General features: G+C 35.1%; 1 protein-coding gene and 1 pseudogene across 2 annotated transcripts; one reads left to right on the top strand and one right to left on the bottom strand.

Moving 5' to 3' along the window:
- Positions 1-24,870: 24,870 nt before the first annotated feature.
- Positions 24,871-25,050, top strand: LOC122890624 (annotated as a pseudogene).
- Positions 25,051-109,550: 84,500 nt separating this feature from the next.
- LOC122889227 (bifunctional heparan sulfate N-deacetylase/N-sulfotransferase 4) lies at positions 109,551-348,777 on the bottom strand. 2 transcript variants are annotated; one of them, XM_044224144.1, is made up of 13 exons: positions 347,800-348,777; positions 243,619-243,706; positions 232,610-232,764; positions 204,108-204,293; positions 202,124-202,252; positions 149,050-149,232; positions 131,812-131,908; positions 125,670-125,793; positions 123,499-123,673; positions 117,507-117,677; positions 116,467-116,576; positions 112,689-112,791; positions 109,551-109,675 (listed from the first exon to the last, which is right to left on the bottom strand). In XM_044224144.1, the coding sequence occupies exons 1-13, from the start codon at positions 348,775-348,777 to the stop codon at positions 109,556-109,558; spliced, it is 2,619 nt and encodes an 872-aa protein (XP_044080079.1). In that variant the 3' UTR covers positions 109,551-109,555. The 2 variants fall into 2 exon arrangements, with proteins under 2 accessions (XP_044080079.1, XP_044080080.1); XM_044224145.1 differs by lacking the exon at positions 117,507-117,677.
- Positions 348,778-446,406: the final 97,629 nt, after the last annotated feature.

Genomic DNA, 446,406 nt, shown 5'->3' with positions numbered 1-446,406 from the left:
ACAGAACCCTGAAATCATGACCTGAGGCTGAAGGCAGACACTTAACCCACTGGACCACCCAGGCGTCCCAAGTTCTCGTTGTTCTTGATCCCCTAAAAATCACCTTAGTTTTAACTCTTTACATATGTGTAGTAGTTCCCTTTCTTCCTTGTTGGCCTGGTTAGATTATAGGTGTCACAAATTAAGGCGTAAACGCACTGGTTTTTCATGTTTATTGGCAAACATGAATTCAGTATACCATGTTTAACATGATTTTATATACTGTTTTTATAATTCTGTGTTATAATTATATCCCAATCAATTAAATCTCAGTGAAGATATTTAAAAAAAAATACAAGCAGATGGAAATATATTATTTTACCCAAGTGGAAAGCTCAAAAGAATAACAACTTCTAGCCATGTCAGAGAGGGAGGGAACACCTGTTCATTTTCTTAAGCTCTTTAACCATTTTCCCCATTTTGGAAGGCTTTATCTTTTCATGAATAACTAATTAACATGTTATTCACGAATATCCAGGTAAGAGGGGATTCATCAAAAGTTTTTTTAGTTGGACAAGTTTCACTCCCAGCGTTAGTGTGGCTTGGTTTTATGGCTCTAAAATTTGAGTGTGGATCATTTAAGTTTCTGTGTTTCTTCCTTTCATTTTATAGAATAAACTATATATAGGAGAACTACAGGATAAAATGAAGGAATTGTACTTTTCAGTCATCTCTAGTTCCACAGTTATTTTAGAGTTAAATATATAAAAATTATTTAATGGTTAAGCCAAAAAATGGCATATGCATATATATTAAAACCTGACATTTAATATCTATAGGATAGAATATTGCTAAAAATAAGGCTGGTGGTAGGTGGGCAGGGAGACAAATGACTTCTTTCTTGTTGCATCTTTTCCAGATGATAAGAGTGGGTACCCAGCTATGCCATCATATTATAAAACTTAACTGGGGTCACCTGGGTGGCTCAGTGGGTTAAGCCTCTGCCTTCGGCTCAGGTCATAGTCTCAGGGTCCTGGGATCGAGCCCCACATCTGGCTCTGTGCTCAGCAGGGAGGCTGTTTCCCCCTCCATCTCTGTCTGCTGCTCTGCCTACTTGTGATTTCTGTCTGTCAAATAAATAAATAAAATCTTTAAAAAAAATAAAGTTACCTGTAAGATTCTTTATGAATGAAATAATTATCTTGGGTTTCTTTTCCAGTATTTCAGAATCTACTACATCTTTGGGATCTTGTGTTGTTGGTTCTGGAACACCTTTTTTCAAAGAGAACAAACAAACAGTGACACTGGTCTAAGAGGTGTGAGAAAATCAATAGTTCATACTTTATGTAGCATATCTAGGCAAACAAAATGTAGATCTAAATCACCACTCTAACTCTATAACCATCTGGATTATAGGGATTTGGGACAGAATGTTGAATCCATCCTCTTTTCAGCTATAAACACAATAAAGGTTTTACCTATTCCCAAAGGTTAACATTCCAGTTCCTTCTCTCTTCTTGACTCAGTGTTGGTCTGTGCATGTGTCTTAGACGCCTCATCAGAATCATTTACTTCTTTGTTCATTCAAAGTCACATCTAGGGGTGCCTGGGTGGCTCAGAGGGTTAAGCCTCTGCCTTGGGCTCAGGTCATGATCTCAGGGTCCCGGGATCATGCCCCACATCGGGCTCTCTGCTCAGCGGGGAGCCTGCTTCTCTCTTCTCTCTGCCTGCCTCTCTGCCTACTTGTGATCGCTCTCTCTCTCTGTCAAATAAATAAAATCTTAAACAAAACAAAACAAACAAAAAACAAAGTCACAACTATTGAGTGTCCCCTCTATATGAGACCCAGGACTATGTGATGTGGATACCAGGTTGAATAAGACATTGTCTTTGGCACAAAAACTCCACTGTCTAATGATAAACTTGATAGCAAGAGGTTTTTGGAGGTGTGATGTAGAAAGTACTCAGGTTGAGATTTCTAATAAAATTAATACCCTGAAATGTAGTTTCAGCTGACTCTCTGGTAAAGCAGATGTGGTGACATTGACAAACGTAAGAAGAGAGACTCCAAATAGTTCTAGAACCCAAGCAACAGCTATCCACTTGAGAACACTGTGAGAAATTCTGACTAAATGTCAAATATCAGATGGCATGAATCAAAAGAGCCCATGAGACTGAAAGAATGGAAGATCCCCTGGAGTTTAGAGGTCCTGGCAAGTAGGAAAGGACAACTTTTTGTGATTCACTTCACTGACTCCATTTAAATCTTGTGAGTTAAAATTGAGATCCCCAATTTTTTAGATGACAGAGTGTTCTTGCGTCTAAAAGTCCACTCTGGCTCTGGACTTGGTGAGAGTCATGACTCCATAAGCATCACACATACAAAGTAGAAATCTCTACCTCAGAGGCAGGTGGCAGGTGGCGAAGACAGACAAAAGCCTCACTTTGGTCTAGCAAAGATACACTTCCAAGTATTATGCATTGGACTAACCATTTCACTAACTTCCAGGTGTGGATCTTCATCACACTCCCCTGAGAAAACCCAACCTTATCTACTTACTCACCTGGAATGATCAAACTCTCTAGCCACTCTACACTTGCAGCAGAACAGGGAACTACTGATGGAGAGCACCGCAGTGCTGACCCGTCTTGCATTATACGCATAACCCCATCTTAAATGGATTCACAACACTGTTCATGCCTCCTTCTACCCTGTCTTAGTAGATCTGCTATTTTTACACGGTCTTTTTTTAATCCCTCCACAGTCCCTTTTCTCCCTCTGGTTCAGATGAATTTACATCATACTTTTTTCATAAAATAGAAATAGGTATGAATTTCCTTATGTACTCACCATTAATTCTACCACCTCTCCCCACTTCTGTATCTTCATTCTGTTTGCATTGATAATTGTTAAAATGCACAGTGTCTCTTCTCCTACCAAAGGTCAATTCCTCTCTACTTGCAGTTTTGCCCCATCCCAATTTTTCAAAGTTTTACTATAGCAATTACTCACCATCTTTCCCCCATACTAATTTCTCTCCATACACATTTCCAACAGAACAAAAATATGTTTTGGCATCTCCCATCTTAAAAAATTTCTTAATGTAGTGTCTACCTCCAACTACTTAATATTTTCTCTTTAACTTTAATTGCAAAACTTCTCAAAACTTTTCCCCATTCTTTATATATACCAACCCACTTTTGTTGAGCTTCCACCCATGTTAGTCTATTGAAACTTTTCCCCAAGATCACCAGTGACCTCTGTCTTGTCAAATCCAAGGATCACTTTGCATCCTTATCTTATTTGACCTCAGCCTCTCAACATATTTGACATAATTCTCTCTTTTTCGAGATACTTGATTTTATTAATTTTTCTCAATTTCCTTTCTATAAAGGAGGAGTTGAATAGTACATGTGCTGACTTAGGCCATATGTTTGTTGTGAGGATTAAATGAGTTAGTACATGAGCAGAGTTCAGAATGGCACCTGGCAAACAATACATCTCGATAATTGAAAGCTGGTGTTCTATAAGATGTACTATCTTGTCCCCCTCCTATTTCAAGGGCCACTTCACCTGGGGTCACCTTATGGCTACACCTCTACTGTCAGAACTCTAAAGGTTGGAGCTTCCCAGAACTGGAGTCCTGGGCCGTTTTCTCTCTCCTATCAAAACTCCCTCCTGCTATGATCCCACAGACATGTCTTTGGTTATTATACAGATGTTGATGTCCCAAGTTTATGCCTTCAGCCCTTACCTGTTGTAGAGTTCCCACTTTACCTGCTTATGTGGCATCTTTTAAGTCTACTGGCACTTCAAATTTAAGATGTCAAACAGAATTTTAGATTCTCCCCAGATTTTCCAGTATTGTGTATAGTACTAATACCCAGTTATTCAAAGACCTTGATTGCTATTTTTTTCTTATTTTCCAAACAATTAAGTCCTATTGACTCTACCACCAGGAGTTTTCCCAAAACCTTTCATTTTTCTCCATCTCAGCCATGATGACCTTTCACGACCCTAACGCTTAAATGTTTCCTGAAAGAACGCTCGCCTCCCATTCTTGGCTTTCTGATATCTAGCATCTACTCAACAGCCAGGGTCATCTTCAGTTACCTTTGCCATTCAGTCCCCTGTTAAACCCCCCTGGCTTCTCAGACATCTGACTGTGGCCCACCTGGGCCCACGTGATCTCACCATCACCCGGGCTTTCAAATAGCTGGATCACACTTCCCACTTCACTCACTGAGCCTTAGCCTTCAAGACATTTTCTGTTCTTCTCACACGCTAAGCTCATGTCTCCCCTAAGTTCTTTGCACTGCTATCCCCCTCTGCTGGAATTCCCGTCCTTCAGATCTTCTTGTGGATGCACCTTTTTCTCCTTCAAGGCCTCTTTGCAAGTGCCTTCTGCTCAGAGAGATTTTCCCCATCACTCAATTTAAACTGCTTTGCTCCAGTCACTTACTATCTTTTTTTTTTTTTTTTTGAAGATTTTATTTATCTCTTGAGAGAGAGAGAGAGAGAGGGAGAGAACACAAGCTGGGGGAGCAGCAGAGGGACAGGGAGAAGCAGACTTCCCAGTGAAGTGTGTAGGGAGCCCCCTGCAGGGCTCAATCCCAGGATCCTGGGATCATGAGCTGAGCCCAAGGCCGATGTTTAACTGACTGAGCCGCCCAGGCGCCCTTCCAGTCACTTACTAACTCATTACTCTTTCTTAATTTCTTTACGAGACTTATCATTATCTAAAATCATATTTTATTTATGCTGGTGTTTCTTCGTGGTTTATGTTTATTTCTCTCATTTGGAATGCTGCCTTTATGAGAGCAGAGATCTTTGGTGCTGGGTCCCCTAGTAGATGATACCTGTTAAATATTGTTGAATAACTGAAGGCTTAAGAGGTGGTATTTCCAATAAAGGGTGAGAACAACCTAAGGCAATCCAAATGTTCTCTTTTGGTAATGCTGTATCTCACAAGTATCTTTTCCTTCAATATAAATAAAACTTGAAGTCATAACAATTCCTTCCAAACCCTGCCCCTGGTCAGCATGGACTTGAATACCAAAACTACTTGGTTGCAAGCAATGTGATCCATACTAAGGTTTCAAGGAAAGATTTGTGAAATACAGTGACTCAATTTGTCAATTAATTCATCTCAGACTGCTCATTTTCATCATTCATGAATTGTTGATAATAATCACTGTCTACTTGCAAATGTAACTTGCAGAAATAAAATATTGCCCATGTTAAAATGCTTTGCCAATATGTTACTGTCATTAATATTACATATGGCATTTAGATTATTTACAGAAGCAGGGATTGGTAGGGAAAAATCCACCATATCTCTTCTCACGATTAGTCTCATGTATCATTTATGCATTTATTCATTCTTTCAACAAATACATACAGAGTACCTAAAAAGTGTCAGGAAATGTGCTGGAAGATAGGTAATGAATTAAACATATACCAAGCCCACCTTTTTCTGAATATCATACTAAAGCAAAATTACCAGTATAACCATGATCAACATACCAGAAACATCATAATTTTGATGAGACATTACATATGGCAATCTTGGAGTATAAAATTTATTTTCTTTTTCTTGGAAGGACTGAATTGGTGATGAATATGAACTGAAATGTCCCATCCTGGTCATATTCAATGTTTTCTCCAAAATAGAGAGATTTTCTTTAAGCTGGGAAAGCTGCAAGAAAACATCATCTAGGTCCTAGAAAGCAAATTATCATTAGTGAGGGGTTAAAGAAAGATAAAAATGAATGATTAGTCAAAATAGGGTCAATTGTATCACATTATGTCTTTAAAAAAGAGATGCTTTAAAGCATATCCAGGGAAAATATTTAATACCCAAAGTGTTTTCTGGTAACACATTATAAAGAAGAAAGTCCATTTTTTAAGATAACTTATTCATTATTTAAATTATTTTATTATCAGTTTTTCCTTCTTGAGATCTTCAGGTTTAAAAGTCTGCCAATCCAGTAAACCTCACTGTACTCACCCAAAACAAAGAAGAGAGAATTAGATTGGATTTCAAATAATATTATACATGTGGCATCAAAGTTTTCTCTTTAAAGGAATTCTACCATAAAAACTTATGAAGCAAATAATTTCATTATTATTTCTTATAGAAATAAAGTCAATGAATGAAGAGTATATATTTAAATTATTTAAAGCAATTAAACATTGTACAACTGCCAAATTCTTCATCTTGGTCACAATAATGTTCATAGTGATATGTACAGTTTGAATGGTGACTCAGAGTTAAAATTTTCCACATCAGTTAGGTATATCATGGGTGAAAGGACCAATCTATGTTGATTTTCTAATGAAAACTGGAGGGAAATTGTATTCACATATATTATTATATTATAAATACTCTACATATATGTTATTGTTAGATACATACATATATCTATTGTTAGATACATACATTATATACATGATAAACATATCAATAGTGTGTGAGAAATAGAGCAAATCATTTTTCTGACAGGAGCCAGAAGCATCTGATAACTAAATGCGGAGTCGCTGGTATTATGAACAAATCTTTGGTGACATCTAGTGGTCAAATACAGATTTATGTATTCACTTTTTTCAAAGCTTTAAAATGCCCATGTTGTATATAATCTTGAGAGATGCTGAAATAAATTGGAAACTGGAATAAAACGGAAAAAGTAAACTTCTCTCCTTCAGAAAATAATACCTTAAAACTGGTTAAGAATAAAGGGGAAGACAGAAAAGAGAATCAGCTTTTACTAAACATTTTCATATTTTATTGTGAGAAATTTGTGTAGGGAATAAAATTAAAAACAATTAGTTCACCAGCTTACATTATAAATGTGTTTCTTTCTGCAATTATAGTTAGCTTATGTGGATATGCTCTGATTCTGACCAGAAGTACCACATTTATTTTTTCTAATGAGGTGAATCCCGGTAATGTAAACTTCTAACAGAATTTGATGGAAGACAGTAGGAGGGCTTGTGAATATATTTTTTATGTTCTGTAATCTGCCATTCTTCATTGTGTTTTATTGCCAGTATGTTTTTGGGATTATGGAGCAAATATGCACTTATGATTAGTGGCTTCAAATTTTGATAATCCAGATTCCATTTTATATGTTATTTAAGCAAGGTAACTTGCCAAACTATGAAGTTTTTGATTTTTAATAGGTTGTGAGGGACCAAATACCTATATTTTTAACAAATGAACTCACTTAGAGCTTGAGTCTGCATGTTTCAATAGCAGAAACAATGTGCTAAACAGAACCTATACTAGGTTCTAGTATAAAGTTTATATATAAGTTTATATAATAGAATGAAAACATTAATAAATGTTAATATTTATATTGAATCAATAAAATTATAAATAAATTAATCACAATAAATTATTATTTAAATATATTAAATATAATTATATTAATTATATTAATAATAGGATGAAAATATTGATAAACTAATGAAATACATTTGTCAAACACTAAGCTTTTCCAATCCCAATTGTCTTTGATTTTTGTGACTATCTATATGCATTATTGACTCTTTGGAACAAAATTCTATCAAAGGGTGGGGAGGGAAATCCCAGTTTAAAGGCCATGTCCACATACTGCAAGTGGAATTGGAATTTTGTTAATTATCTTGTTAATTTAATTACTTCAGGCATTTAAATCCAAACTCAATTTTTCATAGCCTCATTTACTTACATTAATGTGTCTGTATTGATTAAATTAAATGTTTAGTCTGCACTAAGCCACGTTGATTTAACCCTGCAAACTGACAGGAAAGTAATAAGGAAGTGCATATAACATAAACTACCATAGTTTCTCAGGGGAAATGCCGATTTTCTTTACATTAGATAGGCTCCATCACATTAATCTTAAACAATGAAATATTTGAAATATATGATCAAAGTTTTAAGGACAGTTCCTATTTTTATTTGTTCATTTAAAATATATACTAAGGGGGCGCCTAGGTGGCTCAGTGGGTTAAGACTCTGCCTTCATCTCAGGTCGTGGTCTCAGGGTCTTGGGGTCGAGCCCTGCATCGGGCTCTCTGCTCAGCGGGGAGTCTGCTTCCTCCTCTCTCTCTCTCTGCCTGCCTCTCAGCCTACTTGTGATCTCTGTCAAATAAATAAATAAATAAATAAAAATACTAAGTACCTACTAAGTGCCAAGTACATTGCATTTAGGAAGACAGTGGAGAACAGCAGACCCCAAGCTTCATGCAACATATAATCAGTCTAGCTGAGAAAATTGGCATTGACAGAATTTGAACTGAATGCAGTCATATAAGATGCTATGGGAATTTCTAATGACAAGAAATCCCAATGTCCAAAAATTTAGAATGCCTATTAAAAAGTCACATTTATCCCTTATTTCTAGATGCCTGTCAAAGATTTTCAAGCTATTGTAGTCTGTGTTCTTGCAGGAACTAAAAGTGAGAGCTTTACTCAAAAACAGAATTAAAAGACATCGAGGATATGATCATTTGTAATGTGTGTCATAAGTAATGACTTACTTTACAAAAAATAGAGCAAACTCAAAGCCACTCTATAATAATGCTGTTCTCATTCATGTTTATCTTGATGTTACAGTGAATGGGAAAAAGCATTTATAGCTTGGCCATCAGGAATTTCATTGGCTCCTATGAAGGTACTGTTAATGCCAACCGTGGTGAACATCGAGGCTAAGGAAAGCAAAGCCTTTGCCTTTGCTTTTGAGTATCTTCTTTAGTATTTAATTTTTCTCTGAGTTGGTGTCATATGTGATTCTTGGGCCCTTCTGTTTTACAGAAGAGTGAGCAAGTTTTTGTCTTCTTGTCCCCAAAATACAGATGTTAAAGCTGCAACTGGCATCTTCAGCTACGGGAGTCAGTGTATTATACTCTAATCGTGTATTAATACACGCCTAGCTCTGCCCAGGTTATGCTATTTCACAGCACAATTTTACTAGTAAAGAAATGGAACTTAAGAAAGGTGGAGAGACATAGAACTAACAAAGTTAGAAAAAAAGGCAGAACAAAACAAAATAGTACATAACTCTACAAATGTAAATGTCCTTATGTTTTAAGGAATTCTTTCTTGTCTTTGTTAAAGTATTGCTTTTCTTTCTTTTTTATTGGTGTAATCATGGTGCTCTCTCTCTATATATATTTTTCATTTGGGCTTGTAGAGTATACATTTTTCCCATACTACTAAAGATTATATTTATCACTTGGAGTTTTGTGAGATAGTCTATCAGAGTATATATGTCATAGCTTACTTAATCATTGTCTATTTACATTTATATAAATATATAAATTCATTTTGTTGTGTATCTCCCAATGTTTACTGTTAAGAAATATTCTTTTGGGAATACCTTTGTGTTTGCTACTTTTGGAATATTTACATCATTTTATTAGGATAGAGTCTTTGAGTTGAAATTCAACTGATTCATGGGTAGGATTAGTTTATAGCTTTTGATAGGCATTGTTAAGTTGCTTTCCAAAAACCTTCAATGGTTTATCATGAGTACCTTTTCTTGGAATACTATCATATTAGGAATTAGGAATACTATCATTATTAGGAATTAAGCTTATATTTTTCTTCTTTTGCTAGTCTGCTAAGTAAAAAGTGTCTCAGTTTGATTTTAATTTTCATTTCTTCACTAAAGAAGATATTTTTATGTACCTTCTTGTCTGTAAGTGTTTTAATTTTTTCTTCAAAAGTTCCATAAAGTTTGAGTTGTTTTTGGCAAATATATTTCTTACTATATTATTTGTCTTTAATGTTTATACATAATATCTTAATTTTTTTCCTAATCTATCATTCCCTTTATGAGTTTTTCTCTTGTTTCCAGACTTACAAAGTCAATTGTGTCGCTTCCGGAATGTTGATAAATTTTTAGCTCTACTTTCTTTAAGTTTTGGAAATTTTTAATTTTCAGTTGATATAAACTAACTCAAGTATTTGAAATGAGTTATTTGCCTGAACTAATTTTCTCCCCAACTGATAAATTGTTATTCCAACTCTCTTCACTATACGCTTTCTTTATTCTGATTTGGTTGTGTTTTCTTTGTCATGTAAAAGTTTTTAAACTTATCAGGACCCATATTTGTCTTGTAAAGGGTTTCTTTTTCTTCTTGCTCAGGTTTCATACTCTGACATGCTTTGCCCATCATGGACATTGAAGAGTATTTTGTTATGATTTTTAATATATTTTTATCTCCTGATAAACTAATTAGCACTAGATCTCCTGACTCATGAGTAGGTATCTTTTGAGGCTTCAGGGTGGCTCAGTTGGTTAAGCCTCCAAGTCTTGATTTCAGATCAGGTCATGATCTAGGGGTCGAGATCCAGCCCCGCACTGGGCTCTGCACTGGGCATTGAGCCGACTTGAGATTCTCTCTCTTCCTCTGCCCCTCCCCACCCCGCTTGCACTCTCTCCAGACTAGTTATCCATCTTTGACATTTTGTTCCTTTGCTCATTTCAATGCAGTTTTGTTTAAATGTCTCCTAAATATGTCTGATCTCAGATGTATCATGTAGGAGCCTCTGAAAACCTCGCTTCATTCCTTTGAGGCAGCTCTTTTTCCCAGAAAAGCTACGTAGCTGCCTATTTGTGAGTTGCTTAACATTTGATCAATTAGCCACAAGATACTGACTGAGAAACAAAGAAAAGTTTCAACAAAATGGCATGAACAGATGGCGAATCTTGGAAAGAAAGCCTTCTTTTATCTACATAGCCCACTGACCCTTATTCCTGGAATGAAATAAGGGTGCTTTCAAAGATGCACTTATGCCATTGCACGGAATTATTCTGTACTGTTTGTGGATGAATACAAGCTCGCCATTCAGTGCAGCCGCTCTGCTGCTGTCTTAAGCACAAAAGAACAATTCAAGGATAACTGACCTTGATACCCTCATATGAGGTCCTGAACAACAAATCTGGTATTTGCAGGCTGAGTCTGAGGCATACATTTGGAAAGTAAAGCAGAAAATTCGTGTGAATATAAACTCTGTTATTAATACTACTCATATCATTAAACTAGTCTATTTGAAAACAGTCCCAGGATGTAAGTAGTGATTTATTTGTTTGGGGCGTAGGGATGGAAAAGTCCTCCTCCTTCTCACTAAACAATCTCATTTGAGTTTTTCATGTTCAGTAAATTCTAAGCACTGGGGAATACATTTTCCTTCCTATAACTCAATGTGGTTTGCATTAGTCCTTAATAAATATATTATGATATGCTATATACCTCCGTTTGCAGTTTCAGAAATCATTGTGTAGCTTCCTGCCAACCACCTCCAAAATGAACAAATAGGTTATTGCACTCAAGGTGAGTAACTGTGTATCTTTTAAAATTGAATTATTATCCTTTTAAAAAATTAATCATCCTCACTTGTGCACCAACCTAGACAGAGTACCGACCTCCTCTAAGCGGTTGTGAAGGTTATTCAAAGCAGTGGTGACATTTTCCAGTCGTTTTTCGAAAGCATTCATTTTTGAACCAACAGGATTCTGGAGCTGCTGAAAGAGAAACACCACAAAGGCATTACCCCAGGCAAAAGCAGTGAGATCATTAGTGGGATTGCAGGTAAAATGACTTAGTTTGATTTTTGAGTCTCTTGGTTAAAATATCTGGATGTTTTTAATAATGTAAAGGGTGCCAGTTGTAGTTTAGTGTACAATACGGACATCCAATGGAGAGACAAATTTGTTTAATTTTTTGAAGAGATAGAAAAGAGTGATTTATGCTGCTTCTAAGGAATCATCCACACTGAAGAATTAATTTGATTTTAACTCATGTAAATTCATATCTCAATATCATCTCTTTAAAACAGTGTTACAATGATCAACATAGTTGTGTACATATGTTAAAAAATTTCCTGGTGTAATCTCTTTTCATTGTGGTTGATTATTGAAAGCTTACTGCAGGCAAATACTTGTTGCTTAGTTCATCAGGCTATCATTATTAAGTAAATATATATCATTTGCTTATACATAATTATATTTATGACATTAAAAGGGACTTACAAAAGATGCATTGTTCATCTTAAAGAGAACTGGTTATTTCCCCCCAAAATTTGGTAAAGCTGGGCTGAATCAGTGTTTGGTTGATTCTCTAATATTTCATAATTAGATATATTTTAACTATTAAAAATTATGGAAGAGCAATTAGTGCTGCTGTATTAAATCACAGCCTGTGTAAATGAATGTTTCTAGAAGGCCACTGATGTCGATGGAAATCTGAACCTCCCGTGCCTGTAGTTTTCCTGTCAGCAGATAGCAATGTGGATGTTGCCCAATAGGGATGAATGGATTCTTATTCAAATTCATATAAGCTTGGTAGTTTAGACTGAGAGTTCAAGAACCACACTGAAAACAAACAAACAAGTTGAAAAGAGATCTGTGATGAACATCTTTATGTGTGTGCACATTCATCATACCTCCTCATTCTTTTGATAATGGAACCTGTCTTTACTGTGGTGTTCCATATAGTTTGGTGGGAGAATCCTTCCCCGCAGGAACAGAGATGTGCTCAAGAGCGAGGCTTGGCAGTATGAGAACCCATCTCCTGCCAGCAGTGAATAATTCAGGGATGAGCACAAGAACCCAGAGGGAGCTATCTTTTCAGACTGCCAGGATTGCTAACCCTGTGGGATAGGAGCTTTAAAGACAATATCTCTGGATCGCTGGATCCAGTTGTACCTGAAACTGGTAATTAGATTTTTTTAGTTGTATCAGTTAATCCACACATTTGTATACCAAGTTAGTTCAATAGAAGCTTATTTACCTTTGCATATAATGTAGCGAACCACATATTGATAAGAATTTTGAAATAAATCATAAAATACTTCTTTATAGTTGTGGGTTAACTATACCAGAACATATTTCATTTCACTAAGAATTCCTTTTGAGGACAATATGAAATTTGCTGTTATCCATGCATAATAAAGATGGTATTAATAAAAAGGAAAAAAGCACTAAATTAGTTGTGAAGACATTTGAGTGGAATCTATTAATAATTTTCTTGCTAATCAACTCAGTCATTTTAAGCAAATCACACTTCTTATGTTTTTGTTTTACTCTTATGCTTTATGCAGGAGCTGACTACCATAACATACTGGACACCTGTCCCTGCTGGTGCTCAGATGGCATTCCCCGATGTCTAATCATTTCCTGCACAAAACCAACTGCAAAAAACACAAGAACAAAAGAAACAAGAAAGAAAACACTAACCAACACAAAATTGAACACAAAATATGTGTCTGATATCCTAATACCCTAAGGTAATCTGTTTCAGTGTTCTTTTTCCATAAACATCTTAGCCAAGGAGTTTATTCCTTTTTTCTTATGTTTACCTTTTGCCTTTCATACAATGTTTTGGGTGCTGTGAAATTCAGCGATGTGAATTTTCCCCATTTTCCTTATAATTCTATTCTGGAAAGTTTAATGAAAAATAGATCAAGAGAGTGGAAAAGTGTAAGGGGGGCATCACTAGAATGTGGAAACTCAGATTAATGGAATTTTCCCATTCATTTATTCAGCAACTAAATCTGACACATGCTTACTGAATCCCTACTACGCTAGGCACTTTGCAGGAGTATTTTTCTATTTTTCATACCGATGTGAGGTTATTTGAGCAGAAACAGATGAAGGAGGTAGAGTGGTTTTAAGCATAATTTTAATAAGCACGTTCCCCACCAAACACACACAATGTTGGGTCTCTCCGTATACACATTTGGATGGAGCAAGACATGGGTGAAGCAGAGAAAATACTAAGAGGCACAAGGTGCTTTCAGGTTATCTTTGAAATTTGCTGCTGTTTGAAAACAGCTGAGGGAGAGCTTCTCTTTTCCGCACCACGGAGGGTCACTAACTTATACTTATCTGTTCAACCTCTCAGGAAACTAGACATTTCTGCCTGGTATCTGCCCTTGACAAAGATCAGGCAGTGGAAGAACCTCTAACCAGATTAGTGAGTTAATGAGAAAAATGAAAATTGTAAGAGTTCACTCAGAGTCTGATTAAATGTAAAAGTGTATATGTTTACTTTATAACTTAGTTAGAAATAATTCTATGGGAGATTCTAACTTGGTGGATATATCCAGGAAGGAGGAGAGAGAGAAAAGGAGACATGACATCCATATTTGAACTTGGTAAGTAAAGCACGGAAGCTCAGATACAAATCCACACAAGAGAGATTTAATTTTCTCAGTATATTATACCAGTACCAATAGCCAGATTCTTAGCTAGTATCTGATTGCTCCCTACATAGTAATGGAGCTGAAATAGTAAGTAGTGTATTGGACTGTGGGAAGGATGCTGCTTTTATGACGATGAGGGTTTTTCCTGTTGTTTTGTTTTTGTCACTATTTGATATAACTCTGAATACAGTCCATCCCAGTTTTTAAAAGGCAGCTCTTTATTTCAACAGAACGATGAATCCATTAAGATTTTGAATCAGAAATGTGTGTTAGTTTCTTGCTTAATACAAATATCTCAGGCCAATATTCTGTAAGAACTGTAAGCAGTATTTATGCACTGCTATTCTAGGCTTAACCGCTATCAAACTTTCTACTTCTTTGTCACCAAACATTTCCATAGTAATCTAAGACTGTGGCTTTCACTAATGTTTTCTCAGTCTTAAATTTGTGGACAGAGATTATTAAGGATTACACTGCACGGAATAATATCAAATGGTTAACAATGTATAAAGAGTTATACTATAACACGGACAAGAGAATCAAAGTCAGTAGGAATGGGTTATTGATGTATCAGAAAATGCCTTCCAGATTAAGGAAGTAGGGACATTTTCTGGTCATTCTTTCTTCCCCTATTTTAACATAGTCCATAAGTAGTTCGTGTCTGTAGATGAATAGTCCCCTGCTACAGACAATTGTATGATAAACTTCCTCATCAATGATAAAAATATCTTATATATAGAAATTAAGTAGTATTATTACCAAGATCTCATAGGGAGATTTTTTTTTTTAAGATTTTATTTATTTATTTGACAGAGAGAAAGATCACAGGTAGGCAGAGAGGCAGGCAGAGAGAGAGGGGGAAGCAGGCTCCCTGCTGAGCAGAGAGCCTGATGCAGGGCTCGATCCCAGGACCCCGAGATCATGACCCGAGCCGAAAGCAGAGGCTTAACCCACTGAGCCACCCAGGCGCCCCGGGAGATTTTTTTTAATGATAACTGAAAGTATGCCTTTTTAAAAAATCTCTTTTCAAATTTTTATTTAAATTCTAGATAGTTAGCATATTGTATAATATTGGTTTCAGGAGTAAAATTTAGTGATTCATCATTTATAATAGTGTTTTTTTTTAAGATTTTATTTATTTATTTGACAGAGAGAGAGATCACAAGTAGGCAGAGAGGCAGAGAAGCGGGGGAAGCAAGCTCCCCACTGAGCAGAGAGCCCAATGTGGGGCTCGATCCCAGGACCCTGAGACCATGACCTGAGCCAAAGGCAGAGGCTTAATCCACTGAGCCACCCAAGCACCCCTATAATAGTGGTAATAGAAACTAGGTCCAACAACTATTTTCTAGCAGAAAAAAAAGAGCTGCAAACAAATACTCTAAATGAAGTAAAGAAGCAAAATATTTGGCTTAATACACACACACGTGTATATATATATATATACATACATACACACGTGTGTGTATATATATATACACATACCTATATACACACATGTATATAAACTCATCTTGTGCGCTGTGTGGTTTATTGGACATTTTTATACGGTTTAAGGGTCCTTGGGTAGTAAACAGTAAACATGTTCTGAGCTAAAATTATTCAGTCATGGTCTATGAATTGTGAAAGCTTACTTGTTTAGTTGTTGCTGTATGAGCTCAGGATTGCTGTCGGATGATAATCTCTGTCTTACCCATGGGTATTCCCTGGCTCACCTTGTAGAACAGAAGAATCCCTCTAGTCAAGTACATGCCCTTTTCAGGGTCCTTCATTTTTACAAGAGGAGGTCCGCTTCCTCTCAGGGCAATTGCCTACTGAAGCGCAAAGTGCTGCACTGAACTCCCACAGTAAAGCAACCGTACTCAAGGTCCTTTCCAAGAGTATAATTGACCTGACTGTCTTTCAGTAAGATTCAAAAGCTTGGCCGAGATAAATAATAGTCATAAAGGACTGCATAAAGATGATATTATCCACCCATTCATCTAGATATGTATTTCCAAACACACTTTTTTAGTAGCAGGCTACTTTTATCCAATGGGATTTTACTCACTGCCTGATAAATAAAATGGATTAAAAGAAGGGTCTACCCCATGAGAGTCTCCTTTGGCCAAGGTGAAACCCTGATATCTTCCAAGGAACTCATATAGCTCTACAATGAAAAATTTGAAAACCATTGCTCCAATCTGGGCTTGCAAGCTCAATTGTCCGTAAGGGCTCTCTCAGGTAAATGTAAATGACACCGTGTCTCAGATACGTAGATAGTAGTGAGGGAAATCTATACATATATAAATCTATACATATATGTATAGATTTCCCTCACTACTTTCCCTATTTTATATTATATATATAAAATATGAAACAAAAATCATATTTGAATGAATGATTTAGGGAAATATATATATTCTTGGTGTGTGTGTGTGTGTGTGTGTGTACACGTTGGAAGAAAACTGACAGAACTATAATCTAGGACAATTATTTAATCTCTCTGAGGAACTGCTCCCATTTTAAAAACAGGAATAATATTATTTAACAAATAAGTTTGTTGGGTAGACTGTGCTTATGAAATACTTATCAGAGTGCCTGGCACATAATCAGCCTCAATAACTGTTACATAGTAATACTTATTTTATAGCTAGAAGAATATATGCCAGGAGGAGAGCTAATGAAAATCATCAATTATGTTTTGGGAATTGATAGCTTTATTTTTCACTTTATAACTCCATCCTTTATTTGCTGAGCTATTGTGAAATAAATTACATACATCATTACATTTCATCTCTAAGTACTTCCAATGTACATCTTTGCAAAAACAGCACTCACACACCTAAGATAACATTACCACATCTGAAAATAAAGATTCCCTTCAGTCATCCAATACTCCGCCCATTGTCAAATTTTGCCATTTGTCCCCCCAAAGTCTTTTATGGTATGTTTGCTCAGTAAACAATTTTAAATGGGGAATAATTTACCAGGTTGCTTACTATATAATCTAAACATCGTTTGGGCATTTCAAAGCAATTAATTTTATATGAGTTGGCTAGTAGAAAAAGACAAATGTTAGGCAAACGGAAAGGGCAAGGAAAAGACCTGGCTTGAACAGTCTGTTACATCCGAGCGGACAGCCAGGGCATGCTGTTCATGGCAACTGGTGTTTTCTCAGTTGGACTCCAATGTCACGGGGTAGAGTCACGCTATTCATGCTATTCATTCTGGCAAGTAATACGGCAATGAACAATAATACAAACCTGAAAACTGTTAGTATAGAACAGAGAATTCACTACCGTTTCCATAGAAAGAAACTGGTCCGACAGATTACACATATAATTGTGCAGCTGGAGGATTTTGCCTTTTATGTCCTGAAGTTCCAGTGTCGTGGATATATTCAGTTTGTGAATGCATTCAAACAAATAGGATACTTCCTATGAGGACAAAAATTGAGAAGCACAGAAAGCAAAGAATTTACTTTTTAAAAGTCAGTTTACTGATATTTTCTGTGAAATTGATTGACTGACAATTAAACTGAAAACACTTAAGTATCAGGAAGATACATTAATGAAAAGGAAAGAAGGTTTGGTAAAGTGAACATGGTTCAAAATTTAGATGCTCTGTTAGAAAATTGGTACGGCAAAAAGGTTATTCTTTGCTTTTTTCAAAAGTGTTAATTACCTTGATTTTTTAGCTGTTGACGTGTATTTCCACAACTTATGGTTCTGTACTTTGCGAAAGACTCATAGCAATCCGAGAAAAACTAAACAAGAATGAAATTGAGCACTTGCTTTTATTTATTCCAGCCGGAGGTTTTCCAAACATATATGCTGGTTCATTAATTGGGGTGAATTGTAAATTTCTGATCTTTGAAGTTATGGCTAAATCTGTTAGTCACCTCTTTCCCTCTCCTATCTCCCATTCTTTCTCTCACACATACAGACACATAGACACACACACACACACACACAAACACAGAGTCACATTCACACACTCCTTGCAAAATTTTTTAAAAAGATTTTATTTATTTATTTGAAGGAGAGAGCACAAGCAGGGGAAAGGAGCAGAGGGAGAAGCAGACTCTCTGCTGTGACAGGGAGCCAGACTTGGGGCTCAATTCCAGAATCCAGAGATGATGACCTGAGCTGAAGGCAGATGCTTAACTGACTGAGCCACCCAGGTGCCCCTGCATTATGTTTTTTAGAAGTAATTTGACGACTTCAAGAATCATCAGTATGATTTATGCTATCACATGAAGAAATGGATTTATTAAGAGTTTGGGAAGATGAGATTATGTTGAGTGAAATAAGTCAAGCAGAGAGAGTCAATTATGATATGGTTTCACTTACTTATGGAACATAAAGAGTAACACAGAGGACATTGGGAGAATGAGAGAAGTGAGTTGGGGAAAATCAGAGACAAACCATGAGAGACTGTGAACTCTGAGAAACAACCTGAGGGTTTTGGAGGGGAGGAGAGTGGGAGGCTGCGTGAGCCTGTGGTGGGTACTAAGGAGGGCACGTATTGCATGGAACACTGGGTGTGGTGCATAAACAAGGAATCTTGGAACACTGAAAAAAAATTAAATAAAAAAAGATTAAAAAAAAGAGTTTGGGAAGATGGAATTAAGTCAGATATTTTAATCATTCCTTCTTAGTGTCCTTCCTTGTCTTCACTGCTCCATGTTTTCTCATTCTAAACATTCTTTCTGAGTGATTGCATTCATTATGTCTCAACTATGTTAGGTCTTCTTATTCAAAGTATATTAGCTTAGGAAATATAATCAAACATCTGCTATACATTAGGCACTTTTCTAGGCACTAGAGATACAATAGCAAACAAGACAAAGACTTCTATCCTCATGGAGTTCACATTCTAGAGAGAGAATAACCAAAATAACCAAGGGAAATGTATAATATGCAGTGAAGAAAAATGAAGTCAAGAAAGAAAAAAGGGAGTTCTGGTAAGGTGGGAGTGGGGGAGGTGTCACAATTATCTATAGGATAGATAGTAAAAGGCTCTTATTATGTCAGATACCCTGTAATGGGGCTGTATTTACTAGAGAAGAGGGAAGGTTTACAGTTGGTTTTTTTTTTTTTTTAAGATTTTGTATTTTTAGGCTTATAACAAAATTGAGAGGAAGGTACAGAAATTTCCCATGTCCTGCACACACATACATAGCCTTCATTATTCAACATCACTCACCAGAGAGATACATTTTTTTAAACCAGATATGATGTACATGGACACATCATTATCACCTAAAGTCCATACTCAGTATTGGAGTGGATTTTTGATTTTGTACATAGCTATGGTTTTGCAAAAAACATATAATGACATGTATTCACCCTTATAGTATGTACAGAATAGTTTCACTGCACCCCAAACCCTTGATGCTCTGCCTATTCATCTCTCCTTCCCCTCAACTCCTGGGCACCATTGGTTTTTTTACAGTCTCCATACTTTTGCCTTTTTCAGAATGTCATAAAGTTGAAATCATATGGTATGTATCATTTTCAGATTGATTTCTTTTACTTAGTAATAGTCATTTAAGATTTCTCCATGTTTCTTTTAATGGTTTGATTGTTCATTTCTTTTGGGCACTGAATAATATTTCGTTGTGTGGATATGCCAATTTATTTGCCCATTTATGAACTAAAGGACAGTTTGGTCGTTTCCAAGTAGAACTGAACAAATTATGAATGAGTAAAGCTGTTATAAACATGCACGTGTAAGTTTGTGCAGACGTAAACTTCCAACTCCTTTAAAACATACCAAGGAATGCAATTGCTGGATCATATGGTAAGAGTATGTTGGGTTTTGTAAGAAATCACTGAACTATCTTCCAAAAATAGCTTTACAATTTTGCAAACCTGCCAGCAGTGTGTGAGAGTTCCTGCTTCCCCACATCTTTGTCAGCAGTTTGTGTTGTCAGTGTTGTAGATTTGGGCCATTTTAATATATATGTAGTGGTATCTCATTATTGTTTTAATTTGCATTTCCTTGATGACATATGATATGAAGTACCTTATGATTACTTATGTATTTGCTTATATGCTTATTTGTCATCTGTAGGTCTTCTTTGATGAGGTGTCTATCAAGGTCTGTGGTTCATTTTGGATCCATTTGTTTGCTTTCTTATTGTTAAGTTTTAAGAGTTCTTTGTATATTGTGCATAACAGTCCCTTATCAGATGTGTCTTTTGCAGGTATTTTCCCTAGTCTGTGGCTTGTCTTCTCATTCTCTTGACATTGCCTTCCATGGAGCAGAAGTTTTTAATTTTAATGAAGTCCAGCTTATCAGTTATTTCTTTTATGAATCATGTCTTTGTTATATCTAAAAAGGCATCACCATACCTAATATCATTGAAGTTTTCTTCTATGTTATCTTCTAGGAATTTTATGGTTTTGAGTTCTACATTTAGATCCATGATCCATTTTGGATTAGATGTGTCTAGATTCAGCTTTTGTATGTGGATGTCCAATTATTCCAGCACCATTTGTTGAAGAGACTGTCTTTGCTTTATTGTATCACTTTTTCTCTTTTGTCAAAGGTCAACTGCCTACATTTATGAAGGTGTATTTCTGGGTTCTCTGTTACATTCCATTGATCTATTTGTCCATTTTTTTCACCAATACCACTGTCTTGATTACTGTAGCTTTATAGTAAGTCTCAAAATCAGGTATCATCAGTCCTCCAACTTCATTCTTCTCCTTTAATATTGTGTTGGCTATCCTGGGCAGTTCATAATGTTTTATATTAAGACTCAAATGGGCCAGACTCAGTTTTGACAAGCTAGGATGAGAAGCCAGTTGGTGGTAGCTGAGTTGAGGCCACGTAAGATGTTACTGCCATAGCCAACCAAGCTCTGACCAGGGATGCTGCAGTAGATGTAAGGGAGAAATAATCAGATTCTGAAGATATTTTGAATGTAGAACCAACAGAATATGGATATGACAAAAAGAGAATTACCAAATTGTCATCCAGAGTTTTGTCCAAAGTTTTTATTGAAAATTGAACATTTTGTCTGGGAAACTATGAGAGTAGAGTTACAATTGAGATACGAGGTTTAAAGAGTTTAAAAGGAGTAGGTTGTGCACATGCGTGTACATGGGGTGTGTGTGTGTGTGTGTGTGTACATGTGCCTGTGTATGTTACAGATAGGAACAATCAAAAGGTATTTTGTTTGAGGTGCATATTAAACATTCAAATGGTGATGTTGAATAGAAAATCTTGACCATAAGAGACTGGGGTTCAGGGGCAAATTCCTGGGTAGAGATATCAATTTAGGGATTTTCAGCATAGTAGCTCAAGCCAGGAGACTGGATGAGATCACTAAGTAAGTGAGGGTAGAGAGAGGAAAGTTTCAATGTATAAGATATAAGACCCTGCATTCTTAAAAGATTGGAAATAGGATAAGAAAACAGCAAAGGAGATGAAGAAGGAAAACTCACTGGAATAAGAGGAAAACCAAGAAAGGATGATGACTTGGAAACCAACTGATTAAAGTACTTAACAAAAGACAGAATAATATATGGGATAAAATGCTATTAATAGGTCAAGTAAAATGATGGCTAATAATTACCTTTGGATTTTGGGAATGTGGGGTAATTGGTGACTTAGCAAAAGCTGCTATGTTGTAGTGTTTGAAAGATAGGAGAAATAATGGCGTGTCATCTATAGACTGATATAGTCCAGGAGAGAGAGAAAGGTGAAGCATGAGAGACACATGAAAATTTCTGGATTAACATCCTTGAGTAGGTGAAGGGAGACAAAACCCAGTATGCAAGTAAAAGATTTGGCTTTAGCTAGGAGCAAAGGTGAATCATCCACAGTAACAGAAAAAAAAAAATGAAAGGGCACAGGTGTGGAGAGTTCAGTGTATACAGTAGTGTAAGCATGTAAATAGAATCTTTGGATTGTTTCATTTAATGAAGCAATGTCATTGGCCTGTAGTAATGGGGGGGATTGATATGAAGATTTTGAGGAGAAAAAAATAGGTCTAGACATGTTATCCAGGAAAGTGGATTAGTAAATGGACTAGAGAAATATAAGATTTTAGCTGAACCATATTAGAGACACACTAGGGACATGCAGTGAGTTTAAAGTGATTGTGGTCTCCATGTGTTGTTGCCACCATTGGGTCACATGAGCTCAGGTCAAGAGCTTGCTGAGAGCTGGTGTTTGGGTTTTGCTAAGTATCACAGAGGAAGAGAGGGGGATGATTATAGTAATTGGTCATGGAATTTAAGCTGGTGAATTGATGGAATAAAGTGAAGTGAGAAGAAGGTGGGAGTCTGTGAAAATGTAGTAAGAGCAGAGGTTTTTTCCTGGAGTTAAAAGATTGTTTGAGTTGAGGTACATATTAGTTTCCTATTGCTGTAGCAAATCACCACAAATTTAAAAGTTTAAAACAGCACAAATTTATTATTTTACAACCTTAAATGTGAGAAGTTTGAACTATGTCTCATTCGCTAAAATCGGGGAGACAGCAAGGTTGAGCTTCTTTCTGGAGGCTGCAGAGAAGAATCTCCCCCTCCCCCCCAGCTTCTAGAGACCTCCCATTCCTTGGCTCATGCCTCCTTGTATCTTTAAAGCCAGCAATGTCTATTTGTGCCATTCTCAAGATACCATCTCTTTGGCTTTGACTTTTCTGCCTCCCTCTTCACCATTTAAGTACCCTTGGGATTACACTGGGCCAATCTAGGTAATACAGAAAAATTTACATGTTTTAATCTTAGCTCTTTAGTAGTCTCAGTTCCAGCTAAAACTTCCATTCCTCCCTGCCATGTAACATAGCAAGGATTAGGACACTGATTTCTTTGTGGGCCATTACTCTGCCTATCACAGACTATTAAAAGTAGTGAGCAGGAATAATGGATGGAGATGAGAGGAAACATATCTAAAGAAAGAGGTCATTGGAGGGTAGGCAGCTTCAAATTGTTATGAAGTAATGAGAAGCTCTAGAAGGTGACCAGGGAAAGAGCCAACTTTAGCGGAGAAGAGTAGTCTAAAGATCTGAGGGACTAGAATATGGAAATGATCAAGAATTATTCAAATGCCCTTGACATTATGATATAACCAACTTGAGAGTGAATTTTAGGGATCCATGGGATAAATAGTGAATTGGTGAGGGGAGTGATCCACTGTGGTAGATTTTATCATTGTTTAGCGAATACTAGTCTTGGCCATGTAACTTGCCTTGGCCAAAGGAATATAGAGATGAGTGAAAGTGTGTCAGTTCTGAGCAAAGACTTTAAGAGGCATTATAAGTTTGAGGAAAATCAAACCCAGTGTTAGCGCTTTCAAGGAAATCAAGGTTCACAGAGAAGACCTGTAATTTTATCAGTGCAAGAAGGTGAAGGGAAAATTTAAAGAACCTGAGGATATAGGGGAATTTGCTAATGATTGTGCACAACAACGTTCCACAGCACAGTGGTGAGATTTCTGCTTTGATTTCTGTCTCATTTTCAGGTATTTGTTTCCCACCCTCTAGTAAACATCTCAATATGACAAATCCAGACATCGCAAGCTCAAAATAGCTGAGACCCAATTCACTATTTCCCCCCTACACAAAATTCTTCTCTGAGAACATCTTTCTTTTCTTTCAAGCTGGAGATCTGAGGCCTCCTTGATTCTCCCCTTTCCTTTATTTCTCACAAGGAGAGTGAGAGTGAGTGCCTAGATTCTGTCTATTATACTTTCAAGGTGTTTCCCAAATCGGTCCCCATTTTTCCATCCTCATGACTGCTGATTTTAAACATACCTTATTTTCATTACTTGCGTGAGATATTAGAAGAATTTTTGAAAAAGGCTTTATGTCTTTAGTCTCATCTCTAATTAGCCAGCTTATCTAGTGAAAGAATATGAATTCTGGAGTCAAATATTTCTCGGGTTGCATACTGGCTTTGAGACTTAGGCTGGGACCAGAGGAAAGATAATTAAAGCTTTAAAATTTTAAACTTTCCTCACCTGTCAAAATGGGACACAATAAAATTACCTACTTTACAAGTGTGTTCCTAGAGTTAAATGAAATAGCACCTAGGTAATTTATGGTGCTAACTGATGTCCAATTAATGTAAATTTCCTTCTTCTTCTTATATTTCTAGAATAATCTTTCTATAATGTAAATGTGATTGTGTTATTCTACTGTGAAAAAACATCTCAGATTCTTTCTGAGTACAGAATGGAAAAGAAATCTCTACCATGACATAAAAGGACTTCAATTATTTGGCCCTCTTATGTATTTTTCTTTGTCATCATTGGCCATAGCTGGTGGCCCTAAGTTATAAAAAGTCTGTTGCTGCTAAACCCACATCGCTCAATTTTTAAGTAGTGCAGCATCGTGGAAATGGGCTAAGGCAGGAACTGCTAGTTGCTCATCAAAAATCCATTTTCTCTCTTTTTGTAGCAGAAACTTATAGCTGTAATCGCTATCTGTGTTATCTTGCTCCTTACATTCTTTATGTTTCAATCTTTTGCATTAAGATGGGGCCATGTCTCTGAGTGCTGGGTAACAGAATTCACATGGAAATGATATATACCATTTCCCTGCCTGGCCCTTTAAGTCTTAAATAATTCTCCATGCTCACTTTCTCTTTTTTCACCTGCAGGCCAGATGTGGACAGTACATGGGGGATTTTAAGCCTCCAAGGTATGGCAGAGACTTGAAATGACAGAAGTTTGGATCTGCGAATGATTACATGAGGCAAGCTTTGCGCAGTGGCAGTATCGTAGCCAATGAGGTTTATCCGAGGCGCGATTATTGCTAATTGATTACATGAGGCAGTGTTTTCCCTCAACCTACATTGGATGTGATGCAAACAAAAAAGAAGCTTTTGGAGCATGGTGATAATCCATTGACATCAATTATTGATTCTAATAACTGTTAGCCTACTAGACCGAGGCAGATTTTGAGTGTGTGGGGGGATGTTGCTCTAATAAAACCTGAAGTATGTGTCCATGGTTCAGTGGCTGGGAAATGAGCTACAAAGGGGCAGATGTAACAGGATGACAGGTGAGGTTCGGCAAAATATCTGTTAAAAATGTAATATGATAACTAGAAAGGTAGACCTCAAGCCTGCTAATGCTATCTCTATGAAAAGAAGTTGCTAAACAAAACATTGTATAGGAGTATTGGTTACTTCTGGGTGAGTCCGATTAGGCACTGCAAGATAGAGAAGAACTCAGAAAATAGTTGGCCTATTTGTTGCAAAAAAAGCTGTAGGAGTCATTTGGAGGCCTTATTTAGGAAGACAAGTCAACTGATTCTGAACTCCAAATGGTTAAGAGATATAAAAGATGAGATTGAAAAAAGGCTTTGAGTACTGACAACCCAGTGAGACTTTGCAGTTGAAGTGAGTTACTCAATCCCATAAACAAAGAAAATTAAAGGTTATCCTCCCATTTGGGCACTACTGCTCCACCTGGTGTCAAGGTAACACATTAAGCTGAGACATAGGGTTTTGTTTTTTTTTTTTAAGATTATTTATTTATTTATTTGACAGACAGAGATCACAAGTAGGCAGAGAGATAGGCAGAGAGAGAGAGGAGGAAGCAGGCTCCCTGCTGAGCAGAGAGCCCGATGTGGGGCTCGATCCCAGGACCCTAGGACCATGACCTGAGCTGAAGGCAGAGGCTTTAACCCACTGAGCCACCCAGGTGCCCTGAGACATAGGGTTTAAGGGCGAGCAAGCGTAGAAATAAAGCAAGGCCTAGGAAAGTACTCTGAGTCCATAGTCTCTCATGGTTCACCTCCCCTTCCAATTTACCCAAATTCCCTATGGACTCTGAAAAACAATCTGAGGGGTTTGAAGGGGCGGGGGGGGGGGGGTGGGAGGTTGGGGTACCAGGTGGTGGGTATTATAGAGGGCACAGCTTGCATGGAGCACTGGGTGTGGTGAAAAAATAATGAATACTGTTATGCTGAAAATAAATAAATTGGAAAAAAAATGCTAAAAAAAAAAAAAGGAAAGTACTCTGAGTATGGTTGCAGGTGTATGAAAGTAACTAGATGCTAATGAAACAGAAACCTACCACTAAGTTTTTGAAGGACTGCTATTGTCAATGAAACAATGTCCATGAATCAAGTCTTTGAATGTTCAAACTATTAAATACATCTGAGGCTACCAGGTGATGACTTTTTTTTTTTTTTCCCCTGTGAAAAATGACGGAGAATGGAGAACCTTTTAATGGGGTGAGTCAGGGCACATGGACAACAACAAAAAATGAAGAGCTCCTGAGTTCCTTCCAGAAGGTGGAAATAGGGTAGAATTTAGGAAACTTTACCCAGTGCCAGGAAAAGAACCTTTACTTACCATGTCAGCCCAAAAGGTTCAGAGTCTCTGCAAATGACTGCTTTTATTCTTCCTCTCTTCAAATGGATATAAGTATTGTAATTATTCTGCCCCTGTTCTATACTGTATATATAACATATATATATCTATACTGTATATATAACTATATATATACACACACACACATATATACACACTCATATATGTGTATATATTACATATATTACACACACATATATATATATCACATCAAAACAAATGTATTTTCTTAGTATATAACATCACCAGGAACAACATTTGCACTTAGAGACTGCACATCTCCTGGAGATTCTAGACTCTGAGCTCCAGATGGTGATCGGATGAGATTTTGGCTGTCTTCTTTTGGGGAGGTGACAATGGTATTCTATGTGTGGAAATCACAAGGTATCTTCAGAATACAAGAGGGTCAAAGACCCACTAATTTTTCCACAAATACTTATTTTATTTGGCAGGCAACTAGACATTACTTCACAGGCATTTCATAGATGGGAATAAATGATTAGTTAATGATTAATTTCCACTCACAGGATCATGGGTAGAAGGGATGTCCACCACTTGCAGACCTGGCCCCTCACATGATTCTCTCTCCTTTGCCTTCTGGTCGCTGTTAAGGGTCAGGAGGAAGCCTTAAGGGTCTGGGAATATGGTCTCACTATTATGTGGAAGAAAACAGTCCTTGAATGAAGGCATTCGGCAGGGCGTTCTTGACAACCCTCCTTGTATGGGTTTGCAAGAAGCAAATATTTACATTATATTTTTACAGTGACAGGTCACTGAGGTTTTGTTTTTCTCCAGAAAAATTAGCCTTCCCTGCCAAGCCGACTTCTCTCCTTCTCCCTCTGCTCCTCCGGCTCAAGCTCTCTCTCTCTCTCTCTCTCTCTCTCAAATAAATAAATAAATCTTTAAAAAAAAAAAAAAAGTCTTGAATTCCAGAAGGCAACACTGGAGTACGGTTCCCAGCTTCCCTTAGTGTTAATTGTGGCCATATGGCTGACCGAGCTGTAGCAAATGGAATATGAACAGATGTGTAGTGTGCCATTTCTGGGCTGGCAGATAGAACCCTTCAAGATCTCTCATCCTATCGTTGGTTGGAGGCAGAAAGTAATCATACCTTAGAAAACAGCAGAGACCATCAAGGAAGGAGCCTGGGTTTCTGAATCACTGCATGGAGAAAAGCCACATGTCAACCAGGAACATCTGTTTTATATGAAGGAGAGGTAGCCTTTGTTTTTATTTATATACACTTGACTCTCTTTATAATAGCATTTAGAATTTACCCTAAGTAATAAATGGGCCATCTTCCTTTACATCTTCTCTGCTTGCGCATTTGGTCAGTTTGGGATGCCTTTCCCTGGCTTCACCTGAAAACTTCTATTCAACCTTCAAAACACATTTTAAATCTCAACTCTTCTTTAAAGTTTTCTTAATTCTCTAGGCAGTTATTTATCCTCTACAACAAGATAATCAAGAATTTTCTTATGATTGTGTTTATGATTATCAATTTGCTTATCAACCTTTCCTTCCTGACCATTAAGCCATAAAGGGAAGGAGCTTGTATTTCTCTGTTTCTACCATGCTTGACACAGAATAGAGGAGACATGGTTTTTAAATGAATGAAATCATTTGTATTTGAGATACATTTTCATCTTAAGTGGTCAAAGCTACTGACATGTTTTATGAACACTGAATATATATTGAATTAATATCAAACTAAAAACTATAGTTTAACAGTAAACCTCACTAAAACAGGTTCAGTTTTGGAACAAATAGAGCAAATTATCTATGCCTGTTTCAGTATATTAAAATGCTAATGATACCGTGACCCTCATGGAAGAGAATAGAGAATGCTAGAAGAGACTTTTCTTCCCACTCACCTCAGGTTAAGAAAGGATTTTAATTATTCCTACACTAATTTATTAATTATTCACAAAGCTAGACATCTGAGTACTCTGTCTCCATTCAATAAGAATTTCAGACACTTCTCAGGCATATACTGTGCATGGGTTCTTCAAATGCTATCAGTCAAGACTTTTGCAGAGTTTTCTCATCACTTTCTTCAAGGTCTTTTATGACTGATTAGAAATTTTTTTCCATCAAATAAATTCCAAGTGTGAGAGAAAGCCATTTTGGAGAAAGGTAATTATATTTGATTTCAGATCCAGTATAAACAAAGGAAAACAATGTATATGCAAAGCTCAATTTCTATTTGATTGGTTCACGTATGACTTACTTTTGTGATTTCTAAAAGTTTCCTCCTTTAAAATTTACCTTAATAGTTAAAAAAATTGACTATCAAGGGTACGAATCAGTGAAGTGACAGAATTCTTTTTAAAGATTTTATTTATTTATTTGAGAGAGACAGTGAGAGAGAGCATGAGCGAGGAGAAGGTCAGAGAGCGAAGCAGACTCCCCATGGAGCTGGGAGCCTGATGTGGGACTCGATCCCGGGACTCCAGGATCACGCCCTGAGCCGAAGGCAGTCGTCCAACCAACTGCGCCACCCAGGCGTCCCGAAGTGACAGAATTCTTAAAAAGTTTTATTTTTCTATTATAGCACATTGTATAAATGTAGTGACAGGGCCATAGAATGAAAAGAAATGGCTCATTTGCTTCGGGTAGAAAATAACCTTGAAGAAAATGTTGTCTTCAGATCAATTCTATTTATACATAAGAATTTATTCCTGGATATGATAAGAGTTGATCACCAAAAAACAACCAAGGTGGACCAAAATGCCAGGAGCTTAACAATCAGGGCCCTTATTTTACTCTCCTCATGTTGGTCTGTATAGACTTTCTTACTACAGGAAATAAAGCTCTTATTTAGTATTCTCTTATAGATTACCTTTAAGTACAGCCCCAGGTTTTTTATGTATTTGTGGAAATGAACAAGCTAACGGATATCTAACACTATTTACACCAACTTGCCTCTATTCTTTGTGTCTATGATTAACTTCTTATAAGATACAACTATTGAGTTTCACATGGTATTTTGAAATGTCATCATTTTAAGCCAAAATAAGCTTAAAGGGAGATTAGCTGAGTCATACACTTATTAGAATAAAATAAAGCATACATCTAGAATTACAATTTCCCAGCATATTATTGCTTATTGTTAGTGATTGAATATGTAGGGAATTTAAGCACTGGAGTGAAAAAGAGTATAATACTTGGTATTAAAGCCATCAGATGTAAATGAATGAGAAACCTTTACATTGTTTTTCCCCTTTTTCCTTAGAAAGGATTACCAAGGAATTAGAAAGAACTGACCACCCTTGGTTGTTTTATGTTTGTTTCTACACAAAATCTTATCGCTGTGGGCAAGCTAGACCACGATGCCCAAATGTAGGGCACAAAAAATAGCCATGGAAGAGACATAAGGTTATTATTTTTATTTTTTGCTATTTTAAAGTGGCTTTAAAAACTAATAGAACAGAAATCATAGTAATACTGCATTGAACATAAAAACACACTATTTCTGGCTTAAAGGAGTCAATGCACTACTAACTATCTAGGTTTTGAATAATATCCTCTATACCTTATACCAGACAAAATAGAAAAGTGTTAGTGTGTTCTTCTACTTGTAAGAGGAATGGCAAGGAATCATTATGAATTTTCTGATTCAAGATAGGAATCTGGATGGGGTAAAGTCAGTATGAAATTCCTTAGTCTAGAATTCACACTTTCTTTTTTACCTTAATAACTTTATGTACTCAAGGTTTCAAAATATTTTAACTTGTGATCTTTCCTATCACAGTAATTCTGTCCTTCCCCTTCTCCTGCCTATCTCTTGTCATTATGAAATCAACAGTAGTAACTACAAACCTCACAATTCTTAAACTCAACTCTTTATTTCTTTATTTCAACTCTTGATTTCCATCTGCTCCCCCACCCCCAGCAAAGACCTTGACCTGCAACTTAACTGCATTCCCTTAGTATATAGCACCACCTTTTGCTCAAGAACTCAAGTCATAGTTCAGTCCTCCTTCTCTTTTTATTTATCCTTCTTTACCTCAGCAGTCACTTGTAGAGCCTTCTCTATCTCCTAAATATCTCTCACACAAACTCCCTCCATCTCATTCTTACTGTCATACATCATGTTTGATCTTGTTATCCCTTTTTTAGAACTAGCCTCTGAACTGAGCTTCCTATGCCTGGTCTCTCTCTTTTCTAATTTTACCTCTTCCTTTCCCTCAAATTTGTGTTTCTTTTTTTCTTTTCTTTTCTTTTTTTTTTTTTTTTTAAGATTTTTAATTATTTATTTGACAGAGATCACAAGTAGGCAGAGAGGCAGGCAGAGATAGAGGAGAAAGCAGGCTCCCCACTGAGCAGAGAGCCTGATGCGGGGGCTTGATCCCAGGACCCTGGGATCATGACCTGAGCTGAAGGCAGAGGCTTTAACCCACTGAGCCACCCAGGTGCCCCCAAATTTGTGTTTCTGAAACAAATTTAATCTTGTCACTATTCTGAATGAAAAACTCTATTAAGTCCTTATTATATGTATGATAACTAAACATTTCTTAACTTGGCTTATGAGGTCCTTTAGAAGGTAGCTCCCCACCACCTTTCTTAGGCCACTCCCTACCATCACCTTATGTTCCCGCCCAGAATGGGATCCCCACTATCCTCAGGACACATCTTCCTCATCCATGCATTTAGTGACCTCCTTCCTAGAATGAGAGATTAGAGAGACAGTATCTCTCAGCGTTGAGAGCCATGGATTTGAGAATCAAGTTAAACAGGTCTGGAGTGTCTGCTCTGCAATTTGTGATCCATGAGGCCTGGTCAAGTGACCTAAAATTACTAAGTCCGAGCCCCAGTTTTTCATATGTAAAATAGGGATAATAATATCTGCTTCTCATGGTTGACATGAAGACTATATCCACTCCCTTATACAAAGTGCTTAGCACGAGGCCTAGGAGATAGCAGATGCCCAGTAAATAGCAGTTGTTATTCCATCTACTGCTCAGGTTGCTGTTCCTACTGGGGGAGTTATTTTTGGCTTTAGCTGCTAACACTTTTTGAAATTCTCAGTGACTCCCCCCCCCGAAAGGGTGCTTATTAGAAGTAACTGAAAAACATTTTTAATTCTTATAAAATGAGTGATCAACTTTTTAAGACTATTCTGGTCAAACGATGTGATTTGATTATAAAATATTATTCTGTTACTCCAGTTTGGGTGATTGACCTTGAAAGCAATTTGGACAGATGAGCTAAAAGGTGTTTGGAGAAATAGCAGCAGCATAGAATAGTCGTATGGTTAGGATGACCATGTAATTAATTATCCAGTCACTTTACAGAATGAAAGAGACATTATTGATAATCATGCCAAGACTAGAGGAATAAACAAGGATAGTCCCTCTTCCTAAAGTGACCTTAATTCAATGGATTTTTTTTTTCCTAAAGGAGAGGCAATTTTTGGATTATAGAAAATTAAACATCAAGCATCAAATATTGCCTCAATGTCATATAATCAAATAATCTATTACTTAACATAAAAACCCCACTCAAATCAGTCATTGTCCTTTGGATAAAGTCAAATTTACCTTTGTCAGGTTTTGTGATGATATATGTAAACAAAACCCATTAAAAAGGTAATTTGTCAGATTATCAATTCCTTGACAATTTAATTTTGATGAGGGAGAAGAGTAATTTGAACAATTTCTTAAATGTGCTAAGGACAAATAGCCCATATGTAAGATATAATATGTCCAGCTACCAATAAGCTTCTTTGGGTTATTGAGACGATAGAGACATTTGGTGATTTTCTTTAATATGTGCATGAGGCCACGAAGACATCTGTTAAGTTAAAGGCATACTGAGTGTTCCTTGAAAGAAGTGAAATGACGGGTATGAAAATGCTAAATAAGCATAGTGTTGAAAGGTTGTCATCACCACCGGGGATATCCCAAAGAAGAATCCCTCTTTTCTCTTTGACGTTTAGTTCCTTATGCCTTTCACAGCTTTTTCCAATAAAGGTGACACAAAAATTGTTTCCCCAGTTTGCTTAGCTGGCAATCAGTAATCTGCACTTCAACAGGGATACAAAATTTGAGGAAAGTGCTTTATCTGCTAAAGGAACACATTTCTGAGAGTATTTACCTGCTGAGAATCCCACATGCATTTTAATAAGTTGGGACCGTACAACTCCTACTTTTTAAAAAAATTATTATTATCACTGGCTTTATTGCATGCCCATTACGTGCTTACTATACGTAGAATACTTTACTAAGCACTAACATTATAAAAGTTTGAAAAGCAGAGTTTCCGATGGGGAAGATATTCAGTGGTAACTTGATTTTGTGTAATAGAATGTTGCTTGGCATTAAGACCAGCTTCACAAGAGAAAGACCCAGTCTGTGTTGCCAGAGTTAAAGAGACTCACTCAGTGTTTGTATTTGGATTCTTTTTTTCTTATAACTTTGTCTTGCTTTTACCAAGTCCTGATCCTTGGCTCCTATTTCTCAACTGTAATCCAGAGCCTCTGGCCCATGTCACTTTATAACTTTGTCTTACATCTTTAACGAGAGCAGTCTCTTGAATTGCATACCGACAAAACGCCACTGGTTTGGGTCTTAATGTGCCCCCATGTGGGCCTCTGGAATCCACTTAAAATCTACCTAAGGAGGGGGCTGATATTTCTGGGAAGGCCATATTACTTAGAACCATTGGCTGTCACCGAAACAAATTGGTCAGAAGTTGGCAAATACACATAAAATCTGTCTAAATATGACAAATTCATCCAAAAACATTTATTGAGCATGTACGGTACATCCAGTATTACTGAAAATGTGGTAGACAGAACACTCAAAAGAACACTAAAGTTCTTGTTCTCATACTGCTTATTTTCTAATGTATGTATGGAGAATGGACAGTGTATTATATGCATCATGTAATATGTCAAATAGTGAAAAGTATTCTGTAGAAAATTAAAGCAGAACAAGGATGTTAGGGTACATCTGGAGATACTATTTTTTATAAAGTAGACCTACAGGTCATACTGATGTGTTATTTGTGCAGACTCATGGAGGAGGTGTAGGAGCTGAGGATAGATAGGAGAAGAGAATTCTAGGTAAAGAAAATTCCAACTGTAAAGGCCCTAAGTCAAGAGTGTTATTGGTGTTCTCAAAGATTAGTAAGTGGGGTTAGAGCTCAAGGAATGATAAAGAGAGTGTAAAGGTAAGAGAGTTTAGAAGAGATTGAACATGGAAAACCTATAAGGCCATGCTGAGGATTTTGAACTTTGTTGTGTGAAATGCAGAGCTGTTGAGAGTTTATAGTAGATGGGTGGCATGGTCTGATTTCCGTTTTAAAGGCTTAGACTGGCTGCTCTGTGGAGTACGGCTGTAAGAAGGACAAAGTTGAAGACCAGGATATGAGACCTGAAGATACCAAAATATTTAATGTGAGAGATGACAGGATTTGGGTTATGTGGAAATAGTCAATATGGGTGAGCAGCTTTGAATCCTAGAAGTATTTTAAAGATAGAGTTGACAGAATTTGCAGATGTTGGCTGTGAGTAATAAAGATAAAGATTTCCTTTGCATATTTAGGCCAGAACAATTGGTAAAAATCAAGTTGTCATTTATTAAGATAGAAAAGACTACTGAGGAAGCAGATGTATGTGTGTGTGCTAATCATTTCACAATATATGTAAATCAAACCATATGTAAATCAAATCATATGTACACCTTAAACTTACAAAGTGATGTATGTCAATTATTTACTGATAGAACTGGAAAAAAAAGGTTTGCTTTCAGACATACTGAACTTGGGATTCTAATCAGATAGACAAGTCCAGGTTTTGAGTAGGAGCTGGGTACGTCAGTTTGCAGTTCCCCAAAAGTTCAGTGCTAGAGGATAAATTTGGGAGTCAGCAACTAGATCAAATTTAAAGCCCTAAATGTGAATGATATTACCTTGGACATGAGTGGAGATGGAGAGACTTAAGCCCTGAATTTGAGAGCATTCTAAGATCAAGAGGATGAGCTAGGGATGCAGCAAGAATGAGGTTGAGCAGAAATGCTGGTGAACTGGGCATAAGAAGCAAGACTGGTATTCTGTGGCAAAATAGAGAACATGTTTCTAGAAGGAAGGAGGGATCACTTCTTTCAAAGTGCTAATAGAGGTGGCAATGACCATCAGATGTGGTAACATGGAGATCAGTGGTAAGTGTGACAAGCTGTTGTGTGATGGCCGGGACAAGACTCAACTGGGTGGCGTCAGTAGTGTCCTGGGGGAGACTGCAGGATGATTTCAATTATGGACAATGTAAAGATTGTCTCAGATTTATGGAGAGCTTAGGATATCTAGGTATTTCTCTAAGGACTTTATATCCATTAACTTTCTATAAGAAAGGTATGACTATTATCCACAGTTCATAGGAAAACTTGAGTTAAAAGAAAAGCCAAGTAACTTTAATAATAATACATAGTAAGTGGTGAGGGTGGGATATGTAACCCAAGGAGTGTGGATCCAGCAATCTGACTCTTAATCCTTGTTATGTCAGAGAAATCACTACAATAAGTTCCATAATTTCCTAATGCAATTTCCTACAACAATTAAATGTGCCATTTCATGAGTAATTTTGATAAAGATACATTCCAGTTTAGAGGAAGGTATTAACACTTGACATCTGATAGCTTCCTGCTTTCTCCTTTTGAAAATAAAATAGTAAAACATTTCTAATTTAAATTAATTAGAAAAGAGGACCAGAGAGTACACTGAAAATATTTATTGTATGATTACTGTATGCCATGCGCCGTAGATATCAAATAACATGACAAAGTTGTTGTTCACCCTAAAATTATGGTCTACCAATTAACAGTTAAACAATTAAATTGTTTTAATGGCTTAAAATTAAAGCCAGAACCAATTAACAGTTATAAAACAATGTAATGTTTTGATGAATATGGTGGTAGGACAGGCATGGATGCAATGGAAACACCAAGCAGGGGGTCTAATCTGATGCAGAACCCACAGAAGCAAGCATCACTTAAGTTGACGTATATGGAATAAATGGACTATTAGGTATTTACTCAATAAAACTCTCAATGGGTAGCTGTATAAAGGTATGTATAGACTGGATTAAGCAAAATGTGACCATAGGCCAAATATGTCTCCCTATCCTTCTTTGGTAAAGAGAATTTAATTGGAACATAACCATGAATCATTTGTTTACATACAGCTGCTTTCTCACTACAGGGGCAGAGCTTAGTGGCCATTTTACCTGCAAAACAGAAAATGTTTACTATTTAGCTCTTTATAGAAATATTTGCCAATGCTTGGTATGGATGACCTACTTAATTGTAGGCATAACTCTACTTACCATTAGAATGAATGAACTTAAAAACTTAAGCTACATTTATAAAGATTTGTCATTTGGTTGATAAAATATTTAAAATAATTTTTAATTAGCTTCTCAAGTTAAAATATATGAAAAAATATTAAAACGTCTGGAAATACTGTCCTAGTTTTTATGAAGCAATCATTGGCTATGCTTATTTGCTGTGGCTCCCTTAAGATGGGGCATGAACTTTCTAGACCATCACAGCCCCTATTGTTCCTTATTTTTTGTACACCTCATTCCCTGTCATCATTGGTATTATCCTTCTGGACACTCTAGAAACTTGAGTTTTGACACTTAGAAAGTGAATCTAAGATGAAGTGTATCTTTCTGAGGAAAGATGGGTGCAAACAATCAATGAAAGTTCAAAGATTAAAATACAGGCTGTTGGCAGAGGTCTTGGCACATGTAAATGAAACTTTTTTAAAATATATTTTAACAAAATTAGGCCCTCATCAATTTTATTTTCTGTCTCAGAGAATTACAGAGACCAAGATTGAAGCTCCTTGCCTCAGAACAAAGGAAGCACATTAGTTTCCTAGGAAGGGAAGAGGAAAAAGTTTTATTAGATCCCAAATTTTATGGAAATAGGAAAACGTTGTGGCAGTGAAAAATAATACAGAAAGTAGGCGAGAACAAGTCTAGACCTAGTTTTACTTGCATGAAGGTTGTAGTTCTCATGACCAGTCTTGTTTTGTACTTTACCATTGTCTATTATATTGTTCTTCTGCTTCCTTGTAGTTATGTCAGAAAAAGAAGGATAAGAAGGTGACAAGGAAATAACACTCCTTTCCATAAAGGACCTAGAGAAAGTGTTCAGCTGGGAGAAGAATGGTTGCTGAGAAGGAAGCAGAAAGATGTGGGCCAAATGGGGGGGTGAAGGGTCAACATGAGGTTTTAATCATGGTTGGAGGCTCTCCATGGCATGATACATGATCAACAAGAATAATATTTTACTGACTCCAGTCCTTAGCATGTACTTTTATAGTTCCTTCTGTGTAGGTAGAGAGGTCCCAGAGTGTGGGCTGAGAGTTAAATGATCCCAGCTGTGAAGATTATAGAGCAGCAGGACATTGTTCTTTTACGTGGCGAAGCCAAATGTTTGGCATTTCAATTGTATCATCTGAAGAAAATCCAATTCTCCCCTCAAACATAATGCAAGTAAATGGATATCCTCTTCTATCTCCAAATTGTAAATTCAAGTAATGGATAAGACACAAGTTGCCAGAATCTGTTCAGTGCCTGGAATCGGGAATTAATTTTCTTTTAGAAATATAAATTACAGTTAATTGGGGAGGAAAGGGAAAATATATAAGTCAAGTTCTATTTTGTTAAACTCAAAATAGATCCATGTGTAAATTTTTCAGAATTGCTCTATTCCTTGTGACCTGACTGAAGTGTTAGTTCAGGTTTACTTGAGAGCTCGCCAAGAAAATATTGTTACTTTTTCTTTGTTAAGGAATTTTAAAAAATGCTCCACGGTTCTTCCCAATTTCAGGCCTTTTTTGTCCCCTTATCTTTTTGTTCTGTCTTCTCATCTTTTTCTTATTTTTAAAAAATCTCATTGTCTGAGAAATTAGATACTCTAAAGGGGATAATTTGGCAAATTAGTTGATAGAACAAGAGGTTTGTGAGAAAAGAAAACTTTTCAGCTGCTTTTCTCTTCATTTTGTCTTTTATAGTAGGTTGAACCTTACAAGAGTACTGATACTGGATGCTTTTGACTTACAAAAATAGGCAAATTCATAAGGTTCAGCCTACTCCAAAGGTCATCATGGCACGCCTCCAGCCAGGCCACTTTCTACTGCTTCTCATTGCTGACAATATGATATTCCGACTCCATAACTTGGACGTTCAAGATGTTTCACAATCTGGGCACCACATTTTTACCACACATCCCCTCATCCAATCAAGTTGGCCCAACTCATGATCAACTTTCTTAGAAGACTTTGTAGCTTGATGTAGCAACCAATGATCTGTCTTTCCCCTAACATTTGGCACTGTTACATATACATAGGCTGTGACATACGATGTGTAATTAAATGTGGGGTGAGTTTTTGATGTTGTAGGGTTCTGTAAAATGCTATTCCAGCCCTGGAATAAACTGAAATCTGCTTATGAACAGAACCCATGTCTTAAGTGTTTTTCACCTTTCCATCTATTCTAATATCGTACACCACAGACGGTATTTGATTACCACTTAAAAAACAACCCCTTGGGGCACCTGTGGGTTAAGCCTCTGCCTTCGGCTCAGGTCATGATCTCAGGGTCCTGGGATCGAGCCCCACATCGGGCTCTCTGCTCGGCGGGGAGCCTGTTCCCCCCTCTCTCTCTGCCTGCCTCTCTGCTTACTTGTGATCTCTCTCTGTGTCAAATAAATACATAAAATCTTTAAAAACAATAACAACAACAAAACCTGTCCCCCCCCCCCTTTTTTTTTGTGGTTGTTTGTTCAAGACTGAGAATTATGGGGACTTGAAGAATACCGAAAGTATGAATTCTGATGTTTCTTTTTGCTAACTTATGCCTTTTGTGTACTTTAGAAGAAGATCATTTAAAGTTCTGTACTTTTTAAAATCTGGGTTCCAAACTTAACATATAGTTGTTTTCGCTCAGAGATTTAAGCTGAAGGAAATTGTGGTCAAATGTGTCAGAAGCAAACTTACGTTTGCAAGAGCATCTCAGCCTGTGTACCAGCCTAAGAACCCCTTTGCAAAACCAAAAATATGCAAACTGTCTAAAAGGAGAAAATTAAACCACACCTCACACAAACACTAAACTCAGGGGAAAGAGACTCTGTGGGGAAGTTAATTTTAGGCATCCCCTTGAATGATTTTTCTGCACGTGACAGCAGGGCTGATACAAGGGGTGTAGGGCTGCCGTGTGGCAGGTGGGGACTGCTGGGGAGCTGGCAGAGGTCCCAGCGTGTGACTGGCAGGGGCTGTCTTGCGGCAGCTGGGAGCACCAGGAGGCAGCTGCGGTGAGCGCGAGGCTGGCAGGAAGAGAGGCTCATGCATCTGGCCCGGGAAACTGCGGCAATAACCTGGCTGGAGCTGCTGTCAGCAATTCAAACCAGGCATCGACCCTGCTTTGAGTTCTCTGAGAAAGCAAGGGTTGATTCCACTCCATTCTAAAAATAATCAGACAGCCCCCACGAACTGGCAAAATGGAACATGTCATGTCTTCGTAGAATGACCTTCTCCACGAATACTCATAATTACCTATAGTGTTGCTACTTTGCTTTCCTTAATGGAAACTGCAAGCAGTAGCAGCGTAAGAACATTCGAGCCGAGACAGACTCAAATCCATTCCTGTGGAGGCCTAATTAAATGCTTCGTCTTGACCAGCAATAAGCTAGGGAAGCATCTGGTTCTTTTCACCAAACTTAAGGACAGCAATGCTCAAAGGTAACTTTGATTTTTATAGAAACCAGCCTGTAATCTAATAGTAAAGCAAGGTCACCTTTGCTGGCAATCTACATTTGTGCTTTGCCATTGTTTTAATCCAAAGTGCATCCAAAGGAAGGAACATCAGGACAGGGAAGGTTAGCATTGGGTGGCCTTGGGACACACACACACACACACACACACACACTCCTGAATGGACCCAAATGACTTATAAAATGATGTTATGTGAAGAAGAAAGACTCTAATCAGTAGTACTATATAAAAGCCGACCAAAAGCCTAGTTTGAGAATTCTTTGCCTTTATTGTGCTTGCTACTATGTCTACATGAAATTAATTCTTGGCATTTCCTTCTAGCAATATGGTATGGATTAGTAACCCTCATGTTGAGGGTTATGGCTTCTAAAAGAGCTGCAAGACAGTCCAAAGAGTTTAAGGCTATGAAAACCGTTAACCTAAAGAATGGCAACAGCCCTCTTTTCAAAAGTATAATCTTCTTTCTCCACATATCTCCCTTCTTTTACCATTTCCCTTTATTTTTTCATGTCTTTGTTATTACCTGGACACTTTGTCCAAAATTTCAAGCTATCCCCCCCTTTTTTAAAAACCATTCAACTCCATTTTTTAACAGCAAGCAACTCCTGGGGTAGTTTAGGGGTAAAATAACGGTTTTGGTGTGTGTATTTGGTGGGTGGAAATGAAGGGGACATTTTGTGGAAGAAAGCCTCTTTCACATTTCCTGGCTCTGCTGGCAACTGGAATCATTTAGAAAAAGTCACCCGCTTGTGTTTCAACGTATTCCCCAAGAGAAAGGTGGTTAATCTAATGTAATATCCCTCTAGTATAGTCTTAAAAACTGATAATATCCAAAGTTGTAATTTGCACATTGTTGTGAGGTTCTTAAAACTAGAAATTTTAGGAGTGCCTGGGTGGCTCAGTCAGTTAAGCATCTGACTCTTGATTTTGGCTCGGGTCATGATCCCAGGGTTGTGAGACTGAGCCCTGTGTCAGGCTCCACGCTGACCATGGAGTTTGCTTGGAGTTCTCTCTCCCCTGTCCCTCTGCCTTCCTCCCCACCCCAGCTGCCTAATCACCCCCACTCTTGCTCTCTTAAAAAAAAAATTAAAAACCAACCAGCAAACAAAAAAACCCACCTAGTAAATGGTATATAGCTAGAAGCTTTCCACTGCTTTAAACTTGATCTAACATTTTTATTAGTGTCACTTACATCATTGAATACAGGAATTTACTTATTTTAGTTTATATATACCAATTCTTTCTGTACATGATAGCATTATATTGCAAACAAAATGAAAACATTTCCCAGATGTTTATTGCTAATCGTTATTTTTCTTAATGCCATTTTGTTTTCTCCTGTGTCTGAAGAAGTCTTAAGCAATGCTGACTACTGAATGTTACTTTGTAATATTACAAGATATTTTTTCCTCTTCTAACTTTAAAAAGAGAAGTTTCCCAACATGATTTCTTTGGAGAAAGAAATTCCTCTCTGAAACTAGGTTGTAAATAGGAAACAAGTCCTTGTGGTATCTTTTTAGACGAGTTTGAAAAAAATACATGCATTGTTTGGATTTGGATTATGTAGGCTCTCATGAGCCTACTTTCTGTACAAAATGTAGATAAAACTGTTTCTATTTACACTCAGAATCAAGATCATAAAGGACTTCATGAGAGCAAGTGATTGTCAAGAGCTCATGACTTGGGGCCAGAAGTGTTGGCCTGGAAACTGTGCTCACCTTCTTCCCTTCTTTACCCTGAGAATTCTTAACTTCATCCATCCATCCATCTTTCTTAATTTCTTTCTTTCTTTCTTTCTTTCTTTCTTTCTTTCTTTCTTTCTTTCTTTCAGATTTTATTTATTTATTTGAGAGAGATCACAAGTGGGCAGAGAGGCAGGCAGAGAGAGAGGAGGAAGCAGGCTCCCTGCTGAGCAGAGAGCCCGACGTGGGGCTTGATCCCAGGACCAAAGGCAGAGCCAGAGGCAGAGGCTTAACCCACTGAGCCACCCAGGCACCCCTTAACTTCATCTCTCTAAGACACTTTCCTTCATTGACAAAATGGAGGCAATAGTAGAAGGCCCACCACAGAATTATTGTGAAGATTCAATGTGTACTTTACAGAGGAACTTGATCTAGACCCCCCCCCCACAATGGCACAAGAAAGGACTGACCAGCAGCCCAGGATGCTGCATCCTTTTGCCCTTGGCTGGTTCCTAGTACCTCCATGCCAGTACCTGGCTTTCAGCTGTAGGAGTTCCAGTTTCATTTTTCTCAGCTGTTATCGACTGCTCTTTGGTGTTCCTGGAAGTAAGAATGTCTATGGAGGCAATTCTCTGAAAAACAAAATCAAAGTAAGCAAATCAACAAAAGTCACAATAAATATACAAAATTTATGGAAAAAATAAAATCTGTTATGATTGGTCTGCTTTGTTTTCTAAGATATTTACACCCAAATTTCCTAAAGATGGCTTAGTCTATCTATACTCAAAAATATAAACTGACCTTTCCTGAAGCAAATTATACATTTCTTACAAATTGTGTTACAATTAAAAAAAAAAATCTGTAGAGTTTCTACTACCTCCCTGTCCTTGTGTGGTGTGTCATTCAGCAGGAAAAAAAGTACGTTATAGGATGCTAAGGCCCATCTCTTGCTGTCCTGCAGCTTACAGTGAAGTGGTGGAGTCAGATGTGAATTGTGTAATTATGAATATGACAGAACTGTGGGGAAGGTGAAAGGCTAGGTTAGATGTGAACACAATAAGGAAATTTACTGTGATCTAGTCTGGTCATAAATTCTCTCTAGAGTAAATGATATGAGACTTCAACCCTAGTAAAGAGATCAGTGACATCAGAGATTTGGAGTTTTCTTTACTAGTAATATATTTTTGCAGATTTTTTATACCAAGAGTTACTTTTTTTCAGTTTGTCAGTGTTACAGATATAAAGTACTGAGTTCTTTTTTTTTTCCCCTTTGCTGAACATAACTTAATAATGACTGTGATTTAGTGAATACTTGGTATTGGCCAATAATGTTGTAGGGGTTTCCTAGGATTTTAATATAACTCCGTGGAACATTATTCCCATTTGGTAGATACAGAAACTATGAGAGACCCAGAATTGAAGAAACATTTCTGATAGTACCCAGGCAGGAAATGATGGACTTGAGATGTGTGCACAAGCCTCGTGTCTCCGACACTTGCAAGCTTTGTAACCCTCAGTTTGATTTAACCCCGCCCCAGTCAGAGCAAGCACATTCATCAGAAGGAGGCAGGCATTTGCACTTGCATTCTTTAAAATGTGTCCATACACCTCTTACAGTGCATCTAATCAAGATTTCAATGGAATGGAGATTTTTAGGCACTCACAAGAAACCAAGTGTTGAGTCACTGAATTAAAAAGATGAGAGAGAACGTGATCTAGACAAGGGATCTTTGTTTGATAGATTCGTTGGTAAATCCAAGTGCCCAGAACAGTGCCTGGCACTAAAATTATGTTTATTAAAAAATGACAAATGAGAAAAGTTAGTAAAAAACAAAAGAATCACATTTATTTATGGGGAGGAGAATAGCAGCGGTGCTTCTTTGTATCAGGAGGGAACTTCTCCCAAATGCTTTTGAATCAGGTGAGGTGTATTATCAGACCACTTTAACTGGTGAAGGTGCCAATTTGGAAGTTATTTGAAGCCCTGATAAAAAATTCTGATTTGTCAATATCTGATGAAGGACGATGGAAGACGAGTTGCTAATATGTAGTGGAATGGGATTATTTTATAAGGTAAATAAATATGAAGATGAAACGAGAAGTTGTGTCCACATAGATTAAATGACAATGATTTTCAGCATAAAGGGATTGTTCTATGGGAATGCTCTCTTAATCCTGAAACAATGTATTTTTTATACCTATTTCTCAGCACAAAGTATTTGAGGGCCTGTGGAGGCTGCCAGGAGGCTCCACAGTCATTATTAAGTTATGTTTAGCAAAGGGGAAAAAAAAGAACTCAGTACTTTATATCTGTAACACTGACAAACTGAAAAAAAGTAACTCTTGGTATAAAAACTCTGCAAAAATACAGAGTTTAACTACTTTAAAATAGTTAGAAGTATAACGATATTCCTACAAAATCAAGATATTACCATATTTAAAGGAAATGATCAATTACCAGTAGAAAGCATGATGATACAAGATTGCTGTTTGTTTTTATTCACTTATTCATTCAACAAATACTTACTTGTGTTTCCTAGTATGTGCCACACAGATTCATGTCTTTGAAATAAATCACTAAACAAAATAGACAAAGAACTCTGCCTAGACAGCACACTTTCTAAAAGGAGGAGACAAAACAAAACAAAACAGAAAAAAATAAAAGGAGGAGACTATATCTAATAGAAATGATAAATAAGCAAATTAAACAAAATTTAAAATTTGGTAAGTGGCATAGAACAAAGAAAAAAGAGAGCAGGGTAAGGGGTATGGGGAAGGCGGGCAGTTATAATTCAGATAGGGTGACAAGATAGAGCTCGGGATAGTTCTCTCGAGAAGAGGGCATTCTAAGAAAAACAAAGGCGGGGGGGTGTAGTTAACATGCACACAGCTGTGAAGAACATTCTAGCAATGGGAACGGAACTGAGAAGATCTTGAGGCAGGTGTATGCCTGCAATGGTTGAGAGGCAACAGGAGTTACATGAGTGAGGCAGAGAGCAGTGGCGGGGGGTTCTAGGGGTGGATCCAGACCACGGAGGGCCTTGTGGCACTGTAAGGCCGTGGCTTTTACTGGGAGTAGAATGGGGAGACATTTGAAGGTCTTGCACAGAGTGATGGCATGAGCTGAGACCTACAGTTTTAAAGAATCGTTCTGCAGCAGTGCAATAGTGGAAAAGGGAAACTGATTAGGACACAGAGTTTTTGAGTAGGAGAGGATGGTGGGTATAGTGGACTTGGTGAGAAATGACCAGATTCTGGATATATTTTGATTTACTGATAAATTGGTTGTGGAAATTAACAGAAAGAAAGATCACTTTACCAGAACTGACTATAAACTCTAGTTGTGAATCTGAAGTTTGATAAGCATGAAATATTAAACTGGCATGACTATCTTATCTTGGCAAAGAATTCTTATTTACATGGAGCTATTTCATAGGACTTAATCCCAAATCATTGACTTTACCAGTGCTTTTTTTAGTTTAAACGTAGGCTTCCTGCCCAGGTAGAGCTCAATGTGGGGCTCAGAATCACAACTTTGAGATCAGGACCTGAACTGAGATCAAGAGATGCTCAACCGCCTGAGACACCCAGGTGCCTCACCAGCACCTTTTTTTTAAACATTTCAAGTATATGAGGTTAGGTAGAGTAAGCCCATGATTTAAATTGGTTGTACATTAGCATCACTTGGAAAACTTCAAAAAACTATCAGATGCCAGGTACTACCCCAGAACAATTGACTGAGACTCTCTCAAGGTGGTGTGGTGTCTGGGTACTGATATTTTTTAGTTTAAGAGTTGCCTGTTTGATTCTAATATGTAACAGGGCTGGGAACTCTGAAACATTGCCCGTTTATACTAGGTCAAGAAAATAGTGCCTCCCAAAGGGAAGGAAGTTCATAATTTGATTTTTGATATTCACATCTGATTTTGATAATGATTTTAATTCTTCCTGAATAATTTAGAGACAAAGACCGAAGCACCAACAATTCTTTTTTTTGCCCAGTAAGGGAGGTCACATGTAATAGCTTTTTAGCTAGAACTCACGGAAATTAGTACTCAATCTCAGGAGATATACACATTATTTCTGAAAGCCGTTATTGATGCCAAGCCTAGCGTGAGGAAGGAAGCCATGTTAATCACACGGGTTTCAGGTCCATTAGAAACACCAGAGAGGGAGAAAAATTCCTTTTTGCCAAATGGAAAATGTCAAAAAATCAGCAGGGTAAAAAAAAATTGGATTTTTATGCTTCTAAGAAGAGGGAAAAGAGAAATAAGATAGAGACTAAAACACACCAGCTGATTCTCCTAAATAAGTCAGTTTAGTATGTGTCCGTCAGCACTTCAAAAATATTACTCTGTTTAATTGACCATTTCTTTAAAACAAAAATATGTACTTCTCCTGAGTCATGTCTTCTTTCCACCTGCTGTTCCAAACTACAGATCTAGGGTTGGTAAACCATGAATCTGTCCTTACTTGCTGGTACAAGTCTCTGAATTCAGATCCCGTCTGTTCTTTTCTGCTGTTAATTGTTTCTATATCCGTCTGCTCACTGGCAATGTTAAAAGATGCTCTTAAAAGAAAGATATGGTGAGATCACATTTGAAGTAGTTTTCAGAGCATGATTTTTCCTCACTAGAGTATATGGAATATATGCTTTAAATAACACACCTATCATATAAATATGTTTAATCTGTAATATGAACAGTGTAATGAGGCTTGATAATTCAGAATTATACTGAGAATTTTGAGTTTTTAATTATGAGTACAAGCATACCTAATCAAACAGAATCAATGTTTTCTAGCAAAGTTGGCTATAGGAAAATTGTTGTAAAAAGAACCATTATTTATTACTGTCTTTGAGAAAAAAACAATCAGGATGAGTATATATACATATATACATGTATATATATATATATATATATACACACACACATATATATATATCCTGTATAGAGTAATATGAATGCACATGGTGTGAGTACACAATGATGTACACAATAACACAATGAAATATCTGAACACTTTAATCATGGAAGGGCATTATGTAGCATTTGATCCCAGTTTGGAGAATATAATCCATAATATGCGTGCTGACAGATAGAACCCTCTCTGCCATGGAGACTTCCTCACTGTTCTGCCACACCTTTTGCTGTACTACTTCTATTTCTGAGCACCTAATACATCACTTTTGGTTTTTGAACTTCCGCTTCCTTTCTCCTTTTTTATATAGAATAGTATGAAAATAAAATCGCAGTGTTTCTCCTCACATCATGGTATCTACTAATATTCCAAATGCCATATTTAGCATAAGGTTTTATTTAAGCAAAAATTTTCTATGCTTTAAATATTAGGCTTTATTACATATGTAGATCTGGAGACAATAGCTGATTTAACTTGTGTTGTGGTTTCTTGTTCAGATACTCAGCTTTGGAGTCCCCTGTGGCCACTTATCCTCACTATGCCTCAGATTCATCATCTGTAAGATTGAGGTAGTAATAGTGCTTATGTATGTCATTATTGTGAGAAGTAATTGAACTTATAAATGTAAAACACTTAGAATAGTGCATGACATAGAGTAAATGATGTATGGCTATGTAATGTTACCAACACATTTGTTATTATCAACATTATTAGTATGGTACTATGTAATGTGATTCCCAAAGAGATAAGCTCCTTTGGCATTTAATAACAAAAGGAAACAAGAGTTAATTAATTTTCTAAAAGCTTTACTGTAGATTATATTGAATATCACCCCTTTAAGATCTAAAGAAATTAAGCTCAGCATAGTAAAAAGAGAACATGGAGTAAATAAACACATGTAAAGAATGTTTATGGGTTGAAGATACAGGTTTGACCCACATTATATATTTTGAAAGTACCTATCAAAATCTTTCAGAGTCTGGTTCTTGGAATGTGGTGTGTGTAGTTTATTGACAAATAGTAGGAAGTGTTTCCCACTAAAGAAGTACAAAGATAATTTGAAATGCATTTCCAGAAGTGTTCATAGAATGAAATTGATAAATGAAAATAAAAAGTATTCTGAGTTCTTTATTTACCACATATAAGGGATTTAGCTTCAATAACATATCTGATAGTCAATATAGAAAGCTCCTGTTCATACAGAGGTTCAACATCTTTTTTATAATTTTAATTAAAATTCAAGGAGCCTAGTGAATTATACCATTAACCTTTTGCCACTAGAATTCAAAGATCACATTTTAGGTCGATGTGAATAATGAGTCTCATTGAGATGTCTGTCTGTACATTTCCGAAGCCAGGAGTAGGATCACTAAATCGTCATACATTTGGCAGTGTTTAACTAAAGAAAGGGGAGAAAATAGGTGTTTCAAGTCAGGATTGCATTTGATTGGCAATGCAGCTACATGACAAATTTAAGGAAGGCTTTTCTTGATTTAATTCATTTCTATCGGGACCTGATTTCTTAAAAAAAAAAAAATTTTTTTTAAAGGCCTGCCAAAGAGGGGAGAGAAGCAGATAAAAAGAAGAGGGTTGAGAAAACAGAAATTTGTTAAAAAAGTGTTAACAATACTGTTTGTGATATATGCTTGATTGCATCTCTGTTTGCATTTTGTGATTGAAAAATAGCTAGGCGACTCACGCTAATCACTGGACAAATTTGTATGGATTTCTGAATCTTAAAGGAAAAGAGAAGGTGAAAGAATGGAAAGAAGGTGTGAGTGTTTGAGGAAGACTTCTTCATTGTGGTTGAAATATTCCTAGATGGTACATAAGTAATCGGAATAAAAACAAGGGGAAAAACAACACTGTGAGGAAGTTGAAGGCAATCAAAATTGGTGAAACTTTGCTGGTGACTGGAAAACCTGATGAGAAAAGAGAGAAGATGCTTTGAACTAACAGTGCCCTGTGACACTGGAGCATAATGCAAATACCTAAGAGAAAAGAAAGCCTTTGTTTCCCTGAGCAATAAAGAAGACTTTTAGTCATTAGCAGGTTTGGGGAAATCCGTTAGTGGCTTCCAAGAAGAAACTCCGAGGCAATTAATGGCTGCTGACTATAACGTCCAAGGAAGGTTTTGTGGACAACCTATTGCCAGGAGGGAAGATCTTATTAATTATTAATTTCCCCATGCTAATTATCATTTATGTGGCAGAGAATCTGATAGAATTTTTGAAATGACTTTCTTTAGGTTAGTCTGTATAGGGACAAATGCCACTGCCAGAGTCAACTGGCAAGGCATCTCTAAGAAACTATAGATTTTCAGGTGAAAATCTAAAAGGCTTGAAGATCCAATTTTACCTCTTCTTGCAATGGAAGTTTATCACTTTAGAGCAGAAAGAAAATTGGGAGTGAACAAATGGTTGCTGTGTAGAAAAACATGACTCATTTGCCTTGACATGATTTCATCTATGAGAATGTGTTCTTGATTTGGGTTGAATTATTTGGAAAGGTCAAAGAAAAGTGACCCAGAAAATTGCTGATAGAACTGGTAGGATTCTGGGTGCCTGGGTGGCTCAGTTGGTTAAGCGACTGCCTTTGGCTCGGGTCATGATCCTGGAGTCTCAGGATGCAGGACTGCATCCGGCTCCCTGCTCAGTGGGGAGACTGCTTCTCCCTCTGACCCTTTCCCACCATGCACGCTCTCTCTCACTTGTTCTCTCTCAAATAAATAAATAAAATTTAAAAAAAGGAAAAAAAAGAACTGGTAAGAGTTTAATCTAAAAGTGGAGAAATGGAAGAGAGAGAGAGAGAGAGAGAGAAATTCTTTGATTCAAAACAAAAACCCTGGAGTATATCCATTTTGAAAACTAAGATTCTCCTGTGCATTAGCTTGTTTAATCATCTCCACTAACTTATTGGATAGGGTTTATTTATTTAAAAATTATCAGATGAGGAAAATAAGGCCTGAAGAAGTTAAAAAACTTGACCAAGTTCATATTTTTAGCAAAAATTTAGCATTGGCAATCCTGCTCCTTGTGCCCAGGAGCTTGAATACCATTCTCTCGGTCTTCTTGATGTGAACATGTCACAATAAAAGGGGCAGTAACAGACAAAGTGCCAAGAAATTCAGAAAACAAAAAACTGAGTGGGAATTGGTCTGCAAATGAAGTGAGATCATTTATAGAGTGGACCTGGCCTTTCAAATGATCCAGACGCATTATGTCCTAGGCTCCACAGGAACTAGCCCAAGTGATGTCTGCGTGTCTGTTGCTAATACATTTTGAGGACTTGTAGGGAATGGAAGGAATGTTACAAACTGGAGGTGCAAAAATAACATTCTAGTTTATAATAAATGAAGACAAAGTACTCTATGTATCCTGCAGATTGTTGAGCTTGAAGTGATTCCAGAAAAAGACCTATAGAACTGCAGTTTGGCAAACTTGGGTTGTCCATGCCCATGGCTGTCCATGCCCTGGGGTTCTTACAGAAACCAAAAGGCTAGCATGGCAAGAGGAAGCACCTGGGCATGAGGAAGAAGTACAGGGAGAGGGGGGGTACCTGCACCGAGACTCCCACAGAAGCATCTATGCTTTGCTTTTCTCAGATAACATTTTCGTAGGGAAGAAGTGTTCTATGATTTCAAAGGTAATCTTGAAAAAAAAACTCACACGTACTCAATGGACTAATCAACTCTTGATTTGTGAACACCTGGGGAGAACTATAGTAAGCTCGCCTCCCCACAGGGAGTTGAGTAAGGATCAATAAAAGAAGTCCGTCCTTATTTTTAAATAACTTTTATCCTATTCCTTCCTCCACATCTTTCTTCTTTCCCTCTCCTTACCTTCCTCCTTCATTTCTACCTTCCTTATTCTCTCCTCCTTCCTTCCTTGCTTATTAAGATTACCAGACAATTCTCTAGACACGTAGAGTCTGATTTCCTGCAAGACATTGACAATAACTTTTAATAGCATCTTCATGGATGAGAATGAGTGATGAATGGTAGCATAATTAGGTAAAATTGTAAGTAGTTGATTAATTGGATGCAAAAGTTGGGAATTTAATGAGTTGTTAATGTAGAAAGATACCTCAAGTGAAGGCTCAGAGCACTATCTTCTTCACAGTAATAGTCAACAGTTTCAATTAATAACTTTATTTCAATTAATAAAACATGCTGATCCAATTGGCATGTTACACAAAGCTGTGAGAAATAACACATTTATTTTTAGATGCTTTCTTTTAAAGTGCTTCAGCAGGCTGGAGTGGGGATATAAACATATATGGCAGCCCAGCAGGCCCCATGACCACACCAGCAGAGAACATGGGACAAGTCATCGACTAGGGAAGACAAGGGGAAGTTTCAGCCAAGCTTCTAGAGAATTACCTGTCAGTAAGCTGCAAGAGGGCCCATATGGACCCATGAAGGTCATTCCCATGGCCTCACAATAAAAGCCAACCTCAGGCGCCATCCATGCCAAGAGAGACTGTAAGGTACCTGCACCAGCTGGAGGAGCAGATGAAACTGAAGAAATGACACACTAGCTACAATTGTGCCGGTGTGCACCCAGCCATGAGCCGAGCGACACTTCCATTCTGTCCTTGCTGCTCTCAGCGCCTGGCACGAGTTAGACAGGGGCATTTGAAAATGGGAACAGGTGGAGGGAGAGAGAAGGACTCTGGAGAATTGGAGGGAGATCAGAGAGGGAGTTACAAGCATCGGCTGAGAGATCAATACTTAATTACATTAAATATTCACCTGAATGTGAGCATATTTTGATTCATATCTACTACGTCTCGAAGTAGCAAGGTTAGTCGCTGCCAAATAGGAATAGAACCTCATAGGGAAACTTAGTTTTGTTAAACATAAAAAAAAAAAAAATCCCTTTTCTCCCTTTCTCTCTCTGTCTGTCTCTCACTCTCGCCTTTGCTCGTTTTGACTTTAGCTGACTTGATGCTGTTCCATTACAACCATCCTTGTTTCATAAGCAAAGCACTATGAAGAGTACTTAGTGCTTGGTAATTGCCAGTAGATGACAGTTTTTATAAATAGAAGTCCTATTTTACTGCATAGTGTCCAGGACACACATGGAAAATTATAGTCAGTTTAAAATTAATAAACTAGGGTGTACCCACAAGAAACTCTCCAAAATAATGAGTATAGTTCTCGCACCAGGTAGAGAGGTATAACACTCCCCAAAAGGGCTCATGGGTAAAACTGATGTGTATAAAGCAAGTGAGGGGGAGGGGGTGACATTGTGGTTCCCAGAAAAGCATGGTGATCTAAGGTTTATCGTGAAGAAGAAGCAATCTAAGCTAGATGTCTAGGCATCCAAGCTTGTTACAAAGGTGCCAAAGGACTAGGTTTCCAATTATAGGTAGTTACAAAGGGAAACTACTTTGAATGCTTCTTTAAAAAAAAATTATTTATTTATTTGAGATAGAATGAGAGAGAGAGAGAGAGAGAGTACGCACAAGCACGGGGAGCAGCAGGCAGAGGAAGAAGCAGATTCCCTGCCAGGCAGGAAGCCCGATGCAGGGCTTGATCCCAGGACTCTAGGATCATGACCCAAGCTGAAGGCAGACACCCAACAGATTGAGCCACTCAGGCACCCCCAAAGGGAGACTATTTTGGAATGCTGTCTATGTATAAGGGGAAAGAAATTAGGAAGAATTAACTCTGTGCAAAATTAGGAGCTAAGACAATGGGTTTTGTAGTGGCATGGGACAAGATTTGGCTCTATGCAGGTGTGGGTTAAAAATGGAATTATTATCATACATACAGTAGTCCCCCCTCATTCACAGTTTTGCTTTCTGCAGTTTCAGCTATCCATGGTCAACTGCAGTCCAGACATAGATGATTTTCCTTCTGACATAGCATTAGAAGGTCAACAGTAGCTTCATACTATGTCACAGTACCTGTGTCATTCACCTTGCTTCCTCTCGTCAAGTAGGCATCTTATCTTCTCACATCATCACAAGAAGAAGAAGGTGAGTACATATAGTAAGATATTTTGAGAGTGAGAGATGCATTTACATAACTTTCATTACAGTAGTTAAAATTGTTCTATTTAATTATTAGTTATTATTAATTTTATACTGTGCCTAATTTATAAATTAAACTTTATCATAGGTATGTATGTGTAGGAGAAACTAGTATATATAGGGTTCCATATTATTTCTGATTTGAAGCATCTACTGGGACATATCCCTATGGATAAGGGAATACTACAATATTAGATTTTGAGTTGAGTTTATGCAATGAGTTGGATTGGGACATTCAGACTTACATATACAATAATCTTGTCCTTAAGTAATCTGCAGTTTGGTGAATGTAGGCATATCAACAATTACAGAGATAAATTATTATCCTATGAAACATGTGCCTGGGTACAGTAAAAGGTGGATCAAAGAAGATTTCTGAAAAAAATAAATACTTGATCTGAGTCTGAAAAGATGAGTATATTTCCTAAAAAATGATGAGGAAGGGGCCTTTAGGGAGGTGTTCTGAGCCAGAAAGCATATTGTTATAAAATAGTCTAACAAATTCAAAATGGCAGGAATTCATTGCTCTTGGGCTCTAAGAGAGATTATTATGAGAAACCAAAGTTATGAAAATGTATAAGTCCTCAATTATAGAGAACCTTAATAGGATGCTATTTTCTTGTAGAGTAGGGAACCAACTGAAGAATTTTAGGCAACAAAATGAAAAATCACATTGGGGGAAGGTTTGAAGATGAAATGGAAGACAGAAAGAGCAAAGAGTGTCTGGTTCAAGGTAAGGCTGATGAGACCCTGAAGGGAAGCGGAAGTGGAGGCAGTGGCGGAGGGGAGGAAGAATTAATAGATTTTTGTCATCTGGTTTTTAGGTGAGAGGGAGAAAAATAAGTCTTGGCTGGATGTCAGGCTTCAGCCAAGAACATCTACCAAGAACAGTAACACAAGGTAACACATGGTAGGAAACTCATTTCAGTAACACAAGGCAGGAGACTCGTTTCAGTAGAAGAAGAAGAGTTCAGTTTCATATATACTGACTTCAAGGTACCTGTAGTTATCTGAGTGTCAGTGTCCTGAGGGCAGCTGACTATATGGGTCTGGAGCTCAGAAAAGGATGGAATAACGATACATATCACAGGCACATAAACAGCAGCAGAATCACTGAGTTAAGTGTATAATAAGAAGTATTAGTGTAGGGGCGCCTGGGTGGGTCAGTGGTTAAGCCTCTGCCTTCAGCTCAGGTCATGATCTCAGGGTGCTGGGATCGAGCCCCACATTGGGCTCTCTGCTCAGCAGGGAGACTGCTTCTCCCTCTCTCTCTGCCTGCCTCTCTGCCTTCTTGTGATCCCTCTTTCTCTCTGTCAAATAAATAAATAAAATCTTAAAAAAAAGAAGTATTAGTGTATAATGGGAAGAAGGAATGTGTAAAATTTTACATTATATTAAGATATAAACATGTTTCTGGAAGACCAGAAGTCAGCAGAAGTGATTAGAAGGAATATGTGGAGAGATAAAAGGAAAATGTATGTGATGTAGATAGTGGATGCCAAGGAATAAATGTCCAGAAGAAAGGAGTATGCAATATTGTGGCAGAGAAAGTCAAAACAAGTTGAGGACTAAAAACTGTACGTTGAACTGACTTGCCAGGGTAGAAATTATTTTGCAGAGAGTAGAACAAGAATGCCGGGTAAGAGAATGGACAAATGAGCATAAGTTATTAATTTAAGGAATGTGCCTGAGATGAATTTTAAAGGAGAGGTATCCCTTCTTTACAAATGGGAGAAGTGATAAGGTCCACTACAGCTGAATGTGTATGTAAGAACAGGAGATACCTGAGGACAGCTGAGTTTTCTCAGAAAAGTGGGAGACAAGGGATATGGGCTGCCCAAAGCACAGGTGACTGGAGGAGGGAAGTTGCTATCTGATACTTCCACTTGAATGTATTTAAGCCACCCCACTTTCAACCTACAGACAATCTAACTTATGATCTCCTTGCCAGCCTTGACCTCTATTTTGAGCTCTAAATCCAAGTACTTTATGGGGCTCTCTGTTAAAGATAGCCTGAAACTCAGATCTTTTCTAGACGGACCTGAAGATCTGTCAGATCTTCCTGACTTCTGGTCAGGAAGATGTATATGATAACTTTAAGAAGGGGCTGTTAGGAGATTTATTTTTGATCTAATCAGGGCTGAGACAAAAAAAGATCTCTTTTTTGTCAAATCTCCTCTTTCATCCTTCAAAATCCAGTGTCTCTCTTGTCCTGTTTCTTTTGCCATGTATATATCTCCACAGTCAGTTAACCGTGCTCTGTCTCATTGCCACTATTCCAGCCAAAGCTGCTGTCTTCTCTCACTTGTACAATGCAGTAGCCAGTAGTGTGGAAGCTATTTAACAAACTGAGACAGTCTCTTTTGTTATCTGTGCTGTTCCCATAGTCTGGAAGCAAAGGAGGATTGGCAGTTGGTAAATACTGAATATATATTGATTGATGGATCAAAGGATAGCTTCCTAACTGATTTCCTGGCCTCCTGTCTTACTCTATCCATACTTTTTTGTTAAATTTTTTGCTATTCAAAGTGTAGTAGCAGCTACGTCACCTGGGTGTTTGTTAGAAATGCAGGCACTAGGGTCAACCCCCAGAAATACTTGATCAGAATCCGCGTTTAACAACATCCCCAAGTTTTTTGTAGGCATGTTTATGTTTGGAAAGCAGTGCTCTGAATAGCATCCAGAGAGATCTTTCAAAATACAAATATAATTATGTCACCTACCCTTTTAAAAACATTTCAGTGGTTTCCATTGCTCTTGGAATAAAGACTAACATCACAAATATATTTGAGAGGACACTAGCCTAGTATCGTGCATCTCCTCCTCCAACTTTTTTCCCACCTGTGTCCCCTTCAGCCACTCTAGCCTTGTCTCAGGTACCTGAACATGCCTTGCTTCTTCCTACCACAGGGCCTTGGCTTCTGCTGTTTCTTCTACCCTGCTTGCTTCTGTTCTTAAGCCCAATAAAGCCTTTCACCTACCTAACCCATACTCATCTTTAAAATGTCATATCAATTTTAATTGCTATTTAGTAAAGACTTTTGACATCTCCCCCACACTCTGATTCCTCCTCTATGTAGTCACAAAGACCATGTTTCTTTTCCATGTGGTATTAATGTAGCTGTAATTCATTCTTACTATTCTGCGTGTTCTAGTATTGTGTGAGTACTGACTGGTTGGCTCCGCAATTGGAATGTGAAGTTTATGAAGACAGAAAAAGTGTCTCTTTTGTTCACCATAATATTTCAGTTACCTAGCAAAGGTTTATAATCTAAAAGATATTTATTTAAAGACAGAATGAAAGCAATCAAGAAAGAATGAATTTTTGTCTTATATTGAAGTCACCAAGGAATATGGTAAAACTTGGGAGACAGAAAGCGAAAACTGAGGGAATAGTTTTCCAGCTCTGAATTAATAAATGTTATTGGTCAGGAAGATGTATATAATAACTTTAAGGAGGGGCTGTTAGGAGATTTATTTTTTGTCTAATCAGGGCTGAGAAAAGATCCAAGTGCTATGAAATCACTGAAAAAAATTAAAATGCGTTCACTGAAATGAAAAAAAAAAGATTAAGTAATTGCAATATTGTTAAAATAGTAATCTTGCTTTGACTTTGAGTTTAATAGACAAACAATAGATACTTTCTAATCATTATTTTGAATTTCTTAACCATCTCACAATGCTGCATTAATTTCTTTATCAGGACACGAGGAAAATGGATCTCAGAGGAAGGAACTTCCTCAAGTCACATAGCAGGTGTGAGCTTAAATTTGTTTGAATCTAAAGCAGAGCTATTTTTACTACCTTATGCTCTGACCCTGTGAACAAAATATTGTTTATATGTGCTGCTTCACTATTAACAGGTTTTAGTCTTGAGTGCTGAGAAGAAAAATACTTTGGTTAAAAAAATAATAAAAGGCTATAAAAGCTTCTTGGAGAAATTTTTAAATGCAGTGTGTGTGCTCTTTTAGGAAATGAAATTTTATATATTGTTAGTAAAGCATATATCAACAGAGAACGGGTTTGATAACAAAAAAACCCCCACCAGTTCCCTCATGAGCACTGTCTGTTCTTATATGCAGAGGCTACAAGGTGGGACAATATTTTACTCGGAAAAAAGTGTGCAGAACTTGGAACGTTACTACCAGAAATTCATACATATTTGGAATTATTTTATTTGCGTTAGGAAAACCTGGATATGTGTGCAAAAACAGCAAACACATATGCAAGCCAAAGTCCAATCTCGAAATAAATTAATGAGGGCAGAAACAATCAGATAACAAGATCCAATACCAGACGTGTCTCCTTATTCTCATTTTAACAGAAGCATGTGCTCGAATTCACAATGGCTGGCTTTAGAATCTAATCTGCCCACACCTTTCAGTACATATTCCTTGTTGACGTCAACGTAAATTCTGCCTCACAGAACGAACAGAATAATAGAACAGATTCTCAGGGCAGTGCTGAGGTTAATAAAAAGTCATAAATATACAACATAAGGGAAACATAAGACTGGTAGGACCTAGCATAGTAATAAAAGCTATTTCTGATTAAAAAGGAAATGTTCTGAATTTTTTTGAGATGAAAATTCTCATCGTAAATTCCTCTTTTTCATTAACCAGTAAGGCCTGGTAATTTTATCTTACAGATCGGACTGGAAGATGGTATGTGGCGTCATAGAGAGAAACTGCTGCAGGCATCATCCGGACCCTCTCAGCAGGACTCGGTGCCACCCGCTAACGATGATTTCCCCTTCCCTTCTAAGTTATAGGTATTTTCCCGGCTGATGGAATGAATGGGGAAAAAGGCTGAAGGATGTGACACTAATAATCCCGGGAACCACCACAACAAAAGGAATCCGCATTCTTTGCTGCTCTGTGCCATTTCTGTGCACCCCTTCTTAAATTACATCCATTGTACGATTTACAGGCGTCTCTTCTTTATCTAGAGAGTCATCTGGATCAAAACAGGGATACAGCTTTGTTGTCAATTGCAACAAAGCTGACTTTATGCTCAAGGTCCATCTTGAATTTCTGCTTCGTCACAGGCAGACCACAAATGAGCATGATGGATAGTCTCGGAATGATGGATAGCATGATGACAGTCTCGGAATGATCTTTACTACCGGGCTGCCCGTCTTGGCAACGCTGGTTTTTCAAGGGTGTTATTGAGTGCTTCACTGGTGCATCAGGATCGTGTAACTCACTAACACGCCCAGGGGGAGCTTACTGCAGGGAGAAATCAATGTGACGATTCACATGCCTCACTAGGACATCAAAAGAGTTTTCTGGATATTGAGTATTTGGCAAATTCCAAAAACTGGAGAGAAAAACAGATGGTTTCAAGGCAGCTGAATACAATAAAATTTTATTCCTTCTCAACTTTATATAATTAAATACTGCGTGTGTATGTGTGCATGTGTGTGTGTATAAAATCCAGAAAGCTGCTTGAATTTTAGTTTCCCTGATGGGCCGTGAGCATATGACAGCTTTCCCCTCAGCTAAGATCAGGAGAAGAAGAAAATGGAAGGAGTTATTTTTCCTAAGTGACATTGTTTCCAACTAATAGAACAGGGACATGAAAAGGGTCATGTGGTTTACAAAGTCCATGGTATGGAGAGTTGCTGAAATAATTGCCGAGGTTGGAAGCTCCATCAGCCTGTCAGATCCTTCCCCTGCACAAGCACTTTTATAGTTGCCTTTAAGAGACCACTGTGTAACCTTCACAGGCCAAACATCTACCCAGCAGCACATGATTAAACTCTCAAACATATATAAAAAGAGCCCTGCTGGATATTCTCTTTTCAACCGGCCGGTATTTCAGGCTTCACAATGTCATGTTTTTTATAACAGCTTGCATTATGAAGAAAGGCTGTATAACTGGAGGACGAACCAGCAGAGGTTGAACAAAGTGAATGCTGCAAATTGCATGTCTTCCTGAAACTATTAAAGGCAACTCAGCAATTCAAAACTCAGTGATGTTTGTTACAAATGCACACACATTCCATATTACCTACCTTGATCAAAAGTACATATTAAATTCCTAATTCCTAAAGAGGATTTAAGAAGATGAGAGAGACTGATACATAACTTACTATTATCACTATTATTAAGGACTAGTCCTGTGCCCGGTAATGAAAGAATATTGAATCAGAATGTAGGCTGTCTATCCTAGAGTGGTTAATCACACAGGCCCTGTCATCTGACTCCTTGGGTTCAAATCCCAGCTTTTTCATTCTTCCTAGCTGCATGTCCTTGAGTGAGATGGTTCACCTCTCTAGCCTTGGGTTCCTCATCTATAAAATGGTAGTAATAGCCTTCTCCTAACTGGGCATATGAGGTTGGGGGGATCCAACTTTGTTAAAAGCATTTCAGATAATACCTAGAGGTGTGTCAACGCTCAGCAATGGCTTCTTTCATTTTTGATGACTTCATTATTACTACCATTGTTCTTTGGTTGTAAATATTATAAATAAATAAAAATTACTCTGTTTGTGTGGGTGCATGTGTGCGTAGTGTGTGTGTGTGTGTGTGTGTATGTGTGGAATATGGTAAACTCTTAGAAGACCAGAACACTACGTTTCTGAGAATTGTGTGCTGGTCCATGGCCTACAGCATATTATAATAAGTATTTGTCAAATTCTGCATTCATCAGTTAGTATGTGGAACAATCAGGAAAGATTGTCCTAAAGGGCAATAAAAAGCACAGAGACACACACACACTCACAAAACAGGTCCTCTGATTTGGTTTACTCTTCATTAGTGAGGAGACTATCCAAAAACTTGAAAAGCTTAAATTGACAGTAAGAAGGTTTGTTGACTATGAGAGGGTATTTATGGCAGATGGAGGAAGAAGTGAATAGTCACATACACAGATCAACTCTGTCAGCTGGTGTTTTGAGCTTACTGACTAGCACTAGGCACCTCTCTGCATTATGTTTTGGACTTGAAAGTCTTACAGGTGTTTTCTAAAATGCATTCTCTGTCCTCTGGAAAGCTTTTATGAAAAGTCTGTATGCCTTCAAGTAGTTTAAATACCACCTCTTTTTATTACTGTTTTTGGATTAGTTAAGAAAGGTTTTTTGTGCTTTTTATTGCTCTTTAGGACAATGCTTCCGGCTTGTCATACTGTGCTACTGATGAGGGCAGAATTTGACCGATACTTACTACTATAGGCAGTAGGCCGTGCAGCAGCACACAGTCATGAGATAGTGTTCTAATCTTTTAAGAGTTCACTGTCTGAGGATGAAGAGATGCAGATACACAAGTACAGCTGAACATAAGGAATGCTTTTCCTAGGGTTTCACAGGGGCAGAGTCCTGGGCAGGAAGTGGGGAATGATTAAGGAAGGGTTCTCAAAAGAATTAATATTTGGGCTGACTCCTAAGGAGAAGTGGTAGGAAACCCGAAGAGAGGAATCAGAAAGGAGTGCCATGTATAAAATCCGTGATGTGTTGGGGGCGCCACGGCTTTTATTTTCAGCATTAGTGAAGACCACGTGAATGGCCCAGGTGAGTCGGTTAAGCACAAATGAGCAGAACCACATCACAAGGGGCTTTGCAAGGAAATTTAGTTTATACTTGGAAGGCGACTGGAGCTACCAAAAAGCTTTGAGCAGAGAAGTTTTATGATGTCTGGCTGTGAGGAAGGGAATTAATTTTGGGGTGGTGGCAGGGAGATTAGTTAGACATAACCTTAGAGGAGAAGTTATGAGCCAGCTGCTGTGGACTCTTCGGATTTTAAAGTTGTCAGAGGCTGTATCTTCAACGTATAAATCCACTTGTGTCCAAGAAGAGAAATTGAAAATTGATGTTCAGGTAAAACTTTGCAGTCGTGATTGCTTACTATCTAAGCTTACATTTTTACATCAGTTTCTCTGCCCCAAAGTTTTTTCTTCTTTGCTTTTTTTTAAATTTTTTTAAGATTTTATTTATTTATTTGACAGAGAGAGATCACAAGTAGGCAGAGAGGCAGGCAGAGAGAGTGAGAGGGAAGCAGGCTCCCTGCCAAGCAGAGAGCCCCATGCGGGACTCGATCCCAGGACCCTGAGATCATGACCTGAGCTGAAGGCAGCTGCTTAACCCACTGAGCCACCCAGGTGCCCCTGCTTTGTTCTTAAAATATGTATAATTGTGTTAGAAATCAGAGAAAATAAAGAAGTGACTCTCTTGCTGGGGTTTTGTTCCACCACAACTTTTTCATCAGTTCATGAAGGACAAATCTATTCTTGCTTTTGTCAAATCATCTAAACCGGAAAGGGCAGTGATGTCTTATCATGCTTTGCACGTGTATCTATTATCTTATTCCTGCTATAACAACACTCTCTCAAAGTAATTAATAAATATTTTCATTTTCCAGACAAATACAGCTTCAAGAAGTATGAAAAAATTTTTCCAGAAAAATATCTTAATAATATGGATGGCCAGTCGGTCTGGTTCCCAGTGGAAGAAGCATGCAGGCCTGAGGTAGTTTTGTGATATGAAAAAAAGACATGTATTTTTATTTCTTAAGGGTATTTTTCCAAAATACCCACATAAAAGTGGCTAGCTTAATTTTTTATTTTACTTCTGGCACGTGTGCACCATTTGTAGGATTACAAGGAGAGTCATAAAATGTGCTCTGCTCTCTGGGAAGAGGTGGTTTTCCCAGTTGACAGAAAAATTGAATATAGGCACGAATACATTTAAAAAAGGCTACAATACATGTGTATTGAATGTGTGTGAGGGCACAAGAATGACAGTGTTTCCTGAGCCATGGCTGAAAACTGTGGTAAGTTTTTCTGGTTTTTTGTGTCAGAGAAAACTGGAAAAACTCATAACCTCTAAAATATAGGACTGAATCAGTTGAGCTGTGGAAGTCTAGATTTTTACTTGGGGCTTCTCTAACTTAAAAGTGGAAGTATGATTAATAAACAAAGTGGAAGTATGATTAATAAACAAACAAGAAATTCATTGTTCATTTACCTTTCGTTGGTGTTGATGTCCCCCCCCTTTTTTAAGTGTGCTCAAATCTTGATAAATTTTTAGGACAAAGAAACTTAAAAATATCTGGGAAATTAATATCAGCAGCACAATAAAAGCATGACAGAGTCTTTGAGGTTGATCAGAGGATGAAAACTTCTTAGATTTATGACTTCTTGAGAGGATTTTCCTGTCAAAATATAGAAAATAAGTTGTTTTAATTAAAGTACATTATATTATTACCATTAGAAAGAGGAGAGCTATATTTCTCTTTAGTGATCAATGAAATTATGAAAAGTATATGAAATATAACAGGAAAAATTATACAATAAAATGAACTGAATATCTTAACTAAATCAGTGCTATAAATTGAAATTATAATATATACTCAAGACAGTGAAATTATTTTGTTTTTATACATTTGATTAATAATACAATTTTTAAGAAAAAATAATATTTTAAGAAAGGAGGTCTTGCAATAGTCTGTAGTCAATGATGTGCAGTTTTACTCCTTTTGTACATTCAGAGAAAAGCAGGGCAACTGCTTTATTATCACATTAAATGTAAACTTGACTTTGATCCATAAAGTTCAAGAGCTCTTTCCTTCTTCCCTCCCTACCTCTTTTTCCTCCTTCCTCCCTTTCTTCCTTATTTGCTTCCTGTCTTCCTTTTTTTTTTCTTTCTTCCATGTGCTCATTTTTTAAACTGTTGCCTATTTAGAAAAAAAATCTTGGTGTGATTTTTCTTCTTCTTTGAATTTTCTGTTTTGAATGATTTACTAAGCAAATTTAACTTTAATTAATTTAATTTTCCTACAGCTAATGGTATCATTGGAGGTTAATGAGCAAAGTTGTGTTCTGGCCATAAACTGTTGGACAGATTGGTAGGATTACAGTCTGAGGGACAGGAGGCTATTACAATAGGCCACACAGGAGAGACTGGGGCTTAGGTTAGGTTGGCAACAATGGGAAGGGAAGAAGCGATAGTCTGGATAAGGAGGAATCAGAGGGACCTACAGTAGGATTTTTGAGGAGTGAGAGAGAGAGCTGTAGCTAAGGATTCAGGCATCCCCATGATGAAGAGTAAATGATGGGAATACATATAATAGAAAAGAGAGTAAAATATTATAGAGAGAAAGTGGTGGCATTAGATATAATTTGAGAGGAAAAAATGCATTAGAAAAATGTACATCTACTGTCCACATTGAACCGGCAGCCTTGTGAGTTTTCTTAGCTCTTCACATAATAAGCAGTCTTAGTGATAGGGAAGCACACTGTCCTAGCCATAGCGGTTGTTTCAATAAAAAGTCACAAGATATGATAAAGGATGGTAAAGCTGAACGTAAAAGCTGGGTATAAGAAAGCAAGCTGTACCAGCCGATTTTGGTTAGTGTTTTTTTCCAGATTAAAAACAAGATTAAAAAACAGATTAAAAAACAAGATTCGCTTCTGCTTTTGCAAGCACATGTGGATGCATGTGACTCTTGACTATGTGGTAAGTACAGGTGTAACAACCATAACCGAACTACTGAACATTTACTCAGTGATGGGAGCTGTGTGAAACTGTAGTAAGAATTCCCATTTTCTCTTCACAGCAGCATTTAAGGTGGTAGTGCTATTACTTTCAGTTTACAGATGAGGACGCTGAGACTCAGGAAAATTAAAAAAATTGATTCAACTTCCCGAAACTGGTAAATGGTAGGGGAAAGATGTAAATCTAAGCATTCTGATTCCAGAATCTCAGTTCTTAACAAATATACCTGACTCTCAAGCTCTACGGTGGCTTTGAAAAAACGTACATAACGTCTTGTAAAAATTCCCAAGCATGAATTTCCTTCCATCTCCAACTTCATCACAGCATGTGGAGAGTGGAGGACTTACCGAAATGTATTTAAAATAGGAGCATATCGGCAACTTCTTTCATCAGTGTAGAGAGAAGATGTATAGTCTAGGTTTCTGTGGGGAAGGATTCAAGAGCATATAATATGGACGCATCAAACCTGTCATGTATGTATTTAATGAAACAGTATTTCTCTTAAGATAATTCATTCTCAGATGTAATGTCTCTTGGTGGATGATTTAGCACAAATAGCTAAAGAATTTCCATCCCCATTTTCCGCCCTTTCTTGGTCTTTTCAGACCTGGTATGCTTTGTACCTTCTCTACATAGCAAATTTCTACACATTCCACAGGACTTGGGTCCAAATGGATTCATTAATAATTCCAGGGTGTTAGTAGCTCTCTTTCTGGAATTATCTAGCAATTTGTATGTAACACATCACTTTACACAATCCTATCTTGAGGGCAAGGATCATACCTCTTATATTTCCTATTACCTGATGCATAGCAGGATACATTAGAGATTGTTGAGCTGATGAATATATGAAAAATAGGTGTATTTCAAAATACCATTGTGAGCATTTCAAGCCTGAGTTTCACAGCCCTTTGTTCTAAGGAGCACAAATGACTTTTGGAAGTTCTGAGGAACTATAGAGGCTTGGTGAACAAAAGATTTCATTTAAGGGCCAAATGAAATTGTTAAAGTAATTTTACTTGAAAGCTCTAATGCACACTGCCTGACTACATTTTTAAAAATATGACTGTTGATGGTGCTTTCTTCAATTTTTCTTTCCAATTCTGAATCTATTCTTGATTGCCCTGAGTATCATCTTGCTGTTCAGAGTGAATGTCCAATTATATTTAATTGCATCACTTTTCACAGTTAAAATTTCCACCATGACCAATTTCTCTGTGTTCCTGGATAGCTTTATGAGTAATCTATTATTTTTTTAATTTCCAATTTGAAATAATGACATGCTCAATTTGCTTCTTATGTTTGTCTAAATATATATGTCTGTGGATATCAGTTGACTTTATCCATTCTAGCAAATTTAATTCACTTTAATTATAAACTTGCTATGTTTTTGCTTAGACCAGGCACACTATAAGATTCAACAGTTTTCTCTGCTATAACAATTATATTTCTCAGATGGCAAGTTATTGTGCCAGAGCAATCAAATGACCTGACATAGTTAGCCAAGGGGATAATGGATGCAAATGGAGGGTTTATTTGGCATGCATAACTGAGGTGATTGTCTTTTTTTTTTTTTTGCAACTTGAAGAGAATAAATTTTATACATTGCCGGGCAGAAATGATGAAGGGAACCATTTTTCTTTTCCCTCCTATCTTAAGTAACATATTCAGTCTTATTCCTGCAACTTTAGTGCAATCAGTTCCTCTGAATGAAGTTATGCTCTCATCTTCATAGAGATAGAGAGGAAATCTGCTCTGCACTTTCTAATAACAGATAGAAAGGGCCTTATAAGGCAATGGGATTAGAGTAGGACATTAGCATGTGGGATTCCCCACACAATTTCCTCTGAGTTGCATTCACTGCCTCTCTTGTCCCCAACCATAGAGGCAGATAGCTGACCATGAGACAATATATCTGTCTTTAATCATTCAAGCAGCCTCTGGTAGAAGGTTACCATTGGCACAGAATTTTCTCTTTCTCCCAAGTACAATGGAATCTTACTTATATCTTTATAGGTACCCTTTATAACCAATTATTTCAATAAGCATTTTCTGAACCGTAGCTACATGCCCAGCACTAGCAGTGTGTGGAAGTTCGGTGGTGAATGCTGGAACAAGAGGGGAGCATGGGCATCAAGCAATTTAATAACTGTGGGACATCTCCTACTAAGGAGACATTCTGAGAATAAATGAAGGCCAGTTGGAATGACCTACCCAAAGTCACCAATGAGAGGGGCCACGTGGAGCATAGATCATTTGCCCCAGACCTCATGGAAACAAGTAAGAGCATTGATACTCCTAATCTACCACCTCCAGTCAGTAAAATGCACAAAGGTTTCAGTACCTACACAGAGTAAGGAGGAAGATCAAAGGCTACCGTCTAAGTTTTAATACTTAGAAACTGAATTAACAACATTTCCTGAGCCTCAATTATCTGCTCTGCAAACTAAGAAAATCTACTTAGTATTGTTGTGAAGACTGAACTGATACATTCAGTACAGTGCTCAATCAGTGGTGGCCATTGGTTTCAGTAAGACCCTGCATATGAACTTTCCAATAATGGAAGATGAAAAGAAAAATGTAGAATTTTTTTAAACAGACTGTAATTTATTTCTTCCTTACTTAAATTCGGTTCAGAACTGCTTCTAACCTGGTTGGAAAAATCTATAATACTGATGCCTGGCCTGCTTGGGAACAGTCTGGAGGGAATATTGGTCATAGTGGCCTTGCCTCCTCCTTCCCTTCCTTCCTTCCCTTCTCTTTTTCCCCTCTTTCAGCACTTGGGGTCCATTTTATTTGTTTCTGTTGAAGGAATTATTATTTCCAGTCTTTCTGGGGGGAGGAGGTGCCAGGGAATAAAGTTTTCAGGTTAAAAAGAAACCCCACCTAGTTTGTGCTTATCTCTTCTGGAATCTGAGGAAATTTGGCTCTAAGTATTACAAATAAGAACTTGGGAACTTTTTTAGTAGCCTGGGCATTTAGGGAGTCAATGAAAAAGCAGAAACAGGATGAAACAAAATAAAACAAAAAAATAGATAAACTGAAACTAGAGGAAACCAAACAAAACCCTGGTGCAGGTTTTCTTTATGCTCTTGCTAATTAATATACACCAAGCCACTAGTCACAGCTGAATAAGCAAGGCTTTTAACCTCAAATCTGTGTATTTAAATTATTTCCACATAAATGATTATTCTTCTGATTCGGTTTTTAGTTAACATGTTTGTTTAAGGAATGAATATATTAACTTTAAGCAAGAGGGCTTTAAATGTCAGCAATATGAGCAATTCCTTAAAAAGAAAAAATCCCATCCTTTCAATTACCAGAGACCATTTTTGTTCAGGAGGGAAAGTATCTGATTTCAATTGTTTCCTGTTCTTTACAGTTTTCTTCTCTTTTATGGAATCATTAGATAAACAGTATAGTACTTCATGGGTCTTATAAGAAATCTTTCACCTGTAAGTCCTTTCTCATTTTCTGTGCCCAATGAGAAGGGATTTGGGGTATGCCACCAGGAGAAGGGGGATTACTAAATGACATTTTCAATTGTTTGAGTGCTGTGTGATTTAGAGACAGCGAATTTAGTGGGTTCAATTTTAATCTGTTTTACACAAGAGTGTCACTTTACATCATGTGAAAAATATACTTCTTCAGCTGGGACGCAAAACAGGAAAATACTTCTTTTAACCTTTCGATATATCTCCTAGGGTAATAAACAGACCCTGTCTTTGTTTCTCATATCTTACAGACTAGTTTTTCCGCAGTTTTCACCTTAGATTGATTATGATGTCTGAACATCACTGTTTGTCCTAACATTTAATATGCTCGGTGCTTTAATGTTTACGTGTCATAACAACAAAGCATTTGATTTCTGCGTGACAAGCTTATCTTTACCGAGGATATGTAAAGCATGTTATCATTTCCAACTAAAATACAGTTTTGTTTTGTTTTGTTTTATCAACAAGATTCATTCAGAGTTAATTACCCAAGGACATCCTGGAAAGTCCTTAGGATTATGTCATGCTTACCTCCAGTCTCTTTTGATTCTGGAGACTTCTCGCACAAAGACATCGAAAGTTAACATCATGGCATGACAGAGTTAAACAGTCTACCAGAGACATTGGAACTATTTCCCGTAAATGCAGACATGCGAAGCATCTGCAGCCTTCACAATACATAAAATTACTAAAAGCAAAGCAAAAAACTGGGGGAAGGTGCTATATTCTATGCCAATCAGGTCTCATTTTCACTGTTGTCTGCAAATTAATCTAAATGTTTTTTGCCCTGTGCAGGATCAGCCTTTTTTGGGGTTAAGCTGAAGACTTTGAAACTGTTGTTATTGTTGGCAATTTGGAGCTGTTTCCCCCAAAGGACTGTAATCAGTTTCCTTTTAAAGAATAAGTGATGATTGAAAGAGAGTGACGGGCAGAAAATTAACAATAAAATGATTGTAAAATGGAAATGTATGAAGTAGCTTGAAAAATTTTCTTATCATATTTGGCCAATTAGTCTGAAACAAGCTGTAAACCCCTGTTATTGTAAATGCCAAATCTATATGTGTATTAAAAGTGGTTCAATTTTAATCCATCCATATGCCTACAATTTAGAAAAATAAATAGAAGACACCTGGAGACAAACATTCCAAAATGACCTTATTTATAGTTAATCAATATTGGACAATAACCACATGGATTTTTATTTTTTTCTGTTATGCCTGGCTGTAAACATAGAGATACAGAATAGTCATAGATTATATATGAGTTGTAGCTTAAAAAGAGACACACTTTTCTGAAAATAAATAAATTGGAAAAAAAAAAAAAAAGAGACACACCTCAGTCATCCTGATACCTTTTTGTTAAGAGATAGGTAATTTGATAAATATTTGTGCATTAAAATGCTGTCTTAAAAATTATTAAGATCACTTAGCAACTAGATACAGTAATAAAATACCCCACTGTCTCATCTTCTAATGCTTAGATGAAATATTTTTCTGTCATATATCTAATACCTTTGCATGTCTACAGATAGAATTTCTGAGTGTTCATTTTCACTATGGCCTCATACACACATATAGCTGTAAACTGGGCAGTCTGTTTTGAATAAAGTTAGGCTAATCCACATATCATAAAACTTACCCTTTTTGAGTTTGATGCATTAGTGAAACTTTACTTTTGTGAAACTCTTCCAAGTCCGAGTCATTGTTTAAGAGAAGATATTTTTCTTCCTTGTCCACTTCCATCATTTTCGTTTCTGAAAGTCTTGATTCAATAATCTCTAAAAGTCTGCTTAAATCTTACAGTGGTTTTAAAGGAATGACTATAAATTCAATTGGTATTCTCTAAGAACATTTAGGGAAAAAAAAACTTCAGGGCAGATGTTTTACTAGTCTGAGCTCCCTGATTTACAGTTAAGTTTAAAACCCAACTGGCCTACAATACAGGGCTTTTCTGCCAAAGGCTCCTCCTATTGTCACAGAGGGTAGGATTTCAGGTCCACCTGCACAGGACCCAAAGTGTGGGGGTGGGGAAAGAGAGAACAAATCCAGCAAGATAGAGGACTCACTTATAGGAAGGGGACTTGAAAACCAGTACCTGTAATTCTCCAACAACCTGTTTGGTGAATTTTCATCTAATTTTTTCCTTTCAACTGAAACTGTTATTTAAAAAGAAAATCAAAAAGAAGAATTTTTTAAAAAGGAGGGAAAGCCACAGAGGCATCTTGAGATTATATTCCCCGCAAGACACAGGTTTAATTCTTATGGAAACACTAAACAGAATTCTTGAGCCAGATTTTTCTCTCTCTAATTCGGGTGATTGCAGTCTCTAGGTTCCATGATGATTTTTATTCAATGAGAATGCAAGTTCTTTCAGACAGCATCTTAAAAACCCTTATTCTGAAAAAAAGAAATAAACAACAACAACAACAACAACAAAAACCTTTATTTTGGAATGTAACCCTGTCAACAAAGATTAGTACATGCAAAGAAAAATGAGTTGGATATAAAGATTAGTTGGATATAAAGAAAGCTCATTAGTCAGATGATTATTAACAAGGGTCAAAAAATTAGTGGATTTTTCCCATGTGAACAATCTGTTGGTTCTACCAATTTCATAAATGTGGTTTTACACATGCAGTGGCTGTCTTTTCTCTCAGAGAAATAATTCTTAGACTTGATGGCACGTTACATTCACCTGGGTAGTGTTTAAAAATACCAGTGCCAGGACCCCAATCCCAATAAATTAAACCAGAATCTTTGAAGGCAGAGCCCATCTGTATATATAAACAACAGCAGCAGCAACAACTCCCCCCCAAAAAAAACAAATAAAAAAAACTTCTCTAAGTAATGCCAAGAACCAGCTCATATTAAAAAATACTGCCCTAAAAGTCTGTTTTCATTGTTCTTACGAGGTAACGTTTTTGTTTCCAAGCATCATAAATCTACTCTTACTAGCTTAGACAATGAATTTGGGGCGTGACAGCGGCTTGGCACCAAGCTTTTGACTTTTTCTGGGAGTGTGAGCTGGATGTGGTACCTGCATGATTTCTGAATGTTGTCCCTTGAGCATGGGGGAAGTATGTTCTCTGTGTGGGACAGGGAGTAAGAGACATTTGGTTGCCAGAACGGTTGACAGTGGCAGGGGCAGACTAGCTGTTCGTCAGACTGTTCCTCTCTCTCATGGGCACACAGCTAGATGAGGTACTGACGTGTAGTGTGTGGCCATAGGACTGAGCTCCAGCCAATAGATGGCATAGAAATGATTCTGGCACTTTTGGGTCTGAACCATAAAAATACTTCAGCACTTGCTCAACTCTGAGTACTGTGTGAGCAACAGATTGTTATTGTGGTAAGCCCCTGAAATTTGGGGGATTCTTATTTACCACAGTTGGCCTTCAGAGCAGAGTATTAGAAGACATGTTCAACAATCAGGCATCTGGAAAAGAAGCAGCCAGGCCGGATGTGAAAATTCTAGCAAGCATGTTACTAATTGTAGATTTAGAGATCTATATGTAATTGAGCTCCAACAACTACCAGCTTCTATGTTACACCATTCTTTTGTTTACTGGAAGTCATATTCTGAATTATTCGATGGTGATCAGCTGTCCCACCCTGGGTCAGTTTGTGAGCTGTGTGTGTCCAGTGGACAGGGTCCAGAGTGAAGAAAACAGGGAACCTCTTCAGTACACCTCCCAGGTGGGCTGTTAGGATTCTCCCCTCCCTGCCCCATTTAATTTTTTTTTCTGTTATATTTCAATTATCGCTGTTATTATTTATACAGTGCCTTTATGTAAAAACCCTCAAAGCCTATATGAAATTAGTGGGGCAAAAATAAATAAATGTATAAATAATAAATAGATGAAGGATTCTATTTCTTTCCTCTTTTTAAATTAGCAGTGGTATTTATTTCTCCACAGGCCTCTGGCATCATTTATATTCTTCAAACTCTTCAAAGGTTTCTAACAGTAGTTCACTGATCTCATTTACACCTTTCCTTATATCCTGAGATATAATTATCCTCCCACCATGAGAATTTAATTCATTTACAACAGCCAAGGTATTCTCTTACAATCTCCTCATTCATATTCGGTTTTACTACCTTCTTACCATGCTGAAGATCATTCTCCTTGACAAGGAAGATAGAAACATGATAATAGAGATAATGTGCTTCATATTGTCCGTCGATAACGTATCATAGGCTGCTGAAGGCAAACCTTTGTTTTTTTATCATCTTTCTTGATTCAAATTCAAGCATAAGAGTGGACACTGTTGTTCAGAGCAATTTTTTTTAAAAGCCTAAACTCGTTAGTACCTTTAGATGCAAGAACATTAAACTTGTTAGTACGTGTCATCTTCTTATTGATCTTAAAATGCATTTTCCCCACCATTTGAATATGGATTTTAAAGTATGAGCTCATCAGAGCGTGTACACACACACACACACACATTCCTTAGGTGTCTTTTATCTTTCTCAATGGGATCATATATGATGAAAAAAACAAAGATTATATTTCTAAGAACCCCTAAGCACCTTTATGACAAGATCTCATATCATGAGATCAATACTATGTCTTTCCTAGATATTTGGGTTTCTGCCTTCAAGGATACATGTCTTCATCTTCGCGGTTATTATAAAATCTAAAGTCACATACTTTCTTTGTCCTTGTCTCATCTTTGCAATGAGAAGGAATAACACTACCAGAGGAAGGCTAGCCATCCTTTAAAAGAAGTGATTGATGATCACATTTCAGGATTTGGTTCTCAGATTTGCTACCTTACAAACATAATTGTTAATGTATGCAGAGTCACTAGCTTAGCTGCAGAACTAGCCAGGAGCACAGCAAAATACGATTTAAAAAAACAAGATGACAGTTTATGAATTTATACTAATAGACCTGTATCAACCAGGACACGCAGATGCTTGCATTAACTGATGAGCTTACTCTTTTTCTGTAGTCAAGCGTACACAAATGCACAATTGTCGTAAAAAATCATAAAATCAGATAAAATAAAATCAGTTGGATGATTTTAACCATTAGGATTTCATTCAATGAAAGACTGAGGAAGATATCTAAATATCAAATGTTTTCCCCACAGCTGTTCAGAAACTCTTATAGTCTTTCAATGCGTTTTGGAGATTTATTATTTCTATGACTGTTTCACCTCTGATTTTTATTTATACAATTATAAAAATAAGTTGTAAGAACCAACTGCATTTTTATAGGAATTATTCATAGTTGAAATGAATTTTTATTTTTTGAGTAAATGTTCTAAAATTGGCGTTAATAGACTCCTGGAGTTTTGAGGATAAGATTTTTAAGGGTCTCTGAGTATATTTTCCTTTATAATAAGCTCTATTGCGCACTCAATTTTCAGGAACTCTGCTATAGTTGATTAAGGTCCTTAGTCCTGGTAATACCAAAGACACTACTGACTTGAAAGTATGATTTCTCCCAATTCTTTCCTTTCATTTCTAATCATATACACTATAGCTTTCATTAGATACCGTAGCTCATTGATTCAGGTTACAGACTTGTCCATCAGCCATTTATCTCCCTATGAAAAACTAAAAACTCTCTTGTCTTTCACTAGCCGGTCATTCATAAATTACCTTCAGTGACCTGTTTTTAATTCAAGTATCAAGTTTCAGTACGATTTGCTCAGAAAGTCCGTGTGCAGAAACAAAATCATTTCCTTTCAGGATCATACTCCCCAAGGTGAATTTACCTAGTTCTTTATGTTCTTATCTGTCAGTTATTTAGTTCTCTAAAAGTAATCTTGTTTTTCTATTTTTAAATTCTCTGTGGCTGATGGAGGATGCTTCTTGATTCCTGCTTATTTTACTTCAATAAAAACTCATTCTTATTGCCTTGGAGTAGTGGGTTTCTTTCTTCCTAAGATGAATTTTTCAGCAAGACAAGAACTTGTTAGGAACTATGCTTATTAGCTAAACAAACTCTTAGGATTTCCCAGTGTCTGGAAGTTGCCATTGGCTTCTTACCTTTGTGCCAGGAATGGATCAGATAATCTAGAACACTTGCACAGTAATATTATCTCTGCTTCTCTTTCCAATTCTCTTCAGCCATATGTTTACAAGTCAACTTGCATGGGACCAAAAGATTAAAAAAAATTCATGAAGGTAACTATCTTCTTGGGACCCTGCTTTCCTCTCTAAACAGGTCTCTCCCTCTCTCTCTCTTTTTTTAACATGGGGAATATGCACTTCTATTGTTATAAACCAGCATTTAGCTCCATTTCAACAGGTCTCAATAAAACATAAGAGATTTTATTAACCACTCTAAATGCGTAGCTGTGACTTCAGTTGGTCTTCCAACATCACCTGAGGAAACTGCTGTGTTCTTGGAAGCTCATTTTCCCATTTTCCATGATGACTTTTGCAAACATGCTCTACTTTTCCTCAAAACTATCTTGTCTGTCTTTACTTCAAAGGAAATCAAAGACTTCATAGATGAATAATCATAATTCAGGGGTTGAGGAGAGAACTACTTGTGTCTTCAGCCACCTTCACCTGTTTCTCTTCTTTTGTAATATTTGTAGTTCTTTTTATGTGTCAGTGATCTAGATGTTGGATTTATAGAGGGAGAAATGCAAGTCTGTTAGTAAGTTCCACATGACTTGCTAAGTGTTACTGCAGAGGCATGGTTGGGTTTAGTGTGCTAACAGAATAGAACTCTAATCAGACTGGGGTGCCTGGGTGGCTCAGTGGGTTTAGCCTCTGCCTTCGGCTTAGGTCGTGATTTCAAGGTCCTGGGATTGAGCCCCGCATCAGGCCCTCTGCTCAGCAGGGAGCCTGTTCCTCCTGTCTGTCTACTTGTGATCTGTCTGTTAAATAAATAAAATCTTTAAAAAAAAAATAAAGAACTCTAATCAGACAGATGAGTCAAGAATTCTACTTGTGTGTGTTTCATGAACTAAGTCTTGAAGGATGAGTAAGGGGTAGAGTAGACAGTGCAGTGGGAAGTCCTCCATGCTCCTTGGGCTCCTTTTGCAGAGCTCCTTAATTTCTTTACTTCACCATTTCCCTCTACACTAACTTTGTTTTTAAGCTTATCTTTTCACACAGAATGTCTATTTCTTTTTGGGTGTTAGATTCAAATATTCAAATACGAATATGAACTCAATCCTTGCTAATTGATGTCTATCATCTTAACCAAATTTTGAATCTTTATTAGCTTCATCATTATCTCTCTTCTGAATTAGTCTTCTTTGGCTCATCAGACTTCTTAGATTATTGTGTGTCCATTTAAGTCAAGGGAGACATTGAAGCCCATGCCTGACTCCAACTGCCTTCAATTTTTGCTTCTCCAATCCAGCCGGAACTTAAAACTAATTTTCCTTGACTGACACATTCATCTTGTTACTGCTTTATGAGGTGCACAGAAGAGTAGGATCCTGCTGAAGGCAGAACACCTTGACAAACTGTGGATACCACTTACTAGTTTCTGAGTTATACAGAGGCTGTATCTGGGTGGCTCAGTTGGTTAAGCAACTGCCCTCAGCTCAAGTCATGGTCCCAGGGTCCTGGGATCAAGCTCCAAGTTGGGCTACTTGCTCTGCAGGGAGCCTACTTCTCCCGCTCTCTCTGCCTGCAGTTCTCCCTGCTTGTGCTATCTCTATCTCTCTCTGTCAAACAAATAAATAAAATCTTTAAAAAAAAATAAAAAATAAATAAATAAAGAGGTTGTTTCCTCATCTACTGAATAAGGCTGATGATAATGTCTGGACTGCCCAATGCAGGTAATCATTGTGAGAAAGCTCAGAAAATCCGTCAAGATTCTAAATTATTATTATCCGACATTAAATTTATATTTCTTCTTTCCATTTGAAACTCTATACACAATTTTTCTATATAGACTATTCCACATTTCTTCAGTGCTCTCAAAACGAACCCTTTAGAATAAGGCTTTCACAGACCTAAAAATATAATAAAAGTTTTCCTACCTTTATATTTTTGTTTTATTTATTCTTTGTGTGGATTATCATTCTCTTATACACACATCTGTCAGGATATAGTATTAAATCCAGTTCAATCTTTATTTCCCCTGTAATATTGTTTCTCCATTCTTAGTCTTCATGCATCTCTTCCTTCTTTAAACCTTAACACTCATAGCCTGTTGCAATACTCACTATAAGTTAATTACACTTTCGTTGTTATAATTTTGTTCTCACTTTAACAACTACTACACTGTGGTGAATAGGGTAGGTAATAAGTAATAGTTTCGATTGGCTGATAAGAATAGCAAGCATTGTGTTATATAACAAATACAAATCATTCTTTAAAATAGCTTATTCCTAATATTGTTTGCAAAAGAACTGATGAATCAGTTAGGGTATATTAACAAGACAAAAATTATTACTTTATAGATTACAAATTGCTAAATAAACTTGATGATTTTTATATTCAAGTGAACCACAAGGGCAAACAGCCTAAATAATAAATTAAAAGTCTGCAGTGTGCTTGTGTCACGATGAGTTTCATCAACATAAATTGATACCATGAGTAGATTTCTTATTAATCATGTTTACCTTGGGTATTGAGTTAAATGTTTAAATAACAGGATAAGAGTCTTGCTGGCAATTTCATTCTCGATTTCCAGGCTTTGGAAGACAGCATCTCTCCTCTCCCTCCCTGGAGGAGGAGAAGTCCATCAAAATGTCATTATTCTGCATATGTAACATGTCATTTCTCTTGGTTCCTTGCAGGTAAAGCTGCAGTCAGTGCTTGGTGATGAAGCACTGTCGATTGATCCTCATAGATTCACTCCCTTCCCCTCCTTTCAAAAAAGATCCTGTTTTTAATCACCTTGCTGTGTACTTCCTTCCCCTTATCCATTATGCAAGGAGGTCAGCTAGTTACACTCAATATGACTAATTAAAAAGAGAACTCCAAGGTAAAGCACACAGAGGCACTCTGGTAATTGCAGTGATATCTGTGAATAATAATGACAATTAATGAGACCTGTAATAGCTTTGTAAATAGTCATTTGCCCACTCACAGGAAGTGGATTGCAATTTACACTGGTGGGGTTATGGACATTGGAGAGGGTATGTGCTATGGTGAGTGCTGTGAAGTGTGTAAACCTGGTGATTCACAGACCTGTACCCCTGGGGATAAAAATACAGTATATGTTTATAAATAAATAAATAAATGAACTAAAAAACAAAACAAAACAAACCACCCCCCCAAAACCCCCAAAACATTCTTTTCTGCCCTCTCAAACTAACTCTGTTTTTGGCACTTCAGAAATTCCTGAAAGGGGCCGACTTGGAACCATGCTTGGAAAGACAGTTCAGTGTTCCGGTGCAGGAAATGAACAGATCTCCTTTGCATGGGCTACTTAATGGAAAAAAGTTTTAGTTAGGCTAAACTAAAGTACCTTTGGGAATGGGAAGAAGGAAGGCCAGATTCAAACTCAAAAGAAATGTAGAAAGTTGCTGGAAATAGAATTTTCTCATTTCATAGCTAGAAGGGTCATTATAAGTTATCTAATGAGAAAACTGAGGTCACATAAGGTATAGGTCTTATAACTTGCTTGTGTCAGAGTTGGGACAAGAGGACAGAAATCCTGGCTCCCTGCCAGTGATCTTCACAGAGTAGATCTCTAAGGGCTTTGAAAGTCTTGTGAAAGGACATGGATTGTATTGAGCTGGGAAGGCCCCTCCACAGTGACATAATACTGTCTAGGAGTTAAACTGACTGCCAATGGCAGTTTGCTAGAGGAGGAATGTGGGATTGTGCAGAAGAAAACAGCCAGAAGTATATCAAGGTTGATAGCAAAAGTGATCATGAAAACAAAAAAAACTGAACATCACCCCCCAAACTGAATCAGAAACATCTGAACCTGTTTCACTAACTTAAAAGTAAACAAATACACCCCCTTAACTTGTGGATAATACTTGATGTTGTCTGCAAAATCAGCATCTCCTTCTCAGTGGATTCTAAATCTCTTCAATATCATTCCACCTTCAGATCTTAGAAAAAGGGATATATCCTTCAGAATATTTCCCCCAATTTCTGGCAGTGTTCAATCCAGCCCTCCATTAAAGACTTTCACAACACTGTGAATCTTTCTTCTGTAGCAAAATGTCTCAGTTGAAGTTTTGTAATTGTTGTCCAGTTTATTTGATTAATGTGGATCTTCATTACTAAGTTTAAATCCCAGGACACCAGGGCAGTATCTCTTTTTACATACCGTTGTACTCTTCTTTCCCCGCTTGGGCCCAACTCTGAGGAGGCACTTAGTTTTCACAAATAACTGAATAAATAAATGAAGAAAAGAGATGAACTAGAGAATCATTTTAGAGGAAAGAAACACACAGCACATTGCTTTGTGAGGAATGCTGGTTAGCCTCCCTCCAGAGGGATCCCAGTCTGCCTCCCTCACTTGAATCTTCCCCACTTGGCTGTCATTGGACCCTCAGGCTTGCAAGGTATGTTTGGTGGTTCAAAGGATAAATATTTCTGATGTTAGGAGGTAACTGTGGCTATTAACTACTATATTTACAGTTCTAAAAATGTTAACAAGTTTACTGGCCAGTAGGAAATAGATTGGTTTGTGGGAAATTTACATATGAAATGATTCAATTTGCTCAAGACTTCATGGCAGTGGGAATAGATGAGCACCACCAGTTCAGAAGTAAGAGCTTCAGGCAAGTTCCTATACTACCCTCGAGGTCTAATTTACATCTGAAGGGGCAGTTTGTGCAAGAGGCTAGGGCAGTACCATTTGGATTTCATTCGCACATTCTCACTTATTAAAACTTAAAGAAGGCGGGGCGCCTGGGTGGCTCAGTGGGTTAAAGCCTCTGCCTTGGGCTCAGGGGCTCAGGTCATGATCCCAGTGTCCTGGGATCGAGCCCTGCATCGGGCTCTCTGTTCAGCAGGAAGCCTGCTTCCTCCTCTTTGCCTGCCTCTCTGCCTACTTGTAATCTCTGTCTGTCAAATAAATAAATAAAATCTTATAAAAAAAAAACAAAACTTAAAGAAGGCTTTGACAAATTGTACTGGAACAGCTGGATATCTATATGCAAAAAATGAAGTTGGATCACATACTGTGTACCAGATATGAAATTTACCGAAAATGTGTCATAGACCTGTGTGTAAGAGTTAAAACTTTAAGACTCTTAGAAGAAAACAGAAGAATAGATCTTCATAGTTTCTTAGATATGACACCAAAAGCACAAGTGACACACACACAAAATAAATAAGACTTCATGAAAATTTACAAGGTTGTGCTTCCTATGACACGTAAGACAGTTAAAAGAGAACTCATACAATGGGAGAAAATATTTGCAAATCATGTGTCTTGTAGTGGACTTGTATCCAGAATATACTAATTACTCTCACGATCCAACAATAAAGAGCAGACTATCCAATTAAAATGGGATAATGGATTCGAATAGACATTTCACCAGAGACTACATACGATGGTCCAATAAACAAACAAAAAAATGCCCCACATCCTTAGTCATTTGAGAAATGCAAATCAAAAGCACAATGAAATATTACCTCACACTAACCGATGCCTAAAATAAAAAAGAGAGACTAGTGTTGGAGAAGATGTGAAGAAATTGGACCCCTCATATATCGTTTGGTAAGATTGTACAATATTGTAGCCATTTAGCAAAACAGTTTGGCATTTCCTCAAAACGTGGAAGCTAAGGAGTTTCCATATGACCCAGAAATTCCACTCCTAGGTATATACTCAGGAGAACTGAAAAAATAAATCCACATAAGAATTTATACAGTAGTGTTCATACAAGCATTATAATAATCAAGAAGTGAAACCATCCAAATGCCCATTAGCTGCTGAATGGATAAGCAAAAAATGTATATCCATATAATTGAATATTATTCTGCCATAAAAAGGAATGAAGTACTAATACTTGCTACAATCTGGATGACTCTTGGAAACATTATGCTAAGTGAAGGATGCTAGACACAAAGGTCATATATTGAATAACTACTTTCCTATGCTCTATCTAGAAGAAGCAAATTCATAAAGAGAGAAAGTAGGTTCATGGTTGCCAGGAACTGGGAAGGAAGAGTAATGGGGACTAAATGCTGTTGGGTACAGAATTTAAATTGGGAATGATGGAAATATTCTAAAATTGGATCGTGGTGATAGTTGCACAGCTGTGAAAATAATAAATATTGAATTGTACATATTTAAAAGGTGAATTTTATGGAATGGGGATGATCTCAGTAAAGCTTTTATTAAAAACTGAGCAGGAGGAAATTCAAGTGAAAACAATAGGACTTTATACCTCTTGCATCACTGACACAACATTCTAGAACTAGCGAGAATGTATAGTGGGAGATGTTATGTTTTCATATAGCTAAGTTTTTAAATCTTAGAGTTTATACAGGAAAAAAATCTGTATTATCTTTGCTCAGTATATTTACATTTACTCTTGACAGAATGAGTTATTTGGGGCAGTGATTACTAGATATGACTGAATTCCAATGACCTTGGATGCTAATATTTAATCATCTTATATATATACTTATAAGAGCATATATGTATAGGAAGATGTGTTATCAGGTGAAGAATTCATCGTTCTATGTCTAGTAGAAGTTCTATCATGAGTAGATGTTGACTTTCATCAACTACTTTTGTTTCTGCCTCTATTAATATGACTATTTTCCTTCAATCTGCTAACAGGATGAATTCCATTAATTAATTTTATAGTGGTAAACCATCTTTACATTAAAATTGAAGGTTAACATGTAATAGGTGTCTTCTTTCACCCACTACTAGTGGATGCCAGAGTGTATTCAAGTGTAACTGCCATGAAGTCAGTGTAACCTCCAGTGTCAGCACCTACCATAGTCTGGCCCCTGGCCGTTCCTGAAAGAAGGTTTGTTTGAACTTCTTAGGGGTACATGTGGCCATCATAACTAAGGCCACTTGAGATTACACTTTTTTCTTGAGATTTCCAGGCTACAGAAGTGGTGTGAATTCTAGCACTAAACCCATTTAGGTTTGTGGTTAAGAGTTATAAAGATGAAGGGGCATCTAGCTGGCTCAGTCAGTGGAATACGTAGTTCTTGGTCTCAGGGCTGTGGGTCCAATCCGCACACTGGATGTAGGGATTACTTAAAAAAAATTTTTTTAAAATCTTTTTAAGAAAAGAATTAAAATGGTGAGGAGTAGTAAATATCTTCACATTTTCCTCTTTGGGTATATTTTTTCAGGGTCACTCACAGAGGCCATCACTCTGCTTCTTTTTCTGGCCCATTTCAAATATTTAGATTCTATGGCTTCTTAACCCAGGCAAAGATTTCAGGCAAAAGTTGGCTCCAATACTTAACCACCCCTCTGGATTTCCAGTTATGCACTGTTTTAAGCTTCAGAAGAAATTAGTTTCCTTTCACAGAAGTTCAGCCATTCACTGAGCTTTTCTTACTGGTTGTGTTACCCTTACCTGTGTGACCATTTTTCTTTAGTTTCCCAATCTCCTCACCCTAGACATTCTGATTAAGTATGTCTGAGAAAACCCACTAATACTACCATGTTACTAATGGACATTTATACTTTTACTTTTCTTACATTCTGAAAGATGTAGGGTAGAATCTCAGAACAGAGGGATGTCGAGACCCATGTTTCCCAAGACTGTTGCCTGTAGTACCACTTCTAGAAGATGTTCTGGCAAATGGGTTTTCATGATCAAATAAAGCTGAACAATGTTGCGCACCATGGCCCCATTTTGAAGATACACAGTAAGAACTTGCACAGTACAAGTCCAGGAAAGTCATTCCATAAATGATACTACTTTATGTTGCTTATCATTTTTCTGAAAGGTTATTAACATCTAAAGAAAATAGTATTCTAAAGAATGAACACAGTCATTTTCTAAGTAAGGAAGCACAATGTCAAAGCTGTTCATTGATATTGACACAGTTAGTGACAGAGTTAGGCATAGAGACAGGTCATGCTCTTAGCCCATCTCTCTTGCTCTCACCACACACATCTCAGAGGGTGAGCAGGAATATCAAAGAAATGGGTTACAGATGACATAGATATTCATATATTTGTCATTAACAAGAGGACCCAATACGTTAGAACATGAAAGCCTTTCCAAAGGGGATCTCTGGGATGTCTAGATAGTCAAGGAGGGAGGATGAAAGCATTAAATTTCAGGATGGTGGAATAAATATCAGGCATTCACAAAAGGCAAGGAAAAGACTTGGTGGCTCAGCTCTCCTACTTCTTATCATGACCAATTAACCTCTTATTAATTACTTGCTAAGCAGGTGTTTGAACAAACAGAGAAACTCTACCTTAATGAATTCTTCAATGTGGGATTAATTTCTGTACATTTAAATTCTGTACAACACAAAACTACTTTCTTCCTTTCATTCTTTTAAAACCTCTGCTTATAAGCATTAAGGAATTGATTATCTTAATCCTCCAAAGACAAAAAATTTAGACTAAAAAAAAGTAACCTCTTCCACAGTATATAGAAGTCGTTTTTCTTTTTCTTTTTTTTTTTTGTAGTATTATAGAAATCTTTAAAATGCCAGTCTGCTCTGACAAATACCTTGACTACTTTATCTTCATATTCTGTCATTACATAAAATATATATTTTATTTATTTCTATCTATATAATGAAAATATTCTCATTTAATAAAAACAAACCTGTTATTTACTCCTTTTCTGTGTCACAGGAATTTTTTAATAAATGAATACTTGGAAGTCCATGAAAACTGCGATGAATATTACTATATTTGCAGCTAGCTAACCACTCTCAGCTGGTGCTTTTCTATTTACCCCCAATTCATGGAGGCACCTTGTTAGACACACACTGTGGAAAACTGTAGAAATAGATGAGAAATCTGCAGTTCTATCTATAGCCTCCATTTCCCCTCCAGCTTCATCTCCTGGTAGATCTGTGTAGGACTGGGGAAGGAACTCTCTCCCATCCTCCACTGCCATTCTCTGTTAGAAATCTGTTTTCTGTTCTCCTCTGACTTCTGCCTACTATCCTCAACCAATCGCTGATTTGGTTTTCCCTGCAGCCAGAGAACCCCAGGACTAAATTCTCCTCCAGCTCAGATCTGTTCTAAACCCGTAGATAGAACTAGACGTCAGGGGCGCCTGGGTGGCTCAGTGGGTTAAGCCGCTGCCTTCGGCTCAGGTCATGATCTCAGGGTCCTGGAATCGAGTCCCACATCGGGCTCTCTGCTCAGCAGGGAGCCTGCTTCCCTCTCTCTCTCTCTGCCTGCCTCTCCATCTACTTGTGATTTCTCTCTGTCAAATAAATAAAGAAAATCTTTAAAAAAAAAAAAAAAAAGAACTAGACGTCAGCAGTGCAATCCTTCCCATCTTCCATGGAACACATGGCAATTATGCATATCTGACTTGTTAGACTTGAAAGCAATCAGAAATAAGTAACTTACAGGGAAAATAATTAAGTTATATGGTAAATATATCTGCTTCCAGACCAGGGAAGAGAACTGTAATTTATATCCTTTATAAGATTTCCTTAATGAGTACATTTTTAAAAAAATTTTTTTAAAGAGAGAGAACAGCAAGCGGAGAGAGACAACACAAGCCAGGGAGAGGGGCAGAGGTGAGGGAGAAACAGTGCTGAGGTCTAGTTTAATCAATGATTAAAATAATCTATGCTCTATTTTCTGGCTGGAATAACAGACTTCAACAGAACAGTGAGGAATGAAGCTAGTCATTTCAAATCCAGACCCTTTTAAACTCTCCACATTTTATTCCAGGCTTTTGTCTCATTGTTAAATCTCAGAAAGTAATAAACTCACAGAAATATAAACACCAACAATGCATGCAGCTTTCTCAGAGACAGAGTCTACATCCATATTGAAGAGAAGAAATATTTTCCAGATGGCACCATAATATGTCAAGACTTTTCCCAGCTCACAGTGCATATAACATTTAAGATAATTATGCAAGGAATTTTAATTCCCCAATTCTGAAGTATTTCAAACCTGCAGAAAATCATAATCATCAAGATTAAAAATATTACAATTTGCTATAGTGATTTAGATGTTTTAACAAAACTAAATATTGCAAATACAACCAAAGCTCAAGGTAACAAGGCAGTATGTGTATTTCTCCTGCATGTGTTTATATTTGACTGCATATGGATGCAAAAAAATGTTCTCCCTTTTCTACTATTTCTGCTGCAGATTGAGTAGTGGAGCCTATTAGTGCCTACTACTAAGCCCTCTGAACATTTACACCTGATTTTTCCATAGTTATCTACACACACACAAAAAACTGGGAATAGGAGAAGGAAGTACCTAAATGTTTTGGAAACGAACCTTTTTCAGATATTGTACCTATCTTTTTCAAACTTGATTATTACATCCATTATATAAATGGGAAAACTGAGACCCTAAGAAGGAAGTAACTTAAGCGATTCCCAGGCTATGTGGTAGTAAAGAGCCAGTATTTGAAATGCACCTCACATCACTCCTGAGCTGGAAGGGGGAAAGTTTAGAGTCTCTACTCTCAGAAGATTTGCTATTTAAACTATGCAGTGGTTAATGTTAATACTATTAAATGAAGGATAACTCTATAATGGAATATGAATAGCACTTTAATAAGTACGTCACCATTACACTTTAAATACAGTCTTTAACAGAATTTTCCATTTCTAAATGTATACTCAAATCAGAGAGAGATCTCCAAAATGAATTTAGTAACGATGATGAAATTTTGAGACTTTCATTAAGAATAGATTCTTAAGATCATTACCAGAAAAATAAGAAAAAATCTTTACAAGTAAATGGCTACAAATTGTGAATGAACCAAATGAATTATGTATAATCATTCTTTCAGTAGACTTCTGGTAATGTTTAATGTAAATTTAATATAAAAATATCCCTTTGAATTAATGTTATTTGGATGTCTTCTAAGGTTTTTGAGGCCTATGATTGGAGATTAGTTTGTTATCACATATTTATTTTAGCTTTAAGAAGGCAGTTTGTAACTTGTTTCTGTTGATATTACCCTTAATGAAATATAATCATGATGTTTTCGAAGATCTTAACTATAAAGCTTTAATATCCAATACATAAAAGACACTGTAATACTGCTCCTGAAACTTAATGAGAGCAACATTACTTATTTTATCCATTTTTCCACAGGCAGCTAGAACTCCTTAACAGTTGCGTGACTAATAAAACATGACATCTACTTTCCAATATAGAAACAAGGAAGTAATGCTACTAAGCATTATTGTAAACTGGGTCACAGCCACATAGCAGATTACCTAAAAAAGCTGAGTAGTCCTGCAATTAATGGATAACCTGGAACTATAACTGGGCCGAGGTGTTTTTTGCTTAACCCGTGTTTCATATGACTAAGTGCAGAGCTGTGCAGAAAAAAAAATTCTAATGGCATCATTATCAGCATACACACAGAATATAAATCAAATAATGAATAGCAGAGGAAAAGGGTTATTAAGATAGTATTTGTGGAGTGCTCCTTCTTTTTATTGACAGGTGCTATACCTTTCACATAGGTTACCTTATTTAACCCCCATGGAAACATCTGGGAATTGATATTATTATTCCCATTTTACTGATGAAAAAGCCAAGGATCAGAATGTTTAAGTAGTTTTGGTAGATAGCGAATTGTGTGTATTGGATATAGATGTCATTCTCTTTGACTCTGGGGTAATACTTCTTCCCAGTAAACTGCAGAGCAAGAAAGTCTTACAGGATGAATGCGTCCTTGGGTTCCCCAAAAAGGAGATTCCAAGATGGAATCTGGCATGCAAAATGCTTATGAGTGTTTTTAAGATCAACACCTGTAGAAGAGAGACGAGGAAGCAGGAGTGGGCAGAGTGGTCACACTGCGACGCAGGTGCAAAGACAGGCTTGGCGGATCCTACAAGGAGCGATGGAGCTGGGGCGACTCTTCAGTGTCATTCCAGAGAAGGCCCTGCCTCATACTCCTACATCAATCAGCCACTGACTTTGAGCCACAGAAGAAAGGCATGATGTTGGGTGAGGTGGCTCCCAGCAGCTGGGCTGCCTCAGGGGGAGGGGGGTGGCAGCTGACGGTGCTCACAGCAGAGGAGGCAGAAAGTCCTAAATTCATAACAGTAAACTGAAAGTGTATCTGGTATACAGTCACAGCGTCCGCCTCACTTGTAAGTTGCTCTTTCCTAAATGCTAAGTGGGCTAAGGGTTTCCTTACTACATCGGTTAAAGATACAGGGAAGGAATGGCAACTTTTTTGGATCTGCAAATTATTCCAACAAAGCGGCCAGTGTGCCTATGACAAGCTGGAGTTGCAAAACAATGGACACCCCCTGAAAGACTAAGAAACAAGGAAAACTACTTGCTGTCTGTCACAAGTAGGGTCTCTTCAGATTGAGGCAGAATTGGTAATGTATTTTCCTGAGATAAACTGGAAGCTATTTTTCCAAGGAAAATTACAGAGGAGCAAATGATAGGTACATAACAAAGGCTAAGGAGTGTGGCTAAAGGGGGTCCTGCATAATTCAAAGCAACTCTTTGGGAAGAAGCTGATACGCAGGACTGCACAAGGTACAAATGTGTACTGGATTTCTATTGAGATTTCAGTCCTAGATGTATAAAGATTTTGAAAAAGGCAAATACAGTTATTGCAGTTATGAGGCAAAATGCATTCTAGAGCCTTGATTTTTTTTTTTAACTAGGCTTTTCGACGAATCACATCAAGTCTGTAAAGAATTTTATTGCTAACATAAATATGTTTGTTTAATTTTCTGCCTGTTAGTTGACCATCTTCTGCATATGCATTCATTATTTTGCAAGCTCTTTGCAGGGAAATTAGATTACTGCTGCCTTGACATCTGTGCCTCTTCTCATCTCTATACCCTTTCGTTCTCTGATTTTCCTTGACCTGAGATCTCCTGCATTCTGAGAGAGGAGAGCCATGAAGATGCAAGAAAGTAGAAAAGGTTGATAATAATATACAAAGAAATACCGCAGCGCAAACAGCGGCATAAACACAAGTGATGGTTTGGAAATAACCCTGAGAAACGAGATAGGAATCATTTTGTCTTATGTTTGTCAAGTACCTGTGAAAATCACTTCACCTGGAGAGCAGGCACACAGGACCAGGTCCTTACCTTGCACACAGCAGATTCTCAGGTAACGCTAGATTGACACAACATGAGAAGACAAATTAATACAGTTTCTGGCATCCTAGGAATGTATTTGATGTACTTTATGGCAATAACACAAAATTACTAAAATTGAGGGGGGAGACTAACAGCTTTTGTCTGTCTGTGGCATTCTCAATATGACTCATAAATTGAGAGATTTACCATTTCTGGTAATTCCCAGGATATTATTCAGGTAACACCTTTGTCTTCTCTGTTCAGTTCCTATTTCTTGAGGTATCTTTCTTAATATGATTACTAAAAATAAATATTTACCTAAAATTCTATAATTTCATCCCATCATAAATTTTACAAAAGCTAAAACACCATATCTTGAGAATAAATCAAAGACCCAATTTCTAGCTATTTTGAGGTAAGAACCAGAGGAGTGAATAAAGGCTAGTTGGAAGCAGAACCTCTATCACGGGAGCAAAGCTTGATATTTGATAGTCTCTCTTGATCCTCATTGGGATTCTTTTCCTTGGTGTTGGTGACTTGGAAATCTTGGTATTGCAAAGTTGAAATCACAGACAAGACATGGGAAGAGAAGAATATGATAGGTACATGGGAAGAAAACATCCTATACTCTTGTGACAAATATGAACACTTGGAAAATAAAAGCTGGTCATTAATTTTGGGATTGGGAAGAAAAAAGTGGTTAAGCTGCTGTAGTTAGAGAATTGCTTTTGAAATTGATGAAGGGTGAGAAGTTGGAGTAGAAAGAAACAACAGCAGAGGAGAATACCCTGGAACGAATGTGCTATCATCACAACAACAAATAGCCTTATAGTTGGAAAGGTAACGGGAAATGCATTGCACCACATATTGTTTGCTATGCTCATCCTTTACAAATACATTCATTTGCTCATTCAACAACTCTATGAGAACTTTCATATAGGGCAGTAACTGCTCTTTCTTGCTTTCTTAGAGTCTGGAACCTAGTGCTCAGATGAGGTTATCATTTCTATGAAAAAAACTGAGACTGTTAATCAGGATTCCCATAGTATTGTACCGCAGTTCAATCTCAACACTGTAACTGAATACCTATATGACCTTGACAATTAATATCCTTACTCTCTCTGAGTGTTGGCTTTCCCATCCATTAAAGGGTATTCTAATAGAATTTATGCCATGGAACTGAGTATTAAGTGAGGTAATCCATGAATTTGAGTGTCTTTTCACATACTAGCCACTCACATTTTCTTTTCTTTGGTTTGCCTATTTTCTTTTGCCAAATTTTTGATTGGGCAATTAATTCAGTCTCTGAGTTCCAAGTTGCAGTATTTTGTGGCTATTTGCATGTTTACCTTTCTCCTTGTCTAGGTGTGGCCTGACAGAAGGGAGGAAGGAATGAAGTTGACAAATAAACCATGATAATATATTATGCTGGATTCCATCTTCTCTGGTGAGGTTTATATTTATATCTATACCTATATCTATATATCCTTATCTTTATTGATCTTTGTTTCTTCTTTTTTTAAAGATTTATTTATTTAGTTGAGAGAGACAGTGCACACAAGCCAGGGGAAGGGGCAGTGGAAGCAGGAGAAGCAGACTCCTCACTGAGCAAGGAGCAATTGACATGTGGGGCTAGATCTCAGGATCCTGAGATCATGACCTGAACCAAAGGCAACCACTAACTGACTAAGCCATCCAGGAGCCCCTGTTGATCTTTATGTCTATTGCTATCTATACACACACACACACACACACACACACACACACACACACATATACATACATATAATTATCATTGTTATTTTTGATCTGAGAAAAGGGAAAAAAATTGTAGGCTTTGTAGTAATATGGATAAGACTTTTGTAGCGAGTCGGAAACAGAGGAAAAGCCTGGAAGTAGGATCAACTCTAATAAGCCCAAACACAACATTTGAAGTCATACGTCATGTTGTCATATTATATACAATATTAACTATATAGATATCCATTTAAGTGAATGTGAAATGTAATGAATAATTTTGAAGTCTTGTCAATTTCCTAAAAATAGGAAATTAATGTAATGTAAAACGAATGTGTATTCTATAGTTTTGATTTCAATTGTTCAATGGAGGCAATTACAGAATGCACTTTATTTTAATTTAATGACTTTCTGACATACAGTATTATAAGAAAAAAGCATTATAAAGTAATATTACATTTTGTCTTTCATTGTCTTTGCTGTTTATATTTTGTCATTCTGCTCAGCTTGAATACTGATGTGAAGGAGTTTGTTTCACGTCCCTGGTCTTACGCATTGATATTAAGAGATTTAGAATATTAGATACTTAAAATAACAATCTAACATTTCTTAATTTGCACATAGACCCCACAAAATAAAGTTTTGCAAATTCTCTACTAAGCTATTTCAAAATAAGTTATAAAAAAATAACATGTGATATCTATAAAAACACACAATTAGTAGTAGTAAGGAAATAGTTGGAAATTTAAAGCTCAAATCTATGCCAAATATCATATATATTTAGGATATTTATTTAAGTCTAGTCTTTTACCACAAAAAAGACTTTTATTCATACTTAGGAAAAAAATTTTAAAGGTTCAGTAACATTTTGAATTTTTAAAACACAAAATCTAACTAAACAACAGTTTTATTTTTTCATCAGATCAGCTGACTAGAGAACATATTGCTATCACTAATTTACCCAACTCAGTATTTAGACTCAGTAATTGAATTCTTCTCAATAAATGTAGAAGTGCCTATAATATATTTATAGTGATTGAAACATTTAAAATGATGCATGCTTAGTTTATGAATATTCTACAATATGTCATAAACTTTTATTTGTTGGCATTTTCCATTTTAGTATATTCCTTTAAAATATACACCTGGAACTCAGTAAATATGAGCACAGTTTAATCTCTCCTTCGGAGAAGTTTGTCATTCTTCAGATGCAACAAAGAAGTCTTAAAAATATAATGTCATCCCTGAGAATATAAGCATCTGGAAGGCGACTGAGTTTGTAAAAACTGCAGTACATTTTTATTATCTAGGCTTATTACAAATTTATCAATCTAAAATGCACTTACTGTTACTTAAGTGAATCAATTGTGAAACGAAATTTTAAAAGTGCCCTTAACTTTAGAGAAAAACCACATTCAATGAGCTGTAGATGACCATTAAAGAGGGCATTTTTCCAAATACTGTTTTGACATTGTACTCATATTCCTTGACATTTCTTCAAGGTAACTTGTTTGCTTATCATTATTTTTCAAAGAGTAGATTTTTTTTCAAGTAATAGGGAGATAATGTGCATTCAATGAACACGCAAATATCCCCTTTAAGATTTCACATCATTTCTATGCCAGTATCTTTTTTTTTTTTTTAATCTTAATTTTTATATTTATCTATGTCCATATGGAGTTTAAATAGTCATTTCACTTTATTTCTGGGGTGCCTTCTTTAGTGTATACTTTATTAGAAGTAGCACTGCTGTTGGTGTATTGACTGCAAAATGACAGACATTTTGGTTAAAGGGCTTTTTACATATAAATTTAAAATATCATATTTTGAGAAAACTTAAAGTGAAGTATCCATTCTAATAGTTTGGTATTTCTTAAAAATGCAAAATCAAGGTATAATATTTTTCATCTTGTAACTAACTTCCAGGTAGCTCTTTTTATATACTATTGTATGATTAAATGAATGCTATGTCTGGTTAAGTTTGCTTAGAACAGTAAACATTGTGGTTTCAGAGTCTAAAACATTTGATACTTACATAGGTAAGAATTATATAGAACACTCAATTCCCTAAGTTAAATTGTGCAAGACCAGATTGTTTAATGTGACAGCTGTCCCCTGTCAGTAGGATGATATTTCTGTGTGTTAGATATCAGAATGTTGGGGGATGTAGACCAGAATTTACAAGTGGTACCAACTGCTGCAGATGCAGTAAAGCTTTTTAAAAGGTACTATAAGCCCAAAACGGGTTTTCTGTATCGCTATAGCCTAGATAAATTTGTTTTTGCACTGACCACCTGCTATATCATGTTAGAGAAATTTTTGGACCCAAGATGATATTGCTAGACCATCAAACTTCCTCCCTATGTTATGTGTATAAACACACATGTTCTAGTTGGAAAGAAATCCACTGGACATGTATCATAGCCATCTATTTCATTGCATTGAGTTTCTTCTGTGAATTGTCTTCACTTCTGTCCTCTCTAATTCCTGTGTTCTCCCCTCTCATACATATCCATTTCACTCACATTCACAATTCAGAATTTGATTCAGGTATATTTTCCTCTAGGAAATGTTCCCAAATCTACTAAGTCAAGTCCCTTCTCATTTCTCCCACAGAAACCCACGTATTATTTTATCAGGATATTAGCTTTCTGTATTGAAACTAATTGGCCATTTTTCTCTTCCCTCACTTAACTCTAGACAACTTGAAGGCAGAAGCTGTAACTTTTTCATTAAACCTAGTAATTCTGAACTATATTAAGGGATCTATAAATGTCTACTAAGTGAATGAATGATACTGTTGTAGGTGAAGTTAGACTGAGGTTCAATCTGTCTAAAAGCATTCATCCTATTTCAAGCACTTCTGAAATCCACTCTGGGGAAGTCTGATTATTAAAACAAACAAACAACCAAACAAACAAACAAATAAAAATCCTACAAAACTTCAATTGATTCATTAGGAGGTTATTATAGAATATTTGGTATTACAGTACATACTTAAATTAATTATCTGGGAACAATCAGAACAATATGTATAGGTCAGCATAAAAAATAATTTCTATGATTATGGCCCAAGTCCAAGAGGTTTTTTTGAAATAGGTTCGTAAGTACAGTTTTATCACTTGCCCTTTTTTTTCTGATTAAGCAAGCTTAATGATATATTTTAAGCATCTGGAAGGCGACTGAGTTTGTAAAAACTGCAGTACATTTTTATTATTTTATTATTTATTATTTATTATTTTATTATTTAAGAGCAGACCAATTAATTTTATTTTGTTCATTTTTATATTCTGGATGGCAAATCAATGTAAAAATAGGTTTACAGAATAGATTATTGAGTTCATATGGTAATGGTCACAAAGCAATTAGAGTTCAATTAGAGCAATTAGAGTTCAATAACAAAGCACCATAGCCATATAAATTTTTATGGCCTGTTATCTCGTTGTTTAAAGTCATGATTTATGAAGTGAAATACTATTTTAACTCTTTTTTCGTTTGGTGATATTTAATCTTATGCATAACTCCTTTTGAAGAAAAAGATACTACAGAAAGCAAATTTGAAAATGCCACTGTGTCTTCTTCAAATTCAATTCAATCAAGTTTGATTTAAAATAATTAATTTAGGGGCACCTGGGTGACTCAGTCGGTTGAGCATCGGACTCTTGATTTTGGCTCAGGTCATGATCTCAGTGTTGTGAGACGGAGCTCTGAGTAGGGTTCCTTGCTCAGTGTGGGAGTCTGCTTGAGATTCTTTCCTTCTGTCACTTCCCCTTTCATATTTCTAAAATAAATAAATAAGTCTTTAAAAAATAAAATAAAATAAAAGAATTTAGTTTAGCAAATATTTATTGAGAACTTAATATTGTTCTGGCTCTCTGTACAGGCTGACCACACATAAGCATTTCTAAACTTTTTTCCTATCACAGGAAGATTTGTCTACAATATCCTGACAATATTTTTATTTCTGTAGTTAAAATAATTATGTCCATCTACAGATACATTGCTCTAGTGTTCATAGTGAGACAATGTCAAATGGCTGTGAACTTTGTGGAATATGAGATGATCTCATGAGGCATAGGAGGTTGGTGATAGAAATTGATCAAGTGAATGAGTTCTTCCAGGAATGGTCAAATGAAATCATTCATATTTTACAAACCTTGTAGATATGTTTTTTTAAAATTCATAATTCATACCATGTTTTAAATATGCCATGATTTTTTTCCAGTCACTAAACTTTGGTAAAGTTTGCTACATATAACATAATGAAATATGTAACAAATTTGAACAATATTAAACTAAAAAAATCTCGGGTCATGATCTCGGGGTCCTGGGATCGAGTCCCGCATCCGGCTCTCTGCTCAGCGGGGAGCCTGCTTCCTCCTCTCTCTCTCTGCCTGCCTCTCTGCCTACTTGTGATCTCTCTGTGTCAAATAAATAAATAAAATCTTAAAAAAAAAAAAAATCTAAGATTTGATGAGCTACCCTGCAAGTGCATAATAAGCTTGTATGTCCCCTGAGGATATGGAGAAATGAAGCCATATGAACCTAATTTACCTAAATTACTTGAGTTTTTTGTTAATTTAAAAGACTATGTTCAACCTTTTTGAAGTTTTTTTTTTTAATATTTTATTTATTCATTTTAGAGAGAGAGAGGGAGAGAAAAAGAAAGAGAAAGAGTATCAGCAGTGGGGAGGGGCAGAGGGAGAGGGAGAAGCAGACTCTCTGCTAAGTAGGGAGCCTGATGCAGGACTTGATCCTAGGACCCTGAGATCATGACCTGAGCCTAAGACATGTGCTTAACCTGAGCATATGTCTGAGCCACCTACATGCCCCTGAAGTTCTTAATGTTGCAATAAAAAATGATATATGGTTATATGAGAAGAGATAAAATTATGATTTTTCTATTTAAAGAATTTTTATATAAAACACCAAGGATATCAACTGCAAAACAATTAAAATTCTTGGAAAATCATCCTATTGTACCAAAACAAAATAATTAAAAGATTCCCATAGCTCTTCTATAGAAACAATAGTTTCCCCATAATGAAAACTAAAGCTTTAGAATTCATACCAGGGAAAATGTTCCCCTATGCATAATACTAGCTAGATTATCAAATTTGTGGAGAAAACTGGGGATTAATCTTAAGATATCTCCAAAAATCTTATTTTTTTAATATATATATGTATATATACATATATATATAAAATAACTTTATACAAAAATAAGACTTAAGTATGTAATATTTTTATGGAAAGACTGAATAATTTAACAATATTTTATTTTATTATTTTATTAAGATTTTATTTATATATTTGGCAGAGACAGAGAGAGAGAGAGAACAAGCAAGTAGAGTGGCAGGCAGGAGAGGAAGAAGCAGTCTCCCCCTGAGCAGAGATCCTGATGTGGGGTCAATACCAAGACCCTGGGATCATGACCTGGACTGAAGGCAGGCACTCAACAGATTGAGCTGGCTAGGTGCCCCAATTATAATGCAATTCTATTCAAAACTTAGCAGGGTTAACATGTTTACATACTTGTCAAGATTTTATTAAAATTGTGTTAGAGAATAAACAAATAAAAAGAGATATAGCACTTTTGAAAATATAGAATAATTCCAATTATATAAACTAAAAGCTAGAGGGATCAATAATGCTTGATATTAGCTCAGTATTATTTCAATAGAAGTGAAGACCCTAGTTTATGTAATTTAATATTTGATAAAAATAGCACTATAAGACTGCAGGGGGAATAAAAGGAAAGAACTTTTGACTATTAGTATCACGTGACATGTGAGCAGTGGTTTATTGTGGGATAATGAGGTACCATAATTCCTCCAGCAGAAACAATTAGTGAGAGTCAGGTTAATACTCGGTATAGCCTATTCCTGAAGCAAAATAACTCTAATACATATAGTATAATGTGCTTTCAACAATTTTATTAGTAAGAATAGAAACTAATTTGTTTAATAAAATTGATATTTTCTGCAACCATACAGCTGCAAAATAATGTCAATAATCATAAATGTACTGTAAATTAAAGATGTGTTTCTAATCATATATGTCTCTGCTGGTAATATATAACACATGGACAAAAAAAGCCCACCACTTTTTGTTATATGTTTGAGTGTCAGAGGCAACATTTTTTGTTATATATTTCAGGTTTATAAGTACTCATAAAAGTGGTACTTTGCATAATATTACCAATATAGTGTGTTAAAGTTTGGCTATTATTACACTGTCCCCATATTTCTTGTTCCTTTGTGGAGCTCTGCAATGATTATTTTGATCAAAAATACTATACTGATTGCCCAAAGTAACTTTAACTTGACTTACTTGTTTTTAAAAAGATTTAACCTTGTTAAGAAGGAAAACAGTGAATTTTTAGCAGCTTTTCATTTGTACTTTTAATATGTTTCATTTATATTCAAAATGCTTTTAAATTAAATTATCAGATGCTAAGTTATGACTTGATATTTATGGGAAATAACTATCACTTATACCAACTAGAATACATGTTATTTGTTTAATCATGCAAATGTTGTGTTTATTTTTTTCTATTTTTTGACTTGTTTTACCAAAGAATCCAATGATTTGTTTTCTTTCCTTATATAAATCTGATACCAAGACAGATGTAGCGGAACTCCAGCCTTTGGGAAAATTAATTCGTGTCAGTACGTGATGGTAAGCAGAGCCACATTTCCAACTCTCTTTGGTTTCCTCCTAGCAAGGTAAATAAATAGTAGCACAATAAAAACAATTCTTTCCTAGAATTTGACGACTGAAAAATTGAAACATCTTATTTTAGGTTTCTTGTCTTGGACTCTTTGAAATACAAATCACATCCCTTAACTTCCTAGGTGCACTCCTCCTCCAGGCTTCATGGTCTGTAAGAACCCTGTGTCTTGACCCGGCGAGGCTTACTGCAGGGTTTGCTCTGATGTTATCCTGAGGAACAGGTTTATTGCCGTGGCTTTCCTTGTTTTTCTTGGCTTAGTCATGACATAGGCTTTCTAAAGCCAATATCTAAATGCAGTCTTTTTTTTTACATGCCCCATGCAATCACAATTTCTCATGGTGCTCATGCTACTGAATCCAATAGGGCTTTTCTTATTTGACATCTCTGTGAATCCCTGGATTTCTGTGCTTCTGATGGATAGATCTTAGCAATTTCTGCCTTTAAGAAAAGTTGTAAAGGAGGTTGGGAAACAATGCATTTGGCACCCTCTCTGGAGCAGTGGAGAGGTCTGCAATAAATCCACGGAACTTATTGCTGCAGCTTTGAGCTTTGAAACAGACCAATTTACTTTCCTTTCTGTAGGGTCTAATTCATTAGACTCCTGCTATAAAACTTTTATTGGAGAAGTTGGATCATAAAGTCAACCAGAAAGGATTTGGTTATAAGTGGTATAAGTGTCATAATGTGAAGAATAAAATGCTACAGACAACATAAACGTATTTATTTACTGCTTTTGGAAGTGAAATAGCTTGAAAAAGATAACAATACTGCATTCCTAGTGATGATAAATTCCAATTTTTGCAGACTTTACAGTGGTCTGGCATAGTTGAATGCTTGCTGTATTGAAGACATGGTTACTATATCTGTATCACTATAATGCATGCAAACACACACACGCACACAAAACACATGCGTACACACACATAGTATATATTATGCCTTTATATATGGTTATGTGTATATATGTTTTTTATACATATACAGAAACATACTATGTAAATATTATATGAAATATGTATGTTAAACATAGACAAACATGCCATGGTATATATATTTGCCTGTATTCTCCTGGCTAAGGTATATGACTTGATTCGGAATTGCGAACAACTGTTCCTCTTTTATAGAAATCTGGAGTAGTTAGAGGTCTCCTGCTCATTTGCTTCTTTCCTAGCCTATAGATAAGATTAAGATCTGTTGAGCTGAGTTATTAAATAAAAGAACAATTAAATAAGTAAACAAATAGAAAACTTTGTACACAGATAGACAACCAATTAACCAAACATTAGCTGTAATTCCTCATCAAATGTTATATATCTCTCTCTTTCTTTTACTATTAAACATTATCCTCTTCAGAATTAGAAAAGAACATAAGGCTGGAATTTTATATTTAATTTATGACTTCCCTTTAAAATTCTAATTCAGTCTATTCTTGAACACTTAAAAATATGTGCAAGTTATATATTGTATCTTCCCAGCAGCTCATTCCACATGTGCCCTATTTATTAGAAAAATACTTTTTTAAAAAAAATATTTTATTTATTTTTTTTGACACAGAGAGAGAGAGAGAGAGAGAGAGATATCACAAGTAGGCAGAGAGGCAGGCAGAGAGAGAGGGGGAAGCAGGCTTGCCTCTGAGCAGAGAGCCAGATGTGGGGCTCAATCCCAAGACCCTGAGATCATGACCTGAGCCGAAGGCAGTGGCTTAACCCACTGAGACACCTAGGCACCCCAGAAAAAATACTTTTTCAATAAAAAGAAATTTACCTTTTTATAACTTTCATCTCTGTGTGTGTGTGTGTGTGTGTGTGTGACAACTTCTTGAGATAAATAAGTTCTTGAAACCCATTCTCATTCTGGCTAACTCTTCCTTTTCTTTGTTTATAACCAGACTTTCATCAAAACATTTCCAGTTTCTTCATGTACTCTTCATGTGTTAAGGTTTTATGTTCCTCTTGGTTTCTCTTTTCATTGTCTCACTGGTATTTATTTATTTATTTATTTTTATTTTTTTTAAAGATTTTATTTATTTATTTGACAGAGAGAGATCACAAGTAGGCAGAGAGGCAGGCAGAGAGAGAGAGAGAGGAGGAAGCAGGCTCCCTGCAGAGCAGAGAGCCCGATGCGGAACTCGATCCCAGGACCCTGAGATCATGACCTGAGCCGAAGGCAGCGGCTTAACCCACTGAGCCACCCAGGCGCCCCTCACTGGTATTTATTGAGGGCTTAATGCAAAGTCCCAAAGAGTGCCAGGTATACAGAATACCACAGTGAAAATAAGAAAACCTTTTCTCATGGGGTTTATAGTACAGCTAGGGAAATGAACAGACAAAAGAACAGACTGATCATTCATGTAAGTGGTGGGAAGGAACAAAAAGGAAAAAATATGGGGGAGTGCTGGTGTGGGGTTTGGAAAGACTTGTGTGGTAGGTGTCATTTAGGCAGAGAGTTGAAGAAAGGGTGTGTCTGTGAGGAGTGCAGATGTTTAGGGAACAGAGAATGTGAAGGTTCTACTGTTGAAACCTGTTTGGCATGTTCAGGGGACAGTCAGGAGGATTGTGTGGCCTTGAGAGTGTACACTAGTGATAGGTAAGTTGTCAAAGAATTGCTCTGGCTGGAATGAAAAATGGGCTGTAGGAGGTCAAATCTGTAAGTAAGAAATGCTATTAGTTCCCTCTGAAAAAGATAATGGGGGCTCTAATTAGGGTGCCAAGATTGGATGTGATAGGATGTTCTTGGAGCCTGAGTAATTTTAAAGATAAAGCTGACAAGAATTGTTAATAGAGGAGAAGAAGGGAAAACAAAGAAGGGAGTCATAGCTGACTGCAGTTTTTAGACTGAACACATGAAATTGCCCTTTCTGTAAATGGTTAACCTATTTTTCTTAGAAGGGAAAAATAGTCCATTTGGTTATAATGTTTTCATATGTCACTCTCTCATAATATGACATTAACTTGAGAAATTCCATGTCCAGGGTGTGATCTGTTTAGCACAAAATAAAGCAAAATGATCAACTTTTATAATCTGAATTTACTGTTTTTCACTCACATGATCTAAATATACTATTTTTAAATGGGCACCAATATTGCATCACCATTTGTGGATGTCCACTATTTTTCATATTGAATTTACCATTCATGTCCCTTTTGTCCCCAATCTGTGTTTCAGGTAATAGATGTTTGTTTACCAAATGTGTATCCCATTCTTCCTTGCAAATAGCTCATCTATACTTCTCAGCCTATCTTTCAGTGAAGAGTGAGCATATGACTGAGTTCTGGCCAGTGGAACATAGGTAGAAATGATAAACATAACATCTAAGCTTGGCTTTCAAAAAAAATTTCTCCCTTAGAAAGTGTCCACTCTCTCTTATGCTTGCTCTTACTGCCTTCTGAATTTGACAAGAATCAATCCTGGGCTTTACATGGTCAAGAAGGCATATTTTCTGGGTGAAAGAGAACACTTACCCTCCACTATTTAAAATATATATGAGCAATTTTTATTTTATGATACTACTAAGAGCTTGGTGTTCATCTATTACAGTAGCTAGTAGCACCTTAATTAATTTTAATATTGGCAATTCAAGATGTGATGTTATTGAAAGGTAAATGAACATTTATGACATTGTCTAAGATTGTAAGTAGACTCTATTGAAAAAATGGTTATAGGAGACTGGACAAGAGTGACAAAACATTTGGTAGAACTGTCGTACGTGATAATTTGAAAAACAGGTCAAATGTTTCCAAGACTATATTGCTATGTAGAGACATTTTGTAATTGCATACTTTTTATTTGTAATTGAAAATAATAGAAGGAAGAGATGAACTCAAGTCAAGAATCAGTTGGTTTGTAGGCAAACATAAAATGAAGTAGACTCCAGGTATGTGAAGCTTCAAAAGTCTGAAAAATCTAAATCCCCTAAACCTCAAACTATGAGGAAGGTTGAAAGATAACTCCAATTACAAAGACCCATTACAGGGGTTCCAGGTGGCTCAGTTGGTAAGAGTCTGATTCTTGATTTCAGCTCAGTCATGATATCAGGTTTGTGAGATTGAGCCCTGTATCATGGAGCCTGCTTAAGATTTTCTCTCTCCCTCTCTTTTTGCCCCTTACCCTCCCTAAAAAAACAAACAAAGAAACATAGAGATAAACAAACAAAAAACAACAGCAAAGACCTATTACATTCAGCCCTTTGTGAAAGTGAGACTGAACATGACCTTTCCATTTAAGCCTGATGGTTCTGTTGGAGCTGCCATAAATTGAGGGGTAAAGGAAAGAATGCAGGAAGGAAGAGACAGAGAAAGGAGTAGAGATAATGAAAGAGTCCTGGGCCAGGAAAATGTGGAAATAAAGTAGATTTGAGTACTAGTTCTAGGAAAGAGATTTGGTGATGATCATTGGCACATGGAACTGAATGGAAACAACTAGATTAGATACCTACTAAGTTTTTGCGGGAGGTATATTGGCAAAGAAATCCTGAGTCCAGATTTTTTTGGCAAAAAAGACTCCTAGAGGGTAGAGATGGGAGCCATCAGGATGGGGAAAAAATGATCAAGGCTGATCCTTCGAGTGGGAAAAATTGGGTTCTTATCAAGAAAAACATTTCACACTTCTCTTTCTTCCAAGCAGAAATGCATCATTATTGCCATCTGTTGACAGCCATATGTTTCCTATCTGTCCCATTTTTAAATGGCAGTGTTTATTGTGGCTCTTATGTGCGGGGCCCGTCATTGTGTATCTGTCTGTGATGAAAGATGATTTAAACACAGATTATCAGACTATGAGAACCATGTCTGGACCTATAAGAGAGGCTGATAGACTCAGAGATTCGCTATATAGAACTGAATGACGTGACCAGATAGGCCTTTGTATTATCTTCTTTGAGAAAAGGTAATGTCTTCCATGTGTCAGAGGAAGAACGTGATGGATATTTGGTAACCGGAAGGTGAACTATGACAGACAACGTCTATTCTGTTTACCAGACCTATTTCCTTTTCCTCTTGGCATATAGCTGGACAACATTTCCCAACCTCCCTTCAGTACAATTTGGACTTATGATGAAATTGTGGCTAATGTGATATGTACTAATATCTTATGTATTATTCTGAGTCCCACAAAAATATTCCTAAATTATTCTTATTCTGACTTCTGTCTTGCAGGACTGGATGTCCAAAGCCTATAGTGACAAGGAAAGCTGTATTTGTGTTTAAAGATGTTGAACTTAGGACAGACTGGATTTCTGAATGACCACATGGAGAAAAATTTCTTCCTTGACCCATTCTTGCTACCCACTGTTTGGGTTTCAGCTAAGTGCAAAATAAAGTTTAATTGTATTGACTTATTAAGCTTCCACAGTTTATCTATTATAGCACATTATTTTGAGGAATCCTAACTAAATCACTTTTCTTGGCCAGTTGGGATTTTGGATTTAAGACTAGGAACTTGTATTTAATTACTTTATTTATGCTGAATCCAGATCACAGCACGGCTTGCTGAGATTTATATCCCTTCCAGTTTTATTCCATATCCAGTTATCTTAATGATAAATTTCAGATCAGGGCCCATAAGCCCAAAACTTTCAGAATCTAGACACCTGGTCAAAGGAAAATGGTTGGCTGAGCATCTGAGGGAACTGAAATATACATGCTTCACCTAGCACCAATAAAATGAGTAAAAACAAAACAAAACAAAACAAAAAAACAAAAAGCCCTATTTGCTGGTATCTCAAAAGACTGTAATATTGGATATTTATTTATACCTTCATCTGAATATGTTTATAAAAATTTTCTTGGATAAAACTGAGGAGTGAGCCACTAAAATTTTCTTTTAGACATTTATTAATTAATAATATTCTTTGACTATCTTTTTTCAATCATTTGATGATTTACTAAACTTCATTAGTTTGCATTTCATATTACTCTTGGTTGTTCACCTTGTTTTCATGTTTAAATAGTGGAAGAAATGTTGCCCCTTAACTGCTGAGATCTAGATAGATAGTTTACTTATATCAATGTATTGGGAACTCCAAAAGTTGAAATATCTGCATTCTTCCAAACTTCAAAAAAATGATATCTGAAGACCATTTGTATTTGGATTACACAAGGAATTTGGATATTATATCTCATTTTAATTTGTGTACTGACAGTGAGTTTTCTGTGGAATACTTTTGCCAAATTTAGTTGTAAACACTCAATTCCAGAATCTTCCCTATAAGTAAATACTGCTAAGTTCAATGGTCTATGGTTTACAGAATATACTTTTTAAATTGTTAAACCCAATTAAAATATGCATTGAAAGTATGTGTGTATCTATATCTACATCTATATCTATATCTATACTTATATCTTCTGGTACTTCTCATTTTATTATTCTTCATTAATAAAACTTAATCAATTTATCTTTTTATAAATATGATGATCTACATTGCACATTCTCAGAATGTTCTGAATAAATCCATCCCTTCCAGGAGACTTGAATGTAGTGAGAATATTTCAGTTTTTTATTTCAGTTTTTTTTTTAAAGTTTAAAGTTTTAGATTTTAGTTTCATTTATCAGTGCTCTATCTTTAGGTCCCTATCCTCAACTCTTTATACAAGAAGAAATAAAACTCATAAGAATTCCATAATTTGGTCAAGCACATAAAAACAGCTGACAGAACTAGAATTTTAAAATGTGGAGATAATGCAATTGATTATTTTGCTATTGTTATTGTTTACCTATGGTGGATGTAGATTCTTGTGTTTCCAAATATGCTTCTGTTTTTATACAATTAATTTAATATGAAGTCAATGTTTTTGGTATATTATTTTTTAAACATGTATTATGCATTTACAAATAGGTATGCACAAATTAACTAATAAAAACAAACACTCTTATAGTGGTTGCTATGTGTCGGCTATTGTTCTAGGTGCTTTTATGTAGTTTAGATCATATAATCCTCATAATAACCTCAAGGGATAGGCATTGTTATTATTTGCATTGTAAAGATGAGGAAATTGTAGTACAATGAGTGTAAGTGATGTGCATGAGTAAACTCAAAGGATGAGTAAGTGGTATTTCCAGGCTTTGATCTGTGGCTCTGGTCAAGAGAGCCACGTACCACATTATGCACTGTATTTCTTCAGGGTGAACTAGTTTAAAATAGTTTGATAGACCTTGTTATGTAAATCATGGTGGGTTCATACCATTCTTTCCTTTCAGAGAATATCACACAAACTGCTAAATGCTTGCTTTGTTATTTATATTGGTTGAAGGTGGCTAAGGGAGGAGGTGGTTGACCTCCTCCACCACACATATATGTGTGCTACCTGTGACAAAGGCATAACTTCTTGTTAACTTAAGTCTATTGTCATATTTCTTTCTAGCTCTGCCACTCCACTAAAATGGGATCCTAGTGTCCTCAGGATCTCATCTGTGGATGACATTATGTATCTCTTCGATACAGAACTAAAGGTTTATATGTGCTTCATTTCATCAAGAACTTAAAGGCTTCTGGATGACTAAATTCCAGGCAACATCCGGGGAACATGAAGGAGAGAATTCCAATTGACCTGGACATTAAATAAAAACTAAAACTAAAATAAAGCAAAACAAAACAACCAACCAACCAAACAAACAAACAAAAGCCCCCAAACAAAACAATTGACCTAGACATGTTACAGTTTAGTAGACAGATTTTGGTACCTGAAAGTACAGAGTGAAAAACATGTCTACAGCTTCACTCTGTAGAATGTAGAGTGTAGAGAGTCAATTTTAGATACCCTAGACAAATGAAACTGTTGATTTTGAATCTCAAATGGCAAGTGGGTTACAATAAACCTACCAGTCCCCAAACTTACCACTATGTACTATTCTTTGACTTATGATCCATCTTCATCAGCAAACAAAATAAAGGAAAATATATTCAATGTAAAATTTCCTCTCCTGACATACTCTCACTTGTACGTCTGTGTGGGTTGGTCCATGTATCAAGATGACACTTCTTACCCTAGGTCAAAAGCAGGGAAAATTTCTTTCTGCTTTTTTACAAAGATTGTTGACGGTTCTACAACCCACAATGATTTTTCTCTCTTGCACCAAACCATATGATCTAGAAATAGTCATTGGTAGGCATAAGAATGCAGTCATGATTCTCTTGCGTCCTCACAAATTGGTTCTGATTTCTCTTTTCTGCTGTATATTCTTACCCTGCTGCTAGTATCTTATTCCTGGCATAACGTTTACATTTCTGAAAAGACATGTAAGATTTGCAGAAATCAGAATGGAGTCTTAAATGATTAAGAACATCTTAGAAATAATGGTGTTCACATGGAAATACCTTATTATATGGGAACGTTTTAATTCCAGTTGACCTAAATATAAAGTGCCAATGTTTTTGATGTAACAATCCTACCTATCTTTTTCATGGCATTGTTTCCACAAACAAAGAATGTGTCATTAAACAATGAAAATTGTTCTTTTTTGTCAGTAACAAAAAAATCTTTATAACTCAAGGACCTCAGTGATCATATACCAAGTAAATGACCTCTTATCCTCTTCCATATGGTGAATTTTTAAAAAATTTTAAGCCACGCATTTCATCAACCAAAGTGCATTGTAGATGGACAGCTCTTGGCTTTTTTCTGATTATAAACAAACATTTTTGGGAGCAATACTGTGAGATCTTTAAACCAATCTGAAAGAACAGCGGTCCATGTGATTCACTTCCTAATGTGTCTAGGGATGCTTAATCTGGTCTGTTTGGTTGGTCTTATTTATAAGATTAGGTGACTTAGATGTACAAACATAGAGATTCTTAGAAAACAAGCAATACTCCTAAACGCAACAGTCTTGAAAATATATGTCTTGGCGCTGTATTTGCAAGGATAACTTTATATTTATGTTTTATGCTTACAAAATGAAGTCCCGTTTCTTACCACTATAAAGATATAAGGTAATGCACACATTCATTTAACAATAACTTATTTGGTGCCAGATCCTGTATTATGTATGAGAGATACAAAAATGAAAAGATAGTTCTCATTTTGATAACTTACAGTTTAGCATGTAGACAGACATATGAGAAATTACAGTACAATGTATGTGCAACAATGTATAATATGACTAGTAAGCTAGTTGTTGGGATTATAGCTCTAAATATATTATCATTATTTTCCAGATACTGATGGGGCAATGCCAAGAGAGCTAGAAGATTTCTGGTACAACTTAAAGCCAGAGACCCAAGGTTGAGAGGATTAATATTTCTGTGCATTAGATGTAAAGCAATTAGGAAGCAAAAGGGAGTGGACTTTCACAGCCAGTTTACTTGAGATTCAAAGTGTTATTCTGTTAGTGAATCGGCAATGCCAGTTCATACAGATCAGCTGAGGAAGGGATAAAAAGCGTTCTAGGCAGCAGTACATACAAAAGCCTAGAAATGTAAAAATCACAAGGTCACTGGAGAATTGCAAATAGAGCAGTGCCCCCTTACCAATGGGAGATACTCTTCCAAGACCTCAGTGGATGCCTGAAACCGTGGACTCTCTTTCTATATATTCTATATATGTACCATGTTTTTTCCCATACATACATACATACATACATACATAAATACATACATATAATAAAGTTTAATCTATAAATTAGGCACAGGAAGATATTAACAATAATAATAGAACAATTATAAAAATATACAATAATAAAAGTTATGTGGTATGACTTCTCTCTCTCAAATATCTTATTGTACTACACTCCCTTCTTATAATGAAGTGACATCATGAAATGCCTATGTGATGAGATGAAGTGGGGTGAGAGACATAGGCATGGTAATGCAGCATTAGGTTATGGTTGACCTTGTAATGATACATCAGAAGCAGGACCATCTGCTTCCAGATGGCAATGGACTGGGTAACTGAAACTATCAAAAGTGAAACTGTGAATAAGAGGTACTACTGTCATTGACTGTTACTAGAATTTGGAATGTAATTTTATTTTATTTTTAAAAAATTTATTTAACAGACAGAGATCACAAGTAGGCAGAGAGAGAGAGGAAGGGTGAAGCAGGCTCCCCACTGAGCAGAGAGCCTGCTGCAGGGCTTGATCCCAGAACCCTGGGACCATGACCTGAGCTGAAGGCAGAGGCTTTAACCCATAGAGCCACCCAGGTGCCCGGAATGTAATTTCAAAAAGATAATTAAAAAAGAATGGTCAGGTAGACAAAATCCCAGACCATACAATATGTTATAATTTGCATGTGTCTTTTAGGTTTGGAGAATATTTGAAGGTTTTTAAGGTAAGCAATGATATGGTGCTATTTACAAATTATAAAGACCATTCTATCAGTAGTGTGGTATAAGATTTAAAGAAAAGCAAAAGCTCCAGTTCAGAGGTTGTGACAAAATCCTATAGGAGAGATGAAGAAAGGCTATAATAAAACAGTGGTAAGAGGTAAGAGCCTAAAATTAAGACTTAAATTAAGACTTAAATTAAGACTTAAATTATGTGTTGCCTTTATGTCGGCTAAAATGAGAGGATCTTGAATGGCCCAACTACAGGTTTCCCTTCTCACTCTGGTTCTTGGGTAAGGTACTCTAGCCCTAAATTCTGCTTATCAAGTGGACCAGGGCTGTTTCTGCCTCTCTCTGAGTAGTGGAGCTCAGTTTTCTGCCAGACTGCAGCATTATTCAAACAAACAAATCACATGTTCCTTGGGAACAAAGGGTGACCTCACCCCCTTGGTGCTACAAGACCTGTCTCTCATAGCCCCTGTTGTTTATTCCTTCTCAGGTATGGTGTGCAATGCCTCCTTCCCAGACTAGGAGTATATGTAACAGAAACCATTGTTGATTTCATCTGTCCAGTGCTGCCCATTGTGTGTTGGGCTACCCCTTAGAACGTTAGGGCAGAAATCTTTCTCTCACCAATGGGGTGAATAGGAGATGATCAAGAATAAGTCGATGAAGAAGGTTGAAGCTAGACCTGCACTGTCCAAAATGGAAGCCTCTAACTACATCTGGATATTAAGTACTTAAAGTGTGGCAAGCCCAAATTATTATGTGCTATAAGGGGGAAATACTAACTAGATTTTGAAGACTCAGTATGAATGCAAGAATATAAATAACCCATTAATAATTTTTGTTGATTTTACGTTGAAATATTTTAGATATATTGAATGAAGTATTGAAATTAATAATAATTTTCTAAACTGGTTATTAGCAAACTTAAAATTACATATGTGGTTTACATTTGTGACTCACATATATCTACTGGGCAAATATGATTTAATGAAAGACATTCAGGAAAAGAATCAGTGTACCTTGGGCTTGTGGAAGAGAAAGATTAGTAGAAGGACTAAAAGTTGATCTGATTGGGTGTAGTTTTTAAAAAGAAAAGGGGATTGAGGAGAAGCAGAAAATTTCCCTGAAAAGGGAAGAGTTCAATCAAGAATTCATAACGATGTGCTCAATTTAGGTGTCAGGCAGATATTTAGATGTGGATGAACATCTAAAGTGGGTACATCTAAGGTAGGTAATAGGTCTGGAATTCAGGGGCTAAAAATCCAGTTTTTGGAGTCACTAGTTCTGTGGACTTACTAGTTCATTGAAAGCCATGATACATTCTACAGCTGGAATGTAAACTAACAAGATAGTTAATGGTGTATATTAAAGTTGGGCAAATAATTAAGTATATTTATAGTCCTCAACACATTTCAACGTCTCTCAATGAATTTTTATTGAGTATCTATATATGTGAAACAATTTCTTGGATGAAAATTATTTATGTAAATGTCTCATTTCAAACCTGAAATACTGTGCATTTGCAGAAAAAATTTCAAAAAATAATATTTGATATTAACAAATATAACAAAGTAATATATAAAAGTGCAATCAAATTTTCTTTTGTGGAAAGAGATCTTATGGGAGAAAACAAAGTTGACGATAAAGATGTGAAGAATGCAGAGACATTTTCTTGTAATTTTTAATGATTCTTTAAGTATTGATTCACTGTTATACTTTCATTAAATGTCGTGACTGTTATTTGGTTTGAGGAAGTTGTACCTTTAGATCTGATATTCCTGATAGAATATCTATTGGGTTGCAAAAGAACCGAAGAAGGACATATAATGAAAGGGTCCAAGGGAGACACTTTTCTGAAAAAACTGAGGAAAAGTAGGTAGGAAGAAAGAGATTTCGATAGGATGGACTGATATGGAACTACCTTGCTCCAACTCTGATTACAACAATAACAGGGAACAGCACAATTTCATTTTTGGACAGTGATGCAGAAGACAGTTTCCCATTTTCACTAAATACAATTAATTATATGTTTAAGACATACATGTTTTATTATTAAAGGAAATAGAAAACATATTCTTGTTTGATGAAAGAAGAGATAGTGATTTGATATTATACATTGTTATTTGTAACAAATACATTCCGGCATAACTGCATCAGGGCTTGTGCTAAATTAGTTAAATATATTCTCATGTAATGCTTGCAATAACCAAGTGAATAAGTAACACTTTATTGTCTCTCTTTTATAGAAAAGGAAACTGCGGCTCAGAGAAATTCCACAACTTGTCTGAGGCCACGCAGCTAGCAAGAGGCAGGACTGGTATGAAAATCCAGAGATCCAAAGTCTACTCTCATAACTTCCTGGTTGCACTCGTTATATGTCTGGGATTTAGGGAATGCGTATATAGATAAAAAGTAGGAAGATTAAAAAGAAAAGATAGGAAGAAAAAGGAAGGGAAAAAGAACCATCTGTGGATTAAAACCTTAGATTTTAGCGGAGAAACAACAGTACTCTAGTGGCCATACCCGTGGTAGTATTTATTCTGGAGAAGACCCAAAGATACGTTATGCATGTACTGTATCTGTTAACAATTTCAATAAACGCAGAGTTCTCTTTCTGCTTTTCCCATCCAGCTCACCGGCTCACACACACATACAAAATGTTCATTTGCTTATATATACATATATTGGGCATATATATGTACCCATAGCTAAACTGTGTTCCTGTGGTTGTGATAAAATTCTACATGTAAGACTACGGGATTTCTTTCTTTTCAAAATAGTTGGTCAGAGTTATTTTTGAGGTACTTCCATCAAGCAAATGGTTAATATATTATCTAGCCACCAAAACCAGGCTTTTAAGATATTTTTCCACTATAAATTGTCTGTGTAACTAAAAATAAATCAATTATTCATGGCAAATGGAACACTTTATATGACATATTAAAACAGTAAGATAGAAGAACAAAAACTACATGAGCTAAATATAAATTAATTTGTTGAAATTGAAGCAAATAAAATTTCTAAATGGACTAAGAGCATTTCTTAAGAAAAAAATATGGTAATAAAAGGACTATAAACTTTTCTCACTAACATTCTTCCATGTTGCTTATACAATTCTTTGGGAGACATTGTTAAATATGAGCAAAATTTGGTTTTGGATGAGATTTGTAATATAATTTTTAAAGATTAGTATTTGACAAACATGTCATTATATCTTGATGTAGGCTTGTCATCAAATATTGTTCCTACCTTTATTAATGTGAAGTAATCAGTGATTATATTTGTAAGTTAGGCAATTGGAAGAAGAAAAGAGGGGAAGGTACTGTCTTGTTTAAAGATTTAAGGAAGTTCTTTAAAATTTAAAAAAGTATGTACCTCAAGACCATGAAATAGAATTGACTTAAAATTTTAAGGAGTTACATATATTAAACTTGACTCAATAATTCTGAAGTAGCCAGTGGGTAAATCAAGATATTCTTAAAGCTGAATTTTTTCCTGATTTATTATATTATTCCTAAAGCCCAGAGTCTTTCTAAATAGTTTACTATAAGATGAAGATGAATTATACAATTAAAATTTATTTTTTCTTCATTACAATCTTAGTAATAAAAATGTGCACACTGATTGAAATAAATCAGGGAGAAAAAACCAGTTGAATTTGGGGGAATTTTGCTCTCTGATGTCTGTAGATAGGTGAATGAGACTGTATACATTACTTAGGAAAAAATGAGAAAATGTCAAAAATGAGTTACATTCTTACAAATCTGGTGATGAGGGACTTGTGTGAATTTTACTTAATATGAAAAATATCTGCTCTTTTTTTCTAAGAACATGTCTGTTATTCCACATGGGAAAAAAAAGTTAATCTCTAGTTCAAAAGAGAAAGTATTAGAATATAAACTGGAGGAAGCTAGTGAACAAATAAATCAAATGTTAGAGGTCTAAATACCCAATCATTGTGATTATAGTGTGCTTAAGAGCAATGCTTTCAAACACACGATCAGGTAAGAAACAGTTAAGTTGAGAATTTTAGTCTCACACTTAATAAAGGAACAACCAAAGTAATAATCTGTGATTTCTATTAACTCAAGCCCAAGAAAAATTTTTACATTTTCTCAAAAAGTTCCAAAGCCTCTAGATACAGTGGGAAAACAACAGGAAAACAAAAATTTTAATCAAGTACAAACACAAAGTTGGATTCTGAAATAAAATATGTGAAAATTCCTGATTCTCTTTCAGATTTGATTTTATCTGGTTGCTTTAAACAACAACAGCAACAACAAAAACCGAACAACAACAACAAAAAAACAAGGATCTTCAGTTTCCTTTAAAGATATTGAATTATGTTAAGCATAATTTCTCAAATTACAGGAAAAATACTATTATTTATAGCCTGTAGCAAAATTACTCTGGAAGAAGGATGGATTGACAGGTAATGTTACCCAAGCGTTTGATTTACTGTTCTCTTGAAATTTTACCCTCATGTATCACCCTGAAAAGATTAACCAAGCCTTAATATATCTTCATTGAAAAATGGGATAAAAGTTCAACCAGCATGAAAATAACCTCCAAAAGGAGAGGAACCTAAAGCTCTAAGACACTTCTCCTCTAGAAAGTAATTGTTGGGTAGCATGGCTGAGAACTAGGGTTTAGGTTAGAGAATTAATAATGTTCAAAGAGGTAAGTTTTAGACTATATATATATATATATATATATATATATATATATTTAAATAGGCATCAAAAAACATAATCTTCTGCAATAGTATATATACTGGCATATATAAAAGTCCATGCTTTAAAATGATTGACATAATGCTATATAGAAGGCACAAGTGCCCCACTCTACCTGTAAGCCCATGTTGATGTTTTCATTCCATATCTTATCACTAAAGACTTTTTCTCCCATAAATAGTGAAAAAAACTTATAAATACTACATCACTGTAAAGGTGGAGATACCTAGATTACTAGTATGGTAGAGTTATGGACCCATGGAAAGATGGCATTATACATACTAGTTAATACTATACAGAGTATGCATTCTCACTCTTTTTCCCCCAAATCTCTGATAGATAGATTTTGTTGGACCCATATTGCAGAATTCACTGAGAATGGATTGCCCTGCCAGAGAAAATAGTATTATCAGTGAATATGGAAACTTTCCTTCTATAAAAGGAAAACAGACGGCAAACACAGGAAGCCACAACTTTACAACTTCCCTAGCAAGTCAAGGAAATCCATAAAGAGGAGTAACAGAGGAAAATATGTAGGCTAAATATGATAAATAATAACTGCTCAAAATAAGAGTATGGGATCATAGGATTGCTTTTCACAACAAAAGCAAATTGTTTTTAAATTAGCAAAGAGAAAATGTAAGCCCTTAAATTCAGATATTGGGTTCCTGCTACCTTCATTTTCAGATACCTGTCCTTATATTTTCCTCAAGATTCTCATTTGTCACTTGCATATAATTAGGATTCTCGGTTTTATGTAGAATTTCTGAAACCTTGTGGTTAACAGAGGAACAGGGCTGTGTTATGATCCCCACACTGGAAACTGGATAATGCCACAAAACCCCACATTACTTCCTACAAGCTCACACAGGGATGGATGCTAGTAATTGCCAATGCGTGCATGTATAACAGTTTTCATTTTATGAAAAAGATAGAAGGAAATTTATTCACACAGTCCTCTGTTGACAATCACAAGTGCAGTAGAAGAGTAAAAGATGTGGGGTTTGCTTTTCTATTTAACAGTAAAAGGAAGCATCCTTCGAGCCTTGTTCTTGTCTCCAGTGCTATCTCACTTTCTGCAGCTCCTGTCTCAGCCAGGATGGCAGAGGCTGCCCCAGTCTGTGTAGCAGTTTGGACAGTTCCACGTTGTGATCTCGGTAGTAATTAGAGAGGAAAGTTCTAGACTGGAAAGCAAAAAGGAAAAAAAAAAAAACCCAAACTTGAAGGAGGTTATTAGTTCATTAAACATAATTATGCAATCTACATTTCTTAAGAAATTCTATTATAATACAGGTGTCTATAAAATATGCATTTCTTTGTATTTTTCCCTAGATATCACTCATAAGTACCTTTTGAAAAGATTTGGCAGAACTGCAGCTATAAAATAAAAATACTTCCAGTTATATCTTTCCTGGCTTACATACCACGGAGGCACTTATTTGTTGTGGTATTGGTCAAGTCTATGCGGGGGAAGAAGTTAATGAGAGGTAATGGCACTAAAGAAGAATGAGGTAGGGACCTGAAGTGGTACCAAATCTACAAAAGTGAGCTAGAAAAAAACCAGACAGTTCCTTCAAAATTGGTCAATTTGTGTGAAATTGGGCTATAGTATAAAAAGTGAACATAAATAACCATAAAAGCTGAAATTCATGATTAAAGAAATAACTTACAACTTTGCAAAAATATTTTCTATGTTCAGGACAAAAATTGATGCATTTATTTATTTACTTAAAAATTTTTCATTATTTATTTGAGACCAAGAGAGTAAGAGAGAGCATGAGAAGGGAGAAGGTCAGAGGGGGAAGCGGACTCCCTATGGAGCTGGGAGCCCAATCGAGGACCTGGGAGTCCTCAATCCCAGGACTCCAGGGTCATGATCTGAGCCAAAGGCAGTCACTTAACCAATGAGCCTCCCAGGTGTCCTAAAAAATGGATGCTTTTAAAGCAAGAGATTTTGCTTCCAAAATATTATAGGATCTCATTATAAAAATCATTATAATGAACTTCCTTATGATTCTTAAATTCCTAGTCAAGCTGGAATCATTGGCCCTTATTAGATGAATAGGTTAAAAAATGCTCAAATATATCAGTAGTCTTATTTTATGTAAACAGAAAATTTATAATTGGGTTTTCTCTCAGGATGTCACTTACCTCATGTTATACCCCAACGAAAGCTGTTTTGTGTCTCTGACTACTAGTTTATAATATAGTTGAGAAGACTTTTCCTTGTGGAATAGGAGCAGTGGCTCAAACACTGTTTTCAGTCTGGTCAAAGTTACAACATCTCACTTTAGTCCTTTCTAATATTTTAACATAAATGAGTCTCTTTCTTCGTAAAACTCCCTTGGCAACTTTTGTGCACACTGTGGAAATGGACTTAAGACAATTACATTTCGTCTTGTACCATCCACCAGGTATTTCATTACATTTCTTCCTTTAAACCAGACTGTAAACACTTCAAAGTCTGCATAAGATGTTTATAGAAGTAGTGAGAACATTACACTGATTTCCTGGCAGATTAAAGTGATTTCTGAAACTCTTTGGAAATTATTGAGTTCAAAGGTATAGTTTAAGGACTTTCTGGTACTTCTATTTCCATAGTAACACCTGAATCACTTCCATCCTCCCTTCGCCACCTTGCTTTGGGAGAGATACTCGTTATATCTGGCTCAACTGATGGCTAACTAGATTCCCAACCTTAGTCTACCTCTTCATACCATCACTTTTTTTTTTTTTTTTTTTAAAGCTCTTATTCATTTGTTAGAGACAGAGCACAAGCAGGGGGAGCAGCAGGCAGAGGGAGAGGGAGAAGCAGACTCCCTGCTGAGCAGGGGAGTTCAATGTGGGACTCCATCCCAGGACCCTGGGATCATGATCTGAGCCAAGGACAGATGCTTAATTGACTGAGACACCCAGGTGTCACATACCATCACTTTTATTAAGAATTTTTTTTTTTCCTGTTTTGGTAGTTTGTCATTGTTTTATGTATCTTATTATAAATCAATGACCGTAACTAATTTAGTCTCCTATAATATATCCTAGTTCATAATTGTTTTATCCTGTATCCTCTCTGTGGTATTGTGGTTTATGATATAAAATATATCTGGTTTTTGCTCCCTTTTCTGGCACAGAGCTCCTAAAATCTTTGGAATTTGCTAAATGAAAGCGTTAAAAAGCTATCTTTTGTTATGTTAATTAAGTGGGTCCTGGACCCCACCTGGATGGGATCTGGTTGCTAGGAGAAAATCCTGTGATTAGAAGGTTGGAACTTTAACTCTACCCTGCTGACCTTGGAAGAAAGAGGTGTTGGGGAATTGAATCAATTGCTATTTACCAATGATTTAATCAGTTATGTCTCTGTAATGAAACATCCAATAAAAGCCCGAAAAAAATTGGGTGTAGAGAACTTCCCTGTTGGTGAACATGTGGAGACTGAGGGAGAGTGGCTCACTCAGGGAGGATTTTCTCTATAACTTGTCCTATGCATCCCTTCCATCTGGCCATTTCGGAGTTATATCCCTTTATGATTAACATGTGATCTAGTAAGTAATGTTTCTGTGAGTTCTGTGAGTCACTGTAGTAAATGAATTGAACCCAGGAAGAAGGTTGTTGGAACTTTCAATCTATAGCTGGTTGGTTGGTCAAAAACACAGGCTTATGACTGGCATCTGAAGTTTGGGGTGAGGAGAGACAGTCTTATGGAACTGAGCCCTCACCTGTGGGATCTCATGCTATCTCAGGATAGAATTGTCAGAACTGAATTGTTGGACACCCAGCTGGTATCTGAGCACTGACTGGTGGTGTGGAGAAACTTCCCCGCCCACACGTTGGCTCTCCATTGCTTACCTCAGTACCCACGCATGGTACAGGCATGATACATATTTAATATATAATAATAATGTATATATATTTTATCCAAAATTACTTACTTAGTAAACAATTCATTTAAGTACTTTACACATTTGGAAAATAGTTACTATTCAATAAGTATTTATGTTTCAACTGCATCCTAAGGGCAAACAATTCCTATAAATATCTATCAATTATTGATCTCTTTCAGCCTATCTACATCCTAAATATATAACATATTGATAACAAAGAAAGAGAAGAAAAAGGAAGCAAACATATTGTCCCTTATTTTGAAACAACTGTATGCACAAAGTTTTACCAGACTATTTCATATTAGGAAAATATTACCTCTGGATCCATGGGTGGATATTTTCGGCCTTTGCTCTTTCCAAGACATTTGGTCTTTCCTCCTTCCAGTAGTTGACACCAAAAGCCCTTTTGGGGATCAAACCTACAAAAGATCAAACATATACATGATCGTAAAAAAGTAATGATTATAAATTGTATACAGAATTTTTAAAGAAAGATTTTATTTACTTATTTGACAGAGACACAGAGAAAGAGGAAACACGAAGCGGGAAGTGGGAGAGGGAGAAGCAGTCTTCTTGCCCAGCAGGGAGCCAGATGGAGCTGGATCCCAGGACCCTGGGATCATGACCTGAGTCGAAGGGAGACGCTTAATGACTGAGTCACCCAGGTGCCCCACATACAGAATTTTGAATGAGAAGAGAGCCTCACCAATTGGATAAAGAAAATGGACTTTGGTATGCCCATTGTTACAATTTAATTCAGTTTTATAAATATTCCTTGAATTTATTTAAAAGTCTAGTGAGACTTAACAAACTATATGTTATTATATATTTTCGACTATTTCTACAGAATGAAAAAAAACCCTGTAAATCCTCAATCTTAGATTGAAATTATTAACTTAAGCTTCATACTTTACCTATTCATCCATAAAAGATCAAGGACCTATAATCAAAACTGCAACCCATATACACAGGAATTTTAAAATATTTATTTAGTTATTAGTATGATCTCCCTGTCAAAATATGTTAACAGATTTCTTTGAAATCATTCAATGGTATATATTAAAGTGACTGAATTTAATGTAAGTATAGTTTTGTGAATATAAACATGAGTTAGAGCTTCTAATTTGGAAGAATGCTATGGTTTTTCAAGCTCAAAGTGTTTATACTTTTTAAGGAGGAAATTAAAATTGTAAAATTGAATTTATTACATTTTTTTCAGACCACATGAGGCACAGGCCATGGAAGAGGTGAGTGGAAGATTAGACAACTCTTCATTTATTTTGCTGAAGGCGAATGATCCTATGGGATAATTTAGGTCTTTATACTTTTAAGGAAAATTCTAATGGTTTGCTCCTATGGCTGCACAAAGTTACAAAAGAAAGGATGTGTGTCCTAATTATTTAAACTCAGATATATAAGCACTTTTGTTTAGGACTAACAAGATAGGAAAAATGGAAGAATAAACCAAATAAGAAGAGAAATTTTAAATTTATTGCTATGGGATTTGCTGCATACATAAAACATCGAAAAGGTTTGCATTTTTGTTGCTCAGCAGATGTTTTAGGAGGATGAGGCATAATTGACTGGGATGTAAAGTTAATTAGTTGCAGAATATTTTGTTGCCCTGGGCCCATTCCTGTAATACCAGTGCACCTGCAATTTGCCTCTGCACATATGTGAACTCATTTAGGGGGAGAGGGAAGTTTTCTTCACAGTTCCCTGCCCAACCTATTATTAGAGACCTGATCCTTGCAGTCCAGGTTGTCCTAGTACATGTTATCAATTAAAATTAAATACATCACTGGTTAAATGGTTAAAAGGAAGACAGAGTCATTTCCAAACTGGACTTTTCAATCTGCTCCTTGCCTATCACAGTCCTTTCTCTAGTTTTCATTAATTTCCCAAGAGGAAAAACAATTCAGCATGCTTTGCAAAATGAGATGGGAAAGTCGACATAACTGTGCCCCTGAACAGTATTTTCTGCCTCAGGATGAGAATATTTAACTGCATTAAGGTAAAATACAATTCTGGCAACAAAGCCAAGATATTTATACCCACGCTGAGAGCATCTCCTTTGCTCTCAGGTGTGTAGAGATCCCAGGATGGGCTGCCATCTCTCCCTGTCTCCACAGCAGCTGTTGTGAGGCAGAATGTAATACAATTTGAGGAAGAAGAGCCATATTGAAAATCGTGCTTTTAGACAGCGTTATAACCTTGACTCCACATTATTTTGCAGTCCTGGTTTCATCAATTGCATTGATGTTATATACTCTAACAGAGGGCATTTGCTTTTTATAAGTTATATGAATTCATTGTTTTATGGCTTTATTTTAGTAGACGTGAAATTGCAAAATGAAGATGCAAAGCCTTTCTCAAATAACTGTTGGACAACTTTGAGACAACGAATTGGTTGCCACATGACTTCTTTTATTACACTGAACATCACCAAGGTTATTAATTTTTGTGATGTGAGACATATTAAAAACCATATATTCTGCACTTGTTTGTAATCTCTTCTTGAAAAGTATGATTTTGCAGGTTTATTGAACCATAAGTAACTATTTGTAGTAAACAAGATAGAACCATTCCCTAAACTACTGCAGGGAGACAGGGGAAGACACGGTAACATCAATAATATTAATGTAAAATGTATTCTAGGAAGCTTTGTCTACTTAATCAACAGGGCCCTGCCTTGTATTGTTGTTATTTCCATGTGTGGGTAAAAACTTCATTAGGGTTGTTTGAGTGGATAAGGAACAACCCAATCTTATTACTGCTTTTCCTGTCCTTCCATTACCCTCTCTAATTGTCTAATTGCTGATTCTAATCTGCTGTGAGCTGGGAAATTATATAATCAGGTTTGTTAGAATTTTGTCTAAAATTTAATAGGCTTTGTATCAGACCTTGTGAGGGAATCAAGTATATACCTTTTTAAAATGTGTTTTGGCTCCTTGGAGGTTTTATTTGTTTATTTTGCTTCTTTACCTTTTCCCCATCTTTAGTTACCCAAGTATATAGTTCTATTTTTCTAAGATGATTGCTACAACATTTCCCCTTCCAAATTCTTTTCTGCAGCATGCTCTTGCCCCTCCCCATCAAAAGGGGGAGGCCCATTGCTGTCTCTGTGGATTCGTACTGGCTTTAGCGACTTGGTTGTAATCAATAAAATGAGATGAAAATGATACTGTGTGACTTGCAAGACTAGGTCAGAGAAAGCTATGGCTGGGCTGGATCACACTTCCTCCACATATCACTCCCTTTCAGAACACGGCCAGACACTCAAAAAGCCGCAGGAGGAGGTCTCATCCCATTGAGCTTAGCCTTTGAGCCCTCCCAGTCCAAGAGCCAGAGATCTGAGAGAAGCGAAGATGGCTCCAGAAGATTGCAGTCTCCAGACATTTGATTCATACCCAGATAGTCATATGTTCCCCAATGTGTCCCCAGGTTTTATGAGTTTAGAAGTAAGCAGTTCTGGGTGTGCCTTGTCTGGATTCCCAGCCCCTAGATTCTATGAGCGTAATAAAATGGCTGTGGTAATTATTGCTGGTGGGTTTGGAGATGGTTTGTCATGCAACAATAGTTAACTGGAATGTTATATGTGACTACCTGTTGGTTATCCATAATTTAGTAAGTACAAAGTAAAATATGAATTTATCCTTTTCCCATTTCTGCCCCCAGTACTGGTCACTTTCACAGAGTTAAGGATGGGAGTCAGCATTTCTAGCCTGGAATTACTTGGGGTGAGAGACTATATATTTTTTTTCACCATTGTAACTTCAATTTCTAGGACAATTTTTGCAGAGTAGGTCTAAAAAATTTACTTAACCAAACTTATATTGGTGAAAAAGCCCACCAAGAAGGGGGTTTGTGATATTAAAAAATGCCTATAGGATTGCACTTTATAAAATAAAGTATTTGTGGTATTCAAAAGGAAGACACTACATGAATAATGAGGATACTCCTTTGTCTGCTTTTGAGTAGCATAATGATGTATAAATTCATAGCTAGTATTAATGATGCTATACACACACCTACCAGTGATAATTTATGATGGCAAATAATGGAAATGAAATCAAGCATGAGAATAGACTCACGTTAGTGCTTCAGAGTAATTATAATGAGGTGTAACTCCCAGAAACTTCTGGACTTCATCCATCACAGTAGCTGGGTCAGATCTCAGCTGTTGTCCATCAATAATTAGCAACTATAAAGTCAAAAATAGTCACTTTGTGAAGAACAAAACTAAATTAAGTAGACTGAGCTGCCTCACTTGACCTGCTATAACATTAATCAATTAGGTCAGTGTGAATAGGAAGAAAATATGCATTACTTAAGATACATTTTAATGTTTACTATTCTTGTGTCCTTCCAAATAAATAACAATCGAAGTTTGCCATTGGCATTGCTTATAACCCTTAAATAACCTGATTGTAAATCAGAAATAAACACAGATACTCTCCTGATTTAGTAGTTCAGTAGAAACTCAATTTTCCATCTGTCATGTAGTCAGATAATTATCCAGTCTACGGAATCCCATGAGCTAACCTTGGAGTCAAAGATTTAGGAATGGCATAGATAAAAATTACTCATCTGCTCTCCTTATTAGCCGTGACATTAAACTCAGCTTTTAGTCATGACCTGATCTGGAGTAAGAATATAAACAATATGGACGTTTCCTCAAATCCTTACCTCTTGTTTGATCCTGCATTCCTGGAGCTGTTACAGCATTCTCCATTTTGACAGTCTGATGCATGACCTCCTTTTTCCTTTCTAAGAGCCCTAGAGGACAGATGTCAGACTATCTGCATGTGGTGTTCCATAAAGGTATTGTCTAAATGGCTATTCTGTGAGTAGTTGAGTTACTGTTTATGAATCACATGATGTCTCCTGTGTGAGGACTCAACACTTTGAGACCAGCTACTACCCAAAAGAAGATCCCAAGAAATGTGTTTCACAACCACCTAACATTTTAATACTATTATTGGCATTAAAATGTAAAAATCCACGTCTTCTTTAGGTATGATTGTCTCATTATAAACCGTTATCTGTGGCAATGTTATTTCTCATTTTCTGTTTGTCAAGTGCAATAAAGCCAAGGTGTGTTAAACAGAAGAAATTAATTTTAAGACCTTACCTGAGAAGTAGCAAAGTAAGTTAGCCATCTTTCTATGTGGACCGCATACCATCCAGGTACTAAGCATCTCCTTTGTAAAGCTTTTAGGTCAGATGGGGCCCAATGTCCAGTTGTGATAACTTCGTAGAAATTAAACCTCAGGGCAGCTGGATCTTCATGTGATCGTTGGTGCTTTAACAAGAAAGTCAATTTTACAATTGGTGTTCTTTATGCACGCATGGGTATGTGTGCATGTTTGTGTTTGATGTATATATGTGCGTTTATCTTTTATTTCCAAAAAGTAATGAAAATGATAAATTAATTTTAGAATGAAAAAATAAAGTGCATATATTAAAATCCAGGCAATGACATATTGCTTATTTAAAGTATAAGCCTTCTGTGTATATCGAGTAGTAGGCACATAAGCTTGTGGTTGTCTTCATGTCTAAAATGTTTACAAACAAAGAAAGAGAAGAATATAGGATTTTCTTCATGGGTTTAACTAAAAGTGAATAGAAGAGATTCAGATTGGAAAGAGCAGGTTTATATATCATTCTGCTCATTGTCTCACCACAGCTATTCCTACAGGTCCTGACACTTCTCCATACCTCTGTGTGGCAGATGTTATGAGCATAGGGAAAGTGGATGTATAGTCCTAATACTGTTTAGGTGTCATAAAGGTATTGATGTTGCCCAAAGTCCTTTCCTTTTGCTTTCCCAGGAATTTTCATCTATCCATGCTAATTTTCAAGTACTGAGCCATTACTAATTTTCAGTGCCAAATCCTCTGAATCTTTCTTATCAAACCATCATTAGTCAAGCTCAAGAGCCCCATACAATAAGAGGTGAATTTATCAGTCAATACAATTTCATAAGCACTCAGAAAACTCCTTACCAGAACAACAACAACAAAAAATGGTTATAGATTCTGGAGATAAAACGATATAAGCAAAATGTAATCTCTGTCTTCAAAGAATTAAAAATTTTCTATGGGAGGCAATAGATTAACAGACTATAATCAAGTCAGATATTTGACTAGAGTTATATATATTGCTGTGGTAGCCAGACAAATAAGTGATCAATTCTGAATGAAAGATGAAGGGATATTTTAAGTGGTTGAAAACTTTGAGCTAAAATGTAATAACAGATTTTTATAATTGAAAAAAAATAAACATAGAAACTAAGAGAGAACTTGATCCCTTAAGTTCGAGGGAAAGTGTTGAATTGTGGAATGGATGAACTGATTTTGCAAGATATCTAAAGTTTAACATAAAGAAAATTAACTACAGGATGAGGACAGGAGTGTATTAGAACTTGATACAATTGTGTAATAGCAGGTCATCTATGTTAGTTAGAAATAAAATTATAAAAGTAAAGATGAGCAAGAAGTGGTTAAACAGTAACCAGTGAGTTTGGTGGAATAAAACTTTTGAAGGTCTCTCATTATTGTATATTTATTGACATTCTTATATGCATATGCATTATGCTGAGTACACAGAGACTACCTAATACATTGAATTAATACAATGTGTAGAAACTACATAACTTGAATAAAGGAATATAAAAGTACTATGTGCATATTAATATGTTAATACTAAAATTTCTATGTTAAGCAGTGATAATATGGAACTGTACTCAATCTACCCTACATTGATTTATAAAAGTTTAACACCAACTTTTCTTTATATTCCTGCAACTAAGAAGATTAGCATAAAAATATGACCAGAAGTCACAAAGGGACATATTTTATGGAAAAAATAGCACTCCAGCTTCTCTGTGAGGCCCATTATAAAAATGTGGGGTAGAAATTACAGTGGCAGGTGACATTTGTAGAGGTTTCTGAATTACACCTGCTGCGCTTTGGATTTATGGTATTTACTGAATAGACAGGACTAGCTAAGTAATAGGCTGCATTATTTTGAAATGTGGAGCAGTTTGGGGACCCTACTCTTAGCAATATAGCAATAAAAATACCAGGAAAAATAATTCTTTTCAAGCATGTATGTTCAAAGAATTTACTTGGAGAAGCAGGCACAAATTCTCTTTTATTTAAATAGTTTAGGTGAAAAAGATTCATATAAATTTGTTCTGTTTTCTGCTAAAAGAATGTGCAACATATGACCCTTAAGTAATTATATTCAACATTTTTAATGAAGACTTACTATTTGAATGCTTTTGTCACTTTTTTTAAAAGTAAGCTTTACTTGCTTTCAATATGAATTTTCATAAAGTGAGAAAGGTGTATTTTTCTATCTTGAGGGAGACAGTGACACATGGATTCTAATAATAGTATTTGGATCTTTTTCCCAATCCAGGTGTTCTCCTAGGATCGCTGACCTCTTGCAATCCCAATGTACAGAGTCATATTTTTCTGTCCATTATTATTTGTTCTTGGCCATAAATGTTTATTGAAGAAAGTCAAGAAAAAGAACGAATTAAAAAAATAAAGAATGGGTAAAAAATAAATGAATAAAAAGTAAAAAAACAAAAATTACTCTTATGTTCTTTAAAAATTCCCTTTGCATCTGGGTGTGGTGAAAAAATAATGAATACTGTTTTTCTGAAAATAAATAAATTGGAAAAAAAATAGAAAAAAAATTCCCTTTTAGTCTTTTTTTTGGGGACATTAATTTATATATGCATTAAGCATACACATACACAAATACACTCATATCATGGGATTTTAATACATTTACATTATTACCACCACAGATTTAAGATCACCTTTAATTAAGTCTTCACGGCTGTAGGCAATTTTACATTTCTGTGGTCAACTTTATCTCACCCCTGTGCAAAGATTTCACACTGCCTTTTTTCTCTCCTCAAACTGCTGTCCCCCAAATTATCCCCTTCTTTTCCATTAGAGTAACTCATTCTCAACTTTCCAAAAGAAGGAGAGACCATCAGAATCACTTCGGCTTCTCTATCTCAGACCTTCAAATTTGCCAGGATGTACATTTATCCCCTCTTCTAACTCCGAAGTTTCAGTGCGAAGATTCTTAACCCGAGTCCTACTGATGTAATTCAGAGGGTCTATGAACTTGGATCTGAAAAAAAAGTTTTTTAAATTTTCTGTAACTTTTAAATGAAATTTTGCATTTATTATACCTGTGATTTTGACCACCAATAAAAACAGGTATTTTTGTATCACATTATAGGAGTTTCAGATATATCAAAATGTTATTCATGCTCATCCGTACTTCAACATTACAGCAGTATTAGTCCTGCCATTAGATCTGGCCATTTAATTGTTAAAATAAATAAAAATTTGTTACCAATTTAAAAATTACTTTGATACTTATATTTCAAGAAAGCTATTACTTTGTAATTCTATGTATTTTTATGTTTTTAAAATGTGCTTCTGAAATGGGACCCATAGACTCCTACAGCTTGCCAGGAGTGTCTCTGCACAAGAAAAGTGAAGTCTGGATGCTTCCCTCCCATTGGAGCTGTTTCCTGTAGTCATCTCTTCCTGGTCCCTCAGGATCCACACAGGACTGATCCCCAGTTTCTCTCCTAGGTCCTAAACATCTCTCTTTTTTTTTTTTTTTTTTTGCCTTAAACATCTCTCTCTCTCTCTCTTTTTTTTTTTTTTTTTTTTTGCCTTAAACATCTCTCCTTTTTTTGGACACTCCTGCCCATCTCATGATTCAAATCACTACCACCATGGAACATAGCTTCCTTGAACCCACTTTAACCTCTCTATAATAAGTGTGTGTCTTGTTTTTTCCCCTTTTTATTCCTGTTTTATTTTCTGTTTTCTATTTCTTCTTCCCAATTAGTTTTTCCTCCACTAAATCCATCTGGTTTTGCTTTATCATTTGTCACTAAAAGCTCTGCTTCCCTCCATTTCTTTCAACTCAGTGGAAATAATTCAGGTTTTGTGCTGTCCAACTGTCTAATTTCTTAGCAGCCCTTTGACACTGTTATCACCTCTGCTGTTTGGTAGTACTCTGTTCCTTTGTATTCAGGGTCATCACACTCCTGGATTTTTTCTTCTACTCCTCTGGCTGTTTGCTCTTGTCTCCTGGGCTGCCTTATCGTTCTCTGTACTTTGCTTCTCTAAACTCTCTCCTTAGGCAGTTTCACCATGTTTGTGGCTTTTTGCCTCTGATTCACAAATTTCTGTCTGCAGCTCTGACCTCTCCCCAGAGTGCCTGCTGACTCTACTGTTTTCCACGCGACAGTGTTTCCTTACCTCAAGATCACCATTGGTGCCACATCTTTAGCGCCCCTCCCTCCAACTGTCCTGTTGCCGTCTTCAGTGTTTCTATTTTTATGGGCATATATACTCATCACCCAGTTATCCTTATCAGAAATTTGATTTATCCTTGACACTGTCTCCTCACCAGGTTCTGTTGGTTTTAATTCCTACATGTCTTCTGATACTTTATACTTCACTCTGTCTGTACTTAACTCTCGCCGTCAAAGCTGCCTCTATTTCTCAGCACCTCTGAAAGGAAATCTGGTAGTTACTCACTGGCTTAACTCTTCAAAGGCTTTCAGTTGCTTGAAGAATGGTGGCCACACAGTTCCCCCACCTGAGTTCTGGCCCCTGCGTATGACTCAGACCCATCTCCCACAGGTTTCCACCTTGGGTTTTGCTCTCTAGCTACATGGAAGTTTTCTTAGTTCTTTCCATGTGGTGGGGGTTCCTTGTACCAGTGGACCTCATATACTTTTCCCTCTGCCCAACTCTCCTTCTACCCCACTCAGTTTATACTGACTCATTCTTCAGTTTTAAGTCCAAAGTTTATTTCTCTAGACAATGCTTTCTTCATACCTAACAGATTTCCTTATGGAACATTCAAAATTTTTAGCTATATATCTATGTGATTTTTTGATTAATACCTATCCACACATTAAAATGGACACAATGTTTTAATTAGTATTCTATTGATTAAAAAAGTATTAGTATTCTATTGATTAAAACCACCATTAAGTGTTGTTGCAGAATATTGCACATCAGTGTGATACAAATTTATATTGTTGGGTATTTATTCCTTTTACTGTTATTATCATTTGACAAGTATTGCAGTATAGAAAGGAATAAATATTTGTCCATCCCTTTGAAGTTCCCATAACACAACAGGACCTTTACAAAACTATTTTGATAATTATTGTCAAATTAGTGTTCAGAAAAGATCTCCATCTATACCTTTCTACTGGAATGTTTGAATATCTTTATCATCACACCCTTGCCAGCAGGAAGAATAAACACGACAATTTTTGTTGAGATGATATTCAGAAAGAGTATCATTTTGATTTGTATTTTGTTGCTCCCTAATTGGGTTGATCATTTTTCATATAAATCGTTGAGCAGTTATATTTGTGGGTGTCTTTGTGTGTGTGAAATGTTTATCTATGCTTTCTGTTTATTTGCTCATTTTTTTACTGAGGTATTATATCTTTTCTTTTATCAGTTTCCAGAAGCTTTTTTTTAAAAAAACAAATTAAGGATACTAAACCATTTGCCATGTGTTATTGAAGATGCTCTACTTCGATATGTACTCTTTTTGTTGATTCTGATAGACTAATATTTTATATATTTATACTGTCTAGTCAATCTATTAATCCTTTATGTATGATGTTTTCTACTAGTTTATGCTTGAAATTCCTTGTCCAACTTCATATGACTCAAATATTCAGCTTTTATTACTTATAATTTCTTTTCTTTTTTGGGGGGGGTTAGCTATGCAACATTTGACTGTTGAATACATCTGGACATCTAGACTTTATTTTGGTATTCACTATTGTTTACATTTATCTATGGCCAAATTTTTTTTTTAATTTTTTAAATTTATTTATTTGATAGACAGAGAGAGATCACAAGTAGGCAGAAGGCAGGCAGAGAGAGAGGGGGAAGCAGGCTCCTCGCTGAGCAGAGAGCCTGAAGTGGGGCTCGATCCCAGCACCCTGAGATCATGACCTGAGCTGAAGGCAGAGGCTTAAACCACTGAGCCACCCAGGTGCCCCCCAAATGTTTTAAAAGTATTTTTTTCCTGCTTCATACCTGGTACCAAGAGTATGCTCTGTCTGAGGGGTCTATGAGGATGGTGATGATCTTGGCCTTGGGGACCAGAGATGCTGCTCGCTTGGGAGCTTCTTCTGAATGGAAGTAATTAGCACTCTTTTCAAACAGAAAGTCACTTGTAATGTTGGATGGAGTAGGAAAAAAGTCCATATACCTGAAGGCAGAGGAAAATAATCTGAGATACAAGTTTTTCTCTAACATGACATGGATATGAAATAATGGAACATTTTTACATTCATTTATACTGATTTCTAATTATTAGTGTTATAATTCTACACTGTTCTATTATTCTCTATATGTCTATAATATATATTCTATTACAATTATGTTATAATTCTATATACCTATAATTCTAATGCAAGTGCTATTCTATCCACTTTGACTGTAAAGACAACTCAAAGCATTACTGTTTTAATGAACTATATAGGGCAGGGGAAAGAGGGAGATGAAATAAGTAGGCTGTTAAGAATAGGGGAACATCTTTTCAATTTGGGTTGATATTCTCTGCTATCAAAAGCAAAATCTAGAAAAATTTAAGTTTACCCTTGGCAAAAAGCAAATTACACAGTATTGCCTAGTAAATATTTTAAAATAGTAAATTCTGGTTTGCGAACTTGAATACAAAATTTTTAATTTGAGATGACAGTGCACAAGAGAGGAGGATGTGTAAGTCAGAAGAGCTATAAAATCCTAAGCCGAGTAGGGCAGAGCTGCTCTCCTCCTTTTTAACTTCTGCATAATTTGTAGTATGTGTAGCAATGTGAATGCATTACAGTCCATCTAGAGTCATTAAGAGGATATTTCCTGCTAGTTGATCCTGTGGTGCCTCGGTAGGTTCGCTCCTCCATATGCTGTCAGAACATTCCTCTGTGTGTAGATTATGGAATCAATATGTTCAGAGGTTAACTCGGTGCAAGGCTTTAATTATGTGTGTAATCCTCCTTACAGCTCATCACTTCTCTAACCCTCAAATGTTCTAGAAATAAATAATGAGAGCAATTAAGAATTCATATAAGACACTTATTTTCCTCTTTGACATTTGTTATTATGTTTCCCAAATGTGAAGTGGTGAAAAGTCTCATCTATATTCCTGCTTAACAATTTGTGTTCCATTTGAGCTCACAGATAAGAGGAAATTGCTGTTCTGCTTTTAGTAACTTGCATGCACTTCCAAAATTCATTTCATCTTTTTAAAGTAAGGTAGAATAAGAATATCCTAGGTGCAGAGCGGGCACCTCTCTACGTGTGATAGGAAGCCAGATCTGCCCACTGGCATTGCCTCTCCCCGACTCTAACTCTAATCTAACAGAACAGGCCTCTTGTGTAAGGACAGGTTCATAGGTGGTGTTGACATAAAGTTACAGACTACAGACATATGCGTTTAGGGAAATTTTCCTTGGAGGAGATTTGCCTTATATAACTGGAAGCTGGAGTCAGAGCAATATTTTCTTAGAAAATTGGAATAAAGCTAGAAAAATCTCCAAAGTAAAGGCCAGTTTTAATATCAGGTTTATTCTATTTCAGTTTAGGGAAAAATATTGTGACTTTTAAATTTTTCATAATTTTTATTTTATTTTATTTTTTTAAAAATTTTTCATAATTTATTAAATACAAAGTAATATTCCTTTTATGGATGTGCATGGCCGACATTAATACGGTTTTGGAAATGCTATGTTATTATTTGAATGACAAATATCAGCTTATATTATAACATTTTATAGTCTATGTAGTTAATGAAGATACATGTCACAGAGTATAAAATAACTTATTTATTTGTTTCCTCAAGCATCATTTGTGAAGACAAATTATGCAGTTAAAACAATTCTAGGCACAGTAAAATAATAATATGCTTAAGAAGAATTTTAAATATCCTTATGAATAATTCTGACAAAAATATTCCATAATCTTCTTTATTCAATCATATTAATTTACCAGAAAAATATTATCATTATTGCACTGTCCAAATCAAATTATAGGCAACACTGATTAAACAGATCATTGTTATAAATTAATTTCTAATTCACTATGGTAGAGTTGAGCATAACAAATTTATGCTGTAATTATGTAGATGCCACACATACATCTATAATTGCTCTGTTGTGATTGAGCATGTGTTAATAGTGGTCTTTATTTTTTGTTATTTTCCTTACCAATCAATGCCCTTGTGGTAGTTGTTGCCATTAAAGAACTGAACTTCTTCAAATGTTTTGGGACTGGGAAGATTGCTGATGATGGAAGGGTGCATAAGAAGGAATAAATAAAGTGCAGTTGTTCCTATAGCAAAAAAGGAGGCAAAGGATTATATATGACAACAAAAGAAGAGACAAATGTTACTTTAGCAAAATTTTTGCTTAAAAAGTAATATACAGAAGACCAATTTTTTTCTGGTGTTAAAATGATTTCCTGAAGGGGCACCTGGGTTGCTCAGTCGATTAAGCATCTGCCTTCAGCTCAGGTCATGATTCCAGGGGTTCTGGGATCCAGTCCCATGTCAGGCTTCCTGCTCAGCAGGGAGTCTGCTTCTCCCTCTCCCTTTGTACTTCCCCTCCTGCTAATTCTCTCTCTCTCTATGTTTCAAATAAATAAAACCTTTAAGAAAATGATTTCCTTTGGGGCGCCTGGGTGGCTCAGTGGGTTAAGCCGCTGCCTTCGGCTCAGGTCATGATCTCAGGGTCTTGGGATCGAGTCCCGCGTCGGGCTCTCTGCTCAGCAGGGAGCCTGCTTCCCTCTATCTCTCTCTCTGCCTGCCTCTCCGTCTACTTGTGATCTCTCGCTGTCAAATAAATAAATAAAATCTTAAAAAAAAAAAGGAAATGCAGATTTAAAAAAAAAAGAAAATAAAATGATTTCCTTAAAATCAATTAGGTGCATTTTCATGTGACAACAATCTAAGTATTCTTTTATTGGTCTTCATGATTCTATTTACCTAAACATCTGATTTAATATTAGTACATAGGCAAAGTGAGGCAGACTGATGATACAGCTACTTTTGTCGTCAATGTATTTTTTTTCATTATTTTTTGTTTGATATGCAGTAACTGTTCTATTTATAGAATGACACAGTGTTTCTGCTTTAAATTGTTTTGAGGTAAAAAGCCAGTTTGTTTGAAGAAAAAATACGAACTAAGATACCCCAGGAAATGTATAACATACAAAAAATGCAAGAAACACATAGGTGGTTGTACATAGATATGCAAAAACTGGGCATCTGAAAACTGGGTTACTGTGCTTTAAGCTGGGAGAGGATTTCGGAAACTGTGGTTCAGTTTCCCTCCTGGAGTCAGGTGAGTGGCTGAAACATCAAGGGCATCTAGCACAATCCCTGAACCTCATGGATCTCCATTAATAGTCTATTCAAATCCATTAAATTAAATCAAACTATTTAACACATGCTGACTGGTGCTAATCTGTGTAAGTCCCTGGGGATAACTTTTCTTTTTTTTCCCCTGGTGAGAACTCTTGAGAAGAAAAACTCACTTGCTGGCCTTGATCAACTTAAAGTGTATGTATGGACTTGGGTCAAGTAAACAGGTAATTGCAACCTAGTGAGACAGTTTCCATAGTGAGAGAAGGCAAGAGTGTTTTTCTAATAAATGAGAGAATAGGTGACTTAGACTTGAGGAGTCAGTGAAAGCTTCCAAGAGGAAGTGTTTTCTCAGCTTGCACCTTAAAAACGTGAGTGTTCCCTGTAAGGTTTTATGAAGAGGGGAGGAATCAGGAAAGACAGACACTTGAATGTCCTAACCTGGCAAAATGGGGCAGTCTGATCTGATAATGGAGGCACTGGGCTGGACAGACAAACTGGCTGATAGAACCCACGGAGCGTCCACATCACAGAAGGCTCAGATGCAATCTCTGACCCTTGTCTCCATTTGAGTTGGGCCATAGACTGAGTGCCATGGCAGCAAGAATTGTGAAGTGACTGCATTTTCAGAGTTCTCATAAACCAACATTTCCCTTCTGGAAAGGATGATCCCTTTTGGAACACGTTGGACCTGGGAGTGTCAGTTGGATTTCCCAGCCCTAGCATAGCTGGAGGTGAGCCACACAGGTAGGTCGGAAGGACAGTTACGATTGCAGCCAGGGATCTGGAAGCTCAGCAGATCATCAGAGAATTGGCATTTTATCCTAACATATCTTAAGCGTATAGGAGCAAAGGCTACTGTGCTGTAAGTATAAATGAGATGGCCACCTGATGGGACCCTCACAGCTTTACATGACCACCTACCTGAATAGTGTCATGCGTAGCTAAAGGAAGTGATAACAGATCTAAGGGGACCACTACCTTGGGGGGAAGAAAGGTGAAGGAATCCAGGATAGGTGGCTTCTGGTGAAATGGGAGAGTAAAAATTGATAAATGCCCTTAAATATTTAATTACTAATTAAAACTGGGTGGCTCAGTTGGTTGGACGACTGCCTTCGGCTCAGGGCGTGATCCTGGAGTCCCGGGATCGAGTCCCACATCAGGCTCCCAGCTCCATGGGGAGTCTGCTTCGCTCTCTGACCTTCTCCTCGCTCATGCTCTCTCTCATTGTCTCTCTCTCTCAAATAAATAAATAAAATCTTTAAAACAACTTTTCATGATTTTCTTTTTAAAATATTTATTTGTTTAATTTTAGAGAGAAAGAGAGCATGAGTGAGCACAGTGGTGGGGCAGAAGAAGAGTGAGAGAGAGAATCTCAAGCAGATTCCCATCTGAGTGCAGAGCCCACCCAGGGCTCCATCTTATGACCCTAAGATCATGACCTGAGCCAGAACGAAGAGTCAGATGCTTAACTGACTGAGCCACCCAGGCATTCCAAAATAAGATGAACAAAAATGGAGATGCCTGGGTGGCTCAGTCTGTCAAACATCTGCCTTCAGCTCAGTTCATGATCTGGGAGTCCCATGATCAAGCCCCACATTAGGCTCGTAGGTCAGCAGGGGGTCTACTTCTCCCTCTACCCCTCACCCTACATGTGTTCTCTCTCCCTCTCTCTCTGTCTCCGAAATAAATAAATAAAATCTTGAAAAAATAAAATAAATTTAACAAAATGAAATCAAATCATTTAAACTCAATTTAAAAATGAAAGGAGTCAGAACTGGCTGGGAACTGAATTAGAGGCCCAAAGGACCAGGAAGAACTGTCTAAACACATTGAAAAACACAGACATAAAATCATGAGGGGTGATGGAGTCCTCAAGAACTGATGTGAAATGCTCTTGAAAATAACAAGAGTTCAAAAAGGAGAAATTATGAGAGGAGGAAAAAAATGTTCCAGGGAGAAGAAATAAACTCGAGTATTACGGAGTAGTGTCTGGAAGAGAACAGGGAATTCAGAAGGGTTCTCTCTAGATACGTTTTAGGAAGGAACCTACATAAAGATGTTTAAATGATGATGAGAATGGCATGTGTGTGTGTAAGTGCATGTGTGCACATGTGTGTGTGAGAGAGAGATTTGAGACACACGAGAGAGCTGAGAATATTGTAGTTTAATGTCCCTGAGATGTTGAGACTGGATGAATCCAGGGTACAGATAAAGGACTATTTTTTAATTATTGCTGATCATGGCAAAATAAATATTTTATAATCTCACTCAGTAACACATACAAATGTTTAATCACCCTGATGGTCACGGAATTGTACCAGATCTACCCTGAATTACATAAAGTCAAAGCTTTATGTTCTGAGCCACAGCATCTTCATGCAACCAGGAGCAGGAGGAACTTTGAGCCATAGGAGGGAGAAAGGACTGGAAGGAAGGAGAAAGTCATTTCAACTGGAGAGAATAGGTATGTGGCTTGATATTCATATAATCAGTCATAGAACGTGGGCTCACTGCTCCAAAATGTGTATTTATCTTATTAAATACACAATAATTAATAAATAATTATCTTAATAAATATCTTAATAAATAAATTTATCTTTTCATCTATTACTGACATTCATTTTTATCCAATGTCTTTGATATAAATATTTAATGGAGGAAATAAAAAAGACCTCCTCCTGGTAGTACTGTCAGAGAAAATGTACTCTATTTTATAAACAATCAATTTTGTTTTTAGTTTTAACAGATTAAGCCAATCAAATCATGAGAAAATAATATTGACAGTGGGAACACAGATTTTCTGAGACAGGTAAGGCCAACAAGTTATGCTTTTAGAATTATTGTGGGGCGCTTGGGTGGCTCAGTCAGTTAAGCATCTGCCTTTAGCTTAGGTCCTGATCTGAGGTCCTGGGATCAAGTCCCACAATGGGTTCCCTGCTCAGTGGGGATTCTGCATCTTCCTTTGACCCTCATCCCCACCTCATGCTCTCTCTCAAATAAATAGATAAAATCTTAAAAAAAAAAAAAAAGAATTATTGTGCTAAATTTAACCCTTTTGGAAAGCTGCTCCTAGTCTGGTAATATCTTTGACCCAGAATCACAAAAGATACCTATCTGTCCCAAGGATCCTAGCAGGACTAAGATTTAATCTTTGAGTGCCATAAACCCAGGCCTACCCTGCCCTTTGCCTGTCCTCATTCACTGTCCCACTGTCAGCTGACAGGAATTCTGGCAGGATTCAGCAATGGAGAAGTGGGACATCAATTCCCTCCATTCACACCTCACAACAATTCAGAAAATAGGGCTTTGAGGACTACTTTTATATTATAACTTATGTTTATTGCAAGGGATGTGCAGGCCATGTTTAAGTTGTTTAAAGACAGCTTTGCATTGAAGAGCAGATTCTTAGCATTGCTGTATCCAGGAAATTCATAGCTCTGAGAGCGGTGGGAATTTTGCCAACTAAAGCAATAAAGAGAACAAAAGAAGACTTTAGACTTCTATGATGGAACAGATTTAAGAATTATCACAACCATTTTCACATTAGAGTAGCATTTTCACAGCATATAAAATAATATTGTCATCCAATTCCTTTATTTTAACTTGTTTGTCTTCAGCAGCCAAAAACTGCTGAAAGCTCGGTCATTTCCATACTGGTAGGTCAAATATTAAAAATCTAAAGGTGTAAGTTATTGTCTTTATAAATACAAAAAACAAGGAGGAAAACTAGATTTATACTTAGTAACCTGTAGTTTTCTAACAGAACTAAGAAGTAATAATATTCAATGACAAATGATAAAAGATATATCTTTAAATTAAAATTTTAGTATAATTTTACAACACAACAATGTTTTCTTTCTTTAGCAGTCTTTCCAGAGTTAGCAAAGCTATAAAGGAGTTGGTAGAAAATTAATGCACATTTTAAACAACAACAACACAAGTGATATATCTGAAAATACATGGTGATTTTTTTCCCTTCCCTGTACATGTGTAACTTACTGTTGTAATACAATTTATATTCCTGGAGGAAGAAAAGATTTCAACAACCAATATCTAATAGTCTGGAAATTTTACCCACAACCTTTAAAATGATCTACTTGCTTGTATTACAAATATCTTCATCTGGGCCAGGCTTATTTATTGTGAGTGTTTGTTTTGTGTTATGGTTTGTGCACTCACTGATGAAAATGCTTCTAGTCAAAGTAGTGAATTCAAAATACAACAACTCAATAAAAACTTTAATTAATCAGGACATGAGCAAAGTGTATAAAACTGTCACATGCTGAAGGAAGTATAAAATATTCTAATTGAAAGTGTCATCTCATTGGTGAAATACTTGCACTCTCTTTTACAGCAGTCTTATACACTTGTCCTTCAGCATTAGTGAAAATACTGAGGGAAAAATGCCTGATGAACCTCAGGTGTATCAGATAATAAGTCCAAACCATATTTACACTTAATAATTATTTTTAAAAAACAAATCACACATGTAGAATGTTTGAAGGTAATAATGGCAGTGCCTCTGAAAAAATCAATTTGAGGCTGATATACACAGTGTGAAATAGTTTATATCAAGCCAAGTCCTTTCTTTGTAACTTAATTTAGGAGATAATTAGGCACAGCTACAAAAAATAGGGATTAAAAATCAGATACTGCAACTGTCGTATATTAACACAAAGTTGTAAAAAATCTGACATCTGTTGAAAAAAATTTGACATCTGTTGAATAGCTTTAAAATCTGTAGTTAAAATTTAGTCCTTACGTCTAATTAATAGACACCATTAGAGTCGCTTTGAGGATCATAGCATAAAGATGACCCATAGGCATGAAGAACAATTCAAATAATGAACTTGGATAGATGTCTAGATATTTCACAAAGCGAGATCTAATCCAATTTTCCTGTATGACATTATGTTTCATGACGAAAAGGAGAAGAGAAAAAAGAAAAAAAAAAAGAATCAGACAGCATACTTGGGTATTCCTACCTGTTTTTTGTGGCCCAATGACAAGGAATTTTGGCAAGTGGTCACAAGTTTTCTCTCTGGACCAAATGTCTTTGTGCCGTTTATCATCACATGGATTCTGCAAGAAGGAAGAATAATAAGTCGTACCGTGTAATGAACCTCTGGCTGTGTAATGGACAAATTGTCCGAAGGACTGGCTTAAATTCTTGCCTGATATCCTTGTACTAGCATTAGACCCTGTTCTGGTTCTGGTTCTCTGATTTCCAAACTTTTTCCTTACCAAATGGCATCTTCTTTCCTTTCCTAGCTCCAAGGCTAGGGCTCAGCTTCAGGCTGATCTTGTTGTCATCCTTTTCTGAAACTTGGCTAGGTTCTAATTGCTGAGATTCCACTCCATCTCTGGATTTCGAGTTCACATCTGTATATCAGAGCCTTCACTTGTCTTAATTTTGTTTAACCATAGTTCCTCAGATTTCTGTGCTCTGCCCTAATTTTTCCTATTTCTTTTGCCCCAGAGGGCAAGGGGCCATCCTTGAACTCCAGACTTGGCCAAGTTTTCCTTTCTTTTTCACACTATGTGCTGTTCTGTGCTGATCCAGCAGATCCTAATGTTTGGCTGTACCCTATAAGCTGATGGCAGGTAGATCAACATTTCAAGCCTATACCTCCCTCCTGAGCTCTTAACCTATATTTTAAATTGTATAATTGCTGTATAGATGTGGTGAAGAAATGCCAGACCCAACATACCCACAGGTCCAATCTTATCTCCATCTCAAACTGTTCTCTCTCTCCCTATCTCTCCTTCAAACAAAGAAATAAAATCTTTAAAGAAAAGAATGATTGTTTTCAGCATGATCCTATCATGATTTACTTTTCCATAAAATTGCCTGCAATCCTTTTCAAAGTTCCATTCATGATTATTAATAAATTTGAAAATGTTGATACTTTCAATGGACTCTTCTCTATAGACAACTACATTCTTAACTGGGGAAATATTTTCTTTGTAGAGTGGAAGTAAGCAAGAGTAAATTCTGTTAAAGAAAATGTGTTTCTGTCATTTACAATTCTTTTTTCCATGTTAAAATGCCTAAATATTAGAGACCAAATATTTCCATTATTTTCCATTTAGAGTATCTTTCTTTGATGAATATTTGTCTAGATAAAACTTGTTAGATAAGTTGCCTTTAATTATGACACTTTTGACCATTTTTCCCAATACAAGTGCTGCAAAATCATAGACTTCTCAAAATTACATTCAGCACAGAATATAAATTTATCTAATTAAAAATAGGAGATCCATCAAATGCTTACACGGTTGAACTTCTAAATTTCAATTAAAGAATGCCAAATTAAACCCTGTAGTTCATTTGAATTCTCATTATTTAATTTGTTTAGTCTCCTCCCTTTTTGCTTTGAAGCATTTTTTTTAAGATGACAGAAAGTACTGAAGGAAAAGTATTATTTAAATATATTTTTCTCAAAATAATATTATAATATTTTCTCAAAAATAATATTCAAGGGGCACTTGGATGACTTAGTGGGTTAAAGCCTCTGGCTTCAGCTCAGGTCACGATCCCAGGGTCCTGGGATCGAGCCCCACATTGGGCTCTCTGCTCAGCCACTCCTCCCTCTCTGCCTGCCACTCTGCCTACTTGTGATCTCTGTCTGTCAAATAAATAAATAAAATCTTTAAAAAAATATTAAAAACTGCTTGTTCTCAGGGTCATTATATAGACTGAAAGGCCTAGCTCATCTTGACATTCTACAGAACTTAATATTTGTCTACTATACTAATGATACGATGTTAATTGTACCCAAAAGGTAAAAAATGCCAAGTATTCTATCTGCCTTGGAAAGACACATGCATTCCAGAGGGTGGAAGAAAAGCCAGCAAAGTTTCAGGAGTCTAGCACCTTTGGCGATTTTTCAAGGTCCAGTGGTTTGGAGCATACCCAGACATCCCAATCAAGGTAAAGAGTCTATTTTTGTTCTTTGTGACTTCTATTACTAAGAAAGAAACCCAGGGCTTGATAGGCCTCTTTGGGTTTAGGAAGCAGCATTTTATTGCTCTAGGGAGTACTGCTCAGAGTCATTGACATAATGGTGCAGAAAATTGCTAGTTTTGGGTGGAACCCAGAATAAGAAAGAGTCCTGCAAGAGATAAGACTGAGGTACAAGCAGCCCTCCCCTTTGGTTCATACATGTGCGCAGACCTATGGTACTCTGGTACCTATGGTATAAAAGGATGCCAAATGGAGTTTTGGTCAAGCCCTAGAGGAGAATCACAAAATACACACCCAAGGTTCTGCAAAAGGGTGTGGCACCTGCAGCTGGTCATTCAAACTGGTATCGACTCCTGGTATGCTACAGGACCCTAGAAGAGATAGTGTTTGTCATGAATTTTCAAAGTGATTGTGTGGTCATAAGTAGCCACTATAAACTGAGTATTGGGTTGTACCCAGGAGCAAATCATTGTAAGATGGGAGTGGTATGTCTGGAATTTATCTCAAGCTGACAGAAAGGCTACAAGTAAGCTTATAAATGAGTGGCCCACACCTTTATGTCACCTATCAGTGTTCCACCAATGTCTCTACATCAGCTCATTCCTAGAGTTTCATGGAAGGCTCCCTATAATCTATTGATAAAGAGGAAGAAACTCAAGCTTGGTTTGTGGTTAGGTTGGTATTATATGTTGGCAGAGGTCTAAGGTTGACTGCTGTTGCACTATAGACCCACTCAGAGAGGTTCCTAAAAACCAGTGGGTAAGGGAAAACTTCTAATTAAAAGAGTTCTGGGCAACATTCCTGGTCATTACTTTTTTGTGGATGATAATAGGGCAACGTAAAAATATAACAGGTGAATAGGTAGTGGTGAAGTCATTAGCCAAGGGTCTTAAAGGAACATCATGGGAATATTAGTGTTAATAAGTTCTAGGAAAAAGGCATGTGGATGGACCCATGATAGCAATCAAAAAGTGTGAGGAACTTGTACCACACATTAATGTACACCAGAGGATACTCAATGTGGAAGTGCTAAACAACCAAGAGGACAGAATGACTCAGCCAGTTCTCAATATTCCCACATGTCGCCTAACCTCTGTCCTTGGCCAACCCATTGCAGAGTAATGCAGTAGCCCCCATAGCAAGATGGAAGCCATTCATGGGCGTCCTTCTAAGTCTGCTCTAGTTATAGCCACTGTTGAATATCTGACTTGTCAGTAACAGAGACCAGTTCTAAATCCCCCAAATAGCACTGTCCTATCACTTTGTAGAAAATTGATTATATTGGACATTTCCATTTTGAAAAGGGCCGTGATTTATCCTTACTCCCACTCACATATTCAGAGTATGGATCTGCCTTCTCTACTCGCATAAGCTGTTTCCTCTTTTCTTTCCTGTTTCGCTTTTTCCTTTATAGGTTTTTCTTGAGAGCATCTCCTTAATAAATCACTTGGAACTAAATATCTCAGATTTGATCCTAATGCATTTTCCATCCCCAGCTTCCATTGGAACAAGAGTGGAGTGCAATATAAAATGACCAATAATATATAAAGACAATTGTTTTATGTGAGAATTTGCTTTGGAAAAAGTTAGGCTATACATCTTGGGTTTTTCTGTGAATTCGTCTGTAGAAACTGTGATGAAATGAGTTAATAACAAGCAATAAGCTTCACATTTTTCATTTACTTTGCATAATAATTGAAATTTTATTTATTTTTACCAGTGTTTTTATTTTCTGCCATCATTTGATTTAGTATTCAATCTCAAATACTCAATGGTCTAGCTTCAGTTTAACTCTCTAGCCATAATTTTCATTATGACAGAGAAGGGTGAACTATCTAGCCTCCTTCTCTTCCTTCAGTCATAGAATATTCTCTATTTTGCATAGTCTGTAAGTTTCCAGCTAGAGACTATATTTCACTGTCTCTTTTGAATCAAACTTTCTTCTTATGAATCATTTCAGTCCAAAGGAAAGAAAGCCAAAATGATGTTAAGTATCTTAAGGATAAAGACACTCTCCCTGGATTTCCCCTTTCCTACTGCCTGCTGGTTGTAAAATGGCTACAGTTACAGCATGTGCCTTGGACTCAGAGACGTTTAACAGCTACCAACCTGGGGCCCTGGGTGACCATGTAGAAGAGAGCTGTCTAACTCTCCTAAATGGCCTGCCCATTTTTAGACAGTTGTATGAATGAGAAATAGATATCTATTTTATTTAGTCAATTTACTGTTTGGAATGTCATCTTTATGCAACATTGCCTACACTCTAACTCGATGTGTTTCAAAACACTCGTCTGTGAGAAGGTAAGGAACTTGTGTCAGCAAGTAAGAAGTCAAACTATCACTCTTCACAGATGATATGATACTATATGTGGAAAACCCAAAAGACTCCACTCCAAAACCGCTAGAACTTGTACAGGAATCCAGTAAAGTGTCAGGATATAAAATCAATGCACAGAAATCAGTTGCATTTCTCTACACCAACAACAAGACAGAAGAAAGAGAAATTAAGGAGTCAATCCCATTTACAATTGTGTCAGAATGTGAATTACTGAACTGCTTACTTCCATAAGCATATCCTGCTATAAGGAAAAAAAAAAAAAATTCCAGCTGAAGCAGCCAGGGTGCTCAGTGATATAGTTGATTTATATGTTGGCACAAGCTTCCTATCTCATGACAAATCAACAATAAACAATTCAAGCCCATCTGTGGACCACACTTTGAGTAGCACTGTAACAATTCCTAACACCATACACAAAAATTAACAATATGGATTAAGACACTGAACGTGAGCCCTGAAACCACAAAATTCCTAGAAGAAAAGAGATAATTATCTCTTTGGCCTTAGCAATACTTTTCTAGATATGTCTTCTCAGACAAGGGAAACAAAAGCAAAAATAAATCAGTAGGACTACACCAAAATAAAAAAACTTCTGCACAACAAAGGAGACCATCAACAAAATGAAAAGGCAATCTACTGAATGGGAGAAGATATATGCAAACAAAATATATGGTTATGAATTTATATTCAAAATAGGTAAGGAACTTATACAACTCAACATCAGAAAAAAAAATCTGATTAAAAAATGAGCAGAGGGTCTGAACAGATATTTTTTCCGAAGAAGATCTATAGGTGGCCAATGGACACATGAAAAAATACTCAAGATTACTCATCATCAGGGAAATGTAAATCAAGCCACAATGAGATATCACCTTACATGTGTCAGAATGACTAGAATCAAAGACAAGAAATAACAAGTGTGGGTGAGGATATGCAGAAAAAAGAACCCTTAGGCACTTTTGGCAGGAATGTAAATTGGTTCAGCCACTGTGGAAAACAGTATAGAGGGGCCTCAAAAAAGTAAGAATAGAGATACTGTGTGATCTAATAACTTCACCACTAGGTATTTACCCAAAGAAAACAAAAACGTTGATTTGAAAAGATATATGCACTTCTATTTTTTTAAAAAAGATTTTAAAATTTATTTATTTGACAGACAGAGATCACAAGTTGGCAGAGAGGCAGGCAGAGAGAGGAGAGGAACCAGGCTCCCCGCTGAGCAGAGAGCCTGATGTGGGCTTGATCCCAGGACTCTGGGATCATGACCTGAGCTGAAGGCAGAGGCTTTAACCCACTGAGCCACCCAGGCGTCCTATGCACTTCTATGTTTATTGCAGCTTTGTTTACAATAGCCAGGATATGGAAGTAACCTAAGTGTCCCTTGATAGATGAACAGGTAGAGAATATGTGGCATATACATACAATGGAATATTTACTCAGCCATAAGAAAGAATGAGATCTTGACTTTTGTGACAACATGAATAGACCAAGAGGGTATTGTGCAAAGTGAAGTGAGATAGACAAGTACTGTATGATTTTGCTTATTTGTGGAATCTAAAAAATAAAATGAACAAACAAACAGAAAAACAGAAACAGACCCATAAATACAGAGAACCAACAGATGATTAACAGAGGGGAGAGCATTGGCATAGTGGGAAAAATATGTGAAGGGAAGTAGGAAGTAGAGTCTTGCAGGGATGGAATGACTAAATCACAGGAATAAAAGAGTCAGCATAAGGAATATAGTCAATGATATTGTAACAGAGTATGACAGTAGCTACCCTCATGATGAGCTTAGCATAATGTATAGACTTATGGACTCACTATGTTGTATACCTGAAATTAATGTAACATTGTGTCAACTATACTTCAATTAAAAAGACAAAAAAATTGCCAAAAACCAACCAAATGTTTCAGTTATACTGTATTTACTTTTATAGATATATTCATGTCTGCACCTGATTCTTCGAAGTTCATTTGAACAATTTATCTTTCTGTGGAATGCTCTTATTTCGTTTGCCAATCGAATCAAAATTTCACCAGTTATTCTAGTGTCAGCTAATATGTCCCATAAAGTTTCCCTATCTATTTTCAATGGGTAGCACAGCCCAGTTGTTAAGGTGTGAGCTCAGGAGGGAGACTGCTTGTGTCTTATGGAGTTTTCTGAAATTCTCTGGGCCTCAGTTTCCTTATCTAGAAAATAATGGTTGATGGTATCTACCTCATATGGTTATGGAGAGTATTAAAGGTATTAAATATATTTTAAATGATTTAATTTTTAAATGATTTAATTAATTTAAATGATTTAATTTTTCTCTATAAAAGAGATTGATTATTATGTGATCTCATGTTAGCTTTTTTTTTCTTTTTCTTTGTTCAGATTATTAATCAGTTGAAGCAAAAGGAAGAAGTTACCATTGCTGATGAACTGGTGTATGATAGCTATCCTTCCTAAGAGCAGGCTTCCTGGTCTTCTGTCAGAACTTTAGAACCTGGGGCGCCTGGGTGGCTCAGTGAGTTAAAGCCTCTGCCTTTAGCTCAGGTCATGATCCTAGCGTCTTTGGGATCAAGCCCCACATCGGGCTCTCTGCTCAGCAGGGAGCCTGCTTCCCTTTCTCTCTCTCTCTGCCTGCCTCTCTGCCTACTTGTGATCTCTGCCAAATAAATAAATATATTTTATATATATATATGTAGAACTTTAGAATCTAAGGTGGCCGCCCCTTTTCAGAACAAATACACAGTTTGGTGACTGGATTTCTGGGGCGTATGACTTATTTGATAGGGAAACAGCTTGATGTTTCTTCAGACAAACTTGAGAATATAGATTGCCCTACCAGACCCAAAGACCCCTATATAATCCCAGCTCAATTTATTTTTGAATATGCTTGCTGTCTGGCTCCTGCAACTCATCCAATTTATTGTTTTAGCACTTGTCATCACTCAGGTCTCTGCTGAAATATCACCCAGCAGGCAGGCCTTCCCTGCTGACCAGAACCTAAGCACTTCCTCCCATTCCTGTCTTTCTGTGATAGCTTCTGGTTATATTTTCTTCGTGGTATTTCAGTACCTGAAATGACTCTATTCAGGTAAGTGTTTATAGCAATTTTATATTATATATTGGTATATAATATAATACATTTATACTTAAAATAACTCTATCTCAACTAGAATGTAAGTTCTCTGAAGAGAAGACCCATGTTTGTCTAATCTAATCTATGAGAGGTGCTTGATAAATATGGGCTGAATGACTGAAAAACTGGCTTGAAACAGGTGCAGTAAACCTTTAGTAACAGGCATAGACAGATTTTGATATATGTTTGAAAATTAACATAATGTGAACTGTGTAGACATTTTGTTTTCGAAACTCCCACAAAAATAGAATGTTTGCAGTCTCCACTGATGTTTTTCATGGTGGCCCCAGGAGCTAGTTTTTGCTATTTCCTTAAGTCATCACTTTATATCTGAAACATTATTTTCCTTATATTATTTAACTGCTTTGTAAAGAACTTGATGTTTCAACTGTATTTTATGTATTAAACAATAGAAAGGCAGTTTCCATGACCTACACTTATCAAGTTTCCCCACACATATCCCAGTTAAGAGCCAATCTCAGATTAGGTGCTCAATTCATTTGCTCAAATGGTTTCTTTATGCTTCGCAAAAGTAGATGAGCAAACTGATCAATTATTCAGTGCCACTGCTCAAAGTGTCTTTTGTGAGATCTTTCTGGTTCTCTATGCTCAAGTAGGCCACTTATTTTCTTTACTGCAGTACATATGTCTTTGCCATTCAAACTTCTGCATGCAAAACCCGTGAAATTAAACATTCACAGAAATGGGCAAATGCAATATAAGACTTGAAAAGAGTTTTCTTTAACATACAGAACATGGATAAACAGGCCCTGTTCTGGTAGATAAAGACACTAGTTATTTCTAGTTGTGCTCTCCCAAGAAATTATACTGATAGAAGTAAACTCTCAAATAAAATTACCTGGACGCTGTTACAACACTTGCTGCTCCAAATGCTTTTATTGCCAACAATTCAACTTACGCTACTTCGGCTTTTCCTGTATGTATTTTACAGTTGGTGGCATGTGTATACCTTAATCCAGCAGATTGCCTGTCTTTGTAACTGCATTCCTTCTATGTTATGCTATTTTTAAGACTTTCCAGATGCCTGGTATTTCTTCTTTCATCTCTTTTCCTGCATGTTTCCCCTTGTGTCTCTTCATCATGACTTTATTAACAGGATGTTTGCCTTTCCCGTTTTATACTTTGAAAATATTTGTTTAGATTTTTTCCTACTCTGACTTTTCTTATATTGTCTGAGTATTTGAATAATAGCTAACATAATATCTGACCTTTATTGATCACCTTCTATATTCCAGGCACTTGCTTGGCATAGATTATTTCTAATCCTCAAAGCAACCTGGCAAGACAGATATCATTATCCCTTCTTTACACCTGAGGAGGCTGAGATGCAAGGTGTTTTATTTAGGTCTTGCTGAAGGTCACACAGCAAGTTAGTTTCAATTTTGGAATCCAAAACCTGGGTTGTCTCTGCAGCTAAATATCGTGTGTGTGTGCACATGCGCGGATGTGTGTGTGTGTGTGTGTGAGAAAGAAAGAGAGAGAGAGAGAGAGAGAGAACGAGAGTGAGAGAGGGCAAGAGAGTGCCTGGCAGTGATTACGAAGGTCAAAGGGTCTTTCCAAGAAAAAAGCATTGGCTTGTACTTTCATACTTTGTTCCATTGCTATTATGTTAATTTCAAAAGTCAGAAAATTACAAAGCAATTATTTCCCTTTTCATTGTCTAATCTGATTGTTCCCTGAATATCTGAAGCTGCTGTAAACAGTAATCTACTGCTTTAAGTATCTAGTACTGTAGATATATTGAAACTTTAAAAAACTTCAGTTAAAATTTCTTTAAGCAGCTCATGGTTATAGTACCAGTCTAGTAAAAATGCATGTAACTCAGCTCTCACACAGGTAAAGGGGATGCAGGTGGTTTTGTACATGAATTCATGATGAGGTGAGGCTGATTTACTTTTAAGCAGGCATGAGAAAGATGGAGAGAAAATTCCCTGAGGTGATGGACCAGACTTAGAAAGGGGAGTAAATTCTGATGAAAATCCAGATCTTTCCTCTCCAATTAAGTAAAATTTTTGAATTCATAGTCAAGCTAAAAATACATATTTTTTAAAAAGTCACATTACCTTTCGAACACTGAAAAGACATCAAATAAAATAAAATGAAAAAAGAAGATAAAATAGAAAAAAATCACACGACTTACCTTGCCCCGAAGTTCATATTTTTATAGAATACATGAAAATTACTTTTGTTCTCATTAGATCTAGTTATTCCCACATACGTAGCCTTTTCTCTACTAAAAATCTGCTTTTTTCATTGCTTCTCCACATCCTTCACTGACAAGAACACCGTGGAATTATCAGTTAGATTGATTATTCCCTCTCAAGTCATGTGCCTATTGCAGAGAACTGGGAAATATCTAGACTTTAATAGCTGAAACCTTAAAAAGTCCAGTGCTCATGGTAGGATTATTTTGTTAATTATGAACATTTCGGAGGTTATTGGTTTCCGCTTCATTTCCTCCCTGCTTGCCTTCTGCTGTTCAGACCTCACTGTTTAAACGAGAATGCTATGAAATTGTATGGTGTTTTTCTTTTAACTTTGTACTTCTTCCTCCCTATCTGGTTGTGTTGTTTCCAAAGTTCTTCTGTTTACTGAGTTTTGCCATGTACATGTCTTTAAAACAAAATCCTTTTCCAATCTGTTTTACACAGGCGGGTGACTTTCAATTTTTGTCTCTCAATGGCATTTAAGCCTAATACAACCCACACACACTGATGAGGAATTTTAAGAGGCTGTGGGTATTTATTCTCAGTGTTTCAAACAGCAATTTCTTTTGGAGAAACTCTGAGACACACACGCTCTTCCCAAAGCTTGAGTCCACCCTGTATTGGTGTATAAAATCCGCTAGTCCATCCACTCCTCAGAAAAGCCTTTCCTTTCTGAGTGCACTGATTTGTAATGAATGTTCTCTCCACAGAGCTCCTGTAGCACTTAATAGTCTGATTCATTCTCAAACTTCCCTCCTAAAGTGGTCTGAATACAGAGAAGCATGAATGCCCACTTCTGAGGGTGGGAGTGGGCCGAAAAGGGCCTGTGGTTCTGTGTGGGTCTGGGGTAACAGCTCCATGAAAGCAGCTTTAAGCACAAAGACTTTCTGATTTACCCTAAGCGTCTATGCACTTGTCACCATATTATACCCATGCTGATTTAAATAAATTGATACTGTTGACATTTTCCCATGAAATATTCTCATAGTAAAATTGACCCCAGGAGATGACAGGTTTACTTGGAAGCTCTGGGTACATTCAAACAGATGACTGCTCATTCCTGCAGACAGTACCTTATATTATTATTTATGGTTTATGAATATCCTGTCAGAGAATCTAGATAGCCAACTCAATTAAGGAAAACTGTATTTTAAAATTCTCATTAGTAAGTTGGTCTAATAGAGTGTATTAACTCACAGTACAACATTTAAGTTATCAGACATATCTGCAGGGCCTACACACACACACACACACACACTTCAGGGTTTTTTTTGTTGTTGTGATACTTGGATTAGTTCTGCAAAATCCATGTTTTTTGATGATTTTGATTCAGAAAGAATGGAAGTATATATAACCTTTTCTTTTATTTTATTTTGTTTATTTTATGGCACTATCTGGAAGTAGTTTTCCTATTACTAAAGTTATATGAAAGTTATTTGTGTGGGAAATTTGAAACTTGACAAGATCATACTCACAACAAATTGACAGGAAAGGGAAAAATCCATGACTTAATGTCACCATTTCTGGATGTCAGAATGTCTGACAGCCTTGTATAACCAAATGGGGAAGTGCTTCCGTGTAAATTAAAAAATTAGGGACACCTGGGTGGCTTAGTAAGTTAAGCATCTGCCTTCGGCTCAGGTCATGATCTCAGGGTCCTGGAATTGAGCCCTGCATGTCCTCTTGGACTCCCTGCTCTGAGTCTTCAAGGGGGAGTCTTCTTCTCTTTCACCCTCTGCTCCAACCTCCATGTTCACGCTCCCTTTCTCTCTTTCTCAATGAATTTTTAAAAAATCTTTAAAAAAATTAAAATCATGAGGAATTACCTACATATTTGGGAAGCATTCCTGTCAGGTTTAAATACTAGTATGAATTAGGAAGATAAATGTGACAAATACACAAATTCAAACTATAATTAGGAAAAAATATGTAAGATGAAAATGATGTTTAGGCCTCTATTGCACCATCTATGAAGTGATGAGAAACTATTCCGGCTATTTCACTGGACGGGCTAAAAGATGAATAAATGGAAATGAAAAACATGAAATTATCTAGAACTCTTATTTTCCTGGCTGTGGGTGATGACTTGCAGGTCAGTTTTCCTTTCATTTCAGTGTCTCATGCACAAACAATTTTTACCACACTTCTTTAAAGATCTCACTTTTTTCCTAACCATGAAGCTACTCAGGCTTTCCCTCTCTCATGGCTGGATTATTGTCCTAACTTCAGTGCCTCCCTGTTCTTACCTGTCCTGCAAAAAAGGTATAATCTTTTTTTTTTTCTTTAAATATTTTACTTATTTATTTGACAGACAGAGATCACAAGGAGGCAAAGAGTTAGGCAGAGAGAGAGGGGGAAGTAGGCTCCCCACTGAGCAGAGAACCCAGTGTTGGACTCAATCCCAGGATCCTGAGATCATGACCTGAGCCAAAGGCAGAGGCTTTAACCCACTGAGCCACCCAGGCACCCCCAAAACAGAGCTAGGTGCCATATTCTTTTTTTTTTTTTTTTAAAGATTTTATTTACTTATTTGACAGACAGAGATCACAAGTAGGCAGAGAAGCAGGTAGAGAGAGAGGAGGAAGCAGGCTCCCTGCTGAACAGAGAGCCTGATGCGGGGCTTGATCCCAGGACCCCAGTGATCTGAGCTGAAGCCAGAGGCTTTAACCCACTGAGCCACCCAGGTGCCCCTGGTATAATATTTATTGGCCAAAATTTTTTTTTTTTAAGTACTTTAATCTCATCTTCAGAAGCTACACATAGTAACTCCTTGTTGCCTATCAAATCCAGATGACTCTGGTAGCTTTCAAAGGTTTCCCAGCTGCCTTACATTTGCTTTTCAAGGTTAATTCCCATTGGATCCCTACTTTCTTTAAGAAACAAGTGTGCCATTTTGACTGTTCTCTGTACACATGTACACACCTCTGTTTTGCTTATTCATTCATGAGATTTTAATGATGGCAGCTATGGTACTATGCTAGGTTCTGGGTTACAAACATATATAAACATAGTCTCACCCCTTAAGGTTTGCATGAGCTGGTGTATGACAGGCCTAAATGTCTATAAGACCATATGGCAAGTGCAATGATAGAGTCATAAATAAGGTAGAGAGTGGAAAGGAGAGGAATAAATATGAAAACGAATTCATAATGTCATTTTGTTCACACAGCCAGGAGCTACTACGGTTTGTAAGTTCTCTGAAAGCAAAGACCTTTCTATTATGTAGGTACTTCAAAAGTATAGGTCAAATAACTTCACACTGAATACACCACCAAATTCTTCTCCAGTAGCCAGGTATGCCTAAAATCTCCTCCAACAGAGAGAGCCAATGATAGAAGTAGATTTATTTTTCTAAATGTGAAGCTGCCATCTTGGTGTGGTTGGAACTATGCTGGAGTAGGAATAAGAAGACCTGGGCTTTACCTCTGACTTGTCCCTAGTCATCCAAGTACCTTAGAACAAGATATTTCACCTCACTGGGTGTCACTTGTGTCTTCTCTAAAATGAATAGGTTGAGCTAGATGTCCCTAACTTCTCCTGCTCTCACAATCTATAATTCTCTGTGTCAGAAGTCATTTTTTCCTTCAGTAGGCATATAATAATAGAATCTACAATGTGTATGTTGCTAGACCTTGTGATTTGTTTATGTCACAGATGTTCACATCTCATCATTTCTAAGCTGGAGTTAGATGATTTCACAGCTAGAGTCAACAACAAAGGTGCTAACCTCCTAAGGCTAGCACCCTGTGATTTTCTCTCCTACTTCTTTAATCCTGGGGATACTGGCATGGAGAGAGAGACACTGCAGCTCTTTGAGCATTCACTTGGTCACACGGGCAAGCGGGAATCTACATCACGCTTGGCATGTTTGTTGATAGTGGGAGTCTGGAGTGACTGAGGGAAGATTGAGTCTGAGCTAACCTGACAGCTTGAGAGCTTAAAAGCATCGATTAGTGAATGTGCAATAATCTGACCTTCTAAATGCCTCCTTGTTGTGGTTTTGGTTTCCATAATGAGAATTAAAAAAGAAAAAAAAAAGAAAGAAAGAAAGAAAAAAGAGAAAAAGGAAATCCTATTCTTTCCTGCTTCATCGTAATTAGTGTCCCAAAACAAAAGGGGTACGAGTTAACAGGAACCTGTGAGAATACTTTTAAGAATCTTACACACTCAGGACTACAATGAGGAGGATAAACTCGAGGGATAGAGTTCCATGTGTGTCTTCAGCATGTATTTTCACATTTAGCAGCTTTGAAAGAATCCGCTTCCAGTGAAGGGATCACAGACACATTCTGGGTTGTTCTTACCATGCTGTCCATTGATAGATACTCATATTGCACTTTTTAATTAGGTGACAAAGCAGTTTCACATATATGGTAGTTGGTGCTAATGAAAATTTCCATAAAGAACCAAAGGAAACTAAATAGATGTGAAGATCATCATTATTCATGTTGTATTTTTATTTGTAGTAATAAAAAAGTGTAAATTAAAAACCTAGAGAAAAATAACAGTTGACTTATTTTTAAAAAGTGAAATACACTAAATAAGAAAGCATGTTTAGAAATACAGAAAAATACCTGAATTTTGAGAATATATGACAATGACAGACATAAAATACTAATCTATCCTAACCCTGTAGGCCTGGGATGAGTGGGCTACAAAACATTTAATTAGTGCTGGTTATGCTCATATTTATTTTTGTAAAATTAAATTCATATAGTTTAAAGAACATGATGATAATGCTTACAGCTGCTCTGTTTATCATTATAAATATGAATATGGAAAGAAGAGATAACCGCCAGGGAAAGGGACTCTGACAGTATTATGCACTTTATCTCTACTTAACCATTGGCAGTCTCCTGGACGTGGTTTATCACTGGCGAAGTTTATCAGATTTGCTTCAATAAGTCAACTGTTCTCAAAATCTCACGTACCTGAATAATTCCCTCTTGATCTTAACTGCTCTTCTGCTTTCCATTTCTTGTTTTCTTTTTAAAACATACTTTAGAATATATGACACTTCAGTTAAAAAGAAATGCTTGCAACTTTATTTTTCAGTCAAAAGAAACCATACAATTCACTCGATAAAATGGGATTCTTTAGTAAATATTTACTCTTCAATGTTACTTAAGTACATTTATAATAAACTGTTTTGATAATATATATTAAAATTGCTAAACATACAAATGACAACAGCAATAACAAAAATTTGTCAACTCTCTGAAGCCTTTTCTGATTAATTCTATCATTTATTAAGAACAATCTAGGAGAGTGCCTGGGTGGCTCAGTTGGTTAAGCCACTGCCTTCAGCTCAGGTCATGATCCCAGAGTTCTGGGATCAAGTACTGAATCGGGCTCCCAGCTCTGCAGAGAGTCTGCTTCTCCCTCTGACCTTCTCCCCTCTTATATTCTCTCTCACTCTCTCTCTCTCAAATAAATAAATAAAATCTTAAAAAAAAAGAACAATCTAGGAATTTACCTCTCTGAAGCTATTCAAAATTAATTGTCAGCACTTGCAAATATTTTGTATATATTCATGTTCCTAGGTCTTCAAAATGATATAGTTTTCTAAGAAATAGTTCTATTTTCTGTTTGCAATTTTCATTCACACACCCAATAAACTAACACAGTACTTCAAATTCAACAAAAATTCAAACAGTATTTAGAATCATCAAACTGACCAATCATATTGGAGCTAGTGTATCTTTTTTTTTTTTTTTAAAGAGGGAAATAAGAAAGGGAGGCCAAAGGAAGGAGGAGAGAGAATCTTAAGTAGGCTCCATGCCCAGCGCAGAGCCTGACATGGGACTCAGTCTCACAGCCCTGAGATCATGACCTGAGCTAAAAATCAAGAGTCGGGTGCTTAACTGACTAAGGGGCTCAGGTGCCCCAGAGCTGGTGTATCTTTGATTATGTTTATTCCATACCAAAAGGAATAGTATCACTGATATTGAAACAATCAATAAATACAATTCTTAATTTAAAAAATCTCACACAATAGTAAGAGATACAAATCCTTCATCTAAAAAAAAAAATCTGCCTCTAAAGGAAAAAGATTAAGGCCTGGGGCTATTGACTCATTTTTTTTAATATGTTAGCTGTTTGCCAGCTTTGTTAAGTTGGCTACTTTTTATAGTTACCATACCATGAATTATAGATATCTCATAAATAAACATGTGTGAGAAAGAACTGATTTACTATCAGTAATTTATCAATTTTATAAGTGTGTGAGCACTTTTGAAGAATGCTATTTATGCTTTGCCTTTATGAAATCCAACAGCTACCTGGTATGATTATATACAGCATAATAATTATGTCTTTATCTATCTGTCTAACTTATATACCAGACATATAGATGGGCAAGCAACTTATTAGAAGGGTGAAAAAATTAGAATGTGTAGTTCAACCTAAACACAAATGATGAAGAGTTCCTGAATAAATCATCATAATAAGTATGACTTACTGTAGCAGCCATTTTTAAGGCACATTCTGAAATACATACTAGTGAATCAGAATACCCAGGAAACTCTTCACCGACTTTGAGAGAAAACACTGTGTTTTATTCTTTGTGTTCTCTAGAGCATCTAGCCTTGCCTTCCACATAGTAGATGCTCAGTAAACATGTGTTGGATGAATTCCTGACTGTATAGACACAGAGTCTATGTGTCTATGAATTATGGGATAAAGAGAAACACATATCCTTGTGGAGAAAGAGAGAGGATGGTAAACAGTCTGTTTCACAGTGATTTCTCAGTAATGACATGCTACTCCTCTACCAGCCGCTTAGCAGGGCACTATGTGATCTGCTCTCTGCAGCCGGCTTATTGATTGTGCGGGTCAATGTAATGTAATGCATAAAGAACCAAGAAAGGGGGAGGTAACATTTTCCTAGATAACTGTGAAGAAGCACATAGTTTACATTTTTATACACAGAGGCTGAGTGGTTCCCATGTGAAGTTGAATTATCTGCAAAAGCAATCCTAAAACGGACAATTTTTCTTTTACCGGTAGATCTAGTCCTAGTGAAAGATGAATTATATTTAAAAGAAATAGAGAAACATATTAAAGACTGAATCTGTATAAGCATGTGGTAAAAACTTATTTTCCCTTTTTTATTTATATTAAATTCAGGATTTACTTGTAGGGTCTGAGATTAAGCCTGCTGTTGGTTTCTATGTCCCGAGGTACTCAGTGCCTAACCATTTTATGGTCAGTTAGTGCTCACACTAAATGAGAGTCAAAGTCATTAACACTGAGAAGACACTGACAATAAAACAGCATCCTCAAAGCAAAAATTCTAAACCAAACCAGCATCCTCAAAGCAAAAATTCTAAACCAAACCAACCAACCAAACCCCAGAAAAGCAAAAAAAAAAAAAAAACCAAAAAACCAAACAAAACACTTAACCCATAAAGCAAAAAATGTTATTGAAGAGGATGAAACTATGGAATAAAAAAAGAAGTTTGGGTTAAATGTCAGTTTTAATGCCTCCAGAGAATTCCTAATACAAGTTAGGCACTGGTTTCCTTCCTTCTACTGCAGGAGAGAATGTTTAGTGTTACCTGCCAGAGAGGGTCTTTCTGCTCAGGGAAGAGCTCAAAGTACTTGTGCGCTAGTTGCACGGGAGGCAGAGTTTGCAATTTCAGGTTGGTCCAGCTCTGCACGAAGTTGGCCAAGTTCACAAAGGTATATAACCCTAGGCGGTCATTCCCATAGTTCGACAAATGGGTCATGAAAATGCTGATCTGAAAGATAAATAAAAATGACCATAAAATATAACATATTTAAGTTCAAAGTGGCATAGAAGCTCTAGGCAGGACTTCACCTAATCTTGGGATTTTATGAGAAGTACAATTATCATTTTAGGTGATGTTATGAACTGAATTGTGTTTCTTCCAAATGTCTGTGTTGAAACCATAACGTCTAATGTGACTTTTCGAAGACTAGGCTTATAGGAAAGTAATCATGGTTAAACAAGGTCATAAGGCAGGGCCCTAGTCTTGATATGTTTTTTTTTTTTAAGATTTATTTTATTTATTTGATAGAGAGAGCATAAGAAGGGGGAGCAGCAGAGGGAGAGGGAGAGGCAGACTCCAGGTGGAACAGGGAGCCCCTCAGGGGGCTGGATCTCAGGACCCTGGGTTCATGACCTGAGCCACTGAGTCATCCTGATAGGTCTTGAGGCCTTATAAGAGGAAGAAATACCTGCACTCACTTTCTTTCTCTCTCTCCCCCTCTCCCCTGCTCTCTCCCTCTTTCCTCCCTTCTCTACCTCACTTCCCCTCTCTCTTTCTCCTACCTCCTTGTCTCTCTACCCCCACCCCATCTCTCTCTGCATTCTTCCCTCTCCCCTTCTGCCCCCATCTCCCTCCCTCCCTCTGTCACTGCCAGAAAGCTGCTGTCTATAAACCAGAAAGAGAGGTCTCACCAGAAGCTAAATTTTCTGGCACCTCAGTCATGAACTTCTAGCATCCAAAACTGAGAAAATAAATGTCTGCTGTTTAAATCACCCAGTATGTGGTATCTTCTTATGACAGTTTGCACAGATTAACAGAAGTGGAAAGCCACACATTTGATTTCTATTTTTAAATGACTCTTAAATTCACTCTTAAAATGGAAATTGGAATTGGAGTTTTCTTTTCCCTCTCACCGCTCATTAAAAGTATAGTGTTAATTTCCATATCAGTTTTTCCCTATTGTAGAGTCAACATCATCAAACCCAATAACCTAATAACTTCTAGGCTATTGAAAAACCAGAATTAAGCTAATTCTAAAATAAAACAATTGTTTCAGATCTTTACTGATTTAGGTATGTATATACATTGAATTAGAATTACACTCAAATTGGAATCAGACTCAAAGGTCTAATGAAGAATTTTTACTTCAATAAAGAAATTGTTAGTGTTTGCATGGAAACTGATTGCATTTAGCCAAAAGCTCTTCCATACTTATTAATCCTTTTGCAATATTTCCTATCTATATATTAACTCTAAAGATATCACAGCATTTTGGTATTGTATTTTTATAGAACAGAGACTAAGCAAAAGTAAAATCTAGATTGATTGCTCTGGAAAGAGCAATGAAAAATTTGAATATGATTACTGATATAATCTATATATAATCAATCCATCAGGGATCACAGTTGGAATTTTAAAATATTAAATGAAGGAGAATTTGTATATTTTTTATCTAAATTACAAAGATTACATGTAGAGATGACTAATGCAAGTCATAAAAAGGGAATTAATAATTTTCTACAGTACACATTATTTGTGCTTGTTCTTCAATCTCATTATATTTGCATGTATCTCAAAATTCATTTTATTATTTAGAACTATAAATATTTCAGAGAAATTAACAGATAATTAAGTACTTTATTAACTTCATTAGATGAGTAACAGTAATAGAATGTTAGAAATTATAACATTAAAACAAATATAATGTAACGTTAACCAGAAAATAATATCCACAGGTCCGTATATAGAAAGTGAAGTGTAACATGGCTAATGTTTTTATGGATGCTAACTGACTCATTTTTAAGGGCTTATGTTTCTCAGTGTGCTTATTTGGGTTGTTTAAACTATTGTGAAAATAAAAATGGGTTTGCAGTAACCATTCCAATATCATGTTGTTGCAACCTGTTAGAATGCCAGCCATACAATAAAGGTTGTACACTGCAGAACTATTGTGCCCAAGACCTAAATGACATTAGATGATGGTAAATGTCCAAAGAGGATACCTTTTGTGTTAAATTAACAATAATAAAGCATTAGCCTGTTTCAGAATTAAAACAAACAGACAGACAATACTCTGGCAAAGTATTGCTGGAGTAAGTTATAAGTTAAGGATATCAGGTTCGTTGAATGCCCTTTTTACTTTGGAAAAAAAAAATCTCTTTTCATGTGTTATATTTCATGTGCTAAAAAAATTATCTGAGAAAAGCCTATTAAAATGATTAGAGATACTCCTCACCATTTTGAAGGTAGGAAGGAGAATGGGAGAGTTGGGCCCATTGTCCTTCATATGGTATTACATAGAGTAATACCATAAAATAATTACAAAAATAATACCATAATAATAATAATAATAAAGTATATGGTGCTTACTATGTACAAGGCATGGATCTAAGCCCTTTTTATATACAAAGAGATCAAATATTTTAACAGATAATTCTTATGAGGTAGGTAAAGTTATTGTCCCTTTTTACAGATAAAAAGACTGAGGCATAGTTAAGTATCTTGTTCAAGTCCCACATCTAATCAATAGAAGAGTAGAATTTAAAACCCAGATAATTTGATTTCTAAATACATGATATACCCGATGCCTTCATCCAAACAGTTTGTTAATACACAGAGTTTGGCATCCATCATTTTTTTTCCTTCTGCCTTTTTTGAAACAAAGAGCAAAGACATCTGTCTATAGAAAAAAGTGGAAAGTTTATGTAAGGAGTTTCTTGGTAACTTCAAGTTTTTTCTTCTTTTAAATTGGAATGACAGAAAAATTATTTTTGGAATCTCACATGAAAACTTTTAAAAATTATGAATTATAGTATGTGAAAGAATATTACTGGTTGCCTGCAGATTTATCTTTAAAGGCGGTATCCCTCTGATCATATTTACAGTTCATTTTTTCTCTGTGGAGTGTATTCAAAGCTTTTTATTCTAAAGCTCAGAAAAGAGAAAGGCTATTTTAAAGAATATTCTTTACATAGCTTGTTTAGATAGAAATTTAAATTAAATCCCCCCAAATCTTTGTTGATACAATGTTCTTACTTGAGACTCATGTGGAATCATTTCAACAGGCTTGGGGTATCTATGTCTGTCAATAATTTTTACATTGGCCAACTTCTCTCTCTCTAAGCGTCTCCTGCCCCGTGAAAAGGAAGTGTCCTCTTGGCAGGACTTAATTACAGAGTTTCTAGAACATAACATAGTATCAGTAGTTGATGACCATATAATTGCAATTGTTGTCATGAGAACTTCTTTATAATCACTGCAAAATAATATACATTTGATCCCAGTAAGTATGCATTTATCTCATGTCACTACTGTAATTAAGAAATAAGACAGTATAAGTAGTGTGCTTCAGGATAATTGCAGTTTCTCAGGACTGAAATTATTATGAAAAGCCAGGCTGCCGGCTGAATGCCTGAAGAAATATAATAATGTCCTAGAAATCTACCACCTGCCCTCTAGCATTATTATTTTAAGACGGTACTTTAAGGCACCTGTGAGTGTCTAAAATATGACAAAATCATAAACAAAAATACTACTTGGAGAGTACTGTAAAGATTATTTTTATATCATGAGCAGATGTATATTATCATTTTATTAGGGTATTTACATAATGCCTTAAAAAGATTTTTGTCCCAGATTAGTTTTAAATCATTTATCTGGAATTTCCTTAGGAGAACAAGCTTTGTTTCCGAAATGGAAATATCAAACTAAATACAGGGCAAATGGAAAATCTGTCTCGAGAGAGAAGCAGAGTCTGAAGATGCTGTGTGTGGTTCTAAGCTGTGACGTGCTTCTGCATTTAAATGTCCCTTTGCTGAGAACAGGAGCAGTGTCCTGGCTGTGCTCCTTGTAGTCACTGTCGCACAGGGCAGCCTGTTTACCTGCCTTACTGGTTGAAAACAAATTAGTGCTGGTACATGGTCAATTGACTGCACTTTAAGAAGAAAAATTCTGCAAGCGCAGCTTAACTGTGCATATCTGACTTGCTAAAAGCACCTATTGTGCAGACAGAACATTTTAGTTTTAGCATCGCTGGACAAATGACTTGTTTAAAAAAACAAAACGTATTCGGAGAGTGTAGGGAGAATAAGATACATGAAGAATAGGTATAGTTTGAAGCATTAGGAAAGGAAGTCAAAGAATGTGCAATAGTAGCAAATTAATTTTTCACAAGCTTGTGATATATTGCTACTATTTTTAACATGACTGTGCATGTCCCTCTGCTTATCCTGTCCTTTTATCTATTTATTTTGAGTGTTATTTTCTTACTTACACAGTAAGAACACTCTTGCTCAACACTCCCAGAACATCATCTGGAAAAGGTATGACTTTGCGCCACTGGTGCACATGGTTAGAGAAGCAGCTCATTGTACTTCACAGCATTGCAGCCCAGAGGTGTACATTGATTCAGACAAGCAGAAATCTCTCTCTCGTGCCACAAAGACAGGCAGGGACACCATGTTCGATGAATGAGTTTGAGAACAAACTATCAAGCGCTAATGTCTGTAGGCTGACTGTGGCAGGCCTCTCCGAGAGTCCCTGAGGTCTGGGAGCCTTGGCTTCTGTCATCAAGTGGCCTCTAGGCTGCCTCTCCATTGCTTTCCACATTTCTGCCTACACCCTTCCCTCAACTCATGATGGTCTTAACTCCCTTATGAACAACATGAAATAAGTCTACTATCTTCTTTTTGTCTGGTGTAAAACTGAACACCAAACTTGAAGGCACTCTCATAGTCTAATTATTCATTGGAAACATAAAACAGATTTTTCAATGTCAGATGCAATAGGCTCCCACCAAATCTGAGATCACTACCTGTGAAATAAATCTACTTCATGATGTAACTAGAGTCCAAGGAAAAGGGAGGCTTTAGATACAGAAATATATAAAGCTTGAAAATAAGGACTTGGAGAAAAATAATTCCACTTTATGGATAATCCTTAAACATGGGCAAAAGGACTGTCATAGTGACAAATGGGAAAGTATATAATATGTGAACAAGTGGCTTAGTTACAAATTACATAACTTGTTGTTTTGTATAGCATTTTACTTTGCATCTGATCAAGTCACTAACATACAAAATAATGGAGAAAGAAAAAAGAGAAAAATAAAATAAAAAAACAAAGGCCTAATTTTTATTCATAAAATGAAGCAACACCCTCATCTAACTTGAGTGAAAATATTTCCAGATTTCCAATACCAGAATAGCTTCCTTGCTTTTCCTACTTGTGTGACAAACGGAATGTCATGGTAAATTGTATGGATGTTAATATCCATAGCCAGAATATCAAACACAGTATCTTAAATTAGAATTTCAAATAATTTTGCAGAGCATACATTTTTACGTGAAGCAGACATTAAGTATTTGGTTATTAGGTCTGTGCCTTATAGTACCTTTGAATCATTTACAGAGTAGTCAGATATATGTTCATCAGAAAAAATACATTACCCTAACAAATTAAGAAAGAAATAGTAGCTTCACAGAATAAGAGATACACACTTCTTTAAGGCAGCTTGCCCTGTGTTATGCCACAGCACAGTACTTTTCAAGAGAAGCACTCAATATTAGCAGTTAGTTTCCATCTTTGCTTTTGTGGTCCTGCTGGTGTGCCCCTTTTCAGAATGATTCCATTGTGTTTAAAAATATGCCCATTAGCTTGTTAAATTATTGATTAGGCTTTTAGTTCTCATAAAATGTGAAGACAGATGGAATATAGGGAAAGACATCCCTGACCACCCATCTGATGGGCTTTGGCATTCTACTCATATTTTTTCTATAAAGAGCAATTTGTGTCTTTATTTTATTTTGGATACAGTCTGGAACCATACAGGAGATATTCAATGCCAGGTTGGAGTGTTAGACATTGCCAATTTGAATGTCAATATATGTTTAGATCTAAACACTCAAGACCAAAAAAAAAAAAAAAAAAAAAAGCCACTCACATGTATGATATAATGCTTGTACAATACTTATAGGCACCCTAAGTAATACCTTTTATGTCCTGGACAACTAATAGTTTGGTAAATGTTTACATCTATGTTTTCAGATATTTACTTGAACCTAATATATTATTCTGTCACTCAATCTAAAAGACCAGCATTAGCTTGGAATTCATCATTGAGATATACCACTTTATTTTTAAAAAATGTAATACAGGGACATCTGGGTGGCTCAGTCAGTTAAGCGTCTCCTTCTGCTCTGGTCATGATCCCAGAGTCCTGGAATTAAGTTCCACATCAGGTTCCTTGCTCAGCAGGGAGCCTCCTTCTCCCTCTGCCAGCTCTGCCTGCTGCTCCCCCTGCTTATGTTCTCTCTCTCTCTGACAAATAAATATATAAAATCTTTTAAAAAATGTAGCTCATACTGAATAATTGATCAACGATTAATCTTTTTTTTTAACACACTATGTTGTTGAATCATAGTGTTACTTTTTTTATATAACTTTCATATGATCCTGTGTTCTCCTTTGTTGTATTGCTTGATTAGGTACTAAAAAACATTCAATTTTAGAGAAAAGGAAAAAAGTACCAAAGGGTTCAAATGGCCTTTGTGAGGTTATACAGGAAATCCCAGAAAATCCAATGCTCAAAGTTAGGGCATGTGAATTCAGAATAAGTGCTCTTTCCCACATAAGTTTCTGCCAAAGACTCTGGGAACAAGTTCATCTAACTTCCTTTTATTTCCTGTTATCTTTCTTTTTATCATTTTAATTACCTGGTAGATTTTATTTGTAATAATCTTAGGTTAAAACTAACATTTCATTGTATAATTTTCCTAGAATTGGGCCAATAACATTTCATTTACATATTTTTATCTATTTTTTTAGAAATGGACAAAATAAAAGTAAATGTTTCAATATCTACATCTCTACACACATGTACATTTTAACTGATAATTGACTCTGAACATTTCAAGATAATATACACTGAAGAGAAATTATTATCTTATGTGGGAAGATTAAGATGTTTCTTAATAGAAATGTGTCATAGAACTAGAAAGTAACTCCAACCTTCCAATCTTAAGGAAACATGTTTGATTTTAACAGACTTGTCAAGATGTATTCCTCTAAGAACTATTCTTAGAAAGAAGAAGAAGGAGAAAAGAAGGAAAGAAGGAAGGCAGGAAGGAAGGAAAGAGAAGCACAGAAAAGTTCCCAAATCAAAACTCTCTTAATATCCGTAGGTCAGATGGATTGGGGGGGAAGGTGGGAAGTAGGCTACTAAGAATGATTTAGTTCATGTCTTTAAATATCCACAGATTAAAATCCAACTATTGATTCTCCTACTCAGGCTACTTCCCTAAGTAAAGGAGGCTCTTGTTCCATGTGACTTTCAGTATGGTTTCATATAAAAGGTACACCATCACAGGCATTTATAATTAATTACTGTTCTTTTAGTTGATGTTTTAACATCCCATACCTTTGTCTGTTAAAAGGAAGACTTGCTTGGGTGTGTGAAAAAATTAGACTTTTGTTTTTAAATTGGAGCAGGTTTAATGAAGGAAATAATGCCAATCAAACAACATAAAAATTAAGAGACAGTGATTAAAATATTATCCTGGGAGTCTTTATTTATTGCACAAGTCAGAAAATACAGAAAATGATTTTGGGTTGCTGGTATAACTGACATTGGTTTGGTCTGGCTGCCGTGGGACAGTACCAGCATGCAATCTGGAACCAGAATGCCTGAGTATGAGGACTGTCTCTGCCTCATTGTACCAAGTAACTTTCCTGATTCTCAGACTTCTCTACTGAAAAGGAAAACAACTTAGTTTACAGGTCTACGTGATGCTCTATTAATTGGGGTATGCTAAACTATTTTTTAAAAGATTTTATTTATTTATTTGACAGAGAGATCACAAGTAGGCAGAGAGGCAGGCAGAGAGAGTGGGGGGAAGCCGACTCCCCACTCAGCAGAGAGCCCCATGCGGGGCTTGATTCCAGGACCCTGGGATCATGACCTGAGCCAAAGTTAGAGGGTTTAACCCACTGAGCCACCCAGGTGCCCCACTAAACTATTTTTAAAAATAAAAAACATATGAAAGTTATCATCATTATGCATATTCCATCAAAGTAACTTATAGGATAGTTAACATGTCAAATACTATTTTAAATTATTTGCTTTATGTCTCAGAGAGGATATATTTTATAAATAAAGTCGGCATTTTTTCATTCTGGTGAAATCAACTGTAAATATATTATCTTTATGATAATTAACGGGTTTTCTGTTAAACCAAAAAATGTTGAATACATCTATACCAGAGTAAAATTCACCAAATTTGATACCTAATATAAGAAGTTCTTTGGTAGTCTTCATGTTATTTCTTAATAAATGCAAGTCTTGTCCTCCAGAATCACCACTGACAGCTGCAGTTAAAAATCAATATAGGAGGAGATTGTTAAATGGAATCCTTTGTTTCATTTCAAAAAGTGCAATGAGTAGATTTTAGAAACAGACACTACTAAGGGGTAATAGTGACACGAACTGATGTTTTGCATTATTCCTTTGCAGCCTAAATCAGAGAGCATCCCAACCCTCTCCCCATCTCCTTGTCCTCCAGGACACTGGCAAATACATATTATGTATTTGGTTGGTTGTTTTTTGTTGTGTTCCTCACTCGCATGTTAGAATGTAAGCTCCATGAGCCCAGCCACTCTATTATATCCTCAGTGTTGCATAAGATGCCTGGCACATACTAGGTGCACAACAAATATAAAAAATGAGTTCTTGGTAACATGAACTTCTTTTCCTAATAGAAAATGTGGAGTGACTTAATTGGTTTCTAATTATTCCCCATATTCTAAAGACGTGAGGGGAAAAACAAAACGCTATCCTAAAACTCTGAAAACAGCTGGCATTTAACAGGATACGATGAATTGCTAAATTACATTTTTTATTTGTGTTTTCCATTTCCATTATCAGGCTAAATGCAACAGAAGTTCCATTCTGCATCTGATTATTTACCAGTGTCCTAGTTTTTCAGTCATAATATTTGGTTAGTGAATTATTAACAAATCAGAACTGTTTTGATTCAAGACCAACTAGAGTGTAAACACTCATCTTCCTGAATAAAGAAGTTGGGCAGTGACTTCACCAAAGCAGCAGTAAATAGGGCAGCTGTTCTAACAGAGAACAGAAGGCTCCTGCTATATTTCAATGAACAGGAGCTTTATTCTTCTTTTTTCTTGTACATTAATAGAGGCCTAAGTCATTAAAAGGCAACTCATGCTTCCAACCATATCGTTATTGCATATATTTGTGTTTTGTTTTCCTCTTAGTAGTCAAATCAGAACTGAGGTTTTAGATGTCACGGTAATTGCCTTTTAGAATGCCCTGATTTTGAGCAAAGATCTGCCATTGTTACACACAAAGAGACAACCAAAGCCATTTCCCATCTGAGCTACTTAGCATTACTCTTTTCAAGAGCTCAATCTTCTTTCCAGCCATGTTGCAATGATGCCACATAAAAGTTACTGAAGTACAAAATCATAACCCCAGGAATAATCATGGCATGCCAATGGGTAGGGAAAACGTGTCCATTAGTCATCAATGTAAGAGGCACTAATAGTCTCAGAATTTGACAGTTTTCACTGAAAAAACAAAAAGTCATCTCTATTTATTCAATTGAAATATATTTATTAAGTGCATACTTTGTGCCTATTAGTCTATTAGGAACTGGAGAAAAAATCATGAATGAACTATGCTTAGTTTTTGACTAAAGGTGCTTAGGGTCAAATGGGAGTTATAGAAAAGAAAATAGCAGATTATAATACAATGTGATTTGGAAATCCTGTGATTCTGTGACTTGCAAAAAGGTTCTTGAGAAATGGGACCTTGGAGTTGAAATCTGAAAGATGGCAAGTTACAGACACTTTAAGTGAGAAAAAGGGTTGGATTAGTGGTTGGTGACATTATGCTGAGGGCATGGGGCTTAGACAGAAGGCTCTATGTATGTAAAAGGGGTTGATGAGAATTGCATTTTAGAAACCAAAACTGTAATCCATAAAAGGTAGTGGGGTCATAAGAGAAAGACAAGTTCATGTAGATCTTTTAACTTCTTAAAGGTTTGAACTTTAATACTAAAAACAACAGGGAAACAATGACACATTTTGAGTAAGGATGAGACATAGTCAGATATACATTTTAGGAAATACCCTGACTGCCTTACAAAAAAGTGTATAAATTAGAGATTAGGAGGCTTTTATGGGCATATGATTGATATATAACGATGACTTGAACAACAGCAATGGGAAAAGAGAGAGATTAAAACAGGTACAAGTGATGTTGAGACAGTGAATCTCAAGGAATGATGTCAACAACATAGCTCAATAAGAGGTCTCTCATTCTTGTCCAGCCCACACCAACAACAATTTGATATATATCATAGACAAAGGTAACACGGAAGGAGCTATAGGATCCAGTATCATATGCCAAGGAACCTGGAAGGAGTCTTTCCCCGTCATGAATCAAGTAATAGAAATACAGACTTTGGTCCCAGATACAATCCCCTTTGGTCCCCTGCAGTGGTCTGTAAACTGATGTCATCCTCTTTTGGATGTGGTCCAGGAGAATACTCTCTTAGACAATCACCTACAGACAAGACAACCTTAGTGGAAATCCAGGTTCCTGGTGGAGAAGTTCTAGCACATCACTGTTATAACAACAACAACAAAAAAAATACAAGTTTGGATATATTGGAGAGGCTAAGAGAAATAGTTTGACTTTACCCACATCAGGTATTCCCCAAAATGTTACAGTTCAAGGCCAAGAGAGGTTTTTCTCAGCCCATGATTTCTCCTGGGGAGAAAGTAGGATGGTATGAACTAGTACTTCTAGAGCTGTACAGAATGCTGCCAAAGAGATTCATTTCCCTTACAACTTACCAGAGTACTGAGGCATGGACTGTGTGACTGGAAGGTGGAAATAGGCTTGGTGAGTGGCAGATAAGCTCTTATTTAAAGGGACATGGACCCTGCTAACTGCTTCTCAGACTCCATTGAGAAGCCCGTCCAACAGCCTCTGAGCACACTCTTCCCACAGATTCCCCCCTGCCAAATAGCCCACAGGTACCCAGTGCTCTGCATCTCTCCCTGCACATTCTTTCACCCTGTGGCTCTTTCTCAGTGCATGTTCCCAGGGGTGGCAAGAACAAACCTTTAAAGATAACTAATGAGCACATGCAGAAAACTGGCCAGAATCTGTTGGCCACAGAGAAACCACAAATGTAAGCTTTAGCCCCACCCCTGGGAAAGCAAAAGGGAGTCTGTCAGAGCCCAGCCTGGTGTGTTGCAGGATTAAGAGAATTCATACAAATTTAAGAATTCAGTCGAAAGAGAGAGCAAGAATCCTGGAGCAAGCGTGTTCATAAAAAGACTGAGAAAGCCTCAGAATCCCTAGCAGAGTTGAAGGACGACATTTTTCTCCCAAAGTCAATTAGTGAAGACTGGAAGGGGTGACTATGACTTCAAATGTGTCTACAGAAAAGGAAGACCTCGAGGAACATAAAAAATCAAGGAAATAGGACACCACCAAAGGATCACAATAATCTTCCAGTAACGGACCTTAAACACATGAAAATTGTACAATATTATTCATCCATGAGAAAGAAAGAAATCCTACCAATTGCAACAATATGGATCGACTTTGTAGGCATTCTGTTAAGTAAAAAAAAGTTAGACAAAGAAAGGCAAATACTGTATGATATCACGTATATCCAAAAGCCAAACTCATAGTACCAGAGAATAGAAAGATGGTTACTGGGGGGGTGGGGGGTGAAGGAAATGGGGAGATGTTGGTCAAAGGATACAAACTTCCACTTATAAGAGGAATAATTTCTGGGATCTAATGTACAGCATAGTGATTACAGATAACCTTGTATTATATACTTGCAAGTTGCTAAGAGTAAATCTTAATTGTTCTCACCACAAAAAAAGAAATAGTAATTATGTGAGGTGATGAAGGTATTAACTAATGCTACTGTGGTAATAATTTTTTGAAATATATGTAACAAATCATCACATTGAACATCTTAAACTCACATAATATTATATGTCAATTATAGCTCAATAAAGATGGGGAAAAGGTAACAAGTCTATAATGATTTATATCTGATAGCATGTGAGGGTTTAAAAAAAGAACAGATTAGATATTTTACCCTGTTTCCTGGCTTAGGTAACTGGATGGATACTGGAACTAACAAAATAGAAAATGATAAAGGAATGAATAGAACAAAATGTTAAGGGAAATAAAAACTTTAAAATAGTAGCTATAGAGAACCAGACAGAGAGTTAAAAAGGGAGGCATAGACTTGCTGTGGCTGCTCTGATAGTCTTTGTAAACCAATATAAATTTGTATAGACTTCAACATGCATGATATTCTCCAGCATTACACTAGTAAGAAGCCAGCTATGGATCTGAAGGGGAAGACAGTTGAATTCTTATAGAATTGGGAATTTACCAAATTAATGAAATGGAGGAAAAGAGGGAAAAGGGATTTTTTAGTAATGGTTGGAAGACAGAGATAGAAATTATCCCCAATGTGCTTTCCAAAACTAGTAACATTTCAATTATTTATTTATTTATTTATTTATTTTAAAAAGAAAATTATATATTTATTTATGTATTTGAAAGAGATAAAGAAAGTGAGCAGGGGAAAGGTCAGAGGGAAAGGGTGAAGCAGACTCCCTGCTGAGCAGGAGCCCTATGTGGGGCTCAATCCCAGACTCTGAGGTCATGACCTGAGTGGAAGACAGACACTTAACTGAGTGAGCCACCCAGGAGTCCCTATTTTAAATCTTTTAAAAATATTTTTATGTATTTTTAAAAGATTTATTTATTTATTTTATGGAAGGTGGCAGAAGGAAAGGGAGGGAGAGAAAGAATTTCTAGCAGACTCCCTGCTGAACACAGAGCTAGATCCAGGATTTAGTCTCAGGGCTCTGAGGTCATGACCTGAGGGAAATCAAGAGTCTGGCACTTAAACAACTGAGCCACCCAAGTGCCCCCTTTTTTACATTTTAAATAACTCACTTTATGGCTTCAGGTTAGCCATATTCAAAAGACTTTTACCTATAATTTTCTACCAAGGAGGACTGAGAAGCATTGACAATTACCAGACATTTTTAACTCCACAGAACTCAGGGTTCTGAGTTCTACTAACTTCTAACTGTTCAAACAGCAGGAAAGTAATCTGATAAGTAACAATTACGAAACTATGGATATGCAGTAGGCCCTCTTAAAAGAGGAGCAAAAGAATAAAGAATTCATTTATGCTGATTCTCTTCTTTCTCCTACCTTTGGAGAATTATGATGAAGAAGGCAAGTAGGATCCCTGAAAAGAGGGAAAAATTACTTCCTAGGCTAGATCTCAAGTTTTAACTATATAGAAGGATTTTTAAGCTTCTTTCTAGGTCTAGCTCAGTTTTCCATGGTAGGGCTCATAAATTTCTTTCTTTCTTTCTTTTTTAAGATTTTATTTATTTATTTGAGAGAGAGAGAGGACAAGAAGGGGGAGGGTCAGAGGGAGAAGCAGACTCCCCACCAAGCAGGAAACCCGATGCGAGACCGATCCTCACACTCCAGGATCATGACCTTAGCTGAAGGCAATTGCTTAACCAACTGAGCCACCCAGCTGCCCCTGAATTTCGTTTTGTTCCAGATGACAACAGGGAAAACATCTTCGCTTAAGTTACTTTGCATATAATTACAAGGAGTAACTCCCCTGAGGCAAGGGATTCCAAAGAGCAAGAATCCCTTAGGTGCATGGCTTCTGTGATGTTTGAAGGAGTTGGTGAAAGAGGTTGAGTAGAACTTGGATTTCCCACATCCATTCTCTGTGCTATAGGGACCAACCATCACTACTGTGACTCCTAATGAACACATATAGGCCTCCTAAGAGTGGTAGCATTTGAATGCCTGCCATGCTGAGACCATCCTGGATGAACTGGTGTTAACCAGTGAATTGGTGGTTGTAAATAGACTCAACCAAGCCAAGAAAAGAATCAGAGAGCTTGGAGAGAGGTAAGGAGAAACCTCCCATATAGAAGTGCAAAGAGAAAAAAAATGATGAAAACAAAACAAAACATCCAATAACTGGGAAAATATAAAAAAAATAATATCTGCTTAATTAGAATAAAATAATAAAAGAGAATAGAGTAGAAGAAAATTTAACATAATAATAGCTGAGAAATTCATAAATTAATGACAGATACACCACCACAGATCCAGGAAGCTCTGATAATGACAAGCAGGATAAATGCAAAAGAAACAGACAAACAAATAAACCACACCTATGAATCCAGAAGAAAACTACAACTTACCCGTAGGTATACAAGGATGAGAATTATAGTGGACTTTTCATTAGAAACCATGCAAAGAAGAAGCGAATGAATTAAAATATTTAAAATGTTGGAAGATTAAAAACCACTGATTTATATCTCTATATCCAACATAATTATCCCTGAATAATGAAGGAGAAATAAATACTTTCACAAAGAAAAGCGGAGGAAATTTTTTACCAGCAGAATTGCTGGAAAAAAAATTTTAATTAAAAAAGATTAAAGCAGTTCTCGAGGAAAAAGAAAAATGTTGTAGTTCAGAATCTACATAAAGAAGAAAATATGTTTGAAGGAATAAATAAAGGCAAAGTGAAATATTTTACTTTTTTATTCTTTTTTTTTTTACTTTTTTATTCTTAATTGATCTAAGAGATAATTGTATGCAGCATTAATAGTAACAATGCTTGAGTAACTACACCTTATAAATAAATAAAAAGAATATAAGGTCACAAAGAATGGGAGGAAAGAATTGTGAATACTGTGTTACAAGGTACCTGCACTACACAAGAAGCAGAATAGTGCTATTTAAAAACAGTCTTAGGTTACTTAAAAGGTATGTTGCAAACTCCGGAGCCATCACTAATTTTTTTAAAGAAGTATAATTGATATACAAAAGGGAAGATAAATGGCGTCATCTAAAATGCTCAATTAAAACTAGTGAAAACATAAGAAGAAAAGGTTTCAAAGACCAAATGCAACAAATATAAAACAGTTAAAACATGGTAGATACTAATCTAACTCTATCAGTAATCCCATCAATTGCAAATTAATGGGATGTGTACATCAATTAAGATATAGAGATTGTCAGAATTGATTTTAAAAAGACCTAACTATATGTCGTCTATAAAAACTGACTTTACATATAAAGACTCAACTAGGTTAAAAGTAAAAGCATGGAGAGATGTATCACGCTGGCACAAAGCAAAGAAAGAGTACCTACGATAACTTCTGAAAAGCAGGCTTCAGAATAAGAAAGATTATCACGGATAAATAGTATATACACTGCAAAGAGCAGACACTAGATTTTGCACACTCACACATACACTTTCTCTCTCTCTCTCTCTCTCTCTCTCTCACACACACACACACACACGCACGCACATTCAGGTATATTCATGTACTGACGTGCATTCACTTGCACATTCATTTTTACACATGTGTGCACATACACACCTACTCCAAGCTACTGTGGAAACAGCACTGAGAGAAGAAAAGAATTTTTATTTGGATTTAAAAATCACAACTTTCAGCTTAAAATATCTATAATGTTCTTATAAATGAATGTAACTATAGAGTTATGGATTTTTGCTTAAGATGTTCTTACGGAATCCTCTACCCCATAGGAAGCAGGGTCCAATGTAGCTCAGGTGAGAGTTCTTATAAATGTATATATTCATGTGTTTTCCAGTAATGGTTTTCTAAAGGGTCACAGTGATATGGTACCTTTTAAAGTATTTTATCTAAATATTTTAACAGAGGAAATGTTTATGTTAAAACTTGTTTTCACATATGTTAAATCAATATCTCTTGTATTATTGATTCGAATTAGCTTATAGAGGTGTTTGTTCCGATATGGAAGTATCTTTGTTGTTTTTTGTTTTGTTTTTTGTTTTGTTTTTTGCCTTCTTTGCCTTTTAGTAAAGAACTTGTATAAAGGATATGAATTGTTCTCCAGCTTGTACTAAACAAAGCGTATTAGAATAAATCCTCTACCGAAACAGCACAATTGACAATATCGAAGTACACATTCTGATATTTAAAAACAAAGGTATTGAAATTTTGATTACAGTGAACCAGGTGGCTAAAATAGGTTTAGTTTGGGGACCAACCCTACTGTGTGATAGTGACTTCACAATGGTTTTGCCATGTATATATAAAATCTAAGAAACTAAAATTTTTCTCTTCATTTCACCTTTTCCCCCTTCTCTCTTTTTCTTCTTTGCTACTCTCAATTATATACTGATTTAACTATGGGCTTTGCTGGCCTCAGTATTTTTGTTACACCAGCAAAATGTTCTGTAGTTCTCAAGCTGTCAAATCTGATCTGCATGCTAGCAGGCTATATTTTAAAATACATGAATAACATTGTGAACAAAAACATTCCTGTCAAGTGTCCATTTCACAATACCAAAACAGCTTCATCCTTGGTTATCTGTTGCAGCAGGTCTTTGAGATTTGAGTGTTTAACATGTGTCATATCCTGACAATCTCCTATTACAGATGATAGTCTGCTATTATAGATTAAAACGTGTAGTCCATTCACTACTGTTGGATCTCCTAGAACATTTGGATCTGGTAACTCAACAAACAGCTGCAGTAACACAAAAGGATTGCTGAAAGAGATTTTGGGTTGACAGAGCACTAATTTTAATAATGACAAATTGTCTCACAAATCAACACTTTTCATATTCATGACCCTTCTGCTCCTGAAACAAAGTAATTTATGTGCTGGAAAATTGTCTCTGTGCTTTAATTGGTACCCTTCTAGACATCATGTGTTTCTATTTCAGCACATCTGACATGAGTTAAATGTTTCCTTAGTAATATTTATCCAGTGAAAAGTCAGAGGTTAGCATGTGAATGGAACTTCTTTTTCACTCTTGTGCATTTCCATAGCACCTTGAACATGGCTCTATATAATTGATTATTGTATTTTAAGTAAGTAATTAACTATGTCTTCCACTAGATTCTAAGCACACCTGGAGGAAAGGATAAATCTTATAAAATTTTTTATCTTGGACAAATCTCTAAATTTTAGTGATAGGATCCCATGTGCTTCTCTGGGAAATGTATAAGATTATTACAAATAAAATGCAATAACTATTGGGCTTTCTACAAATATTTTTTAGACATACATATCAAAATTTAGAAATCACAAAGAGTGAAGTGGAAGACTGATCAATATATGATGGCTTAAAATATTTAAATTAAATTGAAAGCAATCAATTCAAATTCAGCAGGCACTCTTGCAGTTTGAAAACTCTTTATGCTCATAATAAAATTATTATTATATATAATATTTATATTTCCATGAACTTATTATTTAATAGGGAAAAATCAGATGTAAAAAGAGAATATTGAACAGTTATAGCATTTTTCCTAGTTTTATTGAGTTATGCTTACTAGATATCATTGACAATTAATTTGTGGAAACAAAAATATAATCCAAGAAAAATGTCAGCAAAGAAAGTAAGATAAATATTATGAAAACAAGCAATGTTAACATTGTAAGGCAATTGGATGAACACAATACCTAGCATTTGCTTCTGTGTGTTGGCATGGGTGTAGTCTAGGCAGAGTTCATGAAATAAGAGCAACTTTGATTAGACTTTGCATATAAGTAAATTTTAACGACTTTAAGAAGAAGGTGCTTGGTATTTTGCTCTGGGTAGAAAGGAAAGCATGAAAATGAGACACAAAGGTACTTTGGAGAAGAGCCAATTTTATGACCTGATTGTGTCCTTTTTAAAATCGTATGTTGAAGCCCTCACCCCCGATACCTCAGAGTGTGACTGCTTTTGGAGATAGGAATTTTAAAGAAGTAAATACGTTCGAATGAGGCCCTGAGGATGAGTCCTAATCTATTTTTAACTGGAATCGTTAGAGAAAACAAAAGTGATACCAAGGATGCATGAGCACAGAAGAAAGAACATGTGAGGATACAGTGAGATGGCAGCCATGTACATACTTGAGAGACCTCAGGAAAAAAAACACATCTTTTGACACCTGGATCCTGGACTTCTAGTCTTCAGAACTGTGAGGAAATAAATTTTTATTGTTTAAGCCCACAGTCTGTGGGATTTTGATATGGCGGCCCTAGCAAAATAATGCAGTGAGCATGTCATTTTAGCAGGAATAGAGGACTTACATAATGAAGTGTGGAATTCAGCTTAGGAAACTTGAGGGCAGATGGAGGAGATCACTGAGTCAATCAGCATTGAGAAAGATTTTAGAGGGGGGTATCATAGGGCAAAGGAAGGGGTGGCATGTGAAGCTGGGGATTTATCTCACCTTTTTTTTTTTTTTTTTAAAGATTTTATTTATTTATTTGACAGAGAGAGAGATCACAAGTAGGCAGAGAGGCAGGCAGAGAGAGGGGGGAAGCAGTCTCCCTGCTGAGCAGAGAGCCCAATGCGGAGCTCGATGCCAGGACCCCGAGATCATGACCTGAGTCAAAAGCAGAAGCTTAATCCACTGAGCCACCCAGGCGCCCCATCTCACTGTTTTATGTCCTAAGTGCCTATACAGGTAACTGTCCCCCTTCTTCATTCTTGGAATTGAACATGGAACCGAATGTACATCACATTCTTCTAAGTATAAAGAAAAGTGCCTGGAGTCATTAAGGAACTCTTGAGATGAACACAGAACTCACTTTCTGGGAGCTATTTGCTGCTTTCCTGAAAGTCATTGTCTCCTTCGTGTGACGATTTCACATTGCCAATTCATGGTGAAGAGAAATTAAATATTTGTAACACAAGCCATCAGGTTTTGAACTTGGTATAACGGAATGGGTTACACAGCATCGAATATTATCTAATTTGTGAAGTATGATAAACCTCTTAAATTTTTGTGCTTTATAGTTTATGGCTTTGCTCATTACCTCATAGATTTTGGTAGAACTAATCACTCTTGATCGGAAAATTAGTTTCTCTGAGATACCATCTGCTTCTTCGTTCAGTAGGAAAATGAGAAACACATGATGAAGGAGTGAGTGATGGAGAGAAAGAAATTCAGCAGCTACATAGCACTGGGTTTTACTCATGTCCTTATCTCCAACTCTGCTTATTGGCGAGTAACAAACTGAAGTTTTGATTATTTATGGGTGGGTGTCAAGAGCTTACGTTTATGAACCCTTTGCAAACACAAGAACTCAGTAGAGGACTGAGAGAAACAGAAAGGATACCTTTCTGTGAGTATGTGGAATTATCTTTTAGACAGGCCCAAGTAGATTTTTTTTAGGAGGTGCATAACAATAAATTCATTATGAATTATACTCAGAAAATGACTGTGCAATGACATAAGAGGAATTTAAAACCAAGTATTCCTAAATGTGGTAAAGCTTTATTCTCCAAGAATCTGAATTCAGAATCATGTTCTGTATGAGAAACTAGGTTATTACGAAGAAAGACTTTTAAAAGCATTTGGGTTCATCTTCAGATAGCCTAAGGAACAAGAGCCAACCCTTTGTTTACTGTAAAAATTATTTTACTTCAAAAGTTAAATGTGATTTATAATATAAAAAAGCTGGATGAATAGAAATTAGCAAATATTGTAACAACTATATCTGAATTATTTTAAGAATCATGCAAAAAAATATTATCAACTGGAACAAGAGCTTAGTGCTTAAATGACAACTGTTTAAGGAGACGTATGCCTGGACATACATCCATAAGGCTTAGTGCTGACTTATAGGTTAACAAGGATAAGTTGACATTCAGCTGCAGGTACACAGAAGAGGCTCTGTGATTAAAACTTACAAAGCACTGCCGCTTTGTTGGCACAAAAACAAACAAGCATCCATGCATGGATCTGCTTAATAATTATTCTATGAAATCCCAAACTATCTGGCTTAAAGTAATTTGGCATTTAAAAACCTTCAAATGTTAGATAATACATCTGCTCACCTGGAGCACGTTCAATGCATATATGAAAATAATGAGCTTGTTTTCCACATGCAATTTAACTTTTCACCTTCTGGACTACAGGTAAACGAAAAGACATGGATAATCTACCCAGGGATTTCCTACTTGCTGTCACTAGGCAGTCTCAAGTTTTCTTGAGTTCTTCCATCATGGTTAAAAAGGAGGTAGATCTCATGTAATTCTTTGTCTCGATCCTAGTAAGCCTTCTAATTTTTGGTTTTGTATATTGAAACCTTTGCTCTCCCCCTGTTCATTGCAGCTAGCACTCATCTTAGAAAGTAACTACACTTTACTATAAGTGAGGGAAATTCCAGGGAAAAGTAACATAGTTGAGAAGTATAATCAGTTCGGCCGCAAGCTGCTTTTTCAGTATGGATCAAACTAACAAGCATGTATTTACCTAGTCACTGATTCAGGTAACTGAGGTTTAAAAATGTCTAATCACTAGCACTCACAAAACACCTGTACTTTAGTCTTTGCAACTGCCTTATAGCACTCATTTAATTGACAGAGAAGCTAAAACTCAAAGAAATCACATAATACAATAATACAGGCTGAACTTTAAACACAATAGTTTATGATTCCCAAACCCAGGCTCTTAAACACTATTCTGTGTATAATGTAGTGCTTTTTTGTTAATCTCTGAATTTTTTTCTCATATTTGATACAAATTCCCTCCTTTAACGTCTTTAATTTCGTTGGCCTTCTTACTGCTTTCCTGATCAGCTCAATGAGTAACCCTTGACTCTGGCTCTCATAAATACAGTCTTTTTTTTTTTTTTTTAATTTCCTTTGTAGAGATGATGGCAGTCTAGCTACTGGATCTTACATCCCATAAGCATGTTGATTTTTAAAATTTTTTCTCATCATAAATTTTTTTTAAAAATTTATTTGACAGACGGAGATCACAAGCAGGCAGAGAGGCAGGCAGAGAAAGAGAGAGGAGGAAGCAGGCTCCCTGCCGAACAGAGAGCCCGATGCAGGGCTCGATCCCAGGACCCCGCAATCATGACCCGAGCCGAAGGCAGAGGCTTTAACCCACTAAGCCACCCAGGTGCCCCCTCATCATAAATTTTTGATACTTTGATGATCAGAACCATTAATTTATTTCTATTTCAATTTTGCTTTCCTTTATTTCCTTTCTTTTCTCTTGTAAATGTCATTTCCACCTCCAGGTCCTCATCCACACATCTCTGCTGAGCTGTCAATTCTTCACACCTACATTTAGGCATACTGGATATTATCATACTTTCTTAAATAACTTCCTTCATGGTATAAAGCATGCACATCTACATTTTCAAATGAACTTTCATGGATTTTTATATCTCCAGAAAGCACATGAGTTTGAGCAAAAGAACAGCTACCCACTTTGCCTCCAAATTGAATACGTCAATTTGTAGTGCTTTCTTTGGGAAACGGGGGTATATTCTTTCAGATTGCTTTTCCAAGATGCTTGAAAATTGCTCATTTTAGTCCATTTTAAATGGATTTGAGTCCCACTCTAGGCAGGTGATGAATATACAAATTCTATAACTGGTTATTGCTTATCAAATATTGAGAAGTCAAACAAAGTAGTGAGTAGACTGAAGATGACCTTGAAGAATATATAAAGTCAAAAAATAAGCACATGATCGTAACATCTATGCTGAATGTGAACACTCTGGCAGAGATAATAAAACTTGTGCTCACATTAGGTAATAAAGTGTTTGAAGTTAAACCATAGTTGGAACAAAGCACAAAACTCAAGAGAGGTGCAGCAAAATTGATAATCCTCACTGAGGTTTACAAAGACCTTTAGAAAATGTCAAAGCAAACATCAGTCATAAACTTCTTTCAAAAATGTTGTGTGTTATCTCCAAATGGAACAGCTGCACCTTCCAGGGAAGTAGTCTTAGGTGGGGAAAAAGCACAGAACTTGATTTCAGATGTAACTGCAGGTAACTTCTGATTTCATCATTTTGTACCTAATGGCCTTGGGAATTTACTTATCCTTGCAGAGCCCCAGTGACTCCATCTGCAAATTGAGGATAATGATACCCACATTATGAGGTTGTTGTGAGAAGGAAAATACTTGGCTCATAGTAAACACAAAACCCGTGGTTTTGAATGTACAATGAATGTACAACAATGACAGAGGCAGGCCTTAAGAAACTGTGGCATTTTCCTCAAGCTATTCTTTGGAAATCCAGGCTTTTTATCATTCTAAAGCTTTTGTTATTTTATCCACTGATGGTTCTTTTAGTCATCGTAAAGCAAGTATACAAATTTTGAATAGTTAAGAATGTAAAGTTCTTCTTTCTAAAGTCTCTTGACATCTGTTTTTTTAAATCCTACATGTGTACCATTTTCCAAGTTACAGTTTGGTGGTAAGAATATTTATAAATCTAATATAGTTTACTGAGAAAACTATAAGTCAGATAAGAAGATAAATAAAATGTTAGAGCAACTTTAAATAAGTAACAGTAAGCCATCAGGGGCATTTTGATGAAACTTCATTAATATACAAAACCTTATATATAGAATCACCTCACATTAGGCAGAATAGGACTCATTTATGGGAAGTTCTCTAGGAGAAGCCCCAGAACACCTTTTCCTCAAGTCGTCACCACCAAATATTTTCACTAAAAATATGGAGGTAGACTACAATGCAGAAACTTTCCCCGAGCAAGAGTTAACAGTTGTTATCCAATCTTAGTATAAAGAAGGGGCTAAGAAATAAGGATTCCTGCAACTTCTTTTCCAATATCTCTAAACAACTTGAACTTTACCCTATCTTTTTCACTCCCCCTGCTTCTTCCAAATAGACTAGACAAGGCTGGACCACCCAAAGTTAATCCTGTGTATGCTCATTTGTCTTCAGGGAGTTTTTCTATTAATTACCCACTCCCTTCTCCTATCCTAAGATAGACTCTTGCAAATTTATTCTCCCTAGTCTCCACTATCACTTTGCCTACAATCTTCTAGTCTCTTTATTCTAAAATAGCCTTCAATTTACTTATACCCTGGAGCTGCTATGCAAACTTTCTACTATCTCCCCCTGACTGAATTTTTCAAATTCCTTCATTTTTTTTTTTAAGGATTTTATTTATTTATTTGACAGACAGAGATCACAAGTAGAGAGGCGGACAGAGAGAGAGGAAGAAGCAGGCTCCCTGCTGAGCAGAAAGCCCAATGCGGGGCTTGATCCTAGGACCCTGGGATCATGACCTGAGCCTAAGGCAAAGGCTTTAACCCACTGAGCCACCCAGGCCCCCCAAATTCCTTTATTTTTATCCTTAGTGCTGACTCATTTGTACTTTTATATTTGGCTTTGGTTTTTGATCTATACCAAAAACTCTCTCTTTTGAAAGTCACTAATAACTTTCTACTTGACAAATCTAGAGGACTTCATCCCCCCTTGACATTTGAATCCTATTTGACAGTGTTGACTTTTGTCTGTCTTTGAGATGCTTATCTTCCACAGGGATAACTCTCAGTTCACATTTCCTTTTTCTCTAATATTCATTCTTCTTCCCTTTACTTAAAAAGTCCTCTGAGTTCTGCATACAATCCTTCCTTCTTCCCTTTCTTTCTTTCTTCTTCTTCTTTTTTAAAGATTGTATTTATTTATTGGACAGATTGAGAGAGAGAGAGAGAGAGAGAAAGCAAACTAAAGTATTGGAAGTGGCAAGGAAAGGAAGAAGAAAAAGCAGGCCCCCTGCTGAGCAGAGAGCTCCATGTGGGGCTTGATCCCAAGATTCTGGGATCATGACCTAAGCAGGCAGATGCCCAATCAACTGAGCCACCCAGGTGCCTCTTTCTATATGATATCCTCTCTTTTATTTATTTATTTATTTATTTATTTATTTGACAGACAGAGATCACAAGTAGGCAGAGAGGCAGACAGAGAGGGAGACACAGGCTCCCTGCTGAGCAGAGAGCCCGATGCGGGGGCTCGATCCCAGGACCCTGGGATCATGACCTGAGCTGAAGGCAGAGGCTTTAACCCACTGAGCCACCCAGGCACCCCTCTTTATGACATTTGACTTTGATTCTACTCTGGCACTTCTCTTGCTGTAGTCTAGTCCTTTCCTTTCCATTTCTATCATTCTAATGTAGTCTTTTTATTTCTCCTTAGTTTATCGCAAGAATCTTCTGATTAGCCCCAACTTCCATCTTTGCCTCCATAATTCATTCAGCCAACCGCCACCACATACTCCCCACAAAGCATATATCTACCTTTCTCCCTCAGAAATCCTCATTGCTTTTAGTTATCTATTGATTAGAGTTGACACTGATTCTACATGATTTGTGACCCTTCATGGTCTAATCCTAGAAGCCCAGGTCTAGACTCTAGTATAACTGTATGCCACTATCATTTCTCAAACATATTTCTTTTTTTAAAAAATTTTTCTTTTTTTAAAAATTTATTTTTATTTCTTTTTTGTGTTCCAAAATTTATTGTTTATGCACTACACCCACTGCTTCATGTAATACATGCCCTCCATAGTACCCACCACTAGTCTTACCCAACCCCCACCCCTCCCCTCCAAAACCCTGTTTGTTTCTCAGAATCCACAAGCCTCTTATGGTTTGTCTCTCCCTCCAGTTTCCCCCAACTCACTTCTCCTCTCCATCTCCCAATGTCCTCTGTGTTCTCCACTTGTCCCCACAGAGCTTCCAGCAACTTATTAAGTGCAGTTCATGGTTTCCTACCTGGCCACTTGTTCCCCTGGAGGTTTCTGATCCAGAAAGTTGTGATTCTATTCACTTGTATGTGTCTCCAGTTTGGGGGATAGTGGTTTGCCCTGTGACCCTACTTATCTGACTCATCTATGAAGAATTACTAATTTTTGACTTTGTTCAGCTTTTTATTTGTTGTTGGGATGGAATGATGCTTTCCAAGCTCTTTACGTGCCAGACTGGAAAGCTATAGTCTAGATTGATTTATAATAAAGAAAAGCAAAGGAGAAACAAAATTATAACACATGAATTATCTTTAAACTTGAAACACTTGTAATCTGGACTTTGGTTTCCCATCTTAACTCTCCAATATTTAGAAATCTCTAGATTATTGACATCTATGGGAATTTTCGCTTAGGTTATAGATGCCAAAGGCAAAGCTAATGGAATGAAATAAGATTCTGCAGGGTTAATTTAGGATTCCTTTGGGATTTGCATTAATGTTTTAAAAAATGTTTTAAAAAATGCTAGTTCTAATGTCACATATCTTTCACAATGTTAGTGACTTAAATATGAAAATCTTTACCTTTGATTAATGCATTGTTTAGAAAAAAGAGGAAGACATATGAGAGAAACCCTCTAATTCACAAAACGCTACACTTTTCTGTATGCACTATAAATCTGTGTAATAATACTTTTGACTATGAAGTAACTCCTATTTCCCACCCAAGTGAGATAATTTTTTACTGTAATGCGTATCACACATTTCTCATCTCTTTGTCCTCTCATAACTAACACATACATAATTATTTAAATATGAAGGAATCTGACTTGAACCTATTTTCTATACACTATCAAACGAAGCAGAAGATGGAAAACAAATAAGCAAAGAAATGAAAAACCAGGCTATAATAATTCGTTTGAAGTCAGCCTCTTTTCTCATCTGCATTGCTTAAAATATAGTTGCATGATGGATATTATTTCTTTCCTTTTTTCCTCTAACAAATAGTCTGCGGTACATGTATAGCCTTAATCTAATTAATAACCACCCTATAAAATTCCTACATTATGCATCTGTGGGCCACTTCACTGTTAATTTGTGAGAATAAAAGCTTGTTAAGTAGGCTATTCATCCTGAGTAGAATTATACCGATAATATTTAGCTTCTTCTTAAAGCCATTGTGTAGCACACACAAACTGAATCTCTCTATAACGTGTTAATAGGGATTTCTTATCAACTTATCAGCTACTTGCAGAGAAGACTTAACCTGGCTTTTTAATCAGAATGTCCTTATAAGTGTAGATAAAGGTTTATTTGACTTTGCCGTAGATTAAGAATGCTTTTTTTGACATTTATGTTCTAAAAAAAATGTCAAAGACCTAGTGCAATTGAGATATAAAAAGTCGTTACTTATTTCCCTGAACTTTCTCTTTGTTTTCTTTTATCTAGCTGATTTCATGCATTTTTTAAGATAACTTTTATGATTCAAAGTGCTTAGAATTAATAACTAACACCCATTTTGGAGTTCTATGTATAAACGGACACTTAGAATTAATTTTATTCACTATTTGGTCAGTTCATTGTAGAGTATCATATTTTGAAGGCAAATATCTTCCAATTAATTTTGAATGGTGTACAGCACAGTTGCAATTCTGTTCTTTTCCATTTACTTACATTAAAGATTCATTTTGGGTAATCAGAGAATTTTGTATCAGCTATTTTTTACCTTAAAGGTTTGCTTTTGACACTTTAATAAATTATCCTGTGGTCTGTGCTGGAAGGTAACTGAATTTTTTTTGCTCAACAGCCCTCTCATTGACACATGTTCATTTATTACTATTTCTTCTGTCGGCTGACTCACTTGAGGCTAATTCTGATGAAATGCTTTCAGATAAGGACCACTATCGGTTTACATTAACAAGGAGATGGTGAAAATCAGCTTTCGAATAGGAAGAATTAGAAAAAGAAAAATTAGGAACTTTGCGATCAATTTTTTTGAGTCATAACATAATTAACTATAAAATATGAAACTGAAGAGCATTATTCTCAGTAGACCCTGATATTTTGGCTTCATTTAGAAACTGCATTAAGAAGGAAAATGAAGGAGAAGGATTGAAAGGAAAGATAGACTTACACAGTCATATTTAGAAGGAAAAATTGTGCAGAAAAGATTGAGTTAGGAAGAAACAGATTTAATCATTTATCTGGAGTTGGATGATAAAAGTCCCTTTGACTTTTACGTTTGTACTATAATTTTTCTATCATGTTATCACCTCTAGCAGCAATTCTTGTTATGAAAGGAGATATTTGGGGGAGATTATTCTACAGATAAACGTTCTTTGGTAACATACTTTTCACTATAAATGTGACCTTTGAACTTTCACACTTTAACAAATAGACATGGTTAACCCATTCTGTTCTCTAGTTAATTTCCCATGCCAATACAGACACAGATATGCAAATACTTAAATGTTACATTTTTCCCTTATTTACTGAAACAATAAAATCATTTGCTTCGTTATAGATAGATAACTATCTATGTCATATATAGATAGATATCTATTGATCTCTATAGATCTCTATATAGAGATATCTATAGATATATATTTATATTTATATATATATCTGTTGTCTAGAATAGAAACAAATTTCCAGTCAATGTGCATTTGAATGTATCTAGGACTCCAGCTCTTTAAAGAGACTGTGGTGCATTTAGTTTTCACAGTTAAGTGTGTTTATCAAGACTGAAGTCTTTGCATATTTTGTAAAATTTTGGCTTTCAATAAATAAAAGTAATACCTTTTTGTTCTTTTAGTGATTTATGACTCTACTTTTTTGCAACTCTATATTAATTTTGTAGCGAAGAAGTACTAAATCCACTTAATCTAGTCCAAAAGTACATTAGAATGAGGAAAAGGAGAACTAATTATTCTCTGATGAGACTCTAACTAGGAAATTATTTACCCTTGCTTACTCTCCATTTTTTTTTTTTTTTAACCCTGGGAAATAAAGTGGAGAAATAGAATGTGCGTATTTGCTATTTTAATTGTTTACTTTGCTCTAAAGTCAAATCTTATGCTTGTCCTTGGATTCATTGTAGTCTTTAAGAAGACACATCTGGGGGCGCCTGTGTGGCTCAGTGGGTTAGGCCGCTGCCTTCCGCTCGGGTCATGATCTCAGGGTCCTGGGATCGAGTCCCGCATCGGGCACTCTGCTCAGCGGGGAGCCTGCTTCCTCCTCTCTCTCTCTCTGCCTGCCTCTCTGCCTACTTGTGATGTATCTCTGTCAAATAAATGAATAAAATCTTAAAAAAAAAAAAAGACACATCTGGCTCAGAGTAAGAGCATAAGTTCTTTTTTATGAGGGCCGTTTTCATAACCTGGCTCAGATATGTACTAAATGTCTAACTTTAAGCAGGTTAATTACATACCCTTGTGATCCCTCAGTTTCTTCATCTATTAAAAAAAAAAAAGTAAATAACAGCACCTCTCTCGAAGAGTTATTTTGAAGAGGATATTAATACACAAAAAGGACCAGGAGTACCAATGCCTAGTACATGCGAAAATACTTTAAAAAAAAAGTTTTAATTTATTTTAATTAACATATTCATTTACAAGCACTAAGTTGCATTACTGGTAAAGCAAAAAATAATTTCGTATGCAAACAGCCCAGAAGCTGCTCACCATCTAAACAGACAAGTGAGAATGGATGATGATAGGTGCTAAGTTAGAAATGTACACAAGATAGTATGGGAGCTTAAAGAGAAACAAGTAACTTGATCTGGTGTGGAGGGAGTTAGGAAATCTTCAGAGAGGATGTCCTACCTAAATTGAGTGGAGAGAGGAAAAGTTAGGTAAAGAAAGTGAACAAGGGAATAGGGAGAGCATAGGCCCTACCTTACAGGTGCCAGTGAAAAGAACTCTTGGGAAGCAATCAACACACACATGGCTGGATGTTGTAGTCCTTGGGATGGTGTGAGACCAATGCTAACTAGATTCACACTGAGAGGAGGTGTGCATCTACACAAGGAGGTTTGGACTTGAAGGAGAATCATTAAATGATTTTGACAGGAATGGTATGAGAAGATTTTTATTTAACATAAGATATATCTCTAGCAAATGTATAGAAGATGAATCAAAGGAGAAATACAGGTAAGAAATATACAGCAGCAGGAGAATGATGAGTTGAATAATGCCAAAGTCATATTTTAGTGGATAGTATAACATTCATAGCATAACTTTAAATAATCTAATGTCAGGGGAAAATCCTCACGCTGTACTATTAAATTAAAAAGAGAAGATCTAAACTATATAATCTATGGTTATGCATATTTAAAAAGCACTTTCCAGTATTTTAAAATGTTAATTGTGGCAGGAGGTAGGTGAATTTTGTCTTGTTTTAGTTTCCTTTATTTTTCACATTGTCCTAAGTAAGCATGCACTTATTACCTCCATTATTAGGGGAAAAAAGGCATATTTTTAAACATTTTAAATCAACTCAGTTGAATTAAATTCTTGTGAGCTTTTCCCCTTTTTTGGGACAATAAAAAGACTATGCTAACCTACTTTTTAATTACATAGAATTTGTTAAATATAAAATGCTCAACCCTTACATTTTGCTCAATATGATATACATTTTAATACAGCTGCAGTAATACAGTAACAGCTGCAGGAGACTGGTACAATTTCAATTATGAATTATATTTGTATTTAGATAATAATTTTCTGTTATCCAGGGCTAAAGTTTCTTCTTAACTATAATTAGACTCAGAAAAATAGAGCAAATTCCAGATACATGTTAATACATACATACATGCACACACACAAACAGTAAGTTTTTAAACCTTTTTTTCTTAGAACAATAAACTAACACTTAAAAGTCTGTAACTTTACTATTCTGAAGCAATTTTAAATTAACATTATTTTCTACTTTCACAATTACAGTAAAGAAAGTAAACCATAGGCTTAAATAATGTTTTGAAACTGCTTAATTAACTAACATGAAAAGAGTTCTCATGTTATTAGGTTTAAATATAGGGAAATTTTAAATAAGAAAATTTTCTTAAATAAGAAAATTTTATGAAACATATGTTACAAAATATAAGGCTCGGAATGGACCAGTTCTTTTTCTATTACCTCAATATCATGCCATTGACCAATATCTTAATCAAAATAAAATGCCAATTTGATCCAAACTCTATAATTAAAGAATGCTTATATATATGTTATTTTCAAAATTCACTTAATCAAAAAATCACCCCCTCCTAATTAGTGATATCCTTCAATGAAAAGGAAACAACAACCATAATAATAATAAAAAAATAATGTTTACCTTTAATCATTATGACAGTTACGAATAAAGCATATCAATAAAGTGGTAAATCGTTACATGGCATCAGGGTTAGGCTTAAAAATTCTCAGCTACTGAGACTTATTAGAGATCTGAATTTCTAATTTTGACTAACTCAATGGCCAGTCAGGAATTTATAATTTAAGATATCTTCAATTTCCTTGAATAAATCCTTACTTGTTAGCAAAGACAATTTTATGCATTAGTATGAAATTAAAAGGTTATTGAGATGAGTAGCAAGATGTATCATTAAAATGCCAGAAGAGTTGCTAATATCTCATTTGAAATGTAGATTTTATTTTTAATTTTGACTTAAACAGTTTGGCTTTATAGAGAGCTCTTCTTGGTTGGCATAAGAAATTATTCCAGGACAGATAATTCTGACTATTGTAAGAGGATGTTATTTCGAGAAGTATTTATTAGCTTATCTTGTCTGTTAAACATTTATGAGCTGATTCTTTATCGTCCAAAATGGCAAGGGAGCAAGAAAGATGAGCTGGAAAAAGATACTATGAGACCTCGTGGACACTGAAGAGATATGATCACGAGTACAGATTCTGTCTCAGGATGCCTTATGTCAAAGCACGTTCTCTTCAGACCCACTCAAACGCTTGGTAAAGAAATAGAGGGAAAATTAAAGGTATCCAATGAGGCATAAACTGGAGTATGTGAGCAAAAATGGAAAGCTCGTCTCAATCATCCATGTCCTTAATTTCTCAGAATTGCCATTTCAGGAAATGAACATTTCTATTAGAGAAAAAGAGGCCCTAAAACATTATCATATTTCAATATTATGACAGTCACTCAAAGGAGGGGGCTTGTGTGTGTGGATAGTGGCTTGTTCTTGGTCCTAAAGAAAATGAGATGATTTTCCTTGCAATTACTAATAAGAAATAGTAGTGTCTAGGATAATATTCCTAAATATGAGGAAGAAATTTTACACGCTATTCAAGCTATAATTTGGCTCATTCATTCCCATAGCTTTATATGACATCTTGATGCCAATATATTTCACTATTATAATCTCCTGAACTGCAGACTCACTTAGCCAAATGACTAATATTTTCGATGTCAAAAGTGTATCTCAAACTCAGCTTATCAGTAAATGTACTCTTGATAGCCCCTTCTTCAAATTGGCTCCTCTTTCAATATTCCCCATCTTAGTAAATACACTTTCATCCATCTGCTTCTTCAAGCTAAACCATTTGGGCCATCACTGACTTTTCTTTCTTCCACACCACGTCAAATCCATCACCAATTAAAATATATCCTATTGTTGACTATGTCTCACTACCTCCACAAGTACTGCCTAGTCTGAGCATTAATTTCCACCTTAAAATATCCTCTTCATTGGTATCTTTGCTCCATACTGGCTGACTTCAGACTCTTCTCCATTGGGTGGGCCAGATTATTTTTTTAAAACATAATCTAATTGTATCAGATTCCTATTCAAAAGCTTCCCATGGCTCATATTACACCTATATAAATAAAATCCTTGTAAAAATATAAAAACACACTTAGAATAATATGAAGAGTAAAATGTCTTTCTGTGGCCTATAAGGCATTTCATGATTTCAACCCGATACTAAAAAGAGGTTGGAAGAATATACAAAATATACAAAATAACATGTAAAATTTCTTTTGCATCTTTATAATACTCTTCTGTCTCTTAATTAACTTTTCAATCTACTACTGCAGTGATCTCCAGAATGCAAGAATGCCAGCAGGGTTAATAAACTCATATCCACAAGAAAACGTTAAAATTTTATTTTTATTTATTTTGCCTCTCAATGTAATATGAGGTATAGTAATGTGTTGGCATAGTGGAATGAATTTAACTTATATATAAATAAATATTTATGAGTATTTTGTGGATACCTGTTCAAAATCATCTTTATTGATATGGTATATATCTACAAATGTTAGATACCACTGTCTTAGAGGGAGTTTCTTTTCACCATCCATAAAAGAGAAATAAAAAACATATTTTAATAGCCTTGAAGTACTTTAAATATAAGTTGGTGACTGTGTATAAACTATGGGGAACACTTTACTTTTTAATGAGGTAATAATTATCCTTTCAGAATTAGTAATTATTTTCTATATTTCCTTGAAACTTCAACAGTCATAGCACTAACTAAATTCAGGTTTTGCAATTTCCTTGTGTTAAAGCTGAGGCAGCAGGAAATTGAGGTGGGGAGTACTTGACTTTCCAGTCCATGCTTTTAATCACTATCTTTTGAAAAGCAAGAGCAACTGCTTGTTTCCCTTTAATGTTTCATTAACTTCTTTTTCACTCCTGGCATTGCCAGACAGAGAACAGAGAAGAGGTTACTTGGATGCAAGACAGTGGCATGTGGAAATAGGGACATTTTTTATATCTGCTTTTATTACTGGCCCTATCCTAAAAACTTTATTTATTTACTTATTTTTTTTAATTTAATTTTATTTTTTCAGTGTTTCAAGATTCCTTATTTATGCACCACACTCAGTGCTCCATGCAATACGTGCCCTCCTTAATACCCACCACCAGGATCACCCATCTCCCCCACCCCACTCCCTTCCAAAACCCTCAGTTTGTTTCTTAGAGTCCACAGTTTCTCACGATTCCTCTCCCGCTCTGATTTCCCTCAATTCACTTTTCCTTTCCTTCTCCTAATGTCCTCCATGTTATTCCTTATGCTCCAGAAGTAAGTGAAACCATATGATAATTGGCTCTCTCTTCTTGACTTACTTTACTCAGCATAATCTCCTCCAGCCCCATCCATGTTGATAGAGAAGTTGGGTATTCATCCTTTCTGATGGAGGCATAATACTCCATTGTATATATGGACCATATCTTCTTTATCCATTCGTCTGTTGAAGGGCATCTTGGCTCTTTCCACAGTTTTGCAATTGTGGCCATTGCTGCTAAGAGCATTGGGGAACAGATGGACCTTCTTTCACTACATCTGTATCTTTGAGGTAAATAGCCAGTAGTGCAATTGCAGGGTCAGAGGGAAGTTCTATTTTTAATTTCTTAAGGAATCTCCACACTGTTTTCCAAAGTGGCTGCACCAACGTGCATTCCCATCAACAGTGAAAGAAGGTCCCCCATTCTCCACATCTCTCTAACACTTGTTTCTTGTCAAGTCTGATCATTCTAACTGGTATAAGGTGGTATCTCAATGTGCTTTTTATTTGAATCTCCCTGATGGCTAAAAACTTTTTTAAAATGAAGAGAAATTGAATATCATATTGCTTAGCAAAAGTGGTAGGTATAAATATGGAAAGCTACATCCTCCAGAGAATTAAGAGGATCCCTAAAGACAAACGTTCTGACTAACCTCACCCTGTTCTCAGGGGTTCTTGAGCAATCACAAATTAGATTTTCCTCCATGACCTCTCTCCTCAGTCTGCTAAAAACAAAATCACAAAGCTGTCATATCTCCAGCAGGGAACCTAGAGTTTTTTTTATTTCTTCATGGCTTACTTTTCTTTTCTCACTGACACCAGGTAGTATGCAATGAGGTTAATAAGTCAAATTAGAAGTTAAAGATAAATATACTAGATATTAAATTCATTCTTCTTTTATAATCATCTACTTGTTAACAGTCAAAATATGTAAAGAATTACAACCTTTCTTTTCATGATTGAATTATAAGATAAAAAGTCATTTTTCTTAGGACTGAAGTCTCAAGAGCTGACTTTTTTTTTTTTTTAAATACAGAAAAGACTTCTTCAAAGACACTAACTAAGTAGAGTCGTATAAAACCTGTGTGTTTTCCTAAATATGAGTTTGTTTTAAAATCTACTTCATTGGTTGTTAACCGAAATCCATTATTTTTATTATGATGGCATTAAAAGTCATTGGACAGTAACATGTAATATTATTACATGTTTTTTTGTGACCTAGAGTTATAATGATTCTAGAAAGAATGAGCTTAATTGCTCATTAAAGAGAACAAGAGAAAGAGAAGGAGGGTTGAGGGGACGAGAGAGGGGAAGGAAGAAGAAAATGCAGAAAGTGAGAGGAGAAGGGAGGAAGAGAAGGAAAAGGAGGAACATAGGGAGGGTAGAAGGAAGTAAAGAAACAAAGAGAAAGGGGGAAAAGGAAAGAGGGAAAACGGAAAAGGAAAAATCCACAAAGACTATGAGTTCAAAACTGCAGTGTTACCTTTTTTACAAAGTATTAAAGTAATTTTAAAAAGGCTCATCTTCTGAAGTCCTGAGATTGTTCATCTTTTTTTTTTTCCAATTTATTTATTTTCAGAAAAACAATATTCATTATTTTTTCACCACACCCAGTGCTCCATGCAAGCTGTGCCCTCTATAATACCCACCACCTGGTACCCCAACCTCCCACCCCCCCCGCCACTTCAAACCCCTCAGACTGTTTTTCAGAGTCCATAGTCTCTCATGGTTCATCTCCCCTTCCAATTTACCCAAAAGCACATACCCTCCCCAATGTCCATAACCTTCACCCCTTCTCCCAACCCCCCTCCCCCCAGCAACCCACAGTTTGTTTCGTGAGATTAAGAGTCACTTATGGTTTGTCTCCCTCCCTATCCCATCTTGTTTGACAATCTGGAAGAAATGGATGCATTCCTAGAAACATATAAACTACCAAAATTGAACCAGGAAGAAATAGAAAGCCTGAACAGACCCATAACCAGTAAGGAGATTGAAACAGTCATTAAAAATCTCCAAACAAACAAAAGCCCAGGGCCAGATGGCTTCCTGGGGGAATTCTACCAAACATTTAAAGAGGAACTAATTCCTATTCTCCTGAAACTGTTCCAAAAAATAGAAATGGAAGGAAAACTCCCAAACTCATTTTATGAGGCCAGCATCACCTTGATCCCAAAACCAGACAAGGATCCCATCAAAAAAGAGAGCTATAGACCAATATCCTTGATGAACACAGATGCAAAAATTCTCACCAAAATACTAGCCAATAGGATTCAACAGTACATTAAAAGGATTATTCACCACGACCAAGTGGGATTTATTCCAGGGCTGCAAGGTTGGTTCAACATCCACAAATCAGTCAATGTGATACAACACATCAATAAAAGAAAGAACAAGAACCATATGATACTCTCAATAGATGCTGAAAAAGCATTTGACAAAGTACAGCATCCCTTCCTGATCAAAACCCTTCAAAGTGAGGGATAGAGGGCACATACCTCAATATCATCAAAGCCATCTATGAAAAACCCACTGCAAATATCATTCTCAATGGAGAAAAACTGAAAGCTTTTCCACTAAGGTCAGGAACACGGCAGGGATGTCCATTATCACCACTGCTATTCAATATAGTACTAGAAGTCCTAGCCTCAGCAATCAGACAACAAAAGGAAATTAAAGGCATCCAAATCGGCAAAGAAGAAGTCAAATTATCACTCTTCGCAGATGATATGATACTCTATGTGGAAAACCCAAAAGACTCCACTCCAAAATTGCTAGAACTTATACAGGAATTCAGTAAAGTGTCAGGATATAAGATCAATGCACAGAAAACAGTTGCACTTCTCTACACAAACAACAAGACAGAAGAAAGAGAAATTAAGGAGTCAATCCCATTTACAATTGCACCCCAAACCATAAGATACCTAGGAATAAACCTAACCAAAGAGGCTAAGAATCTATACTCAGAAAACTATAAAGTACTCATGAAAGAAATTGAGGAAGACACAAAGAAATGGAAAAATGTTCCATGCTCCTGGATTGGAAGAATAAATATTGTGAAAATGTCTATGCTACCTAAAGCAATCTACACATTTAATGCAATTCCTATCAAAGTACCATCCATCTTTTTCAAAGAAATGGAACAAATAATTTTTAAAATTTATGTGGAACCAGAAAAGACCTCGAATAGCCAAAGGGATATTGAAAAACAAAGCCAAAGTTGGTGGCATCACAATTCCAGACTTCAAGCTTTATTACAAAGCTGTCATCATCAAGACAGCATGGTACTGGCACAAAAACAGACACATAGACCAATGGAACAGAATAGAGAGCCCAGAAATAGACCCTCAACTCTATGGTCAACTAATCTTCGACAAAGCAGGAAAGAATGTCCAATGGAAAAAAGACAGCCTCTTCAATAAATGGTGTTGGGAAAATTGGACAGCCACGTGCAGAAAAATGAAATTGGACCATTTCCTTACACCACACACAAAAATAGATTCAAAATGGATTAAGGACCTCAATGTGAGAAAGGAATCCATCAAAATCCTTGAGGAGAACACAGGCAGCAACCTCTTCGACCTCAGCCGCAGCAACATCTTCCTAGGAACATCGCCAAAGGCAAGGGAAGCAAGGGCAAAAATGAACTTTTGGGATTTCATCAAAATCAAAAGCTTTTGCACAGCAAAGGAAACAGTTAACAAAACCAAAAGACAACTGACAGAATGGGAGAAGATATTTGCAAACGACATATCAGATAAAGGACTAGTGTCCAAAATCTATAAAGAACTTAACAAACTCAACACCCAAAGAACAAATAATCCAATCAAGAAATGGGCAGAGGACATGAACAGACGTTTCTGCCAAGAAGACATCCAGATGGCCAACAGACACATGAGAAAGTGCTCCATATCACTCGGCATCAGGGAAATACAAATCAAAACCACAATGAGATATCACCTCACACCAGTCAGAATGGCTAAAATCAACAAGTCAGGAAATGACAGATGCTGGCGAGGATGCGGAGAAAGGGGAACCCTCCTACACTGTTGGTGGGAATGCAAGCTGGTGCAACCACTCTGGAAAACAGCATGGAGATTCCTCAAAATGTTGAAAATAGAACTGCCCTATGACCCAGCAATTGCACTACTGGGAATTTACCCTAAAGATACAAACGTAGTGATCCAAAGGGGCACGTGCACCCGAATGTTTATAGCAGCAATGTCCACAATAGCCAAACTATGGAAAGAACCTAGATGTCCATCAACAGATGAATGGATCAAGAAGATGTGGTATATATACACAATGGAATACTATGCAGCCATCAAAAGAAACGAAATCTTGCCATTTGCGACAACATGGATGGAACTAGAGCGTATCATGCTTAGCGAAATAAGTCAAGCGGAGAAAGACAACTATCATATGATCTCCCTGATATGAGGGAGTGGTGATGCAACATGGGGGCTTAAGTGGGTAGGAGAAGAATCCTGAGATTGTTCATCTTGAAAGACAGACCGGAAGAAAGGATAACACGGTCAAACCATGGCCGCTTCTACCAGCACCCCGTGTGTGAGCCATGGACTAGCCAGATTTGTTTAGTATTGAGATGAGGACAGCTTTTTAAAGGTTCTAACAAGGGACCAAACTACTCATAGCCTGATGAAAGAAAAAAATATCTTTTCTCAAGGAAGATCACCATTTTGATGGACTAGCTTGAATATTAAGAACTAAGAATATTCACTTTGTTTCTAAGCCTGAGTATCATGTCACTCATCCACTCAAGTGCCCTTATGTATGATCCCTAAAAACCTGTACAGTGTAGCGAGCTCCAAGTTCTCTTCTAGGTTTTTCTCTCCTTTTACTCTTATTCCTGTTTCTATTGTTCCTTCCGCATACACCTTAAGTTCATTAGCTCATTAGCTTCCTGTCATCATGAAACACCTTCTTCTTCAATGACAGTCAAAAGTCTACACACTCTGTCCAGCTCAGAAGTCACCTTGTCAAAAGTCACTCACTACTCCACACTGAGTGTGGAGCCCAGCTTGGGGCTTGAACCCTGAGATGGAGACCTGAGCTGAGAAGTGTTGGACGCTTAGCTGACAGCCACCCAGGCACTTCTCCATTCTTTTTTAAGATCGCATACATCAAATTCTATCCAAATTTTCTATTTTATGTTTATTTCTTCCACCAGTCTATGCGGACTGTACCCTCATTTCCTTATTTCTCTGATACACTAATAGTATTTAATAGGTGCTTATTGAATGAGTCAAGGATACTATAGCTTTGATGTGAGCATTGAACTCTGAAAAATGTATATACCTCTGCAATTACACAAACATATTCATGGCTTACAGTTATTGCTGCTAAGATCACTTTCCCTCAGAGAGACAGATTTTTCCCAACTTATATTACTATTTTGACAGTTATCTGACTAGGAGAGATGGCAAAATGTGCTATGAAAAGAGCGAGGGCTTTGGATCCTGACTTCCTAAGTCAAACTTGCAGTTCTGCCATCTCCAGCTGCATGATACTAGATTAGTTAACTTCTGGATGGTTTCCTCATTTAGAAAATGGAGATAATAATAGCATCCACTTCAAACGGTTTTTGGAAGGATTACAGGAGTTAACACCTGTAAATCATTTAGAATTTTAAATATAGTAAACAATGAATAAGTGCAAGCTATTTACTATAAATAGAACAAAGAGCATTTCATCATATTAAAAATAATGGGCATCAATACTTGAGTGGGTATTGAAGATGGCTTGGATATCACAGGAATTTTTTCAGATTATGCCTTCATATCGCAGATTTAGACTTGTGTTTATTTTATTTTATTTTTATTATTTACTGTATTTTTGTTAGACTTTATTTATTTGACAGAGAGAGAGTAAGAGACACAAGCAGGGGGAGTTGCAGGCAGAGGGAGAGGGAGAAGCAGACTCCCCACTGAGCAGGGAGCCTGATATAATGGGAGGCTCCATCTCAGGACCTTGGAATCATGACCTGAGCCAAAGGCAGACACTTAACTGTCTGAGCCACCCAAGTGCCCCTAGATTTGTGTTTCATAGGAAATTATTACTAGTTATGTTTTTCTAACTTTAGGCAGACGTTAATGTACCCAGTTTGGTAAGATAAAATAAAATATTACTTTAAGTCAAATTTGCATAAACATTATAAAGCACTTCAAGTATATATTGTTTTCCACAAAAATTACAAAGTTTTCTGTGTGTGCCAAAACAAAAAGGCAGACATTGGTCAAAATACAGAAGTGTTTTCAATTGCACATTAACATTTCAAATCTTTGGCTAAAGAGCACTTCTAAAACTCACGAAAACAGCTTCCAAGAAAATACAGTGGTTAACAGTCAAGTGGCTTAGCCATCTCTACGCCACTTGTGTCCTCCCTACCTTCTCCACCTCGACGTAAACATTACTGGACTTGTGGAGCTACTGTGGAGTAGGTCTTTGGTTGTGTAAGGATGGAAAGTAGAATTGGGGGAAAGAGACAGATGGTGAATATGTAAGTCAACAGGATAGCTTCAGAGAGTAGTAGATGCCATGAAAAAATAAGACATTTAAGTGATAGATGGCTACTGGGTAAAGGGGCAAACAACCACTCTCTAAGGAAGTGATGTTTGACCTGAGACATGAAAGACAGAAAAAATCAGACTTACAAATTTCCGGAAGCCACTTGTTCCAAGCAAAGTACCAGAAGCACAAAAGCCCTGATGGGCAAACAATCTTGGCATATTTAGACTGTACAGAAATAAGGATGGTGTGGTTGGAGTATAGTAAGTAAAGGTCAGAACAGAACTTCATTAGTGCAGAGAAGATGGCCAAGTCATGTCTTAGAACTTGAATTTTATTCTAAGATTAAATGAGATGTCACTGGAGAGCTTTAAGAATGGCTGTGACATGCTTTATTTTGCATTGAACAACATCATCATGACTGTTCTTGGAATAATGGATTCTGAGTAACCGGAATGGTAGCAGTTATCTGGGAGAGAGATAATCGAGCCACTGTCTTATAGGCTCACTGCGGAGATGAAAAGAAAAAAGCACAAATTGGTATGCATTTTGGAAGTAGGGTTGGCAGTACTTACTGATGAACTTATTCATTCAACAGATATTTAATAGGACTTACTATGGGCACATCTTATAAAAGTAAGGTGTCCCGGTGTTACTGGAAGTTCACCTGCTCACTAGAAAGACATTTCCAAAACATAATAATTCAGCCAATGGTTCCTTGCACGGTGAGTCGCTACAGCTGTGCTTGCTTATAGATGAGTTTCTTTTTTCAAAATCTAAATCACTAAAGATTCAAGAGTCGTTATATGCTATAGCATATACTTTTTAAAAAAGCATTTGGCGAAAGATAGGATAAAAGCTCTTCCAATTCGGGGCAATGTGATGTGTTTAAGTTTCTTTTTTATTTCTCTAAATAGCTCATAATTCCTAAACTCTGTGTTTATGAGCGTAACATCTCAGCCCATGTAGAAAGCTCTGCTTATATAGATTTGATTGCTTGAGCAAGTTGTTTAAGTGAACTTTGGAATGGACTTCTGAAAAGAAATTTCAGGAGGATGGCAATTTTCAAGTCACATCTTTTATTCACATTTGATTTGAATGTGTACCTGTGTGTGAAAGAGAATTTAAGTGGATATAATAACAGCTTCAAGTAGGAGTAAAATTCCACTACTTACACTTTATACTCTGAATGCCATTATTGGATACCTTAAATTGTGTTAAAAGTGACAATTATAAATCAGGGAAACACTTCATGCTTGGAATCTTTTACATAGTTTAATCTAGTAATTTTCACATAGTTCTAAAGGATGTTGGCAGTTGTGAACTTGCCGTTTACAAGAACACGACCTTTTCTTTACTTCTAAATCTCTTGGCTCCTTCTCTAGTTTTAGTTAATGTTTTCACAGAGGTAATTGAACGCTTACTGTTCTGTTAGGTGTGAAGTTCAGTGGAGACAGATCTATAGGATCAATGATTGTAGACATGAAGAGTACCCTTCCCTTTCGTGAGAAGTAATCAAATCCAGCCTAGAGTTTTCTATTTAGTCTGTGGGGTTGGGTTTTCTTATTTCTATTGAGTTCAACTAGTTCATCTAAATTATCTGTAATTATGTACCAATTGGGAAGGTCTTCTTCTTCTTCTTCTTTTTTTTTTTTTTTTAAGATTTTATTTATTTATTTGACAGGGAAAGACACAGCACAAGCAGGGGGAGTGGGAGAAAGAGAAGTGGGCTCCCTGACAAACGGGGAGTCAAATGCGGGGCTGGATCCCAGGACCCTGGGATCATCACCTGAGCTGAAGGCAGGCACTTACTGACCGAGCCACCCAGGTGCCCAAGATCTTCCATTTTCACATAATTAATTTTTATGTACTAAACACAGAGATTGTTTTAGTTCTATATAGTTCTCATTTGAGCAAAATTTCCATGGACAATGTTCACTAGAAAATATTAAAAAGTATGCACCTAGTGTTTCCAGAAAACCCCTCTACTGTTAATAATAATAATACAATCAACAACACTAATCACAAAACCAAAAACCTTTGACAAAAACATCTGAGGTACTTTGGTAGACACTAAAACCAAATTAAAAGCAGGCTTGACTGGCCAAGCAAGCACTGTATTTGATGACTCAATTTGTTTCACTGGAATAAAGAATAATGACAGAAGTGTTATCATTTAAAAATAACTCAGATAGCACAATAAAGTATCACAACCAAGAATGTTTTCACGAGCAAAACATATAATGAACTAAAAGCCTTGGTAAAAAGAGAATGTCTTTGTCCCTAGATTTATGTGTTCCAGCAGGGAGAAACAATCAAGCAAAATTCAGGCCGTAAATAAACCCGGAGTTTATGGGCTGCTGACGCACCTCAGATATCATTTGATAATAAAAATGAGATATACTTTTACTTTCTCAAATAAGAATTCTAACCAAATTATTTATGTTTTCTCTGAAAAATCAAAGCACTTACTTTTTTTTTTAACTTTTTTTTTTTTTTTAAAGATTTTATTTATTTATTTGAGAGAGAGACAGTGAGAGAGAGCATGAGCAAGGAGAAGGTCAGAGAGAGAAGCAGGCTCCCCGTGGAGCTGGGAGCCCGAAGCGGGACTCGATCCCGGGACTCCAGGATCATGACCTGAGCCGAAGGCAGTCGTCCAACCAACTGAGCCACTCAGGCGTCCCAAAGCACTTACTTTTGATCACATTTCACACTATTTGTATAAAACAGTAAGGGGACTAACATTATTGTCCCCATTTTACAAACAGAGAAGTTCTGAAACATTAGGAATATTGCATGGCTTTTTCTTATAATTAAGAGAAGTAATAAAATAAAACAAGATTTGTTGAATTTCGGTTACTAGATAAGTTACATTCCTGCAGTCCATCTGATTTGATGAAAGAGAAAGGAATAGCTTTCTCTTCCTTTCCCTTCCCTTCCCTTTCTTCCTTTCCTTTCCATATTCCTGTCTTCTTTCCTTGTCACCTCTTCTCTCCCTCTACTTTCCTATCTACTCCTTTGTTCTCCCTTCCTTTCCCTTTTCTTTGGACACCGCTCTAACACCTTGTGTGAAACAGCACATGGTAGACAGATGCAGCTGTGATGCTATAATGTTCATTTATGGGTTTATTCAACAAATACCTCTTAAACGAACACTTCCTGCCTGGGGGTGCATATAGCACAGGTGAGGAAGAGAGTACTCATGAAACATAAAGATACCACTGCGAGCAGTATTGTGTATGCGGCTCCGTGCGGATATGTAGCAGCTGAGTCATGTCCTAAACCTCACCTGAACCCCAGGTGAGGAAGAAACAGTAGGGATGAAATCTGAGGAATGGTGGGGTGGAGGCGGGAAGTACTGTCAGCATAAGGAGGAGTATACAAATGTCCTCTATATAGGACAGATCCTGAAATGTCAGCTAAAATTACAAATAATGGTTAATATTTGATTCTGTCACTCCTTGCTCCAATTCCTTCCCTTCCTACAACAGAATAATAATACTCAAACTTGACATGTCATACAAAACTTTTATGATCTTACTCTTACCTACTCTGAGAACTTTATCTTCATCTTGTACTCCTACAAAACCCAAACATTTACAGTTCCCAAACTTGCAATGGCTATTTTTACCCTCCCCAACTAATCTCCTCTCTGACTGGAAAGCCTCCTACTGCATTCTCCCACTCCACAACACCACCGTGCCACCTCATTTGTCTGATGAATCTCTACCAATGCTCAGCTCACTCAAATATCAACTCCTCTGGACAGAATTCCCATGCATTCCTTGACTGAGTTATGCACATCTATGAATATCCACACATTAGAACTATTTGATAGTATCATCAGGATGATCTCCTTAGAAAATCAAATAGAAGAGGAAATGAAATGATTGAGATACAAATAAACTGGGGGTTTGGCCTCTAAACAACACAGGACACTGTAATAATTCATTATAAATTAAGCACCTGATTTCCCATTATTTTTATCAATTATTCTTACATTTAAGATTAGGTCAACTTCAAATAAACATTTAACAAATAAATATCAACTCAAGCTAACTTTAGTGATAGAACCTTTTTAGCCATCTGCTGATAAAACTAGGGACAGCAATTATGAGGCTTACTCTTTTTGATTCCTCAATGGATACCAATAAGTTAAGTATTTACATAAATACTCATATCAGTATGTAATCATTAATAGAAAATTGAAGCTAAATAATTTGATCTCCAGAAGTAAAAAAATATGAAAATACCAACAAGTTTTAGGAAAGAGCTCATATTTTTATTTTCACATTATCTGACTCCTCGGAACAGCCAGGGGAAAATGAAGTAGGAATAAACAAAGTGAAATAAAATAAAGTGATACAAATGGTCTTTCTACTTCACTGTACTTCAAAATTAGAAAAAATAAATATGAAGAAAAATAAACAAGATATATTGAAATACTTAGGTGTTAAACAATTTGTGGAAGAGATGGTAAAATCAAGAATGAGGCAAAAACTCACAAACTGAAAAAAGCACACATTTTCAATTTTAGTTTTGTGAAGTCCTACAAAACCCACTTACTTTCCTACTGTCCTACCAACCCACTAAGCCATATAAACAGTGATACAAGGAGGTGGTTTTTTTTTTTCTTATTTCTACGAATTCACTGATTTTGCTTCCAAACTATCCCTGAATGTCTAGAGCACTATGCACTTAATACTTCCATATATCAAGCTTCAAAATAAACGGGAAATAAGGTTTATCTATTGACTAACATCCACACAAATAGGAGGTTGTATTTTTTGCTGTTGAAAATTTATTTATGTTAAAGAGCTATTCCACCACCTTTCATAACATGCTTTGGGAAAACTAAATTATCCAGTTATGCTAGGTGAAATAGACTTCCCCAGTAAAATATTGCTGTTTTCATTTATTTTTCTAGGGAAACAAAATTGAAAAAAACCAATGCAATTTTATGGATTTGTTCATGGTCTGGAAATATATACATGAATATAAATTATATTCCATCAGGATCTGTAGCAACCATTGTGTTGGAAAAAAGCATGTCTACACAATAATAGCAATCTTCCTCTTATTTGATGAAGAGAGAGTTCAGGTTTAGGAGACAAAAATATTCTGTTTGAATTTCCATGTAAATCCTATTCTGGAAAATTAAACAAAACTGCACTAACCCCCAAATCAGAAAAGAGCAAAATTTCTTCACATTCTCTAGATCCTTGTACTAACTCTGATCCTGATTTTCGGTGTGAATAGGAAGAATAATATCATACATAGTGAGGCCACGGATCTTAGGTGACTCCAGATTTTACAAAGTCCCTGCTGTGAGTGTGAATCACTTCAGAAGTGGTGATTTATGTCCTTTTGTAAAGGTTAGTCCTGCAAATCTTTAAGGGGGGGAAAAAAAACAGATAAAGGAAAAAGAGAGGTGACTGTAGGTCTTTCAGCAAGTGGAAATAGAATTTTCCACAATCTATATACACTACAGGGGTCCATTCTTCTCACAGTTGGTGGCTGTTCTTCCAGGCTGTATGCCCCACAGCTTCCAGGAACACTAATTGCTTCAAAATCCCTGCCCAGATAAGAAGCAAATTTCACTATAGTAGAGCAGTTAGCAGTCAGTTTATTTATTTATTCATTTTAAATAAACAGTGCTGGAAGACATGTAAAAATCTCCCATGACCCCGAGTTAGAATTATTAACATATTGTTTTGTAGAGAAATATATTTTGGCAGAATATGTAATGGCTTTGTTCTACATGCCAACTTATTTGATTCTTACAATTTTCTATAAAGCACGACATTTATAGGAAATCAAAATCAAGATCATCAAAGAATACTTGGATGTATTGATATCAGTAATCAGTAATTCTTTATAATCTGCTCTAACATGGACTTGGGATATTTCTTGCATTTTCTATTGTGCCACACATAAAATGTTTTCCTGAGAATTATCTTACATGTCTGATTCTGTATGATTTCAGCACTAAAATAACTTAAAATTTGGTTCAGGCTATTCATGTTGATGTTTTCCTATGCCTTACAGCTGTCTTCTCTGTACTTTGTCTTAAGAGCCAGCACTAATCCAAAATGCACTGCACCTGCTATTAGATTCCACAGACTTGGAGATTGATATACATGAAGAAGGAAAGCTCATTAAGCAGGCTCGGTGTATGAAAGTTTAGCAGACAGCACATGGAGAAGTATATCACTGCAGTTCCATTATACTGTACCGTCAATTTCAAGTACACCGCTCTTCCAGGCACATATTTTTTCTTCACTCGAATTTGCAATTGGCCAAAATACAGGCAGGGGTTAGTGAGTCTAGCACGGCTTTGAACTTTGGAAAACAGATTTCCTGGCTCCAGTTCTCCCATTTTAAAACGTCCTAGAATCGGAACATTTTTTAAGTGTCTCTGCTAAGAAACTTGGAAAATTCTATTTTCATATTGTTCTTTGTGTAGCACAAAATTAAAATGAGTTAAAAAAAATTAAATCCGGTAGAACATAGTCATTTTAAGCTTTTGAAGTGACTGGTGACACCATCTGATAAGACTCCAGCCTTCCTTTATTATTGTCAGTTGCTGCATATTTTATAGGGTAGTGTCTCGACTTGAATGATGATGGGTTACCTGGTATAAGCAGTTTCACCTCATACATGATTAAATTATATTTCTTCCTGTCTGAACAAAGATTATATTGAAAATACAGGAAGGATTCAGCACCAGGGAAATACATGTTAGTATTTGACAAGTGTGGAGCAGTGCAGGAAAATATCAATATGTGATGAGGTCACGATAGAATCCAAGAAAAATAGGAGGAAGTTATCCGAACGTTAAGTGGACAGATGCCTCGTTATTCTTTTGAAATGCCATTCAAATGGCCCTCATATCATTTAATTTTCTATTGTTAGATTCATTTGGGCAAAAACAAGTTGGTATCGAAGGAAATGAAGAAACCCTATTCTTTGCAGTTTGCTGAATCAAAAGATCTAACACACAAGAGTAATGTATAGGAATCAAGCTGTAAAAATATATTCCAATTTGTATTTTCTTTCTTATGGTAGATTAGAAAATAATGACACAGGTAATAATTTAATTTATTTTTTTAAAAGTTTATTTATTTTAGTAATCTCTACACACACAACATGGGACTCAAATTCATGACTCCAAGACCAAGAGTCCTATACTTTTTCCAGCTGAGTTAACCAGGTATCCCAGAAAATAATGATGTATTTTAAATTGTGCATAGAAACAGGATGTCTGCTAGAGTTATCAAAAAAAAAAAAAAAAAAAAAAAAGAGAGAGAGAGAGAGAGAAAAGAAAAGAAAAGAAAAACTCTTGAAAATACTTAAGGAAAAAATATCAGACTTTTGAGTGCAGAAATAATACAGGTCTATTCTAGAGGGGACAATGCAAAATAATGTGAATCCCTAAGTTGAAAGCTAGACAATGAAACTGCCCTGGTCTTGGTGTGGTTCATGCTCACCACCCCACCTCTTTTGTGATATGATAACATTTTTAAAAAAAAATTATAGTTAACACACAATGTTACGTTAGTTTCAGGTATATACATAGTGATTAGACAAGCCTATACGTTATGCTATGCTCACCACAAGTATAGATACTACCTGTTATTATACAGTGTTACTGTAACACCACTGACTATATTCCCTTTTCTGTGCCTTTCATCCTCATGACTAAATAACTCCATAACTGGAAGCCTGTGCCTTTCATTCCTCCTCACCCACTTTGTCCATCCCCTATCCTCTCTACCCACTGGCAACACCACTTTGTTCTGTGTATTTATGGTCTATTTCTGCAGAAAGGTTTGTGCCTTTTTAACTGCAGAGCAGAGTTGTGGAAGTCTTAAACCAGAAAAGAAACAAACAAACAAAAAAACCCCAACAACTAAATGTGGAACTTTTCAAGGTTATTTAATCTAGTTCCCTTCCTTTAGGCAGATGAACTCCCAAGGCAATAAGAAAGAACTTTATAGTTGTTGATTCTATTTTAAAGTACTCTAGAGAGGGAGATTCCAGGACATTCCCTCCTATACTTTTTCCAGCTTTTATTAGCCTCATAGCATGTTTACATACAAATGAATCCAGACACCACCAATCTATTCAAAATAGTTCTGCAAAATCTAGCAGTAATATTTCTTTCAGTATACTGGTGATGGAAATTTTTTTTCTTCTCAATACATATCCCTCAATACATCCAATACTGAATTACTTTCCATTTTGACTCATTTCTTTATTTGTATACATGTTAAGCTCTCTTTTTTTTCCCCCGACCTTACAATCACAGAGTATAACCAATTTATAATGCTATTTTGTAATATTTAACATTAAACCTACTTCATATTTTTTAATGTTTACAATGAAAGAGATATACCCCATGTCTAGTTGAATAAAAATAGAGTCACAGATTTTTAGTATCAAATGAGATAGATTCCTTTTTCCTACAACATTTCTTTTTGGGAGAATTCAATGACAAAGTACTTAATATGTCATGATGCCGCCCACAAGTTTCTGGCAGATTTAATCTACTCTTATATAATATTTATCCTTATATAATGCTGGAGTTATATCACTATTTTCTTTGAAAATAATTTTGGGAGTTTGCGTTATTTCCTATTAAATTTCAATCTTGTTAGATTTGGTCTATCATTCTAAATATGCTAAGAAAAAATGGGTATTAAAATTATCTGGAGTATTTACTATTATTGCTAGCTTTGTGTCATGCTGTCTATATCCTTATTCATCCATTCATCAACATACAAAAAACTCAATGCTACAAACAGAAATCTATACACCGTTTAACAAATCCATTGAGAAAATTACCATACAAAAAGATGTCATATATATGATTACTATAGTATTCCTGTGATGTGAAAGTATAGAGCATCAATGAAAAAACAAATTAAAGCTAGATTGGCCTTTAATCTTTACAGTTTATGCTAACACTAGTGATCACTTATCCTACTTATAAGTCCTCACAAAAATAAATTTTCCACATTACAACTCAGAGGAAGTGGTCATCTCCAGGTGATTTCATGGAGGTTGAATGCTTCCTAACAAATTCTTATTTTCACAAGGGACTTTATCTAAAATAATGCAATCATAAACCTCTCCTTGGGGAACTGTCTCTGTTAGGATACAAATTAGCATATTAATCAAATCAATACCATACTTTCACATCAATGAACTTTTAGATTTTTTCTTGAGCATGATTTTGGTGAGAGTGTAAAGAGATACTTTTAACTCTGACAAAGAATTCAGGCTGGAGGAAAAGAATAGATCGAACGGGAGGTTTGGGTGTCAGCATGTATTTCCTCTTTTTGTTTTTGTCTTTCTTCACTCCATTCCCGTCCTAGCCAGACTTGCTGGAACCATCTAACCTGAAACTGTAATTAAGCATGCTGACTATTTCTTTTCTATGTATCAGTGTATTGATCATAGCCCATCACTTAAGGAGCTTCTCTGTTCATAATAGGACACAAGCACGGAAAAATTCTAAGCTTACATTCCAAGCTTCTTCATTTACCACTCCCTCCCCTCTTTCACTGTGGCCCATTTTATTTCATTCACATTAAGTCTTTCTTCTGTGGTGATTAATTTATGTGTCAGCTTGACTGGACCACAGAGTGACCAGATTATTTGCTCAAATATATTTTGGGTGTGTCTGTGAGGGTGTTTTGGATGAGATTAAGAATTGAATTGGTCAACTGAGTGAAGCAGATTGCTCTCTCTAATGCGGATGGACCTCAGCCAATCAGTTGAAGGCCTGAAGAGAGCAAAAAGGCTCACCATCCTGTGAGTTACAGGGAACTCCTGATTGATGATCTTTGAGCTAGAACATTGTTTAGTCTTCTCGCCCTCAGGTTTGTATTAAAACATTGGCTCTTCCTGGGTTTTTTATATCGCTAACCTTTAGCCTGGAACTACATCATCAGCTCTTCTTCTTCGTCTTCTTCTTCTTCTTCTTCTTTTTTTTTTAAGATTTTTTTATGTATTTATTTGACAGAGAGAGAGATTACAAGTAGGCAGAGAGGCAGGCAGAGAGAGAGGAAAGGAAGCAGGCTCCCCGCTGAGCAGAGAGCCCGATGCGGGGCTCGATCCCAGGACTCTGAGATCATGACCTGAGCTGAAGACAGAGGCTTAACCCACTGAGCCACCCAGGTGCCCCACCATCAGCTCTTCTGATTCTCAGACCTCAGGTAAGTCCTTAGGACCTGAACTAGAACTAGACCATCACTTCTTCTGGGTCTTTAGGTTGCCAACTGCAGATCTTGAGACCTGTCAACCTACATAATTACATGAGAAATTTCTTTATAATAAATCTCTCTATGTCCCTCCCACCCCTCACTCCCCTGGTTCTGTTTCTCTGGGGAGCCCTGACTAAAACATCTTGTAACCTCTCCCTACACAGGTCTGGGATTAATCCCTATTTTGGTGAGTACCACCAGATGCTGCCGGTACCTGTCTCCCCAGAGAGCCAACAAATAATATCTCCCTAGATTGCTTATGGGTGTACACTGTCCATGTTTTAAGCAACATTTTTCTTTAATTTCACATCTTTTTGGGTCACTTTTTGTAAGATACACTCTTCATAGTACGATACTTTATGATGTCCAAATTATCCATACTACTGACCATCTCTAGTATTGTTCTTTCTGCTGTGTCTATCCAGGTCTCTCTCCTTTCTGTTGTGTCATATTTTGAGTTCACCATCAATTCACAATGATAAAGCAAGCACAGCTGTGAACAGATACAAGAAAACTTCTGAAACTTCCCTCTTCCGCTATTTCATCCTGCCTGTAATTAAAATCTATCTTTGTGACACTGATAATATTTTTAAGCAAGGTTTGCAGTAGTTTTTGCATTGTTTTCTGAGTTCACCACTTTGTTAGAAATACTAGATGCCAAATAGTCTTCCATTTTATTTAAAGAACCAACTATAAGTCTCTATAAGGAATGATCCTTTATGAGGGGTTTGGTACTGAATTCAAAATAAAAAAGAAGTTTTAAATTCATCTCTTTAATGACAAGTAGACAGGCATTCATATAATTTATAGCAATAGCAATCAGATCTGGGGGCAAGAATTTTAGGGGAGGTAATCATCAGTGCTCTGATGCTTATCCACTTCCCCTTAGGAAATGGTTAGAGAAGGTTTGGGGTCAAGAGTGTAGCCCTGGGAGGCGCCTGGGTGGCTCAGTGGGTTAAAGCCTCGGCCTTCAGGTCAGGTCATAATCCCAGGGTCCTGGGATTGAGCCCCACATCGGGCTCTATGCTCAGCAGGGAGCCTGCTTTCCTCCCCCCACTGAATGCCTCTCTGCCTACTTGTGATCTCTGTCTGTCAAATAAATAAATAAAATCTTTTAAAAAAATTAAGTAAATTAAAAAAAAAAAAAAAGAGTGTAGCCCTGGAATGAAAAATGTATGAAAAAATGACCCTTGCCTTTATGGAGTTCAAATTCTCAACTAGTGAGGAAAGAGATAAACAGAAAGGTTTTCCACATTTGCTTTCATTAACATACACAAGCACACCTCAGTTTCCAAAAAAATACTTACAGAAAATTCGGATATCTCTTAAGTGTCATTGAGTTTGAATTATACACAAAACATTGGAATATCTCAGATTTATGTCCATAAGGGATATCTTTGAGGCACATGGAAGATTATCTAGCTCAACTAGCTTGTTTTACTGAAGAGCAAGCAAGCTCTGAGAAATGGTTTATTGCAAAAGATCATAGAGCCTGCAAGCTGTTCACCAGGATAGTGCCACCCCAACTCAACAGATCTTGTTTAAATTTTGTTTTGTTTTCAGTAACTATGTCATTTGAGGGAAAGGTGTTTTGATTATTCGTATTTATGCACGCTTAAAGCATTTTAACCCCCACTTCCCTACCCCTTTAATCCAATTTACAAGTTTTCATTTTTTACATAAAGTAGGTTTTATTTAATTTCTTCAGGAATTTAAAATACCGTAGAAAGGGGCACCTGGGTGGCTCAGTGGGTTAAGCCTCTGCCTTCGGCTCACATGATCTCAGGGTCCTGGAATAGAGCCCTGCATCGGGCTCTCTGCTCAGCGGGGAGCCTGCTTCCCCCTCTCTCTTTCTGCCTGCCTCTCTGCCTACTTGTGATCTCTCTCAGTCAAATAAATAAATAAAATCTTTTAAAAAATAGCATAGAAAAATTATCTAAATAATTCATTTTAAACAGACCTTCACCACATACAACCGAGCTGTCATTTTGTCTAGTGCATGAATCTTTTTCTCTGAATCTGAAAATTTGTTACATTAAACAAGGTAGGCATAGAATATGACCCACTACTTCATATTTTTTATGTGCACAAAGATGTGAAAGAGGAGATGCTTTTGTAAGACCACAGAAATGGAACACTTATGGGAGAAAAATTAGAAAATAATTTCTGATAATTTCAAAATAATTTATTTTGAAAAATAATTTCAACATTATCTTAATATACTTTATACTCGATAGACATTCACCTTGATATACTTTTGCACACATAAAAGGAGGTAAAATTAAAAATAGAGCTTCCCTATGACCTTGCAATTGCACTACAAGATACAGATGTAGTGAAAAGAAGGACCATCTGTACCCCAATGTTCATTGCAGCAACGGCCACAGTCCCTAAACTGTGGAAAGAAACAAGATGCCCTTCAACGGACGAATGGATAAGGAAGATGTGGTCCGTATACACTATGGAGTGTTATGCCTCCATCAGAAAGGATGAATATCCAACCTTTGTTTATCAACATGGATGAGACTGGAAGATATTATGCTGAATGAAATAAGTCAAGCAGAGAGAGTCAATTATCATCTGGTTTCACTTATTTGTGGAGCATAAGGACATGCGGAGATGGAGAAGTGAAGGGATTTCAGGTTAAATTAGAGGAGGAGACAAACCATGAGAGACTGTGGACTCTGAGGAACTAACTGAGGGCTTTGAAGGGGCAGGAGATGGGAGGTTGGGTGAGCCTGGTGTGGGTATTGTGGGGGGCATGATTTGCATGGAGCACTGGGTGTGGTGCATAAACAATGAATCTGGAACACTGAAAAGAAATTTAAAAAGTAAATAATTTTTTTTAAAAAAAGGAAATAAAATTGTAAAACTTTGAAAGATAAAAGGACACAATTAGAGAAAAAAATTCTCCATTTTGATGATCTCAAAATAAAATTAGTGATTTTTAAAATAGTCCTCAGATGACCCTGGTATACAAAGATAATACATAGTAACATATTGTCAATGCGATTTTACATTGTGATCATTTTTAGAGACTGAATTGTGTGTGCCTACTGAGATCTTGAGTCAGAAGCAAACAGCTTATGGACAAAATATGCATTCACTGATAACATTGTGAATGATAATTCTGAACTAGAGAACTGCATATTATGTCTTTACTACAATTCAAGAATAGAAGTCAGCACTGAGATGTTATATTACATTTAGTTGCTAAATTCAACATATGCCTCTCAACAAATCTGTGCTTTTCTTGACTGAAGATCATAATAATTAAAAATCAAACTTGAGTAACTTGGAGATGTAATCTAATTTCCTTCTAGTAGGGCTAGTATTTACCAACTATTCTTGTGAAAGGATTGGCAATGGAAACCAAAAGAAACAAGTATTTGAAAATTCTCATGTTATTAAAAAAAAAAAAAAAGCGTAAATAGAATACATACCGGGTTTAGAAGGATTGTGAGGAAAAGTTCACCTCCTCTGATACTTTTATCCAATTCTTGGGGTCCTCCCGGATATTCTTTGTAGAAAATAGTGTGTGTGAACAACCCACAGGTCTGTCGAGGGAGGACCTAAGGAAGAAGAGGGAAAGCAGCACGCACAATACTTAATTAAGAGCTCCCCCACTGACTCGTGACTTCAGAGTCTGTAAATTATTATTTCCTATTGTAGTTTCCTTGGGTGCTAAAGCCAAATCTTACTGAAATCAAGATCTGGTATTGGTGTAATGATATAAATATTAAGGAGTTGCCAAATCAAAGCTATAAGACACATAGGCTAAAGCATTGTCATGAAATGCTATAATTTTCACTCACCATCTGTTATGTTAAAGGACTGGCAAAAAATAAAAGCCTTCTTAAGATTAATTTAATTCAAATATAGAGATGCCCCAAGTTACATTTTTCATGGTATTAGGCCATTACTTTCCTCGCTTCTGAATCACAATCTTACATAGTACTCAGTTTCTAAGACTCAAAACAGTCCGTTTTCATCACTTCCACCACTTCTATAAATTTTGTTTTCACTACACTCAGATTTTAAATTTTAGTCACAGTAGTAGTCAGACCATCTAATGACTACTTCTGGTACATTCTGTGGTTAATTCTGTTATAAATTTGAATGTTCAACAGAGAAAGCAAATAAGTAATTTTATTCCAGAAGTTGATTTTGAATAAAAAAGCTGCTTATAATCTAATGGAAAAATGCATCCAATTGAACAGAGTAACTATAATTCTATTTATTCTTTGCTTAATTTCTGTAGTAGTTTGTATTAAGTTCAAACTAAATGAATGCATGTAATATTGGTTGAAATGAATGTTTTTATTTTATAATAATCAAATTCATGTAACTCAATAAAGGAAAAAATGGTATTTTCACTCTAATTTAAAATTATACAAGAATAATTCTTTCTATACCTCCTGGATTTTTATGAATGTCAATACCACTATTTGCATAATTAATAGCTCCATTTAAGTCTGAGGCTTTTTAAGGTCTTCTAGTACTGGCTGTGGTTAAGCACGTGTATTACTGTGTTTTCTTTGGTTTTAGATAGTGATTAGGTAGATAGATAGATTATAGATAGATAGACAATTCTAACAGCAATCTGAACAATGATTGGGAAGACGCAAATATTTAAAATAGGAAGAAGAGTTTGTAGACCCTTGCTATGATCTAGGCAAGTGATAATGAGAACATACCCAAGGCACTGTAATTAAAGATGGTCATTTAAGATGACTATTTTATTTCAAAGTGAAGAATACCATTTTTTCTTCATTCCAATGAATACCTATAAATTCCTAGGTGAAATTCATTTGATTCTATTCTCATTTATAACAACTGATATACCATTGTTGCATCAGATTATTTTTTAATCAATATATCTGAAAAAATATATGTCCACCTCCATTTTTAGAGAATGCAAGAAAAAGAAACATGAATATAAAAACAATATCCTAAGATACTCTTAAGTATCTGAAAACCAAAATAAACTGAGTAGATAAATTTAGTTTTCAGATCCTATTTGTTTGATTCTGTCTGTTGCTAAGTGTAGTAATTTGGGAGCTATTCTCTTGATCTATGGACTGACACTTTGCCTGGAAAATTCTCAATATGACTACCCAAACAAAAAGACAAGGAGCAACTCCCAAAAGTATAAGGTCCCCAGACAAAACTTCAATTGAGAAAGTACATGGATGATTTGTTTGAAATTAATTTTTGGGATTTTGAGGTTATCTTGAATTTGGCAAAACCACCCACAGTTTACGAAGCAAACCACTAGCCAAGCAATGTGTTAACCCGTGACCAGTTACCATTGTGGTATGTTAGGAACTTAGGATACTCATGTTAGAGAGCTCTGAAGTTAGATCTTGTATTTATTCCACATATAGGTATTAAGAGCTTTCATCACAAAAAGCAGTTTATGCTCACCATGATGTTATTGTGAATGAAGCCCTTTCGGTACCGTGCAGGTTTCAAATGTGGATATTCTTCAGTGCTTGTGACCTGAATACCCCAGACCTTCTTCCAAGCTTCATACAACTGAATGTGAACTGGGTAGACCCCTGAGTGATGTGGTGCCACTGCATAGCCCATGTTGATAGGTATTCCGTGCTCCTAAAGAAAGCGAGAACATCACATGGAGTGTGGTCAATTGAATCCAATTAAACTTGTTTCCATAAACATCCTTTAGTATGCATTGAATCCTATGCTAAGTACAAGAAATCTAAAAACTAACATAGAGCTTTGTCTTTCAGCAGCTCATAATCTTAAAGCACTCTGATGGTCTCATAGACATAGTAAATACTTTGGCATGTGGTATGTGGGTGAGTTTAATTCTGAATTTTGAATACAGAACGTTTGGAGGAAGATAGGAAGAGAACATGGACTTTCCTCAGATAGAAAAGTAGTGTTACTTGAGCAAGTGCCAAATATGAGAGATGGAAGAACACACTGTGTGTGTGTGTGTGTGTGTGTGTGTGTGTGTGTGTGGTGTGTGTCTGTGTATAAAATGTTGAAGACAACCAGAAAGCTAAGAATGAACTATAATGAGCTTTTACTGTTAACTAAGGGATTTGGAATAAATTCCATTTAAATAATGTAGATAAGCAAACTCTCTTGAGCATGAAGGGACAAGATCTGTTCTACATTTTTGGAGGAAAGACCCAGTGACAACACATTAAGATAAACTAGAAGTTGAGAGGAAACGAATTAAGGCTGTGCATTAGGAAGTTACTGCAATAGTGCGGAGTAGAGGGAACAAGGGTACCCAGACCAGACTGATTATTGGTGGTGCAATTAAAAGCCAGGGAACAGATATCATATGACACACAGTGGTCTTTTGGATACAGAGGGTAAAGGAAAAAAATTAAGGCTCTTCCCTGGGTTTTGGTTCATAGCAGCTCAATTTACTCCTTATGAAACATGCACCTTACTATGAGATGCTTGCCTTGGGTAAACAGTCGAGTCTAAAGGAAAACAAGTACAAATTTAAAACGAGAAAATGGAAAAAAATTACTGAAGAATGATATTATATTGCAAGGTACATGATATAGATCTTCAGTTTTCTAATTTATCCTTTTTTATATTTCTTCCTTTAAATGATTATCTGTTTTATAAGACTCCTTCTAGGATTGAATCTCATCAATGAGGTTATAAATGCTAGTTTACAATATTATATGAAAGTTGATTGAATCAATAAACAGAACACAGAAGTGGTGACAATTGCCATTTATATTTTCCATTATATGGCACACAGCATAGGGAAAGAATTCAGTCTGGCATAATAAGCAAATGGTGAATGGATCAAATATCTACAGTGCCTAAGTCACATGCCACACTCAGCTCAGAAGGTGGTTGGGCCCTAAATATTTTGCAAGGCTCCCTCATTTTTCCTTCCATGGAATGACTCTCATCGTAGAGCTAAATTTACCCTCTCTTTCACTAAGACGATGTGTTTTCAAACATCTATTACAATAAATGACTCTGTAGAAAGTCTGTGTTATGAAATCAATGCTATAAAATGAGCTGGAGTCTTTTGCTAGGCGCTGGGGAAAATTCATTTCTTGGTGTGTGCAGAAGAAAAATACTTTTCCCAGCTTATATTTTCAATACAAGGCAAGGTCGGAAAAGTCCAGTAACAAAACTCCTTGGAAGCTGCCAGAGGGGCAGGCAGCTACTGTTACTTTGACTCATCGCTGGTGGACAGGTACTGGGAAAAGCCTTGGTTCTCATGGATTAGTTCCCTATTGCCCAGTGACTTCATCACTAGCCTTCTGAGGATCAGTATCACCAGGTAGCCAGTGTGGATGCGTTGGGTATGAGAGGCAGATGAACTTCCTCATGGGAGAAATATAAGGTTGGTGTTCAAAGCCTTTTATGTGGTAAATAGAACTCATGTTAATGATGTGTAGACAAGTACTCCTGATTTGCAAGAAAGGAAAAACAATCTGTTATACTCTCATTACTTTTTCATGATTCATATGGAGTTTTGTAATCATTTTGTCCCATCATTTGCAAAATAACAGTGTATGAATCTGAGTAATCCATACTGTTCATTGTCCTAGGCCTCATTTTCTATCCCTGTATAATATGTTATTCCAAATTTGGGACCTAGAACATTAGATAAGTATGTAAATACTTACATTCCTTAAATACTTAAATACTTACATATGACATTACAAATGTCATAGAAACAAAGGGGTGAAAAATCATAAAGAAAATTGAAATATCAAACAACTGTATCTCCTCAGGAAAAAAAAAAAAGACATTCCAATTTTGACAGGTAGTAAAATGAATTGTAGAACTTTCTTGAAAAACCAGAAGGTAAAAAGCAATTGATTTAGTGAGTAGGAAGGAAGAGGCAGTAAAAGGATTTTATTATATTTATTGATTTCTGGGGGCTCAATGTTATACTGCTCATAAGGTCATCTTATCACACTGACAACCAGAGCTCAATCAAAATAGTAAATCACACTAGATAATTATGAGTTTATGCTTTTTCAATCTAAATGATAACACAAAATGAAAAGTAATTCCCTAGAAACTCTTTTTCTGCTATCAAGAGGCTTGCTGAACTAGAAACCTTCATTCGTTACTGTCCAGAGCTTCAAACACCCTTAACAGAGACTTGGTCAACTAAAAGGTGAACTAAACATCATACCTATACAAGATAATGGAAATTACAAATTTAAAAGTCTTGTTAAAGTGAATAAAGGAAGCATGCATTTGAAACTATAAGAATAGACATAAAGTGACAGAATAAACTAACTCCAATATGGCATTTATTATTATTAAAACAGTGCCTCCTACAGGATCCAAGATTTCTGATATTATGGTATGACACCACAGATATTTACAGTTTAACTTGATTAAATTTTCCCAGTTATATTAAGTTCCCAGTTGACTAAGAAATGAGATAACATGGTGATTTTCAGACTATATAAAAATAAGGTTGCCATTTTTCAAAACCTAGAATAAAATAAAATGCATTTAGCACTAAATACGTAATAGTAACTGCAATGATTTCATTTAGTTTTTATTTGATCATTCCCACTGATTGTACCTGCTTGCATTTGATAACTATCTAATATTCATGAAGTGTTTCCACATTTATGTCTAATGAGATCCTCGTGATAACCTTGTGAGGTGGCCCGAATGTTACTTTCAAATGTGGAAACTGAGGCCCAGGGAAAGCAAATGACTCGATCATGTTCCTAAATGTCAGAGCTAAAATTATAACCAAGTCTTCTAAATTCGTAGATTTTTCACTTGCTGTTCTACTAAGTTGCTGCTCCTGTGACCCCTGCCCAATCCAGCCCCAGTTAATAATTGGAAGCACTTTACAGACTAAGAGAATTGACTTTAATATGTATTTCTGAACTGGAACTCCCATCTGCTTGGAGCGGTTTTCACTTGGAGAGATTATAAAACAAAATTCTACATTTCCCAAACATCTCTGTAGCTATCATTTTTTGTGCAAACACATTTCAGCCCATTAGAAGAACTCAGGACAAATTTCAGAAGGCAGTAGGTGAGCAAATGTTAAAGTGTGGCAGCTCCTGGCCCCTGTTGCTGACACATGAGGTCAGGAAAACAGGAAGCTTTCCTGAAGCAGTATTTGGTACCCAATTGCAGGAAGGCAGTGGAAACTTACTGCTTCTGCCAGAGCTCCCATGGCAGCTTTGAAGTGGCTCTTCCCCTAGGGAACCAGTTCTGTCTGGCTTTGTGAGTCCCCTGAGAAATACAGCCTAGAATCTGCTCCGTCAGCCCTTCTGAAGTTTTTGGAAGTACTTAAATCGCTGAAGAAAAACTCCCCCAGTTTAAAATAACTCCAAGTGGCTTCTGCCTTTATCGTGGAATCCTGACTGATTCAGGTAGTTTTTGCCACTGTGTAATAAGTATGAAAGGTTTAAGGGGTTCATCTGAGATGTCAGTGGTTTGAATTCTCGGAAAACAGAGGAAGAGTTTGCTAAAGCACTGGTCAATATTTCTATAAGTAAGCTCATTGATATATGACAAACACCTATTTGTCTAGTTGGATACGCTCATGTAATAATGTAGTATGTATGACTGTTTAATTTTATGTACTGGACAGCCAGTGGTAATGTACAGAGAAAATAAATATGAGGCCCGTTTACTTAAATTATAAATACGACAGGTATTTAAAACAGGCCAACATGTGGTGAAACCATATAATGTAGGTAATATAAAGAAGGGGAAGAAATTCTACTGAAGGAACGTTGATTCAATGGATTAATCTGGATGACCACACGTGACTCTGTACCAACATGCATTGCAATATTCCTTCATATGGTAACCATATCGTAACAGATAGGCAAAGAAATCTGTAGGCATCTCGTACAAAGGTAGAAAGACCCATAGACTGAGTACGAGCAGCATTTTGGTGTTGCATTTTGTGGTCAGTTCCTGTATACACTTTTTAGAGGACCTGATAGATACACCATAGGGAGCTAGAGATAAAATAGAGAAAAATGGGCTCATGGCCATATAGGAGATCCCCAGATAGTTGGACAGAAAGCTGAAGAATAGATGGAGGGCTAGACACAGGGATGATGAAAAGCCAAACAAATGATATTTTTCCTATTATTATGTCCTTATGTTTTCATTTCAGGAGATACTGCTTATGAAACCAACCCACAATACGTTTAGGATAGTTTTATATCCCCAGCACTTAGCAACATGCTTGGTACATTGTTGGTATTTAATAAACATTTTTAAAGGCAGTGATAAGTTAAAAACGTTATTAAATAAATTAATTATAGATATTTAATAAATGAATATAAAAGGAAAATAAAATGACTGCATATATGAATATACTTTTTCTTCAGAAAAAGTATAATGCATTAAACAGTATCCTGTTGAACTTAAACTACTGATTTGCACTCCTATGTACACAACTTCTAGGGAGCAGCACTAGAAAGAAAATAGATCTCATTATCTATTTTTCCTTTTAATAAGGACTTGGAATCATATTGTCAACTTTGAGAATGACCCTAGGATTATTGATTTTCCACTGTGTTTTGGGAACTGAAATTGTCTTCTGTTTTCATAAGTGATAAAAGCAATGACTGTGTGACCCTGGAAATTGGCTGGGTCAATCCTGACACTTTTTGGACTGAAGCCTAGTAAATGGTGACAAATCTCTGGAGAGCTCTGTGTTACAAACGGATATTTCTTTTGAAAAAGAAATAGCATAGCAATGGTGTTGCTTCTTTAGCATGAACTTTCTGATCCTAACGAGAGCTATTTTGAGCAATTGAGACTCATCCCTTTAATATTCTTGATCCTGCTGAAGGTCTACTTTGTTTCCTACGTGGAACTAACAGAAAAATTAAAGTCTTCATTCTCATTGTATGAAATGTAGTTGATTAGGCATTTGCATTGTTAATTTTTGTGGTTAGAGTTCTTTATTGACAAAATGTTCATTACATTTGGTTCATTGATTTTCTTTATGCAATACATATTTATTACATACATGATATATTAGAAACCATTCTAGGTGCTGGATATATATCAGTCAACACAACAGGCAGATCTTAGCCATTAGGAAGCACATATTTTAATGGGATGAGACCAGGATTACACAAAATAAGTAGGTAAGATACACAATATATTAGAAGATGCTAAGAGCTATGGAGGGAAATAAAGCAGAGAAAAGGGGAGGTTTGAAGTGGTATGGGTTGCAAAAGTAAATAGATTATTCAGGAGAGGTCCTAGAAAAGGTAACGTTTTGAATCGAGGTCTGAAGTTGTGAGGAATTAAGCCATCCAGATAACTTGGGAAAGAGGTGACAGTACATACATTGCTCTGAGTTAACATCTCCTCAGGTATTTTGTAGGAAGAATAAGAATTCAGTTGTTTTTTTGGAGAAGAATTAGCAAAAGGGGAGAGTCACAGGAGGTGACGTCAAGAGTCAGGGTTGCTGCAAATAACCTTACAAGTTACTTACTGAACAACTCCTGGGGGCACTGTTCATATTGATCATGCTTTCATAGAAGCTCTATAATGCAGCATCACTGCAGAGAAGGAATAGGTGTGGATCCTTTAGGTCCTGGATATATAGTGCATCCACAGGATTGGATGATTGATTGAGTAGAAGACACGAGAGAAATATTCAACTTGCAGGATAGGGTTTCTATCAAGTGAGACAGGAAAGTTAAAAATTAAACAGGTTTTGGGGAGAAAGATAGGACATATGTTTGACTTCAGACATCCATTGGATACGTTAGGTAGGATGTCAAATAAATATGTTTAGGATTCAGAGGAGAGGGTTCAGCTGGAGATCTAAACTTGTGAGTTAATAATACATAACACAAATTTTATTTAGAGTCATAAGACTCATTCGGATCATCAACAGAATGAAAGCAAAAATAGAGAAGTCTGACAGATCTTGGGGTATTTAACACTACAAAGTCAGGGAGAAGAGAAGAAATCCAGGATATATACTGGAATATACATCAGGAGATACTGGAATTATCTCAACTGAGAGTAGAGGAATACCAGGAATCCACAACTAAAGGAGAGCCAACTGCAGCAAGTGATCAAGGAGTCTGAATGTCAAGTGCTGCTAACTGATGAAATAAAATGAGAAACGAAGAACTGCACATTAGTTTTATTATTGGATATGTACGGGTGAACTGGATGGTTTCAGACAGATAGGTAAAGGGAAAGCATATTGGAATGAATTTAAGAGAGAACATGAAACTTTCAAGAAGTTTCACTAAAATGGAGAGTCTAGAAAAGGTGTCGTAGCTGGAGGGAGCCTTAAGCGCAGGGTTACCTAAAGATGGGAGTAATAGCAGGATGTTTGTAATAGCAGAGAAGGGACAATTGCTGGAGTAATGCTCTTAAACACTTGGTATGGGGTGGGATTGGGTGCAAAGCGGAAAATTTGGCCTTTGTGTTTCTAGTTGTTTTATTCATCATTTCAAGGCAGAAGCCAAGAATGCGTGCTTCCCTCACAGGATGCCAGTCCACAATTTGTATATATGTCATTATTAAAACAGTTTATGTTAATAAGTGGTACCAATATATTTCAAAAACTTCTAGTAAATAATTATGGTCACTGAGTAACTCTCTGTAAAAATTACTATAATTATATATATTTTTTGTGACTATGTTAAAATCATACTTATTACTGTAGTTTCATTTTGTTATCATCATGTTGAAGGAGTAGTTGTAGTAATGGAAGTAGTAATGTGGAAGTCCCCCCCCTTTTTTTTAAGATTTTACATATTTATTTTGAGAGACAGAGTGCAAGTGAGAGAAAGTGCATGAGCAAAGGAAGAGGGACAAACAGACTCTTCACTGAACAGTGATTGTGACACGGGGCTCAATCCCAACACCCTGGGATCATGACCTCAGCCCAAGGAAGAGGCTTACTCAATTGAGCCACCTAGGTGCCCCTGGAATTTCCCTTCTAATTTATTTATTTATTATTTATTTATTTATTTTTAAGTGAAGTAAGATCATGAGCTGAGAGTGAGTATTGGGGGAGAGGAGGGGCAGTTCGCAGAGAGGAGGCAACATCCTATAGAACAGGATGATGAACGAAGTGAGGCCTTGCAGTATAACTTCTGGGAAGCTTTGGGGGTCTGCCTGAGGTCTGTGGTCATGGCTTTACAGTGGGAAAAGTCAAATGTTGGCCCCAGCCAAACATTTAGCTTCAGGCGTACAGACATAGACTAGGTAGAGATTTGGATTCAAGTAAGGCAGAGGCTTGCAGTATGATGAACCAAGAAGTACAAAGGAGTTCAGGATGTATTCAAGGGGAATGCTTATGCTGTTTGGCTCTTGAAATAAGCAGAATAAGAAGGAAAGCAAGAACCTGAGAAGAGGGAAGGATGGCAGAGATGTGGTATGAGAATATCTCATGGAATACCAGACTGCATTTCAGTACTTTTCTCCCTCACTGTTGCCTCTGCTACATGGAAAGATTTGGTTCCAAATTTAATTTAGTAACAAGAGAAACAGTACCACATATTAAGTATTTAGAGCTTCTCACAATGCCCTTACCGTGAAAGAAATGATAATATTAAAGATTCTAAGATGTGTTAAGAGTCAGATGGAAACAAAAATAGTACTGTCCATCCCATTATGTCACCATTTCTATAGTTACTGTAAGACACATGCAAAAAGAAGGTACTCGAAATAATTTTGATGAATACAAATTATACTATCTTCACAATATGTTTCATTTGTAATTTTATCTCAGCTATGCCTAATTTATCTTGTCATATCTTCTCTTCATTCTTAATACCTAAAGAATGTATACACACTATATATTAGCTATTTTTAAAGATTTATTATTATTATTTATTATTTATATATACTTAAACTTATTATTATTATTACTTTATCCTCCGCTTGCCTATGTTCATGGAATAAAGCATTACTTTAGGTGGGTTGGTTAGGGGATGTGTGTGTGTGTGTGTGTGTGTGTATTTTTGAAGTAGATATAGTGAAGAGGGCAACCTGCACTTTTTAAGGCTGGCTAGAATGCCCTTGATTTTATGATTTTGAACACATTTCCAAACCTTTTGGGTGCTTACAACCCAAGCTGATGGGTTGGAATCAGTAATTTAAACACATTACTTTGCAGATATAGATTTGCATAAACTATTACTTTCTCTGAGCAATGGAATATATTTCTAGTATTATTTTCTAGTACAGCTGAGATTTCTCTTAGGAGTCATTTTCCTCTTAATATCAACTTAATGCATTTATGGAAAAATGTGTTAAACATTTGGTATAGGCATGTGCCATTCCTCAGGTTGTCAATTCCCTCCCCGACCTCAAAATACAGGGTCTTATTGCATTTTAAAATCCTTCTGTGACATTCAGTGCCTTCTCTAAGAGTTAGAATATTCATATCTCTGATTGTTTCCAGTATTAGGGAGCCTCTACTACATGTGAAATAGGTTAAACTTCATTAGACAAAAAGTAAGTTTATGTTAATAATTGGCACCTATATATTAATAAAAAAACCCTTAAATTATGATCACATGAGTAACTGCCTATACAGATGATTACATTATTATGCTTTTCTGTAGATATGTTGACATGTTTCAGATTAAAATCATACAAAATATTATATTTCCATTTTATTATCTTTATGTTAAAAGGGTATCATATTTGGAAATCAAAGCATTGATGCAGTTCTCATCTCAAAACAACCTGACTTCAAGCACTCTAATTCTCCTGTATTATCAATCAGCTTTACCTCTCTCCACTGTCAACATGCTTGGAAGCAATTTCTCCCATTCCCATATTGCTCAAGTGACTGCAGATATGACTGCAGGGGACTGAGGTGTCAACTAGAAAGAGGTAATCATGGAATGATGAAAATGTTCAGCCACTATGGATAAAGTATGAAAGAAACTACCAAGCTGAAAGGATTTTTCAAACTGAAAAAGGCAAAAGAGAAAAAAGAAAAGAAAAATATGTGGTAACAATCACCTTTGATGGATTATCCAATTTGAATAGGGTTTACTGGACACAGCAGGAGTTAAGTAAAAAAACAAACAAATAAACGAAAACCTTGAAAATCTTGGCTCTTGGTTATTTCAGTCATTTAATAATTAAAAACAAGTTTGGTCAGTGAAGCAGTTAAATTAAAATCTATCAGTGAAAGTTAATTATGCTATTATTGACCATCCTAAGAAGCTACTCACAAAACTACTGTTTTGCTCAAATCCTGTACCAGAAAGACAAAAGTGAAAACAAAAAGCAGTGGCTTAATAAGGAGATGAGGTTACTTAAGTAATGGGAATTTGGGAGATAAGCAATTGGTTCAGAGGTTCAAGAATGCCAGAAGTGTGCTCTCTTATTCTCTCAACCTTTCCTTCATAGTTTTAAGATGCCACCTTAGTTCAGCCAATAGGACCAAATACAAGGCAAAACAAAGGAGCAAAGGGTAGAAGGGCAAGCATCAGCTGTATCTAACCTGCTTTCCTGGAGCCTCATACCACCATTTATCCTTATATCCACGGCCAGAAATATGTTAGTAGTCTCCTATCTGAAATAAAAGATGAAGAATCAGTCCTTTACCCGGACACTTGGCTCCACAAGCAAACTTTGGGTTCATTCTGAAAGGAAGATGTAAAAAAATGGGTACTAAGTATTCATTTAGAAGTGACAACCAAGGACTAAAGACATCTGTTCCGTGAAATGAGAATTCCCATGTCCTATTGCTGAGCGGTTCACTTCCTAATCTTATGTACAAAAGACACACAAGAATAATGAGCTAGAAGGCTAGAAAAGAGCAATGAATTAGAGTACATTAATTAGGAACATTGGGAGATGATAGAAGAATCTGGAGAATTAGTATTTCAAATGGTAGACAGAGTTCTATGCAAAGGTGGTCATGCGGTTGGATTTAGGTCACTGAGGCCCTGAGGCCTGGAGTATAAAATTTCTGCATATTCTGGCCCCACAGGAGCTACTCAGGCTCATCTCCTAATTCCCAACTCAAAGCTTTCTCTGACACCAAATCAATTTCTCCTTCCTTTTCTCAACATTTTATGCTCCTTTTGGAAACTCATAAGGTAAGAATTATCAGAAATGTATTTTATGTTCTACAAATTTCATACTTTCAAGGACACAAGAGATTACCGATAATCCCTGATGGATATATGTGCATTAATTACAAATTCATGGAATACTGTTCAGCATTATGATTGCAAAACGATATACTTTCCTCTGGATCATTACGTGTGTGGGCCACAGTTTGACAAACTTTTACTCTGAAGGGCTATGTGGTGAATATTTTGGACCCTGCCAACAACATAATGCCTCTGTCATACATTTTTCTTTGTTCTTTTGTCTGTTTTTTACAATCCTTTAAAAATGTAAAAACAATTTTAGTGCACCAGCCATATAAAAACAGACTGCAGGCCAAATCCCACAGGCAGTAGTTTCTAGGCCCACTGATAGGTCACTGCTGAAACTATATAAATTTTACTAGGAGAGTGGAACACTTTATTTGGGCACTATCCTGTGCTCTTTGCACATTGTCTTTCTGTCTAGGTGCTCCTGTCCTGTCTTCTGCCTCAGCAACACTCAGTTTTCACTCATGTTATCTCAATGGTTTGTCCTGTTTTTTATTTTATTTTTTATTTTTTTTAAAGATTTTATGTATTTATTTGACAGAGAGAAATCACAAGTAGATGGCGAGGCAGGCAGAGAGAGAGAGGGAAGCAGGCTCCCCGCTGAGCAGAGAGCCCGATGCGGGACTCGATCCCAGGACCCCGAGATCATGACCCGAGCCGAAGGCAGTGGCTTAACCCACCCACTGAGCCACCCAGGCACCCCTGTTTTGTTTTTTTAAAAATTTTACTTCCACTTATAACTAACCAGTGTCTCCTTTGTGTCTCTTTAAAGCTCTGTACATTTTTGTCAAAAACCACAAAACACTATCTTATTACACTTAAGTAAAATCCCTGAGAATAAGCAGCATCTCATTCATTTACACATCCCTGATATCAAGTAAATGCTTAGCAGATAATACATATTCATAAATTGTCTGCTGAGGAAAAGGAAGAAAGAAAGAAAAGAAGAGAGGAAAGAAGAACTAGTATTTTTGTGTTATTTGTAAAAAAAAAAAAAAGGAAGTAAGATAGGAAGGAGCAAATGAGTGAAGGAAAGAGAGAGTTACTTTTTCATACTGGAAGAAGTATCTGAACATTTTTTAACATAATTGGAAAACAATAATTTCAGAGTCAAGAGTTCACATATACATGAATCAATGCTTTCTAATTGTTTTCACTTATTTCTTTAAAAATAAAACTTTTGGGGATGCCTGGGTAGCTCAGTAGCCTTTGGCTCAGGTCATGATCCTGGGGTCCTGGAATAGAGTCCCATATTGGGCTTCCTGCTCAGCAGGAAGCCTGTTTCTCCCTTCCCTCTGCAGCTCTCCCTGCTTGTGTGCTCTCTTCTCTCTCTCTCTGACAAATAAATAAAATCTTAAAAAAAATTTAAAAAAAAAGAAATAAAAAAAAATACAACTTTTATCGTCCATGTTCATTTTTCTTAGAATGTTTGGTAAGATACTAATCTCTTTTAATTATTAAAAATTAGTGATCATATTCAGTTTTGAATTATGGATAGATGGATAAATAAATGAAAATATCTTGTATCTGTCCCCAACTTGCATATCACATAACCTTGAGAAACTCATTTGGTGATTACCACCAACCTCTTATTTCAAAAGGAATGATCATATGTTTCTGGAAGAAATATGGTGAAATGATGGTAGCCATGATGATGATGACAATGATGACAAATATTTTTTGAAACACTTAATTGCCAAATGCTTTGCTAAGCATTAGACATACACAAACATGTATATAACATCATGCAATCCTCATAAAAACCTCTGAGGTACAAACTACATTTTACATATTTGAAAATAAAAAGCACATGAATTTTAAGTTGCTTGCTAAGGTCACCCATTTAATAACTGACAAAGATGGAATTTGAATTAAGATAGGTCTGAAGCCCAATGCCTGGGCTTAACTAATACACCGAACAATTAGGCAGTGGCCTGCGCAGGGTAAACTCATGTCACAAAAAATTTGTGTGTGTAAAAATAGCTAGGGTTTTGTTTTCTTCAGAGCAACATAACTTTGTCTTCTGTATTTTGGGCACAGTTTACTCTTCTATATATTATAAACAAAACTTAATATTTAGAAGAAATATTTATTTGCCTTAAAGCAAGTATATTAAATATTAATAACTACTTAAAGCATTTATCAGCTTATCTCCTAGGGGGAAATCCTCTGCTTCAATTGTTTTATATATCGGCACTTGAAAAGAATTAGATCCTCTAGTTAATCTTAAAAGAGTATTTAAATGCATAAAAACCATAAAGCAGAAGGAATGACTTTCAAGGTTTTATATTAACCAAAAGTAATGATAACAAGGTGTTCAAAAGAGATAGATGCAAGCCTTGATAGATTTACACTTAAAACATTTTGAATAATAGGCATAGTTCATTTCCTTCAATTCTTGCTGCTTAATATTAAAGTTAATTTTGTAGGTGGCATTTATTCCTCTGAGGTTAAACATGTTCAGAAATAAAAGATGTTGCAACTAAAATAAGAATTTGGGGGATGGGTGGGTCTGATGTTGCCCTCAGCTAGGAAAATCGAATAGATAAATATATATTACAGAGATTTTCTAAGGGAAATTCTTTCATCTACCTGCTAATACCAGACCAGCAAGTCAAAGACTTACCATGATACAACACATGACAACAAAAGCCATTTTTCCCCTCTAAATACATTGCTAAGCAGAATGAATAATAATAGCTAATGAAATACCAATTTTAAATTTCAGGCAAAAAGTTTATGCTATTCTTCATATTGTAGGTTTGGTGAAAGTAGGAATTGGTGAAAACCTTAGAGACTGCTTGAATAAGTTAGCTAAGGACTTTATTAAACAACATCATTCCACTTGTAAAAGGGGTAAAAAATCTCCTGGAAATGGGTAGCTGAAAGAAAAAAAAATATTTTCACTAATTATGTAATATGCTGATCATTATACAACTTGCACACTTCAGTTTTCCATGTTCACCTTTAAAGTTTTTATGCAATAACATCTACTTCTCTCAATACAGAAAGAAAAGTCTGTGTTCTTCAACAATTTTTCACTTTGCAGAAATCATTTACATATTACCTTAATTACCTGGACTATGGTTTAAAAAAGGACACTAGAAAAACAGGGCTCATGAGTTGGTTCCTTTTGCCTCTGGTAATACTGGGTTTTCCCAGAAATCATTAGCTTTTGCTTGGGGCGGTATTTGGTACAATTGACAGATTACTGGATTAGGAACCACAAAGTGGTGTATGGGTTCACAGTTTGACCATTTACACAGGAGCTCAGTTTTCTCATTTCTGAAATCGAATGCTTTAACCATCACTTTGGAAGCAAGGGTAAGAAGCTTGCTGTATCTGATTTCCAAGATTAGAGCAACTCAGATTTATAGAATTTTAGAGATAGCACAGACCTCAATGGTTATCTAGTTTGACCTATTCATTTTAATAAAATGGGACTCTGCTGCTACACTTAGATAACATGATAATGGCTAGAAGAGAAAGTTCTCAATCTTATAAACCATAACTTGGAAAACTTGAAAAAGTAGATGCAAAAATTCAAAAAATTTAAGAACACAGTTTAAGTGGCGGGGGAGGGTGGGAGGTTGGAGTACCAGGTGGTGGGTATTATAGAGGGCACAGCTTGCATGGAGCACTGGGTGTGGTGAAAAAATAATGAATAATGTTTTTCTGAAAATAAATAAATTGAAAAAAAAAATGAACTTACAGGTGACATTGTAATATAAAAAATAAATAAATAAATAAATAAATCCAAACTCACAATCAGAAAACCAAAAACAACAACAATAACAAATCCTAAATGCAGCAAGAGATACAGACTGCCTTCAATTGAGCTCCAGTTAAAATGTCTTCATAACAGTTACAATGGAGCCCAGAAAAGAAGCATGCTATCCTATCATCAACATAGCAGGGAAAAGACAAATGCTAACCTACAATTCTATACCTGGCTAAAATGTACTTTGAGCACAATTTTTAACCTAGCAAAACTTGCAGCAGTATGTCTATATATATAAAATAATGTACTTCCAGAAGAAGGAAAATAATACAGATGTAAGATCTGAGATGCAACATAAACAGCAAAGAAAATGGTGAATATAAACAAACAGTGATGCACACAACAAAATGATGTGTCCTGTAGGTTTTATTTTTCATTGTGTATTAGAAGACTTAATGACATTAGAATAAAGGAGGTAAACAAACAAACAAAAAAAAAAAGAACACAGTTTAAGAGGAAATAGTTCACATATTCTCAGCAGACTCTGAGAGCACAATAAAGTCATTTGTATAAACAGTGAAAACATTTAATCTTTGTGAAAAATGAGACATGATGCATTTATTAATTTGAAAGCAATGTTACGTATTTTAGAAAGTTACTCTCTGAAATGGTTAAAATAATAAATCACCCAGATTCTAAAGCTTTTCAGTGACAAATGGATAAATCTCACATTGTAATACACATATTCCATCTTGATACAGCATATATTGAAGATTGAATCTATAGGTATGTAATTTTGAGTATCCCAGATAAAACACAAGAGTATTAATAAGAAAGTATAAAGAATTACAATGGACAGGGCACCTGGGTGGCTCAGTGGGTTAAAGCCTCTGCCTTCGGCTCAGGTCATAATCCCAGAGTCCTAGGATGGAGCCCCACATCGGGGGTCTCTGCTCAGCAGGGAGCCTGCATCCCCCTCTCTCTCTGCCTGCCTCTCTGCCTACTTGTGATCTCTGTCTGTCAAATAAATAAATAAAATCTTTAAAAAAAAAAGAATTACGATGGACAAAATATTGTCATGGTACAGGAACATGGTGATACATAAATTGTGCCTATAAATGATGTTTTTGAATAATATATGAGAAATGTATGCATATTTAGCATAAAGAGAAAAAATAATTAATAGTTATAGTGATGAAGAGATATCTCTACTGACCACATGGTGTATATACAGAAATACTTTTAAACTGTTATAAAATGCTATCTGTAAATAAATACTCTGCATTCAGTAACAAAATCATTTATATGCTCAAATAAGAGAGTTTTAAGTTTTCTGGCTGCTCTTCTATAATCTTCCCACTGTGATTTTATTATTTTCTTCCTTCCTAAGACCATTTTGCTCATCAGAGGTTTCCAATAAGTATTATTAGATATATTCAAGATCATAACGAATATTCCATTTACTACACATTTAGAGAATTTTTACTGCTCTTTCTTCCAAGGAAATGCCATTAATATTTGATTTCATTATTTAATGCTCTTTCAAAGTTAAAAATACTTTTTGCCTACCCTGCTTTAGGATTTAAAGTACTGTTACAAAAAAACCAGACAGTAGATTTAACAAACAAATGATTTCAAAGCCACAGTGGGTTTTAATTTGAAAACACAGTCTAGAAATTCTAGCACATCAGGGGAAGTTACTGGAGACTTCCAAATACCATCCATTAAAATATCAGATGGGAATATGGAGCACGGGAAGCAAGGGGTCAGTGCGAAGGCCTTAAGGGCTATTTTAAGGTAGTTTGGAGGGCTTTGAGATAAAATGCGACAGGATCCAAATTAGAAGTTAACAGGCCACTATAGCTGCTTTGATGAGAATAGATTCAATAGGCCCAAGAGTGGAACTGGACACTAGTGGGGTGCTATTGTAAATTAGTAAAGATGTGATGGTAGAATTCCGACTTCTGTAGAATTCTGACAACCATAACTTATAAAAATTATTTAAAAAACAACCATTTAGGGGTATCTGGGTGGCTGAGTTGGTTAAGCATCTGTCTTCAGCTCAGGTCATGATCTCAGGGTCCTAAGATGGACCCAAGTTGACAGACTGCTCAGTGGGGAAGTCTGTTTCTCCCTCTCCCTTTGCCCCTCCCCCCACTCATGTTCTCTCTTCCTCACTCAAATAACTAAATTTTTTAAAAACCCTAACCATTTAAAATCTCTGGAAAAATGAACTAAAAGTGTACAGCAAATGAAGAAACATTATTCAAGAAAATCTACGACGATTAGAAGATTAGTAAGAACAGTGAGAATATATACCAACTGAACCATGTACCCACACCCTTCCCCACTTGCCTCAGTTTAGAATGACACAATTCCTACCCCAGGACAGTGCAGCCAGAAACACAGGGGTTTCTCTCTCCTTGGATTCAGTCTAAAGCTGTGATCCTCCCTGGGAGTTGTCGGCCTTGAGGATTTCTCATTCCCCTAGCTCTGTGCACAGAAGTTCTACTTTAGGCAAGAGCAACTGAGAGAGCTAGAGCTCTCTTCCTCAGTTGTATCTCAGATGCCAGAGAACAATAATACTGAAACCATGATTTGTCCTTGTCCAGCTCAGTTGTAGGGTGGTGGTTTTAAGCCAGGAAAGCTGAGCTGAGAAGAGCAGAGTCTACCATCCCAATCTACCACCCTGCTCATAAATCTTGTCACTTTGAGAGAAAGAGGTCATTGTTCCCACTTTGACTCCAAAGCAGTGGGTGCAAAAATTTTCCTTAGGAGGAGATGGAAGTCATAGAAAGAGAGAGCTCCTAAATTCTCTCCAAGGGAAGTGATATTATTTGGGACAGAGTATGGAAAAGTTCAAGCCTAAGGTCACCCTTGAAAACAGTAGAGATTTTGATGGGAAACAATTTAGAGGAGGCTGTTGTTATTTTAATTTAAATTCACAATAAGCTAATAATAGACCAAACAAGAAGTTTTTTGGAGAGAACCAAGGGAAGGGATAGCTAAGAACACTCCTGTGGTTGGAAAAAGTCTCACAGACCTACCTCAAAGACTACTTTCTGCAAAAAGGAATGCACTGTATTAATTCAGACTATGGTAAAGTTAGCACCTTAAGGCAATGAAAAACCAAGGAGCATGCTGCTAGTAATTAATGGAGTTTCAAACTGGTAAAATCAGGAAGTAAAAAAAGACAACACTGCTAATTTTATGAAAGTCAAAAGAGCCATAAGGGATATTATAAACATTCTATGACAAAAAATTAGGTAACTTAGGTGAAATGGATAAATTCATAGAAACACATGAAATACTAAAACTGATTCAAGTGGAAATAGGAAATCTAAATAGACTTATAACAAGTAGAGACTGATTTAATAATTTAAAAGCTTTAAATTATTAAAAGCCAGGGCAGGAAATTTCACTGGTGAGTTCTATCAAACATGTGAGGAATTAATACCAATCATGGAAAGATCCTTTCAAAACACAGAAGAGGAGAGAACATTTCTCAACTAATTCTTTGAGGCTAGTATTAGCCTACCACCCAAACCAGAAAAAAATATCATAATAAAAGAAAACCACAAACAATATCTCTACGAATGCACATGCAAAATCTCCAGCAAAGTACTAATGATTAAATTCAGCAACATATAAAAAACATTACACACCAGGACTAACTGAGATTTATCACAGGAATGTAAGGTTAGTTTAATATCTAAAAACTGATTATGATAATACATTATGTCAACAAAACAGAGGAAAAAACATACCCAACTGAATAGACCTCCCTCAAAATGTATGAAGATGCCAACATTCTTTAATAATAAAAATACCCAACTGAGTAGGAATAGACCTCAGAACTTCAACTTGATAATGGGTATCTATGAAAAGCCTCTAAGTAGCATCATACTATGTGGTGAAAGACTGGATGCTTCTCTTCTAAGCTCAGGAATAAGACAAGGATTCTTGCGCTTGCAATTTTTATTCAACATTATATGGGAGGTTCTCACCACAGAAACTGGACAAGAAAATGATATAAAATGTATCCAGATTAGAAAAGAAGTGAAACTATCTCTATTTATAAATGACAAGATCTTATATATAAACAATCCTGAAGAATCTACTAAAATAACTCCAGAACAGTAATTGAATTCAGCAAATTTGAAGGTTACAAGTTCTATATACAAAAATCAATTGTATTTCTCTATATAAAAATAAATGATGTGAAAGTGAAATTAAATAACAATTCCATTCACAATGGCATAAAAAAGAATACAATACTTGGGAATGTATTTAATAAAAATGTGGAACATGGATTCTGAAAATAGAAAATATTGTTGAAAAAAAAACTAAGGAAGACAAATAAATGGAAAAATAGCTCTTTTTAAAAAAAAGATTCTATTTATTTATTTGACAGACAGAGATCACAGGTAGGCAGAGAGGCAGGCAAAGAGAAGGGGAAGCAGGCTTTCCGCTGAGCAGAGAGCCCAATGCTGGGCTCGATCCTAGGACCCTGAGATCATGACCTGAGCCAAAGGCAGAGGCATAACCCACTGAGCCACCCAGGTACCTCTTGTACATAGGAAAAACAGCTCTTGTACATAGATCAAAAGACTAAATATTGCTAAGATGGGAGCATTTCCCAAATTAATCTGTGGATTCAATGCTATCCTGTCAAAATCCTAGCTAGCCATTGTGCAGAAATTGATAAGCTGATTCTAAAATTCTTATGAAATTGTAAAGGACCCAGAATAAACAAAACAATTTTCAAAGAGAAAAATGAAGTTGGAGGACTCACAATTCCCAATATCAAAACTTATTGTGAGTATCTAGTAATCAAGATGATGAGATCTAGCACAAGGGCAGGCATAGAGACAAATAATAGAACTGAGAGTCTAGAAATACTTCTTTACATTTAAAGTCAATTTACTTTTGATAGAAATACCAAGACAATTTGGTTGGGAAAGAATAGTCTTTTCAGCAAATAATGCAGGTACAACTGGGTATCCACAAGCGAAAGAATGGAACTGTACTTCACAAAAGAATTAACAAAATGCATCACAGAACTACACATAAGAGTTCATACTCTGTAACTTACAGGAGCAAAAATAGGAGTACACTTTTATGACCTTGGATTAGGCAAAGCCTTTTTAGGTTTGACACAAAAAGTACAAGAGACCAAAAAAAAAAAATTAATGAAAATATTTTAAAAAAAAGGAAAGATAAGTTGGACCTTATTAAAGTTAAAGTTTTATTCTTCAAAAGACACAGTTCAGAAAGTGAAAAGACAATCCACATTTGAAGAAAATTTTTGCAAATCATAAGTCTGATAAAGTATTTGTATAAAGAATACACAAAGATTTTTTGCAAGTAAATAACAAAAGGCCACTAACTCAACTAAAAAAATGGGAAAAGATTGAATAGATATTTCTCCAATTAAGATATATGACAGCTGAAAGACATATGAAAAAGAAACAACATCATGGTAACATCATTACCATTAGGGAAATGCAAGTCACAACATAATTTGATACCACTTTGTACCCACTAAGATGGCTCTAATAGAAAAGACAGTTAATAACAAGGATTGACAAGAATGTGAAGTAATTAGAATCCTCATGCTTTGCTGGTGGGAATGTTAAGTGGTGCAGACAATTTAGAAACAGGCTGGCAGTTTTTCAAAATGATAAAAATAGACATACTGTATGACTCAACAGTTCCACTCCTAGGTAAATATAAAGATAAGTGAGAATATATGTCCATACAAAAACTTGTAAGTGAATGTTTATAGCAGTATTATAAATAATACCCAAAAGGTAGAAACATGTCTATCAACTGATGAATGGATAAATAAAATATAACATAAATGTAGCAATGGAATATTACTTGGATATAAAAAGGAATAAAGTACTGAATCAAGTTACAACATATATTAACCTCAAAACTATGCTAAATGAAAAAAGCTAATAATAAAAGACCACACACAGGGGCGCCTGGGTGGCTCAGTGGTTTAAGCCTCTACCTTCAGCTCAGGTCATGATCTCAGGGTCCTGGAATCGAGCCCCACGTCGGGCTCTGCTCAGCGGGGAGCCTGCTTCCCCCTTCTCTCTCTCTGCCTGCCTCTCTGCCTACTTGTGATCTCTCTCTATCAAATAAATAAATAAATAATCTATAAAAAAAATTAAAAAAAAAGACCACACACATATTTTATGATTCCATAAAATAAAATGTTCAAAATAAGCAAATCTATAGAAATGGAAAGTAAATTAATTATTTCCTACAACTGGGGGAGTTGGAGAAAGGGGAATGACTACTGATGGGTACAGACTTTTTTGGAGATGATAAAGATGCTTTAAAATTCATTTTGGTGAAGTTTGCACAAATCTGTGGATATACTAAAAATTACTGAAGTTTATACGGATGAATTGTATGATATGTTAATATCAGCAGCTATAAAGCTGATAAAAAAGATACAACTATAACCTAGACTAAGTAGTTAGTAGTATAGGTGATAAGAATCCAATGACTCAAAATATATTTTCAACTAAATGCAATGGATTGGATGAGAGAAAGAGAAGTGTTAGATAAATCAATGCTTTTGGCTCAGTGGGATGTAATTGGCATTAACTTCAGACTAAAGTTTTGGAGTTTAATGTTTTAGTTCATATGCAAATATTTTTCAAATTAATGATAGAATAAATGTGACTTCTATTATACAGGAGTCCCTATGTCTCTTATTTCTAGTTAGATGTGAAGGCAAGTTTCCATAATGACTTCCAATGATTTCTGCCTATTGGTATTCACTATCTTGTTGAATTCTCCTCCCTTTGATGATGTACTTACCTAATGACTATCTTCTAATTAGTAGGGTATGGTAAAAATGATGGGATCTCATTTCTGAGATTAGGTTAAAAAGTTCAAGATCTCTCAAAAGTTCACACAATTGCCAAAAATATTTCACAATTATCTATGCTTTGGTGTTTTGCTTCTTCACATTTTAATTAAATCCTTCATGCTTATGTAAGTGTCTATTCTGCTGAGTGCACAGAATACCTTGTTCATTATTGAACCTTCAAAATACATTATTTGCTATCTAGTGAACTTTCATTAAGTCAATATTTGGTCACAATTTTATTTTTTATTAACTATTCTTACCTTCTCTACATTTTCTATCTTTGAAATACTCTATAACTATAATTATCAAGGTTTTTGATATCTTGTATTTGTTGTACAGTGTAAGTGTATATACGTATTATTTAGTAATAGACAGAGCAGCTATTGAAAGGCACCTCCCTCAGTTTTATATCTTTGGGCCGTGAATTCCAATATTACACTCCTTTTATTATTTATTTATTTATTTATTTTTAAGATTTTGTCTATTTTCAGAGAGTGAGAGAGCACAAGCAGGAGGAGCAGCAGGCAGAGGCAGAAGGAGAAGCAGGCAGATGAGCAGAGAGCCTAATGCGGGACTCCGAGATCATGACCTCAGCCAAAGGCAAATGCTTAACTGACTGGGCCACCCAGGGGTCCCAACACTCCTTTTATTTTTTTTTTCTCCTTTTATTTTTTAATTAAAACCTCTACATAAGTGATATTTAAAGATTTTCTTTTTTTTAAATTTTTTCAATTTATTTGTTTTCAGAAAAACAGTATTCATTATTTTTTCAATTTATTTGTTTTCAGAAAAACAGTATTCATTATTTTTTCACCACACCCAGTGCTCCATGCCTTCCGTGCCCTCTATAATACCCACCACCTGGTACCCCAACCTCCCATCCCCCCGCCACTTCAAACCCCTCAGATTGTTTTTCAGAGTCCATAGTCTCTCATGATTCACTTCCCCTTCCAATTTCCCCCAACTCCCTTCTCCTCTTTCTATCACTACTCTTTGATGAGTTTGAGTTTTTATGAGAACAGTTTAAATGTCAGCATTTTTCTTATCAGAAAAGTTGTCTAATTATGAAAAAAAATTATACCAAATTCATAAATATGTAGAGCATTTTAAAAATAGAATTTAAAAACTTAACCCTTGGGGTTCCTGGGGGCTTAGTCGGTTATGTGTCTGCTTTAGGCTCAGGTCATAAACTCAGGGTCCTGGGATCAAGCCTTGCATCAGGTTCCCAGCTCAGTGGGGAGTCTGCTTCTCCCTTTTCCTCTTCTCTCCCCCCTTGCTCATGTGCTCTCTCTCAAATAAATAAATAAAATCTTTAATAAATAAATAAACAAATAAAAATAAAAACCTATGCCTTTATTTCAAGAATTCTTATTTACTCATAAATAAGATGAATGACTCTTTAACAAAATCTCAAGAAAAACACATAGTTATTGAGAAGTTATCATTGAAGACAAGTTTATTTGTTTTTTTTTTTTTGCTTTCCTTCAGGATATTTATGGTCTATGACTACTGTCAGTGAACTGAAGAGGCTCATTCATTTGAAAATGTTAATGAGTCTGTATACAAAACTTCAAACAACAAAACAATATTTCTTAATTTCTTTTTTCCCCCACAAATCTATTGTGGAAGAAAAATAAATAATCCTGGCTTACGCCACAGGCACTCTTGCTCTCTAGGTTTGAAAAAGAGGCATGGGTTAAGTAAGGAATGATTTTTGGTAACATTTCCATTGGGCAATTTAATGTTAACCAATGTTCCCCATTCTCTTGAGTTTTGTTTGTCTGTTGTCATCTTTGAAGCATTGCTTCTAGTTAGTGAGATGGTCAAGCAACAGAATAAAAGCGAAAAGGTATGGTTTACTAAAAGAAAGAATCAAAATATATTTTTCCCCACCCTACTGCCATACAAACTTAGTATCTTATAGTTAACACATCTTGGTTGACAACACTTACCATTCAACTAACTATAGTTGTCATTCAACTCTATACAAGCATACAGACACTCACATGGCATATATGTTCATGTTAGCATGTAAGCATGAATACAGATATATATGCATACATAAACACATTCATACACTGCATACACATGTGTTCATGGATTAAGCATGTACATACATATAACTTCCTATATATACACACATGCATTCACACCACATGCATGAATGGACATTATCTAGTAATAATAGTGCTTTGAAAACTATTAGAACTTACACTTGATTTGAGTAAAGTACAAATTACAGAATTACAATTACAAAATTAATATACAGAAAAATGTTGAGTTTCTTTGCACTAATAAGGAAGTAGTCGAAATAGAAATTGAGAAAATAATACCATTTATAATTGCACCAAAAGCATAAAATACCTAAGAATAAACCTAAACAAGGATATGTGGCATCTGTACTATAAAAACTATAAAATTCTGACAAAAGAAATGGAAGATGACACAAATGGAAAGATGCTCATGGATTGGAAGGACCAATATTGTTAACATACCCATCCTACCCAAAGCATTCTATAGATTTAATGCAATGCCTGTGAAAATACTAATGACATTTTTCATAGAACTAGGACAAATAATCCCAAATTTATATGGAACCACAAAAGATTACAGCTAGCCAAAACAATCCTGAAAAAGAAAAACAAAGCTGGAGGTGTCATAATCCCAAATTTTAAAATATACCACAAAACTGTAGTGATCAAAACAGTATCATATTGGCACAAAAATAGACACATAGATTGATAGAACAGATTAAGGATCACAGAAATAAGCCCACAATTATATGATCAATTATTCTACAACAAAGGGTACAAAAAATGCAACGAGAAAAAAGATAGTCTCTTCAACAAATGGTGTTAGGAAAACTGGACAGCTATATGCAAAAGAATGAAACTGGACCACTTTCATATACCATACACAATGTGAATTCTGAAACCATAAGACTCCTAAAAGAAAACATAGACAGTATTTTTTGACATCAGCCATAGAAACATTTTTTTTTCTTTTTAGATATGTCTCCTCAGGCTAGGGAAACAAAAACAAAATGATACCTTTGTGACTACAGGAAAATAAAAAGCTTCTGCACAGGAAAGGGAAATCAACAAAGCAACAAGGCAACCTATTGAATGGAAGAAGGTATTTGCAAATGATCTATCTGATAAGGGGTTAATATCCAAAATATATTGAGAATTTATACAACTCGACGCCAGAGAATCAATCTGATTAAACAATGGGCAGAGTACCTGAATAGACAGTTCTCCAAAAAAGACACAAATGACCAATAGACACATGAAAAGATGCTCAACATTATTAATAATCAGAGAAATACAAATCAAAACCATGATGAGATATCACTTCACAACTGTAACAATGGTTGGAATCAAAAAGACAAGAAATAACAAGCATTGGCAATGACGTAGAGAAAAAGGAACCCTCATGCACCACTGGCAAGAATATAAATTAGTGCAGCCACTGTGGAAAATAGTATGAAGTCTCCTCAAAAACTAAAAATGAAATATCATATGATTTAGCAATTCTGCTACTGGGTGTTTACCCAAGGAATATGAAAACACTAATACAAAAATATATATATGTACCCCTATACATGTACCCTTATGTTTATTGCAGGATTATTTATAATAGCCAAGATACAGAAGCAACCCAAGTATCGACCCATAGATGAATGAATAAGGAGGATGTGGTGTATATACACAATGGACTGTTACTCAGCCATAGAAAAGAATGGGATCCTGTCATATGCAACAAAAGGGATGAACTAGTGGGTAAAATACTAAGTGAAATAAATCAGGAAAAAAATGACAAATACCATATGATGTCACTCATGTGAAGGATTTAAGAAACAAAAACAATGAGCAAAGTAATAAAAAGAAAAACAAAAGCATAAAACAAAAAACAAAAACAAAAGCAAACCATACTCTTAAATGCAACAGACAGGTGGTTGCCAGAGGGAAGGTGGGCAGGAGGGTGGATGAAATAGATACAGGGAATTAAGAGTACACTTGTTGTGATGAGCACTGAATAATGTATAGACTCATTGAATCATTATATTGTATACCTGAAACTAATATAATACTGCAAACTATACTTCAATAAACAATGTTACTGATAAAAAGAATGCTTTACAGTAATAAAAGCTCTTCTAAAATGATGAAACAGTAAAGAAACAGTGTTGCAATATATTTCTTTCTTGACTTTTAGGCATGTTACAACAGAAAATGAACTCTATCCCTACAGAACTGGGCAAACACTAAAAATAAAACCATTCTGATTATTTAAATGCTTTTGAAACATCAATATAAAACTTTTTAATATGTCATTTGAGTCGCTTTTCTAAGTGTGAGAATAATTATGCTTTTGATAATAACCCCTCTGACAGCCAAGGTCATACCAAGGAATATCAGGTTGGAATACAAAAAAAATAAAAAATAAAAAGAGATTTGAACACTTTTGATTTTTTTTTCAGTTTAAATTGGTCATTTAGTTTGAAAATCTCTTTCCATAATTGCTTCAGTTGCAACTAGATGAGTATTTCAAGTTGGTCATTGCAAATTTGTGGACTGATGTTGTCAATGATCACAGAATTTTAGAAATGGAATTGATCAGTGGATTATCTGGTCCAGTGCTTTTAGTTGACAGATGAGCTGATATAAATTAATTATCTAAAAACATCGTGCTTAAGAAAATGAACAAGGAAATCATTACTATTTCAGGGGAGAAAACAGAGGCATGAAGACATTAAATGAGATGGTGCCTGTATTAGAACTTGTTACTTGAAGTCAGGACTAAAATATAATCTGCTGATATCTCATGTAGTGCTTCCATCCTATCCTATCTCCATACCGTTGATGGTTTTGAAGTATCATCCAGATGTGGAAAGATAATAAATTAACAGGGAAACCATTCCCTGTCTCCCTGGACAACACGCTTATTGTCATGTTTACAGCTAAAGATGGGTTTTGAATGTCAGTGCTTGTAGAGTCCTGAGAAGTTTCATCGAAGTAAACTCCAGAAGGAAAAGAACAATGTCATTTCAGTATGTGTGTTTAACAGACTTCATTTTAGTTGTAATATTTTGCCTATGCAACATATAATAAGATTATTTTTACAAAATGTATTTATAGGCTTCAGTCTAGCATCTAGCCACACTGACTAAACAAATGTAATTGCTCGGAGTGAACTCTAAATAGCTTTCAACATTTCATTACAAAGCAATTACATCTAAGTCTTTCCCAGTGCTTATGGCATGGCTTTTTACAAAAAGAAATTATACAAACAGGTGAAATCAACCGTTATGAAATATAACCCACATGTTTAAAAAGCAAGCCTTCACAGTGAGATGGGGGGGGCGGTTTAAGTCAAAAGATAAACAGTTTATTGCCAAGGTAACTGCAAAGAGAGAATTCAGCATGCTTACCCAAGGTAAGTTTGATTTTTGAAAAGGGAATATTTACTTAATTTTACAGTGCTATGAAGTAGTAGAAATTTTATTAGACTTGCTTGAAAGTTAAGTGAAGATCTTTTAAATCTGTATTTTTTTAAAAAATGGTATTTATAAAGCAAAACATAACTGTGTACCTGTCTGGATTTTGGAAGATCATAATTGGTTAACACCTATTGAGTGCTTACTGTACTGCAGGCACTGCTCTAAGCATGTATCTTCAAATATGTATCATATCCTCAAATATGTATCCTCTGAGGAAGTTGTTACTATTATCCTCATTGCTATGGATGGGGAGACTGAGACACAGGGTAAGTAATCTCTGTTCAAGATCAAGCAGCCATTGATGGAAGGTTGGGATTCAAACACAGGCATTCCAGGGCCTGTGCCCATGATCTTAATTGCTTTTTGTGCTATTCACACTTACTGGTAAGGATCCTGTGCACAGATCTGACACAGGTCTGGGATTTAGACGTGGAAAGAATGGTGAGCCATTAATATAATAACTAGGCATGACTTCATAAAATAACACAGTGTTCATTTGGTCTTAGGTCTATGTCTCCTAATGTGATGTAAAAAAAAAAAAAAAAAAAAAAAAAAGAAACGTTAACGACCATGCAGTGCAAATTAACTCTTTATTTTAAATGAAAACTGATTATTTTAAGATAGGTTTTAACTGAGGCCCAGGGTCTTTAGGTATGACTATCTGTTGCCCCTGTGTGAAGATGTGAGAATGGGCTTCTGAGTATTTTTATGGGGAAAAAGAAATGTTTTTCCTTAGGTTGTTAGAGGGATGCATGATTTACCCAATATGGGCAGGGTGGGCAAACTTTTTCAGTAAAGGTAAATATTTTAGGCTTTGTGGGCCATATGTGTTCTCTTTTGCAACTACTCAACTCTGCTGGAGTGCAAAAGCAGCAACGTGTAGACAATATATAAAAGTCAGAATGTGGTAGGGTTCTAACAACATTGTATTTCTGTACATTACAATTTGAATTTTATATAATTTCTGTTTCACAAAGTATTATTGTGCCTTTGATTGTTAGTTGATCATTTAAAAATGTAAAAAACAAGCAAGCAAGCAAACAAACAAACAAACAAACAAAAAACCCTGAAAATCAAAAGTATCTTAGCTCAGGGACCAGAAAAAGAAAGCCACAGACCAGATTTGGCCTCTGGGCCATCTGATAGTTGGTTAGACATGCAAATTCTCAGGCCTTTCTGGGAATCTATTGAATCAGAAATTTGAGAATTGGACCCAGCAGTCTGTGTTTTTAAAAATCTCTAAGATGAAAAGGATACATGCTGCAGTTAGAGAACGGCTGGTTCTCAGTCATTGCTCTAAGGATTCCGTTCATGCACCCATTCATTTCTCTTCACAATAAATGCTTTTTGAGATGTAATTATAATGTATTAGGAATACAATGGTGAAAGTACTAGATTTCCTCCTCATAGGTACAAGAATAATTCTTCCATAAAACAAGATTGTAATTGTCTGACAATGACCTACTTTTTGAAATACATTTATAATAATACATAATGGCCCTCCCTATACATATAGACACACAGGCCTGAAACAGAATAACACAAAGCAATATGTACCCTAATATGTGTGATGCACTTTCTGATGTCTGCTTATCTCTGTTGTAGTTAACCCAGTAAATTGATTTTATAATACACTGATACATCACAACTCAAATTTTGAAAAATATTGCAATAAAATATGCTCACCAGTGCAAATTCCTTGTTGAGAATCATCTGTTCAACCAAAGATGACTCATTGTGGAAGAGATGAGGCTGCATATGGCTCCACATATGAGGAAACCACCAGAACTCATCTACAGACCTAAGCAAAAGGTCATCTCCTTCATCTTCCTCTTCAGTCCCTGTAAAACATAAAGTTAAAAGTGTTTCGATGAATATTTCATATTGGTTTGAACATGATGTTTGTCAGATTTTTGTTATTCTTCTTATTACTGGTACATAAATCCTATTTTGTTTTGCTTTAATAATAATAAAAAGAAATGACCATAGTCTAAATTACATTGAAGGCAATGTGGCTGGGGGTGGGGATGAGTTGGAGTAGATAAGATAGCCCCAAGTACAGATAGTTGTTTGGTTTAGAATTTAGGGGTACTTTGTCACTGTCACTGTTTAGGATTCCTAGCATTCATTGTGAGAAATGAATAAACAGACTTCATTTGAAATAATTTATTTTTGTTTTAAGATTAATAGCTGATAATTCTCTTCCTGATTGCCTGCACAGGGGAAACATGATCAGAGATGATTTTTTATTCTTAAAAATATTCTTACATGAGATTCTAAAATTGAGTTTAAATTTGACTCATGAAGTTTGTTAATTTTTTTCTGATTAGAAAAATAACTATATGCTTATTGAATAAGTGAAAAAAAACACAGACTAGTGATATATGAATCTCAAAAACAAAACAAAACAAACACAAAGATCATTATCAAGAGCTAACAAGTGGAAACATTTTGGTATTTTTCTTTTAAATCTTTTTCTACTTTATTTTTAACATGGAGGATATTAGGAGATGGAGAGGAGAACTAAGATGGGGAAAACCAGAGGGGGAGATGAACCATGAGAGACTGTGGACTCTGAGAAACAAACTGAGGGTTTTGGAGGGGAGGGGGGCGGGGATTGGGTGAGCTTGGTGGTGGGTATTATGGGGGGCACGTATTACATGGAGCACTAGGTGTGGTGCATAAACAGTAAATTTTGGAACACTGTAAAGAAATAAAATAAAAGAAAAAAAAGAAAAAAAAAAGAAGTTAAAAATGAAGATATCCTACAATTGTGTTTGTCAGATTATGTTTGTCAGATTTTTGCACTACTAGGTATTTACCTCATAGATACAAATGTAGTGATCCAAAGGGGCACCTGCTCCCCAGTGTTCATAGCAGCAATGTCCACTATAGCCAAACTATGGAAAGAGTTGAGAGGTCCATCAACAGATGAATGGATAAAGAAAATGTGGCACATCTATAATGGGATATTACTCAGCCATAAAAAAGGATGAACTCTTACCATTTAGATTGATGTGGATGGAACTAGAGGGTATTAGGCTGAGCAAAATTATCATATGGTTTCACTCATATGTGGAACACAAGAAACAGGGCAGAGGACCATAGGGGAAGGAAAACAAAATGGGAAGTCATCAGAGAGGAAAAAAATCACAAGAAACTCTTAACTGTAGGAAACAAACTGAGGGTTGCTGGAGGGGAGGTGGGTAGGGGGCTGGGTTAACTGGGTGATGGGCATTAAAGAGAACATGTGATGTGATGAGCACTGGGTATTATACAAAACTGATAAATTACTGAAAAACTTGAGAAAGAAAGCTAGAAATTCAAATTCAGTTCTGTGTCAAAGTAAGTGTTTTTTTCCACTGTATCAATGAATTTTTAAATTATATTCAAGATATTCAGAGTCTCATTTCTTAGTTTAGAGTGTTCTGGGGGCAGATCTGTGTCCCAGATGGAGGAGTTAGATGGTGAAATCCATGCGGAAGAGCCAAAGTCAGGAGTTTTTCTGGGTCTGAAATTCTGAGTGTTATATGCAACTGATGAATTACTGAACTCTGTATCTGAAACAAATGATGTACTTTATGTTGGCTAATTGATTTTAAATAAAATAAAAACCAAATTACTGCCTATTAAAAAAAAAAACGAGGTCACACTGTATAATTAATTTTGTATCCTTACATTTTTAACATAAATATGAACATAAACATTTACTATTTTGATACCAGTATTTCTTAAAACTCAAACAATGAAGTTATTAACATAATAGAAACTTGATTTGAGAACTTAAAACTAATGTAAAGTTTTCACGGTCTCTTAAGAAAATTTGTTAATAGTGTTCAAGGCATAGTGAAAACCATTTGTCATGTTATAAGTGAAAAAAAAGAAAAAAGAAAAACTTACTTCCTAGAAAATTCTCTTTGTTGCAGATACCAACAAATATTTTCACTGTATAAATCATACAGTTTTTGTACAATTTTATGATATACAGTCTAATTTTAAAATGTTTTGGTTGAATAATGTAAAATTAATTCCTATTTGGTCTCTAGATACTCTAACTAAGTGAAGTAAAATAAAAGATTCTGTCTTAGAGTGTGACATGTTTTTCTTTGGTTTATTTTTCCACAGTATAGTATGTTTTATAGATGGCTGCTCAATTTAATACTAAGCAAATAAATATTAAAAGTACTTTTTAAAAGAATATTCTCCAAATGCTTTATTTATGTGTCCCATGATAAAGATTTCACTGATCATGCAGTAAATAGTGCTCTGAAATGGTTAAAGTGTGTATTTGGTATCAATAAATACAGAAGTAGAGTCCCTGAATCTGTCATTTACTTGACTTTGTGATCTTGGACAAGTCAACTTTGGATCTTAGTTTCCTGGCTTAAAATGGGGATGTAAATATCTATCTCACTGGGTCTTTGTGGAAAGTCAATGAGATTGATTTATTAAAGCACTTAATACCATGACTTGCAGATAGTAAGTACTTCGTAAATATCAGGATCTCTTTCTTCTTAAAAATGTATCTATGTGTTTATACTTATTGTGTTCTAAATTTATATATTTTTACAAATTCTTGAAAACATTGCTTGCCCAAATTATTAATTTCTTAAAGTCAGAGATTGAATTCCTTTAACTTGCACTGTATTATGCCACTTCTCCAGAGCAATGAATAGGTGAGTAATATGATTCAGTCAATATTAATATAATGTCAGTGAACTTTAGAGCTTTTATATGTCTTCTGAAGTGCATGCCAACTTTTGTATGTATTTATGTATATACATTATTTCTGGGATACAGTTCATAATGCATAGTTCTTAAAGGGTAGAAGGACCATCAGGTTTAATTTGGCACCATACTACTTGTAGAAGTTGCTACTATACAAAGAGTAAAGAAACAGAAGTTTTGAATGTGATAAAATCTTATGAATCAGTTGAGCAGAAAGAATCCTGAATTTTTATTAACTTTAGCTAAAATTGTTAGTATAACAGGCATGCAGTTCATTGACTTTGTTAATAAGGAGAATATCAAACATTGAAATCCAAATGGAGAAAAGTTTGTCATTTCCTCAGACAGATTTTAAGCGTGTAGTTTTAGACCAAGTGTTTCTTATGGCCATAATTTAGCCCACTGAAGTACAGATTAGAGGTACTTTATGTCACATGCAATGAATGAGTTGTTAGTTCTCTTACCCTCCTGTTGTGCTTTGAATACAGAATATTTGAGAAATGCTTCCATTCACTTTAAATTTCACTGATAGTTATTAAAAGTAGCAGGAAGCACAAAATGCATAATGACCGGGAAGAAGGTCAATTACTCAATTCAAAGGAAATTTGCAGACTATTGATATAAACAGATATGACTGGTTGTAAATATTAGTAATTTTGATACTAGAGATTGTGTTAATTTATGAACACTCCTTACAAGGTTGAAAGTGATATTTAAAACCTTACTTATTTTTTAACTTCATAGATTAATTTTCTGTCAGCCTTTCTCTTATTTTATATAGGTCTTATAGTTCAAAGCCATGTGAGGCTAGTTTGTGACACTAGAAATAGCCTAATGAAAAATGCAATACCAAGTCATGCTGAGGGACCAAAGCAGAATTTCTAATGTTTTAAAATCCAACTAAATGAAAATATTAAATTTTTGAATCACTATAAACACATATTTTCCCTACTATTAACACATATTTTTCTATACTTAATTCGATATGCGAGGATATAATTTGTAGTTCTACGACATCATAGTTAACACAAGTTACAATCCATTAAAAGAATATGTGTTCATAGTTAGCCTTTTACTTCTAATCTGATCTAGATTCAAATCTACATGATTCTTAATTAAAATAAGTATTTTTTGTTCTCAATGGTTATTCCCTTTTACCTCTCTAAATTATCAATAAATAGTAAATTTTTAAATTCAGAAGTAAAATATTGAAGAATTCACTTTTTTGTTATCACTTGTGGAGGATCTTGTGAAATAATAGCGTACTTCTAAAAGTTCTTTAAGTCTGCCAGTATAAGAATAATTTTAGCAAGGTCTGGGCTATAGGTTAATTCCTACAAGGCAACATTAAAGTGTAACTTATGGGGCACCTGGGTGGCTCAGCCAGTTAAGTGTCTGCTTTTGACTCAGGTCATGATCCCAGGGTCCTGAGATGGAGCCCCACATTGGGCTCCCCCCTCAGCAGAGAGCCTGTTTCTCCCTCTCCCCTGCCTATCACTCTGCCTACTTGTACTTTCTCTCTGTCAAATAAAGAAATAAAAATCTTAAAAACAAACAAACAAACAAAAAATACCTAAGACAAGCCGGCACAATGATCTTTATTTTAAAAAATACAATTTCTAAAATTCCAATGTCTGCATTATTGCTTTTGTATAAATGTCTGCTTTATATTTGCTCATTATGTATGAAATATTATAATTCCTTAATGGCAAGAAGATGTTTGTATTTTCTTTGTATATTGAATCTGGCATGGTTCCATATAGGTAGGTAGGTATGTACTAAACTAATTTTAAATATTACAATAAATAAAAAGAACTGTGGGTGATGAAAATCGATTAAAAGTTACCTACGGTTACCTATTAGTTCTAGAACTGATAAATTCAACAAAGCTGTAGGTCTCAAAATCAATATACAGAAATCTGCTGTATTTCTGTGCACTAATAACAAAATAGCAGAAAGAGAAATTAAGAAAAGAATCCATTTACAATTACACCAGAAATAGTAAAATACCTAGGAATAAACCTAACTAAGGAAGTGTAACACTAGTACTCTAAAGAGTATAAGACATTGATGAAAGAAATAGAAGATTAAGAAATTTTAAATGAATGAAAAGATATGCCATGCTGATGGATTGAAAGAACTAATGTTAAAATATCCAAACTATCCAAAGCAATCTACAGATTCAGTGCAATTGTATCAAAATACCAGTAGTATTTTTCACAGAACAAGAACAAATAATCCTAAAATTTGTATGAAACCACAAAAGACCACGAATAGCCAAAACCATCTTGAAGAAGAAGAATTAACTTGGAGTGCCACAATCCCAGATTTCAGACTATACTACAAAGCTATAGTAATCAAAACAATATAGAATTAGCACAAAAATAGCCACATAGATCAAAAGAACAGAATAGAGAGCCCAGACAGAAACCCATACTTATGCAGTCAATTAGTCTATGTCAAAGGAAGGAAGAATATGCTGGGGGGGGGGGGATATTCTCTTCAATAAATGGTGTTGGAAAAATTGGACAGCTATATGCAGAAGAATGAAACTGGACACTATATACAAAAATACTCAAAAAGGATTAAAGATCTAAATAGAAGATCTGAAACGATAAAACTCCTAAAACTCCTAAAGGAAAACATAAGCAGTAATCTCTTTGACATCAACTTCAACAATAATTTTCTGGATATGTTTCCCCAGTCAAGAAAAACAAAAGCAAAAACAAATTATTGGGATTACATCACACTAAAAAGTTTTTGCACAGTCAAAGAAACCAACAACAAAACAAAAGGCAACCTACTAATGAGAGAAGATTATTCGCAAATGATATACCTGATAAAGAATTCACACAACTCAAACCCCCCCCGGCCAAAAAAAATCCACAAATAATCCAATTAAAATGGGCCAGAGGTACTGAATAGACATTTTTGCAAAGAAGACACACAGGTGGCTGAAAGACATGTGAGAAGATACTCACATCACTAATCATCAGGAAAAAAATGCAAATCAAAACCACAATGACATATCACCTAACACTAGTCAGAATGGCCAGTATCAAAAATATAAAAAAAAAAATAGGAAGTGTTGGTGAGGATGTAGAGTAAAGAGAACGTTTGTCCACTTTTGGCAGGAATGTAAACTGGTGCAGCCACTAGAGAACCCAGTTTGAAGGTTCCTCAAAAAACTAGAAATAGAGCTACCATCCAATCCAATAATTCCACTTCTGGGTATTTACCCAAGGTAGGGGGACAAAAAAACCACTAATCGGGAAAAGATACATGAACTCCTATGTTTACTGCAGCCTTATTTAAAAGAGCCAAGACAAGGAAGCAACCCAAGTGTCCATCCATAGATGAGTGGATAAAGAAGATTTGATATATATACACAATGGAATATTACTCAGGTATAAAAAAGAATGAAATCTTACCTTTGGGGACAATATAGATAGGTATCATGTCAAATGAAATAAGTCAGAGAAAGACAAATATCCTATGATTTCACTTATATGTGAAATCTAAAAAAAACAGAACAAACAACAATATCAACAATAATAATGCAAAGGAAAAACGAACTCATATACAGAGAGGATAAACTAGTGATTGCAAAAGGTGAGGGGAGTGGGATATGGGATTAGAGGTATAATCACCCAGTTATAAAATAAATAAATCACTGGGATGAAAAGTATGGCATAGGGAATATAGTTAATAACATTGTAATATCATTGGAGACAGATGGAAACTACATTTATCATGGTGAGCATTTTGTAATACCTATGACTCTTTTTTCTGATTTTTAAAAAAATTTTATTTACTTGAAAGAGAGTAACATAAGCAGGGACAGGAGCAGAGAGACAGGGACAAGAAGACTCCATGCTGAATATGGAGCCTAACACAAGATTTGATCCCACAACTCTGAGATCATGACCTGAGTGGAAATCAAAAGAGGGACACTTAACCAACTGAGCCACCCAGGTGCCCCTGAATATGGTTTTCAAATCACTATGTTGTACACCTGAAACTATCATACATATGTCAATGACACCTCAATTAAACATTTAAAAAAATTAACTTCAGAAAATGCGTTCAGTACATTGCAATGCATGTAAAACCTTCAAGAAGACAGGTGGCAAATATATTTCTAAGAATGTTACTTATATCGATAAATAAGTGGGGTTTATCTTTTCATTGTATACCTATGTTTGTTAGATATATGTTTCACTGAATAACTTAAAAGCACATACATAATAGGTGTTTGTAAGAATGTTACTTCTGTATGTAAGAGCAGTGTTTTTTCAGTTGATTGTGTTCCCCACACTGCATTGTGAACACTCTTTAAACTCTTTAAAGGCAAATAAATAAAAATATAAACACGTGTATGGATGTAACCTATAATTTCAAAATTAGAAATTAGAATGATGTGCATTATTCAGTTTACTTTTTTCATAAAATTTGATCTTATAAAAAAGTACTTTTTAAAATAGCAATAATAAACACATAGCACTTAGAACATGCTATCCATTATTCTAGATGAGGGAGATATGATTTCCATCTAGAGATGCAGAAACTGAGGCACAGATAGTTTAAGTAACCCCTTTATGTTCACAAGCCTAGTAAATGTCAGTCTGGATTTGAGCAAAGCAGTCTGTTTCTAATACCTACTCTGAACTAGTAATTTATACAGTAAATTGAAAACAAAAATCAAAGAGAGGTGAATGAATATAATACCTTTTTAAAAAATTTCATGTTTGAAAGTTTACAGTTTTATAAAGGGTATATATTTTTGTCATAAAAACATTATTAATACAATTTGCAAATATCCATAAAGTAATTGATTGAGTCATATTAGATTTATTATTAATTACAAAGAGTGGCAATGATTGTCACTAGAAGTTATGTCCTACAAAAATAATACTTGTAGCAGAAGACATCTTCATGCTGTAATGTATTCATTCTTTGAGTTTTCATTGTGTAATTCCAATCAAACTTTACATATTTTCATACCAAAACATTTTATTTCAAACTCCACACTTTTATTTTTTCCTTTTAGTGAACAGAATGTCTTCCCTCTTTCAATTTGTCACCTGTGAGGGGCTGACTGCTAGGGAAAGCTTAGGGATACGTCCTTTTGGGTGAGATTGTTTTTAGCATGTGAAGGCCAGAGAAACTGAACAGGAAAGGATACATGGAAAATTCAAGTGAGTGGAGCAGTCTAAGAAATGAAGACTCTCTCATTATTACACTGGGCATATGTGATTAAATGTCTTCAAAACAATGAGGCTCATCAATCAGCATCCTCATGCATTGGGAAATCAGAACATCCTAGGAAAGAGCTGAGACAATCATTGTGACGAGACCGTCTTCTAATAGTTACACATCACAGTGGAGTGCAGGTATAAGGAGAGCACTTCCCTGATTTGCAAACTTTGCTCCATATACTTAAGCCTGCATATAAGAATGTGACGAGATAAGATAGAGGTATGCCCTCCCTGCAGTGGGCATCACCAATGTTAATTCTACTTTAGAAGAAACCTTGGTATCTCTGAGTAAATTAGTAAGTACTCAATACAATATGATTACACCTTTGAACTACAATTTGGATGCCTTTCAAGGATTCTACACATAAAGTAGCAAGTCAGTGAAAGTGTCATCCTTATGTGAAAGAAAGTAAACTTCTGGCATTTACAAATTTATATATATTGCTTGATCTCTAAAGTGTACTGTCGACACAGCATAACAGAATAGAGTTTTTCTTTTGTTATTTTTGTTAGGCTCGTACTGACATAAAGAGTTGAAAGAGGCAATAAGGTCTTCTTAAAAGATGTAATTAAAATGAATTTTTTTGTATCTTCCTCCAACAACCATCCCTGTGATATTAACTACTGTGTTGTTCATTTCCTACTGGATTTGTACTGTATACATGTTCAGGATCATAAAGAAGAAATGAGAAGTGTTATAACCTGCTATCTACATTAACTCTGTGAATGTCTGGCAGCTTTAATAGTTCTGAATATGAAAAGCAAATAAAGAGCTGAGGCAGTTATCCAGATATATTTCAAACTAAAGAATGGCTTTACTTGCACTGTATAGCTATTTAAGACCAAATATATTGTTTGTGTGTGAACTCCAAATAATCCCATAATTTTTCCTCTGCATGAGTAGATATAGCTTTTAGAGTTATCTGCTTTATAATTTCAGAATCAGGGCTTCTTAGGCCTGAATTCATTTCTTGAGGGGGCTTTTGAAGAAGATTTACAAAACCATGTTTATTTTCAAAATTGTAAGCTGGAATTACTTTGCCTGTGCAGATACGATGACCCAAATCTCTTTGTGCAAAATGTCCTTTTAAAATAGGCAATCATTTGATTTATCAAATGGTCTAAATACTAATTTGCCTTCTATTACTTTAAACAGATTTACATGTTTCAAGGCAGGAGGGAAAAGGCATTAAAGAAAAGCCAATAAGACATCACTGCTTCAATATTCTAATAAAACATGCTGAGCCTCCTTGGTTAAACATTAAACCAGTGGATTAAGCCGCTGCCTTCGGCTCGGGTCATGATCCCAGGGTCCTGGAATCGAGCCCCGCGTTGGGCTCTCTGCTCCGCAGGGAGCCTGCTTTCTCCTCTCTCTCTGCCTGCCTCTCTGCCTACTTGTGATTTCTCTCTGTCAAATAAATAAAATCTTTAAAAAAAAAAAAAACATTAAAAAGCTTCTTTGGGTAAGTGAGCTGCATTTATGATAATTAAAATCTAACTTTGCATGGGATGTTTTAAATGTCAATAACATGCATGCACAGAGAATACCAGGGAATGTTTTCACTGAGACAGTATGAAGTAACAACAGTGCAAAGTCATAAAGTATTTGGCTTATACCACAACTGCAGAAATAGGAGCGGATAGTGATATTGCCCTAATACAGCTCTAACACACCATTTTGTGTTATGTTTGCCATTATTATGAGATAGTCACTTCTGTGCACATAGTTTTCTCCATATGGGTGGAAGACATTAGAATGTTGGAACTCAGAATATAAAAGTCATATTCTGGAGATGAAGATGGGTAAAGAGGTGAGAAATATAAGAATAGAGAGTAGTGCATGAACGCCAATCAAATTTTAAGAATTTGTTGAGAAGCTGATACTGAACAGAAATGCAACTGTGGGGAGATGAACATGAGAGACTGAACTCTGAGAAGCAAACTGAGGGTTTTGGAGGGGAGCGGGGCGGGAGGTTGGGTGAGCCTGGTGGTGGGCATTATGGAGGGCACATATTGTATGGAACACTGGGTGCGGTGCATAAACAATGAATTCTGGAACACTGAAAAGAAAAAAAAAAAGAAAAGAAAAAAAATAAAATGCAACTGTGGCTGAGTAGAGATGGAAAGAAATATAAACCTTATTACGATTGTTTTAATGCATGTTGGACCAAATTGTTCTAATATTTTTAAGGAAAAATCCTGCAAGGGTAATTAAGCAAAATGACCCTCTATTATTAATTTTCTTTGAGGCTATAAAATTGCTCTCTGATCATCAGATGTTTTCCAAAGGAAAATGTGTACCAAAATGGCAGTCACTTTGATTATCTGACGTTTTAAAAACACTGCCCACTATTATTATTATTGGAGTGTCATTGCCATCATCATCATCATCCTTATCATCTTCATTACCACAATCACTATGCTTTCTGCTTGGACTCTGCTGAGAGACAAGAGGCATAGTCACAGAATGATGATCATGGTTTCTTTTACTGAGTTGAAAAAGTCAATTCTTTTCCTCTTTTGCCCTTGATTCTAACGGTATTTGCCAAAGTAAACAAGCTCATTGATTTTGGATTTGGCTGCTCATATAATGCACCCAAGTTTTCCCCATCATCAGTCTGGATATTCTATTTCTCCTACTTATGAAACATTTAAAATCCCCTCTCCTATTTATATGTAGCTGCCTGAGAACACAAAGCTCCTTCTTACCTGTGTGGTAAAACTTCCCTGAAAATCCAAGGTTGAAGGTAAAATTTGCAACCTGAGTGCGCAGTAAATTTTGAGTCTCTAGTAATGCCTGAAATAAATAAGAAATTAACATGATTTTAGAAAAATAAATATGAAGCTTTGGGATGCCTCTTTTTCAAATGTGTATGCATGAGTGAAACAAAATAATATGGGCTTTCTTGCTTTTTGAGTTTTTGATGGATACTGTTATTTGCTATTCATATTTTGGGTATTATAATCGCTATTGTTATTTTTATTGAAGTTCACCAAATTACGAAGCAGTTAAGTCCAAAGCACATTGTAAGTTGCTGAAAGGCAATTCTCTAACCACATAGCACTGAAATCATTTTTCATTTCCATGTGAGACATTTCTTGATTTCAGATTATTACACTTTTTTTCCTCAGGGGAAATTTTTCAGAGTTGTTGGATGTAGCAAGTCTTGCATTTGTTGGTAAGGAATAGGAAGGTAACATTTGTTTGAGTTGCTATTTATTTAACTGTGCTATCTCCCCTATCATTTTTTAAAGGCTAATCATTGAATTTAAGGCTTGGGTTTTTACTACACAAACTAAAGAGAAATGAATAGTTTAAAGGGTGTTGATTGCAAATGTTGAGACATGAACAAGTCAAGCACAGATAGGAAATAGATAAACAATTCCATAAAGAAAAATTTCCAGCTATGGCAAAATGTCCCTATTTTCTGTATTTGGAATTACTATTATTATTTTTTTAATTTTTAATTTTTTATAAACATATATTTTTATCCCCAGGGGTACAGGTCTGTGAATCGCCAGGTTTACACACTTCACAGCACTCACCAAAGCACATACCCTCCCCAATGTCCGTAACCCCACCCGCCTTCTCCCAACCCCCCTCCCCCCAGCAACCCTCAGTTTGTTTTGTGAGATTAAGAGTCACTTATGGTTTGTCTCCCTCCCAATCACATCGGGTTTCATTTAGGAGAAGAATAAATGGAATTATTTTTTTATAATGCATCTAATTTTACATTATTATTTGTCAACAGGGTAAGAACCGACAGATAGTAATCTTTGAATCAGACTTAGTCCAGTAAATTTTCTGCCAATCCTTCAACTGCAATTATTCTTATGTAGCATAATTCAGAACTCTCAGATCCTTGACTTTTTGGTTTACTTATTGACTCAGAAGGCATTTCCTGTTTTTAAATAGATATGTAAAGGGGACTTACTTTGTTCTGATGAAAATGAGAAACTCATTTCAAACTATTTTTGCTTACTGCTAACCATATATTAAGGTGAATATTTTTGCTTTTTGCTAACCATATTAGCTAAGGTAAGTTAAGGTGAATAAAGAGTCAGAAATTAAGACAATTTTTTGAATATTAGTCACAGTGGCTATGCATTTGTTTTAAAAATTTGCAAAACTACTTACTCTCCCAGAATTAAGAGAACTCCTGCAAATTAGTTTAATTAAATAAAAGAAAAGAGAATAACGAGGATGTTGGTGACTATATAATCAGTGGATATCCAAGGTTACATTTAGTTATTTCAGTGTAATCTTGGCCAATCTTACATATTATGAATTGAATAGAAAAAGGGAAAAAATAGATCGATTGGTTTAACTCAGTGGTATAAAATATATTTTTAAAATTCTCAAAAAGAACAAAGTAGGGGCGCCTGGGTGGCTCAGTGGGTTAAAGCCTCTGCCTTCCGCTTAGGTCATGGTCCCAGGATCCTGGGATCGAGCCCCGCATGGGGCTCTCTGCTCAGCAGGGAGCCTGCTTCCTCCTCTCTCTCTGCCTGCCTCTCTGCCTACTTGTGATCTCTCTCTGTCAAGTAAATAAATAAAATCTTAAAAAAAAAAAAAGAACAAAGTAAATGTTAAAAAGAGGTTGGAGTTAAAAATAAAGTCTATTGGACTAGCTGGGCATATTGGTAACTCTGGTGGAATACAGTTTTAGTAGAAAACATCACACATCATTTTATCTTAGTTTGCCACCTCCCCCCCCCCGGGTTTCTCATTTTATTTAATGAACAATCCTTGGGACTCCGTATCTTGAAAGAGTTCATTAAAAACATTTCTCCCTTCCCCAGTATTCCTTATCACTCCAACCCCCCTCCAACTCTCTAGCTCTGAGTTCTTGAAGTTATTGTTCTGCATTTATATCTCGGCTATCCATTCTTAAATTTCCTAAATATGTATTGTAGTTGCATAGAGTGTTGGGTGTAACAAGTATAGCCCCTTTAACCTGGGACCTCAATGGGTAGAAAGGGAGAGAGATTTTAAATAGACAGTCAAACAAATGTGTAATTACAACTCATGGGAAGTTCTACAAAAGAAATCTAGGGCATGCTGTGAGAGACACAGTAAAGGATTTTAATTTATACTGAGGGTGTGGGCTCACACTTTTGATGTTTTCTTAGGGACAATCAAACATCAATCTGTTTTTTCCACAATCAACTTGCCACCACTTTAGAACTCTCTCATTGTCTTTTTCTTGGGCTTTTAAAACACTGTGGTCTGCTAACCTGTTCCCACCTTTAAGTTTTACCTTCCTCTGCTCTGCCTTACGCTCTGCAAAAATGCTAACACCCCGAAGGCAGTAAATGCACTTAACCCTTGGGGTCAGGGAGGCCTTTCAATTAATGAGAGCCTTGTCGGTCATTTCACTTCTCTAATCCTTTCCTTTATCTGTAAATGGGATAATGCTTAATGTCTGTTTCACACTATTATTGTGAGGATTACATTGCATAAGGCATACAAAGTGCATAGCTAAGTGCCTGGCACACAGTAGGAACTCAAAAATGCTGTTAATGAGCACTCAATAGGTCATTCTCTCCCAACCAACTAGGTATTCTTGATGCCTCATTTCTTTCTTTCTTTTTTTTTTTTTTTATGTCACTGAAGTGTACACTTTATTTATTTTTAAAGATTTTATTTATTTATTTGACAGAGAGAGAGAGAGAGAGAGAAAGGTCACAAGTAGGTTGAGAGGCAGGCACAGAGAGGGAGAAGCAGGCTTCCTGGTGAGCAGAGAGCCTGAGGTGGGGCTCGATTCCAGGACCCTGAGATCATGACCTGAGCCAAAGGCAGAGGCTTAACCCACTGAGCCACCCAGGTGCCTTACCTCCTCATTTCTGATTGAACTACAAAGGTTGCTATTCCCCCAAATCACGTTGTCCTCTGGTCTATCCCCAATGCTTACATTTTTCCACAGCTTTCCTCTCTCTGTTCCCTTTGCCTAGATAGTCTCCAGCTGCTCCCCTCATTTATAAGTGCCTCCAGGTCAATCAAACCCTACTTATTTTTATATATTCTATATTGCCAGATATATTTTTTGTATATGTGAAAGGCATTCAATAGAGTTAATTTCATTTATTTATATTAGTAATATATTACTGATGGTAAAATAATAAACATGGTTCATGGACCATATCATTAAATGATATCAGAACACTACGAATAGGAGGCTACATTTCACCAGCACATTTATATCATGGATGTTTTATAATCTTATATTATAGATTGCCTGGCAAGACAAGCTCACAAAAGTGAGGACAGATGAATATTTTTCCACCAGTGCTAATTAACTCTATGAAGAATTTGACAGACTCTTCCATTATTGAAAGAAATAGAGTTCTCTAGTCATATTCTCCCAACATGTAATCTTGATTAATGTGGGAGTAAAAATGACAATTGCTGTAAGTAAAAACAAAACAAAATAAATGGATTAAAAAAGCAAATCCTAGGGCGCCTGGGTGGCTCAGTGGGTTAAGCCGCTGCCTTCGGCTCAGGTCATGATCTCAGGGTCCTGGGATCGAGTCCTGCATCGGGCTCTCTGCTCAGCAGGGAGCCTGCTTCCCTCTCTCTCTCTCTCTCTCCGTCTGCCTCTCTGTCTACTTGTGATCTCTGTCAAATAAACAAATAAAATCTTTAAAAAAAAAAAAAAAAAAGCAAATCCTAAAAGCCTCCAATCCTGTCTACCTCAGTATAAAAAATGTTCTTTGATTTCCAAAATTCAGGGAAAGAAAATTTCCATGGTCTTTCAATGATAAAAGAAGAGAGACACAGATAATAATGAGTAACAAAAGAGGCCTAATTTTAAAAATAAAAATCAGAAATAAGGGTAAAAGAAGAAAGTGTTAAACCACCAAAATTAAAAAAGAAATGTAGAAAAAAATAAAGAATAGAAATATAGGAAATTTTTCAGAAGAAATGTTAGACAAGAAAAAATACAAATATAAAATTATGAATAAATGAAATAGAATGAAAAAGTTATTTTAGAAAAACTTGTTTATAAAGTAAAAGTAATATATCTCAGAGATAAAAATCAAATTGTCAAACTTAGGAAATAGCATGTCTCTATAGATGTGCTTTTTTTATCTGACTATTTTGTGAGGAAGTTTGACTAACTTTTGAACATAAATGTAAAATGAAATATATTTAATGTTTGGACACTAAGCCTCAGTTATTTCTTTAATAGTTCACATCATAAAAAATATAAACAGCTTTGAAGTTTTCCCTTGCATTATTTAGGAAGAACTTACTAAGTTACCTGATTAGATATTAAAGAAAATAAACATATATAACAAGAAAAATCAATAATTCATTCTTTTAATAAATACTGCTTGCATTCATTTAATGTTCTCATAATGAGTTCCTTAGTATTTAATAAAGCAATTCCAACTTACCCTATTGCAAAATGTTAAAGAAATAGTTCTCAAGCTTTATTTTTCATAAAAATTTTTAAAAGAGACTGCTAATATTGTGGATTCTGGGGACCCACTTGAAGAGTTACTGATTTAGTGTTACATGATAGGGTCCAGTCTTGTGTATTTTATCATAGACCCCAGTCGGTTCTAAAAATGGTCAAAAGCAATTGTTTCCAAGTTACCCATAAGAAATGAATTGCCGGGGGCGCCTGGGTGGTTCAGTGGGTTAAAGCCTCTGTCTTCGGCTCCGGTCATGATCCCAGGGTCCTGGGATCAAGCCCCACATCAGGCTGTCTGCTCAGCAGGGAGCCTGCTTCCCCCTTCCCCTCTCCCTCTGCCTGCCTCTCTGCCTACTTGTGATCTCTATCTGTCAAATAAATAAAATCTTTAAAAAAAAAAAAGAAAGAAATGAATTGCCGGAATGTTTATAAGATAACTTTCTCCAGACCCATGCTCTGGGAATTCTGAATTAGATTATAAAAAAATGGAACCTAGGAAACCGTAATTTTAGTATATGTGCTGCTGAATTTTTCTTGTAGCTTCAAACTGAAGATTAAAACCATCAAGGAACTTATGGAAATATTAAGTTAATGCATTATTTAGACTAATTTCAAATTATGTTCAAATTATACATTGTCCAAGTGGATAAAATTCCTTCATGGAAAGTTTAAATGGCCTGCCTAGATAACACAAGGAGAGGCCAAAATTGAGTATGTTTGCCTTAACACTTGGTCCAACCTTAACAGCTTCAGGTCCCACTGTAGTAAGTTTGTGTAGCCACCCAGGAGGAAATGACTCAGGATTCCATGAACTTTTGGACACACTATTTATTGATGTACAAGTGAAGATGGATAGGCTGATTGAGGGCGAAAGTATGAAGCTTTTTGAAGTTTGCTTTTGGTAGTCTCTGCCTTCCTTCTTGTTCATCTCCTTCCCCTTAGAAGCAATCCACACTCCTTCAGAAACCTATTTATTCTCTCTCTCTTTTTTCTAAGGATTTTATTTATTTATTTGTTAAAGAGAGAGAGAGAGAGTGTGAGAGCGAGCACACACACAAGCAGGGGGAGCTGCAGACAGAGGGAGAAACAGGCTCCCCGCTGAGAAGGGAGCTGAGTATGGGACTCGAACCCAGGACCCTGGGATTATGACCTGAGCTAAAGGTAGACACTTAAAACCAACAGAGACACCCAGGCTTCCGTGTCCCTCTCTTTGTAAAAATAAAGCCTTACTGCCACTCAAAGAGGAAACTGTCTGATATAATTTACACATTGAAAAAAATTTTTCACACAAATACACAAAGTCTTCCACAGTGTTTCACACTGAAGTTTGTCTATGATTGTGGAATGAATGAGGTAACTAAGGAAGAATGAATGAATGTATGTGATAATAATACTGAAGAAATCTGGGGGCCTTTTGGGGGGAGAAGGTTTTGGGGATCCTTCTGCTGAAATCATACTCAATTTGAAGAACAGCTTGCTGAGTAGAGAAACACCACTGCATTTCAGAGCAAATGCCCTCTCATCTTTCCACCCATCACTTAAGTGTTGCACTCCCAACTCCCAGTCTCATCTAAGTCTCCAGGACACCAGGGATCTGAGACTTACCCTCTGGGCTCTCTTCCTCCTTGTGCCATTATTAATTCATCCATCCATTGAAACAATATTAACTGAACACCTGCTATGTTTCAGGCTCTCTTCTAGGTACTAAGGACACAGGAAAGAATGCTAATAATAATCGAGCCTTTACTGTGTGTTAGGTACTCTGAAAAACACTCGGTTTGAATTATCTCTTTAAATCTCCCTGTGATCCCCTAACCAACCCTGCTTTACAATTGAGGACTATAAGGCAAAGAGAAACTAAATAAGCTACATAAGTTTATGGAGCTGAAGTTGGAAAATTCTGACAAACAAAACCAATAAACTTGTTCTTGTGGAACTTAGGTTCTGTTTAGGCGCACAGATGATACACATGGAAAATCAATCATAATTATTTAATTGCAAATTTTAATTAGTGGTGCAGAAATAGTGTTATAGTATATGCTATTATTAAAACTAACACAGAGTCCCTACATTTCAACAGGACGGGCACCATGCTCTATACAGCCTTTCTGAAAAAGTGACAATTTATTTGAGCCATGAAAAATACGAGGCCAGTCATGCCCAACTCGGCTCTGGAGGAGTGTGCTCTGGGCAAACAGGGTAGTAAGAACAAGGCCCAGTGTCAGGAAAAACCCTGGTATCTTAAAACACCACACTCTACTTCATCTCACATAAGACAGGATTTTTACATTCTAAATTGATTCCTTTGGCTACTTGCTGAGAAGGTATTGCAGGAAAACTGGAACAACCCCGGAAAGTTATTGAGGAGGCTTTTGCAGTAGTTCCAATAAGCACAAAATAAAGGCATGGCTTCATACTGAGAGTACTGGGAATGGAAGGAAGGAAGGAAGGAAGGATGGATGGACGGACAGACGGACGGACGGTTGGGAGTGTAATTGTTGATGGACTGATGTGGGAAGTGAAGTGGAGTGTAATTTCATTAATGCTTCAGATTTCTGACATTCATTGAGTTGGGGGGAGAGTTGGGAAAGGTTTTGAGGGAAAAATCAATACTGGCACTGCTACACTAAACATTCTCACAACAGGCTGGCTGTGTTGTTGAAACTAGTAGAACACTCCTAACAGGAAAGACGGAGCTTAAAGTTCTAGAGCATCATTGCTTTTAAACCTTTGTTTTCCATAATTGGAGGGCAAGCTTTAGGAACTAACTGCGTAAGGAATGTATGGATGGGTTACGGGAATAGTCTCATAGCATAAGGAGTGATTTTTGCATACTGGAAGGTTAAACACTGATGCTAATTAAAATACTGGCAAAGAGAAGAGACAATTTGAAAGTTGGTTTGACCTTGTAAAATAATATTAACTCGTGTCACGTATGTGAAGAGTTTGCATTTTCTGCTTGATTATCAAAGAACACAATGAAGGTTATATAAATCATTAAATTTGAAATGCATTCACAGTGTTGTAAATTTTATTTTATTGCATCAGCAAAACAGTCCATGTGACTTTGATTCCTTCCTGGGTGTGAATGGATTTTTTTTCGTGTCCTAAAGTTTGTTACTTCAAAGTTTCCTGGGCAGCTTCGTGTTCACAGAATTCTAAACCATTCTTACTTCAGTTCATTCTGAAAGTATGTGAGATGAACTTTGACTTCTGCTTTCTGGTTAGCAGTCTGGTATTCTTCCTGGGATCAGAAAATTTCCTTAAACAAGGTAAAATACTGCCCAGTTCTTATAAGTCCCAAATTTTCTTCAACTGTACTCTCATTTTCAGTCCATGTAGATCATCTCAAACAATGAGTGGTTTCTGTTCTGTTTTGATGATTTCCATGTTCTACCTAATTCACTGGAATTTTGAATTAAATACATTTGAATAAAATATGAAGTATAAGGCGATTCAGGTAATTTATACATTTGTACAAATAGTTTTATACATTTATATATAAATTTTTTAAAGATTTTATTTGTTTGTTTGTTTGAGAGAGAGAGAGATAGGGAGAGAGAGAGAGAGAGCATGAGTCGGGAGGAGGGGGAGGAGCAGAAGGAGAAGCATATTATCCCAGAACAGGGAGCCCAAAGCGGGGCTCTACCCCAGGACCCTGGGATCATGACCAGGGCCAAAGGTAGTCACTTAGCCACCTGAGCCACCTAGGTACCCCACATTATGTATAAATTGTACTTAAGTGATAAATTTATACATTTATTATTTGAACCACTGGCATTCTACTTTAAAAGTTTTTTCCTCCAAGCTTGGTCTTTAATTATATTCTTTAATTTACTTTTCCTGTAGGCTTTGCTCCAAGTCTCTATCATGGCCTACAAATTTTTTGAGTTATAAAAAGATAAAAATTTAACTTCAGAGTTCATGGTTTATTCATGGTTTTCTTTAAAGCCTTTTATGCTTTTAATGACTGTTTTCCCTAAGCTAAAGAATTTAAGTAGATGGTAGAGTGATATTGAGATAGAACTATCTTATATTAGGACTTGTTTGGGGATGTGGGATGAAACTGGTCATTGTAAACTAAATGACTAAGAGATGGCTTCAGGAATAATCAGGAATGAGACAGCCGGGAGAAATGTACACATATACGAACAACACGAGCAAAATAACAAAGTCAAACCTTCCTTGGGTGAGTGTGGGCAGAAAGTAGTTGATGATTAAACATATTTCCAGGGATTTTCACTTAAAGTCTGCACTGAATTGGTTTGAATTCTATGTGTGTTAGGTTGGAACTTTAAAATGTAACCTGAATCACTCTGCAGGATCCTGACTCCTATGCGGGGGAGCCAGCTTGATGGAAGTGCAGTGTACTGCTGTGGCGGCTCTAGAACACAGATAGAATCACCCTCTTCAGAGTTGCCTTGGGGTCTCTGGAATGTGGGAGCTTGGACATGGATTATTTTACCATATGAGGGGATAACCAGGGAAACAGGGTTTCTGATTACAGAGGAGTATTTTCCAAACCATGATCCATGGTTCACTAGGTCTGTGAAATTTAACAGTTCTATGAAAAATCATTCCATGTTCAAAATGTTTGGGTAACACTGTATTATACCCCTCTTGGGAGGTTCTTAATTCAAGCTAACATACTGAGCTCTTTAGCAGGAAAAAATTTGTATATGATTTACTTTAGCTTAGCTTTTTCTCTGAACTATTAGCCAGCACCACACACTTCCATTTGCTCAAATCTGATACATATATTTTAGGGAAAAATTTTAAGTGGATGGCTAATCCCTTAGAAGTAGAAGTATTTCCTGGATTCCTGCTTGGTATCCAATGCAAGTTGCAGGATAGAATAGTTGTGATTTTATATAAAATGTGATTCTCTGTGTGCATTTTTATTTTTTTTTTCATTTTTTAAAGATTTTATTTATTTATTTGACAGGCAGAGATCACAAGTAGGCAGAGAGGCAAGCAGAGAGAGCAGGCTGTCTGCTGAGCAGAGAGCCTGATGTGGGTCTTGATCCCAGGACCCTGGGATCATTACATTAAACATGTAATGTTTACATGTTTACAGTCATTACATTAAACATGTAATGTTTACATGTTTACAGTCATTACATTAAACATGTAATGTTTACATGTTTACAGACATTACATTAAACATGTAATGACTTAGTTTTTTCTAAGTGATCTAAAGAAAGAAGTATTTTTAAGAAAGAAGTATTTTCCATTTCTACAGGATATCCCTAAAGAACTTCAGATCAGTTTTTTAATATTACAAAATTGTGGAAAAAAATTAGAAATAACAATTACACTTTTGATAAATATGATGTTACTTCTTGGAGCATCTTATTCTTATTTGAGAAATTATTAAAGACAAATCTCAAGTTGCTTCATTAACAAAAATACTTTTTACTTAAAAGATTGAAAAAATCTCTCAATTCTCATTTTATCTTTAAGTCTTTTTTTTTAAAGATTTTATTTATTTATTTGACAGACAGAGATCACAAGTAGGCAGAAAGTCAGGCAGAGAGAGAGGAGGGGAAGCAGGCTCCCCACTGAGCAGTCAGCCCGATGCAGGACTTGAACCCAGGACCCTGGGATCATGACCTGAGCTGAAAGCAGAGGCTTTAACCCACTTAGCCACCCAGGTGCCCCTATTTTTTAGTCTTAAAGAAATGAAAGTCTCCTTCATAAAGAAGCTATCTCCTTTATCAAGTTCAAATATTGACATTGTTTTTTAGGACTCCTGCTTCTGCCTTTGCTCATGGCTATAGTCTTCATTTCTCTTTCCTTACTCTCTTTTCACTCAGTATGAGTCCAGGGTGGGCTTACAGCAATTCCCATGCAACACAGATACTCGATGATTGTTGGGTGATATTGTAATTGACTTTTCTAATTTCATCTCTAGAAATACTTCCTACTCACATACTAGTTAGGAATCTCTTCATTGCTGAGATATTCACTTAGTAGCTTTATTATATAATTATTTGATTAAATATTGTGTTATAACAATTCCACAATGTTTCCTGAGTGTAAAAAAGTATACTTTCTATTTCCAGTTTTATACAACTCCCCTTTCTGTTGTCAATGCACCTTGAAAACACCTGAACTCCATGTCAGATTTTTAGTCTTGAAGACAGACTTCAGAGATTCTTGGCATAGCTTTGGCAGCCATGTTGGTGCTATAATAATTCTCCTAAAAATGTCCTGAAACCATAGAAGGGGAATTCTGTAGGTGGTAGGTATTCAGGACTTTAATTTCAAATTTTATGTCCATCGCCCTTTTATTCAATATTAAAAAGAAAAGAAAATTGTCAATTTCCATCATTCCTTTCTCACAAGAACAAGAGATACATTACTGAGAGAACCTGAGGGTATCTGTAAGTTTTTCTCTGCTTTTTCTTAGGAGAGGTATACTTCTTCCCTTCTTCTATGTGGTTTCAGTCATAATTTCTCTTTACCCTAAATATAAGTGGATATGAGGTTAAAGTCTCTATGACCTTTTCAGTGGCCAAGCTTTTAATTTCATTTAGACCAGACTTGAAATTATAAACCATACATTTTAACTTTACTGTAAAATAACTTTACTGTCTCTCTGTTAATGATTTAAAAGAATGAAAACTTTGCTATATTCATAGATTGAATTCTGTGAAACTACAGTTACCATCAGGGCAGAGCAAGCAAGAGTAAATAAGAAAGGTTGATAATGGTGAAAATAGTTGTGTGCAGTAATGATTCAACTGATATGCTACAATCGATTTGAACGAATTTAAGTTCTTGACTTTGTTGGGTACTGATGCATTGCATAACACATGTTATGCATGTTAGGATATGTGGCATGCTGATAAATATATGCTTTGTGTCCCACAATGAATATATCAGTTTTATATCTGAATAAAAAGGATATGTGTTATTAAATACATTTTGGGGTTAATAGATGAACAAACAGGCTATACCTAATAGCAAAATCATTATTATCAGTGTTTACTCTATTAATATGGTGCATAGTAACTTAACTGCTTATACTTTAAAAGTATCTTTGTATTAGAATATTGACATATTTGGATAAAAGGATAGGAGTGTCAAATTAAAAAATCAAGAACACTCCCTTGATGACTTGGAAAAAAAAGTATTATTGATGATAGAATTGAAAATATAATGACTGCTTGTTTTTCATTTAAACATTGTAACAGAATAAAGTCAGTATTTAAAAAATATGAGTTTAACAGGTAAAATGAGCAAACTATAGTTGCAAATAAACACAACTCTTGTAGTTACCAAATTCACTGTAAGGAAACATCAAAAACTTTGTCGTCATAAGGAACTAAACTCCAGCAAGCATTTACTGAGCCACTTCTACCTCCCAAGTAGTCTCCTAGGCCCTAGGCTGTGCTAATATGTTGTGCACATTTTAAAATTATATATATAAGTAAATATATTTATATAAATAAAATTATATAAATATGTTATGTATACATATTTGTAGCCTGCATGTGAAAATGTTTCTGTGTTTAATTTTCATGCTACCTTACTTTATCTCAACAAATCTCCCTTTTTTTTTACAATTTCATGATCAACTTTATATACATTTGAAAATTTTTCATATGATACATAGTTGAACATTTTGCAAACACATATTCAGATACATATATCTTTAAATGTGTCTCATAAAAATAATTTCCAAAGTCTAAATATCAAATCATGAGTCAATGTATATATATTTGAAGAATCAAAGCTTATTTGTTTCTTAAGCTCAGGTGCAATAGAATCTTCTCATTACACAGCTAAGAATGTAGAGATACATCTATGTATCTATAAATTTTTAGGTTTTATTGTAAATATGAAGACATGTCATTATCTATACAGAACCTTGATTTGGTTATAGAAATCATTACCAAAAATATTAAAGCTTATGCTATGGTAGTATTTCAAGGTGGGCTTTTCCTGTACTTAGTAGGCAAATCATTTTCTAACAAATCTATCCCTCCGACAAAGATTTAAGGATTTAAAAAATTAAAAAAAAAGCTCTTGTGAGATTTAGCTGTCACCTCCTCAAGCTCAATTCTATTTAAAGCCTAATTATAATTCACATTCATAACAAAACAGGTTTGACATCATCTGATAGTCTACCAACTCTTCTTTCCTGTAGATGAGGGAAACTAGTGAGATACTCATGAAGGAGAACAACAAAATAAAAATGTATTAATGGTAACATTTTCCAGCACAGTTGTCATTTCCCAATGAAAGAAGGCAATATTCAAAATATTTTCTATGTAAATTTTATCCTTTAGAGTTCTGTGACTGCCCTTACACACATTTCATATATTTTTAATGATTTTGCTGTAATTTTAAGATTCTCAAATAAATGAAATATGTTACTTTATTCACTCATTCAAAAAATATTTGAGGGGCACCTGGGTGGCTCAGTGGATTAAACCTCTGCCTTCGGCTCAGGTCATGATCTCAGGGTCCTGGGATGGAGTCCCGCATCGGGCTTTCTGCTCAGGGGGGAGTTTGCTTCCCTTCCTCTCTCTCTGCCTGCCTCTCTGCCTGCTTGTGACCTCTGTCTGTCAAATAAATAAATAAAAATTAAAAAAAATATTTGAGTAGCCAATATATTCCAGCTATTCTATGTATTAAAGAATCAGCTTAGCTTTGAGCAAACCAAAGTACTTTCTCTAGGAGTATATCTTCACATGGGTAAAACATACAATAAGCAAATAACATAATGGTACAATAAGAAGAGCATATTGGCAAGCCACTGGAGAGTTTTAAGCGGAGATATAGTGCTCATCATACTTTGAATCTTTGGCCAATGCATGAAGAGTTGGCCAAGTAAAGGGAAGACAAAGATGGAAGAGGGATGGAAGCATTTAGAAGAGAGAGAAAAACTACCCTCATTGAGAAAGGAGTATCTTGGAATGGATGGTGAAACAGGAGGAAAATGGTCAGGTTTGGATTGTAGTTTGAAGATAAAGGTTCTGGGACTCTATCAAATGATGAATTGAATGCAAGTTGTGAAAGAATTGGATGCAGAGTTTAATGACTCGTGGATTTGTTCAGATTTGGGCTATTAGATGAACATTGAAAATTAGCAGTTATTCTCCGAAAGTGAAGTATCTCCTCAAAATTCCCAGAGTATCATTTACCCAGTATCATTCAACTCTCAGAGTAAGTAGGCTTCACCTACGTAAAGTGGGTGTCCCTGACCCACTAAAATTTTGGCCCAAACAATATTTTTTCTTGCTGGGTTTTCATGAGAGCTCAAGAAGTGTGGAATGATGGTAAGTTTTTTCAAATACTTTAGAGGGGGAAAAAGTTATGGAACAAATTATTGGGTAAAAATACTGCTCTAACAATTTTTATTTTTTTAAATTTTTTAAAAGGATTTTATTTATTCATTTGACAGCGAGAGATGCATGTTTATTTGACAGGGAGAGACACAACGAGAGAGGGAAGCCAAGCAGGGGGAATGGGAGAGGGAGAAGCAGGCTTCCTGCTGAGCAGGGAGAGCAATGCAGGTCTCTATCCCAGGACCCTGGGATCATGACCTGAGTCAAAAGCAGAGGCTTAATGACTGAGCCACCCAGGCACCCCATGCTCTAACAATTCTTAATTTAAGAACTCTGTTATATATGTGTTAAATGCAAAGGAAATGTAACAGAGAAACAACTATCTAACCCTACTGAAGGAATATATAACATAGGGAATAAAGAGCATATCATTACCAATCTTTTTATGTAAACATTGTGGTACAGATATTAGATGTTATAAAGAATTTATGCTTTTAGCCCATTCACTGAATGTTGAAATAAAACTCCTAATTATTATTTCACTAACTATGGATCATTTAGCATTATAAAATAACTTACCAAACATTAGAATTTGTTGAAACAAAATCTTCCTGCTTCTGTAAATGAAATATTGTAGCTCTTTAAAATATGTTCTTAAGGAATCTCCTTCCCAAAAGATATTTAATCAGCTACAGGGAAGTTTCATTTTATTAACTGAGTCTGGTTTGACATTGCAAATATCTCTCACCTTGGGTCACATATGAGATAAAGTCTCTAAAAAAATGTCTTACTCTTACATTCTGCATTGTTTTACATTAATCTCTAGAATTACCTTTAGAGATTTTTGTCATCTTTATTCTTCCTAATTGCTGCATCTATTAAGCAAGGCAGATATTTTTCTACATTTCTTTGTAAATTACTAACATATCCCACATTTACATAAAACATTTTTGGGGGCCTTTTCTGTGGTAACATTTCATGGCTAATAGGAAGCAATTTGCTTTCCTTTATTAAGTGCATTAAAACTTCATGCCCCAGACATCATTGACGGTAAACATTTGATTCTGCTCAAATTTAATGCACGGAGGCATTTGGCTGTACCATATTAGGTTTATTTATGTGCTGTGTTCTGCATTGTTAGCTGCTAATGAGACTTCAACTCTTATTGCTCTAAGGCCTGAACACTAACCTCATTTTAATGAGTTCATTATTTGCTGTCTTCTGAAAGGAAGACAACAAATTTTCCTTTTAATTAAAGGTCAAAACACCTCTGGTGAAGGAAAAGGAAGAGGTTATCAAGCCCTGGGATAAGATGAGAGATAGCTCTTTCAGATTTCTAAGTTAAACAGAGCTAGTGTAGGCTGGGGTAGGAGGTGGTTTCCCAAGAATATAGACAGTCAATCCATCTCAGGAGACCAAGGTGCATCTAAATTTGAGACAAATGAGAACACTACAGCATGATAGCTAATGTGCCTAAGACTTTGTAAAAAATGAAAGTCAGCCAAAGTAATTAAAGAGGCTTTACTCCTAACCAAAAGGGCCACGTGGATCAATATGGCTGCAGGAATGAGTCGTCTTTCGCATGACCAATGAGTTACAGAGTCCAGAGAACACATGCCATATTAATTGAGCCAAGAAAAACTAATCTCAACTATTTTATCACAGAGAGTGAAGCAAAGGCAACTCAGTATTTTAGGGAATACGTTGACCTAGTGTGAGGTAAAAAGAATATGTATATTCAGAGGACACTTGGTGCTAAAGTGAAATTCCTAGGGATGTCAGCTGTTACTTGCATTTCCAGGCAAAGCATATCTCTAACCACAGGAGAAAGGTGAACCTAAGTGATATATAGTTCTGTCACAGCAGATACTATGAACAACTTGCTACTTACATAAATTTTAGTATAAACGGAACCAAGACATTTGAACATAACAATTAAATTGAACATTTGTATTTAACAAATAGTGTGGTTACATTAAAATCCAAAATATTTTTATTTTGCCCTGGTGACATAGACATTCCACACATGAGTCATTTAGTCTTGTGTATTGCTCCTTAAAGTTTAAATGTTTAATAACTTATTAATATTTACTTACTCTTAAGATTTTATTTATTTTTTTGAGAGAGACAGAGAGAACACGAGCAGAGGGAAAGGCAGTGGGAAGGAGTCCGACGATGACGATGATGACGCAGGGTTGGATTCAGGACCCTGAGGACACCACCTGCGCTCAAGTCAAACTCCTAACCAACTGAGCCACAAGGTAGCCCTATACTGGCATTTAAACATATACCTTCAATAGCTTTATGTGTAAAATCTCTGTACCTTTTTATATTTCTAGCATTGTTCCTAGTGTAGAGATAAATATTTCAGTAACATTTTCTCATTTAGAGTATTTTTAGATTTACAGAAAATTTGCCATAGTGCAGAGTTTCCACATACCAGTACCATAGTATCTTATGTTACTGTGGTACATCTGTCACAATTCATGAGCCAGTACTGATACACTGTCATTAACTAAAGTCCATACTATATTCATATTTTTCTCAGTTTTCCACTAATTTTCTTTTTTTATTCTGGATCTCATCAAGAAACCACATTACATCTAATTGGTTATCTCCTTAGGCTCCTCTTGGTTTAAGATTCATACTCTTTTTTCAGAGCAGTTTCAGGTTTACAGGAAAAATTAGGAAGCACAGAGTTACCATATAACCCCTCTTCTCCATATCCGCAGATCCCCCATTTGTTACAACTGATGAATAAATACTGACACATTATTATTAACCGAAGTCCATTGTTGATAGTGGTGTTTGCTCCTTTCGTAGTAAAGTCTATGGGTTTTGAGAAAAATAGAATGCCATATAACCACCATTACAATTTCATGTAGAATAGTTTCACTACCCTAAAAATTCCATACACTCCACTTATTCATTCTTTCCCTCTCCTTCTGGCAACCACTAATGTTTTTACTGTTGCTATAGTTTTGTTCTTTTAGGATGTTATTTAGTTGGACTCACACAGTATGTAGCTCTTTGCATTGGTTTCTCTCCCTTAAGATTCCTCTATGGGTTTTGTGAGTGTGTGTGTGTGTGTGTGTGTGTGTGTGAGAGTGTGTGTCTTGATAGCTCATTTGTTTTTGATGCCGAGTACTATTTATTAAAAGGAGACAGCAGGCCCCAAATGGAGTCACTTGTGCTATATATCATGTCAGCAAACCAAGACTTAATACCTAACCTAACTGCAGCTTGAATGTCTCCCAGGAATGTAACTTTTAACCAGCCAACCTGGAACTACCTGGTCAGCACTCCTGAGGTAATCCTTTTGATAGAACCTCTTTTGTTTCTCATAGGAGAACCAACCACCTTGCCTAAAACTTTGCATCCTTTGCTCATAATTGCCTTTTACTACCCCCTTTCCACCCTTAAAAACCTTTGCTTTTTTTTTTTTTTTTTTTTCCGCTTAAGGGAGCTCTTCCTGTTGCTAGATGGGATGGTGCCCAATTCATAAATTATTGAATAAAGCAACTTTGATCTTTAAATTTATTTGGTTGAATTTTTGTTGTTTCATATATTCTATCATCTGGATATACAATGGTTTATTCGTTGACTTATTAAAAAGCATCTTGGTTACTTCCAAGTTTTGACAAATATGAATAAAGCTGCTATAAAATTCATGCTCAGGTTTTTATGTAGATATAAGTTTTCGACTCATTAGAGTAGATACCAAAGAGCACAATTCCTGAATTTTATGGTACAAGTATGTTTACTTCCATAAAGAGCCACTAAACAGGCTCCCAGAGTGACTGTACTGTTTTGCATTCCCATCAGAAATGAATTTGAATTCCCGTTTTTCCACATAGTCCCCAGCATTTGGTGGTGTTATTGTTTTGGCTTTGGCCGTTCTAATAGATCTGTAGTGGTATCTCATTGTTTAAATTTGCAATTCCCTAATGACATATGATGTTGAGCATCTTTTGATTTGCTATTTCCGTCTGTTTATCTTCTTTGGTGAGTTATATGTTCCAATCTTTTGCCCACTTTTTAATTGGATTGCCTGTTTTCTTATTACTGAGTTTTAAACGTTTTTTTGTGTATTTGGATGCAAGTCCTCTATCAGATACGTGTTTTATAAATATTTTCTCTCAGTCAGGCTTGTTTCTTCATTTTCTTAGCAGTGCTTAGCGTTAATTAAATAATACTTACTAAATTTTTCTTTCATGGCTCATGCTTGGAGTAAAATTTATTTGGTAAAGGAATTTATACAAAAAGATCAGTTTTTACTGAGCATCTTTTATGTACATAACACTGCAATATGGACAAGAGTAAAATGAGGTGGGAAGAAAACAATATAGGAAACATTTCTTTAAGGAGCTTAAAATACTGTATTGTTTTTTTAAGGAAAAATCTGTATAATTTCTCTTAACACTATTTTATGTTTTTACTAAATGTGTTTGAATAAAATCAAAGATGGTCAGTTGTATACTTGGGAGTTATCCTATAAATATTAGTATAGATTAGCCTCAAACCAAAAATATCCAGCTAACAGAGAGAGTAAAATTGGTTTTAAAAATTTCTCTTTGACAATTTCTTCCCTTTGGCTTTTGCCCAATGCACAGAGGGGAAAATCAAGATTTGAAAAAGAATAAAAAAATGAACTTGTTTCAAAATATTTTTAATTTGAGAAATAGATTATCCTACTGTGCCATGAATAATGTCTTTTGAGCATTCCTTAATTTTCAAAAGGCTGTCATATAGTATTTCAATTAAGCTTCAAAATAATTCTAGGTGCTTTTATCTTTATTTCACAGAGAAATAAAGTGGAAAAGAAAGTGGTGTAGCTCGATCAGGCTCTAAAATCTAAATTTTATTATTTCAAATCTGTTGTTCCTCAGTTTCTACAGGAATTCTTCAGCTATTGTAGTATGGGTGGCAGCGTCTACTGACTGATAGCTGAACTGGGACTACTTTAGCTGAGCTATGTATAGTTAAAGAAAATACCCACTTGGGGCACCTGGGTGGCTCAGTGGGTTAAAGCCTCTACCTTTGGCTCAGGTCATGATCTCAGGGTCCTGGGATTGAGTCCCACATCAGGCTCTCGGCTCAGCGGGGAGCCTGCTTCCTCCTCTCTCTCTGCCTGCCTCTCTGCCTACTTGTGATCTGTCTATCAAGTAAATAAGTAAAATCTTTAAAAAAAAATACCCATTTCAGTTCCAGAATTTAATGTTCCAAGGAAGGAGTTAAAACTCACATAAATGAAATAGTATTAAATAATATTTAGTAGTATTTAAATAACCAATGCTATATAGATAGTGAGTGCTTGGAATTTCAATTAGAAATTTATAGAAATCAAATTTACTAGAAATCAAATAGAGAAAAGAGACTCACAGTGCAAAGTATCCACGTTTTTTGGTAATTTTAGCTGAGTTATATTTTGTAACCCTTCTGTTCATTACTTTTATTTGTATGCTAGGATTCTAGAAGTGTTCGAATTAGGAACACAGGTGTGCACTATTAAACTGGACCCAATTTAAAAAGTTTAGGACTCATTTATTTTGACAATAACATGAATTAGTAACATGAAGTATTTCTTCATGAGTTTTTAATTATCTGATAGGAATAAAATAAGTAACAAACTTATTTGGGTTTTCTTTGCCCTCTAACCTTAACATTATTGTTTCTGTTCTAAATGAGACTCGTTTTAGATGTGGTGGCAAGTAAACGGAGGAATAAGACAGAGAAAGTAGCTCTCTCAGAATTAATTCCAACTTGGTATGATACCTTCCAAAGGACACATATTCTGCTGCTTTTTATACCGTTTTTGTTGGGAAAAAAATGTGTTCTTCACATCTTTATGAAAGAGAAATTTAAGATAATTTAAAAAACTATATTTGTATTTCAGTTTTCAAAACCAAGTGATGAAGGCAACTGTCTGTATATGTTTGTATTAATCTTGAAGCTTGTGCACGCATAAACACTTCTGTTAAGTAGTTCTGTAACTATTTAAAGTTGCATCTGGGGGCTCCTGGGTGGCTCAGTCAGTTAAGTGTTTGACTCTTGATTTTGGCTCAGGTCATGATCTCAGGGTTATGAGATCGAGCCCCTGATGGGCTCCACACTGGGACTGAAGTCTGCTTAAGATTTTCTCTCTCTCTCTCTCCTCTCCCTCTGTCCCTACTTCCCCCCTCCCTCTTTCTCCCCTCTGTCTAAAACAAAACAAAGCAAACAAACCAAAAAACTTGTCCTTAATGTGAACCCCTTAAAGACATCAATCCCCTAATTTTGGTTATACCACCTCAATTCAGGATTTAAAGATTAGTAATTCTGTTTTTATTCATGTTTCATAAGTGGTCAACTATATTCCTTATCTTCTCTTCTATAGACAGTGTCTACTGGCAATTCTTAAATAAATTGTTTAAAATATGATCCCACATCTATCCCATTTTTGAAAGCCATATTTTAACCTGCTATTTGGTCCAGTAACCCGTGCTAATCTGTTAAGATACCTTGGTACAATCTCAGAAAGAATGTGTTGACTTTTTTGATATAGTATTCTACCTGTTAAAAATCATATTCTTATTCCCAGTCCATAAAAGTTGTATTGGTAGAGTACTTAGTATATATTTGAAACTACTCCATAATCTTAGCAGGAATCAAAAGAAATAAATTAATTGTTCCTACATCTAAAATAAGTAATTTTCTTTTGAACAAACACAATGAAACTGTATAAAAGGTGGTATAGAATGGTATAGGAGGAGCCAGTTGCTGCAAATGCTTAATGAATACAAATTAAGGAAAACAGTGGAAAGGTAATGTTGATCAGAGAACATTTCTGTAAGTAAACAATTAAACAGATTTTGAAGAAAGTGTAATTAGTTGACTTAGTGTTAAAAAAAGAAAAAATAATTCTGGGAAGTGTGAGAGAGAAAATATGCAAAGATGAATTATTTAATATAATTTTTTAAAGAAATTTTTATTTCTCTTCTCTTTTCTGATTTTGGAGAAAATCAGGTTATGCTAAATAACATTCGACAATCTGGCTGTAAAAATATACATTTTCACATTTTCCCATTACATGACATACTGTCAGATTTCTTCAACCTCTTTGGGGATGTGTCTAAGTGGCTTCTACATATATAGTAACTTTCTATTAGCTGACGTTTTCTCAAATACACTGATCAATCACAAATAGAGAATATTAGGGCCTCGAAGGGACTGAAACATGTTAAAGTCAATTCTAAAAAACCAGGAAAATATTTTTTATTTTAGAGTATTTTTACTTATCAAAAATTAATTTTGAGTACTTACGAACAGGCAAATATGCTAGAAGCTGCTAGAGATTTTTAAAGAATGTGTAAAATATAGTCTCTATCCTCGAGGGTAATCAATATGAAGGTAAACATTTATTTGAGTATTTATAATAATATGCAAAAAAGGTGTCCTGAGTATTTTATCAGCAAAGTGCAATAAAAGTTTAAAAGGAGCTTGGCATCATTGTCTTTTACCAGTCAACAGACAGAATGAGTGGACCAAAGGGTGCTAAAAAACAGGTGGGGCAGAGAGTTCTATGAGTCATGCAGAAGGATTTACTTCATAATGATTTTTTTAAAGAAAAATAAAATTTAAATTAAAAAATAAAAATAAAAATCTTTAATTTTTAGAATAATCTGGCATTGTGAACATATCAGTCATGGTTGTTATGGAGGGTTTGGGCATGACACAGGGGTAACCAGCACAAAAGAAGTTATTAAAATAATATCTACTTGGACTCTAAGAGCTTAGATGGTGGTAGCAATGAATAGAAAGGCAGAGACAAATCAGAGCACCTAATAGAAAAAGAAAATGTAGGATTTGTCAATTCACTTACATGTCAAGAAATAGAGAGGAAATAGAGAAAGCTTAAGCCTAAGTGTCTGAGAATAACCAGAACCCATTGACAGAAAGAATAATGAAGTTAAAGGAAAGTACTAGTGTAGAAGGTGCATCAATGAAGAGTCAATATTACATATTTTAATTGAATTAAAATCACCTAAAAATGAATTAAATATATTCTTGCATAAATGCACACATATGTTTCAAATATATCCTTTTATAAAAGAACAGGAAAAAATCAGTTATAACTAAGCTTAAAACATTATTTCAAATTTATATTAATTCCTACTAATTTGTATGTCAATTGCAGAAGTAAATTGGTGTTACTTTTAAAATAAAAATCCATTTCCATTTGTAATGGTAATTGTTTTGATGATCTAGATCTGTGTCCTTACCACTACCAGCAAATATTTTGAGAATGAATTCTTAATACATGAATATTTAGTTTTATAAATTATATACTTGCATCCCTGTAATAATGTGTATGCTTTATAAAATATGCAAAATGGAAACAAGCAAATGGAATAAACACTATTTTAAATATTTTATTCCACTTATTAAAAGCATAGCCCTTTGTTGGTGCTAACAAAAATTATAATGTCTTGACCTAAAGGAATGTGACTGACTAGGTCAGTTTAGTCATTTTTTGAAATCGGTAGTGTGACTTAAATGACAATGCATGCACTAAGGAAGTGGAAGAAATGTTCCTGTGCCCATTTTATTTCCTGCTGCTCATTTCTGTTTGAGTTATCAGTATTATGTTTCATAGTCAGTCTCTTCATAGGAAGAGTTTTCAAATACTAATTTTATCTGTGAAGATTAATTTAGTAAAAACAGAGGAAAAATCTGTAAATGCCTTTATGTTGTTTCATAAACTCCAATATGTAGCAAGAGAATGGAACTGAAGAAAACAGCAAGACACTACTGTTAGCCTGTTCACCGCGACACGCCCATTTCTCCCCAAGGACACTGTGCTTATGGTCTGAGAGAAGAGGCTGTCTGAGATTCAGCCTAGTGGAGCATGGGGGTTCATCTCTACCAAGTAATAATCTTAGGGCAATATCTTTCTTACTTTTAGATGAATATTAATCAACATCCTAATACTCCCCCCCCCCATCTAAATGCATTGCTTTGTCTTTTATTCATGTTGGAGTAGTGCTTGTTAAAACTTCCTGCAGGAGCCAATGCCACATTATAGTTAAGAGCTCAGGGTCTGAAGTCAATGTGCATGGGTTCAAAAGTGAACATTACCACTGAGCCTCTTGCCTTCTGTTTCTTAACTCCCTCATCTGTAAAATGGGGATGTGAAATACTTTGTAGACCTGTTGGAAGGAATAATTAAAGTAAGATATAAGGCTCCGGAATGTGAAAAATGTGTGGTATGTAATAAGTCTTCAGTAACTATAAACTATTGTTGCTGTTGTTATATGGCAACAAAGAATCAGGTTCAGGTTACAGAAGGTATTATTACATTAGCTCCACAAAGCATATGCACATATATACTTGAGTTATTTGGCTTTACCTCAAACCTCCTTGCTTTTTGTCAGTCTTTAATATGATATCTTTGAAGGTGTGGGGGCCTCGTGTCAGTTCCTTTTATGATATATTAGCAGACTCCTTCTCTTCTAGAACATTAATTTTTATCATGTGTTAGAATATATTAGAAGTATTTAATAAATAGAATAGACTAAAAATAATCTGATGAAGTTATTATTTAAAAACAAAGCAAATGTGGCCCAATCTTTTTCTTGGAAAGAAACTCTTGGTTAAGGGATTCAGTATAATTTGCATTTTAAATGTAATGAGAATTATGTTGCCTCGTTTCATGTAATTATTTATTTTGAATAGCTTGTACTTGGCTAGCAATGATTTTCTTGTTTTTCTTATGAAAAAACAGGGTCCTTGGTTTGTTGAAGCAATACTGATAGTTCATGCGGTTACTTCAAGACTTCCATCAAACCAAAAGCCAACCCCCACCACACTAATAATGCAGCCTCTCCAACTTTCACTCAATATCCCCTAACTTGCTCTACATTTTCTTTATTTTCCCTATGATTTAACACTTTCAAAATAACATATAATTTATTTATTCATTTTATATGTTAACTGTCTTACCCCCTTCCTGGCCCCACACACGCTCAAATGAGGATAGAGAATCTTTCTTGCTTTGTATTTTAATGTATTCCATGAAGCTAAAACAGTACCTGGAACATAGAGTCCTCAATAAATATACACAGAATGAATGATGGTGGTGTTTGGAACTGATGGAAATCAATTACAGGGAGCTAGGTGTTCAAATTTCATAGCCCCAGGGTGAAGACATTTCCAGTGCAGCTGCAATTACCGACAGTTGACTGAGATGAATAGGGAATCATGTTCAAATATACACTATGTTTCCCTTAGTTACTGAGCCATTTTATATGGCTGGATATTTGAGCCTGTTGGGTTAGATAATCAGATGATGCGACAATAAAATTGCAACTTGAAGAACACTTTGATCTTGTAAAAAAAAAACAAAAAACCCCTAGAGTTAAAAAAAAGAAAAAGTTAATGGCTTTCATTTTTCCCATTAATTAATCAGTAAGGTGGAACTAACCAGGTATTCACGATTAACTAACCAGAAAATGCCAAGCTAAATGGAGAAAACTATAAAAATCTCCATGGATTTCTTGAGCAGCAGCAGAAAAATCTCTGAATAAATTATCTGCTTTTCTTGGAATAGGTCACTTTGAGAAGTCTCTGAAAGTCTGTCTGATTTGTAACTATTACAGATCATTGAAGTGGTACCAGAAGTATAAATTTAAAGACTAAAATGTGTGCTGAACTGACTGTTCTAATTTACACAGTTCTGCTTCTAGAATCTCAAAGAAGCATTTAAGTTATTGTTTCTAATTTTTTCTAATTTCATTTAAACTGGCCAGGAAGTTACATAGTTATGAATTGTCTAACAATATAATCAGATGAAGTCAAAGCTGTCTCATTACTGTTAAAGGAACTGTGAACATGGAATCAGTACATAAAACATTTACAAAGATATGTTGACATATATTTTAATTTAAATTGAGATCGGATTCACCATAATCTATACTGATTCATTTCCACTAAACTGATACCTCTGCTATTTTAACTCAGCAGTAATTAAAGGTGAAAGTATTTTGACATCTCTTTTAGGTAAGGCTGAAATTCTGACTTTGAAATGCAATGTTAATTTGAATACGCATCTACATTAGACACATGTGTGCAGTCATTTTGCTTTTCCCAGTGCATTTCTTCTAGGCCACCAAATATGATCAGAGACTAAATGTTAAGTGATCCTAACATTACTGTGTGAATTTTATTTGAATTCTCCAAACTTGTCTTCCTATCATTTTAATTGGAATGCTTTTGTTTTTATTTCTTTCCTATATTGTGTTTGATTTTTACAAATATCTTTTAAAATTTTTCTATGATAACAGTATTTTATAATCTCTTTTGTTACTGTGCAAAAAACTTCTGGTTTCTTGATGCATTACAATGATAATGAATTAAAGATTTAAAGTAGAAACTTGGGTTGTTTATTGACAGAATGAGTTTTCTGAACTTTGTTTTTCCTACCCTTAAGATAGGAATAGAAAACTTACCTAGAAAAATTAATGAGATATACATTAGATAAATCATAAAAATATGCCTTATGCTTATAATTTTTTATGTATGAAAGAGTAGAAAACAAGAATAATCATAAGATTGCTTAAATTCCCATAGGAATTTCATTTTATGTGGAGGTTGGGATTCAGGTTTTGGATTCCTCATTTTTCTACTATGCTATACTACTATTGTTTGCGTTTAATTCCAAAGTGTCGTGTCAGAGAACACTTTTTTATGATAAGAACATATTTACCTAATAGTAACAATAAGAAACATTCTGAGGACTGAAACTTTATCTGTCATCTCTCTTTCTAAAGTCCGGTCTCAGTGTTCTGGAGGTACTTGTTTTCTGTAGCAAGTCTGCCTGTTTACCCCAACCCAGTCACCTGGTACCTGTCAGAAAGGTGATCAACCCAGAATTGAATAAACATCCCTCGTTTTATTAGGACAAACTCCCTAGGTTATGCAAACAAGGCCAATATTAAAAATCCAATTTTTATTCATTGTGCATCCCTCCACTAGTTAAACTGAGAACTCAAATTACTTGCCAATGTGAATCTCTTCATTTGGGTTAAATTAGAAAATGGCCCTGGAGAATTCCTTTCATGTGTTCATAGGTGGCCTCACAGACCAAAATGGGAAAGAAAAAAAAAGAAAAGTCACATTTAAAAGAAATAACTACTTGTTTTTACTTCAGTGCGTTCCTAAAAATCAATGATGCTGCAATGTGTTCTGCCAAACAGACGCTTCAGGTATCCACAAAGTGTTTACCTGATTGGGCCATGCTTTACTTGGTTAACTATAGGGACCCCAGAGGCAGTTCTGTATACCTTTTTCATTTCTTAACTTTCCCCTTATTATCCAGGCTGATGGTATGACTTGTTGGTAGCAAATATGCTTCACTTTCTAGTTTCTGAGCTTTTGATTATGTGAGGTACTTTTCACTTCCACCATAGCTCTATTACAAAACCTTTTCTTCCGCCAGATTCACTTGTAAATGGCAAACTCTCCATGATGTTTTTCCCGATTCCCCATTAGGAGATAGTTTCTTTTTCCACATTATTTTTTTTTCCTTTCCCTATCTAACTTATTTCATCATCAATATAAATGAAGGAGAGAAAATGAGAAACAAAAATGGAGATGCACCCTCCAAGTTCCTAAAGGAAAAACATACCTGTCAAATAGATGATAATATTATAAAAAACTTATAAAATCAGCTCTTAAAAGTATGAAACATATTACTGTTCGGATTGTTCGGTGTCACATTTTTTTTAGTAAGGTAGAAAATAATGTCTACTTCCATGTACAAGGAACCGGAATGTATAAACATCACATTACATCTGAGGAAAGTTGTGTCTATGAATTTAATCTCATATGATCGTTTTTGTGGGTCTGTTCCTAACTCCCTGCATGATAGCAAGGACTCAGGGAGAAGAAAATGAATCTTATTTACCTTCATATTTCTTATATAAACAAACACAGTACTTTATCCATAGTCCAGACCCAGCAGGTATTGAATTGAATTAATTGATTCAAATACTCCATTAGCTTTCTTAATATTCCCAGAGAGAAATATGACTCATTACAAAAGAATTATGTAAGTGATGTTCTTTTTCACCCACTCCAACCATCAAAGTTCTGATTGTAATAGAGGAGTAATATCTCCCTGGTTCTTGGGGTTTTAAACTTGCATCTTTTGAAGAGGATTAAAGGATTTGTTGGAAATGGCACTCTATATTGGAAATTATATGTGGTCTATGATACGTAGGCATCTACAATATGTTATGATAGTCCTTTCTGGTTCTCCTCCGCTGATGATAACTTAAGTAGTGTGGCTAATGGAATCGTTCTGCTTTGGACTGGATTTCTGTACTTAGAGAACCTGGGGATTAATCATTTCCACCAGCAGCCTTTATCCCTAGCCTGCTTTCCTATCATGTCCTCTAGTCTCAAAATTCTTCCACCTATCCACAAAACAGTGTTTGCTTTGCTAAATGCAAGAATGGCTGCTTCACACTGAAACTTTCTCCATTTCTAAAGTGAACATCCTGTGTCTACAGCCTCTTTGAGAGATCAGCTTTTTCTTGCATGCTGTGGTTATGAGAAAGGCTTTTTAAAAACTGTTTTAATGGAAAGGATCACTTCCAGCTTAGAATCTAAGTTGAAAATGGATTCCCCAAAGTGCAGAGACCTGGAGGTCATGGCTCCTGTTGTGCGACTCCATTAACCATTCCCTGGATAGCAGATACTCTGGAGGAGCACATACCTCACCTCTCCCCCCGCCCCCCATGAAGGCCTTAGGGAAACATTGTTTCTAAAAGAAAACAGGTTCTGGGCAAGAATTAAAAGCAGTCTCATAACATAAGTGCTAGAATTCAGGCTTTTAAGCCTCATTGCTCTCGGATATATCATCAAAGTGACATTGCTGATAGAGGAAATTTGTGGTCTGACTATAGTTTTGCAATCAGAGCATTTTTTTTTTTTTTAAACTTACCCCCAGACTTCATCAACAGAGTATTTTGTTCTTTCCTCTATTTGCCTAGGAAACTGCCTCATGCCATATACTTTCCCCTTCCGCTGAGGGATTCTGGCTGGCAAAGATAGATCCCTTTTAGGCCTTGGATTTAAATTTTTCTTTCCCTTCTTAGATGAATCACCTCGACCACCATGCCTCATAACAAGGCATGATTTGCTATTCCTTCCATGACGGGTTAATACTGGATCAAGCTGAGAATGTATCTTGCTTACCTCCTATTATAATCACAAAGATTGAAAGGATAAGTTTCATGGAAGCAGAGTCAATGTATATATTTTTTACTGCTATATCACCAATGCCTAGCACAGTTCTTGGTTTGTACCATGTACTCAATGCATGTATGCAAATGAATGGATGGATTATCAATATCTTTGATTTATATGCTTTTTTCAAGATGTTTTATCACCAGCTCATTTTTGTGTATACATATAGATTTTACTTCCATACAAATTAATAGGTAATAAAAAGCTAACCTCTACTGAACAATTATTAAGCACTATTTTATGGACTATATACATATTAACTCATTCAGTTTATACTACTATGTTACTATTACTTCATTTTATAGATGAAGAAACTGAGTTAACTGTTCACAGATGCTTAACTTACAGAGGTTAAGTATATTGCTCAGAGTAAAACAGCTGGTACGCAGCAAAACTTGGATTTAATCATAGATGATCTTGTGCCAGAGCCCTTGCAGGATCTCTGGATTCAAATCTTGGTTTGCTAAGTACTAGCCACATGACTATTTGGATTTTCACTCACCTCTTAATTCTATCATCTGTAAATGGGACTAATATTTGCATCTACTGAATTGTTTCTTATGAGGAATAATTGAGATGCTACATAGAAAATGTGCTTAGAATTATTTTCTGGTATACAGAAAGTTCTCAATAAAAATAGGTAGTTAATATTATCATGATAAATTAAAAAACATATTATAATTTTTAAATGGATGTGCCTTCATTTAAAGAAACTTAACTGGATACCTGATTTTTTTGCAAAATGGAGATTTGAAGCATCATAAATACATACAAAAGACAGTTATCAAAAGCGTAGCATGTTCACAAAATAGTAAAATATGCTGAGAGTTCTTTCTTTTAATTTCTAGTTAAGAAGTTGGAAGTTATTTTTTAGACAATGGGCATTCACAGAGATTTTCTAGGAAGACTATTTTGAAATATGGGCTTCAGTAGAGGAAGAATCACTATAGTAAGTGCTATTAGGAAGTATATAATGTTTGGAAGGTCCTTGGTGGAGATGATCAACGAAAAGACCTTAACCTTTCAATCCCCAGTTCACCAGTCTTAGTTTAAGTGGCAATATCACTCTCTAGAATATATTCAAAATCAGTAATTAAGTATATACTTCTGATTTTTTAAATCAACAGTCAGTCATCCCTGTTATTCTATGTTGTGAAGCAACAACATAGAGTGTAAAAGAATATGTTCTAATATGTTAAATTCTGCAATTGCTTAAAAACTGTATTTTATTAATTGAATTCATTTTTAAAATATCAGAGCAGTTAGATCATCTGACATTAAATGGGAGTTGATTTGACTATTACGCAAAGTCAAAAGGATGATAAAATGGAAGTAAAGTTAATTGACATAAATTACAGTGTGGGAAAATCAAGTATCTCCATTTTAACATTCTACCTGATTTCCCAGAGATTTAATCTTTCATTTCTCTTTATATATCCTCTTGAGAATATTTGCTTCTTAGAAGTTTGCTAAGAAATCAAGTATCTCCATTAATCAGCTCATGATACAAAAGACTTTAAGATGGTTTAAACTCCTTTCCATGTAAGTAGTGATGACTTTGTTGAAACATACTTCAAAGTAGATTGACTTGACAATCCTTTTAAAAATAAAGCAAAGTGAAACAAAAGAAACCCCAAATGCCCCAAGGTAGAAACTTAGAGCTTTGTCTTCATTGTCTATAGTCTTGGTATGTTGCTAATTTTATGCAAAATTCCTTTCCTTCTGTAAGAATTTTCTGCAGCTAAGTATTTAAATCCTGTCTTTCAAGATCAACATCTTTCCTGAAGCCTTCATTGTAGTCTTCCACCTATAATCTATAAAATCAAAAAAACCTTTGATTTCTCTCCTTAGAGTGTTCATTTTAATTTTTCCTGCCAATCATTCACTTTCCTTGTACTGGTAACAGCACTTTAATTTTCCTCCATTTCATGAGGTCTTACTGGGACTCTTAATGCTGACCGTGCCTTATCCAAGGGATGGACATGCACTCAAACAGACACTCCCTTCCAGGAATGACTATTCAGTGGAGCAACCCAAAGACAGAATGTTAAAGCAGACTGATGCGTCAAAATGATGCTGTAGAGAGCATGGTCTAGACTATCAGAGGTGTCTAGCTCCCTGTTTTGAAATCTGTTTTTTTTTTTTTCCCCTTCCAGCTTTTCAACACAAATATGTGAACTATCATATATCTTCCAAAGAACCAATTTTGCTTAAGATAACCAGAGTCTTGGGGAACCTGGGTGGCCCAGCTAGTTGAATGTCTGACGCTCAGGTCATGATTTCAGGGATTGTGGGATGGAGCCCCGTGTCCCTCTGGGCTCTTGGCTGAGCGGGAAGTCTGTTTGAAGATTCTATTTCTCTGCCCCTATCCCCCCCCCCCCCCAATAAAGAAATAACTCTTAAAAAAAAGAAATGGGTAACCAGAGTTTGACCCTGTTTGATTGCCAAAGAACAATAACTGTGTATATCAGGTAACTTTTATAGAAGCCCTATATTTAGAATTTAGTTACATATTTATAAGTGCTTTCATAGATTTTTTTTTTCTTGATGTATTAATCTCGTGTGTATAGTAAATTACAAATTCCTTCAGGGTTGAAACAAGTAGCATATTTTCAAGGCATCCTTCAACTTAACAGTTGCTTAATAAATAATTGCTTAATAAGTAATTATTAAAATGATTCCCAGTTTTAACAGTAACAATTTACAGTTTTCAATTTACTTCATAAAATGAACTTGTTTTTATATCCATTGTACTTACTCTCCAGGGCAGGTGTTTTCATCAAGCCTGAAGGAAGCGTTACAAATTGGAAAGAGCATTAGCAACATGAGGTTTGAACCCTGCTCCCTCACTCAGGAGCTCTGACAGCCGGGGCATGTGATGTAATGTTCACATAGTCTGACTCCACTTCTATTAAAGAATAAATGGATAACTTCTACCTTGAAGTTGTGAGGCTCCAACGTGATGGTATAAAGAAAGTGTTATAAAATTGACACTAATATTTAATAAGTGTTAATTTTTTATAATCATTTATAAAAAAGACAATGAGGCACAAAATATTTGAATGGATTTTGCCTCTTCGCATGGTCAGTGAGTAAGTGGCTGGGTGAGGAGAAGATATGGGTTGATGTATCCCAATAGCAAGGGCATCTATTCTGTCCTTACTTATTGATATGTGGCTACCTTTACTTCTAGAAAATAAATATATGTCCTGCTCTTTGCCTATCTCTATGGATTTAATCTCTGACGCCTTTATTTATTTTAATTAAGGAGCTAAAATAAAATAACTTAAAAATATAAACACTTTAAAAAATAACAAAAATTTAAAAATAAACACTTGAAAAAATCAGTGATTTATACTAATACAATGCCATAGCCCACTAAAACAAACAAAATAAAGAGGTTTTTTTTAGATCATGATCACCCTTCAATATTAATACATATTTTGGTTTCAAAATTACTAGTTATAAAACAGTAGGTATATAAGAATTTTCAAGTGGAGATCTAGAAAAGGTATAGTCTTCCAAACAGTACAATTCAGTTTTCATCCCTTGGCAAAGTAAAGAAATTTTGCAGACTGCTTCTGCAGTTGGCACTTGTTAATACTTAATTCCCCAACCCCTAAGCTGTGAGTGCAGTATGTGCGACGAATGCAATAGGCTTTCCGGGCGGTGGCAGACAAAACACATATCTATTTGCCACTTTACAGGGAGAGCTGGCCTCGAGCACAGAATTGGTATAAATGTATCTTCATCTTGCTGCTTGTCACACTAACCACCCCTTCTCGGTCAACCCTAAATTACAGTACTATTTGAACATAAAATGGAAAGTTATTCTACTATAACAGATGTATTAGTTTGGTGAGTTATACATGACCTGTATGGTTTTCCCTCAGTACTTAATATTTTGTCCTTTTCAGGGATAATTGGGCAAAAGTTTCAGAGGATTCTCTCTAAATTGGTGATAGGAGAAAAAGTGGGAAGTAGTTTCATTTCTTTCATATGAAAATTAAGCTGCAATCAGTTTAATTTTCAGGACATCAAACTAGAATATAGCTGAATTTACAAGGTTTACTATTTTTGAATCTCACCATAAAGGGGGAATCTTTAAGGACTTTGTTTTTTAGTTGCTTATATTTAATTTAATTATTAAAATCAAATAGCTTAAAGTTTTTAATTTATCATTAACTCTATTAACAGTCATTGAATACCTATCATATGTTGGATGCTATATACTCTAAAAGGAAGTTTTATTCATTTATTACCACCTCTATTTATCATTTGTGTTGACTTGTGTACTTTGTTCCAGGTACTAGGGATGTAATAGAGAACAATACAAATAGTTTCTAGGGATGCAATAGAAAACAATACAAACAAATGACCTTCTTTCATACTTACATTATGTGGGAGAAGATGGTCTATAAACTGAATTAATAAATTATATCACATCATAGATGTTGATAAGGTAAGGTGTTTGGGCCTTCTGGGAGAGGTTTTCACTTTAAATTGTGTGGTCATGGCAGTTGTCACTAAGGTAATGAGATTTGGGAAATCTCAGAAAGAGGTAAGATAGTGACCCATGGGTATATTTGGTAGAAAGAACAAGTAGTGCTCAAATTCCTGCACAACAAAATGTCAAAGGTGGTTAGGAGCCAGGTAGGAGGCCAGGATAATGGGGGTGGAGGGAAAAAGAGGAGGAGTAGTAGGGGATAAGTCCTTGTCCCTATTAAGTTCATAGTCTAGGGGAAAAAGACAAGAGTATTTGTATTTCAAGTACAGTACAGGATTTGCTATATTCACAGTAATCTTAACTGTGAAAGGGGCTTCTGTAAGAGACTGGGATCTTCCTGAAGAAGATGACCAAGAAATTAGTGAGATCTGAAGGTTGAGTACAAGTTAACAAGATGAGAGGATGGGGAAATCTGGAGAGGGGAGGAGGAAGAGAATATGGAAGGCATGGAGAGAGAAGACACAAAAATACACTAAAAAAAAAACAATAAATTTTATATGACTAAGGAATTGTTAATTAGGAAATGATGATGTCTTATGTTATAAACCAAAGGATTTGTAGTTTATTCTAAAAGTCAGGGAGTGCTATTGAAGTTCTTAATCAGGGGAATAATGAATATTGAGATACCATTGCAGATAGACTGAAGCTAAGCCAGTCTATTCATAGACAGTTAGAAGCCTATTGCTATAATCTACAGAAAGCCTGAACTGGGAAAGAAGAAATAAACAGGAAGTCATCAAGTTAGTATAATATTTACAGGTAGTAGATAGAGATTAAATAGATGGTTGGGGGGGTCAAAAGGGATTGCAAATTTAACTCCTAAATTTTAAACATGGGAAGGAGTAGGAATGACCGTCATATCTAGTGGAAGAAGTTTGTGGAAAAAGATGATGGTAGTATTTTGAGACATGATGAATTTGAAGTGCTTGAGGGACATTCAAGTTGAGATACCCCAAAATGATATATATAATAATTATGTAAGCAGAAAGTCTGTGTTGTCACTTCTCTGGTGAAGTTAAAACCATACATATGTATAAGGTTTACAGACAGAATATATAGAATTAGTAAGGCAAAATTCCAAATAGAGCACCCTGGGAAAATTTACATTTATGGGATGAATGGAAGAAAAGATGCAGCAAAGGAGACCAATAAAAAACAGCCAGAAAAACAAAACAAACAAACCCCCCCCCCAAAAAAAACAAAAATAAAAACAAGAGATAGTGATGAGAAAAAAAAAAGAGAGAGAGAGAGAAAAAGAGAGAGATAATGATGATGGGGGGGTGATCAAGTCTTACAATTTTGAGAGTCTTAAAATACTTAGGTTTTATGGAATATTTACTAATGCCCTTTATCCTGATTAAGGTATTTAGCCCCATAGGCATTTTGTATGAAATGAACTATTATAATCTCCAATTTTACATCTCAGAAAACAGAAATACTAATATTTAAATTTGTTGAGCTGGACACTTGATATCACCTTAAGCAGACTAAATAATTTAATTTTCACAATCACACTTTGGAAAGTTCTGTTTTCTTCCCATTTTACTTATATGATAATTGAGGCACAGCAAGTTTAAGTAAACTTGCTCAGGGTTACAGAACTAGCAAGTGTATATAGGCTCCACATTCCAAATATTTAGCCGCATTGTTGCTGTTTTTGTGAAATTGTGATAGAAACATGTGCTTTTACTTTTACAGTAGATATGCCTGGGGAATAATAAGAACAATTTCAGTGGAATTACAGGGACATAGATACAGACTACATGGCATTAAAGAGTTAAGTGGGAAGCAAAGGAAGACAGCAATTTTGTGAAGTGTGGCAGTGAAAAGATGAAAATTGATGAATCAGGAAGTAGAGATGTATGTGGGTTTAAACAATGATTTGGGTTTTTGTTTGTTTGTTTGTTTGCTTAAGAGGAAAGTAAGGTGAGTTGAAAAGTCCAGCATAAAAAGGGAAAGATGGGGGTGCCGGGTGGCTCAGATGGTTAAATGTCTGCCTTCTGCTTGGGTCCTGACTCCAGAGTCCTGGGATCGAGTCCCACATTGAGCTACCTGCTTAGCAGGGTGTCTGCTTCTCCCTTTGCCCTTACACCACTCGTGCTCTCTCTCTGCCTCCCTTTCAAATAAATAAATAAAATCTTTTTAAAAAAATATTTCTTAAAAAAAGAAAAAGAAACAGGGAATGCTGATGTAAGAAAGAGATGGAAGGATTGATAGAGCAGGGCACCAGAGAAGGTAAGGAGAGATGGTATGATAAAACGCAGGTAATAATTTACCATGTAAAAACAAAACAAAACAAAGCAGAAAACCTCGCTGACTGACGTTTCCTCAGATAATGAGGACAACAGGAAAACTGCCCAGGATGCATCCAGTATATCCAAGCATTTCCTCTTATCTCTCTAGAGATAAATGTGATTTTGAAAAGACCATCTTGCCTGGCCCTTATCTGGCCTCTGTTTTGTATCACTCCAATTAGGAGGTAAGCCTGAAAAAAAGTTGGCTCTGTGCTTGGGTTAGCCTTGTGAATCAAGGGGTTCAGAGGATACTAAAATGAAATTAACTTCTAAACCCATCACAGGATGGTTATTAAATTTGCTTATTTTCTTTTCAACCTAATTAGAAACCTAGGGAATGACCTAGAGCTTAGCAGGGTTTCTTAGTTTACTGACCAAGAAAGAGAATTCCTGAATTGGTCTCAAAATTAACTTCAGAGATATGAGAACCTCTGATAGATCTAGAAAGATCTATCAGAGGTTCTCATATCTCTGAATATGAGATATTCAGAGATATGAGATAAATTGGAGGGAATCAAAATTTTGTCTCTTCTGTCATTTTTTATTATAATTTTCATCATACACACCTCAAATATAACTTATTTTAAAAGGGCATAATAAAAACTATGATATCATAAATATACCATTCATCTTTCCTTTATTTCCATAGGGTTACCAATGACACATATACATAACCTGTGTTGACAAGATGATTCTGTGGTTCTTCAGTGAGTAAATTCATTGAGTATCTAGGTTTAGGTCCATAAATTTAATATTTTATTTCTTTTTTTAAAGATTTTATTTATTTGAGAGAGAGAACATGAGCAAGGGGAGGAATGGGGAGAAGCAGGCTCCCCACTAAGCAGGCTCCCCACTGAGCACCATGTGGGGCTTAATCCCAGGTTCCTGGGATCATGACCTGAGCCAAAAGCAGACACTTAACCAACTGAGCCATCCAGGAACCCTCATAAATTTATTTTAGAAAATTTTCCTTTTACCTACATTCATAATTTACTCAAGAATTCTTCTGATTTCAACTGAAATTTTAGGTGGTAATCTTGACTAGAAGTTGTTGCATTTGCCTCTGCTTAATTAACCTTCTATATTTATTTGGCAATAGTAAATGACAGTCACATTATGTGATTGGAAGACACAGGGCACAGCTTTATAGGGTTTACAGACAGCTTACTTTATAATATTGGACCAACAAAAATATCATATGCATATAGTTAACACAGCAGATTGCACTTACTCTTGACTCAAGCAATTACAGACACTGGAACTCACACATATAAACATCAGCTGGTATACTTTATTTTTTGAGGCTGATGTAATTTGCCTATTAGCCCTCTCGTAAACTTTAGAACAAATGTTTTGAGATGAGGTCATAGCAATTTCCTTGATCTTTCAGTGCTTTACTAAATAATTTACTTGAGTAACCTTGTGGTAAGGATTCCTAGGGGAAAAAGTCCTCGTAAAACTCAGGGAATTAACCACTCACTTGCTCCTAAACTATCTATTCTGGACAAATGAGTCATTGATATATGTGACAGGGTTGTTAATATGCTATGCTCTCTTTAAAATTTTGAGAATTATTTCACAAAAACATAATTAAGCAAGAGAGAGAACTGAATTAGGGAGAGACATGCAGCTGGACTGTCATCTTCAGACTCATTTATTAAAACATTTGTGTGATCAGACTAATACTAACTCTTCAAGAGATAATCCTACTGTTTCCTTTTCCTGTCTGCTTCCTACCACCTTACAAGATGACAACTTAATAATTTATGCCACACTGTTCTATTATATTTTTTATATAAAGTAATATTATTTGATTATCTTTTAATTTAATAAATAAACTCATTGATGGTATAAGGGATTTTTTTCCACTTTTAATGTGAATGTAAGATATGAAGTCCCAGCTTCCTAATTCTTACAAATGTCAACAGGCAATATATTCATATTAAGAAACTGTTGAGAGGTATGCCTGGATGGCTCAGTCAGTTAAGTGTCCGACTCTTGTCTTCAGCTCAGGTCATGATCTCATGGTCATGAGACAGAGCCCTAGGTCAGCTCCACACTCAGCGGGAAGTCTGCTTGAGAATCCCCTTTTTGTGCTCTCTCTCTCAAATAAATAAATAAATCTTTAATAAAAACAACTGTTGAGAAATGGACACATATGAAGGGAAAATAACTTTTTAAATTTATATACTATGTAAAAATAAAAGAAAGTACATGATTTACTGATGAAGAGATATGAGAGAATTAGAATTTAAAGAGTTACAGTATGTATTTAAAATTCAATACACTTTAAGATATATATATTGATGGCCTAGAAAACTTTTCATGTCATGATCTTCAGTTCTGGCTCTGAGAGTTACTACCAAAAAAAAAAAAAAAAAAAAAAAAAAAAAACCCAAACAGAATAAAAATAAAAATAAGAGATCTCTTGAAATTTTTCTGTTCAGATCAGGTTTCTATTGAGAAATAATTTAAATGAAATGAGATGAGTGGATATTAAGTACTCAGACTGATGCATTTGTCAATTGAAGACACCTGTGTAAACACCAATCTGAAATAGTATAAAAAACATTTCACCCCAGTGAGTTCCCTTGTCCCCCTTTTCAGTCAATTCCCACCTTTTCAGAAGGATCTTTCTTATTTCTGTCACGCTCTAGCAATATTTGCCCTTTAAAGGTCAACTTCACGAGGTATAACTCACAATGAGAGGCAACGTTTTTAAGTGTACTGTTCAATGGCTACTGTTTAAGGAACTCATTTTTATCTTCCTGTTTTCTTCTCTCATGCATCAACCTCCTACTCTGCTCCAAGTAACCACCAATTTTTTGTTACTAATAGTTTTAGTTTTATCTGTTCTAGGATTTTATATCAATGGAAGCATGTAGTTCATTACCTTTGTTATTTACTAATATTCCAATGAATGGATATACCATAATTCTCCTGAAGATGAAAATTTGGGTTAGTTTTAACTATGATTATATTACATAAAGTTGTAAGAGTAGATATCATAACAATTGTGTATTCCACTCCAAAAACATCATTTATCCTTGGGTTTTTTTTTTTTAGGTATTTTTTTTAGGTCTTTTTTAGGTCTTTTTATTTTTATAAGCAATGCTTTATGGTTTTCAGCATAAAAAGTCCATATATTTTATTTTTTTAATATTATAACTGGTATCCTTTTAAATTTAATTTTATAATTTTCTGTTGCTATTATATAGAAATGCAATTAATTTTGGTATACTGCAATGTATCCTGTGACCTTGTATCCTTTGACTTTGCTTAATTCACTAAATTGTGTATCCCTCACCAATAAGTTTTCTAGGTAACATAGTCATGTTTTCTACAAATCAATACAGTTCTCTGCTCTTCTGAACTTTATGACTTTAATTTCTATTTTGTTGTCTTATTTCCATGGTTAAGACATCCAGTAAATGTTGAATAAAAGTAAAGCAAACATCATTACTTTTTTCCTGATTAAAAGAGAAAAGGGTTTAAAGTTCTACATTGGATATGATGGTAACTACAGGTATTTTGTAAGTGCTTTTTACCAGATTAATGAAATTTTCTTTTATTTCTAGAATGCTGAGCGTTTTTTTCCTTAAATCATGAATCATTGCGAGTTTCATCAGCTACTTCTGCATCTGTTGAGATAATCCTATGATTTTTTTTCTTTAATTCTCTTTATGTGGTGAATTACATTGACTTTTTTTTATAAAACAAACATTGCAAGCTTGGAATAAATATCATTTAATCATGATTTCTTGTCATTTTTATATGACTAACCTCAATTTGCTAATACTTAGCTAAGAAGAATTGCACCTATGTTCATGCAAGATATAGTCTGATATTCTGCTTTTTTTGTCATGTCCTTGTCAAGTGCTCATCAAGTTTTTGCATTTTTCATAAAACAAGTTGGAAATTTATCTCCCCTCAGGTTTTTAAAATTTTGTGTAATGTTGGTAGTATTTTTTTAACCTCTTAATTCTTTCAAACACAATCCAAATTTCTTCTAAACTTTTTCTTAAAGTGAAGCTATTAGATGCTTTGCTTACAAACGAGATATGAATTCTTGCTTAGCAAAATTTGCAACTATTCTGCAAACATTTGATTAAATATAAAGTTGAAATTTATCACAAAGTCAAAACTGAATGTTTCAAAAAATGATAATCAATGAAGCCTATGTTTCAGGACTCTTTTTTTACATTGATCATAGCTTAATTTTAATGGAGTCTGATTGCATAGCTTTTCCTTTTCCACAATCACCACAATACTGGGCAACTGCCACTGAAAAATGAAAAAAAAAAAAAAAAGGGGAAATGATAGATGCATCCATACTACTTTCATTTGGTTTGTCTTTAGAAGTTTAGTAGTCAGATACAATGTGTTTATCTTAGCCCATTCTATGTCTTCCTTGTCTATTGAATAGTTTCTATTCATCCCTATATTACATGTCTACTGGCACCCTAAACGGTTACCTTAACCTCACTTCCCAGCTGTCATGCCATTCTGGTACTTATCTATATTTCTACAGTCTGAAAAATTCTTATCACTTATCTCTTCAGATACTCCATTCAAGTCTATTTCTTAACCTTTCATTATACTTCATGCACCATCAAACCTCCTCCTTTTACAACAGTTTCAGAAAAACATTAAGGCATCATTTTTTTTTTCCATGCTGCAATCCCCGTGTATACTTGCTTTTCTAAAATGATTGATAGCTTTATAAACTGACATTTCTTGTAAGGACTACTGCTGTCAACTTAGACACCATATTTTGTAAGTGAAGAATTTCGTGTGTTAGAGAAATTGAAATTCCAGTTAATAATAAACAATAAAAACCCTATTTTTTTCAAGTTCCACTCATCTCAGAATCATAAGTAATATAGTGTCTATTAAAAATACTAAAACAACTTATTTTATCTTATATCCCAATATGTCTTCCTAAGGCAAAAGAACTTTATTTCATGTGGAACCAACCACTAAGAACAGTAATAAGAAATAACATTATTTAGCTTACGATAGTTACATGGTTCTACATGAATAGTGTTGCAGATACATAGACCGCTGCTAATTTCTCCTGTTTATAATAAACACACATCATTTGCTAATTTTAGTAGAAGAATTGTAATAATTCATACAATAATTTACAATAGGATACATACATAACATAATGAAAAAGAGAGAAAAAGTCCTTGTGTATGGGGGAGGGACGAGAATGAAGTGGATAAAGTGAAAAGGAATTTAATGACCACCTAGAATGAGTACTAGAGCCTTAGAGCTAATCCATTATTTCAGAAAACAAAATAAAACACTAAATACAAACTAATAAGCAACAGTTGATTTCAGCCATCAATGACATCATAAGACAAATGACAACTTATCAGTTTACAATCTGGATATTATGCCTATCAATCTAGACATTATAGCTATCAAAGCCCAGTATTCCTGACACCATTTTTTATAGTCACCAAAACTTTTCGTTTTTACATTTATCACTGATATATGGGAACTTTCACTTATAAATGGCTGGGCCATCTGATGGGAAATTGAACCAGCGTCTTAAATTTTCACAACCTGATGTTATGGCTCAATGTCACTCTAAATCAAAGGCACTATTACTTGACGGCTACAAAATACAACTATCATCCCAAAACCAGAGTTTAAGTGACCTCATTTGCTCTGTTTTCTTACTGCATTTTTTTCCGTCCAAATTAAGTAAAAGAAACATTTATATTATATGAGCTTGCCCTATGATTCTTAATATAAAGTTTGATCCAAATATATTTTAATACCATATTTTGCTGACTACATTAGTTTTGCTAAGTTATCAAGCACTTCATGAATTATTGTATCTCTCTCAAGTAACTGAATTTCCTACCTCTAAATTGCGTGGGGGTTTGTATTTTTAAAACCTATATATAAATGTATAAAGAATACAAATAATTTTTTCTCCTGAAAAAAACCAACAACAGAACTTTGCTCCATTCTCAGAGTATTATTCTGTCCTTTAACTGTCATTTTTTTTTTAAATAGGCTATCTTTACTGCTTTCCCTCCAATATTTAGCTAGAGTTAGCACTATTAATAGCACCATTGCTATTAATAAAATCTAGTTGTGGAATATTTTTTTCACATTTTTCATTTTCTTTGGTCATATTTTAACAAATTTCTCTTCATTTTTGCATGGTATTGAATAGAGTAGGTTTCTTTCAATTCCTTGTTATTTTTTTCTTTTGTATTTCCCTGATGCCAAGTGATATGGAGCACTTTTTCATGTGTCTGTTGGCCATCTGGATGTCTTCTTTGCAGAAACCTCTGTTCATGTCCTCTGCCCATTTCTTGATTGGATTATTTGTTCTTTGGGTGTTGAGTTTGTTAAGTTCTTTATAGATTTTGGACACTAGTCCTTTATCTGATATGTCGTTTGCAAATATCTTCTCCCATTCTGTCAGTTGTCATTTGATTTTGTTAACTGTTTCCTTTGCTGTGCAAAAGCTTTTGATCTTGATGAAATCCCAATAGTTCATTTTTGCCCTTGCTTCCCTTGCCTTTGGCGATGTTCCTAGGAAGATGTTGCTGCGGCTGAGGTCGAAGAGGTTGCTGCCTGTGTTCTCCTCAAGGATTTTGATGGATTCCTTTCTCACATAGAGGTCCTTAATCCATTTTGAGTCTATTTTTGTGTGTGGTGTAAGGAAATGGTCCAATTTCATTTTTCTGCGTGTGGCTGTCCAATTTTCCCAACACCATTTATTAAAGAGGCTGTCTTTTTTCCATTGGACATTCTTTCCTGCTTTGTCAAAGATTAGTTGACCATAGAGTTGAGGGTCTATTTCTGGGCTCTCTATTCTGTTCCATTGATCTATGTGTCTGTTTTTGTGCCAGTACCATGCTGTGTTGATGATGACAGCTTTGTAATAGAGCTTGAAGTCCGGAATTGTTTTCTATTGCAAGGGCTCTCATTTTTTAATGTAGAATTCCCAAGCTCCATACTCATTTCTATAACTCCTATAAAATTCACTCACTTTAAAAAAATGTATTTTAACTACCACCACATTGTGTTTGTCTATTACATACACGTTTAACCTGGAACTCTTTCCTGAGTCGCAGTCCAGTTGTCAGTTGCCTAATGGACCTCTCAAGTCAAATGCCTTTCTTCACCTCAATATATCTAAACTTTAACGCATCTCCATTTCAAAATCAGCAATCCTTCCAGTTTTCCCTTTTTTTCTAATGCTACAATCATTTCTAATGCTTTACTCAATCTAAAAACCTCAGAGTCATGCTCCACTCTCCCAATATCTACTTACTATATTTTCAAGAATTTTATTCACCATTCATTTCTTTATATTTTCATTGCCTCTAACTACTTTGGACTCTTATCAACCCAGTACCAGCTCATTATAAATATTAACCCACCCCAAAATATTCAATGGCTACATATTATCTATCAAAAGTTATTCAAATGCTATTATCTGGCATACACAACCCTCTAATAGTTGTCTTATATATTATTTTTAGGACCTGCCATTCAGGGTTTTTCTTTATGCAACTCAAGTGCAAGTCATATTAAATAAATTCAAATGAGGAAATTGATCTATGGACATCATATATGTCACATCTTCCTAAAGAATGACATTTTGTTTATGTTTCATATTCACATATTCAAGTTGAATCTATAATTCAAGACCTAGAGCACTACTGTCTTCTCCTGTGAGTTGAAGTGATGCCACTCCTACCTCCTAATCTACAAGCTTGAAATAATGGCATTGTCATGTGGACTGTATTTAAAAATGATCTGCCTTAGCACAGTATTTATACCTCTTGATAACATTTTCCATAAATATATTATTGATATATTATGTTTCTCATAATATTTGTATCTGCCATCATACTTAATGTGGGACCTCAAATATTTATTGAATGAGTAGTTCAATTTACTGAAATTCATTTTGTTACTATTGTTTGTCAAGTTGATTGGGTCATGGGTACCCACACATTTGTTCAGACATTATTCTGGTGTGTCTGTGAGGTTGTTTCTGGGTGAGATTAATATTTGAATTGAGAGTCTTAGTAGGCTGTTTTCCCCAATATGAGTGGGCCTCATCCAGTCAATTGAAGAATTGAATAGAAAAAAAGACTGAATAAGAGGGAACTCCTTCCACCTGACTGTTTGAGTTGGAACATCAGTTTTTTCCTGCCTACAGACTCAAAATGAAAAATCAACACTTTCTGGGTATTGAGCCAGCTTTCAGAATGGGACTTACACCATCAGCCCTACTAGGTATCCAGATAATGGGACTTCACAGCCTCTATAATCATGTGAGCCAATTCTTTATTCTCTCTCTCTCTATATATATATATGTGTGTATATATATGAGAGAATTCTATATTCTCTTAATATAGAAGAATCCCCAAGTTTCATACTTTTAATTTTGTTCTTATGATATCTATATGTATCTATTTATCAATCTATATCTATCTATCTTATTGACTCTGTTTCTCTGGAGAATGGTGAATAACATAATTGACATATAGCTATATCAGTTTTATATAATTATTTGATATATGTTTTTACTGTGAAATGATTACCATATTAAGTTCACTTAACATACATCACCTCATGCAATTACACATTTTTTCTTGTGATAACTTTTCTCTAGTGATAACTTTTTTTAAAGATTTGATTTATGTTGATACAAATGTTGGTTATTCATCCTTTCTGATGGCTGAGTAATATTCCATTGTATGGACCACATCTTCTTTATCCATTCATCTGTTGAAGGGCATCTCGGTTCCTTCTACACTTTGGCTATTGTGGACATTGCTGCTATGATCATTGAGGTGCATATGACCCTTCTTTTCACTACATCTGTATCTTTGGGGTAAATACCCAGTAGTGCAATTGCAAGGTCATAAGGCAGTTAACTATTTTTAACTTCTTGAGGAACCTCCACACTGTTTTCCAAAGTGGCTATACCAACTTGCATTCCCACCAACAGTAAGAGGGTTTGCCTTGCTCCACAACCTCTCCAACATTAGTTGTTTCTTGCCTTTTCAATGGAACTGGGGGAGGTTATACTAAGTAAAATAAGCCAAACAGAGAAAGACAAATACCATGTAGTTTCACTTATTTGTGGAACATAAGGAATAGCATGGAGGACATTAGGAGAAGGAAGGGAAAAATGAAGTGGGGGAAATCAGAGGGGGAGACAAACCATGAGTTACTCCTGGAATCAAACTGAGGGTTTTAGAGGGGAGGGGAGTGGGGGATGGGTGATCCCAGTGATGGTATTAAGGAGGGTACTTACTGCATGGAGCACTGGGTGTTATACGTAAACAATGAATCATGGAACACCACATCAAAAACTAACGATGTACTGTATGGTGACTAACATAACATAATTAAAAACTATTTCAAAATTTCTTTATTTATTAGACAGAGGGAGAAAGAGAGAGAGAGAGAGAGAGCATGCATAAGCAGAGTAAACAGCAGGATGAGGGAGAGAGAGAAGCAGGCTCCTCACTGAACAGGGAGCCTGATGTGGGGCTAATCCCAGGATGCTGGGATCATGACCTAAGCTGAAGGCAAATGCTTAACCAACCGAGCCACCCAGGTGTCCCACTTGTGGTAACTTTTAAGATCTATTTTCTTAGCAACTTGCAAATATACAATATTGTTAACTATCAGTATCAGACTTCAGAACAATTTAAAAAACCAGAAATTTTAAAATTAGGAAATAGTTTTTCTTTAACAGAACCTAGGGATTTATTTATTGTAAAAGTAAATTTAATTGTTCAATCAGTTACTTTATTTTTAATTATAAATTTGTTTTAATTATAATTAGTCACTCAAATATAACAAACATAAAAGCTGTCAAATATTGCTAATTATTATTAAGGGAGAACATTCTATTTAATAAACAAAATTGGCTTTTTAAAACTTCAGCATACTATTACAGAAAAAGCAAGGATGGATTACTGTTTTCTTTTTTTGTGAAAAAAGAATTCACAAAATTATACTTCAATTCAATTATACTTCATAACCATTTTTAATCAACACATATATTTTTCTTTGTTTTACCCACCAAACACATCACCAAGATAAAGAGCCATATAATATTCTTTATCTATGAAACATTTCTATGTAGAATACTCTTTTCTCCAGAACCCTCCTTCTTTAGCCATTCCTTCTTTCCCTAAACACTCTTAAATTCTCAGTATCATTTTCCTGCATTTAGGTGGTGGATACTTAGAGACCAAGCAGGTTAGTCTGGGCAACATCATGTGTGGGCTTGATTTTCCCTTGCTACCTAATTCACTTCCTTGAAAGGAAGCCATTTTATTTTGTAAAGGAAGCAAGTAAACATTCAGATGACAAAGGGTTAATTCATTGTAAAAATGAGATAGTTTTACAATGACATGTCTTGATACTTAGGAATAATAAGGCAATCATTTTTAAAAAAAGATTTATCTAGAGCAGTGCTTCTCAAATTCTTTGAACTAGAGATCATCAATAAGCAAAGCAAAGGCTCCTTGTGCCCAACATCATAGCACATTTCTAATTTAGGGGACACAGAAGGGAGTGTAGAGTAGGACATAGTTGTTTGGTTATAACAGTTAGAGGTCTTTTTCCACAAAAAAAATCGGAAAAGAAAAATTTAATACATATCTACTGTATTAATAAAGGTATGACATTATGGGTCAGTAATAGGGTATGGCTGTGTTTGAACCACAATACACATTTTTCTCAAGATGTAGACTTTTTTGTTTTTTGATTTGTTTTGTTTTTTAGTTAAAATGCTATTGAAACGTATAGGTCACTAAACATATCTGTATCCAAATATTTTTATTAGTAATTATAAATGAAATTAAGCTAATAATTTACTTTCAAAAATTTTTAAAAAAATGATAGTCACGGGGCTGCCTTGGTAGCTCAGTTGTTAAGTGTGGGACTCTTGATTTCAACTCAGGTCATGATCTCAGGGTCTTGAGATTGAACTCCAAGTCCAGTCAGCCTCTGAATTCAGCCAGGAGTCTGCTTGAGATTCTCTCCTTCTCTCTCTGTCCCCTGCCCCACCCCTCCCTTGAGTGTGCAAACACTTGCACACATGCACTCTCTCTCACTCTAAAATAAATAAATACATCTTTAGAAAAAATGATAGAGTGTGTTTCTATAATTATTCTATTTAAATGAGTAATTTGTCAGTTATTTTAAAATGGGTTATAAATCTTCCATTAACAATTAGTACCCTAAGCAGAGTTTTGCATATATAACTAAAATTAAGTGGTATATGTGGCAGATGTGTGTTATTTTTTTTTTAAGAATGAAAAATTCAGAATATTTTAAAAATAAATTATGGAGCTAATAAAGTGCTTATTAAATTGTTACTAGATTTATTGCCCATGCTTAGTAAAAATCCATCAATCAGTACAATAGAAAATTTTAAAAAATGAGAATATGAAAACTTGGATCTTCTAAAATTCTTATTTTATTTCAGAAAGTTGTGTTAATTCCTATAAAAATTTCTCTGTGAGAGAACAACTGCTACTTTTGTTAAGGTGATAATTATTTTTGAGAGAATCTATTCTTTCTGTGTAGCTCTCTCTTCAAAGCTACTTCCCCCATTTTTTTTTCTTTTTCTTTTTTCTTTTTGGTCTCAATATTCATGTAACCAGCCCAATTCTTGTTCTTGCTTACCATTTCTCTTGGATCCTTCTTTATCAACAGCATGGTTGTCAAATAACTTGGGCTAAGGGAAGAACCATCATCTATGTAATACTTAGTTTTCATTTAGCTGTGCTTAAAAGAATGTTTTCTGGAGCACCAGAGTGGCTCTGTGGGTTAACCTCTGCCTTCAGCTCAGATCATGATCTCAGTATCCTGGGATCGAGCCCTGCATTGGGCATTGGGCTCTCTGCTCAGCATGGAGCCTGCTTCTCACTCGCTCTCTGTCTGCCTCTTTGCTTATTTGTGATCTCTCTCTCTCTCTCTCTGTCAAATAAATATATAGAATACTTAAAAAAATAAATGCATGTTTCAGACATTTTATGCCAAATGTATAATTGTGGATAAATTACTAACCTTGTCCAGTGGTCTTCTTAAATTTTCCTTCAAAAAAAAATATACTACTAAGTAAAACACTTTTCAAAATATCCTCTAAAATATAAAACCCTTTAAACAAGAATTATACATTTATATGAAGAGTTTTATAAAATATATTACCTGGAAAAAGAGGATTTAGAACAACTGACTTACGATGTATTTTCTCCCTTTATTGAGGATATCCCCAGAAAAAAAAGAAAAGAAGCAGGGAAGCCAGTCTAATCTTGTTATCTGAATCTTTGGGTAAAGAGACTGATTAGATAGCTAGAAGGAAGAGAGCTGGCTTCTGAAATGCTCGAAGAATGATGCCCTGTCTGAAAATTATCTTTACTAACAGAACTCAGCATCTTTCATTCTCCAAAGGAATGCCACAGAAGTTATGAAACCCTAAGGTTATGAAATGGGCAAGTTTCGTAATTTAAGTTCTCCCCACTATGTTAGGTACCCCAAAAATGCCCTTTAAGGACCCCACCTTATGGGCCAGGGTGGCAAGTCCAACATTGGAAGAGGAACCTGAAGTACAGACTTGATAGCCTAGAACATACTGTATTTCATATGAGCTTCTTGATTGCTGATATCCTTAAAATTGTTTAGTAAAGTGTGATACGGAGTAAGAGAGTGAATTCATGTCAATCTGATTGGACAATCTGTTCCTATTTGTTAGCTCAGTACTCTTTTTTTTTTTTTTTTTTTTTTAAGATTTTACTTATTTTGTTGGAGAGAGATAGCTAGAGGGAGCAGGAGCAGGGAGGGAAAGGCATAGGAGGCACCCCACTGAGCAGGGAGCCAGATGAGGGACTTCATTCCCCGGACCCTGGGATTGTGACCTGAACAAAGGCAGATGATTTCCTGACTGAGCCACCCTGGTGCCCCCTAGCTCAGTATTCTTATCTGGAGAATGAATGACTTTGATGAGGCAAAGATAGGTTATTCACTGACAACATTGATTTCATAAACATGAAGAAACAAAATGTAAACTCAAATACAAACTTAAAATTGGAGAATATTATTGAAAGTTTCTGACAGTTATCAGAATTTTAGCTCATTAGTAAGTTGCCATCTTTGTTACTAGTTCTATATAACGGCAACGATCAAAGGAGAATTATTCTGTAAAAATAACATTGGCCTGCTATCACATGAATAATATACATTACATTTTTAGAGTTCACATATCCTGTGGTATTGATTTATAACCATAGATGAACTAGAGTTTAGTATACAGGGACACAATTTAAAGTGGTGGTTAAATTAAGGTTTATTTACTTTCAAGCTTACTAGTCTTGGATATATTTCTAAAAACATGTTTAGCCAACATTCATACTTACATAATATGACTTTATTGATAAAAATTGTATAAATTCTACAAAGATTTCTTATACACTAAACCATTTTCTTAAATAATATCTATCAGGCTTATTCCTTTCTATAAAAGTGTCACTATGGCAATACTGACATTGTCATTGAAGTGATTTTTGTAGTCTTAACAATTACTATATATGATTTTTCATTAACATTATTAAATGTAATATAGACTGCTTTACCTTCTAACATTCTTAGCTCTAATTCTAGAATAATAAAACCTTATTTATCTTTCAACTTTTTTGGGTAGCTAATTTTTTATTTGATTGCATATGTATAAAACTGAACTTAATTTTCTATAGTGTAACAAACAGTGTATCATTGATTTATTGAAGCTGATTTTTATTAAAACACATTGGTTTGGGTTAGAATAGACCTTTCAAAGAGAGATTATAAGAAGAAATCATGATTGTTGCTGTCTATACTAGAGAATAACGTGGAGGTTAACTTTTCAGTAAGATGTATCTAAGCTCTAGTTTCTACATGTTTCCCAAACATCCCCCCCAACATAAAAACTCACACAAACATACACACTCATAAGCCTACAACCACACTCAGGTACACAAGTTCTCAGTCTCATTTCTTGAAGGAAGAGACTATATTTACACACACACACACACACACACACACACACACTAACACACACACAACTTGTTTTTTGCATAAATTCCATTTTAAAGAAAGAAGCCATGATAGGGACCCTCACCATCCCTTTGGCTTACTATCCTGCTTCTCTAGGCTAGCCAAATTAAAGTCAGATAGGAGAAACTTGCCATTCCTCACTCACCATGTTTTTGTTTGTTTGTTGCCTTAATTCAGATTTTCATCTCAGATATCTTCTGTACCACAAGAGAGATGAGCAGACACAACCTTGTGATGTGTTCTCCTTGGCAGTTTATAGAAAAAGGAGTCACTGAAGGGTTTATGTAGGACCATACAGACTTAATTGATTCATGTTTTAAATGGATTCTTCTAGTACTTTTGTAGAAAATGAATCAAAGTAGAATCAATAAAAAGTTAAGAGGGTGTTACAGTTTTACAAAAGAGAGGATAGAAACCTTAAATAACCACTATCATCATCATCATCAATAATAATAATAATAGAAATAATAATAGGGGCTAATGGTTGGAGTACTCAGTTTACTACATAACCAAAACCTGACTTTATTTTGTGTTCCAATTTCCTTTTGTTCTTTTATTTTTTTAAAGATTTTTTAATTTATTAATTTGACAGAGATCACAAGTAGGCAGAGAGGCAGGCAGCGAGAGAGAGAGGGGGAAGCAGGCCCCCCACTGAGCAGAGAGCAGATGCGGGGATCGATCCCAGGACCCGGGGATCGATCCCAGGACCCCGGGATCATGACCTGAGCCGAAGGCAGAGGCTTAACCCACTGAGCCACCCAGGCACCCCATCCACTATCCTTTTAAAACGAATACAATAGGTGTAGTGTTTCTCGTACTGCGAGAAAACTTGAGCAGTTTTCTGACTTTTCTGCTCAATCCCAGACAGTATGCAGTCTTAGTTTTTCACAGATTCATTCACTTGGTAATTAAAAATACTCAGATGGAAGTATTAATTGCATTAATCACAAGTCAGTCTTTTCTTTAAAGATTTATTTATTTATATATTTTAGAGAAAGAGAGAGTGCACACAGGGAGGGGTAGAAGGAGAAGGCAAGGAAGAGAGAGATGCAGGTGCGCCAGGGAACACCCAGTCTCATGCAGGGCTGACAGGGGGACCGACTTCACAACCTGAAATCAGGACCCCAGTGGAAAGTGAGTCAAGGGTTGGAGCTCAACTGACTCAGCAAACCAGGTGCCCCACAAGTCAATCTTTTAAGGTGAAACTTTTCTCTTCTCTCCCTACCTCAGTCTACATCTTGTGTTGAAAAGGAGGTATGCTCAGCTTTTCCTTTCTCCACTAAGCCCCACACTTCCTCAAAGTTTAGTTGCTGTTTAACTCCTTTTCAGATTCAAAGGAAGGATGATAGGGAAAAGGGGTAATCTGGCTGACCCCTTCTTTGTTGGGGTGTTTTCACAAGTTCTTTGAATGTTTCCAATGTTGTGAATGCCATGATATTCTCAGGCTGTATTTCTGCATGCTAGGTAAGGTATTTTATTTCCCTGTTCGCCTCTCCTTGCCATTGAGTTTAACAGGTAGGCAGCACCATACATATATTCCCAGAAGTTCCTCTTGGACAGGACTTAAAAACCTACTCCTCTTTTCTGTCCTTGGATTTATATTTGCTCCCTCTGAAACACGGATGCATCCTTTGCTACTGAAATGGGAAATGAAACCCTGCTCTCACCTAACTTCTCCCCCAAACTAGTCTGTCACCTCATATAGTGATTTCTAGATTTATTGGTGAGAACAATATGTCACAAAACTATAGGTAAAACATATCAGACTCTCTGAGTTGCTCCCTAAAGTGCAATCTCTGTGTGTTTGAGATGAAAAAGAGAGTAACCTACATTCTATCTTCTCTTGGGAAGAAGGAAGGATTTCATAAGATCTCTTTGAAAATTTTTTTTAGATTGCTCCTGATCTTTTTTATAGTCTCATAGTGAGAGTGAAGTTTCAAATATCATGGATATGGTTTTGACTATTTCCTTTGTAAATCCTTATCCTGATCTGATTTTATAATTCAATATCTATTGTACCTTGGTTGCTTGCTGGAAACTTAAATTTTAACATCATGTTAAAGCACCATTTTTTGCATTTAACTTTTTGCGGGCACTGTTATAAAAGCTTCACATGTATCAACTCACTACCTTCTCACAATAACCCTGAGTGGAAGAAATTATTATCTTACTGATTCATATAAAAGCACTTACAGTAGAGACAGATAGAAGGGCATAAATTCCAAGAGATATTTAGGGGATATAATCAGTAATAAGTCTTGATTAGATGTTAGAGGTTACGGAGGATTAGATATGACTCTTGGGATTCTTAGCATGAGTGTCTGGTTGGATGAACTTGCTATCAAAGAATAATAATTTTAAAAATGCAGAGTAAAAACCCTTCCAAAAGTGATGGGTACACTTTGGACAAGACCTGCCAGGGGTGATGCTTAACAAGTGGCTTAGTATTAAAATCTGAATCTTGGGGAAGAGATGGGGTACAAATAAATATTTGGAATATATCCATCTATATGTGATTGCTGAAACCCTATTGATCAACAAAAAGAGTCAGAGAAGAAGAGATAGGAAGCTAGAGGAAAACAAGGAAACTATTGTATGTCTGAATTTATGAAAACAGCATATCAGGAGATTATCACTGTATGAAATGATGACAAAAACAAAATAAGAATTGAAAAAGACTAACTGGGAGTAGAAATTATGTGGTACTTAGAACACTTAAAAAAAACAAATTTACCACACAGATGTTATAGAAGCCAGATGACATTGGGTAGAACTGAACATAGAATGTATTAGTTAAGATCCCTGCAGAAAGGATCCGTAAAATTAAGATAATTAGAGGAGCATTTTATGAATGGGTGATTTATAAAAATAATGGGGAGTAGAGGTGCCTGAGTGGGTCAGTTCATTAAGGGCCTGACTCTTGATTTTGGCTCAGGTCATGGTCTTAGGATTGTGAGGTAAAACCCTGCATTAGGACCCCATTTAAGATTCTCTCTTTCCCTTTTTCCCTGCTCGCCCTCCTCTCTAAAAGAAAGGAAGGAAGGAAGATCAAAAAGGCTAATACAATAGGCTAGACCCTAAAAGCAGGATTCCATTATCACTTCCAAAGCTATGGATAATGATATGGGGCAGGTTGCCAGAACTGACAGAAAAATAATTCTGTGTGGAGAGACCACCTGAAAGAGGTAAGAGTTCCAGTCAAGATACCCAGAGTGCAGGGTGGCTCACTGGGTTAATGCCTTCAGCTCAGGTCATGGTCCCAGGGTCCTGGGATCAAGCCCCGCATTGGGCTCTCTGCTTGATGGGGAGCCTGCTTCCTCTTCTCTCTCTCTCTGCCTGCCTCTCTGCCTACTTGTGATCTCTGTCAAATAAATAAATAAAATCTAAAAAAAAAAAAAGATACCCAGAGTGCAGCAACTCCACAGGTAAATGGATATTTTTATCTCACTTCCCTCCTGCTAAGATTCTACATGTGTCTCATACCATCAAAACTCAACTGGACATTGTAGAACAAAGTAGTTCATTGATATATTCCATACAGGTCAGCCTGGATCTGGAGAAGCGAAGCTATCCAGCATAAATATGGTTAAAAGAAGTGTTAAGATCAGGAGTAGACTACTGTTTAAAGAACTCTCAATAAGAAGAAGAAAAATCAGCTGGCACCAGAAAGGAAGGCATGAGAAGTCAGAGATGAGTTGTTAGAATGAACAAGCATTGAGCCTGTTAACAGGCTATGAAGAAGGATGCCTTGATGGAGGATGGGTTGAAAAAGTAGGATCCAGAGCTGGTCATTATTAGAACAAGATTCTAGAGGAGACAGAGTTAGGGTCAAGGCACAGGTTGAGGGTTTGGTCTTATATAGGAAGAGAGACATTTCTTCCTCTTATATTTTAGAAAAAAATAAGGATCTATGCATATGTAGATATGTGTTATGTATGGGAAATAATATCTTAGAGACATCATCTGGGTGGCCTTCATTTTCTTCATAAAGTGTAGGATAAAACTATTAAGACTGAAGACTATTGAGTAAAGGACAACATAAAGTATCTTTTTAGATACAGAAAGGTATGTCTCCAGAAGTTCCAGTTTTCAGTTAAGGCAAGATAAGGTAAAAGCCTTCTGTGGAAATATTGAGACATCAGGGAAGTTGGTTCATAAGCAAACAAACTGCAGAGAATGAAGGTTGGGGTAGTGTTTGTAGTTGCAGGAGAAAAATATTTTTTAAAATATTTTTAAGATTTATTTATTTATTTTAGAGAGAGAACAAGTGCAAACAGGGGCAGAGGGAAAAGGAGAGAGAGAATCTCAAGCAGACTCTATATTGAGCTGGGAGCTCGATCCCCCACCATGATCCTCTTGAGATCATGTCCTGAGCTAAAATCAAGAGTCAGCTGCTCAACTGACTGAGCCACCAGGCACCCCAGAAAATATATATATATTTTTTGTAAACTAGGAATAAGTGAGTATAAAGTATACCTAGTTTATTTTTTTTTTCTTTTAAAACCAGGAAGTCAATATATTTTATCTCATTTTGTGATTTTATTGCTCCTACTGTTTCCTGTTATGCAGTAAAGGACAATGAAGAAGGAATATTCTTATGCACAAATCCATAAGTTATAGAGTTGGAAAACAAGAGTTTTGAATGCTTATAAATGGAGAGAGAAACAAAAGTAATACCCTGCTGAAATATGTCAGAAGCTAACAACAAGCCAGAAAATGCCAGAGACATTTTCCTAACACTAATTATAATATAAAAATTACAAAATATGATCTGATCAGAAGCAGAATCTATTTGGATGATTTTCATAATTTTTATTCCATTAAATCTGAGCATCCAATAAATTCTTAATCTAATTTGCAGATAATTGTCTTACTTAGAAATTACATGAGAAATAGTTATTTTGAACTTAATTCTGAACTCCACAAAAATGCTTACTAGCAATGTCATCTTGACATAAACCTTAAATCATAATAGCTCTGTCATCCTGTGTTTACTAGAGAAAGAATGGAATTCTGACAAACCAGGCTTTTTAGTAAAAAATAATAAAAGGAAAATTTTATTATTATTCAACAGTCAAAAATGTTGACTGAAAAGCCAACTCAAAAGGGATGAATAGAAGATGCTAAAAATGTAATTCAGATAATACAGTTGCAAATAATTACAGTGAAAAATTTAAAGCAAGGTAAGAAAAATAAAGGGTTAGGTGGAAAGTCCTCTAAAGATCTAGGAATTCAAAAGAAGTGTGTTAAGATAAAATGAAGAATGGGTGACTAGGAAAAAATAAAAAACAGTGTCATATTCTTTTGAGGACAGGGCTACAAGTATTGAGTTTCACACTTTAGTGGAGAAATGATAGATTATTTAGAAGAGTGTTAGAAGGATATTTAGAAATCTTGATACCATATTTTGTAAGGGATGGTTAAACAACTGTAACCAATGCAGCTAGTTGAGTTAATTCTTTTACTCAACAGTGTCATTATCCCCTTTATATTGGGTCCTGCTTCTCTATCCCTGCTATGATCTTAAGCCTATTTCAAAAACTATCTACTTTACATTGTTGGAATAGTTTAATTTTCAGGGATCAAGAAAAAAGTCCCATTAAATAAAAGCTTTGATCGCCTATCTGGTTTAATATACCTCTTCTCCCCAGATCAGATTTCAGGCGGTGAAGGCAGTGGAGAAGGAAGAAGCAGTCTACTCATTTGTTTTTCTCTATCTGGTCCTTAATGCCTCCTTTCTGGAACAAGCTGCTTCTGGCTCCTCCATGGCCCAGGGAATAGGTGAGTGGAAAAGGGCCAAGATCTTATTGAGTAGCAGGGATTAATTGCTGATATCAATTCACTGCTTGGGTAGAACTTTTGCAAGATGGGTATAGCCTGTGCCATCCATTCTGAAAGTATGGCTTCTCCCATTAACACTCTCTCTTCACTCTGCTCTCACAGGCATTCCTGAACTCTGATTCCTTGGCATTATTCCAAGTAAGAGTAAAGCAACAGTCTTCTCTCTTCTGATTTCTGGTTGGCTCTATTGAAGCTGTTTCTTTAAAGAACGCTTTCCCTACCCACCATTCATGTTCTGTAATAATTCTGAACACCCTCATAAAGATTAAGCATGCAGGTTGGGGAGTAGAAATCAATTTTTTTTCTATCCAAACAGAAGAAGGTGAAGAAAAGATTCTGAGTATGCATCTCTATAAATAAATTATCACTCTGAATGTCTTCCTTTGATTTTCCTCTTCTTTTTTATAACTGAGATATAAGAAAGGGGCAAAAAGTCCACCCATCATCCAATACCTCTCTTTAGAATGTGTTGGCACTTAATGTCCATGGACCTCAAAAACAAAACAAGCAACAACAACAACAACAACAACAAAACAAAACAAGAAAAGCCACGAAGAACATCTTGTCACTCTTGTTATCATGAAAAAGGCTTAATGTTTATTGTACTTAAGGGTATCTAATGACAGGGAACATTAGAGACTTATTTCTCTATCTCTTCTATTTCAAGAAGCCTAAATTCAAGATCACTGGTGATGGATTTAGTGATACAAATGTGGGAAGGAGTCCCATCTATTATAAAGTGATGAGCTGCTCATCTCTGGAAATTTTCAAGTAGATTTCGGAACTATTTAGTGACTAAATAGAGTCGAATCATGTGTAAGCCTGTTCTTCTTCTGGAGGATCACAAAGTTCTTCCATGTATGGAATAATGTATGGAATCTGCCTCTTAGTCTTTAGTAAGATTTTGAATTCTCTAATTAAATAATTAAAATGGTAGTCATGGAACAATCTGAAAAAGAAACTTAGCAATAATTCTGACTGCATTTATAGTTTTCTTATTTTGTTTTAAATTTATTATTTTTCAGTGGCATCATTATTAATTTTTCATATAGGAAAATTCTCTGCTCATAAATGTTTATTAGAATACTTTATTTGATAGACTAATTACATAACATTATATTAAAAAGTATTTTCTATCCCGGGTTTATTTGAGAAGTTTCAGGGTAAAAGCTGTATCAGTCTTCACTCAAACCATTTAAAAAGAGAAAACTTAACAGACTTAACAGAAGTTAATGTTTTCTCTTTTCTGTACTGTATCTAACATTAGAGCATGTGTACCTATTTGAACTACTAGTTAAGGAATAAGAACATCCCACATGCAGGTAAGTGCATTGTGAATGTTTCCACACAATGAATGTATCAGTCACATATGGATGACTCCCCTGTCTCCTTGCTCAGTGGCTCCTTGTCAGCTGCATACCAAAGATGTAGCAAAAAAATCTAATTCGTTCTATGAAAGTCAACTATAAAATTCTGCTTACAATGGAGAATGTCATTACCAGTAAAGATACAGAAAGATAATGGGAGCATAACCTGGATTTATCTTATGCCACTGAATGCAGGCCAAAATAATTGAGATTCTAGCTTTTGTAGTCATCTTTGGAAACCAAGATTCAAAAAATGATTAGACTGCTTTCTTGGATTAAGACATACTAGTTTTAACAAGTAATGGGGGAACACAGAATTAACAAAAAAGTAAATGTTAAGTGTGCTTTCTATTTTAAAAATTTTACTTCTCAAAGAAGAATGATATTTTCATGAGGTTAGAAATTTTTTTCTAAGTTAACTACTATATAACTTTTCTTAATAGAGCTTTTTCTTTACTAGGTTTTTTTTTTTTCAAGATTTTATTTATTCACTTGAGAGAGAGAGGGAAAGCACAAGCTGAGGTTGGGGGAGAGGTAGAGGGAGAAGCAGACTCCCCACTGAGCAGGGAGCCCAAGGTAGGGCTCTATCCCAGGATCCTGAGATCATGACCTGAACAAAAGGCACATGCTTAATCATCTGAGCCATCCAGGCACTCCTTTTTCGGATATTTGAATACAAGTTCAAAGGAAACTACAATTTTTCTGTATATTTCCTTATTATTTTAATATAAACAGCTCTGGTTGCAATAGTTTATAGTGTAAATGATTTTTTAAAAATATAGACTTAATCTAAACAATACATATCTACAGTTTGAAATATACTAATTATATGTGTGTATGTATATATCATAATCAGTTTAAATTTTCTAACAAGGAAAACTCATAATAGTAAATATATGTAATTTATAAAGTTATCTAGAATAAATTACTTCATCCAGTCATTTCAGTGGATGGATGAAAATAAGAATCTTTATGTATTCTCTTTTTATGTATGTAGAATCTGAAATAATAGATTAATAAAATTATCAATAAAATTAATAAAACTGTGATTATATAATAGAATTCAAGAACAAAATTCTTCCTAGGACTTTCGCTCCATGTTTTTGTATCTTTTCTAAATATAAATCATTGACATAAAGATATGTTTTAATGATACATGACTAATCAACTTCCTAAGTGTGATGTCTAAGAATTTTCTTAACTATGAAAATATTAAAACAAAACCATTATTGAATAGTAACAAAATCTCTCACACATCATATTGTTATCAAATAGGGAACACAATTATATAATATCTTTCATATTTGTTTTTTTCAAGCTAATATTTTTATCAGCAACAGAAGAAGTGAAATAGGAAGCAAAAGTTATTTAAAATATAAGACTAAAACCTTTAAAATACATAAGGCAGGAAATAACTTTTTACATACTATTTCACTTGGTAAATTATGTTGTATTTTTTTTTTTTTTTTTTAGATTTTATTTATTTATTTGAGAGAGAGAGACAGTGAGAGAGAGCATGAGCAAGGAGAAGGTCAGAGGGAGAAGCAGACTCCCCATGGAGCTGGGAGCCTGATGTGGGACTCGATCCCGGGACTCCAGGATCACGCCCTGAGCCGGAGGCAGTCGTCCAACCAACTGCGCCACCCAGGCGTCCCAATTATGTTGTATTTTAGGAGAAAGAAAGATGGAGGGAAAGGAGGGGACAGAGAAAGGATGTGTATACTGCAAGTGCTTTCATGAAAAGAGCAATCAGATGATTTAGTTAAGATCAATAGACAGTGATCTGAAAGCTGTTTCTCCTTTGTAAGAATGGTGGCCATTAATGATTCTTTCAGAAAGAAAAAAAGATGGAAAAAGGACAGTATTCGGTAGTACAGTGAACATTTCTAGAGAGTAGTGACTCAAGGAAATAAAGCCAAAGCCAGAGAAATCAAGGCAAATGAACAAAATGTGCCACCAAGGGAAGAGAAGATTATGGGTATCTCTCGAATTTTGAGTTGGACATATGATTGCTAATTCGTGGATCAAAAGTTGAGTCTATAAATCCATAACAAAATGAGACATATATAACTTTGTCTTTTGAACTCTCTATCTACAGATCCTGAAAATTCCTATCAGGAACATTTTTTGGTTGTTCTTACTATATTGTTATGTATATGTATATGTATATGTGTATGTATGTAGGTATATATGTGCATGATAAATATGTCTTTATCTCTAGAATGGTCTTTATGATGAGGGATTATTTATTTAAATATTTCTTCAGGGCATAAATTTAGTATCTGGAACATTGTGTTCAACAAATATTTTTATAATTAATGAATAAGAAATTGTTTTGAATAACTAATGCTGAAGGTCAAAGTTAGAATCCTAGTTAAATCTAGTAACTGTTAGTTCTGAGTTGTTATTACTGATGCAGATAGTAAAGAGCATAAGCCATCAAAATTATGCCAGCTTCCATACCCTAAATTCAAATTAGAAAAAATAAATTTATGAGAAAATATCTGAAGAGAGCAGCTAGAGGATGGAGAATGACCTAGTGAAATAAATAGGTCAACAGAGATGGAAATCTGAGGTAAGTTTATAGGTGACTTCTATGATGAATACATGTTTTGACTGCATCTGAAGGAAAAATCAGAAAGTCAGGGAAAAAATCATAAGTCAAAACCTCATCTATCTAGAATAGACTGTATATTTCGTGGATTAGAATCAAACACCATTGTCTTACACATCATATCTGTTCAATTAGTATTTGTTTAATGAGTAAATGGACCCAAGTGGAGTTTTCTTCACCATTTTATGCAAGTAAGAAACTATAAACAAGGACTACTGCAATAAATTTTAGAAAGTCCAATAACCTTTGTAATTTTCCCATGTTTGTTTCTTTTGTTGTCTTCAGACTTTTTAATGTAGTTATTGGCTAGAAAAATCATTACAATTAGATTTTTTGTAAACTTCAGAGACAATGGGAACAGGAAATCTGAGGAAAATGATGACAACAGAAATGGGTACCCTATGCAAAAGAAAGGATGATGAAAACCATCAAAGAAGCCTAAATTTCTCTGATTTTATGCAACAGAAGACAGCTAGAGAAGCCAAGTTAGGTTTGACAAAGGATGCAATGGCTTAACATTCATTCATTAAATTTAACATTCTACCAAAAAAAAAAAAATTAGCAGAGCGTTTTGGTGCCTCAGTCCATTAAGCATCTGACTCTTGGTTTTGGTTTAGGTCATGATCTTGTGACATGAGCTTGAGCCCTGCATCAAGCTCTGTGCTCCACATGGAGTCTGCTTCTTTCTCCCTCTCCCTCTACTTGTCATCCCATTCATGATCTCTCTCAAAAAAATAATGATATATAAAATCTTTAAAAGATAATCACCCAATCTCTAATTGTATATTCATAAAGAAAATTAAATATATTATTACGGTTTAAAATAGCTCAGAGTTGAGACGACATGGATGGACCTAGAGGGTAGTGAAATAAGTGAAATAAGACAAGGAAAGACAAATACCATTTGATTTCACTCATATGTGGAATCTAGAAAACAAAAAACACACAAACAAAAGGCCGAATCACACCTGTGAATACAGAGAACAAACTCATGGTTGCCAGAGGGAAGGGTAGAGGTATGGGCAAAATAGGTGGAGAGTGGGAGGTACAGGCTTCCAGTTATGGAATTAATCAGTCACAAGAATAAAAAGCAGAGCAGAGGGAGTATAGGAAATGATGCTGTTGTTTTTTACAGTCAATGATATTGTAATAGTGTTGTATGACAAGAGATGTTAGGTATATTTGTGGGAAGACTAACATAACATATAGGGATGGTGAATCACTATGTAACACTATGTGTCAACTATACACTAGTTAAAAAAATTAATTAAAAAAAGCTTTATGATAATTTATTTTCAAAGAGAACTTGTTGAACTAACTTTTTAATATGTGACTTTTCCCCCTTTAATATTAAATTATAAGCAATATTCTGGGGATATGGTAGTTTATCTCTCTGAATTTCCCATAAACATGAAAGTATAGAGAAACTAAAAATTATGGACTACATCTAAAACAAAAGTATATGAATGCATATGCCAATGAAATCCACAAAAATATATGAGTAGGGTCAAACTACCTAGAGGTACAAGATCCATGTAATTTCCCAACTGGAGAAGAGGAAACAAAGAAAAGTAATTGGATCTGTGAAACACTGGAGAAAAGGACCCTGACATCACTGACAGTGCCCTCAAGAAAGTACTGTGTGCTGATTGTAGAGAAGTTGTTGAGCTGGAAAGGTTTTTATGCATCTTTTTCATAGAGGTCAGAGGAAAACACTGTAAAATTTAGAGTAGCTAGAGAATCTAGGCATATGAACCTCAGAACTCACCTACAGAAGATTCCAGTGTGAACAAATTCTATACTGAGGGAAAAAAGAAACCTGTTTGTAGTAGAATGCAAATTGAGGAAGAAATGAAAATAGGGCACATGAATTGAAATAAAAGGTGTCCGTGTGTGTGTGTGAGTGTGTGTGTGTGTGTGTAGGCACACATATGTGCATGATATAATAGAACCAAAGCTATTCGTACTGATTATATCAATAAATAGAAATGCTTTAACACATTTATTAGAAGAAGACGTGTTCACATTGCCTAACAAAGCTAAATCCAACAGTATGCTGTATCTCTTTGCACTATTGTGGATTGATTTCTAGATTTTTTTGGTTAAAAAACCAAATCAAGGTACAGAGAAGCGCACAGTGTATAATGGTTTTTATCTTAGAAAAGAGGGTGTATATGTAATATATATGTATCTACTTACATTAAAAAAATAGAATGGTAAATCAAAATTAGCTTTTGAAAGGTAACCTACATGGGATTGATAGAAGATAGGATAGAGATAAAAGTCAGACTTCTTTAAGTATATCTTGTTTAGTGAAGTTTCTTTGGAAGCATCTAACAATTTTACATGAATTTCAAACATTAATTTTCAAAAAGCCATCTATAAATAGTAAAAATAAAATGAAAGAAATGAAGGTACATATGTATTTAGTTAGAGGTATAACGACACAGTGGGGTACTAGCCAATGGGCCTTTTAATCAAAGTAATTGTTCTATAAATTTCTACCGGGATAAACCTCAAGAACAAGAAGAACTACAAAAGAATTTGTTATTAATAATTACATTGGTGTTATTATTCTAATAATGTTGGGAGATAATGCATATTGTGAGATATGGCAAATAAATCATTTGTGCTCTTCAGTTACTCTCAGTGTCATTGAATGCCTCTCAGCATTGGAGAAAGGAGATACACATGTTAAACAGAAATAAAACCTGTGGTTTAATCTGAATTGAAAATATGACATTTAGATAATGCATTTCATATTAAAACAATGAATGTTCTCAGAGCAGGAACATGTGTTTATTTAAGTGAACTTATATATATATATATACATATATATATATACACACATATGTATATATTTAAATTCATTCATTCCTAAGGATACAGAAATCAAAAAACAAATAACTGTCCATAGTTGAAGACCAATTAATCAACACTCTTTTTTGAAAACAAGTAGGTAAAAAAAAAAAAGATCTATTTCTCCCTTTCTTTATGAACTCTACCAGTAGCAATCAAATAGTAGAGATGTTTATCTCTTCTTGTCTCTACTACTCCAACTAATGAATAAATAAGGAATTACATCACCATTTTATAACACCTAATGAATTAATGGAGTGAGGCATTGATCATGAACGGCTGCTAAAACTACATAGACAACCAGACATTGTCTGGCTTCTGATAAAAGAAAACAACTTCCTTTTTGAAGAAGTCTTACTTGAATATTGAATCTGGGTCTCATCTTGTCTCTAGATCCAACTCTCAATTTATAAAAAGTACATAGGATTGGACAAATTATTTAACAAATGATTATTTTTTCTTAGATCTCTTTATTATTACTTATTAAATATAACTCTATTAAAACATGTGAATATTTATCAAGTGCATCAGCCTTCCAAAAGAATTTTTCCAGTTAATTGAAAGAAAATTCAAACAGGTTTAAAAAATCCTCAATATTAAATAAGGCTATGATGCAAATCAATTCAAGGTGATTTCTGGTTAGCCATGTGCTGACAGCCTAGCTAATGATATTCTCTGAGAAGGATTACCTCTGAATGAAAGTGTATCCCTGAAATATGAATGTAAAAAAAAAGATTAAATGTCTTGTTTTGAAGTTAATTTAATCACTGAGATTTGATATCTATCTCCTTTTCATTTCAAGAATGTTACTGATCATTATAACCAGAATTTGGTGTTTTCCATTTATTTTTTCCTGACACATCACATTATGTACTGGTGAGATAGTCTGAGGCCCTGCCTATAGGTTTGAATTTTTTCAACACAGACTCAGTAAAGACTCTATCCATCAAATATTTGTGGGTGTAACTTGAGAAATAAAAAACAAGTGGTAATTTTTTCCTTATGAAGTAATGGCTTCTTGTGAGAGGGCTTAGTTACTCAGTAATGCATTCATTGTCATCAAATATTTATTGAATGTCCATTATAAGCCAACTTCTAAGGGGGTATTAGAGATATGATTATTTACTTACTAAATATATTTAACAGTTTATAGTAGTTACTATATGCTGGGCATCTTTACAACCGGAAGATATGATTTAAACTCAAGAGTTTGGGCTCAGATTCTGTGCCAGAGGTTCTTAAATTTTTTTCCATTCACATTTTAGTGTCCCAGTAATTTACTTCATGGTGTTTCTAGACTAAAAGAAATAGATCTTAGAGTCCTATTATCGTGCATTTAGTTTCCTAAACTTAATAATAGTAGTATAGGTGGTGCCTGACAAATGTCCCTGTGTTTCTCTCAAATATTTAAAAGATCCTGGGAGTTTATTGCATGCTCCAAGGTGCCAAGGTACAAAGTTTGGGAAATACAGATTTACTTGTTTAACCACTACAGATGTAGTCCCTACTCCTTGTGTCTTTGAACACAAAGAAACCAGAAATATCCTATCAATTTTAAAAATTATTTTTAAAAATCAAAACAACATACAAACAAAATTATGACTAAAAATGCAAAATAAAATTCCAACAAATATGTATTTTAAAGTATTTGTTCTCAGTCATGGTCTTCTACTAATACACTTGAATGTGTCTAATAATTGGCAGAAGTATTATAAGAATGTTAAAGTATCCAAGGTTTGAGAATGATGTACATTTTAAAAACAAAAGCAATTCAAAGTTATCACTAACATGTACTTCATTTCCACATATATTATTGAATGGAGGAAATAAACTATTATACATATATCTAGCTAATCAGAAATTGTTCATTACTTATCTTTATATAAGATACATTCATGAATATAGTTAATATACTTGTGCTTATCATGGGGCATATCTTTTGCAGAAATATGAAGTCAGAAACTACCTTTTAAAGCTACATAAAGGCAGTGTGATAATGAATATAGGTTTTCAGAAATGAGAGACATGGAATAGAACCCTGGCTCAAAAAACAAATAACTGTGAGGTCACGGAAAAACTACCAAATGTCTCTTTGCACATCAGTTTCCTTATCTATAAAATGGGCAAATAATATTCAATTTGCAACTTGTGATTTGAATGATACCAAGAATACTTACACATGTTATTAATGGAATCAATATTGAATAAATAAAATAAATAAAAGAGATTAAAAAGTTGACTTCGTAGACTGTTATATGAATAATCAAAAGGCACTGGTACTACAGAACGGGAAGAAATTACAGCTTGAGAGATCAAAAAAGATGTACAGGAGTGGCTTTTGGAAGTAGGTTAGAGAGGTGACTTTCAAAGTTTTTGCCATGACTACATACAAATAAATACATTTTTATTTGACTCATTAATTTTATATAATTTTAATTATAATTAGATTTTTATATTTGATGCATCTTGCTTCTAAACAACCTTCTAAATCATTTTTATACCCCATAGATTGGCAGAAACTGATTTAAAGAATGAGCAGAATTGGAGTTGGAACATTTATTTCAGAATCAAATAATACAGATATTGGGCTGATCCTTCTAATAGTATGGTGGACTTAGATATTGTCCAATAAAGTTATAAACATAAAATTATAAAATTATAACTGTACTTGGAATAAATTACAATGGTATATGTGTTTTATATCCCTGTGCTCACTAAAATTAAGAGAGGAAAGTTTAAAGATTCAAGAGTAATAAACACATACACACACACAATGGTAAACTGAAACATGAGTAGAGAGCAATGAGGAAGAAGCAAGTGAGTAGGGGAGGGTATATATATGGTAAAGGGTGTTTTACAGGGAAACAAGCTAAGTCTTAGAGCCATGGCAAGATGGGAAGGTAAAGTAGAGATTCTCCAATTAAATCAAGGGCCTTGTTAAGAGTTAAAATAGTCTACATCAATTGTAACTACTAATTCAGTAGTAGAAAATAATTCAAATTCACTCTGGTGAGAAGGATCCCTAAGTGGAGTCCCTACACATTTTCACAGGTTAAACTCAAAATCAAATGTTCCAAACACGTAAAGAAACATGCCCCCATGAGTAAAAGTCAGTAGGAAGGAAGGAAGGGTGGGGAGCAGATTTATACTACCAAGAAGACCAGATACTAGAGTTATTAGAGGAATAATACAATATAATTATGTATGAATGTGTAAAGAAAAACAGATAAAATAAGCAAGCAAAACAAAACAAAAATAACCAGGCAAATTTCACAAAACTGGCCAATAAACATATGAAAAGATTCTCAAACTCATTAGCAATCATGAAAATTCAAATTATATTACAATGGATGTTATTTCACACTCACTGGATAAAGAAGAATTAAAGTCTGGAAATGTTAAATGTTGGCAAGAGTGTAAAGCAATGGGAACTTTTATACTCTCCTAGTGGGAATGCAAATTGGTAGAATCATTTATAAAACAATTTGGCACTAATCATAAAAATGAAAATGTGCATTCTCTACATCTTAGCAATTCTACACATAAAAAATTCTAATGAGGTCTAATAAGAAAAACACACATATATGAGACCCTTTGTTTTTACATGCAAAGTCTAAGGGTAAGGGGAAAATAAACCTACATCCAGAAGGGGAACAAGGAAATTTGCCTAGGTAGTAGGGAAAATTTGCCTAGGTTCCGGAAGAATTTAGAGTTATAAACCAATTCTTAAATATGTTTGAAGTCCAAAATCATGAGTAAAACAAACAAGAAATAAACAAAAAACCTCATTGGGAAATTAAATAAAAAATTATCTTTTGTTGGTAGCGTTCCCCAGGAGATTGATATAAGTGAATATAGATCTCTTAGGGGAATTCAACTTCAACTGAGAACTGTAGTAATCTCCATAGGGATAATCAATGAAAGGAATGAACATGCTTTTAGCTGTGGAAGTTATTCAAATGGAGTCTTCTCTCACAAGGGTGTTCTAGGTCTTGCTATTGCTGAATGCCTGACCTCTCAGCTGTAGAGACTGACATTGAACATTTGACCTCCTACCATAACTTGAGACCACTTTCCTCTGGTGCAGGCAGTGAGTATCTTTGCAGAAGTGACATCTGCTCCTAACATGGATTTGCCTTCCCTGTTTACAGTACTTTTGTGTTTTATTTTGCTTGGATTAAGGTTGAGATACAATAGCAAGACTGAGGAGTATGTTGAGTCTTATTTAGTAGAAGGAAAAATTGATGTGAGAAAAAGGAGGAGGAATTGCAGTTGCAAAGTTCATGAGCAATCAATTACATATAAGACTACTGATTCTTGAAATGGCAAAGGATTGGCGGTAACGGATAGTTGAAGTAGATCTCCTGGTACCTTGCCCAAATTACTTTTACCAAAAGGTATATCCATCTCCCACATGCTGAAGTACTTTCTGCTAATGACCCATAGCTGTTCCCTTCTATAAGAATCACTTATATCCTAGGCAACACAGGAACTTAATGCTAGACAGTTCCCATCCCAGACAAATGACTCTGAAACAGCTTATGCCAGAGATCCCCCATGGAGAAATACTGAAACTAGTTTCTAGCTGAGATCTCATTCTTCCCCACCTGGCCCTGCCCTGTTCTAAGCATTTTCTCAATAAATCTCTTAAACAAGAATTCCCTGTTCAGATTCTGCCTCTAGAGAGCCCACCCTCTATATGGTCAACTAATTGCCGACAAGGCAGTGAAGAATATCCAATGGAAAAAAGTATTTTCAAAAAATGGTGTTGGGAAAACTGGAGAGCAACATGCAGAAGAATGAGACTGGACCACTTTCTTTTCTTTATTTTTTCTTAAAGATTCTATTCCTTTGAGAGAGACAAAGAGCACAGAAGGGGAGTGAGTATCAGGCTCCCCATGGAGTGGAGAGCTTGATGCAGGGCTCAATCCCAGGACCCTGAGATCATGACCCAAGCCAAAGGCAGACACTTGACTGATGAGCCACCCAGGCACCCCTGGACCACTTTCTTACATCATACACAAAAACAAATTCAAAATGGATGAAATACCCAAATGTGAGACAGGAATCAATCAAAATCCTAGAGGAAAATACAGGCAGCAACCTCTCTGAAGTCAACTGCAGTAACTTTTTTGCTAGACACATCCCCAGAAGTAAGGGAAACAAAAGAAAAAAATGAACTATTGGGACTTCATCAAGATAAAAAGTTTCTTCACAGTGAAGGAAACAACAAAACTAAAAGGTGGTCTATGGAATGGGAGAAGATATTTGCAAATGACATATAAGATTAATGGTTAGTATCCAAAATCTATAAAGAACTTACCAAACTCAACATCCCTAGAAACAAATGTTCCAGTTAAGAAATGGGCAGAGGACACGAAGAGACATTTTTCCAAAGAAGACATCCAAATGGCCAACAGACACATGAAAAGATGTTCACTATCACTCATCATCAGGGAAATACACATCAAAACTATAATGGGAAACTACTTCACACCTGTAAGAATGACTAAAATTAACACAGGAAACAACAGGTGTTGATGAGGAAATGGAGAAAGGGGCACCCTCATGCACTGTTGGTGGGATTGCAAGCTGGTGTAACCACTCTTCAAAACAATATGAGGTTCCTCAAAACCTTAAAAATAGAACTACCCTGCAACCCAGCAATTGCACTATTAGGTATTTATCAAAAAGATACAAAAATACTGATTCAGAGGGATACATGTACACTGACATTTACAGCAGCAATGTCCACAATAGCCAAACTATGGAAAGAGTCCAGATATTGATATTGATTGACAGATGAATGGATAAAGAAGACGTGGTGTATATATGTGTGTGTGTGTGTGTGTGTGTGTGTATAGGAATACATATTGGAATATATATTGGAATATTGCTCAACTATCAAAAAGAATGAAATCTTGCGATTTGTATTGACAGAAATGGAGTTAGAGTGCATTATGCTAAGCCAAATGAGTCAGTCAGAGAAATACAAACACCATATGATTTCACTTTTATGTGGATTTTAAGAAACAAAACAGATGAATATGGGGAAGAGAAAAAAAAAAAAAGATGGAGGCAAACCTTAAGAGATGCTTAACTACAGAGAACCAACCAAAGGTTGATGGAGGGAAGGTTGGCTGGGGATGTGCTAAATGGTTGATGGGTAATAAGGACACCCCTTGTTGTGTTGAGCATTCGGTGTTATATGTATGTGATGGATCACTAAATTCTACTCTTAACACCAATATTGTACTATAGTTAACAAATAAATAAAAATAAAATTCCCCCAAAATTTTTGAAAAAAAAATAGTGGTAAATTAAAAAAAAAAAAAAAGAAAGAAAGAAAGAAAAAGAGCCCAAACTAAGATAACTTCAAGGAAATCACTGTCCAGATCTTTGTCTTCTGTATGTTATTTTTCCTATAAATCTGTTTTGTATTTTCCTGCACTCATAGTAGTCCATCTGCAACTTGTAAAGGAAACCATACCACTTACCTCAATTCTGTCCTACTGTGGCACATTTTCCCAAGGTAAAAAATCTCTTGGCTATATGTGGAGATGGAGAAGGGGTAATTCATAATGTTTATTTCATGATAGCCTCCTTTAATGATTCACCATAAACACATTGGTTTCTTATATTTTCCTGTTTGGTATGTATGTATGTATGTATCAGATTAGATAGATACAGAGATACATTTGGTAGTAAGAGTAATCTGTTAAGCTTGCATTTTAGCCCGTAGTTCTTTTTTTTTTTTTCCAATTTATTTATTTTCAGAAAAACATTACTCATTATTTTTTCACCACACCCAGTGCTCCATGCAAGCCGTGCCCTCTATAATGCCCACCACCTGGTACCCCAACCTCCCACTCCCCCACCACTTCAAACCCCTCAGACTGAAAAACAGTCTGAGCCCGTAGTTCTTTATTCATATATCTGAGGGGCACCTGGGTGGCTCAGTCAGTTAAGTGACCAACTCTTGATTTTGGCTTAGGTCATCACCTTAGGGTGGTGAGATCAAGTCCCATGTTGGTCTCCTTGCTTAGTGGAGTCTGCTTCTCTCCCTCCCCCTTTACCTCTTCCTGCATGCTTACTCACACACCCTCTCTCTGTCTCTCAAATAAATAAATTAATCTTTAAGAAAAAAGAAACCTGAAATGGGGTGATTGGAGTAATGACAGCTGTTGATTAATGTATCTTGCATTTCTGAATTGTTGTCAAATATTCATTGCACTTAAGAGAAGGTCACAGAGAGAAAATCAAAGAGAAAACTGGCATAAAACACTAATTCCTAAAAAGTACTTTCTTTTCATATTTTTGAACATCTCACATAGTCTCAAAATTCATCCCAAGTATGTACCTTTAGCTGGAATAAAAATCACATTCTAACAGCTTAAGTACTTAATGGTGTTCATTCTTTTAAATGTAATTGGAATATTTTCAGGATTTTAAAATTTTACAAAATAAAATAGATAAAAACCACTGAGAAAAAATTTGTAAGATTTTGTTTCCAGATATAGTAGTAAGATAATTAAAAACCATCTTATCAGATATATCACAAACTCATCCAATTAGAGTCAATTATTTTCATTTTATAAAATATTTACTATTTTAAAATCTACTAAAATAAAATATGCTAGGTGTCAGACTCATTATATTTTAACAGTTTATATATTTATTTTTTACACAACCTATAGATATTAATAGCACTATTTTTGGGTTTTTACATCACTGTTATTAATTATTCCCCAAAGATAAACACCAGATAAATAGCCACAAATTTGCCAAAAAAAAAAAAAAAAAATCCATGGCTTTTAGCCACACATTTGCCAAAAAAATCCATGGCTTTCTTTGCTTTGCTCCATAAATAATATTCTAATTACAAATTATTAGCATTATTATAAATGTAAGAAATTAAAATAGCACATATATTTATGATTATCTTACAACATTTTAAAAAGGAATAATTAAAATCAAACAGACATTCTTTTTTATTTTAATTTTCATTGCTTTGTTTATAACCTATTTGATAAGATGCATTCATAATTTATTTCAGAGTAGTTTAGATATTATTATTAAAAATGTGTTTTTAAAAATTTAATGGGGATAGACTTTTTCTGAGAGCAAATAAGTCTAATTTGGCCAGTAGCTTTGATAGTAAAGACCACACTTGATTTTTTGGGGGTTTAATGTCAGATATGTTGAAGTTAATTGAGCCAAATCCACAGCTCCATAGTTAAGATGGCTATATATCTATGTAACTACATTTTTATGTTTTTATTAACTATCATCTTTTGCTTTCTTTCTAATTTCCAATAAAATGTCTTATGAAAAATAATATAATGTTAAAGTTGTAATAAAATTAACAATATTTTGATTTTTCCCAACCCTCTTTGAGTATCTGAGATTAGACAAAATGCTATTATGTGAATTAATAAGTAAAGTACTTATTGGATAAATGTGGGAAAGTATTTTTGAGTTCTTTCCAGAAACTTATTAAGGGACAATCTCTAATGACTGGGTGAAAATTCATCCAGTTAAACAGCAGGAGCTTTGCCATTTCTTACCTGAAAAAAATTTAAAAAAGCATCTCACCTGGCTAACTTTTTATTGATAGATCTTTCAAAATAAACTTTTTAAAAATAAGAGATAGCTATGTGGGTTTTGTGTGTGTATGTATGTGTGTGTCAGGAGTGGGGCATAAGCATGCTTTCATATGCATCTACTTTGGAAGAAGTTAAAAGAATTGAATCATTGCTAAAAGACAACTTCTACTCCCAGATACTGTTATATAAACAAGGCTTTTAACATTTATTTTTATAAAAACAAAAAGAATAGGAAGATAACTGGTGTTGAACTGGTCTCTTTCTAAAATAAGACAAAATCATCCATGGAAACATAAACTAATTGAAAAAATTCTTTATTCAACTCCTAAAGAGATCATTTCAAATAATTTATTTTATGCTTATTAATTCCTTTTCAAAGATCATTGCATTTTGATTGAAATCATACTAATGATAATGCCCATTCAATCCAGATGTATTTTTTAAGACTTAGAATTTTATTGAAAAAGAAAATAGAACACAATATAGATTTCAATACATTTTTCTAGAATTATGTGAGAGATTTCCATGCCTACATTACATTAGGATAGTGTTTTTTGTGTGGTAAATTGAGTGGAATCAGAGTTGTAGGAGGAAAATAGATGAAAACAGGGGTTTTGCATATTAAAGAGGGACTTCTCTGCGGTTACTCTGTGTCTCCCAGCCCCCCATCACCGTGATTGAGGATGATGAATTATTTTTTATTGAAGACAGTTGTTGGAACCACTTGGCTCGAAACAAGATTTGTGCCTCATCTTTAGAAGTGTACTCTATCAATACCAATATTTTGAAACTTTTTGTTTTGCAAGTTAGAAATGATAACCTTTCAGGAACGCACTGTGTTAAAAATTGACACTGGTTAAAAATGGTGACTTTCCTTTGGAAGTTGGGTAAAAGCTAAATATACAAAGGGTAGTAGAAAAGGAGACCAGTAAGATGTCAGACCTCCCACCTTCTCTTGAGAACGTTGTCACTGACTATTGTAAACCACTCCTGCTAGGAATATCTTTGCAGGTTACACATAGGTCAGCCATTTGGTAGATCTTTGCTCTAGATATAGATAACCAGGTAGTACTAAGCACCTTCTTGAGAAGTTATAGATTAAAAATTTTTGTAATTGTGTTTTTCTCCAATGAAATTTAGCAGCTGGAGTCATAGGTAGAGTAACTGGACAGTTAGATATAAAACAAGGCTGGAGTGTGGCCTGTGAGATATGGGCAGAAATTGCAAGTGTATACAAGGGATTAAAACTATAGTGAATTGGGGGCACCTGGCTGGCTCAGCTGGTAGAGCATACGACTCTTGATCTCAGGCTTATGAGTTCAAGTCCCACATTGGGCATGGAGCCTACTTAAACCAAAACCAAAAAACTGTAGTGAATTAGTTGGGAAATGAGAACGTGTGAGCGATAAGGATGATATAAACAATTTTTGGAGTTGGGGTGATAGAGAAAAATATAAGGTGATGGAATGAAAAAGGAAGTTTAAAACTGAGGTTATGTAAAATATATGCTTGATGCTATTTTTGTTACATCAATACAAAATAATCAGATTGTAGACTTGGAGTTTTTATACCTCATCATAGAACCTCTAGTCCATTATGGGAGTGACTTATTTTCAATATCTTGCTTTTGTATTATATCATCCATTAACAGGAAAGACCCTCATGATAATATTTTGGGTCTGTTCTATGTCAGTGTCCTGGGCAATCACAATCCTCAAACTTGTAAAAATACTGTACCACCATTGAAACTTCTCTGAAAGCATCAATTGCAAATATTACAAAGTGACCTTCCAGAAGTATGTAAACAGTAAGAGTCTACTTAATCTATCATAAATTATTCTGGCTTACTTGGTATATGTTGCTTTGAAAGTGAAGTAACACACACACACACACACACACACACACAGAGACACCACTTATTCAGTTGTTTTTTTAATGGAATGAAATAATTCAGAAGCTTCCCAGAGATATTAAGATACTTATAGTTATGGTCATGACCATGCTTTAGAAACATACTTCTAGTTTTCATAGAAATAATGATATCATTTTATGGGGAACTTTGCTTTCATTTTCAATAATAAATCGGGTAGAATTATAGCTTGTAATATCTTAATCATGCTTGGTTATTGTATCCATGAATCTTAGCAGGTACTACTGGGAGGAGAATGCACAGTTTGTGAGAATCATAAAGGATTCATAGTCTGTGTTTGCATGTTCTCTCCCAAAAGAACTGTGACTAGTCACAATTCTAAACTGTGAGATGTGAGATGCTATAGTACATTAGATACTTACAACTGTAGAAATAAGTACGGTGTACATGCATCGATAATATAATATCTCCTTTGAACAAAAAAATAATAGGTTTGTAATGCAAAATATTCAGTTCCAGAAACAAATCCTCTGATTAAACAGTGGAAAATGGTTTCTTGAAATGATATATTGCATTTTATTTAGATTGTAACTATTGCAGTAAAATTATTCTAAGTACCTCTAAACTTACTTAAATAAGAATATACTTTTGTAATTTCAATCAATTTTTATAGGTAGAATTCTTTCTTACATTATAAGATTTTACTGAGCCAGGAGATATTCACTGGCTTCCTTTATTTACTTTGTTTGTGACAAGAGTAGGTTATTATTTGTATTTTCTAGTTTTATTAAATTCTTACTTGCTTTATGATTTTATTTAGTTTTAAAGGTGTTCCCAACAGTAGTTCAAACTTTAGAGCCTCTACATAGTTTACCTAAGTTTATATGAAGCATATATTTCTGTAAAATATATGTGGAAACTGGCCTCTAGCTTCCCAAACATTGAAGGATTGCTTTGAAATTTTACACGAATCTAAACCCAAATACTTTTCCATCTCTAGACTTTTTTTTAAGTGCTCACTTTGGCAGCACATATACTAAAATTCTAGGCTTTCTTTTAAAATCAGTGTTTGTCTGTGGTTGTTCCACAAGCCAGAATTGTCAATAGGTAAAATTTTATTTATTTATTTTAAAAATTAATTTATTTTGGAGAGAGAGAGAGAGAGAAAGAGAGAGAGTGGGGGAGGGGCAGAGGTTGAAAGAGAATCTCCAGCAGACTCCACACTGAGTGTGGAGCCTGAAGGGGACTCAATTCCAGGACCCTGAGATCATGACCTCAGACAAAATCAAGTCCAATACCTAACCAACTGAGTCATCCAGTTGTCCCAGGTAATCATATTTTAACATCATTTTACCCCTTATAAAATTTTTATCCAACTCTCTTCAGAATCCACATACATATAAATTTTCATTCACCTATTCATTCAAATATTCAGTGAATACTATAAACATTGTACAGCACTAGCAATTTCATTCTAACTCAATTAGCATGAGTATTAAATACCTGCCTAGAGAAAGGTATTTGAAAAAGAATGATAAACACTTTGAAAACTTTATTGTGATTTCTGAGGAAAAACTACAAAATAAATGCTGATATGAGATGTAAGCTGTAAGCTAATTTAAAAGGAAAACCAAAAATATTTTATGTCAAAATGTCTGTGTATTACTTAAGCAATATACAAGTGTATATAAAGAAATAAGTTCATTTTATCCATATAGAGCTCAGTGAAAAACCATGGTGGCCAGCATAGCATATCCTGAACCACCAATAAATGGAGGCTCCAACATACATTATGGAAGATTAATTTACTGAGTCAAGGTAAAACTGAATGAGAAATACATTTCTCTCAGGGTCAGTGGCCATGAGAGAATATATAGCTGAAATAGGCATTTAAACAAAAATTTGTTGTCTGATTTACAAAGAAATTTAGATAGTAACCATTGTAGAACATGCTAACTACTAGTAAGGAATTAGTAGTGGAATTTGAGGAAAACACAATATACTCGATGTACTGAAATAGAATGGACTTATCCTTTAAAAATGATGAGAGTTGGGGTGCCTGGGTGGCTTAATTGGTTGAGCATTGGACTCTTGATCTCGGCTCAGGTCATGATCTCCAAAGTTGTGGGATCAAGCCCATGTCAGGTTCTGCACTCAGGATAGAGTCTGCTTGTCGCACTCCCTCTGCTCCTCCCCCTGAGCACTCTCTCTCTATCTCTCAAGTAAATTAATAGATAAGATTTTTTTTAAGATTTTATTTATTTACTGAAAGACAGAGCATGTGTTGAGGCAAGGGCAGAAGGAGAAGAAGAAGCAGATTCCCTGCTGAGTAGAGATTCCCGCCCCCCCCCCCCACTGGGGCTCAATCTCATGACCCTGAGATCATGACCTGATCCACAATGCAGAGTACTAACCACTATACGATCACGGCCTCATGACCTGATCCAAAGGCAGACACTTAACCAACTGAGCCACCCATGTGCTCTGATAAACAAAATATTTTTAAAAAATGATGAAAGTCATATAATCGTTTTTCAACATATAAATGTATTCACTCAACATGCTATACACATTAAACATATAGTATTATATGCCAATTATATCTCAATAAAGATGAAAAAATGATCAGATAATTGTTTCAGTATTCTACATTTCATTATTGTCTGAGACCTAATTCTGTCTCCTTTTCTCTTCCATGCTTTTCTCTGCGCAGTTTTCATTGACTATTAAATTCTATCCTCTGCACTCCCAGACTACTTTACTATATGCTTGGATAGCTCAGACATCTACATGATGAACACAATCACAAATAAAATGGTGCTCAAGAATATACAAATTTTCCTGGAAATGCAAAAGTCTTGTGTACTATTTATCAAAACTATTGTTATAATAGCTACTGTCCTAGCATGTACTTACACTATGGGGGAAGGTAGTCTGATGAAGAGAGTGAGGAAATATGAATCGAAATAATGTGGTCCCTCCAAAGTTGCCTCTGAACTTCTGATTTCCTTAGTTAACACCATTCTGGTTTTTTTTTAGCCTCCCATAACTATTCAGTTTTGACAGTGATATTGCCCCCTTCTTACCCTGAGGGGATATCTATTTAATATCTAAAGTTTCATTGTTTCATTATCTCAGGCATAGAAACAAAGGATCTTAATCATATTGGTTATTAGTAAAGAATCTTTTATCTACTGAATCTCTATATGTTACCCATTGAATTTCTTTATTTTTTAAAAAGATTTTGTTTATCTATTTGACAGAGACAGAGATCACAAGTAGGCAGAGAGGCAGGCAGAAGGGGAGAAGCAGGCTCCCTGCTGAACAGAGAACCTGATGTGAGGCTCAATCCCAGGACCCTGACATCGTGACCTAAGCTCAAGGCAGAGGCTTCTGCTTCTGCTTCTGCCCCTCGCATATGCCCCCTTAATTTCTTTTTTTCTTTTTCTTTTTTTAAAAGATTTTATTTATTTATTTGACAGAGATGACAATTAGGCAGAGAGGCAGGCAGGAGAGAGGGAGAAATAGGTTCCCCACTGAGCAGAGAGCCTTATGTGGGGCTTGAACCCAGGACCCTAAGATCATGACCTGAGCTAAAGGCAGAGGCTTAACTCACTGAGCCACCCAGGCACGCCCCCCCCCACTGAATTTCTTTAAATGCTAGTAAGTAACTATGAGTTTCTTAGAAAGAAAAAAAATAACAAAAAATATTAAGTTTAAAAATTTTATAACACTTAATAATAAATGAATATTTACAATATTGAAAGCATGATCTATTTAACATGTTATGAAATGGTATGAAAAGATAAGACATGGCAGGTTCACTCTCAATATAAGAATCATAGAACTAGACAAACAGAACCTCTTATTATCTACTGTGAGGCAAGAAATCATTGAAGTCACACCCTTAACATATGATTTGTACTAAATATAAAAGGAATATCAGATAGAATGTAGTTGAATTGAATTTTATTTTGTGTGTGTGTGATTTATCTAGGGCAGTATTTTTCAAACTGGAGTCCTTGGATTTATAGCAGTGATCATATATGTTCTCTGTTATACTCATGTAATATATAATTTTGTATTTTTTAATGATTGTCCTTAGAAAGTATCATGCGTATTCCAGATCAAGTGGAAATATGATCCTCAACCTTTTTGATTTTATATAGACTTAAACATATATGCTACAAAATATAATTATTAGAAAAGAAAAGATAAAAACCTAAGGATTTGAAACCTGATGTTTTCTTTGGGCATTCCAATGGGGTGCATGCGACTTACTTTGTAGACTGCTGATCTAGAGAAATATCAAAGTTCATCAATGGCTAGACTGCAATGAGGCTTATGGTATAGACCTGAACAATTACAAATCAAGAATTTCTTCATATGTTACTATTATCTGGAAATCTTAGGTTCTCGATTCTTGATATAATTCCTACCCAGTGGTTGATTGCTTTATAAAATTCACAAAATCCAAAAACTCAAATCACGTTTGACTTGGAATTTTCTTTATTCCATTACCGTTACATTGCCCATTGGAAACACCTGCACATACCCATGAATAAATAGGAAGCTGTATCTCTACACTTTTATGTTATGTTATTGACTTGTATAAATCCTTCCACTGTTTGTTTGTTTTTTTTAATTTGGAAGTAGAACAAAATAAAAATGAAGCTTAACCTGAATTCAAGTTGTCAATCATATCAGGTCCTAAATCCAAACAGATTTTGTAGTTTTGTTTATACTTCCATCGTATAGCCTAGTACAGGTGATATTAATGCCTAATTTTGTCCTCTATTTTAATGTAATCTATACAAAGTAATACTTAAAATTGATTCTGTAGTTAATGAGAAAGAACATAGTGGTGGGATGACACCAAGTAAAGGCCAACAGGATGTACAAATGAGAGAGTCACGGATGCCAAGAGAAAGTGTGAGGAAGCCAAACTCAAATGAATCTTGTACAGTGGATAGTACAATATTCACACCATTCACATCACTCCCATTATGGGTAACATTTAATTTAAGCAACAGCATCATCTATTACCTTAAATTAATGTTTATTTTGGTACTAACCATTGGGTAACTTTGTTTGAATTTAAATCATAGCTTTCACAGGGTCATAACTGAATGCAAACTATAAGTTTACATGTGGCTTAATATTAACAGTTTTTTGTTACAATATAAAATGATTTAAATTATCATTATGATTCATAATTGTTTTTCTTTCAAAGAGACTCAGAAAACATTTGAATTTTAAGAACACTGATAAGGATATGATTAAAAATGCAATGAATAGTAAATTACATTAAAGTTATGATATTAGCTTATACTTTTTAAAAAGAGTGAGGCAACCCCTGTAGGCCCCTAAATTAGTTGTAATCATGTAAGAATGATGGATATGTTGATAGAGTTAACTCAGTTTCAAAAGACTCTGGATTTGTCTTGGAGGTTCTTTCCAATTTAATTTAAGTTTCTCAGCCAGGGAGCAGCTCAAATGATTTGTAGTTTCATAAAGCATTCTGAAAGGCCATTTCATTGGCCATAGGAAATAAACTTAGAATCAGATTCCCTCTACCCAGTTTATGATAGAATGCCACTTTCACAATGTGCCATACAACTTTTATTAGAAATTGTTGTATCACCATAAAACCAAGCTCTTCTCTGTATTTCTGGTCATGCTCAGTGAATAAATATTTATACTATGATTTAAGCATAGTTTATAGACTTCCAGGACCATGGATCTCAATATTAGTATGATTTCTTTGTTTCTAAAAAAACTAATTGTGCTTCCTTTAAGAAATTTAAATTATAGGAAAAAAGAAATCATTCCTGTCTTGGGATGCCTATGGTCATATATTTCAATTTTGAAAACTATGCTGCAGTAAATTCTAATGACAACAATAAATAGCAACAAATCTGAAAGAAAAAGCAACATCATTTTGGATGATCTTTTTTGTATTTTTATGCTTTCTTTTTTGTGTGCCTCATTTATGCATACACACACATATATGGTAAAATTACCTTTAGGAATTAAAATTTCAATTTAAGTGGAATTGGTAGTCCTCATAGATTACATATTTTAGGGAGCACTTATTTCCTTAAGGATTTTAATATAAATTTTTGAATTTTGAATTTTCATATTAGTATATGTGTAGTTACAAATGCTTTCAATGGTTTTAACAATACTCCTGGTTTACTATTTATATTTATTTTTTCTTTCCACTTCCACTCTACACACACACACACACACATGCACACTTATAAAGGAGTTTATTTAAAAAGAACGTGAAAGCAAAATATATCATAAATATGACCATAGCAAGTATTCACTTTAGACCTAACACCTAAATTCAAATATGGTAGGTTGTCATTCTTGGAGCTGCTATTATTACTAATGATCTGGCCAAATTACACCATTATGTCAGTGGTTTAGTGAACAATGTATCATAGCCTGTGATGGTGTGTTGGTCATCTAAGCTTGAGAAAAATGCAATCAAATAGATCAGCTAGACAGACTGCTTTATAGTAGATGATGTATTGCCTAACAGGAAGGGCATCAATATAGTCAGTGTTTATGAATACATATTGCTAAATGAGGACTTTGCCAACATAAGAATTGATATTTTGTATTAATGTATTGTCAAATAGGAAGAGTATTAGTATATTACACTGTAGTAACTTATCCCAAGGTGACAAATATGTAGGTAAATCAGAAGTACATAATCCCAGAGGCTGATGCTTCTTCTGCTTATAAAAAAGAGAGATCTTTTTTCTCTTGAGTAATGCAGGTACATTTGTGCAGCAACCTCTGCCTGTAAATGGGAGTAGATGGGAAGGAAAGAGGAAATAGCCAAAGTTGCTAAAATTGTTCTTTACAACAGATTACCTCAACTGGCAGTCTCAGGTGAACCTTAAGCAGGAGAAAGAAGCAGAGGGAAAGGAGAAAAAGATGGAGAAGGTGGGCAGGGGTGAGAAGGCAAAGGGAACTGAGAAGGGAGGTGAAGAGGGAAAGGGGCAGGCGAGTGGAGGAAGAAAGTCTCAGCAATATTGTAATCCATGAGGGACTTGCAGAAAAATGTCAGCCAGAAATTAATTTCAGTTATTGAGGTGGGTAAAGGATTTTGTAAAGTTTGATATACAGTATTGGGTTTTACTTGCTTTTATGTTATGTACTATTATAGTATAGTTTCCTTTGAATCTACAAACCTCCATCAAAATCTGTTTAAAATAAGTGCTCTGTGTGGTATTTTGGGAGAAGAATCAAGAGAATGTGGCAATATGCAAGGGAACAATCCGGATGTAGAGACAGAATGCTCAGTTCTGTTTCTGTGTCACCCTCTGTTTGTACAGCTTTAAATAAATCATTCAATATTTATAGCATCTCATTTTTCTTATCTTTAACATAAGTATAATTATATAACTGCTTTAAAATTTTTGAGATGATTAGAGGGAATGTAAATTACCTATCACAATGTATACATTCAAAATATATATTTGAAGTATAATTTCTCAGGTTGTTAATAAATAATAGGAAGAAAGTCACCAGATCCTTTTCTAAACTTTCTCATTTATTTTTCCTCTTTTGTTAATTTATGAATATGTGTTTCTAAAGTTAGACAAATGTTTTCTTTGGAATGCTTTGTATTGCACAAAGTCTACTTGCTTAAAATTAAAATCCCAAATTGGATTCTTCTTTAACGGCCCTGTTTGTGTCAATGGATTGCCCTTCGCCTCACTTTCTAGTTTCATAATGTAAACTTGAAGTTATACTTAAGATTCCCCGCTCTTTGTTTCATACATGCAATTCACGGAGTTCAGAGATATGCTCATCAAATATCCAGGTTTATCTCTTCCTTCCAGTACTTATCGTGGCCACTCTGATGTAAGATCCACCACTTCAGTGAAGGAGCACTCCATGCTCCCCTGCTTCCCTGATACAGTCCACTTTAGGATATAATTTCATGTAGGATATAATTTCTGCTGCAGCATACTACAACTTTCCTTGAAAGTCTCTCCTGGCAAACCAAACCACTCCCCTCTGTAGATCTGTCTGTAAGAGCAAAATGAAATATAAAGACACTGCTAGCGTTGGCTAATTTCATTTGTGACTTTTAATGCTTCCCCACAAGGGCTTCAAAATCATTCATTGTTACCCTCCTTCCCTTTTGCAGTTTCCATGGGGAGTCCTTTCTCTTCTCTCTCCTTTAACCTTTCTTGAATAACCAGATCAGTATTCGGCTTCATGAAATTGACCTAAGTTTTTTCAACATTGTTTATTTTCAATATTGTCATTCTTTAAACAGTAAAACATTCACTATTTTGTAGTTCTCTATCTCACTTACTACTCCCAACTATGATCTCAAAATACAAGCTATTTTTTTCTCTCTCTTAATGGCATCACCAGTATTTAAAATGACCCTAGCTCAATCTTTATAATAATTTGAAAATGTTTATTTTCTTCTTTTCCTTTGAGATGCTCCCCACCATTATCCTTTTTTCTTCTTTTTTATCCTTCTTCTTAAGTGGTGAATTTTTATTTGTCAGGTGTCTTCTATATCCATCCTGTCCTGTCTAGTCCCACTGACAGAGGGCTAATTCAGGTCTTATTAAAGTCTTTTGATTTATTGCCACAATTCCCTGAGCCATGTCTCTAAGGGCTTGTCTCCTGCCTCAATTCCTTCTGTACATCCTGCTCTGCTGTTTTTTAAAGACAGAACATTGGCCAATTTCCTGCTTAAAACAAAACAAAACAAAACAAAACAAATACCCAAACATCCAATGATTCTTCATTTATTGCAGAATAAAGCCTAAACTCCTTTATATGTTCTTTGAAATTCTACATTTGATATTTAAATAATACAAAAATAGAATTTTAGTCTCCCTTTCAGATTTTATACACAAATATAAGAACAAGCTACATCCGATAAATATTGCAGCTTCCCATCTCAGAATTTTGCTGAGAGACTCTTTTGCCTGGAGTGTTCTCTGGTGGCATTCCCTTAATCATTGAAGACCTGGTTAAAACTCCACCTTCTCCACAAAATTTTATCTCGCTTTTTTTTTAATTTTAAGATTTTATTTATTTATTTGACAGACAGAGGTCACAAGTAGAGAAGCAGGCGAGAGAGAGGAAGGGAAGCAGACTCCCTGCTGAGCAGAGAGCCTGATGCGGGGCTCGATCCCAAAACCCTGGAATCATGACCTAAGCCTAAGTCAGAGGCTTTAACCCACTGAGCCACCCAGGCGCCACTTATCTTGTTATTTTTATCACAACTAATTTTCTATTCAGCATTAGTAGCTACAATAATCATTCTTTAATTATAAAGTGCTTTTGTCATATTTTTATAACACAATGAAATTATTTGCATACACAGTACATTATTTGCATACAATAGCTGACTAAAGATCTTATTCAAAATTTCCAACTATTCATACTATGTACTAGCCCTAATAATGTAAAACTGTACTTTGATTGCTAGGAATTGCATTAATACATTTTATTGACAAAAATCCAATTCCTTTGACTCTCAACCATGGCTAATCTAGTTCTATATAGAGAAACGTTTCTTATATATTGTTGCACTCTATGACCACCAGTAATTGACAGATATCAGATAAATCTGAAGTGTTTCTGTATTATTACTAACATTTATAACTGAACATTAGCATATAATACTCTGTATTTTTATATTTATTGGAATTAGATAAAATTTTAAAGTAAGCATAAAGAGGTATGACTTGCTGATTAATAATTTTTAAATGACTATCAGAGACAAATATTCAGACCTTTGAAAAATCATTTTTATGAATGTTATTAGATATACAAACACATATACATATATAATATGTGCATTTGTATGGTTTATCAAGTCTAATGTTTATCATGGATGAATTTAATAGCCAAATATTTTTTAACTTAAGCTTCACTATAAAATATTTTTAAAATGTATTAGATAAATTTGGCAACAGAACAAATTATGAATTGATTCCTATCTTAAATTTCCATTTGCTAGTCACATCTTCCAAAGAGGACAGTCAGATTACAAAAAAAATATGTTCAAATAAAAACACTTAGAGAAAAAAAATCTACAAATATAATGATTAGTGGAAAACCTCAAGATCAAAAGTCAATATTGAGAGGATGTGCAGTGTTGTTACTGTTAAGACTCTGACACCAGACTTCCAGAATTCAAAGAACAATTTTGTTATCTTCTGATAATATGACCTTGGACAAGTTGTGCAACCACTGTGCATATCTGTTGCTTCTTCTATAAAATGGAGTACTAACTAGAAGCCCCCACGAATTAGACTGCTTTGAAGATTTGACTTAAAAGCCTGTGGAACACTAAGAATAATGCTTTGCATGGAGTAATAGTTTAAAAAAAGATCATCTTTTTACTCGGGTTACATTTTTACCTATTGCTTTGTAGTCAAAATTTTTCATTTTAATATTTCATTTCACTCATTACTATGGCATCCTTATTTCATTTCTCTTTCAGTTAAATTAACCAACTCTGGTAAGTACACTAAAACTATGTTAAAGTTATGAAACACCTGGCAAAAATTACAAAAAATTGAAAATCCAATTATTTTGTTTCCAAAAACAGTTGCTTAAAGGTATACAGTTTACATTTAGTATTAACTATTTAAATATTTCAATTTGGTTTTCCAAGGTTTTTGTTTTAGTTGACTTAATAAGCATATCAATTCAACCATAATACTTGAATGAATGATTTGGATACACAGATATAGTTCTGTTATCTGTGGTTAGAAATTTTCTACACAGCTACCCATATACATACACACATGCACACATACTTATAGGGCACACACATATCAGAATGGACAGTGTTCAGATATGTGATTCTTATTTATCTACTGCTTGATGTCTTTTAGAAAGATGCCAATGATATGATTAAATCACTGTTGCAAAGCCTATAAAAAAGTATAGAATTTAGTAAATAATAAAGTTAGTAGGCAAATGCATATTGTATATTTACATATTTGTGTAAATACACATATATACATATATGCATATATATGTTTATGTATATAAATGTATGTGCAAATACACACATGTACACTTGCCTGTTAACTTATATATGTATATGCCATGTGGGTATATGTACATATATATATGTATACATATATACACACACACACAGGATCTCTGTTCTCCTTACTATGCATAGGAAATAATAATTTTATCTTTATATAGCTATTCATCCATCAGAACCATTATTGTTACTAATAGTACTTTTTAAAAAACTGCTTGAATAATGTTAATGATATTAAAGTATATTATTTTCCTAAGTGCTTATTCTTTACTTTCATTTGAATAGCAAAACAACTTCAATAATACCATTGCAAATGGAAATGCCATATATTTGACATTTTTTTAAATCATGGGTTTATTGCAACAGGAGTTTTCAAGGTAATTATAGTATGACTGCTTTTTAAGTTTGGATAAGCTAAATATCCTAGTAAGATATTTGATCTATGGGGGTGCCTGGGTGGCTCAGTGGTTTAAGCCGCTGCCTTCGGCTCAGGTCATGATCTCAGGGTCCTGGGATCAAGCCCCACGTCGGGCTCTCTGCTCAGCAGGGAGCCTGCTTCCCCCTCTCTCTCTCTGCCTGCCTCTCTGCCTACTTGTGATCTCTCTCTGTCTATCAAGTAAATAAATAAAAATTTAAAAAAAAGATATTTGATCTATGTCCATTTTTCAACATAAAAAACAATCTTTTTGTTTACTGTGAAATTTTATTATTTTGCTCTGAGATTTTAAAACATAGTTGAACTTTCCCCTCTCCTTTATTTTTTCTTTTTCTTTTCCTTTTTGTTTTTGTTTTAACATTTTAAGACACTGCAATTAAGATGTGCTTTTCTATAGCAGAACACAAAGCTTTGAACTGGTTTCTCCTGTTTTGAGGTGCATGCAACAATGTTTGAGTGTAGCATTTTCCGAACCTGTTTTAATTCAAGATCTCTTTCAACGCCCTTTTTTCAATAGCAATGTTACAAGTGAAATTGTATTCCACAGAAACTCCAAACCTTTTTTTTTAAGTAGAGTAGAAAGTAAGGCTTAAGTAAATCATGTAAGCTTAGCAGACAGCAAAAATTAATTGTGCTTTTTTATTTTAAAAAATGGTTCCGGAGAATCAGAAAAGACTAGTAGCTGACAGTATAGAAAGTGCTCTTAAGTTGTAAACACACACACACACACACACACACACACACACACAACTCAAAATTACATTTAGAGGCCACAAACAAAGAACTTCTTTTTTTCTTAACAGCACATAGCACTGAACAGCAAATTATTAAAACTACTCCTAGCGTGATGAAGAGTAATTGTCCAAAGTATAGTAACTTCATCCCTCAACAACCAAGATAAAACAGGCAAACCAATCAACCAATCATCATAATGATTATAAAATAAATATATATACTGATTCTATAGTATTTTTAAAATATATATCCACCAAATATATAAAATATAGTGTATATAACAGTATAGAATCAATATATATCTTTATTTATAAGAACTGGGAACTCCATCCCAGGACCCTGGGATTGTTACCTGAGCAGAATTCTGGCAGACATTTAATAAACCGAGCTATGAAGGCGTCCCAGTTTTCCAAGTTTTTTAACTACTAGTAACCAAGGAAAACAAATTCTACAAAGACACACAAGAAGCCACAAGAAATCCTAAAACTTTTATAATAGTTTCCTGGAACTCACCGAATCTTTTAGGTTAGCTCTCCCTAAAGCTGTGCTATAGGAATTACTTGGAATGGCTTACTTTGAGGGTTATTCCCTCTAACTCCATACATCTCTAAAATCCTGTCATTTCAAGTGTTGTCTCTGGTGTTTCCTCAAATATTTCCCCTTCTACCGCCACATAATTCCCATATAAAAAATTCTATATTGTTTATATCTTATGTAGACAATTAAAATATGGTAACAAATGGCTATCTGGTGCATAAATCATTCAAGTGGAATTTACTTATACTCCAGAGTAATGATACATGATTGCTAGTCAATGCCTTCCTACTTCATTCTGCAAAGCTTACTAGGTTCTTATTTGTGCCATTTGGGAAAAGAATCCAATAGGTTTTATGAGCCTTAGGATGAACAATTCTCATCAGTGACATTCTTACATCTCAATTTGGAAAAACAATTTGAAAGCAATTTGTTGTATTTACTGTAAATTACTACTACTTTTTTTCCACTATGAAAATACAAAAAAATATTTTTATTTTGAGAGGTCAAGGTCATCTTCCTTAAGTAGCCTAAAAGCTTTAATTGCAATCAAATGAATTGCTAATGTCATTCTGAGAAATTTAAAAATAAAATTTAAACTTAAAATACTTATGCATTTAGAAATTAAAATTTCATTTAAAAATATTCAAATAGGGAAGGAATTTAATATTTGAAACAAATCATACCATTTAAAATTTGTCTTGAATATAAGGAGTAACAGGGAGTAAATTGTGAGGGTCCCTCTTAGGTATGTATTAAATATTATTTGGGTTATAGTATGTATTTGGAAATTTATATAATAAAGAATGATACATGTTTTTCTCTAGCAGCAATATTTTACATCAATATTTTCCATATCCCAAAATGTTATTTTTCTTTCTTTATAGGTCTAATAAAGCATTTTTAAAAGTGAGAAGTTTTAAAAATAATTAAGCAAATTATAGAAACTATAATACATGAATAAAGTAAGCAAATTTCATCCTTTAAGTTAGTATTTAAAAACAATTTCTGAGTAAACTGAAATAAGATTTTGGATTATTGCTCTATTATTAAAAATATGTGAAATAGTCTACAAGTTATGAGTATTTTATATGTAAAATGAAGCCAATGTTGGGAAAATAATAGTGTAAAAAAGCTTATGTAACTTTTACTTATTTCATTTATTTATTTATTTATTTATTTTTTAAAAATTTATTTATTTGACAGACAGAAATCACAAGTAGGCAGAGAGGCAGGCAGAGAGAGAGAGGAGGAAGCAGGCTCCCTGCTGAGCAGAGAGCCTGATGCGGGACTCGATTCCAGGACCCTGAGCTCATGACCTGAGCTGAAGGCAGAGGCTTTAACCCACTGAGCCACCCAGGCGCCCCTACATATTTCATCTTATATATGAAGTGTTTATTGTAATATAGTGACTATTTTGGAACATTACATTGAATAGAAAATGATAACTTAAAATAAAAATGACTTTAGAAAGCCATTTATTTATTGAGTTTAATTCCCTTTGTGAAATAAATTGAGGAATAATTAAAAATTGCACACAAGCATTATATACAGATGGATAATTAAATAGATTTTAAAAAAAGAAAGGTTAGATTATTCAAGGATAGAAGACAATATTTGCCAAATGTAAGTTTCACTTATACAGACATTCTTAAGGAAGCAAAGTGTTGTTTCCTTTTTGTTTTAAAGATTTGTTTATTTATTTATTCTAGAGAGAACAAGCACGTGTGTGCATGAAGGGGACTAGCAGAGGGAGAGATTCTTTAAGCAGACTCCCTGCAGAGCATGAGCCAGATGTGGGGCTCATCCCATGATTCGAGATCATGACAGTCCAATGCTTAACTTGACTGAGCCACACAGGAACCCCTGTTTACTTTTAACTCATATTTATTTGGTGCTTTGTTCACTGCAACCTTCTTTTAGGTTAACTGCATCTTAAAAAGAAAAATAGATGCAGCAGATATGTGGTGTGAATTTCATAAAGCATTTGGATATCACATATCTTCTACCAAATATTATTTATGAGTTATTTTCAAGCAAATAAAAAAACACACTTGTATTGTAATCCATTCAGTTTTCAAATCAAAAGAAGGGATTGTTGACAAATTGTGCTGGCCTTTTCAAATATATATTTTTAGAAATTCTAAGAAAGTTTGGCTTTATAGCTCTGAAACATTTATTTTTATGTAAATGCAATATTTTTGCACATATGTTCTATAAATTCTATTTGTTTCATTGTCTTAGATTAAAATTTCTTTATAATTATTACAATATTTAATGCTCAGTATATATTATACAGTATATATTATAAGCTTAACAAAGGGTTATTAAAAGTATTTAAATTATAGCCATTATGGAAAACAGTATGGAGGTTCCTAAAAAAATTAAAAACAGAACTATGATATGATCCAGCAATCCTACTTCTGGGTATTTATCCAACGGAATTGAAATCAGGATTTTGAAGAGATACCTGTACTCCCACACGTTAACCGCAGCATTATTTACAATAGCCAGGATATGAGAACAATCTAAATATCCATCAACAGATGAATGCATGAAGAAAAATGTGGTAATGCATGCGATGGAATATTATTCAGCCTTAAAAAAAATTCTGACTTATGCAACAAAATGAAAGGACCTAGAGGAAATTATGCTAAAATAAAGCCTGACCCAGAAACACAAATACTGTATGATTGCTCTTTTTTTTTTTAAAAGATGACATATTTTTTTTTAAAGATTTTATTTATTTATTTAACAGAGGGAGATCACAAGTAGGCAGAGAGGCAGGCAGAGAGAGAGGAGGAAGCAGGCTCCCCACTGAGCAGAGAGCCTGATGTGGGACTCGATCCCACGACCCTGAGATCATGACCTGAGCCGAAGGCAGAGGCTTAACCCACTGAGCCACCCAGTATGATTGCTCTTAATGTGGAAACTAAAGTAATCAAACTCACAGAAGCTGAGAGTAGAACGGTGGTTGCCAAGGGCTGGGGGAGGGAGAAATGAGATGGTATTGACCAGAGGATACAAACTTTCAGTTATACAAGATAAATAAGATCTGCAGATCAACAGTTCAGCATAATACTTATATATAATAATATTGTATTGTATATTTAAAATTTGCTAAGAGGATAAATTTTATGTTAAGTATTCTTAGAACCATAACACCAAGACTAAGACTTAACACTAATGCCAATCATAACGGAAGTGGGGAGAAAGTTTAGAAAGTAGATAGTGAACAAGTTTATGTCCTCTTTTGGGATGACTGTTTTATAGGGGTATACTTCAAACTCACGAAGTTGTATACATTAAATATGTACAACTTTTTACAATAAAGTGGTTAAAATTTTTAAAATACCATCAATGCCTTGACATTAGCTAATGTTAAATAAATGACTGCAAGTTTTAACTATGCAATACAGATTTCAGAAACTACTTTTAATTTTGTGTTCTAATATTTAAATGAGTAGAGCACCTTTTTTTTTCATTTAAAAGTACTATGCTACTTTCATTTAAAAGTGCTATGACTTGATATATTTGTCATTCATTATATGCATTTGCAATCACATTGAATGCATCATAAAAGTTATAATATAACAGAAATATACTTCCCACAACTTTATTATAAGCAACTAGAAGAATTATTTGTTTCATATATTATCTTTCTGAAGAGCAAAAATTTTTTGTAGACTTATTTTTCAGTTCAAGTAGGTGACAAACCTAATAATGACAACTTGCATATTTCATTATATGGATTTACTTTAAGCAATTAGGTAGATAAATAAAAAAAAACCTATGATCTCAGTTTAAACAAAATTAGTTTAAGTTAGAAAAGATATATGCCACCACTGTGTTTATTGCAGCATCATTTACAATTGCCAAGACATGAAAGCAACCCAAGTATCCATCCATAGATGGATGGATAATAAAGAAGAGTATCTATCTATCTATCTCGCACACACGCACAATGGAATATTACTCAACCATAAAAAATGAGATCTTGCAATTTGTGACATGGATAGACTTAGAGGGTACTATGCTAAGTTAAATCAGTCAAAAACAAATAATAAATAATTCATTTATATGTGAAATCTAAAAAAAAACGAACAAATGAGCAAACAGATTCTTAAATACAGAGAATGAACTTGTGGTTGTCAGAGGGGAGTGAGGTGGAGGGAGAAAAACTAGGGAAGGGGATTAAGAGGTACAAACTTCATTACAAAATTAATGAGTAATGGAGATGAAAAGTATAGCATGTGGAATTTAATCAATAATATTTTAATGACGTTGTTTGGTGGCAGATGGTGGCTTATCACGGTGAGCACTGAATCATACAGAATTGTCAAATCACTATGTTGTATACCTGAAACTAATATGGCATTGTATGTAAACTATGTTTCAATGATAGTTTTTTTTAAAAAAGAAGGTAAACAAAAATAGTTTATATTACTATACTGCATAAAATATAAGAGCCTATGAATTAAAAGATATACCATAATGTCTGAGATGATAAAATATGTCTAAATGTGTCTCAGAATGAGTAAAACATAGTAATCAAATTATTGAAAATTATTGAAAAACTTTTTCAATAAGTTACAGGAATCATTTTATCAAACTCCATTACCAAGAAAATTAGCTAGACAACAAACAAAGAGACAACCCACAGAATGGGAGAAGATATTTGAAAATGACATTACAGACAAAGGGCTGATATCCAAGATCTATAAAGAACTCCTCAAACTCAACACACATAAAACAGATAATCATGTCAAAAAATGGGCAGAAGAGGGGCACCTTGGTGATTCAGTGGGGTAAAGCCTCTGCCTTCAGCTCAGATCATGATCACAGGGTTTTGGGATTGAGCCCCACATCGGGCTCTCTGCTCAGCAGGGAGCCTGCTGTGCCCCCCCCCACCTATTTGTGATCTCTGCCTGTCAAATAAATAAATAAATAATCTTTAAAAAAAAAAAAAAGATAGAAAAAAAAAATGAGCAGAGGACAAGAACAGACTTTTTCTCCAAAGAAGACAAACAAATGGCTAACAGACACATGAAAAAATGTTCATCGTTGTTAGCCATCAAGGAGATTCAAATTAAAACCACATTGAGATACCACCTTACACCACTTAGAATGGCCAAAATTAACAAGACAGTAAACAACATGTGTTGGAGAGGATGTGGAGAAAGGGAAACCTTCTTACACTGTTGGTGGGAATGAAAATTGGTGCAGCCACTTTGGAAAACAGTGTGGAGATTCCTTAAGAAATTAAAAACAGAGCTACCCTATGACCTTGCAATTGCACTACTGGGTATTTACCCCAAAGATCCAGATGTAGTGAGAAGAAGGGTCATCTGTAGCCCTATGTTCATAGCAGCAATGGCCACAGTTGCCAAACTGTGGAAAGAACCAAGATGCCCTTCAACTGATGAATGGGTAAAGGAGATATGATCCATATATACAAATGAAGTATTATGCCTCCATCAGAAAGGATGAATACCCTACTTTTATATCAACATGGATAGGACTGTAAGAGATTATGCTAAGTGAAATAAGTCAAACAGAGAGAGTCAAGTATCATATGGTTTCACTTACTTGTGGAGCATAAGGAACAACACAGAGGACATTGGGTAAAGGAGAGGAGAGGTGAGTTGGGGGAAATCGGAGGGTGAGATGAACCATGAGAGACTGTGGACTCTGAGAAACAAATTGAGGGTTTTGGAGGAGAGGGGAGTGGGGGGTTGGCTGAGCCTACTAGTGGGTATTATGGAGGGCACGTATTGCATGGAGCACTGGGCGAGGTGCATAAACAGTGACTTTTGGAACACTGAAAAGAAATTTTTTAAAATGGGGACAAAAAAAGAAAATTAGCCGATTTTTACAAAATGTCAGGTACTATCCTTAGTACCTTAGTATCCGTCAGTTAAATTATTTAAAATTCACAGACACCTGTTGAATATGTGCTATAGATCTCACTCTACAAATGAAAAAAAAGTGTGTTATATAAAGTTAAATAACTTGCACATAATTATAGTTCAAGACCAATAGAGTCAGGATTTAATCCTTACCTCAAATTAATGTTTTAAGTATTATTTTTGCCTATAAAAAGAATAGTTTTATTCCCATCTAAATCAAGTTTCCTTCAGTGAAACATGTTCATGTCCAGAAAACAAGCAACTTGTATTTAGATCAGATTTGTTTGAAGCAGAATTTTAAGATTGGAATGCAGCATCTTCCCATTATTCAGTTGCTAAACCAAAAACACCCAAAAAAACAAAACCCAAAAAAACAAAAACCAACTCTGTTTTTCTGTTTTGCAGAAAGAATGCTATCATCCCTAAAAAAGAAAATTTTAAATCTGGCTTCCATTGCTGCTTTTCAAAAGTCACCAGCCAGTCTAATCTTTTTTTTTTTTTTCTTTCCAGGAAGAGTAATTTGTCTTGTATTATTTTGTGTCATTATAATATATCTAGTTAGGGAGTTATTTTTGGTTTATTCTGCAAATTTTTTGTAAGGAAGATTTCTGTATTGGAAAATTATTGTCATTCATTGATTTTGAAAAAGTCAGAGTTATTATTGTTTGAATATTACATCTCTATTACCTTCTGGAGATTAGATCAGATTCACTAGTTTAAAAAAGATTTCAGATTATATTTAAAAAATCAACAATATGAAATTATATTTTGTTACAGAGACACAACTAAGTCCATAAGACATAGAAAGGTTGAGAGTAAAATCATGCATAATGATTTAGTGAACAAAACTGCCAAAGTGGAACTATAATAATATTAAACAATAACAACAACAAATCTTAGTTAAAAAAATATTGCAGATATGATAGAAGTCACTTCATAATGATAATGATAAAGGTTTTAATTCATCAGAAAGATATAATAATAGTAAATGTCTAAGAAGTCATAAAAGCAGAACTGTATAATATATAAATCACAAATTGAAAGCATTAGCAATAATACTGTTTTTACGATAGTCAATGTAGATATAGGCATACCTCTCATGGATCAAACAGATAAAATATACACTGATCAGCAGACAAAAATTTAGAAAGGATACATAGGATTCGAGCAACACAATTAACAATCTTATGCAAGGATGAGAACTAGATCTCTGAACCTGGAGAAGATACAAGCTTTTCAAGCACACACGTAGGAGGAACCAAAAGAAAATGGAACATTGTACTCCCCCATAATACAACTCCAAATAAATTTGCAAACACTCACTATAAAGTTCATACTGAATTAGAAATCAGTTTCAAGAGGATACTTAAAACGCTTTATATATTGGGAAAATTTGAAAACACACTCATGATTGATTCAAAGGTCAAAAAAAGAAATGTGATAAAAATTAGAGAAAACTCATAACTGAATGATAATTATACCACTTTTAAAAAGCACACACAGTTATTTAAATTATAATCTTAAAGTATATGACCCTGAAAACTGTATTAGATGAGGGAAAAAGGGTAACACTTAATGAGTTAGCTATATATTTTAAGAAGACAGGAAAAGAAACAGAGAATAAAACAAAAATTCCACAAGAATGTACAAGGATAAAAGCAAACACTGAAAGGGAAATAAAAAGGAACAATGAAGAGTACTAAAAAAAGAAAAAACAAAATTAGCTAAAATGGATCAATCAAGAAAATAGAAGAGGAAAAAATGGACATTAGAAATGAAACTGTGATATAACCACCTGCTAGAGAGATTAAAAATATAAAAAATTTTTATTGTGAACAAATTTAAACTAGACATATTGAGGTAATACAATGGAAAATTTTCTTAAAAATATAAATTATAAAATAACTCATAAAGATAGTTTAAAAAGAAAAAATATATAACAGTAACTTTAAAAGAGTTAATAATTTTAAAATATCCCCAAGTGAAACTTTTAGGTTCAGATTATTTTAGAGAACATTTAAATAACAGATAAGGTCAGTATCTCACAAACTTCTTGAGATAGAGATGACAAAACATACATACCAAAATATGCCCATAATGTATTAAAACACAGATATATTTTACTATAATAAAAATTAAGTATTTTTCATCAGTGAAATGACCTTTAAAGAAGTGAAAAGTCATGTAGTAATTCAGGAGAAGATATTTGGAAACATATCATCAACAAAGGATGAATCCAGACTATATAAAGAACTAAAAATCAATATAAAAACAAATGATTCAAAGTTAAAATGAGAAAACAACACACAAGTTTTGCAAAATATATAAAAAAGTAGGAGAGGAGAGATGAATAGGTAGAGTACAGAGGATTTTTTCAGGCAGTGAAAATGTTCTGTTTGATACCATTATGATGAATCCTTATCCTTACACAATTGTCCAATATAATAGACTATACAATACCAAGAGTGAAACTTAGTGTAAGCTATGGATTTTGGATGATTATGTGTCAGTGTAGGTTCATCAATTGCGAAATGTATCACTTTGGTGGGGGATGTTGATAATGGGGGAGGCTATGTATGTGCGGGGGCAAAGAATATATGGGAAACCTCTGGACCTTCCTCTCAATCTTCCTATAAACCTAAAACTGCTCAAAAAAATAAAGTCATAACAAAAAAAGTCAATGTGATGAAAGCAAAAATTGTGAGAGAACTGTTTCAGATTAAAATAAACAGATTATGTTGATAAGCATTATTACATTACAAATCTTGATTTAATCCTGAAAAACTAAAATAAGATATAAAGTAATTTTTGGCCACTTGGATACATTTTTAATATAGTGTATAACAAAATATTGTACATTTAAACTTTCTCAAGTATGATACTGTTGTGTTTATTGAAGGAGAAAATCCTTTTCTTAGGCAATCAACACTGAGGCAGTTAGAAATGAAATCGGATGTTTTACAATTAAAAATATGAAAATTTGAAAAAAAAATGGCCATTAAGTACAAAAAAGCTATTCAATCTCATAAATAATCAAGAAATGCAAATGACAACTCATCTACAATTATATATCCACCAAATAGCCAAAAAAATTAAAAGTCTTACAAAGCCAGCATTGGGAAAAACAAATACTACACAGAAATTAAGTATCATGAACTAGAATTATAATCATCAGTGTAGAAGAATCTAAGGAATAAAAGGGAAAATTGCAGAAAATTTGTATTGTATGTATGGTAACATTCACAATGTATGGTATCTCTCAAAATTCAGGACCTCTCCAGCAGAAAAAGTGGTATGTGACAGGGAAGGTGGTGGTAATATTCTATACCCTAAGCTAAGTGTATGGACAAAACCATTTTTATTCTTATCATGCTTTAAATAATATTCATCATATACACTCTTTAAAATGCATGAAATGTATCAAAAGTATAATAATAAAGGAACACATCAGAGGAATATTTGATTTATTTGAAAAAAGAAAGTAGCAGGTGGAAATTTTCAACCTCAGCAAAGAGCTAGAGAGCGCAGCTCAAAGTAGACATGAAAAATGATGAGTTGAATGAAAATAAAATTCAATGTTTATAACTACTTTAATAGTTTAATCTGTTATCTTAATAGTAGTAGTAGTAGTAATAATAATAATAATAATAATATTCTAGCTGCCTCAGGATTATAATAATCGAGATGCTTTATTACATGATAATTTGTTTCAGAACATGTGTATTTCTATAGTATATAAAATGAGTAAGTTTTTGTTTTGTTTTGTTTTTCTCTTTAGTTATTCTTTAGAAATGAAACCATTTTGTGGTATCTTTTGATGATTATCATAACAAAAACATGGTGGCCTTAGCAAAAGAGGCTCATTATAATCTGAGCATTAATCACTATTTATATCATCACAGAGAATGACAAAATATACAAAACTAATCAGAAAATATCCGCATAAATATCCCCAGGGCTTTTAGGCGTTAACAATGAGATTTAAGAACTCGAATCAGGGTTGTTTTTCTACCTTGCTGAGACTTGGCTAACCTGCTTGCTTTTACCAAAATATTTTCTAACATTTTCTCTTTTCCATGGAGACAATTGCTACATCTCAAGTAGCAAAATGAAGCTCATGGACTTTAATTGTGCTCTTCCCCTGGTGTATCAAGAGACTGTTCTCTACTCAGTAATTATCTATATTGTATACTGACCAAAGTGAGCCTCATGTTCGTGTTAGATCCATTACTATTTAACCTGTTTTGAGTGCAAATGAATTCAGGGAATGCCCAATCTTAAATTAAAATTGAATTTGTATGCAAAAAGCTTTTGTTCTGTGCAGAAAATCCTCACTTAGTAAGAGGTCTTATTTTAAAATGTAATTAAAAAAATAATAATAATTAATTGATACCCAGAAAACAGATTTAAATGAAAGTATGCCTTTAAAACCCTTGTTCCAACAAAAACTGCAGACATGTTCAGAATGAACACTGTCATCAAGATAATCATATGAAAATAATTACATGAAACCTAAATAAAAATCTTTCATTAAAAATATAATTTCTGGGGCACCTGGGTGGCTCAGTTGGTTAAGCGACTGCCTTTGGCTCAGGTCATGATCTTGGAGTCCCGCAATCGAACCCACATTGGGCTCCCAGCTCCACGGGGAGTCTGCTTCTCCCTCTGACCTTCTCCCCTCTCATGCTCTCTCTCTCTCTTTCTCAAATAAATAAATAAAATCTTTAAAAAAAAATATATATATATATATAATTTCTGGACACAATAACTAAAAATGAGGCTCTAGCTTTCTTGTTCCCTTTAAACTTAACCCCTATACATCACTCCACATTTCAAGGATATTTATGATAAAGTCATTTGGTATACCTCACAGTCAAGTTAGAAGGGGGTCATATTGCAATTCTTGTTAATCAAGAGGTCATAAATAAGAAGGAGAAAGAATTCAAATTCTTTGCCAAATTCCAGATAAATGATTGTGCTTACTCTGTTGCGTGAACACCATGCTGTTTACAATAAGGCATTCCTTTAATTTTATTCCTTTGGACAACAAGCATTTATTGAGGTTTCAGGCTTTCTTCCATATAATTAATGAAGAGGCTGTCAGATGGCTACTATCTTAGTACATGAAAAAGTTTTCCTCTGTATGAAACTAACTTGTCATAAACTTGGGTTTATTACAGGATATCCAAAAGATGCATTCAACCTGTTTTCCTTCCTTGATTTCCCTTTGGCGATCATCACTAAGATTAAGCTTGATGATATTTCCACCTCTGACAGTGTCCAAAAATTCAGACTTGCTTTTTAAAATGCCTACTTCTGAATATCCCTATACATTAAATCATTAGACCTTAAACAAAACGCCTGATTTCCCAACACCTTTTCTTCTGCCAGATTCTGCATATGTTAAAGCATACCTCCAGGAAAACCATGATGCTATCCCCTCTCCACCTGTTTCTCTGTTCCTCCTTTGTGTATGTGCCTAAGTCCTGTCAATTCTACTTCTGCATAAGCTCTCCTAATCTCCCCTTTCCATCCTAACTTCCACCAAGCTAAACTGAGTAAATCCTAGAATTCAGGCTCTGTCCTAGCAACTTACCATGTCTTATTTCATTATAACCTCACTATAATGCTAAGAGGTGGGTCTTTTTACACCAGTGTTACAGATCTATAACCTGAGAATTGGAGAGGTTAATAAGTATGTCCAAAGTTAACTGGTTACTGCTGGCACCGAGACTCAAACCCAAATCCACACCATTGTTTTCTTTCTTTCTTTTTTTTTTTTTAAAGATTTTATTTATTTATTTGACAGAGAGAGATCACAAGTAGGCAGAGAGAGAGAGAGAGGGAGAGAGAGAGGAGGAAGCAGGCTCCCCGCTGAGCAGAGAGCCCGATGCGGGACTTGATCCCAGGACCTTGAGATCATGACCTGAGCCAAAGGCAGCAGCTTAACCCACTGAGCCACCCAGGCGCCCCCACACCATTGTTTTCTAAAAGAAAGCATAGACATTAGCGACAGTCTGGGTTTGTTTGCTCTGCCACTTATTAGCTACATGAGTATCTTAATATTGCCAAGCCTCATTTTATTCATTCCACAAATGTACAAAATATTTCCTCTTAGTGTTGTTGTGAGTATTTAATGATATTCCTGTAAATGATTAGCACAATGCTTAGTGTATATGACTATGCTAAATAAATCATTTTTTAAAATATGTGAGAATTATTATTTCTATATTATTGTAATAGGTTCTTTGAGAGGTCTCCACAAAACAAAACAAACAAACAAACAAACAAAAAAATCATGTCCCTGATTCAAACAATACATTTTTCTTCAATCCCAGTTCTGATCATATTACTTTCTGGTTTAAAATTTTCAGTGACTCAAATAGTATCCTTCTGCAAGAAAGCTCTATATTATGGACACAACCAGTATCTTCAGCATTTAATAACACTTACTTTACTTCCTTACTTATTCATCCAGCCAATGCAGTCAACTTACCATTCCCCCAAATCTAATATTTTTAGCCAAATCTTAGCTTGGGTTGATCCATTGACCATGAATATACCACCCCCTCCAGATTTGCTAGTGTTATGTCATACCGTGACCGAGGACTCAAATGCTACCTCCTGCATGAAATTTCCCTAATTCCTAGAAGAATTCCTCTTCTTTGTTCCCATTGTTCACATTTTGTCATGGTATATTTTACGTTCTACCTTGTAATGCAGATAATTGTGAACATGTCCTGCCTATACTAATGAAATCAAGAACTGAATATTTTATGTTTGTGTAAATTCTATAATAAAAAATGACATTCAGAGCCCATAGATGAAATAATTATTTCTCACCTGTATAAAGATATAACTGGATTAAGCTATATGAAGTTAATAAACAAAATGTAAATCTTTTTAGTTAAATGCCCAATTTGGAAGGGATTTTACTAATATATATTTTCTCTTTTTTTTTTCCATTCTTGTCTTTTAAAAGTGTACTTTTATATCACTTTGGTAACTTTTTAAGTACAGACAATATTTGCTTCCATAAATAAATCTTTTTTTTGGAAGAGAGAGTTTTTTCTTCCATTGACAAAGTCAAAGTCAAAGTACCACATGAAAAAATTCAAAAGAAAATCTGAGACATTAACATTGAGCTTATAAATAAAAGAAGAAATTTTTTTATTAAATACATCTATATGGTGGCTGTCCTCTTCCAAGCCTGGAAATAAAATTTAAGTTCTGTTTGAGTTTTTCTGAGATTACTATTCACTTTTGTCTGCTTATCTTTTGAACCAACCAAGCACCCTCAAATCGTATACCTAATTCTTGCACCCGGGCATCTGAGGAGTCCATGAGGTACTAAGTGCAGTCCTTTTCTTAGGGTCCTGAGGATTAAGGCATTCTAGGTCAGTGTCAGGACTGCAATTTCAGCAAGTCTTGCTGATGGCTCCTTTCTTCTGTACAGCATTATTGTTATGCCTGAGCACTTGCCTTCCAAGTTCCCTGTCATGTGTCCAATGCTGAACTCCATGATGTCAAATGTTGTCACATGCTACCCTTCTTCTGCGATTAGGACACTGCCTTCTATGTCGTTTTTCTCAGGTGGAAGACATTCTTTGCCTACAGACTAATCCCAGAACTGGGTACCTTTAGTCTGTTGTGTAATATCTTTGATAAAATCTAATCCCATCTTCCTGGGCCACTTTTTGGTTGTTATGCTACTGTTACTGGTTGCATGTCTTGCTCACTTACTTAGAAACTGCCAAAAACTTTCAGATGCTTCTTGCTTGATTGTCTGACTAGGCCATCCATCCAACTCCTATTGCCTGGACTGTTCTGCATTGCTAAATCTACACTGGTTGATAAGTGTCAAATATGGATTCCATTATCACATATAATTTTTACTTTTCAGCTCCATTTTTGATAGTGATCCTTTCAGTCTTGGATATCAAGGATTCTAAAAAAAAAATGTTTCCCTATTAATTTGTCAGATGTAACAACCTGTTTGAGTTCTAATTATAAAATGTTAGAAAACTAATCTTTTCATTTACCAGTGTAGCCTCTCATCTTCTATATCAATATTCATAGCACCAGAAAGTTCCTGTTTTCTTAGATCATGACTTTAGAAATCATAAGATTTTTTTCTTTTTCTTTTCCAATCCTTATTGAAATGGTTAATCAAGATTTTAAAATTTTCTTCTGTGATAGATTTCTTCTTTCCTATTCCTAGCAATCTGATCTTTGTTAAATGTGATAATTCCTACAAATGCCTTTATATCTATTAACTTCCCATCTTTCACGTTTTGGTCATTCAATTTTCACATATCTTTTACACTTTAAATCTCTGGGCATATGATTTTCAACTCAGGAAATATGTAGTCAAATAAATGCATGGAAATATCCAGGTTAAGATATTCCTAAATCGTTTTATCTGGATCAAGCTTTAACACTAATCTAGGGTACAGATCCATCAAAAACACCATGTAGAGGGAAAAAAGAAAAAGAAAAAAAAAGAAACCAATTAGTTTGCTCCCCTCCTTCATCTCCTCCTCCTCTTCCTTCCCCTCCCCCTCCTCCTCCTCCTCCTTCTTTTCTTTCTTCTTTTTCTTCTTCTTCTTCTTTTGGATTTCAGATTGATAACATAGTTTTTTTTTTTTTTTTCTAGTTCTGTCCCCTACTTAAAATATATGTCACTTGTTTTGAGATAAACCTCAAAACTACCCTTAAATTATTTTTTGGAGGGGAGGGAGGTGGGGGATTGGGAGGGCCTGGTGGTGGGTATTAAGGAGGGCATGTATTGCATGGAGCACTGGGTGTGGTACATAAACAATGAATCTTGGAACACTGAAAAAATAAAATTTAACATGTTTAAGTTTCCTTGTTATGTTCTTTCTGATATGTATATGTGTGAGAAAAACTGTCTCATTGTCTATTTTTGGAGTTGGTTCATGTACATGAGGATGCTAAGTAAGAGTTAATGCTAACAATTATTCAGGGAGTCAAAGAGAAATCCCCATCTACTGGGGTCATTAGGACATGTATCACCTTCTCATAAAAAGTAGAATTTAAAATATCTTTTGAAATAAAGGTATATTCAGAGAACATATTTTAGTTAGGGCACAAAGACTGAGAAAAGAGATCAAGGTAGACATGTGCAAACTATGGCTAAGGAAGAGACAGTGAGCTAGCCTAATACAAGCAGCATGTATTGAGAAATATTAAAAATAAATATTAAGAAGATAAATTGAACTGGACCATATAGAACCTTAAAATAAGAAGTTTAGATTTATTAGGCAGAAAATGTCTAATAGTCTTACATACAGTAGATGGTTAATAAATAAATAAATAAATGTATTTCTTTATGAAATGTAAAGACACACAAGAATCCTAATAATGATGTTTTTTTGCCAACAAAGTAACAACAGGTCAAAGAATTGATTAAAGCATCAAGATTATTGATAGCATAAATAATAAATCTGATTTCCTTGCCCATGTGGAAGCTTACATTCACCATGTTCATGTTTTCAAAGCCCTTATTGGGAAAGAACATTTATTCTATCTTAGGAAACTATGATAAAAAAAAATATTAATTTTACCAAACACCTATAACTGTACCAAATGTTCCAACCAAGAGTAAAGTATTTTCCATAGAAATCAAATTAGTGGGCTGCAAGAAATTTTTTAGAATTAAAATTTTAATAAATAGTTTAGCCTTTTATTATTTTTGCTTTCCCTAAAAATGCATCATTACTCACCTGTTATGACATTGGGAATGAACATTACATACATATAATTAAGGCCATTAAGAAAATGAGAGTTGTCTTCAAAACTAGTAAAGAATAAGTTCAAGTATACAAGACATTACCCTAAAAAACCTGAGGTCATCCTGTTAATAGAAGTTTAGATGTACAATATTCTGTGATTGCCTTTAAGACCACACAGAAATATTACCAGGTCAAAACATGACCATATTGTCTGACTATATTGATAGCTATATTTTATAATCATTTGAAATATAGTTTTTAGAAGATCATATACGTAAATAATTTTTCTCTTATATCTTGAGTTTTTATATATACGATAAAATTTTGGCAACAATTCAATGACAGTTACTGCAAATACCTGATCTTAATTTTGTTTGCCTTGGAAATGAACCTGCTGATTTCTATCTCAATGGCTTTGGTTAGAGGAAGGCAGGATAAACTCAGATAAAGTATGTAGGTTTCTGAAAGAAGCTAGATACATGGTAGCTCAGGTCAGGTAGAACCATGAAGCGAAAAGAATACGGGTTTTCAAGTTCAATTAAAAACAAAAAACAAAAAACCCTGGGAGCCTGGGTGGCTCAGTCATTAAGCTTTTGCCTTTGGCTGGGGACATGATCCCAGGGTCGCGGGATCGTGTCCTGCATCGGGTTCCCTGCAGGGAGCCTGCTTCTCCTTCTGTCCCTCCCCCTGCTTATGCTCTCTCTCTCTCTCTCTCTCTGAAATAAATAAATAATGAAATCTTTAAAAAAAAAAAAAAACCGAAAACTTGTGTTCTTTCCACTGTATCAAATACTGAATCTTAAAAGTGTTAATTCTTTAGCAGTATGATCCAGAATCTCTATCTCAAAATGGGAAAATATGTTCAAGCTAAAATATGCTAATATATTTTTTATCAACAGAGTGAAGTGGTTTTGTAGGCAAAACTGTTTAAATTTGTTGTTAAATGCTCCCAGCTATGTGCTCCAGGTTTAATTGTGGGAGTGGCCCAGGGAGAGTCCGATCATGTAAATAACCAAGAATTTTCAACCATGAACCATATGCTTTCCCATATGTGTTCTGTTGAGGAAAGGAATACCTTTACTTTCTATTTCAGTATTACAGAGAGAAATTTTAGTTACCATGCAACTTGTTTTAGTAAATTCAGTGAGAGTTTGAAGGAAGATGGGTCTCTCCTCATTTTTACCAGTGTATGATTAAATGTTACAATACCAGAAAAGGAAAATGAAGGTGAAGATCATTGGAGTATTGAGAATTTCTCTACAAATACATTTTTTTCTTTTTCCACAATATCTAAAAATAAGGCCAAAATAAAAATCAAGTGCCAAGGGCTGGGACTACAATTTTTATACTTGGAAAACTATTTCCTCTTGACCTTTAAATAACCAAAAGGGTAATAGCCCTCACTTCCAATCAAGTTTCTGATACTCTTTGATAAACAGTTCTGAGGAAGAATCAGCAACAAAAGGGGTAACAAAAGGGCAGGAAGAAGTATTTTCTTCAAAGTGACAGTCAGTCCATGAGAGTGTGTGTGTGTGTGTGTGTGTGTGTGTGTGTACAGTATATAATTAAGATACATGTGCACATACATACACAAACTACATATATTCCCATATACACATACAACATTCCTGATCCTTTCTCTGCCCGTGACATTGTTCCAGCTTTTGTTAAATTTCGGTATTCTATTACTTTGTTGGGGATTATGTCACTTAAGTCATCAGTGAAGGGCGCCTGGGTGGCTCAGTGGGTTAAGCCGCTGCCTTCGGCTCAGGTCATGATCTCAGGGTCCTGGGATTGTGCCCCCGCATCGGGCTCTCTGCTCAGCAGGGGGCCTGCTTCCCTTCCTCTCTATCTGCCTGCTTCTCTGCCTACTTGTGATCTCTGTCTGTCAAATAAATAAATAAAATCTTTAAAAAAAAAAAAGAAGTCATCAGTGAATATTGTATAATGCATCAGTGAATATTGTATAACGATGAATAGCTATTTGTTTTTATCGAGAATAAGTGAAAGAGCTGTATTTGAAATAAAAAATTTGTTAGAGTTATAAAAACCTTTTCAATTCATGTTTTGTTAAACTGAAATTAGGAAACACTTTCCTTTTAGGATTTCAGTGTAGGAATCACTCAGAGAACTTTTAAAGTATATAACCTCTTCTTAAGTTTATGATTTTGAAATAAAAAATAAAACTAGAATTTATACTAATTAAAGGAATAGCAAATACAAAATAAGTAAGAAAAAAAATGGATCTAGAGAGAACTCAAGAGGCATCACTTAATTCCTTTACAATAATGTCCAAAATAAAATATTTGGGTGCCAGTCAAGTGATGTTTCGTTCAGTGGCTCATTAAAAGCGAAGTTCACTGGTTTACATGTACTTTGAAGGTTTTCAAAAAGTAATCTTATATCGCTGGTCTTAATCATATTTTACCTTCATGGTCATAGGTCTTAGGATGGAGAAAAATGTTATCATTTTGAAGTAGTACTGAGGTTTCTTCTTTGGGGGATTAAAAAAACAGGAGTTCAAAAAAAATGCTATGATCTTAATAATCTTTATTTCTCTCATAATTTTAAGTTGCACGCTATTATTTCTATGTTTGCTAAACTTATTTGTCCAAGAATGAATTTAGTTATATATAGGACAAGGCAGACACAAATGAGAATATTGAATCAAGAGGAAAAAGAAGGAATTATTCTCAGAATTACCTACCTAACCAAGTGGCTTTTTCCTCTATCTAATAGCAATTGCAAGGTAAATGTGTTATATAGTCAATTAGATCCTAACTGGAAGTACTAACACTGTTGTGTTACCCCAAATAATATGACAAGTTAATAAAAGAGATAATAATGGAAGACTTCTGAGTTCAAATCCAATATACTTTCCCTACAAACTGTATTTCTGCTCATATCTATATTTATGAATCTACGAACATTTCATATAAACAAACACTATGCTTATTGGAAGTTACAAAAGATCCTGGGTTACTTCTCTACCTTGTATTTCAACCACCATTGTCTTACCAAAGTAGAGCCAAGACATCAGTGGAGCGATCAAGTTTTATGATTAAATTGGTCTTACTGCTACGAACTGCAACATGTGCTAAAATAAGGGAGACAGTTCTCAGGGTTCCACCTGAGATGTCTCTTAAGAAGAGACAAGAAGATTAAGTTCAAATGTTCTTTGGGATATTTTAGTTCTATCCCCTCTGAAGCATCTGGGTATGTGTGTGAGGAGTAGTCAAGGCTTAGTTCAAAACTTTTTTAGTGCCTAATTAATCTCAAACATACCACATCTGAAAATTTTGTGTCATTAGGAATCTAAAATATTCAAAATTATATTTTATTAATACCACAGTTAGTGAAATAAAAATTACGATGTTATTTATAAATGTTCTTACCTTTACATCTTTGACATTCATCCTTGTTCCCTCTTTCCCAACAAAGATATCATCAATGTCCACAAGAATATATCTGTCCAAGGACAGTGTCAGCCTCTTCCCTGACAAGAAGGAAATGGCATCTATGAAGATGAGCTTATGTAGCCAAAAGTTTAAGTTGTTGCCAAAAAGAACTCGCTGAATTCCATCATGAAGTCCCAGATCCTGGATCACCGTCGCGTAGAGTGGTTTGCTGGATGAGGATGAAAGGAATTTTTCTGTCTGTAATTCAGTTAAAAGCACAGGCTGGTAGGTTGAATGATTATATTGGAAAATAGTCCAGTCTTCCCCAGGAAGAGGGCCTTTCTCAACCTTGGGGGCTTTGGTAATATGCAGCAAAGGAGACTGAGGGTTGACAAAACAGTCCTTTAGAGCTAGATTATTGAAAAGGTTTAATGGAAAGCCTTTTAATTGTGTACTTGGTAAGCTGTTCTCATTGGCTTTATGAAAACCGATTATACTAACACTGTATTCCACACAGTATTTTTCTAAAAGCTCTCGATTCCATGAGTCCATGCTGACATACTTCAGAATATTTTCATAAATAACTAAAATATATTTCCCTTTGCCATTATCTGTAAGAGGAGGTATATCCCCTTTGCCGGGGGCAATGACCATTTGGTACTGAAATCGGCTAGATTCCAAGATAGCTATGATATCTTGACCAAGTTGAGAGTATTGGCTCTCCACAAATAGGAGGACGGTAGGATCAGTTTTGGATGTATCAATAGGTTTAATTGTTTTTAGCTCCAGTGAACGATATGGTAGACTTTTGATGCCAGCACATTCTGCTTCTGCAGTGGTTTCAATAAGTGTCATTTCCTGTTTATAGCCAGAGTAGAGGAAATAGGCAGAAATGACAATGCTCACCAAGCAAAAGGTAACTAAGAGAACAATCAATGTTCGAAAACTTCTCCGAAGCTTCACAATAAGATTCATTTTTTAAAATACCGCTTTGGAAGTTTATTCCAATTTTTTTTTCCTAAAGTGCCATAGTGAATAAAGTACGAGATGGTGCAAATATCACTCCCCACAAGTTCATGTAACCATTGCAAACCATGTAAAATGTTTGAAGGGGTCACAAGTAAGTTAAAGCTGGAAGGCGACGGAGCAGGAGATCAAAAGTTGAAGAGATTTTGAATTTGTCCAACACCAAATATTGATGCAGAATCCTTTAAACATTATCTGAAAAAAAAAAAAAAGAAATGTAATGACTAAGACATAAATAGAAATAGAAGTACTTATGTGATATATATGCTTATATACAAAAAACATACATATTGGAGATAATTTTAGTATGTTAATATGCTAAAATATTAATAGGCTGAAGTTTATAGTCTAAGTTTTTATTATTAGAGTAGATTTGTTCATGTCCTCAAAAATACAGAATCTTAATCTTATTTGATTTTGGCAAAGAGTATACACACACACACATTTTTTAGATCATTTTTCAAACTAACCATGTCAAAAGAGAAGAGAGGTAAGAAAGAAAGCTTTAGTGCAAACATTAATTACCATAAAGATGGCTTCTACAGAACTGGTAAGCATTATTTACATAAAAAATTAGGAAATCATGTATTTGTGTGGGAGTTGGAACAGTGAAACATGTTCTTATTTCTGTTCAGTATCTGGAGTGCCAGGCTGAGGGAATGATTTTGTCTTAAGTATACAGTTGCTACAGGTTTTTCCCTTCAATAACGTATCCTTTTCAGAAGTTACAAGGAGGCACTTGGTCTCCTTCACTGTAACAGCCAAAATAGATGAGATTTGTCCTCTGTTCTTGAAGCAAAGTGCAAAAATAACTATGGAAGAAAGAACAAAATGGGAACACCCATCCTCAGAGGCCTCTAATAAGAGGTCAGGAACCTACATAAGAAGGAAAGTTTTGACATGTTTGTCTCAAAACACATTCCTAAATTTGGCTTACTCCTATAATCAGAACTAAAGTGGAACTTTTATTAATTTATTTTTATCTATTATTAATTTTTATCCAGCTGCCAAATGTTCTATTTCCTTATCACTTTCTTTAGTTCAAAAGAAAAAGAATGTAGATATAATTAAAAAAAATTTCCCCAAATGGCCTCACCACAAATGGATATAATTTTCCATTATTAGATTTTTTTTTTGAAGGATGACTCTGATTTTTCGTGAATTACTTTCTAGAAAATTTTTCTTCATTCTCCTCAAAACTGTTTAAGACTATTTATGGAATTTTCCATTTCCCAATTTGCCAAACTAATGTAAAACTAGTGGAAAGCAATCAAAAAGTTCATGCTTTCAATCTGTGATACATATACTTTAATACATAATAATGCTGTATATTACTGACATACAACATCATAAAAATCAAAGTAGCTTATATTATATAACATAAACAAGTTGTATATTGTATATATTCTATCATATTGTAACTACTTTACGGATTTCTGTATTTTGTTTTTAAATTTAAGGAATCTGTGTAATTAATGGTTATTAATTAAAAATTAATGATGAAAAAATCAAGTTATTATACTTTATAATATTGTGTCATTACTTCCGTTTTACATTTTTATGTTCTGAAATACATTTTTCTTAGTTGGTAATTTATTTATTTATATATTTACTTATTCATATTTAAAAATTATTTATTTATTTATTTATTTGAGAGACAGAGGAGAAAGCAGGCTCCCCACTGAACAGAGAGCCCGATGCAGGGCTTGGTCCCGAGACCCTGAGCTCATGACCTGAGCCTAAGGCAGAGGCTTTAACTCACTAAGTCACTCAGGCACCCCTTAGTTGGTAATTTAAATAAAATTCAATAATAACTTGAAATAACTTTTGTTTATGTCTTAGATTTCAAAAAAAAATTAAAACAATCCCCCAAATCCATAATTTGGGTTTTTATAATTTCTACCAGATATTTTAATTCTTCATATGCAGTATAAATGTGTATATTTAAAGAAAGAGAAGACACTTGAATCTTTGCTTGTAAAAGACAGTAAAGCAATTTGTAAAAACTTCCCAGTGATTTAATATTTACTTTAAAGGAAAATTAAATTCTATGTTAAGGACTTACTAATATTGGTATCCCAACATAATTCTTTAAGATAATTATATGTTGTCCAAAAACTTTTCAAGTGTTTCAAAATTCTATTTCCTATAAATAAATTGAAATGTAATTTACTAAAAGCAAATAAAATACAGCAATAAAAAGGCTTTGATTTGGTTAAAATGTATAAATCAATTATACCCTATCCTCTATTTTTATATGTATCTGATAATTTTCATAAAGTGCATTTTAAAATTAAAAATTAAATTAAACATTATATAATAAATATTGAAAGAAATTTGAAACTTGTCAAAGGAAATTAGCAAGTCTTGTATTATGTCTATTACTAGATTTCTCCAAGTTTATGTATTGATTTAGAAATCCATTTAAGCATACATGGAATTAGCCCATCCCTACCTTCCCACCCCCTATATCACCCACTAGAGCAGGAATCTGTTTAATCCACATACTTTGGGGGTTTGTTTAGTATTTTAAAAATAAATTTAGTTGGGAATTTAAAAAGAAACTAAATGTTTGAAAAGTTAATACTTTGCTAAATCCTTATCTGTTCTGACATTAAAGATGTGATTTTTATTTTTGAATACACAAAGGATGAGATGTCAGTTTTGCATATTAGAACAGCTCATGTTAATAGGCAATAGTGAAAAAAATTAAAAAGCATATGGAACTAGAATTTGCCAACCAAAAGAATAAATAAAATTTAAATGTGACATTTATTTAACATTAATATGTTCAGAGTTAGAAGAATGATAGATACATATTATCACTATTGTAGATAAGTGAATTTGAATGTGTGAGTGTGAGTGTGAGGATGAGTGTGTGAGTGTGTGTGTTTGTGTGTGTGTGTGTTTTATCCTAAGGAGTTATCCTTCCCATTCAATCCTCTTACCTATCCTTCCCTAACAAAAATTATCCAGTGGAAGTGAGCGAGTCTGGGCAATAAAAGGTGGTATAGCAAAGATGTTTACTTACATTCTATGCCTGAAAGAGGAGACGGTTTGACATTGTTATGGATGCCTAAGCGATGTAGTCTGTGATTTGTTTGAGTCTCTTATTGTGAAATATAGAAAAAAATTATACACACGCACACACACACACACACACCCCACACATATCTGCCCTGCAGTTCCTGGCATAAAGCTCCTAAAACACTTATAATTTCCTAAGTGATAAGAGCACTAGGAGCATCTTTTGTTCTAATATTTGGTCTTTGACCCTGGTTCCTGACACAGAGCTCCTAAAGTCCTTGGAATTTCCTGGGTGATAGCAGTATCTTTTTTTCTAGTGAGGCAATGCTTAATGGGCTTCTGGTGGTCACTAGAAAGACCAAGCCCTGTTTAGAAGCTTAGAACATTCAGCTTGGTCCCCATCTACAGGAAGGGGAGAGGGAATTTAGGTCAGTGATGGATCATGACCAAATGATGAAGCCTCTATAAAATTCCCAAAATTTGGAGGTCTGTAAAGCTTCCATGTTGGTGAAGATATCCACAAACCAGAGGGTGATACACAGGGACAGAAATTCCTGCACTTAGGACCTTACCATACCTTATCTTATGTGTATCTTCATCTGGCTGTTCATTTGTATTTTTTATCATACAAGAAATTGGTAAATGAAAGTGATTCCAGGTTGTGTGAGCTTTCTAGCAAGCAATTGAATCTGAATCCAAGGTTAGGTTGTAAGAATCCTTGATTTGTCTCAAAGTCAGAGAGAAGAACTTATCATACCAATTGAGTTAAATAAACTTTGATCCCAAGTCTGGTAAATCTGCCTTTCACATGTCCTAATACTTCTATCATTAAAAATTTGGAAAGGGAGGCCTACTCATTATTTTTTGAGACAAACTATCCCCCAAAACTTGGGGTCCATGACCCCTGTGCAGGCTTTGGTGAGAAATAAAGGAAGATTTTAAGTGCTGCCTTCCTTGTTCTCTTTCTTTTTTGGTAGCCTTCCAAGTGTGACTCATCACCTCAGTGGTAGTAGAATAAAAACCTCTCAGAAGCTGTCACTCTCTTTGAAGATTAGATAATGTGAAAACAATATTGTTTCATATATCTATTTTAAGAATGTTCTTTGACTTATTTCCAGAATGCATTTATAGATTTAAAAAGAATAGTCTGTGAAATCCATTTACCAAGGGTTCTCAATCATTGTAAATTTCTAGTAATTCTCTGGTAGCAGTAGCAGCAGAGAAATTAGTAAACAAAGCAACTGTAGAAACTATTACAGTTATTGCTATTTTTTGGAAAGAAGGAAATTCAGAAATAAGCTGGGGACTAGGAATCACAATGAATGTATGAGTGATTGTTTCTTTTTTGAAGGAGATGCCATGAACTATACAGATTATCACAGAGGTTCATTAAAATTCACCTGAAATTGAAAAAAAAAACCCACAATATTTACCACAATAAAAAATTACACAAATTGTGTAAAAACACAATTACCAGCATTTACTGAATGGTCACTACTTGACAGACACTATGCTACATTTTTTGCATCCATCATTCTGTTTAGTCATTATCGGTCTATTTTTATTTTATTTTTTTAAATTTTTTTTTAAATGAGAAAATGGAGATTTAGGGGACTTATGAAAGGATCTGAGATCATGCTATGAGTGATTTTTGATGCCAGGGTTCTGTGTTCCACTGTTGCATTGGTAAAGAAAAACTGAGTTAGATGAAACCAAAAACTTAGCAGTTAGCATAATTAAATAATTTAACCCAAATATCAACAAGTTTTATTTCAAAATTTCAGATACTCCAAGCCAGAAATATCCACCAAAAATGCAGATAACAATCTAGACATGAATTGAATTAGTGCAAAAGAGACTATGTTGTAAGTTGAAATGACCTAAGAATTTAAAATAGTTCAACTTCGACTTTTCATAATACACTGGGCAAGGGGGAAACATATTTTATCAAGTATCTCATTTCCACATACTTAATGAGTTTTCTCTTTGATTTTAGGAATATTATAAAGAATTAGCTCATATTTCATATTAATAAAGCAGCAATTTTCAATAAAAAATTATGTAAACATTTAACCATTTATTCCCATGTATTAATGATACTTGCACTGTCTTGGGGAGAATTCCAAAATTTATAATCATCTTCCAAGAAAGATGCAGTTTTTTTCTGAAATTATAGTTCACCAACACGTAAATGGGAATGAAATATACCAGAACAGAAATACCGATGTACTTCATGAAGTGAGGGTGAATAGTACTTTAGAAAACGTTTGTTTGATAGCTTTGTATGTGTATGTTTTTTTTTGTTTCTGGATCCCAATGAAGGTTATTTCTTTTCTGAGTCAGAACAAAAAATGCTTGAAAAACACTGCTCTAGAAGGTGCAGTTAATTCAAATTATTTAACCTGGTTTTAAGAGAATTATAAAGATCACAGAGGCTTTAGCTAAAGATAAATTTATTCTCTTAAGATTTTGAGTGCTTTCTGAAAATATCCATTATTGATTAAACAGAATTTGAGACTAATTGTTTGATATCGCACAGGTTCATCTCTTGGAACTCCTTTCAGCTTCCAGACCTCAAAATATTGGGATATTTTCAGCAACAACCATATATATATATGGTTGTTGCTGGAAAAAAAAATATATGAAGGTACAAAGTGATAGGTAATTGTTATATTTAATAAAATTTAATAAAAATCAAAGTAGCAAGCTTGATTTATGATTTTCTGAAATAATAATATTTTCTACTCATACAAAACCAGATGACTATTACTAAATTGTTATACACTTCATATTTTCTTGATTTCAGTGGCATAAAATACATTTATTTTCGGCCCATATGTGTGCATTTTTATCAGCGCAAACTCCTAAAAGAGTCATTTTAAACAAAATGATAATATTATTATCACCGAATTATATTGTAACATAATATTATACTAGGCGCATGGCTCTGAGCTGTCAGCTATATTCACACTTCAAAAGATTATGAAGGGAACTCAGTAAATATAAGAGTAAATGTCAGGTAATTTCTTTTATTACCATATACTGGAGATAGATAGATATAGATAGTACATACATATGGTGCATATTTACCATTTCATAGATCTTGTTCTCTAAAGCAGAAGAAATGATGATTTTCAAAAGAAAGAGTACATTTTTATTAAGATAAAAATGTAACTATCTATGTGTTTATCTTGTTTATTAGAAAAACCTGAAAACTTTGAGAAGAAGGAAAATACTAACTGGACATTGTTCTGCTTTGCCATATAAAGCTTGTAGATATAGCAGCAGATATGCTATTTCTAACCAAGTAGAGAGGTCTAGTCAAGGAATTGTTGCATAGAACTCTGTATCTATTTTTATAGACAAGATTTCATCAGCAAATTTTACCCTTAACACCATTAAAATTAATCTCCAGAATCTGTAGTTCACAATTAAACAGCATCAAACAGCTTTGGAATGCCTGTATCTGTTCTAAGGGCCTCTAAAATTCAGATAATTCCCTTAGGACTTTGGGATGACTTTGAGATAGATCTGTGACATCTATCTCATTTTTGTGTAGATTTGGGCATAATGTTTCCTGGGATATTCAGAACAAACTAGGACTATAGGTGTCTCAGTGGCTCAGTCAGGCAAAGACGTTCATCTAGCACCTATTCAATACATGAAAGTATTAACATTTATTAAGAGTATACTATTTTCCAGGTACACTGTAACTCATATCATTATAAAAATTACCTGTTCTTTTGTTTTCATCTGTTCTTAATTTCTTCTCTTTATTTACTATTTTCCTTCCATCACCAGGAAATCTTTCTTTTTTTCCTTTTATTTTCTCTCTCTTCCTTTCTTTCTCTCTTTTCTCCCTTTCTCTTTTTCCCTTCCTTTCTTTCCTTTCTCTTTTTCTCCTTTCTTAAAAATCTTTCTTTTTTTCCTTTTCTTTCCTTTTAAAGTTACCAATTTTTTTTTTCAAATAAGATTTAATGTGAAGAGTATGAGCATGCATCAGTAGGTCTACGTAACAATGTTTCCATTTTTTCTTTCCATATAAGCAATGTATATGGGAACCACAAAAGGTAATCAAAGAAATACAATATATGGTGCCTCCTTGTTTGGATATAGTTTTATTAACAATTTTGTCTCAAAAGGAAACTTTTTCTATAAATTGTCTCATTTACAAAGGTGATGTTAAAAATGTTTTTAAGATTGACACTGCTAAGTTTTTTTCTTTATGAAATTTATGTATATTTGTATGGCACAAGCATGAAAAATTTGAAAACCTGGAAAAGTACAAATAAAAATAAATATTTTTTAACAAAAACCTCTCATGTATTTCTTTCTATTTCTTTCTCTATATGTAATTTGTTTTATGTAGTTTTTATGTAGTTGTGTATGTTTACTTTTGTATGTTTTTATGTGGTTGCAATTATGCAAAAATAAATTTGTTCTATATGAGTTAAAAAACATAACTAGTTATTATAAAAGTGAAAATGATAAAACCCTCCTTATATCTCTCATCGCTTTTTCATTTCTATTCCTAATCATATCTTGAGGATTTCAGTAACTTCTAAGCCTGAAAGCCCCACTACCTAATTTCCCAATGTTCTTTTTTCTTTTTTAAACATTTTCTTTATTTTGAGAGAGAGAAAGAGAGCATAAGCTGGGGGGAGGGGAGAGAGGGAGAAGCAGGCTTCCCGCTGAGCAGGGAGCCCCTGATACAGGGCTCAATCCCAGGATCATGAGATCATGACCTGAACCAAAAGCAGACGCTTAACCAATTGAGCCACCAGGTGCTCCCAATTTCCCAACTTCCTATTTTTACAGAGATAATAGAAAGTGAGGGTTGAACTAGCTGAACATCACCCTGGGAGTCAAGCTGACTTCCATCAATGTTTCCCAAACCTGGGAATTCTCACCTTACTTATTTGCCTCCTGCTTCATGGAAAATGTGTATTTCTTACAAAGACAACTCCCCCCCTCTTTTCCAGAACTTCAAACTCTCTTTTCTAAGGACTTAGTTAAAATCTGGGGATAATCATTTGTAACTAATGACCATAAACAACAACTACTTATGCTTTGTTAGATACTTAAAATATTTTGATATTTGAATGGCTTTAGTCTCCACCATTTGCTTGCTACTCGTAGTCTATCTGCTTGGCCCTGTATTTATTTTAGTTTGAGACTCCAGGTGTAATTTTCTTTTTTTTTTTTTTTCTTCCCCCAGGTTTAACTCACATCCATCTTCATAAAATTTCTTATAGCTACAGTCACCCCAACCCAAGCAACTGCCTTAATATATTTCTTTACCTTTAGAGTCAAGTTTTTTGAAAGAGTTTCTCTTGCAAAAAAAATTTTTTTTTAATCTCATCAAACCCACACTTTACATGTTGAATAATTTGCAGTTCTGGATTGACCAAAGTTGTCTCTGCTATTGCTAAGTCCGATCAGCTCTTATTCATCTTGGGAAACTTAAGTTAGAGAAAATCATTTCAAGAAAAATCACTCCTGACCTTGCAAAAGCTAGTTTAGATGGGTATATCTCCATTGTGCTCCCCTCATACAGCCTCTATCACAGGATATTTTAATTATCAGTGATTTTCCATAAGGTCAGGGACTGATTATTCAGTCACAGGAATCTATACCGCTTTGTAGATCACTCTGCATGCCATATACTAAAGACAAAAATAGTCAATGAAACTGGTTAAGAGGGAAGGCCAATTTTATTCAGGCCTATTGTGATGGGTAATAGGGATGACTGCCATGGAGTTTCACAGTGGGATAAAGTGATTGGGCTCAACTCACACAGCATGGGTAAGAGGGGATTTATAGTCAAGGAACAAGGTAGACGTCAGTGAATAGAAAATTAAGAGATAACATCAGGGGTTGGGGGTGGTTCTGGCTAAACCCACCTAAAAGGATTCTTGCTTAAGATAGGCTAGGGTGCTCAGATATCTTTTAGAGCATGGTGGAGGATGAGTCATCTGATCAAATACCAAAGGTATCTGATCAAATACTAAAGGCGATCAGATATTGAAGATGGCAGAAATTGATGGTGAAATTGAATTGACTTCTTGTAAAACTAGATTTTATAAGAAAGTGCATAGATCGCCCCAGAAAAAGGTGCAGGAGACTGACTAAAGTTGGTCAAGCAAAGAATATTTGTCACATGCACAAAATAACTAAGCCAAATCAATTTATTCACATATGACATATATTTACCTTCATTCTATACCCCCAAGATACAGCTCAATGCAATTTTCTCCATGAAATTGTAAGGTAGAAGAACAAATCTCAGCTTCAGCTTCTTCATTACAAAATTAAAGAAACCTAATTTAGAAATGCTTACCTTTCTATATTTTTCTATTTTCATCACCCATTCCATTACCATTTCTCTTTTCATTACCCATTCATCAAGGGAGATGTAAAAGGACGCTCATCGAAGGATTGATCATCTCTATCTCATACTTTTCTATATCATTTGAATTTTTTTTAGAAGAACAAGGTACTATCTTTGTTAAAAAACCTACTATCAGGGGCGCCTGGGTGGCTCAGTGGGTTAAGCCGCTGCCTTCGGCTCAGGTCATGATCTCAGGGTCCTGGGATCGAGTCCCACATCGGGCTCTCTGCTCAGCAGGGAGCCTGCTTCCTCCTCTCTCTCTCTCTCTGCCTACTTGTGATCTCTCTCTGTCAAATAAATAAATAAAATCTTTAAAAAAATGTACTATCTTTATAAAAATATTTACAAAATAATCTAAGTAGAAAATTTTAAAAGGGGGTAAGTGTGCAAACATTAAGTTTGTTTTAAATTCTAAATTTCATTAGTTTGGTGAATAACAAGCCTTCCCTGTTTATGCCGGTCCCTGGTAATATTTTTCTTCTAAATATCAGAAGAGCATGTTCTCCATATCTTTTTATCATAAATTTAAATTTTTATTTAACCGATTCATGTTTCTTTCCAAAATGATTGTGGATAAATTTTCAATAGATTAGTCTGTATATTAAGTTTCTTTGCACACTAGGTTTCTCTCCCTACCCTCAAACATAACATACAAAATTAGATACATAATAGAATTTTAATAATCATAACTCAATCAATAGTCATAATCAACCATAACTTAAATTGACATTTCATATTTGTAATAGTTCTTTGGAACAATTAGCTCAGAATTCAAATCTAAAGTTTTAAAAACTGGAAAATAACTTACAACCAAATTATCTTCAAATGATGCATCAATTATTTCTGATAAGCCCAAATTGGAATATTTCTTTAAAAATACGAAATTCATATTTTTCTGTTACTAAAAGGGAAATAAAATACTCAGAGTAAAAAGAGTGGTAGATCCTCAAAAGTCAAAGTTTCATCTACCCCTGAGATAGGTCCTGGCATCTCTGATCAACTTGAATCTTCGGGAGTAACAAACATACTTCCAAACATTTGCCTCGGTTGATTTGCGGAATGTGTTCAAGACCCTAGTGCACACAGAGCACTGGGGTATAGGAAGCTGCAACTCTGCATGTACAATAGTGTTTCCATGGTGGTGCCTATAGCAGTGGCCTTGCTAAGACACATCCACTGACTTCTGGATAGGGATACTGATGACAGGCCACAAAGCCAAGATGAACCTACCAATTGGCAATCACAGATGAGACCTTGAAGGGCACTGAAATGACTTTGTGACAAGACAGAAGAGCCAATAATATGTGGGCTATTGTTACCATTGAGCCCATTTGTACCCACACACAGTGGTGGTTTAGAGATATTTGGATTATATTAATATTTGCATGTTGTCCCCCAGAATTTACTTTATCTCAGTCTATCATTTTGTTAATACAATGATAAATATGCTGCTTTTTAAACTTCAATCATTAAATTTGTACTAATGTTATTTTCTAGAAGATTTTTCTTCATGAACTTTACACTCAATCCTTGATCTTGCATTTCAGAGAATGGAAAAAGAAATTTTTTTTTCACTAGGTACAGAATCTGGCTACAAAGAACCCATAATGTCACCTCTGCCAAATGAGTGATTCAGGCTACAGACCTATATTCTTTACTTTTTTTTAACAATTGAAAGAATATTTATAGCTAATTTTTACAAAATAAGCCAAAGTAATAAAAAAATGTTGAGATAGAATATTAAAACTAACATCTTTCCTAAAGTTTTAAAATGAACACCCAAAACTATAATAAAAATATGATTAAAATTATCAAAAAAGTAATGTATTAAAAAGAAATAATTTGTTCTCAATCCAGTCAACATTTTTTAATAACACAGCCCAAAAAAATGGATTAATAAATCATACTTGACATTTGTTTTTTAGGATTCAAAATTTTAACCTATATATTGGTATATATCATTTATTTGAAAAGAGGAAATAAGATGTTTGTTTTTTAAATGCATTATTTCTGTATTTCTAAACAATCTTTGACTCTTCTAGCTTTTTCAACACCAGAGGGCGATATGCTCTTGCTTTTATTACAAAACTAGACTGCACCAGCTCTCCCTTGACATTTTATCAAAAAAATAGAAAGTGATAACTAGATTAATACGGAGCTCATAGGCAGCTTTGCAATCAGGACAAACACCCTACTGTTGACATTAGAGAAATATCAGATATTCCTAATATTAAAACATCAATTACCTCACAATTTTACATCAAATACATTTAGTCAATTCTCCTTTAGGTTTGTAATAAACAACCGATATTATATTGCTTGTTAAGATCCTGTTTCTAAATTCTAATTTTTTAATTGAAGTCATTATCATCATCATTACTTCTTCTTCATCTTCTGTTTCTTTTTTCTGCTGTACCCAAGAACCCAAGAAAGGAATAAATGAATTATCACTTCTGCTTGATATCTTGCTAGATCTGGTGAACTTATAAGACCTAAGTCATTTTTTAAGGAAAAAGAAGAATAATATCTGTAATTCAAAGCTGTATAAAACCAGCTTTGCCATATATTGTTTCCAAATTATTTTCTCTAAAATGTATTTATTTCTTAATAAAAATTTTTAAAGGAAGGATGATATAGTTTTACATTTCTCTAATATCTAAGCACATTTGCACATTAATTTTATTTGCCCCCAAAACACATGATTTATAAAAATTTGAATCTTCTTAAATGATTAGTTCTTTTTCATATCCTAAGAGTAAAGAAATAACCTAAAATGAATAATAAACAAACATATACAAAAGAGAAAAGTGTACACAATGATCTAGGTTGTCTCTCAGTTTACTCTAAGTTCTCAGTTCTGATGTGGAAATATATAAAAAATGAGAACAACATTCAAATAACTTAAAATTGTGATTACAATTTCTGTTTAGAATGGAATTCTGACATAAAAAAGATTTCTAGACACTAACTTCTACTGCTCACAGTTACATCTTAGAATTGTAACATTATGTGTTTCCATTATGGTTTATTATTTACCTGAGAACATGTAAAAATACCTTCTTATATGTAGCTCTTTTCAGATGATTTAAAAGATAATGGATCATTAGGAAGTTGGACATGCACTGAAATATCAACTTAATCATCCTTAGTACTATTTACAAATGTATAATAAAATTTACTTCTACACATGTTTTGAGGGTTTTTTTTCCCAAAGATGATTTTCCTAAATTAGTCATTAAAATTTTGTTGAAGAAAAGCACTTTTAGGAACTAAAAAAATCATGTTCAGTATCACAGAGTATGTCATAGATGGGTACTGAATAAGACGGTAATATGTTACAAACTGTAACTGGAATAGAAACATCAAGGTGACTGAAAATGCACTCCAAAAAATAGTTCTTAATTAGATTTAGTCACATCAATGTGCTTATGTTGTGATTAAGGCCACACGCGCGCACACACACACACACACACACACAATCATCATCATCATCATCATCATCATTCTGGTACTTTTCAAAAAAGCGGCTATAACCCAATATTGCACAATCTTCATTGTCAGTATTGAAATGTGGGCAGACACTGCTACTGATGCCTCTGGAACATGGCTGTGGATGAAAACAGCCTAACCTAAGGGGAATCATCTCTGGATCTGCTGCTTCATGCACTGGCTTCTGACTCAGAGTCTGCTAGGACATGTCCATTGGTTGGCTATCAAAGAGGCAGGAAAATAATTAGCTGTTATGTAATGTAAAAAGGTAGAAATTCATAACGTCATGAATTTCTCAAGCACAGTGTTCAAACTGCCTAACAGAGTGAAGATAGAAGAATTTATAAAAATGTGAATCAATCTAAATGAGCTTAAGAATATAAATTAGTAATAGTAAAGCATTCTAGGACTAAAAATAAAATCAAAGACTAGTTAAATCAGAATGATAGCAAAAAGTGAGAAAGTAGTAAATAGAATAAAAATGTTCTAAAAACATTGTATTAAGGTCATGATATTAACCAACTTAGCCATTAGTAAGTTAACATACATATTCTGATTTCTAGTGCAACCAATAAAAAAGATACGTCTTCAAAGCTAGTAGAGCAGAAAAAATGGAAAAGCATGAAAAATACTCAATTAAAAAAAAAAAGAATAAAGGAGAGAAAAGGGAGCCTAGAGTAAATAGGACTAACAGAAAACACAAAATAAATTACCTTTTAGTTTAGCAAATAGGAAGAAAAAAATCTAACACAAGTATATGCTGTTTACAAGTGACATATAAAAAGATGTGTGGAAACAAACATCTGGAAAAAATGTATCAGTATATTTTAATTAAAAGAAAGATGATAAAAGTATGTAAGTATTAGGAAATTAAATTTAAGGCAAAAAGAATTACTAGAGATACAGAAATCACTTGATATTGATAAAAGTTTCAATTTGCTAAGAAATCATTAAAATGTAAATTTGCATGCATCTAATATAGTTTTATATGTATAAAACAGACATAGGCAGGGCTATAAGGTGATATTTACAAATTTCCAATCATAGTGGAAAATGTGTAAAGATTTCTTAAGAATTGATTGAAAAGCTGGAGAGATGATTAGTGAGGATAAAGAGGCCCAAACAACATGTTTCACAAACTTAGTCTAAAAAACATATTTAAAGTACGATACTTAATAGCTATAGAATACATACTGAACTTGGAAATATTTATAAAAATTAGTCATATGGAGCTCCAAAGCAAGTCTCAACAAATTTCAAAGAATTAAAAATCATGTGGAGTTGTACTATAATCACAATATAATTAACCTAGAAACTAATAACAAAATAGCTAGAAAATTCTCATATATCCAAATTTTTTTTAAAAAACATAATCTAAAATAACTTATGGAAAAAAAGTTAAATGGATATATATGTTACAAATTATATCCCAAAGTAACACATGCCAAAATTTATGGATTTAGCTATTACGATGTTTAGAGAAATTTAGAGCCTAAAAAGCACTGAAAAGAGAAAAACATGAAAATTAATAAGTTAATAAGGTAAGCATTCTTCCCAAGAAGCCATAAAAGAACAATCAAAATAATAACAAAGATGGTACAAGGAAAGGTTATTGTTAAGCTGTTTGACATAACCAAAAAAGAGCAGAAAGTAACCAGATAAGAATGACAGTGAAGAGAAAAATGAAGTCAAAACTTGGTTCTTTATAAAGGCTAGGGGTGCCTGGGTGGCTCAGTGGGTAAAAACCTCTGCCTTCAGTTCCGGTTATGATCCCAGGGTCCTGGAATCAAACTGCACATCGGGCTCTTTGCTCCTCGGAGAGCCCGTTTCCTTCTCACTCTCTGCCTGCCTCTCTGCCTAGTTGTGATCTCTGTCTGTCAAGTGGATAAATAAAATCTTTAAAAAAAAAAAAGGCTAAAAAATTTGACAAACCTCTGCTGATATTAAGATAAAAAAGAGGTAATCCACACATAACTGATAGGAATGAGAAAGAGAAGATACTACATTTGCCTAGTTATTAAAAGATAAAAGAAAATTATTTATCAAGTTATAAGAAATTTTTAAAATATTATATCAATTTAAAATTTTAAAAAATGTAGTTTTATAAAGTCAATTTTTAAAAAGTCTCTATAATGGAATATTACTCACCCTTTAAAAAAGTGAAATCTTGCCATTTGCAATGATATGGGTAGAGCTAGAGATTATTAGGCTAAGTGAAATAAGTCAGTCAGAAAAAGACAAATACTATATGATTTCACTTATATGTGGAATTTAAGAAACAAAACAAATGAACCAGGTGTGAAATAGGAGGAAAGAGAGGCAAACCAAGAAATAGACTCTTAACTATAGAGAATAAACTAAAGGTTACCAGAGGGGAGGTAGGTGAGGGGTGGTTGAAATAGGTCATGGGTATTAAGGGGGGCACTTATGAGGAGTTCTGGTTATTGTATGTAAGTGTTAAATCACTAAATTCTATTCTATATTTGTAATATTGAGATTAATATTACACTGTATGTTAAGTAACTGGAATGTATTTATTTATTTTTTAAAATTTATTTTATTTTTTTCTGTGTTCCAAGATTCATTGTTTATGCACCACACCCAGTGCTCCATGCAATATGTGCCCTCCTTAATACCCATTACCAGGCCCTCCCAACCCTCCAACCCCCTCCCCTCCAAAACCCAGTTTGTTTCTCAGAGTCCCCAGTTCCTCATGGTTCATCTCCCCCTCCGATTTCCCCCAACTCACCTCTCCTGTCCTTCACCCAATTTCCTCTGTGTTATTCCTTATGCTCCACAAGTAAGTGAAACCATATGATAGTTGACTCTTTGCTTGACTTATTTCACTGAGTATAATCCCCTCTAGTCCCATCCATGTTGATACATGAAATGAAATATATTCATCCTTTCTGGTGGAGGCCTAGTACTCCATGGTATAGATGGACCATATTTTCTTTATCCATTCATCTGTTGAAGGTCATCTTGGCTCTTTCCACAGTTTGGCGACCGTGGCCATTGCTGCTATGAACATTCAGGTACAGATGGCCCTTCTTTTCACTACATCTGTATCTTTGAGGTAAATACCTAGTAGTGCAATTGCAGGGCCATAGGGTAGCTCTATCTTTAATTTCTTTTTTTTTTTTTTTTCAATTTATTTATTTTCAGAAAAACATTATTCATTATTTTTTCACCACACCCAGTGCTCCATGCAAGCCGTGCCCTCTATAGTACCCACCACCTGGTACCCCAACCTCCCACCCCCCCCGCCACTTCAAACCCCTCAGATTGTTTTTCAGAGTCCATAGTCTCTCATGGTTCACCTCCTCTTCCAATTTACCCAAATTCCCTTCTCCTCTCTAACGCCCCTTGTCCTCCATGCTATTTGTTATGCTCCACAAATAAGTGAAACCATATGATAATTGACTCTCTCTGCTTGACTTATTTCACTCAGCATAATCTCTTCCAGTCCCGTCCATGTTGCTACAAAAGTTGGGTATTCATCCTTTCTGATGGAGGCATAATACTCCATAGTGTATATGGACCACATCTTCCTTATCCATTCATCCGTTGAAGGGCTTCTTGGTTCTTTCCATAGTTTGGCGACTGTGGCCATTGCTGCTATAAACATTGGGGTACAGATGGCCCTTCTTTTCACGACATCTGTGTCTTTGGGGTAAATACCCAGGAGTGCAATTGCAGAGTCATAGGGAAGCTCTATTTTTAATTTCTTGAGGAATCTCCACACTGTTTTCTTAAGGAATCTCCACACTGTTTTCCGAAGTGGCTGCACCAATTTGCATTCCCACCAACAATGTAAGAGCATTCCCCATTTTCCACATCCTCTCCAACACTTGTTTCTTGTCTTGTTAATTTTGACCATTCTAACTGGTGTAAGGTGGTATCTCAGTTTGGTTTTTATTTGACTCTCCCTGATGGCTAACAATGATGAACATTTTTTCATGTGTCTGTTAGCCATTTGTATGTCTTCTTTGGAGAAGTGTCTGTTCATGTCTTCTGCCCATTTTTTGATGTGATTATCTTTTTTTGTGTGTTGAGTTTGAGGAGTTCTTTGTAGATCTTGGATATCAGCCCTTTGTCTGTAGTGTCATTTGTGAATAGCTTCTCCCATTCCGTGGGTTGTATCTTTGTTTTGTTGAATGTTTCCTTTGCTGTGCAGAAGATTTTGATCTTGACAAAGTCCCAGAAGTTGCCTTTGGAGACATGTCTTTAAAGAAGTGGCTGTGGCCAATGTCGAAGAGGTTACTGCCTATGTTCTCCTCTAGGATTTTTTTTTTAAGATTTTTATTTATTTATTTGACAGGCAGGGATCACAAGTAGGCAGAGAAGCAGGCAGAGAGAGAGAGGAGGAAGCAGTTTCCTGCTGAGCAGAGAGCTGGATGCAGGTCTCCATCCCAGGACACTGAGAGCTATTCACAAATGATACTACAGACAAAGGGCTGATATCCAAGATCTACAAAGAACTCCTCAAACTCAACACACAAAAAACAGATAATCACATCAAAAAATGGGCAGAAGACATGAACAGACACTTCTCCAAAGAAGACATCAGAAAGGATATATTTCATTTCATGTATCAACATGGATGGGACTGGAGGGGATTATACTCAGTGAAATAAGTCAAATAGAGAGAGTCAACTATCATATGGTATCACTTACTTGTGGAGCATAAGGAATAACACAGAAGAAATTGGGTGAAGGACAGGACAGGTGAGTTGGGGGAAATCGGAGGGGGAGATGAACCATGAGAGACTGTGAACTCTGAGAAACAAACAGGGTTTTGGAGGGGAGGGGAGGTGGGGGATGGGTGAGCCTAGTGGTGGGTACTAAGGAGGGCACAAATTACATGGAGCACTGGGTGTGGTGCATAAATAATGAGTCTTGGAACACTGAAAAAAATTAAATTAAATTAAAAAATACTTTTGTGATCCCATTCACAATCTTCTTAACCTCTTGAAATCGTTCATTGTGCTAATCAGAATACATGGTCAATTATTAGCAAAATTCTTTCCATATATAATATAGTGAAACTCTTCTCTGAAAGTTTTCTTCATCTCCCATCCCTAACCAAAACCTGGCTCTCCCCTGAAGACCTCAGAGCCCTCTGATGATAGTTAGAGTTTCACATCTTGTTCTCCTACTATTAGGTCAGGAGGTTGGTTAGATGCCTTGTTTATTCCTTATTTTCCTTATTGTCACTTTAAGATTATTCTCTTTTCCTACTCTATTAAAAACCTCTAATTTTATCTAATAGAATTATATCACCCTACCTCTTCTTAAAGCAGTTATTAACTAATGCCTGGGTTAGATTCCTTTAATCCTAGAAAAATCTTAGATTTTGGATAACTCTCACTTTTTTAAACTATTAGATATTCATATAGATAATTCTTTCAACACTATACTCTCAGGTTTTGAGTCCCTCTCTAATTCTCTTGTCTTTCTTTCTACAATTTCCATCCAATATCAGAGTCATACACTAGATATTTTCATTAAAACACATAAATGTATAACTGTAACAAATTCATAATATTGATTTTTATATATTTTGCTATCTAATTTCAATCCCTATGTTTTTAGCTCACTTAACCTACTGCCCCAACTTCAACAATATTTCAAACCCCTAACATTTTTAAGCCCTGGTCCTTTCAGTTTTTACTTTCTCTTTCTCTCTCTTGGTCTTACACTTCTTCTTGCCCAGCTTAAATTCCCTAACGAATCATTATTTTCATATACTCTCAAACCTTCTTATCCTTTCTTATTTTATGATGCACATTTGTCTAAACAAAACTGGGTAAATCCCACAATCCACTAAATCTGTATCTGTAACTCTGAAGTTGAATAGAATTTCACCAGACTATTTACCTCTTAAACTCATGATCAAAGGTTTCACATGGGTCTTTAATGCTTCTGGCAGCCATGCGGTATTTTTTCAGTTCCTAAACTATCTCTTCTCCTAGATGACTATTAAGTACCCCTTTCTTCTCTCTTCAAACTTCCAACATTTCTTTTCTTTTCCTCATTCTCAGCTGATGATCTTGTTTTTTATTTCACAGGGAACACAATAGCAAGAATAAAAGAATTTCTGTAAGTTCTTTTTACCACACTTACCCACTCATTTGAGTAGATGTTCTTCACTGGATGAATTATCCATTCTGGCTAATGACAACCATTGTTCATTATTTCCATACTTTATCACCTCCTCCTTAAAGACATCCCTTCAGTAATTTTTTTCCCTGTTTCATGTGGTCACACTGTTTTTCTTGTCTATGGAATATTTGTGCCAGTATATAAACTCAGTTAAAAATTTATTACACTAGGGTCACCTAGGTGGCTCAGTTGGTTAAGCATCTGATTCTTGATTTGGGCTCAGGTCATGATCATGGGATCATGGGATCGAGGCCCTAGCCAGGCTCTATGTTCAGAAAGGAGTCTGCTTGAGACTCTTTCTCTCTCTATCCTTTTCTCTAATCATATTTGCTCTCTTTCTCTAAAATAAATAAATCTTCTAAAAAAATAATTTATTACAATAGTTCAGATAAATACTTAAGACAATAGAAATAGAGATTAAAAATAAGAAGCAGTTTATATGGAGAGCAAGACTCAGAATAGCTAGCACAACACTAAAGGAAAACAAAAGAGGACTGACACTAACAAACTTCAAATTTCACTAGTAGCTACAGAAATCAAGACGGTATGGTACTCGCAAAAGAACATACAAATAGACCAAGGGAACAAGATTAGAGAACCCAGAAATAAACTCCACAAAGATAGTCAACTGATCTTTGACAAAGGAGCAAAGTCAATTTAATAGAGAAAGGATAGTTTCAAGAAATGGTACTAGAACAACTGTATATCCACATACCAAAACAAACAAACAAACAAACCAAAAAAACAAAGGAATGGATGCACAGACCTCAACCCTTCTCAAAAATTACCTAAAAATAAATCATAAATGTAAAACAAGCAAACAGAAAAACTATAAAACTCTTAGAAGATAACACGAGACAATCTAGATGATCTTGGATTTGGCGATGACTTTTAGATACAACAAAAGCACAATCCATGAAAGAAAGAATTGATAAATTTGACATCAGTAAAATAAAAATTAAAAATTTCTCTGTGAAAGACACTGTTAAGAGAATAAAAAAGACAGTCTAAATACTGGAAGAAAATATTTGAAACAGGAATATCTGATAAAAAACTGTTATTCAAAATATATAAAGAGCTCTTAAAACTCAACAATAAGAAAATGAATAAACTGATTAAAAATGAGCCCAAGATTTGAGAAAATACCTCATGAAAGAAGATATACAGATGCCAAATAGGCAGTAAAAAGAGGCTCTTCATCCTATGTCATTAGAGAATTACGAATTTAAATAACAATATGCTTATTACTAGCTTTTAGAATAGCTAAAATTCAAAACAGTGAAAATACCAAATGTTGGGGAGGATGTGGAGCAAAGGGAACTCTTATTCATTGCTGGCAGTAACACAAAATGGCATAGCTACTTTGTAAGAAACTTTGACAGTGTCTTACAAAGTTAAACATAGTCTTATACAATCCAGAAATTGAGCTCCTTGTTACTTGCTCAAGATAGTTGAAATCTTATGTCCACACAAATACCTACATAGGCTGTTTATAGCGGCTTCCTTCACAATTGCTAAAACTTGGAAGCAACCAAGATGTCCTTCAGTAGGTAAATGGATAAACAAACTGGTACATCTGTAAAATAGAATATTATTTAAGGCTAAAAAGATAAGAGCTATCAAGCTACAAAAATATATGAAGGCATCAAACCAAATGAAAGAAGCCAATTTGCAAGCTGTATAATTCCAATTACATAGCATCTGGAAAGGCAAAACTACAGTCAGTAAAAAGACCCATAGCTGTCAGGGGTTGAAGGAGTGAGGGAGGGATGACTAGGTGGAGCACAGAGGATACTGAAGGCAATGAAACTATCCTTTCTGATACTAAAACAGTGGATACATTCATTATACGTTTGTCAAACACCAGAAAATGCCTAACGTCAAGAGTAAACCCTAATGTAAACTATGGACTTTGGGAGATAACAAAATTTTAATGTAGTTTCATCAATTTTAAGGAATATTGGTGGTGGAGAAGGCTAGCATGTGCACATGTGCGGGGGTACCTAAAACTACTCTAAAAAGTAAAGTTGAATTTTTTTAAAGCAAAAGCAGTTTCTCAATGTTTTTATATAACTTTCTAGCTCTTATAATTTTTTAGCCCCTGTGGGTAGCATGGTTGGAATCATTTAAGAAGCACAATAATTTATTTAAAAGGAATTCCTTTATTTACCCACATTTTCTAAACAACACTAAAGAGTTCCAATTCATAAAACAAAATGGCACTTCTAAAATGTTGGTTTTTCTGCTCTCTGTTTCCTCTGTACCCCAAAGCTACTCTGGAAATTCTCATATGACAAAATTTTATCTCTGTCACCTGCTTCACTGTTTTTTCCCTTCCTTTCCTCTTATCCTTTCTCTCTAAGACCCTATTATATTATCAATTAACCTCACAATCAAAAAGCAAGATATCCTTCTCTTTAGTGGGGGGAAATGGAAAAAGTTTAATACTATTTGTTATAGGTTCAAGGTTGTGAATACTCTCATATGAATTATTTTTATTCTGTCGCATAAGAAATAGAAGTATCATGACTAGGTGATTGAATGGATCTAAAGGGGTAAAAATTGCCCAAAGACTTCAGCCTTTCTGTCATTCATTCAGTACTTTTGAATGTTTACCAAGCGCCAGATGTACTATCCACTGAGAAACATTACCTCTACTCTTTAAAAGCAATGAGAATCCATACTGTGACACACTTGAATACAAATTACAATAGAACATGGTATGTACAAACTAGGGAAAGTACACAGTTATATGCTAGCAAAGGTGTGAGAAGAAAAAAATGAGTAGAATGTAATAATATATTATTTTTGAAACACCTGTGAGATATTCAAAAGGAATGTCTTCTACTATGCCATAAATCATAATGGAATTTAAGGTCTGTGCTGGAATTATAAATTAAGGAGTAAGAAAAGCTATAATGTCAAGTGAGAAAGCTAAGGAACACTGTGTGCAGGACAATGATAGAGGTATACCATTAAAACCTTCACACTGAATGAAGTGTGGTTAGTGGAAGAGAGCCATGGAAGCTATAAGCAAAGGTACACAAATACTTCTGAGCAAGAACTGAATGCTATTTTAAGTCAAGAAATATACTGAAAATTAACCTTGGTTTTGGTGACCTTAGAAAATGCCCATTGGTGTAATGAAGTCAAGTAAAAGATTAAAGTGAGTTGAGAAGGTAGTAGGTGGTGAACAAGTTCAGAAAACCTGCAAATAAAAAGAAAAAAAAAAGTGAGAGAGTTCATAGGAGCACAAACTTGATGTCATGAGGACTACCTGCTTATCAGCAAAGAAAGAACTCTAAGAATATGCTACAAGATTTCAGAGAAAGGAAAAGAGTCCTGTGGATTCTTTATTCATTAGAAGAGGATATAAAGAGGAAAGTCAATTTTTCTAATCACTGATGGATGAGAGAGTTGGATTTTGAGGAGGAAAGAGAGACTTGAAAGATCCTTGAAACCAAGGATTTGGTTTTCCAGGATCCAGGATCAGGCAGAGGAGTGATGACCAATTTTGCCCTTAGAATCCCAATGCATTGTTCTTTTTCTGTTCTTTTCTCTATACATTTTAGTTAAATCAACTTACAGACAACAGCAATAAAATGATTGCTATTGACTGGTAATTGCTTTTGTTTAGTTCAATAATCCTTTTAAAAAAATTATTATATTTAGTATGGTTCTGCATCCTTGTTAATTCTCTCAGAAGACAATCATGGAAGGTAATCCATGAAACATAAAATGTTCACTTAGCCCTCATGTTCTTATAGGCAAGGAAACTCCAAGGTATATTGATGAATGAATGAAAATACAATGTGGTAATGTACTTCTTGACCTATTACTGAGTAACAGAAAAAGAAAAATAATTTTGCCTAATATTTAACATGGAAGCTTAACTTCAAGGAATCAGAATTTATTAAACTATAAATTATAATAAATATATTAATCATCTCTGTGACTAGAGTATGTTACTAACAGTACAACACTTACATTCACAAGTTACATTAATGTCTAGCATCTCTTAGAAGACATACTTTTGATGTTTTAATTATTCTTTTACTGAATTTAGGTAAGCTATCACTTGGCCACTATCATAGAATTTGTCTGCATCAGAAAGAACAAAAGATTATTACTCTTAAAATTCATTTATCTCGACCTCCATTTCTCTACCACCAACTTTCTTACCTAGAAACCCCTAATGCAGTCAAGTTAATACATAAATGCCTGGAGAAAATTTAGATTGGTTTGGGGCAGTATAACTGTTTCTATTATCTAGTTTATAGGAAGTTCTAGTAAGGATTGTTTTTTCCATTATATTATCTCACTATCAGGATATTACTGTGTAAAACATATACTACTGACTTCGAGCTTCTTGTTATAATAATAAACCCTTTTCAACTGGACCCCCTTTATTTTATGTATATATAATATATATATAAATATATATATACCTTATGTATAAATAGATATAATTACCAATTACCAAATTATTATTCAAATAACTCAAGGAATGAATAAATGGAAAATTTAATACATAGAAGACAAAACTTGTATAACTTCACATGGCTAAGTGAACCCACATTTTCTGATTGATTCTAGACCCCCTCCATTGCCACCATTCTGCTTTGGAACCCTAAATATCAAGAAGTAGAATTTCATTGCCGTGCACAAGACTCATAAAGAACTCTACCAAAATGGAAATACTGATCATTTTCTTTTGGCGATTTAATCTCATAACTGTAGATCTTATGAATCTTTTAGTCACAATTTCCATCTTTTACATATTTTTCTTATTTCAGAACATTCATGATTTTACACAGCACAAAGCAGTCAGGTAATTCTTTACCAAAGGGAGACATGCTCCATTCAATTTCACTGATAATCTGTGCTTGTTGTTTTTTAATCTAATTGCTTCATATTTTATGTTCTTTTAACTTTTAGATACTGCAGAATAAAATACCAGCTTGGCTATCAACCAGAAATAAAATGGGTGGTCACATGTAAATATATCCCATATAGAATTTCCTCCTCCCACTCAAAACTAATCCAGGATGCAGAGTTCTGAAAGTTTGGAAAAAAGCATAATAAAAAATTATGGGGAGAGACTTGGAGTGATTTCAAGCATTCTGTTACTTGTCAGAGTCAATGTTTCTCGAGATGCTCCTATTTTAATACTTGATGACTGGAATCTAGAATTATTACAAACGTTACTTATGAATACTTTAAAACGATGCTAGGCACTGTACCAAAATAATTCACTTAGCAAGCCTATTTGATAGAAAATACTGCAAGAATTTGAAATATAAAACATTTTGTTGATCTTCAAAATATCTTGGGGAAAAAAGAATAGGAAGAGTGGTCTGGTTTTACATATGGAAAAATTTAAAGTCAATTTAAGACACTAACACATTTGGGGCAAAACTTAAAATATATTTTGTATCTTTTTCACTCTCAGTCTGAGTCAACATTAGTAATTTGGAGAAGTTAAATCTATTGTCCAGAGGCTGCTGTGGAAGCAATTTTTGCCATTAGTGGGAATGAGGTAGTAGTTAACAAGCTTTCCTGTATTTCTCCCTGTGTGAGTGCAAGAGGTGTGGAGAAGCCTCTAGAATGAATATTCTGCCCACCTATAACTTGCACAAGCTCTTAGTCAGAAAACTTCAAGAAATTTGAAGTAAACAATTGCATACAATTTTGTAGCAGCATAGTTTCTGCATGTTTGCACAGTTGTTCCACATGTAAAACAAAACCATTTTTTTTTTCATTTTCCCTATTCCTTTTTTCCCCCAGAGATATCTTGAAGGTCAACAAAATGTTTTACATTTTATACCCCCCAGTATTTTCTACCAAAGAGGCATCCTAAGTGAATTATTTTGGTTCAGTGCCTAGCATTCTTTTAAAACATTCATAAGTAACTTTTGTAATAATTCTGGAAAATATATCAATATAGACACCACCTAAAATATTTTTTACTGTTTTACTAGATAAAATTGCAAACTAAGTAACATTTGTATTTGTTTTAATTTTATCCAGCTTCAGTTTCTGAATCTTTGCCTTCTTGTCTTCTTCTAAACCCATGTTTTTCCTTACACCAGCATGCCAGAAAATTAAGATAAACTATTTAGCACTTTTTTTCCTGATGGTATTTTCCTCTGGTTTATGGTCTGTTTTCCTCAAGATATTTGAATGTGAGTTAATTTTTGAAAGTCTGATGAGTCAGATTAAAATGTTAGTCAATGATCTCTGATCATTTAACTTTCATTTAATATTGTTAATATTCATATATAATAAAAATACAGGAAAGACAGTGCAAAAAAGTGATTTAGATCATTACCTACAAGTGAAGGGGATGGAAAATAGTCAATACTTATACTAGGGGTTGCTTTAAATCAGTACAAAATGTTACCTTGCAGGCCAAAGTCAGAGTACTGATGCATGTAATTAATACTTAATTCCATTAATTTAATACCTCTCATGTTTCCAACTTTGTCCTAGGAACTTCATATTTATTATCACATTTAGCTTTTCCAGCGGTTCTATGAAGTAGGTATTATTATCTCCATTCACAGATCATGAATCTGAGGCACAGAAGAGTTAATAAGATTTTTCAAGGTTACACTACACATGAGGGCAAAGCTGGAATTAGAATCCAACTTTGGTGGAATTCAACATTACCTCTTGCCTTCTATTATGTCATAATGCTAACTCATCTTTGTATCAATTTGCATTTGTTTACATGACTGCAATTCTTCTCTAGTAGAGTTTAAACTTCGCAACTCAGCCCAACAATCTCTATATTCTTTATCATTTAAAAGTTCATAGAGGCTAGAAGTATTGCTCTTATTCATGCATCTAATCTGTAGAAATTTTCTTTCTTGGACTGGCTCAAAAGAGGAACAAAACTAATATATTTAAATTTTTAAAAATCAATCTTTCACTTAATTATTATTTTATTATCTTCAACAGATTATACACTTTGTAAAATTACCCTTTTGTGAAAAGTTGCTTTTGCATTCTAGAACATGTCCTGAGAAATACATTCCTGATATGTAATTTTACTTGATTTTATTTACTTGAAATTTGTTGACCAATCTTTGAACTAACTCCTAGAGATTGTTTTTAGGTGGGTAGCATGATCACTGTAAAATCTTCATCCACACTCCTTTATAGTTACATAATGAAAAACCTCACCAACCATGTCCTGCTAAGGAAGAAATACCTTCTAGAGACGTCTTCTGGATAAGCAGCACTCCAACCTGTGGTGGTTGTTTTGATTGACTAGAATCTCACTGATTTTAGGATGCATTGTTCTTCCTGATTTTGCATAGAAACAGCCTCCCAGTATCTTTCATATATTAGTCCTCTGGTGTCATATAATACAAAACAAAGTCCACTTTCATTTTAAAAAAAAAAAAAAACAACTCTTCTGCAACATGTAAAAGTGATTATACTATTCTTCAACAGTCCTTTTTCTTTTTTTCTTTAAAAACTGTTTCCTCGGGGCGCCTGGGTGGCTCAGTGGGTTAAGCTGCTGCCTTCGGCTCAGGTCATGATCTCAGGGTCCTGGGATCGAGTCCCGCATCAGGCTCTCTGCTCAGCAGGGAGCCTGCTTCCCTCTCTGTCTCTCTCTGTCTGCCTCTCTGTCTACTTGTGATTTCTCTCTGTCAAATAAATAAATAAAATCTTTAAAAAAAAAAAAAAAACTGTTTCCTCAACTGTTGGTCATAGAACGTGCCTCACATTTTACATTTATCAAATGCTTGCTATTTGCCTGTAGGTGAAGATCTCCCTAAGCAATCCTGCTATCAGAATATTTTGGTTAACTGGGGGCACTGATACATATAGAGTATTTACACCTTAAGGCAATAGGTACCATAATACAACTGTGAGAGAGGAGCAGAAACAATGATCTACCATGGAGGAAGAAGGTCAGGGAAGACGCTCCTAATATGAGATGGTAGGAACCTGACATTGGCAAATAGGCCACATGACGTCAGACCTCTGCCAAGGAAGATTACTGATCATTGTTTCCTTGACTTTGGTACTTTGATTTCATTAATTCATTTTAAGTTTCATTAATACTGTATTAGCCTTATCATATTTTTGGTACTTGTTGAGTTTGAAATCCTTTTGTAATTGGTGAATTTTTTTAAAAAAAAATTCAATAATTACATTTATCCCTCTGTAATAGCAATGTAAGTCTATTACTCCAGCCAACTGAGTGATCTTTGGAATACTGTTTCTTTATACCCATTGATTTGTGAAAATGAGACAGGGGTCTAGTTCTGCTACATAAGTCTCAATAATAGCATTGACTTTCAAGCTGTAGGGAAAGATACAATAATTTGAAATATTTACTCACTACTTTTTAAATACCTTAAAAATGTAAAGAGTAGAAGCATAGTTGAGAATTACATTTTCTAAAACTGATGGTCTTTCTGCTTTACAGAGAAAGCAACATTAAACAGTGGGCCATATCCTAAACTTTACCAAACAATTTCACAGAATTGAAGATAATAATCAATTGGCAGAATAAAAATTCAGCTTGTCAGTTATCATATTATGGTAAGTTGTTGCTCTTTGTCACATTTTTCTACAAGATTGAAGCAATATTCTCAGTTTGGCATATAACTTTTTTTTTTTTAAAGATTTTTATTTATTTATTTGACAGAGAGAGATCACAAGTAGGCAGAGAGGCAAGCAGGCAGACAGAGAGAGAGGAAGGAAAGCAGGCTTCCTGCTGAGCAGAGAGCCCGATGCGGGGCTAGATCCCAGGACCCCGGGATCATGGCCTGAGCCGAAGGCAGAGGCTTAACCCACTGAGCCAACCAGGCGCCCCTGGCATATAACTTTTAAATAGGTTTTCTGAGTGTCAGTTTATCAGAAAGATATTTACTGATCAGCTCTTACGGCTTTCACTAACACCCTTTAACTCACCACCTAGATCTATTCATCTTCAAAGTACTTACAGCCCTATCATAGCGTCTTTATTTGTTTACTGCTGGTCTCCCTCCCACCCCCCAACACACACAAGCCTCCTACGAGATATTTTCTTCACACTAATATCTTGAATGGTGTCTGGCACATATTTAAAATAATAGATAATTTTATCATTATCACTATAGACATTATTGAACAAAAATGAAAAGCCATTTTCTCTATTTAAAGTGAAAAATATGTCCAGGTGGAAAAATAGAGTAACTTAAGTACTAAATTGAGTTCAACCTCGATTGACCAATTTGAGCATCATTTTTGTGGTTATTAAGAAAATGCCCTATTCCAAGGAAAGCAGTTTTGCAAACGGAAATATCAGGAACCATAATACTTAAGAATTTTTAAATGATTGCCTGTGTTTTATTTTACCTTTTATAGTATGCGTATCAGTTGGATTAACATAACTATTACAGAAAGACTTATAGGGAAACAAAAATAATTAAATTTTAATTCTCATTACTCATTTGCACTTTAGAGTAATGAATAGAATTAGGACTTTTATATGTGTTCACAAGAGCATATGTATCTCTGCATCTGTTTCCTTTCCTGGTATTAATCCTTAGAGCAGCTATATTTATTCCTGAGGTTTAAGTGATTTTTACGTAGGTGTGAAAGACTATTCAGTACCTTAAGAAGAACTCTTTTGAGATGTCTGTTGAAATATGACAAATTCTGTGGATCAGCAGTCTACAATTGAATTTCTGATTAAGGAATGGAGTCAAGCCAAAGCATGTTATGTGCAAAATAGCTTTCCTTTCTCTCTCCTTCTTCCATTAGTATAGCAGGCAGTATAGCAGTCAGTCTTTGGGCTGCATATGAATGCTACTATGTTTAAACTACTAAATATAAAAATGATTTGTGGGGATTTAAAGTATCAGTACAAGGATTATTTACATGTATTATTATTTTATTTTTGCCACTAAGCTGCATTTGCTGCATGCGAAAGATTCTACTGCCAATGAAAGGGAAATATATAGAAAAGAAGAAAAGGGATTCTACTTGAAGAATTTAGTAAATTAAAGGGAAATTCATAGATGGGAGAACAGCTAAAATTTAAAGTTGACATCATTACTTCTTTGACATGAATTCCCATCCCATCTTACCTTTCTTTTATTGTTCAGTGTAGTTTAGCCACTTTTTATGTGCATTTTTCCCACCCACTCCCATGTTCAAACTGGGTCATTAGATAAATAATCACTACTATGCTAAACATGAGTGGTTTACTCCTGGATTTTGCAAGAGAGCTTTGAAGCTGATGTGGCCAAAATGAACAGAAAATAAAGAGAAGAAAGGAAGATATGAGGGAAGGAAGACAGAAAGGAAGGAAGAAAATCAGGGCGATAGGAAGGGGGGAGAAATAAATAAGGAAAAAGGGAGGGAGAACAAAATGAAGAGAAAGAGGAAATGAGGAAATAGGAAAGAGAAAAAAGAAAAAGGAGAAAAAGTAAGAAAAGAGGAAAGGAGCAGATGAACAGTGATTAAAGAAGTGTATCTACATTTACTTTCTGCTTGAACATACTGAACCTGGCCAACTGACTTTTAGCTTCCACAAGGTATGGAGACAAATTCCATTAAAGGTTTGTAATATGGAGGCTAACTATTTTAAATAAGACGCAGCACAAGTCCACCTGATGATAGAATTCTGAAAGGGCACTGTCTTTTAATTTGGAGGGAAAAAAAAAAATGTTTGTGCGCTTACGTGTGTGTGTGTGTGTGTGTGTGTGTGTGTGTTATCTTATTAAAAGTTGCCTCTTGGGGCACCTGGGTGGCTCAGTCCTTAAGTGTCTGCCTTTGGCTCAGACCATGATCCCAGGGTCCTGGGGATCTAGCCCCGCCTCCGGCTCCCTGCACAGCAGGGAGCCTGCTTCTCCCTCTCCCACTATACCGCCCCCCGACCCTGTGTTACCTTTCTTGCTGTCTCTCTCTATCAAATAAATAAATAAAATCTTTGAAAAAAAATGTTGCCTTTTTATTGAGCACTTCAAATATTAAAACAATAACTTCAAAGAAGTGTAAAAAATGAGAGTGGTACAGAAGTCTCAATTCTGCAATTTAATGAAGTTATCACTTTTGTTTTTTAAGAAACCCTGAAAACATCATCAAATTAAGTTCTCAAGCATTCAAACATAATCTTTTTAACCTTTATTTTCTTCTTACATATTTCCTTAGTTCTAATTAATTAATTATGATTATCATTTAGTATTAATGAAGTATTCTTAAGTATATCTCTTGAAAAAATATTTCTGAAGTAGGCTATATATGCAAATTTCCTTAATGTGTCACTGAAAAGGGAACATTTAGTTTATTATATTCAGGTTGTTTTGTTATAATATTTTCCACGGCCTGAATTATATGGATAATCATGAATATAAACAAATTATAAGAAGGGAAAGGAAATAAATACATCAAGGAAAACATTTACATCAGTAGGAGTGGAGAGTGTTACTATTCACATTTTTTAAGGATTTTATTTTTAAGTAATCTCTACACTCAACCTGGGGCTCAAACTTACAACTCCAAGATCAAGAGTTGTATGTTCTACTAACTGGGCAGTCAGGTGCCTCACTATTCACATTTTTTAAAAATATATTTTGAAATGTACAAAGCCATTGATGTGTTTTGATTTCATTACCAGACTATTTTGGGCTTTGGAAAAATCTGTTATCAATTCAATACTATTCTAAAAGAAACTAGATTTGTCAACTCTAAGATGTGATAGCATTCCTTAGAAAATTGAGATAAAAGAAGCTTGGAAATAGGATTGTTTTTATAAAAGTTCTGCATTGCAATTGACACCTCTAACTTCTGAGCCTTGCTGAAATAACTTTAAAAAGAGTGCATTTAACACTCTCTGTAACAGCATAGGTGAAAGTTTCCTGATGTGTTAAAGAAAACGTTGGCTAAATGTTATTCAACGATGGCTGAAGGCAGTAGCATTATGTCTGACACATGACCCATTTCTCTCACTTCATAAACTTAAAATAAATCAACAGACAACATGGTTCCCCTTTTTCCTACTTATTTGGAGTACATAATGCTTTTGTCTTTAGCTCCATAAGATATATGCTATAACTGTTTTAGTATGTCTAATTCCACTGTAAATTTTACTGAGTTACTTTCATAAAACCTTCCCACTTCTTCCTTTGGACATGTATCCATAGGTGGCATCTCTGATCACTTTGCCTTCACCAAGATAATGGTTAGATGATACATCTCATCTTTATTTCTTTTTTGATCTTAAGTATAAACTGCATTTCATAGGAGTTTCTGCTACATTTGTTTACATTTTTTGTTACAGCAAACTTTATACAGGAGAAAACTTCATTAGTTTAAAATTTACTCTAGTCAAAAGGTATATTTGTTCTTGAATGTCCCATGGTTTGTACTTGAGAAAAAAAGTTACACTTCAGGTTAGACTTTAAACATAATGCATTATCAATGAATTTAGCCCAGAAAGAATTAGCCTTCTGGGTGCACAGCTTCCCTGTCTTGGCTTCCAGCCAGGGCTGATATTTTAGCTTTATTTTATAAGTTTCCCCAGCTGCTTTCCTAATCTGGGGAGGCAGCATCATCTAGAATCTTCTACTTTGAACAAAGCATGCTAAATGCTTCTCTGTTCTCCCTGAGTAGTAGTTACTCAGGGAACACAGAAAGTTTGATCTTTGGATTTTATTCTCAGTGGCACCCTTCCCATTCAAACAGAATGTGCAAAGGGATCATATAAACATTAGACCTATTGAGGACAAATATTTCACTAGTTCAGAAGCATTTCTTTAGCAATTTTAGGAAGTAAGGTTAGCATTGAGACTTGAACTAAGAAACTGACTTTGTTTTAAATCCAATTACAAAATTATTTTTGGGTAGGAGAAGAAAATAGTTTTAACAGTTTCAATACTCATACAAAATGAAAAAGATTGTCCTCTGTTGAGGTGAATATATATATAAACATGTATTTTTATTCTATCACATATAGAAATTCCAAATTATGATTTTAAATATTTATGTATAAAATAGCTTCCATTTACTTCATTTTGATATTTAAGGAGAATCATTTAAGTGGACACATTTCTTTGAGAATAACTTCAGTTGGCAGAAAACAAAATGCATTTTATATATGTTTACAAGTTATTAAAAAGAAATGTCAAAATCCTCATGAAGTTTTTGGCTTTTTAAAAACTTCTTAAATTTCAGTTAGTTGCCTTTTTAAAAAAATTTAGAATGATGCCTGCGTTTGTAAATTTATCCATATGTTCTCTCTAAAAGAGGTGATTTTCATGTTAGAGTTATTAAATCATACACAATACATTTTTTTCAAAGGATTCTAAGCATCAATCTTAGTTATTATCAGTTGTCATTAAGATACAGTAAAAAAAAATGACTATCTGCTTAATGTTCAGTTTCTAAAAATCTCAGCTTATCATGAGATTTCTATCATATTCTGTGTGATATTAATCATTATAAGGTAAATAGCCACAGGATTTATTATTATAAAAATGTCACAGCAGATGTTAAATGGTATTAATACCCATTTTCCTATTGAGATAAATGGTAAGTAGCAAATACATATTTCTTACTAATCACTTATTTTTTTTAAATGAATTCCAGTTGAAGGCTTAAACTGCTTGATTTTATATTCTCTACAAACATTTGCTTCATGAAGAAAACATGACCAACATAGCATCAACCTGGCATCTGGAAATAGCTAATTGATGTATTTTTAAGAGAAGAATTTAATATTATTATTTTGAGATAAACACATTTTAAATCTTTGGAGAAAAATAATTGCCTCCTGGTTTTGGAGAAATTCAACTAATTACAGTAACTTTTGTCTTCATTAATTTCCTTCTGTGGCAAGAAACTCAGGATTTGAACCATGAGGTTGGGGAGAAAGTGAACTACAAAAATTATTAAGAAAACACATCAATAACTGTATGCAATTTAGTTAAATGTTTAGGATTTTGAGCTGATGAAAAATATTCTGATAGAAGACATCATCAAAGCAAAAGGTGAATTTGAAAAAGACATAATAAAGTGTAAACTACTGAAACTTTTTCAAAGTTATATTAGAACTCACAGTATATATAACCTATCATCACTTGAAAATACCATGATGATAACTGAAAAATACAGTAGTTTATTAATCGGGACACAATATAAAGAAAATACAGGCTTAAGGTTTCCTTTTCATTTGGCATTTCTCTAACAGGGATATTGGAAGGGATGAATAGAACCATATTTAAATAGTATTTCTTATTTTTCAACTTAATTTGTACATGAAGAATTTGGAGGTATTTACAGGTATAGCATAAAGCTGTTTTGGGGAATCTAAGTCATAGGTATATGACATACCTTATTCCGAGAATTTATTTTTCTTTCCTAATAAGACCTAGTAGAAAAGCGTCTATTTTTTAAAAGCAATTTATGACTGTATCATACAATTTCAAATGTCTGTGACAGCTGTTTTTCTAAAGCAGACCATTAGAACAGGGCATGCCTATAAATCTCAGGTCCCAAAGAGAGGAGTTCCCATCTTGAGCAATTCGAATGCCATGTTATCAGTAACACTTTTCAGGGAAACATTTATAACCACACAGTGTGAATGTTGAGTTTGTAAAATGGGCATTTTCAATATGAAAGGCTAAAATTGTTATCAGGTGAGTTGTTTATTATGCAAATATTCTGACAACAGTTAAAAATATTTCAGGTTCTATCTCTTTTTTTAGGCAGGACTGTATTTTCCATTTATAGTGCAAATATAACTTCTACAAAGAGTAATGACAGATAAGCACACACATGCTGAAAAGAGAGATTGAATTTGGTCTAAAACTAATATCTGCTTCTACATAAATCTTTCACAAATAAAACTTTATTGTGTTCAACTGGTTTACATAGCTAAGCAACATATATTCATTTATTGCACACACTTCAATTTCAGCAAATTAAGCAAGAACTTACCTAGAGAAGCATTTCAATTTTTTTTTGTTGTTGTTCTTATCCTAACTTGAATGTATCCCGAGTTAGAAAGTGAGATATCCAGTATTCAGATTCACTCGGCTCCAGGTTAATTAGAAGGAGCTTTCAGTTCATACAATCTGCCTGAACAATATTCCGAGAGCGCTTTTTAGCTCCAATCCTAGTATCTGAACTCTTCCAGCAGTCTCTTTTTATTTATACACACATTGTCCTTTTCAAAACAAGCAGCCAGCTGGAATGATTCAAACCTCTGTTCAGCACACCGTTAAAATGCAGCTTCCTCCTTGGACACGAGAATTACACCAGGGAGCGGACCGAGTACAGCAAAAAGGCTATGAGAACTATTTAATCACCGGAATACCAGCTGCTTCTGCTCTGCTGTTGCTACTGCTGCTGTGCTCCTTGTTTAGCTGTAGTCGGTCTTTCCCTCCCTCCCTCTTTCTCTCACATCTCCAGAACTATAAAGGCAGCCCTGCCGGATTATGATTGGCAGAAACAGCCAATTCCTTCAGCTAATCATCCTCAAGACTTTCAAGGACCTGGAGCTGTTGTGATGTCATGCAGTCAGTGGGATGTTACACATGAATACATTCCAACAGAAGCTAATTCAGCCATCAGCTGCATTCCTCTCACACCAAGGTGATTGATTAGATGCTCCTTGAGGATTTGCATAATCTTTCATGGTACAGTTGGACTATTTCCATGAAACTCGAGAGTAAAATTCCACTTTGCAGCTATGACACTGTACCAGAAGATTCTATTGGGTAAAAATGAAAAGTTCGAGACAGCGTTTTCTGTGGTAAATGTGTGCCAGTCAAACACATGAATTATGAATTCAGTAAAAGCCAACAATGAGCAATAGGAAACTTGAAGAAATATTAGTGAGTGGCAGACTCCTAAAATTAATAATAACATTTTAGACCATATTAAGTGGGAGAAGAAAAGAAAGAGTAATCATGCGTGCATGTCTGTGTTGTGTGGAGTGTTTCATTAGGTTAGGTAAATTACTGGATTGTTATGGAAAGGTTCTCTTCTATTCCCAGCATGAGCAAAAAATTGTTGTCTCCATTTCTCATTTTTCTATGTGGCAACATCAAATGAAGACTACCTGCTTTTTTTCCTAAATCATTGTTAACTCAGAAACAGAAATTACATTTATTTGCTTTATGTACATTTTTTTTGAACTTCATTCAAATACACACATATAAAAATAAAGTGCTTTAGAATGCATTTCTTCATTCCAGGCCGCACGATTCCCAGGGTTCTTCTTGCTTTGGTATCTTCTTTTGGTTCCACCATTTCAATTAATGGAATAGGATGTCGTCGTGACTATTCAACCCAAACCCCTTACAGGTTAGAGAACAGAGCTACAAACTTTCCTCAAACTCAAAGAGCCCTTCTGATAAAAGAGTGTCTTTACTTCTAAAGAGTTCTACTTGAATTACTGTGACAGTATGATTGACCTTTTCTGTATGTTGCAGGCTGGTGGCTGGGAGGGGGGCTGTCCCTCAAAATACAGCATTTATTGATGATGGGGTCTTTTGGATGAATGATATTAATGCACTCAGTGCTATTCATGTTATACTGTGTAAGGTTTTGAAAGTCAGGTAGCTAGCTGTACACATATGCTAGGTAGAAGATAGAAAAATTTCACCATATTTAAAGAATATCTAGCAGTTGTTTTGTAACTTACAAAGACCATCACTAGGTATATCATAGATCATGTATCAGTAATTTTTTCAGAGGTATAGACTAAAAGTATAATAAAGGAAAAATTTATATTTTAAAAATCCTCAAGGAGGAGTCCAGGAATACTTACTACCTTTTAAGAATCTTCGGAATGCAAAGATGCATTAGAAGATCAAATCAGAAACAAACAAACAAACAAAAAAGAAGATCAAATCAGAATTTCCATAGTCATACACATCAAAATTCAAAATGGATAAATTGCAGTTAAACATTTTAGTGATGTCTTAATAAAATAATTATTATTAGAACAGCATCATGGCAAACATTAACTGCTCAGAAACAAAATAAAATAAATTAAAAAGCTAATTGAAGATTTTCCATTTTTTGTAACTTCTCATACTAAAAATTCTTCTTTGGGTGCCTGGGTGGCTCAGTGGTTAAAGCCTCTGCCTTCGGCTCAGGTCATGATCCCAAGGTCCTGAGATTGAGCCCCGCATCGGACTCTCTGCTCAGCAGGGAGCCTGTCTCCCCTCTCTCTCTGCCTGCCTCTCTGCCTACTTGTGATCTCTGTCTGTCAAATAAATAAATAAAATCTTAAAAAAAAAATTTCCTCTTTAATTTAGTCATCATTCTTGTTTTAGCTATACAAAAATGAAAAGAAACTTTTTTAGATACTTAAGTTCTTTACCTTTTAACATATATCTACTTCATAACTCAATAAAGAATGCTACTTTATCAGAGTAATTTCAGTTATTGCAACTAAATGACAACACAGTGATTCTGATCATGAAACCATGGCATTAAAACATGGAATGGGATTTATATCCTCAGCACTGATGATGACAATCTTTGGTGTTTGATTACAGGTGAAATTAATGGACCAGTTTTTTCTCTGATATCATTTCATAAACATTGTTGTAACTAAAGAAACATTATTATTTGGAGTGAGTAGAATAATAAAGTGAAAGCACTCTGACAATGTAAAAGCATTATATATAATATTAATGGTGGATATTTTTAACATAAAATTTTAACATAAAATACTTTAAATATCTGTTAAAAACAAAAACATCTGAGATTCTAATTTCAAATACATAGTAGGAAAAGAAAAAATATATACTCTTCTTTTCTCATAATTTATTCTGAAATAAAATAAATCTTGGGGCCAGAGGGACCCATCAGATGTACACATGTATAAATGATGGAAACCAACCACAAATTGCTTTCCTTCCTACTCCTAGAGAAAGTTGGAAATATTCACACTGCCTGTATTAAAAAATAAAAAGAAAAGAATCCCAAAAGTAACTTGAATAGTTTGCTCATAATTCCCTTTGTATATTTTATTTTCTAATGATTGAAAAACACTTATTTATGAAATTATTAACTTTTATGATTTCCTAATCTAGCATGTTGAGGACATGAAGCAAATGATCTTGAGTATTTCCAGGAGGGAATATAACATGCAAGAGACAATAGGGAAGAATTACTTTCTCAAAGTAATTTTTAATCACTTTACCTGTGCTCAAAGTCAATTTATAGACCTTGCCCATGAGTCAGATGTAGCATCTTTCCAGTTAGCTTGAAATAATATATATTATGTAAAGTATTTGTCCAAACGCTAATAGTTAAATTCTATTATTTTTCTTTTGACACCCCATTAAGTACAATATAATTTGTCCTCTGTATTCAGACACAGTTTCAGACATATACTAAATCCTAAATGATCCTTATTAAAGTGAGTCGAATTTGCTGAATTAACACATTTTTGGTGTACCCCCTAATTTTTATTTAATTGCTATCAGAGCCTCTTTTTTTCTACAGACTTTCTTGAAAGTTCAAAAAAAATGTGTCATATGCAGTTTTGAAATTTTAAAAATGAAAAACATCATAACTATTCTATAATACACCCTTGAAATGTACATAAAGTATGTAAAGTATATATCAGTGCGTATTTATTCAATAGAAGAAACAAAACAGAATTAAGCATATTTATTAAAAAAGGAAATTCATTTTTTGGTTTTATATGTCAATTCATTTTCAAGTCAAAGTCAGAGGATACTTTTATCTTCTAATAAAAATATTTTAAGATCAGAAACATTCAGCAAATCTAACAATTTCTAAAATTCCTTCTTATTATTTACTTTCTTATTAACCTCTTTTCTGTTGTTACTAAAGGCAAGTTCTAAATCCATCCCTAAAATGAACAGAAGTTTGGAAAGAAAATGCTAAAGAAATATGTCGAAGTACCTTGTAATTCCTACTTAAAAAAAAACACTTCACAAGCATGTCCATATTATAAACCAAAGATATTATAGTTTTAAATATACATTTATTTCTCCTTTTATTTTTCACCTCCTTAATTTTGCAAAAATGACAATTTTGAATAATTATAAGTAATTTAATTTACAATTTAAATTACTAAAGTTTATGCATGCAGGATTCTATTACCACCGTACAACTTTCTGTCCCCTTTTCTTTCCTTCTTTTCTTTATCACGAGGAACTTTCTAGTTGTCTCAGCTAACACAAAAACACCCTTACTAACTCCTTTTTAAAAGGAAAAGCATGAAGAGAATAAACTGCGGTGTTCAAAGTTTATGCCTTCGGGGGGAAAAGCCTCTAATTGAGTTATGAGTGACGAATACAAAAACTTTTTTTTTAAGGAAAAAACAAAAAACAAAAAACAAAAAACACCTCCTGCAAGTAATTACTCAGATAAGAACTCCTGTGAGAGAGAAGGAGCAGAAAGTCAGCTTTGCTCCATAGAAATCATATACGTGGTGGAAAAAAGTAATGTCAAAGAGCATTACTTATGTAACAAGCACTCCAGACACAGACTTCGATGTTATCTTATTACACATCTGGATCTCGTGTTAGCAAGCTATTGAGTGGAGGAAACCACAGGCTGGAAGAAAGAATCTTCTTCCAGTACCACTGTAGCGCGTTGTGTTAGCAAGAGAGAAATCAGCATGTTAATGCTTCACATAAATCCTTTGAAGATGCAGAGCTTGATAGGCCAAGTGAGGAGAAAAAAACAGTCCAAACAGTCCAATTCCAGCTTGGCTGACAGCTGCCTAAAGGAACATGATTCTTAATAAATAGCAGATGTTGGCCAAAACATCATTGAATCACGAAAATCTTTGTTGTGTAATGAAAGGGTTAGCACTCAAGTGACACCCTGGGTGAGGTGAGGTGAGAGAAGACAGTAGAAATTAAATTTACAATTATTCCATGGTCTGACCCCTGCTATGAAATTTTCAGTGTATTTCTCTTTTTGAGGCTACACAAAGATGGTTAGAGTTTATAAAGTACATTAATTAGGCCACAACTCCAGAGGGAGGCTCTTATCAGAGGAGAATCTTTAAATACCACAAAGTACTTCAGTATGAATGAGATATCTACAATAGGCGGTTTCACTTTATTTCTTCATTTCTTTTTCTTTTCTTTGTAATGTGTTTGCCAAAATTTCATTATGGCTTAATGATACTTTCCTTTTGAGTTAGGCCTTACAAATCAAGTCATTTTATATCCTCTAATTTAAGTCCCAAATGTTCAAACTGAGAAACATACTTGCGGACCACAATCCTAGCATCATGATAATTAATTTGTAAACACTCTTTCAGTCATATAGGGTATTTTGTTTCATCTGATAGCAAATTCCTTTTATCTAGGTATCCCAATATCATTTGTTTTCTGTCTGCTCTAGTCCTTTGGGGAAAAGCATCTCATTTATGAGCTACTTCTACTAATGCTCTGATCAGCATGGGAATTTTTTTTTTTCCCACCATGGGAAATCTTAATGTTTCACCAAGGCTTTGTAAATCAGTTTCTGTCCCGTTAGCTCCAATGCCTCACTCTAAGTTATCATCACTCTGGGATAATTCACTGGAGGTTCCCACTCTTTCTCCTATTTGGTTTCAATATAGAGATTTTTTTTTAGGGGGGTGGGTGTTGAGAGAGTTAATTGTGTGCAACTGTATAAGAACATGATGTTTGAAAGCTATCCAGCAATGTTTGAAAGTCTCTTTTATACTTGAGAAGTGATGCAAGTAAACACATGAGTTATAGGGTCCTGAGGCAGGCTGTACTCCATAACCTGCAATCCCAGCCGTCTCTTCTACAACCAGCTAGTGCTTAGGTATACAACCCTTTGTTGCCACCATTATCTGTCTTAGAGACACACACTGATTTTTTTTAACTGAAGTATAGTTGATACAGAATGTTACATTAGTTTTAGGTGTACAATGTAGTGATTTGACAACTATATATGTTATGCTATGCTCACCACAAGACACACACTAATTTTACATCCTAATTATAATCTGGCAATAAAGTCTTTGTTTTGGGGGGCAGAGATCATATTTTTTTTCTTTTGAGACTTATAGCATCAATATCAGGATCAGTACCAAGGCACAGAACATATATTTGCACTTAAAAAAAAAAACACCCAAACTTATGAATAGATGAGTGAATGAATAAATGGTGGCAACTCAGAGCTAGGAACTGGGGAAAGGAGAGCACTAATATTTTGCATACAAATATATTTTCAATGTAATCATTGTACCAGTTCTTTACTCCACAAATTGAAGAAGCAACAACAAATTTCAAAACAAAGATGCAAAGGTACATTATAAAGCAATTTCCCATGGATTAAAAAAAAAAAAAAAAAGATTAGTTTTCCTTTTTGAACCCATGTCATTGAAATCTCCCTAATATTACTCCAAACAAAAATATTTTGGTAAGGATAGTCTTCTTTAAATGCTTATATTATATACATTTAACTTAATTCGTATTTGTAGAATCAAAAGAATGACACTGTCATTTCTAAATGCTCCATCACAGAGTATGATTTGTCTATCTTCTGTATTATAATAAGTATCATATGATTTTCAGGCTGTAATTGAAATTTTCCCTTTCCATATAGGAGTTATCATACATAAAATGATTATACATTAACTGGAAATAGATGCAGTATTCTGAACACAGAAATATCTTACTAAAAGAACAAAACAAATACTTGAATATAAGATAAATAAATAAAATGAAGTAAAACGAGTTATGTAAAAATTAAGTAAAATAATACCGTAACTACACTTCATAATAAAAGAATGATAAATTTATTTGCCAGCTCAGCTGTTTATATCTTTTAGAGGGTAGGGAAGAACTCAGCAATTAAATCAAGATGGGAAAAAGAAGCATGTGATGACCACAGAAGTGTATCAAGGAATATGCTTATCACCCTTCTAAAATCTTCAATATTTTAGCTTCCCATAGAGGGCAATATTGTATAAAAGATGGTGAACCAGGAATCTGCCAATTCATCTCTGTTGATGTGCTTTAAAGAAAACTGCTGTTACTATAAATTTGATGTTGTACTTCCCCTCAAACTGACTAATATATAAAATGATGCACACAAAAACAGAGCAGAGACTCATCAAAGCAAAGAAAATTCATTTGGTATCCTACTTACTGGTAGATTACTTGAGTGAATAACCTCCAGTTTCACCTATAATTGGACTCCATCCCTGAATCTAGATAATAGACTGCAATCTATCATTTAGTTATTTAGTCTAGTAGAAATATTAATGAAATAGTGCCTTCTTCAATGCCTGGAAGAGAAAGGTAAACTACAAATAAGATGAAAGCCATGTCTATATTTCAAATCAAGCATCACTGAATCACAAAAAAGTCTCCATCATGTAGTGAAAGGGTAGCGCATAAGTGAGACCCCACGTGAAGTGGGAGAGGACAGTGGAAACTAATCAGGGATATAACCATAGTGTAAGGATGGGGTGTTTTAAAGTCATACTTAGCTATAGTTACTTTATCATAAGTCCTTTCAAGTCAGATATGCTAAATAAAATTACAACTTGAAGCATTTACCTTCAAATGACTTCTATGGTAACTGCTAATTTCTGTTGAATTTATACTGAAAGTAGTGAAGGAGACATAATATTACTTTAGGTATTCAATTATCTATAGATTTTAATACACATGGTGATTTGGAGTCATGGAGTACATGGAATTTTGGGCATGCTCTGGTGGTCTATCAGCTATGACTCAGATGAAATTCTAAAAGAGAGATGGCTTTCTACATTCCCCTTGTATGGGATGTCTTTTCCAAGATTATTATGATGATATCATATCAGAAGTACTTTAAGGCTAACAGAAATGAATTAAAATGAATAAGACTATAAGTCATATTTTTAGTTTCTTAGTCTTAAGAAATAGAAAACTAGACTTTTTATTTGGGATATTGCTTTGTACATAAAGGTCAAGTCAAAGTAGAATGAATTGTTTAGATCAAATTGTCATGCTAATCTTTAAAATAAAGTTCATTACTTACCAAGCACAACTTCTTAGGTCTAAAAAATTTAATATTCCCCAGGCAGCCAAACTAAGGAGTGTGTGTGTGTGTGTGTGTTTGCAATTAAGCAAAAACTTGTCCCAGATTTCTAACAATCTGGTTTACAACCCTATCAAATATTTCCAGATTACCTTGGAAGAAGTTATTCTGTCAGCATTACTCACTATCTGGCCTGGCCCTTCTGTCTTTACTATTAGGGTGATGAGTGGAGGGAGGCTATTTGTTGAACTTGATATTCGCAGTCACTGGTGTCAGCAGAAACTTGTTTCAAATGCTTGCTTTTATAATACATTCAATACCAAAGTTATGTTATCTTCAAATCATTTTTTAAAAAGTACTTCAGAATAAAAGATGTTCTCACAGATTGTTGTGAGTTTCACAATGAACCTATGATTAGTGTATTACTGTCCACATTGTACAGGTAGAACACTGAGACATAAGCAGCATATCTGGAATCCACAAGAGGACTCATTGATTCCTAGCCTTGTTACCTTTTCACTATACTAAAAACATTCTCTGAATGGATCTAGTCTAGAGAATGATCTTTTCTATAACTCTATAAATTGGGTGGCCTTTCAGGTGGCCATCTAAAGCCTTATACTCTGTAATACACTAGGTGAAATACAGATGAGAGAGGAATCAAGCTCTCAGTATCTCAATACGGCAAGTTAGCTATAATTTGGCAGGATTCAAATTTCAGTATCTACTCCACAAATACCTTATATGTAAAAACTTGCCTAGTACCAGAACTGGTTTAAAAGTCCTATTTAGCAAGAGGGATTTAAAGTTAGGCTTTAGAAAACCTAAGCAGTATTGGGAATAAGAGTCATAGAAGTATGCTAATGGAGGAATTAAATGAGGGATATTTGTAAGATTTCTGTATACTTTCATTTAAACTATAAAATTTATCTTTCTGGTTTGAAAAGAGAGGTGAACCAGAAAATTTTTTATATCCACCTATGTTATTACTGATTGTCAAATCACACACACACACACACATACAGACTGAAACAAGAGTTCCATAAAACAATTGTTACTCTAAGTATGTGCAGTGAATGTGATACTTTTTTTTTGTTCTATTTCTTTCCATTGCTTTCCGTTGCATTGCACTGCATTGCATTGCGTTGCATTGCATTGCATTCCATTCCAAAAACATTTTGAAATGCTGATCTTAATCTATTAATGTAAAATGAATGTAATGAGCCCTGTCCTGCCTTTGAAAAATACAAATCTGGGTTCATGATATATCTGAATATAAAAAAAGATTAAGTAATTTCCTTGTCTTATATTTGGAGATTTTCCACCTAATTTTTCCATTTAGTTATTTCTATAACCTTAAGAGAACACCTTTTTTATTTCATAAAGTGACAATCAACGGATTATGCTCTTCTTTGGAGAATATAGAGCCAAAGAGACAGACCAGGTTAACATATAAAGATAGAAAAAATGGATCTTTCAGTTATACACTTAAAACACTGGCCTCTTAATGTAGAGAACAACAGAATAACTAATATAGTAATGCTCTGTAGGACTTTAATTGTTTGCAATTATAAATTTATAGACAAAGACTTAGAAATCCCAAACTTCCAATTATGGGGAGAAATGAGTTGCCAAAAAGGAAGCACTCAGTATTTTTTCATTATTAGTTGTGGGAAAACAGAAAGTCTATACTTCATTGCATCATAGAAAACTTACTGCCACCTTATAACGCTAGAATGATTTTAGAGTACCACTAATAAGCTCATTTTAGTTGTGTACTGTCTATAGTGACAGTATTTCCAACCCAACCTTAAAGTTAACAAACAAACAAATGCTTTTCTTTTGTGTAATGTGCAGCTATAACTTGAAGGGAAAAAGTGTAATGAAATGCATTATTGACCCTACGTCTTTATTTTTTCCAGTATTAAAGCCCTTTGTCATGTGACTTTTTAGTTCCTCCCAATAAAAGGGCTATCTTATTTTCCCATCCTTTCACTTTCAGTTCTGCTATATGAGGAGTTTGGGCCAACAGAACGATGAGAAAGTGATATCATGCTAATTCCAAGCTGGGGCCTGAGAGGCATATGTGTTTCTACTTACTCTCTTAGAAATCCATTATTACTGTAAGAAAGCCATAACTGCCTGGCATTAGCTCAACATTGCCCAGCTAAGATGTCCTGGCCAAGTCCAGCTTAACGCAGAACCCCAATTGACCTGTAGGTGAATAAGCAAGCCTAGTACATACTAGTACATACACAATATGTGCATACTATACATACATAGCCACATCAGCTGATTCATGACCAGCACAGAACAGAGACAGAGGCAAACTGCATTAATGTGATGGACATGAAAATAAATGGAACTTTGAGTTATATATTAATATTGCTCTCATTATATAAATAATGGAATAGATAGTACAGTAATTAATTCACTTTAATGCTGTAATTTTTGGTTATGGAGTTTTAGATAAATACTTAGAAATACAAATTTTGGGTAATTTGCTTTACAGAATTATTTAACTGACACCTAAATTTGCTTTCTTCTGTATCTTAAGTTTTTTCCAAAAAACCTTTTTCTATTCAATAGATTATCGGTGTTGAAGCAAGAAAAAATGATCATACATTTTCTTATCACTAGAATTTATTATATGATTTTGAAAATGATTGTTATCTAAAAGAAGACTTTTTTGTTTAAATACACTTTTTAAAATGTGTAAATTTCAAAATTTTTCTCTCTTTCATTTAGTTCTGCCAATTTCATGGAGCAAACACATTCTATCTTTCCTAACAAATTTGCTATGGTATTGCAAAGGTAGAGACAGACTTCAAAGCCAAAATGTCACTCCTAGACTCAATAGAATTTTTTTCCCCCAGTAAAGACATGGAATAAAATACATATAAAAAAGTTTAAAAAATGAAAAAAAAAAACTTTTTTTTGCTTTGGTACCAAATAATTCTTATACAGAAATATTTTCTTTGACTGATAAAAGGATAGAGAATCACCAATTTTACTGTAAAGGAACCATTGTGAAGAATATAGGTTTAACTATAATAAAATCATTCATAACTTAAGATATAGGGTTTCATGTTGGAGTGATTTAGTCTGCTTAAATAAAATAAGACAAATTAATATTTCATTAATTCATACTTACAGGATCATTTTTCTTTTCTCAGTAAAAAATACTAAACAAAGAAATAAACGACAGACTCAGAATTTGGTTCCTTCAACTTCAAGGTAGCTGTTGATTTGCCATCTCCCCTTTCTATTAAATTACTTGAACACGTATTAATAGTTTCATGTAAGAAATATATTAACAAATGGCTAGCACACCTCACATCCCTCATCTTTTGATTATAAGAAGTAAGAATAGTAATATCCCAAATAATAATACGAAGTAGTAATAATTACGACAACATATATAGTGCCGCTTCTAATCTCACCAAGCAGCAGCATAGAGCAGTCAGTTTCCTGAACCCTCACAGGGCTTGTGCTTCCTTCATTCAAATTTTGAAACAAAATCAAGGTCAAGCTGGAATAGGACCTGGGACAGGACATGGATAATGTAAATGTCAGCATTTATAGCCCACAATGAATGGAGATATAAGAATAATAGTAAAAGAAAAAGGAGAGGAGTAGCAAGTAAGAACAGAACAGAAATGATGCTGTACCATGATAATGATTATAGCACATTGAATGAGTCTGGTACCTTCTAAGCAATTTACTTCTATTAACTCACTTAATCCCCACGGATAAACTTGCCTGGTAAGAATACAAAAGAAAAAATTGGATCACAAAAGTTAAGAATGTATTTGGTTGTACACGCTGGTAGGTTTGACATCTGAACTTAATTTGTACAGCTCTTGAGCCCATAGTTTTAACCTTATGTTACTCAAATAGAAAGAGAAGCAGCAGCCAGTTTTGCTAAAATGGCAAGACTGTTGACTCTTTCACCCCATACTTTTCAAAATACTATTAAATCTTCCAATGACTTATATTTCAAAATGTCTGAATTACGAAACACAGAACAATATCACAGTGGAAAACAAAGCAAAACATTAAATCATTACTAAGATAACTCGAGAGGCAATTCATTAAAGGAAGGAAATGCCCTGCCAGACAACAATCAATAAATTGAATAAATCAATAACAAATTAAAAAGAATTCCATAATAAAACTTAAGAACGTATCTAGTCATATGAGAAGCCTATAAGTAAAACTATAAAATCTAGTTTAATATGGAGCGTTCTAGTTAATTTCTGCTTTGGGGCTTTCTGTCTCCCTGGCTTAGCATTTTTCTGGATTTTGCGTTTTCCTTAAAAAATATAAATATTAGTAGCTTAATAAACTAGCATGATATTTGTGAACTCCCACTTGCTATGCCAGCTTCTGTCATATTCTCTTGCAGCATGTCAGACACACAGACAAAGCAGAGTTTACTTTAAAATCTGGTCAATATGAGAGACTATTAGTAATAATGCACTTCTTTTCTCTTTCTTTCTTTCTTTCTTTCTTTCTTTCTTTCTTTCTTTCTTTCTTTTGGACTATTCCAGTCTCAACTTAACTCCCACCTCTCTTTTGAGCTCAGTATTCAGAATATTTGCTGATAAAATGAAGGTGTTTGGGTATTAGTAGTCAAGAACCTAATTTATGCTGCTGAGATGCCTTAGAGAATGAATGCCAGATGCATGAAGCCACCAGAATGCCAGTCAGTTGGATTAGTGGGAAGTAGAATTTATATCTTTGTAAATGTGAAATATATTTTGGGTAATAAAGAATAAAGAGTCCTACCATAGGATTTAAAGAGATTATAGAGAGTAGTTAAAATATTCTTGCTACAATGGTTTTGTAATATATTTTTGCCATAATGTACAACTATTTATACTACTACTTGAAAATGTTTTTTTATTTTGCAAGAGTGCTTTCCTATAGCAATGAGATAAAGTTCATATACAGTAAAAAATAATATATTTTATTTAATTTTTTAAAAAATTCAATAAAGTGTCAACATTTATCACCTACTAAGACTATTGTGGTATCATTTCCTTTTAAGACAACCACTGCAAATCTGCTATGTTAGCTCTAGGATCTATTTAAAACATTGTAGTTAATTTAATTAGAATGTGCCCTATGATGAGAATTTATCACATAGAACTCCAGAAAAGCTTTTACAAATCATTTGTGAGGTGGAGGTTTTCATTTAGATCATGTGACTTCTCCAAAATTGACTTTCATCATTTTCAATGAAAGTTTCCTTCCTTATAAAATGAGATACGTTAGTATTGGCCCTCTAGAAGAAGTATGTTAGTATTGGTCCTCTAGAAGAAAAAGAATAACACAAAAAGTTAAATGATGTAATTTGAAGACAGTGCATTCAGGGATTTTTTTTTTTTAAAGATTTTTATTTATTTATTTATTTGACAGAGAGAGAGATGACAAGTAGGCAGAGAAGCAGGCAGAGAGAGGGGGGAAGCAGACTCCCTGCTGATCAGAGAGCCCGATGTGGGCCTCAATCCCAGGACCCTGGGATCATGACCTGAGCCAAAGACAGAGGCTTAACCCACTGATCCACCCAGGCACCCGGCATTTTTTAAAAAGATTTATTTATTTATTTATTTTAGAGAGGAAGAGCGCTAGTGGGAAGAGGAACAGAGAGGAAAGAGAGGGAGGGGAAAGAATCTTAGGCAGACTCCACATGCTTATCGGTAAGCCTGACTTGGGGTTCCATCCAATGACAGTAAGATCATGACCTGAGTTGAAACCAAAAGTTGGATACTCAACTGAGAGCATTCAGGGATTTAAAATATGAATCAGAAAATTTAAATCTATTAATGGTTCAAATTTTTTCTTCCCAGTTCTTGGAGTCAAAAGTAAAGCTACTGAAAGGTAACATGACATTTGAGAAGGGAGGGGGGATGGGTTGATTGGTGATAGGGTTTAAGGAATATACTTGTGATGAGCACTGCATAATATAGGGAAGTGTTAAATCACCATATTGTACACCCAACACTAATATTACATTGTCTGTTAACTAACTGAAATTTTAAAACTTAAAAAAAAGAAAGTTAATGTGACATTTGCTATTACTGTAAATGTTATAAACTCAAACTCAATACTGAAGATAAAAGTAATTTATTTTACAGTTAAAAGAGCAAATTTTGGTAGGGCAAAGCATCATGGTACAACAATGTTTTTACTAAAATAAGTAAAAATATGAAATTGAAATGTACTTGAAATTAGTTATGGTGCATACATAACTACAATTCTAAACAACATCCAATACTTTCCAAATGTAAAGAGAATGTGTACTTATTATAACTTCCAAATATTTGTGCATGTATATATATAGCTAGAGTAACTGAATTACAGTATTTTTGTAAGGGATCTGATAGCTGATGAACATTACATATATATTACACATATATGTAAATTTACCATAGTGGTATGTGCTTTTTCGCTTTGCTGCATGTCATCAAATTTTAAAGAAGTTTAGGCCTTTCAAGAACTGTTTTGTAAATCAACTTAAATGCTCTACAATGGCACTTAACTTTTAATGAATTAATCCTCCATATTTTGTTTGAATCTTCTTCTTCTTTTTTTTTTTCTTTTTCTATTTAAAGGTTTTATTTATTTGACAAAGATCACAAGTAGGCAGAGAGGCAGGCAGAGAGGAGTAAGCAGGCTCCCTGCCAAGCAGAGAGCACGATATGGGGCTTGATCCCAGCACCCTGGGATCACGACCTAAGCCGAAGGCAGAGTCTTTAATCCACTGAGCCACCCAGGCGCCCCATGTTTGAATCTTCTTCTAATGCATTCAGAAAACTTGAATAAAGTATTTCAAGAATAGAAGACCAAAATTTCCTCAAATTTCAAGGTTTACTGACATAACTATCAGCTACAAAATTTACAAAGAGAAAAGCTAAAATTAAGCTCTACAAAGGCAAGAGTGTTACTGAATAAATAAAACTATGTGAGCTCATAAGGTGTTTAAAATTGAATTTTTGAATTACATAATTGTATGTTGTAGTGTCTTGACGTGTAGGAAGAAATTTGGTTTTTCTATTTCATGGAATACATTTATATTCTATACTGGAATGGGATAAAATGGTAACCTACTATACAAAAGCATCTAAATTTGTTGAAACAGACAAAATAATCACAACTAGCAATAGCTTTCCTTGAAATAAAAAGTTGCTGAAGAAAAGTACTCTGAAAAATATCAAAAGACTGAACTTTTCAAAATATTATCTACTCTATATAAAAAGAGAGTAGAGAAGAGCCTTCATTAAAGAGGTATTTTAACATTGCCAGACTGAATCCTTTCTCAATTAAAAATAATTTGGTTTGCAGAGAAGAGCTAATTAAAAGTGTAAACAATTAGAATTTATTAATTATAAAGTACAACTCAAAAATAATTGTAGGTGATGTTATAAAAATTTAAAATGTCAGTGTAAAAGTGTAGTTGGAGAAAAATATTTATGACACGCTAAGAAACAAGAATATGTACTGATAATTATTATGTGGTTATTCTTTTTAATCATTATGAAGTTTTTTTTAAAGATTTTATTAAATTATTTTTATTTATTTGAGAAAGAAAGACTGTGTGAGCAAAGGCAGGAGCAGAGGAAGAAGGACAAGCAGACTCTGTGCTGAGTCTAATTGGCTCTAATAGAGTCTGTGAGACTCTAATTGAGTGTGATGCAAGGCTCAATCTTGGGACCCCAAGATCATGACCTGAGTTGAAATCAAGAGTAGGACACCCAACCAACTGAGCCACTCAGGGACCCCTCATTATGAAGAGATTTTTTAAAAGTTTGCTTTAATTAACATAATATATATGCTAGCTTTAACATTTTTGAAAGAAATTTATTTTTGAAAATCCTTTCAGAATAGGATGCTTTCATAGGTCTACTAAGTTATAAAACTAATTTGTTGTCTAATAAATATATATTTCATGATGTATAGTTTTTGTTATTTTTAGTGCATCCTTGCATTCTTTAATATATTGTGGCATAGGCATTAAATAACCTCCTTGATGCATAGGTATGCATAGGTTGAGCCCTAATGAACATTCTTAGTGAAATTCAAGGGTCTCTTGTATTTTGCTGCAGGACCATATTTACTATGTTTTACTGAATACAGATATCCTTAATCAATGTTTAAGGACTCTGGTCACCTTTGCAGTCTTTCTCACAAAAGAAAAGTTTCTATTATAATTAATCTAATTCCATATTCACGTGTTATTCTTAGTCAAATAAATTTGAGATTAGACATCATCCAATCTCTTGTTTGAGTGAAAAATGAAATTAGGAATGTATTGCAGCAGAGTAAAAACCTAGTCTAATGATTCAGAAGACCTAGATTCCTAAGTTTGATTCTGTAAACAAACTGGATCTTGGATTTTAGCACGTTTGGACATATTTCCCAAGTTCTTCCTTCTATATACAAATGCTTTACTCTCTACATACAACATTATTACTCTACTACTCCAGGAAATTTCTGCCCAGTAAGATAAAAGTTGCAAATGACTTTATTATTTGTTTCAGGGACGTCCCAAAAGACCCATTTAAATGGACGTCAAAGTGATTAACTTTTTAATAGGTAACAAAAAAAGGCATTTACTCTCCAAGATTCCAACTCTTTGTCTCTAAATCATAACTATGATTTAAATAATCTTAAACTGTAATATTATGATCTTTACCCAGTGCAAATCAAGCCCTTTCCAATCTCTATACTCCTCCACTGAAAAACCATACAAATGTCCAAACTTCATCCTTTCCTCTGAGACAACACCACAACTGTCAAAGTCATGCTCTCCTTGATTATCATTGGTTAACTATTCTAATGAAGTATGAAAGTCTCCCTGCCATTGTTGGGAATTTCGTATTATGTGTAGCCTTAATATTATCTATTTACACCCTGAAGAGGATATCTACTATTATACAGCTAATCATTTAATGTCTTAAAAAAATTTTTTTTTTTGATCATAAAACCTCATTTTGAAGGCTTTCTGAAGAACCAGAGTAGCACTGGTCCATGGAACTAGATACTCTGAATGTGATTTTAAAAGAAACAAATTGGTTAAGAAAAGATTCTTTGTGAAAAATAAGATGGAATTATTGACAGGAGAAAGCCAGGGGCATTATCACTGAAATGACACCTACTCAATGATATGAAAAAACAACTGATATTTCATATGAAATGAGGTAACTATGATTTAAAAAAATTATGTTTGAAAACTTTTTCTTTTTTCTTTTTCTATTTTTATGTTCAGTTAGCCAAAGTATAGTACATCATTAGTTTTTGATGTAGTGTTCAATGATTCATTATTGAATAATACCCAGTGCTCATCACATCATGTGCCCTCCTTAATACCTATCACCCAGTTACTACATCCTCCACCCCCTCCCTTCTGTAACCCTCAGTCTATTTTCAAAAGTCCAGAGTCTCTCATTTGTTTTTCTTCTGATTTTTTTCTCTCTGATTTCTTCTCAGCCAGTTTTCCCTCCCTTCCCCTGTGATCCTCTGTGTTTTTCCTTATGATCCACATATCAGTGAAATCATAGGATATTTGTCTTTCTTTGCTTGACTTATCTCACTCTTAGCATAATCTCCTCCAGTTCCATCATGTCAGTGCAAATGGTAGATATTCATCCTTCCTGATATCTGAGTAATTGTCCACTGTATATATGAGCTACATCTTCTCAATCTATTCACCTGTTGAAGGACACCTTGGGTCCTTCCGGTTTGGCTGTTGTGGACATTGCTGCTGTGAACATTAGGGTGCACATGCCCCTTCTTTTCACTACATCTGTATCTTTGGAGTAAATACCTAGTAGTGAAATTGCTGGGTCATAGGGTAGCTCTATTTTTAACTCCTTAAGGAACCTCCATACCATTTTCCACAGTGGGTCTACCACCTTGCATTCCCACCAACAGTGTAAGAGGGTTCCCTGTTCTCTACATCCTCACCAACACTTGTTGTTTCCTGTCTTGTTAATATTTACCATACTAACTGGTGTAAAGTGGTATCTCATTGTGGTTTTGATTTGTATTTCCCTGATACCAAGGGATGTGGAGCGTTTTTTTCATGTGTCTGTTAGCCATTTGTATGTCTTCATTGGAGAAATGTCTGTTCATGTCCTCTGCCCGTTTTTTGACTTGCTTATCTGTTTTTTTGTGTGTATTGAGTTTGAGGAGTTCTTTATAGATCTTGGATACCAGCCATTGATCCATAATGTCATTTGCAAATATCTTCTCCCATTCTGTGGATTGCCTCTTAGTTTTGTTTCCTTTGCTGTGCAGAAGCTTTTGATCTTGATGAAATCCCAAACGTTTATTTTTGCTTTTGTTTCTGTTGCCTTTAGAGACGTGTCTTGAAAGAAGTTGCTGTGGCTGATGTCAAAGAGGTTACCTGCCTATGTTCTTCTCTGGGATTTTGATAGATTCCTGTCTCACATTGAGATCTTTTGTCCATTTTGAGTTTATTTTTGTGTATGGTATACGAGAATGGTCCAGTTTCATTCTTCTGCATGTGTCTGTCCAATTTTCCCAGCACCATTTATTGAAAATTCCATTTTTTTCCATTGGAAATTCTTCCCTGATTTGTCAAAGATTAGTTGACCATAGAGTTCCGAGTCTGTTTCTGGGATCTCTTCTCTGTTCCAGTGATCTATGTGTTTGTTTTTGTGCCATTACCATGTTGCCTGGTAATCACAGCTTTGTGATAGAGCTTGAAGTCAGGCATCATGATGTCCCCAGCTTTGGTTTTCTTTTTCAACATTCCCCTGGCAATTTGGGGTCCTTTCTGGTTTCATACAAATTTTAGGATTGTTTGTTCCAGCTTTGTGAAAAATGTCAGTGGTATTTTGATTGGAATTGCATTGGAAGTGTAGATTGCTCTGAGCAGAACAGATATTTTAACAATGTTTATTCTTCTGATCCATGAACATTGGCATATTTTTCTGCCCCTTTTGTATTCCTCAATTTCTTTCATAACTGTTCTGTAGTTTGTAGAGTACAGATCCTTTATCTCATTGGTTAGCCTTATTCCTAGTTATCTTATTTTTTTTGTGATATTATAAATGGAATTGATTCTTTCATCTCTTTTTCTTCAGTTACATTGTTAGTGTATAGAAATGCAACTAATTTATGTACATTGATTTTGTATCCTGCCACATTGCTTAATTGCTGTATGAGTTCTAGTAATTTGGGGGTGGAGTGTTCTGGGTTTCCCACATAAAGTATCATGCCATCTGCAAGAAGAGAGAGTATAACTTCTTCTTTGCCAATTTGAATGCTTTTTATTTCTTTTTGTTTTCTGATTGCTGAGGCTAGGACTTCTAGCAATATGTTGAAAAATAATGGTGAGAGTGGGCATCCCTGTCATGTTCCTGACTTTAAGGGAAAAACTCTCAATTTTCCCCGTTGAGAATGATATTTGCTGTGGGCTTTTATGATACTAATGTATGTTCCCTCTATCCCTATACTTTGAAAAGTTTTTATCAGGAAAGGGTGCTGTATTTTGTCTAATACTTTTTCTGCATTAATTGAGAGGGTCATATGGTTCTTGTCTTGTCTTTTTTTTTTTTAAGATTTTATTTATTTATTTGCCAGAGAGAAATCACAAGTAGATGGAGAGGCAGGCAGAGAGAGAGAGAGAGGGAAGCAGGCTCCCTGCTGAGCAGAGAGCCCAATGCGGGACTTGATCCCAGGACCCTGAGATCATGACCTGAGCCAAAGGCAGCGGCTTAACCCACTGAGCCACCCAGGCGCCCTAGTCTTTTCTTTTATTAATGTGCTCTATCACACTGATTGATTTCTGGATGTGAACCACCCTTGCAGTCCAGGAATAAATCCAACCTGGTCATGGTGAATAATACCTGTATTTATTTTTATTTATTTATTTTTTTAAGATTTTATTTATTTATTTGTCAGAGAGAAAGAGATAGAGAGAAAGAGCAAGTAGGGGGAGCATCAGGCAGAGGGAGAAGCAGGCTCCCTACCAAGCAAGGAGCCTGATGTGAGACTAGATCCCAGCACCCTGGGATCGTTGGGATCATGATCTGAGCTGAAGGCAAATACTTAATGACTGAGGCACCCAAGCATCTGGTGAATAATCTTTTTAATGTACTGTTGGATTCTATTCACTAGGATCTTTTTCACTGTTTTGGCATCCACGTTCATCAAGGATATTGGTCTGTAGTTTTCCATTTTGTTGGGGTTTTTGTCTGGTTTTGGGAGTTATGGGTAATGAGTAATGCTGGGAATGCTGGCATCATAGAAAGAGTTTCTATTTTTGAATAACTTCAGTATAACAGGTATAATTTATTCTTTAAATGTTTGGTAGAATTTCTCAGAGAAGCCATCTGGCCCCAGACTCTAGTTTTTTGGGAGGTTTTTAGTTACTGCTTCAATTTCCTTACTGGCTATTAGTCTGTTCAGATTGTCTATTTCTTCTTGTTTCAGTCTTGGTAGTTTATAAGATTCTAGGACTGCCTCCATTTGTTCCAGATTGCTTAATTTATTGGCATATATTTGTTGGTAACAATTTCTAATAATTGTTTATATTTTCTCAGTGTGATTTGTGATCTTTCCCCTTTCATTCATAATTTTGCTAATTTGGGTCCTTTCCCTTTTCTTTCTTTCTTTTTTTAAAAAGATTTTATTTATTTATTTGGCAGGCAGAGAAGCAGGTAGGGGGAGGAGTGGAGCAGGCTCCCTGCTGAGCCCGACAGCCCAATGTGGGGCTCAATCCCAGAATCCTAGAATCATGACCTGAGCTGAAGGCAGAGGCTTTAACCCACTGAACCACCCGGACACTCCAAGGGTCCTTCCTCTTTTCTTTTGAGTAAGTCTGACCAGAGGTTTATCAATCTCATTAATTCTTTCAAAAATCAGCTTCTTGTTTCTTTGATCTGTTCTACTATGTTTCTGGTTTCTATTTCATTTATTTCTGGTCTAATCTTTATATTTCTCTTCTCCTCCTTGGTTTAGGCTTTATTTGCTGTTCTGTCTTCAGGTCCTTTAGGTGTAAGGTTAACTTGTGCATTTGGGATTTTTCTAGAGAGGCTTGGATGTCTATGTATTTCCATTTTAGGACTATCTTTGTAGTATCTCGCAGGTTTTGGACCAATGCTCTTTCATTCTCATGAGTTTCAATGAATTGTTTAAACTCTTATTTAATTTCCTGGTTGGCCCAATCATTCTTTAGCAAGATGCTCTTTCACTGCCAAGTGTGTGAGTTCCTTCCAAATTTCTTCTTGTTGAATTCAAGTTTCAAAGCATTGTGGTCTAAAAATATGCAGGGAATAATCTCAGTCTGATTTGTTACCCAATATGTGGTCTATTCTGGAGAAAATTCCATGTGCACTTGAGAAGAAGGGTATTCTATTGTTTTAGGATGGAATGTTTAGTATATCTCTACAAAGTCCATCTGGTCTAATGTCATTCAAAGTTCTTGTTTCTTTGTTGATTTTCTGCTTAGATGATCTGTCCATTGCTGTGAGTGGAGTGTTGACATCTCCTACTATTAATGTATTATTATTAGTATGTGGGTTTTAAAAAAAATTTGGTTATTAATTGGTTTATATAATTGTTCCCATGTTGGGGGCATATATATTTACAATTGTTAGATCTTCTTGTTGGATAGACTCTTTAAATATGATATAGTGTACCTCTACATCTTTTACTACTCTCTTAATTTAAAATCTAATATGTCTGATATGAGGATTGCTACATCAGCTTTATTTTGAGGTCCATTAGTGTGGTAAATGGTTCTACATCCCCTCACTTTCAATCTGGTGGTGACTTTAGCTCTAAAAAGAGTCTCTTGTAACAGCATATGGGTAACTACTGAAAGATATGAATTTGGTGACATTTTATTTCCTATAAAGTTCCTGTTCCTGTAGATTGTCTGTTTCTTTCTGGTCTATGTGACTCTTAGGGTTTCTCTTCACTTACAGAATTCCCCTTAATATTTCTGGCAGGACTGGCTTAGTGGTCATATATTCTTTCAGTTTCTGTCTGTCCTTAAAGCACTTTATCTCTCTATCCATTTGAGTGATGGCTTTGTTGGATAAAGTATTCTTGGATGCATGTTTTTTATTTATTATCCTGAATATGTCGTTCCAGCCCTTTCTGGCTTGCCAGGTTTCTGTGAACAGGTCTGATGTTATTCTGATGTTCCTCCCTCTATATGTAAGGAATCTCCTCTCCCTGGTTGTTCCTTTGATATAAAATTTTTAAGCTTCACTATTTTAGATCAGAGTGTTGATCTATTTTTATTGATTTTGGGAGGGGTCCTCTTTGCCTCTCGGATGTGAATATTTGTTTCCTTCCCAAGATTAGGGAAGTTATCAGCTGCGATTTGCTCAAATATACCTTCTCTCCCCCCATCCCAATAATTCTGACATTGGAACATTTCATGGCATCAATAATCTCTGCAAACCTACTAGCAGCCTTTCTCTGTTTTTCTCAACTTCCTTTCTTTCCATGAGTTTCTCTTCTAGATCACTAGTTCTTTTTTCTGCCTCATTTACCCTGCCTGTTAGAGTACCCAGTTTAGACTGCATCTCGTTCGTAGCAGTTTTAAGTTCAGCCTGATTAGATCTCATTTCTGCTCTTAGAGATTTGATATTGTCACTAATGCTTTCTTCAAGCCTAGCTATTGACTTTATGATTGCAATCCTGAGTTCTATCTCTGACATTTTGCTTATATCCATATCCATTAGTTCTCAGGCATTTATGCTTATATCCGTATCCATTAGTTCTCAGGCAGAGGACATTGTCTCCGTTTCTTTGTTTTGTTGAGAGTTCCTCCTCCTAGTCATTCTGTTGAGGGATGGTTGAGTGAATGAGCAGAATCCAACATATCAACCATGACCCAAGCAAGATGCACCTCAGAAAATCTGGAGTGGTCAGAAGATAACAAAAAAAAAAAAAAAAAAAAAAAAAAAGCCAAAATGAAACACAAGGATAAAATGTTTAGATTGGAAAAGGGGCTATAATCTCTTGGTGTGGACAAAACAGGTTGTTTCTGTTGTTCATGGGTGTGTTTTGGTCTGTATGTTAAAGGACACTATGCCCCCAAATTATAAGGAAAGTAAAACTTGTATATATATAATGAAACTGAATAGAGAGAAAACAGGACTAAAATAAAGCATATATCTATAAAAAATTTTTGTTTGAAAAAATATAAGTTATAAAGTGACTATGAAATATAAGTTGATCTAATAAACATCTAGTTGAAATGAGGAGAACATAAAAAACAAAACAAAACAAAACAAAAAAACAGAGAAACCGTAAGAAAAAGAAAAAAAAAGAATTTTATCTGAAAAATAAACAAGTCATGAAGACACAAGTGGAGCTCAATATACTACTTGCCCCTAGTGTTGGAATTTTATGGTCTTGTGGGATGTATAGGCTTGTCTTCCCCCTATCCCCCCATTCATTCTTCCAGCCTGTTTTTTGTGGGAGGGGCGTGCTGCACTGTTTCTCAGGTAACCCTGCCTGTGTGGAATTGCTCTGCCCCTGTTAAGGGGATGAGTTCAGTGGAAAACAGTCTTCTGTGTGGCTTTGGTTCCCTGGGGGATTTCCACCCCTCTTCAGAGGATCAGGGTAAAAAAAATGTCTGCAGCCAAACCTCTGGCCCTGAGCAGAAAATTCAGTCTTCCCTCTGATAAAACCCTCCAAAGAAAACCAATCTCCATTTCTCCATGCACCACTGAAAATTGCAGCCTCTTGTGGTGCATGCCCACAGTACTCTCTCAGAGGTAGTCCCAGGGACCCAGGAGTGACACTACCCTTTATAATTCTTAAACTGTGAGCAGCTGTGGGCTCCCACGTGTACCTAAATCTCTTGGATCAAAATGGTTTGATAGATATCCAATTAAATTCAGGGGACTAGTTGAAATGGAGTCCCCTACTCCATTTCTGCCATCTTGCCTCCTCTCCAGCTTTTTTATTTTTTATTCCTTTTTTTTAAATTTTATAAGATTGTCAAATAATCATTATGGGAATTGTTTTAAATGAAACAAAGGAAAGACAATTTTGTCTATGTTTGAGCTTGATCTGTTAAAGGGAAGAAGTATAACTTTGGGGACTAGATAAAGACATGTTCAATATGAATGAACACCAAAAAGGAAGGTTTCCAATCCTACCGGCTCACTACTCCCTGCTAAATGTTCCCTACTAAAATCTTGCTGGATTTATAGGTCATAGAAAAGCAAAAGCAAAACAAAACACCCAATAAATTTCCCAGTTTCTACTCAACGTTGAGGTGACAATAATGAATGCCCAAGACTCTGTTAGGCTATTAATTCACAAAAGAACTGTCAGACCTAAACTGAAGTTTTTAACAAGAAGATTTTTTTTTTTTTTTTTACTAAATATTGCTGTCTGATGGATATAATACCTGAGAGAAAGAGATTTCTAGTAAATAATTTGTATGCTCATAAATATTCAGCAAATCAATGTTAAAATTAGTATTACAAAGATCTGTTATTTGGATTAACAGGGAAAGAAATCAATCAGTGGAAACATCATTTAGTTATTTCCATAATGAAGCAAAAAGAAATCTTGAGATAATGAGAAAAATAGTGTCTGTGTTAAAATAGATGGTGTGAAGAAACGGTCATTATTAAAGATCGGACTATCTTATCTGTTCAAAATATGGTCTTTTTGTATCTTTCTTTACTACAAAAGCTAGATTGGAGTTTCTTATGGAAGAGGAAGAATAGGTAATACCAGAAAAAAAAATTTTTAAGATTTTATTTATTTGACAAAAATCACAAGCAGGCAGAGAGGCAGGCAGAGAGAGAGAGAGGAAGGGAAGCAGGCTTCCTGCCGAGCAGAGAGCCCGATGCGGGGCTTGATCCCAGGACCCCGAGATCATGACCTGAGACGAAGGCAGAGGCTTTAACCCACTGAGCCACCCAGGCGCCTCAACCAGAAAATTTATATTTGAAATTGCAATAAACCTGTCCTAGAAAGAAAAGAGGAATCCAATAGTAGAGAGTTGTATTCATGAAAAAGAAATAAAATGTGATCAATTTGATGAACCTTGATATTAGAACCATCATAATGTACATGTTGCCTAGAATATGTATATTTCTAATGCTACATTTAAGGTATATAGTTTTCAGAAATCTTATGCTGCTCGGGAACTTTAATACAAACTTTTGAAATCATAGACATGACATGTTTACTTAATTATGGTATGTCATACCAATAAATATTTTTAGGATTACGAATAATGTAAAGCTTCTTCTCCTGTATCACACATGTAACATAGCTGGTACCATATATAATTGAAGAGTGATAAGCATTTGTTGAATTGAGTGGCAAGTGTCTAGTACTTTCTAATTTTGTTAAATTTTAACAAAGAGTGATTTTTAAAAAGAGCGATGGAGAGAAGAAGGGAGTTGAGGGAAATTGGAGGGGTACATGAACCATGAGAAGCTCTGAAAAACAATCTGAGGGTTTTGAAAGAGCAGGGGGTGGGAAGTTGGGTGAGCCTGGTGGTGGGTATTATGGAAGGCACGTATTGTGTGGAGCACTGGGTGTGGTGCATGAACAATGAATTCTGGTACACTGAAAAGAAATTAAAAAAAAAAATTAAAAAAAAATAAAAAAAATTTAAAAAAAAAGAGTGAAACTTGGGGTCCCTGGGTGGCTCAATGGGTTAAGCCTCTGCCTTCGGCTCAAGTCATGGTGTCAGGGTCCTGGGATGGAGGCCTGCATCCGGCTTTCTGCTTAGCAGGGAGCCTGCTTCCCCTGCTCTCTCTGCCTGCCTCTCTGCCTACTTGTGATCTCTGTCTGTCAAATAAATAAATAAAATTTTAAAAAAATTTAAAAGAGTGAAACTTAACCTCACATCACCTCCCAAAATTCCTGAAGTTCATAGACTTAATGAGTTATTGAAGGCAATATGTCAGTACAGTATTTCTTGTCCTTTCAAATTAATAATAAAAAGTATATATTTATTCAATAAAAGGAAGAATATAATGGTGGATTTATTTTGTTTCCTCTTATACAAATTATCTCATCTTATTTTCTAACTTCAGCAACTTTTTATATCTATCACCACTTCATTTAACAAACATTATATCATTTTATGCTGTACAACAACATGATAATCACTGGGGATATAAGATGAATAAGATATGATAGTCCACTATTTTAAGAAATTCAGAATAGCAGAATAAAGAGGGAAATACTCACAGGAATGGTGAAATCTGTGTATAATATATTGGGTATAATGACAGAGTTATATGCAGGGTTCTCTTGGTTACCAAGAATGGGCACTTAGTAATAGCAATTAACATCTATGTAACACTAATGTTGTTCTATGCCCTGTTCTAAATTCTTTACATTCCTACTCTCATTTATATCATACAGTAATTGCATCAGGAGTGAACATGTGTGCAATAAGTTAGAAACACAGGACTATATCTTGTAATGCTAAAAGAAAATGTTGCCTCTTTTTCTTTTTTTTTTTTTGAAGTCTTGGTGTACAGGGAAATGGCTATTGCTATTATGGCACTATAAGGGAAAGAACCCAAGGAAAAAAGCCTGCAGGAGGAGAGCACAACTAAAGGGACTTCAAATGAAATTCATAAACTTGGATCCACTAAATTAGGCTAACCCTGAATCCTGTGCTATCTCTGGACCTTGAGCTACATGGACCAGTAAATTCCTTTTTGTTTTAGTGAGTTTGAGTGGGGTTTTCTGAGACTTGTTACTTGCAGCTGAAAGAGACAATTGATTTAAATACCATGATCTTTCCAAACTTTTTTCAAAGCCCTCCCAGCCTTTACACATTTCTCCTCTCCCTAATAAATTCCAACTCATCCACTAAGGTTGAACTCAACTGTAATAATGTATATTAAGCCTTTCATGATCTCTCCAGTCAGAAGTAATTAATTACCTTTTGGCTTCCACTGCACTTATGGCATTGATTTAACTTTATATTGTATTTTAGTTAGCTGTTTTTCATGAGAATTTCCTCACTGGCTTTGTGATTAGAAAAATGAGGTTCAGATGTCAACTCCTCAGATTACTATTTGGAAGCCCATTAATTTTCCTCTAACTTAGAGCTCCTTTATGTTTGTAAAATATTGATAAAGAAAGCTAAATAATAAGACTAAATAGAATGAAATTAGAGAACACACATATTTAGGGTTTTGTCTCCCCTGAGAAAGATATGTTGAGGTCCTGGCCCCTAGAACCTCAAAATGTGACATTATCTGGAAATAGGATTGCAGATGTACTTAGTTAAGATGAAATCGTGCTGGAGTAGGGTGGGCCCTTAATTCAATATGACCAATGTTTGGGGTGCGTGTGTGGCCCAGTGAGTTAAAGCCTCTGCCATAGGCTCAGGTCATGATCCCAGGGTGCTGGGATCAAGCCCCACATCGGGATCTCTGCTCGGCCCAGAGCCTGCTTCCTCCTCTTTCTTACCGCCTGCCTCTCTGCCTACTTGTGATTTCTGTCAAATAAATAAATAAAATCTTTAAAAAAAAAAATATGACCGATGTTCTTTTAAGAAGAGGATCATATTGAAGAAAGCAAAACAGAGAACACCATGTGACAAAGAGGGCAGAAACTGAAATTATCCATCTGCAAGAAAAGGAACAGGAAAGACTGTGACAGGCCACCAGAAGTTAGAAGTCAAGGAATAATTCCTCTATAGATTTCAGAGGAAGCATAGCCCTGCCAGCACCTTGACTTTGGACTTCTGGTCTTCAGAACTATGAAACAATAAGTTTCTGTTATTTTAAGCCACGCAGTTTGTGGTACTTTGTTAAGGCAGAACTAGGAAATTCATAGAGTATTTGAGAACCACGAGGTATGCAGTAAGTATCAGATAAATGTTAAAGGATTCTATTCATTTTTGTACACAAGTACTGAACACTTATTCTTATATTATATATAAATGTGTTTTATATATCAATTATGTGTAATTAATATAATATAATAATATACTATATATGTAATATATATAATTTTTATTGTCTGTATAACAGATCTTTAACTTATAATAAGATTAATTTTGTCATTTCAGGTAAAGTCTACATGACCTCTCATCTTATTTATTCTCTTCTATGACACCTCGGCAATTTTAGGTCTATACCTAAATAGACCTAAAATAAACAATAACTATATGACAGCAGTGATAGCTGTTCCTCTATGACTCTATACTCATTTTTCTCTTGCACATCATATGTTAAGAAAAATTGGTTTCCTTGATCATTAGCAGGATTTCCTTTATAAAAGGGCCAGAAGCTATCAAATCATATAAAAACAACTCAAAGTTAATGCAGTCATATCAGAGTACTCAATGTTCTCATGGCCTCTAGATTGTAATTATTTTATTATTTTATTTTTATAAGTTCATTATGGAAGTTAATTATGGAAGAACAGTCTAAAAATGTATGAAATCATGCTTAAAATGCATTATACATAACATTTTGAATTGACATTATTAAATAAGACTTTTTAAAAAAGACAGATAAGAGTAGTACATGTGTATTATTTATAAAATTCCCTTCTTGCTTCCATTTCTTTAAGTAGAAAATTTTGGTCTGGAGTTACTCAGGCATATGAAGTTGTATCTACCAATGAATGGAGGTATATATTATGGGAACAAGGAAATGTGAGTATAAGATATTTTGAATACTCTATAAATTCTGGCATCTGAAGCTATACAAATAATATACACTTGATTTCCAAGCAGTGTTCATTACATATGATGAAGTCTGAAGTGTCAAACCTTATGTTTATGGGTGTCTGAGAGTACACACAGTGACAAATCAAACCACATATTTCATAATGACAACTGAAGTCTTGAACACCCTATGCACATTTTAAAGGGATACACTCTGATCTGGAGTCTGAGGTCAGAAACACTGGAAATGTGGAATCTAAACTCCTGCTCTATGGTCCACATAGGTACTGGAAGTATTCCTTTATTTTAGTTCTTTACACATTAATATCTAAAGCCATACAAACAGGGCTTGAGATCTTTATTAATTATTTTTTCTTTTTACCCAGAGTCATAGTTTTAGGAGCTTGTATTTAGGTATACATATGTGTACAAGCCAGGAGGTCAGGATTTATTTCATTATTGACTTTTAAAACTCTGGAATATTTTGTAACCAATTAACTTAGCTGGTTAGATTCTTAGCTTAATGTAATCGAATTTGTGTTCAATCTCACAAGAAAATGATCTCTATCTCCATCCTTCTTACTTCCCTTCCTTTCCCTCATCATTGTAACTATTCATAAGTACTACCACTAAGCTTTCTTTTAATTGAAAAGGAATCTGGATAAAAATATGATGAGATATGCAGAAAATAACAGAACTACTGGTAAATATAAAAGTACCATCAAATCTCCTGTTTCAGTTCGGTTCAGAAAACCTACATTTAAGAACTGGGTCTTATGCTAATTAACTAAGAGACAAAGAGACAAGTCACCCAAAATTCACTAACAGAGACAAACAACTATAAAAGAAATCATAATAAAGTTAGACTATTACAGGTGGCATTGAGAAGTTATTAAAAACAATTGCTTCAGAACACTGAGATGAAAATGATAGATGTTAATTGGGACAATGGGCATACTATCTCATAGACAAGTATTTTTTGAGAGGTCTTTAAGGATGACCAGGAATTGGATAGATTGTTGATACAATAGTTAAAATTCTTAGTCACAGGCCACCAAAATTGCCTCTTTAGAGTTTCTGATTTAGTAAAATCTACGTGAGATGTACTCTCTCTTTTTTCCTTCTTTCTTTATTAGATTTTACTAATATGGCAAACTGAGAAAGGAGGTTAGATGTAGGACAGAGAAAACAATGACAGATATCCACTGACACTAAATGTTAAACCAAAGACATTGAACTATAAAATGAAGCTATCAGTAGTGTTTTCCTAAAAATTAAAACTTTAGTAGAATCTCATATGTAACCTGTAAAATACTCATAACACAAAAACATACATTTATATGACCATAGACTTTTCTGCTCATGTATACATTCAAATGTATTACACAGGATTCTTTAAGAGCTGATTTTGACCTCTAAACTTTAAAATGAATGAAATGTTAAATGTAGTAGTCTATTTCAGAAACTATATATTAATTAAAAAGATCTATGTGTAAAGTTCTACAAAGTCTTAGTATTCTACAAAAACTGATAACAAATTTGAAGAAGTTATTTTTATAGTTTCACAAACTGTGTAAGAGTAGTGCTTAGGGAAATACTAGGTCTTTGTTGAATGAGAGTAATAACTTGAATTTCAATCAGATATCAGTTTCCTGCCAAAGAATTGTCTCTGTTACCTAATATAGTTACTTCAATGGCAAAACCTATTAGATTGATTGATTGATTGATTGATTTTTTATTTTTTATGAACATATATTTTTATCCCCAGGGGTACAGGTCTGTGAATTGCCAGGTTTACACACTTCACAGCACTCACCAAAACACATACCCTCCCCAATGTCCATAACCCCACCCCCCTTCTCCCAACTCCCCTCCCCCCAGCAACCCTCAGTTTGTTTTGTGAGATTAAGAGTCACTTATGAAAACCTATTAGATTTAAAAGGTCAAACTTTGGATCCCTCTCTTTTTATTTAAGAAGTATTAAATGGGCTGTTGTGCATTGAAACTTACTTTAAAGGACATATAGACAATTTGTTACTATAGCTATTAGAGTTATTTTATAAATAGAGATTTACTTGTTCATAGAAGACATTTACACTTTTGAATTATTACACTGTTATATTGACCAGGCAACCTATGCAGCACTGGTTTGGAAATGTTCCCTAAGTAAGTGCTAGAAAAAAATTAATCAAAAAACATTTTTTGCTAGAGAATTGTGTATTAAGATACTATTCTTAGTATTGTAAAATTCAGTTCTCAGATAATTAACATTATACATTATCCTAACACAAAAAGTACCATGGCTTTTAATTATATTCCAGGATTTAGGACTGAAGCTTAAATTATCATAGATTAAGTCACAGAAACAGGATGACTATAGTTAAAATAGGTATGTGAAATCAAAGATTTATATTCATTCTTTGGAATGTGAGAGACTCACAGAGATGACATGTCCAATTTTATTACAAATTATTTTCAGTTTTTTAAAATTATTTTAATATATATCATATTTTATATCATTTATATATACATCATATTTTATTTTATGGTGAATACATTTTATTTCATGTCTCCAAACAGATCAACTGATAGTAGTTGCTATGAGGATAAGAATAGAAAGTATTCAGTGGTGCCTGGTTGGCTCAGTGGGTTAAAGCCTTTGCCTTCAGCTCAGGTCATGATCCCAGGGTCCTGAGATCCAGCCCTGCATTGGCCTCTTCACTCAGCAGGGAGCCTGCTTCCCCCTCTCTCTCTGCCTGCCTCTCTGCCTACTTGTAATCTGTCTGTCAAATAAATAAATAAAATCTTTTTTAAAAAAATAAAATAGAAAGTATTCAGGCTACATTACAGAGAAAGAGTATCATAATCCATTACAGATGTCTGTAAAATAGTTATAGTAAAGATAATAATTAAATATGTGATAGAATTTGATATTCCTGAATCTCATATTGGAGGTTTATATAGTTATAGTTGTTTCATCAAGTTGCAGTGCAATATTGTGTCTAGTTAGAACACTGGAAGTTGTTTATCATTGTCTATCTTTCACATTTAGTTCTTAAGTAAAATGTCTATAATATAAAAATAATATTTATTAATTTTAATATCAAGATTTTTCCCACATCTCTTATGTTTATATCATACTGGTCTATGTTCAGAACCATGTTGTTAGTTACTAAACAAGACTCCTAATAACCAGGCAATGCTAATTCTCGTTAATTAGCTTTCCTCTAATAAGGTCACTTCTTTTTTTTTTTTTTTAAGAGAGGAGGAAAGGGCGAAGGAGAGAAAGAATCTTTTTTTTTTTTTTTTTAAGATTTTATTTATTTATTTGACAGATCACAAGTGGGCACAGAGTTAGGCAGAGACAGAGAGGGGGGAAGAAGGCTCCCGGCCCAGCAGAGAGCCCAATGCGGGGTTCCATCCCAGGGCCCTGCGATCATGACCCGAGGTGAAGGCAGAGGCTTTACCCCACTGAGCCACCCAGGAGTCCCGGAGAGAAAGAATCTTAAGCAGGCTCCGTGCCCAGCATGGAGACTGATGTGGGGCTGGGTCCCACGACCCCGAGATCATGACCTGAGCTAAAAATAGAGTTAGACGTTTAACCAACTGAGCCACCCAGGCAGCCTTCTAAAATGGTCATGTTAATTCATGCTAGCCAAAGACCAGATGTAGAAATAACAAATGCAACAGGATGTGTTCACTGATAAAAGACCCATGTGATTCAGAGATCTAAATGAGAGTGCAAAAGACACAGAGATCTTGAGGAAGAAAAGAACATGTAGAGAATAGAAAAGTGTACTATCTACATAGAATAAATCATAAAGGAAATGAATCAAGAAAAAACCACTATGGTGAGGCACAAATACAAAAGAAAGGGCCACGTTAGCAAATATAGCCTGTAAAGATTAGGAATCTCCATTTCTTCAATGGTGAGCATCACTGTATTTCATTCCAGAAAACAGTGAATGAACATGGTGAGCATATCACATTCAGGTGAAGTAGTATTGAAATAGGTGTTGTGAAGTGAAGCTGCAAGGAACAAAGCATACAGATGAAAAGTTTGATCACAAACTGGTTTTTATGTTCTATGACAAAAGTGAGGAAAAAAAAGTGAAGAGACATTATTTGTCCTTTTGTAGAGACTGACCCAATAAAATGGCATTAGAAGATTGTTCTAATACCTGAGCAGAAGCTAGATTAAACCAGAGTTGGCCAATCTTTCATAGTTGGGGAAAGGATATGAGCTATAATCATCTTCTTAATAAATGGTTGGGATAATGAATAGTTAATATTTTAGCACCAATTAGTTCAAAGGTGAAAAGGATTAGCCAGGTCAAGAATAGCCAAGGGTATTTAAATTGCATTTAAGTTGCAATTTCTTCTAGCAATGTCCTCAGCTCACAGTTCATTTAATCTTTCTTCCCACTGTTGGCTGCTCCCTGCATATAAACAGGTGGAAACTTTAGGAAACTATTAAGAATGGTCAGGGAAGCCCCAAGGATTATTTTAAGAGGCAAAATCATTATGATCTGGTAAAGAATTTAAAGTTGTCTTTAGAGAAAAAGAAAAGTACATTTGAAAGTATAAAGAATGAGAATATGGTGGTAAGCTTTATGTTAATGTAAATAATATAAGGGAATAGTTGTTTTTTGCAGATACAAATAATAAGTTTATAGTCACCATATATTTCCAAGTATCTACTTCTTTTATATGCTTCTTAAATATATATATACACACACACATATATATATAAAATATCACTGTGCTTCTTAGTATATCATTATGCTTTTTAAATAGATAGATTATAAAATATCACTATTGATTAATTGGTTAGCTTTAATTTTCATGTATGTTTTCTAAAGACAACTTGAACAAATTATCTGCATAGTGGAAGAGCCCTAGATTTAGTTCATCTCCCAATGCTAACAATCTGAGAACTTAGCCAGAGCCCTCTCCTTTCCCCAGTTTTAGTTTGTTTTGCAATGAAATTGAGAAATCAGACTAGGGTATCTCTAAATTTTTCTGGACTCTAAAATCTCAAGTTAAATATAAATATTAATAATGAAATAAAATCTACTATAACTGGCATAACATTTAGTGGTCATTTGACTCATGCAAATGAGTAATGGGGATTTTGAGTCTGATAAGATTATAAATCAGCTGTTTACTGTATGAGTTTAGATTTGTGTTATTTTTCTATTAAAAATCCCTTTCTCCAGGCGCCTGGGTCACTCAGTCGGTTAAGCATCTGCCTCTTGATTTGGACTCAGGTCATGATTTTGTGGTTGTGGAACAAGCCCTGAATCTGGCTCAAGCTCAACATGGAGTTTGCTTCAGATTATCTCTCTCTCTCCCATCCACTCACTCTCTCTCTCTCAAATAAATAAATAAAATCTTTTTAAAAAATCCCTTTCTCCAGCATTCTTCCAGTGAGCTTCTCAGTGAGAACTTCCCTGAGTATTCTGCCTAAAATTCAGGTCCTACTTTTACCCATCTAAATCCTCTCTTGCTTTATTTTTCCCTATTCTCTAACATGCCATATAATTTAATATATTTGAAGTTTATATTTGTACAACAAGAATATAATATAAATGATGTACTTGGAGATGTATGAAAGGGGTGAATTCACCATGCAACTTGTCATGGTTTGAAGATTAGCCAGAATAATAATTTGGACTCAGATAAAGTTACTTTTACAGAGCATATTTTCAAGACAGCAACACAAAGGATATCCATAAAATCAAGGCTATCTGTGCATTGACATAAGTATTATTGACTTCTTAGTTCCTTTTAGGAATATCAATGGAATTCAGTTCATGTTGGCAGCCTGAAAAAAGTAAGGAATCTAAGAGTTAGAAGAATTCAAAAATGGGTCCTCTCTATACACAGAGTTGATCCTAACATCATTTTCAAAGAAGATATATGGACCAATTTGGGAAAAAAATCGTGTAAGATATTTTGGTAAAGAGATGGTGTTGGGCTTGCATAGAACATCCTAGAGTCCTATTAAAACAAACATCAGATTTTAAAAAGATAAAAGAGTTGCAACAATCTGATAAAGTAAGGGCAAGGGTGGAATATTTGTCGATCTTAGAGAAACTTACACTAATCACAAGAGTGATGGGGCTATAGTAAGAAGCACATTCAAGGCTAGTAATTTGTGCAGCAGAGTAGGCAGTAACAACTAATCCCGGGAAGCTCATTCTCACTTTCCTGTGCAGAAATATTTTCTGACACAGATTTTTTTCCCCTTAATTCCCTTCTGATATTTTTTTTTTTCCTATATCCACTCAGAACCTGTAACCCCTAGTGACCAAGTAGAAAAAATATAAAGGGGAATGGGTCTTAATGCTCTTGATCCTGGGGTATGCAGGACTTCAGCAAATGTTCACTTTGTGTGTGTGTGTGTGTGTGTGCATATGCGTGTGTGTGAGTGTGTTTAGCTTGTATGGTTGGGGAAGGGAAGGTCAAAGGCAAAAACAGTAAAAAGAGTCAGAGAATCTGTAAATATTACAGAATAAAAGAATGTGATTTTTTAAATATGCCAGGTATGCTTAAAGAGAAAAAAAGTGCTTTAGGTAGTTTAAGGCACCTTTTTTTTTTTTTTCCCAGTAGTAGTTTGTTTTGCAAAGAATGAGCTTTTTGGGCAGGGGAACTATACAGTGTCACTCCAAATCATTGATTCTCAAGCTGTTAACCCCCTTTTTAATATTATAAACATAGAAATATCTATTAATTGATGGTTAAATAATAAGAAATTCTCAAGATAACTTACAATTTAATAAAATCAAACCTAAAAATATGTATTAAAATTTCAGAACAAATTAAGAAAATCTATAAAGTACAATTGTGATCAGGCTCCTTGGAAAACTACTTATCCTTAAAATTATTCTAATTGAGGAATATAAGTACAAGTACACAGCTGATTAATTAAAAGATGACTTCTAATGTAATAAAAAATAAAACAATTTTGAAAATTGATGTTTTCAGTAGGTAAGGAGGAATCTGAAATTATGTATGTAAAAAGACATACCTTCCTTACTATAAAGCAAGATTTCAACCTTAGCACTTATCAACCTTGACATGTGAGGCTGGACAATTGCTTTGTATGATAGCCTGTCTTGTGCATTACTGTATGTTTGGCAGCATCACTAATCTCTGCCCACTGGAAGACAGTGGCAAAATTTATCTTCTTTGAGATCTGCTAACCAAAATTATCTCCAAACATTGCCAGTTGTTCCCTAGGAGGCAAAATTACTCCTAGCCTTGCAGGTATAAAAGCAAACAGGCAGATTCCTTATAATATATAATAAGCACAAACAAGCAAAGTAAAAATCTAGGAAGCATAAGAAAAGGAAGAAAACCTACAACACAGGGATAGAAACATATATTTGAAATTTTAGCATTACAATTTAAATTAATTTCCATTAAAGTCAAATTTAAAATTTACCTTTAAGAAAGAAATAAGACTAAAGAAAGTTTAAAAACATAAAGCAGAAATATTCAAAGAGAAATAATTATTATGATGATAAAATTCATATTAAAAATATTATTCAAAGATATATTAATCACTGGGAACAATAGGTTAATTTTATAATGAAAGAGGTTAAATCCACAACCCTTATATACAAAGGAATGTGGTATAAAGCAAAAAATATTAAAAGTATAAGAAGACACCGACAGTATGAGAGACAGAGAGAAAATTAGCACATGGCACTCTATATGTGATAGAGCAATATTACAACTTGATACTAGAAACCGCAGAACAATAAAAGTCAACATTTTAAAAAAATTGCTATAAATAGGACTCTTTTCTTTCTAAATAGGGTTCACAAGATTTTTTAGATGTTCTGAATAACAGTTAATAAAATCTGCTAAAAACTAAAAAATAAAGAAACCTAAAGTATATTTGTGGGCATATGGACATATGTGTGTATATTACAATCATAAAGGCCATAATCTATAACTATAGCAAGTAAACCTAAAAAGTAATAGCAAGGATAACAAATAACAATGACCCCAGGAAACACATAATATATCAAAACAGAGAAGGTACAAATAACAACATGCGGAAATTTTCACAAAACAAATAAAATACCAAAATGAAAATTCTCTAAATAAATATTGAATAATTATAATAAGAGTATGCTAAGTAATTTACATATAAATTTATTTAATCTTCAAAATAACCCAGTGAAATAGGTACTCCCAACATTCTCATGTTATAGACCACCAACATTTATAAAACTGGGTAAATAAGGAAGAATACATTTGGTCTGTGGGTGGATCAGGGAATGAAAGTGTTCAGGGAAAGAGAATCGAGCATTTCCTCTTAGAGGTACTGCATTTAAAATGCTTTTGCATGGGCTTCTCCTTTATCCTGGAAAGCTCTACCCTGTGGTTTGCAGGGTCTATATCTGATCCATCTTTTATGCCTAGGTCCTGTGGTAGTGTCTTACTACTAATAACCAATTAAGCATTATTAACTAGCTAATTAATTAACAAACGGGAAAAAATGAGATAATATTGGAGGAGAATCCTGGAAAAATAAAAAATAAAATAAAATTGCGGATTTTAGAGCTATCTGTGATTCACAGGATCCCTGACAAGATCGTCTTCTACTGAGGTGAGTGCCTGAGGACATATCTGTGATGGTTGTATATTGATGAATGATTAGGGTCAAGTGAGGGCAAAGGAAGAAATTTGAGTTCTAGCTAGCATTATGGAACAGTTTGCCAATCCTACAAAAATAAGATCTTTCAAGTTGCATATTTTGGACAGGAAAATTGTTATCAATGTTGTGCTTACTGAATAGACTGTTATTTAAAGTGGCATGCTGGAAGACTAGGACTCTTCATAATATGCTGCTTACAAAAAGTTGCAATGTTCAATACCAAAACCAAATTTTGTCACTTAGCAAAATAAAGGTAATATATATTCAAGAAAAAAATCTGTTACTGTTTTCTGTTATTTCAAGTTATGTTCTTTTCCAAGCAAAGATTCAATATGCTTTAGTCATGTGGTTTAAATCCTGGAGTAGAAGGGTTCTTTTGACTTTGAAGTTCACTGACTTTCTTGTTATCCCTTCTGTTAATATATGATACACTGCACTCCACTTTTAACATTCTAAGTTTGTTCTTTTCTGAAGAAGAGCTCTACTTTAATTCCCTTTACTTCTTTACTCAAACCAGCTCATGACTTAGTAATTTAGGGGCACCAGGTGGTTCAGTGTGTTAAGCATCTGCCTTCGGCTCAGGTCATGATCCTGGAGTCCTGGGATTGAGTCCCACATTGGGCTCTCTGCTCGCTAGGGAGTCTGCTTCTCCCTCTGATCTCTCTCTTCTCATGCTCTCTCTCTCTCAAATAAATAAATAAAATATTTAAACTAGCCTCAGATACATATATATATCAAAAAAAAGTCAAATATGTATAGATTATGTTGCTGACAGAAATTTATAAAGACAATTAAATGCAGTTGTATGTCATATATATATTCGTGACTATTGTTGGATGTCAATTCTCCCCAAATTGTTATAATGAGTCAACACAATCTCAGCTTAAACAGCTTCATTTTGTGAAAATTTACAAAATGATAATAAATGTCAAGATTTAACTTTTTGATGGCTGAGTAACATTAGTGCTTTAAATACTGGGATGCATGTGCCCCTTCAAATCACTATTTTTGTATCCTTTGGGTAAATACCTAGTAGTGTAATCATTGGATTGCAGGGTAGTTCTATTTCTATCTTACTGAGTAACCCCCATTCTGTTTTGCAGAGTGACTGCTCCAGTTTACATTCCCATCAATAGTGTAAGAGGGTTTCACTTTCTCTGCATCCTTGCCAACATCTATTTTTTCCTGAGTTGTTAGTTTAAGCCATTCTGACTGGTGTGAGGTAGTATCTCATTGTGGTTTTGATTTGTATTTCCCTGATGCTGAGTGATTTTGGACATTTTTTCATGTGTCTGTTAGGCATTTGATGTCTTCTTTGGAGAAATGTCTCTTCATGTCTCCTGCCCATTTCTTGACTGGATTATTTGTTTTTGGATGTTGAGTTTAGTAAGTTCTTTATAGATTTTGGATACTAGACCATTATCTGATATGTTGTTTGAAAATATCTTCTCCCATTCTGTAGGCTCCCTTTTAGTTTTGTTGATTGTTTCCTTTGTTGATTTGTTTCCTTTGCTGCACAAAAGCTTTTAATCCTGATGAAGTCTCAGTAGTTCATTTTTGCTTTTATTTCCCTTGCCTCTGGAGATGTATCTAGCAAGAAGTTGCTGCAGTTGAGGACACAGAGGTTGCTGCCTATGTTTTCCTCTAGGATTTTGATGGATTCACATTTAGGTCTCATATTTAGATCTTTTATCCATTTTGAGTTTATTTCTGTGCATGGTGTAAGAGAATTGTCCAGTTACATTCTTCTGCATGTGACTGTCTACTTTTCTCAACACCATTTGTTGAAGAGACTGTCTATTTTCCATTGGATATTCTTTCCTTCTTTGTCGAAGATTAGTTGACCATAGAGTTGAGGGTCCATTTCTGGGTTCTTTATTCCATTCCATTGATACGTGTGTCCATCACCTATTTCCAAAGGACCAGGATAGCCTTCACACTTGACAAGGCATAACCTCTCAAAATTAAATCTAGTCTTGTGATCCAAACACCTGGGTCAAATCTCAATTTTCTCACTTCAATTGTAACCAGCCAGAAAGGGATAATTTTTTTTGTTCTGTTACTCCCTAAATAAAAATGAGTAATAAACTAAATTGATAGTGCTTTTTAAAAGAGACCTAAAATATTTTGGGGTTTAAGAATCTTATAAAACAATCTCATAAACAAAGAATTCTTTCTAAGAAAATAAAATATTAAAATTCAATATTAAAATTCAATTCAGTGTAACCACATACAGAAGACAATGCATTTGTAAAATGTACAATGTTTCTAGAAGTATCAATGATAAAAAACAAAACAAAGCAAAAACATATTTTAAGTTAGTAAGTGAAAGAAAAGAGACTCTGATATTGCAAAACGGAAAATTTACATATTTATTTAAATAGCTTACATATTTATTTAAACTTTCCTAATGATTCAGGTAATGATGAAATGGAATAATTTACTAAAAGAGGAGTTAAAAGCAAAATTAGTGACATTATAGAAAAGTCTCAAAAGATAATAAAATTTGGTCTCATAAACTCTTCTGTTTCAAATTATAAAGTGAGCATTTATATTATAGGGGTAACTTTTAGCTATGAATTGATATGACATTAGAGTTTGAGGTTATTATTCTACTATACTAGGTAGCATATGAGAAAAGAAATTAGATTTCTTAGCAAAGGGAGCTATAGTAATATGCTTTCTCATATAGAGTGGGCATTCAACAAATATTTAGGGAAAGAAAGAAGGGAAGTATGAAGAAAGTAAAAAGGAAAACGTGTCTCTTCTTGAATAGCATCACAAAACAATCATAATTTCATAATACAATTTTGTTGCCCTCACTTTCCTTATGTACATAATGAAGGTCTCAGATAATAGAATAAAAAGTAACAGCTTGGCAGGCACAATTCTATGCATTTCATATTAATAGTCTCATTCACTTTACACAACATAAATAGATATTATTATTCTACTTAAGGGACCAGAACTAGAAAGTGGGGAAGGTAAGACTTGGAGCCAGGCTGTCTGATTCCAGAGTCATTGCTGAATACTGTACAATACAGTTGATTTCTGAGATTGCTTCCCCTCAATGTTTTTGGGGGAAAGTTATTACATAAATTCATAATGAGAATTTTTTGACTTGGGAATAATAGGAAATAATGAGACACTAACTCAATGTTATATTATGATTTACTTTTACAAATGCTTCTTATAGGGTCACAATATGCATATATATATATATATATATATATATATATATATATATCTTAGACTCTGATGACTTCTGAATGATGACTTCTGAAATTCTAGCATGTATATCAGGTTATTTTTACAGTATAATGTATATTTGATGGCCTAAACATACCAAAATAGTATATTAATTTGTGCTAACTTGAGGAATTTGTTTCTACTTTAAATTTATAGAAATATTTATGTAATTAATGAAGGGAATTCTGAAAATCATAAAGTAATTAAGTTCATAAAATTGATAATCAGATGTTTAAAGAACTGACATATTTCATGATAAAATGTTTTTTCAATTTAGGGTTTTATTTTTCTTATCCATAAAAGGTCATGGAGGAAGCCAACTCTTTTCTGTTTTTGTCACTCCATCACTTAAAAATGAAGCAAAGAGAAAATGCACTTCACTCCACTTTATATTACCTATTATATTCTGCAGGTCTAAAAGAAAGTAGAAGAAAAACTGTATTCAATATATCCTAATGTCCTACTGTCAATGGTCTGTGGATTAAAAAAATAAACAAAATCTGAAAAAGAAATAACCCATTTTACTCATAATGTCACTTAGTTGCTTGACACTTATTCTAAAACAATATACCAAAAATATTCAGGGTATTTCCATGTCTTGCTCTTAACTTATTAGTTGTATTAAGTGATACCCTATTCCCACACATCTATTTGAGGTATTTGTTACCCACAAAACCTTTTGTTTTAACGAAAGTTTTTTGATGACCTTGTGCATGTGAATGTGTATTTGTGAACCACAAGAAGGACAATGAAGGAAACAAAGTGTATAGAGTGCGTGGGGTGCCACCTGTACACAGCCAAACCCTTTGACTAGAGCTGGAGCCTCTACACAAAAGACAGGATATGATGAAAAAGGTTGAATTTAAGGTATTTTATCAACTGGGGGAAAAAAGTGCTGCTTTCAGTATCACATGACAAAGAATGGCAGGGAGTGGGAAGATACTTTGTCTCTTTATTTCTGTAATGAAGTCAACATTGCTTAGTCACATCTACATAAGCAGCAGAAGACAATGCCTTTAACAAGCCAATGACATCTACAAGGTAAATTCAAGGTTTTCAAAGGAAGGGAACGCATTGTGTAAGGATTGGAGATTAAGAGGAAGAACATGGCAGATCTCTCTGAGTTCAAATAACCAATTGATTGTTTTGTGATCTCATATAAACCATGCTTTAGGGATTTTCAGGAATAGACACGAAGAGATATCATTAGAAAAGAATAGGAATTGAGTGGCCTACATGTAGAAATAAGGAATAAAAAGCAATAATAACAGTAAAGTATATGTTAAGTAAATGACACTAATGCAAAATCATATTATTTTGCTTGATGGTGATGCCTGGCGGAAACCAAAATTTCACTTATTTTCAATGATTTGGTAGACACCTCAACAGTCATATATAAATTTTGAAGCATGTTACCCCAGTAAGTTGGGCACCTATCAGTTTAAATTGATAAATGCATATCTTTATGATTGATATGTTTATTTATTAAAAATCTTCTTATATTTTGGCATCATTTATAATTAGGCAACAAGCTCTACTATTCTAATCTCTTCTAATCTTTCTTTCCAGATATCTTGGACATAGTGATATTATGTTAGTACCTAGAGATGTTTTGTAAGTGTATAGTGTTTTATAAAATTGAAATGAAAACACACACATATTTTCATGATTTATTTTCAGGGAAAAAAAACAGATACAGCAATAGTCACTCTACCATTTGTATATGCATTTTGTGAATGTATTAAGAGCCATGGAGATTAGTTATCTATCCAATTTTGCATGTTATACATATCTTATTACTATATTATTGGATATAATGCCAAGTAAATCTCTGGCACAAAATGTGATTATATGCCTATTAGTTTATTAGTACTATTTAATAGTTATCAAAATTCTTGAATAGGTTTTAGTTTTCATTTATAAAATTTTATGAACTCAAATTATTTTAATTTTGGACTCAGGCTGTAATTGTAAAATGTGGTCACATAATCTAAGCTAAATGACATAATTTTAATATTTTTTTAAAAAGATTTTATTTATTTAATTGACACAGAGAGAGAAAGAACACAAGCAGGGGGAGCAGCAGAGGGAGAGGGAGAAGCAGGCTCTCCACTGAGCAAGGAGAGTGATGCAGGGCTTGATTTTAGGACCCCTGAGATCATGATCAGAGCTGAAGGCAGACGCTTAACTGACTAAGCCACGCAGGTGCCCCCAATTGTAGTTTTTAAAGTACCTGTGGCTAATGCAACTCAGCACCCCAAAACAAATAATTCAACTGAAAAATGGGCAGAAGACATGAACAGATATTCCTCCAAAGAAGACATCCAGATAGCTGACAGACATATGAAATGATGCTCCACAGTACACATCCTCAGGGAAATACAAATCAAAACTATAATGAGATATCATCTCACAACTGTCTGAATGCCTAAAATCAAAAACACAAGAAACAAGTGTTGGTAAGGATATGGGTACAAAGGAACTCTTATACACTGCTCGTGGGGATGCACACTAGTGCAGCCACTGTGGAAAGGAGTATGGAGATTCCACAAGAAGTTAAAAATAGAACTACGTTATGAATCACACTACTGGGTATTTACCCCAGAATTACATGTACACTAATTCAAAGGGATACATGCACCCCTATGTTTATTACGAATTTATTTACAATAGCCACATTCTGGAAGAAGTTCAAGTGTCTATCAATAGACAACTGGATAAAGAAGGGGTGGTGGTACATATATACAATGGAATATTAGTGAGCCATAAAAAGAATTAAATCTTGCTATTTGCAATAACATAAATGGAGTTAGAGAGTATAATGCTAAGCAAAATAAGTCATTAAGAGAAAGACAAAACCACATGATTTCATTCATATGTGGAACTGAAGAAACAAAACATATGATTAAAGGAAGGAAAAAAGGCGGGAAGGCGGGGGGAGAGACAGTGCACCAAACCAAGAAACAGATTCTGAAGTACAGAGAACAAACTGTTGTTTATCAGAGGAGAGGTGGGAAGGGGAGTAGGTAACATAGGCGATGGGAATTTAAGAGTACACTTTTCATGATGAGCCCCAAGTAATGTATAAAGTTGTTGAATCACTATATTATACACTTGAAACTACTATGATACTGTATGTTAACTATAATGGAATTATAATTCTAAAAACTTAAGAGAAAAAAGTTAATGAATTTATAACTAGAAAAAAAGTTCTTTTCTTAAATAAATCCCTGAAAGAGATTTATTCAAAGTACACTGTATGTGTGTTTTCCTATTTAATTCTTTCCAAAGAAACAAATTTCATACACATCTTTATTTATATCATTTAATGTTTATCAATTATAGTTAAATACTTATTTCTCTTTTAAAAAATTTTTAAATTTAAATTCAATTAGCCAGCATATAGTACATCATTAGTTTTTGATGTAGTGTTGAGTGATTCATTATTTGCATGTAACACCCAGTGCTCATCACATCATGTGCTCTCCTTAAAACCCATCACTCCGTTACCCCAACCCCTACCCCCTTCCTTCTGTAACCCTCAATCTATTTTCCAGAGTCTAGAGGCTCTCATTGTTTCTCTCCCTCTCTGATTTCTTCTCAATCAGTTTTCCCTCCCTTCTTCTTTGGTTCTCTGCACTTTTCCTTATGATCCACATATCAGTGAAACCATATAATTGTCTTTCTTTGCTTGACTTATCTCATTCTTAGCATAATCTCCTCCAGTTCCATCCATGTCAGTGCAAATGGTAGATATTCATCCTTCCTGATATCTGAGTAATTGTCCACTGTATATATGAACCACATCTTCTCTATCCATTCATCTATTGAAGGACACCATGGGTCCTTCGTTTGGCTATTGTGGACATTGCTGTATGAACATTGGGGTACATGTGCCCCTTTGTTTCACTACATCTGTATCTTTGGGGTAAATACCTAGTAGTGCAATTGCTGGGTCATAGGGTAGCTCTATTTTTAACTCCTTGAGGAACCTCCATACTGTTTTCCACAGTGGCTCTACCACCTTGCATTCCCACCAAAAGTGTAAGAGGGTTCCTGTTCTCTACATCCTCATCAACACTTGTTGTTTCCTGTCTTGTTAATTTTTGCCATTCTGACTGGTGTAAGGTGGTATCTCATTGTGGTTTTGATTTGTATTTCCCTGATGTCAAGGGATGTGGAGTATTTTTTCATGTGTCTGTTAGTTATTTGTATGTCTTCATTGTAGAAGTGTCTGTTCATGTCCTCTGCTCATTTTTTTGACGTGCTTATCTGTTTTTTTTTTGTGTATTGAGTTTGAGGAGTTCTTTATAGATCTTGGATATCAGCCCTTGATCCATAATGTCATTTACAAATATCTTCTCCCATTCTGTGGATTGCCTCTTAGTTTTGTTGACTGTTTCCTTTGCTCTGCAGAAGCTTTGATCTTGATGAAGTCCCAAAAGTTCATTTTTGCTTTTGTTTCTGTTGCTTTTAGAGACGTGTCTTGAAAGAAGTTGCTGTGGCTGATGTCAAAGAGGTTACCTGCCTATGTTCTTCTCTAGGATTTTGATGGATTCCTGTTTCACATTGAGATCTTTCATCGATTTTGAGTTTATTTTTGTGTATGGTGTAAGAGAATTATCTCATTTATGGTTAAAATACTCTTAAAACATGCAATATACTTATTGCAACAATGAAATCTACTCCCTTAGGTAACTGTCTTTGAGTTTTTTTCATATATTCGACAATTATATATAGTGAACACTTCTTACAGTCCCCTAAGACACAGTGCTAAGGAAAAATGGAAATAGGTCATGCCCTCATAGAGCTGGCAGGTGAGTAGGAATAGGCAGATATTAATTAGAATGTTATATCTGTGAGAGATGTTTAAAGAAAGAAATATAGACCTATGAAAATATCTTAAGGGATTGGGCATAGTGATAACTGAAGTGAAATATGTTTGAGTAAAAATTAGGTAGGAAAAGTTAATATTAAAACTCATTATCAAAACCCCCCCTCATTATCAATATTAATAGTGACCAAAATAAAGGGGTGAAAAGGAACAAACTACTTTGATGAACTGCAAATGATCCTATGTAGCTTCAGCATAATGACCAAGGAGAAACAAAGGACAAAGGCTTGGAACAAGACCAAGTATTACTGGAGAGCTACAGAGGGGCTGGGCCATGTTAGATTTTCTTTGCTTTTCTAGGAATTTAGGACTTTATTTTAGGAAGCAATATGGCACCATCAAGATTTTTGTTGTTGTTGTTGTTGTTTTCAGAAAATTCACTTTATGAGAGAATAAATGGGGTGATCTCAATCTAAAAAGATCTAGATCTAAAAAGAGTAGATCTAGAAAGAAATTTTAGAAAGCTGTTATAACAGAGCAGTTAAGAGATAGTGGTTTTTCCCTGTAGTGGCACATTGGATAAAAGTCCAAAGAACTAAAAAAATATTTAAATGATAAAATTTATTGGGATGGATTAAGGGAAACAGTGACTTTCTAATGTACACAATTGACTGTATATTGGTGACATTCATTGAAACAGGTAATACTGGAAAATGACAAATTTGATGGGGAACACGAGAGTTTGATTAGCATTTGATTTTGGATAGGTTGGTTTGAAGAGTATTGATATATCAAATAAATGTTTTTGTGTATCAAACAAGGTGATAATCAGTGAAAGAGATGGCATAATATAGTTAACTATACTGGTTTGAAACCCCAAAGAAATGTCTGGGTTAGATACAAAAATCTATAATTTTCATATTTTTACAAAAATGATACCCTAAGCTCTGTTCCACTTTGAAACTAAAAATAAAGGGAAAAAAATGGAACAATGGGGCACCTGGGTGCCTCAGTAGGTTAAGCCTCTGCCTTCAGCTCAGGTCATGATCTCAGGGTCCTGGGATTGAGCTCTGTATTGGGATCTCTGCTCAACAGGGAGCCTACTTCCCCCTCTCCATCTTCCTGCCTCTCTCCCTGCTCGTGATCTCTCTCTCTGTGTCAAATAAATAAATAAAAATCTTAAAAAAAAAAAAAAGAACAAGAAGGGAAAAACCTAGGATTCAGTCTTGAGGAACTCATGGTATTTATTGTTACAAAAGAGACCAAACATGAAGTTTCAGGGAGTATGATGTAATAACAGGTAGAAACAAAGAGGATTTTAACTGACTGAGCCACCCAGGTATCCTCCAAAGAGAATTTTAGAATTAAGGGTCAACACTGTCAGATACTATTGAGAGGGCAAATACGATCAGGATTGAAAACTAGGGATTTGCACATTTGATATGGAAGTAATTTGTGTCCTTGGTGAACTCTTTCACTGAAATTTTTAAAGCAAAAGTGAAATCATGGTTGGTTTTGTAGTTGGCAGGAAGAAAAGATATGAAGAAAACAAACTTCCTTTATTCTGCTAGTAGAGGAAGAATTGATTCATAGTTTTGTGTGTTTGGCTACTTTCTGTGTTTGGCTACCAAGGAATTTGGAAATAAATTGGTTAGGTTTGTTTTTGTTTTTGTTTTTTTAGAATTTGTTCATTTATCTGATGAGAAAGAGAGCACATACAGAGGGAGCAGCAGAGGGAAAGGGAAAAGCAGGCTCTCCACTGAATAGAGAGCCAGATACAGGACTCGATCCCAAGACCCTGCGATCATGACCTAAGCTGAAGGCAGGTGCTTAATTGACCGAGCCACCCAGGAGCCCTGTTTTTTGCTGCTGTTGTTTGTTTGTTTCTTTCTTTCTTTCTCTCTCTCTCTCTTTCTTTCTTTCTTTCTTTTTAATAATAGTATTACCATCCATGGTATAATACTGGTAGAAAGAATACATAGTATATATCTTCCACCTAATTTGAAGTATTTTTACCTAGATTTATTTAAAATTGACCAAACTATACTGGGTAACTACAAAGTGTTTTGTCCAGCATTTTAAGAGAGAGACAGAGAAAAGGAGAGACGGAGAGAACTGAATAAAATGGAAAATAACAAAATGTATTCAAATAGCAAAAGTACTATTGTTTCAGCTTTTAGTAACATATGTCCAAATTAGGTATTGTGGGTCTTGAGGAAAAAATTTGTTTTACTGGAACAAATTAAAATTACTATATCATAGTAATCATTTGATTTCTGTAGATGAAAGTGCCAGTGACATTTAATTATTTTCTAATTTTTCAAATTTCCTGGAAAATAGCCTACATAATTTTAGTGACTAAATTACATAAATCCAACAAAATATTATCAGCAACATCAGCGTGTAGGCCAAGAACCTTAAAGAAATGTTCTGATAAAAATCTATTGAAGAAAAGAAAAGCTATTGAAGTAAAAGTCAGTAACAAATCTTTTATTTTATTTTTGAAAGCTCTTTGTCATCTACCATAATGTGATTTTAATATATTTACCTGTGGTTTGCTAAGATGTTAAAATAAAATGAGAACACATATCCTTATTGTTGGTCTGTGAAGGAAGTTTCTCCTATGCACTTTAACCCATAAGCTTATTAATTATTCTAAGGCTTTCAACCAAAGGAGAGTGTGGTTTAGTGATGCAATTATGATTATGAAGTTCTGGGGTCTATTTTTAGTTCTCCACCTAGCTTGTGTTCGGTGAGAAATGAAGTCATTTAATTTTAGTGAAGTAGATTTTTTTTGTGTATTTTCTTCCATTTACAGAGTAGTCCAATGAAAGGAGCCCACGTATCAGCTCAAGAATGACTGAAGAGAATTCCCATGGATCAGAAAAATTCCTGGAGATGGTAAAAAATTTGGGTTGGTTTCAAATGTTACCTACTGGTGACACATGAACTAGTAGTATTTATTAATAAACTACATTAGAATGATTTTTGCTCTTTATTTTATCTTTTGCACTTCCATCTCTTTCTAGATTAATTGATTCACATTATGGATATAGGACTGAAATAAACTTCATTTCATTTGCTGGCTGATAAAACTGCTGCCATTACAATTTTGTAAAATGTTGACTATATGTATAAAAACTTGATGTTTATTATGTTCCAAGATGTTAAGTAGACCACTGTAGAAATCAAAGTAGGATATTTGAAATGTTACTGATGAGGGAGCAGGAGGCTGTCTGAGGACAGAGTAGAAGCTGGCACCTTGCACCCCCTCTTCACCCGCTCCCTTCCATATGTGTAGCATTCCTCAGGCACCCCTGACTGCCATAAAACGATAAATAGTTAACTTGCAGGGATCGCAATCCTGCAGAACAGGAATCTCCCTTGCTCTACAGGTATCCTAGAGATCTAAACAGGGAGGTTACCTTATCAATAGCACAAATTTCCAGAGGCAAATAACTCTCATTTCCTGAAGCCCTAATGTCCCCCTCCCCACCATAAACTGGAGGAGACTGAGGTAGAAGGGAATGTGAATGACAGCAGGGTCAAAATACCCCACTAAGAATCTCCCAACTATCTTGATGTTAATGCCTGACCTAAACACGACATTGATCAAGCCATAAGGGCAAGGACTCCCCCCGGCACCTTGTAGGCCCACCTTAACATGTGAGAGCTCTGTCGAAATCTCCCATCCCTTCGCCACCTCCCCCCAACCACAAGGTATATAACACGCCTACCCTCACAACCCGGGGCAGCCGCATCTCCGCCTGCCCACGGGTCCTGTCCCTGTGCTCTAATAAACCACCTTTTTGCACCAGAGACATCTTAAGAATTCTTTCTTTAGCCGTTGGCTCCGAACCTCACCCCAACGAACCTCACCTAGGTTCTAGAACTTCATCATTACCACTAAAATGTGTAGATCAAGAGTTTTTCAGTTTAACAGCAAATCTTTAAGAAGTAGTGACTCCCAAATTTATTTGGTTGTGTGTTTTCTTTGAAGAATATATGTGATCACCACTCAATTGACTACCCTCTAAGAAATGCTAGGTGGGGGGTGCTCCTGGATGGCTCAGTGGGTTAAGCCTCTGCCTTCAGCTCAGGTCATGATCTCAGGGTCCTGGGTTTGAGCCCCACATCAGGCTCTCTGTTCAGCGGGAAGCCTGCTTCCCCCTCTCTCTCTCTGCCTGCCTCTCTGCCCACTTGTGATCTCTCTCTCTCTCTGTCAAATAAATAAATGAAATATTAAAAAAAAAAAACTCCTAATAAAGAAATATTAGATGGAATGTCCTTTAGAGCACTGTGAGTACATACTGAGTTCCAAACATGTAAATTTTATAAAATATTTCATAACCACTGGAGAATAAAATTGCTATAAAATTGTTGCTTCAATATGGTAAATTTATTATTGTTTAATATCATTCACTTTCCCTTCCAGTAAAATATTAAACACTTCTACCCACTGGCCATGACTTTCAGTGTCCCTTGTAGGAGGGGCATACTACTTGTTCTGTTGATAATGAGCTTGACCACAGACCTATTTTGACCAAAGATATACGAACATATGTGTTATAGCTTTGTATAAAGTGAATATTTAAGAATGATTGCATATTTCTGCTTTAATCTGTTATAAAAACAGCATATCCTACACAGTGGCTGCCACTTAAAGCCTAGATTCTGGAATAAGAATTCCATTGAGCAATGCTGGACTCTATTCATAACTGCTGAGATCTGTTAAGTGGTTGTTGTTCTATGCCACCCAGATTCTGAGTTGTATGTAACAGCTGAATAGAAAAATATACATAATACTCATTATTATGGGAAAGTATGATTAATTTCATTTTTTTTTATAAAAGCTTTAATTTGGGAAAAAAATTTCACACATCCTTTTTGAACTTATGCAAAAGATCTTTGTCATAGTCTGGAAGTTGAAAGAGAAAGATTTTTTTTTCATTAAAAATATGCTAAGAATTTGGAAAATAATCTCACACTGGGAATACTTTTATTTTTTTTTCTTTCCTGAAGGTGTTCTACTGGATATAGAATTTGCAGCTGACAATTATTTCCCCTAGCCCCCAGGATTTGAAAAAGTTATTAATTCTTCCTGGCTTCCATGGTTTTATATGAGAAATCCACTGTCATTTGAATTGTTTCCTCCTACAGTCAATGTGATATTACTCTTTGGCAGCTTTTAAGATTTTTTTCATCTTTAATTTTCAGAAGTTTCATTTTAATATGTCTAGGCCAGAATATTTTGTTTGTTTGTTTGCTTGTTTGTTTCCTTTGGAGTTTGGTCAGCTTCTTGAATCCATAAGTTTATGCCTTTTTGCCAAATTTGGTAAGTTTTCAGCCGTATGTCTTTGAATGCTCTTTCAGCCCCATTCCTCCTCCTGATAAGGGAGCAGGAGGCTGGCTGAAGACAAAGCAAAAGCTGGCACCTTGCACCGCCTCTCCATCTGCTCCCCTCAGTAATGTGTGTAGCATTCCTCAGGCACCCCTGACTGCCATAAGAAACAAATAGTTAACTTGCAGAGATCACAATCCTGCAAGACAGGAGTCTCCCTTTTTTTTTTTTACAAATGTCCTAGAGATCTACAAACAAAGAAGTTACCTTATCAATAGCACGACTTCCAGAGGCAAATAACTCAGTTCCTCAAGCCCTAATGTCTCCCTCCCCACCATAAACAAAACTGGAGGAGGCTGAGGTAGAAGGAAATGTAAATATAGTTAAATCTCTTCTAAACCTAAATCTCACTAACAATGACGCTTGATAGCAGGATTGTGACATCCCACCAAATATCTCCCAACTATCTTGATGTTAATGTCTGGCCAAAAGACAACATTGATCATGCAGCAAGGGCAAGGCCTCCGGTAGGCCTCTGATATCCTGGCACTTTGTAGATCCTCTTTAGCATATGAAAACTCCATTGAAACCTTCCTTCCCTTCACCTTCCCCCAACTGCAGGATAGTAACTTGCCATCCCTCACAACCCAGGGCAGCTGCCTCTCTGTCTGCCTCTCTGTCCTGTCCCATGCTTTAATAAACCACCTTTTTGCACCAGAGACATCTTAAGAATTCTTTCTTAGCCGTGAGCTCCAAACCTCACCCCACCAAAACTGACATAGGTTCTGGGACTTCATCACTTTTCTCACCTTCTGGGATTCCAAATATAAGAATGTTAAATATCTTGTTGCTGTCTCAGAGGCCTTTAAAGATCTATTTACTTTCCCAGTCAATTTGCAATTGGTTCAAATTTGCTAAATTCTATTGATCCTCTATCATCTGATTCTGTTATCTATTATCTTTCCTCTATTTACTGTTCAGCCCACCTATCAAGATTTTTATTTGTTTTGGGTATTATATTTTATGATTTCTATAATATCCATTTTTAAAAATTTTAATAATTTCTATTTTTGTTAGGATTTTCCCTCACTTTGTTTCAAAAGAATTTGTAATTGCTTGTTGAGGTATTTTTATGAGGTCTGATTAAAATACTTGCCAAATAGTTCAATCATCTTATTCATCTCAGTGTCAACATTAGTTATCTTTTCTTATTATATTTGTGATTTTCCTGTTTCTTGATTTGATGGTTTTTTCAATTGTCTCTTGGACATTCTGTCTATTACGTTAAGAGACTCTGGGTTCTGTCTGAATCTTTTATTTATCAGGCAGTCATCTGTTTAGTTTTAGTAAATAAGTTCTGAACTACTTTTGCAATCTGTAGTTATAGTGATAATTTAATTTTCAAAGCTTTTGTGTGGCTATTTTGGTCAGTTTTGCTGATTTAGTGCTTTTGGATTTCAGTGGTTTCTGTTGCCACTGCCTGGAGGGTGGGTGGAGTTTCTCTATCCTAGGCTACCAGGTGTCTTGAAGTGGGTGGGGGTGGGGCCGTTGTCCCTGGTATGTGGAGATGGAGAGGCTGAACTAGGCCACTTGTTGTAGGGAATCCCCCTTCCTGGTGCTTCCCAACCACCCAAGGCCTCCTAATGAAGAGAGGAATCTTTGGTTGGGGAAAGGAAAATACTTACCAGGTTAGGAGCTTATTAGGACAACAATCCCTTGCCCACGTATATAGGAGCCCATTTTCACCTTCTGACTGATCTTCCCTGTTCATGCTGCTTTGCTTTTTTGTGTTATCAGCAGGGCTTCCATTTAATCTGGGAAAAGAATGAACCTATCTGAACAGATTTCTTTCACTTGTTTAAAGGTTGGGAAATTCTGGCCATGAATTGTCTTCTTCTATTATGTGAGGAGCTCATAAAATACCCTGTCACTATGTTGTTCCTCCAGTCCTGAAGTCTCTAGCCAGTTCAGCTTCCTCTTCCACTTTTTGAAGTTTTTCTTTGATTATCTCTTGCATTATTTCCCAAGTTCACAGTTGTTCTTAATAGAGAAAAGCAGGGAGAAATGAGTCTATGTTATCATGTTTGAATAGACATTTTTTTTTAATTTTCAATTTTTTTATTAACATATAATGTATTATTAGCCCCAGGGGTACAGGACTGTGAATCGCCAGGTTTATACACTTCATAGCACATACCTTTCCCAATCTCCATAACTCCACCACCCTCTCCCTACCTCTCTCCCCCGACCCCGCAACCCTCTGTTTGTTTTGTGAGATTAAAAGTCTCTTATAATTTGTCTCCTTCTCAGTCCCATCTTGTTTCATTTATTCTTTCCCTACTGCTCAAACCCCCTACATTGCATCTCTACTTCTAAATATCAGGGAGATCATATGATAGTTGTCTTTCTCTGATTGACTTATTTTGCTAAGCATAATACCCTCTAGTTCCATCCACATCATCACAAATGGCAAGATTTCATTTCTTTTGATGGCTGCATAGTATTCCATTGTATATATATACCACCTCTTCTTTATCCATTCATCTGTTGATGGACATCTAGTTCTTTCCATAGTTTGGCTATTGTGGACATTGCTGCTAAAAACATTTGGGTGCAAATGCCCCTTCAGATCACTACATTTATATCTTTAGGGTAAATACCCAGTAGTGCAATTGCTGGGTCATAGTATAGTTCAATTTTCTACTTTTTGAGGAAACTCCATGCTGTTTTCCAAAGTGGTTGCACCAGCTTGCATTCCCACCAATAGTGTAGGAGGGTTCCCCTTTCTCCGCATCCTTGCCAGCATCTGTCATTTCCTAACTTGTTAATTTTAGCCATTCTGCCTGGGGTGACATGGTATCTCATTGTGGTTTAGATTTGTATTTCCCTGATGCCGAGTGATGTGGAGCACTTTTTCATGTGTCTGTTGGCCATCTGGATGTCTTCTTTGCAGAAATGGCTGTTCATGTCCTCTGCCCGTTTCTTGATTGGATTATTTGTTCTTTGGGTGTTGAGTTTGATCAGTTCTTTATAGATTTCAGATACTAGCCCTTTATCTGATATGTTGTTTGCAAATATCTTCTCCCATTCTGTCAGTTGTCTTTTGGTTTTGTTAACTGTTTCCTTTGCTGTGCAAAAGCTTTTGATCTTGATGAAATCCCAATAGTTCATTTTTGCTCATGCGTCCCTTGCCTTTGTTGATGTTTCTAGGAAGAAGTCCATTTTCTCCATGTATCTTCACATGGTCTTCCCTCTGTTCCTCTGTTCATGTCTCTGTGTCCAAATTTTCCCATTTTATAGAGACACTAGTTATATTGGGTTATGATGGTCTACTCTAATGACCTCATTTTAACTTGATTGCCTCTGAAAGAACCCTATCTCCAAATAAGCTCACATTCTGAAGTTCTGCAGGGTTTCAAAATATGAATTTTATGGGACACAATTTAACCCATGACATCATCTCCACTAATGTTAACTGTTCTCTAAACTGCTCAAAATCTTGGTGTTTCCCTTGATTCCTCTCTACTTTATATTCCCCATCTTATATATCATTGAAACTGTTTATGTTCATAATAAAATTATATAAGCATTTGACTCCATTATTTGAAACAGCTATATCATGGTTCAAACCATTATCATCTCTATCTTAGATTATAGCTCTTTGTCTTTTGTATTTGATGTTAACTCCTGTGTTCTATTCCCAACATACTGGCCTATATGACATTATTAAAATATATATGGTATCATGTCATAAAATCTTCCAGTGGGTTCCATTATAATGTCCTTCTAACTTTATATGACTCCTAATCCACTATTTGTATTTCATGTCCTGCTCTTCTTCTTGTTATATCTGCTATAGTCAACCTGGTTCCTTAATATTCTTGGACATTCTTCAAGTGTCCAGGCATGGTCTTGCCTCAGAACCATTTCAATTGCCATTCCTCTTTCCTAGAGTGTTCTTTAGTTGATGTCTAATAGCTTACCTCTCTCATTTCCTTTAAGTCTTCACTTACATCACATTTTCAGTGAGTAGTTTCTTAGTACACTGTGTTAAATTTTGCCCATTTGAGGCCTTTCATGACTCCATGTTCTTTATTTTTTACCTCAGTAGTTACCATCACCTAACATAACATATATTTTACTTTTTCATCTGTTATTTTATTTGTCTTCCAGTAGAATGGAAATTGTATAAAATTATGGATTTTGTGTTCTTTTATATATTAGAGTATCTGTCAAATAATGCTCACTTGATAAATATTTGTTGGATATATTAATTTACATGAAAAAAATTGGAAGGTACCAGTATTTAGTTTCCTAAAAATTGGGTAGGACATGGAAAGGCAAGGTACAGTTAGGGGTTATAATTTTTTTTTTTACACACTTTAAAAACAAGTATGTAGGCTACACTTTATAAGCATTTAATAAAATAGAATAAAAACACTCATCTATATTAGATTCCATATTTTAATAAAATAATAAGACATATCCATAACACTGCCTTTATTTTCATATAACTACATTTTCTATGAAACTAAAAAATATAACTCTTTTGGATGTACTTATCAACTCCTGGCCCTTCTCAGACTCAAGTTGTTTTAAATAAATTAATAATAGCAACACAGCAAATAATATTATTTCTAAATGTTTAAATTGTACACATTTAGGTGGTAGAAACCTGTTGAAATTGACTTCTTATCCTTTCACTTACTTCTCTAACATTTTTGGCAACAGGATATTCCCAGTGTTTCCTCATTCCATTAAAATCCCAAGGTATGAAATTAGGTACCTTCAAAGGAGTCTAGGTTTCCTTCACTGGAGAATATTAGCAGAGGGCTAGTGGCTCATAGGAAAGTTGGTGTTTGGTATCTGTCCCTTATGCTGCTAGTGAGGCAATTTTTATCTTTAAAAAAATTTCCTTTCTGATTATGAGTCCACATTGATCTTACAAATTTAACATAGCATCTTGCTTACTCTACTTTTTAATAGTGTGTGGTTTCATTGATTACCAAGGTTTTCTCTGTATTGACATTGGCACACCAGAAGTCAGGCCGAGTTAGCAACAAAGACAACCCAGGGTACAGGAGGTAATATAGAAGCCAGAGACCATGACTGGACTACTGGCATATAAATGCAATTTAATACATTTTCCCTTCACAAACTTCTATCCCTGTACATCACATCCACTGTCATTTTCATCTTGCTTCATTTTATTTTTATGTAGCAGAGAAGAAAAAATAATATTGTTCATTATCTATGTCCTCCACTATAATCTAAGTTATAGGAGATTTTATTCAATTTTGTTTAGTATTATGTTTCTACTGCCTACACATGTTCTTATTATGCAATAGTTCCCTAATAAATAATTGCTAAATAAGTGAATTATTATTTTTTGTTATGGAACTCATAGATAAAGCCATCAAATGAAAATATCTAAAGGAAAAAAAAAAGCTAGGGGTGAAGAATGTAGTTAAGTCATATATTGTTTCAAGACAAAGAAAATAATCCAAAATCATGGCAGAAAAGAAGTCACTAGAGATAGGAGAAATAAACAAAACATCAATAATAGCAACAAGTGTCAGAAGCCAGAGAAGAAAGGAATTCTAAATTGGGAATTTATGGTCAATATCAGCAAATGTTCATAGTAGTCAAGGAAATTAAGGAAAAAAATTTGTCCCATTATGTTTGGTAGTGTGCACTCTTTTTAACCCAGTAAGAGCAGTTTCAATTCAGTACTAAGTGATACACTATACTGGTTTCTGGAGGAGTTAATGGACATTCAGGCCATAGAAAGAATACATGTCAAGTATTTTCTCATAGTATGGTACAAAGGAGAGGAGGTCATTAGTATAGTAATAGGTGGACATGGAGTCTCTGAAAATGTTTCTTGTGTGTGTGTGTGTGTGTGTGTGTGTATGTGATTTTCTTAATAAAAATGGAGTGATTTGAAAATGCTTTATATTCTGGGAGTAAAGAGACAGTAGGGAATTGAAGATAAGAAGAAAAGGAGGTGATGGGTAGCTCAAGATCCTTGAAGGAACAGGCCCCAAAGCACAAGTAAGGGCACCTGGGTGGCTCAGTGGGTTAAGCCACTACCTTCGGCTCAGGTCATGATCTCAGGGTCCTGGGATCGAGTCCCACATTGGGCTCTCTGCTCAGCAGGGAGCCTGCTTCCTCCTCTCTCTCTCTCTGCCTGCCTCTCTGCCTACTTGTGATCTCTCTCTGTCAAATAAATAAATAAAATCTTTAAAAAAAAAAAAAAGCACAAGTAAAAGGTCACCCTAAACAAAAATAAGGGTGGACTTCTCTACTAAGAGCAGAAAGCACAATGTAGCTGGTAGGAAAGTAAGATTATTGGGGAGAATTTATAAGTGGCAGAATTGACTAATTGATTGCACGAAAGTTGAAGGCAAGGTCTCCTGCCAAGAATGCAGGGGTAAACAATAGAGGGATATATCTAGAGAGAGGCCAGAGATGAGTAAATAAGGATTTTGGAGACTAGACACAGGATTGACACAAGGACAGACTATGTTCTTGAAGTAGGACTGGCATGAACTTCTGTGGCATTGTTGGGATGGCATTTGTAATGCCCACATATTTTCAAGGGTGGCTTATTTTCATTGTATACTTTTGGGTGCCAGGGTAAAACCTTAGGAGTTATATCTATGTCACGTTCATATTAGAGTGAATTTATTATTAAGAAGTTGGATATTCTATAAAGGACTTGAATTAAGATAGGAATTAATGGTTTGATGAACCCGAAGAACTAGACACAAGAATTTAAAGAGCTAAAATGATATCAAGAAGTTGTGGAATCAGGATGTTAAGTAGATCACAGAGAACACATATAAATGTTTCAAATTCCAGGGTTAAAGATATGCCAAGATATTGCTATATTTAGTTGTGGAGAGAACTACCTAATCTTTGTGTGCCAAAGTCCTTGGTGAATACAAAAAGTGATGATGAAAGAAGGGCAAGGAAACTGTAGTGCTGTTTGGAAGGTGCCTAAAAGCAACTGCTTTATATGAGAATGGAAAATTAGTGGCTTGGAAGCAACATGCATCCTCCCTGACCAGAAATAAGAATGAGCTGCCCTCTTTATATGGATGCAGACACGGAATTATCATACAAGAAAAGTGAAGTTTCTATTGAAGCATGCAAAGAAAGATAGTCCTGTGGGTTCTAGTGGGGTTTTTTTGTTTGTTTTTTTGTTTGTTTGTTTGTTTGTTTTTACAACAGAGTTAACAACTGAGAGTATGCAATTAAACGGAGTTAGGAGGAAAGACAGTAGTGATCACAGAGATGGTAGAAGCACAGAGTGGTATGGCTAGTAATGTTGGAGGGGATTATAACTGTAGTTCGGGGCAGAAGCCAATTATTAAAGAGATTAGATATCCTAAGATTAACTGGTCCCACATTTATGACTTATAAACTATGGCATATAACATTTCTATGGCAAACAAAATAAAGCATTTCCTCTGCAACCCCTCTCCACCAAAAAAAAAAAAAAAACAAAACAAAACCAAAAAACAACCAACCAAACAAACAAAACCCAACAACAACAAAACAACTAACATTTCGTTGAATTCTTATGAAGTACCTAAGAGAGCTAAGTAAGCACTTTACATGTACACACTATTTCCAACTTCATCTCAAACCAAGGAAGCAGGTGTCATTTTCATATCAGTTTTGCAGGTGTATCACTCACTGAGTTTCTCGAATTGTGTAACTTATCCAAAGTCAGAGCCAGACTGTAACAGAAATGAGATTCAGACTGAGGCCAGTTTTATTCCAAAGTTTTTGAGTTTTTAACTACATTATTGTACTGACAAACTTAGCTGGATAATGTTTCTGTGTTTCTGGCACAATCACTATATAATAGCATTTTTTCAAGGTTTGCAATAGTGTATTAGTAAAAATTGATTGGCTTCTCTGTAGAACTCAACCCAGTCTGGAAAAGGAAGGAACAGGCAGTACCTGATATGCATTACTGAGCTCAACTGATTATGCAACTTCTTTTTACCACTTATATAAGTGTGGAAAAAAGCATGGTGTGGCTAAGCCTGAATTACTGATGATAATGATGATGAAATGAAGGGGAAAAAAGGATGGTGAAGAAAAATGTAGAGGGATAGAATCTTATGCAGTTGAGTCTCTTGTCTTCCCCATCCCAGCTCCCATAGGACATTTGCCTCTGTGCCTTTATACACTCTTCTGCTTTTTGGGAAGATAAAGACCAAAAACTTCTAGAAAATTGTTATGAGATAATAGCAGTATAATGATAAAGTGCTCTGAAGTATTATGTCTAAGCAAGGGCATATGAAACCTTGGGAACAAGTTAAAAGGGCAGAGGTGGGAAGGAGACAAGATGGTGGAGAAGTAGGAGGAGGCACTGTTTCAACCTGTCCCCTAAAGTAAGCTGATTACCTACCTACCTACCAAAGAACTCTGATCACCCTTGAAATCAGCCTGAGATTAGAATTATACACTTCTGGATCTCTATGGGGGCAGAAGATACCAGTCGGCAGAAGCATTCCAACATGCACCTTGCCTGTACCATGGTCGATACATTCAGCTACACATGTGTAGTGTATGTAAAAGTGTATGTGACCACCAAGCGTTCACCCATCTCTCACCAAAATGACTAGGAGGAGGAATGCCCAACAGAAGAAAAATTCAGAGACTGGACCTTCTGCATCAGAGCTATTGGATATGGACATAGACAGTATGTCAGAAAGGGAATTCAGGCTAAAAATTATCCAGGCAATAGCTAGGTTGGAGAAAGCCTTTGATAACAAAATGGGATTGATTAGGGCAGAAGTGGAAGTCACCAGGGATGATGTTCACAATGTTCTGAATGAGTTCCAATCTAATCTAAATTCTCTAAAAGCTAGGGTAACTGAGGCAGAAGATAGAATTAGTGATCTGGAGGACAAACAGATAGAGAAAAAGGATCAGGAAGAAACCTGGCAAGAACAGCTTAGAAGCCACAGAAACAGAATTAGGGAAATAAATGACACCATGAAATATTCTGATGTCAGAATTATTGAATCCCTGAGGGAGAGGAGAAAGAAAGAAGACTAGAAAATATAGTCGATCAAATTCTCCATGAAAATTTTAATTTTTCCCAATCTCATGAATGGAACCAGCATTTGTGTACTAGAGGCAGAAAGGTCTTCCCCCAAGATCATAGAATCTAGAAAGACCTCGAGATGCCTGATAGTGAAAATGATGAATCATAATTGTAGACAGGAGCTCTTGAAAGCAGCTAGGGTGAAGAAATTCCTTACGTATAGAGGAAAGCCCATCAGAATAACGTCAGACCTGTCCACAGACACCTGGCAAGCCAGAAAGGGCTGACAAGATATATTCAGGGCACTAAATGAGAAGAACATGCAGCCAAGAATACTTTATCCAACAAGACTGACATTCGAAATGGATGGAGAGATAAAGAACTTCCAAGACCAGCGAGGTTTAAAAGTGTATGTGACCACCAAGCAGACACTGCAGGAAATATTAAGGGGGGTTCTATAAAAGAGGACAATTGTAAGAATATCATTGAACAGAAATATTTGGAGACAATCTACAGAAACAAAGACTTCACAGGTAACATGATGTCAATAAAAATGTATCTCTCAATAATCACTCTCAACATGAATGGCCTAAATGTGCCCATAAAATGATACAGGGTTGCAGATTGGTTGAAACGACAGGACCCATTCATATGTTGTCTACAACATGACCCATTTCGAACCTAAGGATACATCGAGACTGAAAGTGAAGGGATGGAGAATCATCTTTCATGACAGTGGGCCTCAAAAGAAGGGTAGTGATTCTCATATCAGATAAATTAGATTTTAATCTAAAGACTGTAGTCAGAGATACAGAAGGACACTATATCATTCTTAAAGGGTATATCCACCAAGAAGATCTAACAACTGTATATATTTATGCCCCCAATATGGGAGCAGTCAATTACATAAGAAAACTGTTAACCAAGATAAAGAGTCCTATTGATATGAATACATTAATAGTAGAAGATCTTAACATGCCACTCTCAATAATAGATCATCCAAGCAGAAAATCAATAAAGAAACAAGAGCATTGAATGACACATTGGACCAGATGGACCTCATAGATATATACAGAACATTCCATCCTAAAACAACAGAATATTCATTCTTCTTGAGTGCACATGGAACCTTCTCCAGAATAGACCACATACTGGGTCACAAATCACAGCTCAACCTATCCCAAGAGATTGAGATTATTGCCTCCATATTCTCAGATCATGATGCTTTTAAACTGGAGCTCAACCACAAGGGAAAGTTTGGAAGGAATTCAAACACCTGGAAGCTAAAGACCACCTTGTTTAAGAATGCTGGGATCAACTAGGAAATCAAAGAAGAACTTAAACAATTCATGGAAACCAATGAGAATGAAAACACTTTGGCCAAAAACTTATGGGATACAGCAAAGGCTGTCCTAAGGGGGAAATACATAGTCATCCAAGCCTCCCTCAAAAAAATTGAAAAATCCAGAACACACCAGCTGTCTCTACACCTTAAAGAACTGGAGAACCAACAACAAATTAAGCCAACTCCGCACACAAGAAGGGAAATAATCAAGATTAGAGCAGAGATCAATGAGATAGAAACTAGAGATACAGTAGAATGCATCAATGAAACTAGAAGCTGTTTTTTTAAAAGAATCAATAAGATTGATGAATCATTGGCCAAACTAATCCAAAAGAAAAGAGAGAAGGCCCAAATTAACAAAATTATGAATGAAAAGGGAGAGATCAAAACTAACACCAAGGAAATAGAAACAATCATTAGAAATTATTATCAACAGTTATATGCCAATAAATTAAGCAACCTAGATGAAATGGATACATTCCTGGAAAACCATAAGCTTCTAAAATTGAAGCAGGAAGATATTGACAACCTGAATAGATTGATATCTAGTAACAAGGTTGAAGCAGTGATCAAAAGCCTCCCAAAAAGCAAGAGCCCAGGACCTGACAGATTCCCTGAGGAATTCTACCAAACTTTCAAAGAAGAAATAACACTATTTTCCTGAAGCTGTTTTAAAAAATTGAAGCAGGAGGAAAACTTCCAGACTCTTTTTATGAAGCCAGCATTACCCTGATCCCCAAACCAGGCAAAGACCCCACCAAAAAGGAGAATTTCAGACCAATATCTCTGATGAATATGGATGCTAAGATTCTCAACAAAATCCTAGCAAATAGGATCCAATAGCACATTAAAAAGATTATCCACCGTGACCAGGTGGGATTCAACCCTGGGTTTCAAGGATGGTTCAACATTCACAAATAAATCAATGTGATAGAACAAATCAATAAGAGAAGAGAGAAGAACCACATGGTCTTCTCAATTGATGCAGAAAAAGCATTTGACAAAATCCAACATCTGTTCCTGATTAAAACGCTTCAAAGTATAGGGATAGAGGGAACATTCCTCAACTTCATAAAATCTATCTATGAAAAACCCACAGCAAATATCATCCTCAATGGTAAAAAAGCTCACAGCCTTCCTGTTGAGATCAGGAACACAACAAGGATGCCCACTCTCACCACTCTTGTTCAACATAGTATTAGAAGTCCTAGCAACACTAATCAGACAACAAAGAGAAATAAAAGGTATCCAGATTGGCAATGAAGAAGTCAAACTCTCTCTCTTCGCAGATGACATTATTCTTTATAAGGAAAACCCAAATGACTCCACCCCACAAACTACTAGAACTCATACAACAATTCAGTAATGTGGCAGGATACAAAGTCAATGTACAGAAATCAGTCGCTTTCTTGTACACTAATAACGAAAACCAGGAAGGGAAATTAGAGAATCAATTCCATTTATTATAGCACCAAGAACCATAAGATACCTGGGAATAAACCTAACCAAAGAAGTAAAGGATCAGTACTTGAGGAACTACAGAATATTCATGAAAGAAATCAAAGAAGGCACAAAAAGATGGAAGACCATTCCATGCTCATGGATCAGAAGAATAAATATTGTTAAAATGTCTATACTGCCTAGAACAATCTATACTTTTAATGCCATTCTGATAAAAATTCCACTGGCATTTTTCAAAGAGCTGGAGCAAACAATCCTAAAATTTGTATGGAATCAGAGGAGACCCCAAATTGTTAAGGAAATGTTGAAAAAGAAAAACAAAACTGGGGGCATCACGTTGCCTGATTTCCAAGCTTTACTACAAAGCTGTGATCACCAGGACAGCATGGTACTGGCATAAAAACAGACACATAGACCAGTGGAACAGTAGAGAGCCCAGATATGGACCCTCAACTTTATGGTCAAATAAACATTGACAAAGCAGGAAAAAATGTACAGTGGAAAAAAGATGGTCTCTTCAATAAATGGTGCTGGGAAAATTGGACAGCTATATATAGAAGAATGAAACCCACCCATTCTCTTACACCATATACAAAGATAAACTCAAAATGGATAAAGGACCTCAACATGAGTCAGGAATCCATCAGAATCCTAGAGGAGAACATAGGCAGTAACCTCTTCTATATCAGCCACAACAACTTCTTTCAAGATATGTCTACAAAGGAAAGGAAACAAAAGTGAAAATGAAATTTGTGGATTTCATCAAGATCAAAAGCTTCTGCACAGCAAAGGAAACAGTCAACAAACAAAGATGCAACCCACGGAATGGGAGAAGATATTTGCAAATGACAATAGAGAAAAGGCTG

Source organism: Neovison vison, chromosome 11, assembly GCF_020171115.1.
Source record: "Neovison vison isolate M4711 chromosome 11, ASM_NN_V1, whole genome shotgun sequence".
Taxonomy (NCBI): domain Eukaryota; kingdom Metazoa; phylum Chordata; class Mammalia; order Carnivora; family Mustelidae; genus Neogale; species Neogale vison.
Note: the sequence above shows the minus strand (reverse complement) of the source record. Positions and strands in the feature narration are given on the sequence as shown.

What these genes read in the sequence shown, in the direction of transcription:
- LOC122889227 (XM_044224144.1), bottom strand. Translation starts at nt 348,777, where the DNA reads ATGAATCTTATTGTGAAGCTTCGGAGAAGTTTTCGAACATTGATTGTT. An exon ending in AGGGAAGTTTTACCACACAG is followed by an intron (nt 232,765 to 243,618) that starts GTAAGAAGGAGC and finishes TATGTTTTACAG; the next exon opens with GGACTGAAGAGGAAGATGAA. An exon ending in TACCACAAGGGCATTGATTG is followed by an intron (nt 123,674 to 125,669) that starts GTAAGGAAAATA and finishes CTCTGCCTTCAG; the next exon opens with GTATATGGACTTTTTTCCTA.